At 28.1% G+C, this 576,716-nt stretch overlaps 33 protein-coding genes and 2 long non-coding RNA genes across 76 annotated transcripts; 19 read left to right on the top strand and 16 right to left on the bottom strand.

Moving 5' to 3' along the window:
• The first annotated feature begins 13,642 nt into the window (after positions 1-13,642).
• Positions 13,643-181,713, top strand: LOC132919084 (3-phosphoinositide-dependent protein kinase 1). 4 transcript variants are annotated; one of them, XM_060980609.1, is made up of 12 exons: positions 13,643-14,074; positions 43,138-43,222; positions 95,804-95,841; positions 146,549-146,648; positions 146,874-146,966; positions 176,370-176,624; positions 177,432-177,474; positions 178,274-178,420; positions 178,540-178,960; positions 179,093-179,612; positions 179,693-179,845; positions 179,973-181,713. In XM_060980609.1, the coding sequence occupies exons 6-12, from the start codon at positions 176,436-176,438 to the stop codon at positions 180,084-180,086; spliced, it is 1,587 nt and encodes a 528-aa protein (XP_060836592.1). In that variant the 5' UTR covers positions 13,643-14,074; positions 43,138-43,222; positions 95,804-95,841; positions 146,549-146,648; positions 146,874-146,966; positions 176,370-176,435; the 3' UTR covers positions 180,087-181,713. The 4 variants fall into 4 exon arrangements, with proteins under 4 accessions (XP_060836592.1, XP_060836515.1, XP_060836445.1 ...); XM_060980532.1 differs by lacking the exon at positions 146,874-146,966; XM_060980462.1 differs by lacking the exons at positions 13,643-14,074; positions 43,138-43,222; positions 95,804-95,841; positions 146,549-146,648; positions 146,874-146,966 and adding an exon at positions 168,183-168,789.
• On the bottom strand, positions 134,616-138,877 carry LOC132919312 (uncharacterized). Its single transcript, XR_009660620.1, has 3 exons — positions 138,672-138,877; positions 135,588-135,751; positions 134,616-135,304 (listed from the first exon to the last, which is right to left on the bottom strand). It is a non-coding gene; the product is annotated as an uncharacterized LOC132919312 (long non-coding RNA).
• Positions 181,714-182,055: 342 nt separating the features above from the next.
• LOC132925074 (uncharacterized) lies at positions 182,056-192,084 on the bottom strand. Its single transcript, XM_060989503.1, has 6 exons — positions 192,044-192,084; positions 190,330-190,858; positions 188,344-188,576; positions 186,147-186,820; positions 185,193-185,620; positions 182,056-182,277 (listed from the first exon to the last, which is right to left on the bottom strand). The coding sequence occupies exons 1-6, from the start codon at positions 192,082-192,084 to the stop codon at positions 182,056-182,058; spliced, it is 2,127 nt and encodes a 708-aa protein (XP_060845486.1).
• A 1,109-nt stretch (positions 192,085-193,193) lies between these two features.
• Positions 193,194-204,331, top strand: LOC132917439 (acetyl-coenzyme A transporter 1-like). 2 transcript variants are annotated; one of them, XM_060978181.1, is made up of 10 exons: positions 193,194-193,712; positions 197,312-197,551; positions 198,211-198,337; positions 200,332-200,491; positions 200,567-200,721; positions 201,119-201,309; positions 201,683-201,867; positions 202,078-202,195; positions 203,568-203,783; positions 203,940-204,331. In XM_060978181.1, exons 2-10 carry the CDS (start codon positions 197,354-197,356, stop codon positions 204,117-204,119), a joined length of 1,530 nt encoding a protein of 509 aa, XP_060834164.1. In that variant the 5' UTR covers positions 193,194-193,712; positions 197,312-197,353; the 3' UTR covers positions 204,120-204,331. The 2 variants fall into 2 exon arrangements, with proteins under 2 accessions (XP_060834164.1, XP_060834163.1); XM_060978180.1 differs by lacking the exon at positions 193,194-193,712 and having other exon boundaries at positions 197,233-197,551.
• Positions 204,332-204,471: 140 nt separating this feature from the next.
• LOC132917438 (acetyl-coenzyme A transporter 1-like) lies at positions 204,472-213,282 on the top strand. 3 transcript variants are annotated; one of them, XM_060978179.1, is made up of 11 exons: positions 204,472-204,751; positions 205,240-205,279; positions 205,360-205,576; positions 205,860-205,986; positions 206,716-206,875; positions 207,319-207,473; positions 208,560-208,744; positions 211,191-211,375; positions 212,032-212,158; positions 212,305-212,517; positions 212,628-213,282. In XM_060978179.1, the coding sequence occupies exons 3-11, from the start codon at positions 205,367-205,369 to the stop codon at positions 212,814-212,816; spliced, it is 1,551 nt and encodes a 516-aa protein (XP_060834162.1). In that variant the 5' UTR covers positions 204,472-204,751; positions 205,240-205,279; positions 205,360-205,366; the 3' UTR covers positions 212,817-213,282. The 3 variants fall into 3 exon arrangements, with proteins under 3 accessions (XP_060834162.1, XP_060834160.1, XP_060834161.1); XM_060978177.1 differs by having other exon boundaries at positions 204,472-205,279; XM_060978178.1 differs by lacking the exons at positions 204,472-204,751; positions 205,240-205,279 and having other exon boundaries at positions 205,289-205,576.
• Positions 213,283-221,906: 8,624 nt separating this feature from the next.
• On the top strand, positions 221,907-230,676 carry LOC132917585 (acetyl-coenzyme A transporter 1-like). Of its 4 annotated transcripts, none has more exons than XM_060978384.1 (10): positions 221,907-222,135; positions 223,451-223,700; positions 223,758-223,884; positions 224,075-224,234; positions 224,588-224,742; positions 227,101-227,291; positions 227,389-227,573; positions 228,736-228,862; positions 229,307-229,522; positions 229,722-230,676. In XM_060978384.1, exons 2-10 carry the CDS (start codon positions 223,494-223,496, stop codon positions 229,866-229,868), a joined length of 1,515 nt encoding a protein of 504 aa, XP_060834367.1. In that variant the 5' UTR covers positions 221,907-222,135; positions 223,451-223,493; the 3' UTR covers positions 229,869-230,676. The 4 variants fall into 4 exon arrangements, with proteins under 4 accessions (XP_060834367.1, XP_060834370.1, XP_060834369.1 ...); XM_060978387.1 differs by lacking the exon at positions 221,907-222,135 and adding an exon at positions 222,991-223,009; XM_060978386.1 differs by lacking the exon at positions 221,907-222,135 and adding an exon at positions 223,122-223,220.
• A 2,366-nt stretch (positions 230,677-233,042) lies between these two features.
• LOC132918001 (acetyl-coenzyme A transporter 1-like) lies at positions 233,043-242,847 on the top strand. 3 transcript variants are annotated; one of them, XM_060979042.1, is made up of 10 exons: positions 233,043-233,301; positions 237,511-237,851; positions 238,479-238,605; positions 238,776-238,935; positions 239,025-239,179; positions 239,267-239,454; positions 240,137-240,321; positions 241,726-241,855; positions 242,136-242,351; positions 242,444-242,847. In XM_060979042.1, the coding sequence occupies exons 2-10, from the start codon at positions 237,624-237,626 to the stop codon at positions 242,651-242,653; spliced, it is 1,599 nt and encodes a 532-aa protein (XP_060835025.1). In that variant the 5' UTR covers positions 233,043-233,301; positions 237,511-237,623; the 3' UTR covers positions 242,654-242,847. The 3 variants fall into 3 exon arrangements, with proteins under 3 accessions (XP_060835025.1, XP_060835023.1, XP_060835024.1); XM_060979040.1 differs by having other exon boundaries at positions 233,043-233,456; XM_060979041.1 differs by lacking the exon at positions 233,043-233,301 and adding an exon at positions 237,213-237,392.
• Positions 242,848-246,671: 3,824 nt separating this feature from the next.
• Positions 246,672-258,147, top strand: LOC132917843 (acetyl-coenzyme A transporter 1-like). 5 transcript variants are annotated; one of them, XM_060978789.1, is made up of 10 exons: positions 246,672-246,807; positions 251,525-251,795; positions 254,459-254,585; positions 254,831-254,990; positions 255,068-255,222; positions 255,923-256,113; positions 256,280-256,464; positions 256,886-257,012; positions 257,287-257,502; positions 257,631-258,147. In XM_060978789.1, exons 2-10 carry the CDS (start codon positions 251,589-251,591, stop codon positions 257,838-257,840), a joined length of 1,578 nt encoding a protein of 525 aa, XP_060834772.1. In that variant the 5' UTR covers positions 246,672-246,807; positions 251,525-251,588; the 3' UTR covers positions 257,841-258,147. The 5 variants fall into 5 exon arrangements, with proteins under 5 accessions (XP_060834772.1, XP_060834774.1, XP_060834775.1 ...); XM_060978791.1 differs by lacking the exon at positions 246,672-246,807 and adding an exon at positions 249,627-249,697; XM_060978792.1 differs by lacking the exon at positions 246,672-246,807 and adding an exon at positions 249,696-249,832.
• Positions 258,148-260,588: 2,441 nt separating this feature from the next.
• LOC132917079 (acetyl-coenzyme A transporter 1-like) lies at positions 260,589-267,983 on the top strand. Its single transcript, XM_060977623.1, has 11 exons — positions 260,589-260,925; positions 262,146-262,340; positions 262,646-262,971; positions 263,152-263,278; positions 264,123-264,282; positions 264,367-264,521; positions 264,817-265,007; positions 265,109-265,293; positions 265,548-265,674; positions 266,665-266,880; positions 267,354-267,983. Exons 3-11 carry the CDS (start codon positions 262,717-262,719, stop codon positions 267,516-267,518), a joined length of 1,581 nt encoding a protein of 526 aa, XP_060833606.1. The 5' UTR covers positions 260,589-260,925; positions 262,146-262,340; positions 262,646-262,716; the 3' UTR covers positions 267,519-267,983.
• A 722-nt stretch (positions 267,984-268,705) lies between these two features.
• LOC132917228 (acetyl-coenzyme A transporter 1-like) lies at positions 268,706-274,328 on the top strand. Its single transcript, XM_060977864.1, has 9 exons — positions 268,706-269,031; positions 269,758-269,884; positions 270,405-270,564; positions 270,653-270,807; positions 271,039-271,229; positions 271,427-271,614; positions 272,224-272,350; positions 272,597-272,812; positions 273,534-274,328. The coding sequence occupies exons 1-9, from the start codon at positions 268,822-268,824 to the stop codon at positions 273,786-273,788; spliced, it is 1,629 nt and encodes a 542-aa protein (XP_060833847.1). The 5' UTR covers positions 268,706-268,821; the 3' UTR covers positions 273,789-274,328.
• Positions 274,329-274,406: 78 nt separating this feature from the next.
• On the top strand, positions 274,407-283,686 carry LOC132917229 (acetyl-coenzyme A transporter 1-like). 4 transcript variants are annotated; one of them, XM_060977867.1, is made up of 14 exons: positions 274,407-274,921; positions 275,006-275,110; positions 275,257-275,420; positions 275,510-275,664; positions 277,159-277,344; positions 277,422-277,548; positions 277,719-277,881; positions 278,186-278,340; positions 278,873-279,063; positions 280,163-280,347; positions 282,445-282,571; positions 282,650-282,865; positions 283,005-283,211; positions 283,354-283,686. In XM_060977867.1, exons 5-14 carry the CDS (start codon positions 277,264-277,266, stop codon positions 283,366-283,368), a joined length of 1,467 nt encoding a protein of 488 aa, XP_060833850.1. In that variant the 5' UTR covers positions 274,407-274,921; positions 275,006-275,110; positions 275,257-275,420; positions 275,510-275,664; positions 277,159-277,263; the 3' UTR covers positions 283,369-283,686. The 4 variants fall into 4 exon arrangements, with proteins under 4 accessions (XP_060833850.1, XP_060833851.1, XP_060833848.1 ...); XM_060977868.1 differs by lacking the exons at positions 274,407-274,921; positions 275,006-275,110; positions 275,257-275,420; positions 275,510-275,664 and adding an exon at positions 276,598-276,853; XM_060977865.1 differs by lacking the exons at positions 274,407-274,921; positions 275,006-275,110; positions 275,257-275,420; positions 275,510-275,664 and having other exon boundaries at positions 276,897-277,344.
• A 340-nt stretch (positions 283,687-284,026) lies between these two features.
• Positions 284,027-288,545, top strand: LOC132918134 (acetyl-coenzyme A transporter 1-like). Its single transcript, XM_060979244.1, has 9 exons — positions 284,027-284,438; positions 284,522-284,648; positions 284,795-284,957; positions 285,047-285,201; positions 285,759-285,952; positions 286,442-286,626; positions 287,459-287,585; positions 287,671-287,886; positions 288,028-288,545. The coding sequence occupies exons 1-9, from the start codon at positions 284,235-284,237 to the stop codon at positions 288,244-288,246; spliced, it is 1,590 nt and encodes a 529-aa protein (XP_060835227.1). The 5' UTR covers positions 284,027-284,234; the 3' UTR covers positions 288,247-288,545.
• Positions 288,546-289,723: 1,178 nt separating this feature from the next.
• LOC132918238 (acetyl-coenzyme A transporter 1-like) lies at positions 289,724-298,422 on the top strand. 4 transcript variants are annotated; one of them, XM_060979367.1, is made up of 10 exons: positions 289,724-289,831; positions 290,783-290,993; positions 291,069-291,195; positions 291,447-291,606; positions 291,722-291,876; positions 293,295-293,485; positions 296,437-296,624; positions 297,079-297,205; positions 297,337-297,552; positions 297,683-298,422. In XM_060979367.1, exons 2-10 carry the CDS (start codon positions 290,790-290,792, stop codon positions 297,899-297,901), a joined length of 1,587 nt encoding a protein of 528 aa, XP_060835350.1. In that variant the 5' UTR covers positions 289,724-289,831; positions 290,783-290,789; the 3' UTR covers positions 297,902-298,422. The 4 variants fall into 4 exon arrangements, with proteins under 4 accessions (XP_060835350.1, XP_060835352.1, XP_060835353.1 ...); XM_060979369.1 differs by having other exon boundaries at positions 289,728-289,815; XM_060979370.1 differs by lacking the exon at positions 289,724-289,831 and adding an exon at positions 289,862-289,927.
• Positions 298,423-298,827: 405 nt separating this feature from the next.
• Positions 298,828-303,630, top strand: LOC132917837 (acetyl-coenzyme A transporter 1-like). Its single transcript, XM_060978778.1, is given in 10 exon segments — positions 298,828-299,131; positions 299,212-299,338; positions 299,455-299,614; positions 299,696-299,850; positions 300,255-300,445; positions 300,845-301,029; positions 301,428-301,554; positions 302,248-302,275; positions 302,278-302,462; positions 302,572-303,630. Coding segments are annotated over 10 exon segments (1,581 nt in total). The 5' UTR covers positions 298,828-298,924; the 3' UTR covers positions 302,788-303,630.
• Positions 303,631-305,310: 1,680 nt separating this feature from the next.
• On the top strand, positions 305,311-317,199 carry LOC132917132 (acetyl-coenzyme A transporter 1-like). 4 transcript variants are annotated; one of them, XM_060977716.1, is made up of 11 exons: positions 305,311-305,561; positions 309,349-309,621; positions 309,748-309,874; positions 310,167-310,326; positions 310,404-310,558; positions 311,930-312,120; positions 312,274-312,458; positions 313,444-313,570; positions 313,777-313,986; positions 316,497-316,685; positions 316,867-317,199. In XM_060977716.1, the coding sequence occupies exons 2-10, from the start codon at positions 309,415-309,417 to the stop codon at positions 316,683-316,685; spliced, it is 1,551 nt and encodes a 516-aa protein (XP_060833699.1). In that variant the 5' UTR covers positions 305,311-305,561; positions 309,349-309,414; the 3' UTR covers positions 316,867-317,199. The 4 variants fall into 4 exon arrangements, with proteins under 4 accessions (XP_060833699.1, XP_060833702.1, XP_060833700.1 ...); XM_060977719.1 differs by lacking the exon at positions 305,311-305,561 and adding an exon at positions 305,611-305,698; XM_060977717.1 differs by lacking the exon at positions 305,311-305,561 and adding an exon at positions 306,212-306,667.
• Positions 317,200-319,793: 2,594 nt separating this feature from the next.
• LOC132923723 (uncharacterized) lies at positions 319,794-325,817 on the top strand. Of its 2 annotated transcripts, XM_060987682.1 has the most exons (5): positions 319,794-319,953; positions 320,234-320,407; positions 320,853-321,016; positions 321,739-321,913; positions 325,693-325,817. In XM_060987682.1, exons 1-4 carry the CDS (start codon positions 319,924-319,926, stop codon positions 321,881-321,883), a joined length of 513 nt encoding a protein of 170 aa, XP_060843665.1. In that variant the 5' UTR covers positions 319,794-319,923; the 3' UTR covers positions 321,884-321,913; positions 325,693-325,817. The 2 variants fall into 2 exon arrangements, with proteins under 2 accessions (XP_060843665.1, XP_060843657.1); XM_060987674.1 differs by lacking the exon at positions 325,693-325,817 and having other exon boundaries at positions 321,739-322,632.
• On the bottom strand, positions 322,520-330,701 carry LOC132923716 (protein scarlet-like). The gene is made up of 14 exons (XM_060987661.1): positions 330,547-330,701; positions 330,085-330,277; positions 326,597-326,645; positions 326,478-326,527; positions 326,280-326,413; positions 325,819-326,210; positions 325,595-325,754; positions 325,484-325,521; positions 325,162-325,267; positions 323,656-323,880; positions 323,459-323,582; positions 323,070-323,175; positions 322,880-322,980; positions 322,520-322,799 (listed from the first exon to the last, which is right to left on the bottom strand). Exons 1-14 carry the CDS (start codon positions 330,565-330,567, stop codon positions 322,624-322,626), a joined length of 1,875 nt encoding a protein of 624 aa, XP_060843644.1. The 5' UTR covers positions 330,568-330,701; the 3' UTR covers positions 322,520-322,623.
• Positions 330,702-334,564: 3,863 nt separating this feature from the next.
• LOC132932254 (uncharacterized) lies at positions 334,565-335,412 on the bottom strand. Its single transcript, XR_009662837.1, has 3 exons — positions 335,136-335,412; positions 334,936-335,045; positions 334,565-334,745 (listed from the first exon to the last, which is right to left on the bottom strand). It is a non-coding gene; the product is annotated as an uncharacterized LOC132932254 (long non-coding RNA).
• A 2,766-nt stretch (positions 335,413-338,178) lies between these two features.
• Positions 338,179-349,497, bottom strand: LOC132925065 (uncharacterized). The gene is made up of 17 exons (XM_060989494.1): positions 349,414-349,497; positions 347,464-347,655; positions 347,098-347,368; positions 346,214-346,599; positions 345,891-346,056; positions 345,532-345,713; positions 345,180-345,448; positions 342,582-342,798; positions 341,357-341,569; positions 341,124-341,273; positions 340,654-340,810; positions 340,360-340,545; positions 340,094-340,287; positions 339,665-339,827; positions 339,030-339,211; positions 338,623-338,888; positions 338,179-338,554 (listed from the first exon to the last, which is right to left on the bottom strand). The coding sequence occupies exons 1-17, from the start codon at positions 349,444-349,446 to the stop codon at positions 338,359-338,361; spliced, it is 3,423 nt and encodes a 1,140-aa protein (XP_060845477.1). The 5' UTR covers positions 349,447-349,497; the 3' UTR covers positions 338,179-338,358.
• Positions 349,498-352,348: 2,851 nt separating this feature from the next.
• LOC132925058 (uncharacterized) lies at positions 352,349-369,125 on the bottom strand. The gene is made up of 16 exons (XM_060989485.1): positions 368,497-369,125; positions 368,233-368,418; positions 367,171-367,447; positions 366,441-366,823; positions 366,216-366,381; positions 365,242-365,429; positions 364,885-365,153; positions 363,928-364,140; positions 357,227-357,242; positions 356,863-357,051; positions 356,437-356,710; positions 355,937-356,319; positions 355,291-355,456; positions 353,826-354,013; positions 353,482-353,750; positions 352,349-352,638 (listed from the first exon to the last, which is right to left on the bottom strand). Exons 2-16 carry the CDS (start codon positions 368,410-368,412, stop codon positions 352,488-352,490), a joined length of 3,312 nt encoding a protein of 1,103 aa, XP_060845468.1. The 5' UTR covers positions 368,413-368,418; positions 368,497-369,125; the 3' UTR covers positions 352,349-352,487.
• Positions 369,126-370,520: 1,395 nt separating this feature from the next.
• Positions 370,521-375,070, top strand: LOC132931920 (15-hydroxyprostaglandin dehydrogenase [NAD(+)]-like). Its single transcript, XM_060998008.1, has 6 exons — positions 370,521-371,100; positions 373,601-373,730; positions 373,838-373,950; positions 374,162-374,329; positions 374,456-374,637; positions 374,730-375,070. The coding sequence occupies exons 1-6, from the start codon at positions 370,987-370,989 to the stop codon at positions 374,845-374,847; spliced, it is 825 nt and encodes a 274-aa protein (XP_060853991.1). The 5' UTR covers positions 370,521-370,986; the 3' UTR covers positions 374,848-375,070.
• A 1,999-nt stretch (positions 375,071-377,069) lies between these two features.
• Positions 377,070-386,277, bottom strand: LOC132931919 (juvenile hormone esterase-like). Of its 4 annotated transcripts, none has more exons than XM_060998005.1 (8): positions 386,120-386,277; positions 383,798-383,984; positions 383,433-383,727; positions 382,976-383,358; positions 381,816-381,981; positions 378,345-378,532; positions 377,997-378,265; positions 377,070-377,773 (listed from the first exon to the last, which is right to left on the bottom strand). In XM_060998005.1, exons 2-8 carry the CDS (start codon positions 383,975-383,977, stop codon positions 377,560-377,562), a joined length of 1,695 nt encoding a protein of 564 aa, XP_060853988.1. In that variant the 5' UTR covers positions 383,978-383,984; positions 386,120-386,277; the 3' UTR covers positions 377,070-377,559. The 4 variants fall into 4 exon arrangements, with proteins under 4 accessions (XP_060853988.1, XP_060853989.1, XP_060853990.1 ...); XM_060998006.1 differs by lacking the exon at positions 386,120-386,277 and adding an exon at positions 385,057-385,216; XM_060998007.1 differs by lacking the exon at positions 386,120-386,277 and adding an exon at positions 385,053-385,213.
• Positions 386,278-394,272: 7,995 nt separating this feature from the next.
• On the bottom strand, positions 394,273-400,909 carry LOC132917131 (Golgi integral membrane protein 4-like). 4 transcript variants are annotated; one of them, XM_060977713.1, is made up of 12 exons: positions 400,722-400,909; positions 400,449-400,636; positions 400,201-400,379; positions 398,405-398,530; positions 398,203-398,334; positions 398,039-398,116; positions 397,924-397,971; positions 397,734-397,835; positions 396,437-396,522; positions 396,280-396,371; positions 395,727-395,815; positions 394,273-395,371 (listed from the first exon to the last, which is right to left on the bottom strand). In XM_060977713.1, the coding sequence occupies exons 2-11, from the start codon at positions 400,615-400,617 to the stop codon at positions 395,751-395,753; spliced, it is 1,077 nt and encodes a 358-aa protein (XP_060833696.1). In that variant the 5' UTR covers positions 400,618-400,636; positions 400,722-400,909; the 3' UTR covers positions 394,273-395,371; positions 395,727-395,750. The 4 variants fall into 4 exon arrangements, with proteins under 4 accessions (XP_060833696.1, XP_060833698.1, XP_060833695.1 ...); XM_060977715.1 differs by having other exon boundaries at positions 396,292-396,371; XM_060977712.1 differs by having other exon boundaries at positions 394,273-395,815.
• An 8,210-nt stretch (positions 400,910-409,119) lies between these two features.
• On the top strand, positions 409,120-441,447 carry LOC132931865 (uncharacterized). Of its 6 annotated transcripts, none has more exons than XM_060997915.1 (16): positions 409,120-409,345; positions 430,607-430,696; positions 432,018-433,922; positions 434,016-434,203; positions 434,264-434,466; positions 434,526-434,641; positions 434,699-434,802; positions 434,974-434,991; positions 435,061-436,374; positions 436,436-436,648; positions 436,721-436,850; positions 437,415-437,538; positions 437,602-437,697; positions 437,759-438,073; positions 438,136-438,224; positions 440,370-441,447. In XM_060997915.1, exons 2-16 carry the CDS (start codon positions 430,645-430,647, stop codon positions 440,606-440,608), a joined length of 5,106 nt encoding a protein of 1,701 aa, XP_060853898.1. In that variant the 5' UTR covers positions 409,120-409,345; positions 430,607-430,644; the 3' UTR covers positions 440,609-441,447. The 6 variants fall into 6 exon arrangements, with proteins under 6 accessions (XP_060853898.1, XP_060853900.1, XP_060853903.1 ...); XM_060997917.1 differs by lacking the exon at positions 409,120-409,345 and adding an exon at positions 412,037-412,298; XM_060997918.1 differs by lacking the exon at positions 409,120-409,345 and adding an exon at positions 422,065-423,126 and having other exon boundaries at positions 434,977-434,991.
• LOC132931866 (sorting nexin-13) lies at positions 441,402-447,167 on the bottom strand. Its single transcript, XM_060997921.1, has 17 exons — positions 446,647-447,167; positions 446,484-446,592; positions 446,305-446,417; positions 445,935-446,233; positions 445,701-445,873; positions 445,515-445,628; positions 445,333-445,456; positions 445,096-445,254; positions 444,451-444,587; positions 444,262-444,387; positions 444,011-444,188; positions 443,859-443,954; positions 443,650-443,792; positions 443,214-443,591; positions 442,127-442,341; positions 441,946-442,058; positions 441,402-441,870 (listed from the first exon to the last, which is right to left on the bottom strand). The coding sequence occupies exons 1-17, from the start codon at positions 446,751-446,753 to the stop codon at positions 441,674-441,676; spliced, it is 2,781 nt and encodes a 926-aa protein (XP_060853904.1). The 5' UTR covers positions 446,754-447,167; the 3' UTR covers positions 441,402-441,673.
• A 360-nt stretch (positions 447,168-447,527) lies between these two features.
• Positions 447,528-452,415, top strand: LOC132932467 (endoplasmic reticulum junction formation protein lunapark). Of its 2 annotated transcripts, XM_060998851.1 has the most exons (11): positions 447,528-447,702; positions 448,143-448,247; positions 448,360-448,549; positions 449,026-449,067; positions 449,163-449,341; positions 449,398-449,596; positions 449,659-449,782; positions 449,851-450,012; positions 450,797-451,000; positions 451,069-451,152; positions 451,959-452,415. In XM_060998851.1, exons 3-11 carry the CDS (start codon positions 448,523-448,525, stop codon positions 452,003-452,005), a joined length of 1,068 nt encoding a protein of 355 aa, XP_060854834.1. In that variant the 5' UTR covers positions 447,528-447,702; positions 448,143-448,247; positions 448,360-448,522; the 3' UTR covers positions 452,006-452,415. The 2 variants fall into 2 exon arrangements, with proteins under 2 accessions (XP_060854834.1, XP_060854835.1); XM_060998852.1 differs by lacking the exon at positions 447,528-447,702 and having other exon boundaries at positions 448,124-448,247.
• A 1,221-nt stretch (positions 452,416-453,636) lies between these two features.
• Positions 453,637-460,572, bottom strand: LOC132932464 (tyrosine-protein phosphatase corkscrew-like). Of its 2 annotated transcripts, none has more exons than XM_060998846.1 (13): positions 460,033-460,568; positions 459,878-459,945; positions 459,682-459,804; positions 459,260-459,617; positions 458,547-458,723; positions 456,749-456,902; positions 456,605-456,684; positions 456,389-456,544; positions 456,155-456,322; positions 455,491-455,686; positions 455,244-455,395; positions 454,890-455,182; positions 453,637-454,193 (listed from the first exon to the last, which is right to left on the bottom strand). In XM_060998846.1, the coding sequence occupies exons 2-13, from the start codon at positions 459,886-459,888 to the stop codon at positions 454,073-454,075; spliced, it is 1,989 nt and encodes a 662-aa protein (XP_060854829.1). In that variant the 5' UTR covers positions 459,889-459,945; positions 460,033-460,568; the 3' UTR covers positions 453,637-454,072. The 2 variants fall into 2 exon arrangements, with proteins under 2 accessions (XP_060854829.1, XP_060854830.1); XM_060998847.1 differs by having other exon boundaries at positions 454,055-454,193; positions 454,886-455,182; positions 460,033-460,572.
• A 209-nt stretch (positions 460,573-460,781) lies between these two features.
• Positions 460,782-465,806, top strand: LOC132932465 (dnaJ homolog subfamily C member 11). 2 transcript variants are annotated; one of them, XM_060998848.1, is made up of 12 exons: positions 460,782-461,056; positions 461,134-461,263; positions 461,333-461,465; positions 461,537-461,647; positions 461,705-461,835; positions 461,927-462,023; positions 462,085-462,387; positions 462,458-462,574; positions 462,650-462,841; positions 462,907-463,162; positions 464,158-464,290; positions 465,640-465,806. In XM_060998848.1, the coding sequence occupies exons 1-12, from the start codon at positions 460,988-460,990 to the stop codon at positions 465,672-465,674; spliced, it is 1,707 nt and encodes a 568-aa protein (XP_060854831.1). In that variant the 5' UTR covers positions 460,782-460,987; the 3' UTR covers positions 465,675-465,806. The 2 variants fall into 2 exon arrangements, with proteins under 2 accessions (XP_060854831.1, XP_060854832.1); XM_060998849.1 differs by lacking the exon at positions 465,640-465,806 and adding an exon at positions 465,421-465,582.
• Positions 465,807-466,017: 211 nt separating this feature from the next.
• Positions 466,018-469,369, bottom strand: LOC132932468 (transmembrane protein 203-like). 3 transcript variants are annotated; one of them, XM_060998856.1, is made up of 3 exons: positions 469,035-469,369; positions 468,088-468,279; positions 467,405-467,977 (listed from the first exon to the last, which is right to left on the bottom strand). In XM_060998856.1, the coding sequence occupies exon 3, from the start codon at positions 467,888-467,890 to the stop codon at positions 467,465-467,467; it is 426 nt and encodes a 141-aa protein (XP_060854839.1). In that variant the 5' UTR covers positions 467,891-467,977; positions 468,088-468,279; positions 469,035-469,369; the 3' UTR covers positions 467,405-467,464. The 3 variants fall into 3 exon arrangements, with proteins under 3 accessions (XP_060854836.1, XP_060854839.1, XP_060854838.1); XM_060998855.1 differs by having other exon boundaries at positions 468,088-468,256; XM_060998853.1 differs by lacking the exons at positions 467,405-467,977; positions 468,088-468,279 and adding an exon at positions 466,018-467,238 and having other exon boundaries at positions 469,035-469,360.
• A 162-nt stretch (positions 469,370-469,531) lies between these two features.
• LOC132932469 (uncharacterized) lies at positions 469,532-470,602 on the top strand. Its single transcript, XM_060998857.1, has 3 exons — positions 469,532-469,832; positions 470,208-470,361; positions 470,433-470,602. The coding sequence occupies exons 1-3, from the start codon at positions 469,705-469,707 to the stop codon at positions 470,499-470,501; spliced, it is 351 nt and encodes a 116-aa protein (XP_060854840.1). The 5' UTR covers positions 469,532-469,704; the 3' UTR covers positions 470,502-470,602.
• Positions 470,603-471,832: 1,230 nt separating this feature from the next.
• Positions 471,833-480,250, bottom strand: LOC132932466 (aldehyde dehydrogenase 1A1-like). Its single transcript, XM_060998850.1, has 11 exons — positions 479,984-480,250; positions 479,112-479,216; positions 476,481-476,748; positions 475,470-475,660; positions 475,286-475,399; positions 475,116-475,218; positions 474,865-475,049; positions 473,530-473,694; positions 473,214-473,371; positions 472,090-472,164; positions 471,833-472,021 (listed from the first exon to the last, which is right to left on the bottom strand). The coding sequence occupies exons 1-11, from the start codon at positions 480,017-480,019 to the stop codon at positions 471,964-471,966; spliced, it is 1,458 nt and encodes a 485-aa protein (XP_060854833.1). The 5' UTR covers positions 480,020-480,250; the 3' UTR covers positions 471,833-471,963.
• A 6,547-nt stretch (positions 480,251-486,797) lies between these two features.
• On the bottom strand, positions 486,798-494,030 carry LOC132929075 (DNA-directed RNA polymerase I subunit RPA1). The gene is made up of 9 exons (XM_060994140.1): positions 493,209-494,030; positions 490,404-493,084; positions 490,099-490,218; positions 489,760-490,035; positions 489,349-489,697; positions 489,152-489,249; positions 487,593-487,835; positions 487,201-487,534; positions 486,798-487,126 (listed from the first exon to the last, which is right to left on the bottom strand). The coding sequence occupies exons 1-9, from the start codon at positions 493,800-493,802 to the stop codon at positions 486,860-486,862; spliced, it is 4,962 nt and encodes a 1,653-aa protein (XP_060850123.1). The 5' UTR covers positions 493,803-494,030; the 3' UTR covers positions 486,798-486,859.
• Positions 494,031-527,892: 33,862 nt separating this feature from the next.
• Positions 527,893-537,514, bottom strand: LOC132932042 (uncharacterized). Its single transcript, XM_060998229.1, has 4 exons — positions 537,313-537,514; positions 531,260-531,924; positions 529,401-530,327; positions 527,893-528,303 (listed from the first exon to the last, which is right to left on the bottom strand). The coding sequence occupies exons 2-4, from the start codon at positions 531,871-531,873 to the stop codon at positions 528,105-528,107; spliced, it is 1,740 nt and encodes a 579-aa protein (XP_060854212.1). The 5' UTR covers positions 531,874-531,924; positions 537,313-537,514; the 3' UTR covers positions 527,893-528,104.
• A 5,494-nt stretch (positions 537,515-543,008) lies between these two features.
• Positions 543,009-546,243, bottom strand: LOC132917415 (uncharacterized). Its single transcript, XM_060978146.1, has 3 exons — positions 545,736-546,243; positions 543,773-544,567; positions 543,009-543,604 (listed from the first exon to the last, which is right to left on the bottom strand). Exons 1-3 carry the CDS (start codon positions 546,173-546,175, stop codon positions 543,427-543,429), a joined length of 1,413 nt encoding a protein of 470 aa, XP_060834129.1. The 5' UTR covers positions 546,176-546,243; the 3' UTR covers positions 543,009-543,426.
• Positions 546,244-549,275: 3,032 nt separating this feature from the next.
• Positions 549,276-574,835, bottom strand: LOC132917697 (uncharacterized). The gene is made up of 5 exons (XM_060978561.1): positions 574,396-574,835; positions 567,488-567,792; positions 563,780-563,920; positions 558,490-558,988; positions 549,276-549,925 (listed from the first exon to the last, which is right to left on the bottom strand). The coding sequence occupies exons 2-5, from the start codon at positions 567,786-567,788 to the stop codon at positions 549,694-549,696; spliced, it is 1,173 nt and encodes a 390-aa protein (XP_060834544.1). The 5' UTR covers positions 567,789-567,792; positions 574,396-574,835; the 3' UTR covers positions 549,276-549,693.
• Between the last annotated feature and the right edge of the window lie 1,881 nt (positions 574,836-576,716).

The following is a 576,716-nucleotide window of genomic DNA, read 5'->3' as shown; positions in this document are numbered from 1 at the left end:
TAATCAACGGAGATGATTTGTCAGTCTAGGATAATTATTAGGATATATTTTATTATTACCTATATTTAAATTGTAATAATTTTATTATATCGTTATTTTACTCGATTTCGTAAAAATATAAATTTCATACGTTCATCAAATTGTTTCTATATTGACGCAGGAATTTTTTTTTTACAGTTACTTGAAGTAAGACTTATGGATTACCTTTTATTGGGTTTTTTATCCTTAGATATAAATCACAAAAATTTTATGAATTTTCAACTTCAAAATTCCTTGCAAATTTTCGCGATTTTGTAAATATTTAAACTCTAAATGCTTATAAACAAATATTGTGACTAACGATTTTTGATTTTTTTTTACTACGATAAGTATAACTTATAATAAATCTTTTATTAAATTTTAAAGATTTTTTTGGATAGGTAGCCAAATTTTTTCATAGTAATTTCAAAAAAAAAACTTAGAAAAATCGAAAATTTCAATTGTCTATAAATAGCTTTTTAAAAGTCAAAATAATTTGAAAATTTAATGGTAAATAGATAACGCTGATATCATCATTTGGTGAAAATTGCAAGTATTTACAATAATTCGTTTTTGAGTTACAGCAAAATAAAAAAATCGATTTTGTCGAAATCTGATTATGCGTAAAAATTCCCGTTTTTTCGTTACTTTTTAGTTTTTCCTAACGCATTTGAAAACTACTGGACATTTTTTCCTTTTCAAAGAGGGGCCGAAGTCAAAAATCAAAGCATTATTTATTTATTTCTACTCCAAAACGTGATGACAGATACAAAAATTAAAATTAAAACATACATCATTACAATCATTACATAAAATCAATACATTCCTCACTTCGTTCAGAAACTAAAATATTATATATTTAACAATATTAATTTAACGTTTTTAATTATTTTGTTATAAATAAAAAAAATTAATCACGGGGACATAAAACTTTTACGAGTAAGTGGTACCCAATTGCCTACCTTTTTAAAAATGACTAATATTATATAACGTAAAAAAATATTATTTACAATAAGAAAAATCTAGGGTTACGATTACGAAAAAAGAATGGTGGTCTGGCTGTATAACAGACAAACTTTATTAGATAAAACTCACGGTTGAATGTCCTTTTCAAATTATAATTGGTATAATTGGTTAGAATTCTACAATGATAATTAATTGGTTTTTCATCAACGTCGCAAACGGTTCGACGACATCCTGCGGTGTTGGTGATTACAATTGGTTGTATGGCACTGGTCGGACAACAGTGATCCTGGACTTGGACTTTGCCGTGACATTTCTTGCTGGTAATATTGATTATAATATTTGATTGGCAAATTAGCCAGGCAGCGCTGCGACAGTTACTAGACTTGGATGGTCAGAATTTCTATACTCTATTCCAAATAAGAACAGGCTTCGGCGACCAATTTGTGATTACATGGGCGTGGCTGTATAACACAGCAGGCATGCAAGTAGGTGGGAGATAGGTTAGGACAAACGGATGTTTTCTGAGCGCCGCCCGACGTAAACTGGTCGCAGCCGAAGTCTGTTCTTATTTGGAATAGAGTATACAGTGCGGCATTACTGGGTGGACGACGGTGTAGCATGCAAAGAAAATTACGACTTAGCCAATGAGACTGTACGCCGCAGTTTCCGCTGTGAAGGTTTGAGGTTTGAGTAGAGATTAGGCTCATTCTTGCTCTGGGCTGTAGATACTGACAGTTTATATGGTCTATAAACATACCGCAGGCGAAATTTGGACGTGAATGCCGTAGTTAGTTCAGCAATATGGAAATAACTAATAAGCTTGGTAAACTGAGATTTCCCTTTATGACTGTTACATCCCCTAGTTTTCGTCTGAGCGGGTAGAAAATATTAAAGAATAGACAAGTGTACGACTTGTAATAATTACAATTAGCTATATTGCTGCAGTTGATTCTCAATGTTTCCATACTGTTGTGACTGTTTTTGAATTCACCATCGTCGTTGTGCTGCTAGTTGATAGCACTACCAAATACCTATTATAAATAATAATGTAATAATTTTTTTTTATTATTTTATTCTATGGTAGCATTCAGTGCATATCGGCCGACATCAGCTGTGATAGAACTTGATAACTACAGTACTCTTTTTTTGTAAAATTGTGTAATGGCAAAATGCAAAAACCTTTTATTTTTATTTTTGTCTAACTCGGTGACTGAAACTCTCGGGATAACGCTTAATACTGAGATTGCGTTGCAATCATTTCGTATTTTCGCATAAACCACCATAAACCATGTATATTTGCACAAGGTTGGGCTTATAAACCACTTATTTTTTTTATTTTAAATAGTTATTTATTATTATTCATCAACCAGAAATTTGAGATTATTATTTTTGATATAATTATAAAAAGAAAAAAATGCAACCTTTCTCAACTTATTAAAAATAAATATTGAATTTAAAACGTCTAGTGGCGTCTACTCCAGAAAATAAGGTTATTATTTATTACTCGAGCGACAAAGATTTCACACTACTGTTTTGAGCACTTCTCGTACGATATACTAATGTGCTATATTACATACAGTATCTTGATTTTATTATGTATACTCTCTACTATACGTGATAATTTTTAATTGTTTTAATATTTATTATTTGAATACTTTAAATTGTTTTTAAAGAATGAAAGTCGCGATGTCGGGGCCTAACGAATGTGCGGTTGGTGACTCACTGACTCCGCCTACCACGAGGCAATGTTACACGAGATAGTGTTCAAAGAAAAACAGATGTTGACGGGATATTTAAAAACAAATATCTTTGTTAACCGTTTTATAGACTCTTTTTATCACAACCCTATCTGGCTATCTATATTCAATATAGATTATTCATTTCTATTCATTATCAATTATATTTTATTTTACTCATATACATTTGAAATGTGCGTGCTTTTGGTGTGTAAACGTTACCTAAAATATCAGGTTTCAATTATTAGTCGGCGGCGGTGGAAGGCGGAGTCACCAACCGCGCATTCATTAATTGGTCCCGCCTATAGTAGTTGAATTATTGTTAAAATCTGTTGAATCTGGTAAGTGATAGTGAGTAGGCAACTCATCTCAGGCAGATAACGCGATCTATTGCGTTGCAGCCGTGGTTAGTCACAGGGTCGCATGTTATTAATTCCAAGTTAAGAAAGGCCTACTGACGTTATTTCGTTCCAACTTCCAAATACTATATAATTTAAAAACTTTAATTTTTTTACACTATATATGTATACATTTATCGAATACGTTTAATCAATTAATTGTATGATTCAGTTAAGTATATAAATATATGTATATAATTTTTAATTCAATCAAATCGTGCCCAATACAGCGTCTGAAGTCACAAAGATCTACGAAATTCTTTTCAAAACAATTGTTAATTTACCATTCTTTGGTAAGTTGCCGGCCACTAGGATCTTTCCAACACACACGAATATTAACATATGTTTTTTTGAAGTTAGGTTAGATAAAAAGAATATCTTCTTCCTTTCCGAACTCCCGTTTTTATTGGAATAGTCTGAAAATATACAGAAAATATACATTATATTAAATAGATAACAGATTGTTAAGCGAATTCTTAAAAAACAATGCGTTATAGAAAGGAGCTCTGGAATACTCACATCAAGGTGGGATAGATTGACAATTCATTCTCCACTCACGCCCCACATTTAGTGGCCTATGGGAGTCTAGACTTTGGGAGTCAAATCAACTATGTATATAGACCATCTACGCTGATATAACGGAGACATCATACTCACTTTTGAGGAGTCGTATACTGTTTTAGCGACTGTTTTTTAAGACTGCCTAAACTCACTTCAACCACGGCCCAAATGGTCATACCCGACTTACACTATGGCCAATTTAAAATAAGGGATTTATTAATACTATAGAGAAGGACCACCAATCACTTCTGGAATAGAATTATGGAGTATCCTACAACTGCATCGGGTATAGTAATTGGACTAGTTCGGATAGTGCGTTATTAGTGGTAATGTACACTATCAAAACCATGGAAAGTATAGTAAAACGACTATAATTGCGAAATAAGTATTTAGCGATATGCATCGGTTGCAAAAGGTACGATAACATGTGTCATGTATAACATGCTCAATTAATATTTTATTAGTGACTATACACGCATACGCTGAATATGATGCATCAATGTAATGTATACATTACAGCATTTGAATTCAATGATAAATGATAAATGATACGAAAAACAATTTCAACAATTATAACAAAATAATAAAAATCGTTATTTGTAATTTAAATATTTAATTTTGTCTTGAATTTGAAATGTGACCATATATTTTCAACATTTTTTATTCTTCAAATGATCTAAAAAACTATATACGGATTGTATACAATGGATTACACTTAAAAGTTTTTTACCCACAAACTAAAATTTAATTGTAAATAAATTGAAAAAAAAAATTGAAATATCTATAAATATAGTACTAATAGAGCCGAAATATTTTTAAATTATATTATACATAGTAAATGTTTCAATACATAATTTATGAAAACATCAAGTCTCTACAGATTTATTTTTGCATTACAATGAAAAAATAACCATTACGATTTGTCCAAAACTATGGTTTTACGTAAAAAATCCCGTTTTTCGATTATTGTGTAAAGTATACAGGGAATTTTCAATTTTTACATCATTCCAAAAATACTATCTATACTCTGTTTAACGAGAGAACGCGTCACAGACCGACCAAAATCAGTTTTTCTGCGCATATCCCACTGATACTTAGCCATAAGCATGGTAACGAGGGGGGGTTGCGCAGAATCAACGCATTCTCTCACTGGACAGACTATATATAGATCCGATTTCTATCAGAAATCATCCTTAAGAGGATGTCAGCGCATTGTTTGTTTTCTCTCTCTAGCCCACGCGCAAAATAGACAAAACGCATTTACGCAGTCTGATGAGTAGAATTCGCTCAATTTTGGTTCTAGAGTAAATACACTTATCATAAAATTAAATTTTGATTATATTTGTGAGTAAAAGATGATGAGTATTTATAAAAAAATTTAAATTTTGAAAATGTAAAGTTTATTTAAAAATGTTGTAATTTACAGATATTTCTAAACGATATAATTAACGTTGTATTGGGAATAATGGAAAAAACTCATCGTCTTGTACTCAGAAATATCATCAAAATTTAATTTTATAATAGCTATATTTACTCTAGAACCAAAATTGAGCGAGTTCTACTCAGACTGCGTAAATGCGTTTTGTCTATATTGCGCGTGAGCTAGAGAGAGAAAACAAACAGTGTGTGACATCCTCTTAAAGTTGAAAATATATACTATTATTATATTATATATAAATCTATACATTCTTTTTTAATAATTTATATCATAAAATAAAACAATTTAACATATTATAGCCATATTACATAAGACATAACATAAAATTACCCACTGTTAAATAAATGTTTTAAAAGTAATTTTTAATAGTGATGTTAGTTATCCGTTATTTTTCATTATTCCAATTTCCAAGCCTTTATTTAACAATTTAATATAATAAAATAATACTTTGCGATCAAAAATATCACGTTAGGAAAATATTTACGAAAAACATTTAATCTTTAAGAACATATAACAAAACATAAGACATTTATAAAATGTGAGTTTATTTTTTTTAAATAAAAATATAATTTATATTTTCTTTATAATAGTCAATTAAATAAATAATTATCATTTAAATAGAAAAAAAACATAAAACGTACAAGTATATTATATACATTGTACCTATACAATCGTTTAATATTATCATACGCTAGATACGCACTTATACAACAATAAATGATTCGTTTATTATCATTAAATACAATATTGGTAATCTAGTCTATTCAGCATTTAAGTATAATACACAATTATAAAAAATTATAGCAAAAATAACTTTTACCAACTTTAAACTTTTTAGGTACACGCCTCTATCTATGTATAGGTACGTAACATTCTAAGTCCACGGATCACGACACGACGAATGTCATAATATTATTTAGTAATATATACTATTTCAGTCGACACAGAAATATTATTAGTCCCACCTCTGCATGGGTGGTGGGACATAATTAAAAAAGTAAATACAAATTATAATTTCTGCAAATATCTGCAAACACTTGTGCCGCATCAAAACTATTCAAAACATCGTACTATCTATGATATCTGTGATTCTTTGGTTTTTCTCTTAATATACTTTTATCAACTTACATTGATCTATTATTTCAACATAAGTGTGAAGGCAATAAATATAATATATAAACCAATAACGTCCACAACTCAATCAATGATTTAATATATTATAATATGTCAAAACAAAATTGTGTAGCTATCATGTACTATGAAATATGAATTATATGTTATATAAACCTACAGGTACCTAACAATGTGTATATTATAATCTACATTTTGGACACGCCGAGTAACTGTGCGTGTAAGATATTCTATTGCGTCGCAGTAGTGTTATTATTCTTCGATTAAATTAAGACGTAGTTCGAAAAAAATCGTAACTGGTATTGTTACTTTATAAAAATAGTAGGTAGATAGTAGATATTGGGCGAACGTTGATCTCTAACAACGGTTCTCGATTGATACAATATATTATATTATGTCAAGTTTCCAGGTCACAGTACCTACCAATATCTTAATATTATTGTATTTGCCAAGGCTAACCTATATAATAATAAACATTATGTATATACCTATTAACTATTGCTCATTATGAATGTCTTCGAGCTGTGTAAATTGATAAAATCAAGATCAAACTTTTGGCCCATGGATAAAATACCTCTTGTTTATAGTTTTCACACTATACCAATACATAATGAAACATTAATTTTTTTCACCATTCCAAATTCTTCATCTGATAGTTATTTCCTTCATAATTGATAATATAATAATAATAAAAAATAAAAATATCATCACACACACACACACACACACACACGTACAGCCTTCCCGTCTCCTATGCGTAGAAAAACCCATTGATTGATACATGACGCACACTAGTCAATGAACCCTCGAAAACTCATTGTTATCAAATGACGCGTTTATATACATACATTTATTATTATCGTCAGTACTTTAAATTATAGTATAATTATAATAATATTATATTATTATGAATGTCACAGACACTGATATTCGGATTAATGCGTTGTACGTCAATCGTAATAGATTTATAATTTAATTTTTTTTTCACTCTTGTTTTTAATTTCAATACATTAATATCAATCAAATACGATTCATAAAATAAGACACTTGGTAATAATGTACAATTTATATTGTTATTATTAACTCAGCGGAGTCGAATGGGTGTCAATGTCATGATGCGCATAATTATAATTGTTTTATTAGATACCTATGAAAAATTGTTATTATTCTATAAAACTAAAGGTTCCCTAAGCTTTGTAGATTAGAACTTAGAAGTGTTTTAAGAATGCGTAACAATTTTTTTGTCTAAACATTCTTATGTTTATATAGGTAAGCACAAATTACGTTCTATAGGATTAAGCAGAACTTGAAAACATATTATGTGAATAGATTGAAGCCACAGATCAATTTTTTTCTAAGATTTAACAGTTAAATTAATAAAAGCAATTTAATGCAATTAAAGGAGTATTCCTGTATCGATACTAACTATTATTTGGTCATATACCACCCTTATTTTACATTTTGAGAGAAATCATAATAATGTACTCGTATATGTAACAATAATGATGTCACTGCCTTTAAAAGCAATAAAAATGGCTTATTTTTCACTATTAAGGTTTATTCCTGGTACTAAATGACCTAGACCTAGACTTTGGCAGAGGGAAGGTAAAAAAAAAAACTAAGAAAAACGGTAATTTTTACAAAAATCTTATTTTTGACCAAACCTTGTTTTTTTTTTGTAACTTAAAAATTAATAGCTGTTAAGACTTAAAACATTCACTAAATACTCACATTAGTTTTTACTAGTATGTGAAATAATTTTCAAAATTTCAAAACATTTAGACCACAAAAAGTATATATTTGCGTATTTAAAATCTAATAAAAGTATAATTTGATCCACTTCTTAAATTGGTATTAACTTGAAAAATGAATAAATTCTAGACAGGATTTGTGACATATATACATAAAAACATTTAAAAAAAAAAAATTAAAATAGATGCCATTATTAACCCCCCTCTTAATCATCCCTAGCTATGCCAATGAATGAGACCGCATAGAGAAAGGATTCAGGAATTTTAAAAAATAACATAATATGAGAACAGATGATGACATTCCGACAGGTGGTTAATAGAATAGTGAAAGTGATGGTGTATGTATTTACTTATACAGATTGGTCTAAACTCATTACTTAGCACCAGTCATGAGTCAGATAATAAGTCTATAGATGTATTTTGTAACTTATATACTTATATAGTTATATTATAACTTTGTATGCACGATTTTAAGACGAATATATTATAATTCGATATATGCAGCCATTATAGATAATGGATATCAAATGAAATTTAAACTTATACCTGGGCGTATATTTTTTTTATATAGATGTATCATTTTAGAAAACGGTATCTATTACTATTCTCAAATAGAGTGCATCAATTAGATGTATTACTGCTGTACACTAAAGTTTCAAATAGATTCATAAATTTCATGCAATACATAGAACATAATATATATTGATAATAAAAATTTTGGATTTCAAAAATAAGTTAACCACCTGTTTTTTATGATGTGTATACTATATAAGCCGCATAAAAATACAATTGCATCACATTTACATAGGCAGTTAACACAGACAACGAATGATTCTACATCACTTGTCTAGGCTAAATAATAATATCTCTATGATCGATTGTTATACACATATATTTTTATTATAGCCAATAGGTACCTAACACATTATTCGTATATATTTTATTATGTATATTGTATAATACCTGTTCCGAGATTATCTACAGGATAAAAATGTCGACTAATTATATATTATAATTTATAATAATATGTATACTTTGAACGAATAGGGTTTTTGTCGTCTATTTAGATACTGCAGGCAGGTCTGCAGTGTTGTAATGTAACAGTCAGCGGTGGAGGCTTATCTCGATAAAGTCACTTAATATACACTTGCAAGTTTCAGTTATTCCCGAGGGTCGCTGCACAACAGTGATGAAATAATAATTATTAATAATATTAATATATAAATAATATTTTTAAAAAAACGTTCAAAAGTACATCATATAAATTGTGTATTAGTATGGTGTCTTGAAACTGGTTATTTTTTCAAACATAAACCTAAAACCTAATGGATGGTAATACTTAAACGTATATACATATATGTTATTTAATATTTATCTAAAACATCCGAAGCTGCGAGGCCATTAGTACCTACATAGATATAATATTTACGTAGATGTTTTTCGTATATTATTTACAATTAAGTTATATAGTTTTTGATTAAATTTACGTATATTATTATTTATTTTATACCTATTATGATAATTATTATAACGGTATATTTATTTATTATCATATATTGTGTATACTGTATACAAAACAGAACATGTGGAATCAATATTAGAACGCGTGAATGGTCTAGATAGTAATAATCATAATCAATTACTATATTGTATAATATTGTACACAATAGTAATACAATAAATTACAATATACATATAACTATGGTGGCACTGTGGCAATCCAATCTTGCACAGAAAATAGGTTTTCAATAAGAAATTGCAGCAGCTGTTCTGCAATGAAATTAAATTAGAGGGTTGTAGCGTTGCTATAGTGGCACTTGTATATTATTATGTACAATTTAGTTTATTAGATAATATATTTCAATTAGAAGTATTATTTTATAGGTTTATCTTTATTATAAGTATAACATTGATAACGATTGAATAAAAGCTATAATCGAAAACTAGTATTTAGGAGTGCCTATACTTTTCTATATTACCACAATATCATTTATGGTAATATTTATTGTAATTTATTATAGATTTATAAATATAAGTATAATATAAAATTATTATTTAACCTTTATTATGAATTATGATCAAAGCTTATTTACTATAACCAATAAAATTAATTTTACCACTTAAAGACAGCTTGTATATTAAACATTGAAGAATTGAATAGATTTATATTTAATTAGGTACTTTTATAACGCATATATACTTTCTATAAATGTTATTGATTGGTATTGTGGCTATTGCGCATTTAAATTTATCAAGTATAATATTTAATTTTAAAAAATGTGTTATTCCTATTTAATTATAATATACCACTCTGCAGGTATCATACATTTATACCACGTATAGGGTTTATTTTGATTGTAAAAAATTGACATTTAAAATACTTTTAAGGGAGAGCGGTTGACAATTCTTAATGCGTCTCTACCAAAAACTACAAAATATGTTATTATATATTTTTTTAATGTCGATGAAAGGTATTTAAAATTTTAAACCGATACTCATATAGCTGCTTCGTTGAGAGCCACAACTACAGCAAGCCATTTAAAAAAAAAAGACCGCCCAAATAACCATAATATTATTTTCCCATAAAGTATAACCGACAAGATGCATAATGACGGTACTTAGTACTACATGTACTAAGAGGCAACGTCTATCCACTTAGAATACAGACAAATTATTTTCTTTTTTTTCCGTCGTGTGATCTAAGTTAAAAAAAAATGTATATATTTATAAGTTATAACAGAGGCACGACAGTGTATATTGTCTCGAGGCAGGAGTTTTCCATTTAAAGTTTAAACCGTCTATACATCGTCTGACAAAACAACAGAAAAACTGTGCAGATGATCTTTTTGTAAAAATCATCTAAATTGTGCGATTAGAAATGAAATTATTAAATAAAACATGTAAACTATTGGATGGAATATGGAAAATTATATTGAAGTCTGGAATCCGGCGGCCGCTTCTCACGTTGTCGCGCGGACCGTCCCCCACTCAATTTCGTTCAAACGCAGCGCGAGAGGCTTTGGTGTAGGTATTGGGTGGGTATAAATGACAGCTGTTGAACTGCCGACTACCACGGTCGCGTTCCCGCGTATCATTTGTCGTTGCCGTGATACAACCCACGTGGCACTTGGTATTATCCAATTAGTTCAGATTTAGTTCAATTTTGCGCAATACGTCACTTACTCGTCCGTATTATCATATCATCGTTTAATTATTACTACTATACGCTACGCTACATCACATGCCTACTGAAGGATCTGACCGTCAAAATGTTCAATCATACCTTGTTGTTTACATCATGTATGTCGTTGCGTTTCTGTTCCTCAAATTTTGTATTTCTTCTGCTTGCAAGATCGTCTACTTGTCTTCGTGTGCGTGTAGTAGGTATACGTACAAAAAAAAAGAAAATTGATACTTCACGAATTTAATTGCAGTAGCTGTAACGTAATAGCAGAAAACCACTCTCAAGTATTAAATGTGTCCAATGCTAGTCAATATTTTAGTATTCAATTATAATAAATTATGGAATGATTTAGATGAAAAAATTCATAATCTGACACTAAAATCTGACAAACATCAACAAATTGATGGGACAACTTATAGTTTACGACTTTTATGTTCTGCTATTTACCATTATGGTCATTACACAAGCTTAGTACAAAAAAATCAAATCTATATGGTTTAAATATAATGTACCTTGTTACTCATATTGAAAGATAGCGTTAAAGTGGTAAAAAAAATTGTATTATAATATTTGAGACAAAATTAATAAAATAAAACATAAACACATAATAAAGAAAAAAAATGGTACATCACAACAAAAACACTTAGTACTATAAATATGTGTTACCATGTGATAAGTGCTAAGTAAATTAAATTAAAAAAACTATGTTGTGATGATGCGTTATTTCCGTCTTAATAAACGCATATGGCATACAACAAATTATGCGTTCTAAAGAATCCATAAACTTCTTTATGCTTAATATTATAATAATATAATGCATTTATCGATTATCAAATTTAAATGTAGGGATATTAGCTAATGAACCTCGTAGGTTTTTTTATTATGTATTATAATTTTAAAGCGAGTTAAGAACATTTTAAAATTAAAATATTTAAAAAAAACTTATGAGATTTACTAGATAATATTTTTACATTTAAATTTGATTATAAATGAATTCATTATAATATTAATCAATAAACATAACGGATTTTAATGGATTTTTCAACACGTACAATTTGCTATGTAATGCGTTTACAAGAAGGAAAAACAAATTTGATTCAATAATTTATTTACTTGGCAAAAATCAGTGGCGTAGTTAGGATTTTTTTTTTTGGGGAGGGGGGCTGATCGATTTTTGTAAAATACAATTTGAGATTTTTTTTAGCGATTTTCATATATAATTAAAAATTAAAATAATTTTTAATATTTTAGGGGAGGCTGCAGCCCCCTCAGTCCTCCCATTAGCAAAAATGTATTCTAGTAAGCATAAATGTCCATTCTAATATTTTAAATTTATAATGTAGTTAATACTAAATACTTTATATAATATATATAAATACCTAATACTTTTCAATTATTTTGTTAATCTTATTCGTCATATCTTGTATGTGTATAAAGTAAATAATTCTTCACAAAGTTAATAATTTGTTGAAATAAAATAAGTAAGTTATATTTCAATCTAATTTACCAAGTATATTTATTCATGATATCACATCTTTATAAGTGCTTAGATCTTATGTATATTTTTTTTGTATTTGATCGTTTTTACATGAAGTTCAACAAAGTAGCAATGGAAATCAGGAAATGTGATGTGTACTTTTTTTGGAGTTTTTCTACTTTACTATGATACATATACAACCGTACATAATATTTTAATAATTTATAAATAATCAAGGTAGGTGTAAACGTAGGTCGATGACAATTTTAAGCTAGGTACCGATAGAAGTGGCTATCACGTCGTAAACTTCCGTTGGTTACTCCACATCACTCAAATAAAAAATATTTGTAAACATCTAACGTTGCACCGCCGTTCTGCTGCCATTATAATATTCGTATATTATTCTGCATTGAGTCCGGTGCACGAACGTTCTCTGGTGGGCATGCACCGTCAAACACTCAAACAAATTCTTATTGCACTTGTTTTTCACTACCAAATAGCCAAGACGATAAATTAGGTCCGAATTTCCTTAAAAACTTTTCACGGTATCTTGTTATTATTAATCAATCTCTTATCGTGTGTGTATACTATTACCGTAATTGAATGAGGTATAGTTTCTAATCGGAATCAGGAAAATTGCGCACTTAATATTGATTTCGCCCAAAAACCTGTACATTTTCTGCGATTTTATGTGGTGTCATCCAGTGAAACACGGTGAGGTTTCTGGCGTCTGCAAAACCGCGAAATTCGCGAAATATTTCCGAATGAGTACATCGATTGAACGAAAATAATTGTTGTAGAAGTGTAAAGTAAGATTTTTGCCGTTTCTGGGACACGGCGCGATCTGCCGGTGCACGAAAAACGAGGTCCAGCCATATGTTCGTCTTGCGTAGCTGCGATATTGTGCACGTGAGTTTCGGGCTCGAGAACGATTTTTCGTTATCACGGATCGTCGTAACAGCAGTAGCTCATGTGCCCGTGTTAATCCATTCACCCATATGATTGATAACGTAATTCTCTCGCCGAAAGTCCTTCGCGTTCAGCTATACACGATTGCGTGCAAAACCGAACGATAATAATTGCGAACGGAACCACAACAGCAGAGCGGGGAAAAAAACCGGCATTTTCACTTTCCAATAATTTGTTTAGTATTTTGTTTCGATTTTTTACATTTTTCGTTTCGCAACGCCACGCACCGCGATCTCGGTGGCCGGACCGTTTCGCCGGCACGCTCGGACACTGGATTTCGGCCCGTAAATAGCCGGGTGACTACACGATGACCGGCGAACTACGCCGCTGCCGCCCGCACCGCCGCCCCCGTGTTCCACCTGCAGCATCTTCGGCTCGACGTCGCACTCCACCAATACCACACTGCTGACCCGATCCGCCGGGACCGTCGCCATCATTGAATCGTGTGAGTACAAAAAAAATTACAATAATAATGTGCAATCGACGAACGCATTATACTTCGCGTTTTATTGTATTGACAGGCATTATTATTGATGTTATCGGAGACGGTGTATTGTGTTCGTCTCGTCTCAGATCCGCCAAATAACCCCTCCCCTCGTTCACCTCCGTAAACACCCCCCCTCACACTGTTTGTATTCTTCTTCACCCTCTCCGCGACCTTGGCCCCGTTAACCGTACCCGGACGTGCCCGATAACGTGTCGAGCAATCGATGACGTCATGACTGCACGGTTTATTGCGCCATCTCGGCGCATTATTCGCAGACGTATACACCGACTGTACGTAGATAATAATAAGGTTGTCAGCTATTGTCGTCACCACTCATCAAAATTACGTAGGAATTTCGTTGCCGGCCCCGAAACGTACCGTTCGTCAGTTACGCTATTTAGTATGCATTGATTATTATTGTCGATAAGTCGTATACTCTCGAGCGGACAATCTGTAAGGTCAATGTGATAAACCGATTGTAACATATTATAGTACATGCCGGACATGGTAAATTATTGTAAAAACGGTCAATCCGTTTTACGATAAACACCAAACCACTTCATAGGGCGTAGGTGGCCAAATCCGAGTCGGACGTGTGGTGGTGGTCGTTGATTATGAAGAAAAAAATTATACCTAACTGCGGTATAAAGGGGTGATAGACGATAGGCGAGGTCAATATTCAACCATTATAAATTATCTACATCTTTCTCTTTCTTGATTACGTAAAATATTAATCATACAAGTGGTCTGTTTAAATGCTCGTATAACAAAAATCCAAACAGCGCTTATAATTTATGTATTTATTATACGCCCGCCCGACGCCCATAATGTGTATACGGCTGTGCGAAAAACAGCTGTCCCGATTAACGTAATTTCGCAGAGGCAAAAGTCCACTTTACAATACCGTTGTCCCACCGGCGGAAAGGTTTTACCGGACTACCCTTTTCTTTAACACTAGTTAAAGTGCTCGCATTAGTCGTCACCTCTGCCTCAGTATAGTCATACGACTATAAAATTTATTAAACAATCCGTCAGCGATGACATATTTGTTGAACATGGAACTGTGTGCAAAAACTTGCATACCTACATCAATTACATAGATTTCTGTTTCACACAAACATTATTTACATTTACGGAATTTCAAATCTTCTCACTCACCATCTTTCCCCTTGCACTAATCCCGCTCTGCTAATGAACCCTGAAATAACGTTGAAATAAGTACAGCATAATCTAAGGCAGAGGTATTTTGGAGGTGTTTTCGCTAATCGATTCTACGAATTAAGAAATAACCGAGAAATTAGCTTTCTTATATAGTATGTTAAATGTGTTCTTCATTAAGTAGGTCACTGTAATGGATGTATTAAATTTGAATTTTTGAATTGTAAGATAAATATTACCGTGAAATAACATCCCAATCCTAGGAAAGAAACCCTTTAAAAAATAATTATATACATATTTAGATTGTAATGGAAACGTAATATCTACTTAAAATTATTATATCTGATATTCGGTTAACTTTGAGAGTAATTGAAAATTTGTTATTTTAAGCTTTTTTTTTCAAAATGTTAGTTATTTTATGTAAATAATTATTTTTAAAAGAGTTGGAACATTTTTTTATAAAGTAGTTCATTTTTATAATTTATTCACTTTACAGTTCCTGATGCTAAATCAACGGTATTTAATTGTTGTAGTTAAAAACATGTATTATCATTCATTTTTGTAATCTCATTATATTTTACGAATATGGTACATTTCATATATAGGTAATTTACAACCATTGACTACGCTGATTTTTGGTTTAAAAATACGGTGTGTGGAACATGCTTGAATGAGTCTTTTGTTTGTCTATTTGCAATAATAATTTGTTTGTTAACCAAAAAAAAAAAAATTTAACAAAATTTCTAAAACAAAGTAATATGGAATGTTAATAATAATACTACGTAATTAACAAAAATATATTATACCTGTATAAATAAATCATACTGAGTTTTCTGAAACCAAGAATATATTTTTTAAATGTGTTAGGTTTTTAGTTATATTTTTACAATAATAAAAATTAAAGGAAAAATATTCACAATAATGTTATACATTATTATTTAATATGAACAACTAATATCAAAAATATTAGCGAAAATGGATATTAATAAATTATTAAACTTTTTTATTATCTGCTGACTACTGCTTAATATAATTAATAGTCACCAATCACCATTATTATCAGTTATTTCGATGTCCTATCCGAAATATTATTTATTAATGAGAATATGCCGATATCATTAAATCAAAACAAGGTCAGACTACAGACGATCAATGTAAGATCTTTATTTTCTGTTCGTTCAATTCTTATTAATAATACCTAATAATATTATGTTGAATATCATATCTTATCAATGTCTTATTATTTTATATTTATCACTTAACCAAAATATAATATAATGTTTAATGTATACGATTTGAAATTCTGGATAAGTATAATATGAGCATTGACCACTGACCCATATTCCTGACATTATGTCCCTAATTCCCCATGTTATTGACACATGTTAATAAGTTTCACTAAATATTAAATTCTAATGTATTAATTTATCTACATTAATCTTTCACTGGTACTTTATCCGAATAAATTAAAAAGGCTTTAAACATTTTATAGGTACACCGTTTTTAAAATTTCTACATTCTATATACAAATTATAATAATTTTTATTCGACCGTTCTTCTTTTAACCTGTTCCGTAGTCAATGACTATGCTAATTGATCATAATAATTAAATCATTTAATATTTTGCTTATTTTATTTTATAATTTTTTTTAACTTTAAGTTTTGTATTAATAATATATTTTTAAAGCGATACCTGATTATTTTAAAAGTAAACAAGTTATTTTACTTCATAGTTCAAAAAAACAATTAAATGTATTTTTAATTTTTGTCCTGGTTAAATTATAATTAAGCACATCGAACAAAGTGAATTTTTAATAATAATATATTCTTTAGTTAACAACATATTATGCTTATGCATATTGAATACCTATATATATTAATTAGGAATTCCCCAATAGTAAATGCAGTATGCTAATGTATTGTAGGTTTATATTGTATTGTATTGTATGCATTGTATGTATTTTTGAGCACAATAATATTGACGACTGTTAGAGTTTTGGCTTAACGCCATCACCAGGTGTTTAATTTTTTATGCAAACAACTTTTATACGTAATACTTGAAATTGCATTCACAGTCGGCGTGAACAATCTGTTCTTTTTCTATTCCATGTTTATAATTATTGATTATTGTGCAATGTGCAGGGTAGGTACACGATGTTGAATTGGCGTAAAAATCGAACATAAACATAAGATTTAGGATAAGCAATCAATGTTATAAAATTTTAATCATAATAGGTAGCTATAGAGTAATAAATGTTAGGTGTGAAGTAGCATGACGCAATATTTTTACTCGAAAGAATGTATTTAAGACATAATAATATTATACTTGTAACTGTCGTCTATCGGTCGTCGGAATTAGATTTTACTACTTTCGTATACTTTACCAGTTTATCATCTCTATACTATAATTATACCCAATTTAAGGGGTATTATGATGGTGAGGCTCAATGATTTTAGGAGCCCATATCTTTTTCAAAGTAAATAAAATTAATGCATTCATTCAAAAGCAATTTCAAAAAAATGGAATAAAAATTGTTTATATATTATGAAAATTGAAGATACAATTAATTCTTGATAAATTGATAGCAACTATAGTAGTGCAACTGTACAAAAAGCATAATTTTAAGTTTGTAAATTGTTAGTTTAAATTAATGAAATTTATATTACCTTTAAAATTGTATTATATTTTCGAAGTTTGACTATATGTTACTTTTCGCACAAATTTTCCTAAATTATGGTGGCATATTAATAATATATATATATATATACCTCTACGACAATTTTTATGTTAATTATATCCCTCAAATATACATCAAAGCCCTCGGCGAGATCAGCCTTCGAGTGTAATATATGCCATAACAGTAGAAATTTTATACACACAATTTGTATCTATTTATCTCTTTTGTCAAAGCAATTTAAAGTTCAAACATTCAGCTAGATCCGGTGCATCCGGTTGCGTGATCCTATTTACCTTATTTAGGATGCGTTTCAAAACTCGTCTCTAAATCGTAATGTACAATTATGTTATTGCGTTTGCGTATTGCAATATTATCGTGCATATATTATTACATTCGAATACCGTTATCATCTTAAAACATTCTAAGCCATAACTTTTTTTAGCACTCGGTATATTGTACAGATTTTGTAGTTGTTACTAGATTCCCTAGTAATAGTTATAAGTTTATATAAAGGGATATTTCATATAGGTATCGTCCTAGTTCATTAAAAAAAAATTGAAATATAAGAAGAATAAAAATATTTTTTTATAATGTTTAATATTTTCTATCTGTCTAAAAAATAAGTAAACTGAATAGACATAATAGGAAGTACTCTTCGATGAAATTAAAATGTAATTAATATTTTAGGATAAAATTACTAACCTTGTTTAATCATATAAAATAATATTTTTATATTACAATTGAAATTAATAAATATGGTACTAGGTACAAATTATTGTTGATCATATTACAAGTAACTTTTATAAATATTTTTATTTGAATATGTAATATGATACTTAATACTATACTACTTTTTGATTGAAATAATTGAACTATTTTATTAGGATTGCCTACCTAGTAATAGTATGATTTACTGTATATCTTATACTGAATTATTAGTCAATTAAATATAGCGTAGGTAATAAGTAATAACTAGAAATAATGAATACGTATAGTTATTTACATTTATAATTGTCAAAAATTATGGGTTAAAAAGTGTTGCTTAAACAATTAGATACGTTTTATTCATTATGCAATGCTTTAACAGTTATAAAATGTTCAGTGTAATACAACAAGGTGTTTTTTTTAATGCAACATTAATTTTATCGAAAAGTATTAATTTTTTTCGGAAATATCTTTTCTTACATAATTTTATGCTAAATTTACATAACATTTTTGGAAAAAAAAAATATTTTTTTTATCATTATATTGATTAAATTTTTTACTGCGTTTTAAATGACACTACACACCTTTAATTTAATTTAATATTACATAAAGTCCAATGCTTTTTTGACAATTTCAAGGTAAGAAGTGGGTACCGTAATTCTGTAACAGACTGTAAGTATATAAGGTGTTGAGTGATTAAAAAAGATAAAAATAATTGTATAGGAAAAACGATTCTAAGTAGAGACCTATACCACAAGTTCACTTAAATTTCATGATATGCTTCATGATATTTTTATTACAGTAATTAATTTTATTTTTAATATCACAGAAGGTCGATTTAAATTGTCCAAAAACATTATATTTATTATACTATTAGTATATGATTATTAAAATAATATATATTTATACCATATAATTATCAATATTTAATTGTTTATATTAACTTTTTAATTAATACCACCTTACCGTAAAATAGTGTATGAATAGGTTCATAGTATATTAGTATAAATAGATTTTATTTTAAAATTTATCTACATAATTTGAAAATACTATTGGGTGTAGTAAAATTAATAATATACATAAAAGTTTTAAGTTTTCACAAATAATACCTACTTTGAAATTATTATAATAAAATAAATAACATTGTTATTCATTGTTTAAATATCTAAAAGTATATAGTTTTGTCCGCATTTTAATTATTTATTACAAATGTATATAAATAGATCGAAAAGAGTCGAAATATTATGAAAATTGTATTATTTGTAAGAAATGATCATAAATTCTTATGGAAACGCTATTGTAAAAATTTCAAGTATTTATAAGATGTATTTTCAAGTGCACCAAAACACTAAATTTATTTTGTCGGATTAAAAACTGGTTTTGGCTAAAAATTTCCGTTTTTCCTTAATTTTTTTTTCATTTTTCTTGATTACTTTGAAAAAATTTTTAACTTTCTAAATTACAAACTAAATTTGAACCTCAAAGTTGAAGATCGAAAAATGTTATTGACTATACATATCGTGTACACATACATACACATAAAATAAACATCGTTATTGTAAGACCGATGCATTCTACTCAGAATATAAAATCAAATTTTGAACGAGTTTATAATTATAAGTACTTAAACATGTTATGCTGAGTGCGCGTGGTGTATCAAAATTTTGCGAGTTGCCTTTCTACTTCCCTTATCTGAACTTTAAATTAATGGTGATTAACCTGCGACTCATTTAATATTATGAATGGTACACTTGCGTCATTTAAATTTTTTTCAAATGTTATTATAATAAATCTCACCATTTATAATCACTTATAAATATTGCAATAATATTAAAATTAATCTTATTATTATGTATTGAATATTATTTAAATTTAAATTGAATGTAAGAAATAAGACTTCATTAGTAATCTAAATGTGTATACTAAGAAATATATATTTAGTATATATACAATATACATATTGCATAATTTTAAATTATGAAAAATTGTTATTTTTTATGGCACATAATTATTTATATAATATAAGATTCGGCACATGTTGCAACATAGAAAAAGAGAGGTTTGCCAGAATAGTATAAGTAAGGTACTGTGCAAAATGCCGAAATAATTGTAATTTGTATTTTGTATACTATTCCGTTTATCTAAACTTAAAATACTTATAAAGTTATAAGTTATTAACTTACTAATACTCATTTAAGTTAAGTAACTAATTAAATACTCATTTGAAATTTGATTTTTATATATTCGTATTTTTAAAAAAAATATTCCTCAGAATAAAAAATAAAAAATGTATGTATAAGAATTACTTTATACATATATTGCATAATATATAAGTGTTGTATATATAATATTAATATACACCAATTAAAACTGCGTTGGGCACACATTTATGTGTCACAAAAATTTTTATTTACACAATAATTTATAAAACGTTCTTTTGTACCAGTTTGATTTTAATTTTATATTTAATTTGTGATAATTGAAAACAAATAAATAGCGGTTGATCACACATTTTATAAAGTTTTAAAAATTATGAGTAACATTTAAATGTAATACAAGTATTAGTAATCTTATAATTTTTTAAAAAAATATTCGAAAATTAAGATTATATTTTTATTTTTAAAACGGCTGTATGTAAACTGCAACAAAATCACACCTTTTCTAAAAGTCAATATGTAAACCGCGACAAAACCGATAAGAAACATTATACAAACTGCGACAATTTAATTTATATATTTATAATAATTTAATTATATACATAATTTATATGTATAGATATTATTTACATACCGATACGATAACATATATTATAGGTATATATAAATGCATCATCATAATAAACCTATGTGATATTTTGTACATATATCATTTAATTAATATGCTATGTTGGAGACAAATTTGTAAGGAAAATCCAAATTTGTTTTTAAGCTCTAAATATGAGCTCCTTCAAAAGGACAAGATTATCACAAGTTAGGTTATAGTAAGTGCTGTGTCGTGTAATATTGTATTTAAAATGGAACTTACACAAATGTTTAGCCAAAATGGCAAACAATTATTGGTGCTAAACAATTTAAAATTTAAATTTAAATATAATTCCAAAATAAGCGGTTATTCGACATGAATTTACTCAAAGAAAACATGCAGAGTCAAAACAACGAAAATATTACTCTAAAAAAAAATCATTTTTGGTATTTCACCTATAGCTATACAAATACCATAACATACGAGTATATATTTAATTAAATGATTAATGTATATGCATAGGTGCAATCTTAGAGGGGCTTGGGTGTGCTTAGAACCCCCAATTTTAAAATTAGCACCAGGAAATTGTTTCATGTTAATTTAGATTTTAATTGTCACATAAGGTATCCATAACCTAAAAAAACATTATAAAAAAAGATAGAGGAGTTTCAGCACCCTCAGTATTGTGATTGAAATTGCGCCCCTAATTATACATATGTGTTATCGTATCGGTGATGTACATAGTATTTATATATATAATAAATTGTCGCAGTTTGTATAATGTTAATTTTTCTTTCGGACAAAAAATAAAATAAATCGTTTAATTATTATTATCAAATCGTTTACCGTTTACTATGAAACAATTATTTATATCATAAAATTTGGTAATGGTTCAGTATGATTTTCGGTTTTAATATATCTGATTCATTCATTCCTTTTAAACGTGGTCAATGTTTAAATAAATGATGAATGGATTTAATTTATTTAAATTAAATTTTTTAATCGTCTAATGATAAATTATAGTCTAAATGTCTATGTATATAATAATTATTTTCATTTATTATAATCATTGTATATCCAGATCTATGTATATATTGTTATTATAAGCTACAATTGTATATTTAATTTCCCACTTGAAGTTTGAACCACTTGTGACGTATTACTAATCAGTAATAAGTAATAATGTTCTTGTTTCCTTACCGGTTTTTTTACGTTTAAAAGTTTAATAAACGCCATTAACTCTGACGAATGAACGCCGTAAAACTGAAATTTCCATTAAAAGTGTAATAAAAGTAGTTCCAAGAATATGGCCCATAACAATCTATGTACTACAAATTTCTATTTAGGACAATGAAAAATATATTTGTTAATACTTTTAGTTTTGAAATATTTTCATTCCTATATAATACTATTTTTATGGCTGTTATGTAACACTATAACATCTGTTAAATTATACATTATAATTATTACATATTGTAAAACTTGCTGTAAAATAATTGCTAGTCATCTCCAATGTTTGTTTAAATCATTAGATTATACGAGATATACGAGTATAATTTATTAATGGATGTTTAATAAATAAATTACAGTAATTACAGTATTATTAATGTCTTGAATTTTTTCTAATAGACATGCATTTAAGTTGGTTTCTAAATTCAAATGTATGTAGTATAAATAATTATTTTCCTATAAAGTAAACAGTATAAGTACGTATAAATACATATTAATAACATTTTAGATATTTATTCTTATTATTTAAACAGATACAGATATAATTACCTATAAATTATAGTATAATTACCTACTTATAAGTCAAACGTTCATGTATATATAAAAAAAATAAATTAGATTGATTTCATAGATTCCAATTATTAACATCAATCTACTCTTTGGCCATTATATTCCTCCTTCCGGTGTATACCATTACTTCCCCTTCCCACGCAAAAACCGTCTGTCTAGTTTTCTAATCTGCGTGACATGCAACTTCCTGTGTGCGTATGTGTGTACGTTTGATGTCACACTCACAAGTCATTCATAAAAAAGGCAATAACACACACACCTAGATAATACAATTTATAGTTGAACTCAATGAATTAAAAATGAAAATAAAATGAATGGGCTCTAACCGTGCCCACTAGGTCATTCGAAAATGATTATATTATTATATTCATGACTGCATTTTTTTATTACCTATTCTTTTTTCTTTTTTTTATGCAATTTTAATTTTTTTTTAACAAGTATACAATGTGTATCTATTCAATATTTTTAGGAGTACCATATTTGCGTAACAATAATGATAATTATCACATGCTATTTTATAGATCTATTGATCGCTGCGCAATTTCCGTTTGCGGGGATCCGGAAGTGTGATACCCAAGTATGGTCAAGTTATTTAGACATCCGGTCAATAAAATAGAGGGGAGAAAGTTTCTCTGCAACTATTCCTATGAGAACAATATTCATCAAGATCAAATTTACAACTGAGAAACGATTAAAAAATATTTTTTTAAGTTTATGAAAATTTAATTAAGTATAAAGGTATATTAAATATTCTTATAGTTATGTATAACCTGGATCAAATTACGGTAAAATTTGTATATGTAAATTAAACATTTTTTTTTAGTAGTTTGAATATTTTTTAATTAATTAAAAAAATGTAATATAATTATATATTTAAATCGTAGTTAAAATTAAACTTATTATACTCTAGTTGTTGTTTTTACTTGAATGAATTCTACAAACTTCGACGATGCCAAGTTATTTAACTTTGTGTACTAAGGATAATAGATCCATAGTACTTAATTGGTTTGGAAAATATGGTGGTAATTTGAAAATTGAAGTAATTCATATTAATCTATCAATATTTATAATTAATAAAAATGATATAACTATAATAAATACCAAATCTGAGATAATATCTATTTTATAATTTTGCGAGTCCATTTTTAAAGAATTTTATTCATAATATAAACATTTTAATAGTTAGAACGGTACTCGTTAGAATGTTGCATGAGTTACATATAACATTTCAAAAATAATTATACACTAAATTATTTATATTAAAAAAATCAGGTCTCGTTTGAAAAATAAAAGTTTATATCAACACAAGACACTCTTTAAGGAATATACAAAATAATATAAGAATTAAAATATATGGTCTTTAAGTACTTGTATTTAAAAATTCCAAAAATCAGAATTTAAATAAATTCATTTTTAAATGAAAAAAAAACGGATGTGAATTGGTGAATCATTCTATATTTTGGTCATACTGGTCATAGCTAGGATAATACCAATCTTTCCTTTGACAATGTCTGTTATTATTCAAAAATTATTATTACATTTTACCGTATATCAGAATAAAATGGCAATAGTAAAATAATTACTAAATAGCAATATAAATGTCATTAAGAAAATATTGGAATATCCTTAGAAAATATATAGACTGACGCTCAGAACCGTTTTTTGTGTACTATGATTTAACGTTTAATTCAAAATTTACACTTCTATCGTATAGTATCCGAGATACACGCTCAACGTAATAAATAATAATATACCATACAGCAGAGAAAATTTCCCAGTTTTTTTTTCGTCCTTTGTATACGTGCACCTTGCACATATAATAAAAAATAATTTGATAGCAAAATATATTATTCTTACGTTTGTATATAATAGTAAAATGATCTACCGACGTCCGATGGACGTTTTTGGCCGAGTTACGTTTCCAGAGACGTCTATATACCTAATTGCAAAACAACAAACACCGTGTGCCGAACATAATATAATAAATAATATTATTATTATACTATATAATGCAATACAATCGGCGGCTGCAAAGTCTTCGGCCTGCGGCGACCGCCGACAACTGGTGATGAACAATAACAAGGGCGTTGCACTGCGCCTGCAGACAGAAGTGGTCAGGGTCGATTACACAGCGCTCGGCCAATATCCGGGAAGTGGGTTTTATGGCCCTATAAAAATCCTTAGGTTTCTAAACGATAATCTTCATGTTTTACGACTCTCCGCCGCCGAGTTCCAAGGGTTGATTTCCGAGTATTGGTCTTCGGCGGTCGTTATTTCGTCCGTAAACGTGTTATTATTTATATTGCGATTACGTTATGTGTCGTGTTAAGTATTAAAAAATATTGCACGTTTCAAGGCGGAGGCGATTGCGTCCGACTTTTATCGCATGTAAATATTATTATATATTTATATGTATATATTATCACACCATATGATACACTATATTATGTGGTCACTATGTACATCTATCGAAGAACCGTATCCGTATATATTGAATATATTATGATATGCTCCGGACGGCCAAACCGACTACGACGATGATCCCGTTGAACCCCGTGAAGTATATTATTAAATCATATTATTCTTGTAATAATGTGATATGCCCGCGTACTTATTTTTTATACGCAGACGAACGGAACGCGCAGTGGCGGACGGATAAGTGGATGCGAGAAGACCGGGTTTCTTCTTTCGTGACACGGTCGCGATGAGGCACGTCAAAACGGTAGAGACCTTATAAAGACTAAACGAATACATCGAAAAATAATAAATAATAATAAGGAGAGAGAAATTAATAATAATAAAAACAACAACAACAACAACGACCAACTCGTTTCCGGTTACAAAACGTCGACGGCGCGGCGGTCGCGGTGTTCATAACACGATTCCGGTGGAAGGGGTTGGGACCCGTTCGAGATTGTACGGAAACAAAAATGTTCCCGCGCACGCGCTTCGACCGGCAGATGGCGGTACGCGTAACGCTAAAACCGGAGCGCGCGCGCACCCTCGCCCCGAAAAAGACACGTGAAAAACGCGTGGGTTTTCGTGGGTCTCGTCGCTCGCGTCGTAACGATTTTGCAATAATTTCTGCGACGGACGTGCGTCGTCGTAGCGGTACGGCTGACGACAATAAAAAAATCATAATTAAAAAAAAAAATCATTTTCACAATAATAATAATTTATTAATACAAATCGAAACGACAGTCCCCCCCCCCCCCGGTGACCCTATCTTTTGTCGTGTGTTTTATAGCGTTGTCGTCGACGGCGATGTCGCTTCATTGATTGCGCGCCTGCCTGTGACCACCGCCGCCGCCGCCGCCTTTCCGTTTTCCGCGTACCACGCGAGAGAGACCGTTGCATGGCCGCCGAAGTCGTATAATAATAACAATAATAGTAACGTCGTCGTATCGTCGCGCGGGGGGGTAGGGTGGCGAGATGGCGGCGGTCTCTCTTCGAGTACAATGACCCCGGTGGCGGCGGCGGTGCGCGCGCAACCGTAGTATATACGCGCGCGTATACGCATTTCCCGCCACGGCGGCCGTTGCCCTCGCACGAGCACGAGGCTCCATTTAAAATACATATTACAATATAATTATTTTTATTTATATATATATATATGTGTGTGTGTGTGTAGAAGAAAAACAGTAACATTATGTATATATTTTTTTTATATTATTACGAACGGTGGCGGCGACGCGCGGCGGTCTGTACGACGGGTTCGAGACCGCAGACGGCGGGCATCAGGCAGACGGGACGCTTTTGCCGGAAACGCATTTTTTTTCACTTTTTCGTCGACCGATTAAAAAACGCTGTTTTGATAAATATAGATATACCGTCGCCGCTCTCTGTCTCTCCGAACCGCTACCAGAGCCGAGGGTCGCCAACGCGATGACAACGATAATACTATATATTATAATAGCCGACCGTGACGAGATATTATAATTTATAATGCGGTGGTGCAAATTACGTATCTTTATTTCGATTCAAATTACAAACTCCCGATGTATTTATCAGTTATCACCACCGACTATAAAATATGTTTCGACACTACAAATAATTATCGGATTTTTTAATGGGAAATAATCTCTCATTCAACATATCAAATCTCGATAGAAAGTCAATATAACATAGTATACCTATAGTTTGTACAATTATAACAGAAATTGTCATTTTTCTTCATTGCTTAAGAATTTTCAAAAAAATAAATACTATAAATTAATTGCATTATTCTAAAACACCCTTTTATTACAAATGCTTGGTTATTTTCATGTAAATATTGATCAACATTGTAAGAATGATTCTGTAAGTTATTATCTCATTGTAATTTAAAATTAAATCTCTTACCAGCTATCTATCTGTTGCCAATAACCGATTGCGACCGTAGACGCGTAACTGTCTTTCTAGTTTTTATTCGGTTTATTCCTTCACACGCCACCCTCTTCGTGAGTCCTGACGAAGTCATCTCTGCAACCTCTGATTTATCCTCTTTGATTAGCCCTTCAATTTTTCTAGAAACATCTGCCTGTCCAGCTGGTTTTCGTACTCCCATAGGTTATGAATTATAATATTTATAATACCTACATCACAATAAAATTAACATTCTACTTATAGATATATTTTATAGCTGTTTCCCTCCTATAATGTTTGTCACAATTTCCTTTATGTACTCAAAATTGACTTTTTTTTTTTATTGTTAAAATATAGTTATGTAATAAAAAAAAACGAGTATATTTATGTGTGGGCATTTCAATAGATAGATGTCTGGAATCTAGATGACGTGATCAAGGATCATTACTTAAATTTGTTGAAATTGGATATAAATACATTTTTAAATGTTTTGGATGTCATTATTGATATTGATATTTAATTATTACTTTTAGAAATTAAAAATTTGATTGATGAAGTATGTAGTTAAAATTTTAGAAGATAAATTAATATGCCGAATTCACGAAAAAGGACAAATGTTCTAAAATCGGCAAAAGGAGTGTGGTGATATGAATTTCTTTTAAATTTAATTAAAATAAATTATTAACATTATTCGACTCTTTTCATATTTTTTAACAATTGGAAATACGTCTAAACTAAAGACTAAATTGTACACAATTAACGTGATTGGAAATAGCTAATTACTGATCCTTTAAGACGCAGGAACATTTTATAATTATAACAGTATTAACGATAATATAAATTAATAATGTCATATAATGCTATTAGTTTGTAAAGGTTGAATAATTATAATATTTGTTTGACCTTTTTCAAACTTTGTGTCAACATTTTACGAAAATAAAAATCAAAATATTAAATATACATATTTAGTTTTAAATATTCTTGTAGTTTATTTATAGAAATCTTTGTATTCCTTATAATAACGCAATAAAAAATTCTACGTAATATTGTCCAACACTAGGAAAATCACAAATGTAATTATTTTCTAAAATAAACTTAATGTCGGTGTACGTTCCAGTTCCTAGAAAATGACGTCAATTGTAAATTGAATGCATTTTTATTAATTAAATTCATACGGAGTTTTATTGTTGACAGTCATGGTTCAATAATAGAAAGTTTAATTATGCTTTTAAAAAAAAATAACATAACAAATAAAATATTATAATAGGTGACTTATTTTCTTTGGTGTTACTCAGTAATATTAAAAGTGTGTTTATACTTGTATATATTTGAATATCCTTATTGCTGGCTGCTGCACTATATAATATTATATTTCGCTTCAAATTTTAATATATTTACACAAATTATACATATATTTTGATTTAATTATTATATTACTACATTGTCTACATTAGCATTATGTAACATATGCATTATGTACCAACATAAACGGTACCGTTTCCTTAAAATTAATTTTAAATAGAATGAAATCGACTATACTCGACAGTTTGGCGGATAACTGTATAGTAGGTAAATAAACTAATATATCACTACATGTACATTAGTACATATATGTATATTATACTAATATAGTATATAGCATTTGACATTGGTACATATGAGTATACTAACACATATTATGCCTACAAAAATAGTATTTATTTTTTAGTTCGTCGTCGTATCATATCTCTGCAGACGAAAACCTATAAAAATACTTGTAAAAAAAAACACCCGGCCTTCCTTAAGGCGCCCTTTGCCTTAGGTTTCAACTTCACGACGGTTTTCAAAAGGCGTTTTGCACGACCAGTACAATTGATAACTCGAAGGCGATCGAAATAGATGAATACGGATTCGGCTCACGGTTTTCGCCGCTATATTATTATACAACGCGACGAATGCGCAGCATACTATTTTTTGTTACTCTCGTATTTTTTTCCGTTGGAAGACGCGGCGGGACAATCGTACCGTCGTGATAACGCTTATCACGCGGCGGCGGAGGCGGCTGTCGGTTAGTTGGCTGCGCCACTTCTCCGTCCTTTTGCGGCGTGGTCGCGATCGTTGACCATACCTACAAGAACGGCCTTGAGGATGTCTATGGTCGTGCGATGGCACGTGACGCATCGCGCGTGCATACGTTTATTCAGTAGGACGTATATACGGCCGCGCGCACATAGCGAATACTGGGAAAACACCGCGCGTTGCATCGGGTTCGGCCTCGTGGTCGTGCCGCGCGCCCGAGTACGGCGGGGGGGGGATGACCTCTTCTCCCCGCGCCGCCGGCGCGCACACAAACCGCATATCTGCCCACTGTGGAATTTCTCGGGCATTATCATTACACGGGTATCATGTGCACCGACTGCGTGCAGCGCGACGAAGACTGTTACAGGTGCGCATCTATTGCGCGGCAGATTCCGGCGAAATGACCGGCGCACATGCCACCGTCGATGTCGATGAACCGGGCCGACGACCATAGTGGTAGCAGTAGAATATAATAATATAGTATAATATTATAAATATATATATAAATAAGTACGTACGACGACGACGTACCCACTATATAAGAACGCATAACAACAACAACAGCAGTAATAATAATAATAATAATAATATTATTATTATTATAATATTATAGTAAACACAGTGTGTTCGGTGCGTAGATGACGGCGCCGGTGGCGGGCACGGAGCGCGTACACAGAGCCGGAGATAACCGCGACCGTTGCCCCGGCACGTCGTGCATACCGGCCACCGGGTAACGGGTCGTTGTCATCGCGATTTGTTCACGTATTGTAATGTTGACGTTTTCACCGCGTGTTGACATCGCCCGACGGTGTCTCTGTTGTTGTTTTCGTTCGTCCGCCGTCTTCCGAAGTCGCGGCGCCGAAAGAGTTCAATGAATGGATCGAAAGCTAATCAACCGGGTGACCAACTGCCGCGATGTTTTGAAACGTTCCTCGACCATCATATGCGTGGGGGCCCCCGCGGTACTTGTTTAATATAGGTATAGGTACTACCTATACTTCCTACGCACGCGCGTCAATACATAATATTGTTATTGTACTATATGCAGCATACGTGCGTCAATAAAGTTGTGTGTTGTACATTCTTTTGTGCCGGTGTCAATGTATTTATAATTTATAAGTCATTGAATGTTGTGACGCAGGCTCGTCTAGAATATAATCTCCATGGCAAAAAAAAAAACAAGACCGTGACTATGACTTAGGAGTATAATAATTACAGTCTGAAGTGACTAGGTATGTCGAAATTGATAAAAACAAAAAGGACCGCAATACAAAGTGGTGGCGTATACCAGCTAGATCGAATCAAAATAGATCATTCTTAAAAAATGTATGATGTTTATTGCCTAGGAAGAGTGGTAAAAAGTTGGTGCTTTTATATGGAGGTGCCAACTTTAGGTCTATCAGACTTTCTATATAGTGATGTCGTTTTTCAATTTGTTTATTTAATTATAATGCCCCGGAACGTATAATATGTTGTTTTATATTTCTTGATATCTCGAGCTGATATATTTTGTCTGTTGCATTTTATATTGCGTCGTCCTACAAAACTAGGTGTGTAATTTATGTGTATGTTTAGCCGTTTAAGTATGTACAAACTTGCAATCTTATGTGTTTACTTAATTAGATATAATTTACTACGCATGCACCGTGTATATATTACTATATAATAATAATTATAGGTACTGCAGAGTTTTCACTACGCGTTTTCACCCTAATTTTTCCTTTTAAATTTAATTTATAAAATATATAACTTTTGAATGTGCATCATATTTTTAAATACATCAACTTTAATGTAATTTAAAGAGTTTCCTATGGCATACATACTTCCTTTTTCAAATAAGAATAACTCTATTTAAAATCTACTAAAATTGTAAGCCTAACCTAAAGAATGTGAGAGCCTAGTCAGCTTATGTAAAGAAAATAATCTTATAATCACAAATGTATTTTTTAAGTACTATTAAGGAAACGATTAAACATGGATTAGCCTAGGAAACACCACACGCTACCAACAACTAACAAGACTATAAACTAGTTTAATCCCGTGATAAAAATCAAGTGAAATACAGTCTAACTTTCCCAGAGTAGAGAAAGATAGTGACCACAAACTATAGTCATGATGAAATACTAAATCACACTCACTAAGTCTAAAAATCATTTTAAACACGGGATATAGAATCTCAACGAACTTAAAACTTCAGAAACAAGGATAAACTATGCGAGTAAATCAAATATAATAACAAAAGAAATGGACACAGTACGTAAGAAAATTTTAAAGAAAATATCAAAAAAAATATAGAAAAATCAATTGAATAATATAAAACTAACTACGACAAAGAAAACCATAGATAACCGATAGAATTATGTAGGTAGTTGATATATGTAATAAAAAAATCTCTTTAAAAAGAAAAAGATGGAAAAAAGAATACCAAAAAATTGAATAACATAAAAGTGTAGAGAAGCAAAAGAGAAATGGATGGATGGTGTATGCGAAGATATTCTGTATATTCTATCTATGTGTAATAAATTATACGCATATTACATCATTAAAGACTACAAGGAATCAGAAAACAAAAAGTCAGTGGTTCAAAAGAGAGAAAAATACATTTTGATGGGTAAAGAAAAAATTTAGAAAAAATATTTAAGGTTGAAATAACGAAGCAGTATAAAATTATATTAGAATAAAAGAGAAGAATAGTGTTGAAAAACATTAAATAGGACCCAGTATAATAAAAATAAGTCATCAAAGCAATTTATAACTTGTAATCAAATAGATAGTCAGGAACAGATGAAATATATTAGTCAAATTGTGAACATTCAAGGTTGAAGAAACTAGAAATGTTTTATTTAAAATGTTTGAAAAATCTTATCAAGAACGCATAGTACCATAAGCTTTACACAAAACATGGCTATATTTATTCCTAAAAAAGAAAATTCTATAAAATGTAACATTTATAGAACTATCGCTTTCTTACAAGCGCTACCTATGAATACTGTATAAAATAGAAAACATAAGAAAATAAAAATTAATTTGGGAGAAGATTAGTTTGGATTTAGGCAAGAAATGGAAACCATTGACATTCGTATGTTTTACGTAATATGGTTTCATGATGGTTGCACCTATATTACATCCTAAATTATAATAAAAAAAATAAGAAATGGTTACATACGAAAACAGAGTTTCTGGTAGTTTTATGTACACATTAATTGAGTCCCATCAAACATAAAAAACATCTTCGTTTCTATTTTGAGTTTTGACAAACTAAAAAAAATGCTACAGGTATGGTTAAAAAACAATTTTATGTTAATTTTGAAAATTTTATTAACATATATAATTGTATAATTCAGTTATTTATAATAATATTTAAATAAATTTAATATGATATATTGGTAAAAACTCGTGCGATAAATTTCATAATTTATAAGTATTTAAATCTTGTTATTTGTGTTGAATATATAGGTTCTCTAATTTCTTATTCTTTGGTTTTGATATTATTTTTATTATTAATTATTATGAGCACTTTTCATTTTTACATGTATAATCTTAATTTTTATCCAATAGAAGTGATATACAAATGATAAGAACGACATATTATATGTACCAACTACCTATATACGATTGATATTTATATTTTATTTTTCTCAAGTGCGGACTCAATTGGTATATTAATTTTATCCCATTCAATTATGGGACTCAATTAATAAGTATCGGATTTTCAAATGTAGCTAATAGGTACACGATTTGAAGTGCTAACTTTTTTCAGTTTTATGCAATCATAATTTATTGCAAAAACGTATATCAGCGATCATTTATGGTATAGGTTCTGGAAAGAAACTGTTGTCAGTAATTTGTTTATATTCTATTGATTTACTACATGGTTCGTCGTTGACGTATATAATTTATCATACTTTCATATTTTTGTGATTTATGTATGATTAGTGATTACATTTTTATCTATGAGTAAAATATCTATTAGTCCTTAAAGAAATCTTAAAAAAAATGTTCGTGAAAATTTTAAGTCTTGTTAAAAAATTTGATTCTATCAAATACTAGTTATTTTGTTGTAATTCTAAAAATATCATGCCAGGCATAATTATATTATATATATTTATTTATATCTATTTTGTCCATGAATTTGGTATAATTTTTATATGTTTTATTAATTTATTATATTACATTTATACAAACAAAAAGTAATACACGCTATTATAACAATTGTAATTTAAAATTATTAATTATAATCTGCTAGCTGTTACTTAGTAAATCTAGATTAAACCACTGTGGTGTTTGTTTTTGATTTTATAATTTATGCATTTATAGTAATGACATAACAAACACATTAAATTAGTTGAAAATAGCTGTACCCAAAATTGTTTAGTCACAATAATGCACTTTTTGAAGTAGTATATACTTATGGTACTCAAAAAAATGTTTAGTATTAAATGGATGGCTGATATTTATACAATATGGAAGTATGAACAATGAAGTATTTTTATTCAAATTCATAATACATACACGGTTGGTAAGCTCCACAGTCCACGAAGTATAATAGTTTGGGAAAAGCTTAAAATAACCAATGTTAGTTAATCATAACACTTGTTAAAATGTTAAATTTCTCTTAATAATAGGACAAAAATTGCCATACCATTGTTTTTTACTTTTATGCTTAACCAATTTTTTTTTATGAGAAATGTAGAAGGGTTTTTAAAACATGGCTGTGCACCACTGTTATGCCTAGAGATAATTTGAAACTTTTAAATATATAATATAATTAATATATGTATAATTATTAAGAACACACATTATTCTTCTTTATACTACTCGTATCTATACCTACTGTAATAGTCCTGTATACATTTGGTTTGTAATTGGTCACTGAACGTGTGTTTTTGGTTCGTTTGATATACTTTCTTACATTATTGATTCAATCGTTTGCACTACCTTTTGTTTTACGTACAATACCTAAATTGGCTGGCTACGCACAATAACAACTTGTAATAATTGGTTAATTGCTGCTGTATCATAGTTATCGTTACGCATTTAGTATTTTAGTGACTAAGATCATCTGATCATGTATTTAGAGGTATGTATGACGTGTTATATGTATATTTGTGTTATGTTGTTTAGTTATTTAAGTTCAAGTGATTCACCAACGACCAATAAAACGATATGAATCGGTTTTCGATAGCGGTCAACGCACCTTTTTCAGTCTATTGTTTCGTATTAAAAAAGTCCTTTGTCGGGTTTAGAATTCACTGCCGAAAACACAACATAATATATTGCTTATTGAAACTCATTGGCTATTATTGTCGCGAATGTCATTTTCTGCGAAATACTCGCGAGAGCAAGGTGCACCAAGGCCGTGTTCTATTCTTCCCACCCCATCATTTGTATTTGATCCGCCGCCACTGGCTTTGTTGAACTCATGTATTGAAATTGTTCAGATTTTAGTTTACACATTAAATGTATCCCAACCTTGTACGTTACCCATTGCTTTTTGCAGTAACAGAAAACGCGTAAGTCGTTCCTCACAACGCGTAATATAAATTATAATATACTTATACAACATCCATAAAAAACAAACGTTATAATCATTTTATTATTAAATTTAGTTATATATTTAACATTCAATTCCTATCATAACAATTTTAGACTACCTACTGTTAAATATTGTAGTGCGCAGCTATAATAGGTAATCATTATGGTTTAAGGGATGTCACTAATTGACTAATTTAAATAATTATTAAGGTGACAAGGTGTACATAGGTAGTGGCGCAACTGGGGGGGAGGTTAAGGGGTTGTAACCGAAATTCTCCAAGGCCTAGTATAATAACCTATATAGTTTTATATATATATATATTAATATATCATAATAATGTAACACCCCCCTCTACCAAAATTTTTTTCTAGTTGCACCACTGTACATAAGTATAACAATAATATAACTTACAACCGAAACGAGTTGCAATATAATAAAGTTACTATACTATTGATTCAGAAGATTATCTGGAGATTTTGTATAAAACCAAAAATGTAGTTTGATTTTAATAAGCATATTAATAGTATTTATTGGACATTTGCCATACAAACTAAAGAGAAATTTAGCGTTGGCACATTATTTATTTATTTTTTTTGTATGCGTACACTTGGTCAATTTTAAATTTCAATTGTCATGGGACTAGTTAATATATTATTTTCCAAATGCGTTTTACATGTTTGTGTCGCATAATTCGCGTATATTATGCTGATATTATATTATATTATGAAAGTACTTACATAAAGTTACAATATTTACATTGTATTTCATTTAACTCGTTATTCAATTGTAATACTATTTTCTACATTTATATGTATATCAGATTTGGTACAGTTGCATACAAATAACATAATTATTCCTCACAATATTGTTTAATTATGTTTATTAAAATGATTAATTTTTGTACTATTGCCATTGCAGTGTATGCCGTGTAGTCGTGTAGATATAAGTATATTATGCTTAACTACCTTATTATGAAATATACTACAAATGAAAACGCTCTTCACTTGTTACTAATGTAGAATATAGAATAAGAAAACCGCTATATGAAGCTGCCATTCATTTAAAAGTTTATTTGATAGATATGGGTTCATAGGAGGATTATGAAAATGAATAAGAATATAAATTATTAAGTAATATTGTCTATTGAGTATTTAGTATATTAAATATCAATGTTTTCGTTCAACACGAAATAATTTATAATAATATACAAATACAATCATTAGTATATAAGAACATGTTACTGCAGTAACAACTATAATAACAGACCAAAAATGTGTATATTAGTTACACAGTAGTCAGCCATTAGCCATTAGGTATTCAGGTCCGAGTGATGTCATTGTTATTTATGTAGATTTTGTTGTCTACTCATGTCCATGCACTATTTCTGTTGTTGAATAGTTTATAATTATATTTTTAGTTATCACTTTTACTATTTTTCGAGCACATTTATTTTTAATAAGTAAAGTACTACATTACTCATATTCATGATAGGCTTTGACATAATATAATTGTATTGGTTTTATGGTTTATAATTGTTTGTGACAGGTTTCAAATTTGATTAGAGTGTGGTATCCGAGTGACGGAGAAGGGGTGGGGTATTTGGTTGCCGGAGATCCTTGCCAATTAGTTAATTTTGTACTTCGGCGCCACTGGAGTGATTAAAATGTTGATAGAGGTTAAAACATTGTTTAATCAGTAAGCATAATTCCAGAGTGAACATTTTCAAGTTAACCAAAAAAATCACATTAGTACCGTATAAGATACGCTATTATTAATAATTTTTTAGTGAAGTTCGAGTCTGATCCAGTCTCAAGTATAGTGTTTAGTTTCCATATAATATTATTTTATGGTATAAGCCTAAGCCATAACCGTAAGGCATTTAAGCTGTTTACAGGTGAAAAAATTGTTCTACAAATCAACAAGTCATATATAGAAACATTACGGTAGTAGGTGCGAATTTTCAGAAAGAGCCATTTATATACAAGTAGTCTAATATTGATTGAAAATACTCGGTAATCGTTATTGCGTATTTATACACATAGGTATCAAGTATATTATTATACGAAAAATCATCACAGGGGTTTCCTTAATCAAATTTAATATTTACGACTTCACGAGACGCCAATAATCAATTACAGATTGTTAAATACCGTGACAGGCGACAGTCGAATTGTTGTCTAGAATATTTGGTTCATGTTCATCGATAGTTGGTAACTGGTATACAGCACTTATACTAGGTAATCTTCGTTATTGAGTTTTCGGAAATACGACTTCGGAAGACAACCAACTCGTGCATAAAATACAAATATACATACTCATACATTTTTAATTAAATAACTCCAATTCAATGGGTGAAATATACCGACGAATCGTTCCTCAACGAGTCTATGGAATTCATCTCAACAAATACTTATAATAACTTCAGATGACATAAATAAATTATGAAGTCTTGTAATGTAAATATTCATGCCAACGAATCGCGTAAATTTATCAAGGTGATATTAGACATAATTCTGTAGAAAACACGACTATATAGTATTTTGTAGAATCAACTGAATATATTCTACGAATTTTAGGTATACCTAAAACACAATGTGTATTTTATTATATTTTACCATTGTAATTACCAATTTACAGTTTGGATTTTTTAGATCATAAAGGCCATATTGCACTTTCTTTCCGCCATGACGACATTGGCTGTTTAGAATTTAATGGCAGCTATTTCTTTATTTGCGTTACCTATATAACATATACTACGCACAATATCCATCATGTGGCGTTTTAAACGGTATACGTGTTTACAAGAATAAGAGGAATTCGTGTCTTACCTTTTTTTGATTTGGCATTGTTTAATGATGTTTCGAAGAATAGGAGAAAATCGTTTATATATAAACATTTATTCGGTTTGGCAATATGGACGATTACGTTTAGCTAAAGCGTAAATAGTTGACCTTAGAATTTCTCTTAACGGTAGATAGAATTTATTGTATCATGAATTATGAGTAGAACAAGGCTGATGGTGTTCTGATTTTTTAGAATCATTCTAAAGAATTTATGTATATTTTTAAATTAAATTATAATAGATTTTAATAAAAGATTACTTGGAATATTTTTTTTATTTAGTTTTATCAAATAAATATTTATATGGGTTTAGAAAAATCAGTGTTTTGAAAATTGGCAATAAATCGCTCATATTTTTTTTTATTTTTTGCCAGTGTCGGTGTATCATTATAATATATTGATTGCGTCATTACGTGGTAAATTATGTAATTATTTTATTAATTATAGTGGAATAATTTACTTATAACGGAAGAACCGCGCGCGGGGCATGCCGGTATGTGTGTACAGTTACAGATGGTGATTGAAAATCAAAAAAGTAGGTGTTCGTGTGTGTGTATATAAATATATTATAAATTTATAAAATGATATATTAATAATACCGATCAATTATCATTAAATTGAATATAAAATTGTTTAATATTAATTGTCTTAAGATGTTTAAGAAATTGTATTTATAGTTAAGTGAAATAACACGACGGGATTTTAATTAAATATAGGTAGCACGTGCTCCTGAATTTTGACATTATTTATTTCTGCATTTTTGGTTATTTTTCAGAGCATTCATATCCCGGACCATTATTATCTATATTCTATAGTGTTGAGTACCTCCTATATTATAATATTATGTAAATCGATTAAATTTTCTATATACTGGGCATTTTTTTACCGCGCAATTCAGTGCGTATACCGCGCCAGATGGTATGCGATTTCCGCCTCGTAGGTAAGTCATCGTAATTCGTAGTATATACTATATACACACACATAACATAGCATAATATTGTTACAGTCTTATGGCAACGGTTAGGTACTATTATGCGCACCAGCCGCGTCTTGGCGGGAAAACGAACGACGCGTTGTAAACGAGAAACGTGTGTTGCGCGCGCGGGCGCCGCCGCGCTCATTTCTCTCCGCGGCGTGGCGAAGACGCTCGTCCCGCGAAACGGCGGCGGCGGTGGTGGTGATGTGGTGGCGATGGCCGTGATAGCAGTGTTACTATAACACCACATTCGTAAATAATAATAATAAGACGACCGTGCGTGTGTACGACAGAGAGAGAAAGAGAGAGAAAGAGAGAGAGAGACAGTGAGTGAGAGAGAACGAGTGCGATAGAGAGCGAGTGAAAGAGTGGAACGGCCGACATCTCACGTGCATTGTGCATACACCCACTACGCATATTATATTATATATATATATATATATATGTATCCAGTAGGTAGTATATACGGCGTAGTATTAATTGTAGTGGCGGTGGCGGGGAAAGGTGTACACATAATAATAATAATATTATAATATGTATAAATGATATTACGATAATGATAACGTGCGCGGCGGAGGAGACGAGAGAAAAATGTGCCGGCGATTCCCACGGCGGCGGCTCATTCACCTGCGCGCGCGTGTCGCGTAGTAGTTCTCCCGCGCACTATACCCAACCCGCGGGGAGGTTACCGCTTCTCGTCGTATTTGTATACCGCGTTCTCCGCACAGCGACCCGTCGACGGCGGCGGACGATGAAATGTGATGATATTACCACCGCGCGACACCGCAGTCGTCGTATTATTTCAAGAAAACCGGCTTGGCCCTGGAATTTTTGGTTTTTTTTTTTTTTGGCGGGCTCTCCGACGTGGCTCCTCAAAGCAGTGTGAACAAAAACCCGTACCGACTCTCTCTCTATATATATATATACCTGTATAATATTATTGTATACTATCGGGTGCGTTTGGTATATATATATATACTTCTCTCCTATATAATATACGTACACCATCCATCCCCACGCGAGCCGGTTCCACAACAACCATTCACTGTTTTTTTTTCACAAGGCGCCAGTTTTGTGTTTTCAACATTTCATTGTGTCGATTATTTTGTATTACTATTAAAACTATTTTATTTTTACGACGGGTGTAATATTATACGCACGCTGTTGTACGACGCCCGGCTTTTGATTTTATTATTATTTTTATTTTAGTCGTTTCCTGCACGATATTCACTATTATAATATTCAAACACGATAAATTAAGCTGAACTCCTGCCGCCACGAAACATTTCCCTATTCTTCTCTAGAATAATTAATTTATTCATATCCTGAATTTTTAAATTGTTAAATGCTTATAGGTTCATAAGGATTTACCCTGCAATCGAGTTAGGTTAGATATGTGAATATATAATATATATGTATAAAAGTCAATAGAGAAAATGAAAATCACGCCCAGATTACGTTTCAATATATTTACAAATAGCAGTATGGCGCATGCCTATAAATCAACAATTCGAGAATTGGTGGTTCGACAACCATATTCGCTTAGTTCTGAAAAACAAAAACATGTAAAGACTTGTGGATCTATATACCAAATAGATATAGTAGAACCTTACCTAACCTATCCGGGTTTTAGCTGCATCACGTCTCTCTATTAAAATTAGAAAATATATGTTATTATATTGCCTATTGAGTACTAAACCTACTAAAAAATAAAGTTTAAAGTTTTATCTTTGTTTAAAAGATAACGCCATACGCATAACGGCATGACGACAACCTCTAGGTGCCCGGTGGAATTTATTATTAGTTTATTATAAGTTTATAAATACAATTTTAAGTTCCTAACTCCTGAGTACGTCCTTATCAAGACGTCATTAGTTACAAATTTACAATAGCTTTTTGTTGTATCTTGAAAGTTATAACTTATTTTACTGAATTGTTATTCGTTGGTTATCATAGTCCATTGCACATTGAATTATTTATTAGTTTTTCTAAGAAAGTGGTTGTAAGATGTGTAACTATTTAACTCGTTAAATGATGCTAGTATAAACAATTAATATTTATGTATATGGCAACCTTAATTATTAATGAGTAATGACTAATGACAGTATTTTTACTCCTTACACAATGCTGAATTTATAAACACGAAGGTATTCGGTTATTCAACATTTCAACTACAAACACAAACAATAAAAATATGAAATACTTTCCTTATTGATAATAATTGTATCAAACGTAATTTTACAAAATAAATATTTATAGTATAAAGCTCTAAAAGTTATCTTTCAATAAAAAAATTATATAAAATATTTCCAACATTATTATTATTTTTATTTTATTAATTAAAATAACCCTTGGCAGTAAGACTATATTGGGCAGTATTTGAAAAAACTATTCAAAATATCTGCAAACTAACTGTATATACAATTATATGGAACATTTAAACTTTTTAAGATCCATAATTAAGTATAAACTTACCTCATTGTACTTAGTATAAACTTTTTAATTTTTTTCCTCAATACATCTCTGCGTAATGTTGTAATAACAGGTGGGAAATTTTGAATGTCGATAATTAATAAATATATGTATGTATATACAAATAAATTATAATAAACACAATGCATTTAAAATAAAACAATGCTATTAATCCCTTTGTGTTAATTGCGAAATAATATAACACTGCATTATTCAGATTTAACATGAATTATTTAGATTTTAGATGTATAGCATTACAACACATTATACCCTTTATGTTTTTCCAAGAACGAAACCGTCTTTAAATCTATTATTCTTGCATTCTATACTTAATTTAAATAAATCTAGATTTTATTTTAGTGTTTTACTTTTTAAATCGAGTCAAAATTATAATTAGATATAACTTCGTTTCCAACATTTATCTATAGTATTTCCTGAAAATTAAATTAAATTAACTATTATATAGAATTGAACTTGTAAAGAACTGATTTCAAGTTTTCAGTTTAAATAAAAACTTACAAAGACGTTTTTTTTGATTTTTAATTTATACTTCAATTCAAAACTATATTTTCATTATACCAGGTATAAACAAGATTGATTATCTAGTAAAATCTAATTCTCATTGGATATGTACCCGATACTTACTTAATTTGAAACTCTTTTATTACATTTTTATAATTTTGAAATTTTTAGTTTTGCTCATTCATGTACGGAATACAATACTACATGTCAAAGTTAGGTCTATTAATAAAAGTGAATGTGAACAATATATATATTATATTTTGTAATTTGTTTCATATATATTTTAATCATTTGTTTTTATTACATAGCTTACTTGGGTATTCGAGCAAAGGTTTCAGTTTCAAATAATTAGACCTTCAAATAATATAATTTTTATTAAGTATTTCAGATATCATTTCAATGTGCTAAAAGACCTCTAAAAGCACAAAATATGCCCTTGGAAAATGCAATGATGTTACACAACGGATGTAACTACTTCTGATGTGAATGATAAATATAACTTATATAATATTTAATACACATTAAATTATCATGACGGAGATGTTGAAATAATTAAACAAAATAATGTTCGTTTCTCGAATGTAACGAAATTTGCGAAACTAATTATTATATTATTTCTTTTAAATATTACGCTCACAGACAACAATCCCATAAAGTACCTAAATCACAACAAAATATGAATTTTAAAAGTAAAGAGATCAACCTCAGACAAATAAGTGTCAATAATTTGTATTTAACACAATAATATAAATGTATAGCCACTGATGAAAATATATCTGTATACAATTCATATAACACACCTACTAATCTCACTGCTTTTTGATAAATATATAGGTGATATACTTAAGAAAATACCAAACCTGCATGTGTGATCTCTGTCAAACATTTGTATATTGTATGAATATTATCTAATAAAGAACCTCATTTTAATTTTAAAATGCAGTTCATCCCTCGTTTTAAAATAAAAACATGGATGCAATTCTATGAGGTTTAACAGATAATATTCATAAGTTTAAGTTTGATAATAGGTCGATTTACTCTAATAGTAAAGTTAACAGAATTAAATGGTTGTGCTAAACGTACATTTACTAAGTTTATAAGATGGCGTTAATATATAATGTGATGTGCATCTATAACATTCTATTCATTTTAACCTAAAACTTTACAAATAATATTTTACTGTTTTCAGGTTAAATTCATTATAGATTGTTGACTCGGTGTAATCCTGTTTATAATACTTCTTCCAGGTGCAAAACAAGTCAGTGTAACATTTGGTAAGTCGGCGTATTGTAATGTGTATTTTTTTTTATTTATTAGCGTTTTACGAATGAAATCACAACTAACCCAAATATCAACACAGTATTATACTTACCATGGGTGCATGTCAATTTATCATAAATAATTTACTGCACGACAATCAGTCGCAATCATTTTACCGAACGAGCGGACGACAGTTTATCGTAAATACCAATATAATGCATTGAAAAATTATTGACCGTATAATAGTTATTCAATTCGTGAATTCGTCGTTAATCGCCGATCTTATTACATTTTTGCTGAGTTAGTCACTATCTTTCGTTATACGTATGCATTCATAACTTACCATAGTATATATTATATAAAACCCTATTTTTTAATGTGATGACATGATAAAGGTATTACACGGACATTATTGGCATTGCAAAGTAGTTTTAACATTTTGTAAGCTTAAGTTTTAAGCATTCAATATTGATTAATATATTATATACGTCTGTAGACTTAATTTTTTATTTAATAATCTACGCATAACTTATTATTTGTGTATGTTTTACTAATTATATATTTTAATAATATTAAAATCGATACTGTTTTACAAGTCGCGATTAACGTTGTTACGGTGTGTTTTTATTACGACGGACTATATGTCTTGCAATCAATTATCTGCGATAAATTGTCGTGCAGTAAATTATTTACGATGAAATGACGGGATACCCAGTATTCAGTACCATAGTGAGATAGTGAGATAGTATACACTACCGCCGTGTAAGTAGTAAACGGTAATACTATACGTATAGATAGTAAGGTAGCAGTGTCTATATTATTGGTAGCAGCTGAATTCGTAATAGGCAGTAATGTTGCCTACTGTTACCGTATATATAATAATATCATAGAAAAGTATTATAGTAGGTACAATAATTTAGTTAATAGTTGTTCAATAAAACATTGTATTATGTTCTACGCGAAGTTCACCGGACCGTGTTCGGCGGTAATGGGCGTCGTCACGTGGCCGCCTCCGCGCCGATAAGCCAAGCCGCGACGGTGTCTGGTGTTTCCGGTTCGACCCGCCGCCGTGCACTGCCAAACACGGCTTCGATACTCCGTACCAGTCTTTTTGGGTTACACATCGTAACAGCGTCGGTTGTGATATTAAACGGCACATGTTTTGTACGTGAATGATAACAGAATGAACAATCGTAACAGCAGGCCCTGTTTATCGTCTTTTGGGTGCGGAAAATTGATAAATCGCGCCTTGTATAGAATAACAGCGTAATCATAGGGTGTCATGTGTTACAAGTCATTATCGTGACGTTCTAAATTTACCAAACACGTTGTCACGTTTTTGAGCGCAAAGTCAATGGATATTTGTCTATAGCTCCGGAAGTCTGGACCCACCGCACACTAATCTGCAGAGTTGTAGCTCTTACTATAGTTATATTATGCTTATGATCGCTACAGTATTCCCGAATTGTAATAATACTGTATAGTGTTTTGAATTTTCTAATTTTTTTGATAACATTTTGAATCACTTGAACCACTATTAACACTCTTCTGCGGTCCATAATAATAAATTCCAATTGAATTATTGTAATATTATAACCAATCATATTATTTGATCTTTAAAAATATTATAATAATATGAATAATATAATGATTGTACCACCCCTAGGTTACATCGGGCACACAGTACACAGGTTACGCATTTGTAGAGATACTTAAAATAATAGAAAATATTTTGGTTATTTTGAACTATTTTTAGACATTGGAAATATTTAAATAATTTTTTTTTAGTTAAACAAAAGGTTTCATAATAGTACAGATAACCTGATCCTGATGTTTTTTGCATCGGCGTATATTATTATTATTTATAGTTTATAGCCAATAATATTTTAATACATGTAAATAATAAATATGATGCTATATATAAACTATCTTTAGAAACATATTCCGATTCTCTGGTTTCCTTTGATTTTTCATGTACAATTATTATTTATTTAACATTAAATTCAAATTTAGCACATTACTTTTCAGTTATGTTAGCCTTAATATTTACAATATACAGTAGAAGCCAGTTACTGGTTTTTTTTTTTGATTATTTTAGTAGGTACACCGTACATCATTAAGTTTAAATAAGTTTTCTTGATTCAATGTTATGAGGACGTTGAACATTTTAAAGTTGTAATATTTATATAGCTATAAACCTATAACTCGCATTAAAATTATAATATTAATAAAGGCATCATATGATATGTCCTCGATAATATTCTTACCTTTAAGTTTAATAATAGGTAAATTGACTCTTATTGAATATTAAAGCTAATAAAAATCACATAAAATGTGTTCTGCTGAATGTAAATTTGCTATGATATACATTGTACGTTAATAAGACAAAAACAACACATGCGAATATAACATCTTCTTACAGAAACTGTTTGATAGACATGAAATGAAAGAAATGCTTTAAAGTTTAAACATCTATTCTATTTTTCAACATTTAAAATTTGAATCACATATTTTTTTTTTAATTAAAAAAATATATGAAGTGATGATTTTAAAATTGCTCATAGAATTTTAATAGGAAGCGATTAACGGAAAAAACTTGCCAAAAGGTTCAGCATTGTGTATTAAATGTGCACATGACGATATTACATAATCTATGACCCGTGTTGATTTTTGGTGTTGAAATATACCAACTACACGACATTTTTCATAAGCTTAAAACCACGTGTTTTTTTTATTACGCTAACATTAAACTATAAAACAAAATATTTACCAAAAAAATAATCTTTGAAATGATTTAGATATATATAAGCAGGTATTATAATAAAAATTAAATAATTTCACTTATTTAAATGCAAGTATATAAATTTATAACTTTTAAATTATAATTAAACTTTCTAAAACATTTGTAAACAACTAATTGAATAATAAAAAAAAAATTATAATTAAATCATTTTTCAATAATAGGTATTTGGTACATGACATATAACATTCATAACAATATCAAATTGAATGAAATACATTATTATCAATCAAATGTTGCAAATTTAAAATACAAATATTTATTAGAAGTATGTACGTTTAAAATATAAATATTAAAAGAGTTTTGTTCCCCGTTTAGCTACAATTTCTTAAAAAACAACATATAAATCCTGGGCGTATTATATCCTCAATCCTCATATATATACATTAGCATGTTTGGCCCACATAATTTTTCAAACAGATATTATATCTTGTTTTGTTTTTACTGTAAAAACTATAATAATATTACTGTATTTGAATTGTTTTGAAGTTATTAGTCTAAATTAATTAATATAGTTTAAAATTATCAATGGTGTCTGGCGATAATACTACAACCATGGTCCATGATTACATGTGTATACACACCTCTTTAGTAACCAGTATGCTCTTCGATCACCCTTGAATACAATGCATGTCCTATCCATTCATATTATATAATCTATGGGCAATCTATACCATCTCATAAAGCCATATTATGAACAAATACTCAAGACCTAGTCAGAGTCTATAGTACGCTTATTATTTTGTCCCCGTTGTTGGATAATATATGGTCGGAATACCGGCTTTGGATTTTTCTTAAGTATAATAATTATAAATACGATAAAATATTATAATTTAATTTTTAAATCAAGTTATTTTATTGTACTTTTATAGCATTTTGTTGCTGTTGTTGTATTTCTTTTATAATCTTCCAATTAAAAACAATATTTTATATGTAAATATAACTAGTATTTACCGTTTGTTTTTTAAAATTATTGAAATTTGAAATTATAAAATTTCGATGACCTTTATATAACTTTATTTTGCTACTGTTTAATTCCACTAGAAAACCTATCTGACTGATTTTCCAGATTGTGCAGCAACTATATAAGTCCTTTAAAAATATTAATTGACCTGCTAAAAATATATTAGTGTGCCAATCTATATATACTATATAATATAATAATATGTACATCCATTTATTTTTCATATATTATATAAATCCATACATAAATATTATTTATAAAAATATTTTATATGCTGTCACTATAATTATACTATATATAGGTAGTATCATTAAAATTAATTATGTCTAGTTTTTTAGTTTTTAATCTGCGTTATAGTTGATACGGCTAATTAACTATGAAAACAATTTTAAGACGGGAAAATATTATTTGTTTTGATTTTAAAACGACAAGGTAAAATTTTAAAATTGGCTTAAAACTGTAATAATTCTGATATACGAGGTCTTCATAATTGTATCTTATGTTGACTAACAATATCCATGTGTGATACAACTATTAATATTAATTTTATTTTAAAAACCTAAGGAATTAGTACTTAATCAGTATTATAACATTGTCAACAATTATAATGATATTAGGTATGTTTAATGCTATAAGATGAGTTTAAACTTTAAATTATACCTATTTAATAAATTGCATTATAAATTTTCATGATCAGACGGCGCGTATAATAAAAAAAAAATTTCAACTGTATACTGTATTATCTTATACATATATTTATTATATTAGTAACAGATAAACTAAAAAAAAAAATAGAACGCGTTTTATCAAAAAACAAAATTGTCTTATATGAATTTATTTTTATAAATACTTTGAATTGTTCTTAATGCCGATAAATGCTAAAATAAAATTACAAAATATTATAGAACACTATTTTTAATGCAAAAATATACAATAAAAATTAATTTATCGATATTCTCAAAATACTTTTAATAGAAAACATCATCATAACAATTTGTATCCATTAATCATATTATAATCGTAAATTTGCATCAATTGTGCTACTCGTCGAATATGTTGTACTATTTTTTTTTCAGCACAGTGAAAGTATTAAGTTCATAAATTAAATTTGTTTTAATACTCTATTTTTACCCGTTTCCATCCAAAACATACCTTTTTTCACCAATACTTGTTTCCGCAAAAAGTGTACTTTTCCCTTTTTCACCGATACTTGTTTCCCTCAAAATCATTTCTTTACTACTAAAAGCATTAATATAGTAAAGAGTAAAGACTAAGTATATATAATATTGAAAAACAGTAGGTATATTATATTGTAAAAATAATTAAGCCATAATATTAACTTCCGACCGTTGGTCGAATAATTATCTATAATATATCTTCCATAATATAGAAAAAAAAATTTTAAAAGTAAATAAAAAAAATATATAGTTTTATAATTAGTTGATCTTATTTTTAACTATAGAATATTTGCATTTTTTTTTAAATAATTTTTAATAATATTTTTAAATATAAAATATATACAAATTACAATTATACAACGTCCATTTTTATTATTTATTTAAATAAATATTATATTGATAGGAACATTTCCAAAAAACTAATGACTTTGGTACCGGTACAGAGTTTATTATTTTTGCTATACATAAATATTATTTTATTAAAATGGATATAATATTATATACCTGTTTTTCAATATTTTATAGTATTTATAAAAAAACTTACTGTATTACAGCTTTTAATAGTATAGAAATTGTTTTTGTGGAAACGTGTTAAATATTTCATTTGATGTAAACAAGTATTGGTGAAAAGGGGAAAGGTACAATTTTGGTGGAAACGAGTATTGGTTGAAAAAAGAGTACACTTGGTGGAATCATGTTCACCCAATCCTATACATATATATCCTTCTTTGCTTGTTAGCAATTTGTACAAGTAATAACATTAACATACATGTTTCCTTCTCATAATATGTCTCTACTGTCCAAAATACCATATTGTTTATGTTGATAATATTATTTTTTATTATAAAATGGCTAACAAGTAGTAATATCTGATGAGTGATGTGTTTTATTAACTAATGAGAAGGGACTATTCGCATGTACTATAATATTAATATATAAATACTTTATATAATTTTAGAAGCCAAAACAATAGTTTTATACGATATCTAAATGAGTAGGTGGTGTGTGTATTTAACTACTATTTTCTACGAAAATCACTATTAATATTATAATATGTCGGTATACAATGAAGGATGATTGCCTTATTATTAATAATAATAATAATTAATAACTTTATGTAGTAGTTATGACTTGACACTCTCAGAGCAATCTTTGGACTATTCGAAGTAATAAATCACAAAAAAAAAAAGAAAATCACCTAAATAGTAATTGTTTCGATTATAAAGGGGTCATTAGTACACATATACATAATATTATAGTTTATCAACCAACGCATGTTATTGGTATACGTATGTTGCATGCCACACCGGAAGTGTTCTTGAAGACATATAGTTAATTACCTGGCTTATAAGCTTAAATACACTAATTAGCATAAATTAACAAGCGATCCTTTGTAATACCATTTATAGTTCGAAACCAAAAAATTCCATATGAAATTAAATCGTTTTCAGAGAGGTTTTGACATAGTATAACTGCGCAGTTTTTTTTCCTATCGTAGTATTTAAACTATAACTATATAATGCTATTATACAATTAAACATTGGTAATGGAAATAAATAATAATACTATACATTGTATTTAGTGTATAGACGTATAGACCTTTGAATTGAATGGGATGTGTGCCAAACAAAACAAAACCGAACAATATACAAGTACAATGCAGTCGTCAAAAGAAATTAGGACAGATTAGGTATAGGCTACATGTGTTGTGAATTTATCCAATTAATCTGATGGTATTAGCCTTAATGATTTTAGTTATTCATATTAATCTGTTTATAGGTATTATAGGTAGGGAATTATTTTTTTTGCCTTCCGAATAATTCTTTTTCGGAGCGGAAATGTACAATAAATACTTATACTTTATAAGGTCATACAAAATTCACCTATAGTTTTGTCAACACTTATATTCCATATTGTGTCTATTGTCATTTGTTATAATTTAAGGTTATTGTTTGATTTTAATTCATTTTTACTATTAAATATAGTACGTGTTGTTGGTAAAATGTATATAACATATTATCATATATCGTATTATATAATATATGATATATATTTCCATCCATTGTGTGAATCGAAAGTTCCATTACGAAAAAAAAACGTAAACAACACTCTGACCACTCTCACATTATTTATTTACTGCGCAAATTCATTTGGCGGCCTGTGCACAAAGACAATATTCACTTGGCATCGAGAGGGATATTAATCACGAGAAATAAAATTTATATAATATGTACAAAAAAAAGGACCTTCACGATTGCTATCAAATGTTTTTCTATCCTTCCGTAATCTGTATTCGCCCCGTAAAAGATGGACAGGTTCCAAATGCCGCCGTGACTGGGAGAGAAAAACTAGACGTCTATTATATACAAACGCCCTCATTCTTAGTGGTTTCTTATTGTTCTGTTTTCATTGAAACAAATTACTGTATTTGCATATTTATACAGATCGGAGCAAAATAATATCCCACGATAATATTAAATGTGTTGTTCATATGGATTTACCGTCGTACTATATTGTGGTGCGAATACTGTGATCGCATTACAAAATGAAACGTGTTTTAAACGAAATCCAAGAAGTTCCGAATTCACGTAAAATCGACATTAATTTTATTTAACAAGTATCTATATGGTCCACGAATTTATACGTTTATTAAAAATAATAGACCTGATAATTTTAGTTAATAATCTATTGCACATCATATAATATACAAATTGTATCTTATGTCGCTGAACGCTTGCACACGTGCTTTTTAATGATTATAAATTGAATTTATTGAATTTAAAAAAAAAAAAAAATATGTATATCTAGTTATTATTTATAGGTAATTTTTTTATAATATTTTTAAAGTTTAGGATTTTAATCACAGACGAGTATTACCAATATCAATATCAACTTAATTTGTTTAAATATAGTAACAACTATTGTTTTTTTAAATGTATTTTGGTATTGATTTTTATATTTTCTGACAATGTTATTAATTCACTACCTATACTTTATTAACTATTGAACCTTCTAAATAGCTTAATGAATTAAATAATAGTTTTGTAATTAAAATAATTGGACTAATTAATTTACTAGAGTTCAATTTCATTATTTGGGAAATATATTTATAGATATAACACACAGAATAATTGGCAAACATAGTTAATTATTTGTAATTTTAACTAACAATCACTATAAATAAGTACTTATTAGTCTTATTGTTAAATCATAACAAACGATTGATTATATTTTTTCTTTTTACTTAATATACCTTTAAATTTGAGTACTAAATTAGGCGACTAAGGTAATAATAGTATTCGATTACTAATTTAATAACATTGGCAATTCGTAATTACCACATTTTACATAAATTGATGGAAATCATTTCGGTAGATTGTTCAACTATTGAATCGAAATGCATTTTTTGATATTTTTAGGATATTTTTTAGAGTTTTATGGTCATAAATGCATTTTTATTTTTGGAAAGGGCATTTTTCGGTATTTTTAAGAGCATTTATATTCGAGCTCTAATATAATACCTAACAATATTGATCGTGGTGGCATTCAAAATTCGGGAAAAGAAGATACGGGAAGAAAAACCGTGAGAAAACGCGTGAACGACTCAGACGTTATTATTTCTGTTGGCTTCTAGTACCATATGAATGTATATGATAAAAAAACAAAATGAGCAGAAATTAAATTTTAAAAATATGAATGAACATTTATTTATTCATTAAATATTATTTAAACTCTATTATTTTATTTTTTTGGTGAAAAACTAATGAAAAGGTTAATGAATATTAAGTAAAATGAGACTTATTGAAAATCCCATTTTTAAACCGGTATTTCGTAATTACTATATGCTCGTAACTTAAATAACTGTCTCGTGTACCGTTGCTGTTGTAAAAGTAAGTACCTACATTTATTCCGGAAAGAAATATGTGTGTATTTCTCGCGTGTAAATAGCGAAACAATCCGGTTGCTGAATGGACATAACTACGACGTATTCTCTTCTAATAGGATTTCATTTTGATTTGTACGAATCAAACTCGATTAATCACGATGACAAACCGTCATTGATACTTAAGATACTATAAATAAATATTATTTTTGTTATTTTTAAATGTCTCAATTGATACGCGTGTAAATAACAACATTAAACTCGCCCATAAACACGAATAATTAATATTTAAAAATTGATTTAAAAAATTTAATAAACATTTTAATACTTGAACATTATATTATTATGTATATGCGTAAACTAAAATACTAAATAGGGCCTCATTGTTTATTCTCGTTTATTACAATAACTTAATCAAAACACACATTCTTAATTATTTACGTTAACGAAACGTAATAATATTGTAATGATGTATAATAAAATATATACTGCAGCAGACTGCAGTGCCCATCATGTACCCAATATATATCGTTTTGAATTTGTTGTCAGTCTCGCAAGTACCAAAATAATAATACGAAACTATAAGCCATAAGGGTTCGCCTTCGCCGTACTTGCGATTGAAAACTAGCGAGATAGAGATCTATATATTATTATATTTTCTTGAGACATTCTACTCCTCCTCTTGATTTTATGGCCGTGGTGCCGCTATTTTTTTTTTTTTTTCATGAAATAAAACACTATGTATTACCTATCGATGACGATCAGCGGCGACATTCCTAAGATTTAAATCACGTCCGTCTTGTTTTTTTTCGACAACCCGTTCGTTGCTAATGGCCGTTGATTCTTATTAGTTTAAAACCAATACGAGCGACGTATAAATTACACACACACACACGTACACATAATACGCGCGCTTATAATAATATATACGTATTATATATTATTGGTAATTAGTACATTTCGGTTTGCGGAGTAGTGGAAGGGTGGAAAGGTAACTGACGGGCTCCACTTAAAATTTAAAAAACCATATGTTGTAGCGTAGTGCAGAGTGCAAAATAAACCAATTGTGATCGAAATTCGCAAAATGTCTCTGTATACGATGTCGAGTCTTATTAGCGGTTAAGAGTTTCGTAACATTGCGAAAGATACTATAGTCGTCGGGATATTGCCCTCGTCCAGCACGTTTCTGTTTGCTTTGTATAATATAATACTTAAATTTTCTACAATATTTTAATCTAGCTATAAACAGTTCTCAGAATTATATCTATTGTTATTATTATTATTATTTAACTGAATTATAAAATAGTTACTTTTATATATGTCTACATTCCTGTTGTAGATTTTAACAAAAACCAACACAAATTGAAATTAAATAAATAATAATATATTATAATGTATTATAATACATTATAATGTAATGGGTATCTAATATAACATCATTACTATTAAACATTATAGGGCATTAATATAATTATAAGCAATATTTTATTATTTTTTTTTTAAATTGAAAAAAAAATTCAACGTGGTGGTTAGATAAAATAATTGTTTGGTAATAGAAGCCATTGTTTTTAAATATGTATTTTGTAACCACAACAAAGAATTATTATTATTATTTGTGGGTTTTGACTTTTGAACTTAGTAGTGGTTATACAAACCAAGTTTTCGACATTACGCAATATTGCGATTTTATGGCTTTATATAATATGTCAAAGACAATAATATTATTGTCGAATAACTAAATATTCTAAAAATGTCTTATAGTTTTTGTCTTCTTTGTAACTGTAAAATTGAACATTTTATTCCTAGTCTCCTACATTCTGTTTATGATTTTTGAATTTTTATTTGCAAGTATATAAACATTTTTATTTACAATTGTACAGATAAAAATATTGCCATATAATAGAACGTAATGTTCTATATATTAAGGCATGTGTATAATATAAATAATATATTTGACACAAGTTTAATTTGTCAGTATATGTTAATAATACAGTATAATAAGTGAATACTCGTATAATGATGATATTATTTTAGTAAATTAAATTTTAATTATTTACAATATGAACGTTTAAAACATTGCATAATAAATATAATACAGATTACTACTATTTTATTTTATTATATTAATTTGTTGTATATTATGTATACTTATTTAATTTTATATTTTGAAAAACACATTGCCTAACAAATAATTTTAGTGGCTTTTAAATAATTTGTACAACGTTAAGCTAGATCATGTACCTATATAATATACTCGTATAATGTACACCCGTAATTGTGTGTATAGTGTATATTAGTATTTAATATTTAAAATCAGAAAAATAATTATATATAATATATTTATGCATATTGACGCATTTGTTTATACAAAAGTAAATCTGTAGTTGGTTATCATTTTGATTAGCAATATTAGGTAAAAGTAAAATAATTTAATACAAATTATTATTTATTTAGATTATAGATACTGTTATATAAGTTGGAAAGTGAAGAAAAATATTGTATTTTAATGAAGTCCAAATTAGTTAATATCAGGACGCCAAAATATATATTTACCTATACCAATGACAATTATTGTCATATAGGTGAATTTAATAGGCAGGGGATCACCTTGTCATTGAGTGTGCAAATTTACATTAGCCTAACCTTGGTGTGTGTCAAAATTGTATATATAGAGGCAATGTCGTACCCAGGATTTGTTTTCAGGAGGGGGGGCTTAAACATTCATACTCAACTCTATAAAAAATAGGAAATCATTTAAAAATATATAAATACATATACTATTTTAAATAAAAGATTTCGGAGTGGGCTTAAGCCAAAAAGACCCCCACCCCTGGATACGGCACTGTGTAGAGGTATCTAATGTCATAGGTAAAATTTTGGACTTCGGCGCCACTGGTTAATATAAATATATAAGTAGCTATTATTTCAGGTATTACTTAGTAAAATTATTTATTATAAAAGTGTAACTATTATAACAGCGATCACAACAACCATCATAAATATCAGTGATCCTCTAGAAGTCTAGACCAATTTTTAGTAAAAAGGGTGTACCTATATTAATATCTATAGGTAGGTAACATATTATATATTATGCCCTCTTATTCCCGTTCTCTTTTTTTTTGAGAAGGGACTTATTATTTTAGTCATATTATTAATAAATTCATACAATCATCGTTTATTAATTTTTAGTTTAAGAATCTCAAGTAGGTTATTGAGCTGTTATCGTATCTCAAAAAGTAAAAAAACTACAACTATGTTATTCATTTTTCTTATGCAATATATTATTGTATCGTGTATAAGAAATAGGAAATAAGTACATAATTTATCGTATTGAAACAGTATTGTATATAGTTAGTTTTAATAAAATTAATATATATTTTCGTATACCTAACCTAATTGTTTCGTTTTATAATATGATTTATATTGGAAAAACAACATTAAAAAAAAAGTTAAAACATTTAAATTTACAATTAACTCGTATAAAACGCTAAAAGCTACTAAATAAATAAAATCATATTACACGTCACTATTTACTAGAAAATACAAATAATTAATGAAGTTTTTCATTATAGCTACTGTTTAATTTAAAGTGCACGATAAACGTTTATAATATCGTAATCTGTTATTTTATAGCATATAATTGTAATACCGGTAGTATAGCCAGTAGGAAATTTATAGAAAAACAAAGTTTCTCTGTAGGACGTATAACTATTGTCTAAAATATAATACGAGCGACTCGTAAATTTGTTTGAAATTAAATAATTTACATACAATATTACGATGTATGTTCACATAATTTTATAGCATATTACAACTGCGCATATATTTATTTTCAAACATCAAACGGTTGCGTAATACTCACGCGTAGTAATCGGTCTCGTATACAGTAAAACAGTATATATACATTTGCGTATAGGTATATAAGGTATAACATAAATAATTATGTAGGTACCTACTATAATATTATAGTGTATTAGTGTACAGTACTATTACTACTTATATAAACTGCAGGTACGCTCATATTATTATTGTTATGTTAGGAAACTTCGTTTTGTACAATGTTCGTTTTCCACGTGATGCATAAACAAACAGCGTATTTAGGTCACTGTTACCAAAAACCAGGTCACTACACCCCGTCCACTGCGTCGGCGGCGGCGACGACTACGCTACGGATGTGCGCGACCCCCGCGATGTCGCCCCCGCCAATGTATATATATATATATATATATATTTATATTATTTACGCTATATACGTCATTATTGTACTTGCACGCAGCGCGACCTCGTCGGTGGCGGGGACACTGTTTCCCCAAAAATCAATATCAATATAATAGCTGACGCACCGAATGATTATGATTATTATTATTATTTTTGATGTCGACGAGCCCCCATGCCCGCACATTTTCCAAAACGACCTAATTCCATATTGTGTTTCAAAAAAAAAAAAAAAATACCGCTGCCAATAAACACAATGCCTAATAAAATACATAATATAATAATATAATACCGTGTGTGTTTGTAGTGTGCATATTATTGTGTATGATACGGGCGGCGGGGTTTCCTGCGCATGTCGGTCGATTGCAAACTTGGCCCAGATATATGATAATAATAATAATAATAAGTGTATTATATAATATTTATTGGGCTTATGTTGACCAACAATAAATTCGACCGCGACCCGTTCAATATCGTTATTATAATATGTGATTATTATGTTACGAGTCCAGTAATAATATATTATTGTGTCTCTTAATAATAATTATTTGTTATGTTTTATAATGTTGTTGAATTGATTGGTCTATACCAGAACTGTGTGTTAGTCGTCAAAACATAGTTAAGTATTAAACTAACCTGACCGACAGTAGCATATTTGTAAATTTATAATGATTTGATAATTTTTCCCGATGTTGTTATTATAATATTCGTGTACATCTTTCATATAATCGTATATGCTCTTGTCGTATTAAATCGTTGTGTTATCACTAACACTACAATAAATAATGGTTCATAGTAATGACGTTAAGTCGCTGCATGTGTGTGGTCTCCGTCTTCAAAACGTACAACACAGCAAATTTACGTTCAATAGAATCGATTATGTGTATTTTAGGTTTAATATTAAGAGTGAATTCAGTGATGAATACGATCAAACTCAAAGGTAAGAATACTATCCGTTAACTCTCTTCGCTTTTTACGATATTTTAATTATTAAGCGAGTTATGAGTATGTATAAATACTAAAATATAAAAAGCTCATACAACTCGCTTATATAAATTAAAATATCGTAAAAAAATAACCTTAAGTTTGATAATAGGTCAATTCACTCTGATATGAAAGCTAACGACACAAAATCAGTTTTTCTGAAGGTAAATTCGCCTTATTGAATGTTTACAAGACGAAGACAACACACACGAGTGTAGCGTCCTTATAATGTAAGTAATACATAGTAACATAATAATAATCTGAGTATACACATCACGATTATCGTCCGATTCCTATTATATTTTACTTGAAATCTAACATAAAAAATTGTTTTTTTTTAATAATTGTAACTAGGATTATAGGAACATGAGTGGTAGGTTTTGGTATCAGAAATCTCAATATTCATAGTTATTCATATTTAATACTATATGCATGTTGTATATTACGCTCTATCGCTATTAACCATTAAATTCATCTATTCCTTTTTAAATTAGGTATGTACCTATTTAAGGTAGAAAAACTAATTTGTAAAACAATTAAAATTTAAAATTAACATAATAGTTATATTGGTCGTTGGTTGCATATATAATATGTTGTACTTGCATAGTTGCATATAATGCCAATGTATATTTTAAGAAAATTAAACTAGACAGTTAAGACATCCAGACCATTTAAAAAGTTTGTAAAATTGTTATAAATTATAATGTATATTATGACATAATTAATGAGCCATTTTCACTGCAGACGTATAAATTGTGTTTATTTTATTCTGTCGAGACCATAATGACGATTAGTATATCCACGACAAAAAATAAAAATGGTTGGACTTGTATACTACGCGTGCACTAAACCTATTCATTATTTTTGTTTATGACTCAAGACGAAGTATTTAAAAAAACTTGAAACTACTCCACAAAACTAAACACAAATGTATACTATAGCTCTTTTTAAATCCAAAAATTTAGTTTATTAGAAAATAAACTCTGTTAACAATGGTTTAAGAACTATATAAAAATTATGTATTATTATTCCACTATATTGTTCTACAATTGCTATTTATTATATGTTTAGAAAATTGTTGTGAAAATATTTTTAAGACTTCAATCGCTTTGCAGAAAATTTAAAATAATATGTCCTTGCTAATTAATAAATTATTTATTAAATATTAATTATTGATATAACTTTAAAACAAACAATTTTATGGGTGACAATATAACGGGTGACCCTTCCCTCTCCGGTTCCAATTATTCCAATAACATTCCTGCACACGTCACATTACTAATTTAGGTATAATATACTGTTATTATATTTATTGTACAGAATGTAAATCTTATATATATATTTATGTATTTAAATTAAAAAAAAATTAAAACAAACAATATTGTTATAGCCTAATGTAACTTATAAAGGTCATCCATTGTTTTTATGAATTACAAATATGGAAATACATAATAATAATATATTATAATATGTATATAGGTATATTTTTAATTTGAAAAAAGTTAAGTAGATTAATTTTAATAAAATGCCTATAGTCAGATATATACGAGATGATTTTTCGTTAATACCCTTTCGGTAATTAATATATTTTATATTGCATATTATAGCAATTTAGTATTAACTGAGTACCTAAAGGACATTATTCGAATAAAATTTATTTGAATGTATTATTTACAATTATACAAATAAAAATGTACCTATTCATATAATTTTTAGTTATTATAATAGTATTACATCAAACATATTATGCGTTTTTAGAAAAACAGTTGTAAAAGTGTATTTAGACAGTAAGTACACACATTTAAACAAGATACAAAAATGTCCCAACTTTGGTATTTGTAACATAATTAATGCTTTTACCAAAATTTATCAAAAAACTTTCCTTATGCTTTACTTATCTAATTTTTTATGTTTTTATAATAAACTTTTAAGACGCGAAAGATGTAAACAAACTGCTATTGTAAACCACTGAGTCAATACAACAATACTATATTGTGTGTCGAGTGTTGGTGGATCTTAGCTTTGGGATATTTAAGTAAAATAACAAACGAACATGTGGCGACCGTATAAGTGTTTACGGGTATTCACATGTCAGTTATAGTAGACAGTTAAGCTTTTGAAAACGATAGACGTTACTTATCGCGAAACAAATTATTTATTCGAATATAATAAAAACTATATCGAGGAGCACTTGTGTTGGTGACCAGTAGATTATGAACTCGGTGTAGCATAAAACGACTTATTTACCTACAACTGCACGTAGTTATTCTCAGAAATAGACAATAATTGGCGCACGTGATATTAATCATTCGACAAAAACACTTGAAGTTTATCGATTAGCTTAAAAGGACATCTCAAGCTGCATATGTGTCGTCTCTGTCTTATTATAGAACGTACGGCATGACAAATTTGTGTTCAGCGGGGTTCAGGCATAACCAATTTCGTGTCGTGCGATTTATATTAGTTTTTATCTTATTATGCCATATAATCAAACTAAAAGCTACGAACATTATTCGTGTTGAAAATGTGCGTTGATTATGTATCTACGATATTTTTATCATTAATCCAAGCGTCAGTTGCACAAGCCAGTTTAGGATTGCGCAAAAAAATATTACAATTTTAAAATGCACATAACTCAGTGCACTTACTCAAGTATTAAAATATTGTAAAACACCAATGTTCAAACACCAATATCGCGTCTTCCATGAACTATCTTCCAGGACCCCTCGCCCCCGGATGTCTCGATTTTTCCCTATACCACTTTTCAAACGATAGTCAGAATCAACATTTTTCAAAATATATTAGCATTAAGAAACTCAAATACTTTTACTATGTTTGTTTATTTAAATTTTCATGATATATCACACAAAATAAAAATCCAGAAGTGATCGCTACCACCCCCCTTTTCTAAAATACACTCCTGTCAAACAGAAATTGTTTTTCTTGCCTTAAGTCAATTTGCCATTTGAATCTAAAACTATAGTTAACAATACAAAATTTGTTTTGGTGAAGTCAAATTCGCCATATGTTGTATGTTTACAAGACGGAGACAACACATAAGCAGGTGTGACTACGTACTCTTAAACGAATATTCACATACATTTATTCGTCACAAATATTACGTGTGCTGTGTGAAATAACAAATCTGTTGTCAATTTTGGGAAACCGGTGTACCTATTGGAATAGGCCGAAGGGCGTTTCCGTCGCCTGTCAATCATGCATATATGTACGCATACATCCGAACGAGATTTCTAAAGAAATTTGTACAACCGATTTTAAACGGTTTTAAACATTTTACCAATGAATTATTAGGATGTTATTAAAAAATATGTAAAGTTTTTATCAAATTCAAATCTTGTTTTTTATTTTTATTTTTGTTAATGAGTTTTAAAATTTGTATTTAAAATATATGAATGTTCTTCAAAATAATTATACAACTTAGTTTAGGTATATCCAATATTGTTTATATTTTAATTTATTTAGAAATTAATTACGTGAAAACAAGCATTGCTTCGTTTTTTTGCGTAATTAAATGTTCTAAAATATAACTTAATTATATAATAATAAATGAGTAGGTAATTATTTTTTAGCAATTAAAAGTGATTTTATTTAATGCAACATATTTTTATTATACATATTATATATAAGTACTATACACCTTTTAATTATTTTTTTTCCCATGAGTGTTGCATTTATAATAGTGACGAGCAGTTAATTTAAAACTTATTTTACTTTTAATTACTAGACTGATTTTGACTAAAAGCTGTTAGACAAATGTATAATAATAGTAAGAAGAACCTGAAGAACTATAATTTTAATGAAGTACATAACCAAATCTCATAATAAATATTTATTATCAAATATAATATAAAAATCAAGCAAATAAAATTATTTCAATTCGATTATTTATTATTGTCTTATCCATGTCTAACATGGATTTAATGTCCTTAATTGTTTTGTTAAAATAATTATACTGTTAATCAGTACCGGAAACCTATTATAAATGGTATACTATCGAAATTCCAAACAAAAAATCTATTTAATAGTAGTATACTAGTATTGGGAATTTTAAATGTATGATAAAGATTAATGTGATTAGAATTGTTTAAATTAGAGGATATATTAGCAATTCCTCTTCAGAGACATTATATCGCTTATGCCTAGCAATTCATCAACAAGCTATAACGTTCAACAATATTTTTTTCTGCTTCATCGTAATAAGTATCATATATATTTATGGCATCCTCCAAAATATGATATTTTTATTTGTGCCAATAAATTGGGGTAAAATAGTTTTTGCCTTATTGTGGTGGGATATGAGTGTTGGGAATGTAATTTCATAAAGAAATTTGAAAATTTAAATTTATACAAATAATTCATGAAATGTAATAAAGGTATATTAAATTGAAAAATATTATCTCTGCTCCTCTATTATAGAAGTAACTAGTAAGGGAAAGACAGTTATATCTCACTTTCCTCTGGTAATCCACCAAAGGCTGTTTAAACGATTTTTATACAATCTCACGCTTTACGACTATAGTTAAACTTTGATACACGACAATATGTTTGTAGCCAGAAAAAAATGATTTGTGATATTTTATACGAATACTGATTGTTTTTTTTATGTGTTCGTATTTTACGAAATAGTTTTTTTTTTCAAAATATAGTTTTGAAAACTATTTCGACGGACGACGGGATATTAATGCGTCTCAACTCGGGAGAGACACAACCTCACATATTTAGAAAACTTACTTTAAAACAAATTCCCCCGCTAAATAAACATATAAAGTACAGTGTAAATAAATCCACGCATGTTCAATTAAAATTGATGTACTATTAGCGATTTGTAAATAGATTTTAAACGGAATTTCGTTTATTTTGTTGTCTTAAGAATGAATCATGAATGGTATTTAGCTTGTATTTGCATAAACATATATTATCATTTTTAACTTTTAAGATACATATTTATTTAATGTACAAACAATGCAAAAAAAAGGTGATTCAGTTGAATTAATTTTCTATCAAAAGGTCTTTTGATAAGGCGGTTCCCGGAATTTAATCGAATGCTAATAATAATAACAACTACATAATATTATTAATAGGTATATTATAATATTAACTGCTTAATAATATATACATATAGGTACTCGAGATATTGAATTAAATAAAAACATTTATCGGCCATAATAAAATTTATAATTGAAACTTTTATTTCTATATAGTAAATATGGCATAAAGTATATTATAATTTATAATATATACCTTTATGCATATATTAGTCTGTATAATATGCATTATACGTATATATAAGTAACGTGTTGGCTTATGACAGTATGTACATTATGCTGAATTTTTGTAGTTATTGAACGATGTAATACAAAACTGTCAATTAAACAAATTGACATACAAATACCGACAAAATATTGAGATCACTGGTATGTTTAACTTTGGATAAAAATAAAGAAACTCATACGTCATGATCTAATATCTATACACGATTATGAGCGTGTATTGAGGTGTCTATTAAAAATAATTAAAAATACTTCTATTAGTTAAAATTAAAAACAAAAAAATTCGAGTGTAAAATTTAAAGAAGAATGATTTCGAACGGTAATAATAAGGTGCCAATGTCCGTTTATCGACACTGTTATTATCTGTACCTACATATAGTTATATATTGTTGATAACGCGCACTCGGCACCCGTCGATAGTTTTGCTGTGCGAAACCGGGATTACCTGATTATTTGGATTTGGATCGACTCGAATTTTTATGATCATGTTTTCGTGACACCTCATAGTAAATCAATAAACTATTGTAGTTTGTCCGGGATACATCACGCCGCCGTGTCAGTCGACCGTGTGGATGTGATCGTAAATAGATTATAATATAATATTATAATAAATTATTACGCTCTTGTCTTCTGCCACTGGATGTATTTTTGACTTGGGTACCATCAGTTATCTCAACAACTTTTTATCGATTGCACCTTTCTGTCATCCGTATTCGTCGAATCCGTACCTGCTTATTCATGCTTTATGCATGTTTCTACTGGGTAATGCACGATAACGATAGTTCGATAATTATTAATTATATATAGGTAGGTATATTCTATATAGTACTTAATACTAATACAGACGTTTATTTTCAAATAATATCGTTGAGTAATGCTATTCGCGTAAAAAAAATTGTCGTCTGTTAACGCGTTTATTTTGAAAGCGAAAAACGTTCTTATCGTTAAATATATAAGCATAGTTTGTGATTTATGGAAAAAACATCATAACAGTTACCCATTGACAATCAGCACAGCGTAATACTATTTATTACAATAGTAATTTTCTATTCTAAATAATAAAATCTTATTAAGACGAATTGATATTGGTGGTAACATGATGACTTGTGTATTTTAAGTTTACAACGAATAAATGAGCATTGGTCTGTGATGTTAGTCTAATCTGGGAAATGCTTTTGTCCGTCGTCCGTGTGAACGATCAATGAATGGTTTATATTAATCGGTGCACTTCCGTACGCGTAGACACATGTTAATATAAAGGTCACCATTTTCAAGCTACTCAAAACGATATAAAATATGATATCGCATGACATAACTGTAACAGTGAAACCTGCTAGGATTAGGTCTTTGGTTGGATAGATTTTTATTTTGGAAAAAGATTGATTCATTAAGATGTTTATTGAGTTGAATCAATTTTTAATATACCACAAATTGTTTAAGTAATAATTTATAATAATACAATTTAACTATAAATATTTTCAGTCAATGATATTTTTGTTGAGAAATAAATATTAAAATTCATTCAAATTAAAACATAAATCAATCAAAATCCGTTTTCAAAATTAAAATCTGTCGAACTAAAGTTAACTATAGTTTTGTCATGCTATTATACGTTTAAAATTTTAAATATCACCTTTTTGGACTGCAGTTCACTTAATTATTATTTATTATTATGTGTGGATGATTATAAAAAGGAAATGTTATCATCAATTTCAAATTCCTTTTCCCACAATCTGCATGTGATATAATTACATTGTTGCATATTTGCACTATTTATTTTAGCGATTAGTAGGTACTAATTCCCTTGTTGTGGTATTAAACTATTTTAGTATTAATGTAATCAGTTGTCTTATTATTACTAATACATCGTACATAATATTATTTAATTGAGCAATAATTTCAAAATAAAGATTTCAAGTGTTTTTCTTGTGTTTAAAAAACTTGATGGTTTTAATAATAGATTTATTGTTTAGTTAGACAAATAAGTATATATATATATATTCAAGTCTGTATACATTGTTTCAATGTGATAAAATATTGTAAATAACAATTATATTACTTTTCAGTATAACTATACGATAATATGAGTATAAGCCAGAAAAACTATACAAATTATTCTAAAATAGGATTTGAAATATACATATTTTATCTGAAAATATTGACGTTCAAATAAAGTATAATATTGGTAATTTTATTTTGTAATTAAAAAAATATTGATCGTAGAAACTTTAGACTTCTGTATTACTTACATTGTAATGTTCTATGTATATACATTGACATTTTATAAATACTTAGATTTAAACTATTTATGTTTTAAGAAAATAGGCTCTTATTCATACCACCCTGTACGAGATTGATATGTATACTGAATTGTATACATAATATTTTGATAAAAAAAAAATCATTTGAACCCCCCGAATTAAGAAATTTCTGTTAATTATATAATATAAAAGAATAAACAATTTTTATAAATAGATGATAACCGTCGTCTTTGTGCAGAATAATTTATTTTTGTTTACCGTTGTAGTGGCATAACTAAGGGGTGATATGACAGATATGTGTGATATATCACCCCCCCAAACTGTTTTTTTACATACCGTGTAACGTGTTAACTGGTGAAAAAACCTAAACATATTACTGTAAAAATAAAAAAATAAATATAGCGTATTATAGTATATGAATTATTATAAATTATGAGGTATAAATGTTTGTGTTACTCCTATTATAACTTGTTACAATTATGAAATATCTATATCATCACCCATCACAAAAATAGTTCTAGTTACGCCACTGTACCGTTGAGATAAAATTGAACTTGTCCATTGCAGTAGTCGTGATACTAATTAACTGGTTATACAATCGAAACTTATGCAGATTCGTTCGTTGTGGCTATATATATAAACAGGAGTCAGGAGTTGTTCTAGGGGTATTGTAGAATTGAAATATTGTTAATAATTGAAATTATTATTAGATTCCAAACAGATGGCAAAGAATGTATTGATTTAAAATACAATTCCGTTTACACTTGTGACGGGATAAAGTGTGCATCAAAAGCTTTTGTATGTAATAAGTAACAAATATAGAGCTATAAGATTTTATATATTAAATTCAGTTGGTCATTTTCGAGGTATGTAATGCAAAATATTGCAAAAGCAGATTTTTGTATTTTTATTTTGCTGATAAATTCGGACGTTTAATTGTCACTAAAAAATTATACACATATAACATAAGTCGTAAACTTTGCTACGACGTTAAGTATATAAACCACAAAAATAGCATTGATATGTCGGCAAATCAAATTATGAAAAATAAACTTAATTAAAAACACGGAACATTTGTAATGTCATTCATGTTGGTGTGTTGTGTTTGATGTTCAGATAATATAAAATGTACCAAGTATAAAGTACTTATAATAGCATTTAAAGAAAAATACAATGAATACGGCCACTGATTGTTATTAAATAACTATCGTGATGTCTGAATGTCGTTTTAGTGTATACAAACGGATTATTTATGAGTCACTATATGATGTGATGGCATTCGTGAGTCACTCAGAGACATTTTGAATCGGCATATGGCCATAACGAGATAACAATAAAGTTTTGAGCTAAAAACTAACAATGATGATTTAAATCGTAGTCCTCGTGAAAACTACCAAGTACTGTAAAAGGTAACATTTTCATTGGGAGACGCTTGACCTCTCATAATAATATGGTGTACTCGTATATATATAGTCGATATATGTTTGTAATATAAGTAGATAAAATAATTAAATTCTCGATTTACGCGTATTTACCGTAAGTGAACTTATTTTGTTCATATATTAAACTATATATTATCGCATGTTGTAACTGCAGTATTATTTTTTTATTTATAAAAATAATAGGACTTTAGAGAAATAGAGTACCTAATACAATAATAGTTGTCTAAATGTAATAACATGTCGTAAAATTTTCCAATCGGTGGCTTATTTTTCAATAAAACAATAATAAATTTATCTAGAAATATACAAATAATAAATATTTTAGTTTGATTTCTCATATTTTATTAAAGTATAATGTGTAGATTTGAGTTCCGTTGTTTTTTACTAAATCGATCACGTAATTGCAATACTTTTCATTCTGTTTATTACTATATACACCGGCTATATGAGTATATGACACACATATTATTATATTATATATATCACATTGTGTCCTTGGAATTATTTACCAGTGTTATGGTGACTCGTGAGTCAGTATCCTTTTATGTATACAGGTAATAACTCTTAAGTTAGGTATAAGTATAGTACTATAGTTAACGAATATTTCTTCTAAAAGTGGTTGTTTTACCGTTGTGCAATTTAATACCTATCAACACAATTATGCAAGCAAGTGTTATGTATTAATGTTATACAATAATACAATTTAAAACGACTTTATTTTAATTTCATGATGTTCTTTACATTTAAAGAGTGCTATAAACTTATAAACAATATGTTAAGTTTTATCATTCATGTGATAACAAATTCGTTTACTTTTATAATTTTAGATTTAATAAGTGTTATGGTTTTTTAAAAAAGGTTTAAATTATAGGTAGACCAACATTCCTCGCTATAAAATAGTTAACGCATGTCTCAATATTATATAATAAATGCATTTAATTTTGTTGTTAGGGCTCTGTTATACTATTTAAAAGCAGTGCTTGACTTAAAAAATTAGTACTCTATAGCTACTTTAAAAAAAGTAGCATCTCTAGCATTTTAATATAACTCACATAACCACAGGGATTCACTCTAGGAAGAAAGGGTACGCTATTATAATCAAAAAAATAGTTGAGGTACGCAGTTTCCCATCGCCTGCCCCCCCCCCCAAGTCAAGCACTGTTTGAAAGTTTATTGACCAATTATTTTATTTTAAATCGTGTATTTGAAGTTTGTATTGATTTATAGTATTACAATTGTTTTGTTTTTTTTTTTGGATTCAAACTCGACACATAACTATAGATTATAGATTATGCATAAACCTATAAGTTTATACTATATTTATATACTTAACTTTAAATTTGTATTGGTTAGGTGATACTTATTATTTCAAAGTTCAGAGACAATTAATAGATGTTCTATAATTTCTAGCTACTTGATCGCGACAAAAAATTATAGAGTTATTAGTTATTATTTATTACTGTTTATATCTAAATTATTATGGCCTTACCTTTGAACTTTATGTAATAGTATTGAATTACTGACATTAGCCATTCATTTATTTTAAACGCAATTGGCTTTATTGATTGCGTCGTAATTTGGATAAAAAGGTCGTTTTAAAAACAACGCGTATGATGCCATAATTTAGTATCAGTACAATAATAATTCAGTAATGATCATAATACAACTTTTTTGTGTACAATATAATAATATTATGATCATGAAACAATAACAACATTACTCAGCGGGCATTTCTGATAAATACGTATTATTTGTGAAAAACGTAATGCTCTCCTGTTGTTTCTACAGGACATTAATTATCTAGAATGCGTATTAAAAGTATATTAATAATTTAAAAACGATGATCGTTAAATTCTGCCGATATATATCATTTTTTTAAATTGTCTGAGTATCGAACATGAAAATAAAACGATGAGTACGTGCACTTATACTTTATATAGTCATTACTCATTAATAATATTATTATAATACAGTGCTGTTCGATTGTTATCGATACTAATTCTACAATATAACTACCATACATTATTAGGTAGTGGTACGTTACAAAGTGGCGCGATTTCCGCAATCGCGCGAGAGCACCCGAATAGCTGACAGTGGCAGATCGGACGAGCCGGATACTGTAAGGGAAATCCTTTGCTGATAATATATTATTTATTTGTGTTCTAATTTTAAGCAACAATAATAACATTACTCGATTTGTTGTGTTCGATAATATATATTTGGACGTTGTTCAATATTCGCGTACTATTTCAGCGAATTCAAAAACCAAATGTGATTCGAGAGATCGGAACGACGCGCCTATTCGGTGGCGGGGGATGGTCGTAAGAGGCCTATCGCCCACATAATATATGTATATAATAAGTGTTATAATTATGCGTTTCCGAGGTAAATAATATACAGTCTGCCGACGACGGGTGTATTGACCTCGGGCGACGTCGGGCAGTGACTGCGGAAGTCGTCTCGTTTGCGGAAAAATACGTTGCCTATTCTTAACGCCCTGTGGATTTCCACTAATTTTCGCATAATATAATATAATATGGCAGGTACTCCGTAACAGCATGTGCACGAATCGCCGTGTTCAAGATACCCATCTAATATAGTCTAATAGCAATAATAATAACGCTATTTAAACACGTCGAAATACGTTAGTGTTATACTTATTGTATAGTGTAATAACACTGTAATAACTTTAACGCATTTATTTAGCACCCGAACTGACGTGCGCCGCCGACGTATCCGCCGCGGTCCGTCGGCGTCGTCCGCACAGGACATCGCAGGTTTGCCAACGCGACGGCGGTTTCGCCAAGGTCCGATCGCCGAATATAAATACGTCGACGACGATAATAACATAAAACACGCGCGTGTTGTGTTGTCGGTTAGGTGCTGCCAAACGGGCAGGTAGGTTAGGCTGTTGTGTAGTGGTCGGTGGTGAACGCGATTTTTCGACCCGTAGGGCGTCGGTCGTCGGTGGCGGTAAGCGACGGTGGCCGGGTGGTGCGTGGAATGGTGTTTTGGCGAACTCGGGTGGTCTGCGTGGAGTGCGTCTAGACAGACGGGACCGCCGCCGCCGAGAGTCTGGCGCACACCCCTCCCCGCACGTCGTTCGACGCAGGCTCAGCCGCAATGCCCCTCGCGCGCGCATCCCCTCCCACCGGGGGCGGCCGGTGCCTCCGTCGCCGCCGCCGCGTTCTCCGGTATCGACGAAATATTTCCGGTCGCACGGCGAGAGAGAAGAGCGTGCGTGTGCGTCGCGCCGGCCCGGCCCGCACACGCACACAGACACGCGGGTTCTCGCACGTTCGCCGTCCAGACAGACGGTCGGTCGGGTTTTGCAACCATATACACAAAATACGTGTGCGCGTGCGCGTGTACATACATAGCACATACACACACACATTCCGACGGAAAATAATAATAAAAAGGGACCGACTGTACGCCTATACATATAATACATATTATATATATATATATATATATGGTACATTATATTATATTATTATTATATATATAAATATATATAGCGTTCGTCTGCGGCACGCCTTTCGTCTACCCCCTTAACCGTCCGCCGCAGCCGCCCCGCAACGACATCAACCCCAAACCACCGCCACCCCTACCACCCGTCTGCGAATGTACACACTTCGCCCGTCTGCGTTTTTTTCGAAATCATTGTGTACGCCGTGGCGCATCGTCGTCTCGTGTATATATATATATATATATACCTATACAATATATATAATACGGTATTATATATTTTATTATTATATGTGCGTATATAACGTGTTATATATATGTGTGTGCGTCTGTCTGCGCGAGTGTTGTGTATCGATGCGACGCGTTTTCCGCAGACGGTTTTCTCTTCGGTGTGTGCGAGTAGGTCCGTCGTATTTTGCAGTGTGTGTGTGTGTGCGTGTGTACACGACCGCCACCGCCGCCGCGGGCACACACTATACGCAGTACTCGGAACCGTCGGAGAAAGGGTTATAAAAAATTATGTCGTCTGTGTGTGATATACGCATATGTCGACCGATTCCCCGTGCAAACACGGCTCCCGCGTTCCACCCCTCTCCGTCTCGCGACGACTTTATTATTTTATATATTAATGAATTTTTATGTTTAAATCGTGGTTTTTGAAATTTTCAAGTATATATCACGACTCGTGGGGAGGTGGCATACTACGTTTATGAATACTCGGACCATTCAAGGATGGATGGGGTATCGCTTCATCTGGCGGTACCAACGGTTACATTTTTTTTTATTGTAAATTGTTGGGCAGAAGACTTTTTTGAAAACTTAAAGTTGATGAATCTATAACGGGGATGAGCTATGATCATCTAAAAATCATAGTTATGTATCATACTAATTAATAGTAACTAAATTGAAATTGTATGGAATTACTACTATACGAGATGAAATTATTACATCATCTATATACCTATTTTATTAAATTAATAATAAAAAATACCTGTTACATATATTTTTTAATTTTTTAATTATATAAGAACCATTTCTAAAGATTAGTATTTTTTGCGTAAATTGTTTTGTTAAAAATTCTGAAACTAATCGATTGAATAATTATTTGATTGAGATGTATCAAAATTAAAAAAACAAACCATTTGACAATTTATATTAAAAATTCAGATTCTCATTTGAAGAAATGAAGCTTGATTAGTACACTCCTTAAATGCTATAAAAAATAACGTGAGCATGATTTGGTACGTATGCATATTATAATAATAATTATGTACCTATATTATGTACTTTCCATAATATTGTATTCTCATATAAGCAATAAGCACTACTTCTGCAGCAGATTAAATTATAATAGCTAGTTTATTTTTTCTAGCAATATTTTTCCGACTATACAGACATAACCTAACCTAGTCTATTATACGTCTCGCGTTTAGCATTATTTTAATCTGAATATATTGTAACATATCGTATCGTCATTCGTCGTCGGGCTTATAGGTTAGTTAATTTTATTAATTTTGCGAGAAACCTATATTTTCGAGAGAGAAGAATTATAACTCATAATTAAACAAATATGTTATTCATCTTTCAAAATTTCAAAATGTTAGTATTGACCTGTTCGTCTTGTAAAAACTGGAAAGTTACACATTATACATGTTAAGTTTTTAATTGTTTCATCAAGGATAAGGATAACAAATTGTATATCGTTATATGATCAGACAATCTGTATGTCCTGTTTATAACAGGTTAATCATATAATATATAATAATATACATCACACAAATAGGTACTCACAAAATATGAATATTGGTGGCTTTTGCAAGCATTATCGTTGACCTTGTACTCTCATTTTACGGTTGAATTAACTTTAATGGATTTAATAAAGATTCCTGTTTAAATATGTAAAGTTACATAGTTTTTAACCGTGCAAATTGTGTATATTTTATTTTAAGATTGGATAAATTAATTTTAACTACCTATAAATTCTATAACTCTCAAAACTAAGACATAGAGACATTTTATTAGTCACTTATTACAACTACTGCTTTAGTATAGTTGTAATTTACTATTAATATATGATATTATAATAATACTAAAAATTAAAATAGTATATACACAAGGTAGGTATATCGTATCTCGTATGTATATATTATAAAATTAAAAATTATAATCCTAAATTACATTATGATTATATATTTATTTAAATAGATACAGTATAATCATAACTCATATTATACTTAGAAGAAAATATGACATGCTTAAATGCTTTTTAAATATCAATATTTTTTATTTTATTGTTCATGATTCATAACTAACATAAGATACATCATGTAAACATAAATATACAATTATTTATATATTTTATTTATAATATTCTTACTATATTTCTTTTTAGTCTCCTAAAGGTCACAGAATGTTTGCGGTAGGTTATGAGTCATAGTTATATGACCTACCACAAACATATTACGTATACAATTGTAAATATATACCATACACCGTCACCATATACGCTTTGTTATAGCAATTATTCTGAAAGTAAATACATAAAAATATAATATGACAATATAATATTTTATTAGATCTATCGATATAGATATAAGTATTGATTCTAAATATTATAATACATTGATATAATATTCTAATAAATGTAAAATGATTGACAAACACATTATATTTGGAAATTTCAACGTAATGTATAATTTGAATCGTAAATAGTTAAGTTTAGCTAGCAATCGTTGGAAGTTTATTTATTGAATTAGATAATAATGCTAAATAATATGTTAAATATGGCAATAGTAAAGACGTGAAAAAAATGGTTTCAGAGTACTAAAAAAAAAAAATTACGTTAGTCATTTTTTGATCATATAGGTTAGGTACATAGAGCCAACGGCAACGCAACGCGCATTAATAATAATATACTTTTAGAGGCTATTTGAATCCATTTTTTTTAATTGGCCCAAAAATAAAATAAAATATAACCTCATTATTTTTTCATCGTTCAAATATTCTGCTTGACTTGTATAAAAGGCCATTTAGTATAGTTTATTGTTTAAATTCGTTGTTGAAGTATCTAAATGCAAATCGATTTACAAATATAAAACGGTAAAACATTATTATTTATTTTATATGTGACAAAAAATTACGGTTGGTATCACTAAAAAGTAATGATGTAGGTATAGGTACTTTCAATTAAATGTACATAATCATTTTATTTTCTGATTTAGTTCTTAAATATTATATAATTACTAAAATTACTTAATCATAGACTTACAGTTATACACAGGGAGTGAAAATTACAATTGTTTTATTAATTTCTCATTTTAGTACATATAGGTGCATATTAAAATACAATTATTAATAGAGTCCTGCAAATCAGAGTTAATCTTTTGTTTTAGTTTTAAAGAAAAATTATTAGGTTTAAGATAAAGCAACGCTAAAATAATTTATGTTACACAGTCTTATTAACCCTCATAAATATTAGTAATAATATTAACTTAAATATATTATTAATTATGCACGATTATGTTTTCAATTTTATAACGCAAATTTGTTACATAAAAATATTTATATTTTTAAGACGAATAAATATCAATTTCAAAACCTAATTTTTAAATATAAATTCAAAATCCTAACTATATAATATGTTGTCAGGAAAAAGTTACAATATATATTATATTATAAATAGTATGATAATATATTAAAGCTATATAGTTTCACATCATCGTATCATTCGTATCAATCTAAAAATGAATGCTTAAAAAAAGTTATTTGCTAACATATACATATAAGTAAATTAAGTATGACCGTGTTTCTGTATATTATGTTATATTATGTTTATACAATGGTTTTTTATAGGAATACATAAAAATGTATTTAATTATATCTCTTGTTATTTAAGAATAATATTATTTCAATGTTATCTTTTTTAAACAACATCTAAATAGTAAAGAATAAAGTCTTAAAAACCATAAGTCATAAGTGGTTTATTATTTTAAATATCACCCCGCACAAAACACATAAATAAAGCGGCTTTGTCTGACACGTTTTGGCTTTTGGGGAAGAAAAATGAACATTAATAAGTATTTTGAGTTCTCTATGAATTGTGGGTAAACTTGGTGGTTATAAGTCGTAACGTTTTTGTCATAAATAAAACGTTACAGATGTCAAGCGTAAATGGCAATTTATCATACTTCTGTGGATTTAGCGCAGTCATTATTGGACGAAGTGTAATGTAAAGGAAGATGAGCAGGAAATAGGTCTTGACTGACGGTTATTGAACTAGTTCTTATACTTATTAATAATACCATTCTTAAGCGACACTATGATTATATACACATAAAGACGTCAAGTATCCCTTCAGTGTTACATATATATATATACTATATAGTCAACCCACAGGTCATGAATATTGTAGAGTTATATTTTAACTGACAATCATTTTACGCAGTAATGATTAATTTATAAAAGATCACGTGATATTGCTGACATATGGGGTATTGTATATTATTTTTATTTATTCATTAAATTGAATATCGGGGTACATTAGATGTGTGCCACGTGCTAATACACATTATACATAAAGTATTACTAAGTAATACTTCTCATATATACGAAAACTAAATAATATGTACTTAACTATAATTAACTATAATTCGATACCAACATTTTTATATTTTGCATGTCTCATCATATACATTTTTTAAGATGCATAATATTGATTTTTTATGGTACTTTCTAACATAGCTTAGTCATGTTACCTATTGAAACTATGATAATTCTTATGTAAGAAGAACTGGGACAAAAATAATATATCTAAAAATTGTTATGATGACATTTCTTTGTATAAGTTTCTATAAATGTCGCGTGTATAACGTCATTTCTACTATAGCTTAATTATGCTTACAATATAATTTCTCTTTTGTTTATTAATACAATTCACTCCACATAATTTTAAACAGTTGATTATTTCGTAGCAAATAAACTATTTCTGAAATATTTATATCATAGTTTAGTGTTTGCGGTAGTTTTTTAAATTCCAAAGAGCTAAAAACAAATTTATCATTTGTGAACTATTTGCTCGATTTAAGTCGAAAATAAGCTAGTGTAAAAACGAGTTTTTGACATTATTTCAAAATTTACTAAGAATATGCCAAAATAGAAAGAAGTACATCAAAAATTAAATTTTACCTCGAAATATTTAGTTTTGAAACTACTTCATACACACGTAGACAACGAATGAGAAATAAGAAAGATGCATTGCATAAATAATAAGGATTTTTATGTAACTAAAAAAAAAATCTGTGTACATTATTCATTAAAGTTAGATTTAATTTATTTATATTTTATATAACAAAACATTTAATACGAATAAATAAAATATTTGAGTTAATACCATCGTGTCCTGTTAAAAAAAATTTGAATACTAACTTATAACAGTTTATAAATAGCACATTCATCCGAGTGTTTGTAAAATGAATGACACGCTGCGTTAAACATATTTACATAAAAGCAATAATATTTTACGTCCAGCAATCTATCTTCATAATTTATGCGCTTGCAAAGTTCACTTATTTCGTTTGTTACTTTGTTAGCGGTACGAAATATGTAATTCAACACCGAAACGTTGCGAGGTGAGAAATTATTATAATTCACCTCCAAGTGCAGTAGCACACAACAATACGACGTGTAAACACCATTGTCACCGTTACATCATAATATTGCATAATTATAACGATTTTATTGCCAGTGAAAATTGTTTTTAATTGATATTGGATATTTTATAAACACATACCACCGTCGCGTATATACATTATACTATTATAGTGTTTTGTTTATACGCCTATTATTATTATTATTATCATCATCGTCATTATTATCGCCCGTGCATAATATTCCATGTACATATATACACGCGAACAACGAACCGAACATACGATTCTTTTTTCTCATAGTTTTTATCGAAACGCGCCATTGTAATATTGTACCCATTACTGTCAAATTTTTGCCATATTTTATAATAACAACAACAACAACAACGACGACTATACTACACAAAGGCACGACGGCGATGAGTTAACTAAATATTATTACGGCTCGGTGTCCTTACATTATTCACGGTTGGCACACAAGTCGTCATTATCTATAATAATATTCATTCAACAATTCGCCGAAATTCGACAATTGTATTATATTTTGTGTACTGTGCGCCTGTGCGGGCGCGGCGTATTAACCAATGCGTAAAAAGACGACACGACATTGAAAGATCACGGACGTTGAATTATTTATTATATCGTCGTAATTTTTAACACTCGATCAAAAGACGTTCGACGATTACGGGAGGCGATCGAACCATTCCGAATGTTGTGCTTTTGAATTCGTATTTTTATCATACCGGTGCATTATAGCTCGTGTACATATTATAATGTTATTGGGTGAGGTATGGAGGCGTATTATAGTGGTCGGCTTAAAAACTCTCGAGAAAAAAAAAATCCCCGAAATAAAGTATTTTGGATAAAACAATACAAAATATTATTGTTACGTTGTTTAAAACGATTATAATATATAAGAGTACCTATAAGTAGAGTAAATTAAATTGATAATCTTTTAATTTAATAATTCTTTAATATTTGATTTTTAATTTTTTAATAGTTTACTGTCAAATACGTATATAACATTTAAACGCGATAATATGTATTCATTAAATCATAAGCATCTACTTCCTATTATATTCATTCGAAATTAAATATTAATAATGTAAACGTTTTAAAAATATTTGTTCAATATCGCTTGCGTGTGCAAAACACTCCATGGGGGTAATACTGCAGTATTCTGAGGATTTATTCCTGAGGTTCTTTTACTCGGGGATCTTTATTCAGCTATATTCATTAGGACATTGAGTAATTCCGGTCAACTAATAATAAATGTACGGATGAAAAAAAAAACACTACGTCGACGTACAGTTGCTGTGATTACCTTCAACCGCGGTCCGTATTTTATAAGGTTATAACTTATGTATACTTGTGTGGAGTAGTTCGAGTAAGTACATGTGTTTTGGTATTTTTTTTAAGGGGTGATTTAATGATCTGATAGTTGTATAAAAGTTTATAAGACAATTTATACAGCTAAAAATCAAAATGATATTACTTTACGGAAGTACTTCATACTACATGTACTTACATTGTGTATTGTAATTTTTTTTGTGTGCTATTGTTCTCTATTATCTCGTTGTACGAATACATCTACTTACATTCAGTTTGGCGTCTACAAATGTCTGTTATAACTTATAACATGTAACCAATAATATTGTATTATTAAATTATTGATTTCGACAAAGTACCTCCAGTCGGAGGTCTCTTCACTCTGTGTTTCCCGTGATTATATATCAATTATGCTTATTGTTCTATTATTGCAACAGATTGGTTAATAAAAAATTATGTGTTAAAAATAAAAATTATTGATTTGAATTTATCGTACGTTTTTGATTGTTTCTCACATAAACAATCTTCATTACAATGACGTACCTAATACATTGCAGTTTTGCAATTTTTCGGTGCAGATTCTATAGTATAAATGTTTTCGGGGAAACTCGGCGGGTTTTTTCACATACGGAAACGACACAATAGGTGCCTACCATTGTTTGATTTAATGACTTTTATACTATTTGCGCTCCTATCCCCTAGTGTTTGCAGTGCCATATAATATATAATGCGTTTAGATTTATATACACACAGACGATCAACCCAGTTTTTGCGCCGTCAAAATTAAAACAAATATATGCACTGCGATTACCGCCACGTCGCGGTCGTCGAATTACATGTATATATATAAATATTTATTTTTGTTTATCAAAAATTGGCATGTCACCATCGCTATCGTCGGATGGCGGTGGCGTGAAAAAACAACTGTGGGAAAATAAAACGTAATACATACGTTAATAATTTGTCTGTCATTATTATTGTTGTTGTTGTTGTTATGGTAAACGTTAGCAGAGGAGCGCGTGGGTCGCGTCAGTCGTGGTCGTTCGTTACACATATTCTTTTTGGAGAAAACATATAGTAAATGTAATTTTCTGATCGCACGTGCAGCTATTATTATTATTATTATTCCTGCAGACACAAAGTGCAAGTTGTGTTGTGTTGGAGTATGCAATTCGCTAAAATTTCATAAACACGCAATTTCTTACGACATTTCGTAATACATACCGCGATGAACCGTGTTGTGTAGGTACCTAATAGGTATTATTGCTTTGCGATATTTCTATTCCTTTGAGAGATTATTATGACATGACGATATTGTTTGTTATTAAAGTTTTACTTGTTGTTGTAAATATTGACGTTGTTATTACTGTTTTTATATTCGTATAAGGTAAACCAATGTCGATGATGATAAAAATCGCTTCGCCTTCACTCGTAAAAATAACATTTCAAAATAAACTCTCTCTCTCTCTCGTATGGTCATTTTGCTTTTAAAGCGATACCAAACATCACCGGGAGTACAGTGACGTACGCGTAATCACAACCTGTTTAAAAGTGTAAACACACAAAACTTGATATTCATTACTCTCGCTCTGTATATGCGTATTATCTAGGAACGTTTTATCGTTAACGAGATATGACTGATAAAATATGATTAATTGCAAATAGATTAGGATATTTTCAACTCGCTATCCAATGGTTCTACCAAGTTCTGGTTGCTGTGATCAATGAAAAGTTGTACTGATAAAAAAAATGTAAAGGGATTTGGTATTATTATACGTCATGATGATGTTCTTTTTCATATCAATTGAAAATTTGTTTTTATTTGTTTTCTTATGCATTATTGTATTTGTGTATATTATTATCAGAACACACATATCACACAGACACAGCAACTTACTCTAATTATCATTTATCGACTATCACCGCCATGCCATATCGTATTATTTTTTTACTCCATTTCGCTAAGTTCGCCTTTACGAGGATTTCCTTTTACACACGCGTATTTCTAACTGTCTACTGTTTTATGACTACACCGATTCTAGTATTTTCTCACATCGGATTTGTTAGTTTTTTAATTTGATTTAGTTAATTGAGTTTTGGGAGCTAATATACCACTCCGAATCGAAAAACGTATTTCTTCTTTCTCTTGTTTATAGCGAAATACAATTTCACTTAGTCGAGTTTCCGCTGTCGAGCATCATATTATCATCTTATCTTTCCGACTTTTTCGCTCAAATTAATTATTTGTCGTCAATAATCTAACAACGAATTCATTATAATATTACTATTATTTGTGTAAATAACTGTTGAAATTATTTAATACGTTAATTTGAAGATCATAAACGTGAAAATTTGAAAGTTCTCACTCTGAATAATTCGCAATAGTTTATAATTCATATAAATCTCAAAGTTAGAAATTTAAGATAATAATAACGTACGAGTTGTATTTTGCATTCGTTATCAGTTGGAAAACATTTTATAATAATTATTACACATAGACACATAAATTAATATTATAATTTATAGTAATTATTATTTAATTTGTCTGGAGCTCAAAGTTCTTATATTCAATTTGCTTAAGCCTAGTTATAAAGTGAGCATTATATAATTATTAATTACATTTACTAAGTATTTTTGACGTGCGTGTTTTTATATAAGTTTCATTTAAATGTTGTGCGTTTGTGATAATAATATAGTATTGCGTAAATAGTCGAAGAAACATTTTTTTTTTCATTCAACAACACAATAATAATAATACATACATATCATGCATAAAAGCATCGAAAAATAAAATATCTCACTTTTTCATTTCAAGCAAAAAAATCTTATATGCTCCTGTGCTCCATATTTGTGTTTTTAAAATGAAAGCACAAAAAATACGATTTCCCTCAAAATAATTTCTTGATTGTTTTATTTATCGTCCATTCGTTGTAATAATATCATCTAACATCATGATATAAATGTAAGCGATCGTCATATGATTACCGTGCATATACGTTTTAACCACAATAACTTTTAATTCGCGATCCAATTATAGAATATTATGTTTATTTAGTTTATTATGAATAATATGTCATTATCAAGATGTGCACCTTTAGTAAATTATTATAGTTTATAATAAAATATATGCTTCTCGTTAAATGTAATCTATGCAATACGGTTTAAGCAAAACAATATTTCTCATATATAATATTAAATTTTGTCCTTGGTTATTTGGACACCTTCTACACTTTACCCGACGTAAATGCGTTTTAAAGATGAATCATATTATTAAATTGTTGTTCATCGTGACGTAATATTAATCGATTATTTTATGCGATTAATAATATTATGCAAGTTCTCTAAAAAAAGTGTTCGATACTTCAAACACGCAGGGTTGATATATTTATATAGGTACATAGAAATCATAATAATACATACATACGAGTTAACCTTATATAATACACGTACTATACGTGAACTGATCATTTCTGTTTTAAATTTAATAATTGATATTCAATTTTAATTTAGTTGATTAAAACAATAAATCATTTTTAATATTCTGATTTTAAAAATAAATACATTTAATAGTTAAACATTCATTATTTTTCGTATTTTATAACTTATAATCCACTAAACTGCACACTATGACTACAATTTTATTCATTTATTTTATAGAGACAAATTATACATTTATATGACATAAATAATTAAATGTAATATATAAGTTCTATGCTTGGTAATACATATATCCTATATAATAATAATTAATTATTTTTTTTTTTTTGGTTTAATTACCATTAATAGGTATCTTGAAAAAAACCAGTTAATTTAATATCTATCACAAATCATAATTAAAAACAAAAATCTATGAAAATGCAAATAATTAGTTTAGATTAGATTCGTAGATAACCATTCTTTATATTATATTTTTATAATTTAAAATTAATGTAAAAAGTAAATGCCAATTAAAAGTAACTCTCTTTTTTTAACATTTATTTGAAAATATACAATCTGTAAAGGTATTTTACAATAAGTTTATAAGGTGGCATGATGTAAGTTATATTTATACATATGTTTATTTGTACACGAAAGATTTGGTTTAAAGAAACTACCCAACTGTAACACTTTTGACGTGAATGATATTATGTCTTAGACTTATTTAATTATTTATTTAAAGTTAAAACTAAATAAATTATATTTTAAAGTACTTCTAATAAATGTCGATACATATATTTTCTAAACTTTCCATGTTTGTATTTTGTTCATATAAATGAAAGATTAAAAACATTTGAACTATTTTTTCTAATTCCATATAGAACTTACATTTAATTATTATTATCATTATATATTTATGAAATTAATTATTGAGTAGCGTAATGGCAACAAGCTGTTCTAATTTTCTATTCGAGTACCTATACTCGACGATCTTGAAACGTTTTATATAAACTTAAATAAAATATATTATTAAATGTAATTATACTTGTATAATTAACAGTTTGTAAGTGCATAAGTACAGTTATCATGGACCACTGCTCACTAGTGTCTTTTTTAATGAACACTCAAGTTAGTCAGTTGTCTCTTAAAGTAATTTAAACAGTATATTTATTTAATGCAATAGTTTGAACTTTACAATTTTTCTCAAGATCTTGAATTTTTAAATTTTTCTTTATTTCAATAATGCGTGTAAAATACATCCTTAACAATCTATCAGGGACTTCAATGTTGAGCTATACGTTATAAGTTATAACTTATAATCGTCATACTCACTTACAACTCTTACAAGCAAACCTATAGAAAATAATATATGCAATGACAATTTTTGTCTTGCGTATACTATACAAGTTAACAAACATATAAAAAATATTTTTAAAATCACTTGTACTTATGTGTTATTTCGTTTTTAATTAACGAAACGGTGAAAATTGTATGTAATTAATATATTTATTCGGTCAATTTAAAATTAGGTTTTTGGCATTGTTATAGTTTTGTTCAATATTGTGTACCAAAAGTTGAATGTTGTTTGCCTTAACATAAAATATTGGCTTCATTTTAATTATGTTACTTTGTATTGTTATTATTTATTTATTTTTTTGAAAGATGTTTTTAATATATTATATTGTATAATACATGAAATAACATAATTACAACAGCTCATATAAACAATGTTTTAATCGATTTTTTCTATTTCATATCACATAAAAAGGCTAAATGTCATAATCTAAGAAAAATCTTTCGAATTAAAATGTTTGTTTTGAAATGTCGTTATGATTTTACACTGCAGTGTTCATACATTTAAAATTATAAAATATTTTTCTCCTTTTATTATTTCTTATTATTCCCACCGAGTTTTTTTCTGTAATATAGATTGCTGTATTTTATATATGTTAATATACCTATTAAAAAAAAATAATAATGAAATATGTTCGTCTGCAGTATTTATCGTATATATAGGTGTAATAGTAGTTCTATGAGGATTAGTATAAACTAAACGGGAAGTGTATATACATTTAGTAATTTGTATGTACCTATATTACCTACATACATAATATGAACAACTAACACGCTTCACCGCGTCCATGGCCAGTTCCTTTAATATACCGATCATCCTTAAACCCCAAACACAAAGATACAACGATTACTATCAACTACTATCAGTACTACCTATGATATTAAAATATTATATCAGTTGATTCAACTCGAAGTATTTCAAGTTGTTTTAAGTTTGACGATTGTTGTACATTTGATAATGAAAATGGTTAGAGGAGAAACTAATAAATAATTATATGTCTTGCAGTACACATCCATTACTGAGTAGTGAGTATTTTATCTTAATATTATCAGCACATTTTTTTGAGACTCGTCGCTCAAAATGTTTTAGTATATTGAAAATAAATTCGAAAGCATTATACAATAATATGTATAGCATTCCTACTTCTCTGTCCGAGAACTCGTGTACATTATATACATATAGGTTCAGAGAGCGGCCCGTAGATGACGCAAAAAAATTAGTTTTATGGATGTGTATTAGGGTATGTGCGTATTGGGGTAGGTATTCATGTATGATACATATAATATTAACTTTAAATTCATTTTCAAAAATGTGTGTACAGCTTATTCAATAGTATTATGCATTGCATCATTAACTATTTTATTAATCGTTACAAATGATGGTGCCCGGACATCCGGGATTTTTTCCAACGAACGAGTAAACATTATTATACAAAACAAAATCAATATAAATACGACTTTGAACCGTAGCTAATAACTAAATAATCACGATAACGGTGTCGACCTTTTCGTCGGACGTTATAAGACTATATATTATACAACATGTGGACGATTCTTATATACTGAAATCATATTATTCACTGTATATAAAAAGTGAAAACGAAAAACATAATAATATTACGCATAAATCGAACTATACTATTATAAATACAGTAGTCAAGCGAAAAAAATAATCAAACATATTATTATAATAATATATATCCATAATGTATTTTAATAATTAAAATGTTTTTAATTATTTTCTGTTATAATATATACTGATAAATATTATGGATGAAATATGACGAAAGACGTATATAAGATCATTTTATTGATATACATATAATGGTCATTGATTTGTAAAAATAATATAACATCTATAGTATTCGGGTATGATTAAGGTATATACCACCTATGTACGTACTGGGATATACTATATAGTATATATATATATATATATCACGGCCGTGCGCGGAATGACGTATATTATAAAAACTGTAACACCAATAAGCAATGTTGTTGTTGCGTGACACGTGCGGTGTTATTGATGAAATAACGTTTGAAAAAAAAAAAATTAAAAAAATTTTGTTTTTTTTCGTTTTCCGGCGTCATTTCAACTTGCGTCAAGCGTGTATAGGTACAGGAAAAAAAATTGTTTAAACACCATCACACACACGCGCGCGCGCCTCTCGGCTATATATATATAGGTACATAATATACGTTAACGTTTATATACATATACCTATGAGTAGGTATAAACCGTATATGTACCTATATACATATAGAGCGCATATATAGACACACACGGCAACTATTATATAGGTAGGTTATCTATCCATCTATCCATGTCCGTGGGCGTTTATATACCTATATGCGGTACGTAATACACCGCGGTGCTGCAGGTATACACGCATATGTGTGTCAGTTGTAAAGTGCAAACACAGAATGTTTGCGATTCCGACGCGTTGTTTTCCATAGATTCTAGGTCAAAAAATATCATTGCATTGCAGCTCGTTGTGTGTGTGTGTGTGTGTGTGTGTGTGTGTGTGTGTGTGTGTGTGTGTGTGTGTGTGTGTGTGTGTGTGTGTGCTGCTCGTGTGTGTACGTTTATAATGACAACAATACTGTACAATGTCGAGCGCGTATATATAATATTTTATGTGTAGCAGCGCGCTGAAATGCCACTTGCCTTCGCCGATCGCGCGCCGCCGGTGGTCAATAAATCCACGAGAGTGCGGCGCTTATTTTATTATATATATTTCATATATTATACGGGCGAAAAGGAGACGACGATCGGGTCGACGATTTATCTATTTGCGCGCGCTCTTTTTCCGTCCTCGTCGAGCGCATTGCGAAAAGTCGTAAAACCTGCCGGCCATGCTCTGCGACCCGTCCGAAACGATATGGTCTCTGCACCAGAAAAAAAATACCCCCCTCCCACCAACCCCGACTACCCGCGACGCTGCAACAGTCTTGTTGTAGAATCGGCAGCATATATTATTATTTATATTATTATAGTGTACCTTTAATACCTACCCTTCCCACGACCGTTGACTGATTTCGTATACTATAAATTCAAAGGTATAATAAGCTCGACGTTTCGGAAAACAGCTTTCGACGAGATATATAAAAATAAATCGGTCGTTTAAAAAAATAAACCAGTTAAAAAAAACTAATTTCCTTGAAAACGGCTTAGTGCACCGAAATGAACATCGTTTTTTGCTTTTCATTTATTTTTTATATAGTTGTTTATCTACAATCGAATGTACTTCATCACTACGCTTATATACACGTTTATACGTCAAACTTTATTTATTTTTAAACCAAAAGACATACTTTTATAAATACATATAAATGTATAAAAAAAAATACACCGATAATATAGGTAATAATAATAAAAATATGTATAGTATATATGTACGTTTTGTACGTGTTGTTGCGTGTAGGACGACGTCGATTCATAATCTACACATAAATATAATATATAATATATATATATACACAATATATTATCGTATAATAATTGTACGTATGCATACCATTTAATAGTTATTGAATATTCGTATCAGGTAAAGTTAATTTCAGATGAATGATTTTTCCACACACGTTGGTTCATTAGAGTCAAATTAATGACGGTTAAGATGGCATTGCCGTATTATTGTTTTGAAACTATTATAGCTGTTTTCGTTTTCGCTAAATGTTATTAATGAGCCAAATAACTTATCTTATATTATATTCAAGTGGTAAAATAAAGGTCAGTTTTTAAACACGTGACTCCAACAATCCCAAATCGGTATCGTTATGTTCATTGTTATCAGTGGCGTGACTTTCAAAACGATGTAGTTTCACGAATTACTATAAATTATAATACGTCTGTATAATTCATTGGTAGGTGCCAGTAGGCAGTAGCTACTGCTGTAGTATGTTTTGATTTAATAAAACATGGCTTATCAGACATATGGATACGTTGTAAGATAAACAATAATCAATAATAGATCTAAATTCGTCGATATTGCACACATCGTACTTAATTGATTACATGAGCCAGCATAAAGTTTTTAAATGAACAACCTAGTCATTTTTCACGTGATGTTCAATAATATAGCTATTACATATTGTTGTTTTTCTGAATAAAAACATTATATTTTCAAACAGTTCCAATAATAATTATTATTAAATGCAATTATTCTATAGCGACGTTCGGAGTTTTTGCAATGGCCTCTTCACGAACGGACATTCAATGAGTCGAATTCAACCAACATGATTTCGTACCAGTGTTTATTATTACAAATAAAGACACAACAAGGCAGAATTGAATATAATTATTATTCATTTATTGGAACTATAATACTTTTGTTATTTGAGAAAGTTGTTTATTACAAAGAAAAAAAAATAAGCATAAGTTGCTAAAGAATTGTCAATGTGAATAAAAAAGAATCAACTACTGATCGCGTTAAAATGTTATCAGAAAACTTAATTGATATTTAACACTAATACTTGATAGCGGTTGATAACAGTGACTAGTTAGCATTATACCTACTTTGAAAAAATATATCACTTTTATCAATAGAACGTACGTAAACCATTTATGAAAGTTTCAAGTTTATAATCAATTTATATTATATTATGTGACTTATTATTATACGTTAAAATTAAAAACAAAAAATCCCGACACATTTATTACACCCCTAGAAATTGATTTGTTTTTTTTTGAAGTTTTGGAGTGGATCCTGGCATCAGAAACTCTACAGAAATTGTTTTCAACTAGGAAATCGTTTTATATATTACGTAACTTGTTAGATGATAATAATTTGCATCCACAAAAAAAAAAAATACTAATAAATACAATTGTGGAACTTATTCACCGACATAATTGTGCCAGTACACGTGAAAAGTATAGAATGTGTATATAGGTATGTGTGAAGGTACCAGGCAACTGACATAATATACATGTATTTATATACACTCTTATACCACACATTATATTGGCTCATAAGTGCGGCGTCGGCGGTCGGCTTTATTTTCATTTTGAATGGACAGAAAAAACTCACGCGTCTGCCAGATTATATAGTAAACCGCGAGAGATGTATACATTATTATTATTATTATTATTCTGAAGATAGACGGACGGCGCGAGCAGACGAAACGGGAACGAGAGAAACGAATAAAAAGAATGGGATATGATATTTTGCGTTTTATTCTTGTTGTGTGTTGTCTGCAGTGTTTACTTTTAACTTTTACTGAGGGGACCGGTGGTGGCGAAGACGTCGCGGCAGTTGTTACACATAATATGTACGCGTATAGGTAGGCTGCTGCTGCAGTTACATAATATATATATATAACCTTTATATTCATCGGTCACGCGGCCAGGTGTTCGGCGCGCGAGAGATGATATTAATATTATATCGCCGCCCGCCGTAGGTATATATATATAGTCGGCTACGTAGCAGTAGTCGTAGATCTCATTCTTTTCGTCAGTATACAGCATAATGTATTATATACATAATCTACACGTACCTACGCAAGTCTCTCTCGACCGGCGCAGACGGACATCTGTCGTGTACCCGCTGCACGCGTGTGCACGTGTGTACAGACATTATATTATTTACCTGTTTTCCGAGTGAAAAGAACACGGAGAAGACGAAAACGAAAATAATGATAATAATAATAATAATAATAATAATAATAATACGGATGATAATAGAAACGTTGCACAATGAACAACGCGCACAATGCGCGAGGAAGAGACGTCGCGGGTACCAATATAATATTATGTGCATCACCCGGCCCGCCGATACGCGTTGGGCGCTCTGCAGCAAACGCGCGGGCCCGAACGAGACGATTAAAATATGGCTGCAGCGCGGGACAATCGTTTTAATGGAATCAAAAATGTGTACATACCTTAACGCGCCCGTCGCGAATCACTGCAAGACGCTGCGCCGCCTAATTCAATTTATCATAAATTCCATTTAATTTGTTATACCGTTCGCGAACCCTGCTGCAGCAGCGCGTTGCGTATCGGCATACACCTATACTTGCGGTATATCATCATATACCGTATATATGGTTCCCCGCGGTTGCGTCATTTAAAATCTTTTTCTTTTCTTTTTTTTTTTTGTAGTACATGTTAATATTTTTAAACGACCGACCAAACCCTGTCTGGAATTTGTCCGTTTTTTAGGTGCAACCAATTTAAAAAGTCGACCGAATCACAATAACAATATAGATTTATTATAAATACGCAAATGTGTACTCATACCTCGCCCGATTCAAATGTCATCACTGGGGCACTTCTCTTGCAGAAATCATGTACCTGTGAACTGCTGCCGATATCTGTAGGGCGGTGGCTGTGCAACCGTTCGTAAAACAATTTAATGTTATTGCACGCCTCCTCAAATGTGTCGCGAGTGGCGAGTTAGCATATATAACATAATATTTGGATAATATATATAATAATATATATCAATATAATATGTACACATATATAATATGACGACGGAAATTTCGCAAGACCTCAGTGCTGGCGCCAGGCGCCATCATCGCGCCGACGAAAATAAAACGTGACACGACGACGAAACGAAACAAAAGACTTATTCCCCCAAAACTTAAATTTTAATTTTTTTTTCGCACGACCGATGGTCTTGTGCGCAAATCCATTATGCTCGACTGTATTGTTTACGACGTAGATAATTCGCATTTTAATTGTCTTGGTGCTGCTTTGTATATATTCTGCAGCGTTTGAATTTGTGTTGGGGTTTGACGAGGAACGGAGCTCCACTACTATTTTTTTTTCATTTTTTTTTCAAAAATAACGGGGTACGTTTTTTACAAAATATTTTACATTTTGAAAAACTGCGTTGAATAAAATATTCGTTTATTTAATTTGATAAATCATACAAATTATTACTATTATGTAGATACTGGATAAGAGCTGTGAAGTACAATTCAAAAACTATGCAATTTAATAATACACCACAATACTTAATTGAATAAAATTATTTTTGAAGATTAAAAAGTGAATAAATTACTGTTGTTCGAAAAATTCTATTTTAATCGGTCATAACAGTACTGCAGTAACAGTATTTTTTTGTAAATATAATATATTTATTTGATGATTGACATTTGGTGTGTAGGGAGTCTAACTTAACCTTGACACCCACAAGTTATATTTTGACTTTAATCGTTTCAAGGAACTCTAATTGTTTCAAGTCTGAGAGCCCCACTTCTTTATTTTTCCAATTCGATCGCTGTTTGTATATTACATGTGCGCGGAGTTGTGCGTCAATCAAATCTACAAAAAAGAGCACGCTGCAGCCTATACATATATTACCGTTTCTCCGTTATGTATTTTAATATTATTAAAACACATCATGCACAAATCGGTAAAAAATGCGTCCTTCTTTATTTTTCTATAACCCGACGAGTAGGCGCCTACTCTCTCTCTCTCTCTCTATATATATATATATACACTTCGTATACGGATACGCGTCATGGTGCAAAACACGAGTTCGAAACGACACAATTATCTATTTTTAATTGCTAAATTTAGTGATGTGGTATATATTTATACACTAAAACGTAGTATAGATGACTACCTATATAAATTACAACCTTAACACACATTTAACTAGATGTGTTGTTACGCAAAACCATCAAATACGCATCGCATCATATACGTTACGAGTTATACGATTTGAAATACCTGTTATAGTACATATTATATTGTATCAAGTTATAATGATGCGATTAAAGTGACTGAAATTATCTGCTGCAGACACGAACGTTTCAATGAGTATACGGGCCCGAAAATTATCGCAAACATCTATACTGCGCAGTTCGGCCGACCGGCAATTCAGTTATCGAATAAACTGTAAAAACCTGAAGATGTATAGGTACGCGCATATATTATAGCTCAAGTGTGTGTTTACGAGACTGCATTTATGTCAAGCTGCAGCGTGACGAACGTAAATGATAATATGCATTATTGTGCAGTGTCGACCACTTATCTCGTATTTCATTATTTCAACGACTATATACTGCAGTATACACATATAATGTTAAACAAACTCTACAAGGGTAGTTGCGTGTCGCTGGTAATACTACCTAACCTCGTAAGATCCCTTGTCCGATCGCGCCCGTCTTGACGAAAATCATTGGTTGTCGTGTACTTGTTTGATATACAATAATATTATTATTAGTGAATCGCACAACGGTGCAATATGTTATACTCGTGAAGGTGAACCGTGTTAAAACGTCATCGCCTTCGTCTGCAGCGCATTTCTGGTGCAACGCGTTCGTATAATATATATATATGAAGTGAGCCCCTTCGTAACCTCATCCGTGTCCGCAAAGTATATGAGAAAACGCGTAATAGGAAATTATTAGACTTAAAAGTGTTACGTATACGACTGAAAGGAATTAAGACGACGGGATTTGTGAAAAAAAAAACATAACCAATATACAAATAATACTATATTTATCGCAGGATCGCGTTACGGCGTTGGCGCTGAGTGGCGTGTACCCAACCTATTTTTTTCCACAATATAAATAGCTATTATTTTTTTGACCCGTCTGCCGCGTATACGAAATCCGTACACAGCGACGACGCATCTCGTCACGTATTATCACGTGTGCGTACCGGAAGAAAAAAGTGGAAACTATCAGCGTATGCGTATAGGTACATATCGTAGGCAGTTTACGCGTGTGCGCACGCGCGCTCGATGCGTGTCAATCCATTAGCCGAAACAACGGCGGCCGAGGGTCCCAGGTGACGCGCGACTGCGCTAGGGATTCCTATTAATCTACCCCGAGACAAACGCGTCGAGCACGAACCTGTACACTGTAATACAACACATGTATACAGGTATATCGTGATGTATTATTATTACTATTATTATTACTACCATTACCGTATACGTATAGCAAAACACGTGTATTTCGTCGTATATATATATATATATATATTATGTTTAAAGTATAGCGGAACTATTAACGCCGCTCTGGTATATTGTTGTGTAGGACCTCCTCGAGGTCTACGCACCTGCCGTCGTCGATGCACCCGGCGATGACCCCGTCCGTAATGTGTGTGTGTGTGTGTGTGTGTGTGCGTGTGTGGGTTGTAGTTTGGTCTTGCTTTGGTTTTACTAGCGAGTTTGGGCACGCGTGCAAAGACGGGTTGTTAAACATATCTTATACAAAAAAAAAAAAAAAACTAGTTATAATATATAGGTATATATCCAAATGTGTGAGATGACAAAAATTGGGTTGAAGGGACTATTTCCCCAACAATGAGAGTACAGAAAAACATTTTTTTGAAGAAATGTGATTTGTAAAATGTATAGTACCCGTACGATTATGTACAACAATATATTACGCGTTCAGCAAATATCCCAAACCCTATAATTACGGCACTGCGCAAGTTACCTGACCATTTATCGCGGAGACGATGTTACTGGTATTTTCAATATCATATAATATTTATATCAATATCGCAATGTATTTTTTGTACTCAATATCAGTACAAATAATAATAACATAATAATCGTGAGTAAAAATTTCCCCCCAAAAAGAGCCCGAAGCCCCGAAATGTATTACCTACACAGAATTTTTTACGTGGAAGAGATTGAATAAATACTTTTAAGATGTTTAAAACATTATTAATATTTAATTATAAATACAATTTATGAGTAAATTGATATAATAGTAAAAGTTCGACAATTATTGAAAATTAAAAATCAAGCTAAATCTAATGTTTAAAATAAATATTGAATAAAATTAAATGTACTTTATATTTTATCATTTTCAAATATTACCAACAATATTTTAATTTGTATGATTCTGAAATAAAATTAGATTGAGTTTTATTATATGTTTAATAAACTGTATAATAACTTTAATTATTAGAAAACATTTTTAAAAGTTTTACAAAATACATTATACAAAAACTTTAAAAGATAAAATAATTACCTATTTTAATAATTACTCCATACGTTAAACAAAATCAAAATCAAAACTGATTAGTCTAATGAATGCATTTAATTGTTTCATCATATTGTGTGTGGGTTATTATGAGTTCAAAAATCAGGAATATTTATTGTGCCGCTTAGTGTTATGGTACAAAGTTCTGTGCAAGTTCGGTAGTATTTACTATTATTATATTGTTTTCTCCGACGTCATCTAATGGAATTTTTTATAATTCGTAGCTAACTCGTGGTCAATTATCTCCTATACCTAATATCATCAAAGGTATACGCCGTACGCGGCAATAACATTTGTAGTTCCTACATTATCGTAAAAATGTTAGAAAATTGTGCAATAGTTAATTTATTGCAGACTATTATTATTTATTTCATAATTTAATCATATCGTTTATCAAAACATTTTATTTCGATGGTACTTTTTTCTGGTTCATCCTCGGAGTATTTTTCCTGTATACTCTCGTCCATTAGAGATAATATGTACTTTTGTACATGTCTGTGTAATTAAAATCGTTATAGTTTTTTTCCTAATTTACTTCCGATGAGGGGGGAAGACTCGTGTAGTTTGGCTTGGATCGCGGTCGCAGCAGTCGATGCCCCACGATCGTATTTTTGGACTTCCGTCAAAATACAGGGGAAAAAAATCGAGGTCGACCCACTAAACGGAATCGTTTTATTAACTCGCCGTGTGGCATATATTATACTTGGTCATGCGTTGTATATATATATATGTATATGTTATATGAAATATGTTTGTATAACATTTATTGTTTGTTGTCGTTAACGTCCGTACGAAATTGGCGCGTGGCCGCTATTGCAGCTGCAGCAATAATGTATTGTCCGTTCGGTTTTAAATATTTCATATTAATAATGACGCCGCCGCCACCGCCGTCATAGTATTTCGACTTTGTTTGGCTTTAAACTTTCCAAAGGATTTTCGCCAATAAACGCCACTCCTAAAATCCAAATGGGGGTAGGTACGTTTAGCCGTTTAGGAATTATTCATGTAATGCTTATTAATGTATACGACGTCGTCGAGTGTTCTTCCGAGGCCCCGGTCGGTATTGGTGAATCGATTCCGCCGGCAATTAAATATTGATGATGTACGTGTTGAACGACGACGACTTTAATAATAATAACTATATATACTATTCGCAAACGACTATACGACGGCGACGGTATATTATAGATTGTACAGCTGATAATATTATAATATAAAGTGATATTAAATTAATTACTACGTTTTACTGCGGCGGTGGCCGTTAACACATTAATTATATTATACCATTTCTGTACGAGCTTATCATATATGCGTATGACACGTATATTATAATATATGTATAACACACGCGCACGTCATATTCCGAGCGAAATATGTTTTTTTTTCCAGTATACTCGTGCAGGTCTCTCGGGAAACAACTTATACAAAACAAATATACCTACATCTATACCGACGTCACAATATTATTAAATATTAATCATTATATTATTATATGTATTAAGTTTCGGAGTTTTTTTTGTATTTTCGTGTATTATCGTATTACGTGTTCAATAATAATAATATGATATATAAAACTTCCGTTCGTAATATTTACGGAGCTGATACGAGACGTGGACACCAATTTGTTGTTTTTTTTTTTTCAGTGAACTTTTGTGTATACTGCCGACATCGAACATGTGTCTGCTAATGCTAAATAATAATATAAAAACTGTTGCAGCGATAACGCGATAAACACGCTGCCGCATCTCTTTTCGGTTGTAAATTTTTTTTTTTTAAAAACTGCCATAAAATATTATATAACAACCAATATTATGTATTTATGTATGTTTAATGTTACGTATATATATATATATATATATATGCGGGTAAGACTTTATATCTGCCAAACGTTCGATTCAGCGTCTGTCCCAGATACACGTATTATATTATTATTATAGATGATATTTTTTTTGTTTTGTTTATTTATTGTGTTTAAAATGTTGAAACATAATATGACATATTAATATAAATTTGATAAATTGTTTACATTACATATACAAGATTATTCACTAAGCATGCTCATCCCCTTTTTCTTCTCGGATAATTTGGTTATTCGAAATCTGATATTTGGAATATTTAAATATATAATTAAAGATCACCATCTTTAAATTATTGAGATTTTTCGTGCTATTTAAGGAGTGTTATATAGAGATACAAACTTGTTTTACTATAAAAAAAATAAATGGCAATCTCCCCTCTCCCAATACCGTAAATTATTTAGTTTTTATAAAATGTCAACGTAACAAAATTAAATTTTGAACTCGTAATTTTTGAATTATATTACTTTGCGTACTAAACATAATGTGTCTATCATAATAGGTTTGAAAGAAATGGTGATTTGAAAATGTTAGTGATTAATATTAATCTACCAACATTAATTATTTATAAAAATGGTCCAATTATATAACAAATAACAATTATAATAAATACTAGATCCGATATTACTTTTATTTCATATTTTTATAAAACTATTATTTGGACTATATTATCCTTAATACAAACATTTTAATAATTATTAAAAAACTATTGAATTTCTGTAACATAAATACGTCAATTATTTTTTTTTTAATTATCTACCTATTTAATTATTTACAGTAAAAAAGGAAATTCTCAGTTTAAAAATAGAAGTTTGTGTCACCATCACAGAACAGCTTTAATTAGTATAAAAATCTCAATTTTAAAATATGGATTTTAAGTAGCTTTATTTAAAAATTACAAAAAAGCAGAATTCGAAATAAATAGCAAATACATGTTAAATGTTGCATTATTAAATTAAAAATGGAGGTGAACATGCTTAACGAATCACTCTGTATATTGTAACTATTTATTATATGTGATATGTTAGTAAAGAATAATGATTTTAGTGACTAGTGACAATAGATAACAAAGTTTATATATATATATATAAGTATAAAATAAAAATATATTAGGTTTTGCACGAGTAATTATTTGTAATCGCGGATGTTTAAGCGATTTTCCGATAGAAGTACATCTCGTGAACCACGGAGCTTCAAAACTTATTCATTCTCTCTTATCATATTCTCAGATTTGGATTTCTAAGAGGCTGATACTTTATATACTATATAGTATTATATTATTATATATTTACCGAGCTACTAGTTGATTATCATCCGGATAATCGAGGTGTGTATAGTACAGGAGTGAAGACTCGATTTTGAATGTCGATGAATATAGTTTACTAAGGGGTGGATATTATACTATAGGCGTATAGCATTGCACGGGTTTTTTTGTTGATACGATTTTCGTATTATATGTATCCGCATTCAATCGATAGCGGAAGAACGCTGTGTCCTATACTGCTGCATAATATTTTCGACGCGAATACTATTCGCTAAATGGTAATCACCAACGCGACTCAGTCTGACCGTGTTTAATAAAAACTGAAAATATATAGAAAAATTTTCCTTCTGGTTTTTATTTTTTTTTTTATTCTTTTTTTTCCTTACGTCCTTACGCGAAATCGCAGTGCGTCGCAATTTTGCGTCCTACATGAGATATAAATTATAAATACCTACTATTTCCCTCGACTGCACATAATAAAGTATATTGCGGCTAGATAACGACGACGACATATTATATTGTATGTGTGTGAGTGCGTCTCTCCCTTTTTCTCTCTCTCTCTCTCTCTCTCACTCCGTCGCTCTCTCGTTCTCTTTCTCTCGCTCTGTCTCGTCTCTCGCCAATATAGCTCCGTCCAGACAGCGTTGTCCATACTACAATATATTGTGCTCACTAGACTATTTTCACGAGATTGTACGTGTGCCGATCATTGTCAAACAACGCGTTGTCTAGAAAATTAATATAGATATGTATCATAATATCATTGTTCTTTGTATATGTATTTTAATCACACATGATCCGCGCGTCTTTCGTCTCCGACCCAGTCCCGGTCTGCATGTCGTTCTCCACGCATAGGTAACATGTTAGCGATATGATATGTTATATAAACTATAGTATAGTGCGAGAATAATAAATATTATTATATATTTGTAACAGCCGATTGTCGATTTTCTCTGATTGTGTTTTCGTACACGTGAACAATATATTATTAATATTGTCGTATCGGAGGAAATGCATATTATTACACTCTTACCCGTTAACCGCGTGTACTAATAGGATGTATACCTGTATAATATATAGGTACACGTCGATCGCAAGGTTGTAGAGAAAAGAAAACACGGCGTGTTGTTTGTCGATCATACTTTAGGTATTAGTAATTAATAAGTAATAACCGATATACATGAAATAATATTTTAATGACGTGACGTTTTACAAAATATGCCTAAATTATAATGAGAATTATTTCCCCGTCGATTTTCATCCATATGCTTCTTTATTGTTTCAGCTGGGAACCAAAACAGCACGACTGCGGCCACCTGAGAAGTGAGTACTTACAACAATTAATACTATAAGACATTTATTTTAAACGGCATGCTGCTTGACACTCGAACGTAACAATGTACATAATATTAAACCATACGATAGTTGTTTAAAGTGGCTATATGTATATAATATAATGTCGCGAACGGGCGGAAATCGTATTTTGTAAACATTGTGTTCACATGTATATAGTGACGTGAAAAACCATAACAAAAAGTAATGCAAAACAAATGCCACTTTGAATGCACACTGTTCGAAGAGACAATTCGAGTTAATCACATTTATGCATAAAAATGTGGTTTCGGTTTGTTTAAAACTATAAATTACATAATACATATATAATGCATTCGTGTATATAATATATGTACCTGTATTATTATCACGGGACACGATATTGTTATCCCTGAATTTGTAACAAAATTAGTTTTCTTTAAACGTTTTTAACAGTTTTCCACTGTACAAATTATTGTTGGCCGTTTGCATGTAGAACAGTAAAACGACTGTTTGGGTGGTCTTTAAAATAACGCTAAAAACTTCTCAGGCATATATGCGAGCAAAAACAAGACAGTCGCCTTTTTTAGCATGTTAACAAATATTTTTTTAATTACCTAGTATTTTTTATATATATATATATATAAAATATAATTAGAAAACGATTTTGAAACTTGAAAGCCTTAACGCCTCTGTTAAGTTCATATTAATTTTTAATTCGGTTTGCTCAAAATTAAAAATATTGAAATATTTATTACCGTACAGTTTATACTCGTGTAATATATGTATATAATACTATAGTTGTCAGTGAGCTTTTGTTTTCGATGATAAGCAGGATGAAATATACCCTGTAATTGTCTGTATGCGTATATATAAGTCGATTATCACAATATTACAAGTCTGTGATGCGTGTAATTCTATAAAGACGTCAAAGACGTCGTTATTATATTGCACACGATTCTAATAGATATGAGTTGATGAGTATGTATACAATGTACGATTGTTTGTATACGTGAAAAGTGTATTCCTGTAAAGGAAATACGATATCGTCTCGGTAGACGTGATATTTTGGCAATGTGTATTTTCTCGCTACAGCAGTGTATTTAATACATTATATTCATTATGTTTGTATAGAGGGCTATGCTGTTTCATAAGCGGTATACAGGTACTTACATTTACTTAGACTTACAGTGTGTATTATATATGAAGACAGAGAGAGAGAGGGCAAATATTTTAGGTAGTTTTTAATAGGGCTGACGAGAACAAGATAACATTGAGGAGGGACACGTGTTTGTTGGGCCAGTGGTTGATCGTATAAGGGGAAAATGATGAGGTGGGTTGAGGGGATTGATAACAAAAGACAAAACTTTTCCACCTAAGTCGCCCGTCGTCATATAAGAGCCCGTTCCGAGAAAACCGCGGACTTTTAATTCCTCTAGAAAAGCCCCGCGAACGCGATCGTCTCGCGCGTGTATATACATACAAACGCACCCTTAAGACAATATAGACCCGGGGCGGGGGTCTTACGGTTATTATTATTACTATTATGTATACCATCGCGGATAAACGAGCAAAACCCGAGTCTGTTTAAGCCATAGTAGTGAGCTCCTCGTCGTACCGTTCGTGGCCGTGGGTAGGTCGTGGAGAGATTTATATAGTTTTCTCCGATAAGTCTCCCGTGAGGGCTGATTTTCGTTATGCTATTTATTTATCGAGGTCAACTGCAATGGTTACAAGTTGTTTACTCGAGAGTCGAGATCCACATTTAATCGTGATTAAAGTTACATATTTACCGAACAGAGTATTTAACTTTCGTATACATGTCTGCCGTCTGGACGTTGGACATTCTGTTTAGGAAACAGTAAAACATAATTTATAATACACATTTATAAAAATTAAGAAATTGTATTACATAAATATTAAAATTAAAAATATTATTTTTTATAACCTATTCATATAACTAAACTAATTTCAGTAATTTGTTTAAAAAAAAAAATTATAATTTATAAAAATATATTTATGTAATAGTCACAAAATCATTACTTTTCTTAAGATATTCCATGTGAATATCAAAATGTTTAAAATTGTATGATACTACCTATTCTATTTATTTACATTAACTTATAAATAATAATTATAGCATATTCTAAAGTCCCCTTTAACAAACATTAATTATTGTTCGTCTAGACGTCTAGTCCCTATAGTGGAGTTTCTAAACACTTATATTCCAATAAAATGTAAGTTATAGAGTTCGTACGAGTGGTATAACTAATTTTCAGATCTTATAGTCGACTTTTTAATTTTGAGGGTGAAAACATCCGAGGTGATGATGCCAATATTCCATTTAGGTACGTGGCGTGAATGTGATGTGATTACTGATTGTCACGAAATCTTATTAGTGATGGAGGGGGGGGGACAACAATAAGGCAATAATACCTTTGTCGTACGAGGAAAATTAAAGAGACAAAAATTATGACAATTATATTATTATGTGCATATATAATATGTTATTATAGTTGCATTCAGTATATTATGTATATTATGTATATTATTGACGAGTAACGATGAATGCAACTGTGACACGCGCTGCACGATTAATTGTTCGCCGATAAGAATCCGCGAATGCTCGTTAATTATAATTTATAATATATTATACTATACTACAATAATTATAGTTTATTATTATCATCGCCTTAATTTCTCTTTCTTTAAATTTAGAAACAATGTTCAATAAAATATTATGTTATTACTTATTATTAGTTATTATGATGTGTATATAGGTATATAGGTATATATACATTATACACATAATATAAATATATAATGCCTATACACCGGGCTATACCTAGTACATATTGTATAATAATATGCTTTTGCACGATATTATATGCTCGTATACGATATAATATTATGACTCACTGCAGACGGCGTGGGACATAATATTTTACAATAATCATTTTATACTTTCTAGATTTAAAATTTTTTTTTTTTTTTTACTTGTTGCCGACTAATCGCAGTCTATCGAGACGTAGTGGGGTGAAAATTTTGTGTACTTTCACTTTTAGCACCGACAGACAACAATATTTACTGACCTCAAATTTTGCAATATAATAAATGTCGAAATGTGCACACATTTCTGCGCGTCTGTCTCATCGCGTCGGACGAATATATGCCCATTACCCATCAACAGAAATTACGTACATAGTTATATATACAACGTGCAATGTGCATGTATAGTATGTGTCGAGTAACCTGCAGTGATCGTAGATTAGAGATTCTCCGACAGGAAACATTGAGAATATTACGCGAAATTCGTGTCTCACCCGTCCCATATACGGAAAAATATAAGGAAAAAATTCAGTGTCACATCTGCGCGGGCATCTGCATTCACGTTATATATACGAAGTATTTAAACAAATTAATTTGATATTCGCACCGTTTATTTCACGATGCAAATACAATTCTAATGAATAATACCAGATGTTATTTTTATAGCCTAGGTAATTATATGTTATTTGACCTCTCGATAACTGCTGCTGGGGCAAAATAGTTGCAGCAAATTTATACGAAACAATTTAAATTTTTAAATTCAAGATCGATTATACAGACATATTTTATTATTTGTGTAATACGATATAAGGGAATATAATTTATACGTTTTTCTATAACGTTCCTACACAATTTGGAAAGTTCGGTTAACTACTTACGTGACTGTAAAATTACATATTATTAGTTAGCGTTTAAAAAATATGTGTGAAAATTAAAAATTAATTATTTTAATAGCCACACGTGTGCTTCGTTCTGGTTTGTTGAAAGGTTAATATTAATTTTGCGATAAATTCCTATTTTGGTATTTCTATTATCGATTTGAAGAAATTTATTATCGTCTTTTTGAATTGAATTTAAATCATTAGCTTTAAATAGAACATTTATTATTTAACTATCATGTAAAGGTATACACATTAAATGATTGAATATTAGTATTATTACCTTTGAACTATTGTATCAAAAATATTTTTCATTTTTTAGTTACAAAAATAGACTGTTTATTGATTGCATAATATTATATATTCAATGAATGACGAATTCGCATAATATTCTTTTGTATTAAAAAAAAAAGGTTTATTATTATAAATAAGAATATTATAAGTGTAGGCTTTACAATGTAGGGTGTAGCGTAAATGTCGTGGACACCCAACCAATTGTGTCGATTAAGCAATTTAATTTTTAATTCAAAGTTTTATGATAAAATTTATTGTGCAATTAAATGATTGAATATACTGTAAAATCTCTTTTTAACTTCTAATTAATAAATAATTTAAAAAATTAAAACCTTGAAATACATTATTTTTAATCAAAATAAATACATTCATTAATCTATATTCTAAATAATGATTTTGACAATCATATAATTCATAACTATATTTTATATTATATTTTATTCGGTGTAGGATGTTTAGTATCCATTGTTTTCAATTAGTTAAACTCGTCTTTTCCGAGTCAATTACTTCATTGATCGCCAATTTGAATGTATATTGGGATATATGAAGGAAGATATTTGGTTTAATTTTATAATAAATATTTCACACTCTTTCTATGAAGATGGGATGTTAAATTTTTTCTTTTAAATCTTTAGCTTCCCTCGATTGTTTATCCTGTAATATGCGTCTAAGTGGGCAATGTTTAATGTATATTGAATTTAAAGCCTATTGCTAATTTTAAAAAAAAATTCCATCAACAGCTTTCGAAAAATAAATACATTTAATTGCGGCATTAAGTGCATTTTAACCAGACACACCGACTTTAATAGTTAAACGGTGGTAGCCGATCAAGGTAAGTGAGTAGGTATACTAATGTGCTATAATTTATAAGTGATCCTATCGTAAAAAACATAGGGTGATAAACTGATAAGTGATATACGTATAAGATAAGATGGGTATAAACGTATAATTCCATAAACATTGTTAGTATACTGTAATATAATAATACGCTATTTATTTTTACTGAAAAATAATCATATCAAAATACAAGCAGTAAAAATATTATAATAACATGTTGTTGATTCAGACGTGCAGTTGTAAACAGTTGTGTGTGAATACGTATAAAAACCATGTATATTATATACCTATCTTTTATTGAAAATAATGACGGTTTGCGTCTTCAAATTGATGGGTTGGTAATAATTGCTACAATTCGCATTTATAATTATAGGGGCCCGTTTTATTATGTTATTTAGAAGACTATTGATTATTACGCAATAAACTAATAAATAAAATTGACGTTTCCGCGTTTTTAAAAATCTTCGCCTCGACAAACGCGCACACATGCAGCTTCGGATTTGCCTTTGCAAATGTAACATCGCAAACGACGTTAAACAGAAAACAATAAAAATAATTTTACTGCAGAGTTGCAGGCGCGTAAATATGCAGAAATATCCAAAAAGGCCATGACACGACGGTATAATATCACCGCACGTGTGGGACTTTGGTTTTTATTCTTAGCTAGAAACGCATCGTTCGGTGATGAGAGTAGCCAGCTATATACACAGCCGCCGCCGCCGTATTTCTCGGTTTATGATCACGTGATATATATATATATATATATATATATATATATACACTATATAGTATATACCGTACACAGGAATTCGCGGCAAAAAGTAACATAAAAAAAAACAAACTGCTCCACTAAGTAGGGGGCGTGTTTATGTTGTCCGGGTAATTCGATCGCAACTAGTCGTCGGCGGTGAAATTTTTTCCGCAACGGCAGTTGGCCGGACGTCCTCCGCCGCTGTTTTACCAATATCATATATATATACTATTATAACGTGACCACGCGGTATCGCGTTATTCAAACGAATGTAAGGGCACACGCGATGAAAAAAAGGAAACTTGCGCTCAAAAATGTCTGTGCAGTGACGTCTCGGTTTTCGAATATTATTATTAAAAACCATTTATAACTGAAATTACGCCTTCCGTCCCCCCCCCCCAAGCCGCCCGAAACTGGGGCTGAATACCACGCGGGGTTCTCCGATTCGCTGTACACGATGACCCCGCATATTATATATATATATTATACTGTCCTGCAAACGCGAAACGATACATATCGCGCATTGTCGTTTATATATTATTATATTCGCGCCGTTTCACTCGTCCGGCCATTATCGGTTTATCACCTCGCCGGGGTCACAATAGCATACGCGTATAAATATGTATATACCTATAATAATCGTCATACGACTTTTGCGAATCCGTCGGAACAGTATCCTGCGCAGCAGAGATTTGATTGGTCGGGCGTTCGGTTCGTCGGCCGAGATAATACGTAGGTATATATATTATTATGTAAAATTCGTCGTTATGTAGGTATACCATTAGGCAAATTTTAAGCAAATTTAATCGCCGACGGTTTTCGCGGCGTTAAGAACCGCGCGCTTTTAATCAGACCTAATAAATTCGCACGCATTACAATAATATACAAGCCGTGTATATTCCGATCGCTTAAACTATATATACTGTATATAATACATTATTCGGTCTGGCCGACGTTTTCCGACGTTTTTTCTCGGGCGCTTAATTCGTCAAAGCGGTCGTGTGATATTATTCATCTCCGTTCGGGCGCGATCAAATTCAAACCGACATTATAATACCCATTATACCCCTCTATATAGTTCCACACGGCCCGGGGCTATTACTCTGCTTATGCCGAGCGTGTATAACAATAATAATTTAACAATAATTTAATACGAACATTATACGGTTTTACGAGCGGTATTTCGCGCATATTTTACGCGAGTCCGATGCCGTTATTATGTATAATGTGTGTTTATGCCTTGATGATAACTCTACATTTAGGCACAACCCTGACGTTTTTGCGATCGTTAATCCAATTTGAATATCGTGTTTTTATGTTACGCGAAACGAAACAAATCAATACCACCGCCAATTATATACCTATATGGCTATAATATGTTAAGCAGATATGGGTATTATATAATATTGTAATATGTATGGCGATTTCTTTAATAACGATTAATGATTTTATAAAATATATTTAAATTCTAATTTTTGGAATTTTTAACTTTTAAGTATACTAAAAAACTATAAACATAATACAGTGGCATATAACTACAACTGGGGTAACGGAGCAATTGCCTCAGGGAGTATACAATGTTTTGTGGTTCACAGCACTGTTTTAGTAACAAAGTGTAAAATGTTTATTATTTTAGGGACAAAAAACAATGTTTTGCATCTAAGTGCTTTTATGCCGCTGCTAAAATATCGTATTCAACTACTTTTATAGATTTTTTTTTATCATCTAAGGATTATCATTTGTAGAAATACGCTTTTCATTTACAAATGTGAACCCCATTTTTATTGTAAATTGTTAATTAATTTATTATTTTTTAATGTTAAAATCCAAACGAGTATACAATTTCTATAATATTCAGCGTTATACACTAAGAACTACAGTCTCTCGTAATACATTTAAAGCAATATTCTGGGATCTATATTTAAAAATTATACACTAATAAATAATATTAATATTATAATTCGTATCAGCATTTTGTATTTGTAAACATTTTCTAAATATTACATTTTGTTTGTATTTTATTTAATCTTATTAAATTGTATTTTATGAATATTTTTTTAATTACCTAAGGATTATTATACTTTGAACATATAGTTATAAATAGATAACATTTTCAAAAAACCCATATGCTTAATAATTTATAAAAAAAACAAACGATTGATGGTTCTCATTTGAAAACAAAAGTTTTGAACATTGTGAAAATCCCAGTACCTATGATAATGTTATACATACAAGTAATCTAAAAATGTTCAAGAATTATAATTTGAATAATTGCATTATCAAAGAATATGAGAGGTGGGTGATTATTATGATGGCTGTTGAATCACCAATCACCCTGTATGTATAACATATATATTTTATAACATAATATACTAAATTAGCTATCGCTGTGTTCGGTCTACAGTTATTGCGTGCGGGTTCAGCTATACCGTGTAAGTAACGTACTAACGTCCGTTGCTGTAAATTCTTATACAATAATACTATATACTACTGCTTGTACTATAGGCACAATACTATGGTACATTGTTACGCGACATGGCGCCGTAGTATACACGTACGAACTCTGTGTAAGATAATAATGTATAATATGTTCTGATTCCGATTATTGATGATAAGTAAAACATGTAACTTTTATTTATTTATTTTTTAACTAATGCATAATATTATTAATATTGTAGTGGTTGTGTATTATATACGAGAACAACACCGTCGTACGCTAGTAATTGGCATAATATCATCGTCACAATATTATTATGCGATCAATATGGTTAATATGTGTACACTCAAAGCTCAATGTCAATACAAATTTCGATATTTAATATGTTGTTTTTGTCGTTTCAATAATTCAGCTCCGATAATGCATTATTATATCTACCTATCGAAATTATGAATACGAGTTTTGTAGTTTTAAAAATATTGTATTATGTTGAGTCATATTCAATATTTTATTTCTCGACTATTCCGAGTATAAAAGTTAACTGAGTAGTCTGTGCTTTCGCGGTAAGATGTGCGTAACGATGTTCATGACGTGTACCTTCAACAGCAGATATACTGCAGTATTACCTATGCCAAATGTTTCAATTCAAATTATTTACAGTACATTATTCAATGTTGATTGATCGAGTCTGATTTTAACGAATTGAAATTTCTATAAATATTGTTTTTGTTATATTAGTCGATGTTGATGAAAATCTCAAAGATATTTTGTACATTATATAATACGGTTTACGGTAAATTGATTTTAATTTTAAACGCATACCATGTATGTTTGGTTGACATTTTTCATTTTAATATAACACATCTGTAATATTAATTTTATTTTTTCATTTATAATCCAATTATCTAAAAAAAGTTTAATAATTTAACTTAAATTCAGACAAGGAAACAATTCCAAAATAAAGTACCTTCATTTGTTTAAAAAAAAAAAAAAAAAGTTATTGTATTTGGCACAAGGTTATTTTAAGCGTTATTTTGGCAACATGTTCTATAATTGGTATTTTTTAAATCTAAAAATATCAAAGTTTATCTTTGAACACAGGAAGGCTTCCAGTTTTTTTCCAAATTGTTATTGTAAATAATATTTTCAAATATTTGAACGTCGTAGTTATACACCATTGCAACAAGAATGTTAAAACTTTGCCCAATATACATATAACCATCGGATATAATTTGTGTAGAGGTAGGTACCACCGTTTTAATGGAAAAGTATAACTTATAATGCGATTATTTTAGCGGCTCAAATAACTTATTCTACATAAACGGCGGCGACGATGGGGTAATCCATTTGTTGAATTCCGAGAAACTACATTATTTTTTGTTTTTAACGAATGCTTTTAATGGGATTCCACTGTTCGAAATATATTTTGTAAACGAAATATGCGAACAAACATGGCTTAGCAATATGTTTTCGTGTTGTGATTTCAAAACACTGTATATAACTGCGACTTATATTATTGTGCATTGTTTTTCGCCGACCAACGCACCTTGCTATTTTCATGGCCCACTTTGAACTGTTTGGTTGTTTTCAACAACAATATAGTACGTATATCGTATATCGTGCGCACAAGACGCATCGTATAGGTAACACATCACAATTCATATAATATTCTGAGACGATCAGAGTCTGAGTGAAAACTCAACAAATCAAGTGTGCGTATATAGAAAATGCGTAACGGGTATAGCTTAAAGCAACGTGTTTTAGATAGCGTAAACGTATAATAAATCCGTTTAAGACTCCTAGAGACGAACCTTTTGCGGGGATGACGAAAAAACCGCGTCGACGAGTCGTCCACTCGAAATTCGTACATTCGATCACGCACCGGCGCACCGCTGAGTTGCGTTCCGAGACCGATTATGATGTACCTACCTATAATATAAATATGTGGTTTCGAAAACGAGACGTCTGCATTCTGAAAAAACGACCGGGTCGGGGATGGAGAACATCACAGTTATTATACCGTATCCACCCTATTACCCCGGATAACCCCGAGTAAACGGTATTGGCAAATGGCAGTGGAGGTGTGGTGAAGACGGCGGCTGCATCTTGTAAAACGGACAGACGGTTTCCGTGCGATCGGATTTGACGTGTTTTGCATCACGGTCGCGCGCGGGAGACGAGAATATAACATATTATTTATATATAATATATTATTATGTACGCGTGTTTATCCACGGGCCACCCTAGTAGCGCCAGACTTGCGTTTTAATGTTTACCGAAGGGTGGTGTAAATATTAATACGATTTTTGAGAAAATGTCTCACTGTATTATACGCGTAGAAAACCAAAATTGTCGATATTATCGTTTTCACGTGGTTTTCTTGAAGTAAACACAAATTAATGTTTTTAAACATCGTATAAAAACGTTGAGTACGTCGAACACGACAAATGAAACGGAAAAATACATTATTAACATTTGTTTTTCTTAGATCTTAGAAAATATCTACGATAACATCTGCTAATTTATGTAAATATTTTAAAATTCAAATATATTACTGATTTACTCGAATAGTATTACCTGTGTCTTAAAGTGCATAATTGTACAATAGTGGCAAGTGAGTTGAGACAACCCGTGTTGCACCAGTAATTCACACAAAAGGGTTGTAGCCTTGCAGGGTTGTTGTGTCGATAGTGACTGAATTTTTGGCGTGCTACACATACATCATATTATAATTATATAAATATATAATATAATATGTAATATATAGTGTATGTTTATTATTAGGTATATATTATATTTATATATCTAATAAACATATTTTATATAATAAGTATAGTGTAAATAAATATGTATATAAACATTATAAACGCAGTACACTTATGGTCTTTGTTCGATAATATTTTGTAATTGTTTTTTATATACGTGTGAATGTTTTTTACTATTGTTATTGTCTACTGTGCATCTGTCTCTGCACGCGTGAAAAAATTAAAAGCAATGTGTACTATATAATATAATGAGCATTTATTTTACAACATCAGTGGACGAAAAATAAAATCGTATACATTCACAACGGATAACAATAACACAAAACAATGACTGTATGTCTGTATATAGTTATGCCGCGGACGACGTCCAAAGTCTCAAAAATTATGCATATATTATTATCACACTGCGCTCACGTTATTATTTTTTATCATTGTTTTTATTGCGTGTGAATACTGTGAATTATGGACGTTGTGTACTTACCAGTCAAAAGTTGTATTGAGGGCTAACACGGTTCCGTCGCTAAAACGACTTTCTATACAATGTACATATTTTATAGAAATACTATTTGGAATTCGTATACGTATCCAACAGTCAACTGCGAACAACTAGACAATCACTAAAGCAGGTTTTTTTATCATTCTTTTAGAATAATTTACTACTACGTCGTTTCTGGGCTGATTACCGTGGGGATGTGTGGTGACGTTTTGGTCTCGAAGTTGGGGGGGGGGTGATTTTCGGTAAAAATTATGCCAATAAATAATATTACTGTAGTTATATACACAACAGTAAAATAAAAAGCAGTGAAAAATTGTATTTCAATTAATAATATTATTATTATATCAATCGTAATATTATGCAGAATTTCTGACTTCTATAACAGCTTTCCGTATTCCTGGAACGTTTTTCACTAGAGTTGCACATGATGTCGTGTACTTGTGTTTTCGCTCATATCATGATGTTATATGTGCGTTGAAGCACAATACAATACGTATTCATGTATACCATTTCTGTAGTACATATATAAATTAAGTGCTTGTATGCAAATACCTATATTATATAGTCGGTCCAATAAAAGTTCACGGTTACACACAATCCATTTGAATACGTTTCCCCCGAAATGACTTGGTTGCTATACAGGACTCCTGAAACTAATAACCATAATACAGTATATATATTATTATTAGCTACATACGTGTAACAGAATATTTGATTGGAAAACGCAAGTCCTTTTGATGTTTTGAAGCCTGTTAATTTACGTGTGCCCTTCGAAAGGGTTTCTCCGTCACATTTGATTGTTTTCACCCAGTCCTTTGAAATGAATATATTAAAATGCATACATGCAAATACATACTTATCTGCTGATTCTGTAGCTGTACCTTTATATATATATATATATATATATTTAAAAACCAAGTAAAACGTAGTTTTTCCGAGTAAAACTTTTTCCTTCAAATATTAAAAACGCCTCTCGATTTCCATCAAACTATAATATTTCAATTTCATTATTATATATATTATCTGCGCATGGAATAATACGGTGCACAACTGCACAATAATTGGGAGAGTGGTGTCCGCGGCAGTATATAATATAGCGCGCAGTTTTTATGGTTTTTACGTGACGCGTGTATATTGTGTAGTTATATTACTGTACATAATAAACATTTGAACTGCGGTAAATGCCTAATGTGATATGTATAATATATTGTATGCGGTAGAGCGTCGAACCAGCTCCGACTAAAAGTTTTAATAATATATTTCCATAAATATATTATTATGATAATAATGATAATTATTATTATTGGAGCGAAATCGTGTACCCGCGGCAAAAACAATACTGAATAATAGCAATGCATAATAATATACAACCGTTGAATGAAACGACTTATATACTGTTTAGTCTAAACGCTTGTGGCCTGTATGGCTGTATCCGAGTAATTTATAATAATATATTATGTACTGCAATAATGTACGCGCGTATAATACAATATCAATACTGTAGTTATGCTGTTTAATATCGTCCACAATGTCTATACGCATAGATGTTTTTAATAATTATTATCGTACAACGAGTTCGTGATTACGAACAACGGTATCGTTGTGTACAATATTATAATATTATAATTTATATTATTCTCGTGGATCGTATACCTAATCAATTTGTCCGGTACGCGTATATAGCGAACGATATATTAGTAAATTACCACTGTCGTTTTAATTGTTATACCTGTATAATATGATTGCAACAGCGTATTATTATATGTATTATATAGTATAATATACATTTATCATACAGCTACTTACTACGTGATACTACGGCGGTTGCACACGAATAGAGTCCAAAATAAAAAAAACAAATACCGATGTAAGTGGGTGTATGAATGCGACCCGGGATAGTATCTAAACGACTGGCACCACGAATGACGCCACTGTGCATTGCACTCTTACTAATTTTTTTTAACGGTATGTTTTACTCTGCAGTTCACCCTAATAGAAATTATTCCAGTTTATAGACATTTTACAAAACCATATAGATAATTTGACACATTAATTCTAATAATCTTCCTTCCCCCCCCCCCCAAAAAAAAAATAATAATCAGACATGTCGTTTTGACGTACCTACATTCCGAAACAAAATATGACCAAATATTAAAATAGACAATATAATAATATTATTGTTCAAAATATAGCCAGTGAAGATATTTTATTATGTTAAACATATATCAGTTAATAGTTATATCGTATTAAACAAAACGTTTTAACTAATTTAAAGTCAAAATAATATTAGGTATATCATTCGATTGAGTCGCTTACGCTCATATTATTACCTACGTCAGCTACAACGGTATTGGAATTGTTCGCACAGTCCGCGGTGTTTACTCATTCGCAAACGAATAACATACACGGCTAGGTTTCGCTTCATGTCCGCGACAGAAGCCGCCAATTATTAACGACAATATATACCTGGCACTGCAGTGGATTACAGATCGGAATCGTTATCTGGAACATTGCGCATGGTTTTCTTTCAAAATAATAATAATGTTATTTGTACTATTATTATTACGTTATGTACCTATGCGCGAGGAGAGACGAGCACGTGGCGCGGCGGCTGGTAGTGCACGCGAAGAAGTGGTGACAAAATCGAGGCAAATACGAATGAGAAACAGATGTTCTTTTTTTTCTTACGTTATATATGCCGTTCGAGAGGGCCGTACTTACCGCACTTACCGCCGCCGGTGATAGATAAGGTGACAATAGACGTTGAAGAGCGAGATCGCCTTCGGTACTATGTTATGCCGACACTCGTGAGACCGAACACGCGGCCAACTGCAGACGGGTAAAGATAAAATAAGGAACATATAACACGCGGAGGTCAATAAAAAATGATTGATTTATAATATGTACTAATAAACGTGTGTATGATAACGATATGCGTGTGTGTGAGCATAACACAGTAAATAAAAGTCACCGACTCGAACGGCAAAGAATATTTTGTACACCAAACACAAATTAAAGTTGGTCAAAAAGTATGGGATCCCACATAAGGTGATCATAAGATCTATAAGAAATGTTTAAATAAACGGCAAGATTTTTTTTATATGCATTCGAAGTTGAATTTTTGACGAAATTTTTAAACTATTTTTTAATAAACAATTACATATAAATAAATTTCTTTGTATCTCAATAGTTTATACTGGAACCAAAAAATCTAAACAATATACAAACACAATTATTTTTATAGATATTTTCAATCAAAATGTAGACAAAATTAAGTATAACAATGAATATAACGACATTATTATGCCATGAATCCATTCATTGTAAGATGGTTTTGAATTCAATTAGTTAATGATAATATAATGTATATATAAAATTATAATTATTATAATAATTAAATATTAATAATATGATAAATGTTTTCGGCAAAAATGTATAGGTAATAAACTCACTATTACTTACCATAAAACTAAAGCTTAAATAAATTACTTTATTCGAAATATCAAAACATATGACGATGAAATGTACTAATATTGATTATATAAACTATCAGACCATCCTTGCTTAAAACTTTGTATACATTTTTTGAGCCTTATTAAACATTTTCATAATTTTTACGAAATTTATCAACATTTGAACTTTAATAAATTGCTTATGTTGTTTCAATATTTGTAAAATTATGTTACAACTCTTGTTGTAAATTTTCAAGTTTTTCTACCTAACATAAATATGTTTATCAACACAAAAAATAAACGAAAATTTAAAATGCCTATAAATAGCTTAAAAATCGTTATTACTTATTACACGTCTCGCCGATAAAAATATGAGTGTCACCTAAACTAGAGTTTTCACGTCATATTTTATCCTTATCGTTATCATATTATTAAGATGATGAAGTTTTATGACGCTCGCGTGCACTTGTGCAAAAGCAACTTGCGTACATCGCAATCTCAACAGTTACCAAACGATGGGAATAATAATAATAACAATAATGTTGTGATCACACTTTCAGTGGAATATAACGCTAGGTAGTTTGATTATTGTTATGAATCGAGAAACGTTTACACGATTATTATATGAAACCGTATCTCAATAGATTGAGCCGATTGAGGGAGATACAAAAAATAATGACATGTTTTTTATCATATTTCAATGTGTACCTACAATAAAATTAACCAAACAGCGATTATTTAAAGTTAATATGTCAAATACATCAATAAATAAATAATATAAATGAAAAAAAAAACAGGGAAAATTATTACGCGTCTTTGGTGTATATTGGATTCCGAGTGTACTTCGACATTAAGTACCTAAACAGTACAGCTAGGACACTGTATAGTTGGGCAGTACCCTCGCGGCTTTTTAGTTACACACTTACACATACATTATGTACAACTCGTATAAGTATGCACTACCAACTTTTTAACCTCTACATCGGCTGCATCTAATTTGTAGTATATAATAAAGTCATTAAAAAATACAAAATATAGAAGTTTAATTTCATGTTTCTTCTTTGTAAGTAAACTTGGAATATATGGATAAATATGTTGCGATATAGGTAAATGTTTATTTTCAATTTTTATATCGTGTTTTTATTTAATTAACCGCAGCACATTAAAATAAAATAAAACAAATATTGCTACCTTTTTCATTACAATATGCATACTTATGTTTTATATAGTTATGTAAGTATTTACAGTGTATGGTAGATTGGTAGCTGATGCCTGATAGGTCACTTTGTCTGCAGAGTAAGAGAATAACGCCAGACATCTCATATTAAACGGGAAAATTCTATACTTTTAAAGTTTGTCTTGTTGTTTTGACAAATGTTTTAGGCACGCTTAATTGTCGTGTATTTCAAAAATATGTCTCTCCAGTCTCCAAAAATAATTGAATTCATAAAACTGAAAACACATTTAATAACTAATCTTTGTAACAGTAGGTATCATCAAAAGAAACGTCATTTAGTTATGACGTTATAGCACTTCAGCACTTCTAAGAAGATAGTGATTTCAGACTTAATTTATAAGCTCTTCATTTTAGTATACTAATGTATGTAGTAGGTACTAGTGGTACTATCAAAGATATTTTTGATATTTCTTAATTTATATTTCATTATTTCCTAATTAAATATTACCAAAGAAATTGTAATTTTTGTGATAATTTAAAAAAATGTATGTATTGTTTATGCCCATATGGTTGTTACATTATATTTCTGTACACTTTGTTTGTAATATTTATTTTGTATTGTTGTAATTTTTATTTAATCAATAAAATGAATATGTTAAATAATTATTATATTAAATGTTTTAGATTACAAATATTAAAGTATATAAATATGATATAACAATGTTCTACTTATATTTAATAATTTGATAAATATAATATGTATTTTAATAACTATTTATTAATTATCATAAAAAATAGCATATCTTCATAGATTTTGATTTATTTTTATAAACTTACCTGTATTTTCAGGTTTTTTTCCTAATTTGACAATAAAATGTTTACAACTTATTTTGATATAAATATTAAATTATTAAAATATAATATATTACTTTATTAGATACATAGATATTAGAATTGCAATTTGTTTCGAGAAAACAATATGTCTTTCTTCTAACAATACGTGTCTTGGTGGTTTTAAATAAAATTATCATATCTATAATTCTAATAAAGTAATAACATTAAGAACAACATAGCCACATCGTTAGGTTAGGTTAGATTATAATTTATTCAATTTTAACAACACAGCTGTGATATATTAATTACGTGGAATATGGATGGGTACCTAGTACCTACTTCCAATTGTTATGACGGAGACTATCGGTAAACAGAGTGACGACTGTAGACGTGAGCAAAGACAATTTGAAAGATTGGCCAAGAGCAACAATAATACTTAATATACGTGATTTTAGGGTCACACTTCAATGAATTCGAGTGGATATTAGCCAACCGTCGGAGAATGCGTTGCGTGCAACGGAAAGCTGATTCACGAGTATAAATAAACAAGAACAACAGAATATTTCAAAAATCTGCGTAATAACAATGATATTTTGTATGCACATTAACCTCCGATACGCATAACAATTATTAAACTCGCGGAAACGATTTAATCTGTTGTTGAAAACAATTATATCGGACGTTAGAATGAGTAATGACTTTTCTCCCACCGCGCTACGGTTCTCATAAAATAAAATATTTAAAAGGAAATAATGGGTTTTCTCGAACAGGTAATATCGGTCAAAGATTGGTGTCCGTAAAAGAGTTTGAAAATAATACGACACGCAAACATAACGCAACATCACAGCTATTAATATGTGTATACACAGTATACATTTCGGTTTGTTTGTCTCACATTTTTGAACTATTATCTCACTATCCATAATAATTGCGGCTATATTATGTGTGTGTGCGCGTGTAGCTGATATACGCGTTACGCGCGTCGCCAATAATTATAAATTCGATCACAATAATTGTTATTAAACCATCGATGATACCGTTTAAACCGGTGGTCTCGACAAAATTTTGTTCGGATTACGATAGCTGTAGCGAATCACGAGTGTGTGTGTGTGTGTGTGTGTGTACATTATTACGAATTATGTACTGTTCAAAAAACACGAAGTATGTGTCGCGACCGAAAAACGTTTCCCGGGCCGAGGGAAACCGCGGTTCAAAGGGTGATGGGTGTCGGTATACTCAGTCATATGGGTGGCGGCCGGCTCCGAGTGTTTACGTGCGTACATATATATATATACGGCGATGTATAGTCATATATAATATTATACACTTGGACGATTTATTATTATTATTATTATTATTATTTTTGGTTTACACGTGCGTCGGGTGGGCTCGATGAACCGCGGCGAACACACAAGGCAATAACTTACGTGCACCGCTCTACAAGTAAAAATAACAATAACGAAATAGAAAATAAATATATATTTTACAAGCGAACACGTCGTCGTCGTCGTCGTCGTCGTCGCGTCGTCGACGGCGGCGGCGGCCACTACTTCACCACTATACCACCTATACGCACACATACCGCACTTCGCGGCTCTCAAAAGAGAAGGATCGTATTTCGGTGCGTGCGGGCGCGGGCGAGCGGACGCGGCGACGGCGACGGTTTTCGTTCTCACGCCGCCCATTTAGAGCAGCAGCTCCTAAACCGGGAGACGAACCCTTTCCGGCATTTTGGTGCGCGCGTGCACTGCCTACCGTATAGTAATAATGATTAGTATAATATGTGTCGCGCGCAGCCCAGCCCATAACGCGCGCGACGTCGACGACCGACGACGATGATGATGCAGTCCAAAACGCGACTGCAACACGATATATCACTGCGCCGCCGATTTCCGTTGTACTGCAGGCAGACGACAGTCGGACGGCTGTTGTTTCGGCGAAGGTTTACCACACATCGGTAAAACGCGCGAAAAACGTTTGCATTTTGATGTCCCGCTGTGAAAATCACGTTATATGACACCTATACAATATAACATTATGTATATTGTATATTAAGCTCTGCGTTACAGACACGTTAACGGATTAACTGCTGACCTATAGAATAATATCAACGTATTCGTACACAATACACCAATACACTGCACCATATTGGATAAGATGGTGGCGAATTTACAACTTATTTTTTTTTCTTTTAGAGGGGGAGGGTTGAAAAGTGACCCTGTTACACTCGCACCTCCTCGCCGCAACGCTACAATCACCCAAAATGAGAGTAACGTATTATTTATATTATACATCATATACACTTTGAGAAGTTCTGCGGGGAATTCTCACACTCGTACATCCATTCAATGACGTATAAATTGAAATATTGCGTATTTTGTATTATTATAAAGTGATGTAGAAGGTTGAGCATAATATTATACACAGCGGCACCTAACCGTGAGCGATGCAGGTCAATACCAATAGGACTTCGTAAATAATATACTGTTTATTATGCATATATAAATAAATATGTATATGCAAAACAAGAACTCATATCAATTTAAATATTTATGTTATAATTAATCGCTTGATTAAATTTGACTATTAGGTAGGCTCCCTACTGATTGAACACAATCAGACTGTCACATCCACGCACTCGTCTCTCACCGTCAACCCGGTTTATACATATTTTTCGTATTAAACATGCTCTTGTAATACCTATATAGTTATACCTTAACTGTTATTATACTTATATTATACAAAGTAATTCACAGTGTATGTCAACTCTATTATTATAATAATAAATGCTTTATTAATGCATTTTTAAAATTCTGAATTTTATTTTTCAAAAATACTAAAAATCTTAATTTTAAGTACTTACACTTTTCTACCATTCAAGAAGTGTCGCGTGGCGATATACAAACTTTTTAATCAAAGAGACCCACACTATTTTTTTGAAAATTGCTTATCAGATAATTTTTATCTGTCTAAATTAGAACTCGGACGATTATAGTTTCTTAAATTGAATGTGCAATGAAAAATAGTCCTTATGGTTTCACATTAAGATACTTCTTAAATTGCATAATAAATTTAAGCATTTGAAAATTCGGTATTTAAGTATACTTACAAATTCCAAAAAAATAAAGTTTAAATATTAATAATTATTAAAGGATAAAAAGGGAGGAGTTACACGATTGGTAAATCACTCTAGCTGTAATGTATTACATAAGCCAGTACTCAGTAGTTCCGGCGAATAACACGCGTGACACAATAGAGGTCCATCACATGTTTACTGTTTTTCTTAGGAGGGACAACTGCGGACCGTCATAGGGCACAAAACTATTCTAAAACACACTTCCGTTTCCAGACAGATTAAATACGGTCAAGAGAAATGCCGCCTTTGTGTAGTCAGAACAAAAATTAAACATGCGTGATGACGCGCTGACCTTTTTCATTGGTGTCCATGTGAATAGTTTCCAGTCTTATGATACCCTATAAAACACCAGATATTATATTTTTTTCATGACAAAAATTGTACACGAATCGACCATAGTCACACGTGTATATTATGTTTAGATTTAAGGTTTCTATTTCTATTTTCATTTAATATAATAATAAGTTAAACCTAATTTTATTTTAAACTAAGTGTAGCGATGAATGTATAGTAGTAGTTATACGATCAATCTTCAACTTTTATGAAAGTTAATATTCTGATAGCAAATTAGATGCATAATATGTTACTTTCTTAAAGTGGTCAAAAATACAACATTCCAAGTACCGTTTTTAATGATTTTGAAAAACAATAAAAAATCAATAAATAATGGAAAACGGTAATATATTTTGTACATCAGTTTATGATAAAATCGATTTTATTTTTGTAGTAATTCATAAACAATAACAATTCTCGTGAAATTTTTAAAAATATATTGTTTCGTTTAGCTATTAATAGGCATTTGCAATTTTTTGTTATTTAAGTTGTTTTTAAATCATTTTAAAAACGAGCTGCAAATGAATATTTTATGAAAACATTTGAAGTTCAAACTTTGACGAAATTGTACATTTAAATGATTTATAATTATTTTTATAATTATTGTTTTGTGATTAACAAAAATATTTAGTACAGAATTTAAACTTTTTAACATTGTTTATAATATCTATTATCTAATAATATCTTGGCTAATATCTCATTTTTTTATTATATCACATGCCATAATTTTAAAAAATTTTAAATATTGATTTCAATAAAAAAATCAATAATTTAAGAACGGTGTATGTTGCTAAATTAATAATAAAATATATGTGATGTTCTTGAAAAAATCAAAAAGTAAGTTCAGCTTGCCATATTACTAGTAAAAATAAATTAATAATAAGCATAGTAAATAAATAATTTATATAAAATAATATAATAAGTAATTTAACCATCAGTGACTCACGTGGAAGTAAAATCGAAACCTAACAAAGTGAGTTTTTTGGTTTATCATCATAAAGTCAACTGGAATATCCAAGGATTTAAAAGATTTTTTTTATTTTATCAATACTCCGAACATGAAAAACCAGGTCAAAACCGTCTTATAGTTTTTTTTTCTGTTGACTTTAATAGTCTGTATTTAGTACAATTATTGCTTATTGGCTATTACACATTATATTGTTATACTTAAATTATGATTTATACCAACTTCCCCGAAATTAAAATCTTTAATATCCCAATTTAACGACAAAACCAGTAAATAATTCTTGTGGTTTATAAACATAATTTAGTTTAATTATTTCTACGTAACGTATGCCATTTAATGTTGTATGTTTATTGTTTATTGTATATATAGAGTTATGTATTCATTTTCAAATGGACCTCATCGTAATATTGAATATGAAAACATTTATATTGGCAAAGCGTATATGACACACAAATACCTATCATAAAAAATAATTAACTAAAACATGTTCAAACTACTTTTTAACCCGCAAAAATTATTATTTATATATATGATAAATAATATAATGTTATTCGGGACTATTATTATATTTTACAGGAAATTTATCCTTACTAAGAAGAAATAATAATACATAATTAAATTAATATTAATGAAGATATTACAAAATATAATATACATATTATAAAGGACATTTAATGTAAATTTCCTTAAAAAAAATGTACTACCGTATTACACTTGCATAAATTCCCCTTAAAACATAGATAAGTATTTCTTATGATAATTCCTCTGAAAAAAGGTACTAAAGATAATTTAAATTTATAATTATAGTTTAAAATTGTATTCATATTTTATATAATTTTATTTAATCATTAATAAATTATAATAATAATGTAATAGTTACATTAGTAATTAATAATACATTTAAAAAACGACAAAATCAATAATTATAATTTTAATCAAACTAACATGGAAATGAATATGAATTTTTCAAATATAAAATATTAATAAAGAAATATAAACATAAATATAAACAAAAATACAAATAATTTTTAGAAAATAAGTAGAGCTGCCTCCAAGTGATATCCTTCGACGAACATTAAATAGCCCTAAATTTTTGTATAAAATCTAAATATTATTATAATAATTAATAATTAATATGATATAGTGATGAAGGTGACTGGTGTGTGTCTTTAGTCTCTCGGAACGTAGGTAATACTCAGAAAACGAACGATGCGTTTTGCCGATGAATAAATAAAGACTCACAAATAATTAATGTTAGTATAGGTACACTATTCTAGCTCGTTTTCCCAGAATATCATCATTCATCACAATAAACTGCACCATTCACTATATATTATATTAAATTATGCATGTACTCGAGGACGAAAATGGTTTATAATAAATAAACATAATTCGCTGCATATTATTTCATTATTATTTCGTTCAATACTTCTGATACAGCGATACCTATTGGCTATATATTAAATAGCTACCTATATTTTATGGATTTTTTAAAATCACGTCGCATTATTGTTGATTTTAATAATATTCTATTAGTGGCGTTGACAAAGAATGGATAGTGCTATGGTTGGAGTGGTGGGACTGCATACCCCTCCCAGCAATTTCAACAAATTTAAAAATCCTTTCAATATCCGTGATCGTATTACGCAAGACATGACAAATCTAATAAAATTGTAAATTGTAATTCATATGAAGGTGAACTAGTTTAAAGTGTTAATTATCTACGCGTATCGTCATATACCAAACTTATGAGAGGATCTAGTTAAGCCTCCCCTATACTACGAACGATTGACCCCTCCAAAACAAAATCCTGCAGGCTATACGCTACTGTACGCAGTTATAAATGCTATAATATAAACACCCCGAAACGTCCAAACATAAAGTACAGTAATGCCAATTAAGGTCTACGCATTACGAGTTTATACTGTATATGCGCATATAGTCATGATATAATATTCATATTATTATTACTAAATATCGGATATTAATAAATTATTAGTTGTATCTATATTAATTATTAACACACACACACACACACACACACACACACACACACACACACACGCATCCATTGGTTTAGAACAATTATCAACACGATGATAAACATCGAAATCCTATTACTCATTATCATAAAGTTAGTTTGAATATTAGATATATTTATTAACGCTTCAACAAATTGTTGTGCGTTTAGCCCTCGACTATATATTATGTAAATTCTCTATCGTTAACTGTTAAGTGTAATTTATATTTATTACACACGTACACTTCATAATATTTCACGGTTTATTACACTTCATAAGTATTTACGGACACACAAAGTGTGTTAGCCGATACTGTAGAGGACAATGCATTTTTTGGCTGGTTAACTGGTTGGATAGAATCGCGGGTATTGTTTAACGAGCTATAAAAATGAATGAGAACATTTTCGAATTTCTACCCTTTTCCAATCGCCATATACCACTACAGTAACTAATAAGTAATAATTATACTCGTAATTATAGGCACCTACTGGTTTAAAATTCGATGTTTATAAAGACGTGTTGAAATTACCAGATAAACGTCCTGCTTGGGAATATGTTATTAGAAAATATATATTATACGGTAAATCAAAAAGGAAACTTATTCAACGATCATAACGACGAGAAGACTGTTAATAAATTTTGAAGAATCGTCTCGTTTAATATAATACACAATATATAGCTACAGAGAAGTGGCTGTATGCATTTTGATATTATACAAAAGTATAACGTGTGCACTGTACAACTGTCCTGTCATATACATGATATTATTATTATACTGCGCTGCGCGCGTGGCGTCGTGAAAACCGTAATTATGTACGTCGGCGGAGTGCGGAGAGGGTGGGTCCCAGGTCGACGCGATGCAATTATCAGAATATTATTATTGTACCGGTGTAAGCACGTGAACCAGTACCCGGAAAACCATCTGAAAACTGAATACGAATCGTTTGTGTGTACGGAGCGTGCGGTACGGAGAAAATTCGTCAAAAGCGGTAAACGTTTGGCGTGTTTATATTTAGTGTAGGTATATATACGCGTGAAGGAAAATACAACGAAAAGAATAACGAGGGTATAACTACGTTATGTAATAACACCGTATACGTTATATCAGTGGCGGCTTTGGGGGTATTTTTTTGGTGAGGCGACTTATGTATCACCCCCCCTCTTCATAATAAAAATTAAATTTCATAATAATGTAATTTAAAAATATAAAAATAATTATAACTATAATAATATACTTGTTTCGTATAGTAAATAATATAATAAAGTGAACATTTTAAAACTTGGTAGTCCTGAAAAGGACTTTTTTAAGTATACATTGTACCTACCTACTACCTAGTCTTGAAAAAGACTTTTTAAGTATACATTGTACCTACCTACTACCTAGTCTTGAAAAAGACTTTTTAAGTAAACCTAGTCTTGAAAAAGACTTTTTAAGTAAACCAAGTCTTAAAAAAGACTTTTTAAGTATGCAAAGTTCTGAAACTATGAATTAAATAAAACTATATCAAACTATTATGTTTTGTATGTTAAATTTATACTCCTATCTTTTTGATTAGCATATATGTTTATAATATTATCATAAAATGATTCTGTCTCTAATAATATAACAACTTCGTCTGTCACTGGATTCATATTCATAGTGTTAAATGTTAAATGAAAAGCACAAGTTGACAACACAAGTAAAATTTAAACGAACTTAAACAAAAAAGCACGACACGAGCGACGACTGCTGACGACACGATCGAGATATAAACTAATAAACTAATAATGAAATTGGTTTCATTAGGCGCTGTGACAATAATAACGGTTTATCGGTTTATGATTATGCAATAATATCTATATTATGTTATTGTTGAACGTGCCGCAGACATGATTGCGGGCTAACTATCTATTTTTAGTATCAGAGGCGATGAAAAAGTCGCCTCACTAAGATCATTGCGCATGCGCTATTCAGCTTATTTAACAGTCGCGCGCATTCGCGTACATTCGCATGTGTGTGTAATTAATGTACACAAGTTACAATTCTGAGGCGACGTTGAACGTCGCCTCTCTGACGTCATCGGAATATTTCCGCCGGCTGAAATATGAGCGTTGGCTTACGTAATTATTATTTCGTGCATTTCTTATCGGTTTATTGCTATTTTTTGGTAATAAACACGAAATAATATTATACTATAATAAAATAAATGATAATTCATATTATTAAAATTCGTAAAGAAGAATTTTTTTCAAATAAAATCATAAAAATGTTAAAAATTATTAGCGAAATGTTATTGTCAAGAAATATACTTTTAGCGTATAATTTGCTACAAAATTTTAGGTGAGGCGGCGCCTCACTTGCCTCACCCCCAAAGCCGCCACTGCGTTATATTTTATCGTCGAATATTCTCGTACGAAGAACTCTGCACGTGCGGTGACGCTGCACGGGGCTAACACAACACAAAGGAAGAAAATTGATATTAATTGGCTTTTATATAATAATAATATATTGTATTTTTTTTTCACGTTATATAACAAGCAGCGACGTCGAGTGTGTACAATAATAATATAATGCAGTAGTATAGTAGTAGACCTAGTTAGCACTGATGAGTAGTAGATACACTGCAGCAGTATAGTGGGACTAGTGACTAGTAGTCGGATGTCGTATAGGCATATAGCATCATACACGATATTATTATTATTATTATATACACAATATACCGGCCATAAAGATGCAATAGTAATAACGCTCATATTACTCGGTCCGGAAAACGATAATAATCATAGGAAACCCGAACCCGCGACCAGCCCGGCACCGACCGCGACGGCGTATCATATATAAATAAATATTATAATCATAACGTTATACCTGTATACGTGCGGAAAGCTTGATACTTGAGAATAGAAATGCGCGGATCGCGTCGGTCTAATGATCTATGCGCGTATATATACGGTGATGTGCGTATTACAAATCCAGAGTGCAATACGTAATAATTTCGAGTTGCTCGGGGATGGCGGGCATTACTGCAGATGAGCGAGTACTTCCTCGAAAAATGTGCGAATGCAAAATCGTGTATACGTTTTCACAAGTCACGTCCGTCAATTATAACTATCTGCTTGTGTAGGTATTCATATTTTTCCAACTATTCGTGATTTGTAACTGCGTATAAAATATACAGCATTAATTGTCCTACATTGTGTTTGCGCATCTACGCCAAGTGATAGGGAGGGGGTGGTGGTGGTGACGGACGGCCATACGTTCTGGAAACGACGGGATTTCAATAGATCACGAGAAAACCGCATTCATCCGCTCGGGATGGTATATTTTAATCCGCAACTCTATAATGCTAAGTATATACGAGTACAGAACGACATATTGTTTTATAGCAAAACTACAACACTACACGAGCAGTTGACACGGTTTCGCGATTAATCGAGAAAAGAATTTCTTCGAGACTTTGCAAAACTATGCCGTGCTTGGAAAATAATAAAATACTGCGCACACGATTGGGAACTCGCGGTCGCGGGACTAAAATATTATAATTCGCGCTGATATTCATAGACATTCTCCGCTACGGTGACGACAGTCGTCGATAAAAAAAACAACTCGTACGGCACCTCGAGAGAAAAATATGAAAATAAAAAAAAGTAATCGCTGGATAACGCGTATAGAAAACGGAATTTCACAACAGTCACGCGGACCTCAAAATCACGAAAACACTCTTATCTCTCGAATATTCATACGTCATGGCAATGTGCATAATATATAGTATATATAGGTATCCGATACCATGTACAATATTCAGGGCTTATTTTTTTTATTATTATTCGTATTGTACACATTTTAGTAAAGCACACAAATTCGTGAAGGGAGGGCTATTTTTTCTTTTTTATTTAAATAAAATTGATCATATATATAAGTTTTTTACACGGTTTGCTTCAATATTTAAATAATTTCAAAATATTTATATTATACATATTTTTAAAAAAGTTATCGAAATACCGTAGTCTTAAGCTATAACCATAAATCCATAACTGATAAGCTGAATATTGTCACAAATATCGAACACATCAAAACACATCATGCATAATTTATACATGTCACTATAGATAAAGAAAATAATAACAATAACAAACTATACAACTTCGTGTTATAGGTATATACATAACGAAATGTATATTGCACAAAGTGTTGCAAGTTACACACAAAAATAATATTTAATATAGCCATATAGGTAAGTAATATAGGTATAATAGCTAAAACGGAATTCTATCACTAACAATTTTTTCACAATTTCTAATTTAGACTGAAAATTTACAGCTTTTCAAACTTTCTCATAATACAGACTGTCAAGTGTTTCACAAAAATGTTCAAGTCAGACGTAAAGCTAACGTTGAAAAAATATTTACTATATATGATAGGTATAGACGGTACAGTAAGAGTAGTACAACGTGTAGCACTCGTATACTCTATTTTTTACGATATTACTCGTGTTCTATACTTATATATAATAATTACAGCAGTGCGAAGAATAGGTATATAGTCATTTTTACAGACGATGGGGTATTTTCACAACACCTGGTGACTGAGTAATATCAGCTCTTGAATGATTATCAATAATTTATTCGCACGGGGATGGTAATGCCGCCGGGGGCTACGGTACGCAGTAAAACGTCTTTTATTTATAGCAAGCACATTTATGCGGCCTAATAATATAATATTATATTGTATAACTGGTGCGAGTCATAAGTCTTCTTTACCGGCGTCGTATATTAGCATTGCGGTGGCGACGGTATGCATGTACTGGCACATTATTCCACATACACAGCATTACAGTCGTATTACAGTCAAGATATATGTGTATATTGCGCACGAGCTTTGGAATGGCCGACGGGGCAGGGCGGTTGGAAAGAGGTAAACCGCTTTTGATATTTTTGCGATTTAGTGGCGGCTGAGGATATCGTCCATAGGGGTGGGTATAGGTTTTCTGGATAAATTTTTTATTTCGTGCAATAAAACTTAAAATCGATTCCTGCGCCACCGGGCCTGCAGCGACATAACTGCAGCCGCTGCGGAGTATAATAATATAGTGTACCTACCTATATACGCATGTTTAGACGGCCACCGCCGCTGCCGCCGCCGTCTAACAATTCGCGCGACGCAGTATGTATATCTCATATAATCACTTTCTAACCATAAGTATACAATATAATATATTTACGACGTATATTATGCGTTTTCACCGAGCTCAAAATCTGGGTCATGTGCGACGACGAGGCATTTTCATTAACCATTGCCGTATATAGCTCATTAACGTCGTCGTCGTCGTCGTCGTCGTTGGCGGCGGCGTATTATTTTATTATATGCGCCGCGTAGTACACGTTTTCGCCCGCCGACGGCGGTTTTATTGTATTTGAGTGAACGCGTGTGTTATTATATATATTATTATACGAGTATATGACGTAAAAGGACGCAACGCAGGCGGTCCGGAAGAAGCGCATTAATATATAATGATATTAACAAACGCGTGCAGTATAAAAGAGTGTATATTATAATAAATGTATACTCCATCCACGCGAAATCTGTAAACGGAGTTTGAGGTTTTTCTTAAAACATTTCCAATCGCAGTATCGTACATGATGGTATTGCCTCGTTCTTTTACCATATATTTTCGATACTATATAGTTGTATTGTCGACGCGTTTAGGTATACCGAGACTCCAAAGTACCAGCGTCTCTGCACCAGTGGTGATCCTTTAAATTTAAAGTACCCATATTGTACATTTATACATATTATATATAATGTATATGTGCAGACGTACCTATATATAATATTATAGTATATATAGTATATGACATGTATATAATATTCGGTATATTGTGTACATAATAATATTATAACATTTACAGAATGATTCACCAAGAATGCTCACCTCCTTTTTTCTTCAATAATGCAGTTATTCAAAATATGATTTTTGGAATATTCTAAAGACAATATTTTCAAATACTTGAGACATTTTGTATAATTTAAAGAGTGTCTTGTAGAGAATGGAAAAACAAACTCGTTTTTCAAATGATAACTCTCTTGCCCATTCTACTTTAAATTATTTGGCGGAAATTTTGACATATCAGAATTAAAATTTGAGCGAGTAGTTTCAACTTTATATGTACTATATAAGGATTTAAGGTCCATAATATGGTAATGGGCTTATAGAAGATGCGGGGGCTATGATGATTTGAAATTTTAGTGATTAATATTAACTTACCAACATTAAAAATTCATAAAAGTTGTCCAAGCATAATAATTACTATATTATATTACATCTATTTTATACTTTATTTTTGTATAATTATTTTCAAGGACTATTATCTAAGGATAATAGTAAGGTATACACATTTCGATTACCGAGAAATGAAAAACAGAAGTTTTATTTTCACAGGACACTTCTTTAATAAACAAGTAGTACAAAGTCTGGAGAATTTTAAAATATGTTTTTTAAAGATATATTTAAATATTCCAAAAACAAGAATTTGATTAAATTCATTATTAAATGAAATTGTGGGGGTGAGTACACTTGACGAATCACACGGTTTATAATGATACTAAACATTGATGTTAAAGTAAATCTAAGGTTGACAAATAGCGAGTACGACGGTACGATTATAATACGTTCGTTTCACGTCGATTGATGTGTATACACGTTAAATAAATAATACATTCGAAACGGCGTATACATGTCCGTCAACGGATTAAGGTGTTGTATTGTTGTTGTTGTTGTTGTTGTTGTTGTCAATGTTTCACTGAAGCGTTTGTAGGATATGTGAGGTACCTATAATGCTGTACTGGTATACCGTGTATACTTTAATAATCCTCTATAATATGTACGGCGGCGGTGACGACTGAACCGTATACGAATAAGCGACGACGACGATTCGAAGAATGAGTTGTTTGGATTTGTGTGTGTGTTGTTCGGCAGCGTCCGACCAATCGATTCGAAACGGCGTGTGAAGATAATACTGTGATTTTTCGGTGAACGCTAATACATTTGTGTAGTTTTCAGTTTTGAATACAACATCCACTACGCGGTGTATATACCTGTACAGTATAATATTGGGTGTACATCATTGGTGCGATCCGTGGAAAATGCACACGGAATTCGGTATAGGAATTATAATTATTATAATATTTTTTTTGTATTGTGTTTTTGTTTCACGCGCGTCTTCACAATTTACGTATATGAATTTACCATTTCATACGCAGTTTAGTAATAACAATACATCATGTTATTACAATACGGTTATTCTTATTTATTAAAATATCAAATACGTGTAGAATAAGTCGTTTAGAAAGCATCAACGCAAACGCAGTGCCGGATACAGGGGATTATAGGGGTGGGTTTTTTGACAATGTCGACTCTTCCCAACTTCCCAAGACATCATCAATCCTACCAAAGTTTTCTTACATTATATCGTTCTCCTAAACGTTTTTATAATTATTCCATTGTGTAATGAGTAATTCAATAAATCTTCATATATATATATTAAGCAAGAATTGCTAATAGTACTATAAAATATTATGCTAATACTCTTGAAACCTTAAGACTATTATTATGGTGTCGGGATATTTAGAAAATGCAGAATTGCAGACTCAATAACATACGCGTCCGTAGTATTAAGTCTTAATTATAAATTTATACTGTCTGGAGTTCTAGACCAGAGAAAAATTGTAGTTCCAAATGCACAACTCTGATATACGAACAGATATATTTCTTTGACATTTGCGTAGTCGACGTCTAGTGTTTTCGTACGATATATCTATAAAGATAAAAGCAAACGCCATTTCGAAAACACCAAAAGAGTTGTATTTTATACGAACTTGGCCGTCAAAAGCAATAACAACACACATATCATATATATATATGTATACATAACGTGATTTAATTGAACAATACACGCATTTCAATGCGCACGTCAGACGTCGTAATAACAATATTAAATTTAATAAACCCGCGAGTCGTACACGCGTGTACTACGATGTAATACCTTCTCGACAGTGCTCGTACCTATATACTTCGCAACGCAAATATAAATAGTATAATGGCATATTGACGTACAGCACTATTTCTAAAAACCGTGCCGTCGTTAAGGACGAATATTGTATTATTTCTAAAGAATTTTACTTTCCCAAACAATTACGACGTTGTGCGCCGTACACGGTGGCGATGACGGCGTTCTACATACATATTATATATTATATTATACGTATTCATAATATTGTACGCACCTCTGTAATAATAAGTTTCGTTTTAAATTGTTGTCAAGGTAAGTATATAGGCGAATACCTATATACAAGCGTTATTATGATGTATTTCGTGCGGCGACGAAGTTGTCCACCTGAAAAACGTGCGTGTACAACTTCCACGATGCATTGTAATAATATCATTAATATTATTAAGTATATCAAAATTTATCGGCGGCGATGTTTTGCCGACGACACGCGGGTTGATCGGCGGGCGGTCGCTCAATAATATTATCTATCGAATGGTGTGTAACAACAATAATTATTAACTCCGCCAGATAAAACCGCGGTGTTGTACGCTGAAAACTGCACATGGATAATATGAAAACTGAACTGACGGTATATGATAATATAATATTAAATTGCACGCGTACAGTATACCTGTGTAAGTACGTATAGTCTTATTATTATATACAAACGCCGCACACACATATACGCTGACTCGCGAACGAGGCCAGCAAATCGGTGAATTTTTTCAAGACGGATCGAATTACCGAAATACGTGTATATATATATATGTGTGTTACTATTGTAATCGGAATAAGTGATGTAAGTAAATATAATATAATACATATAAGGTGGCGTCTAAGCGGTGTACCGTACCGTGTTCGTATATACCTGTATATTATGTATTATATTATTAATCCGCAAACGAGTTTAAAACGTTTCTCGCGATTTCATTTCCACGCGCGAATATACCTACCCATATTATTATTATTATTATTATTATATATCGTGTATATTATTATATTATATGGACGTAAGCAGTACGCGCACTGTACCTACCCGAGTACGTGTGCGACTTGCAAGGCGTACATAATATACCTAACTACGGCCAGTACGGCGTTATAGTATGTGTGTTGTATCGTTTATTTTATCTTCGTCCTTCCCCGCACGACGACTACCTATAAAATATTATGTATTATATACGACAACGACGCGGCGTCGGCGGGTGTACAGGCTATACGTGTTATACACGCGCGTGTGTTACGAAAAAGATAAATAAGTATGAAAATTTCCGTCATCGTCGTCTGCGCGCAACGCTGACAACCATCAATCAAAGTCGATAATAGCCTTTTCGACCCGAGAATATTAAGTAACGTGTATTATACACGGATTCACGTATTTTGCAGCGGTATATAGTAGGCGTAAGGCGCCTCCTATTGTGATGCGTATATTATACACACACATAATAATATAATAATATGATATGTGTTTTTTTATTTTCGTTGTACGCGTCAAAAACAGCCAGTACAGTACCCAAGTATATTGCGTGTGTGTGTGTATATAAACAGTAATAATATATATTATATTTGTATATTATATTATTATGCGTCCGTGTATATGATATTATTGCTGTATAATTTATAATAAATACACACTGTCGCGTCGCACACAATCGCGCCCGCGAGTAGATTTTAAGCGTGACGTCATTCGCGTCTTCGCCGAAGGATACACGTATGTTATTATTTTATAGGTATACACGAGATAATGTGTAATAAGTGTTGTAATTGTGCGTTTCATCGTAAACGTCATCATTCCGCGCATATCGATCATCGGAGTAGCACCTCGATACGTGCCTGTTTAACGAAATTTTTTAAACTCCGACATATAGTCTGACTGTCACTACTGTTGGAAGGTATATATGTACGTATATAGACAATACACGTTTATGTATATAATATATCACAGGCTCTAAGGTGTATGACCACCTAGCAGTGAATGTTGACTGTCTCTGCACACCGATAATCGTGGACACTTACCTACTAATCAAAATTGTTGTCAATTTTCACGAATACCTCACAATACCTACGGACATTTTATCGGCCGTGTTTGTTTACATGCACACCGCAATAGTTATTTAATGAATGTCGACACGCCAATGAAAACCATAAAATTAAATTTATTTCACTATAAATAATTAATTAGAGATACAAAAAGAAGCTGATAACAGAATAGTTATAAGTAAATAATAAATTGATAAATATTAATATAGTTTAATATAATAACAAATTTACTATATTGTAATTATGTATTATTTATTACAACACGGTAAACTATCGTGATATTTACTCTTGTAAATCCCCTCCCATCATTCTTACAATCACAATTTTTTTGTGTTAAATTATTTATATTTAATCTCATGTAATCAGTTCGGTGTTTATTTTTTGCTCTTTTACAGTTTTACAATTTTTACTTCACTTATCATAGATATATTTACTATATATTTTATCAATGCTTAAATGAAAACAATAATCTTCCAATTTTTTTAAATTAAAAGTGCACTAAACTTTTCATAAAAAATGTCTCACAATTTTCATTTTTAAATTTAAATTAGGTAAAATAAATTCAAAATTAAAATATTTTCGTTAAAAACACTGTTGTGTTAGGCTACTATACCTATAGTATACGCGTCAATAGTGACGAAGGTATATCCAGCTATCAAACGTTAAGAAATTGAATTGTCACCTCTATCAAGCTTACTATCTCGTGCGATAACAGCCAAACTTATGTATTGAACACTGATAAAAAGTTCCGAAATATTGTGATAGATGATAACGACAATAGTATAAAAATACCTTAACTAAACTTTACATTTCAGGTGATTGGGCTTTAATTAATGGACAACAATTTTGATTGGCAAATAAAAAATTAACTAGCCAAAGAATTATAATTTTCGCAATAAATGACAGCTTGCTAATTTTGATTGGTCAAAACCTGGTATTGAGTTATTTTAATCTTAGTCCTTAATCCTTATCATTAGTCCTTATATCTTATAGACGTAAAATCTTCTTTAACGCAACCCGATCCAATCCACTTAAATGTTGATAGTAAAAGCTCTTACTTTAGCCACTCAAACAACTTTTGATTCATATTTGACTATTAGAGGCAAAGTTCTTCTAGAAAAGTTTAAGATCTATAGGGTGAACTGACTTAAATAAAAATAATGACGAATTTAGCTATTTTTATGGAATTTTGGACGACCCTCATTTCTTCCTCATGAACGTTTTTTCGTAGAAATGGTTTACCGCTTACCTTAATGCAATTGTTTCCCCTGAAGGAGAAGATCTTTTAAACTAATTTGACTCAATTTATGTAAATGGAACATCCAAAACAGTAGAAGCTGGTACTAAAGTTTAAAAAAATAAGTCCGTTTTTTTCTCCGAATACGCGGAATGTTCATACAACAACGATTGATGGTGATCACTGAACAAATAATACATATAAACCATGGAATAATTGTATAATAGATTTAGTCATTTAGTTAGCCATGGTTATCCGACAATTTGGACACTTATCCAGAAAATTATATTGGAAGAAACAGCAGACAAAGCAAAATTATAACAGTCAACAACATTGGTGAACTAGTAAAAAAAAAAACAGAGTACCTACAACATAAACCAGACTGATTAGTGATTATACTTTATAACAAAGAAGACTAAATAATTCAATTGTAATAAAAGAAATTTTAGAAAAAATTGTTACATTAGAACAAGACCTAGATAAAAATTGTGATAATTGATTTTTTTTATATGACAAGTGACAACAGTAATTATTTTTACCAATTATTATTTTTTTTTTAAATAAATGATAACTGTACTTTTTATACCACAATTCAGTAATTATAATTAAACTTCTTCTATATAATATACTTTTATAAGACTTCGCTGTTCAAACTTAGGTTTAAATCCCAACGATGTGTTGTCACGTCACGCGTTATTTGTGTACTTATATAATAATTATAGTATATATATCTACCCATATTTTTTAAATGAACATTACAGACAGCTTTGAAAGATTATATCAATTATCTATAACAGATAAGATGCCTATAACGAGTAGATAAAGCCACATGGGTATTATATTATATTATGTTTATAGGTTATAAGTTTATAACTAAATTTGCTGTGTAGCGTTCACCGAAATTTGATCAACGCGGTACATGACACATTTCGAAATGATCGCGATCCGGTAAAAATGATCAATAAAATGTTGAAATATGCATATAAATATAATATAGGTAATACATCTATCATTGGATGCGCGATTATATAATATAATACTATTGTAAAGTTTTCAACCACGAGGAAAAAAACAGACTAGCACTTTTGTTAAAGGAGCACCATCTATACATAATTGAAAACACGTGACTATCCAGTCCCCGCGCGATGATGGTCGTAGATAATCGCGCTATTTTTCATTCGATTTTTTTTCACCTTGAATCGTATTAAAATATCGTGCATACACGATCACACAAGGCAACCGTCCGTAAACATAATTTTCATTTTTAATTCGGACAGTAATAACTTATATAACGGCTTCTCCATTAGTGTTTACAAGATAATTACACGCGCGCGTATAAGGATGCAAGCAGTAATATTTCGTATGCACTTGTTTTTCACACGCGTTCACAACTTGCATGTCATTGAAGGCAGACGTCTTCTGGTGCGTCTGTTTTTTCAAAACGTCATTACGCTGTTTACAATAATATTATACATTTATAAAAGTATATACGATGTACGCGCACGGTGGCAATTAAAGGGAAATACCGCGGTATATACAACATTGTAATGCAGTGACGAATGACGTGGTCCTTCGGTATATTTACGGTTAAGTGCAGTAATGTGTACCTATATATACCTACAGGATATGACCTACCTATAATCTACAATAATAACGTATATATAACGTAACAGAGTTAAGTATAATTAGTTCAAAGAAAAAACAAATAATAATATCGTGAAAACAAAAGAATTTGAAAAATGAAAAAAAAAAATGAAACTTTTACAGTTTTACCTATATAGAGCTACATAACTAGAAAAAAAACATACATATTATGTAAACTATAGAATGCAACGTGGAAGTGGACTATTGTTTGTGCCAGAATATTTACAGACTCACAGTTATGTACGTAAAACATTAACATTTCGAAACGAATATATAAACTATGACGACAATTCAAATAACGATCATACTGGCGTAACAGCCGTTAGCTGCAGGCAGCAGTGAAAACAATAAAATATATAGATTAGAAATTCTGTAAAAACAATAACAGTAATCGATGTTATAATTATCATCATGCGTGTTTTAGATTAAAAATGTAGGTAGGTACTCTGAAAAAAAGACTTGATGATTTTTCTACGGAAAGCCAATTTTTGAAAGCAAAATCAAATTTTATTGCCATATAATTATGACGAAGAGTATCAAATACAAAGATAAGTAGGAATAACCGAAATGCACTAACGTTGTACATAATGCATATACAGTATTATAACAGTGACAGGATGGAATTTTGAACTTCGAAATCAAATGCGTTTATTTCTTTCTCAACTGATTTAACCACAAATATCAAATACTAATTCCTATATAAATGTTGAATGAAGCTTTGGAACGGTCTTTGCAAAGTTAATCACTAATAACTTTTCAACCCTGACCGTTTTACCAAACTTTAAACTTGCCAAAATTATTTTATCAAAATTTATAAAATAGTGTTGTGCGTTCTTAAAACAATGCGTGCTTTCAACAGAATTTTATTTCGGAGGCTATTTGTTTTATAGCAATTTATTATTATCAAAATAACACAAGTTCTATCTCTGAAACCGGCCGCAGCAGCTGCAGTGGTATATATAATTATTATTACTGCACGTGCATTCGCTTTTCGTCGAAGTCACGCGTGGCATATCGAAAATTCGTACCGATTTGCGGAACAGAGCTCGTCGACAGAAATTAGAAATGAATTTAAAAATAAAAATAAATCTTTGACAGTTTCCGAGTATTCCGACTGCGGCGAAATACAGTTAGAACGTATTAATGGCGGGTGAAAGTCCCCCTCCCTCCCCCCACCACCCGTGACTTGCAGCCGAGAAGCACGCGGCGGCGTCCAAATCGCCAATAAAAACGATATATTATGTACAATATGTTATTATGATTATACGTGTTTTTCACATACCCATTATATTATATAGTACGGCATATATATTATAACTGCAGTCGGCGTACGGCGTGCACCGAAGTCGTTATTATCATCGCCACATCGTCCTGCAGACTCGGGACGTGTGCGTATATTTAGTACATGTATATAGGACCATAATATTATATAGACGTATATAAGATAATATACGCTATATGGTTTTTATGGAGCTCCGGAATTTTACAACATATTTGTTATAGGTACATACAAAGTGATTAATCATGCATGTTCACGATTCTCAATAAAAATTTTTTTTTTCTTTCATAAAGAATATATTGAAATACAGACTTTTAGAAATTTAAAGTATTTTTAAAAACCATTTTATACATTTTCAAATGCTTCCATTTCACGAAGTATTCTGCAACAATAAACATGTTTTCAAACGAAAACTTATTTACTGTACCTATAACTACTATTATTACCTACTGTAAACTGATCAATCCATTAGTAGAAAAAATCCCAGTATTTTAAAATATAGTTTTTAGGATTTAATTTTGTATTATATTTCTAAATCTAATAATTAGAATTTTAAATCATAATCAAAATCCTGTATTATACATTATTCTTTTTCCCTCACACGTTTTTATACGAATATTGCTATTAATATTTTTTAAATTTCACCTCACGTTGTAGTCCAATAGCGTAAAAATGAACTGAAGGGGAATTTAATGTTTCGCGTTGAATACAATATTATACGTCATAAATGATCACAGACTTATTTATTGTAGGTACAATTATTATAATCGGCCCGATTTTTATGATTATCATAAGACCCTGATTTAAATGTCCTAAAAAAGGTTGGTTCCCATTTTGCCATCGTTTCATTTTTTCACCGTTCCATTTCGCTGAATTTTTTTTTTAATTATAAAATTATATTATTTAATAATATAAAACAGTTATCAAACAAAAAAATTAAATAAAAAATGAATGATTAGATACCTGCATAATTGCCATAATTAGATACCTATTACAGAATCATAAATAAAAACAATTTAAAATAAAATTACAAGTCAATTATATTATATAGTATTACATTATAATGTATTATATACCAGATTAATTAAAATATGTGTGTACATACTGGGGCGTATTCAGGGCGGTTTTCTCGGATCATATGTCCGAGGTACGGCCCTAAGCCTAAAAATATATAAATATATAAAATTAATATTATTAGATATGAGAACAAAATAAAACATAAAATCAAACAATACGGTTACAATATTTGATGCCAAAACCATATAATTATTAGTTTTCATGTATAATTAGACAAATTTTTCATTTGAAAATCAGGTCTTACTATCAGAGGGCCCGGAAAAGCTAAAACGGCCATGTGTATATTTTTTATTTTTATTAACCATTAGTACAAAACTATTACGGCTCGACAATTATGTACATAAGCAAGATAAGACGATACAAATAATATACATGTACTAAATAATGTAGAATGCATTAGCATAGTAATATAGAGAGTATATAAAGTTATATAATATAAATTATATGGATAAGATAATGATAAATAAGAATATAAGTAATAAAATAGATAATAATAATTAATTAATGTATTATACGGAATGAAAAATAAAATGATGTATGAGTAAGACGTAACGCTGATGTGACTAAGGTAAATTAATTTTGTTTAGGACAGTGGAAAGAAGGGATATATAAGTAGATTAATGATTGCAGTGAAATTCAGAAAAAATGTTGATAACAACGTTTCGATTACGGAAATATTGTTACTTTTGTTTTCGGAACCAGATAAGGTATGAACGTAATATTTGGGCTTAGAGTCTGCAGGATTAGGGTTAGAATTTGTATTAGAAGGATATGAGGTTATAGGTTTTTGTGGTATGCGATGAATATTGGATTGATATTTGCGGAGAGTTTTAAATGACAGACATCCTTTGAAATTCGCCGTATGGTCGCCCCCACACAGGGCACATTTGGCTGGGCAGGAACTGTCTTTGCTGCACTCGAAGGTGAGGTGATCACCACCGCACTTAACGCAGCGCGGTCGATGACCTGTGTATATAATATATAATTAGTAGTGTTAAATAAGTTTTATCATTGTCGATATTGATTGCATTGTACCTCATATAAAATATTATAAATATATATATATATAATTATTATTATTAAGCAATATAGGTAAGTGGTAAAGACACCACAATATTATATTATATCTACGTTATACTTAAGTTGATAATTGGTAACTGAATAATAGTAGAAATAAAAATTTTTTTTGAAATAAACATGAAACGTTGAAATAAGATGACTGCAAAATGATGGAATTTGGCCGTTTTACCATAGTATAAATAAATTTGTCAGTCTAACTTGATCAATGAATTCATCCCAGATAACCACTTCACGTTAACTAAAAAGACACTGGTGACGAGATCTCTTGAATTCAAACTTGCATCGTCCATATTGTCCGAGAGTTTTCATACTGGTGTCTGGTGATGGGTCTAACTAAAAAAAAACCGGAGAAGCTTTCCATTACAAAATCGGCAAAAAAATATCTAAACTTAGCTTAAAATTACGCCTACCACAAGAAATATTTTGTAGAAGACCAACCAATTATACTAAACCATTATAATAAATGAGATATTTCTTTGTATGTTCAAATTTATTGTAATATTTATTCGTTTGTATATTATGAATTTATAACTTTGTTGCACGTACACCATTGTGTATGTTGAGACTGTTAACTAATTAAATTTAAAAAAAAAAACGGATAATTTTTTAACATAACATTTATTTTTAAAAACGAATGATAAGAAAGCGTGAACCGTAACCCGTAAGGATTTAACTTGGACAGGGAAGAGTCGTATGAACCTTGAATGACTTAAAAAAGTGGTTCAACGTACCTATTAATTTTTAATTACTTGATATTATTTAAAACATAAAGTTTTATTGATGAAGCACGTAGATTACGACTACACACGTGTCCCCCTGTCGCCACCACTATTGCCAAAGTGATTCATTAGGCGATTTCTTATACGTCACATAAAATTACTGTACGTACAACTCATTTCGTACGACTGGTCGGCTTGGACTGATAATTTTTTAACGAACGCTGCAGTTGCGAGCCGACGATTCCGCTACTACAGAGCAACAGGTGAGACGTGAGTATCACGTATATTTTGATTTTTATATCATATTATTAAATGTATTTGTGCGTGTGCATGCGTAGTAGGCCTGTCATTCCCTTTATAATACTGTTAGGTATTATATGGTGGGGCCTATGGCGCAGCAGATGGCTTTCGAAGAAAACTAGTTTATTATTTTAGTAGACATTTTGTTTATAAGCTAAATATGAAGTTGTGGTGAAAAAAACTCATTACAGTCGTGGCGGCGGCGTCATTGACCCCTTTGCGTTTTTAGAACCGTTTTTCTCGGTAAAACCGATTTGGAGCGAACGTCTGCCTTTCCCGCACGCGAAGTCGATGATGATGACTTTTATTGTCACTATATAGTATATATAATATAAATTTTTTTCGCGCTTATTTTACACGGCGGCAATGCGCGCGTCACGTGAAATGTATAAAAATAAAAGAAGAAAACCTCCGTCCGCCCGTTTCTATATTACAGTAGGCGGTGGGCGGCGTCGCGGCGGTACGTTTAAATTAATTTTCGCGGAAAAACACGACTGAACGATATGCGAAAACAACGACGGGACGACAAGACAGAAATTATTAACCGCAAAGCGTCTGTATATTATATTATCATTATTACTATTGCTATTATTATTATTATTATTGTCTAGTCTTCGAACACGCGTCGTCGTCGTCGTCGTCGAGATAAACACGTTAACGATGTAGTTTTTTACCGATATCGGTGCGCGCGCTGATAGTTACGATACATTTAATAAATAATATTATTATTATATATACGCGCGCGCGAGAATGTGATATCGTGTACAGCTGCTGCGCTACAGCACCAGTTTTAAATGGAAACTCGAAAAACGAATCACCTGCGCGTCGTATTATTAAAATACCGAGAAAACGTCATTATTCGACCGCCGCCGCCGCCGGGACGAAAACTCGAAAAACATATAATAACAATAACAATAACGCGTAATTGGAATGCGACGAGGTGAATAAATAAGTTGTGTGTGTGTGTATGTGTGTGTGTGTGTGTGTGTGTGTGTGTGTGTGTGTGTGTGTGTGTGTGTGTGTGTGCGCGCGTATTATGTTGAGAACGAACTGTAGTCCGAAAATAAAACGGTTTTTCGAAAAAATTGTTTTTCCTCGTCCAGACGATTTAATAATAATAAAAATATCATTGTCGTGACGTCACGATGACTAGCGGTTTTCATAGTTTTTTTTTTTTTTTTTTTTAATTATCCGTTCTTAGCGAGAGCTGCTGCTACACCGGCGGCGGCGGCGGCGCGGTAAACTCGCGGAAAATGTGCGTCGACGGGTTTTCGTGTTTCGTATTTATTATTGTCATTACCCCGCGCACGCGGATGATTAAACAAATAAAGACACAATATTATTTTATCGTGCCCATCGCACATCACACGCGGCGGCCGAACGCGTAACACCTCAACAGAATACGTTACGTATATATTGTATACGCGTGATATGCATTGCGACATGTTACATCGCATTTACGACACGTGCAAGCGGTCTATATAATAATAATATAATATTTGTGTGCGCGCGCTTTAATTTTTTTTTTTTATCGTACTTTTGCCCGTTTACGGCGTTTGCGCGTCGGCCGCGTACACACGGGCAGGTACAGCTAAAGTATAATATGCGTTTTATAGTTTATATCTACACGTATATATAGGGTACCTACACATGCAACCGACTGCCGCTTTTATGTCATATCGGAGAACGCATAAAAAGAAAATGAAAGAAAACGAAGAATTTTTACCGATCGTCGTGCAAGTCATCTACTCCGAAAATCGTATATTTAAAAAACCGTATTATTCGATCCCCTTCACACCCCGCGGCACGTTGACGCGTGCTGCGGAGTGAAACGTTTTGTAAAAATCGTAAATTTTGAACGAAAACGTTAAGGAAAGCAACCGTATAAGTGTATAACACTTTACAGACTAATATACAGAAATCGAAAAAAATTATACAAACGCACGTGCACTTTGATCGTCGATAAAGTCGTTCCTCTGTGTGCCGCGAATGACGGCGGCGTTCTCTGAAGTTTATATTATTATAATATGTGTTCGTTTATGAGAGCCCTGAGCGATTTTTTTTCGTTTTTAAGTCAGCAACAATTTTGCAACTTTAAACGCGCACTTCAATTATTGATTTATTTTGTTTTTTTATTTGTTTATGCAACTGCAAGTTTTTAACGAGCCACTTAAAACACGCATTCAATAATAAATGATCTAATAGTATTTATATTGGAAAATACGTATACTCACAGGGTAATTTATTAACTACGTACCAGCGATTATTTCTGAAGGTTACTAACATTTAATTTATTATCACTTATGAATCATGAGGTATTTTTTAAATTTTATATTTTTTGCACAATTGTAAAAAACTACTCAAAAACAGTATTATTTATATGCATAAACAAAACGCAAATTTCGGGTGATTTAATATTTACTTTAAAAAACTATACTGAACGATTGTGTATTGTGTATCGACAATTATAATTAAATATAAATAGTTGTTGAGAATGTTGAGATAATAATAAAATATGATAAAATGTTAGTAACGAATATACAAATATTATGATATAATATTTAGTACAATAATTATTAATTATGTAATGAAAGAGTAGTTAAAAGTTATATAACAGCAAATTATCACGATATTCAAATTTAAAAGAATTAATAATAATATGAATAAGTGGTGTTCATATATTATAATAGTGAAGCTCATAGATAGACTGTCATTATTTTATCAATTTTCTTTTTATGTACCTATATTAATGATGTTCAGATGTTGGTTAATTGAGAAATAAGTATACAGCTGCCATTTTGAAAAAAAAAATAAAATACTACTTCGTAGAGACGAGGCAACGTTTAAATATATCGAATAACGGCATGATTGCTATAAAAGCATAAACTGAAAAGTGAAAAGCTTTAATCTTAAGAGAGGACGTTACACTCGCATGTGTTATCTCCGTCTTACAAAATGTAAAACATATAGCAAAAACTGTTTTGCGCGGGAAAGAACCGAGAAGGCAACAGTTATAAGTTATAACTAAGAAACGGAATTTTAACCACATAAAAAAGAGAACTTGGGTTGTGAAATATCATTTTTATTTTTTCGATATTGGCACTATAAAAAAAGTTATTCATGTTCAAAAATTTTATATTTAGTATGTAAAACATATATGATTGTTAAACATATTTATAAACACCTTTGGGTCGTTTAAATAATAAAGCCCCACGGCATTAAAAAAAAAAATAGTTTAATGGATTTTGAAACAATAAAAACTTTTTTCGTATAAGTGATATCAAAAATAAAAAACGATATTTCACAGATAATATACTCCTTTTTATTATGTGGTGAAAATTTCATTTCTTAGTCATGAGATGACTGTAGCTTTCTCGGTTCCTTCCCGCGCGAAACAGATTTTGCTATGTTCTACATTTGTAAGATGGAAACAACACATGCGGATGTAGCGTCCTATGAGGATGTCGTGCCCGCATAGGCATTGTCTTCGTCATACTAACGTACACTGTTGTAAATTTGAGTTAAGTAGAATCTATTTTATGCTGTTTGCTTTAAAAGTAGAGTAAACTTACTTATTATTCAATTTCAAAACATTAAAATGTTCATAACTCATTTTGAAATTAAAATATCAATAAAAGACAACGTGATACCCTAGAACAGTGCTTATCAAACTGGGAGGTGTGGCTATAATATGACTGGTGATGCGTGAAATTTAATTTTAGTATAAAAATAAAATTAAGAAAAAATAATTAATGATTTTGATTTAGAGGGCCTTAATAGTTTTACATTAAATTTAGGGAGGCTCGTGACAAAAAAGTTTGAGAAATACTGCCCTAGATAATAATTAATAAGCTTACCTTTACGTTTGATAATAGGTCAATATTAAAGCTAACAACATAAAATGATTAAAATGGATTCCGCTGAACGCAAATTCGTAGTTATATTGTGGTACGTTATTAAGACGGAGACAACACGTCATGCGGGTACGACGCATTAAAAAGTTTAAAAAATTAACATTTGTATACCATGGAATATCAAACGTTTGAAACACGATGCAGTTCTGGATTTTTAGGAAAATAATATTAAAAACTCGACGAAATAAAACCGGTATACCTATTACACATTACACATTAACGCATAATACATTACATTACTTATTATGTACGTATACCTCCTAACTGTATCTCATTCGACAATTTTAAATGTCATCATTCATCCGCGTTCATCAACATTCCGAACGTTGTATCTTGTATAATATACATATTATAATAATCTATACTATAATAGTGTAATAGATAGGCATAGGCATATACCTCATCACCAGAAGTCGCCATGAATATTGTGCCCTTTTATTATATTAAGCAATTCTACGCTAAAGTGTGTGAGTTACGTCCATCGTAAAAACGGTATTTTCCATTCCTATGGACTTGGGTTTAATTAAAATATGGTTTTTCGCCGCGTTAAGCAGCATATAATTTAACTATCTAAGTAGATACTTTAATCAATTACGATATCATTATATCATGTATAATTATACCAACATTCGTTTTATAAAATATTTAGTGAGTCTTTGATTTTGTAATTATCGACATACATAATAGTATACTACGTAGTGAGTTAATAATGGGCATATTATATGTACATAGCTACAACTGTATTGTAGATAGTTAATCAGTTAATATTTTTAATCGCAAAGAAAAATGTTTAAAAGAAATATCAGAACACTAAAAATTGTTAAATTTGGTTTGATTGATTATAATGATGACTTCGATTCGATATTATGTTTGTTTGAGTTCAAAGGAAGCCCGCAATTTAAGATGTTACATATTATTATTATAATCAATCGATTGGTTTTAAATTTAATTTATAGCCTTTTAGTTTGGTTATAGTTTGTCGATATAATTGAAACGAAGGTGAAATAATTGTTGTAGTTTCATCTGTTTTAGTGGTCGAACAAACAGACCTATATCTAAATAATACAATTGTCAGTTTTATTTTAAGATTATCTACAATGAGAAACATCGTCGACCAGATAATTTATTGATTATCCGTTACCTCTCTTACCTAACCGGCTAACCACATAGTCGAATGATCGCCGTGTTATGTACAGGTCCGACTTGCACCGTATTTCACCTGCATTTACGTATAGTATTACTATTACAGTAAGTTGTAACAGATGAACTTCAAAATAATAATAAAACAACTGCTCGCGTCCGGAAAAATACGTTTGGTTACAGGGACGCCCGCAGAAATGTAACTCAGGGGGGGGCAAAAAAATTGCAAGTACCTAAATAGGTACTTGTGGGAAGATTTACTGCTTCATCTTTCATGTACTAATATTTTGTTATAGTATCAATATTACAGTATCATTAATAATTGTTTAAAAAGTTTAACTAATTTCAGTTTATATAAAATTACACTATTAGTTCTTATATTTATTAGAAAATATAAAATAAAGTTTAAACTAAAAACAAATTTTTGTGAATGAATTTACATATTACATCATATTTTATTATTTTATTCAAAAAGTAATGACAATCTCCTTTTGTTTGAAGGAAATAAATTAAATGAATCATCAATTTGTTGATTAAAAAATTGTATTTTGAATCAATTTTTTAATTGAATTAAAAATTAACGATAAATGTAGCTATAAAAATAATAATGTAATAATATCTGTCAAAAAGTTTCAATTTCCGTCGACGATCGTAATGTTTTTTTTTACAATTGAATACCTCCTTTATGACTTGTTAGATACAAGGATTGTCCAATAGTCGCTAAATACCTAAGACCAGCTTTAAGTAAAAAATTTCCATTTTTGTAACTAACACGAAAAATCTCAAGGGGGGCAATTGCCCCTACTGGCCCCCCCTTCCGGGCGTCCCTGTTTGGTTAACAAACAATATATACTATAATAGTTTAATGATAATACAAGTAGTATGTATGGTATTGTTGTAAACCAATACGAATGAACAACAACAACGACAGACGACTGTTTTGTTTTGTCAACCAACAAAACAAACACGTGATCTATTGACAAAATAACACAATATTAGTGGCCCGGGGAGACTTGTCTCTAGGATCGTTGCCATTTCCTGTTAGACCCGTACAAATAATAATCGTTTTCCTATATTATAAAAACGCTTTTAAAAATATGTGTTCGCGAAAACGTCATTATATTATCTCTGTAGTCGAATAATATTAAATAATAACACACGCACTAAGTCTATCATGAAACGCATACCTGACACCTACATCGATGGTTCGCTTGTGTGTAGAATGTAGATAATAATATCATATTATATTGTGTAGACCACAGTTGTGCAACACTCACTAACAAGATTCGTATCCTCGAAATTAAACATCTTAAAATCAAAAATATAGCCTTGTCGCCGTGCCGTTGAACCCAACACGGCAACACCTTTCCACCTGTTCACTTCCTTGTTTTGCTCAGTCCTCAATTCTATTCTATATTATGTATTATTATCGCCGTTGTTATTATATTTACCTGGTACAGATTTTAATATTATTATTAACAATACGCGTTATGTATAGCAGTGTAATATAATATATATTTACACATTATATCATATTAATTGTTAATTGTTATATATAAGCACAGCCGCAAACGACGCGAATACTATCAATGTATAACGTTCATCCAACCGTTCAGGCGCGATAACGTTATTATTTATTGATGTATATTATTATTTATTATTATAATTATTTAATTATTCATTGAAATTGAGAAACACCGCGATATAGCGTTGGTTACCAATGTTTATTGCGTTTGTGCGTTTTACTCCCGATAAATCAAATTCTTAAATAGTTTCTATAATAATATTGTGCCGACGCAGTTGTTGTAATAATAAATAACAATATTGTATTATTATAATCGTTAAACAATGTTGTGATATTTTACGCACTCGTGATATCACTCCATTTGTACAATAATATTAATATATTATATTGCATATTTTTATGTGCAAAGTGTTTTATTTGTATATAATATATATATTACATTTTATCCAGTGTTGTTCACACCATTAAGCGATATGAATCGATTTTGTATACTTTGCCCGTAATACAGTGTATTGCGTCTGTACAGGTACGGTACCGCTTAATTTGCGTTCAGGGGTACAGGTAATTAAAGTGTATTATTTAGCACTATTATTGCAAACAATTACTGTAGACAATAGATATTGTGTGTACGTATTTGGAAGGCAATTTTTGCGAACCTCGACATCCGCTGTTCCGGGCGCACCGTATGTATAAGTATGTCGTTATAATATCATAACGTTTCAATGTATTATTTAGCGGTGGTATAGGCGCTTAGTTTCGAACCGAATGTCGAAAAACACAAACAGTTCGTTTTTCTCCATTCACAGTAGTTACTCCCGATAATGAAACAAACACTGTGTATACTTGCAGTCTTTAATAAATCGTCGTAAAAAATATCACTTATCCCTTGCGGCGTATTAACAGTAATGTTATATTATTACTAAAAGTAATGCGCTTATCGAATGCTCTACTGATCTGAAATTCGAAAATTGTTTTTTATCATTTGACTTTTTTTTTTATTAACTATTTATTAGACAATATCAACAATGTGATACAATAAACAATTAATTGATTTATCTACTTTCTGAAAGCAAAGCTTGTGTATTTGTGTGTAGAAGGCAGAGAGTTATTACTTATTAGTTACACTATAGAAATTATTTTATCACTAATATAATCGTTATTTTATTCAACATTTAATTGTCACGCAGTAATGGTATATTCCCTGCAGTTTACTCCTATGATATATATTTTATTCCTACTATATTTTTGAGTGTTTGGCACCACTCGATAGATAATCGAAAATATTCTCGCTTGGTTTGCTATGAAAAACCACATCCACATGACCACATGTTTAGGTGAAACGAGTTTAGGTTTATTTATTTACTATAGCATTATTTCGATTTAGCAGTGGTCTGCTTTGAGACTTAAAAGTATGTATTAATTTTAATACACCGTCTTTAACAAAACGTTTATCTTTGTTGTTAATGTCTTAATACGCTTTAAATGTACTTATTGTGTATTGCCAAATTAAGTACCCTCCACTCACGCATCATTCCTATTTTGACTCCCTGTAAGAAAGTCATCAACGTTTTAATTAATATTTTAGAAACGCTCAAAATTAAAACAGTATAATAAGCTGCTTGTTTTTTAATTACCGTATATTTTTCAAGTTTTTCTTTGGTGATACCTAGGAAAATCGTCATTCATTATTTTAAACGGTTTAATAAAAGTGCTTGAAAATTTTGTGTTACCTATGTATTTCTCAAGGTATTTTTCTAATCTGTGTATGGGCTGTGTGCACTGTGTGCACTGTGTGCACTGTACATCTTAATCTAAAATATCTGTTACCAGAATTGTCTTACTGCCTCAGTGTAACATAAAAGCGAATAGGTTTTGTTTGTTTCGTAAATACCCATGTACTTGACGCTGCATCTTATTTATACGACGGATGTACTAAATACGTTACACGGTGTTAATAGTGCCTGTATTAAATTTCATATTATTGTGTCATGTTATTATTTATTGGTTTGTGTAATAATACGTACACGTAAATTACTAAAACAAACAAACATAATACGTTTCCCTGTAACGGCTATAACATACATTTGTCAAAAAAAAGTAAAAACCCGTATAGGAATGACCTCATCGGCTCTCCCGTTCTAGAATGACTTCATATTCCATGTATAGCTCTGCACAATCGTTGCCTGCCGGCCGGTCTTGTCCCACCGTGTTCATAATAAGTTCATACTATATAATATTATATGTTAATAGGTATTATTTATATTAGGTTAGGTTATTAGGATATTAGGTATTTTATAACACTATTTCTTTGTTATAGTTATAATAGTTATATTATTACAATATTGTGTTGTACAAGTGGGTCAGTTGATTCAGTTGTAGCGTGTTATCATCACTAAACCACAGTACGATTTCAAAAACAATAAATATTTGTATTATGTTTATGATGTAGGTACTTGAGCCAAAGTTGTTGGTCTTGTTGATAAAGATTATCGAGTTCCGAATCGTTACTTGGCGTTTACTGGCCTACTGCTATATTGAAACATCCTATATACTCATTGGTATATAAACCTATGGAATTATAAATTAATAACTATACTATAATATTATATAAAGTAATATCTGGTGTTAATTAAGGAGAGGTGAGGAACATAATTCCATAGAGGTGTAAAACAAGGGTAGCTGGTTCCTATAGTTGGGAGAAAACTAGAGCATGCAGGGTGAAGAATATTAATAGTTTTATTCATTCTTTTTTTTATTATACCTATGTAATAATAATATCTATTATTATATGCATTATTATTACACCTTCTCTAAATGATAAGTTACCTAACAATTAGTGCCAGTGATAACTTAGATAATTATATAATATTTAAAATGTAAAAGATAAATATTTGTGTGGCATACATTCAAATGAATACGCCTCCCCACTCAGATCTTCGTTCTGGATCCGTCCCTGGTTTCGCTACTTGATTGTGTTAAAAATCCGTAACCATACGTCTATAGACCATACCATAAAAGGTCACCTGAAACTAAGCCAAACTAACAGTAACAGTTTTTTATTTTTGGAGCCCTTAGATAGTAATTTATACACTGTCACTTGTTCTGTTAAGGAAACACAAGTGTACACAAACGCGTATAGTCACGTTACTAATATAGTCATGAACACACACACAATTACTATAAATATATATATGTATTATAGGTATAATTGTTTTTACACACAAACATGATAGAAAAACAACTATTATTGATAAATAGTTTTAATTTTATACTTATCTTGGGCATGAACATGCGATCATTGGTTTCTATATATATATATATATGTATATAATATATATGTATATGCGCATACCTAACCTACCCACTTCACATTGCTATAATTGCTCATTACACAAGTTCTGTAAAAATATATTATTACTCCTTCGTAAAGCGAACTATGATAATATTGTTGTACAATATACGATCATAATATATTAATATCTTATATTTAACATTTAAATATCATCATTTACCGGCTAACAACTATTTTCAGGAAACACTCAAACCACGGCGGCAAAACAAAAATATATAAGTGCCTATAAAATCCTCAATATTCACAAGCCACTTGGATCACGTATGTCAGATCGAATTGCGTAAGTAAATGTTTTATAACAAACAATATAATATAATACTTATACAGTATTATACATTTATACTATATTATATATTTATGTCGATAACCAAATGCGCCCAAGTTGGCGGAGAAACGTACTGTCGATGGTTGTCTTGGAAACTGTATTATACGTGCATTATTTATTCATAATTTTCGCTCCCAAAAAAAATATATATACATTTATTTCAATCATTTACATTTACAGTCAGTTGATCAAACGGGATAGTAGCAGGTGTGGTTCAAAACTGGCACCCGAGAGGATAGATTAACAGGCGACGAATATTTGCGTATAATACAGGTACACATTATAATATAGTAACAATTTTGGACTTAGGTTCTATTGTCCGCCTGGCATAACATGATATTAGTGTATTTATTTAGTAATTACTTGGCGTTATTTTAGTGGTCGAACACGGTTGTTCGTAGAGTGTAACAATTTAGCGGTCATCGACTAGCGCGCGTGTGCACACACGTATGCAATATGCATCATATAATCGTCCCCCTCCCTCCAACCATTATAAAATAAAAAAACGGAAATTTTTACGATGCACGTTTATTATTGCGTTTCCACGTGCAGCGCGTAAAATGTAGTCGTCTGCGCCTCTCTTTCTCTCTCTATACCCTATCTCTGCAGCGTCTCAATTGTTTCGCGCAAATTATACAGGTTTTGTGGTAGGCCCGCAATAAAAGACGACAATAATTTATAAGCAACAGTATACGCGCACGTATAATATCATTTTAACAACAATCTTCGTCTAAAATGTAATACCTACGCAATCAAGAATCGAAGTTACGATTTATCGTACACCTACCTCCCACACCACTCGGCCATCTGGAAAATACATATTTAGTGGCGTATTGAACTAGTTTTTGCAGACGAGAAGAAAACCGCATGTTTTGTCAATTAACCCACCTCAACATTTAAGTCTTAATCTAGAATACTTATTATATGTATTGATTAATATAACCTACAGAGATGGGAATTTAAAGTAAAATTCAAATTGTTCGATTGCTGCAATGGCGTTCATACAATATATCGAAAAAAATAGATATAACGCACTTTTCACAAATCTATTATTTTTTAGCGTATCAAACATTAATATATATTGTAGTAATAAGTGATAACGGCGACATCTTTATATCAAAAATCTTTGTGCAGAAGTCGTATTTCACTAGAAACTTTATACTTTTATAGTTTTATGCTGTGCGCTCAGCACTTTTTGGAGAGTACAAATCGAAAGCGTGTATGATTTTCGGACGATGGTAAATTTGCACTGCGAGAGACGAGTAACAGAGAAGATACCTCTCGTCGTGTGTGCCACGGAGATGCGATGACACGGCATACACGTGTGTCGTACCCACTATTATATTATGTACCTATATACATATCATGTTCCTGTACACATATACGTATGTGCGTGCACGATAATATAACCGACGCGACGAGGTCGCTCAGTCGCAGCAACGCGTCTTAGCGCATACTGCTGTTTTTTTTACGACCGCGTAAAAAATCACGCGTGCGCTTATATTCTACACGTATAATATGTACCAACTCTCGACTTTACCGCCCCTGAGAAAAAAAACAAACAGGTATTCCCACGGCCGCGCGTAGGTATATTATATAGTATATATAATATTATTATGTTTTGTACCTATTGCTCTCTGTTATGTACGCGGATAACTATCGTGTGTATTTATAATATTAAACACATAATATACCTATTATACACCAATAATATATATTATTATTATTATTATCATTTATTTACGAACAAATCGAATGACGCGTGGTACCGAACCGAAATCCAATCTCTCTCTCTCTCACGTGGTGTATGTGTTTTTATTATGATGTAGCTAATGCTGGTTGGTATATGAGTAGCGTGTTTACTCTTTCGCGAATAACAGGAAAACTCCGCAGCGTTTCGTATTAGTCGAGGTTATTGGGCTTCGTCGAATATTTTAATAATTTTCGTATTATATATATATACATAATATACGCGATACGCCGTGTACAAACAACAACAGTGCGTGGGGAATTCGAATTTGTCAAAATCGTAATATACATACCGAGTAATTTATTCAAATTTTTATATATATGTATGCGTGTGTGTGTGTGTGCGAGTGTTTGTTTATTCTCCTATTATGTGCGCATGCAGTGTATTATAAAACAAATATTTATATACTTACAATTCGTCGAAAACTCGGTCGACGCGTTTCTTGGGAGTAACCGACCGTACTTCTAAAAGTTAATACTCGATTCATAGAAATAACTGTTTTATGAATTTGCAATTGTGTTCCCGCCAAAAACATGGCGCGTTGAATTCTGGGAAAAAATCATCATCGAGAGAGAGAGAGAAAGAGACAGCAATAGGATCAACTGAGTAAAACTTTATTTTAAAAATAATAAAATATCGCCCGGATATTATATGCAAATATTTTTACAGGCATACCCGCTGTACCAGCACATTGTACACTTTAGTGAGAAAATATTTTTGATGGAAAATCTTAAACCTTTATACCAAAGCTCTGATTTTTTTTTAAACGGCGAAGCTATATGAAGCTATATGTCTATTCAGAGTATGCCGTCGTGCCAATAACCATTGTCATATCTTTTACTGACGCCCTTTCATTCAATCAGCACTCCATTTGTCGAGATATCATAATATAGTAGACTCCTGTGATCAAGTTTCCCAAGACATGTAAAAACATTGCCGATTTTTCTTCATCCGTGTACAAATAAATAAAAGATAATATTATGGCAATTCCGTTAACAAAATCAAATTTTTAAAATAGTTCCTCGAAAGATATTGTGTAGTTTCTGAAAACGTAGGTACTGGTTTTAGAACTCGAGTTCGACGGCCCTGCCGAAATATATGTACACCGAAATACTAATAATAATTTCGTCAGAGCTAAGGACAAGAATACACTGCGTGTTGTCGTGAATTTACAACGGTTCGACGGTGGTGAAAACATTTCACCGAAATGTCGAGCTGTTATATATCAACAATAAGTAATAACGCGTACTATGACCGAGTATCGTTTATAATAATAATATATTGTCGTCGTCTCTGCGATCGAAATCGAATGACTTCTCAGGAAATATCGTTTCCAGAAACGTCCGGTGTAATTCAATGTTTGGCTTCGACAGACGTCCCGCAACAATCGAAAACCCGCGATTACATAACGGCACAGCCTCCGCGATCGGCGATGATAATAATAGTAATAATAATAATGATGCAAATTTCGTCTGCAAAGTTTGTCGCGAATGATCAAAAAAAACAGTTGTCGTCCTGGTGGTGAACCGAATGTATAGTGATCCGGTTTACTGAGGGTTTTATGTTATATACATATATCATTACTATTTATACCTGTAGTCCGTATTTAGTGCGTAATGTTATGATAATTTACAACACGATAAATATATATATCATAAATTATTGTTATGCGGTGTGATATTATTACGGTGACGCGCGCCGCTCACTGTTACGCGAGACGCGCGGCGCCGACGACCGTTTCGTATAATAATAATAACAATTTGAAATTTTGAATGACTCTGTGCACGTGGTAATCATATATATATATATACACATACATTTATGGGGAAGGTAGGTATATATATATATATATACGCGGGCATACGCGCTGTACACACGCGACGACGAGTGTATAGTATTTAACCGCCACGCCGCCGCCGCCGCCGTATACACTATGTAATACTGTCCCAGACGGCGCCCCTTCCCCCCTCGGTGGCGGCACCACCGCCGTCACCTCCGCTCCCGTCGGCTGCTGCTGCTGCACGTGGCGTGCCGTACGACCGGGGGGAAAGGTTCAGTGAACTCTTGTCTGGCGGCGGCGTTCGTTCCGCTCGGTCGTCCCCTCGTGTCGTCGGGCGCTGCCGTCAGCCCGCCGCGCCGAGCCGCGTGTAACGTACGCACGTCGGCTGCGTGTTTGCCGCCAAAACGCGCCCGCGGTAAGGGTGAAAAGGGCGCGGTCGTACCCGGGTCAGTTTTGTATAATGCCGTCGCAGACACACCCCGGCGGCGGCGGCGGCGGCGGCTCGGTCGGTGAAAAATCAATACGCGCGGCAAAACCGTTCGTGCAATAATGTGTATATATCGTACGCATATCGTAGGCCTGCATGTCGCGGTGGTATACAATAATAATAATAATAATAATAACACACCTATATATACGGTCGGCCGCAAACCCGCGTGGTGAGGGGGATGTTGACGAGCCGGGCCGGCGGAGTAGCAGCGTCGCCGAGACGCGCGGTGTGTAACCGTGACCGAGGTATAGATAGTGCCGCGCCGTCTCACCGCTCGTGTATGTAGGTATATATTATTGTAATATTATATAGGTTTCCCGCTCGAGTTTTATTATTTCCCCTCGCACTGCGCGCGGGGCACCACGGTTCACCGGCGATGATTATCCGACGACGTAAATCCGTTTACTGGCAACAACAATAATAATAATAAACAAAAATACCATCGTCTGTCTATATATATATATGTATATGCACACGGCGAGACGACTATAATAGTACTATGCCTCAGAATTTATATTATTTTACTCCTCGTAATGATATCGTGTGATACGTGTTGACTTTTTTAACGAGTTTTTTTTCACCCGATCGAAGGAATTTCGACGATATGTTAGTTTTTAAACCTATTAATACTACATAGGTGCGTAGTATCATTATTTGCTCTCCCGATATTGTTTTTGTGTTAAATAATATTACGACGCGTATAACGGTATTTTTTTGTGTACCCCGACAAGCGCGACGAGTAACGCGCGCATGTATAAGACGTAATGTTTGTAGGTATTTTTATTAAATACTGTACACTGTTTAATTTCATATAGGCAGAACTTAATAGTCGTGTGCGGCGCATATTATAATAATAAAATATAGTATTATATTAAAATCATCATCGCCGTATACGCACCTATTTTGCCACCGCCGTCCATGGGTTTAAAATTATGCCATTATCGGCTTCGGAGAATCCAATTATCCGTCAATTTAATATTTTAATGTATGCGATTAAAATTGTTTTTACTAGTAAACAACCTTGCACCGCGCACTGTGCGTAAATTGTTTCGACGGCCCCCGTAATGGGAAACACGGAATTGGTTACCGGGTTAATATTAAGCGTACCTATGAATACGAACTGGTTACCGTTAAAAGTTATTTATCAGTTATCATCGTAAAACTAAAGGTGTGATTCAAAGGTACCCGATGACCGTGCAGATTTTTCGCTGAAAATATGGGCACAATTTTCATCTATTTCAGAACAAACTGCAATTATTATTATTATTTGTGTTTCAATTTGCGAATCTCGTTTGAACTGAAAACCTAATTCAAAATTGTATTCTGCCAATTACATATTTTTTTAAACGTTTCTATGCGTACATTTATATCTAAAACAAATGAAAAAAAGGTGGGCAAGTACCATTCTGTTGTACAGTCGGTGTCGAGTGGTTCATTGTAATATATGTGTTAAATTTGAATTCAATTGACTATTATACATCATTGTATAACACGAAAAACGATTTTGAGCAGACAGTCAGTCTACACCACTTAAGTATATTTTATGATATTTTTATTAATACTGCTATTAAGGTAATTTATTTTACTATTATTATTAATACAACAGGTTGATTTAATTTTTAGCGAAAACATTGCATTTATTATATTATTATTAATATTTGAGTCAGTACGACAAATACTACCTTATCTTAAAACAGTATGAATAGGTATAAAACAATAAATTGGTAAATCTTAAAAATTAATATACAGATTTTGAAAATGTCATTGTGTACAGTAAAGTTTATAATATAGAGTCTTAAACTCTCAAGTCTCTACGCATAATGTTTTAAATTAAAAGAAAATAATTAACATATTTATTTATCATTAAAACATATAATTTGAAATTTTCAAATCACTATAAAAAATAATAGTGATTAGGTATATATTTCTTATTTTATTGGTTTCAGTATTACATACGAAGAAAACCTTCGCTGTTCTGCAGTTATCAAGCCTTGGCTATAAAAAATTATGAACATTTTTAACAACAAAGTAATTTGTAAATTTTTATGATTTTGTCGAATTTTGTTAAATTATGAGCTATATTATAAATGCTGGTAAAAAAAATTATGCTTAATATACATCTTTAATATTTGGTTATTAGTGTATGAACGACTTATGAGGAATCTTATATTAAATTTCTAAAGTTTTTGACCAAAGGAAAACATTTTTAATGACATTAAAAAAAATAAAACTTTATAAATAGTTCAGAGTATTAAAAATTATACCATATAGTATATTTTATAAATTTCAAGTTTCTATGATTATTATTTTTTTAATTATAACAAAATATAGAAATCATTTTTGTCAAAAAAGTTTTTCATAAAAATTAACTTTTTTGTTTTTATTATGTATACTAGTATACTACAATTAGTAAAAAAATTTAAATTAGCTTTAATTTATTTTCAATTATTTAAGATTATTATTATATACCTATTTTATTAATATTATTTATTAATAACTAATAACTATAATAATATTTAGTATTGATAAATATTTAAATAGATTACTGTTTTAAGTTGTGATGAATTAAAAATAAGCCCGTACGTTGCTTATTGATAAAACTTCACCTTATAATAATATATTAACTGAGCTGGTATAGTTAGCTATTTTAATGAATAATAATTAAAGGGATTCTGAATGTCGACTTTCTTTATCCTATATCTTATTATAGATTAAAGCATATAATTATTACGATTGATTGGGATCGTGAGTACAGATTTATAAACGAAGGGTATAATGATTGGTGATGCACCTGAGTCTGCATGTCTCAATTGACTTGTCGTTGATGAGGATTTTACCTTTGTAATTTGTGTAAATATATATTAATATAATTTCTTACCTTGTTGATGTTTTTGAACAATTGTAGAATTTGTGAAGAGAATATTAATAATGTTAATTTTCTTGAAATAATTGAAAATATAATCTTAAGTTTTGAATAGAAAACTCTTTAATAATTCACAACAAGATATTGTAAGATTTGAAATAGAACAGAGTTAATTTAATAAGCGGTTATTTATGAGTGTGGTGAATTGAGACGGTGCGTATGAAAATGGCTAAAGTAAGCAGACTGGCTTGAATATTAAAAAGGGGGCTCTACTTATAGTATTGATCTTTGATACCTTGTTGTTCCAAATTAAATTGTTGTTGTTTATTTTGTATAAATACATCAAAATATGTTTTTGTAATATAATGGCATTTTTACATGTATATATATGTATAGTTATTATTTATTAATGGTTTTGTACATTTTGAATAATATCAGGGTACATGGGTTCAGATATTTGTTAAGTGGTTTTTTAGTAATAACATATTTAATAGTATTATGATGATATCAAAACATGAAGCTGTGTGGCGCAATGATGTAGATATCATTACAAAGTAATAACGACTCGGTTAATCTAATACCTATGGCTATTGGCATATTCTAAACACTTCTCAAGTCTGTGTAGAATGGAAAGGAAATTGTGATCTGTTGATTGTTGAGTATACAATCATTTTTCAATCACAGCTGAAAATGTTAAAACTTTATTTGTAATTTTTGTTATTATATTGAAAGTTCATCGGAACCTATTCGTATATGTTACATGTAAATTATCCAGGAGCAAATTCATATTTTAATAATTCAATATACCTATATATACTACCCGGGAATGTACTTTTAGTGTGTCATGAATTTACATAATATATGCAACGTATCGAGTGCGTAAGTGACTTCTGCTGAATTCCGGTCTGGGTCTTGACACCCCCCCCCCCTTCCCGCACATAATCTGAATTTATTATTGTTCGCATGTCCGGTCATCGGCCCATATGTTCCTTATAATAATATAGTATTGTATATATTGTTATATTATTGCTGTATATATTATCTTCCGTTCATAATATATTATATTATATAGTCTGACTGGTCGTTAGAACCACGCGTTACTGCGCATTCAGTATCCTATACCACCACACGTCCCGGGAATGTATTTGTTTGAAATGATTTTGCATAACGTTGTAAAAAGTTAATTTTTCGACAAATGATTATAGTTGAGTTGAGTTACTTAATTTTGTAGTTAGATAGGTACCTACAATAATGTATATATTATATTGGCGAGGGATAGGTGATGTAAATAGCCTTTGAGATAAACAATAATGATGAAAATCGTTGTCGTATTGTCTAGGAACATTTGAACGGGTTAGTGGGTAGAAGGGGAGGAGAAATTGTTATTTTATCGTACTTCGTCGGCAATACAGGGTCCCGTAGTTTCGTTATTCACGTCGCGGACGATCAGATCGCGCGTATTCGCACACGGCGAGCGAACTCTATAAATCTTAAAATAACAACATAAATCATTGTGGTGCGTGACGTACCATATATACGCAACCTTGATTCGCCTGAAATGTATTTTTAAATACTATTTACGATCGAAATTCCAGCTGAGTGCGACTTTGACACGTATATGTGATGCACATCACCATTATTATTATCCTGACAGATAAAAAAAAAAACAACAACAAAATATTATAATATTCTCTCGCGCATGAAACCACGGTCTCAAGAGATGAAGTTGGGACACTAGCTTTTAAATGCGTTTGCACTGAGACGCCTTTCACCATAGTGATTTTATCTTTTGTATTCAAAAACTCGAAAAGAGTCAACGTTTTAGACTAACGTAATTAATTTAAAGAATTTTTTTATTAGATTCAAAAGTTTTTACATTGGAAATATATTTTCACGATTTAAATGTTTTCTGCGAGCGACGGCCATTACGAAATTATGTAAATTAACGGAAACTGTATGATTCACAACACACAACAATCTTAATAGTTTGACTATTAAAGCATGACTAAAATTGTAAAATGCTTGAGTGATCGAATCACACGATAGGTATAGCAAGATATGTTCCGAAGTGACTCGACTCGACCTTATCTCCTATAAAACTGCACATAAAACAAAATCATAATAACATAATACAAATATGTTCTTATACAAGGTGTGGTGTTTTCCGTGTCATCCCGTAAACAATATAAGGATTTATGCATTATGCGGGCTATTGGGGGAAACTTTCACTAATGCCCGCCCTGTATATATAGTCGCTGCATGTTGACCAAGGACGCCGCCGATGTATTACCATTACATTTTATAGTTATGTTTGCGAGCGGTGCTGTGCAGTGTATACATTACGCTTTTAACGAGAAAAACGTTAAAAGTTTTCACGGTTGTGAATTTTTTTCGCTTTTTAGTAATCGGTTTCCAAGAAACGTTAGCTTTTTTTTTATTTTTTGTCAGATTACGTCAGTGCACGCCAAAATAGTGTTTCGGAATATCCGTCGTCAAAGTAGTAGTGGTATACCGAGAATCATAAACCATATTTTTGTCTTCTGAATAATACACTGTTTCGTGTTTACAGTGGATAATAAAAATACTTTTACCCGAAAAAACATCATAATATTTACTACAATTTTAGACTTTTCCGTATTCCGAATGACTCACGCTCTGCTCATACGATCGCACACTAACGAGAACCAGTGTATATTATTCGATACTAATTAAATTTTGTAGTTATATAATATGGACTAATAATACGAATGTTGGAGTTCAAGCATTTTACTATATTATTTCGTGTTTAATGTATGACGAGTTTTAAGCTAAAGCTTGATTATAATAGATACATATATGCTGTAACGTATTGGTATTATATTAATTGAAATATTATAATATATACATAAATTATAAATATATGATACAATATTCTTAAAAATAGAGACTGACACATCGTCTCTGCTTAGAATCGTTTTTCGTATGCATTGATTCATAATCGAATTCAAATGTATATCCAATACAGTAACCTACTCAATAATAAGAGGTGCCACTCGAAATGTAGGTACTATACAGCAGAGCGACTTCTTAGATTTTTATTTTTATTTTTAGTATGATATTATCGTATGATAAAAATATAGTATTGCGTAATATAATAAAATATACCACAACCGTGTCTATTTGTTCGAATAATGCATCCTCTAAATGCATCATAAATTCATAACAATATAATTATATATATTTTTATTCAATTTATTTAAAATGTGTCAAAATATCTTATGCTCTTACACGTTTTACAAATTTACAAATTATAAATATATAATAATATACATGAACAGTTTTTATATTGAATTTTCGATTATAAGATTTTATTCATGATTTTTGCTGTCGTCTGATAATAGTAAGTTTTGTGGAGGTCGTGGTTTTAATCGCCGTTATGTTATTTTGTAAAACTGTGCGCTTTCAGATTTCGAAGTTGGTGTGAATATTTTGGAATTAGGTTTTTATCCAGACTTGAAGGAAAGGTATTATCGTTATTGATTTTCTTGGTCCTCGTGAATCATGGGGCTTTAAGACATATACTCAAAAACTTATTTTAGAGGATTTGGATATTATTTATTTTTGTAGAAGAGGCAAATACGTCCATACTAAGCAAGTATATGTGTATAATGGATAGATAATTAATTATATAGTAGAATTTATAATGTTATTTAGAGCGTAGATTTTTAAACATGTAGTTTACACGGGCATAGAGGATAATCATTTATCTATATCCTGCACAACTTTTTTGTTTAAATGAAGTGTTTTTCGCCTAAGAAAATATTACTGAGTCTTCGTTTTTGTTCCATTCTATAATTTGGTTGTCTATGAGGATGAACTGAGAATGATCTTTTCATCGTTTTAAGATAAAGATTTTTGTAGCACTTTTGTTGGATTCTAGTTTCTTTTCCTTAAATATAGTTTGGATTAATTTTCCTAGGTAATTACGGTATAAATTGTGCCTAATGTTGCTAAGCTCTCATTTAATTATTCAGTATTCTTATGAGTTGGTTAAGTCTTCTTTTCAAGGCTTGATTTCTGGTGTTCCTTCAGATTATTCTCACTGTTTTTTATTTGTTTATAATAATCAAGAATTAAGTGTGATTTGCGTTCTTTATTAAAATATTCGCGTGTAGCGTTTGATTTTGATAATTACCTAGACGTATAGCTCAATATGTTAGTGTGTAGTTATTAACGTATGGATAACGGACTTATTATTACATTACATTATCATACATTTTTAAAATTGAATTTTCTCAAAACTATGTTTTTTTAAGTTGTGGTGGTCTTGTATCGAGAGTGCATTATCACCCGTAAGCGCGAGTTTGGTTCGCAATACGGTATTTATGTTGGTGATCTTTATACCTCATTATATAGGTATAGTGACGTAATATACATTTACCGAATTGTGATGGCACAGCGTAATTGCTGCGATACTAACTGCTATCAAGAGCTATTAAAACGTATCTAGGAAATAATACGTGACTTCTACCATGTCCAAGCACAAACTGAACAATATTTATTTATAAAGTTCCACAACTACTGTAAATGCAGGCGATGCAACGGTGGCTATTGCCCATTGTCTAGGTGTAGGTTAGGTACTTCGATGCAAGTACTGTTTGATAGTATATACAATGTATTAGTTTGGTTCACTCATTATGCGGCCGTTACGAAATCTCAGTAATGTAGTTCATACGGGGTTCTTATAAAAACTAAAAATTTCAAAAGAGGGATATGTATCGATATCAGCATGTCACTGTGAGTGGCTGTTTTATACATAAAAATTCTATTCGGCATATACCTAATTTTTTTTCTGTTTATACAATCTATACTAAATTAGATATTATTAGTGTAAGTGGTATTTACAATATAACATTAAAAATTACTTGTTTTGAAAAAGCCATTGATGGCAATTATAGAATTTTATGATGAATAGGTTCAGATTAATGTGAGGATTTTTGGGCGGAGATTTAAATATTTATAATAACGGCTAAAAGGTTTATAGCTGTTTCATTACTCAATTCAAAATGATATCAATACTGGGCGGCGACGATCAAATGACGTCAATCGTTTCGGTCAAAGTTTAGTTCCGAAGCCACGCCCCTGCGCTAAACCAGATAGATATCGCACATCTCATTTTGAACAGAGTATGTAATTGTTTTATTTATAGGTCACTAAGTCAGTGTGTGATGTTTGATTTGTGATATAAAATGGTACATTTATTTAGTTAGTCAAGAAGGTTTTGTTTTATTGAGTTATTTGAATTTTTATGCGCAGAAGTTATTTTTGAGTGATATAGCAAGTTTTATTTTCATTAATTATTACTTTTCATTTTTGGTACTACGATTCTCTACTCGTAGATGATGGAAATGTGATTGGAGTTTATCAGAAGCTGCGAATTTCCATGAACGCGCAAAGAGTTAAGTTTTGTTTACGCCGTTTACGGTATTATATTCAGCAACTGCTGCAGTTGTGTGTGACTTCCACCTGACACCTCTAACTGCGGTACTCTAGCGTTTATTAAATAGACATTGTTGACATGCTTGTGCGATAACGGAGGAAAATAGTTATTCAGTAATGTAAGATTGGATGAATAGTTAATAATATGAAGGTGGTAAGATGCGAAATTAAACTTATTCTATATAACACTTCTATTCCTGGTAAAGACTTATGCAGGCGATTTGATGTTACTTTTTAGTTCTTATGTACAATGACTCGTTTTATATATGTTACTTGGATATTCAGAGTAAATTTAACTTAATAACAAATCCGAGACCTGTATTTGATAACTACCTAGTATGTTTTTCGATCTTATTTGAATACAATTTATGATGAATGTCCTATAGATAATATTATTCATGATGTATAAATATTATCGATGACATGCCTAGTGCCATCTCCAACAGTTCTTTGGTACACTCGTGATTCAGATATCAGCATTTCTAGACGTTGCACGTCATCACACATATTCATTTTGATTTTTGAAGAGTGAAAAACAAATGTGAAATTTATTTAAAAAGTCATGAGAAGAATGTTCTTTGACAATAAATACCTTTATTAAAGATGATAGATAATGACCGAATGTGTATTTAACTACTCAGAAGAGTTCCACAATGTTATAATAATTTTAGATATAATAGTAAGAATAAGAGAAAGGAGAATAACTTCACCATTCATACATCAGTATTCAGTCGGAATTAAGAAACACGAGGGAGCCAGAACTTAATAACAAAATTATAAATAGCCAGTAAAAGTGGAGAAAAAGATTAATAAACAAACCTTTGGGTTGAAAAAAACAAAATAAGTATGCATAACATCTAATGGAAATAACATTTTAATCGACATTTTTAGGAGGCTTATTTTGAATAAGGAGGCTAATAAGTCACACCCTATATACTTTTTCCTATCGGGAAAGGACTTCCAATCTTTTTTAAATGTGTTGCAGCACTGTACATATTATATATATATATTAAATATTACATATGAATAATAATAAATAATAATATGACTGCAAATATGCAGACGATAAAATTGTTTCGTGTGAAATTCAAATTAGCTTCTATCCCCTCGGTAAGAGGTGGTAGTAGTAGTGTTGTAATGTAAAACTGTCGTTAAAAATGAATTAATTTACCAAAAATGTTTATAACGGAGAAACTCCCGAGTGCGTCATGTCGATGCCCCAATTAGTAATTCTTAGGAATCGCCGCCAAATTCCATCGACTTAACCTCAGAGTCTTAACAATGTTTTAACTCGTAATATTTATGTTTTTCCAGAGTTGCTTTCGCGGTCACGTATAGTTACAACAACGACCATTTCGATTTAATATGTTCTGTAATCTCTACGTTTATTATATTTTAAAATACCGTATAATTGGCGTAGTATTAAAATATTATTGATAACTGAAAATTACTTGCGACCTTTTACGAGTTGCGGGGTAAGTGGGTGATAATGACGTGTACGGATGGACTGATGGTCGCTGAAAACATAAAACAATACACAAACAACAAATGTCTGGTCATTATTTTCGTTTTGATTCGACGTAATATTATTATAAATTATAACTATTCGCGTGCGGCCGATTGATTTCGGTATCGTGTCAAAATTATCTTAAACAATAAATTGGGTAATATAATGTAATGTAATAATAATATAATACATTTATCAACCAAAGGTGTACTACAGTCATTACACATTATACAATACAATAAATTTTATTATTCATTATTATTACTCTGGTAGTCGGGTGTTGTTTCGTTTCCTCGTTTGTATAATACGTATGCTATTAATATAATGTCGTCATTCTGAGTTTAATATTATAATATCCTATATACGCGTTATATAGGTATATAATAGGTACTTTAATGGTGCTTACAAGTTACATATATATATATACATATTATATAATATGTGTAATATTTAAATATTATATTGTGCGCGGCGCGTCGTTAAAAAAAATGTTCCAGACGTTCGGGTCGCACAGAATTAATATAAATTACTATACGCACGTCGTACGCGTACCTAAATACTTGTACGAAAATTACTCCAATTTGCCCTCCCCTCTTCGTCAGTCCCTCCCACCCCGCGACCGCCCACAAGACGTCTAGAGCGAGTTAGCAAGCGGGCGGGCGGGGCCCACACAATATAATTGGTGGCGTATATGCCGTATATAAATGTTTTATATGGCGTATTGTGCGATGATAATTTTTTTTTTTATCGTCGCGGTCGGTTCATTGAGTAATCGTGAAGTATATCAATGACGAGTATATTTTTTAAGTGTGCCACGGCGTGTTTTCCTCGTGTTTAGCATTCCAGTAGTCCTGGTCGTCGAGCCTCGCGCGTGTGTGTATGTACGTTATATTATATGAATTCTATAAATTTTATTATACATTGTAGTTAGTGGTGAGTGCTGCGAGAAATGAGTTTTATCGATAAAACGGAATTGTTGAAGTACATAATATTATAGTACAACATATTATAATATACGCATAAACGTACATTGTATACATTGTATTATTATTGTTATTATAATATTATGATAAATTGATAATAGACTTTAGTCAATAAACACTTTAAACAGATATCAACAAACTTAATTTACGACTGAATGTAACGATGATATTCATACGTCAAATACGATGTCACGTGACCCTAAGTTAGTTTAAAAGACTTTACACCAATACAAAAATAATAATATTGGAAAACATGTTGATTTATTTTCCAAAACCTAAAAATTAAAAAATTAATAAATAAATAATCATACGGCTATTATTGCATGTTAGCGATGATAAAACGTGAAACATATTTTTAATATTATATTGGCATTGTATAAGAACTGCTGTGAGATTCATGACAAAAACGTATAGGTACTAATATTGTTAATTAAAACTTTGGTATTGGTAATTGTCCTAATTATTACAACTAAAATAATAGTAATCAAAGTATACGTAGTGTATGAGACTATACTAATATTAATAATATATACGCGATGTCCCTATATATATGGTCTATAAAAAAAATATCTGGTCGAAATTTCGGCAGGAAATTATATCTGTTCTTTTATAAATACATTATATGTACATAATTTACTATTAGTATATCCTTTTAAGCTATATTTATTTTATTGATAAAATATGTATCTATTGACTTCAATAATAATTCGTATAGTTTTTGTCAGGTATAATAATTTGTAATAGTAAATTAAAAAAAGCCTTAAAACATTTTGTATTAAAATTATCGCAGTCCATTTTTTTTGTTTTCTGTTAAGGGTTAACTCTAAGGACACCTACTACTTACTGCACATCAGACAATCCTATAGTATAATATGTAGTACATATATTATTATAAAATGTTCAAATGTATTGAAAGTGCGCCTATACATATTTTCTTTATAGGCTTTCTCCCAATCGTTACTGAAGAGTGACGAACTCGTTCTAATCGTAATATTACAAATGGTATGTGTACACTAGGAACTTTGGTCTATGTTAAAACGACAGGGTATACCGGCGCGAGAAATGCGTATATAAAAACTTTTGAGTTTCGACCGTTCGCAATTGTCGCCAAACAAGTGTTTGGGGTCGTTGACACTACTGCTACTGTATGACATTCTTAAAGCGACTGGTTAAAAAAAAATACAAAACCTAAACTGCAGGTCGGTAGTCTTTTTATTTTGTCTACTCTAGAAATAGAACGATTTTCGACCATATGCGTCGCAATGTTGTATAATATTATTATACGGCTTTTCGTTTTCCGCCCGCCACCGCACATTGCACCATTACGACGACGCTATTGTTGTTCAGCTTTTAGAAAGTCATCGACCGTCGTGTACGCTTTTATTAATTGATAATGTATATTTGTATTATACGAATATACGATATATCATATATGCGTACATAAATATTTCGTTTCCTCTACAGGAGATAAAGTAATATTATTATTGAATTTCGTTATTATACTTATAAATTATAATTTATAATATTGTGTTATAGCTGCTTCAAATCCGCAGAACGTATTTTTGAAAAAAAACTGTATCAAACTTACCAAAAAATGCATTGTGTATTTTAAATTAAGAGGACGCTACTTTGTCCATAAATTGTTTATAAAAATTATTTTATGCGGGAAAGAAAACTACTGGAACTATTTTGTTAATTTTCACTATAAAAAGAACTGAACATGTACTGTGCAATGTCGTTTTTATTTTTTCGATATCACTAATATAAAAAACTGCTCTTATTGTTTTAAAATATGTTGTTTTTATGCTTTTCAAACTTAAGTATGAATAACTTTTATTATATTTTTCTTATTGGAAATATACAATATACAAACGACGTTACACAGTACAGCATCTTCTTATTATAATGGAAATTTGGTTTTTAACTATTATTGTACTCTTCTTAGTTATTTCCTGCGCGAAACCATTTTAATTGTACATAATTAGACTGTAACAGTTATCTGTGTTTGTCGAATGTCCCAATGTTCTTTTGCGCAGCTATTTCGTAAATTTGGTTTAGGAAAATTCAGTGGCGGCGTATAATAATATAATATTTTACGTCATGACCCATATGGACATATATATCTGCACCCCGAAAGTCAGGTTTTTCAATTAGATTTGTTCACACGATAACACAATCAATTATTGTATGACTGTATATTATAGCGGTATAGTATTAGTTATTTCATTATTTTTTTTCAAATCTACTTTATTAATATTATTACATAGATCCTCAAAAGGTACAATGCAAATTATATTCGTATTTTTCTTTATTGATGAAATGTTTTATCATTTATTATTATTATTATTTATTATTATCAATCTAATAATAATTAAATGTTATAACTTATAACTCATAACAATATATATAAAATATAAAAATGATGCAAATGGTTTGATAAAGCTTGAAGAATAACTATTTTTTTTTTTTTTGTAAATTTTTAAAAACGCGTTCATTTTTACTGCCAAAATATGCAATAGGTACAACTAACTGCACGAACATAGTTTCGTCGATGAATTTACAATATAAATGCATAGATAATCTCTATATTATAGTGTTCGAACGAGTATAATTAACGCATACTACTAAATAAGCGATTGACGATGTGATTTTTGTTGGTCAAGTTAGTGAAATAACAACTAATAAAACGCCTGCCCGTTTATCGAAAATCGTTTCTGTATAATATTTTAGACGAAAGTAATATTGTGTGAAATTATTTATCAAGTAGGTATAGGTTATTATAAACAGCTGTTTAAATAAGCGGCATGGACGTGTTCACGTGCGGTAAGAACTATTCGTAAAGTAAAACGATATAATATCATTAGATATTAATATATTAACATGGCTTTTGTAGTTTTGTATGAATGCGTAAATATTTATCATCGACTCGTGCCAATGAACTCATAAAATAGTATGTATATATAATATATGTACCTATGTCGACTCCGATTGTTTCAAATGTTAGTGCATCGGTGTATGGGTGAAAGAAAAAATAATTTTTCCATACTCTGGTTTTAGGTTTGGTCAGCGTGGTATTTATAGCGGTTGTGTGTCTTTGCAAATTATTTACGGTTTAAATCGATTTTCGTACGTATTGTAAAACTGCAACCGGTCGACTGTGGTTGCTGTGATTGCTTGGTGGACTCGGGAAAAACTAAAAACAAGATAAATTATGATTATAATTACACATTGTCGTGGTGTGTGCAATGTATAATATAATATTAATTATTATAGATTATATTATTATATTATGTACATATTGCGACGACAACAATAACTCGGTGCCCCCGGTCTAGGAAATCCTCCACGTGACCAGCTTAGATGGTACGAGAAATTACCGCCGCCGAGTCGACGACCATTTATCATTAGATCCGCGTGAACAGGGTGCGCGCCCTCTTTTTTCTCTCTTTCCCTCAGCGGCCCCCGACGTATATAATATTATATATACACGTACAGAACACGTTATATATTATATTCGTGTGTAGAGAGACGCTATATTATAACCCCTCCGAGCGAGAGTGCAACGACCCTTGGAAGGTTCCGCCACCCCTCTCCGACTATATATACATGCGACGCGTACCGTATTACAAATCCGTCGGGCCGCCGCCGGGTGTGCCCTTTCGGGACGACGACGACGACGACGACTACGTCGAGAATGCTGCGCGCGCGTTTTCATTCACTCGCCACCGTCGCACATTCTTGTCCGTTCGCGCCGCTGTTTGCACAGAGAAACAAGACGACGAGAGAGAGATACAGTTATAACGAGGAGAAAGAGGGAAGGAAATAGACATATAGATAGATAGAGAGAGAGCGAGCGAGAGAGAGTGTGGCGGTATTATTCGCATTCCTCGGTGTTATAAGAGCGGAAATTCTTCATAGAAAGTCGGACACCGCCGCCGCCGTACGCGAAACAATGGACGAGAGTCTGCGGTCGCGACGTTTTTACATCACGAATGTGTGCGAGGCGGACCGTCTGGGCCGGTGTGCCGTGCGTGCAGACTGCAGACATTCAGCGTATATACAATACACACACACACATACACCCCGCGACAGTGGCATGGTCGTAATAATACCTATATAATGCGTTTTTTGTTTTAAGTCATATATATATATATATATATGTTCAATAATAATAATAATATATGGTACGTCGTGTACGCGCGTTATGTGATGTGTACAGGCGCCGCCGCCGCCGAGGTCAACAGCCTATAGCTCTGTGAGTCACACCACCGCGTCGCACAAGCACGCCGCCTCGTTTCCAGTGACTCACACACGTGGTGGTGCGGGGCTTTGGTACTGGAAAACCGCCCCGGATGGCAAAATTTTTCAAAACCAAATCGTCCGGTACTGTCGCCGCCGTGACTACTCGTTAATACGCGTCGCACCGTATTTTTTACATCATAATAATAATGTGATAATATGAGGCGGAGGGCTGCAGAACGATAATAAATACGATTTACGATTTCGGCGGTACGCTCTACATTTCGGGCGAATATTAATTAAAACGATGATTGGACGGCTTCGGCAGTCCGGCGGCTTTCGTTCTCGGCGGTCTGGTGAACACGGTCGAGGGTTAGAACGCCCGCCAATTATTGCTGCGTTTACGTGTTACAGCATAGGTATATTATATCGTATTGTTATTGTATCTGTATTATACGGCATCCGCGTGTTTTGTTTGAAATTAACTGTTTGACGAGGAAACCTTAGGAGATCGCCGCGCCGCTGTTATACACGATTGGCGTGTGATATTGTCGTGTACACACCCCATGCGGCGGCGGTCGACCGTTCGGTTTTAGAAACCATGTGTATGCCACGACATCATATTATTCTCGTCGAGACTTGTATTTCGCGGAAAATCCCACCGGGCGGTGGCTGCAAAATCACCAAAACGTTTGTGTCAAAAATCAACAAGTCACGGAGGTGGTGGTGGTGGTGGTGACGATGGTTGGTGGTGGTAGTGGCGGCGGCGACCAACGACCTTCGGCAGCGCGTGTGTCCGTGAATCATATTGTTACAACTCTCCGGACGAATATAATAACAAAAATACTTCACTATACATAGTGTTCAAAAACTCGCCCGGGTACACACAATTATTATTGGTAACAGTGGCCAATGTGTTTATGTTTACAACGAATCTCGTTTTGCAAACGGACACTACGCACCGGCAATATTACAGTACAAACTACAAACTATGTATTATATAATTTAATAACAGTATCCTCCCAACAGTCCAAACGGTTCACACCGCCTACAATGATTTTGATTTCTAAATTTATGGCGGTTCGCGGAAACACGTGTTTGATAATAATTCATTACCTACCTATTACCTAATTGTTTATAGTCGTACACTGCATATATTATCGTAATAAAACAATAATAATAGTTGTACAAGTAAATATTATAATATATATATATATAAGTGATTGGTATGTAGTTTATTGTATTATATTATTTCCACGTTTCAGTGTTCTCTTTGAAAAAAAACCTTTTTGTTTGACGTTTGTATTCTTCGACCACTAGTACTTTCACAATATTGTAATATTTTACGACCTTCTTGAAGGTATAGTTCAATGTAGTCACTAACGTCCGTTCATTTCAAATACCATTCATTTATTTAATATTTAAAGAATCGGGTTTGTAATCGTGTTATCTGTAATGTTATAACCTATTGGTAGGTATTATAATTGATAGTACGTACACTTACTATAGGCACATCTAAAATTCCTAATTATTATTGTCTGTTGATAAGTAAACGTAATCAATGCTATAACTAATAGTTAAAATGTTTCTCATATTATTATTTTTGTATCACGATACGGGCATCACGTTTCCGTTTTCCGGCATTATGATAGTCGATAATTGTTTAGAACGATGTCCGGTGGTGAGTTTTGGATAATGTGTAATAACTAATAAGGCAGAATGTATAGGTAAATCAAACGTGTGCTGAAAATGAAGAACTACGTCTGACATTCATAAATTTCACTCGGCACTCTATAGTAGAGGTGCGGAAAAAGCGGCGCACGCACGGAGTTGTCTTATAAATTATACTATGCGCGATTCTCGCAGAATTTTTCATTCACAAATCGTGTCGGTGTATCCCACCCTTGAATAAGAAAAATAATTTCATTCGCGCGATTACGCGTTGTATTATAATCCCGACTCCCGAGCGAGCTAGTGTGCTCCGGGAACGGTGGCGATTTCCGTTCGTTTCCGTTTACCGGTAAGCGAGACGGACTACGCAGGAATAAAAAAAGAAGAATTATGCGAAACCAAGAAATACGGAGAAGTGAAAAATTGTAAAAAACGAAAAGAAACAAAACAACAATTAATAGAAACCGTACGGATAGAACGGAATGCGCGTCGTACAAAAGAGAATAACCGTTTTGGCGGGTACTTTGAACGGAGGATCCACACTGTCGGCGGCGGTGGCAAACGCGCCCCGCGCGTCGGCGCGTGTGTACACACATATAACGCGGCCAGGTCCGTACGCGCCGCCGCGGCGGTGGGGGACTTTTGCCCCTCCCCCACCGCCTCCCCACCATAAATAGCCTTCGACTACACCGCCGTCGAGAGTGCGTTGAGCTCGATCGGAGGCGACCACCGGCAGACGGCAGTCTACTCAGTCAGTATTCGAATACCACCGTTCGCGATCGTTCGAATTTAGTGAAGTTTCCTATCTAGACAAATTTATTATTTTATCAATCTTCGAACTATAATAATATTATTATTATTATAAATTCCAATTCGCACGTACAAGTTGCGAACATCATACCCGTGTGTATACCGATCGGATTTTTATTTTGTGATTTTCAACACACACCCTCAGTTTTTTTTTATTGTTATTTAAATTCGTGTATTATACACAGATAGCAAAAAGGGTAAAAAAAAAAAAATACCACCTACACTACACCGTATCAAAATCAACTCATCACTCGTGAGAATCACGTCGTCACGCCATGGTGAGACGCCGTCGCCGTTGAGTCCGTTTCGCCGCTTTTCGCCCGCGCCGTTTACCGCGTAATGGATACCAAGACGTCCACCTATCATCTAACCCATCACCACCATCATCTACACCAGCAGACGAAAAAACAGACTTCAGCCGCAGCAGTCATCGTCCGGTCTCGTCCAGTGCAGTTCGCACAAACATTGGCCAGGGTGTTCCGTATCGGCCGCAAAGAGAAGATATCTAAAAAAGCCGCCAACAAGGTATGTGGGCAAGATGACAGATAATAATTAAACATTTTCCCACCCAAATTAGTTTTTCGCCACTCTCGGGGGTGCGCACGTGTGTCCACTTATAGCGTGGTTGAAATTTTTCACGCCCCGCACGAGTCCATATTTTTTCCTCCCTGTTTTACCGCCCTCTGAAATCCGATGGCCAGAACGCGCGGCACCCTTGACGACAGCCCGCGAAGGCGCTTGCGCTTGCGCCCGCGCTTTCGCCTACACACCGTCGTCGTCCGTAACCCTTCGCGCTTATCGTTACGTCACACCGTGGCGTGTGACGTATGTAAACATTACCGGATGCTGTCTAGCCGGGGTCGGTTCACCCCCAGGATCGCTGGAATGTGCCCGGGTCGTCCAGGTATCGATTATTTATTTATCTTTTCCGTATTATTTTCTGTCTTAATCGCAACTCTTAGAGGAAAAAAAAATGCAATAAACCTTTGACGATTCGTTCGTTCCGGAGGGATGTGGTTTGACCTACTGGCCCTTTTACGAGTTCCCCGCGTTCGTGCGTTTTCCGTCCCGTCCGTCGTGCGGGCGGGTGGTTTATCGATTATGAAAAATTCGCGTCTGTGTCGTTCACGCTCATACTTCTATGCCTCGTGTGACTGGATGCCGAAAATCCATGCTCCGACAAGGACCCGTAACCGTGTACGCGTCTCGTGCAACAACGTGCGAGGAATGCGCGTTGTGTAATATTCTAATAATAATAATAATAAATAACGATCGGCGCGCGTGCATGCGTGTGTACCGCCACCGCTAACACCGTGGACAATGACCCACATACCGAAGGAACGAGAAACGCGACCGCCGCTATTTTTTTTTTCACTTTGCCGACAACACAATATTTATGTACCTCACAATCACGTCCGGCTGTGGGGGTTTTCCTTCGCCCCCCCAGATCACTACTACTATCGTTACGTTACTATTGTGTACTGTCGAAGGGTGTCTGTGCTTTTTTTCCCTCAAATTGTATTTTCCTCACAATGTCGTGAATATTTTGATCATTCACTGAGATCGCGAATAATAGGTAATAATAACAATAATAATAATAATAATACCATTATCATTACGAAATAACGGTGGAGCCGTCTGGCGGCCCGTCGTGCCTCCTCCGGCGGAACGATTTCGCGGTAAAAATGGGTCGTGTTGTGTCTACGACCGAGAGAGATATTATTAGATATTATTATTTTGTACAACAGACGGAGAGAGGTTTTGCGTTTCACGTTGCGAATCATCGCCATACGACACTGCGTCTCCGTGGAGGGGATGAACGTCTGGCGTAGGGGGAGGGGGAAATCGTCTGGTTCATCGTCGGGAGGATGAGCGGGGGGGCATCGACAATGAGTGTCCGACGCGCGCGGGGATCTCCGTTTGCACCGAGCAATTTATTATTGTTGTTGTTGTTGTTATTATCATCATCATCATCATCATCATGGTCGTCGTCGTCGTATACGACAGCAGCCGCAGACGGCTTAGCCAGGTGCAGGCGGCGGGCCCGGTGCGCGTATGTCGTGCCGCCCTGTCTCGATCGCTAAGCAGTAGTAAGCGGCGGCGGCGGACGACGACAACAATAGGGGCCGAATTCGTTTTTCTTCCCGGCCGCGTCCGCTGATCCCTTAGCCAGGTGCGAGCGAGACAGCGGCGGTGGCTGTGACGGTGATGACTACTCAGACTACGCGCCGTACACCTGCTTTCACCGGGCGGCGGTGTATTGCACGCTTTCACTGCCGCGTTTTCGCCTGCAGAAGAAGTAACACGACCGACGGCGGCGCGTTTATACACGTAATTTGCGCATTTGCGAACGATATTAATATTACATTGTTGTTATTACGTGGCCGTCCGCCGCTGCCGATAAAAACAACAACGAGCTATTTTCGGTGGGAAAAACCGGTGTTCAATGAGTCGGACTCACAAACGTGCGCGTGCACGCACGGCCGATGGCGGCCGTAGTTGTGTATTATACGTATTACCGCGTAAATATATATTATTATTATTATTATTACCGAAGAAAGAGAGGGAAAAAAACGCGGGCTGCGCCGTGTGTGTGTGTGTGTGTGTGTGTACTACTATACTATATTGAGTACAACTACTACTACTACTACTACTACCACTACTATACACAAGGAACCCGCGCGCGCGCGTCCGTGAAGATGGCATTGAACTTGTCGTCGACCCCGGTGGCCCTCCTCCTCAACGCCGCTCCGCCGCCCTAACAGGGCCGTTGACACCGCCGCCGCCGCCGCCATATGTCCTTGCGTGCGGCGGCGGAATCGTCGTCGTTGCAGGGTGAACAGCCGCCACCGACGCTCGCCCCGGCGAGGGGGAACAAACGACGAGCCCGGTAGGTGCTCCGCCGGTGTCCTTGACGCGTTGCGTACACGCGTTATATAAATACAAGGATCCGGTGTTATTGTACGAAACGAGTTGCGCGAGAAAACGGATTTGCGAAAAAAAATATCGTAGTAACCCCTACCTAATTGTTATTGTCGTTGGAACACGCGTGTACGACGTGATTCGGGGGGGGGGGGGGACGTTTTAGGAGTGAAATGTGTGTGAGCGAAAACTTTTATTTGTTTCGAATCGCCAATGGCTACATGATTGGTACGGACGTGTCTCGAAAGTCGGCCTCGTCGACTTGTAAACAAACCGTAAACAACGGAACAACAACAACGTCGACGACGACGACACGGACACACCGCTCTGCTGTCGACGAGACTGCCTTGGGCGTTGGCAAGGTCGCCACCACCACAACCACTGCCACCACCATCGTCATCAGTGCTCTGCTGCGGCCGTCGTTCTTTGCACATCCGGAGGACAATATTATTATTTATAATATTCAGTCTAAGAGAGCATTTTCTGAGGTCGTCGTTGTTGTTTCTTTTAGTTTCCTGTCTACTGTTTTAATCATATTATACACTCTATTGAGCGTCGCATAATTTTCTCCGCGGTTTTTCCACCGATAGTTTCTGTTTTATCGTCACCGTCGTGTTTTTTTTAATTTGTTTGTTATTCCGCGTGCCCGGTCCGTGTACACCCCCGCTATCTCGTGTGGCGTCGGTACTTTAAAGCGCGTCCGGTTCGAGACGATATTTGTTACGTCACACGCCGCCGACGGATCCCCGCGAGAGATAACGCGCCACAAATTGTTGAATGACGCAATTCGGATGCACACACACCACCACTGTGTACACTCTACAACAACGTGTGCGTGCGTGTGGTTTCCGATCGCGTCAATGTTTTGAATGAAATGCGCCGCCGCCCGCGATAACAAACAATACTCACACATACATAATCGAAACTCGGGCGTCTGGCGCACACGCACACACACACACTTGGCGCTTTCGGTGCCGCCGAATTATAACGATTATTATTATTGTTTTTTTTTTTTTTTAGTATTATTTTATCTCTAGCTGCATACCAGTGTCACACAAACGACGTATAGTCTATTTTTTTACTCCGTTTTTTAATTAATATTTACGAGGCGGACGTTTTTATACAACAACACACCGCCTCTGTGTATCTGTGTAGATAATACACAACTGAAGTGTATCGTGTGTGCGCCATTTTTATAAATTTGTTTTCGATCGGGACGCCTAGTAGCGCGACACACGCCGATGGATGGACGATACGATAACATTGTAATAACAAACGAAATAAAGGATTTATTCTTTGAATTGGATAAATATATAATGCGTGTAACGTCGTTCATGCCTTTCCTTGAAGTCGAAACCTTTAAAAACGAGATTTTTCAAAGAATAAGGTCATATTGGTTTTTTTACTCTTTAATATCGATTCTATCACCTCTTCCCACCCCCGCTACCTGCAAACACACACCTACACAAAACCCACCCGTCGTGTTGTAGTCGAGTTTGTGAACGACCGAAATTCCGCATTTTTAAAAACCTTTGTATATACATAAATACATAATGTATTAAACCTGGATATACACAGAATTCGTCGAGCCCCGTAGCACACTATTCCATATCCAGCTATACCTGTGGTACCCACCACAGACCGTCCGAAAGTCTTATCGATTTATGCAATGTCCGTGTACACTGTAATATTATAACGAATAACATTGCCCAAAATCCACTGCTTGTCCGTTGTCGTCATCGTGTACAACAACAATAACAACAACAACGATATTATGTGGGTGAAGGTTGTGCGCCGCCCCCACCGCTGTTGAAACTGTTTGTACGCAAAATAATATCATACCATTATTGTATGATGGTAATATTATGCGCGCCGATTACACAGTGAAGCTTGTAGTATAAATAGGTAATGTGCGATTATATTTTTCTCCTATCCGAAACAGGAGAAACAAGCCTAATGTCACGTCGTCGAGTGCGGGCGGTAACGCAATCGTAATTAACTGCAAAAAAAAAACCAACATAATAGCCAAGTCGAGTTTTACTGCAAAATTTCACAAACTATATAATATATAGAATATTACTTTGTATATCTATACACGATTGTCGAGTACGAATGATATAGGAAGTATCAACGGTAGTATAATATAGCAGCGTTTTTGTTTGTGCGATCGGTTGTTTACGTCGAGCCGCCGCCGGATTTCGAATGCTATGAAAATATAGGTCAACCGTTGCATTAATATACATACATAAAACGACCTATATATACTATTGGACGGGCGTCGGAGAGTGACGAAAACTGTTTTAAAAAAAAAGTTTTACGATGAAACAGCTACAGTGTGTTGTGGTGTGTGTATTTAGTGTTATGTACTGTGTACAGGTGTAGCGAAATTTAATATTATTTTTATTATCATAACGACCGGCACGTGGAGGAAGGCAACGGCGTTCCCTTCTGCTCTCTCACTTCTCCTCTGCCGGCAATCACTATGAGCTCATATTATGCACAGGCGGCAGTGGCTGTAAAAAAACAGCCTTTTGGCGGCCTGCCACCAAAACGCGTAACATATAATAATCGTCAAAAACAACACACACACACAAGCACGCACATACCGAGACGGCTGGACGGCTAAAAAATATCGTTTTCCCTTCTCCATCGACGACCTACGTTCGTAAAAAACGTGTAGAGGCAAAAACAAATTTGACTGTGTATAATTTAATATAATTTATACTCTATATACATTATACACTTTTGATTATGCGATCGCGTAGTTCCGGATACCCCTAACACTCTGGTGGGTGTGTAGTGGAGGGGGTCTAGCCGAGGTCGCCGTCTTTGCGAACGCAGCTTCCCCGGGGTGTTTGGATGGAGGGGAGAGAGATTGTTGGGTGTCCGCCGAAACACGAGGCGATTGGCAATATTGTGTGATGTACCGTAGAGTCCTCCGAGCCGAGTAGTCGTGCGGATATAACGGGTTTTCCGTGTTTGTGCGCTTAAAAATAAAATCGTGTTGCCTGCGCGCGTGTGGCCCGCCAAACGAATTCCGATCGAACGGCCATATAATATAATATATTATATAATAGGTATATGTACACCGACGAAGCGGATGTTGTACTCCGGTGGGGCCGTGTGATTATTTTCTTCGACGAATTTTTTCCATCGGTTTCCTCGTCTTCCCGTCCGATACGCGGAAATGAATCCGAACCGCGGTGTACGCGATCATTATATATAACGTCCGTTTACGTCATAATCTACGACAACGGGCGGGCGGACGAGTGGCAGAGGGATATAGGGTTGTTTTATTTACTCCCGCGTCGGCGGCGCGTACACGCCGAATCCCACGCAATTACGTCACGGGCGCGCGCCTGTGTTTGTGGTGTAGTGTAACGCACCAACGAAAACGCCCGCGACACACTGACATCGTTGTCGTCGTCCTGCAACAGAGCGCCGAGCACCAGTAATAGTTGATATCGCGCGCGCCGTTGTGCAATAATATTGTCGCCGCCTCTTCAAAAACCTCTTCACTTCCGTACGTAATGCATCATAACAATACTATACTACCTACCTACCTACTATCTAAATAATAATAAATTAATATCGTCAGTATTTTTTTTCATTCTAAAATTACTTATAATTTTTTTTTTATTATTATTATTATTATTCACAGACCGTTAGAGATCTCTGGCTCTCTCCCTCGTCCATCCCTCCCCGCGTATTCTTATATATCGTCCGTCGACATTTCGTCCGTGCAGAGCATGCATTCCGCACAGGACATCGCCCTGCGGGTGCGTGCCTGCAAATCGTGCGTACGTAAACCCATATACCTATATATAATATATTTCTCGATACACCTATATACATGTGTGTATACATAGTCGTCGCCGCCGCCGTATGGAAAAGTATGTGATGTGATCGCGGGTGGCCGTCGCCAACAGCAGCAGTAGCGGCAGCGCCTCGCGGCGTACATAACATTTTTATCGTTCCGAAATAGAGAATCGCGCGCGGGTCCGGCGCGGCGTGTCTGGGCGGCCGGGCCGAGCCGAGCGTGTTTGGCACAGCACACCGTCTGGCCCGGGTCACAGGGTCGCCGTCTGATAGCCGTCCAAAAGATGCGGCTCTAGCGCCCTCCGTCGCGCTAAAAAAAATCGTCTCGTCGTCCTCTCGTCCCCCCCGACTTGACTCCGTTGTCAAACGATAATATTATATTAATGCGTGTATATATAGATCGCGCCGATCGTCCGGTCAGCGTTGACATTTAGTTTTGACCCTCCTCCCAAAAAAAAAAAAATAAAAATAAGAAAAAATAGCTATGGTATATGCGAAACGAAACACAATATTTGAAAGCTTTTCACATTATGTGTTGCGTGATGTGTAAAAACCCGTGTGTACCTACTTTCCATATTATTATAATATTCTCCTCGCCCAACGCCATCCGGAAACGACTCGCATATTATTATTATTATTATTGTTATGAACCATTATAATATATACATAACTTTGCCGCCATGTGCTATGGTCGCAACCTTGCAAACTATGCGCCGAAGCCGCCGAGTGCATTTCGATCGTCGCGTATTCTGTTACGCAAACGCCTCGTTAAAATGTGCACGATTTCCAAACAAAGGGCGCGTGTCGGGTGCCGAGCGTGTATGCTGCATAGCGCCTCATTGATGTCGATGATACTGTTGCTGTAGCCGAGTCTTTTTATTAAATTATTATTATTATTATTATTATTATTATTATTATTATCGTATTCTGGTTTCTATATTATTAAATACTAACACGTTTAGGTAATAAAAATTTGCAAAGACAACGACAGTACGATTTTTTTTCGCGAATTTTACAGTTATGTCTCTTTTTATTTCTTTTTTTACATTACGTTTAGTATTTCGGTCGTCGTCGTCGCCGCCGCCGCCATCGGGCGGAAAGAGATGCTCTCTGACGTTGGGCGACGTGCCAAATGACGTCAGAGGCCTCCGCAACTATCACTGCCGCCACCGGTGTAATGTTTTTTTTAAGTTTAATTTGTGTGTATGTCGGGTGGAGACCACGGCGGCGGGTGTTAGATTTTCTCGACGAACAGGCCGTTCTTTCCACGTGCACATCGCAACTCACGATTTTTTTTTGATTTTTATTATTTCAGTTTTGTATATACATATAATAGTATTATATCGTCTTCTTTTTCTTCACAGATAGCAGCAGCTAAATCGTCCTCCACCGCCGCGTTTCACCACCAACCGCAGCAACAAATCGTCGTCATGCCGCCACCTCCGACCATGCAGACGTCCACGCCACCGACACCGTCAACTCAGACCACACAGACGTCCCAGGTGGTGCAAGTCAACGGTGGTGGTCAGTCTATGACCGCCAACATGATGCCAGTGACAAAACGCAATCCAAAAGATTACATTTTTGGAAAGGTCATCGGCGAGGGCAGTTATTCAACTGTAAGTATTAAAATAATAACCACTGTCCGCTACAATATAATATATTAATTAATAAAAGATTAATGATGATATCACGATCCGCGACCACTATATCATTAGATCCACTGTGCATTGCCTCCATAAAATTACTGACCTGTCTGATATCGAAAATCACCAACATAATATTGCAAACTAATATATACATTTGCCAACAGCGCACCACCTTGACGATCACAAGTTTTTCGTGTAGGTAATTTGTTTATTATTATACGCTCTCCACAAACAACACCTACGAATGCAAAATTCCTTATCGTCATACCGACCTCCGCTAACATAATTACTCGAACGATCTATTTTTATGCTGTTTTTTTTACATCGTCGTCGACCTTTCTGCCGGTTCGCCAAACCCATTATCATCGACACGCGCCATTCATTTCGCACAGTGGTGTGTGTGTGTGTGTGTGCGTGTGTGTGGACCTTACGTGGCCGCATATGCGTTATTCTATCGGGTAAAAAAAACCATTTCTCGCGTCCGAAAACATTGTCGTTGTCGCCATGTTACCAACCCGTATGTCCTCAAAAAGACCTTTGACTCTGGTATCGTAATAGTGTATTACCTACCTATTGGTTAGGTATATACATTGTAACACGCTCGGCGTAAACTCATTGACCTTGGCTACGACTGTTTTTAGACCGGTTCAGTGACCGACGTGTTATCATCATCATCACACACACAACACTATAAATACAGCAGTACAATAATATTGTTTATTATCATAATATCGTTCTTAACGCTTACGTTAAATGCCATTGTTTTTATCTTTCCAGGTGTATTTGGCCAAAGACATACATACAAATCGCGAACATGCAAGTGAGTGTCAATTTGATATGTTTAATAACACATAAACAATGCACAAATATATTATAAGATTTGATGTACTATTATTGTCTATATTACCATCACCTCTATGGTTATAACTATAGTTAGATTCAATAAATGTGTCATTTGGGAAATTATAGATACTTATTAACTACGTGATAGTGTGATACTGATACGTGTCTTAGGAGTACAAATAATGGTGGGGCGATGGAGTGGCACACATTAGATTTGCCAACGTGCGCGCGTTCATTTTTACTGCATTTTATCGGAATAAATTTCACGACCTCAAAATTCCGTTATTGTCATATGAGCATAATTTTTTTATAGTCCAATATACTATTATATACTATACTCAGTACTTGACAAGGATGCTTCTTCCACGTGTCAACCTTCTACGATGTCGGCGTACTGTGTTCGTTTTCGGGCACGTGTATTATTACCCTTGAACAACGGACGTTAACGATGAAACGCACGCATATTAGTCGGCTATTAATATTTATACGACTTCTTCGCTTAATTAGTATTGGTGTTAATTTCGGTCGATATTGCTATCGTTCTCTTCTGTTTACAACGTCGTCGTTGTACTCAAATGTACCTAACTGACGAGTGTTAATACTTCGTTGCAGAGGGAGGGAAAACCCCCTGAAAATTATGTAAATCTGTTGTAATTAGGTATCGTATCCCCCATCCCCATACTCATTATAATGACCCTCTCTACTATCCGAGTGTACTTTGATAATATAATACGGATGAGCATTTTATTGACAATAAATTATGTTTTGATTTACAGTTAAAGTATGCGAAAAACAACAAATCATCAGAGAAAAGAAACGCGAACAAGTACGTCGCGAAAAAGATGCCCTTAATATTCTCAGCAATTCCGGATCCAGTCTTTTCGTCAAGCTGTACTGCACGTTCCAAGACGCCGAACGACTCTGTATCCTTTTCAAACTTAAAATGAATATTAATTTGAACACAAATTCTATGTATTAGGCTACATATCTTGTATATCTGATTGCTTATTTTTGTGGTTTTTTCCTTAACGTTCACTTATAGACTTTGTTATGTCATACGCAAAGAACGGTGACTTACTACCGTACATAAACAAAGTGGGCTCGTTCGACGCGGCTTGCACGCGATTCTACTCGGGCGAAATCCTTCGCGCTCTGGAGCACTTGCATGATCTGAACATTATGCATAGAGACCTGAAGCCGGAAAACATATTGCTTGACCACAATATGCACATCAAGGTGGCCGATTTCGGGTGTTCAAAGATACTCGAACAGCCCGATGCTGTGGACAAATCTATTTTGAATGAAAGCAACCCCCGGCAGCGGAGTAATAGTTTCGTCGGAACTGCCCAATACGTCAGTCCCGAACTATTGACCGAGAAAACGATTTCTCCCAGTTCTGATCTTTGGGCTCTCGGTTGCATTATCTACCAAATGATTGCCGGCTTACCTCCTTTTAGATCTAGGTATGTACCTATATTATAAAATATTTGATACGCCTCACTGTTTTTGGTGCACATTACATGTTTTGTTATATCATAAAAAATTAATTTATAATAGTAAAACAATTATTTATAAATTGAATTACTCTTGTGTAGGAGTGAATACATGTTGTTTAAGAAAATTCTGAACCTCGACTATGTGTATCCGGATGGATTCAACGCAGATGCCAAAGATCTGGTGCAGAAACTGCTAGTGCTCGATCCAAACGAACGATTGGGTACTAAGGATGAACAACGGTATACTACCATCCGCTCACATCCGTTCTACAAAGGCTTGGATTTTGACACTTTACACATAACAACTCCACCACCTATATACCCTTACTTACCTGGCAATAGCGAAGGCCAAGAACTTCGTAGCCAATATCGAGTTCCTGATCATTTGGAACCGGGCCTGGACGACAAACAACTAACCAGGTTACTGGGTTTGGATGGCCAAAGTAGTTCCACGACCACCCCAGCACCTGCACCTAGACCGCGCAAACGGTCCGGCATTCTTCATATGAATGATGAAGAAAAGCAACACCAACTACACCAGCAAAAGTGTAACAGTAAATGGCATAGTCTGGTTGAGGGAAATCTGATCGTTAAACAAGGACTGGTCGACAAGCGAAAAGTGAGTTCTTTTGTTCAATATGTTATACTGAGGGCATTCTATCTTTTTTATGGTATTAATTTGCATCCTTTATTTTTCAGGGTCTTTTTGCTAGAAGACGTATGTTGATGTTAACGATGGGTCCACACTTGTATTATGCTGATCCAGTAACTATGACTTTAAAAGGAGAAATACCTTGGAGTCCACAATTACGCGTGGAACCTAAAAACTTCAGGATATTTTTTGTTCACACGGTAACTACAATTTTTATCTTAAAATATTATAATTATATTTTTATGTAGTAGCTTATAAAAATTAACCAACTTAGTTGTTTCAACTGTGTTGACATTTTGTTTTGATTATTTAAATTTTCTTTTACAGCCCAACAGAACTTACTACCTAGAGGACCCTGAAGGTTTTGCTTTGGAATGGTGTAAAGCAATTGAAGAAATGAGAGTTAACACATACGGTGTATCTCCTACGACGTGCGCTTAACAAAACTGTTATTGATATGACTGTCTTTTAGTATAATTTTGACATACACTATAATTCTTTAAATTAAAAAAAAAAAATGTTTTTTGATTACAATAATTATTTAATTTTTAGTTTATAATAATATATTGCAGTATTTTGTTTTAATGAAAATGATCTGCAAACATATCTGTGATATTAAATTTTAATTTTAAATAAATTGTAACTTAGCGTGAAACAATGAAATTTTATGTATAGTAATTATAATGATTAAGATTAAGTAATTTATTAATTAATTATATTACATAAAAACGGCTGGTAACACTGCCCCTTGCCCTTGGAACAGGCTGTGCTTGATCGATAAATATCTTTATAGTAATAATTTATTTAAAACATATTTTTCTTTCTCAAAATCGATTGGTTGTGCTTTTTTAATTTATTCATTTGTTTATTTCAATTTTCAGTGGTTCTGTTATTATTAAAGGTTTCTTTTTTATATACATTTTATTAACTAATTTTAAACAATGATTTTAAGTTCTATATAACTTAGTTAAATTATTCTCATCTAGTGCATTTTCAATCAAGTTACATGAATAATTCTGCGCCATTTGAATTACTATTTTTGAGAAAGAAAAAGTACTAAAATTTTATAATTTATTTTATTATTTTGTATTTATTTATTCTAGCCTTATGTTGTATAATTAACCCATATTCTCGTCCTCTATGGTATAATGTTTGTAGAAACTTATCTTGTTATATTTTTTGTGAACACTCACTATTCTAAACACCTTTTATTTGCATGCATGCAGTATTTACTGTGATATATTTATTGTACGTATTCAAATTGAAAAGTAATAATGATACTTGAAATTAGATAAAGATAATTTTAGTTAATTTTTAAAATAATTGATTTAAACTAATCAAATTAGTTCCTAAAATAAATTGTTGATTAAAATACATTTACATAGAGCCAAAATATCGTTCTTTTTATTAAATAGCATATTATTATTATATACAGCAGGACACTTATCTAATGTTAAATTAATGTATCAACCAAAATGTCCAATGAACCCTTAATAAATAGTAAAATTGTGTATGATAATTATAAGTTCTTTAATATATTTTTTTTTCTGTAAATTAAATCATAGTTATATATGTATTATGTTGTATACAACACTATAAATTGTTTTATGTAAAGTGTGTGTGTGTTTGTGTGCATAAGTGTGCGTGTATATATGTATAACTATGCGTTTAAAGACGATTAAAAAAAAAAAAATTAAAAAATGAATAACAAGTTACATTAGTAAAACCGGTGTGTTCATTATGCAATAACCTATTATACCGATACTTGATATACTACCGATACGTTCTAATATTGTAATTAGTTTTTTTTTTTTTTATTGTAGCTAATATTGAAATTTGATTTTGTCTTATTTCTACATGCTGTGTAAAATGGTGTTGTTCTTTAGTCTGTAAGGCCCTGAAGAAGCGTATTCGTCTTGCGCCTTGGCGAAATGTTGTTTGAAGTTACCCATCTTTTGAATGAATTAAGTTTAAATTAATAACGTAATTAGTTTAATATTGTATAAGGTAATATAATTGACTAGGAAAAATGAATAAATAAATTATATGAAATTTGAAAATATTAAAAGTCGTATGTTTTTGCTTTCCTACTCTTCTAGTCTTCTCCCTGCGATCCTCCCGTTATTAGTGTATCTAACCAGAAGAATCGAACCAACAGTCGATACCAACAGTAAACACGTTTCCTTGCGTGTTAGGACCGTCATACCGGAAAAACGAGTAATTTATTGCCCAACTCTCGGAGGGAGACAGCTGTTATTATCGAACTCGCCGAGGAAATTGTACTAACGGGATCGCGCCATACGTCTCTCTGGCTCGTCCCGATCCTTTCAACATGTTATTTCTACACACTCGCCTTGCGAAAACAACAGTTTTTATTACATAATATGATATCAGTTGTTGTCCGTGTATATCACGTCGGAGTCGAACATATACAATTTTTTTCCGTCGCTGTCGACATCGCGGCAGCCAATCGTTCGGCGTATTTTTCCAGTATCGCTGCCAACACGGTTTTCACGCCGTACGCACCCGCGTCAGCCCCATAACTTGTGGTCCGTTCGCTACTGCGACTCACGTGCTTGGTTAGCTTGCATCCCTTGTCCGCTTCTGTAACCGCTCTGTTCAGTAGGTTAATCTGTGTGTTTTGTAAAGACATTCTATTTGTTAATCGTAGCGATACCGGTTAAGAGTTAATGGTTGGGAGGGGGGGGGGTAGGTAACATTATTTCTATCTGATGGTTAAAAATGTCCGACTTGAAACATTATAACGATTGCGGTCGGTGGATATGAAAACTATAAATTGATTTAATAGTGAAAACAAATATGATTTGTCATCCGAAAAAAAAACTAATCTATGAAATTGATCATAGCCAAACATCAAAAATGCGATCGTTGTTCATGATAATTTTGTTTAGCTTCGTTTTACACGACTTTAAAATATATGTGTTGCGTATATATTATGCGTTTATATCGTTATATCGACCCGTATTACAGGTATTGTCAAATTCAATGATGCTATATTTTTTACATCATTCTTTATCATTTAATAACCCGACACTGCCGGTATCAAACTTAGGAATCCGACGTTTTGTCAATATCATGTTACGCGTCCATTGTATTATTCCGACGTTTTCAAAAAAACCGTTTGTGGAAAAATCATCAAATTCCCCCCCCCACCGCCACTACGATTCCCACCTACACTGCCGATCCGCGGGGTAGACCCAATCCGACGCCACGATAACGCCCGCACTGCCGCATAACTGCAGACGCCATCGAACGTGTCATTGCGGGCGCGCGACTCGGGTCTGTTTGGCGAGGCACACGTTTGGCGATATGCAGACGGAATTTTCCCGACGCCACCAACGCGATAATACAATAAATAACAGTAAAAATAATAGCGCCGTTCGCACGCATATCGTGTAGTGTATTACACTGTATACAGTATAATATAATGTGGACAGCTGTATTATATGATATAAAATATTGTCTATTATGTCGCGTTGTTGGTTTTCGTTCCGTCAATATTACTATGATATTGTTGTCAATTTAATGGCGTCAATAACTTTTATTAAACATTTATTTAACAGCTTGCGCTTCACTCGGTTAGTCAGTTCAACCCCCACCTTTTAAAATGCATGTACATTTCGTTTAATAATTAAATATATAAAACGATTATGAAAATTGACTAATGAATTATTTAAATCTTATTTATATGATATAAAGGCAATATTTACGTCACGAAAGAACCAAATGCGAATTTCAAAAATTGATTCCTGTTGTGCACGCCTATCACCAGTATCACCAATTGGTATAGTTCATACTGATTATTATAATAATATTAATAATAATGAAAAGAAAAGAAATCTAAATATTTCATGATTTTTTACCTTTCATTGTAGTTTATGCTTAATACCTATGTATAGGTATCATATCATTACGAAATAAACAAAGTTATATTATATTATCTCTGCAGTTGTCTGTAATATATACTTGCATGATTTTTATTTGAGTTTTTATACATTTTAATTGATAATAAGTAATAACCCTTATCTCGATTTTCATTCCCAGACATATGAAAAAACTGTTATATTAAACAAAACAAAAATATAATGAAATAACAGGATGGGTAAACTGTGAAGTCAGGATATTTTAAGGTGAGTCGTGGCCCATCCAAACTCAGCTGCCACTGCCGGTGGCCAGACGTCCTGTGTCCCTTATGTCGACACTTGTTTTTGGTATATTATATTATGGTTAGGTATTAGCCATTATTAGGTTAGGTAAACTTAATTTTAATTTTTAACATACGTATGAAGATATAATTTCTTTAGTATAATTATTGTGTATATTACATTCATTACTTTTAAGTCATCATATATATTTTATATTGTTTTATTAATTTTTATTTGGCTATATTCTATCAAATATTATTGCAAATTATTTTATTTTTATTATTTTTTCACAGTTGTATATACTATGTGATAACTGAATTTTATTTTTGAATACAATTAATAATGTATTTAAGAAAATGTGTAAGAAAATTCTTTAGTTGTTTATTTAGGAAAGGTAAGTTTTGACTAAAAAGGATGATGTCTATGTAAATGGCCAAATTAAAAAAAAAATTTAGAAAGATCTAGATTTCTGTGAAAATCCGTTCTTGTCCAAAATCAAACGGTTAATAATCTACATAATTATGTTAGATGGTGTTTTCTATAATACCATTTGTAGATAATATGTATGACGTCGGAGATATTTTTTACTATTAATTTTTGTTTCAAGCGGCACGATAACTATGTATCGCGTAACAACGTCTCTAATCTCAGTAATATTATAGTGAATTGAAAATGATGTATACGAATACTAACATTTTTTAACTAGTATTGAAACGCTACACTGTAGTGTAGTACATATTTTTTAGTATTAATTACCTACATAAATATGTTAAAAAAGTGAAAACTAGAATTTAAATAAAAATATGTTTTTAGTTATATTGCAGTAGATACTTATCGCATCGTTTGCTCGAACTGTATGATTATTAAAAATAACATACTTAACGTGAATTACCAAAAAATATCACAAATTGTGCATATGATTATATTATTACGGAAAATATTTTTATTTATATTTTCTAATAAATCGTCGATTTGAATTCACATCAGCCCCCGCTTCCAATTGTCGAGAAATATTTTAAGTTTTACACGCACTATTTTCTCATCGCCGTCTGTAGGGCGTCGCTACAAAAACCAGATCCTTCTACACGTCGTATTGCATACTTCGGACTCCTTAAAACGGCCAATGACGGATTGTAGTTTGTATGTACTATCATATTTTTATTGAAAATATTATGCAGTGAGTTTAAGAAATGTCGACAATTTGTTTGGCAGAGAATGCAAAGGTATTTTGTAAATTTTAAAAAGCATATTTAAAGGTTTTTTGATGAATTCATAATATATCATTGTTTTTTAATGTATTCAAGTCCGGACTTGAATTATCAGTTATTATTACTATTAATATTATCCCATATATCCGATGCTTCTACTCAAAAGCGCTTACCGGGTTTTTGGACTTGCGCAGGACGTCCTCCATACCTTGGACGGCCGGAACGAGTGCGTCCAATATGGTGCGGTCGCCGGGTTTACGCATGCCGTACGCCTCGACGGCCGTTATACCGTGGCGTAGGCCGTCTACCCACATAGCCGGTCCTAGGGATGAGCGACAGGAGTGTTTGGAAAATGATAGCGAGAATGAGCGGAACAAGACGGACAACAGCGTGCCCAAAGTTCCGGCCATGTGGGTCTCGAGCAACCGGCCGATTGAGCGCAGTGTGCTTGCAGGGCTGGCCGCATCCACCTTGCCCGCCTTCACGGCCGCCCTAATTGCTTCCGCACCACGTCGCCAGTTGCTACCGCAGTCGCCGTCGTCTGTCTCATCCATTGCGTTCATCTGGCTCTCCGTCTCGACGATCCGATTGCACACGTGAACTATACACAGCACAATAATAATATTCATCAGACGTCAAAAATAGGATTCGATCATAACCTATATATATATAAGAAAGGGCAATGAGGGTGAAAAATAAATAGTATTTTATTACAAGGGACAGTTAAATTTTAATGTTTTACGAACTGGAAGTTAATTTTTTCAAACTTTTAAATATTTAATTGAAATAGTTTACGTTTTATTTTTTATTAAAATTTAGTTTTTTTAGCTTTAAATCGAATAAATATTCAAGAATTATTAAACATTCTACCTATTGAAAATATCAAATAAATAATAATTTTAAATAGTATCAAGGCTAACATTTTTATATTAAACTCCAACATTTCGTTCGAACTATTCGAGATGTTCAAATTCAAATTCATACATACTTTTGCCGAATTTTGAACAGTTGGAATTAAGAAGTTATCATAAACTTAAGAAAGTTTGAGAGCTCGTTTAGAGTTTGGTGATCTATGCCTGATTTTTATAACGTTGCAGTAGTATAATATATAATAAAATATCGTATACTTAAAAGTTCTGTTACAAACGGCACTTGGTCTTCGGGCACGATCGGGCTTGGCGGAAAATCGTTGTCATCATCGTCGTCTTCGTCTTGGTCGTATTTGTCACCACCACGGTCCTTTCCACCCGTTCCACCCGTCAGGAGGTCACAGGGGCAGTTATGGTGGCGTCGAACATACTCGGGCGGGGGATGATGGGCCAGGTCAAGACGTCCGTCCAGGCCGGCGAACGTCCAACCGGAAGCGGACACTGGGAAGTCCAGACAAGCTATCAGTGAGCAGCAAAGGCCACCGTACACACGACCGTCTGCGGTGGCCGAGCCTCGGGCCGCGGCACCAACGTCCATTATGGTCACGGAGAACCCGTAGTCTGTGTCGCCGGATGACGGCAACATCCGGCCAGTGTACCACCGGTGCACCGCGCGGGCGCCAGTGGCCACGCCGAGTCGACCTGTTAACTCGGTCACGATGGCCATAAACCGCGCGTCCGACATGCCACCCATGTTGTTGACCATGGCCACGATGTCAGCGTCTCGCCAACGTCGAATGATGTGCTGGTCGTCGTTGGTAAGTAGGTTCAGCGCGACAGACACCATCTCCGTGACATGTGTCGTCCGCACGGTCCGAATCTCATTCCTGCCATTCGCGTCCGTGCCCAGCAATAACATGTTTTCTTCACTCCTACACAAACGTCAGTCTTCATAATTACCGACTTATACTTGTTTGTTTGGTGTATGTAAGTGGTTAATATATACATGAAACGAAAGCGCGCTTGTAACTTATTATTACGTTTATTCACATGTCTACGTTTTTGCGTTTTTTTTTCACATTTGCAGGGAGTGATTGGATTATTTATTTTTCAGATATAATTGATATAAAAAATAAAGTATATTTACAATTTTAACTTTACGTAGTTGCGTAGATAAATTATTTTAGATAATAATTATAATTTATTTATAAACAGCGAAAAGCCGACAACGATATACTGTGGTATATGTACAATTTTTTTACTATACTCTTGTACACAAAAAAAAATAAGCGGCTTAATATAATTTATTATATTTTACTGAAAGTTAGTTATACGAACGAAAAAATAAAAATTATTGAATAACCAGAAGATAGTACTAACAAAATGATTAATAACCTAAATATAATTATAATATAATGAACTACCTATATATATTAATTAATTGAAATTGTAACTATTATGGTAGTAACTACAATTATGTATAATTGTCTTTAAGAAAATATGCCATTAATTAACATTATAGATAAAGCTATTATTGTATTAAAGCAGTAATAGTGTTAATGTTTCTACTACCTAATATTTAAGACTTAAATTATTAATATAGTGTAACTAAACAAATTTTATATATTGAACGATAGGTATAAATTTTATTTCTGCATACAAGAAAGTCAAATGCCAATTATTATTAACGTAACGTAGTGTTATACGGTTCCATACTAATTTTAGTGTTTAATATATTATGTTCAGCAGATTTGTAGTGTACGCTAAGTTAGCGAAAATACGTAATATATATAAATGGATTAATAATAGCTAGCGCATGGAAGACGTGTTTAATTATAAGACATTAGGTAAATCGATCATCATCATCAGTAAATATTTTATGCGTTGTCGGTCTTTTCGTGTAAATACAGACGATTGGAATGGCACTGTTCTCGAGAAATGGTGTGTTATGGTTAAAAAAATTCAAATTTGTATTTCATCTCGAGACTGGTGACGATTTATTGTAAGAAGTTCAATATAGGCAGTTAAGCAAGTGTCCAAGTGCGCATACTCGAAGGACGAGCCGGCGTGCGTGCGTGGAATAAATACACGAATTGTGCATAGTGTGCTGTCCTATAATATGCAAATGTATTACCGTGATATGTGGATAGTGCTTAAATCGACACGCCTATTATAGACACGTGAAAAGAACAATCCATGCAGATTATAAATGCACTACTTATATAATATGCATTTGGCAGTATAATTGAGACAACAGGCATGTGTAAAGCCGGGTTCACATTACATCGCGTGTCGTGTCATGTTCCATATATTTAATACATGGGTATATAACAAAATGTCGGTAACACCATATTATAAGCATTCCACTCTACACGATACGGTGTTGTAAGAACTCAGATTTATGATCCGTGGTTATGGTATAGTCGTATGCATATATATATATATATATACGTACTCGCTGCTGGCATCTTCGCGGTACGTCCGCTTTCTTAAACCAATCACTGCGTTTACTGTGGCCATGCGGTCCATAGACAGGCGCTGACACACGGCAAAAATCTTGGTCAGGCCATGGCCACCGGCTGCCAAGGCTCCTGCGATTTTGCATATCAACACTATGCCCGCAGCACCACGTCGCCGGCCACCAGCAGTTGACTGACTTCGGATAACATCATCGCCGATTGCCAATAGCTTATTAATTTGAAAAGAAGTATTTATATTTTATTCCATTTCTCAACTAATATTGTTCGTGATTCGCATTAAAGTGTTCAATGTAAAGTTACGAGTATATATAGGTAATATTATGTTAGGTGACGACAAACGTAAAATAGATAATCAGAAATATCGATGTGTTATTAAATATCTTCGTTAGTATGTTTCGTATGTTTGGAATTTAAATGCATTTCTTACAGTGCATACACAATACACAATATATATAACAAAGATGGATGTGGTAGCGTGAGGTTATTTAAAAAAAAAATGGTTGTGTAAATATATATGTCTGATAAAAATATTTTTAGTTTTATATATTATGAAAAATTAAAGTGATTGAGGGAAAGCTGTGCACCAATAACCTCTTATGTACGTATAAATATGTAAATATAATATTTTTTTAGAGTGTAGGTATAAAGCAATGCAAGTTCGGATTAAATACTGGGGGTGTCGCCGTTTTCAGTCAAAAATGAACTTTTCGTTTTCCGCCAAATTAAAAAAAAGTCGTTCTCAATTGATGAAATGTTATACATTTTTGGCTCCATTTTTATATACATAGATTATTGTATATTGTAAAAATCCATATACAGTGGTCGCTGCTTATTGTAATCATGGTTAATGTTATCAATCGTTTATTGTTATCTATAAAACTATAAGTACGGTCCGGGGATGTATACTTATATGTGTAAATTATGTCGATTATTATAATCAATAATGTTATCAGTTTGAGGTCATAAAATCAACATTATGTACGAGAAATTGTTTTAAACGTGGAGGTTTTGCAGAAAGTATCGAGTAGGAGAAAGAAGAAGAATATGAAGAAATAGACTTAGATTTTAAAGATTGGTTGAAAATTTATGAAAATATACCTATTACATCAAATTTTACCGAAGAAGATATTTTACACGCTTTATTACAAACATATAAACTCGAAGAAATTGAGCATTAGCCACAAATTGATACCTACTGAAAAATCTCCAAGTTCTTTTGAAATGAGAGAGGCCCTACGAGTATTACGAAGAGGAATGCAACATCACTCGTCAAATTTTGAATTAAATTATAAATATGAACATTTTATCAATGATATTTTAACGATACGAAAAAAAAAATGGTCATAAATAAAAAAATATTATTCAAATTAGTAGTAGCTAATATAATATGTACATATAAATTTAATTTAATTTTTTTAATTTTAAATTTTGTATATCTACCCAAATACTTTAAAATTTAAATAGTAATAAATTATAATTATTTATAAATAATAATATTTGTTAATAACCATATGTGTTTTAATTAATTTGATACAACATTACATGATTTTTTTTTTATTTTATTTAAAGTATGTTTTATTTTTTTCAACTTTCGTTTAGTGTTATCAATATCGGATTATATTATCAATTATGACCCTTACCAAAGTGATTACATTAAGCGGCGACCACTGTAATATGTATAAGAACGAAAATAATATTGGTAATTTAAACTAAAAATAATTATTATTAACAGACCGAAATGAATACAATTAAATAATAAGAATTGTTTAAAGTACCTAATTATATTTAGATAAGCGTTTAAAAAAATGTCTACAATTATGACAACATCGTAAAAATCGTTAATGATTTTTGTACTAATAATGCTATTTGATATATAATATATAATTATAATTTGGGACAGGATGGCGGTCATGTGCCCCCATGAGTCCGGGCTGGGTCGTCATAACTTATATAATGTTTACTTTGACGATGATCCCCTGAGTGCGGGCCTTTTGGGCTGCGATGCCATAGTTGAGGATGGCCGCCGTTTCGCTGGCCACTAGTACCAGTACTCCACAGCGGTCGTCCAACTCCCGGATGGCCGTCAGTACTTGTGCGGCGGTAGGATGTCTACCGTGGTCCGGGCCGGCAACGGCCGCGTCCAACATGCCAGCGCCTACGTAACGGGCGAATGTGGGATAATGGCCACCGCGGTGACCTGCCATCACCTTAACGCGGCCGCTTTCTGATGGGGCGGACTGATGTCCACGCCAGTAAACAGTGTGGCCGTCCAACAGGACCAGCTGGCGTCCGTGACCGTCTGTCCGGACCAATCCTTCGAGACAAGCCGTAGTGGTTGTAAAACTACGGTCGCGGCTTTCGACCGGGTCCTGATCCATGAACCCGTAGTGTTCGGTCGAGACATGATATTCAGAACCTGCAGGATTTTTGATTAAACTGTGTTCTTCAGTTGTAGAATCACTGTTTAACGTAGACGAGTCTTCGGCGGCCCTTGTGTTCCATCGAATTATTAAATACGTGAGACGTATTAAATTATATTATAATTTATAACATAATATTATAAAACAGATTCTAAATTTTAGCTCGTGACACTTCTTCTTCCTCCCTCCTACCTATCCAAAATAGCGTTATCATCTGTATATCTGATGAAATGCAAATAAAGTCCATTACTGAGAGACGACAATTGTAAAAAAAGTGTTTATATTGTTTTAATGAAATTTGTATGCATTTATTAATTCATATTATCCTGTCTTTATTTTAATATAAGTGTAGGATTCTTTTCGAGTATCTACTGAAAAAAAAAAAATCAAAACTAATCTGTTGCTTTTATATTTATATTTACACCTAAGAAAAAATGTAACAGTATATATTAAGCTGTTGGTACGATTGTTACACTTTTGTATTTATAATTACAATGATTGGAAAGCTAATTTTCGTTAATATACGTTATGTTTATCACTAGAAAATAGTCATTTTTTCGTATGCTGAATCATCAATTTGTTCTATAAAATTCAGATTAACAAGATAAGGTATTAGATAAGATATTATTAACCAGTGATTTGAGTGATTTCATAAGCCGTTTGGATTTTACATTTTAGTTCGTAAATAATTTACGATTTGTATTTTTTTTTTTATGGTGTACATTGTACATATTTATATAATAGGTAATATTATAGAAACCTGTTAGAAGTTTGTGCATTTGTAAACATAACTTTTACTTATTTGTACCTACTTATCTTATTTTTTGAACATGAATGAGATAAGAACTTTTCATTAGATTTAGACGAAGAGTTTAAATAATTTTAGTTTTTAATAGAATATTTAATAATTTTAATGTAAAAAAATTTATCATTTGTTATTTATAGTGATATTTTTATGTATAAACAGTAAAATCAATCCATTTATGTATACTCGAAGAATGATAAAATGTAATAATACAGAAAGAAAATCCTAAATTGCATCCTAATATGTTTATATTTTAAAAAATCCTATCTACTACTCACTACACATAAAATACATCGTCTTATATATCATATTAATAAAACAATTATTTTTGGAATATGGTATCATGTGTTTATGATTTAATTTTGATAACAATGTTTAAATTGTAGTTCATGTGTATCCTTTGGATACAAATTATGAAAATTAAAATGTTTGTTATTATTTTTAACATACTTTATAATATGTTTTTCTTCGTTTTCCGCGGTGGGTTGCATTTTGGAAGTAAAGTCTTGTAGATTGATATAGAAGGATTTGTAATATACCTATTATTCTATAACGTAGGTAAGTACATATATTTATACGAAGTTGTGATCGATAAAAATTAGATTAATTACGAAGAGATGTAAAAAAATAAATGAAGAATAACCATAGAAACATAAATCGAGTAGGTACCCATGTAGCAACATGGTATCCTATCGCCTATAGGCAGTGTTAAATTCTTAACACTTAATAAGTGGTGGTGACGTACTTTATTTTTCAGAAAAAATACATGACATTTTGGACTCGAGCGAAAAATGGTAACCCATTTTGGTAACCCTCGTATGCAGAAAAAAAGTTTTGAGAGGTGTTTTTGAAGATCAGTTATTGAAAAGTAGAATTTTAATAAATATACAACATTTTTTTATGAAAATAGGTATATTTACAATAATTTTTTTAATAACAAAATATACATTAAAATTGAATATGTAAATAACTATACAAAAACCCAAATATTTCAGGTTTCAACATACAAATCACCCCCGTGTGTACGTGCATGGAAATTAATTATAAAGAATAGATGCTGAAAAATATAAGACTAAAAAAGAACTGTGTAATAAATAATGTTCTCTGCAACGAATAATTAAAGCAGAATAGTTTTGTTAATGGTTGTATTTATTTTGTTTTTATATTATAAAATATACCTATAATATAGCCTGTTCATATAGAAGGTAGGTATCTATATGCATACTCTAATAATATGGAGATGGAGAATAATGGTTCAATTAAATATTTTATTCTTACTATTCATTTACATTAAATATACGTATGCATTTTGATAAAATATAATATTCAATTAATATGATGCGCTAATATAGTAATGTATGTGTAATTAATTTTGTCTTAATAATGAATTTGATTATTACAAATAAGTTGTTCAAACTGCCGCCTTCTGTCAGCAATCGGGACTTCCCAAATTGATCCGTGCGATAAGCTGATCTAGAACTTTCGCCCCCCCCCCTTTCCTCAGGCAGAAGCACACGAAAGCTTGACCTTTGTCTTGTCCGGTCAATCAGTCAGTTTGCGTGCTCCGAATCGTCGTCGATGTCGATCGCAACGGCTTGAGCGTGAGCATCCATTTTTGAAGACCACGTTACGTCCTCTGCTGTGTGTCGTGTCCTGAGTGCACCGTCTTTTTATTCGTATCGGTTGGAATATTGCCGTCGGGTATTGTGTCCGAGTTGTAGACGTCGATTACGCCGGTTCATTGACCTTTTTTTTTTGGTCGTCGCATCTAGTGCGCCGGTAGTAGCCGTTGAATATCACGTGTGCGAGTGGTCCTGCTCACCGGACACGCAAATATTATATACATACTATTTAAATTCGAGTCGGTCGTTGGAGTTGACCATACGATAAATAGTTCCGGTATACATTTTACGTGCCAGCGCAACGCATTGATTGCAAATTATAATATTATTATAATATTCATCATCGTCGCTGCTGTGGTATCATTATTTTTGATTACCGACGCCGCCGTCGTCGTATTATCATATTCGCAATCTTAATTGTGATCAGCTGTCGCGTCGTCGTGCAATCACCACACCGCCGTTCTTATCAACTTCGGGATCGCCGTTGCCGCCGATTGGTATCGTCATCAATTTATATCAATATTTACTATTTTATTTCGCGTTAGCATATTATTGTTTAACTACCCTTGTATTTATTGTTGCCCTGAAAAATAATTATATTATAGTATTGTATGTGCTGATCTGCCAGGGAGACGTCCTTGGTAGTCACAATTATTTTATAGTCGCCTAATTTATTACATAATTATTATATATTATATATTTTTACCATATTTGAACTACTATTCAATTTATTAACCACTGTCCACTGATATTCATAACTGCGAGCAAGAGCTCGATAGCATACACAAGTATTTTAAAAATAAAATTATCTATAAAAATTAAAAAAGTTTTATCATCAATTCGGAAAAAGTTGTCGGTAAAAAATACATAAAATTCGTATAAATATTTTGTTAGATTAATTAATTGTTTAAATTAAACTATGTAAATACCTTCTTTTTTTTTTATTCACAATCTGTATACAACAAAAATAAAATAAGTGATACTTATTACAATAAATTTACACGGTGTTTGACGGCTTGAATGAAGGTCCGTCCTGTGACGCTACTTCAGTTGTAAATACGTATAGCAATTAATTTGTATGCATACGTTTACAAATATATTAAAAAACCCATAATGTAATTATATTATATTGGCTATATTATCTTTATTAAGATTCGAAAAAATGACAAATCCAATTTTTTTGTATATAAAGTGTTGACTGTATCTCATAATTGTCAGGTCACTATATGTGTTAAAAAATTTGAATTCAATTATAAATCATTGAATACGAAAAACTATTCCTAGTCTATATTTAATTTCTAAGGATATTTTGTCGTTTATTTATATTGTAAGTATTTTTTTTCTCAATTAGAGAAATACAGTATAGGTTGAACTAATGTTTGGTAAAAAAAAATCGCATACATCATATGACAATATTATTATAGTATTAAAATATTAAAAACTGGTATTTCTGAACTTTGTTAAATATTTTTATTCTCAATGGCATGTTAATGTAAATAAGTCTTGTGGTCGTTGTTTGATAGCGCAGCACGGTGAAACATTTTTTCTGGTTGTTAATATCCATAGAATATTAGAAACAAATTAACATAAAACAATAAATTATAAAAACCAGAAAGAGTAGGTATATAAATGCCACGACGCCGACAGAAATCAGTGCTAACATTCTAGCAATCACTTTACTTGACTCGGCGCGAACGGTGGATTATACTATTATTACTATTATTAATTTAAAATCAATGGCATACTTTAAATGACATTTAGTATGATACTTAGTTTGTTTTATAGCCTTATAGGTAACACGATGACAATTTAGACCTTTCTCTGTGAGTATTTCTGACCATGTAAATATTATGTTTGTTTTTGGTTTAAATTTATTTGATATTTCAGAATCTGTATGTAATAACAATTTTTAACCTCAAAGGGGTTGGAAAAACGTTTCTACAGCGCCGTAATGGTGAAAAAAATTGAATAAGTCCTGTATGAGCGTTAAATAAATTCAAACAAAATATTTACATGATGGGAAATCTAAAATTCCAAGGGGGGAGGGGGTAAATCAGTGAACGTATATGTCTTATTTCTAAATTACCAATGTATGTGTTTTGCCTAACTTTTACACTAAATTCTATCAAGCTATTATAATTTTTTTGCATTTTTTGTCGTTTATTACTTTTTAAGCCATTTTTTGACATTTTTAGGGTATTTTCCCATATTTTGAGGTATTTTTACTGATTTCACATTAGTTCATTTCTTATTGTTTTTTGTCTATTGCCATTATGCCGATAACTTACTTAAAACTTTTAAATTATCACGGACTAAGATTAGTAACTATCCGATTTTATCTCACCGATTACAGTCGTCGTTGTCGTGTAGTAGTGAATATTATTGTACCTACATTTTATTATTTTTTTCGTAATATTTTCGATATGCCGAAAATTAAAACGTCGGTTAATGCTCGTCTGTGTTTGCTATATTTGTAATTTTTTTTATTTAATATTTAAGGACATTTTTTGTCATTTTTATGTCATATTTGCATTTATTTTTTAGGTAATTTTTTTAATGTTTTTAAGGTCATCAACTTCTGAGCCCTACATTTACATTATATTTTAGTGATAATTTTACCTTCAATAGAAATTGTTTTAATTTTACTGTAATTAAACACAAACGATTCAACAAAAAAAAAAAAAAAAATGGTATTTGTAAAATGTCATAAATCATAAATATATAATATGGCCTGTTACTAAAATTTGGAACGATTGTTACAAAAATAAACTAGAGTTATGCATACCCTCGTTATTCTACTATTATCAATGACTACTGTATATTTAGTTTCTGTTTGAGTACCTCTGTAACAATGTATACAATGTTAATTATTATTGTGACTTAATCAGTGATGACTGATGATTGATGAGACACAGCGTACATTTGAACGCTGTACTGACTACTGCTTATTTTATATAGCATAACAACTTTTAAAAAAATATTTAAAATCCAGTTATGATAAAAAAAGTTTATTATAGAAGTCATTCGTGTTAGAATTAAAGAGAATACTGATTATAATTCGAGTTTTTATTGCCAACGTTTTGCCTCTTAAAAATTACCGTTATATAGTAGGCATTATTTATTAGTAAAAATCGCAGACTATCGGCTATGAACAGTTTCTTTATTAAAGTATCGTTTTTCATATAAATAATGATAAAATATTTTATAAATTAAAGGGAAAAAATGATTTTCTCTTTAGTATTAATAATTGTAAATAGAAGAAAAAAAATATTACGATTTTTAATGTATAGTTGAACCTACTTGCTACATATTATACCTTAAATATTATTAAAAACAATTTATAACTTAAATTAATAAGATTATTGTTGGAATTGATTTGTTGTTATTAACTGGTCCTGGTTAATGTGGGTAGATAAAGTATAATAATATAAACATTGATTTAAATGACAGATTAATTTGTTATTTTCTCATCATTATATTATGGTAGTATTTAACGTAATGAACTAATGAAATATTGTATATACATCAGATATATGATAATATATCCTTGGATAATGTCTTATAACGGAGTGTTGAATGATTTAAAGTTTTTAGCGTTTTTTTTTATTATTAATGAACCCTGAATATAGACTGTAAAGTGCAGGAATAAGACACTATTAGTGACGTAAGTCATTGTTATCAAATATCGGTAACATGTCAACAACAAAAAAAAAAAAAAAATTAGAAATTATAATTAAATATAGTATGTTTATATTAATTTAGATTATTTAGGCTGTTTTATTCAACTTCCAATCAAATACCAAGGACTGATAATTGTATTAAATGTAGCAATAATTGATTCTGTTATTAAAATGGGTATAATTAGCAAACACGTAGTTTAAAATTAATTATTACTAAACAAATCAATTTCAAAAAATCGTTTCGTATTATATAGATTATTATACATATATTTATATATTGTAGGTCAGAAAACCATGATAAGATTAATTTTTTGACACCAGGAGCATGCGTTGGTGTATTTAGTATTTAATCAAAGCGTATATACTGTATATTAAAACGTTAGTAATATCGAATAAAGTTACCATATTTTCTATAGTGACATCAATCTATTTTACAACGAAACATCGGACTAAATATTATGACGAAACATACAAAAAATGAAGAAAAATCAGAAAATCCTAAGGACTCTGCTTTGGATGAACCAAATCTGAAGGGAGATTGGTTAAACTTCTACTTTTTGATATTACTTTATACTTTTCAAGGAACAACTTCAGGTTTGTCCTACGCTTTTCCCATAATTCTTCAAAATACGAAATTTGTAACATATAATGATCAAGTAAGTACAAATATAAATTTATACGTTTATCAATTTTTTTTAGTTACCTAGTGTATGTTATGTTTATAATTGACAGATTTAAAAAATAACTAAATTATCATTATAGATATCTCTAAACATTGTTCATCGTGTGAAAAAAATAAAATGGTTCTTATGTTAGTACAAAAAAGTTTTATAATATTATTAGTTAGGAGTTCACAGATAACTATCCTAATGGAATTTATGCATTTCGTCTAAATTTTTAACATATAATATAAAACATTTTTAATCAAAAAACATCTAGCAATTCGTTTTTATAATAAACATAAAATATTAAAATTAAATGTTGAGTTATATTTTATAATAACTAATGTTAGTATAAAATTCAAATATATAATCTATTAAATTTATAATGTTCTAAATACTATTAAATACTTCATAAATATTTGTTTGATTAAAACCATGAATTATTATTAACTAAAATGCAATTATGACGATTATAATATAGTTGAAATGATTTCCATTGTCTTTTAGAAATCATGTTCTAATAAGTACATATAAATATCTTATGATATTAATATAGAATGACATCATTCACATTAAATTACTATTAGCTAGTAAGATTTTGATCATTTTTTTAGGATAGATAATTAACAAATATTTATTAATTTATGTTCTAGGCTTTATTAAGTTTTGTACTATGGCCATTTAGCTTTAAACTCTTATGGGCACCAGTGGTAGACGCATTACATTTACAGTGGATAGGAAGAAGGAAATCATGGTATATTCCTATACAATTATTAATCGGTATGTGATTCATATGTTTCAAATTTTTTTAAATTGTTTTAAATGCGATTAGTTTTATTTTAAAATCGAAATAAACGTCTAAATAAAAAAGAATATTTTATCTTAAGTTCCACTATTCAAATTAATGATATAATATAGGAACGCATGTTTCTCATTTTTTTTAAATTATAAATTATCATAATAATTATTAATATATTTTAAATATTAATAAATAATATAATAATAAAAAAAAAAAAAAGAAGTAATCTTAAATAACACATTAGACGACGTCGTATCCACATGTGTTGTTTCTATCGAAAACACATGTGATTGTGATTGTGATGTTACACACTTACACATGTAACATTTCAAATCTATATACTGGATTCTTATGCTAGTTTATTTATTGTTAATACATAGAGCAAATTTATTTATAATAATTTGTAAAGAAAAATAAATTCTATGTTTGGACGAAGATTTTATTTCATACTTATTGTATTAGTTGTATTATATAGAATGAGTTTATATAATTTGAATATTATTTAGTTTGCTACTCTGCTAGTGATCCTGGTAATATTTCTATGGTTAAGTGAACTCATTAACTTAGACTACTTTCATAATCTGTAATCAAAATAGTTTCAATTATTAAATTAAAAACACAAGTTAAATGTGTAATCGTAAAAGTCAATTGGCGTGAAAGTGCTAAGGACTTGACGATTATGATTCATCTGAAAGTGCTATACTACGGATTACCACGTGGCATGGAGTTCCAGTTCTTCTCTTTTTAGACCAGAAGTCTTAATATTTGGCTAATGTATTTGTAGTTGTTTTTCGTATGTGAATATTGTTTTTTTTTTATTTGCAAATAGATAATCTAAACATGTGGAGAGCGCATTACTTGGTACAATTTAATGTGTCACATCGTAATTAAAAAAACAGTTATAATATTTTTATGATGAACAATTTCGTTAAAATACAAAATATTATTCATCATAATCGTAATTTGAATATAATGTATACAATTTTGGGGTGATTACGTACTAGAGTTTATTTTGAATGTGAAATAAACATATTTATAATAAGCTCTTAGATTCCGAAAGTCCGTTACAATAAAAAGAAAAACCCTCTCAATCACAGTTTAAAGACGCGAACGTAGAGAGGATTTTGGGTAATTGAACCCCCTGCGAAATATCAGGAACAATAAATAAATTACCTGACCAAAAAATAAATAGTATAATATTTATGTACATTTTTTCAAAACTTCCCCCCCCACGGAAATTTTTTCCTACATTCGCGCCTGACAGTTTATATTATTATTTAAAAATTCAATAAGACAATTTGCTTTCATATTAACTACAAATGATTTATAGTAAGAAATGTATATAAAGAGAGATAATACATACGGATGCGGTGAGTATACGTCTTCCTAAATCAACGATTTGAATGTTGCAGTACGAACATTTCGTCTCTCAAATGTGAGCTTTAGTCTTATAATTGTTTTTTTTTAATAATTAGTGTGGATTTGTGACTATTTTACAATTTTGTGTGGTACTAGGTTAAACACAAATTCAAAAAAACATTGTGGGTACGCATATTTTCAGCACCCCCTAACACCGCAAAACCATATTTTCCTGATTGTTTTTTTTAAAATACTAATGTACACTTTTATCCGAGTTCGATTATTTTTCTATACTATAAAACTATTCGTTCTACCTTCAATAATTATGAGCAAAGGAGAACGACATATTTATTGATCAAATATTTTCTCATTTAACGATTTTTTCTTAAAATTTTTGGTTAAAAGACACACAAATTTGAACAAATTATTTTCAAAAGAATTTCAAAGTTTTTCTTTGTGTTGGACGGACGTAGCGAAATGAACATTAATGCAATCAGTAGCAGTCAATCGAAATAATATTACGTGTATACTGTATAGTAATACTTTACGTACTAGTGTACTACATACAAATACTATTATTAATTATTATAATAAAATATTTTATAAATTTGAATAGGGGCACTGTTTCTTTTTTTTGCCGATAACATCGATGACTGGTTACCCGAGTCAGGTAAACCAAACCTCAATATGATCGTATGCGTACTGTTTCTCATTAATTTTTTAGCTGCGACTCAGGATATAGTAGTCGATAGTTGGGCATTGAGTTTGTTGAAGAAGTAAGTAATGAATTTAAAATTATAATATTACATAAATAGAAAATACTAATAACAATGGCTTTAAATTTCTTACAGAAATAATGTGAGTTATTCATCCACGTGCAATAGCACGGGTAACGCATTCGGTTTGTATATTGGCTCCGTTTGTCCAGTTCTCCTTTCATCTGAGTACTTCTGCAACAAATACTTAAGATTCACCCCAGACGAAGGAGGAATATTAAGCATCAAAAGTGGGTAAAAAATATTTTTTGTATACTGTTAGTTAAAGGAGACGCATTTTAAGCGCAGTCATAGATAAGGCCGATAAGGGTACTGACGAGTCTCCTCTTGCGTTACCCCGCTTTAATCTCTACTGTCTATTATAATATATCTAGTAAGTAATAGGATGAAAAAAATAATGTTGGTATAAGGAGCATAATACTACTTATATGGAAACGGGACTATATTTGTGAATTTTCAAAAGAGTAGTACATATATATATATATATATAAAAAAAAAATTACCAAGAAAATGGTTTTATTTAATTTGTTGTTCATTGAAATCATTTATTCATAAAATTTAAACACTAAGCTGAGTTAGTTCTAAACTAAATTATCTTTTTAATTAAATTAAATTTTTGTTTTGCAGGTTTTCTATTATTTTGGGGCATAGTGTTTTTGATTGTCACTGTTTTAATTATATTTAAAAAAGAAAGAAACAGCGAATTAGAAGAAGACGATCAAATTAAGATCGATATTATTCAGAGTTATAAACTGTTGTGGGATATTTTCAAAATCAAACACATGAAATTATTGTTAATGGCTATCTTGACTTCTATGGTAAATATGTTTATAAAATTGTTTAGTGGAAAACTAGATCACATGATGCTTGCAAACCCAATATCACAATTAAAATATTACACATATTATTATTATAATCGTTTGTCAATTTTTATTAATTTTATTAAAATTAATTTATTAATATAGATATTTAATATTGTTTTTAAGTGTATAACATGAAAAACAACAGAAGAATAAAAAAATAAATGGATGCAATAATTTTAATTCGATTATAATAACGTGATAATAATATAATAATAATAATAATAATAATAATAATAATAATAATAATAATGTATTTTATAATTAATATTCTTTCTAATCATTTAGACCACCTTATAATATCGTATCATTTTTCTATAAAATGTTTTAGATTGGATTGTGTACATCAGAATCCGTCACAAATTTGAAACTTATTGATGCTGGTGTATCCAAAGATGACATTATGATAATAACTACAGCTATGTTTATTCTGAAAGTGTGTCTACCGATTTTTGTAACCAAATACACTACGGGCCCGAAACCGATAAGTTTGTATTTAAAACTGATGCCAGCCAGGTATAGAAAACGCACGTGTTTACATTAAAAAAAACTAATGATATATGTTTGGTCCGTTATTATTAAATAACTTAGTATTTTTATTATCGTTAAATTAAATTGTGTATCCTCATATTTTTAAGTCATCTATACATTACTGGAAAGTAATCTACTAATCTATAAAACGATTAAAATGTATAAGATTTTCTTGAAAAATTAACGATGTTTCAGATTGATTTGGAGTATTTTTTTTGCTTTGTTGATTTATTACACTCCAAGTATAATTCAAAGTAATGAAGTGCCAATGTATTATTATTTAATTATGGGACTTGTATTCGCAGTAAACAGGGTACGTCTACAATTTTAATTTAAACTGATAAATCTTGGATTTTGAAATCATTTATCTTCTTAAACCAAAGATAAGAATTTATACAGTACCTACGACTTATATTTAAAATTTATCAAGAATTGATATATTTTTAAGAAAATAACTTTTTTGGATGTCTCGTAAAAAATTCAATAAGCATTGTATGGGCGTCAAGCAATTTAAATTATGGTTGTATGGACATTAAGACCTCGTGTGCAATGTGCTCCACTTTAATGTCGAACGGCATCTATTCACAGAAGCACCGTATGTAATATATATTACGTCGTGTTGTTTGATAGCTTAAATATCTATCTATACACCAGAAAGCTTATGCACCTATACTGTGCACTCTTGATTTAATTATGCCCAATAACTTTTATATATTAACTAACTTTGTAATTGTCGTCTGGCGTTAATTGATTGAATAAAATAGAATAATAGGAAAAATTAAACTACGTTATTTTATTTGTAGTTCGATCAGTTGACCTGATTATAAATATAGCTGTAAAACTACTTATATTATTATTATTTTTAATTTAATTTATATTTTATACATTTAAGTCAGACATTAATATGTATAATTATTATACAAAAATTAGGATAATAAAAAAACATAATTTATATTATAATTGTATAAATTGCAGACAAGCTGGTTGTATGTATCTAATTAAAACCAATAATTCCGCGGCATACAAAAGATTTATTGATAAAAAAAATAAACGACAAAAATGCAATACAAATATAATATATTTTGACACCAACAGTCAAATATTAAAATACCATAAAGTACAAAAACAACTATGCAATAACGATGAAAATTTGTATACTTAATATAATATATTTTAATTGATATAATATTAGTAATATCATCAGTAGGAGAAGTTGCTTCCTTCTAGATTTATAACTAAACTCAATTCTAATATCCTTTAGCTTATTATAAAAAGATTGAATAAATTATTTTACTAAAAAAAATTATATAATATTATCGTTGTGGTCGCGTGTGCCGTTGAAGTCTATTATGAATTCTCGTTTCTAACTCAAATATCCAAATAGGTACTTAGGAAAAATTCCAATAAGTATATTGTATTTTAATGTGTAGGTATATATAAAATTAAAACTTATCAAATTCTAGTCAGGCATTCAAATTGTTCCTTCATTACCTAAATTTAATGAGTTTTTATTTAATTAATTCAAATAATTTAATATACAACAGTTCTAATAATTATTAATTAATATCTATATTAATATTTATAGGGAATTTAAAATGTAGATAAAAAATCTCTTATTAACATTTATCTATTATATAAATGTTATGTAATACATTATAGAGTCATTAAATTTTATTTTATTTCAGATATTGGCTCAAATTATGGTAACCTGTATGGTAGCTTTTTTCTCACGTATTAGTGATATTCGGTTCGGAGGCATGTACATGACATTGTTAAACACTGTTCGCAGCATAGGGTGGGTAATACCAAATACATCGTTTCTCAAGATGGTCGACACGTTGACGCTTAGTTCGTGTTCGAATGATGTCACAAATAGTTGTTCTACGCCAGATTTAGAAAATGTAAGTGTAGGTTAAGTTAAGTTAAATACCTATTGAACGTATTATTAATTTACTCAAGACTGTAATTTAATTTAAATCTTTAATAAGTTGTAAAATTGTGTTTACAAATATTGCACATAATTGATTACAGCAAACTATTGTTTTTAATTTCTTTAGATATGCAGAATAAACGATGGGAATTGTGACACAATTGTAGATGGCTATTATGTTGAAGTAGTAATTTGTCTGGTTATTGGATTTGTTTGGTATGCCGTTTACAAAAGGCATCTTAAATTTTTTGAATCAAAGGATCGTTCTCATTGGTTATTAGATTTGAATAGACCAGGGAATGTTTAAGTTTCTTTCGCTTCATATATCTAACGAATATCTCTATACACGTACAATATTATATCATATATAAAGGATAATTTATGTTTAAAACCCAACACTAATTTAATGTTGTATGTATAGTTACTTAAAGTAATACTTTTGTAAACGCTAATTTTGTTATATAAATTATTTGAAATTGAAATATTTTAATGCAAATACATGTTTGTTTTAAATATTGATTTGTTAGCATTAGTAAATTGTGCCACTATCACAAAAGGTGAGTGCGAAGTAATATCACGTGTTTAATACGAAGGCCAAAACTGATAACCTGATTATTTGTAATTTTGCTACCTAAATATACGAGTATAGGTAAAATTCATCAGTTCTATTTGTTAGTGTAGTTTTTCACAAACAATATCAAAAGTTAGTAAGGTTTATAAAAATTTTATTCGATAAATGTTTATATATATTGTTCTTAAAACTTAGCTTGTCTGTGATTAAGTAGCGATATATTTAATAATGGTTGAAGTCAAAACTTTTGCATACTAAATAGAACATACATTTATTTTTTTGTGCAGATATTTCTTTGTAATGACACTGTCTACTGGAAGTTATTTTGTAACAATTACAAAGAAAAATAATAATTATTTTCTTTAATGGTAAATGAACAACTGAATTTGTGATATTATGGTAATTTAGTAGAATCATTTTGCAAGGATATTACACCTACAAAAGAAAAAAATAGAAAAAATGCTAATTTTTTTTAGATTTTAAGTACGATATATACAATGTGCCACAAGCAAATATTATATTGTACATAAGAAGTGAAAATGATTTTAGAATGGTGTTTTAAGATGATTTTTATGATGTATAGTAGTGTTTTGAATATAATTTAACTTTATTATGACTCCCAATTTCATAATACATGTCATGCACTTATACACAAATATAAGATACTTATTTAGATATTAAATAATTATTCTTCGTTATTCATGAAATTACCTAAAAGAACTTCATTAATGCAAATTTTAATATTTTTGATTTCAACTGATTATCCACCTATAAAATTAATAGATCAAAATATAATCAATACGAATGTAATTTACAAAATATTTTGAGATTATTGAGATTATAATCTGTATTGCAGTAAAGGTCAGGAAACAACGATAAGACAAAATCAACATCAAGTATGTTCACATTTATTCTTTTAGTGAAACGACTGAACTGCGATAGACAATAGGTAACAAAGTTTTCAAATTTATTGTAGACTAAACATGTCAAAAACAACAAAAAATGGAATTGAAATAGAAGAATCTGCAGATGCACCAAATGACTCAACTTGGCAAAAACCAAATCCGAAAGGAGATTGGTGTAATATTTTTTTATTAACATTACTTTATATCATACAAGGAGTACCTTTTGGTTTATCATTGGCCTTACCAATAATTATTCAGAGTAAATATTCAGTAACTTATAACGATCAAGTAAGTTTAAACGTATGTTCATTATTTTAATTTTATAAATATTGTGTTAAGTATATTTTGGTTTTTAATAACAATTATAAAATCTTAAATTCAAATATTAAATTATAAATGATGACTTAATATTAATGTATCGCGTGTAATTAAAATGAGGTACAATCGATATTACGTAATTATGTATTTATTAATATAATAATCCAACATCGATAATATTAATAAGAAGAGAAAATATAATATTCAATACACGATTTAGAAATATTGTCAAATTATTATTGATATGTTAAAGGGTTCATTTAGTTTTGTTCTATGGCCGTATACTATAAAAATATTATGGGCACCAATTGTTGACTCATTCTACATACCGTGGATAGGTCAACGAAAATCTTGGTTTATACCTGTTCAATACTTAATAGGTTTGTTTAATTTGGCAACATTTTTAGCACCTTAGTTAAACTTATTGAATATTTTAGATCAATATCAATAGTTTAATAAAATAATGTTATTGGCATTTTAAATTAAATTTAAATTGTACAAATCAGTTTAATAAAATATTATTATTGCATCAATTATACTAATTATTGTTATTATTTTTAATCTGATTTTATTGATCAAAAATATTAAATAAGTTAGTTAGTACCTACCTGTAAACTCTCCTGATGGTAAACTTTTCCAAGTCTACTTCAATATTACTTGAAAAATATAATATGATTTATCTTAACTTTCCTGAGTCTGTATTTTGTAATACTTATTTCGTTTGTATATTATATACAAATAATTGTAATGATACAATACTAATATAAAACTACGATTTAAAAAAATTAAGTACCTATATATAAATTATAGTAAATAATAAAAATCAATTTTTTAGCTATGAGCCTATGGGTTATAATCGGTTATAATTATATTTGAGGTAGGTACTAATTAAATTAAAAAAAACATCAGTTAATTTGAAAATGGATTTTAATTTAATTTTTATAATAATATGGGCATAAAAACTTGGGAGAGTTTACATATTTCTTTCGGGTAAACATAATATTGACCCGAGAATTTACTAGATTTAAAAATCGGAAGAGTTTACCATCGTTCATATTTTTTATTAATTTTTATAATGGTAATTAATAATAATGACAAATATGGAACAGGTGCGTTATTACTATATTTTGCTAATAATATGGATGAATGGATACCTGAATCAGGAAAACCGAACCTTACGATGATTGTATGCTTGTTTTTGGTCATCAACTTTTTGAATACTACTCAAGATATAGTCGTTGACAGCTGGGCATTGACTATGTTGAAAAAGTGAGTGAGATAATAATTATTGATCTTTTTTATAAAATACGATTGTCAATATCCAATATCTATAATAATAAAGAACATATATATATAATAATAATACCAATAAACAATAAATATAACTTTATTATTATTGTTTATGATTAAGTGTTCTTCTCTGTTAGTGTCTTTCTGCGGGTTTGGCATAATATTACTTTTATTGGTATTCAGTATAATACAATTAAATAGATAACTATTGCAGATAATAACACCATATGGTATATACATGACACACCAATCAGTCGACTCGAGGAGTTCAACTAAAATAAAACAAATTGTACACATAGATTATAATATATTATATATGTATATAAATAATTGTATTTAAATATAATATTTAAACCTACGGTACACTAAAAAAAATAGTTATATAAAACAAATTATTGTAAGATTAATTTTTTATTTTACAGAAATAATACCAGTTATGCCGGGTCTTGCAATTATGCAGGTATCAATGCGGGGATTTTCATTGGATCCGTTTTCCCAATTCTTCTTTCATCCGAGAAATTCTGTAATAGATATTTACGATTCACGCCCGATTCAGGAGGAATATTCAGTATCAGAGGTATATGTTATAAATTGTTTAAATCGTATTTTAGAACTTCGATGACAGATGCGTATAAAGGACGGGAGAACGGGACCTGTTGTGTAGAGAGTCTGTATTGTATTGATATTGGTTTTTTTTTATGTAATTATAAGATGGTGAATGTCGTTAATGATATTTGATAAGTATGATTTTCAATACAACCCTTAGAAAAATAATTGTTTATGTCAATAATACAAGGTCCAACACACTAAAGCATCCCCTGACTTTAAAATATCGGCTCTATGTATTATTTTGACAAATGTCTAGAAATATTTTGTGTTTACGATATAAGTTTTTTATTTCCAACCAAGGACTTTAGAATTGTGTTTTATAGATTCTAATTAGTGTGTGCCATTACACCAGAGAATTATTGTTTCTGCTTTATAAAATAGATTTATATAATTTGAATTTTAGACATAATATAAGATTTACATTAATTGACCCAAGTCGATACTAAAATCAACTAAACTTTAATTATTGTATTGTAACTAAAGCAAAATATGGATAGCACTAGGTATGTTTTAAACCAAAATTTTAAGTGAATGATAAGTAGTCTAAATGTCTAATGGCTATGATATTATATTAATGGCATTCGCGTAGCAGATGATTAAGCACTTTTTTTTAACAGTTTTTTTTTTGGTGAATAGTCGAGGTTAAAATGTCTATTAAACACGTGGTTGTGTTTAAGTCATTTTATACATAAACGTTTAAACATTTTAATCAAAGTTTCAAAAAAAAAACAACATAAAATTGTATTGTAATTTTTTCTACTAAGTATACATAGTGTGTATTGATCATGGTATATACAACCAATATATGGGTACTTAAATAATTCATAAGCAATATTTTTAATTTTATTAATTCTTTTGGTTAGAATTTAAGTTGCATATATTTTTAAGATACTGCGTAATATACTTTATAATGTATTTATATATTACACTTGAAACAAAGTATTGAAACAAATTAAATATAAATTTAATTATAATTAATACAATTATAAATTAATTTCGTAAAATTAAGAACATTTTATGGCGAGTATTCATTGTTTTATCTTTGATTTTACAGATACTATTTTTTTTTGGAGCATCATAATCTTTTCAATTACAACTTTAGTTGTCATCTTTAAAAAGGAAAAGAATATTAATTTAGAAGGCGTAAAGATCACTATTTTTCAAAATTATAAATTAGTATGGAAAATAATTAAGCGTCCTGGCATGGTCATATTTTTAATAGCTGTTCTAACATCGTCGGTAATTACTTATTAAATATAAGTTTAGTTAAACATTGAAATTTTTTAATTTTATTATTCATTTAATGAAATTTTAAAATATCTGTAGTATGTAAGACGTAAGTATGTTAAATTATCCGGATTTTATTTTAGATTTTAAGCGGAACGATGAATCATAAATGTATTAATTTTACAATTAATTTATGTGTAAGTTTTTGTGACTATAAACGCGACAGGTAGTTGCAAATATGCTTTGATTTTCAATTTTGAGAGTAAAGAAGTGCGCATCTAAGCAAGTGGGTACCTCTCTGTTATTTTAGGTGCCAAGTCGATTACTGTAGTTATGGGTGTAGTAAATCTGAATTCAATATTATATATCATTGTATGCGAAAAAAGATTTTGAGCGGAGACGGCTTATCAGACGAGCGTCATTAAGTATATTTTATGATATAGCTATTAAAGTCATTTGTTTTAATTTTAGTGTTATGGTAGGTTGCTATAATTTTTTTTTAAATAATTGCGTTTTTATATTTTTTAGATTTTTTAATTCCAGTATAAAATATTTATTTTTAAAATATTATATTGCATTTATAAACATTAGATATAGAAATAATCTATAAATAAAAATTATATATTAAACGTTATCAGTGTATTTGGAAAAATCAAATCAACCTATTGTAATACTAATAGTAAAATAAATTACTTTCATAGTAATGTTAAAAAACATATTACTTATCATTTATGAAGTTTACTTAACGATATAGGCTGACAGACAGTCTTCGGTCAAGATTGTTTTTCGCATAAAATAATAATTTATCATTAATTTAAATTTAACACATATATTACAGTGACCCACTAGACATCTATTGTTGTGCATCAAAGCAGTCCTACTTGCCTACATTTTAACTTTATGTTATCTAATATGATTAAATAAATATACATTAATAAATATATTAATAATATTAATAATAAAAATAGGTATTTTCCATCTTTGTTTTAAATTACATTTTTCCGTAAATTTTGTATTTTTAACATGTTTTTTATTCCTGTTACAAACTTACAAAATTATCTTGTAAAAAAGTACAGTTAATTATCAAATTATTATAGTTATTATTAACAGTGACTATATGCAATGCATTTATACTGTCCAATATTTTAAACGAATCTAAAATATACTTCTATAATGAAACTTCTCAATTATTTTTGACGTAAAATATAGCCAATAAATTATAAATCTTTTTCCAAATATTGACAATAATGTTGTATAGTATATGTATAGTATTCGAATAATTAAAACAAGATCTCAAAGTCGTTTATTATGTGAGAAATTTTTATTTAAATATTTAGATTTTCGTTTATTCTTTCAATTGCAGTCATATAAATATTCTAATGATACATTAACAATTAACACAAAAGATAAAAATTAAGGAACTTGTCCTGCTGTATCGTCGGTTCAATTCGTCATTGTATTGGATGTAATATATTTGAATTTAATGATAAATTATTGTTTAAGAAAATAATTATGAACAGATACTGAGCAGAGTGTATTTATTATCTCTATTTTTGAAGATATTTTATGACATATTTATTTTTCTATTAATAATATGGTTGGTTGAGCTAATGTATTGTAAAAATATCGCATACGGCATTATATTTTTATAATATTTTATCATATCAAATTAATGTTATTAATCTTAAATCAATATAAACTTACCATATAATGGTGTAATTTTAGCTATAGTATATAAAATAAAGTGAATATTTTCAAAGTATCATTGTTCATAGAAAATTGTTATAATATATTTTATACATTATTTATCATTTTTTTTTTAATAATTATAAATTATAAGTAATATTAGACAGTGGAACAACCACGAAATATTCGTAAAATATTGAAACCACAAGTTACAATGTACTTATGCATTAAGTCATCGTAGGTATATTAAAAATATTTCTTTTCAAAGATAAAATCAATTAATAATGAATTTAAAACAGAAATTAGTGTCATACAAAAAAACACATATTTTGTGTAAAAAAAATAACTTAGGTATTGTTTATATAGACTTATACTTGGTTTTCTTTTTAAAGTTTTTTGCTATTTATCAATTATTTGCAATACCTGGATAAATATGGATGTCTTAGTACATATGTTGAAAATTTCTATAACCATTTAATCTTTCTTGACCCGTATAATATATTATAAAGGTACGTTTTAAGTCAACGTAATAAATATTAAGATCTTTCTTTTAAAAAATTATTTTTACATCGTGACTAAGAAAAATCTAAAACCTTGTGCTATTATAACTAACACAAACTTATTTATTCAAGAAGTGTCGGTTTAATGTTCGCTATATATCAAATATGTTAATAATGAATATTATTTAATCTTAGATTTATTAATATATTATATAATATAATAAAATTAATTCTATAATACAATAATAGTCTTTCTGTTATTCGAATTATAGTTTGGGTACGCTACAATGGATACGATATCGTACTTGAAATTAGTTGATGGTGGTGTTTCAAAAGACAGCATTATGGTAATTAATACTGTCATGCTTGTCTTAAAAACAATTCTACCTATTCCAGCATCAAAGTATGTTGTGGGCCCAAAGCCACTCAGCTTGATATTGAAATTTACGCTAATAAGGTACGAAAAAAAATTATTTGTTTAATACATATATTATATATATTTATTTGAATTTTCTATACAAATATTAACACATTATTATACGTTAAAAATAATTTTTATGAAATAATTGTTTTTTTTTGTTTTGTTTAAGAGAAATTAAATAAATAAATCTATATTAACAAATGACAATGTGTGTGTGTGTGTGTGTGTATGTGTGCGTGTGAACTATGAACGATCCATGGTTAAGTTTATCCTACTCGTGATTCTGAAATCTTGTACTCAAAGATGGTGCATATCGAATCCAATTTTTTAAATTTTGAATTTTGAGAAGGACCCATTAGGTGGCTCAAAAAAAACTTATATTTATATGTTTGTAGAGGATTACCATTGACTATAGAAACTAAAATAGTTATTAATTCTTATTATGTTTGGATATAATTTTAGACCTATATTTTATATTTGATTAAAATAGTTCAATTAACTGTGTTAAAAATGTGTGCAGTTTACATTAAACAGAGTTTAAGTTGTGGCAAATCTACGGGTATATAATTGTACATGGGCAAAACCATGCTGGATCAGCTATATCAATAGCAACAGCTATGTCAATAAAAATATAAACTATGAAGTCAAACTTATTTTGATTTTAATTTAAGAAAACGATTTTTGTGTTTTAGATTACTCTGGAATATACCATATGCTCTTCTGATTTATTATACGCCCTTTTTAATTACAAATAATGGGGTTGTGAATGTACCTGTATATTATTATTTTATATCGGGTTTTATAATTGGAATTAATGATGTAAGTCTTCAATTAGTTTTAGGTTACATTTATATTCATAAATACCTATAAAAATAGTTTCTAATAATGAAATGTATATAAAAATCAAATTGAATAATTTTGATAATTATTCTATAAAATATAAGCACTGATTTTTTAAATTTCAGCTGTTAAACGGGATCATGATAATGTTGTATAATTCCTTCTTCATTAAGATCACTGATTCTCGATTTGCAGGCACTTACTTAACATTATCTAATGCTATTCGAACCTTAGCATGGATAACACCATCTACTGTTATTCTAAAAATGTTTGATATTTTAACATTCAAGAAGTGTTCAAACGATGGCCATGATTGTTCTACGACAGATTTTCAAAATGTAATACTTTCTGTATTAATTTAATTTGTATTTGTTTACCATCGTATTATTAATTTATTTGTTTAACTATTGTACAATATTTATGAAATATTTATTATGATTTTTTTTAGATTTGTAATACAAAACAGAGTCATAATTGTGTGACTATTGTGGACGGTTACTATATTGAAGTAGCTATTTGTATAGTTATTGGATTCGTTTGGTATAGCATCTGTAAACGCATTTACAAAAATGTAGAATTAAAAAATCCTTCTCATTGGATTGTTGATATGAATAAACCTATTTCAGTAAATATTTAAATTTCACCGTCATGTATCATTTAAATAATAATAGTATACTTATTAGTTATTTATACTAATAGATAATATTCTAAAATGCTATTAATTATTAAATTGTTATTTTGTATTTTATTATTTACTTTTATTATGTATTGTACATTTTGAATAAATTACTTTGTCCCTTTTTGTTTTTATTTTAAAATTATATAATTTTAACTTAACAAATAATATTGACAATAAATAATGTATTTTTCTGGTATTTTTCTGGTACTTTTGGTACCTAATACCTATTACGATACCTGGCAGTTGTATAGCAATTAAATATAACTTGAAGGTAAAGATATATGATGAATGTATAGGTTTTTTAAATTAAGGATGTTTTTTAACAACACGTCAAAATCCCTGACAAATTATCATAAAATCAAAATATTTCATAAAAAATATGTACCATCACGTAAATATGAATTTAAAATTAACCTTATTTATTGTAAAAGTTGTGGTTAGAAGTATAATATTTATTATGTATCTTAAATGATTATATATTATTAGTTATTTTGATAATGGTAACGTGTGTTATTTTATTATATTATAATTGATAAACATTTTTTTTTTAATTTTAAATTTGAAGTGCTGGAATTTCCCCAAAATCAAATAGGCAATAAAATTACTTATAGGTAATAATACTAAGAATATTTTTGTTCACTGTAATAAACGGAAAGAGTAAAAAAAAATTGGACATGGCACAGGGTATTAAAATAAAGATTATTTAACAAGATGTTTCAGAACCACTGACTATCGTCAGGGATGTTGATAAATAATTATTAATCACCAAGGTATGTAATTTTATGTGTATACATAATTGTATTAAATTCCAATTTCTTAATACTGACTATAAATAAATATATTTTATCCCGAATAAAATATAACGTATTCATAAATATTTTACCAATAATTACATATTTTATAAAATATTTCGAATTTTATACTTTATTTTCATCTATTAAAAGGCATATTAATAATAATAGTTTTCTGTGGTAAAATAAATAACGTACTAACGTTATAATAAATAAGATAAGATTGGTAAGATTTATGTATCGGCATAAGCGTTTTTCAGTTTACTATTATTGTTTTCGTAGACAATAACTGTTTAGTAAAAGATTAGATCATGTCGATCATGAACGACATGAACAACAAATACAGTCAATGTTTAACAAAAGAAGATAATAGAAATAATATTAAAAGCTAATGATTCAGCAGACAACAAGAAATATCATTATTACTTATTAGTGAGGAGTTTCCTTAACCATCTATGCCAATTGTGGCCAGGTTACCTTCAAATGCTGCGCTTAGTCGGATAATAATTCAGCGTTTATGAAAAATTAAAATAATGTATCTTCGCCTAATCCTGCTATGACTGATGATTCCTTTATAATGCCTAATGACTACACAATAACCTTTTCACAATTACTTTTTTTTGCTGTATAATAAGACAAATAATGGATACTGGGACATAAATAAATTTTTTTTGATATTTACAATAAATTAAATTTTAAATAATATACTGATGGACTGACATAATATGAGTTGCAGATGGAATAACATTTAAATATATTGTTTCCATTAGCTAATATATTAATCAACTGTATAATATTCATCACCATTGCATTGACGGAGTACTGTACCGTCTGTACCTGTATATTAATTTAGATATTACATAATTTAATGTTTAATAAACATAAATATAGACTTATGATACTAGGACTATAATATTTATAAGTAAAATAGGTAGTGATGGATCTCGAATAGGCATTTATAAAATAATATAAAGGATTGTATATTTATATTAAAATGCATGAATGTTTTATTCATATTATCCAGTTTAAGGTGAAAAAATACAACCGTGTGGATTAAAAATATAGGTATTTCACAGACGTAATATTTTACAACGAAATAAAATAATTATCAGCTCTTGCTTTTGTACCTGTTATTGTTGTTATAACTACTACCTACATAGAAAATGAACTCTTTTTAAAAAAAAATATTGAATACTTTTAGGACACATGGATAGGGTAACTAATATCCAGATGAGACAAAAAGTGCTTATTTTTCCAATTACATTATTAAATACGTTTGATGCTGTGATGCAAGGCTTTTTCAGAACAAAAATAATATAATAATTTAATATAAATATTATAGGTACTATATTATTATAATATGTTTAACTAATAATAAAACTATGCCATTTTTTGTAAAAATTAATCAGTGTTTGATTTGGAAAAAAACTAGAAGGGGGACTCAGTGGATGTGTGCGTTCCACACAAAATTCAATATCACATTACTGTGCGGAGCAAAGCCTCCTACATCACCTTCAGCCACCCATAATCTCCAAAAATCATTAAATTTATTATATAAAAATTAATTAAAATAAAGAAACACTTATTTATTTATTACACATCATCCAATGACATTATAATTTAAATTACGATTTATAAAGATATATAACATGCTATTATAATAACTCATCAATACACCTACAAAAAACTTATCATGTATATATATACACCAATTACACCCATGTACATGAATACAGTATTGTGCGACACAAACGTCGTCAAGAAACGCTTTTATGGTATACAGCACAACCCGTGGTTGAACATATAAGTATGACGTAAAAGTTTAGCTACCGAGAACAACAAAAATAATATAAATATATAATGCAATTTATTGGATAAAAAAAAACAGTATTGTACATCGACAAATGGGCTTCGAATCAAACGCATATATTGTATACGTGTACATTTAAGCAATAACAATAGAATGAATATCACGTACATCGATCGGCGTTCGCGATCATATGTGCGAAAATAAAAAGAACGAAGAAAAACGTCCGGAGGACTGTCGTCGGCGGTCGTAGGTACTCGTTACCGCGATCGCAACCGCTACGAACGCAAACTGCGAAAAAATCGTATATAGTATATACGCACGGCTTTCAAAAGACGCAAACTACGCGAATACGAAAAGAACGGGTTGGAAAAAACTCTGGAAAAGTCTTAAAATCCCGTGAAAAGTTTGTACATAATAAATAATTGTTTAATATTTTAACTTTTAATTTTTTGTCCGAGAGGGGGGATTTTTCGGTTCGGTGTGTGTGTGTGTGTGTGGGGGGGGGGGGGTGCACGGATAAGGTTCTAGATTCTTCTTTTCCTTTTTATTATTATTATTTTTATTATTCTTATTCCTAATCTTATTATTATTATAATTATTTTATTCTTATAATAACTTTTATTTAAATTGCGTGTTTATCGGCGATTGCACTATTGGGGTTTCTACGGTTTCTTGTTATCTGTCACAGAACACTATATATGTCCGATGTAATCGCTAATGAACCGGGTATAAAAGGCCTGGTGAAACGACCAGCATTGACCATTCGCTGTCTGTCCACCGTCGTAGCAAGACCCACCCCGGGCAGACTTGCGCGATGAGGGAAGGCATCTGGTATCTATATTTTTTGATCTTTAACATATTATGTTGCCTACACATTACATTGCTTGTACTCGTATTATTAAATAGTGTTTTATTCATACCTTTTCGCAGCTATAACATTTCCTTAGCTCAAGCTCTGGTATGCACAAACAAAATTCGACCTTGGCCTTGTTCCGTGGCTTATAATATAAGTCTGACGCCGTTCGGGCAATGCGTCAGTGGTTGGTTTGTTGCGTTTGGGCGAACGCTGATCGTCACATCTGTATTAAATATTTGCGTTAATGCATATTTTATTTTTTCTGTTTCCGTGTTATGCGGTAAACAGTCATTCGTAGGAATACGTTATTCGTAAATGTTCAACCATGTTTCCCAAACAGAACTTATATTCGTAAAGCCCCGTTTCCCTGTGCTTTATCGTCATTGTCGACATATGCGCAGAGCTACGGCGGGTTACGTTCCGCAGAAATGACAAGTCGCGCGTACGTCGGATCTTGCGAGCACATGGCACAGTTCTAGTGACTCGTCAGAGTTCCGCGTTACGGGTGTATCGCTCTCGTTTGAGCTACCCGTCTCGTGCGCCGCTGTAATGATCTGACAACGCATGCGATTCGATTCTGATCCGATTATTCGGTGGCTGTGACGTCGTTGAATGACATACGAATCTGTTCGAAACATTGTACACATTACGAAAACGTTAATTTTTTTTTTTTTTTTGGTAATGTTTGTAAAATTGTAACGTATAATAATTGTCTATTATACAAGATATTTTTTTAGTAATACATATATCCACGTTCATTTAGTTAAGTTTATTATTTAGAAACACGTAGTTATGCATTTATTTTTTATAGATTTCCTATAAAAAATGAGCAATTAACTCTACTGTTGCCAATCGATGTTAAAAGCGAATTACTGTAAAATTTGTTGAAAAAACACTCATAGATTTATATTACAATAAAAAAGAAAAATAGTCACGTTCACAATAATATCTAGGATCGCAGAGGTCACATAGAAAAAAGGTCTGGGTGTGGTAGCCGCAGACTAACGATTGATTATATTAATTACCTGTTATTATTAATCAATTTTTTTTTTCATAGTCGATACAAATATACAAATATTATGGCTATAGGTTATAGGTATATTTCGCATCAGAAAAAACTGATGATTTACTACATAAAATGTTGCGTTTCCAGCGTTCCGTTTCAAATAAATAGAAGGGGTATGCTAAAATAAAAATAAAAAAGAAGACGGACTCCGTCCCCCCACGTCTACCCCCAATTCAAGCACAGAAATTAATTTAATCTACCGTATAACTGATAGTAAAATAAATTACTATAATAGTAATATAAAATATTCTTATAGTAATATAAGCTAACAGACTGTCTTCACTCAGAATCGTTTTTCGTATGTAATGATTTATCATTGAATTCCACATTTTAATTTAACAGTATAATATTATAGTGATTTACTCAGAATGGTCAAAACCAAAAAGTTAATAAATAATAACTAGGGCTAGGGATTTATAGGAGTTTGCATGTTTTTTAATGTTCATTAAAAACATAACTTAATGATATAGAAATTTGTTTACCAAGAATCTACAGAAAATATTTTTTTTGCATATTTTACTCATTTTTACGTTTAAGTGCATATTTTGCTTATAATTTTAAATTGTTTTTTTAATTTAAAAAGATTTAATGTAGGTAGGTTGGTTGTAGGTACCCAAAAAAGAATATTCAATGTATAATTATTGCAAGTCGTTGTTATCCTTGTCCGTGAAAACATTTATAGTTTAAATTATTAACCACCGATGTATTTTTATCTATAGTCTATTACAGATTGCATACGGCATACCTGTATTGTATGATTCTTATATAGTTACACACTTATATAAGAGTCACTCCGTCACGGGATATCAATCATTGTTGTTACTCGTTTGACTATTTTATATCTTTTATTGTCTAATATAGTTATTGCTTCGATATTATTTTCCCCGTTTGTACCAGCATTTATATTTGAGATGAGTAGTCAATGTTTTGTATTTGCATTTATTTATATTTTACAAAATAAATTAATAATATTACCTACAAAAAAAATATATATATCTGATATAGTTTAGTCAAAATGTTTTAGTTTTTAAGGGATGATATTTTAAAAGCATATTATTTAAGCGATTTTGCATATTTATTATTTAGTGATTTTTTTAGAGTATAAATAAATGCATATTTTAAGGTTTTTAAGGGCACAAAGTCCTTGTTATTATAATAATCGTTTTCAAGGATGGAGAAAAAGGCATAATCAAGAACTGACGGAGCTTTTCAATAGACCAAATATTAAAATATTTGAAACAGACATCACCTAGTATATAAAATATGTAAAATTTCTTATTATGTTTTTTTAAGCCATATTTGGCTATACCTATACTGTTAGAATTGGGTTATTATCGATTGATGGTATATCACATGAAATAAGTTATTTAACAAAAGAAAAAGACTTAGAAGAATCGTTTAATAAAATGAAAGAAACTGGATTATATGATCCAAAATAAAATATTAAAAAAGTTATTCCATCAATTGCAGAACAACAAGAAAATATAATAGATACAGGTAAATTAGTATTATATTTTAAATGTTATAAAAATAACATATTATTTATATGTAGGTATTAGGGGCGCATGTAAACTCTGCCACAAGTACCTTTTTTTACTGTAAATTCTGCCAGAAAAAAAAACGGGTAAAATTGGGTTCATGTAAACTCCGCCAGTGAAGAAAATCAAGTAGTAGTATAAAATTAATATGATATATTATTAAAAAAAAATATTAAAAATATAATATCATATCGTTCACATTAAATATTTAAAACATAGTAAATAAATTATAATAAATAATCGTTATAGGTACCTAATAATCCAACAATATATAGTTATGTCATGTATGTAAAATAAAATTATGTGATACAAATTGTAAATATTCTAAGTTTTGTATTACTCTATTAGTGTACCTATTTTTACCATTCTGTAACACTGTCATTTTATTTTTGATTTCGAATTATTTTGATTTGGCGGAGTTTACATATACCCAATTTACATAAACTGGCATAGTTTAAATTAGACCTTTTATTAAAATGGAAAAAGCCAAAAAAAAATGATAACAATTTCAAATAAGAAATGTAGTTCATCTGAATTTGGTACCACAATTTAGGTATCAATACCTAATGTATATGTGGATCACTTCGTAACCTATTCGCAGTATTTATTATAGATATCGAAAAAGATTTTTATAAATTAGGTACTTATAATTATATTTTTAAAATATATTTATTTGAATTTATAAATTATTAATTTTAATTAGGTACAGAGAACGACATTTATAAACATAATATGTATACTTGATCGCAGATTGATCCCAACAAACAATTTTTCATTGACTTGAAATCTGTAATTAACGAAAAGGAAATTACACCGAGAGAAGCTGCAGGTTTGATTTATTAGATGTGAATTTTCAACTATTTTATGTAACTATAATACTATATATACACATAACCAGTTTATAACATAACATGGCTAACATTTTTCTTGAATATTGATGAGCACGAAATTATTGTTTTATGTGTACATTTTTATTATATTATATTTTATAACTATTTATAAATATTTGAAATTTAATATTGAGTGGAACGATAACCTCCTGTTGTCAGTGTGAGCAGAAGTAATGTATTATGCGGAGTGCAGGTTTTTACGGTAGCAAATCATGTTGCACCGGTTGCCAAGCCCGTGTAATACAGGGGAAGCTTAGGAGTTTAACCCTATGGCCTTTGGGGCCCCAGAAATTTGTAAAGTAGAATTAAATAATGTGTTTTTAATTCTTGTATTATAAATATTTTACCCCTTCCTCCCCGAAAATTGATCCTGAATATGTGCACATTCTGTGAACCCGATAAATGATTAACTGCATCAGTTTTCAACTTTGAGAGGGTTTTCTGGTAGAAAATTCAAAATTCGATATTATTTGTACTTTAAGGGTTTAAAAGTAAAAAAGTTCCACAGCTAAAAAAATCGAGAACCGTGTAAAAAAATACGAATATATTTTGTTAAACTTGTTATATTATTATTAAATAATTGTTGACGCGTATTTAATAATTATTGATATCTTTATTATTATTGTTGCTGCTCATTATCTAGAAATATTGTTATATTGTCTTTTCTTTGTTATATTTACCAGATCGATGTTCAATTAGAAGTACTGTTTAGAATATTTCACTATTTTATGTTATGTTTTATTATCAAAATTGCGCATTAATTTCGTCATATGTATAGTTTATAAACATTGTCTTGTTTCTAATAAAATTAAAAATGTTCAATTTCATTAAAACTAAAATTTAAACGTTTAAAAAATGGTTATAAAAATTTGTATTATCTGCATAAATTATTTAGGAACCTATTATATTACCTTTTCTATATTTTCTACTGTGACATAAAAATACTATCATACATAAACTAGAAAAAGAATTAATTTGAAAAATTCTAGTGATAAAAATAATTTTAAAAGATTTAAATATTTTTACGAGGTAAAATATCCATAAGGGTAAACGGACAGTTTGTACTATCTATTGTTTGAGTTTCATATCGTGGACACTTTTTACGGTGATATATAATAAATTGGTAAAATTCGATGACGGACGTTTTGTATGGTATAAATAAAACGGAAATATATTAAAACTTTAGATTTCGAATCATGATCGCGATTAGTATGAGACATGTGTTTGGTGTCACCAGATAACCTATGCACTTTAAATTCTAAAATAATATAAAATGAACAAAAACCAAACAACTAAATTAAATCTAACATTTTTTAAAAATGGGTATGAATGTATATTCATTTTAAGAAAAAACAAATCTAATATTCGTTGGAAGTGTTCAAAAGTGACTTGTACGTGGAAAGTTACTACAAACCTTTATGAACCGGTGAGTTATAAGTTATAAATCATATTATTTTCATAATACCTAAATCATAATATTATCATATTTTTGTAAGTTTCGGTCATAGTATGAATTTATTTACAAAATGGACTGATAATAAGTAAAATACTAAACGTATGTTAATATGTTTAAAATCAGTGTGCATGCAATAATTATATTATTATTATCATATTTTTAATATTTATCATTATAATATCCGCTTATCGGACTACATCTTTTTTTAAATATAATATATATGTCGTAGTGTGGGTGTACATGACTTAAATTACTTTAAATTCACGAACCCTACATAATACGAATTTTTACCACAATAATAATAATTATTATTATTTATAATGTCCATAAGCCTTTCGTTTCCATCGTCTAGGTAAAATATTGCTTAGTATTGAGTTATGGAAAATGTTTTACATTTATAATATAATATTATATTCTGATTAATGTGTTTTTGTAATAATCCTATATTAAATATTATCTAATTTTAATTTGTCTCATCTTCATTGAATATTGACTTAGAGCGTATGAAACTATAAAACCTCTCAGTATAAAAATATGAAGGTCAACACACTGTATCCACTCTCCACTTATAAGTTATAAGTTATAACCGGAATTTTTATTTGAATATTGGTCACTACAAATCTTGATGTAAAGAAAAATTTAATTTCAACCATTCGTTGTATACTCTTTAAACGTTAACTACGTAAAGTATTTTTAATTTTATATCGCGTGTTGAGTAGGACTTCGTCGAAGCATTTAAATCATAAACTTGCATTGTTCATGGATAAAATGAGATAAAATAAACGAAAACTGGGATTACTGTGAAAATACATTCTAATTTCGATTATTACGTGTTGGGAATTAATTTTTTTACACGAACATTTTACAAAAGTAAGTGATCGAAAAACATTTAAGTGTTTATAATATTATTTAAACATTACTTCACAATGATTCTATGTTAAACATTTTTATTTTCAAATACTTTTTTTTTTTTTTATTTTTTTTTTTACAAGAAATATACAATCTGTACCTTTGGGCACAATAAGAATATGTGATATAATACATTTTGTACATGAAAACGTGAGGGAAGAAGCCATCCAGTGAAAGCACTACCTAATTTTTTTAAATATATGTATACTTTTTCTTTTGTATTATTTTAATTATTCATTTAGTAAATCTCAAATTTTCAAATACTAATCGTTTAAACGATAAAAATATTGTTTATAAACAAATTACATTTTCGATTAGATTTTTGGATATGTTTAATGGGTTTTTATAGACTCGTAATCATAAATTTGTTTGTTTAATTATTAATTATGCATTAAATAATAATGATCAAAAATAAATAAAAATATGAAATTATAAATATAGTTACATAATTAAATTTAACAGTTGATATAAAATGGATAATAATAATTTAAATGCATTAATTGAGTAGAAAACACATTAAATTAAAATAGATAACAAGAGTTATGTATAAAAAAATTTCCTTACGGTTTTGAATTATTATAGGTGAATAATGCTGATTAATTTTAAAATATAAAGGTACACTAATATAGCATATTATACAGAATATTATTAAGTTTTCATTGGAAAATAAGTAAAATAGATACATAACTTAATGTTTGGTAAATTTATGTGAAACTTAATAAATATTTTTTATTATTCAAATGATATTGTAATATTAAAGATCATAAGTGTTTATGGAATAAATACTGCATGTATTAAAAATTGATTTATACCTGCTAGTTGTATGGCATTAATGGTATTAGTATATACATTTTATTATTATTTATTACTTAATTAATTGAATTATTTTTAGATTAAATGATGTTTGGGATAAATATTGTATGCATGTTTTTAAAAGTATATTTTTTTAGTGTTGATTTTGTTATTTCTGTAATAGTCTTGTATTGTGTCTGAGCGTGTTCGTATACTTTCAAATTATGAAATATTTCCAAAAATCAATTTTAAAAGTATGTCAAGTATATGAATCCGTAGTTTTATATTCATAAATCTCCTAATGAAATTCGTAATATTTTTAATAACTTGATTGGTAGGTGGATAATATAATATAGTTATTGTAAATCTGTTAATTATTTAAAATACGATAAAATTAGAAAAATATAATTTAATATTTTTGAATATATCATTATTATTTTCTGTATTTTCTGTTTGTTGTTGATATTTGTATTCTTTACCAAAGGTGTCGTGTTATTTTGAGTGATCAATTTTCAAGTCGATTGATCATGAATAAACTATACAAATATGAAAACGGTCACGAGGAAGCTGCGGATAGCAAATCTACCACGACAAACGTACCCAATTTGAAGGGAGATTGGTTAAATTTCTACTTGTTGTTATTGCTTTACATCCTCCAAGGATTTCCAATAGGCTTATCGGGCACTCTTCCAATTATTTTACAGAGTAGAAAAATGGTGACTTATGAAGAGCAGGTAACCTTTTTTTTTGTTATAATATATAAAGTAGCATAATTTTATGGTTTAATTTAGGCTTTATTTAGTATTGTGCTTTGGCCTTATACAGTGAAAGTTTTATTTGCTCCATTTGTGGATTCATTATACATTAAACGAATTGGTAGAAGAAAGTCATGGTTGTTGCCTATTCAATTTTTAATAGGTGAGTATGTATATTTTACCTATATCGTAGTATTTTATATTTTACTACAGTGTAATAGAAACCAACAAATGTTTTTCAGATTAAGTTTAATATGATTTTAGTGTATATTTTATTGATGTAATGTATTTTATTTTTAATTTATTTTATTATCATCTTTTGTTAAAACATAATTTTATTATTATTATAATAGGAACGATTATGATGTATACAGCAAAGAATATCGATGATTGGTTACCCAAATCAGGCAAAGCCAACCTTATGATGATCGTATGTGTGGTATTCGCCATCAATGTCTTGTCTGCAATTCAAGATGTTATTGTTGACGCATGGTCGTTAACTATGTTGAAAAAGTTAGTGGTTTAATTATTTTAAATACAAAACATCAAGTCCGTAACTGGGAGGAAGGTCCAAGAGTCCGAACCTCCCGAAATTTTTAAAAGTAGAAATATTTTAGTGGTGAATATACATTTTCAGCATTTATATTTAAAAAAAATGTTGGACCCCTCCCCGAAATTTGTTTTCAGTTACGGCATTGCAAAGCATACAAGGAAAACACTGTTATTGGATAATAATAAGTTGTATTTAAGGCTTATGTTAGTTTCGATGTATTTAAAATACTTTAAGAATTGTATAGAGTTGGATATCATTTTTTCATGGTTTATCATGATTTTCCACTGTAATTTGAAATTTTATTTTTGTGTAGAAATAATTTGGGTTATGCTTCTACATGCAATTCTACTGGATTACCAATTGGAATGTTTATCGGTTCAGTTGGCCCAATTTTACTGGTATCCGAGGACTTCAACAATAAATATTTTCGAGCTACGCCTACTACGGGTGGTTTAATGACACTTCAAAGTACGTATAAATCTATATAGTATAGAATATAGATATTAAAATATAGGAATGTATTTAATTTGTACTAATTTATCTATTTAATGAAAAAATATTTCTTTTGTTTATTCAAATTAGTTCTCACGTAGTAATTCAAGTCAATAAAAATTAAGTTGATGAGATTCAATCACATATCTAACACTATCATCACTAATAATTCATAAAGTCATAAGTCAAAAAGCCATTGTAAATCAATATATGTAGCAGCGATTGTCAATATTTAAATAATTACTCTTAATTAAAATAAAACTTAAGTAAAAACGGGGAAAGTACTATAAGTAATAACCGCTCTGTTGTGTAGATTAGGAGTCGAGTGTATCTCGTATGTTTATCATTAAGTTATTATTATTAAAAATTCTCGGAATTTTCAATCTTGACCTATCAAAAGTACCATCTAAATCAAAATTGTTATCGGAATTTAACCTTAAAGTTGATGATCATAGTATTTGTTCAATTACGAGTATACCATCACATATAAATTGTCAAAAAAAAAAAAACAAATCAATTATTGCTAACTTGAAATTTGTATGATTTATCAATTTATAAATTGGAGCATAAATAAAAATATCAGTTAATGATTATCATACAAAGAGTATTAGAAAAAAATTATCTTATTAAACCATTTTACGTTTAAAATATCATAAATTATTTTTTAATTAAACGAAATTAATATTCAACACTTTTATAAAATTATACTTTTTATGGAAAAAATAATCTATAATTTATTCTGTATAATATTTATAGCTTCACAGTATTGAAGTATTTTTCACTTATTTCTCGTTTCTTAACAATTTGGGTTTTTCTTTTCATTGAAGTAATACGCTTTTTTATTATTTATTTTATGCTTAAACCAATTTTTTTCAAGTCGTTTTAGGACTATTAATTACTAGGCTATTCATTACGGAGTTGGTCATATTCCCCTCGTATTACACATTTTAAAGACCCATGAAATCCATTTATGCAAAGCTATGAATGTATTAATTTATCAATTATGTGTTTCTCCCCTTTTTACTGTCTTAACAATACTTTTTACGGTTTAAAAAAACTTTCAATTTTAAATTTCAATATATTTTCTGTCAGGAATGATAATTCAATTGCTACTTTAAAAATTAAGTATTAATGCTCAGTACTTTTATTATTAATAAAGTAAAAACGGGAATTTTTACTCAAAATCAGTAGTTATTTGACAAAATTGGTTTTTGTTATTTTGTTGTAATTTAAAGACAATTAAACGTAGATATACTTGAATTTTTCACCAATTTTTTAGATTAGGTACCTTTTTGTGCTTTTTATAGAAGTCTGACATCTTTGATTGTTTTAGTATTTTCCTTGGTATCCATAAAAGTTGTTAGCTTGGTAAACAAATTTGAATATTTAATATACAGTTACTCATAAGAATTTTATGATAACATTTAATAAATCCAAATGTAATATGTAAACACAGTTTTTTCCATAGACACTTTAATACAATATTTGGACTAAATTAGATTTTTTTACACAGAATAACGATTTTAGTATTTTGTTGTATCTAATTAAAATTATTTTTTGTGTGATTTGAAAATTTTATTACGTATTTTATTATAGTATAATAAATAATTGACACTTAAAAAAAAAAAATTAAAAATATTATATGAATATTTAAAATCTATAATCTAATTTTGTACAATAAGCAAATACGATAATTAACCTGAATGAACAATAAAGGAAATGAGACGAGGACAGAGGCCCTCTCAAAAAACGATTCAGAGCATAGAAGGTCCAAACCTAAAAGTGACTAGACATTCGGCATCACCGTCGGATATCAACAGAATAACCGTTAAATTATAAATAAATATATAGGTAAATCGTTGTAATATATTTTAAAATTTCTATAGGTACATTTAGAAAAGTATAAAGAGTATTTTGTATAAGATATCCGATTAATATTGTTATTGCCATTTGATGTTTTGATTCATAAAATTTGGTTTATCGAGTCGTGAAAAACATTTATCATGCTCGTAGAAATTGGTTTTCTTTATGTCACTCGTGACATAATAAGATTTATTTATATTTATTGAGATTTAAAATGATGTATTATTTTAATGATGATATTTATTATAAAAGGTGTTTATACAACGGAATCAAAATGTCGATATTTTGACAAAGGGCCCAAAATTGTATTTAAACGAGAAATGTTTGCGAATCTGTGACTAATTAAAATTTAAGTATAAAATGTCTTATAATTATTTGTTTCTTTAAATATAATGTCTATATCATACTGCTATACTGAAATATAGTTAACTACAGTACAATTTATAAATTGTTGTTTCGTATTTTTTCTAGGTTTTATGTTTTTTTGGAGCATTATATTTTTATTGATCACAACATTGATTGGTATATTTAAAAGAGAGAAAGACCATAGTTTTGAATTGGACCACAAAAAGATCAGCGTAGTCCAAAATTATAAACTATTATGGAACATTTTAAAGAAGCCTGAAATAAAATTATTAGGAATTGCTTTGCTGACAGCGAGGGTAAACACTATTCAGTTGCATGAAAATATTATGTTATGATGTTTTTTTATACGTATCAATAATACATTATAAACATATTATGTATTATGTAATATAGTTTGGATTTTCTGCAATGGACAGTGCATCGAGTTTGAAATTAGTCGACGCCGGCATATCTAATGATGACATTATGATAACAGTGACCGGCATGTATGCTATAAAATTTATCATGCCAATTTTTGTATCCAAATACATCACCGGTCCTAAAGCCATGGATCACTATCTTACAATGACACCAATGAGGTATAGATAAAATATAACCTTATTAATTGTACCTATACCAAATGATTTACGTTATTAATCGATAAAATGGCTATGCTATTAGATTTATTTATTTCCTAATCATTATATAGGTACTATTATTAATTGATTTCAATTAGTGCGAGTAAGCGGATTATATATAAAGAGTGATACACTGAGTGCGCTCGTATTAATTATTTATTTTAATAATGAATTTATTATTATTACCCCGATTTTTGAAATATTTACGTATACTTAAGGAGTATATTTTAAAATACTTTGATTTTTTACATCGCGTTAGGAAGCGTTCTGCGGAAATATATTATTATACCAATTGAAAATTTTACAAAAAAAAAAAAACGGGTGAATCTAACTTGAAATAGATACATTGATACTGTCGTCTGCCACAGGGTACTGCTTAAAATATAATATACACAATTTATGTATTTGAAAATAAGATCATTAAATATGATTAAAAATCACTAATCCACCAAACAAAAATAAAATAATTTTGAATACATTTATTATTAAATGAAAAACTGAAGTGAGTATGCTTGGTGAATCTCTGTTTATAATATACATCATCATTTATTTTTTATTTTTCATGTTATTTTATACGCATTTATTTTTTTCACTAATATTAATAATATTATTTTATGTTTCATGTACCTATTCATTTTTCGAATAGAATACAATAAAGTATCTTTAAAAAAAAAATTATCTCACAGTTGTGGGTGATATATTGCTGTGGGGGAGATCTTCCTTAATGTCTGCATTTTTTTTCAGTGTTAAAAGTTTTAGTTTACTTCCTTTAAAAATGTGTGTATAATTATTTCATTAATTATCGTTGATTAAGCAACTCCGGTAGAAGTCATCGTCACATAGGCTATTATTTTATAGGATATTAAACGTATACGCATAAGAAAATAAATCAATGTATACTGTATGTATTACACTATTATTGTAGAATTTGTATACATCAATAAATTATGGCAGCAGAGGAGTAGTATTGTTCACGCAGAACCTCCTTTGCTGTCGGTTAAACATGAAAAAAGCCAGTAAATCATTTTTCTTTTTTATTATTATTTATATTATATGAAAGTTATACCAACTTAAATGTATGTAGTAAAAAAGAAAAAAAATGTTTGAATTAATTACGTTTCAGATTGATTTGGAATATTGCGTACATGGTATTGATTTATTACACGCCGAGCTTAATAAATAATAATGGAGATACAAAAGTTCCTGTTTACTATTACTGCTTATTAGTATTTATTTTTGCAGTGAATGAGGCAAGTACCCACTTATATAAATAGACATATGATTCATAATAATTATGCTCATATACTTAAGTAAATTCAATAATCCTTTAGGCTGTAGTATAAAGCCAAGGTGAGATGTTGCGCTGACAAAAGAGTGACAATATTATGCTGTTTATATTGCAATCATTTGATAATCAGCTTTTATATTTAGATACATTAAAGTTTTTCTTATTGAATAAACCTTGACATAGATTATAATAAAAGTTGAACTGTGCTTGTCTATATATTGTTATATGTACCTATAACTATATAAGAGGAAAATGCAATATCAATAATATAATTATATAATAATTTTTTTGAAAATAACAAATAAAAAAAAAAATATTTGGAAAATTATTATTTATGTTAATTGAAAAATAATAATAGAATAATAATAATATAAGACGTATATTCAGTTATTGTTTTTGTTTTCAGATGCTGAGTTTTTTCATGTTATTAGCATTATACGCTTTCTTTTGTCGACTAAGCGATCCATGTTTTGGTGGCACGTACATGGCATTATTTAATACATTTTACTTTCTGGGATGGTTAATACCAAATACTTTGGTTCTAAAAATGATTGATTTTCTAACTTTTAGTACATGTTCAACCGACACCCAAAATAGCTGTCTTACTCCACATTTAAAAAACGTAAGACTAACTTTTATTTTATAGTTATATGATAAATGTTTCATTTATAGTTGATATAAGTCATTTCGTATACGTTATAAACCTATATTTTTTATAATTAACCACCAAAGAACACTTAAATTAATATTTTTGTGTTTCAAAATTCTTATATGATTATAATATTATAATATGGTGTGTACATTCATTTTAATTTATACAGGTATGTGCTGCAAATGGAGGAAGTTGTGGAGTGTACGTGGATGGTTACTATATAACAGTTACCATATGTATAGTCATCGGATCAATATGGTACTTTGCATTTAGAAATAAGCTTAACAATTATCAACCTATAAGATTGGTCGGTTAATGTGTTAATAAGCCATTTGACGGAAACAGTGAATAAAAAAAGAAACCAATTGAAAAAACTTAACAACTATAAGTATCAAGTTTGATATTGAAATTGTTTTGTTAAAAATGTATAACAAAAATTAAGTTTGGAGCATACGAAAAAAGCAATACATTTTGAAAGTTATATGATATAATCATATTATATATTGTTAGTTATAGATATTATTTACATTGTTTTATAATATTTTATTTATACAGTTATAAATTTATAATGATATAATATATATTTTGATTATTATGTAATCTATAAATGTTATCGAATATATGTATTTTATATTTGATATTATAAGTTAATATATAATAAAGCTGTTTCATTACATATTATTATTACACATTTTAAGTTAAAAAAAAAGTCTAAAAACAGTATGATATAGTTACTATAAAACTTAAAAAAAAATGTCTATACGTTTAATGGATTCTTATATATTCGACAAGTGTTTGTTATATTTTTATTTAATTTTAAAATTAATCTTAAATTATTTACAAAATAAACTTAATTAGATAAGAAATTATACTTCGATTATGCATATAAATGTTCGTTGGTGTTTGTAAATTGGTATCTGTCATTCGCGTCGGGAGGCGTATTAGGAATATTATATATGCATTGTGCATGTGTGCTATAGGTGGTGTATAATTTATCGCTAATTTTATTAGAGTATAATATTATGTAAGTTAGTAATTAGAATAAAAGTGTTAATACATACCCACATTAATATTACATATTAGTATATTAATAAAGTAGTGCATATATTATTTTTTAAAGTTAAGTAAGTGTAACTAATAAATTGTATGTTGTAGAATACCTAAAATAAAAAATATAAATTGTAACCCATACAGCCCTGGAAAAGATCTATCAATAACCCTCCAAAAGCATAATATTGGTAATGCATTTTTAGAAACACAAATGCATTTTTATAATTATCACATGGTTGGCTCTCATGCATAAGTATAAATTGTACTGCTTTATCATTTGATCCATTAAAAAATATCTACTATTGTATGAGAGTAGTTTCCATAGTATCACAGCTAAATGTGCTATCTATTACTAAAATATAATCCTTTGGAGATTGAGTTATGATTTTGTACTGATCTTATATGAATTTATACTTATGATCTATACGACTATACTTGCTCTGTCTATTTGTTTAAATAAAATATAATGAAATTAAATATTGTAATAAAAATATTTAAATTAATAATAAATAATTCAATAATTAAATTATTCATAAGTCTTAACTTGAACTGCGTATTCATTGATAAATGATATAAAAAAAGCGCGAAATTTGAAATGGGCTAATTAGAGAGTGGCATACATAAGTCGCCTTGTGGCGTCCCGGGTTTCCTATTACACTTATACGCCGGTGGTATAGACTTTAAAATATATAAATTTATATTATCTTATACATTTATACTATAGTAACATAGCTACAATAAAAAGTGAATATTAAATATATTTTATAAATAAAATTTGATTATATAGTATAAAGTATAAGAAGTATACTTATTAGTAGGTACTAATAATTATATTATTTTAAATAAATGATTAATTTTTAATTAAGTACAGAGAAGTACATTCCTAAACACAGGTATACTTGATCGTAGATTGATCCCTTTAAAACAATTTTTCATTGATTTGAAATCTGTAAATAATGAAAAGGAAATTACACCGAGAGAAGCTGCAGGTTGGAGGAAATTCATTGGATCACAACAGGGGTGGCTCCAGAGACTTGGGCAGGGAGAGGGGCTTAGTTTTAATTTTACTTATTATTTTTGGTATTTCCGTAATCTATACAGAAATGTGTGCTAGTGCTACGCCATTAATCTTTTAGACGTAATAAAATTATATCATACGATAGTATATTTTATATTAATATTATAGATTATTTATGGGTTCTTTTTAATATACATAATTTAGATAGCAGCTAACGTGTACATACCGTTATACTCTATCTACATACTTGTACGTGTCTATAATACTCGATACTATAATATGTTTTTTGTTTGTAACTTGTTGCTTAACAATATATAATTTTTTAGAAATACGGGCTTGGGGTGATGGTCCTATACCCCCCCCCGGAGCTGACCATGAGTCATAAGATATAAAAAGTTGCAATTGCAATCTAAAGTGTTGAATAAACTAATGCATTTGTCGAATGTTGTGATGTCCTTGCGGAAATAAATGATAACTTAAAAATATAATATAAAATTAATATAATTCAATAATAAAATATATCAGTTTCTATTTCATACAAAATGTAATAAATTTAATTAATATGTATTTTCAGTCACTTAAGTAATTAACAACAGTCAATGGTTAATAACGTTAATATTCGGTCGTTAAGTTAAAATTGTTTTATAAATTACTACAAATAACGATTATCTTTGAAACTAATGTTATTGTCCGGTAGATAAAGAAAATAGCTGTATTTAAAGGGCGACAAAATTAAACCTTTTCTAAAAACCTGACCATTTTCCCGCGGTTTACCATCTCTTATGAAAATTACCCAGCAAATTTGGATAATTTATGGTTTAACAATGTCAATTAATACAATAAAAAATACATTAAAACAATATTAATGCCTTAACCATTAAGGTATTATACCTCGTTGAAATTTCAACTATTGCAGTATGTAACTATATAATATAATACCATAGACACATACGTAGTCAGTTTGTAACATAACATAGTAAACATTTTTCTTGAATATTGGAGAGCACGGAATTATTGTTTTGCGTATAAATTGTAATTATATTATATTTATAACTATTTATAAGTATTTGATATTTTAGATTGAGTGGAACAATAACCTACCACTGTCTGTATGGGCAGAAATAATTTATTATGCGGAGTGCGGGGTTTGACCGGTTACAACGTGGTACATATATGAAAAATACATATACTAAATAAATTTATTCTTGGCGACCATACGCACATTCTGTGATAACGATAAATGATTATTATATTGAAATGCCGGTTATGCACGTAACAATGAAAACTTTCAGCTTTTATGATAAGATAAATCGATATATTGTTATATTGGTTCATTGATACAAACTAGTTGGTTATATAAGTAACAATCAATGAGGAATAACCAGTAGAATTAAAAGTGATAAACCACGAGGCACAACAAACGTTAAGCGCGTCGACGATCGAGGGCATGTGCCATACTGCCATCGTTCAACGTCGGAATTTTTAAAACAAGAATTGCCGACCACAACAACTATCACCGGGGCGCCGGCGTCTTCATGTGAAGTTGAATTTTTTCGCACACTGCTGGGCACTGCCATTTTACTGACGTAATATACGAGATCCTGTCTATAAATACGAATACGGAGCGCAAAACTAGCCAGTACACACGCGGTCTTATAAGGAACAACATATACTACCAAAGGTAAATTAACGAACTCAACCGAACAAATTACAGTCCTCTGAGTACTCAGAAGGTCGCTGGAATACATAGTGGAATAGTTCGTTAACATGTTCGCTCGGAACCGTTTTTTGTATACAACGATGTATCATTCACTCGACACCTACTATACGGAAAAGGTATCACTTGTCCACTATTTAAAAAAAACAAAAATTTGTATCTAAAGACACTTATAGCAGAAAAAATGTTTCAGTTTCAACTTTGAGAGTTTTCTGGTAGAGAATTCAAAATTCGATTTAATTTTTACGTTGGGGGTTTAAAAGTAAAAAAGTTCCACTAGTAAAATAATCAAGAATTATAAATAAAAAAATACGATTATATTTTGTTATACTTGTTATATTATTATTAAACGATTGTTGACGCGTATATAATAATTTATTGATATCTTTATTATTATTATTGTTGCTCATTATCTAGAAATATTGTTATATAGTTTTTCTCCGTTATATCTACCGGATCGATGTTCAATTAGATTTCAGTACGTGTCTAACGGTGTAATTGTACGTGTTACTGTGTCAAATTATTGAATATTATACAAAATAGTTAAATCTTAATATATAAGAAACACAACCTATACAGTCTAATAAAGTTTAGTCCTCAGCATCAAGTCAATCATAAACACGCTTGTCATTTAGTTTGTATTATTTACAATGATATATTATCGTGGAATTAAAATTTAACAAATTCATTTTGATCAAAATTCGTCGTAACTATAGTTTTCATAATATGTGTTTAATTATAATATTTGTATTACTAAAAAAATTATATACAACATTGTGTTTACTATTATAATAATACAAATGATAATAATAGTAATATAATCTATAACCAACGGCAATCATTAAATATACTGTATGATGAATATTCAATTTTTGTCAGCCAAAACTAAATTGATTTATGTGAGTAACTCTATAGCAGAGGTTGAGATAATAAATTAAAAATACCCTTAAAGTCTTAAGCAATCGGTTTTACCTTGCGCAAATTTTGTGAATTTGTTCTAAAATGAGGGGAATAAGTGTACAATGTAAGCTGTTTATTGTTCAACTCGGTTGGATAAAAATGTGTAACTTTATTTATGTTATAGCAGGTATCTATAAAAATATTCTTATTTTATGACTAGTGCGTCAAACGAAAACGATGTGATTTCAAGTTCTCGTATTCATGGATTGCGTGTCCGGAAAAAAATATGCACCCGAGTAGTATAAGTGTCCGTGGCAATAAATATTTTTTTAATTCTAGAATTTTTTACTTCTCAAAAGTAAATGTAAGTCCCAAAACAATTGGAAAACAAACTTTTGTAAACATTGGTTATCGACTCTATTGGTGAAACATGCTTGTACCATATTTTGGAATCTAAATGAGCAATACATCAGCAGTAGATCACTGCTGAAGACAGCTTTATTCATCATGTTTTGAACTGGAAGTGTTGAGATATTTTATGAAAATAGATTAAACAGAACAAAATATGCTACTAAATATATATTATATACTATTTATACTAAAGTACGGTTTAACGACTTGTATGTCTTTTTTTTGTTTCTTAAAATTATTAGGATTGTTAATGGTCAGACTGACCCCCGACGAATCGTGAAGATTGAACCTTTGCAATAGATGATTTATATTATATTAATATATTATGACAAAATCTTAAAATCTTATTAATTATAGATGGTATAAACAATAACCAATAACTATTTTTTTCAAAAAATAAATTTTCTGTAATATATATAACTTAATTCATATACTTGGTACATTGTACCTATTAAGTGTAAATTTAATATGAAAATAAAATGGGAAACTATACAGTACTAGAAACAGAAATAATTCAATTTTAAAATTATTAACTAAATAAATTCAAGTAGATAAAAAATTATACTTCGATTGTGTAGATAAAATATGTCCGTCGGATTTTGTAAATCGGTATTCGTTATTCACGCCGAAATACTTTAAAACTTATACATTTGTAATACATTATTACGTTTATACTATAGTAACTTATCTACAATATTTTGAATTTTGTAATTTTATCAAAAGTGTATTGATTATAAGGACTAGTACTTTTTGTTAATTCAGCGCTGGTTCCAATTGCAGTACTAAATTATTTGATTAGTAAGTTTCTGGTTCTTGTTCAAATTTTTGAAAAATATAAATTAAGGTCTTAGGTTAAGGCTTTGGTAAAAACCGGTATTTAAAGGTTTAGAATATATTTTTATATTTTTAAATTAATTATTTAGGATCTGTGTAATAGTTAATGCATACACAAGTAAAAGCAAAATTATGAACGGTGGTTGTCATAAACGCACAAAAAACCGTCGTTCAGTACCATTATGTACTATACGTTTATTTACGATTTTTACAACTTTATAATAGGTAGATTTATATTTTAAACTAGTTTAACGGCCTTGTAAGGTTATCGAATCATTAATTAATTCATTACATTATTCGTGGCGCCGTTGTTAGTTTCCGGATTCGTGATCACCTGAGAATATTAGCAACACACACATCATGTCTTACTTAACCAGGATCCTCGAGATAAAAATTATATCTGTATTTCTCTTAACATAAAAAAAATGCATTATACTATTTGTAAACAAAACAATGGTTATAACTTAATATAATATTGTTCCAGTCGTTCTAGAATATTTTCAAGTAGTAATTTTTTTTCTATAAATTTATGTAGACGTATTTTTTAATGTAGCAATTTTTATTACATTTTATAAGTATTGCATATACTCGTATGTGGACATTAGTTAAAATGTAAATGATAAATTATGCATTTATATTTTTTTTATTAAATCACGCTTTTTCATGCATAATTTAATTAAGCGTAATGTTTTATAGAATATATATATATATAATGAATATGAATATGTATTCTAAAATATTCAAAAATTGGCGAACACGGTATTTTATATTATTATCCTGGTATATAATTTAAAGCTATAAATAAAATTTGTAGGTATAACTAGTGTAACAATATCAAATTAAATATTTCTAACAAATGTTTGAAAAATGATGTTATTATAAAAAAACAGTAACAATAAGTCCAGTTTTGGTTTTTTACGATAAAAATGAACAGTATTCTTAAGAAATCATAAATGAGGGATTGTTCTTTTCTCAGTCGATTAACAGTCAACGTAATCATTAACCTCCAGTGTTGAAACAAAATTATATTATAACAGTAGATCTTATTAAATAATTCTCACGTAGAGCTAAAAAATAAAGTATTGAAATAAATACAAGTTTAGATAAAATGCAAAATGACGTTATTTTCTACAAAAATAAACTATAAATTCAACTGGTGTTAATGTGTTAAAACATCAGAGTAGGTACATCTGAAAATAGTGTTCACTCGGTCTCTAAGACTCCGTTTTATATATTATATAATGCCTATTCCAGAGAGGATAGGCCTTCAACATGACATCTATAATACACGTCGTAGCAAGCTATAATGTCAGTGTCCATAATTGTACTAATTTTTATTGGAATATGTTTTCATAACCAATATTAATTAATAAAATATGTCCAATATACAAAAAAAATAGATATCTCAATAATTCTCCCAAAAGATTCTCGTATATTATGTAAATATTATTTTATTTTTTATTATAAATATTCATGTTGTTCACATAAGTACGCGGTTGCCAATAATAGTTATAGTCTTGTTAATTGATACAAGTTAATTTATTGAGATCTTAAATACCTTATATATTGTTTTCAACCAATAGATGTCCCCAATGCATTTATTTATTCACAATTCTAACTGGTCATATAATAGTGATATTTACCAGTATAGGCGATGCAATAACCAGTAAAATAAGAAAACAACTGGTTTTTCAAAATTTGAATAATTTTAGCTGTTCGTTGAATCTGTAGTTCATTCCTGTAACATAGTTCATCGTTACAAGTTCGACTATATTTGACTAATCTATTGGTAATGAGAATAAATTTTACTCTAAAAAAAATTACAATTTACTACAAAAATCCTAAGCAAGGTGATACAATTTAATGTGGTGGTGTCAAAATATTTGACGATGTTAATGTGTTATTTTAAAGTAAGATATTTAAGATATTGAAAAATTTTTTTTTTTAAAGGTTAATTTCTAATAAAGATTGTTTTCACGAGGATTATATAACTCATACTTATTGTAAATATTATATTTTGTGTTTCAGATGAAATTTGGTTGTTGTGTTTAAAGTTTTATCAAAGCTTAGGAAAAGTTTTGGTTAAATTTATTAGTGAAATCGAATGTTAATGGACATATTATATTAAAATAACAGTAATAATGGAAAAATCAACCATAAGCAAATACGATCAAAAGAGATCGACCAAGATTCATGGCATTAATGCAACACCATATGATTCTGCACCGGTAAAACCGAATTTGGATGGAGATCGGTTAAATTTTTACTTGTTGATACTACTGTATATTATTCAAGGATTCCCTTTAGGATTGTCTTCCTCATTCCCGATAATTTTACAGAGTAAAAAAATGGTCACTTATGAAGACCAAGTAAGCTTTTATAATTTGTAATATACCATATAAGGCTAAAGTATTTAGAATTTAATAGAATGTAAATGTTTAAGTTAATATATGTAAATGTGTTAAATTACATAACCATATGATAACCATAATTATACATTATTAAATACTCGTAATAGTTGATGTGTCTAATAGTGAAAAAAGTGTTTTAGTTTATAATATATCTTATTTTATGAAGAAATACATACAAGCTTCTATTATTCAAGTTGTCCTCGTATTTCCAAGAGTTGAGATTAATATACATAATTAATAACAATTAAATAAAGTTTAATCGGATGATTTTAAACAAATAAAAAAGTTTATATTTTATTATATCTAAATAAATGAAATTGTTTAGTATATTACAAAATTAAGTGTTTATTATATTAATTGTCCACCATGGTTGATTTCTTTTATCATGACATTGAGTCGTTATAAGTAGAAGGTACTCAATTATTTATGTACATATTTATATCTTTCTACTTTTTTCCCAAAACAACGTAAAATCATTAAACACGAAGAATTAATAGCCTAATTAAAATATGAATAGTTCTTTAGATTATTTTAAGTCCAATACATTTTTATAATTTAATTTATTGAATATAACGTTATTTTTAGGCTACATTCAGTATTGCATTATGGCCATATATTATGAACATCTTATGGGCGCCAATAGTTGACGCATTATATATTCAATGTGTAGGAAGACGAAAATGTTGGCTAATTCCTTTACAACTATTAATGGGTATGTTATATGTATTGAATATGCGTAAAAAATGTATTTATTACACTTTGAGATCATAGTTTTTTTTTAAATTATATTCAAGAAATGTTTAACAATTATAAAATTTAAATTTGCATAAGCAATTATTTTTTTATGAATATAGATTTATATATATTTTACATTTTGAATAGGGTTATTTATGTTTTACATGGCCTGTAACATCGCCGATTGGTTGCCCGAATCAGGAAAACCAAATTTAAAAATGTTATCAATCATGGTTTTTGTCCTTAATGTCTTAAGTTCAACTCAAGATATAGTTGTCGATGGTTGGGCTTTAACTATGCTGAAAAAGTGAATATTAAATATATTTTATAGATAAAATTTGATTATATAATATGAAGTAATAGAAGTATACCTAATTTTATGGTTTTTTTTTACAGAAATAACGTGAGTTATACAGCAACGTGCAATTCTATAGGAATACTGTTCGGAATATTTCTCGGTGAAGTCTGTTTCACTCTTCTTGTATCAGAGGAATTTAACATTAAATATTTTCAAGCTATGCCAGGCGCAGGAGGACTAGTGTCTATGAAAAGTAAATATTGTGGACATTTAAATTAACTTTATTTAGTTTAATGAAATACATAAATTATCATTTACATAATTTAAAAACATTTTTCAGGTTGTTTATTATGTTGGGTTACTTTAGTTGTGTCAGTGACGTTGTTAATTGGAATATTTAAAAAGGAAAAGAAAAATCTAGAAGACGATTTCGAAAAGATTAGCGTTTTTCAGAATTATAAACTGTTATGGGAAATTATAAAGTTACCTAATATAAAAGGATTGGCAATAGCTTTGTTGACAACAAGGGTAAGCAAACATTTTAAACGATAATGTTGAGTGTTAAGACTTTTAGTATACATAAGTAAATTGTTTGTACTATTTATTATAATTTGTTATTATTTTATTAAGGCCCGGATGACCTAAAAATCTTTAAAAAATGTCAAAATGACTTTATAATGACTTGAATTTTTAAAAATTTACGTTTTACAAAATTTATCTTCAATACAATTAATTTATCATTAATCGTACTTATTATCAATTAAATTTTAACACACGTGTGTACCGCGCCTAAAATAGTATTTCCCTACAGACTACAGTTTATTAAATAATTGTATATCACGACCATAAACAATAAAGATAATTAACGTCGATAATCAAAAAGCTAATGGAAAACTAAATGTGTTACAATAAAATGTAATTTCCAAAAAAAAAAAATACAAATATATGTAAAAAAAAAAAGTAAAAAAATGCATAAAATACGCCAAAGATACTAAAAAATTACCGTAAAGCATAAAATTCCTTAAAAATCAAAAAAATGCAAAATAAAATTTGTACCTTTAAATTCTATACTTCACAAATCAGATTTTATAAAGATGAGCTTCAAATATAAGCATTAGAAAAAAAATGCAAATGCATCAAGTTTCGAGCCCTACCTAATTATTATTAATTAAAATTATAATTGTTTCGCATATTTTTTTTTATATTATAGATTGGATTCATTGTAACAGAGTCAGTATCGCAATTAAAGTTAATTGACGCTGGTTTATCTAAAGACGACATTATGATTTTAACAACAATGATGTATGTTGTAAAATTTACTATTCCGATATTTATATCCAAGTATATTACGAGTATCAAACCGATGAGTTATTATTTAAAAATGACACCCATTAGGTAAGTTAATTAATTTGGTAAATTAAATTAAATCTGCGAAACCTCTGGGTTATCGGTATTCGGTGTTACCACGACATCTGCATTTAATTTTAATGTTATCTTAACATTTTCGCGTTACATAATGTTATATCCGAATTATTGAGTCTACCATGATATCGAAATAATTTATTTGCACAGTTATATGATGATTATGGATTATTATTTTATGTTCTAAGTTTTTTTAATACTACCAAACACCTAAATAATTTAGGGAAGGTAGATTCATTTTAGTTATAAATTAAAAATAATATACTCTCATTTTTTAAGCTATTGATTTATAAAAGTGTCGAAAACAAAGGAAGAAACTTTTTAGTTAATTCAAAACAACAGAATATTTTAGTTGTAAAAATTTGTCGAAATCACAAAGTCACTTAATTTTTTTTAAACAAAATTTTCGGAAATACAATGTAACAAATTGACAAAAAAAAAATTCAATATACATAATGGTAACTGGCTTAAAAAGTATCTTATTTTCTTTAAAATTAAATTACGAAAAAAATAGTTTTTAACCGGAATAATTATTTAAGAGAAATATGTTTAATTGTTATCAAAAAATGTGAAAAAAGGAAAGATCAAAAAATATGTACTAGGAAAAATGTTCAAAATTAATAATAGTTTTATGTCCAAAAAATAAAAAATCACGTGGAAAGGATAGTAAGTTACGGATCAATATGAGTATTTAGAAAATTGGTCGTAAGACAAAATAGGCCATGTCTAAGGAAGATAAAGATAGAAAACCAGAAATTCTTTTTGCCGCAATAGAAAATACTATAATCTTTGATTCAATTATTTATTCAAATTGTTGGTGTTAATGTAGATACTGCACTGAAAAATTATTTCCAGTCGTTTATCAACATAAATGCAATTCAACATTTTGTGCATCTGACCATGGAAGCAAAATACAATTGAACTATTGAGCGCAATTGGAATAAATAATTACGAAATACAAAATACAAAACAAAGGTGATCGCCATGGCAACACTTGAATCTCACTTGGTCAAATTAATTTGACGTCTAAATTCTAAAATAATTTTTTAATGATCCTTATGAAACAACAGACAAATTATTATTATTATTTTTTTTTATTTTGATTCTGTCTTAAAATATTTTATGCGTCTAAAGTTACTATATGGTTTATACTAATAAGTGATAAAAATTAAAATGTTTTGGAACCTTATTTCTGATATTATGGTAGTTATAGTTGTGATAATTCAGATGATTATTAAATAGAAATTAAAATAGTTAAGATAACCGGAAGTTTCGTTAAAAATATGTTTAATTTAAAGCTTTGAGATTTTCCAAGATAGTTAAACGATTATGCTTAAAATGTGTATAAAATATCAATTAATGACGTGTATGTTTCAGATTAGTCTGGGGTATTGTTTATGTGACGTTGATATATTTTACACCTAGTTTAATACACTTAGACAATGCTGAAGTTAGCGTGCCAGTGTATTACTATTTAACATTGGGATTTGTATATTTCATAAATGATGTAAGTTAATCAATTCACGTTAGTTACGTATTAAATGTAAGCGGAAAAAATGATGCTTAACCAATTAAGTTTCAATGGGTTTTCGTTTTATAAATATAAAATATTTTTAAATATTGCTTATTTGTGATTAACTTATATTGCATTAACCTCGCGACTGCCGAGTTTATTAGTAACTAGAAACTGTATTTTTTCGTGTATATAAAAAGTTCTTTTAATGTGGAACAAAAAATGTCTTGTAACACATTACACGATTATTATCATAAATTATTTTTCATTATAGATGCTGAGTTTCCTTATGTTGTTAGCATTGTTTTCGTTCTTCTATCAAATTAGTGACTCGCGTTTTGGCGGAACGTACATGACACTATTTAATACCTTATACTTTTTGGGATGGTTTTTACCAAATACTCTTGTGCTGAAACTGATTGACATTACTACTTTTAGTAAATGTTCGAATGATGCACAGAACCTATGCTCTACTCCAAATTTGACAAGTGTAAGAAGACGATATTTCTGATGTTTAACACAGTAGATTTTTGTTCCGTTTTACTAAAATAATATTTATTTTTAATTTAACTCTTTTTGCAGATGTGCAATAAGAATGGAGGAAGTTGTAGCGTATACGTGGACGGTTACTATATTACAACAGCTGTTTGTGCTGTCATCGGATTGGTTTGGTACTGTATTTTCAAAAACACGTTGAAACGTTATCAGACATTGAGCCGTACTTGTTGGATGGTGTATGCTAAACCATCAGACATCGATGAAGTTCATGAACCGTGTATTACATCTTCGTGATAGGTATAATTAATGTATTAATCGTATTATAATGAAAGTGTAAAATTGTAAATAAATGAATACCCGAGTACCTACATACGATAGAAATAATGTAATAGAATAACAATCCTTTGAATTTACTATAAATATATTGAATAAGAAATGACCTATAATTAATTGTACATATTTAAAAAATATTAATGGTATCCGTGTGACATGTGTTCTTAATAATAATTTGATATCCTTTTTGAAATTTCCATATTGTCAATAGGTACTCATTTGCTTATTTTAACAAATGGCATGTTGTATGATCAACCTAGTGATGCGGTAAGTATTTAAAAAATACTTTGTTTATGAAACTAACTCGACATTGGTGTTAAAATTTTTAAATACAACGAGGTCAATCGGATTTCAGATTTAAGATACTATAATTTGGTAAGTACTATATAGGCGAATATTTAAAATACATAGAAGATATAGTAAATCCAAAATTACGCGAACCTTTTTTCGAATAACCATTTTATTAAAATATAATTCACGTTAAAGTTAAGATATCTAAATATTTATTTAAAATTCAATTTATATTTTATGTATATTTTTATTTTTTTAACATGTCATATACATTTTTACGTTGCGTTGATTTTAAACTGAGACATTTCTAATAAAATTATAGCTTACGGTTTTATAACAAATCTTCTCAATAACTTAATTTAAACTTATGAATTTTAATATTTATAACATTTAAATTTACCAAAAGCGCTTTTGTAAGAATATCTTACATTTAAAAAACTTTCATTAAACACTATAATTATCTGAGTTACTTTGAGAATCGTTTAAAAGCCATTATTTATAAATTAACTTTATTATAGTTATTATAAATATGTTATGATAATAATATATTTCAATTGACATGCTTTAAACACTAGTTGTTTGCATGTATAATGACCGGTTTTTTTTTTATTTTTATTATTATTTATTATGGTAGGGATACTGAGATATTTTTATCGAGTGAAACGAAAAAACTGTGTGGTCGACTAGTCAGTGCCTATGACTTAAACGTTATTAACATACATTCCTTAGTATTAATACAAATTTATATATTACTATATAGTAGAGAATATCTTTCAAATTGTCAGGTTTTCGTTTGGCGGATTATTTTAACATATTTTTACTGTAATATGATTGGCCAATATTTCCCTTTAAATCGTTTTTTAACTTTGGAAGTGTTTCGCTAGAATAATTTAAAATAAATTGTTTTTTTTTTAAATAAAAATCACGAATTGAACTTGTATTATTTATAACTATAAATTCGTCATTTTTTCTTAAATTTAAAAAATAGTATTTTGTTTTTTAATTATTTTTTGTTCTGATGTATCATTGTATAATTGACTTATATATGTATGATACAGTAAAACGAAAATGACCAAACATATATGTATAGTTATTATATATTACCTATCTAATTATCGTTATAAACCAGATAATATTCACAGGCGCTACGTACTATTTAAATATTTGAAATTTATGTTATTATGTTGAAGTGAAGACCAAAACAAAATTCTACTGACTAAAATTAATAAAAAAAAAAATGGTAAATGCTCCAATAATGCAGTAATTTTAAATAAATTTAAAACAAAATGTGTACTCTTGAAAAAATATATACTAAATAAGTTTTGATATTGAAATATTGCTGTCAAAGTTAATAGTTTATAGCCCAAAAATATTATCCAAGAAAATTGTGGAGTGCAAAAAGTATGTCATACAAATCATGTTCGACATTTTATACCGAATATAAAATTTACTGACAAAGAGTTTTTTACTATTAGTGTAGATTTAAAAACACATAACTTAAAAAAGCTTTAACGATAGAAATAAAGTCTAACAAAATTGTAACTATGCTGAAATGTGTAAATCCAACAATGTTTAATACATGAGACATTACCCAATTTTTATTAAATGCATTGTCAACTTTAATCCAACATCACAGCTTTTTTGTTGTTTATTTTTAATCTATTTTAATTAGTGGGTTTACCTGAACCTACCTTGTTTAGTAATAGTCAAATAGTTTAATCATAGTTCATAAATATACCGTACCTGATTATTATCAATATTTCACATTACATATAAAGTTTTTATAATGTGTTTCAATACAAATCACGATATTATTCTCATGTTTGTAAGGAAATAACATTAATAATTATGAATAACGTTATACTCCGGTGTAACGTCATAATATTACTGCAATATATACATTAAATTCCAAAAAAATTAATTAACTTGATATTATGTAGGTACGATATACTTTTCTCAAATTTTTAAATATTCTTGCTTCTTTATAACACTTTTTAACAAATACTTATTGTGAGTGTTTGTATTCATAATATTGTATTTTGAGTTATTTTTTATTTGAATTTGTTGTAATAGTTACACAAATTGATAAATATTTGATTGTTATTAATTCAAGTTTGGAACACTTCGGGTAATAGTACCAACAATATAGGTACCAGCGTAAGTAATAATAACACTAATATAATGACTTTTTGTTTTTAAATAGTCGAGTACAACCTATTTTATCTTTTATTTGAAATTTTATTAGATACATGATATATAATTTCATTTTTTTTACTTCTGAGCAATATGTTACACTTTTTAGGTTTGGTTCAAATTTTTCGAAAAGTATTTAATTTAATGATAGACGATAGGACATAGGTTTCTATTTTAAAATTGTTTGTTTTTCTATTTTGAATAAAGATTAAGCTATTATTTATAGGCAAGAAAAATTGAGTTTTAAGAAACTTCTATTGAATAAACTGAGCTCATGCTGTGATTTTTCATCCTATTTGTTATCATCTGTTATATTCTAATGTAAATAGTACTCAATCACGTGTATTTATTATAATATATTCATATGGACCGGTTCAGATTGAATTCGTTCGTTAGGCTCTAATATCATATAACCATGAACAGTATAATATTTGTATAAAAAAAAATAAAATAAAAAATAATAGTGACAACAATATTATAAATGAGTTTAAATACTTATATTTATTTATTACAAGACAAACTTTTATGACATTTTAAATCGCACATTAATTAACATCGGTATAGTTACACATTTTTTACGATGGACTTGGTTTTTAAATTGCGTTGTTTACTTATTTTGGAATCTGAGCAGAGCGATAAATTTATTGATTTTTGCAATGATGTGTGTGGGTTTTTTTTTTTTTTTGTTTCAATTTGTACTGTAATATTTTTCTTAATAATTAAGACGAATAAAAAGAAAGTAAGAAAAAATTGAGTTTCTTCTTTTCTTGTAATTCAAACACGAATTATAATAGTACAAACTCGATTTTTTTTAAAATTTGTTTGATTAATATTGATACATTGTTTGCTTTATTAAAAAGCTTGAAAATATAATATAAGGTTCTTCATAAGTGTTTTTACTGGTATATAAAAATAAGTTGAGTGAAATTTTAAACAGTATGTCAAGATATGCTTTTGGTGTATGTCGAGAATCACCAGCGAAGAACATCAACACTCGACATCAATTCCTGACGGGAATATTGATATTGTCAGGCAATGAAAACAAATCAAATGATCAAAATGATGGCCGGTGGGAGTTTGCGGTGTTTATGGTAATCGCGGGACTGGAGCTTATATAAAAATTATATAAAAACCACTTGTTTCGTCTATAAATCTTATTATTTTTAAGTGATCTTATTTTTCAAGTCCGATACTTTTATTATCTATTGTTATATTATGTATTGAGTTTAAATGTTTGGAAAATATACTTCAGCATTTTTTTTAACGATGTTGTTGCGCTTGTTTCATTATATGACCTTTTATATTTAATTGAATAATCATGCACACCGTATGACTCAAATTAATTATTCACAAATAGATATTGAAATAGTTAAAATTAAAACATTATGTCGTGACCTGATAATTTACCACACTATTACCACCATATTATCATTGACATGATGTCTTTCCATAGAGGTCTAGACAGACGCTGATGTGTTGAGCTAAAATCCGAGCATTTGCATGCATAATACTTTTATCGGTCTTAGAGCATAGTGAATAGAAATAAAAATTACATTTTATCAAAGTGTTAAATAAATAACATTGAAGAAATTGTCTATATTCATATCAAAATTTCAAATTGTCTTGAAAAGGTAATTTTTAGATATTTTATGATACAATCTGTATTTTCGGGTTTTAAAACTGGACATTTTAATAAATGTTTAATATTACCAATTGTGTAAATATGTATTTATTTTTATCCCTTTATTGTTCTTGACATATTTCATAAGTCTTTGCCATCGTTTTCATCACGCCATAATGGTCACTGTAAAATTAAAAAAATACATTTATAATACTTTTATTTTATATTATTAATATTTTAAAATATAAATTAATTTATTTTAACTTATTAAAACAAATATAAAAGCCTTCAAAAATTATACCTGAAGAAACAAATCGTCTATAGGCCTGAAATATTTCAATAAAATATTTAAATTATCAATATTATGAAAAACAACTATTAATAATCATTAAATAAAAACAGGAAATGTTTATTAAGTGTTGGGTTTACCTCGTCATAGAGTATATCACTATAATGGATATTATGTTAAATTTGAATTCAATGACAAAACATTTCATGGGAAAAGCGATTCTGGGTAGCGACGTCAGTCTATATTTCTAAGGTTATTTTATTGTAAATTATATTGTTATTTATTATATTATTATTTATTTATTTTCCTATTTATAATAAATAGTAGGTTGAATTATTTTTTTCCAAAAACAAACAACACATGTTTTATACTGATTATCATAATATTATTTCAAGTAATATAAATAGATGTTATTTACTTAAAAGCCACTATATCATCATTCATCGGTTCATGGAATAATTAGCTTAAAATTAATTTAAATATTTTATATATTTTATTGTGTATAGTAAATAATAATATAATACGTAATGAAGTTTCAAGTTTCTACGATTAATATTATTTAAAAATCACTAAGCTTACAAGCAAGTATTTAATATTTTCTTCGCTGTCCGGAAAAACATTGAATAATTTAAGTACTATATAATATTTTAGGTGGTTGCTTTTATAATGCAACACATAATTTTAATATCGTCAAAAATTATTTAAAGATAAATCGTTAATATACGACCCAATATACAATGTCGTCGAAATTTGAAGTTTTCGCACTAATTAATACGTGTTTATTTTATTAATTCGTAAACTTTTTTTTTTAAATTACAATACAAAAAAAAAAGCATTTAAAGAATCTTTACATTATACTTTTAAATTTTTTTTAAAACAAATAAAAATGTAATCATGCAAAAATTGAAAAAATAAGATTGACGATTATAAAATGTTAAAAATAAAAGAAAAAGAGCTAAAATATTTTTAAAGTTATAATATCATGTTTAGAAAATGTTTGTACGAATATTTTCTGAAAAATAAGTCTCAGTAATATATTCATTTTTAGATTTAAAAATAATACAATATTGAGTTTATTAAAAATTGGTCTTATATAAAACTTCGATTTTTGTCTCCAAATTAATAATATTTTGAAACCCATTTCATTTATAAATTGTTGAAACAAGATGCTAAAACGACGGATATTTTTAATTCAAAGTATCAACTAGATAGGTACAACTGCAGATTACACAAGTTTAATTTTATTAGTGTAAAGCGCATTCATTCAGACATTTTAAATTTTAATATAACCACCAAATTCAGTAGATTTTAAGTTAAAATATTTTAAACATTAAGGATTTAGAATATTGCGCTTTTACTTGTCATACATTTAATCATATTTAAAAAATAATAATTAATTAGAAGGAGAGAACTATTTTAAGATCAATATTTTTCCAAATTAAAACAAAAAAAATAATAATAAACATGCTCACATTACAAAGCTAATACATTTATAGCTCCTCTTGGAATCTTTTATTATAATAAATTTTAAAAATGTTTATATTCTGAGCGGAGCAACGAATTTATTGATTTTATAATGATGTGTATTTTTACGTGTATGGCTACACAGTTAGTTGTATAACGTTTCGATTTTGAACTCTGAGGGTTGCTTTGAATAGAAAATTGGAACTAGTTAAGAGTGTACTTTAAAGTGGTCAAAATGAAAAATTCTCAATAATTTATTTTATAAACAAACCAAAAGTTAAGGAATAAATTTATTTATTTCTTTATTTTATTATTATTCAAAGACGAATAACCACAGAAACTTAAAATTTTCACCAAGTATTTATCATTTTATAGATACAGGGTGATTCTTTTATCAAAAAAAAAATCATTATTTCAAAATCTATTAACGTTTTTGAAAATATTACATAATTTTCAGTCGAAATAAAACAACATTTTTTAAAATATTTTTCGTCGTTATATATTTTTTTAAGTTTTTTCTTTTTGAAAAATTACAACATACATTTATAAAATTCCATACTGTGAAGTAAAAATATTTTTTAGAAAATGTAGATACATAAAAAATTGAAATTCGGACGAGTAGTTTATGAGTTATAGTATTTTAAGTTAAAGTTGGCCGAGTCATTTTGTACGTGGGATACGCTGCAAAATTGTACTACTACGCTCACCTAACTTTAAATATTTATAACTCATAAAAATAATTGTTATAGGTATTCTGTGTAATTTAAATGAACCTTATAGTATTTCTGGACGTCCGTGATTTAAAATTATTTTGAAAGAATTTTGGATAAGATGTTCACAAAATAAACTTTTTGTGACAAGTGTAAAATGAATCGTTATCATTGTGTTGAAATGTTTTAAGTACCAAATATTCGTCTTTGAACCGGCCACTCATGTAAATTAGTTCAGATTGTAGTAGACTGTAATGGAGCTATACCGATATTTTTCCAGTTTTATTTGCATAAAACACTTTATTTATTTGGCAAGATACCCACTGAATAGTTAATTCGATATTTTTAATAGCTGTGTAAGGAATTCATGTATTGTTTTAAGTATAAATTTAACGATTTCTTCTTAGTCGGATTCTAGTTATTCTCCCAACGTGAAGGTAATATGTTAAATCTATTTACTGTAACTGGTTTAGAATTTACGGTTGAATAAAATATTTCTGATATATAGAAATGTTTTATTCCATTTCGTAACTATTAAACGTTTGTTATACTCCGACGCAGTTGTATGATATGTAAGAATAAAACATACATAAACTAAATTTTTAAATGTGTATAAAATATAGCCTATATTACGATTGGAAGAACTCAATATATTTTATTGTTAAGGTATCATTTAATATTATAACACGGGATAGTACTATTAATTAATTGTTTTGTGAATACTTTAAACTTTGAATTTTCATATTTATTTTTACTTTGAATTGAATTTTTACCGATATTTTGCATTAAAATAACAAAATGTAAGTGATCGATTTTAATTATTTACTTATTTAAGAAGACTCCGTACATTTGTATGCGCTATTTCTGTCTTATATATTATCATATAACATTTTCATTCAACCATTCAAATTTTGTGTACCTACTTACAAATTTATACAAGAATGGATTCATCTATAATCAATTTTATAGGTATGAAAAAAATATTTTATACTTTAAATTAGGTATGTTATCTGTACTGACCGATATTAAATAACTTGTTTACAAATTAAAACATTGTAAAAAAACAAACGAGAAACACAGGCTATGTTCTTATCTTTAAGTTCAGTTATATGTAGGTAAATGTAATCTAATATTAAAGTTAACAACAGAACAATGCAAATGTGAACGAAAATTGCTTGTGTTCATTTTTGTAAGATTGAGACAAAATATCCGGGTGTTACATCCTCTTATTGATAATTTGTATTATAACACAAATGTATTTAATAATACAAATCTATTTTAATCTATGCATTTATTTATATTCTATTTTTTGATTCATAATCGCAATAATTGCATTTTTTTCGTACGTGAACCACGCTAAACTTATTTTTTGTGTGCTTTAGAATAAATATATAAATAAATAAATATTTATTGACTCATTATTAAATTAATGATGTTTTACTAATAAGGAGTTTTTTTCCAAATTGTGCATAAATGTTTATGATAAATATATAGGTATCTTACATTGAAATAACTGTTATATATTATGTATAATGAAAATTTATGTTATGTGACACAATTCTTACTTATTTTAATTTATAATAGATCAATTTAACACTAAAAAGTAAAAGGTATTTTATGTATTGATCCATAGCCTGTGCTCTCGGATTTTACAAAAAAGTCAATAAAGTTAATAAAACAGCGTCCTGTCATTTAAGCTTTAACACAAATTACAATTAATATACAATAGGATCTCGATAATCACAGGCTAATCCGAAAGACGCGGTCATCCGAACGGCTTCGAGTGTACATCGCCACCGTTCCATTATTGTAGACCAATAAAATAATATTCATAATGATTATTACGACTGCATATCACACATGTGCATCGTCGGATTTTATTCGTTGATAACGATTATTAGCTGCTTGTAATACTATGTAGTGATTTTATTTTTGACAAAAAAAATTCACGAAAATAGTGTCATGTAAACATATTCATAGGTAATCCGAACAAATTCGGTAATCCGGACGACCCAATCTCGTTCGGATTATCGCGATTCTACTGTAGCAATAAAACTAAACCCTTTAGAAAAAAATACAAATAACATTAAATATTCTTGTTCATCTATAATAAAAATGATCAGTGATATTATAACGAATTCTAACTATACTCGTTAATAAAAATCATAGAATCATAGTTTTTTTTTATTTTATAGATAATAATATTATATAAAATAGATAAATTCAAAAAAAAATGTAATTCAAATGTTATTTTGTTTTTTTAGATTCTTGAAGCTTATTTGTCAGTTGACACCATTTGAAAATAATCAAGTTGCATAATATGAAATTATGACAGAATCAAATAGAAATCGAGTTGATCGGGATGGATGCGAAGGAACATGCAAATCCACATTCAAAAAACCAAATCTAAATGGAGATCGATTAAATTTTTACCTGTTAATAATACTGTACATAATACAGGGAATTCCTGTAGGCTTGTCTGGAGCTCTTCCAATAATTTTACAGAGCAAAAAAATGATGACCTATGAAGATCAAGTAAGTTTTAATAATACTTAAATTTTAATATATTACTTTAGAGCACAACAACTTAGAAATAAGTAAAACGTGTACAATGATAATTTTGATGATAGTGAAGCCGCAATTATTGATTTTATTAGGTATATATATATAGGTATCTAACTTAGTTTACTATACATAACACAAAAACCTAATAAACAAGTTAAATATGACATTTTGTAGGATATAAAAAATGTAGGTGCCAATTGCACACATTTACCAATGTATCTATTTCCCTTACCGTGTAAAATATAAAAATACAAATATTCATACTTAAATTATTTTAGCATTATTTAATTTTACTAATTAAAACGAAAAATTATTTTTATTTAATTGTTAATAAATTATAATATATATTGTTTATTATTATCAATTGAAATATTTCTTTAATTATTTGTAATTTTTTTAATATTATTATTAAATAGTTTGACCAATATAACTTAGTTAAAAATGTATTAAGCACAAGACAGAATAAAAATAAATGTATTATACATATTACATAATAAAACTAGTTATACTTAAACAATATCATAGTTTTAATAATATATTCAGAATTTGTATTAAGAATGATGGAGAGGAGGTTGAAAGGAATTAATTAAGATTAATCGTTTAGCCTAAAAAACAGGAAAACCCAGTCATATTATTAACTTTTATATTATATGATTAATGATAAAAAAATTCCTTATTGTGTAATAAAAATAAGTAAAATACATTTTTCTTTTTGCAATTTATAAATAAAATAATTTAAATGATTAGAGCTAAAAATTACCACTTAGGTGGATCGACTTTTTTTAATATAAATTTAAAAAAAAATTGTCCAAGAGTATATTTAATAGTATGTATTACTTATTTGTAATACATTGATTTATATCCATATAAAATATCTCAAGTATTATAATATAATAATACAATTCGTATCATTTGCATAAATTGTAACTGTAATTTTCTTATATTAGTATAAATTAACGAATAACAAATTTCGTTAACATGTCCATCTTTAAGAATGTTTATTATACCTATACAATGTAAAGAAAGCAGTATTTAGATAAGTGTCTTTTAGTATTTTATTTGTCAATATAATATTATACTTTAAAAAAAAAAATCACTGTAACTAGACAGTTTTAAGCTGCTTAAAAACTTTGAATTTATCGTTCAATCAGTTTCACATCATAAGATTTTTGCTCTGAAATCACTTGTCATTGTCATCTATGTAAACTTGTTTTTGTTATTAGATACATGTGAAAGGCAAAGGATTAAACTTAGGTGTGGCTTACTCTTAAGTTCTTAAACCAACGGCAATTGTCAGTGGTCATATATCGGTCATTAAAAAAAAAAAAAAAAAATTGATAGATTGGAAAATTAAAATTTGATTATAAAACCGATATTTTAATTTTTTTGTACCTAGTGCGAAAACATGTTTTAACAATTTTTTTTTAAACGGCTAGCGCAGTGTTTGTTAATGATATTTTTTTTATAAAATAAAGAAGTTTGAAAAATGTTTGATACTTTTATAATTGATATTATTAAAGTTATAAATTATTATAATATTACCTAGAAATATTTACCTATAAGACTACAAAGTGGTCCGGCAGTAACTTTTATAATTCATAAAATTAATTAAAATAAACAATGTTTTAATTATTATTTTAGAAGTAGATATAATTGTTTTGAAAATAATACACCAAGTCTGGTTTAAATTTACATTTAACACTCTTGAAAAATAATATTCATTGAAATGTATCCTTATAGTTGCTAATTTTACTGTGTCATTAAAAAATCACAATAGCTTATTATTTGTATTTGATAAATAGATTATTTTAATACAAAAAAACTCATAACTTTAGATTTTGAGAAGAATGATGTATGCATTAGTTTTATAATGATTTTGCATTTTTCCCGTTTGTATTTGAAGAATCATTTAAAATAAAAATTAATCGATCAATTTTAAATATTTAAAAACGATAAAAAAGTTATGGTAAAATGTTCGATCTAGATTTAAATAAAAATTTAAAAAAAAACAAGTTATTTAAAAAAAAGAAACGCTATCTTCAAAATCACAAAAATATAATTATTGTTTCTTGGTTAATAAATGTTTTTAATTTTTATACCTAAGGCCTGAAAATTAAATTCAAGGTGTTTCAAGTTGTTTTTACAAACATTTTAAAAGAATATGAAAATAAATTCATATTTTTTTTTATATGCATTTGAAGTACATATTTTAATAAAATTTGATATTTAAAACTTAATTAAAAATAACAATTATAGTTATTTTGATATTATTTCAAAAGTATTATCTTAGAGATTTGGAACTTTTCGTCAATCACAATGATATAATATTATTATATAAATATATAATATACATGAAATGTTTTTGGAAAAAAACGAATTAAGCTTATTAATAATACACTGACAATTATAATTTTAAATTTAAATTTTAAAATATCCTCAAAAATATAGACGGACAGGTGGTCTTTTCTCATAATCATTTTCCATAATAAACTGACCTATTCAATAACAAGATACACTCAAAATCCACTATACGGCAGAGTGACTTTTTCGGTTTTTTCACTATTCATTTATTTAAAGTTCTAATAATATTTATACCAATGTATTATAATTGAGTATTGTTTTTCATATTTTAGGCTGCGTTTAGTATTTCATTGTGGCCTTACAGCATGAAACTTATATGGGCTCCAATAGTAGATGCACTTTATGTTAAACGCATAGGCAGGCGTAAAAGTTGGCTAATACCCCTCCAATTTTTAATGGGTACGTACAATACATTATTTGTTCATTATATTATATTTTTTTTAAATGTAAGTACTGTTAATTGAATATTTAATTATTTTATACATTTTCCATGCATTTCACGCAGCAAACTGCAATTATTGTAAATTGTAATAAATAATTATATATATATATATGTGTGTGTGTGTGTGTGTGTGTGTATTTTTTTGTTTTATTAAACTCTGGGTTTTATTATATTATTTTTATTTTTTTTCAACATTTTACAGGGGTACTGGTACTTTACATGGCCAGTAACATTGATGATTGGTTACCTGAGTTAGGAAAACCAAACTTAAAAATGTTAATAATCGTGGTTTTTGTCGTTAATGTTTTATCAGCTACTCAAGATATCGTCGTCGACGGTTGGGCATTGACTATGTTGAAGAAGTAAGCACCAAACATGATATGATTGATTTTATTTTATTTTTCACAGGGATATTGTTTAATTTTGATTTTGTGAACAGGAATAATGTGGGTTATGCATCGACGTGCAATTCAGTTGGAGTACCGTTTGGAATGTTCTTAGGATCAGTTTGTTTCACCCTGCTTGTATCAGAGCAATTCAATGTTACTTATTTTCGAGCGGTGTCTGGCGCAGGAGGACTACTTACTATGAAAAGTACGAAAATAAAAGAAACTTCCCTAATTTCTCGAAACGTACACTTGAGTACTTGACTAACCATTAATTGAATTTGTTAATGGGCTGTATATATACGTATGATGACATTTACTATGCTCAGATGTATTGATTAAGATTTATTTTATAACAATTGTGTTTGGAATCAATAAAATGTAAACGTATATTTTAATTGGCCCGTCACATCATTATTTATCTTAAATACTTTGTTTCGCATGATGATAGATAGAAAAATCAAATAATACAGATAATTGATTAAAAATTGAAAATTTTTAATTTAAAGAGGACACATTTTCAATTCAAGTTACAATGAAAATGTGAAAAATTAAATTAACGCCAGAAAAAATACATTTCGAAATTCTAATATTGTGATGATAATGCTCTCTAGAATATTTGTACTTTTCACTATATACTAATTCCAAAGTATATGAAATCGCCTGTTTTCTTATGTAATTTTGATAAATTTGATTCATCGTGTCCAAAATATAGTTTAGTTTATGTCACACTCCTAAAAAGCTATAGTATTTCCTAAATCCTAATCATATATTTTAACCAATAATGTCTTACTAAAATAAAATGTCTTTTTTATCGACAGTATTGAGCGATTTGATTAAAATATGTTTGTGTTTAAATTACAATAAAATTACAATCGCACTGTATTTTATACTTTTTATTTTTATAGGTTATTTGTATGGTTATGGCACCATGATTTTGGTGATAACATCTATAGTGGGCATATTTAAAAAAGAAAAGGATAGCAGATTAGAGGAAGGACATGTGAATATCAACGTATTTCAGAATTATAAATTATTATGGGATATTTTGAAGCTACCTCGAATTAGAATATTGGCTGTAGCTTTAATGACAACTAGGGTAAGTATTAACTTAGTGTGATAATATTGATTAGTTAATTAATATAAATTAGTTATTATTACATCAAGATATTTAATTTAATTAAACAAATTAATTTCAGTAATGATATTGTGATTACAGGTAATTTTTTTATTACTCATGATATTATATTTTATTCATCTTTTAGATTGGGTTCACTGCAACAGATAATGTCTCAAATTTAAAGCTTATTGATGCCGGTGTATCTAAAGAAAACATCATGATTATTACCTCGGCTCTGTATATTATAAAACTGATTATGCCTATATTTGTATCCAAATTTGTTACGGGCCCGAAACCGATGAGTTATTTCCTCAAAATAACACCTTTCAGGTAAATAAAACATATAAATTATATTGTTTACTTAGATAAATTTAAGTTTTATATTATAATTGTTTTTAATCTAAAAAGCAACAATAAATCTTAGTTTAGATGAGCGGAGTAATGGATCGACATTTTACTAGATATCCTTATGTGTCAATCCAACCCGCTCAACTAAATTTAAAATAATTAAAACTAATTAACTAATCGCTCAAAATATGAAATTATAAATATTTACTATCATTAGAAAAAACAGTAAATAATACATTTTTTTCAAAAATGTTTTGTAACGACTTAATATTATATAACAAAAATATTTCATGAAACTTCAATCCTTTTCGAGAAATTAAATTTTCATTTTTTCTTTAAAAGAACCACTTTTCATACTATATAAAATATACATTATATCCATAACAATATAATTTTATTTCAGATTACTCTGGTGTATTTCTTATGTTGTATTGGTTTATTATACACCGAGTTTGATACGAAAAGATGGCCTTGTTGCTGTGCCAACATATTATAATTTTATAATGGGATTAGTATTAATATCGAACGAGGTAGGTTAATCTACATCACTCTGTCGTACACATATCCAATGAACTAATTAATTCATTAGTTTATTCATTTTATTATATGTATTATACAAAGTAGTTTAGGTGATGTTTTGTAATATCAGATTTAAAGTATAACTATTTAATTTACTAAATAGGATAAATTTGAACAAACCACTATGCAAATAAATGTCGAATACTCTGTCACGTTTATCATGTGTAATTCTTAATTTTAAATATGCTTAATAAATAATATTAAGTATTAAATAATTGTTTTCAGATGCTGAGTTTCTTCATGTTATTAACATTATTTGCTTTCTTTTGCCGATTGAGTGACCCTCGTTTCGGAGGCACATACATGACGTTATTCAATACATTTTTCTATTTGGGATTCTTGCTATCCAATACTTTTGTTTTGAAACTGGTGGATTTTTTCACTTATAGAAAGTGTTCGAATGATGATCTGAACAGTTGTTCGGCTCTAGATTTAAAAAATGTAAGACTCTTGTAATTTTTATGTGTATAATAGCTATACTACGAGATAATTTAAAATACAAAAATACACATTGTATATTATTTTAATAATAAGTATGCCTACGAATTAATTTTTAATTTTTATTGCAGTTATGCAAAGAAAATGGAGGAAGTTGTGTTATATCTGTGGATGGATATTATATAGTGGTTTTCATGAGTTTGATCGTTGGATTTGTTTGGTATGGTGTTTTTAGAAATATAATCAAGAAATATCAATCACTGAGCATTTCTCATTGGATGATAAATATCAAACGACCTGTAGCCCAAACAGCAATCGAATCATGCCTTATACCCTCGTGATCAAAGATAATTTAAATATTAAATGTGTCATTGTGTAAATTTTTACTTTGTAAAAAGTATAATAAAATGTTTTTAATAATCATAGTTTACAGTGTAAACTTGACACAGTTTTTGAAACATTATTTATTCCGTTTTTTTAAAAAAATCAACAACAAAAATTGATTGTGTGTTCATAATAATTTAAGTTACTACCTAATTATCTCACTATCCTAAAATTATGTAATATGTTTCATTTTATTGTTTATAGTTTTCATAGTTGTTAATGTTGTCATATTTTTTAATAAAATGTAAAAAATACTATTGATTATTTATTTGATTACTCCGATTAGAATCTAAATTGAGTAATATATTATTATTCTACGACTTGTTTTAGCAGAGAATTGCAACCAGTTTATATATCTTCAATCTTGTCATACGTTTTTCGATTTTGTCGAGTGTCAATTATTATTATTAATTGTTTTTGTTTGTATATAATATCTTTCATCGTACATCTAATATATAGCCTCAATGTCCCGTACAACATAAATGATGTATTATGATACCGACGTAAATATCTCATGTAAACCGTTTCAAACAACCGAAGAGTATAGTGTATTGATGTGACGTAACGTATGTAATATAATTGACATTTTAAAGTTGGTCTCGTACGGAGCGATTTAATAACGCGTGATTGAGGGTTTTATCTACTATGGATGACCATCCACGATGAACATTGACTAATAAAAAAGAATTGCAGTGCAGCAGTAAAGGGTCGACCTTCTCGAATTGCGAGTTGTTTAATTTCCATAGTTTATTTTTCGTGTTTTCTTTGATGGCTTGAGTCTTAAGTTTTAACAATTTTTTAAGTCGTATAATTCTGATATACTTTCTTTAATATTTGTCGTCATTAGCAGAGTAAGTGATTACTGTAATTTAAAAGTGTAATTTCATTGTGAAAAGAATATCTGTAATAATTAGTGAAACGATTAGTGTTTTTGAGCTACTGATGCGTACTTATATATAATTAATTTATCGTCACATGTAAATGTGTTTCATAATATTATGCAAAGTGAATTATAGACAGTCCTATTTAATATGTAGTCTACCGACATTTTTCTGAACTAAGCTATATATTCTTATTATAATTAAACCATTGCAATAGAATTGACAAAAAAAAAAAAAAAATAAAAAGTGGGCAAGTGAGTAATTCTGCTATGCAATACGTTAGGTATCAAGTGGGTAACTGCAAGGGATGTTTAAATTTGAATTAAATGGTATATTATTGTTATGAAAAACGATTATGAGCGGATACGGTCTGTCAGCCCGTATCACTAAATATATTTTATGATATGCTTTTTTATAAAACTTTTAACACTAAGTATCACTTAATATTACGGTAGATTGATATAATTTTTACCAAAAACATTAAATGTATTGTAATAATACTATACATATTAATTATACCATATTATATTATTGTTATTAACTTTTATGTTTGAGGGTTTCCACATTTTTATGCCTCCGTCCTCACGTTATTTCATGTTATTATTATTTAGTTAAGCTATCAAATTTATTTGTTGTATATAATAGGTAATTTTAAATATTATAAATATACTTTGTTTAAAACAAAACATTTGAGATAACATTATATTCATTGTTATTATACGCAATTTCGCACAAATCTGAGCTACAAATTTCTATAAAAAAAACAATTGTAATTATACATTTTTCAGATTTATTTGTTTAAGTTTGAAATACTTATCAGGAATATTGTACTACATTTTAAAACTTATATACATTTATATACATTTTTAAGATTTCTATACATTTTTTACTACAAAATACTTTTAGTATTGGTAATTTTTATGATTTTGACGAATTTAGTAAAAATATGAACTTCAAATGCATTTAAACTAAAATTGAGTATATGCGTATTTTTAATAATTTTATACTAATATAATAACATGTTATATGGGAATTTTCATTAAATTTTTTAGGAGCCTTGTCTCAATGAATAACTTTTAATTGATATCTATAGAAAAAAATCCAAAATTTCTCATGCCTATCTATAGCTCAAAAAGAATAAAAATTAATCCATACATAGAAAATGACAATATAAACATTTGATGAAAATGTCTAGATCTATGATTATTCGTTTTTGAGATACAACAAAAAACAAAAATAGTTTGAAGAGAATAGTTATGCGGGTGAATATCCTAAAATGCTAACTTCACTAACGGCAGACGAAAATGGATATAGGGAGCAAATGAAAACAAAAGTTTGTGAAAACAATAAAGTGATGTACCATATTATACTTAATTATTATTTGTAATTTTTTTATAATTTGAGACGTTTTAGGATAACAGTGTAGTAGTATACTGTACCTAGGCTGCATTGTTTGAATTTATTTTAATCACACACCAAAGCGATTGGTGTATTTTTACAAAATAACATTTTTTTTACTATTGACGATGAAATATAATATTTGCATTGCTCGTTAGTCGTTAAAGCCTATTGGTATTTATAATATATTGCGAGTGCATAAAAACAACTAAACTTTTACGTATACTAAAAATGTATTTTTGGTAAACCGCATATTACTTATACTGTATGATATTATGCACACACACACACACACACACACACACACACACACACACACACACACACACACACACACACACACACATACACACACGCACACACTGTAGAATGTAATTTTACGAAAGTGTATATAGTCTCCTGCTACAACTTTTAGACGTTATACGACCGTGGGCACCGGATATTGGAGATACTATGTACACGGTATAGTCGTTTCAGAGTCTTAGTCTACTCCGGTCGCACGACGTGCTGAGTTGTGAAATAGCGATTCTCACAATCGGTCGGGGCGTCATCGCAAGCAACAGCAACAGCAGTGTTTTAGACCGCGCGCGTGTCTTGGCGCTTCGTTCAGATATTTATATGCGTTTAAGCCAGCGGAGGCCACCGGAAAATTGCAAATTCGTCCTCGACAGTAAACATGACCGCCGTTTTATAATGATACATTAATATCACGTAACATCAAACATGTAGCCCACGGCATCGTCCGATAACGTAATCCACAACGGTCTGTACCTAATAAACGTATTAATAGTTTCTACTTGTAATGTATATTTATAATAACAACTTATTAATATATGCAGTTTGTCCGGCACCATTTATCACATCATCGCCATTTGTGGATGTAAATTGTTGTTCTGATTTTTTACTTTGGGCCCTTTCACTTTGATAGAAAACCAAACGAATCTATTTAGACAAAATAATAAATATCCTATGCGTGGTTGATAATATTATAAGCAAGGCTAGTGTAATGTGTATGAGTTACTAAATATTATATAATATAATATCATAACTCTTAATATCAGTATTAACCATTACACGTCATTATATAATAATAATAACAGATAACTGTTATTTTTAATTTTTTTTAAATCGGGATGGAAACCGAATCTATTGTAAACAACAGTATTTTACTATTGGCATTTTTAAATATACATTTACTAAAAACATTTTGTCACTTAAACATCAAGGTAATATTCCAAATGTGGTTACTGATAAGTTTAATTTTTCATGAGAAAATATAGTTTTGCAAATCTATAAGATTTTTTGGGGAAGCAACTGGCCTCTATCCGCGTTCACCCAAGTCCTAAAAAAATATAGTTTATAGTAACAATATATACATTTATTATGATTCAAATCTTCGTAAAAATTATAAAATTGCAATAATATTAATTTTACATAAATGTGTATTTGCCATTGTTTATTGACATATATTTAATTACTCTAACTATTGGTATTTGATGTATTATTTTACTGAAATAGGATTCCCTTTCGAACATCATTTTATATAATCATACGTATTATATTGTGCGAACAATATTTGTGTATTTCGTATACATTAAACTAATTGCAAAGTTTAACGCAATATTGACCTGCGTTATCAAACACCGGAATTGTATAATATATTTTATTCCCTATTGATATTGATTCAGTACGTGTTAGTTGTTTTTATTTATTTACTTCTCGGCGAAAATGATAGTTTATATCATCAAGTCTATATACATATTAATTTTTATTTATAATCGTTTGTCTCTTGGTACATTAATTTTAATAACCTGTTAAATTATAGTCACTTACAAGAACCATAATAGACTACTAGAGTATAATAATTATTATAATATGCGTAATATTTGTATATTATATTATATGTGTATATTTTAAAGTATGTTTAATAATACACATTTATTTTATAATAATCACTATCTATTGATACTGTAATTATTGCAGAAATTTATTGTAAAAACACCAATCGATTGGCGTGATTGATATCTATCCCTATTCCATATAATATCACTACAACTGCCACCACCACAACATAACAACACCGATAAAAGATTTTCTGCGTGTAGCAACATTAACTATTCATAATATCATAAGTGACGGACTAGTTACATCATATAATTTGTATGCAGTATTCCTTATGTGAGTATTAATAATTTCAACAATAATATTTTGCAGCAATCGATAAAAATATAAAATTACTATAGGATCCATTGCTATAATTTATTTCCCAGGAGTCAGGAGTATACAACTTTGTAATATCAGTTTTTATACGTTACATTCAAACTAAACTATAATATTTTAACCATATAGCTAATCGTATATTCGTATATTATATTTAATTACAATATTAATACTATTGTATGATCGTACCATTATTAATTAATTTTTAAGTTAATAAAAATAATAAAAAAATTATGTTTTCGTTAATTTTTTTCTATCGTTAGTGCAATACAAAGTTTCAAAACTTTCAATACATATATAATTTATAATCAAACGGAGGGTTTGTAGTGTGGACATGGAAAAATCACTAAATAAAGAAGAAGAACAAGGAGGAGAAGAAGAAGAAGAAGAAGAAGAAGAAGAAAAAAAAGAATTAGGAACATTTGAAGTTTCATCTCGGTCTTTGCCAGCCAAACCAAACTTGAAGGGTGATTGGCTGAACTTTTTTTTATTGATATTATTGTACACAATACAAGGATTACCTTTGGGCTTAGTCATCGCTTTTCCGATAATTTTTCAAAGTAAAAAAATAGTGACCTATAAAGAACAGGTAAATTTTAGTTTAAGAATATTATACTTAATGTAACTAATTAAAATTCGGTAATAGATGTGCATATAACGATTTGTGTATTTCATAATACTACGAACATCATTATAATATGTATTTATAAATAACTAAATAGTTATTTACTTACTTATAAATGTAGTATTAAATATGTACTTTTTTCAGGCTTTTTTCAGTTTAGTTGCGTGGCCATACAGTGTAAAAATTTTATGGGCCCCAATAGTAGATTCACTGTATGTACAATGGATAGGCAGACGAAAATCTTGGCTCATATCCATTCAATACTTAATGGGTATACAAATATATTATTTTCTTCTAAACACTTGAGATATTTAACACATACAAATGTGATGATTAAACAAATCTAAATACGCAGCTGTCATAACATTTATTATTCTATTTTTATGAATGCGTTTTATTGGAAACTTTCTTTAATAAATTTAGTTAGAAATTCATATATTTTATATAATAATACGAATTAACTTAAGAACATATTTCGTTGATATTATGTAATATTTTTAGCTTCAACTATATATTTCGTTAATCAGTTTTAACTTTTTGTCATAGTACATACGTGTCCACTTAATGTAGTAACAATACCATACTTTCTAATAAAATATGCGTGGGACTCTCAATCATAAAATTATAGGGCAATACACTCTATGTATTAAAGATAAAACTATGGAATTGTTCAATTGTTTCTAAAGATAGTCGATAGGTATAACTATTTAATATTCTTCCGTTCTAAAATTATGAATATGCATTAAAAATGTGTACAATATGTTTGATAAAATATAACTAAGACGTAGAACATGTTTGATATGCAATTATTTAAATTGTACAGTTATCAAATATTTAAGTTTTTGACAAATTTTCAGATACAAATACAATAATCCGAACTCTAAAATTGTTTAGAATTATTTAACTTATTTATAACTGTAACTCTCTAAAAAACCATACGCTTATAAAATAAATAATAAAGATTCCAAATTGGAATTTTAAACGATTCCAATAATAATAATAATAATAATAATATTACCCATTTTTTTAATTTATTTTTAATGTTTTATTCATGAGTTCATGACTATACTTTTACTGGAATCATTTTCACTTAACATTATCGATGTGATGATTAGGGGCATTTTTGTACTATACGGCCACTAACATCGACGAGTGGTTGCCCGAGTCTGAAGTACCTAATTTCAAAGCGCTGGTGTTTACGTTTGGTGTCATTAGCTTCTTGGCCGCAACGCAAGATATAGTTGTCGATGGTTGGGCACTGACAATGCTTAAAAAGTTAGTTGCGCGAACTGACATTTAAAATTATGATCGGATACTGACAATATAAACAGCTTAATGATTTTAAAATTATTTTCTTAGGAACAACGTGGGTCATGCGTCCACGTGTAATGGAACGGGTGTAGCGTTGGGTGTGCTTATTGGTACTATTTGTCCCGTTTTACTTACGTCGGTAGACTTCTGTAATAAATTCTTACGGACGACACAAAGCACAGAAGGAATAATCACTATAAAAGGTACGCAACTAAGCAGTGCAAAATGCACGTACAGCATTATTAAGAATAAGACTACTGGTATTTAGATTATTTTGGTAATACCATTTAAATATAATAATTATTTATATTTTTAATAATTTTATACTTAATTATTGAATATCTTTTTATTTTTATAATGTGTCAATTAATCAATAACTGTGATTAAAATTGATATTGTTAAGTACATAAATTAAGTATTAATAATGTAAACGTTAATTATTAGAAATTTTTTTAAATATTTTAAATTATAAGACTTTTATATTATAATTTGCACTAGGTTTTTTGTATTTTTGGAGTATTACAATTATATTGATAACAACATTAGTTGGTATATTCAAAAGAGAAAAGGATAACAGACTAGAAGAGGGGCACGTTAAAATTAATGTTCTTCAAAGTTATCAACTCCTGTGGAAAATTTTAAAGTTGCCTAATATTCGTGTATTGGCAATAGCATTGTTAACAATGAAGGTGAATATTGTATATAGTATTATAATTAATCATTTTAAACTTTAATTATCACTATTGTAGTATGCAGTATTAATCGATGAAGTATTATTATTTTTATTTAGATTGGATTTTCGGCAACTGATTCTGTGTCAAACCTTAAACTAATTGATGCCGGTATAACTAAAGATGACATAATGATAATAACTATATCGATGTATATAGTTAAAATGATTATACCTCTCATTGTATCAAAATACACTTCAGGTGCAAAACCGATGAGTGCATACATGAAATTAATGCCAATCAGGTATGAATAAAAAAATATTGATACAAAATATATATGTATAATATCTATACATATTTATAAACTTGATTTGTCTTCTTAAATTAGTTAAAAAAAAAATAGTTTTGATTACTATAAGACAATAATATTAACTATTTAAAGCTACAAAAATCAATAAAACGCCATAAAAGTTGTAAAACATTATTGACCAGCAATTTAAATATTGTATCTGAAATGTAAACTAATAAATTATGATATTTTTATTAATTATGTTTCAGGTTACTTTGGAGCATTCCTTATGTCGCATTAATTTACTACACGCCAAATTTGATTAAAAGCAATGGTGTTGTAAATATTCCAACATATTATTATTTTATTTTAGTATTTATATGTATAATACATGAGGTTAGTTGATAAATATTTAAGTTAATATATATATAATATCTTTTTACATCATTACCATTTGTGAACACGAAAAAGTGTTCAACACTAAAAACTTAAATTAATCAAATTACACTAAAATATATTAAGTAGGTAATAACATTTAAATTTAAAAATCAAGGGATTAGCCGCAAACACTAAAATACATACATTATTTATTATATGCAATTAAATAATGTCTATTAATCTCAATTCACACAAATGATGTACATTTTAAATTTTGAGCAGATCGATGTATAAATTTTACTACGAGTTAACAGAGTCTACAACGATCAGTATTTATTTTTTTTATGAATACATATTTTAGTTTGTTTTTGAACATTTATGTTTTAGAAAAGAAAATTTGATTACATTTTCAACACGATAAAAGGGTACCTAGATATTGGTAGTAAATCGGATCTAAATTTTACTGGATCCTAAAAGTAAAAAATTCTTCGTACTTTTAAAATAGCGATTAAACTTAAAAAAAAATATAATGAAAAAAGTAAGATTTTTATTTCAGTTTTTCATAAAATAGTTTTTGATTTTTTTTTTTAATCCAAAAAATATTAATCGTTTAAAATCTAAAAATTGTTGCCATCGCGTAAATTAATATTTTCTACCTACAATGATACTTTCAAAATATTTAGACTAATTTTGAAATATTTATACATCACATACAAATTCACACCGTTTTACAGTTGGTATGTTAGAAATTGACATATAATTTAATAACAATAATAATATAATGTGATATAATATTATAATATATACCTGAATAATTTATGTAATTTTTTTGAAAATAATAAACTCAACCCTTACTATTACTAAAAGAAAAATAATACAATATTCCAAAATACCCTAGACACACCTTGCTATTTAGAAACATTTTCTAATAATTTAATATTATGTATATTTATTATATTTAAAACGTGAACTAATAAGTAAACGATGATTAAATTGTTTTGATTTTAGATTTTGGCATTCACTATGTACATTTTTACACTGGGATTTTTCTCTCGGATATGCGACTCACGTTTTGGCGGTACATACATGACGATGTTGTCAACAATTGCCAGTTTTGGATGGGTTTTATCAAACACTTTGGCACTGCGAATGGTTGACGTGCTAACGTTTAGTAAATGTTCAAACAACGATTCTAATAATTGTTCTACGATACAATTAAAAAACGTAAGCAATATAATAAGCATTAATAGATTGTCCAAGAAATTGATTATCAAAATGTTTTTTGTTTCTTTTTTAATTCACCTTACACAAATAACTCGTGTCTCGGACCTTTAATGTGTTTCTAAAATGTTCATATGGAACACTAATTCGAGAAATTATTTGATTTTATCAAGCTGAATTTTTTTTGTCTCAATAATAAATTAATAACGTAATGCCATCATTATTTGTCTACGAATGATGGGGGGACATGTTTTAATATTTACAAAATGTACCTAAATATATTATTATGTTTCATCCCTGATTTTAAAAACCACTAACCCAAAAAATACACAAAAATACTCATATTTCCTTACATCAGGATACCTACTTATGCGCCATATATTACTTTTTTATCGTTCCGTTGGATTTTACAACATTAATTTAATATTATATACCTATTGAACAATTGTCTTATTCAAAATTTGTTTTATTGATAGATGTGCAAAACAAATAATGGCGATTGCATCAGTATTGTAAATGGTTACTATATAGAAGTTGCAGTGTGCATGATGATTGGAATCGTTTGGTATTTTTTGTACAAAAAAACCATAAAAAACCTTCAAACAAAGAGTCCTTCTAATTGGCAAGTGGACTTACATTGATCAAATCGAGAAAACAAATGAGAGTTAACAACTTAAACAACTTAGGGGTTCGATAACAAATATTATTCGTAGAATATTCTAAAAAATGTTCATATTTGTACGTTTATTTATATTGTGTCTGATAGTTATACTGTTGAATTGTATTTTATTGTTTTTTTAAATTATTATTTGATTAAAACTAATTTAAAGCTTAGAAATAAGAATTGTTAAATATTGTCCTACGCCCAAATATGTATGTGTATTAATATATTACCGAAAAAAGTTACTACTACGAAATTTTGTTGCTGTCTAGTGTCTATACTATCTACATGTTGCGCATGACTAATAAACAACTTACCTTCCTATCATGACCACCTTAACGTATTGTTATCTATCTATTAAAATGTACTATATGATATTTACTATAAATTTCGGCTTTGCCCGTAATGTTTTAAATAAATAAATTACTGTTTATTAAACACATTATTATTTGTTGTAATAGATATTATATTTACTGTTTATTTACTATTATGTAGAATAATTTAATCATATCTAAGATGATGTGAATGTTTGTATACAAATTGATGTTAATTGATAAAAAAAAAAAAATGAAAGGACCAAAATGTGGTTTGTGAAAAACGATTTCACATTTATATTAATTTAATCTATGAATTTTATTGATCCATGAGTTTTTATTTTGTAAACAATACTGTATTCAATATATACAATAAATATTAAATACATATAATACTACTATAGGTAACTTGAATGTAAAACAACGTTTTTTTAAAAAGTTAATTTCTGTTAATAATAACATGTAGGCTGAGTTAAAATATATGGTTTTTATATACATAATATAAAAATTTACCTGACGTTAATTAAACTAATGATAAAAATATATTTGATATCCAACCACGAGCGGATGCAGTACGATATGCAGTCGTATTTTTAATTTTAAAGTATAAAGACTAAGTATTCAAACAAAAACCATAAAGCAATAATATTTCGTTCCAATAATTTAAAAAAAAAAACTTAAATTTTAAATATTTCTAACGATTACGTGTTTATATTAACCTTAATTAGCATAACATGAAATAAAAATGCTATGTTATCAAAACAATTTAATTTGTTGTAAGATTCATTACATACAATAGGTCACGAAATTATGATAAAATAATATTCTGATAAACTTATTCATAAATTATTTAGTATTTTTCAAATCCAGATTATACTGTTCACAGTTAAAATACATTTTATAAGTATTAGGTTTACTAATATTATGTTCACAGAGCAATTGTTCCATTTATACTAACGGTGAACAAACATGACAAACCCACAGAAAATTAACAATGCATCTGAAGAACTTGATGTGACACTTCACTCGATGTCGACTAAACCAAATTTAAAGGGAGACCGGCCGAACTTATTTTTATTAATATTATTGTACATAATGCAAGGAATTCCTTTTGGATTTTCAATTTCAGCTCTACCAATAATTCTGCAAAGCAAAAAAGTAGTAACTTATGGAGAACAGGTAATTTATAATGTTTTAACTAATTAATAACATAATAAATTGATAAATACGTTATTTAATCGTTTTGTTTATTAATACGCTCCAAAGGTCGTAACATTCAGAGCAATGAAATTTTTCCTTGAAGAATATTTTATATCTAATAAGTAATAATATATATATAATTAAGTATAAGTACACATAAAGACTGCGAATTTTGTATTTGCTTTTCGTATGATGAGAAAATCAATAACCATAAATTATGATAAGTTAAAAATTAAAATATATTTTTCGTTTTTTAAGCCCAATAAAATTATGCTCAACTTTTCAATTTGAGATCAATAATAATATATCAATTTATACTGAAACGTGTTTATAGTAAATCATTAAAAAAGTAATAAAATCATTCAAAAATAAATTGCATTTTTAAAAACACAGAAATCGACTGGAATAATTTTTAAATAGTTTCATATATAAATAATAATTATAATAACACATACCTACCTGTGATCTGTCCTTTGAACCGTAGGTGAATTATTCAAAACAATCGTCTATTTTTATTAATAGTTTTTTAAGTGTATATTTTTTTTCCAAATCCAATTGTATTTATAATATATGCAATAAGAAAATATCATGTGGTAGTTGTATATAGATCATATTATACGGTTCACAGTCGTAGACAGTTACTGCAACAGTTTTATTATACGATGCACCTACATTAAGTACATATTTATGTATTATGTTGTTTAGGCGTTATTGAGTTACGCCCTATGGCCCTATAGTCTAAAACTACTTTGGGCTCCGTTAGTAGACGTCCATTATGTACAATGGATAGGAAAACGAAAATCATGGCTCCTGCCGGTTCAATACTTAATGGGTAATTATTGTTCTTTTCGATTACTTATTGTACGTTGACTCCAAAAAACCGCACACTTTTGATAAAATACAGGACAAAACAGCATACTTTTGGTAGGTTAAAACCGCACAATTTTAAAAATTGTCGTATCCAAGGTTGATTGGCTGAAATCGACTGCCGACGTTATTTAAAAACTTTATATGATCTCAGTCACGTAAAAATTCTTCTCAAAATTGAAACAAACGCTCCTAAAAATAAATAGACATCTTTAGTGGCAACTAAAGACTTGATTATTGTATAGTATTTATCTTATAATCTTATCTTTTCAATATTTTCACTAAAAATAGTGTGCGATAATTTGTTACAAAATGACCGATAACTGTGCGGTTTTTGTGTATCAACCTTTTTAGGGTCAAAATCAAAATTGTGCGGTTTTTGGATGCAACTTTATTGCGTAATCGTATACGTATAACTTAATAACATTATTATTATTGTTGTTCACAATTTTTTTTTATTTTTTTTTCGCATCATAAATGAAAAGGGGTGTTTTTGATTTATACGGCGAATAACATCAATGACTGGATACCCGAAACAGGAAAACCTAACATATTAATATTAACGTGCGTGTTCTTCGTGCTCAATCTGCTGGCTTCGACGCAGAACATAGTAGTCGACAGTTGGGCACTGACAATGCTGAAAAAGTGAATAAAATAATTATTTCTTTTGACATTTTGAATGAAACCCCGATAATAATACATTATTATTTAAAGTGGAAATTGTTTTTAATAGAGCCAATGTTGGTTATTCGTCTGTATGCAGTTCTTCGGGGTTTGCAATTGGCATCATGATAGGTTCCGTGATTCCCGTTCTGCTAACATCCGAAGACTTCTGTAACAAACATTTACGACTCACACCCGGCATGGGAGGTATTATGACTCTCGAAAGTAAGTAAGTACCTAATGTGTAAGAATGTCGTTTTTATTTTGTGATACAAATTAACTAAAAATATTACATATATGTTTAATACTATAAGCCTATTTAACCAAGTTTTATTTTTAGATACAAATTCAATTTTTTGGTTCTATATCGAAAAAAATAATTATTAAAAAAAAAAAAAAGATATACAATTATACTATAGGGACTGAATATGATATGATATGTTTTTTTTTACATAGGATTATTTTTCATTTGCGGCATTTTATTCATATTAGTAGCAACTTTAATCGGTATATTTAAAAAAGAAAAGGATATTAAATTGGAAGATAATTATGCACAGCCTTGCGTTACTAATAGTTATAAATTACTTTGGGATATTATAAAACTACCTAATCTTCGTGTATTATTGATAGCATTACTAACAATGAAGGTAATTATACAAAAAAAGAAAATAGGAATATACGCATGTAATACGAGATATACTCGTATTTAAATTTGAAAAACTCTCAGTTATTAGCAATCAATTTTTATTGTTCTTAATAATGCAAAAATCAAGTTATTAGAAAAATGTTAATACTGTACATAAGTTTAATAATAAAATTGTTTTGTTTATTTTGTTAACAACAGGTTGGATTTTCTGCGATGAGAAATTCTTTAGTTTATTTGAAACTTGTCGAAGTCGGCATACCCAAAGATGATATAATGGTACTCACTACAGCGATGTTTGCAGTAAAGATTTTAACACCATTCGCTGTATCCAAGTATACATCGGGTCCAAAACCGATGAGTGTGTGTTTAAAGTCGATGCCCATCAAGTAGACAGTTATAATATAATTTAATATATAATAATTAATTTTTATTAATTTTACGCATCGGGTGTATAGTTTTTTTTCTTTAGAGTTTGGTGTAATATGACATGATAGAACTAATAATACATACTCAGTAATAAGTATATACTTGCATATACCATTAGGTATACAATATCCAACGAATTCAACACATATGAATTTAAATTTGATTGGCAGGTAGATAGAAATAATGTAAACATTTTTTCATCATTTGATAATATGATATTATTATATACTATAATGATTGAAATTTGAATTTTCAATAACGTAAAAAAAAAACTTAAAATTGACTGTAAGATGTTTTTACAGAATATTAATAAGCCACATCACGATGCCCCATAAGAATTTACAAATTGTATGTGTCTAGTACTACTTACTGTCCGCGCCACTTTTACTTTTGTAATATTTTATTTAACCTTGAATACCTAGTATATTATAATATGTACAATATACATATTATTGCAATTTTAATTACGCCCTTAGGATTTTAACAATTAACAACACGAATGCATGACATTAATATACCGAATAAATTATGATTTCTATATTTTCATGTTTAATAATTGTTTGTTTCAGATTAATCTGGAGTTTTACATATATTGCTTTTATTTATTTTACACCAATGATTATATATCGCAATGGGGTATTAAACGTACCAGTATATTACTATTTAGTCTTAGGATTTTTAAACGCAGTAAGTGAGGTAAGTTGATAAACTGTGTTTAATATTTATGAAACTATTATATCATACTATAAACAGTGTAATATACATACCTTTAAAATATATAATCTACATTGAAAACTACATTTGGTAAAAGTTGTAATGATATGTACCTATATAATATAAGAATTTAGGTCGATAAAACTATACATTTATGAACCTATAATATTAGATTCACATTAAATTGTAATTTAACAGTTTTTTCTTTAAACATGTTTACGTATATAGGCACTCTCCTACATAATGCTTGTAGCCATAACAGCATTTTTCTCTCGAATAAGTGACTATCGGTTTGGTGGAATATATATGACATTGTTGAACACAGTTTCAAATTTTGGAATGACCTATTCGTCATCTATAGGACTAAAATTTATCGACTTTTTAACGTTTAAAAAGTGTTCAAACGATTCTGACAATAATTGTTCTACAGCGGATTTAAAAAACGTAAGACATTGATCATTTAATTAAGCTTAAGTTATTATTTTTAATACTTTAAATATACTATTGTTTACCTTATTTATATATAGAAAATGTATAATTATGGTTAAAAAGAAAAAAAAATAATCCTCGTAAGTAGTATATTCATCAAAAGCCGTTTATAATATCTTAATGTTATTGCGGAAACATAAAAAAGTGGTAATTGAATCAATATTATGTTGTGTATAGCCCAAAAGTGTGCTAACAAGGCAACGTAGGAGTTTAATATGTTTTCTGTGTTTTTTAAATTTTGTGTATAAGACAAATTGATTGATAATGATAAAATGTATAGTAAGCAATGAAGCCATACTTATCGCTATCACGAGATAATTTACATCATGATTATACTATTAAGTCATAATATACAAAATAAATAAATTCTCCTCACACATGATTAATGATAAATTAATTATTATAACTACCTACTAGAATTGGCTAAATGTGAGAACTATTTTGAAAATACTAAGTACGCCACTACAATAGTACCTAGGTAAACTATTTTGTAAGCACGACGACGATGCATAGGTCGTATAGTTGATGAATTTCTGTTTATACTAAACAAAAAGTCTGTTTATATGGATTTGTTTAAATCATCTTATATGAAAATTATAATAAGTTGTTTTTATAATGAATAATAATCGTTTTATTTAATATTATATTAACTTGAATATGGTTTTAATTTGTATAGACGTGTAACACAAATGGTGGTAATTGCCTTATAACTGTGGACGGTTACTATGTAGAAATCATCATATGTGTGGTCATCGGCTTCATTTGGTATGGAATGTTTAAAAATATGTTCAAAAATTTTCAAACAAAAAGTTCTTCTTACTGGATGGTGTATGTTGATCGAAGAAGTGAAGAAAGTGTCAAAATTGATGTTGAACCTTGTTCTAAAAACGTGATCCAAAGCGATCATTCTGTGACGTTAACTAACAAATAATTTAAGGAAAATAATTTTAATTATATTACCCAAAATATTTAGACAAATATCCGGACAAATACATTAAACGGTTTAACTAATACTTATTAATTATAATTGTTATTATATTAATTTTATCAAATCATCAATATTCATTAAACCAACCAAAAAGGTCGGTAATTTAATTTGACGATTATTCTTGAATAAATATAAATGTTGACTTGAATATTTTAAAAAGTAGTTAAATTATTCACTCTATCTTCTATTACATGTGATGTTTTATTCGTAATAAAGTTTTAAAAATTAAAATTACAGTTTTTATGCACTAAAATTATATTGAAATTTATATAAATTACTCAATGTGAACTTTGTTCTAGATCAAGTACTATAATATAGATAGTAAGAAAAAATATAATAAATTCCAAATCCCAGTCTCGTAAATCGAGAAGTTTTTGTGTCGATCGTTAGTGATAGCTATTATTACTAATTTATTATATATATTAGCTATATATTATTACCATTATTATGTACAAATAACATATTTTATTTACTATTCTCTTATATATTCTTCATTTTTTATTCTATTTTGTATTTATTAATTACCTGCGATAAATCATCGGTGAGTTAATCTACGTTGTAAACGTCCGACTATTTAAAATATTCGATATTGATGTCAAAAAATTATCAAAGAATATTATGCTTATACATAAGTTTTATTGGCAGCAACTTGTTTATTTTCAACATTTTTTATTTTTACCTGAAAAATCGGAACTAGTTTGGATCTATGGTAATATTAAATGTATAACTGGTTTGCGCACACGACAATAATTGTATTTTTTTGTCTATACCGATCTGGGCACTAATAAATAGTAATAATCATCGATAAAGAGTACGGAAATAATATTAAATTTCCAACAAACAGTACATTTCGAGAACTTACAATGTGTGTAAGTACATTTTATGACTCTGACTCTAACCTATATTTACTGAACATGGATTTAGAAATAAGTAAAGTTTTCGAATTGCGACGTGGAAATGTTTCTATTAGTATAAATAATATTATTTATATGATGCAATGTACGCCCGCGGGTTTAGTACTTTACGCTATTCCATTATTTTTGCAAAGCAAACACAATGTAACTTAAAAGGAACAGGTAAATGCACCTATTTGGGATTTTTAATCTAGAATATTATACTTGAATTACCTACTTTACAATAAATATGTTATATTTTTTTAGACTAAAACTGTTTAAAACTGTTATGGGCACCTTTAATAGATTCACTCTATATACAAAAAATTGGGAGGCGTAAGTCATGTCTCATTCCAATTCAGCTATTAATAGGTATGCACATTTAATGTATACACAGATTATTTTAAACTAAAAATAAAAGTCTTAAATTGTACGGAACGATAATACCTATAAACAAACAATTAAAAAATTGAAATGCTTGAATATTTATAGTTTTAATAATGATTTATGTTGAATAGGAATATGTTTTTTTTTATATGGCTCTCAGTATCGACGACTTATTCCTAAAAACGAATAAAAACCCAAATATACTTAAACTAGTATTTGTGGTGTTTCTATGTAATTTCTTGGTCACCACACAAGATATTGCAGTTGGTGGTTGGACATTGACTTTGCTACAAAAGTTTGTATTGTTATTTTCGTTAACGTTTACTATAAAATATAATAATTGTTAACATATATATGTATGTAAATTATTATGGTTCTATGTAGAAACAATGTAGGCTATTCATCTACATGTGCTTCAATTGGTCAAGTAATTGGTATAATGTGGGGCTCCGTAGCCTTCATTCTATTGACGTCGGAAAACTTCAGCAATAAATATTTAAGGATAACGCCTAATGCTGGAAGAATAGTTACCATGAAAAGTAAGTCAACAGAAACAAAATTAATATCCATTAAATATAATTATAATAACGTAGTATTAAAAAAAATATATTTAATTAAATTCAAGATTTAAGTTCAAGAACATCGATACGTTTGGAATTAACTTAAACCATCACACATAGAACACTGTTGTAGATTCATCACCAATTTGAACGATTTCAACTAAGATTGGTTTGATGTTGAAACAACAACAATAGTTAGTTAAGCGTGGCTCTCAAATTATCCATCTATTTTGGTCTTGTTGATTTCCAAATTAGATTAAAATAACAACAATTATTGGTTATATTAAATAATATATGACGTTGAATTTACTATCATGTGATTATGCGAAATCTACATCAATACATTTTTATCAACTACAAGCTAACCATATTAATAAGTTGAAATAATAATAATAATATTGTTATTTTAATATTAATTATGGTCAAACAATGTGGTTTGAATATACCTATTTTTTGTGTTAAATCAAATACAAAATATGTTGTTTAATGCTGTATAACAACTACGCTGTCGACAAGATTCTTGAGAGTTAAATCAACATTAATATTTCTATGCAGGAAAAATTTCCATTAATTAATACCAAATAATATGCATAATTTTAACGCATCATTATCAGTTTCGTCGCTAATGTTTAGTAACACATCATTTATTAGGCTTTTATGTTAACAAATCGTAATAAGTGATATACACTATAGTCTGTCCAGCGAGAGAATGCGCCGATTCTGCGCAACCTCCTGCGTCACCATGCTATCAAAACTGGCTCGGTTATGGCTGGGTATCATTGGGAAATGCGCAGAAAAACTGATTTTGGTCGGTCTGCCAATGAAATCTCTGATACTTAATCAATTTATATAGTTATTTATCTTACATTTTTAATCTCTGATAGTAAATCATAATATTAACTTTTCTAAATCAAATTTGCATTTTTCATTCATTATTTCTTTGATTTTGAATTAACATAGCTCATTATCATATTTTATACTAAAATATTGATATTATGATTTCAAGACACATAATTACATAAAATTAGCCACTATATTGATGTCGATTGTACATACAAGATGGCATTATTATTTATTACTATTATCTATCATTCATGCATATGACTATTGATAACTAAATTAACTAACCCGTGTAAAAACAAAACATACAATATACATACACAGCCAAGTGCTTTATCAAATAATAAAATCTATAATTCGCTATCTTTTAAGTTCTGAATACAAATATGGCTATTTGTACAAATACATTTTACACTGTTTATTGATAAACATTTATACAGTTATTCGATTATGTTTATTTCGATATTAAGTGCTTATGCTTTAGGTTTATTTAATGGTAATAACAATCTAAATACGAATAAAATATTGTAAATATCTCCATAATACTGAATATTTGTGTTTACGAACAAATACGTAGTTATTTTATCATAATTTTTATTGATCGTATAATCAAGCATGATATTGCCAATTCAGGAAGACGAACCAACAAAATCGGTAGTAGAAAACGAATTGATTTTGGCCAAAACAAATTTGAAAGGAGATTGGCCGAATATTTTTCTATTATTGTTGCTTTACATAATGCAAGGTGTTCCATTAGGCTTAGTCGCCGGTATTCCAATACTTTTGCAAAGCAAACAAAATGTAACTTACAATGAACAGGTAAAAATATGTTTGACATTTTAGTTTCCAATATACCTAAATTATTTTACTGCAAAAGTATTGTTATGGTTTTTTAGGCTTTAATTGGTCTAGCTGTATGGCCGTTTAGCTTAAAACTATTGTGGGCTCCTCTGGTGGATTCACTCTACATACAAAACATTGGGAGGCGTAAGTCTTGGCTCATTCCAATTCAGTTTTTAATAGGTATTATACACATTTACTTTATATATGTACTAGTTATTTTCGACTAAAAATATAGAGATATCAGCGTATAATAAGTCTTAAATTATACGGAACCCTAATGGCTAAACTAATAATTAAAAAATTGAAATGCTTGCATTTTTCTAGCTTTAACAATGATTTGTGTTGAATAGGGATATGTTTTTTTTATATGGCTCTCAGTGTCGACGAATTATTCCCAGAAACAGATGAAAAACCGAACATAATTAAACTAGCATTTGTGGTGTTTATATGCACTTTATTGGCCGCCACACAAGATATAGCAGTTGATGGTTGGGCATTGACTTTGCTGCAAAAGTTTGTATTGTTATTTTCGTTCACGTTTACTATAAATCAGCGGTTTCCAAACTGCAGTGCATCGCGGTGCACCATAGAGGCACCGTCGTCTACGGCCCATATTTAATAATTTATCGTTGTCAATTAGTATTATTTTGTTCTATCTTACATGGGATGCACGGCAGGGCACCGTTGCTGAATTTGGTCTAAAAAACACACCGCAGAAAATAGTTCGGAAATCGCTGCTATAAAGCAGAATAAATGTTTATATATATGTGTGTGTATTGTGTGTATAACTTTTTTGTTTCGTTATGGTTCTATATAGAAATAATGTAGGCTATGCATCAACATGTGCTGCAGTTGGATCAGTAATAGGTACAATGCTGAGTGCTGCATCCTTTATTCTATTGACGTCAGAAGACTTTAGCAATAAATATTTTAGGATAACGCCTTATGCTGGAGGAATAGTTACCATGAAAAGTAAGTGGACAGAAAAAAAAATATTAACATCCATTAAATACAACTATCATTACCTAGTGTCGAACAAAAAATATTTAATAAAATTAAAATTTTCAAGCTCATTGATACGTAATCTGATTTGAATGAACTCTATTACCAGCAATAAGTTCCATTCTTAATACTATATTAATATAATAAATATGCAAAATATTAACGCGTCATTATCAATTTTTTCGCAAATTATTTTTAGTAACACATAATTTATCGGGCTTTTAGCAAACCTTTGTGTAATGTTCATAAATCGTGATAAGTGATGTAGACTATGTATAATTATAAAATACTTTTAAAAATATTTATAATATAATTACTAATTAGTATAGTGGGTAAGATTAAAATATTATTATAAAATAATGTTTACGCTATATAATTGTAACTATATTTATTGAATATTTAAAACATTTATAATAAAATTTATATTAAAATGTATAATATTTATACTTAAATATATAATTAAATTTATTATAATATGTATATCTTATGTGCTGTATTACAGGTTTATTTTTGGTCTGGGCCATTTCGTTTGTGGCAATTACAATTTTCATCGCAATTTTCAAAAATGAAAAAGATGCTAGGTTAGAAGATGATCACATTAAGCTTAATACATTTCAAAACTATAGGCTTTTATGGGACATTTTAAAATTACCCAATTTTAAAATATTATCAATAGCATTGTTGACTTCGGTGGTAAGTATGAGTGCAATCGAATTAACTTTTAAGTTTTCCTAATACGTATAATATTTGATTGAATAATTGGCATACTTACCTTTTTTTTACCAGAAATAATTTATCCGTGGCCCGTTTTCGCCCAAAACGAATAAATTTCAATTACCCTTTACACCCGAAATGTATTTTTGTAGATCTTTCTTTAAAGAGTGCGGTGGCTATACCATAATGTGTTCTTGGATGTGGAAATAACTGTTTAGTTTTCGGCTGTTGATACGCATTTTCCTGAACACTGATTATGAATAAATTAAACTTATAAACAATAGTTAGATTACCCTGTCCAGTGTCCACTATCCAAGTCTCTACTATGCTCATTGATTATTTTATTATAATTATTATTTAAAAAATTCTTCGTCGCATAAAAGACAATTCTTCGACGTATAAAAGACATATTTTATCATCATGGTATCAAAAATTATCAAGGTAAAATATGATTAATGTACATTTATGATATTTGACAATCATAATGCTTCCTATAATTTTTTTAATTTATACCAAAACTCAAAATAATTACTTCCCTATATTAGGTGAAAATGTCTCGTACTATAGCATCACGTAAAATATCAAATTTTCTCTAATCAAGGCCAATTATAATGCATTCATTTGAATTTTAGTATAGTATTATTAGATATTGTTACAATATTTTTTCCTTAAAGTTATTTATAAATTTATTTTTACTTAACCTTGGAGTTCAAAATCATATTTTTATGGAAATGGGAATTGGATATTTTAATTTTTTTGTAAAATCAAGGTTTAAACGAAATGAACATTATTATTTTGGCAAAAGTACACATTACCCATAAAATATTCATGTTTTTATATCAATTTGTAGATTTCAATTAAAAGCATAGATACAAATAATTTAAACATTATAATACAATATAATATAATAGTAACCTAACACAGTATTATTTACTATTTTAATTAAAATTATGAGTCTTTAATTTATCTTCAGTCTATTGTAATAATTATTTACATTATAAGTAATTTTCTTTGAAAAATCAGTATATTTTTAATTATATCAATTACAATTGTAAGTATTATGTATTGATTTTTAAAGATTGGATTTGCACCAAGTGAGAAAGTGGTGAACTTGAAACTTATAGAGATTGGTGTACCAAAAGACAACATTATGATTATACTAACAGGAATGTATTTTGTAAGCATTATTATACCAGTGATTGCAGCAAAATATACCGCAGGTCCTAAACCGATGAGCATATTCCTTAATTGTACACCTATCAAGTATTTAAATTTAATTATATTAAATATATAATGTTAACCATGTTGAAATTTTGTCTTAAAATGTAAACTCTAAAACACGCCGAATTAATAAAAATAAAAAATAATGATATAACAATAAGATTCATTATTCTGGAATGAATATGCATTTTTATATTTTTCAATAAACTATTATGATGATCCATAAAAATCAACTGCCAATGATTTTAAATGTTAATTTTTATGAAATTCTTTCAATTTATATATAAGTAATGTATAATATGTTTATTTCTTTTTATAATCACTACTTAATCTATATTACCTAGAGTAATTAAATCATTGAAGAGTATAATTTTTAATAAAAATTTAACACGATTATAACACAGGGGGATACAAAATTTATATAATAACCATTTTATCATATGAATATAAAATATTATAATAGCTAGAGAAACAATTTTAATTTAAAACTATTTTTTTTTAGAATTATTAATGATTAATATGTTTACAATATTTTGGAGGTTAATTTTATAAATTGTAATTGGCTCTTACATTGTTATCGGAATATTTGTATACATAAAAATCAAAATTCGGAAGAATAGTTTAATTTTTTTTTTTTGAGTGGAATAATAGACCAAAATTTTATATGGTATCTCCGTACCATTCCACTCCGCTCATTTAAACTTTAAATACTTATAACTCATAAATTACTCATCCAAATTTTGATTTTTATACAAAAATCCAACAACTAATTTTATCATATAAGAATTTAAAAAAAATATATAGATCCCTATAACAAATCAAGTAACTTTGATCCTCAAAGTTCCGCCAAAATATTGTAAAAAATATATAAAATATTAATTATTTTAAATATTTCTAAATAAAAACACTTTGTATTAATTTTTTTCTCAATTGTTAACATGTATTTATTTGATAAATAAATTGGCCTATAGAATAAATGTTGACTGACCATCTATCAATTAAACCATTAATAGATTTTATTTTTGAAAATAAATTATTTTATTTCTCTAATTCTTTTATTTAATAATTATATTTTATATTTTAGATTCTGATTGAATTGATGAATTTATTGATTTTACAATGTTTTTTTTTTTTTTTACAAATGAGTTGTTGATAAAATGCTTAGATTTTAACAAAAACGGTTATTTCGATATAAAATTGGATCTAATTTGTACTTAATTGAGATTAAAATATTTAATATAAAAAATTCCCAGTACTTATTTTTATAATAAATTGTGAACAACAAACAACAAATTAAAGGAAAACATGAATTTTTACACAAATTCAATTTTTAACAAAATCTGATCAAAATTTGATTTTTTTGGCGTAACTTAAAAACAAATAACTGTGAGTGTATATAAGCAGTAATAAGTGATATTTTCACCAAATGTTTATATTATCGTATATTAATGACAACACTTTCAATAAACTTTAAAAAGATATTTACAATTTGTCATTGTTTTTTTTTTAAATGTCGATTAAAAAGTATTTATTAGGTAAAAATGCTTGAAAATTTAATACATACATTTAATACGTTGTTTATTTTTCAATTAAAAAATTTTAAAAATCTATATCATAATATTTTTTTATAAATGTCTAAACTTAGAAATAAAAAAAAAATTCATAAAAATAATAAAATATTTAGTAAATTATTTTGTAGTTAAAAACTCATAAACGCTTTCGTTTTAATTCCTAAGATTTAAAAATTGAAATCAAGGTTTTTATTAAGATTTTTAACCGAAATATAACAAAAAAAAAATTCTACTGGGATGCCTCATTAATTTTTTATGGGCATTTTAAATTCAAATAATCACAACATTCCATATTCAACCGTAAAATAATTATTGATATTTTATTGTTAAGAAAAAAAAATAGATACTAGAAATTGTCATCATATATATTGTATATTATCATTTTTATTACACAATGGCATTTTCAAAATCTTTTAACTCGTTCAGAGTTATTTACAGAATACAGGCACAGGAAATTTTTAAATTTTTTTTTTCTTTTTATCACCATTCAAGTGTAAAATGTAAAAATACTTTTTAAACTAAGATACATGTTTAAAATTATTATGTATGTTATATTTATTTATTCCAGATTACTTTTGAACTTTATGTTTCTTATACTTATTTATTATGGATCAAAGCTAATAAAAAATAATGGAGTCGTACATATTCCAATGTACTATTACACGATGTTAGTGATTATAAGATCAATAAATAATGTGAGTAACTTAAATTTTATATAGAAGTATATCTCGATGATAAACAAATTAAACGAAGTAAAAATAATTTTTTTATAGATTCAATATAATATTATGTTAACGGCTTTAGTAGCTTTTTATTGTCGGATAAGTGATGCTCGTTTTGGTGGTACTTACATGACATTATTAAACAGTCTTTCAAACATAGGAAATCTATTGGCAACATCGGTTTCATTTGCCATGGTTGATTTATTAACAGTCATGGAATGTTCATTTGACTCAAAGAATAATTGTTCTAATTCACATCTTCAAAATGTAAGCAGCAGAAAAAGCTATTCATAATACATTTTGTAATCTATATATTTATACGTAGTTATTAAAACAGCAAACGATATTGGTAAATAGTTAAAACAAATTTTAATTTTATGTTTCATTATTTTATTGTTTTATGGAGGAGTGTAAATCGAATGGAGGAGATTGTATCACAACAGTGAATGGTTATTACGTAGAATCAGTTATCTGTACCATCATTGGAATCGTGTGGTATATTATTTTTAAGAATAAACTCGAAGAATTGCAAAGTAAGAGTCCATCTCACTGGGTTGTTAAGATGAACATTCAAGAATCAGAAAATCACGTTGATTCTTCCACATTAGCGGATGTAAAAACATAATCATTAAAAATATATATATAACTTATATAGCAAATATAAATGTATGAAAAATAAATTTACATTGATTCAATGTTTAAATTATAATAGTTATGCTACTTTTTTTTTTATCATAATTTCCATTTGATTTTAGACGGTTACTATGTAGAAAACATAATGTCTAAAGCAACCGTCATCATTTAGAACGGGATGTTTAAAATTATATTCAAGGATTTAAGAATCTAAAATCATTATTATTGAATGGTGGATGATGACCTAATGAGTCAAGAAAAAGTTAAAGCAAAAAATAATTTTGTCGTTATGTCAGCATTAAAAATATTCGAAATCGATATCAAAAATTATCAAATAATATTATCCTTAAGTGTAGGTTTTTTTTTATATACAATTTTAAAAAATCAATAAATATAGTTATATATTTTAAATTTTAAATAACTGATAATAAATTATGATGTACAATTTTACAATATTGAATTAGCATTTTTATTCTGTTCCTTAATATCATTATTTCTTAGGTTTTGAATATAAATAATGTTTAAACATATATATATATATTTATATTTATTGAATACAGTTAACTATATGGCTCACTTTCATAGTTTATATTAAAATAATGATAATATGATCACTTGTGCATATTATTATTTATAACTTAATTATCTATCTTATGTTAATACATACAATTCTTACACGTAGCCTCGTGGATTATCAAATGATAAAATCTGACCAATTAATTCGCTATCTCTTGAGTTCTATAAATATGGTTATTTGTATATATTTTACACTGTTCACTGATAACCATTTATACAATTATTATTCAATGGTTTTTATTTCGATGGTATGTACTATAGTTCAGATTTATTTAAAAGTAAATAATCTAAATACGAATTAAACATTATAAATTAATCAAAATATTAAGTTTTTCCATAATATATAAATATTTGTTGTGTGTAAAAATACGTAGTTATATTATCATAATTTCTATTATTCGTATATTCAAACTTCTGAATAAGCATCATGACATTATCAACTCAACAAGACGAACCAACAAAATCGGTAGTAGAAAACGATTTGATTATAGCCAAAACAAATTTGAAAGGAGATTGGTCGAATATTTTTCTATTATTATTTCTTTATATGATGCAAGGCATACCATTAGGTTTAGTCCACGCTATTCCATTATTTTTGCAAAGCAAACAAAATGTAACTTACAAGGACCAGGTAAATGCACCTAATAGAATTTTTAATCTAGAATATTATACTCGAATTACCTACTTTACAATAAATATGTTATATTTTTTTAGACTCTATTTGGCCTAGTTACATGGCCGTTTGGCTTAAAACTGTTGTGGGCACCTTTAATAGATTCACTCTATATACAAAAAATTGGGAGGCGTAAGTCATGGCTCATTCCAATTCAGCTATTAATGGGTATGCACATTTAATTTATACACAAATTATTTTCGACTAAACATAAAAGTCTCAAATTGTACGGAACGTAAATACCTATAAACAAACAATTAAAAAATTGAAATGCTTGAATATTTATAGTTTTAATAATGATTTGTGTTGAATAGGAATATGTTTTTTTTATATGGCTCTCAGTATCGACGACTTATTCCCAGAAACGAATAAAAAACCAAATATACTTAAACTAGTATTGTTGATGTTTCTATGTAATTTCTTGGCCGCCACACAAGATATAGCAGTTGACGGTTGGGCATTGACTTTGCTACAAAAGTTTGTATTGTTATTTTCGTTAACGTTTACTATAAAGTATAATAAATGTTAACATATATATGTATGTAAATTATTATGGTTCTATGTAGAAACAATGTAGGCTATGCATCTACATGTGCTTCAATTGGTCAAGTAATTGGTATAATGTGGGGCTCCGTATCCTTCATTCTATTGACGTCGGAAGACTTCAGCAATAAATATTTAAGGATAACGCCTAATGCTGGAGGAATAGTTACCATGAAAAGTAAGTCAACAGAAAAAAATTAACATCATTTTTAATATCATTATCATTATCTGATATAAACAAAATTGTTTAATAAACATTTTTATTTCTAATATCACCGATACGTATACGTAATTTGATTTCAATGAATTATTAACAAAAATAATTTCCATTTTTTAATACTTATATATTTAATGGAAAAATGTAATTTGAAACTTAAGGATAAGAACTATAATACATATCTATAGGATACGTCAGCCATCACTATACTATTATATTATATAAGCAAAATTTTAACGCATCAATTTCAGTTTAACTGCTAATATATACATTTAGTAACATTAGCAAACGCTTATGTAATTTTCATAAATCGTAATAAGTGATATACACTATTTATAATTATAAAAATATTTTTAAAGATATTTTGAATATTAGCATAGAGTGTGAGGTTTGTGTATATGAAAAAGATCTTTACGAACCTAATATAATTAGAACTTAATTTATTCGATACTTAAAATATTAATAATTAAAAAATAATGAAATTATAAAATGTATATCTTATGTACTATATATTACAGCTGTATTTCTGGTCTGGGCCATTTCATACATGGCAATTACAACTTTAATTGCATTTTTCAAACATGAAGAAAAAACGAGGTTAGATGAGGATAATCACATTAGGATTAATACATTTCAAAGCTATAAACTTTTATGGGAAATTTTAAAATTACCCAGTTTTAAAATATTAGCAATAGCATTGTTGACATCAATGGTAAGTATGAGTGTAATTAATTAAAATACAATTTTAATTTGCCTTTAATAAAATTTGATTAAATAATGGGCATACCATTTTTCTATTTTTCCACCAGAAATTATTACTTGATTTATCTGTGGACTGTTTTCACCTAAAACAAATAAAATTCAATTACTATTTTCACCAAAAATTTATTTGTGTAGAGAGGTGGCTATAAGTTATAAAGTATTTTTGTGATAATTACCGTTTGGTTCTTCGCTGATATATTAATTTATATTCTTAACTTAAAAGTATATCAAATAAGGATCAATATTATTAAAAAAATCGTAATAATATTTAATTTAATACAAGTACTAACTTAACACATTATTAATTAATTTTTTAATTAAAATCATGATTCTTTAACTTTATAAATCTATTGTAATAATCATTACATTAAAAACCATTTTTAGAGTTTTAATTTTATCAATCACAATAATAAGGAATATGTTATATGGATTATTTAAGATTGGGTTTGCACCAAGTGAGAAAGTGCTGAACTTGAAACTTATTGATGTCGGTGTGCCAAAAGAAAACATTATGATTATGCAAACAGGATTGTATGTTATAAAAATGATTATACCAGTGATTGCTGCAAAATACACTGCAGGTCCAAAGCCGATGAGCATATACCTAAACATTATGCCTATCAAGTATAAACATTTAAATATTAATTATATATTAACCACATTCAAATTAAATGTTATCTCAAACTGTAAATTCTAAACACACAGAATTTTAGAAAAATAAAAAATAATAATTAGACGAAATTTATAGTTCTGAAATTATTATGAAAAATTCATAGTAATTATTACTATATTTTTTTACAAATATATCAATTCCATGAAAATCAATGGTCATTAATTGCAATGTTTATTTTTAGTAAAATACTATCAAGAATATACGTGAAGTTGATGTATATTTGGGAACTCTTCTTGAGTAGTAGCTAAAAAATTACGTATGTGATGTGTAAATTCCTACACGAATACAAATACATTTAAGTACACATACTATATGTATCTTGTGTATGAACTTAAATTCTCCAGTTTAATTTTGTTGTAACCTTTTATAACCGCTATTTAATATATATTATATAGAGTTACACTCATTTTAGATATTCCTAAATAAAAACAATTTTATTTATAAAATGTTTTCTCAATGAAGAATACATATTTATTTGATACGTTGGCTATATCAAAAACTTCAACTCACCCTCTGTAAAATATCAAACCATCAATAGGATTTCTTTATAAAAATAAAACAATTTAGTTTCATTCAATACCTATTTTAATTTAATATAATTTTTATGAAATAAATATTATATAACTAAATTATTTTAAACATTTTTGTAAATTTACCTATTTATTTGTTTAGAATTTTTTATTACATCTGAAACTTATTACTTATTAGTTATCAATTTATCACCATAAATGTATTCATATTATTATGTATATACTGTTATATTTATTTTATAATTTATTTCAGATTATTTTGGAACTTTATGTTTCTTATAATTATTTATTATGGATCAAAGTTAATAAAAAATAACGGTATCGTAGATATTCCAATGCACTACTATGCGATATTAGTGTTAATAAGCTCAATAAACGTTGTGAGTAACTAAAATTTTATTTATAAGTAAATTTCGATTGATAAATTGGTAAGTATGAACGAAGTAAAAATAATTTTTGTTATAGATCCAACATAACATTATGATGACAGCTTTAGTAGCTTTTTATTGTCGGATAAGTGATGCTCGTTTTGGCGGTACTTACATGACATTATTAAACAGTCTTTCAAACATAGCAGGTATATCGTCAAAACTGCTTTCATTTGCCTTGATTGATTTATTAACATTCAAAGAATGTTCATTTGACTCAAATAATAATTGTTCAACTTCACATCTTCAAAATGTAAGCAGCTGTTAACAGCTATCCGTAATACATTTTGTAATTTATATATTTATACGTAGTTATTTGAACAAAAAACAATATTGGTGAAATAGTTAAAACAAATTTTAATTTTATGTTTCATTAATTTATTATTTTATGAAGGTATGTAAATCAAATGGAGGAGATTGTATCACAACAGTGAATGGTTATTACGTAGAATCAGTTATATGTACCATCATTGGAATCACCTGGTATATTATTTTTAAGAATAAACTCAAACAATTGCAGAGTAAGAGTCCATCTCACTGGGTTGTTAAGAAGAACATTCAAGAATCAGGAAATCACAATAATTCTTACACTTTAGAGGATGTAAAAACCTAATCATTTTTTAAACATATTAACGTATATAGCTAATATAAGTATATGAAAAATAAATTTACATTGATGCCATATTTAAATTTGTAAGTAAGAGTTTAAAATGCTTTTTCATCGTTATGTAAATATTATTTTAAATTTAAAAATATTTTTAGCAAATATTTATTGACTTATAGTATCATTTTTATATTATTGATTTATATATTTCATTTATAATTGATAATAAAATATGGAAATGTATGTTATTGTTGTAATAAGCTGTTTTTATAATGGAATAATAATCATTTTATTTAATATTTTATTCATTTGAAAATGGTTTTTTATTTGTATAGACGTATAACACATTAACACGAGTGGTGATAATTTCCTTTACATAAAGTTTTAACTGTGGACGGTTACTATTTGGTAACCATCATATTATGAGTAGTCACCGTCTTCATTTGCCGCCAGGATTTTTAAAAATATGTTCAAGAATGTATTAGAACCTAAAATCATTCTTACTAGATAGTGGATATTGATCGAAGAAGTGAAGAAAATATCAAAACTTTTGTCGATCTTTGTTTTAACATTTTAAGCAAATGCCAAACAAATCATTCTGTGCGAGATTAAATAATAAATTGTGTAAAAAACTTTGTTAAGTTTCCACAAATATTGAGAAAAACCCATTAAACAGTTAAACTGTTAAACCGTTGCTTATTATTTATTATTGCTATTATTAATTTTCACGAATCAATAAACCAATAAAAAAGGACAGTATTTTAATTTGACGATGATTTTTAAATAAATATAAATATTTTTGTGAATACTTTCAAAAAGTTGTTAAGTTATTCACTTCATATCTTCTATTGTTTGTGATTTAATATTCGTAATCAAGTTTTAAAAATTAAAATTTCAAACTTTTTTAAGCTGTATTGAAAATTTAACAATAAACTCTGTATTGTATTAAACAATAAAATACCATAAAAAAAATTATAAAAATTAATTATTATTTATAAAAATTCCAAATTCCAGTTTCGTAAATCGTGACGTTTTTGTGTTAATCGTTAGTGATAGTCATTAATAATAGTATCATTATTGTGTACAAATAACACATTTTAATATTATTATTATTATTTATTCTGTTTGGTATTTTTTAATTACCTACAAGGAATCATCGATAAGTTGATTTACGTTGTAAACGTATGACTATTTAAAATATTCGATATTGATGTCAAAATACTAATTTTTAGAATATTTTGCTGATATATAGGTTTTATTGGCTGCAACTTGTTTACACATATTTTTTATTTTTTTTTTACCCGAAAACTCGGAACTCGTCTGGACATATGGTGATACTAAATGTATAACTGGTTTTCGCACACGACAACAATTGTATTTTATCTGTCTATTATACAGATCTGGGGACTAATTAATAGTAAAATCATCGATAAAGAATACGGAAATATTATTAAATTCCGTACCAACAGTACATCTAGAAAACTTACAGTGTGCGTACATATATTTTGTGACTCTAACCTATATTTACTGAACATGGATTTAGAAATTAGTGAAGTTTTCGAATCGTGATGTGGAAATGTTTGTATTAGTATAGGTACACTAAGTATACCAGTATTTACTAAGTATCGTGTTTTAAAAAGTGGTGATTTTTATTTTCGTTTACCTTAGTCTATTAAGGGGGAAAGAAAATGTATGTAAATGTACTTTTAAACTAATGTTAACTATTAACAATTATTAATAAACAAGTATTAACATGCAAGGTACCTAACTAAAAGGTAACATGTGTATGGTTAAGGCTCAACTGTTCCCAAATGAGTAGTTTTTTGCGCAAACAAATTGTCTTTTTGGTATTAATTGTGTACAAACAGGTAGCTAACGTATTTATGTTTTATTATTACGAATTAATATAAAAATTAAAAAAATCAATAAATATAATTATTTTTCTTACATTTTAAATCACTAATAATGAGTTGTAATATTTAATTTTACAAAATAGCATTGTATAGCCGAATTCTGTTTCTTAACTTCATAAATTCTCAAGTTTTGAATTTTAATATAACTCACTATCATAGTATATATATATATATATATCATAGTTTATATTGAAAAGTTGATAATATGATTTCAAGATAAATAACTACACTAAATTGCAACTATATTAATTTCAATATTGTACATTCAATTAAGCTTTATTGCTAGTATCTATCACTCATGCATCTTAGTTTTGATAAATAAATTAATTAACCCAGATTTGTACACACAGTCACACAGGTTATCAAATAATACAATCTGACTCAATAAATCGCAATCTCTTAAATTCTACAAATATGGTTATTTATGAACATGTATACGATTATTCAATGATTTTTATTTCGATGACAGGTAGGTGTTTTTTATTTAAAAGTTAAATTATCTTATAACAAATAAAAAAATATTAAAAATTTTTTCAAATATTAAGTTTTTGCCTTAACATAACAAGATTTGCGGTGTGTGCAAATATGTAATTATTTTATCATAATTTCTATTGATCGTTTAAAAAACACAGAGTAAACATGCCATCGGAAATTCAGGAAGATGAACCAACAAAATCAGTAGTGAAAAACGAATCGACTTTTGCCAAATCAAATTTGAAAGGAGATTGGCTGAATATTTTTATTTTATTTTTGCTTTACATAATGCAAGGCTTGCCTTTAGGCATAGTTAATGTTATACCAATACTTTTACAAAGCAAACGAAATGTAACTTACAATGAACAAGTAAATATATTTGACATTTAACTTTGAACATACGAAAGTTACTTAACCATAAAAAATGTTCCATGTTCATTTTAGACTTTGTTTAGTTTATCTGGATGGCCGTTTAGCTTGAAATTATTATGGGCACCTTTGGTAGATGCACTCTACATACATAAAATTGGAAGGCGTAAGTCTTGGCTTATTCCAGTTCAGTTTTTAATAGGTGTGTACATTTAACTTTTTTTACTACATAATAACAACTAAAAAATATAATACCCGGTCCTGTATTGTTTATTCACTAACTTTTCGTCTCATAAATCACTCTATAAGGATGTACTGAGTATACTTAATTGACTTAAGTTTATAAGCATCCCAATAATCGGTTGATTCCTACATGGCTAAAATAGTAAAATAAAAACAATAACTTTAATACGTATACAATTTTTAATTTAAATAGTGATTTGTGTTAAACAGGAATATGCTTTTTTTATTTGGCTGACAATATCAATGACTTGTTGCTAGAAGCGGAAAAACCAAATGTACTTAAATTAACGTCCGTGTTTCTCATATCTACTTTCTTGGTCGCAACACAAGATATAGTAGTTGATGGCTGGGCATTGACTTTGCTACAAAAGTTTGTATTATTGTTTTCGTTCATATATACTACAATACGAAATATCATGTACAAAAATGTTTGTATACATATATATATTTATGAATGTATGTGTTTTTATCGTGGTTCTATATAGAAACAATGTAGGTTATGCATCTACATGCGCTTTTGTGGGTCAATTCACCGGTATAATAATAAGTTCCGTGTCTTTGATTTTGTTAACCTCAGAAGATTTTAGCAATAAATATTTAAAGATATCACTTGATGTTGAAGGAATAGTGACCGTGAAAAGTAAGTCAGTAAAAAAACGAATTAACCCTCAATTAATTTAGTATTAAGATATAAATATTTCTGAGAAAACAATATGTTTATAAAATTAAAAAGATAAGATCACTTTTTAGTTTTTAGTAATCTAATTAGAATTAGTATTAATGGTATATTTAATAGTAACCAGAAATAATTGTTGATCCTTAAATCGTATGGAAAAATAGAATTAGAAAAATTTGAGGTCGAGAACAAATTTCATCAAATTTTCCAAAATTAGTACATTATTTTGTAGTTGAAAATTCTAAAACATTTTAGTATTTATACCAAGATTTGAATACTTAATGTAATGTTTCTTATAAGTTCTTCAACCTATAAAAATGTCTAACGGAAACCCAAATTCATTTTTATGAGTTTTTGAAGTACACATTTTTATGACTAATTACACTTTATTCGGTAAAATAACTATTTCTCTTCAAATGATAAGTTATTTTTCTGTAATTCATAAACAAATCCATAGAAACTTGACGTTTTCATGAAATTTATTTTATCATTTCCCGTACTTAGTATTATTTTAAAATATTTTGACGCTTTTTAAAAATTTTAAGGAATTTAAATATTTAAAAATGAATAATTATGTTAATTACCTATTATGTTATAATTTAAAAACATTATTCAAAGGAACTTTAAACGTTTAAATGAATTTTATTATTATGAATTTTACTATACACAGTGACATTGTTAATTTCTTTTAAGATATTATTATCTATTTATACTATTAATCCATTCACTCTGTTTTACGATATTTATAGAACGATGTAAACTAATTTAAAAGTTAATTACAATAATATAGTATGGTACAAATATATATTATTATAATAATTAAATACTAATAATAAAATAGGATAAATTTAATGTTTTTGGAAAAAATTATATCAACGTACTTTTATACTAAAATTAAAATAAACAAATTTTAACAGGTATAACCAACAGCATATAATACAACACTCTAAATGATATAGGCTAACAAACCGTTTACACTCAGAATCATTTTTCGTGTACACATATATAATGATATATCATTGAATTAAAAATGTAACACATTAATTTCAGTTACCCAGACGATACAAAATGTACAGCAGAGCGGTAACTTTTTGTATTTGTATATTAGTTTTTTTTTTTTAAATATTTAGTGTTTATTTATGTTAACATATTTTATCAGGAATTCAGAAGAAAAACTTATGATATGTTTATAAATTGTGATAAATTACATAAACTATGTACAGTCTTTTAAATATTTTAAATAATATATAAAAGCCAAAGGGTATATGACTATTTTATTCAAAACTGGTTTTTTACATATTATCATAATTCAACTTAAACAATATTTCAAATCTTACAAATATTATTTAATTATAAAATGTATATCATACACTTTGTTACAGATTTATTTCTTATATGTGGCGTTTTGTTTATGGTAATTACAACTTCAATTGCAATTTTCAAAAATGAAAAGGATACTAGATTAGAGGATGATCATATTAAGTTAAATACATTTCAAAACTATAAACTCTTGTGGGACATTTCAAACTTGCCCTGTATTAAAATATTGGCAATAGCAATGTTGACATCGTTTGTAAGTATGAATACAACCAAAGTAAAATTTAAATTTTCGCTATTTAATATTCGATTAAATAATTGGCATACGTTTTTTCTGCCAGAAATCAGTTCCCCGATTTATCCACGGCCCGTTTTCACCTAATACGAATAAAGTTCTATTCCCATTTTTACCCGAAATGTATTTTTGTTAATCGTCCTTATATAATGACGTCGTTTTGAGAGAGCGCTGCTAAATAAAATGTGTTCTTGTGTTAATTTATTACCCTATCCTCTGCTGTTAAAACTCGTTTTTCTATTCAGTATGTGTAACATATTATATGTATTACTAATATATTAAACTAATATACTCGTTCGCAGTAGTGGTATAACAACCACAACAACCAAGACTCGAAGGGGGGCCTATAATATGCTTTAATGTGATGGTTTTTTTACGCGAAAGAATCAAATCAATACTACGATCGCTTAAAATATTGAACACGGTAAATACCATTATAAAGTAAACAGGTATGACAGTAACAGACAAATATATGTTAATTTGTAAAAACATGACGTCCAGCATACCAGTTTCTCATCAGCTGAAATATAACTATAAACATTTTGAATTTCCCGCTTAAATTACTTAATAAATATTCTACCACAATAAACTATATTTTATCATGCATAATGCATATTATTATTTTAATATTGTACTTAAGCCTGTGTTGCGGCGTCAATAAATATGTAAACCTTAATAATTTTTTACCTCATTAGTTTCTACATTCCATTATTATAAAATGTTATAATATTGTTCCAAAATGCCAATTTGTGTTTATAAGAGATGTAAAAAATCATAATGTGTTCATCGCCGTAAGTTTTCGAAGAACTCAGAGCTTCGGGGAATTTAGCTTCAGCAAATCAAAAGAATATCTGATATCAAAAATATTAAAAATATATCGTACAAATTAAAGTATCACAGTGATGAATTACGATTAAACTTATTCACGTAATTATTTACAGACGTTATGTTCTCTTCATTTTGCTTTGCAATGCTTGGTTTGAAATGTCGTACGCACAAAAAGTGGGAGTCTCCGAGTCTAATCACCAATTTGTCTTAAAAAGTTAAAATCAAATGTAATGCCGGATTAATGTAGGCAATCTCGTTGATTCGATATTCATGGTTTTTGAATTAATATAAATTATAAACTTGGATTTGAGTATGTTGACATTCCATACATAAAAAGATAATAATTATAATTTAATATACCATAAAACAATGTTATGTACTAACTACTTATGTTGATTATGTAAAAATGTAGAAATGATAGTACAGGCGCAAACCGATTGCCATTTTATGCTTATCACAGAGTTGCTGACATACCTGTTTACTTTTCTATGGTAAATACTTTTTAAATTATTAAAAATAATAACGTGAGTTTGAAAATTTGAAAAGGTTAATGATTACATTATTTATATAGTTGTTCAACTAACCTCGTAGTTTTGAAGATTTCAATAACTTCGTCAAGGTAGTTTCTGTCTTATGATCACAGTCAAAAGGTTATATAAACGTTTTTGGAACAGGATATTTCAGATTTCTGAGTTTAACTTTTACTATACCTAATTTTTAAAATGATCTTTCACATGAAAATATCATCACAAGAATGTCCGTCAATGAATTTAAGCTTTAAAATTTAAATACATTACAAAATATAACTTCCCTGCTGATTCCGTCCACTTTTCACAATTTGCTTTATTAGTTCCTGATAAGTTGGTTGATTGTTTAAGTTGACAAATTCAATTTCCAAATTAGCAATATTTAAATCAAATACCGATAAAAGAAGAAAAATATCATCATTATTGGTTTCTAGTTTCAATAAATGACTCATACTTTCTATCGTCTTTTGTGTTTCTTAATTAAATCTTAAATTTAATCTAGATATCAATTGATCTTTTTTTACTAAATATAAAATATTGATTGGTCATATCTATTTCAGACAATAATTTTCTTTTTTTTTTTCATACAGATGTTTGGTGTTCTTGTAAATATTTTTAAAATCATTTCCGTCATTTGTCATAGATTCTAATGATTTTTTTAATGACCGAATAAGGTCAATCTCTGTTAATAAACTAATGTTTGATAGTTGTAAATCTATACTTATTCTATACTACGTGTAATATTAAATTCCAAATTGGATCTAGCATTTTCAAAATACCGTATGATAATATTATTATAATTACTAATTTAAAAATACATGGTCTGTAACATTCGCCACAGACATATTTTATCGTATAGACAGCAAAAATAACTACGATATAATATGATCTATGTGCAGTGTACAATGTGTACCTACATGAATAATATTTAACGATTATAAAGCTCCTTATAAGTTTGATAATTGATCATTTTAAATTAATTTCAAATATAAAAATAAATATGAGATTTTAATAAATCAAGACGCCTCATTCCCAAGTAGTTACAAGTACAACAAAACATACTATTTTCATTAATTTAATATAACTCATACTTATAAATTTCACTATAACTATTGGACATTAATACAATATTTATTGCTCATAGTTATTTATTAATATAATTTTACCAAACCTCCAAATTTAAAATCAATTTTTTTACGAAAATGGGAATTGAATCTATTTAATTTTTAATAAAATTTAAATTTAGCGGAAATTATTAATGTTATTTTGGTGGAAACAGGTATCGCCCAATTAAATATTCATGTTATTATATTAATTTACATAGGCACTTAATGTTAATGTTTAGATATAAATTATTATAACATTTTAATCAAATTTAATATAATACTAACAACCCATTATTATTTACGATTTTAATTATTAAAATCATGTTTTTTTAATCAAATTAATCTATTGTAATAATTATTGCGTTATAATTTTTTTTTTTTTTAAATCATCAAATCAGTATAATTTTAATTATATTAATTATATTAATTAAAATTGTATTGATTATTGAAGATTGGATTTGCACCAAATGATAGCGTGGTGCCTTTGAAACTCATAGATGCTGGTGTACCAAAAGACAATATTATGGTTATACAAACAGGAATAAACGTTTTAAAAATAATAATTATGCCAGTGATTGCAGTAAAATACACCGCGGGTCCAAAACCAATGAGCTTATACCTAAATGTGATACCCACAAGGTATCTATATAAATTTAAATATTAAATATATGTTAACCACATTCAAATATTATCTCAAAATGTAAACTCTAAACACGACGAATTTTAGAAAAATAAAAAATAATAATACAAAAACACAAAATTCCTAATTCTGAAATGTTTATTAACTTCTATATTTTTCTATAAACAAACATGATATTATGTCCCATAAAAACCAATAGGCAATATTTTGTTGAAATCTATAAACATAGGTAATATATTGTGTGTTTGTAATCTCAATCTCTATAAATAATAACACACTACATACGTCACACATAGAATTGTAACACAAAAATTACTATAAATTATATTATGCACAATATTTTAATTAATTCAGAGTTATTTATCCATATCATTAAAGTAAAAGAATACAAAAATACCTTCTTAACTAAGTACCGGCTTATTAAAATTATTATATATGTTTTATTTATTTTAGATTACTTTGGAACTTCACATTTGCTATACTAATTTATTATACGCCAGAACTAATAAAAAATAATGGTGTCGTAGATATTCCTATGTACTATTACGTGATATTTGTGTTTATACAATCAATAAATGATGTGAGTAACTTAGATTTAATTTATCATTAAAAATCTACATTAAATCTTCAGTAAATCTTCATTGATAAATTGGTATGGTAAAAAACTTTTTACAAAAAAGATAAAACGAAGTAAAAATTATTTTTTTATAGATCCTTCATAACATGATGACAACTGCTTTAGTAGCTTTTTATTGTCGGATAAGCGATCCTCGTTTTGGCGGTACTTACATAACATTATTGCATGGTTTTTCAAATATAGGAGGTGCATTCGCAAAATTTATTGCATATGGCTTGATTGATTTATTAACATTCAAGGAATGCTCATTTGACTCAACGAATAATTGTTCTACTTCAGATCTTCAAAATGTAAGCAACTATCCATAATCGATTTTGTAATTTACATTATTTATACGTAATTATTTGAACAAAAAACAATAGTGGTAAATAGTTAAAAAAATTTTGATTTTGTGCTTCATTATTTTATTGTTTAATGAAGGTATGTAAATCGAACGGAGGAGATTGTATCACAATAGTGAATGGCTATTACGTAGAATCAATTGTCTTTACCGTCTTTGAAATCATCTGGTATATAATTTTTAAGAATAAACTCAAACAATTACAAAATAAGAGTCCATCTCATTGGCTTGTTAAGATGAACACTCTAGAATCAAAAAACCACGAAAATTCTTACACATTGGAGGATGTAAAAACATAATCATTTAAAAAAAAAAATTACTTATATAGCAATTATAAGTATACGAAAAATAAATTTACATTGATGCAATATTTAAATGTTTTATGTATAAGAGTTTAAAATGATTTTTCTTCGCTATGCGTATATTATGTGAAACTTAAAAACATTTATCGACTTATTGTATTATATTTTACATTTGAATTATAATTAATGATAAAATATGAATATGTATATTGTATACCTAACAAATATTCCTCGATGAAGTACGCTTTGAATACTAAATGTACATATTTCACTATACCGTAAACCAAATAATACTATAATGGAATTCCATTTACTTAATCTCTGTGTATTGAATTTTTTTTCCTGGTTCAAAAAAAATGTAATATTTAAAATATATTGTTAAGAAAATTATACAATTTCGTGCGTATGGTCATATCTTTAATGTACTCCACATTAAAAATACGTAATTGCGTAATACCTACATTTCTATATAATAATCATGTGTATTTATTCTAAATAAAATATAAATGCTTGGTTTTATCTTGTTTATATCCTTTATTTATAATAAATAATAATGTTTATTTATAATTTATATTTATTTATCAATATTTTAAGTATTATAGTATAAGCTTTTGAATATTATTTTTCATTAAAATCACTGTTTTAATCTTAAAATGTAAAATAATTATGCTTGTATTTAAATATCTTATTTATAAATTTTAACACACGCCTTATATTAATATAAAAATAGATATAGACCTAGATTATATATTTCCCAATAAACTGAATTTTTAATTTAATACCCAATTACGTTATAGTAATATATCATAATCGAATAATAAAGTTATTTATATAAAAACTGTTTTACCGTCATTGAAAATATTTCTAAAATACAATTCTGATTATATGGGTCAGCAAATAGTGATTAGATTATAGCCAAATACTTTATTCATTTTTCATTAGTATGTCAACTGCACCGACCGATACAAATACGTTACCTGTTAGCCGTTTTTAAATAAATATGAATGACGACTATTAAACATGACTACATCAACAAAATATGGAAATAAAAACCACAAATATGCTGTGACAGACGTTTCGATTTCGGACAAACCAGATTTAAATGGAGATTGGTTGAACATTTTCATATTGTTATTGCTGTATACAATACAGGGGTTGCAATTGGGCCTAACTAGTGCTATACCGATAATTTTGCAAAGTAATAAAAATGTTTCTTACCAAGATCAGGTAAATCGAGTATATTGAATTTTTAATATTATTTTGCGATACTTAATACATTAATACTAACAAGTTGTGCTTTTTCGTAGGCTGTATTTAGTTTAGTGATGTGGCCATACTCTTTGAAACTTTTGTGGGCTCCTTTAGTGGACGCAGTCTACATAAAAAAGATAGGAAGGCGAAAGTCTTGGCTCGTACCAGTGCAATTTATTATGGGTATGTAAATTCGATTTTTTTAATAACGGAATACATTCCAACCAATATAGGTATTTTCTTATAGCTTTTTTCTCCTCGCATCTTTAACTAAACTATATCGATTTTATTTCGAACAGGATCGTTCTTCTTCTACATAGCCAATGACATCAATAACTTGTTGCCCGAAACCGGAAAACCGAACATAGGGAAACTAGTGTGCGTGTTTTTTATCGCTACCTTCTTGGTGGCCACGCAGGATATAGTTGTTGACGGTTGGGCACTCACGATGCTAAAAAAGTAGGTGTCGTTGTTTCCCAATTACGTCTGTATAAAACCCCTTCGCGTTTTAATCTGACCACCCAATGTACGTGTATACAGGAATAACGTGGGATACGCGTCCATGTGCAATACAACGGGTTTGGCAATCGGTTCGATGATAGGTTCTGTGTGGTTCACTCTGTTGACGTCTAAAGACTTTTGCAACAAATACGTGCGGACAACGCCTGATGCGGGAGGAATAGTTACCATGGAACGTGAGTCGTTAAAAGATCTAATAATCGATCGCTGAAACTTTTGATAATAAGTATTATGTAATCAAACATTATTTAGAAAACAACATGAATACTTGAAATAAAGAAATAGTTGAAAAATAATGAAATAGCCCTCACACTACACTCAGAATTTAAATGTTAATATTAAAGAAGATATTCCTATACATGATATACCATACATTTATGTTTGTTTTCGTGTCCTCGATGAACATGCAAAATGATTTTACTAATTTATATTTTTAATTACAAACACACTATGCTTACGATTATAATTGTATTTTTGGCATAAAATTCATATTATGGTAGCATTACACATTACATTCGCTATATTATGTACTTTAATAAATTGCACGCAAATATATTGTACTATTAATTAATTTATATAGAATTATTATACATTTGGGGCATTATATTTATGTCTATCACGACATTGATTGCTATATTCAAAAGAGAAAAGGATTGTTCATTAGAAGATGACCATTTAAAGCTCAACACTCTTCAAAACTATCGTCTACTGTGGGACATCTGCAAACTACCTAGTATACAAATATTTGCCATGGCGTTGTTGACGGTGAAGGTAAATTTTATAAATCAAATCATAGTTGAAATAAATATGTAGATAAATACTGTTTAAATAATGTAGATACAATCGTACAAATATTAATAATTTCTTACATTTAGATAGTCTAACTGTGTATACTTAATAGGCTTACATTTCTTCAAAAATAGCATAGTTAATTAACTATATAATATTTTCGAGCTCATATAAGTAGTTGTATGCTTCAATTGTTGATATACTCGTAATAACAATAGTATTCTTCAACACTATACCGAATATATTATATTATTTATGTATTTTATTTGTACATTTATAACGAAGTTATGAATATTACTTTGTCATTAGCAGAATGATGAAGTACATTGATTATGGACTTTTTATTAATTTAATTCCGTACATTTTTTTGTTCGTAAAAAGATTGGATTTGCTGCAACCGATAGTGTGTCGCCTTTAAAACTGATTGACGCAGGTGTATCAAAGGACGACATGATGATAATAAATACATCTATGTTCGTAGCGAAAATTATATTACCTCTCACTATTGCAAAACATACTTCTGGTCCAAAACCGATGAGTCTATACTTAAAAGCTACTTTGGTCAAGTAAATACATTTAATTATAATGTAATATATTAGTGCCATAATAACTTGCACATGAAATATTAACTGTTTCTGCATACTTACGTTTTCATTATTTTTTATTCTTAATACAATTATATTATTGTAGAATAGACAGACATAGTATTATAATACATAATTTGAATTATTATATTACTTTATTTGGACATTTTTTATAAATAAATCGACGTTATGTCAGCCTAATTCATTATAATATTAAGATTTAATTTAGTAGATTACTTTCAATAGCAGTCTTCAATTTTTAATATATGTTTTTATTTATAAAAAAAATACATCATATTAAAAATTATTTTTTCAATCAACCTTAAATATGTATAGTATACTTGTATGTACTTATATTTTTAATTGTATGTTTTTTTCAGATTACTTTGGAACATTGTATTTATTATGCTAATTTACTATACACCAAAATTGATAAAAGTGAATGGTATAATAAAAATTCCAACTTATTACTACGTGATATTAGTAATTATATTAACAATACAAGAAGTAAGTTAATTCTTACGTTTATCTTAAAAAGCAATAAAATTTGATTAAAAATATATTGTGGTGGACATTGAGCATTGTCCATTATTGTAAAAGTTAAAAATATTAATTATTTTTTTTTAATTAATATAAATTGGGTACTGTAATAAGCAGTGAGTTTAATGATTTATCTTTCCATAGTTCCATTTCATTATTTTTATGGAGTATTTTACATTTTATTTGATAAGAATGTCGAAAGTGGATCATTTTAGGGTTAAATATAGGTAATATTCTATATTCACATTTCATATGAAAGTACTATATAAATGTGTGTGTAGAAACTAATTTAATAGTGCGCGTGAAGTCTAATACCATATGATTAAAACTTCATAATCCAGTGTAACAATTTAAGTACCAAAAACTGGAAAATAATTTACCCAGTGCCGAAAGCCGAATTTTGAAAACATTTATGTATTTCTGGTTTGTTTTTCTAGGTTTTGTAATAAATTAATTTTCGATTTATTATAGGTACTTCTCATTTAGGGTTAATACCAAATTTTTATTATTTTTAAATAAGCTTACTGCAGTAGTGTTACTGAAAAAAAAAATTAATATTTTAAAAATATTTTCAAAAATTATAATTGAACCTAAAAGTATATACGAATAAATGAACAGCATTTAACTATTTCAATTCACAAAAAAATTTTTTTTTTTTAGATGCTAAATTGTACTATGTTTGTGGCTTTATAGCTTTTTACTCTCGAATAAGTGACCCTCGTTTTGGTGGTACTTACATGACATTATTGAATACTCTCTCAAACTTGGGAAATGCGTGGTCGACTTTCGCGGTACTTAGAGTGGTCGATTTGCTTACGTTCAGAGAATGTTCGTTTGATTCTAAGAATGATTGTTCTACACTTGATCTCCAAAACGTAAGTTATTCTCAATTTTTTCATGAATTAATAATTGCAATATTATTCTTCGGATTTACAGTATCAGAATATAATAAATAATATTTGTGCTCATTTAATAATTATTTAGACGTGTATGACAGAAGGAGGTGACTGTGTTGTGACAGTGAATGGATATTACATTGAAATGGTACTGTGTACTATACTCGGAATCTTGTGGTATGCTATTTTCAAAAATATTCTCAAAAATCTTCAAACAAAATGCCCATCTAAGTGGTTGGTGAACTATGTGAAACAACCAATTACAAAAAATAGCAAAAATGTATTTACCATTACTGTAACATAAAACATTTATATTGTCTATTGTATAAAAAAATAGTTATCTATTGTGAGTTTCTATTAGACAATCGTTCTATGTGTTCATTTAATATCTACTCAGTATACTATACCGTATTGCCGTCACTAGGTACTTATAATATTTCAATAGAGTTCTGAGCTTTTTTGAAAGAGTGAATATACATTTTTGATTTTCCACAAATCCCGTTATAACAAAAAAAATATGTTAATTCTTGCATTTACTTGCCGGTACTATTTAACTATAATAATATTTTTTAAATACTAAAATATTTTAATATTACTTTTTTTTACATATTATATTATTAAATTTAAATAAAATTAAAATTAAAAACCATCTCCCTTCCTTCTAATATATATTTTTAGTATTATTATTTAATTAATTTTATTATTATTTTTATTCATTAGACGATCTTTTAAGAGAATGTAATTATATAATTATTATTAAGTACTAATATAAATCTTAAAAACTTTTAATATCCAATATTTCGTGATAAATCTGATATTCAATTATTAGTCATATTGAGTTGTCAAATTATCGATAAACAGTATAGATCGTCTTTTATTGTTATTTTATTATATAAGATAATTTATTATTACAATATTTGTCATTCACACTGAATCCGCTGTATTATAATATAAGTAATAACTATATTATAATAATATCATTATTGTATAATGCTGTTGCGTAATGATAATTTATTTTTAAATAATGACTGTACATCTTTTTATTGTTATTCTTTTATTTTCTTACACATGACTTAAATGTAATCGGTTATTTAATTCCAAATCGGTATTTCGATTTTTCTTTTTAAAATAGAGACATTATAATTTATGTTTGTAAGATATTTGAATGACGTCAACGGAAAAAAATGAATAGTACCTAATATTGACAGTTTTAACATTACAATATTATTATCGGATTATTCATAATTCATATCACGTCGTTAATTTGTGATACATATTGTATATGATATATTATATAGGTGCTGTATAGTGTATACGTTTGTATGTACACAATGTGACATTTGGTTTTACAATGGAAATGGAGATGGAAACAAATTGTACAATCACTACTGTGTTAAAAAAAAATGTATTTAGTTTCGAGAAGAAAAACAAGATTTGTTAATACTTAAAAGTAATAGGCGTTCGAGAAGGTGGTCTTGTAAGCTGGGGAAATTACTGTTCTTTTCGTATTTTTCGGACCAGTATCTTTCGCAATTTTGAGGGTAGCTTTTGGTATGCTGCGGTCAACGCGGGGGTAGTTATAAGAGTAGCTAGTATAAGCAAAATATGCGTAATGCGTACGAGTATGTGGCCGAGGCCGTGCAGAGTAAGTCAAAATCAGTGTAGAAAAAATAAATCAACCATCGACGTATTACGTTTAAGGTATTTTTTTTAGCGATTCGGTTCAAATTTACAGATGAAACTTTTGTACAAGATTAGAATCAAAATCTATATATAGATTATATATAACCTAACGTAATATACTTCCTAGTTGGGGCAGAAGCAATGAAATTTTTCGGCGCAACGGCGTCACAACCACGGCAATAAATATCTATCGAGGTCATAAAGTGTTAATGACCGATTTTTATAATGATTATATAATTATGTATTATAATATAGCTTTATATTTTTATACCACGAGTGATTTCGTTAAATTTCTATAACGCGACGTGACATTTCCGTTGTCTGTGATAATTAATTTGACGTAATAGTAAAGTTATAAAATAACTGTAGTCTATTATCACTTTAAACCGCATATAAATCGATATAATGAAATGGACTGTAACGTTTATTACATCTTATAGGTATATACATATTATACATTAATACGCACTATAAAATTGACTACCATATAAAAATAGACACTCGAAACTTTTAAATTTCGTCCAAATTATTATTTATTATTAAAATGGCACTACGCGATACTGCGATAGTAAGTTCGACAGCCGCCATCAACACGTGCGAATTAAAATATTTAAAATTATTTATAACCATATTCAGATAAACTTGCAATAAAGCACCTACTGGTCCTACTGTTTAAAATATCATTTAAATAATTATTCTAGTAGATTTATAAACCAAATGTGTCTTTTTATTAGTATAAAATACCTCTTACAAAAACGATTAAGACCTCAGCTACAGAAAATGTATTCATTATATCCGGATAGCTAATAATATCTTGGTCATTTTACATTTAACTATGCGTTTCAAGATTATATCAATGACTATTGAATTATTTTTTTTCCATCTTTATTACCTTGCACAATTTAAACTATACATAAAAATATACTTAATATATACGATACAACTGATACAAGTAGGCCGTACCAATAATGTTTACTCTCAGTCCTGGCATTTATTCAATTACAGTTTGGTGTTATTTGACTAACCACTTAATTAAATAATAATACAACAGGAAATTTAATCCAATTACAAACAACTTAATAGTATTATATATCGTGGTCCTACACCGACGCATCTTGCAGAACAACGCAGATCGTTGTCGTAGCTCGTAACACAAATATTATTGCCTTTAGGTCGGCTACAACCGACGTTGTAGGGGACAACGACAGGCGAGCAGACTAGAAGTGTTTACAGTAATTTATTAAATATGTTTAATCAGGATTTTCTTTTTTTCTTTTATTACCAAACGTTCATTTTATTGAATAATTTCTAAATATTTTTAATTTTCTTACAATATAATTTACATAGAATAACGATGGTCAAACGATAATCGACATAGATAAATTTTGAAAAATTGTAAGTTTATTTGAGCATGACAGTATTTATTGTGTCAAGTATAGATATTATTAATTTATAATAAGTTAATAAACGGATGAAAAAATTGCATATTCACAAGAATTGGTAGGTTCAATGAATATTTGCGATTTTTCGAGGTAAGTCTACTCATAAAACGATAGGATTAATAGGTATCATAGATAATATACCTATCTAATACATTATTTACATGTGGTTAGAACTATTATCACTTGCCAAATACTCGGCAGAAGACATTTTGCGTTTTGTGATTGTGATTGTTTCTTCTCACGCTGTTTAAAACGGATTTACAACTTGTGTTTGATGTGTATATTATTCGAGGTATTGTGGTTCTCATGTTATACGATATATATGACAAATCGATAATCTGCAAATATCTGGCTGCAACTTGTTTGCGCACATTTTTTATATTTTTCCTGAAAAATCGGAACTCGTTTAGACACATGGTGATATAAAATGTATAACTGGTTTTTGCACACGACAACAATTGTACTTTACCTGTCTATTATATAGATCTGGGGACTAATAAATAGTAAAATCATCGATAAAGAATAAGGAAATATTATTAAATTCTCTACAAACAGTACATCTCGAGAACTTACAGTGTGCGTACATATATTTTGTGATTCTAAACTATATTTACTGAACATTGATTTAGAAATTGGTGAAGTTTTCTAATCGCGATGTGGAAATGTTTGTATTCGTATAAATAATTTTAAATTAACTACGTATCGTTTTTTAAGAAGTGTTCATTTTTATTTTCGTTGTGCTTAGTCTATTTAGGAGGTAGGAAAATGTATGTAAATACTTTTAAACAAGTATTAACATGCACGGTACCTAACTAAATGGTAACTGTACGCAAACAAGTTGTCTTTTTGGTATATTTGTGTGCGAACCAGTACCGCCCAATATCTTACGAGTTTAATCACTAACCGTCAAGTGCGCTGTCCGTTTAAAAAGCCAGAATCTGGATTACAAAGATATAGTACAACCATATAAACATAATATATCGTCGACGACGATCGAGGGTGGCAAATATTGACCTTTTACCCGGATATACACCACATAAACAATGGCACAACTAGCGGGTAAGTTGTGAAAATAAAGATGGAAACTTTCGGGCCCCTGATTTATCGGGGGCCCCCTAATAATGCAAGTGGCTGCTCAGTGGCCAAAGAATAAAAATTGTTGTTTTTCCTATATTTTAATATAAACATACTTATAGCTTTAATGATATTATAAAATTATTATCATGGCTAAATAATAAATGGAGGCCAAAAAGTGTTTTAAATATCCAATTTTCTTCCTATTTATAGAAATTCATTATCACAACTCGACAAGCCATAGCCGATGAAAGGTGGAGTGGTATCGTAAGGGCGGTTACTATTTAAGTTTTTTATTTTAAAGCCTTTTTCAATCAAGATTTATTAATCTATAAAGACAAAATTACATTTATTAATTAAATTAATATGTATCTCTATTATGTATATTTTGTTTTGTATACGTTTTCAGAAAGATGGTATTATTTTGATGCGCTAAATGTTTAAATTTTTAAGGGTTAAAAAACAGTTAGATTGCATATATTATATTAAAATAATTAATAATTAAATTGTGTGCCTAACTAACTAATTGTTTTTTATTTGATAAAACTAGAAAATGTGTTTATTAATTTTTTATTGGATATTGCTTATTTTCTAAAAATAAAGAAGAATTAAACATTAGTCAAGGTGACAATCAGTAGAAAGTATCTAAGTAATTTTATAAAGAACAACACTTGTATTTTTTACTAAATAATATAATTTAACTATAAATAAAGATGATAAGTATATAAAAAAATATACTTTACTTAAATATTTAAATAAATATGTATATTTTATATTTACACATCTGGATTACATTATATTATATGTATACTATAATATATTAACTACCAATAGTTAATTTTCTCTACTATTGTTTTTTCCTCATTATTATGTAAAGCATTTTGTAGATAATTTTTTGCGAAGAGTTCTAAAAATATTAATACTGAATTTAACTTATATAAATTTATAATATTTAAAAAATGTTAGCTTTTAAAATTATTTTTAATTTTATGAAATTATTATCGATGCAATGGTTTTGATTACCTTATGGGAATTGGGAGGAGAGGAAGCCGTGTGCCTTGGATTGTTTAAGGCTATTTACGTTTTTTGGGTAGGGGGCCCCACTTTAGATTTGAATTTAGAGCTTCCAAGTGTCTAGTTGCGCCACTGGCTACAAGTAAATAATAATTATCAATAATTACTTACTATAAATATAAAAACATACATTATCTTAGGCGTTACTGGACGTGCCTCAGGCGTTATCCATATCAACAACTTACAAAACTGATTACATTTTGTTGTTCGCGAAAAATGTTACTATTTTCATTACTCTTTTTAGCATACAAAATTATTGCAAAAACCATTTTTAACGTCGTATAGTCGTATAGTCGTATAGACTTGAACGCAGTCATTACCTCCAAAAATACATGTTCGGTATGTATTCTATAATTTAATATAGTATAAAATATTGAAATAAGTATAAATTACACTGTATTTTTTATAAAACACAACCACTTAAACATGCATAGGTACATCTTTGCACCTATACGCTAGTAAAATAAATATAATATGTCAATAATTCAGATGGTTTCCCTAACAGTATCAAATACTAATTCAAATATCGTCTATGAGCTGACTTTAAATGCGGTATAAAATTTATGTTTGGTGGGCGTAGAGACATAGCTGAAAATAATAATTAATTTAAGTTGTACAATACAGTTACATATAAAATGGAGATTAAAATTTGTTTCATCATTTAATGTGTTTAAAGTCTCTGTGTTTCTTATATAGTAATTTTGATTAATTTTCATATTATTCTAATAAACACGAAAAATGTAATATTTTAATCTTAATGATAACTGATAAGAAATAATTTTATCAGCGATTATTATACCGCATGCTAATTTAATCAGCGTAATTATGTTAGAATTATTATACAATAATAAGTATTACATCCGGTGGATCTTACTAATTGAAACTGCACGAACTATTGATACATCTTATTGTATTCGCAAATACATTTTGTAAACATTAGTTAATTTTTTTGTATGTAAATAAATAGCTTTTATAGTTTATTTAATTTAATATTTTGTACTTACAAATTGTATACTTAATATGATTGATTAAATTAAATTTGTGTTACTTCTCATATTGTTATTTGATAGAAATTAATACAAATGTTTGTTATTTAATATATTAATATTATTATACTGGTCACGTATTCAAATTTTTTCACACATTTCAAAAAACCTATACTTATATTTTATAATAATTACAAATTTTAAAAGTGACTATGACATTATTTTAATTTCAATTTCACTTATGTTGGTTTTATTTTAATTCTTTAAAATATAATTTACATTAAATTGATATTAATTAATCTCAAATGTTTTTAAAATGTGTACATTTCACCTATATTTCAGATTTTTATTTTTCATTTATCTTCCGGTAAAATATAATTTGGAAAATAAAGCTATTAAATATTACACAATATTATTTATATATTAACTACAAGTTAACATATAACTGTAATTTGTTTGTAATGTGTGTTACTACTGTCCACTAATTTGCAACATTTATAGTTGATTAAAGCGAAGAATATTATACCATAGGTCAAACATATTACGATAAGAATATAATGAATACATTTATGAATGTTAAAAATATAGTATAACAATTGTTTTTAGTTCAATAATACATTTCTCGTGGAACGGTTATTTTTCGATCACGCACATATCGTGCGAGCACTGAATATGAAGAAATCGTCAGGACTCAGAGTTGAACTTGAAATACCTGAAAATGTGAACGATGTAGCATTAACCAAAACAAATTTAAAAGGAGATTGGATAAACTTTTTTTTGTTATTACTACTTTACACAATGCAAGGCTTGCCATTAGGCATATCCGGGGCTATGACGATACTATTACAAAGCAAGAAAAATGTGACATACAAAGATCAGGTAAACTACAGTAATAATACAATTATTATATGATTATAATAAATATTAAAATTATTATTTTTGTCAATTATAGTATACCTACCTAAAAAAATTCTCATTTTAACAAATAATATTGTTTAATTTCAGGCAGTATATAGTATAACAAAATGGCCATTTAGCTTGAAACTCTTATGGGCGCCATTAGTAGACGCACTCTATGTACAAAAATTTGGAAGGCGAAAGTCTTGGTTAATGCCTGTTCAATATTTAATCGGTATATAAATCATGTTAAATTAATATTATGTTTATAATAAAAAAAAAAAAATGACATAACAATAATATTTAAATGTGTTGAAACCTGCTTTTAAACATGTTTACTTAAATATACGAGTTAATAGACATTTTAAAATATTATTAACTGAAAAAGTATAATTTTTTCATTAAAACAATAAGGTGACTATTTACTAATTGATAATTATTAAAAGCTCTCATAAACCACAATGGTTAGTATTATTTTAAATCACTAATTATTTCCATTCACCTATATTATAGTATATTGTTAACAGGAATACTTTTTATGTATGCGGCCAGTGACATTGATAATTTGTTACCTGAAACTGGAAAACCAAACATCAAGATTCTGACTTACATTTTCTTCATGATGAACTTCTTAGCCGCCACCCAGGACATTGTAGTGGACGGTTGGGCACTGACGATTTTGAAAAGGTAAGAGTTAATATACATCATTAATCATTATTGTGAGTGTATAAATGACAATAGTTTACTACAATTTTTTTTTATAGGAATAACGTAGGCTATGCGTCTACTTGCAATGCATCGGGACAAACAATAGGTTCTATGATAGGTTCCATGGTACTTATTTTATTTACATCTGAAGAGTTTTGTAATAAATACTTACGAAATACACCTGCTGTGGGTGGCATAGTTTCTGTGAAAAGTAAGTAAGCGATTAATATAATTGATATATAATTGATTGATATAATTCTAATATTTAGTAGTTCCGTTTAAAGAAATTTTTATTAACTACTAATACCACCACACGCGTGGAATGCATGCCTAGTTTAGTTAAAATATAGTAAAACAAATAAGAAAATTAAAAATATGTACACAAAAAAAAATTTAACAGCTTAAACAAGAGTAACATAATTTTTAATTTTTTTTTTTTAATATTGTTTGACTAATTTAAAAGACAAAATGACTTAATTTTTAAATAAACAAACAAACCAAAAAATATCCTAGATCAATAGAAAAACATTTGCTTTGTAGATACATTATACGAACGATAATTTTCAGATATATACGACATACAAATTAAATTTTAGATTCTTGGAATCGAGGAATGTATTAGTTTTACAATGATATACTGATATGTTTTTTATATACACGTGTACCTGCATATTATGTTTTCACTCTGTCATGACATTTTGTAGCAGATATTTAATTCAATTTTTAACACTTAAAAAGTTTTCTGTAAGAAAATTTGATCTAATTGATACGTGATGGGTGATGACTGATGAGTTAAAAGTAAGGAAATACACAAAATGCGTTCAACGTTATGTAAAATCTAAAATCGTGAAAATCAGTTTATGTCAATAATAAAAAAAAACCTGATGAAAATCGATCAGCTTTAGCTTCAGTAGTTGTTTCAACTATTCCTTGTATTGTTATATTCTATGCTTGTATTCTCGCCAAATGTCTAAATATCTCAAAAAAAGCCAAATTATTATGACTTTCCTCCGCTGAGAATTCAAAATACTTATGCAGAGTCTGGTGTCAGTGATGTCACTGTGTCACACTTTCAAGACGTTTTTCAGTGGAATTTCCACATCATCGAAACATATATGCTGCGGAATTGTTTTGTCCGCGCCGAATTTCGGTTCTAGTGCACACTGTATATGTGTTTAAAACACACAATGTTTGGATATCTGCATTCTGCGGAATCCGTAGGTAGATTTTCCGTATGTACCACAAATGTGTCACCATATCACAATACGGAATACGAGACCTGAGTAAACAAGTTATCATACAACATAATAATTTAATAACCTCTCCGACTATCCGTTAAAAATCTTAAGAGCTTTAATTATCACATTAAATATTTTGATGACACTTTAATAGTTTATTGCTACTATATAAATATAGTTTGAAGTTTGTTTATATCAAATTACTTTATACAATAATTATCATTGTAAATCGTAATATGCGATCACCATTACAAGAATTTATGCCTTCTAAATTTCATTATCAAATTTCAAGTATAAATTATTTACTAAATTTATATAACTTACCTATCATTTGATTTTTATAGGCTTATTCTACTGTTGGGGCATAATTTTCATATTAGTAACAACTTTAGTTTGCATACTCAAAAAAGAAAAAGATATTGTATTTGAGGATGATCATGAAAAAATTAATGTGGTTCATAACTATTTATTATTATGGGACATATTAAAGTTACCTAGTATTCAAATATTGTTGATAATAATGATAACTTCGAAGGTAAATATAATCATAATATAATTAAATACATAATACAATAAATAATTTGAATAAAAGCCCATAACTTAACCATAATATAAAAATATCTTAAATTAAACTTGCCATTCGCCAATTTCACACTTACAATTATTGTCATTTTTGTTTTTATCAAAGATTGGATATGCTGTAACTGACAATGTGTCTACCTTAAAACTCGTTGACGCAGGTGTATCAAAAGAAGACCTATCAATGATAGAAACAGTGATGTCTGTAATAAACATTATTATATCATTCGTTATAGGGAAATACACTTCAGGTCCAAAACCGATGAGTTTATACTTGAAAATTGTACCCAGCAGGTAAATATTACAAAGTAAAATTTTAAGATCTAGCAACAATATACGTATTTACTTTATGTGTTATAACACAAAAGAATATCCGTAAAATTAGCAATAATAATATAATAATATTACCGTTTTTGTGAATTGTTGTTTGGTAATCATCAATGACAATATTACAATAATATAATCATTGCAAATTCCGTATACTTGGTACGACCCCCAGATGTTTTTATCAATCATCTACCGCCGACCGATAATAACTATATATTCTATTCAATCTATATTCAATACAATCCGCAGCAGCCGATACCGACTTAAGTGGCCGACATAGTACCTATAACGTGCAAATATTTCGGAGGAATCATGGCAAAACCGCCGCGGACGAATCTTAAGACGGTTATTTTTCGCATTATTCAATTCACTTAATGATAATATTCACGTGAGAATTATTAGTCTGAATATGACACGTGTCATGTGCCCTGTACGTATAAATATAATTTATTTTTCTATCACATAAATATTAATGAACACCCGTGTTTAATCCACATTACAACATAATATTGTGCCTAACCATTAAACAGATAGACAGACAGACAGTATTTCTTTAACCGTCAATATTATTGTAATGCCTCCGTTCACCTACTTCCGAGACCGCGCCGTTTCAAGGCGGACCGCATCATGCATATACAAGTTATCATAGTTGTAATTTGCATCGTACAATATCACTTCACAGTTATTATTGTATACTTAATAATATGATGACTTTCACGACTGGATTGACAAAATTATTTTAATACATTTCCGGCAATATGAGCACAGACTTATGGGCAAATACGCAGAAATCTAACTTAAAAGTTAAAACCCACGTAAAATCTATTAAATAACACTCGATATTAATTTTAGTATCTATTATAATATATATACTATAAAATACATCTATGTATATTTCATATAGAGATTTAATTTATGATTACAATGTACTTTTGAAATATATATTTTTTAGATTGCTTTTGAACATTGCATTTGCTCTGTTTATTTATTATACGCCCAAATTGTTATCACTTAATGGATATGGATATACTTCAATATATTACTATCCACTTCTCATATTTCTATCATCAATACAACAAGTGAGTTAATTTACTTTTAATGTTACATTGTTACTTAACTTGTTAATCGAGTATAATATATAAAGCGTTTTACTCGTGACATCGAAATATTTAATCACCAATTAAAATAAAGATAACTTTTAATTAATTTTTATTAATAATTGATATTTATTAAAATCAGTAAACATGATATAATTAATAATCTTTATTATGTATATATTTTATAGATTCTAATGCACACTATGTTTATATCTACATTAGCTTTTTTTTCTCGAATAAGTGATTATCGTATTGGTTCTACTTACATGACGTTATTGAATACTTTTGCAAATTTAGCATATATATGGACGTCAACTGCTTCATTGGGACTGATTGATGTGTTGTCGTTCAAAGAATGTTCGCCAAATAAATGTACTACACTAAAAAATTCTGAATATGTAAGATATTATACAACTTTAATAATATTATAATTATTCTATAAGATGAACATTGAGTAGGTACAATAGGTTCATACTAGATTATTTTTTGATACCAATTAATAGTAATTAGAACAAATATCTGACAGAATATTATTTCATTGGGTGTTATTTTATTAAATGATGTTAATTTAAGCTAAACTTAAGTATTATTCCTAATTCTTTAATCAGTATCTTGTATTTAAATCTGTCAAATGATAATGATTTTAAATTTTAAAAGAAGAGAATATGGTAGATAATCGGTTTGCTGAATAATAGGTGTTAAATGTAGACGCATCGTTATATATAATAAGGTCCCTAAAACTAATGTCTAATGGACAAGCATAGTAATACATTTTTTTTAAAATTTTTATGAATTATGTCTTTTGTTTATCTGCAGTGATCATCTAATAAACTGTATAGCCAATAGCCCAGCAGATAATACAAAATATCGATAACATAAAATTAAATAGACAAGAGCACTAGGTCATCATCTATGATAACAATTATTATTTGTATTATAACTGCCATTGTGCGTGTATAGTACCAATAATCAAAGCTGGGCATTAATGAGTTAAAAGTTAAAATTAAGTTAAAACGTTAAGTTAATTAACTCATTACATTTTTTTCAGATTAACTTTTAACTTAATAAGTTCCTTTTTTTTTATTAACGTGTTAACTTCAAGTTAATTTTATTCAAAAGTATCTAAATTAAGTTAATTTTTGTCTAAAGAATAATGCAAGAATAATTAAAAAATTTAAGTTTTATTTTAGAAAAACAGGGGTTTTGATAGCTAATTAGTACTGAGATATATCATTTTAAATTTTCCTGGTAATTTTCTTGAGCGTAAAGAAAAACTATCTAATAAACAAAATTATGTGTCCGGAATTTTTTATTTTTGCAAATTAGAAAATTTTAACTTTAAACTAAGTTAAGTTACTTTTAACTTGACGAGTTAACAAAAAAAATATGAGTAACTTTTGACTTAATTTAACTTAATTCTTTTTATAGTAACTTAACTTAACGAGTTAAAAAAAATCGTTAACTTGCCCAGCCTTGCCAATAATATTATGACATGTTTAAAAATCTCCAAATCAATTCAATATTTATAATAGTTGTGAACTGAGGTATCGGTCCAATATCAGGGTTTCTCTCATCATTAAGTAAGTCACAGTAATATAATGTGTTAAATTTTAATAAACTAATCAATCAATGAAAATGAAAAACAATTTTGAGCGAAGATATTCTGTCAGCCTATAATATAGGTAAACTAAGTAATATTAACAATACGGAAGGTTGAATTAATTTTTCCAAAAAACATTATATTCCTTATATTATTAATTATTTTATTATTTTTGATATTAACTTCTGAGTCAATACTGATTTATATCGTAGAACCGTGTGAATAAATTTTCAGTGTAAATAGGCAATATACCTAACACAGTTGACTAGTTGAGTGTTTTAAAAAGTTATTGTGTATTTGTGTATATAAAATATAATAATATACATAAAAGCTTCAAATCACCACAAAAAATATTTTTGAATTACAATAAAATAACAAAAATTGTTATTTTTCGTTTAAATATCTAATTTCGTCCAAATTTGTAAGAATCTGTACTTAATTTTTAAGTTTAAATAATGACAATTGAATATTTATAGTTACAGAATATATTAAAAATATAAATAATTTTGTCAAAATCTAAACTTCAAATACCTATAAAAATTGTGTTTTTGTAATATTAATATTTTTAAATAGCTAAAGTAAAACTTTAAGGAAATTTGTATTAAATTTTCAAATTTTTGACAAAGCAAAAAATGTTTTATTGACATTAATAGAAAAAAATCTAAATAAAAATATAAAATTTCTATAAATTTCTTAAAAAGAATTTAAATTTTTTAAAAATTAAATTATATATATTATAAATTATATATAAATTCATATACTCGAATCTACGATTAATCTTTTATGAATTACAACAAAATAAGAAAATCGATTTTGGCAAAAAATGATTTTGCGTAAAAATTTCAATTTTCTTTATTTTTTCCCCCAATTATTAAGAAAAGTACTCGAAATTGTTTCCTTTGATCTATCAGTTCTCTAGTATCAACTAAATTCATTTATTTAGCAGAAAATATACAGATATCAGATATTGAAAATTTAAGCATTTTTTTCTACTATAAAAAATGTATTCATCAGACACAAAAAATTCATATCATTACAAAATCTATACAATTTTTGCTCCACTCATTCAGAATTTAATTGATATAGAACAAAGATATTTGACTATTTTGATTAAAACGTTAATTAAACAGACTGTAGTGTTAACAAAACTGTGAATAATATTCCAAAAATAAATAATGTTGATAAAACAATTTTCATTTTAACTGTTACCTATTTAATATTAATAACGATTCATTAGGTACTCAATTTTTAATTTATGAATATTTTAATTATAACTAACTATATGTATTATGTTATCTATTTATTTAGCCGTGTTTAATAAGTGAAGACGAGTGTATTGTAACAGTGAATGGTTATTATGTAGAAATGCTTATATGCACTATTATTGGAATAATTTGGTATTTTGCTGCTAAAAATACACTAAAAAAATTTCAAACTATGGATTCTTCTCATTGGCTGGTTAATTTGAACAAAAAAGTATCAGCCAACAGGGAATAAGTAAGATAAAAATAAATGTGATATTAATATAATTTTAATAGTTATTATGATAATTGGAAAAAACGTGAATATTATAATTGTGTTCAAATATGATAATATTTTTTGTTTTAATCTTTTTACGATATATCTATATCGGTACTCGGTAGTAATAACTACTAATAATTTAATATACATTTTGCAGAGAAATGGGATATGTTGCAATAACTGTTATGGGTATGACCATTTGGACGTAACTACTTCGACGCAAGAATTTGAAGACATCTGTTTAGGCATATTTATTTTGAGACATAAAATTAATTTAATAACTCAAAAATTATAAATATTCAAACATATGTTGAGCTTTACTATTTTTAAATATTAACTATGTACGAGTACAATTATTGATATTATTTTTATTTTATCTTAATTGTTTTGTTATACTCTATAGTCTATACGAAAACATATGTTACATAAGTAATGCTAATAAAAATAAAAAATCATACCTGAGACTTGAGAGTGGGACAAGGCTATCTAATTATTGTCTAATATATTAATAAATTACTAGCCCATCAAACCTCTATAACGTGCTATAGAAAAATAAAATCAACTATACCAATTAGCTTGTATTTGTAAGTAAAAAGATAAAGAATTCATAGAAAATAATATATATTATAATATATGTTTATAATATAAAAAAACAAAAGGTTTGATAACATCCATACGTAAATGCACTCAGCCACCACAGTAAGAATATTAAATAAAAATGTAAAATAAATAATGAATTGAGATAGAATATTGATATATATTAATGCATTCGTTTCATTATTAATGGAAATTGATACGTTAAAAAAAATACGAACAGGGCAAAAATAGGACAGGGTCGTACGCAGGTAAATACATTTTAAGAATCAAAACAAATTAAATTATTTTGTAGTGAGATTCGAAAACTGCAGTCTATTTGCATTTATAATCAAAAAAAAAGAAACAACAACTATTATATTAGTTAGTTAATGATTAATCAGAATTGGGTTAACTGATGTTTGCATTTTTATCTTTTGTCAATCTTTTGGTGAGATATGACTCCTTTTGTCTATAACTCGATCCGGAGTTATTAGTAATAGCTCTTCTAATGAATATAGACATATAAATAATTAGTAAGTTCGATAACGATTGACCAAAGAGTAGAGAGTATATTGATTCCGTTGAAATGACCTTCTTACCTGGAAAAAACTTACGGTCATTGACACAGTCAAACTTTTTTGTATGTTGATTTCACCTGCTCACTTATCATATATACTTTATTTAAAATAACTGCAATCTTATATATAAAATTCTCGTGTCACAATTTAGTTATCATACTCTAGAAATAATTTATATGGCAAAACAACGTATCGGGGGTCAGCTAGTATAAACTATAATATAGATATAGGTAACTGAAATGTGTAATTAATTCATAAAAAAATAACATTGTTAAACACTTGAATTAAAATTTGTAGTATACAAATTAATACAGATAAATATTAAACAAGTTCGGTTCGATAAATAATTTCAAAAATGTAATATATCAACAAGTAATTACATTATGTTTTTATAATGTTTATAAGTATATATACATTTATAGGCATATTTTTTCACATTCGCAATTTCGTCATTTGTTATGTTATATGACTTTTATTGCAATACAATAAGTCAATAAATGAAGTGCTCGGCCGAACAACGGGACAAGCGCCAGTCTCGGCATTATTGCGTTTATCGGTGGAATAACGGGGCACGGGTATAATTTATTGTATATGTTCACTATCGCATTGAAATTACAAAAAAATAGATTAAAAGGCAATATTAAGTTAAGTTTTAAGTCGTGGAACAACGTGACACGTATCAAATTGTATCATCTATATTTAATATTATAAATTATAATATGTAACTTAGAAGATACAAAAAACTAATTAATTTAATTCCAATAAATAATATTCCAATTTTATTTTATATAATGGATTTATTAAACAAAATAAATACTAATTAAGTTTGAAATAGGTCTCCTAAAAAATTGTAAATAAATATAAAATTTACAAATTATTTTAGACGCGTCTAAATAAATAAAACTTTCGTACTATACATTTATTTTTATTTTGAATATTTTATGATAAAACGACTGTATACCTGTATTATAAAAATTTTAAATCACCCTGTATAGTTTAAGTATTATTTTTAATTTAAAAAAAAATGTATATTTTATACAACATTAGTTTGTAGCGATTGTTGAAATAAACATCCTTTAGTTTAGGATTTAATTATAGTTAACTGATTATAAATTACAATTAAGTTATTAGTTATTTTAGGGTGGTGATTTTCTTTTTAATGTCTATATAGTATTATTGTAGCATAAACTTTAACATATAATATAGTTTTTTCCTACATTATTATTTATATCAATAATAATAATAGACATATTTAAATGATTTATATTTAAACAAATAACACGTACTTACCTATTAAGTTGTATAATACCTAATACATTGTATCTTTATTATTTTCTTGCCGTACACGCATACCTTGTCAGTACTATAAATAAAGTTATGTAAAAAATGTAAATTTCATAATTAACAAACTACATTAAATTTATTTTATTAATCCGAAAAAAAGAAAATGTTAACATTTTATTCAAATGGGTTATTTTTTCTCTCCTGAACAATCTGTAACTTTATAGTTACTTGAAATTGCAGCAACCATAACTGTTTAAACTCAATCAAAATTATGTATCTTCATAGTGTAGATTTTGAAAAAGTTATAGTAATCTATTAATATTAATATAATTTTTGGCATTATAATTAATTGCAGTTATTAAATATTTATATGATGGTTTAAAATATTGAAATATTATACGTGTTAAAAATTTTAAAAATCTATTATATTGTACCTACGTTAATCTGGACAGTGATTGCTTCCATAATATTTATATTTTAAATGTATTAAAAACCAAATGATTAAAAATATTTTATCATTCCTGAGGGAGGTCGTTTTGATGTTTTTGCTAACAATACCACAAGGAGGTCCCTTGAGTTGAAGTTATTTTTAAACCAATTGATTGGCATTACTCCAAGCCAACGAATGTGGATCACAGGCTGTTCTAAAACATATAACATGTTTTGATTTTTCGGCTTTCGTTTAACACGCATACTTTATTCATCATCGAGTTGACTGCATCAGTATTACTATTTTAATATTTTCGTGTGTGCTGTTGTATACATCAAATAATATCATGGACACCCCTAACCACGGATCCGTTAAGGTATGATTATGTGATACATTTTTAAATTATATACTACAACTCAACAAAAGCATAATAATTAGTAACCAATATACAAAATTGTTAAAGAATTTCATATTTTAAAAATCTTAACAATTTCCAATCGTCTAACATTTCATCGGTTTTATAATAACTCGAATTTGTGTTTCTTTTGTAGGTTTCTGTTAAACTAATCCCTACATTTAAATAAGCGTGTACAATAAATTTGTTAATTTAAGAATTGTTTTTATTTACTGTTGTAAAAATGGCAAATGTTTTATAGGATATGGGAGATATTGGAGAAGTTTTACGTGACGTGACTGATTTATCACCTGAAGATTTGAAAAAACAGAATAGAAACCTACAGAAATTTTTAGTTAAAGTGATTGATATGTTAAAAGAAAAGGCCGATCGATGTGTCACACAGGAAAAACATATTGAAGCGCTCACGTTACAAGTTTGTGTGATATTAATCGAATATTATAAAACAATTATACATGAAAAGTATTAAAAATAACACATATTCATAATAATAATATAATATTTGCAGTTATATATGTCTATCCACCAACAAATTACAATGTCTACACCATAAATTTTAGCCACATCCTTCTGAAGCTATAAGATTTATACGTAACTTACTATTATTACACCTAATAGAAATTTACTAATTTTTCTACTATTAAAAAATACATATAAATTATTATTAGGTAGCTCAATGAAATGGTTATTTCAATTTTTTTTGAAATACCAAACACGATAATAGTTTTTTTTTTAAATATTAAAATAAATAATTAAAAAATACTATGAATTTTAAAAAAATTCACTGACAACGCGTTGAGATATTTGGTATATTGTTACATAATAATAAACCACGTAATTAAGTCTATTTTTTTCTGCAGACGACTTCATTGAAAGAAGTTGTGGACATCACAAAACACATGTTGGCTATTCGTAACACAGAAGTGAATCGTATGACAGAAGATTTGGAAAGTCTTCAAGGCAAAATCAACGAAGAGAGAACTCGTCACAGTGCAATAATTGAAAAAATGAATTTAGCCGCTAAGTAAGTTTATAATTAAAATAATTACAGACGAATCCATTAGAGTATTACACGATGCATCACGAGTAAATTGCATTATAATTCAACTTTGTTGTTTCGTTTGCTTTTGAAAATGAAGCTTATAATCATATTAATATATTATCAAATTAATCAACGACCTTTTTTTTTAATGTGTTCATAAATGACCACATTAGACAATTTATGCATAGTATATGAGTACATAATTAATAGTAGGTAAGATTTAAACAGTCAAATATATTAATAATAATATAATTTTATAAAGCCAATATTTTCGATGAACATTTTTATCTTTATCAACCTATTCAACCTATATAATATACTTAAAACCTTCAATTTTTATTACATATTAATAAGTAATAAAATGTATTATAAATACTATTACTAATTGTATATTTTATAACCAGTGGCAATAGATAATATATAATATATTGTATAAGTGTTTACAGTAGGTATATAACATAAATAAAAAAAATTATCACAGCATACAATTTTAAAAGCTATGCTTGTGCAGCATTTATTTACTTGTATTAAAAATGTACTTTAGTTTTAACACACATCGATAACAAAACAACAGTTATCTTGTTTAGAAAATCCTATGCACATCAATACTATCAGATTTCTTGAAAACATATATCTCAATAACAAATACGATATACCTATTTATAATTTGTGTATTCTTATGAAAAAATGTTATGATTTTTCAGGTTAAATGATGAACTCAGATCTGAATATAAACAACAATCTGAACGTTTTGAAAATATGCGCGTTAAGTACGACGAAAAGTTTTCAATACTTTCGGAAGAAAATAAAAGATTACAAGATGCACAACCCACCGAAACGACTGATTGAAAAGCTTTTTCTAACTATCTATTTTTAAATGTACGTAAGCAATAACTATTATTTAACATTTAACTAATATATAATTATTTATTGTTCTACAAAAAAAAAAACTGTTGTATAACAATTATTACAAGAGAATAATTTCCAAAACAATAAAAAAAAAAAATACAAAATTATAAAATCTATAATAAAATAAATTCACTTGACGATCTTGAGCACGATATCAAATAACCAGATGACCGTGATCTTGATCCATTAAACACAATTTATAAGATTATCAATTTGGATATCTATATGTTATTTATTTAATGTTTTGAATGTATAATGTATGTATATAATGTAATATGTATGGAATCAATATAATTATATCGGTATAGGATAGATAATATAGACGAATAGATGGCGAATCACTTACCTTTATTATATTAATATCTAGCTTAAAATAATGAACTATTTCAGTTCAATTTTAGAATCATAAAACCAATAGAAAAATATAATATTGTTTCCACAATTCCACACTATAAATAACTATTCAACATGAACATGTTTTTAAAAAATTATCATGATTCTATTTATCAACTACATATTTTAAACAATATCGAATATATACAATTACGAAATATCTAGTTATTGAAAGCATGATAATTCTTATAAATGTTAAATTATTGTATATTTAATTTTCCATTGCATAGTATGTATAATTAATTACATTTATATATATTTGTTATATTTATGAAAATATATACATTTTAATAGGCTGGTTGTTTTTTCATCTTTTTTAGAACACGGAAGTAACCAAATATATTTGCTAATATACAAACCAAAGCTAATATCACCATGTCTGAATATAATTCACTACTTATATAACCATACTTTCTTAATACTGCTTTTCCGCTGTTCAAACAATTAGTAACATCAACACACGCTACAAATATACAAAACATATCGTTATTGAAAAGAAATTTCCTGAAACTGGATCATAAATTATCAATTAAATATACTCACGTAAAAATTTAATTCGGTCCCAAAATAAAACTGATGCTGTTTCACAACCAAGGAAGAACAGCGAAAAGTATCTTAGAGAATATATCACTTTTGGTAAAGACCTAATTTTTAAATATTAAATTATAAATATATACTAGCTAGCTTATACTAATAACTTTAAGGAATTATTATAAACTGAAAATAAACTTACATAAATGATAAATAAGCACCACTGAGAGGTAATGACAAAAAGTCGTACAGTGTTGCAAATATCATAGTGTTTTCTAGATAAGTAAAATATGCTGACAACAAACTTCCTGTAATGACAATAATATAAATATAATAATTATTGATAGGTATAATAATAAGTAATAAAATATAAAATACATTTATTTATTACTATTATTATAATTAGGTATTAATTTATACTTCACTTTATTTTGTACAATTTTCAAAATATTTTTATTTTTAATTAATACGTTTGGGTATAAATATATGAAAATGTCTTAGTATTGTACTATTGGTCTATACAGTTTGTATCAAAACTTTCGTTTTTAAATTGCAATCGGTATTATATATTATTAAGTCAAGTATAATTACCATATGAATAGGCTGCAAACGCTAATAAATAAAACGACAATAGTTGCAAGCTACTCTGATCAGCACCAACAATCCAAAACGCAGAAACACAGTAAAATAACATTTTTATCATTATCCAAAAAACCTATAAGATAAATATTTTTATACTATAGTTATTATGTATAAATGCAAATTTATCACGTTATCGCGTTGCATACCACTATCACCAATTCGGACAAAAAATATGCACTCAATGGGTATACTTTATTGTGAATTTCTCGGTGGACAATTGCAAATTTAACTTGATATAATGGGATAGCAGAATAACTGAAGTGGAACACATAGTTAATGACAAATATCAACCAAAATCCTTCCCAATTTTGTACTGCTTTTGTATCAAACTGCAGGTTTGCAAATGGAGCAGAAATAATGATACCTAAAAACTATAAACATAATAAATACTATAAAAAAAAAACCATTTATAACATTTGTATTTCTAAATAAAATTTTAACAAAAAAAAAATATGTACAAATACTTAAATACCTAAACTAAACTAATTTGTTACGAACGTTCTCATAGCCATTGATGGGGACTTTAGTTAATGCACAGTATAAAATTTAAAATTTTTAATAAATAACTATGCGTTTTGTGTTTTCACTTTTATGTTGTGAGTAAATTTTGAACAAGTTATATATTTTTGTTTAAATTAATGCACTCAAAAATTAATAATAAATATTTTCACGACCTATTTATTGGTGGTAAGTAAGAACTTTGTCCAAATAAAATGTATCGAATTAAAACCAGTTTTTTACCTGTTTTAATATAATAGTTCAATGATATTATTTATTGGTAATATTATACATCTATATAATATGGTTCACCAAACATGCTCGTTTTACTTTATTTAAATAACTAAAACCGTTAAACGAAAAATCCTTATTTTTCTTATAAATTTCCAATTAAATAAAAATTTGATTTCCTAATATAAATATAATGTGGCTTTACGCAAAACTTTTTTAAATTCTTCTAATGATAACTTATGAGAAATCTATTATAATAGATGTTTAAACCTTATGACTTACGTATTAAAACTAGCACAAAAAACTCAAAATATTTATAAATTATAAAATATCTAAAAAATATTACTTTAAATAATTAGTTTGTAGAGATGGTTATTAATTTTTTATTAACAACAAAAATGGCATTTTATTAAAAACTAATGTTGTATCAATATCCCATTATCCGGTTATTTTTCTTCCCTAATTATTTTGAAAACTACTTTGAATTTATTACTTTTGATCTCGTTAAGTTCAAACAATATCCAATTTGTTAACAGACACCATCCTCAGCATTGTAGATTAAAGAATTTATCTATTATAAAAACTTTTCTCTGACAATAAAACAAATACATATTGTAAAATCAATAAATTCATACTTCACATCGCTACGCCCAGAATCTAAAATATAAATATATTTTCCTAACAATCACATTTGAATACTGTTTATGTAAATTATTATTATTATTTTTTTTTTTTAATTATACATTTAAAAAAATTATATTTTTATGAAAACCTGTGTTCAGCACATTTTAATAAAATTAAGCTATTTTTACACTATACATTATATAAATTGTGTTGATTGTGCTTAAAAATGTTTTTTTAAAAACTTAATAAATTGAACATAATATTAATGAAAAAAACTATTAGGTTTTAAGTAATATTACCCAAATAGTTCCCAGTTCCAGTAGATGATTTTTGTAATTTCTTGCAAAACATTTGATAGATCTATTAAAAACCAAATTAAACTGTGTTGGCCATGTTGGTTTTTGCCTAAATAAAAAAAATAATAAGATCATGATAACTTTCTTTTTTAATATTTTTATTTAATTATTTATTATAGGTTTATATTTTAATTTTTCAGTATATTTAATCTTCAATATAAAATACTTATTTATTACTATTATTTACAACACTTGACCCAACTCATTATAATTATAAAATAATTATGATAAATGTTAAAGCACATAATAACATACGTTTACTTACGTTTCTAAGTTTACTATTTGTTGAGGATCAAATTTAGTCTGAAATATTGTAAATAAATACATAATTCATAAAATATTATGCACACTTATTTCTTAAACTAATTATGTTTACTTGATTGTTAAATAAATCATAATTTAAATCCATTTGTTGATCTGATGATGTTAACTTGCACATTTCTTTTACGTTTTCTTTCACTTTTTCATTTTCAGAATTAAGAATAGAAATCACAAAGTCAGCTTCATTGAACATATCCGGGCATTCATAATTGAACCTAAATCATATTAAACACATTTAGTTTTAATGAATTATCGTTACTTTTAAAAGTTGAAGCATACTTTTGGAATAACTGATGGACCATTGTGACAGGTCCTTGATATGCTAATAATCCATTTGATAACAATAATACATCATCGAATTTTCCAAATACACCAGACGCTGGTTGATGAATGGTACATATCACAATTTTACCCATTCGTGCGACACTTTTTAAAGTGTTTACAATGTGTGCGGCAGAGTAACTGTCTAGACCTGTTGTTATTTCGTCACAAAACAATATAGGTGGATTATTTAATAATTGAACTGCGAGAGCGATTTTTTTCCGTTCTCCTCCGGATAAAAACGATATTCTCGTGTTCAAGAACTTAGTCATGCCCAACGTGGAAACTATTTCATCGATGTGTTCTTTTAATTCTATTTTAGTTGTTTTTCGTGATACTTTCAAATTGGCCTTGAAACAGCAAGATAAACATAAAGTAAAAAATTATTTTTATAAAATTTAACAATGCTATTTTAATACCATCAGAGACAAGTGTTCCAATGCTGTCAACTGATCAAAACTGATATCTTGTTGAGGAACAAAACCAGATATCTTAATCATGACTTCTTCAGATATTGGTTGTCCGTTGAGTAATAATTCTCCTTCAAAATTTCCTAAAAATAGATCAATAATAAACATCTAAAGATAAAACCACTTGAACAGAAACTCCTTGCTTACCTTTAGTTCGGTGACTTATGGTTGCCATCAATGTAGTTTTTCCTGAACCACTAAATGAAAAAATTATATAATAATAAAAAAATAATATTTACGTATATTACAATGAATGAATGATATACCTTGGACCCATTATTCCAAGAAGGTTTCCACATTGTACGTTCCCACTAACTGAAAATATTTAAAACATTAATTAGTAAATACGTGATATTTACAAAATATTATATTGTTTTGAAAAGTAATAATAACAAATTAAATACCTATGTGTTTCAATTCACAGAAATTAATTAATCAAAAATTTAAGTAAGTTTTAAATATTAGATAACTAAAATAAATTAAAATTAAATTATATAGTTTAATTTAATGAATATTTTCTAATCAAAATAATAACATTATTTTTATCAATGTTCCTTTTGAATGCCGCTATTTAACGTTATCTATCTTCATAAATCAATATATTACTTATATAAAAAATAATGCAATTATAATAATTAAGACTGCAATCATATTATTTTATCGTTAGACAATATATTAAGTGATTTCATATCAATCTAACAGATTTGACGGAATCCCCGAGTCTATGAAATATGAGTCTAGTAGAGTATTATATTACGAACTAAGGTTAAACGTTTTTATTATTAACAGGTATTGAAATGTTGATGATTAATAAAATTTGGTTAGATATTGCTATATAGTAGAAAATTAAATGTTAAAAAGACATACCAAAAGTTAAAAATATTTCGAAGTACATTGCAAAGCCCCAGTTATTGAGAATAAGGGAAGATAGATTATACAAAAATAAAATAATCTTTAATTTATTTAATATTTGAAACGTTTAATGGCATATTTATATATGATACAATTGCTAAGGAAAGCACGTCGACCAATTATATCTCTGGTTTTCTAACGTAATATACAGTTCAATAGTTTATAATTCTAAATTAAATATAAATAACCATTACTTATTAGTCATATTATGTTTTCCAATTAAATTAAATACAGATTATATTCCATTACTAAAAAGTCTTAAAAAATTAACTCATATATTATTAAAAATTAAGATAAATCCTGGCTACTTTTTAAAAAATATTAGATAAACGAAAAAGTAAAAAATATGATCTATTTAACGTCGGTAAAAAAAACATCACATATTATGTACCTATCTATATTATTATTTATTACGTTATTTATGGTTACCATTTTATTTTTCAATCAGTGACGTCATTTCAGATTTTACCAGACTAGGCAAAAATGTTGATCGGCTCTTTATAAATAATATATTTTGATTCCTCCCAGTGTGGTTATTGCTTTTTACAATGTAGGTAATTCCCCTAACCTATTGAAGTGTTGACATGTTAAGGTCCAATTACAAAAACAAATATATATATCATGTATTTTGATAACATTATTTGTTGGGGGAAGGAGAGCACAGTCAGAATACCAAATCATAAAAATCTTTAATATATTAAATCACCTCTTTTATTCTACAACAATGCATTTATTCAAATTATTCTGATTTTTGGAATTTATTAGTTCCTATATAGTTAAAAACCAAATTTAAATAATTTAATTTAGTATAACAATAATATTCATTAGGGCCATAGTGTATACTTAAATGTTAATTTTTATTTCAAATCATTATTATAGATGCCTTATTTTACTGTAAATTATTAATCAGATAATTTTTTTTAAATTATTTAATTTTAATTAAACAATTCGTTCGAGTTTCACAGTTATTAAACCTTGTATACTATAAAAATTAAAGCACTAAATGATGGTATTCATATTATACGAAGATTTTTATACATTATAAGATGGATTAATTAAATAATATTAGTTAATGCAACTTTTGTTAACATATCCATGTGATACCCTATTATACTTAAAACATTAAATTAAAAAGTCACAAACAAATCGTTCGATTTAAATGTATTAATATAAAAAAAAAATTATTTACTTAACAATTTACAATATAAAAAAGTTAGTTCCCATTTAAAAAAAACTTTAATCGACATAAAACCCTCATAAAATCCCATGAAAAGTCTAAGTATTTAAAAATATTGTTTTTATATGTACTCTTATAACTTAAAAAATCAGAAATTGAACAAATGCTTAGCAAATCAAAGTAAAAGATGTAGCTGAGAATTTTTGATGATCACCCTTTACAAATTACTTAATATACAATACAGAAGTCTAATCATATAATTTAAATACACAGTTAAATTAAAAAAATTATTGATATTATATGTAAATAAAATCCTGTAACCTTCAAATTTAAAATTTAAATTGATCCTTGTAAGTTGTAATAGACCAGTGTTATACTCTATTTTAGTTATTATTGAATAAACTATATAGTTAATGTGTTATATTAATATAACTATCCAAATTGTTATTGTTTTTACTTGTATTTCATTATAATTTAAAAATCAACATCTGTACTTTTGCTCCCATTGGTAATTATGTAAACAAATTAATTAAACACAATCCCCGGCTTAATATAATTAAATATAAATTAGGAAAACAAATATTTTTTAAACATTGTATCTTTATTTGTAATATTACTAATAATAGGTAAATGTTATTATTTGTTGTTACAAAATCTCAATAATTTAAATAACTTATATACCTACAACAAAATATAATTATTATTATTTATTGTCGTGTATTATTAAATTTTCAATATACAGTGAAACCTCCCTTAACGGACTCCTCTAAATAGCAGACATTTTTTGGAAAACGGGGACATTTTCACTACTTTTCTATAGGAATACCTCTACATACCGGACACTTTAATAGCATTTTAACTTTTGATTTTAATCATTTCTATCGTAATTTTGTTGAATTGGAAAATGTATTAACATTCGAAATTACTTCGAGTCAAAATACGAATCAATCAAAAGTAACTAATTTTTTTAATATATGTTAGTTTTAATTTTTATATTATCAATTATTTTATCTTTTTACCTTTGCATTTTTAAAAATACATAAAAATGATTAAAATAAAAATAAATTAAATTTATTATGTATACTTATGGATATGTGTAAATAACTTTAATTAGATAAATCAATATTTAAATTATAATTACATTTTTTTATTTCTCTAATATTATATTTCTCCCTCTAAATACCGGACACCTCCAAATAGCGGATAACATTTCAGCAACCGAGATGAGTGTCCGGTATTTAGAGGTTACATTGTATTTGCATAAGTATTAACAAAATGTCTTTATCAGATTTATAAATAGGTATTACACATAAAATATTATTTATTGATGAAAATTTATGTGCAAATATGGCATGTTGGATATGGCACTGTGGGTGGATAACGCTGATATAAATATTGAACATACTATAGGTACCTACCTACTTTTGAGCCTACTTATTATTATATTATTTCCTTGTTTGAAGTATACCTTTATATTTAATATATAAACTTGACTGCTACATGTCTAATGCAGTAATGCCTATACAATATATTTATATAACGACTCCATATCATCCCATTCCCATACCGTTACAAATATTTTTAAATATATATTTTTTTTAATTTAAAGACGGCGTAAGTATGCAATATTCTGATACCAGCCAAGAGCTAATATTTCATATTCACCGTTGTGTAGTATTTGCTTGTATGAGGTTTTCGTTCCCCGGAAAAAAGTTTTGGTAGTTTGTTTCACATGTACATTAATTTTTTTCCAAGACAACACCAAATGTCCGTGTACATACTTCTTCGGCATTTGATGTTCAGCCGTGCTGTCCCAATCGTTCCACATCTCATTGTATCGCAAATCCAGCGTTCGGCTCTAAAAAATAAATATTAATGATTGTCAAGCCTATATGGACATTGGCTTATGATTGATAATGACGTAGTCGCAAGTATTCAATAGTTCATAAAAAAAAAAAAACAATTAAGTGCAAATGTATTGTTTTTAAAACTTAAATAGTTTTTTTTTTTATTATACTAGGATGCTGACAACAATTATTTTTAAGTATAAAAACAGAGATAATTTAATTCATTGTTTAATAGGATAAACCATAGATTATTGTACAATATAACGTAATAAACACTCACTTGCAACTTCGTGCCAAACATGTTTAACAGCCTATGGTGCAATAAAAAATATTATATATCGAATAGTAATCGGTGAGATGAACTCACTGCCGGAGCTCCAGCTCAACTGGCGTCTATGAGCATCTCTCTATAGAACGATTAACCGCAGTATACCTATAATATTTTATCCGCTCGGCCGGTCTTACCACCACTATACATATTTCTAATATTAACGTAGAGCTATACGAATGTCGCATAGCCGCTTGTACGGTAAATAATATAGACATGGTTAACACTAACTATATATGTGTAGTGAATGCGTAGGGAAACCGGTTTGTAGAGGTCAATCCGGGAGATAAACTCACTCCAAATCACATTTTTGAATAATTATTTTTAATTTACTATTCATAGATATTTGTATTTACAGTTTAAACGTGGTGGTTATGAGTTTAATTGTGCTGCTATCGTTACGTAAGTTTTACGCGATTAATTTCAGTATCTATCATGACGTATTTTTATGTTGACATCGTGCCCACCGTGTTGTTACTCGTGGTTTTGGACAACATCGAACCTTCCAGGATTTTTAAAAAAAAAACGAATTATTTGCACAAGCACGTTTTGTGTCAATAGCTTAGTTTAATTGTGTAAAATATTCGAACATTGTAAATATTTATTGCGTTTCGTTATTGTATCTTTATCACAGGACAACTAATGAGTTTAACTACATTTTATAAAATATTTATAAATTAAATTAAACCATCTTTTTTTCTCTTGCAAATTATCAACCATTTTGACAAAATTCATAAAAATCGTGAAAATTAGCAAATTATTTTATAATTAGAAATTCATAAAAACGTTGTTTTTATATCTAAGATTTAAAAATGTATAATAGGTTTTTATGTGGTTTTTTAACCTATATATTCTATTCACTTGTAAAATAATTATTTAGCCTCAAAGCAATAACTTGAAATTTTCATCAAATATTTATAGTGTTATTTTTATTACACCATAAAATCATTAAATTTGAGTTATTCACGGACATGAAAAATTTTCAATTTTTTAGTTTTTGCTTCTATAAATGACGATAAAAATTTATTCGTTGTGTTAAAATTGTTAAAAATTTAATACAAGATACCACTTAAGTTGTATACAAATATTAAAAATATATAGGTGCAATTTTTTTTAATATTTTTGAAGATAGAATTTTAACAAAATTCGTCGAAATCACAAAAAATTGCAAGTTATTTTGTTGTTAAAAATCCATAAAATTTTTCTTTTTATATCTTTATTTTGGAAATTTAATACATGTCTTTATAAGAAGAAAATAAGTAAAAAATGTATAAAGAAAAATATTTATTATAGACATTTTAAATTCTTATATTGCATAAAAAATAGGGTTGATTTTTTACATACATTTGAAGTTAAAATTTTAACGAAATTACTTATTAAAAGATGAATTAATGTTAATTATTTTGTTATAATTAAAAAAATTATCCGTGTAATAACATATGTATCAACGAACTGTAATACTAAAATTTATATAAATTACTTGATAAGCTATATCATGAAATATACTTAGTGATATAGGCTGACGAACCTTATTCTCTGCTCAGAATCGTTTTTCGTATATAATGATTTATTAATGAATTAAAATTTAACACATTACACATACATAATAGTACCTAATCTACTCAACACCGTATATGTACAGCAAAGCGGTAAACACTTGTATACATTTTTATAGTTGAGGCTTAAAAATTTAATATTTAGGTCCTTATAAGTAATCCATATACTGAAACCAAAAAATCTAAAAAATCTAAATATATTTGATAAACATTTTAAGTTCAAATTTGGACAAAATTAAATAATTAAACTATGGATAACGATATTCATTATTTTGTTACAATTCAAAAACATTTTCAAATTCGATATTTTCGGAAAAAATGTATTTAACTGTACTGAATAATGAAAATTTAATTTATACATTTTGATAAACAATAAAAATGTATTATTTATTAAAATCGAAATTACTCTTTTCAATTAATTTTGAGCTTAGAAGCATAGTTAATGTATATTTTGTATGAAATATTAGTTTGAACAATTTAATAAATAGTTTGAATGATAAACACATTGGATATTAAACGTTTATCGATATTTATCCTCAAATAAATAATAATATGACGAACCTATTCACAATAATCTACGTTATACCGATATTTACTAATTTGATAATAATAGTTAGCAATATTATGTAAAATATTATCTATATTATATTTATATACATGAATCTTTTTTTTTTGTCATATCAATCTCACTCCGTCTATATACATATTATAATTATATTATGGTTAAAATGTATAATATATTATCGGAAAGGTAAAGTACAATATTACAATACATTTTTTCATTTTCACAAAAAAATTACATATTATACACATAATATGACGTTAAGGCAGGTAAAATACGAAAATAAGAATACATCAATACATTGCACCGTTTGTCCAATAAAATAATATTTAAAAGAATTTAAAAAAATAAAAATGTTCCTGTTGCAATTAAGTAAGAAGAAATATGAAAATATTATTAACCTTACCAATTACTTTAACAAAGTGAAATAATTATAAAACACTTACTATACAGAACACAGCATAACAGTTACCTTCTTTCCCTCCTTTTTATACATTTTTTATGGTTTATAATATAATATATCATAATATCATATACTAAATACAGTGTATCTATAGTTCAACAGGGTGTAAAAATGAAACTTTTAAATAAATTGTTATATAAATTCACCAATAACTAATATATTTATACTATAAAGTATAAAATATAAATATTATAGTATTAACTATACTATGTATATATAGTAGCTAGTATATTATAAATTATAATATTAATCAAAGAATTTAAACAATAAATAATAACTAATTTTTGCCAAAAACAAATTGCATATATTATATAGCAACTTTATTATGATATATGTAGGCTAACTAGTTGTCAAAAACTTATAAGTCAATGCCGTAGATTGATGTGAAATGTGAATAGGTTTTTGTTATAAATTGATTAAAATTAATCTACACACTTTGAAAAAATCACTACAATAACACTATTATAATAAATAATAATACACAAAATGGTGTCTTTAAATAATATTTTTGAATAATCTACGACATAATAGATATCTATGATCATTATTTTCTGTAAAATATCCAATTTTATCAAAATTTAAATTTATTATATATAGGTATAAAAATTGTACTTCTATGTTTACCCACACATTAAATTGTTAAAGGTTTTTTTTTCAGAAATAGACATGTAAAATAATTATAAAAAAACCAGAAAGCAACTGAATAACTATATACGATGTACTATATATACGTACAATGTATATTAGTGGTTAAAAGCTATTTAAATATTCATTATTTAAATTAATTTTTTAATGAGGATTAAAATTTAAAACTTGAAAAATAGTAATAATTGTGTTTCTCTTGGTAGTAATTTACTTATTATACACTTTACCGGGGTAAATTTATTTTTATAGTCTTAATAACTGTTTTCTAGACATAGTATGAATAAAATATAATATGCATAATATGTATTAATGATGAATTGTATGTTCAATACGACAATACACTTAATAGTGATTCATTGCTGAATAGATTGCATATTTTTTCCCAAAAATGTAAAGAATACACACAGTTAGTTTTTATTATAATATATTCACACTAATTTCAGTACCAATTTCTCGTTATGTGCCAGGTTAGTCAAACATTGTTTGCTTTTAAAAACATCCGGAAAAGAGTACTTTTAAAAAAAAACAGAGTTTGTATTTGTATCAATATTGTATTAAAAACATCAATTAATATTATTATTCCAATGAATCTAACAGTGGGCTTTGATAGCAACTTTTTTATGTATTGAAGCTTATTGTAATATTATAATCTAAAATATATAAATGTAAAATATCTATGTACGAATTTCCGTATAATAATATATTATGAATTACGCTAAATATAAATGTAAATGGCAATAAAAATTAGGTTTATATAAAATACAAAATATGAATAATAATATTATATTGTTTTACATACTAACTTCGTGGCTCATACTATCATTAACTGTTTCCTGGCGCATAGTATAGGCAAACTAAATGCATAACTACGGTATCTCGCTCTCGTACGTACAGAAAGTCCATATTTAACGTCGAGATTAGATTTCTGTAAAATACAACGTTAATCAAAAAAAACGTTAAGTGAAACACTTTTTTCATACACTTTATATAATAATGTGCTCCTGCCAATAAATAACAATGTATTATTTAAAATTGAATGATACAAATTGCGCGATTTAATTATTTGATTTATACATTATTAATTGTTTATATTAAATTATTTGCAAAGTACTTACAATTTATTTCTTAAAAAATGAGTCTAGTGTTGACTGTTTTTCTACATTTTTCTTATCGTGATACAATTCTCGGTAACACAAGTTAAACTATTTAAAACATTTCAATCAACCTGCGAAAATGTTTCATGGTTTAAATCTTCATCATTTATAATTTTAAAAACTTCTTCAATCAATTGGTAAACTTGAGACAACCCTTTTACCTTAAGTACTCTTTCATTTGGTTGTTTACTTTCTTCTTCTTGAACTTTGTCGTAATGTCGATTTTTATTTAATTATAGTATATCTTCATTACTTAGCTTTTTTCATAAGAATAAATCACTTCATCGATATCTTTTTCTTCTAGCTCGGGAATTTATTACACGCATCTCTTGATTTATGGTGGAAACAGGTTTGGTTTCTGATCGATTATACATGCCTTTCAAATAGTTCACCATATTGAATTCATACACTTTTGAGTTACTTCTACCACGATTTTCCGATGTTCTATATGGCATGAAAAATATTATAATTTCGCTAAAAATCAACAATACTTTATTTGTCTCTACTGTATGTTGCATTAATTAATCGCCAAAATTAAAAACGATTACAAAGAACATATTATTACCTCAATTAAATAAAAATAGTACCTACGTATGATCAATCAAATCGATAACAATATTATATGAAAAAGTTCGACAAAATTAAATTACTAGCACACAAACATACAAATACGAGTATAACAACAATTTGGGGAACATCACGTACATCACAAGCGACATTATATTTAAACTGTTACAGTGTTAAACGAAACACTAATACTTAAACTTAAACTTCTACGGCGTATAATAACGAAACAACGTTAAATGAAGACTTTCTGTATATACATTTTAGCTCATTGCAATGTATATTTTATACACATTTAATAATGCAAATAATTGTGGACAAATGTGTTATTATACCACTGCTTTAATAATTAATAATATTTAATTAATAACTCTCATTATTATGTAGTGTTATTTTATATAAGCCTACTCGTTGTGTAGAGTCAACTTTCGTCATTTATTTTTTTATCGATAATATATATTATATCGTTTGATGATGGTCTTAGTTAATATTGTGTCATATACAATTTCGACGATGAAATAATTAGCTGATATAACTATAATTTTACCTGTTTTCATTATACTTTATGAATATATTAAATTAAATACCATTAATATTATATTGTATGTGATTATATGAATGTGACGAGATCGTAAAATAATATTATGCACACCCAGTCGCAAAGTACTTCGTAAGCGTAATACCACCGCACTGAACGAATATAAATGTGTGTATGTGTGCTGTGTATAATTCGATCAGCACTGATCGAGATCGTCGAGCAAATACTGATGAACTACGTGTATATTGTAAATGTTTATTTATTTATAATTATGGTCATAAAGATAGGTAACTAAGATTAAATATGATAATTCTCTTTGGAAATTAATGCACTGTAGTATAACAATATAACCGTTCTGACTCAATAAGAAGTAATAAGATTATATGCCTACTACCCATTATTCTGAACCGACAGATAGAAATACTGATCTATTACTATTAGTATATAAATAAGTTTTTCAAATATTTGGTCTCATTAATAACTTGTTATTGTAACATTACCTAGGGTGAAATAAAATATTTTATTTTATTATTAACTTTGCAGTCAACATAACATGTACCTAATGTTATGAAAGTATAATAGGTTTATCGTATAAATAGATAATAGTTTATAGTCATCTAAATGTTTTAATAATATTATTGTGTTTATAAATTGTAATAATATAATTAAATGTGTCTCCACAAATAATGTTTTTTTATCTATAGAAAAAAAAAGAACATTATTGTTCATACCCAATTTAAATATGGAATTTCATCAAAATTTTAACTTAAAATTATTATAAAAAAATCTGTGCTTATACGATTTTTAGATATAAAATTGTTTATCGATATTTATAGAAAAAAACTTAAATTATCAAATGTTTACAAATAGCCAAATATTTTCAAAATCACAAACTAGATCCAATTTTCTATCAAAAGCCACAATAAAAGTTGAAGATTTTGTTAACTACTTATCGAGTACTGACACAAAAAAATACACATAGTAAAATGTATGTATATTAACTCTGCTCAAATCTAAAAATATTAGATGATTAGATTTAAATATTCAATAAACCTAATAAATAACTTAAAATTCACATATTCTATATACTTTTTTTTGTATACTTTTAAATTATGCAATTATATCACTCAAATTATACTACCTTATTTGTACGAGTATATAAGAATAAATAAATTTTATTTTTACAAAAACAATAAAATTTAATAAAAAATATCAATGTCCTTTTTATAAAATCCTATGTTTTATACTTCTTTTAGGATGTGTTAAGAGCAATGTTTTTAAGTTGTATGCCCTAAAATACTAATTATTAATTACATGACAGTAAAATTTAAAAATATTTAAATATGAATATATATTGAGAGTAATAATCCGATTAATAATAATAATAATTAGTATTTTAAAACTAATTAGGTAGAAAATATATATTTTTTTTTTATAAATATATTAAAATTAGAATTACCTGCTTTGTGAATAAAATAATTGCTTTAGTTTGACTGTGAGTAAAACGATAGGTAAGTATAAAAGTCTCGCTAAATTATATAAGAGTATAAGACACAGTCGTACGATACTTCACTAATACACTAAGAAGTCTAAGATAAGATTAATTATTCTAATTACTAAAAATCAAATGTAAAGATTAGTACCTGTGCGAGTTGTGCCTATAAGGGCGGATAAAAAAGATACGTAAAATATTGTGTTTTCATCAATTAATTATAAATTATAATATACTATAGTATAATATAATACAGTGTTCTATTTAATGAACGGATAAATAGATACATTAATTAATAAATCTTTCAAATATTTTTTTTTATCGTTAGCATGCATTAAATAAAAATAGAATGTCCATCATCTATCCTTATAATGAACAATATTATATAGATATCAGATATATAATTAAGATTATCAAAGTGTTTCCCAACATTAATATTGCCGCCCCTTTAAAATATTTTGATATTTTGATTATATTTTATTGCAATGAAATGTAGAATTGCACACAATAAAAAATAATTTCATATACCAAATGTAATATACATAATTTTGTAGGTATCGAAATTATATTTATTTAATTTATATTTTTAGTAAATATTTTCATTCTAAAATAAAAATTGTTTATAGTGTTTAATTCAATTAAAAAATAATAATTATAGTAACATTTAGGTGTTTTTACATTTTTACCTCATAGTTTACAGTTTATATCAATAGTTTAAAACGAGTTATCACATTAGAAAAATATATAATATATTATATATGTATAAACTTGCATTTAATTGTTTTTTAAATCAAAGTTCAGTTTTTAAAACCTCTTCAGTCTTCTTAAATTGTGATGATAATGGTAAGCTTTTCCAAAATGTGTACTCTTCTATGAATGGCTTCGTGGATATGATAGGTTTACTTGAACTAATCAACAGATATTGCATACTTTCGGAATCCAGCAGCGGCCATTTTTTTCCATTGTCAGTACCATCAATCGTGGGTCTGTTTATATCATTATAAAACGTTTATTTTTTTACTGATGTTAAATATTTACAACAATTATTACGTACTTATCAGTGATAGCGAAACTAGTCCATATATCGATCATAAGTTTAGATACATTGAGATCCTCCCCTTTTAATTCAGCCTGGTCCTTTGTAAAGAATAGGCTTATCATTTCATCACCGTGCGTTACACCTAATTTTTTAGGACATGGTCCAAAAAATGAATTAAATGACATCTCATTTGTATGATTATAAACATAATAATGAACCGGTGATGATAGTTTGATTGCCATATCAAATATTCCATCTAGAAAAATTCCACCGCTAATCATCTGCAAAAAAAAACACAAAATGGAGTATATATTAGGTAATACATTTTTCTAAAACATCTTATTGTATTTACTAAATTTAAATTTAATACATTTTGGTATTTTAAATATAATATATTGTTACATAAGTCAGTCTCTACTAACTTTAACAGAATTTAAAGGATCATCCATATTGCCTTTAACAAAGTAACGTTTGTATATTTTTTTACTAATTATGGGAAGATCAGACACCTTTGCCGTATATTTATAAATAAGCAACGATGAAATATAGTGATTAAAATTATTCTTTAATTCGAGGTCGACTTCACATTTTTCATTATAGATTCCTATTAAAAAAATAAAAATGTATAACATAAAATACACATATATTTTCATTATTTTTTCACCAATTTCCAAAATAATATTATTTATTTATAATTTTAAAAATAAAAACAGAGCATAAAATTGAACCATACCATATATGTACATGAACTAATTTTATTTTATTAAGCAATAAATATTTAAAGTTAACAAATCTTTGGATTTTATTTTATGGTCTAAAGTTTGAAGGTTATGCGAAAAATAAATTGTATTTTATTGATTGTGTTAAGTTCAACTTCTAAAATATTAATTACTAATTAATATTTACAATTACTAATAAATAACTAATAAACTACAAAAAAAAAACATCATGCTAAAAAATTATTTTATTTTCATTTACAAATTGTTTAAATGGAGCGTGAATAATAATTAAAAAATATTATTGTTATTTTAAACAATAAAAAAAGAAAATAACTCACGAGCAGCAAAAAGACCACCTTCTCCGGAGTTCATACCCATTAAAATTGGAACATTAGTTTCTTGTTTAAAGTCAACCAAAGGATATTTACATAAAAACCCTGTTTTATTTTCACAGTTTTCAACAACAGGCATGAAAGTGATTGCCGGGAACACTTTCCATTCCTATAAGAAAAATATTTTAGATACATATTGATATATGCATATATTATACATTTTTAAAAAAAATATGTATATAATATGTATTAGTAACTAAAGAGTAAATAATAACTAAAATAATCGATTATATTAGACATGTTTTAGTATTACTTTTAACATAATCTTTGTGTGGAGTTTAAATATTAAATTCTGTAACGTTTCTATTATGTAGACGTAGAATTAAAACAATGAACAGAAATATATATTTTTACGTAAAAAAAAAATTTATTTACAAATAAGTTGTAGAGAAGATCTACTAATAATTCTGCAGGCATATCCCTCAGACATTCAGCCAACTGTTTTGAGTCTTCAGGACATCCAGAAATAGTAGATAGAGCTGAGGCTCTACGTTTAGCCCATCCAGGAGGAGATACACCCCATCGACATAGGGGAGTCCCACTTTCAAGTATTGCTTTATGAAATAATCCTATAGAAATACATTTTAAGCGATATAGTATATAAAATTGCAAGTAGGTATATAACAAAAAAATCCGTATACCTTTGCTCAGTGGAGATAATAAATGTAATCCAACACTGACTGATCCAGCACTTTCACCAAATATTGTTACTTTATTCGGATCTCCGCCAAACTTTTCAATATTATTTTTGACCCACTTCAATGCTAAAACTTGGTCTTTCATACCATAATTTCCCGGTAAAATGTCATCTTCGGTACTTAAAAAACCTAAAAAAAAAAAGTTAATAGTTTTATTGTTATTTTTTATTGAACGAATATCATAAATTAAAGTAAAAATTGTAAAACATCTAACTTATAAGTATTCTAATAATTTACCTAGAGGTCCAACTCTATAGTTGAAAGAAGCAACAACGACATCCTTGTCTAGCAAATATTGAGGACCGTATAAACTCATACCTCCATGTCCTGAGCTGAAACCTCCACCTGGGATCCAAACCATTACCGGAAGCAAGTCATTTTTTTTTTTATGGACCTATAAATAATAAAATATATATATATATATATATATAATAGATAAACAAATAAAGTATAATAATTTAATAAATGTACCGTTTAGCTAAAGGTATTTTTAAGTAATATTCTCTATAATTTTATTATTTCTTTTATAATTTGGTCTATTTTTAATAAACTATGACGAAATCATATTTTAGGCTTATACTTATTTGTTAAATAAATAAATAAAAAGTAATCAATTTTTTATAATTTTTCAGGAAAGTATCATTACAATTTTATATTACACAAGACAATATTATCAGAATGATTTTTTTTTTAATTAATCCAATTACCTTAGGAGTGTATACATTAATATATAAACAATCCTCAGCACCCAAAAGTGTATTATATGATTGATACATGAACAAATTTTTTTGAATGCACATTGGTTTTTCTTTGGTTGCGTCTAAAATACCCTTCCATGAATTTGCTTCTACAGGATCCTAAAAAATAATCACATTTTTTAATAATGCCAATTAAAATCAATACAAATTTGAAATTTCATAACATCAAGGTATGCAAATACCTGTAATCTAAGGTCTCCAATCGGTGGTTTGGCATAAGGTATTCCCTGGAATGCTTGAAAATCTCGTCCATTTCTTGACTTAAAAACACTACCTTTTATCTTTCCTTGACTTAACTTCAAAGTATTATCCGTGCCGAATACGAGTCCGACTAGTAGCATAAGAATACCACATGTTTTCATTGTAATTATTAATTGATAATAAAAATGACAAAATCAAAAATAGCTGTAAAAAAAATTAATTGTTAGGTACTTCTATACTGAGTTTCTGATAAAAAAAAAATATACTCAAAAAATTAGTATACAAAAACCATTTTAATATTTGTCATTATTATAATTATATTACACAATAAATAATATTTTTGTTTAATATTCGGCTTTGTTCCGAAAAGTGTAAACAAAATAGAGGTATATATATATAAAATTCAATATTTTTTATTTAGAAAGAAAGACTGGTTAATATAATAAAATCATTTTTATTATTCAAGCAAATAATTTTGACTTATGCTAAAATGTGAACAAAAAAATTACCTCGTAGAAAAACTATTTAGATAGGTCCAGATATTAAGTAAAAAATGAATACTTAAGTCGTTGAGAAGTTTAATGACATAATTTGTGTCTATTATTGTCTACTGCAAAGTGTTTACAATCATATGCAATTTATACATAGTACAAAATATACATTTTAAGATGACAATGTCAAACATATTTGCCCTGCAAAACAGTTAATTAAAATAGAATCTTAATTATTATTCATGATTTGCAGTTTGACCTGCATGTCTTATATTTTTTCCCTCTGTATTTTGGCTATAATATTAATGTTGAATGGTTATCCTGTAATTTATTATGAATAATAAAATATTAATAGTGCAAATTATAAACCAAAGAGGAAGTTCAAGAATAATTGAATAGATAATCTTAAGGTATTTTCAATACAAATCTTTATATTTATTATTTTATAATCATTGTTGACTTCTCGACTTCCAACTATTTGATCAAAATGGTAATTGGTTTAACCATTGTCTTTATTAGAATAATAATAAAGATTTAAAATAAAATGGAAATTAATTATTTTAATATTTTAATAGTTTGTTTAACTGTAAAACATATAAAATATTACCAAGATAATTAATTGTGTATTTAAAAAAATATCAAATACATATTAATTAATATTTATTAATTATAAATAATTTTTATAAAAATGTACTAAATTCAGTACCTATAATTACAACTCATTTTTCATATGATATGAAGAAAATTTATTTTTAGAAATAACTTTCTTGAAATTAGAAAGAAGAGGCAATTTATTCCAAAATATATATTTTTCTTCAAACGGATTTTGTATAATATCTGGATGATCTGAATGTATGTGAAGTATTGATTGTCTCTGTGAATGGAATGTAGGCCAAGCTGGGCCATTTATTGTACCATCAATAGTAGGTAATCTATAAATATTGTTCAACATTAAGTAATATTATTATATTATTAAGTAATAGACAATTTTATATTTATACAATTATACTGTTTATTTAAATTTAAATTTTTTATAATAAATAACATTAGAACATAATATTTTCTGCTTAAAAACACTTACCACGATTTTTATCAGCAAATGTATTGTCAATAAATAAGATGGGATAAAATTAAAATACACACATTCAGTTTTTTATATATTATTACGAATTTGTAAAATTTAGATATGTCATATGAATAAACCTATCTATATATATATTGATATAATATATATTATATACACATAAGTATGCTATGCAACTTAATAGTTAACTAAATCCAAAAATATTAAATTTTTATATTTTACTAAATAGTTCTGATATAATATGATAGAAGGTTTGAAATAAAATTGTAGCTAATAAAATAAATAAAACATATAAAAACAATTTAATTATGTTAAGTTAAATAGATATTTATTCTAATAAGTAGATATACCGTGTGTGTTAAGCAACACTAAATAGTTTTTGACTGGATTGCATTAGAATAAATTTAAATGTTTTTTTACAAGCTAGTAGATATATAAGTACATTGTTATATGAACGTTTAAATTTTTCATCTATTCAATACGCTCATGCAAAGATCGTAGACTTAAGCTAATTTAAGTATTATAACTTGAAATTCTACATCGTCTTTAATATCATTAATATTAATTATGCTAGATTACAGGTTACAGACTACTTTTACAGAAAACTCTCAGAAGTTAATCAATAATTTTTCAATTTTAATAAAAAGTATATGTGGTGAATGATATTGACCTGGACTGTTCTTCTGCCGCATATATTTTTCTGCCTAACGAGAATTTTTATTCCATTTGCCATAAATTAAAAGCATTTGCACTTTTTCTGATTGTTAATTTTGACTTAACTATTATGTAAAGAAGATTGATACAATTAATCTAAATGAATAAATTCAACAATTAAAATAGTATATCTTTAAGTATGACGGAATATAGTGCACAATAATGTCCACAATCACGACGAGAGACACGGTCTCATCTTTAGCAGTCTTTTTTTCGCCAGTTATCGCATAGAAGTTATATGGTATTTTATAATTTAATTAAAAGTTATTTAAATATGCCGTTATTAACCAGCGGCAACTGCCACCTTCACGGGTAAAAATCTGGGACCAATAAATGTAAATCCACGATTGCTTCATCTCATCATACGGATCCCTTTTTCAAGTTGTTACACACAGGAAAACCCGTTAATTTTCAACTTCAAATTCATCCAACAATCCTATCTCACTAAATAGTAAATCTACAACATATATATAGATAACATATATTATCTATTATATATTAGATAATCATCCTACGATAAATAACGTTGATCAACGCCTCAAACACTTTGATTCCAAATTCGATATACCAGAAAATTAAAAATACGAAAATATTTTAAATTTTATAATAAAAAATAAATTGGAAATTGAAATTGAAATTTAACAACCAATATTGCAATATTTTGATTATTAGGTTATAACATAGAATGACGTATCTCCAATGATACTGGATGAAATTTTTTTTTCATTAAACTTATCAGCAATTATACCAAAAAGTATTAATATGTATTAAAAAAGCGTATTGTATTTTAGGTCGTTATTTAGTAATCGGTTATCACAACTCAATTAAACCAATTATGATGTACCTATAATGTAAAAATATATATTTTTTTTTTTGGGTATACATATAGGTATGTAGATGATTCCGCAGAAGACAACGGATAGTCCACTCGCGGATAATCAAGAGTACACTGTATTTTTAATAATACTGATAATAATATTAATAATTTTATTCTAGTGAGGTTATTGATATAGTGATATGTGGGTTTGTATATATTCAACAATATGACAATATATACTAATTTTAAATAAAATCAAAAAATATTTTTAACCTACTTATGTACTGAACTGCAGACAGTCTTAAGTCTGTACAAACATGGGAGGAAAATTAAGTTCAGAATATATAAATATATAATTTTATATTTCAAAAATTTTTAATTAATAAAATTTGGAACACAAATCGTAATAAAACGTAAAACGTAATAAACTATTCAAAATCTATCACCATACTGGTTCTATTCAGGACTTTTATAGATACAATAGCGAATGTTCTTCCACAATTCGACTTCATAAAACCAAGAAATTAATTGCGTCAAAATAATTGTGCAACAACCTCAACCCTTCTCCATCTATAACTTCTGTGTAAAAAAACTTATTATTATTACTATTTTTTCTTATCTTTAACACTTAATGCTTATTATTATTATTAATACTGATAACTATCTACTATTATAATCATCTGAATAATAATACTAACTTTGCTGTAGCAAATTTTGTCCAAACATCAACCATCAGCTTTGAAACCGCCGTGTCTCTTAAATTTAATTTTCTAGGATTTATGGTATCTGATTTGAATAAACTGGTCAACTCGTCGCCGTGTGTGATTCCTAATTTTTTATTACATTTACCATATAAAGTATTAAATGAAAATTCATTTTGATAATCATATAAATAAAAATACACTGGAGACACCAGTTTGAAAGCCATGTCTAATATACCGTGAAGATAACGACCGTCGGTAATCATCTAAAACATCAATACATTTTAGTGTCGAAATGTATTTAATACCTACATAATTTAAGAGACTTATATAATATATTTAATATTACTTCTATAGTTTTAAAATGTGAATGATCTCCAATTTTTCCAGATGGAAAATATTTCTTAAATACATTTTCACCAATTTCATCCAAATCCAATGTAAAATGCTGATGTGATAGTATGATCGATAACAAGCGATTAAAACCTGTATACAATTCTGGATATTGAATAGACGTGTCATTGTACAAAGCTAAAATAAAAATATATTTTTAGATCAAATTATAGATCAAATAATACTGCATATATATTTCTCGATAGTTTTTTTTTTTTACAAAGAATCCTATCAAAAATTACAAAATTACCATCGATGGTGTGAAAATTGCTCAGACATAAGAAGACAATATTAATTTTCTTAGCACCAACTTACAAGAAACTATCATTCCACCTTCAGCTGAGTTTAATCCGATAATGGCTGGCACGAATGATTCTTGTTTGAACTCGTTCAACTGATGACGACAAAGAAATGCTTCTCGACCAGAGTTGCATTGCTCCACTACTGGCGAAAATAATACAGTTGGATACGATCGCCATTCCTATATCATAGTACATTTATTGGAAGGAAAAAATACCCGACTAAGATTCGAGTAATATTTATGAAAAAAAAATAGGATAATATAATGGTTTTAATGAAATAATTAATGTTCAAATAGGTTTTTTATGTCTGTGGAAAATCAAATATAATTTTCTTACCCAAAGTTTTTCATACACATCACTGAAAAATCTTTCGGGTAACGCCTTGAGACATTTCAACATATTTGTAGAAGATGAGTTTCCATCGCATCCAGCTAAACGTGAAATTATTTTACTTCGATCGCGAGCTACACCCGGCAGATACGTACTCCAACGACATAATGGAGTACCACTTTGGAGTATAGCTTTATGGAATAGGCCTTTACTCATCGGCGATAACATATGATAACCAGTACTGGCTCCACCAGAGCTTCCGCCAAAAATAGTAACTTTTCCAGGATCACCACCAAATTTATCAATGTTTTCTTGAACCCACTGTAATGCCAGAACTTGATCTTTCATTCCATAGTTTCCAGGTATAACATCGTCTTCGGTACTCAAAAAACCTAGCAAAGAAATGTATCGTGCATTCGTACTATCATATAATAATAATAATAATATTAAAATAAATTCTAACACTGTAATGATTGTCAAGTAAAAATAACTGACAAAGGAAGGTAATTAACTAGCTGTGTAAATGAATTTTAAAAAATTGATTAAAACAAAAATTATTACCAATTAGAATTTTGTAGTCCTATATAACTAAAAAAAACGTTAATTCAATAATACATTGCGTATGAATAATAACTTATATTAGTTACAGTTAGCGTATACCTACGTAATATATAAAAAGTTCCAGTTATAAAATAAATGTAAAAATAAATTTATACAGGTAACTCTTTAAAATCAAAAAAATACAGATTACTATAAAATGTGAACTCTATAGTTATGTTATTATATAGTTAATTTGTTGTATATATGTTCTACGAGTTCTTACAGAATATATACAATTAATTTAATGATATTTATGTTATAATATTATTTATCATAAATATATAACTCACCTAATATGCCTAGTCTAAAATTAATCGAGACCAAAACTACGTTTGTATCCATAAAATAATCCGGACCAAACATATTCGGACTACTATGTCCTAAATAAAACGCCCCTCCGTGAATCCAAAACATCACGGGAAAATCAGCATCTATACTTGGCGTGTATACATTTAAATATAGACAATCTTCACTGCTATTAGTTTCATGTTTTTGGACACATGCGTTTGAATGCTTAGTGGCATCTAATGTACCATCCCATGGATCAATTGGTTCCGGAGCCTATGATATAATACGAGGTATAGGTAATTGCCGTGGTATTGTAACGGACTGACAATCCTTTTTTGAAAAACAGTGAAGATTGAGTAGATATCTACCTCAAATCGAAGTTTTCCAACAGGTGGTTTTGCATACGGTATACCAGTAAACGAGTAATAAGGTCGTTCATTTCTAGATTTCAAAATTTGACCTTTTAAAATTCCTTTGGTAATTTTTACTTCCACTTCGCAAAACACCGAACTAACTATTAAAAACAATATGATCACGGCGTATACCAACTTTCCTTGCTCCTATATTAATAATAATAATTTTACAATAACCTCATTGAATATTCAAATATATAAATAATATGTTTATTGTTTATATTGTTTTTTGTAAATAATTATACGTGATTTATAATATTTAATTATTTTGTAATCGTAAGAACGGATATACCTAAAAAATTAGACATTAATCAGTTTTAATCATGGACCAAGATTAATCTTAGTTCATGGTTTCAATAAATGCTTTGTTGATAACATAGAACTATTATATAAAAAATGGACTGATAACAGAGAGATAAGTTAGTTTGTAATTTGTAAATAGATAAACTATGTAATATTATTTTGTATAATAATTGTTTAACGTTTAAGTATTAAAATTGTGTTATTTATTTATTTTGTTTTTGTTTCATTAGAATAAACGCCCAAAAGAGCTCAAACAAAGCAGAGTAATTCAATGTTATCTTTAATTAAAATAATACGATAGATATTATTATGCCTAAAAAAAAATAAAACATATAACGGTTAAATAAAAATAATAGTAATTCAGTTTAGTAAATTAATTAATGTAATAAAATGACGTGGTTTTTAACAGTGGCGTTTATATGGAAATTAATTTCGGCGGGGGGGGGTGTAAAAAATGTCCATCCTTAAATTCCAATTAATTATACAATCAAAATCAATTCCCGTACTCTATTTGATTTCTATTTGATAGTCTATGATCTCAAGGCTCATATTATGTAATAATATATAATATAATATATATTTAAAAGTTTAATCTCAATGAAATAAACTCAATGTTTTACATAATTATTTGTTTCACTGAAAATACTCGTAGTTATATTGTAAATAGGAAGCATTGGTCGCCTCAATATTTATCGATACGGCTACTTACAACTCTATACTACTCTATGGGGCCAGCATTGTTAGAAAAAGATAGCATACAACGTAAGACAATAAAGAAAATAATATTTTTATAAAATGAGGATATAATCATATACACAGACATCGCTATCTCTTTCTAACAATAATTGCACTTTGTAATTAACTAATAACTATTATAGTCTATAGAATATGGGGGACATGCAGTTCAAATATTAATGTCTATTATGATTGATAAATATGTATTATATCTGTTGTATAAAATCCTTGTCGATTTTTTATAAGAAGAATAAGTTAAAAAAATATATTTTCTAGATCGAATATTTGTATACACATTCACAGAGCCGTGCCGTTAAGATTTGGCGCCCAGGGCAAAATTAAAAATATTCGCCCCCTATTTTATTTATCATTATGCATTTCAATTTTTTTGGCGCCCCCTTTAAGCTATGCGCCCGGGGCGCATGCCCTCCCCCCCACGGCACGATTCTGCACATTCAATATGACTAATTTAAATAGTATCTCATTTTACATGTTTCAATTGCAATACCTATAACTATTATAACCATAAAGTCATTGAAAAAAAATGTATTTTTAATGCAAATTTGTATATTGTATGATTGTTTTAATAAAAAAATTGATAAGGTATTAAGGTAGTACTTTTAATATATGAATTATAATTTCAAGTAGGTATAAAGTATTCTAAATTATTTATTAAATAAACACCTACAAATTGCAATAAACATTATATATTTAAAAAAAAAAATCGATCTTGATGATAATAAAAGGTTGAACCTTTAAAAATATACTATTTCGTTAACTTTCTTAGTATACTATGAATTATGATATTATTATGAACTTGGTGTAGAGTACTTATAATTAGTTTTAAAATAAAAAATATTTTCTTACCTGATTGATTATCCACGTCCTTGAGAAATACATTATAGTATATTACGTATAAATAATTTATTGTGTCATCTAATTTATAAAAATGTATACAAATTATATATTATTTTATTAGGTATTTAATTGTATATCTAATCAGTAATCAGTGTTGATTTATTAAATGTGATGATATGCCTATAATATCTGTCCATACAATTACGAGTAATCATTATAATGGTTTACAGATCCCACTCAAAAAAGTGCTATTGAATACGGTATACATAGATATATTAATTGATTAATTACACATTAAAATGTTAGTCGATGTTTCTTAATTCGGAATACATATCGTATTCTTGAGCTATAAATTATTACAGTTTAAAATTATTACCGTAGAAGTTTTTAATATGTAATAAGTAATAATTATTTAAAGATATCAATATATCATATTTATTGTTTTGTAATATTATTAAATAATATTAGGATTATTTATCCATTATTGTCACAAAACATTTTTTATTTTTTACGACTTTTACTATCTATTATTATTTATTATAAATAGATAATATTACCTATAATATTGGTATAATAACCGTATATTAAATATTCATTAACTAGACAAATAATATTAGATATATAAGATATATTTCGAATAAACTATAATACAGTTTTTAATTTAAATCCATGATTAGGTATTAAATATATAGCTAGAAGTAGGTACTTACATATTTATGATAAAATAAATAGTAGTAAAATAATAATTTAATTATGAATATTATTCAAAAACTTATAATTATAACTATTATAAATTATGAGTGTTATGACTTACTACTTCGCGTACGTTTTTAAGAATAACCTGACGTAGGTACCTATCTACGTTTTAGTATTAGGTAATATTACACAATTATGTTAATGTTATCGAGTAGTATACTGTACGTGACATTACGTCATATAAATATATAATTTCTATACACCTACTTAGGACTTATTAAAAATAAATTGATTTAAATTTAATCTATCTTTATACATTATTTTTTAATAAAATCACTTAAATTTAAAAGAAAAAATATTTTTGATTTCTATACTATTATTAGGGAAATGTCAAAATGTTATCCGAATAGGTACAATAATCATGATAAAATATAATATTTAGTATAGGTATAATAGTATAATACCTAATACCTATCCTAAATATTTTTCCAATTTTTTTTTTTTATCTAAAGACAATACGCCTTGACGCTTCAACCAATCTTCCCTATTCTCCGCTAGTCTCTTCATTTCTACATAACTCCCTAGAGATAATAATTTCTTCATATTTCCCAGATTTGTTTCTCTAGGCCGTCCTCTTCCTCTTTTCCCATTTATCTTCCCTTCCATAATATTTGTAATTAATATGTTATGTCTCATAATGTGTCCGAAGAACTTGGTTTTTCTTATTTCCATCATTTTGATAATTTGTTTTGGTTCTTCTATCATATTTAACACTTCTATGTTCGATTTCCTTTCTCTTCAGCTGATTTCATCATTTTCTTCCATGTCCATATCTCTAATGCTTCCATTCTTCTTTTATCTAGAGTGCTCAAGGTATTTTTCCAATACATCATAATATATTATATCATACTTATTGTTAATATATAAGCAGTAAGTATAATGTACAATGTACTTATACCTTATAAGTTATAACTACTTATCTATTAATACAATAATACAAAATAATAATAATAATAATAGTCTAATAATTTTATCTTAATTCTTATAAACATACTTTAAAGAAAGTCAACAACTTTTTATTGATAGAAAATATTAAATAAGTAACATATAATATTGTGTTGTTATTATTTTCTAATTATTTCAAGATTTAAGTAATAACAAAACTACGAACACGAAGCATTTTTAAATACTAGAATACTATCAACACATTAGACGTAAATATTATCTCTGAATAACCCATAGATAAAAGATTAAACCCAGTGGCGTAGCCAGGGGGAGGGCTGAAGGGACAGCAGCCCCCCTGAAATATCCAGAAAATTTAAAAATTATTTTAATTTTTAACGGTTTATGAAAATCGCTAAAAAATTTTCAAAAAAATAAAATGATAAATATTAGAAAAAAATGTTGGGTAAGATGTAGGTATGATAAAAAAAAAAAAAAATTAATAACTTAAATACCTACATAATTACTTCAGCATTTTCCCGTAAATATTTAATACAAATCTTTCAGAAAGTACTAACCTGCAATAGGTCATTTTTTTTAAATATGTACTGAATGCAGAATACTTGCAGGTGTATCAAATATAAAAATAATAAAAAAGAAAACAAAGAAATATATAAACAAAAAATTATCCTGAAAAAATTATGTATTTTATTTTTTATTTAAGTCATAAGATACTATAAAAATAAATCAGAATTTGGTAATGAATATTGATTTAAAGTGTTCATTAAAAAAAAAATATTAATAATTATTAATTATTATGAAAGAGTAGCTCTACGTTAAAATGCAAATCCTTTTTACCTTAAGTCTTAATTTGTACTTTAAACTGTTTTTTTTAATTAGAATTTTTAATAATTTTTATTGGCAGTAAAATACCAGCAATCAAAATTATTTATCATATTTTCAAAACAAATTAACTTTTCCAAAATCTTATTTTCAAAGTTTCTACAGTTAGTGCATTCTTTATTCTGTGAAACATTTTTTATTCTGCCACAGGTATCACACTCACTTTATTTATTAAATTAGGTAAGTATAATATATATTGTTAAATGGAAATTTAAGCTTAAAAATATATTCATGTATAACATATATTTTATCTAATTAGAGTAATTAGATAGTAATTGTAAAAAATACATTTGATTAACTTCTAATGGCTATATATTAATACTTTAGTTAATAACTACAAATTTATGTTTCATTGATTTACAAAACATTTTTAACAAAAATATAAGTATAGATTCACAGTAGATATTATAAATTAAAAACCCAATTTAATGATTTGCTATATAAACAAACAATAGTAAAAAAATATATAATCAGTTAATTTTTAAAATGTTCATTTGTTTTATTCTTTTGATTATTATTGGAACTAAGTATTGTTTATTGAATTACATGAGTTTTTTCCAAAATGCATATGCATCCATACACGGATTTTGAATAATATTAGGATAACTTGAATTCAATAGAATCATCGATTGGTTTGATTGAGTAAATTTAGGCCAAGATAATCCATTTTCTAATCCATCAATAGTAGGATTACTGCAAATTATAAAATATAGTAATAAGTAGTAAGTTCACTAAACCTATGCACAACATAAATCTTAGGTTAAACTAATTTATTTATTTTACTCGTTAGAAATTGAAAATACTATAAATAAGTACCAACAGTACTAACAAATAACAATTTAATAGTTGAATACAATAGTAACTCATAGATATGTTGTATATAATACAGTAAAAAACTTCCATTTAACAACATTTTCTGCTTAACAAATTATTTTTGAGAACCATGACCTTCACTGTTAATTATGTGTAAATTTATCTCTATATAAAGAATCTGATGTTTCTATATAATCTATATAATGAATAACAAACATTTGTTAATGTTAACAAAAAATGGTATATGTTAACAAACCCGTTTTTATAAATGAAATCAAAACATTTTACAAAAAAAGTACAATTTATAATAAAATTAATAAACTAACAAAACTATCTAATTATTTCTCAATAATAAATTAAATAGATAAATATTATAAATATTAAAATATGTAATAAGATAATACAATTTTTAATATGATATATATTTGATGTTTATTTTTTAATTAATTTTTAATTTTAATTTTTTAATAGAATATTATATAGAATATGAAATACCTAGGTAATTTTATTTAACGAATTCTTCTACATAATAATTTTTTTTTTGTTCCCCATGCAACTTCGTTATATGGAAGTTTCACTATATTAATATTTAATAATGATTCATTTTAGATTTAAAATAGCAATTTTTTATATGTTTAATCTATATTTAACTTTCGACATAAGCATACAAAAATAGCAAGTAAAAATAATAAAATAATTCAAAATTCAAATAAATATACTTACTCAGATGTAACAAATTTATAAAAAATATCAATAATTAATTTTGAAACTTTAAAATCTTTTTCGTTTAAATCATTTGGATTCAAGCTATTCATTTTGAAAATACTATTTAGTTCATCGCCATGAGTGACTCCTAAAGGTTTCTCACATGAGCCAAATAATGTATTAAAAGAAAATTCATTTTGATAGTTATAAAAATAACTATACACAGGAGATGACAATTTATATGCCATATCAATAATGCATTCTGCAAAAACTGAATCGGTAAACATCTGAAAGAGATTGATTTAGAATGATAATATAGTAATTTAAAATTATGAATATTATTGATTTAATTAAGTACCTACATTAACAGCACTAATATGCGTATGATCATCTATACCTCCTGATGGGAAGTACTTTTTAAACACTTTTTCTCCAATTTCATCAATATACTCAGGTTTTGTGTAATAATTATAATTTGCCATGATGGCCACCAAGCGATTAAAATCCATTTGAAATTCTGGATGTATTAATGATGTATTATTGTACAAAGCTGCAGAAACAAAATTATAATTAAATAGGTATTATCATTAGTTTTTACAAAAATTCATACTATAACATAAATTGATTCAATATTAATTTTAGTGTACCAATTTATTAAAAAAAATGTTTCTATAGATCAATACTCAATACAATACTGCACGGTGCATAGTCATGCACAAATAAATACACAAATGGATATTATTGGTAATAACTAGGGTTAGTATTTGAAGGCTATATTATCAATAAAAAAAGCATTTAAAATGTAAAAAAAGGCATTTAATTTATATAAAAAGGCAATTCATAAATATACTATAAAATAAAATAGTGAACATTTTTTAAACACTTTTAAATGCACACATTTTGAGAAAAATACAAATTACAAACAATTTTAAATATTAACTTACTTGAGTTATACCAGTTAATTTAATGCAAAATAAACTAGTTGTTATTAAAAAAAAATTGACTACCATGTATTTTGATAAGCTGTCTTCAGAAAAACGGTTAGGTTAGGGCTCAAAATATTTTTGTACATCGAAAAGGATCTTTCTACGTCCACCAAAATTATCGGGGCATATTTCATACTTAAATAATTATCTAAATTAAGATTGCTACTAAAATAGTCATTTACAAGTAAAAAGGCAAAAAAAGGCAAAAAAAAAAAGATTCATCGTCTAAGAAATTAAATGAAACACATTTTATATTAGTAATAATAAATACTAATTAAAATAATTATACATTTTTTGTATTTATTATATATTATATCATCTATAAATAAAACACAAAAAAAATGAAATATAAAATGCGAAAAAAAATGTAAAATATTAAACTCATAACTCATTAATATTTGTTTAATTCATTTAGCATAAAACAATTCTGTATATTATAAATACCTATAAAAGCTAGAAAGAATAAGACATTGATGATAATTTCATAATAATTATGTTTCTTAAATACCTTATATAACAATATTAAATGAGTAGTTAATAACAAAATTTACCTTTTTTTACTTTAGGTGCCTAAATCCAGGCTTAAGAATAAAGAAGCAATATGGATCAGCAAATATAAAAAAATATATTTAAATATTTTAAATACTTTTTAAATATTTTTGATGTTTTTATTTTTATTTAAATAATAAATTGGGAAAATATTCAAGTAATTAATTGAATAATTTGTCATTCAAGTGCCTATTTAATAAGTATGATACTTATTTATTGTTTAATTTGCCAGCAACATAGATACATTGTTTTAATATTTAATTAATACTTCAAATATTATAAAGTAACCTACATGCTACAAAAAGACCACCTTCTTCTGAGTTCAATCCAACAATAGCAGGCACGAATGATTCTTGATGAAAGTCAAATATCGGATGATGACACAGAAATGCTTCTTGGCCAGAATTACAGTTTTCAACTACAGGGCTGAATAAAACTGAAGGATGAGTAATCCAAGTCTAAATAGAATTTTTTTTATTAGATAAAACATTAAAAATATTTGAAACTTAGATTAATCTATAATAAGCATAAATATGTCTTCAATTATGTTTTAAGATTTGTATAAATATTAGGTACATCAGGGGCGTATTTATGGGGGACTTCAGCCGCCCCCACCCTCCCCTAAAATCCAGGAAATATTTATTAAGCCTGCTTATTATATCCTATCATGTGTAAATTGTAGAAATTTAATATATGTAATTAAAAATACCTCAGCCACTCCCAAAAAAAATTTCAAAATACACCCCTGAGATACATCAATTTTAGGAAGATTATCAACTGGTAGTATTTCTATTGTCTACCACTCTCAAATTGTTAAAGTGTATTGAGTAAATTTATACTCAAAATATTTAACCACATTTGACTTTTTTTCTATTATGTAAGATACATCATTAATCAGACACTTTGTTTAAAACTAATTATTGAAATAAATAACATACAAATAATTTGGTATGAAGATCTATCAAATATTGAGCTGGAACTTTTCTTAAACATTGCAGTATATCTTTAGAAGTATCAAATATACATCCTGAAATAGTTGCCACTGCATGGGCACGTTTACGGGGAATTCCAGGAGGTAAAATGGCCCACTTACAAACTGGTGCACCACTTTGAAGTATAACTTTATGAAAAAGACCTTTACTCATTGGCGATAACATATGAAACCCTGTGCTGGCGCCTCCAGCACTTCCACCAAAGATTGTCACTCGATTAGGATCACCGTTAAAATGTACTATGTTCTGTTGTACCCAACGTAATGCAGCAACTTGATCTTTTATTCCATAGTTGCCAGGTATCACATCATCTTCGGTGCTAAGAAATCCTATAAATTATAACGAGAATTTTAATTTATATTATTTTTATAATATAATAAAAGTCATGAGAAAACTATAGATTTTATAATAATTATTCGATATTGCATATGGCATAGAATACTAACCTAATATACCAAGTCTATAATGTATTGTTACCAATATCACGTCTTTGTCCATAAGATAATCTGGCCCGAACATACTAGACCTACTGTTGCCCCAAGTAAATCCTCCTCCGTGAATCCAAAACATGATTGGTAAAGATTTTTTATTAGTTTTTGGAGAATAAACATTTAAATATAAACAGTCTTCCTGACCGTCTGTGCTTCCCGATTGAATACATATATTTGATTCTTTTGTAGTATCCAATATACCGTCCCATGATTCAACTGGTACTGGTGCCTAAATTATAAAGTACATTATATTTTATAAATAATAATTAATAATAGTATTATGAAAAATGTTTATTTTAGTCAATTGATGACCGATGATCATAATTATATTATATTATAATAAATATTGTCTATATATACATAAATTAATTATATTGATACCTTAAACCTGAGTTCTCCAATTGGTGGTTTTGCATAAGGTATGCCCGTATAAGAATAATAAGATTGCCCATTTCGAGATTTCAAAATTTGTCCTTTTATTACACCTTTATTTATTTCCAACTTCTCTGATATACAGTACACTAAATCTAAAAACACCATGACAGCAATAAAAGTCCATTTTATAATCATCTAAAATAATATTAAATTATTAGGTGTATTCATATAACAACTAAAAAATATAATTTTAATGAAAAGACATGTAATTCTAAATATTCTATAATCTTAGAGTAGGTATAGATTGCATAAATGGTAACATTTATAAAGTAACACATTTCAATCTAAATTCCAAAAAGTTCAACAATACCATTTTATCTGTCCAACTATAAATTTAATTTTGTAACCATAATTGATTAAAAGTAAATATATAAATAATAAACTTAACCTGCCTCAGTTTATAAAACATTAATTAAGTACTTTTACATAAAATATAAATGTTGTATTACCTTAAATGAATATTTTATTTTCTATTTTGCTATTTTGCTGGATCAATATTATTGTATTTCTTTATTAATTATTCCCTAAAATTTAAAAATAATAAATATTCGATTAATTAATTAATTGAAAATTACTATAATTAATTATTATTATATCTATTAGGTATACATTTATAAATAATTGCTAAATAACTATTGTTTATTATTATAAGTATTATTTACAACTTCATAAACATATTTATTTCTCCCAAAACTTTTTTTTTTTTTTTAATTTTAAGTTATTAATTTGTATTCGACATTTGTAGGCATTGAGTCCATTTGTAGTCTATTTTGCTTCATAATTATTGTAAAAATAAAAAAAAACATAACATTATAATTTTTAGGGCTAAAAAATACAGTAGTAAAACTCTGAATTATAAGACATGTATCTTGTGATCTAATGCTATTAATTTAGTTTGTTATTAGTAAATACTTAAATCAAATAAAACGGAAACTGTTACCATAGTCAAAAAAGCATCAATAAATTTAAACATTCCAAGGTCACTATAATCAATTATCTACTAATATGTATACAGTATACACAGTTGACAGATCAATCAGTTCATATAAGTACTATAAATTAAGATATCTTATTAAATCATTACCTACTCAATAAGTTGGCACATATATCATACAAATAAAATTTCAAAATTATTAATACAAAATATTGTATAATAGTCATAATTCATGATGCATTTAATTAACACTAGCTCAACAGTATAGACACAATATTAAACAGTTAAATCAAAATATAATAAATACATGATGAATCAGTTAAACATAGTATTACATGTTACAATAGACAATTAATATATATTTATATACATCAGAATTAATCAAATTACCTACTCAATTTATTATTAATCATCAACAACCAACATCTTATATTAATACAAATTACAAGTTAGTTACAAGTTTAATTAATAATCCTAAAAATTAAAAATCTGTTTTTTAAACCATTATTTTATTATTTAATGTACAAAGTAATTAAAAATATAAATCATAGAAAATGTTAATAAAAACATATTTAAAAAAAATAAAGAAGTACCTATTAATATTATTTTATAAAAATTGTTCAGTAATTTTACAAAAATTGTCAAAATTAATCATTTAAACTATAAAACCATTATAGGTATTTAAAATGATTTATATTTATATATTAAAGTGTTCTTAATTCGTTTGTAGTTATGTTAGGGGTACCTAATAAAATAATAAAAGTTAATCTTATAATATTAAAAATATAAATTTGAAATTTGCATAGTATTATAGTAATATTTACTAAATTATTTAAATTAATAAAATATTACGTATAAACATTGGCTATAGAATAGACTATTCTATAACTATTAACTAATGCTATCTACCTATAAGTCTTACCTTTATTGAGTTTATCACAGGATACATTTATTCTGTGCCTTTATGTGTGTTCTAAAATTAGATGGAGATTTCAATGAACCAGATACCATTGATTTATTTCCTTTGCATATCTAATTAAAATAATATTGCTTACCTATATATTAATAATAATATTTTTTTTTTACTTAAAAATAAATTGGTATAAATTATAAAAATGTATAACTAATAGTGATTAAATATATAATAATACGACTATACTCACCGTGAAATAAGTGCGTGCCCGGGCGGCGGACCGCAATCCGGTTTCTGACGCGCCAGTTGGATTTGATTGGCTTACAATTCCTACTTTTGATAAGATTGTGATGGGAAATCAGTCAGCCCGCAGCCGTCTACGCGATGAGTGCACGAGGTATGTACTACGCACTCATTCGGCGGCGTGTACCTATAATAGTTTTACAAGTTTTTGCAAAAATGATAAACTATATACAGTGGCACAGTGCCGTATTACTAAAGACTGAAATAATGCCTCAAAAACCTAAAAATTATCATATAATGATGAATCTTGGACACCAGCGATATTTGAAGTATAGTCAGAATGCTAAATGAAGTATAAAAAAACTACCTACATATTGATATTTCAATCTTATTTTAATAGTGTAACTGTTCACCAGCCAAAGCCTATCTTCACTCTTCAATGTATTTTTTTAAGACAATGTCAACGCATTATTGTTTTTCACTCTTTAACATACGCGCTACCTATCAAATCGTGTTGTTACTTGTTAGCTTGCTCATAAGTCATAACCATAAGAGTGAATTAACTTTAAAACGTTAAACCTATTTAAAACTTTAAGTTAAGAATATTATCTATAGGTAGTCTATACAATTAACAATATTTAAGACATTCCAATTCTAAAGCAACTAGCAAGATATTGCCATTTTTAAATTGTAATATTTCACATAGGTACAAGTACGGAAGCGTTGAAGGGCCAATCTTATGTTTTTTTTTTTATCTCATTATTATAGATTATCACAACTCATTATTATCAATTATAACTCGTAATTATCACATAACGCAACTCTAAATTACACGTTGATACAAGTCGTTATTATGGATTTTCACAACTCATTATTATGAATTAGAAATTAGAATTCGTAAAATAGAAAAATTTTGGAAATGGGGTTTGTGGCCGGGTGCTTTTAAATTTTTGATTTTTTGTAATGGGACACATCTACTACCTGCTCTGATATTCTATAATAAAATATAAATACATGTAGGTACGATGTAAGCTTTACTGTTCAAATACTTAATTACAAGAGGATAGTAAATAAACCTGAGTCGAAAACCAGCTAGACCTAAAAATATAGTATAGAATAAATAATAATAATGAAGGAATTACACATCGTAAATTGGGGAATGACCCAGAACTGAGAACTATGAACTGAGTATTTAACACCCCCAGCTTATTTTGAATTAAAAATATTTTTTAAAGTGTAATTTCGCGTTTATAAGAACGAGTTTAATAAGTTTGTATTGGTAATGCACAAACGCCATAGACGTACATACTTACATGCTATTTCTTTATATATATTAGATATTTGGGTTTGTGATGTTAGTAAATATGTATATAATATATGTGTTATCTATAATCTATTTATAAAATTATAACGCATTTGGATTTTGTAAACGGGACCTAAACATCATAAGCTATAAGGCTTGTCAATATTTAATTTATAATTTTTTTTTACAATTTGGTTTTTACTAATTAAATGTTTAGTAAATTTATCCATGGGCATGCGCACGGGGTGAGCCGGTTGAGCTAGGGCTCGACGGCTCGACCGGAACTTTTTCAGCGGGCATAATACATTTTCAAATTTATGTAGGTATATATTTAATAATTAATTATAACAATATGTTCGAGATCATGAAAATATTATTTGTTGTAAATTGTAATAATGAAATAAGATTAAAAATATTTGTGTACCACTATAATAATTTTATTAATTTATTCATATAACATACATCATATAATCATATATCATTCTATTTTTTTTATACATAATTGTATTTATATCATTTTATGTTAAACTTCAAAAATATATGTCTAGAAATTAGCACATTAATATTGTGTGCGCACTCAACTTGATTCTATTTACACGGTTTGTAATTTACAATTAGAATGTGTCCTAATGTGTTTAAAAAAAAATTAGGGGCACTGTCCAAGTATTAGCTAGGGAATTAATTGTTCCAGGCTCGACCGGAAATTGAAGTCTGCGCACGCCTATGGATATATCCCACAACACAATTTGATCAACAAAAAAGCTCTTTTAGTAGTGATGTTTTACAATGTTTTAGAAACTTCATATAAAAGTTTAAAAACATAGATTATGATATTAAAATTTAAAAATATGACTGGGCCTTTACAAATTAATTCAAGATGCAATAACCATACCAACTTCATCAGCAACACGTGAAAGATCATTTTTGACAATGCGCCGCATTTGATTTGATTACGCACCATGTATGATGTATATGGTCACGATTTAAGATACTTATCTAAAATAACTATCTTAAATCGTGAGTATGATGCAGAGTAGATTTACTAATCTTTCGTTTTTATACATAGGAAGAACTAACAAATGGGTGAAAAAATGAATATGTAATTGATAAGTTTAAAAAAAAAATCAAGAAAATTAGATTTAAAATAATTTATTTTTTATTTGTAATCCTTTTTAGTTTTTCTATATCGGCTATACCTATAATAATATTAAACCATATTATTTTATACAGATTACCTATATACATATTTATAATTATATTTTATGTTTATAAATATAGGTACAATAGACCTATTATTAATAATTAAAATCGTTGTTCGTTGATTTCATATTTTAAAGGAAAGTATATCGGTTATATTGAACAAAAAAAGATTGTTCATTGAAAATTAGATTCACTGCAGGGTAATTTGATTTTTTTTTTAATGTAGTAATTTATTACTAGGTACATTACACTTTACACTTTATAACATTTTAGCACATTTTTGGCGAGCAAGAGATAAACTTTTTAATTTTCTCTTAATTGAGTCCCATATTAAAATAGTTTTGTTTAAATCCATGGTAAAGTAGTAAGTAAGTAATATGATTGGTGAAAATTTGAATCGATTATAAAAATTTAAAAGCACCCACAAACCCCATATCCAAAATTTTTCTATTTTACGAATTCTAATTTATAATAATGAGTTGCGATAATCCATAATAATGACTTGTGTCAAAGAGTAATTTTGAGTTGCGTTATGTGATAATTACGAGTTTTAATTGATAATAATGAGTTGTGATAATCTATAATAATGAGATAAAAAAAAAACATAAGGTTGGCCCTTCAACGCTTCCGTATACAAGTAACTTCCATAAAAATTTAAATATTGAAAAAAAAATACAAAAATACATAGAAAATATATATATAAGTATCTTATTGAACCAATAGTTAAAAGTAACAGCTTACACTACCCTTATAAGTTTCCGTCAGAATATTTTTTATGGGTTAAAGATCTCGAACTACCTATAAATTAAAAAAGTATATAATAAATGCAATGTTTTCGGAAAAAAATGTAGCATGCTACTATTGATATTTTTATTCTGCAATGAAAATTGAGGAATTATCGATTCGTTTTTTATGTTTATAGACTAGTTAAATAAAAGTTCTAATGCTAAACTATCAGGATAATATTAGAAACAATGTCCAATGATTACTATAACTTATAAGTAGAGTTAGGATGTTGATGAGTGATGACCTAAAAAACACACAAAAATGACCTAAAAAAAATGCAAAATGCCTTAAAAAAGTGCAAAAATGCCCTAAAAGCTTCAAAAAATTACCTTGAAAATGGTCTAAAAAACTAATTAAGTAAGTAAAAAATATGTATTTATAAATAATAATTTTTATTAGAGTTATGGGTATGATAATGGGTGTAATAGTAATTTAAAATATGAATTATAGATAATAATATTAATAAAATAATAAACAATAGTACACATTTACATTTTAAGCATTATATAAAATTATTAAAAATAAAATAAAAAGTAAAATATAAATAAAATTAGATTTTAAATAAATTAAATTTGTTTCCAAACTTGAGTTTAACACTTGCTCTAAAATCTAAAACTGTCCCACATTGTACAAAAACTACAAAAAATGACCTAAGAGATGAAAAAATGTTAAAAAACAAAAAAATGCATTTATAGATAAATTACCGAAAAATTCAAAAAAATTCAAAATAAAATTAGAATATTCTGCATCAAGTGAGCATGAATCAAATTTTTAGCTAGAATAGCATTGTATACAATTAAAGGAAAAAAACTGCAAAAGTCATCAACATACTAACTCTAGTACTCTGCTTATTATAAGCAATGAAAATAAATGAGCAAAATTGGTAAAAAAAAAAAGGTTAATTAATTTAAAAAACATATCTGTATGTTAAAAAGTGCCTACCTTAAATATATATTTTACACAACTAGGTTGTTGTTTATATAACACGTAATGTATCAAATATATTATTTAAAATTGTATTTACCTATTACAATAACACTTAAATTAATTACCTACATATCCAATAGGTCGTATGACTTAGACACTATACAATTAAGACATACTATATTAGTAAGACCATATTATTACTTAATCGGCATTTATTAATTAAAAAAAAAAAATGTTTTTACTATGAAGGGATTAAAATATGATTATAACATAAAAAAGATTTACGAACATTAAATATATAAATTTTACGTTCAATCTATGAAATGTAGAGTCGACAAGCGTTAACTCAGATCACGTCATTACATTAGGTACTTCAAAGTTCTAGCTTTCTTATACGTAGATGTAGACCGTAGATGTAGAAAAAAATATGAGGAAGCCTACTATAAATATGTACCAAAACTTAAAATAAATATAAACACTTATGTGTTACCTATAAAATATAATAACAATAAAATATGATTAAATTATTATTTATTATAATTGAAATGTCTAATACTTATTGAATTTTTTAATATAATAATTTATACCTCATATTTATTGTCCTGGTTATATATAGATTATGAATGTTTTGAATGTTCTATATTTTAAATTTAATAGATACGTAATCAATTTTTTGTCAATTTCCAATATTTAACATGGTAAAACTATAGTTCAGTTTTTATGTTTGATAATTCTTGTGTTATAGTTTGATTTAAATTGAAACTGTAAGGTAATTGGTTCCAAAATTTATATTTCTCGTAGAATGGATTTTGTATGATTTTTGGTTGCGCTGAATCAATATGTAAAATTTTAAATTGTTCACTGAAAGTAAATTTTGGCCAAGCAGGCCCAGTATCTGTTCCATCAATGGTAGAAGTCCTGAAAAAAATTGTATTCTACTTATAGTAAGAGTTAACTTATATCTTTAAAAAATATAAAAGAGCTGGTTGCACAAAACTATATTGGTTCAATAAATAGGTATTTGTCCAATAAATTGAGTTATTGAATCGGTAAAAAATTAAAATACGTTGCACAAAGCCATAATACCTTATTGAATCAATAATAGTAATCGACCGTTAGTCACTATTGACTTATTATCAACATAATAATGATATATTTGTTTTTTTATTATTTTTGAATAAAATGTAAATTTGCATATAATTTTATATTCACAAATATAATAAATATAATTTAATATGATAATATAATAATGATTTATGCAACGATTTTTAATATTTATCCATTGATAAAATATGTTATCAAACTGATAAAACTTATGGAGCCAATAAATTATCGGATCAATAAAATAAATATTGGATTTTTTTTTTTTGTGCAACCGGCCAAAAGTATGTTATTTATTTTTACAGTGATTAATCTAGTAAAATACTATAAAAAATATAAAATAAAATAAAATATAAAAATAAAATATATCGAAAGGAGGAAACATTATTATTCAATCAACATTTTTTTGAACATACTCTAATAATGTGATGTAACCCAAAAAACTATATATCTATATTGATAATTCAAACATTTTTGTTCAATATTTAAAATTAATTCCATATCTACGTATCTAATAATAATAATAATAATATAGAATTCAACGAGTACACATTTACTTACTCAAAAGTTGCAAATCTATACCAAATATTAACTAATAATCTAGAAACGTTAAGATCGTCTTCATTTAAATCATTTGAATTTAAACTACTTTTTTTAAACAGACTATTTAGTTCATCGCCGTGAGTGACTCCTAAATTTTTTTGCCATGAGTCAAATAGTTTGTTTTTTGAAAACTCATTTTGATAATCGTAATAATAAATGTAGACTGGTGATGACAATTTTTTTGCCATATCTATTACGCAATGAGTAAAACATCCATCACTTATCATCTGAAATCATAAATTATATAATATTATAAATAAGAATGAAAGTAATTATACAAGCATTATAATATAGCAATATTATTGAGTCTATTACTTTAACCGCATTCAAATGGGTATTGTCATCCAATCTTCCGGATGGAAAATACTCTTTTAACACTATATCTCCAATTTCATCTAAATCTTCATGTCTTGTATACTGGTTATAAAAAAGCATAATAGATAGTAAACGATTAAAATACGTCTGGAACTCGGTGTTTATCATAGAAGTGCTGTTGTACAAAGCTACGTCAATAGAAAATAAAACCACGTCATTGAGGTATGCGTCTACCAAAAGTGTATTTCAATATTACCTATCAATAACTAGGGTGCAAATTTGCGTGCCCTAAAAATAATTGTTAAAAACCTATAACTTTAAATATAGGATGAGTCTATTTAAAATGGATGATTTCAAGTAATAATTAAAAATATAAAAATGTTTTAAAAATATATAATAAATGAATAAATTGCAAGAATAAACTCAATAACAGCTAGGTACATAATAAAATAGAAATAAAATGGAAAATGACTAATACTAATGTTTAACAAACAGAATCATTTTGCAACTTATATAGTAATTTACAATAAATCTGCAATAATACGAATATTACTACTTATGTTGTAATGATTTTTTAGTTTTAATAGTATATTTTTTTTCACAGAAGCATTTATTTTTAGACATTTAGTATACAAGTTATTTTATTTCTACGATAATACGATTGTTTTAATTTGGGTACAAAAGCAAATTCATAATATTATCTCATACACTAATAATAGTTTATCACCTTAAATTTATTACAAAATGTCAAAATAATATGTATTGTAAAAAAAATTACCAAGAATGAATCAAATACTGAAATACGGATTAAAATGTTACACTTTCCTGGAATAAATTTTTGGTAAACAAAACAATACACAAGCATAGAAGGGAAAAATAATTTTCCATTCAAATTCGCACCCTAATAATAACGCTGGACCGTCTGGACCGTTTTCATAAATATGTGAAGTTTTAAATAATATAATGTAACTTACATGCTAAAAACATACGACCTTCACCTGAATTCAGACCAATAATAGCAGGTACAAATGACTCTTGTTTAAAATTGTATATAGGATGATGACAAAGAAATGCTTCTTGACCAGAATTACAATTTTCGACAACAGGATTAAAGTGTATACACGGATGTGAAAGCCATACCTATATATCATATTATGTGAAAAATAATAATTTATCGTGTAATTTAATTTTAAACTTACATATAATCTGTTTTGAAGATCAATAATATTGTCGGATGAAAGTTTTCTAAAACATTTCAATATGTCTTCGGAAGTATCGAAATTACATCCGGCAATAGTAGCTACCGCGTGGGCGCGTTTACGAGGTAGTCCAACAGGTGAAATAGCCCATTTACAAACTGGAGTTCCACTTTGAAGTATAACTTTATGAAAAAGACCTTTACTCATTGGTGATAACATATGAAATCCTGTACTAGCGCCTCCTGAACTTTCGCCAAATATTGTCACCTGATTAGGATCGCCGTTGAAATGAACGATGTTTTTTTGTACCCAACGTAAAGCCATTACTTGGTCTTTCATTCCATAGTTGCCAGGTATCACATCATCCTCAGTACTAAGAAAGCCTTTAAAAGCTCACAATTAATTTAATAATAAATAAAATACATATATAATTGATATAAATTATTTTTTATTTTTTATTTTTTATTATTCAAATAAAATGTGTGATTAAAATATTTTAATAAACATATACGTTTTATGTACATAAAAATAAAGCCAGTTATGAGAATTTTAATGTAAATTTCTATAATTTCTAAAATAATATTATTTAATAATATATACGTTATACGTAATATAATATGATTTCTTTTATAATATAAAAACAAGAAAACAATTTTTTTTGTGTTAAAAATCTCTTAAGATAGACGTTCAAAAACAAATAAATATCTCGTTGGATATTAACTTAACTTACCTAAAATACCGAGCCTATAATTTATAGAAACTAATAAAACGTCTTTGTCCATAAAATATTCAGGCCCATGTTTACCGGGTCCACCATGACCATGAGAAAACATACCACCGTGAATCCAAAACATTACTGGTAAAAACTTTTTATCAACTTTTGGAGTGAAGACATTTAAGTACAAACAATCTTCGTGACAATCCGTGACATTTTTTTGTATGCATATTTTGTTCGATTCAGATGATGCATCTAATATTCCGTTCCAAGGTTCGACTGGTTCTGGTGCCTTTAATACATTTAAAATATAATGCAAGAAAATACATGCAATAATTTCTTCGGAGTAATATGATCACTAATCAGACATCACCATTTTGGAGAGAGGTTTTTGATTTTCCAACAATACTTTATAGCCGAAGCTAATATATGTAATATAGGTATATAATAAACAAAATTAGAAAATTTTATAAATGCGTTTTTATTGAAACAAATTCTGACAATAATTGTTTTTATTTTCCATTACAAATAATTTAAAATATATTTAGAAAAAAATTATTTAAAATGTATTGAAATACCTATATTATTTTGTATTAAATTTAAAAAATACTTGATCTTAAAAAGTCGAACAAGTGGGTAGCGCTCTGCTTTGCTTTATAAATTTATAATAGGTATCAAATGGGACACTGATGAATGACTTATGTTAAATTTCAAATTTCAATTCATATTATTGTACACAAAAACGATTCTAAGCGACGACGTTATACATCACCAAGTATCTTTCATGTAATGTTTTTTTTAATATTGCTATTATAATAGTGGTTATTCTATTCCAAAACGTGATGACAGACACAAAAAAAAAAATTAAAAAACACATATCATTGTAAAATCAATATACATTCATCACTCCATTCAGAATCTAAAATATTTATGAAATATTTACAACAACAAAAAATTATGTATTTTAGATTTTAATTTACCGTTTCATGTGAGCAATTAAAAATTTAAAATAGTAATTTTACGTTTTGGGCTTATATACTTATAATGAATATTAAATATTATATTCGATGTTAATACCTTAAACCTTAATTCTGCAATTGGTGGTTTTGCATATGGTATACCGGTAAAAGAGTAATAAGTCCGTCCATCCCTTGACTGTAAAACTTGCCCTCTAAGTATTCCATCCGCAATTCTGACCTCTAACTCACAGCACACCAATTTTAAAAAAATTATCCATGAAATATAAATATATCTCATGTTGATCTAAAAAAATTACAGTGGTTTATATTGTATAACCGCAAATGTATTAAATTTATAAAGAAAACATATATTTATAAATACTTTATATAGCTCATATTAATTATAATAGCTTGGACTAAGATTTGAATTTCCTGAAAAATCTCAAAAATTCCCCTTAAAAAATGAATTTACATTTATTTGTAATAGGTATAGCTTAAAAAAATAAAAATAATATTAAAATTACACAAAAACACAATGTAGAATGATACGAATGACGATGAACGTCAATCGTTATCAATCATCCGTTTATTGAGTAGAAAAACAAATATATATTTACAAGCTCGTAGGTATATTTTAACAACGGCGATAAGTAGGCCATTGCAATTGGTGCTCGTCGTCCAAACTACTAGGTACGCGTTGTGTGGTTTTTCATGGTGTCGACACGTGACCATGCTGCCCAAACACGTGGTCACAACATTGTTCTTCGGCGTCGACCGGCAGAATCGTTTGCCGAGTTCTAACCCCCCTCGGCCCCCTCGGCAAATGCCATCAATCGGTAATTTCGCTGATATAGTGTGCGCGGATTGCGGTCAACGTGTTTGATTTGTGCCATTCGACCATCGATTATTTTTGTGTTGTGTCCAATAAATCAATATTGTCGATTGGGTCAATTAATGGCGGACCATTACTCCAATAGCAATTAGCAGTTTGTAATACAGTTGGGCAACACCGGTGATACAAACTACAGGTTATCAGTTTTTTTTTTTTTTTATTATCATTTGTATTTTGTTATCATAATACATATATATGTATTATTATTATTATACTTGTATACATATTTGTATACAACGCGCGCTAACGCGACGTTTACCTATACATTGCAATGGTCATTTTTTTTTTTATTTGTTTATATTTTAAGCTTGTTTTTTAATATCATATTGGTGAAATTGAATCATTTGTATTATTATTGTTATAAATGTTATTGTAATAGAGAAAAAATGTAACCTGTAAAGCAACGTAAAACCTCGTGCGTAAGATCTTCGATCAAATGCACACTGGCTGCTAGTAATATTATATTATTGAACATATTATTATTTATTATCAATCAAAAATCGGAATATCCTGGGCTGCAGTATACGTACATTCCAAATATATGTACCCGGAAGCCAATTTACGTATGTTTTAAAAGTACATGGGCCGCAATTTACATTGTATGTGAATATGAACTTTTTAGGGAGACGCAATTTAACGACTCCGATAGAAGATGATGAGTCATCAGTCATCACTGCAGCACGTATTTGAGGGGAGGGGGCGTTTACCCCAATTGCCCCCCCCCCCAAAGTCCGTATTTTAGTCTATCTTAGTATGTATCTTATAACTTATAAGTAGGGATGAGAAGTTATAGGAGGAAAAATTGTCAAAATATGCATGAAAAAAAAACGAAAATATGCATAACGTTTTTGATTATAAGTAAAAATGAAAAAAAAAATTACGACTTCTTGTTATAACGTCTGTATATCTAAAAAAAATTATAAATTTTTGTAAATATTGTGACACTCATATTTAATTTTTAATTATTTTTTATACCTGTAAATTTGTTGCATTGGACAACTAGAGCTTTTAAGATTGTCAACGTGTAATCGACGACGAGTGTCCGAGAGGATATTGGTATATTTTTATTTTAGTATAATACCTATTTGATTAAAATATTTAATTTAAGTATAATCTTCAATAATATTAACTAAATATACATTTACATTTAGGTAATTAAAATTAAAATGAGCAGCTTTTGAGTTATTAAGGTATTTTAAAGATTATTAGATATTATGATGTGTAATGTGTTGTAAAATTGCAAATATATCATTTCTTTTCTATTTTGTAATTCAATTATAATCGTTTAAATATTTAAATTAGTTTATTATTTAACTTAATTATTATTTGTGTATAATAATGTAACTTTTTTAATTAAAATTTTTATATGAAACTATCCAAATAAATGTTAAAATGTTATCTCATCAGATTATATTTATAATAATGATTCAAACATTCTCTTAACAAAAATTATTCCTAGTACCTACATTTAGAGATTAGAATAAAAAATTTAATGAATAGCACACTTTTAAATCATAGGTCAATACTATGATAAAAATTTAAATTTTTGTTAAGAATAAATTGGGATTTGTACACCTAATCTTTGATAAAAATGTGATAATAATGATGTAGTCCAAAGACCGCAGTCAGACTGAAGGGAAGAAACGCACATTATAAACATTTGGAATTATAATAAAAGCATTAAAGCCATAAAATATTTATTTAAACATTAAACATTAAACATTAAACCACTCGGATCTTTAAAAAAACTACGTTGAAAAAATATTAAATAAATAAAAAATTGATACCTAATAGTATTTAAATTATAAATTATTTAAAATAAGTTTTTTTTTAAATGTTAGGTATACTTGATTAATATTTTTTTTTACTTTTAATAACTAAAGTTATTCTCTTGATTTTCGAGTTTATGAGATCAAAGTTTGTGTAGTATTTTTGCATCAATTCTGTGTTAATTGGCATTTCAACACTAATTGTATTGCGATGAACATGGAAAGCCCAAACGGAGAATTTGACGGATCTGTAGCACTGGTAACAGGAGGTGGACAAGGACTTGGTTTCGCGATTGTCGACGAGCTACTAAAAAACGGTGCATATGTAAGTAACAGACTATAATAAGAAATAACAATAAAAAACATAAAAAAAACCTATTCTTTTTATTGTGTGAAATGTAGTGCTTTAAAAAAGAATAATTTTGGTGGCACAAAAATTATTGTCGGACAATTGCTGTCATGTTTAAATATAAGTTGCGTTTTCGCGTGACGTCATAGAATCACACTGTCCGATATACAGCATGTATTTAAAATACACTGTGATATTTATTTATCGTGATTAAAATAACTATAGAGAAAAATTGATTTAAAGAATAAGTTACTAAAGTACATTTATAAAAAGGTTATAAATTTCTTTAGATAATCATATTATATTGCTTTTATAGTATTAAAATTTGTTTCAGGGTAGTTTATAGGAAACACAAAAGATAAAAATATATAAAATTAACTTATTAAATAATATTATATACTGTACACTGTTATTTAAATTTTAAATTAATATGTTATTATAATTTATAATATAAGAACTAAAATAAATATGTAAAAAAAACCTCACAATAAAATGTATTAATTCAAACAAAAATACATATTATATTATGCGTAAATGCGTAATTGAATTATTATAATTATTGCTAGTTATATTATATTTTTAGATAAATCTTGAATATCTTTTTAGTACATTTTATTGTAAGGTTTTTTTTTTGACGACGCGCGTAAAACGCGGTTTATATTTTAATATGGAAGCAATTGTCCAACAATAATTTTTATGTCACCACAATTATTCTTTTTTGAAGCTCTATATTTTCACACAATAAAAAAAATTAGTATATTTTTTAGTTGTATAGTCCTTAAATATAAAGTATAAGGTTCCTTATAAGTTACGCATAATAAAATTTAAAAATTGAAAATTATAAATAGAAATACATAAACTTGTTTTTTCTTTTTTATAGACATTTGAAGCTTAAATTTGAACAAAATTCGATTTTAAGCAAACAATAATACATTTTTTTATTTTGTAATTCAAAAATATTTTTCTTATTGTAATATATTTATAATAAGATTGACATAAATTCATCATGTATCCATTAACTGAAATCAAAATGTAACATTTTTTTATAATAATTCTAATTATCCGATAATAAAAAATATTTATAGGTAGTTAAAATATGAAAAAAATTAAGATCTTAGATTTGTTAGATTTGAATTTATTTTTTAATTGAAAATTTTATTAATATCGAACGTAGGTACTCATAGTTGAAACATATGTGGTATGTGATAAGAGAATAGTGTTTTAATACATTATATTTTTAGTAGGTATTTGATGCTAATGTGAAATATATTGGTTGCAAATATAATTCTTTCGCTAATAAGTGGCGTCAACTTTTTGACTTTGAATTCATAGAACAATAAAGATAACTTATCGAGCGATAAGACCAAATTCTTATAGTTCTAATATTCAAATGAAAGTTGTGTTTATTCTGTTTGGTTTAGTTTAAAGTTAAAGTTATAACAATACACAATTTCAAAACACTTAACACTCGAAAACTTAATAGAAAATCAGGTAAGTTATCCTAAAAACAACTAATAAATTGAAAAAATTCTAATTTAAATAAAAAAAATGTAGACAAGTGGATATTGCTCTGCAGTAGGTACATAAAGCGTTAAGTGAATCACTGTAATGGGTGTGTTAAATTTGAATTCAATGATTCGAAGACTGTCTGTCGGAGACCGAAGTGTCAGCCTATAGTATAATAAATATACTTCATGTTATGTTTTTATATAACTATATTTAAGTCATTTCTTTTACTTTTAGTATTACGGTAGATTGGTGTTATTGTGTATAACAAAACTGATTATAATGAAATATACGTAAAAGTTTAAAGTCCCCACGAATTGTCTTTAAATCATAACAAAATAATTGCCATCGTTATTTATCTTTAAATAAGTAATTTCGTCCAAAATTAAACTACAAATGTCTATAAAAAATAATTTCCTTTATATATTTATTAGATTTTATGGTTTCAGTATAAACTACTAATGAGCCAATGAGATATCTTATATTACAATTTCAAAACGTAAATATAAAAAGAAAAGTTTTTATGAATTTCTAACTACAAAATATAGTTGACGAATTTCGTGATTTTGAAAAATGATGTAAACATTTGAACTTCAAATGGATATATAATTGTAATTATGTATTTTTTAATTTTTATACTGATACGAAAAAAAATATGTGGGATCTTACATTAAATTTCCAAAAATTTTAACCTAGTGAATAATTTTTATCTGCATTTATATAATTTATAAAAAAAATACTTAATTACAAGTTCAATTTGAAATACATACAATTTTTTTACGTTTATAATGTAGATTGTCTAAATAGTTTATAATGCAATATTTTATATATCTATTTAAACGTGTTGCTTATATATAAACTATAAAATAACTTTCCATCATTTATGTTAAATCGTCTTAAATATATTATTTATTATAATTTAAAAATAACTTTTTACACATTAATTTTCTTGCTATTTATTTTTTTCAAGGTGTCACTATTAGATATTAACGAAGCAATAGGAAACAAAGCGATCAGTGAATTAGAAATCAAATACAAATTGTCTTCAAGTAGATTATTATTCATAAAGTGTGATGTTACCAATAAAATCGAATTCGAAGGTAAATATTCTTCTCAATGATTTTTGTCATGTAAACATTTAACATAATAAATTACAATTTATGTAAAACCCAGAACATTGATTAATTTTTTACATGTATATTTTTAGACTCTTTTAAGAAAACTATTGAAAATTTTGGAAAAATAAATATTGTTGTTAATAATGCTGGTATCATGAGCAAGTATATTACTTCGTGGGAGCTAGCCATCGATTTAAATTACGTAAGTAGGCAAACACATATACCTACCTAGGTAGGTACCTAAATCGTGTATCAGTAATATCTTTGTATTTCCATAAGATTTTTCATTTTAGTTCAATTAACAATTATACTTATAATAAGGATGATCGAAAAACATAATAGATTAGTTCTAATTGTTTTATTACTTTTAGTAGTATCAGATGAATATTTTTTATACCACTATTATATTATAGAAAGCAGTAGTCCATGGTACCATACTAGGTCTCAAATACATTGAAAACAAGGTGGATAGAAACTCAGCAGTAATTAATGTAGCATCAATAGTTGGACTATCCAACACTGTCTTGCCCATGTACCAATCGACCAAAAGAGCCGTTATTGAATTCACAAAATGTATTGGAGTGAGTCTTGAGTATATCTTGAATATTTTGATTACTGGCAATTGCAATGAATATTTATTATGACTAATACACGTAGGAACTTTTAAATTTATTTTTAATATGAACACATTTTGTATGCGTTTCAAGTGTTCGTTCAATACAAATGCAAACGGAAATAACATTAGAGTTATGGCCATTTGTCCCGGCCCTACGTTTGACGGATTTGATAACAACATTGATGAGAAAAACTCTCTAGAGCACGAAATTAAGGAATTAATAACCAGTGGTGAAAAAACTCCAAATCCGAATAGAGTAATAATAATACAGAGGTAATGCATTCCATACAATTATACGTTAGTGTATTATACGAATAAGTAGATACTATAAAAAAATCTTAAATAATTAAAAATTTATATTACAGTACTGACTACTTTAAAACTGCATTTATTCACGTTATGAAAAACGGCCAAAGTGGAGATATTTGGATAGCTGAAAATAAAGAGCCTGCGAGACTTACACATTTCTACACTCAATATTAAATATCGACTTCTAGTTGAATTTAACTTTGTAACTTCTATAAATTATGATAAAATATTTATTAAATTAGATAGGTATAGTAAAAATTAATTATATAGAACAATCTAATTAAGTTTAATCACAACTATGTGCAACTTTGTTACTTATACGTTACAAATGTTAATATTACAGACTACAGTTATAACTTTTAACTTATAAGTAATAATATACATAGGTATTTTACAAGTTTTATTTTTTTAATTTAAATACCTAGCTTCCTACATTATTAAAATTGTATACATTAAATAATAATATTTTTTCTATTAATGTTTATATCTAAGTATTATTATACATATTAGGCTGCAACTTGTTTGCGCACATTTTTTATTTTTTACCTGAAAATCAGAACTTGTTTGGGCACACGGTAATATTAAATGTATAATTGGTTTGCGCACATCGCAATTGTTATAATTCTAAAAATACAATCGAAAACAGGATTAAAAATGACATCAAACAATCAAAATATAAATAATTATCGTCAAAATAAAACAATAGAATCAGTTGAACATCGTATAAACTTATAAACAAAATATAAATCTAGTGTGAAATAGATGAAATTAAATATTTGCAAATAATGGAAAACTGTTATTACGGAAAATAATAGATACGTAGGTAATTCGTATGGCCAAATTAAATATAACATATTCCATCTATTAAAATTAACAATTATTAATAAGCAAGTATTAAAATGCAATTTTAACTTAAACAGGTATTAAATATTAACAATTATTATTTAGTGATAAGCAAGTAAGTAACTGGATACATCCATAGATAATCCTAAACCTAAGACTGTAAGGGTGAAAGAAAATGTGACATTTTCGTGTGTAAATACTTTTAAAGAAGTATTAACTATAAACAATTATTAATTAACGAATATTAACATGCGAGGCACATAAAAGGTTACTGAGCAAACCATATTGTGTATGGTTTAAGGCTCAACTGTTCCCAAACGAGTGGTAATTTTGCATGCAAACAAGTTGTGTTTTTGGTATTTGTGCGCAAACCAGTGCCGCCCCATATTAAAATGACAACCTATAATTTATGTGTTGGTTGAATTTATTTTTACCGACATTTTAAAAAGTCATTGTATATATAAATAAAATATAATTTTATACGTTAAAAGATCCAAATTGACCAAATTACTCAAGAATAATATTTTTAAATTACAGCAAAATAACTAAAACATTTGAACTAAAAAATTGTCGGTGATTTTAACGAATATTGTCAAAATTTGAACCTCAAACAATTACAAAAAAAATCATGACCGTGTATTTCAAATATTTTTATATTCCTAATAAGAATTACATATACTAAAAAATATATTAAAAATGATAAATACCTAAAAATAGTCAAAATTGAGTGTAGAAAATGATAATTTAGTAACAGTGAAATACTTTGCTGCTACAATTAATTATTATTAAATTTTGATTACAAAAAAGAAAAACTAAAATCGTCAGATAAGAGCCGTTATGATTATTATGCGTAAATATTGTATTTCGCAAACTTTAAATTCAAAATAAATATTTGTGGATTCACTGTTCGATTAATATTTTTTTTTCTATTTTTTAATAGTATTGGGGGTTTTTAATATTAACCCTCCAAAAGTACAAACTAAATCTAATTTATTAACAGAAATCACCCTCAAAGTTTAAGATCAAAGCATTTTTTCTACGATTCAACGTACCTATACCTACACATACAATAAAAAATAACTCACACATCATTATAAAATCAGCACATTTGTCGCTCTGCCTCAAGGACATGGAAGAAAAAAGATTAAAAAATAGTATAATAATCATAAATATTTGATATATTTGAACTGTAACTTCCTCTGAAGTTTTTTCCTTTAAAACGAAAACAAAAGCAAATAAATCTTTTTGACATCTGTCACCAATACATATTCAAATCATTAATATAATTGGATTTGAAATTCTAACGCACTATTTATACTATAAAGTCGTCCAACTTATAAAGAACTTAAAGAAAACCAAAAATTCAAAATCCTAATAATTTTGTATTATTCAAAAATGACTAATGAGACTTCAATAAGCATACTTTTTAAGTCCATTATCTGTATTGTCACCAAACATTACTAAAATCAGTTTACACAATACATATTAATTCATACAAGCATACCCAATGAAAATAATGTCGATTATGACTATACAAAAAATGTAAATAGCAATTATCAATTATGTATACAATATATTTTAAGACTAAACGATTGGTACCTAAATTATTTAATTTAAACAAGGTAATATTAGTTACACTAATCGTATAACATGACGTCGACTTTCTCTGTCTCTCCTCACGTAGTCACGAATTTATAAGTAGTTCACATTTAAGTCTTTGAAATTACATATTACGATTTTATTATAATTGTACACAAGTTTATTATTTTTAAAACAAAAGATACCTTATTAAAAAAAGACTAAAAATAAACAGTTATAAAATTTAATACATTCCAAAATTATTAATAAAATGAACCATTCCTATAAAATAATAGAAAATAATTGTTACAACATACAGTATTGTTGTAACAAGTATTAATGGTAATTTAAAGTGCACTTTAAAAATTGAATCACATGATATAATTTTAAATGTTAAAATATATCACCTGGTATTTGGTTAATCTAAAATTTAAAAAATGAGTATAGTTAAAAATTATAATAATATTAAAATTCGTCTTTTATATTTGAATTTATTGGTGATATAAATTTATTTAAACGTGATAATAAAGGCAGTTCACTCCAAAATTTATACTCCTTCTCTAATGGATTTTTTATAACTTTTGGTTGGACTGAATCTATGTGAAGTAAAACTGATTCTCCAATAGAAGTAAATACTGGCCAAGCTTTTCCATTGTCCGTTCCATCAATAGTAAGTATTCTAGAACAAATAATAATTTTGTCAGTGTGTATTTTTTTTAATTTTAATAGGTATACCTACAAAAGTATACAACTATAAATAATGAATGCAGTTTATTTTATCTTATTCAAAAATTGAATTATTTGATGACTATTAAGTAACTTATACAATAAAGTTATAAAATATATTTTTAATTTTATTCTGACTTTTAAATATAACTTAAATAAATAAATATTATACTCACTTAGATGATGCAAACTTGACCCAAATATTAACCATAAGCTTTGACATTTCTATATCTTTGTCACCTAATCCTTTGGGATTCAATTCCTTCAATGAAAACAAACTAATCAATTCATCAGCATGACTTACTCCAAGAGACTTTTTACAATCGCCATAATATTGGTTGAATGAAAACTCATTTTGATAATCGAATAAATAAAAATAGACTGGTGAAGTTAATTTAATGCTCATGTCCATGGTACACGTAATAAAAGTGCCGTCTCCGATCATCTATAATTAATTATTTAAAAAATGTATTTCAATGTTTAAAAAAATTGCTTTATTTATAAAATTATATATAATATAATACTTTAACTGCATCCAAATGCGAATCGCTCTCTATTTTTCCCGATGGAAAATACTTTTCAATGATCCGATTATTAATTTCGTCCATATGTTTAGGCAATGACATATGTTTGTACATTAATAAAATAGGCAACAGGCGATTACTATCAGTAGACAGTTCCGGGTATTGAAGTGAAGTTTCGTTGAATAGAGCTGAAAATATGAATTAAAAATTTAGGGATAGATTGACAAACCTGGAAATCAGGAATTTTCCCAATCGACTTATCTATATTTTAATTAATAATTTTGTTTTGTAAAGTCACATTTTATAGATACAACCAAAATATTTATTATTTACTTTAAAATTGAACAAATTAACCGAAGAAGATATGATTATACAATTTATCTATTTAAAAAGTATAGTATGAAATTCAAAGTGATGCATATCAACAATAAGCATTTGCATACAAGTAATCTTATGAATCCTTAAACTCAGGTGAATAATGTTTTAAAGTTTAATTAAAATTGACCACGTGTTTGACATGCTTTAAATTGTTTTTAAAATTACTTAAATATTTAATTTAAAACGATGTAATTTGCGAACACTGATTTTTAATTTTTAAAGTTGTTTTAATATTAACAATTTACAATATGGAGAGTTTTGACTTACAGTCGAAATTTTCTAGTTAAAGATATATTAGAAAATGATGGGCAAAATGAATTAAAACAAACAATGAAGTTATCGAACAATTGAAAAGTAAGAGTAATTGTGTCAATATTGATTGAAATTGCTTCGCTATTAAGTGTCAAGTGTTTTAAAATCTTTGAAAGAATTATAATAATTTATTAGGTAATTGTTAGATATTATGTATAGCATTGAAGTATTCAATTAAGAAATTAAAAGTTTCAAATTAATTTATAACTTGTAAGTTATAAATGTTTACTGTGTTTGTATATTTTATTATTTAATACCAAACGTATAATATAGTTATATTGTAAGTGCATTAGTACTGATGAAGAACATTTTGTTTACTAAACAATAAAATAAAAAAGGCTATTGTTGGCAGCTTAAATTTGTATTCCATAAGCCGAAAAATTTTACCAATCTAGTCCTTTAATACTTCATATTATTTTCTAACATTATTTGAATTTTAATATGCTTATAGCCAGAGACTAAAATGTGTATACAATACAAAATTAAAAAGTGTGTAGAAGTAATAATAATCAAATCATAAACTTTTGAATATTTAAATTTTATTACTACTATTGATTATAACGTAACGTTAACCTATTGTACTTAATTATTATTAACGTTATGATTTTATTTTAAATTGGGTACGTGATATGTCTAGATGTCTAGTGATAAAGACTTTACCAGACAATGTCTGGTTAAGTTAAACTTTACCGTAAAGTAGAATTTAAATGCTAATCAATCTTGAATCTCAAAACTTGGAACATTGGAACCAACATCACTTAATTTTACACGAAATAAATAATTAATACATATAATTATCATAGAATTTTAATGTTAAATTAATGATTTATTTTAATTTCCAGTAGTAATCTATCTTGTATTAAATGTTCAAAAATGTTTACCAAATGATTTTTTTAACAGCAATCATAGAAAAAAATTTGAAGATTTTTCATACCAAAAATATCTCAAAAAGAGTTAAAATACATTTCATCGTACTATTTGTACTTATTACCTATGCTTTTTTTTTAAGTACAATGTCTTTAAAATCTACATAAAATATAAAATATCTATACTTTGTTTATGAATTCATACTTTATGACCTAAAATAATAAACCTAAATGTAATTAATACATTGTAGCTAAAATACAAATCTAAATTATGGCACATGATTTTTTTGCCCAAAATAACAAATATGAAGAGTAAAAATATTTCATACGTGACAAATTAATACAAATTTTAAACAATTAAAAATAAATTATAATTTATAGAACTCTAACAACTAGTTAAAAAGTAATTTTAAAAGTAACTATAAGGTAAATAAGAATTATTTATAAATTAATCTACATATTTTGATAAAATTCATAATAAACGTAAAAGTTTTAAGTCTCCGCCAATGTTTTTAAATCATTATAAAATAAATGTATAATTATTCATCGAATAAATATGTAATTTCGTCCAAATTTGAAATACAATAAATATCTATATTTTTAGATTTTTAGTTTCAGTATGCATTTACCATATTGTACTACATTTTTTTCCTTTTACTAAAAAATTTAACATTTTACAATTTTTCATTATTTATAACTAATTTAGATATAAACATTTTTTTCAAGAATATTGTTATTTTAATAATTTAAAATTATTTAAATACCATATTATCAAAAAATCTAATAGTTAAAGAAGTTGATGGCTAATGAATGGGGAATAGTAAGTTCCTACACGAGAGTAGCAGGTAAACGGTAAACAATTACATACGTTAGTTCCTATACGGTAAAAACCAGGTACACGGCGGAAAAAATTAAACATGTGTATACGAATTTTTAAAAATAAACAAATTATGATTAAAAAATATAATAAAAATCACATAGCGCATTGTCACAAATAAATATAATATAATAATAAGTAAAAACCGTAGTTCGAACTTATTGAGACATTCTGGTACTAAAATACATTTTAGTGCCACAGCACCAACAGGCCAATAATAATAATAAAATAATATAATAATTTCAATTTTTTATTGAAACTTTATACGCTGGTAGGTATAGCTAACTAATATACATTCAAATATACTCCATTTAAAGCAAAACCTATACGAAATTACGGGAAAATACGACAGGTTACAAGCTGATAATAATATCCCGACTCGACGTAGGGCGAAAGATAAAATATTTTATTATCTGTATTTTTTGACATACAAAATATTTATTTTAATAATAATAATATTAATTAAAAATAATTAATATTCATACTCGTATTATTATATTATATTTATTTGTGACAACACCCTATGCGATTTTTATTATATTTTTTAATTGTCATATATTTATTTTTGAAAATTCGTATATACATAGTATGCACATTTTTCGGCCGTATAGGTTCTAACGTATGTATTTTTTGTACCTGCTACTCTCGTGTAAGAACTTACATTCGCCCCAATGAATATCTTGTATTAAAAAAACTTGTTTTAACTAAATAGTCAAGGCCTCTTCGATCTTCTTTTATCCATCAACCAAAAACCGGTTTCTGTACTCAAACTTGCTAACTGCAGTTATAGTACGCAATAACTTAGTCTATGAAATATTTATAATAAAATATATTCTAGTTTTATAATATTATACTTTAATATTTATGGGATCACAGTAAAATTTAAATCACTATATAAGCTAATAAATTATGTGGTGTTCTTCTTTATTTTTTGGATTATTGTTTATTTTGAAATACATATTCATTAATTAAAATAGTACTACAGTATAGTTAACGCATTGATATAAAATAAGCCAAAAATATAGTAATTTTACTTACATGCAGCAAATATACCACCTTCGTTCGAATTCAAACCAATAATAGTCGGTACAAAAGATTCTTGTTTAAAGTCAGTAAATGGATGGTTACATAGGAACGATTCTTGATTTAAATCGCACGATTCAACCACAGGTGGAAATATTATACATGGATGATTAATCCACTCCTGAAACATAAAATATTTTAATTTTACTTTAAGTATAATTATTAATTAACATAGTTAGGTATCTAACCTAACCTTATCCATAATATACATAGAAAACGGGCATGGACCAATTGCGCCTAAAACAAAATTTTCGTTTAGGGTTAGGATACCAATTGCTCTTGTATAATATTGTATACTAAAATGCTTGTAAATTAAAACTTATTTATTGATCGATTGATTACTGATTTAAGTGACTGGGTGTTTTATAACAATATCGGGAATTTTATGAAACGAATTATAATGTAATATAACTGGTATTTAATTTTGAATAATTAATGATCTAAAAATAACTTGTACGATGCAAAAAAAAAATTTTTTATTTATTTATTTTACTTATTATTATATAAATGACACAAATTCAATTATATATTAATATACACATAAAAAATCGGTTAATGTTTTCATTTATTATATAATAATTATAAGTTATAATTTATAATTATAACTAACTAATATATTTTCCTTAGGTATTGTAAAATGTTTTGAGCGCAATTGGTAAACTGCCTAGAAAACGTACTATAATATGTCTATATACACTGTCATGTTTTATTCACGTAAACGCAAAAGTATTTATTTCATTTTTAATTATAAATCAAATACCTACCAATAAAATAAACTTAATAAACTGTTTCCAAATTGTATATAGTTCGATATTATTATTGTATTATTAATAACATTTAAAACATAAAATACCGTGTTGAGACTGGGGGCCCCATAATTTGGTACGGACAGGGGCCCACCGGGAAAATCCCGATTTCCCAATAGGCCTATCCGCCCCTTTAAGGATATGAGCATTTTTTAATGTTTTACATTGAAATATTTTTTATTGTAATCGGTATTCCGCTTGATAGTAAAACAACAATACGTCAATACAATACAATAATGCGTGCAAAGTAAAGATTGCACAGACAGGAAAGATAAAGGCGTCCTCGGGTCACAGAGATACAATACTCACGATAAATTTATTATGAAGTTCGACAATATAATTAGCTGGGAGTTGTTTTAAACAGCTTAATATTTCTTCGGAAGTATTGAAATGACATCCAGCGATAGTAGCAACTGCCTCCGTACGCTTACGAATTAACCCAGGTGGAGAAACAGCCCAACGACACATTGGTGTACCACTCTGGAGTATGGCTTTATGGAACAGGCCTTTACTCATCGGCGATAACATGTGATAACCAGTACTGGCACCGCCCGCGCTTTCGCCGAATATTGTTACCTGGCTAGGATCACCGCCAAAATTAGCAATATTTTCTTGAACCCAACGTAATGCCATGACTTGATCTTTTAATCCATAGTTACCTGGTATCACGTCGTCTTCGGTGCTTATAAATCCTAAGTAATAACAAATTATTTTTATTAAATATTAATTTCAAAACAGTTTATAGTTAAGCGTAAACAAATCTAACCAAATAATCCAAGTCTATAGTTTATAGATACAAAAACAACATCTTTATCCATAAAATATTCAGGTCCATATATGTTTGATCCACTATGACCAGCAAGAAATCCTCCACCGTGTATCCAAAACATTACCGGAAGTTTTCCATTAACATTTGGTGTGTAAACATTTAAATATAAACAGTCTTCCTCGCCAAATGTTAAGTGTTTAATTGACGAAAAGAAATGGTTATTTTGCGTACACATATTTGATTCTTTTGTGGCATCTAAAATACCCTCCCACGAATCTACTTTTTCTGGAGGCTACAATAAATTATAAGATATTATTATCAACATTTTATTGTATCTCATCCAAAATTTCAATAAAATTTACCTTAAATCTAAGTTCATCTATTGGCGGTTTTGCATATGGTATAGCGGTAAAAGAATAAAAATCTCGGCCATCTCTCGATTTTAAATTTTGTCCTCTTATTGCACCATTTGTAATCCTTACTACTGGATTACAAGTTACAGCACTCAAAAATAGAATGCAAGTAATAGAAACTGCCCACATTTTCAAACTAAACATTAATGAATTCTCTAATTAATTGATATTTATATATAATATTTATTTATATACATCCATATTTTCAAAAAAATAATTTTCTTCACAATTTACAAAATAAAGTAAATTAGTATCACCATAAGTCATAAGATATTCCTTAAATAGAATACAAAATATAAATATTGAAAACATGGCCGTTAAGTATACTTAAAAATTTCAAAAATTAGAATTTGAATAAATTTCTTTGAGTGAAAAAATGGAATTGAATATGCTTGACACTACGTATGTAAAAATACATTTTAATTCCGTAATAAATACAATATTAGGGGAAGAGAGATTGGGATAATTTAAGATTAATCTAACCTAACACAACATTGATGATGAATTATTATATTAATAGAGGTATAAAATTATTTAATCAACTGCCTTCGGGTATTAAACTAATTGACAACAATAATAAATTTAAGTTACTTATTAAAAATATAATCAAACGATTATTCTCATTATTATTAATTTGTTTAAATATGGTATTATTACCATTATTTATTATTATTATTATTTTTACTATTATTATTATTAAGTCTTGTGAAATTTGCAATTTAAACATATAAAATAAATTGTGATGGTCTCCCTACTTACCACAAGCTTTACTTACAGGGAATATGTATCAACATACATATTAAAAATACAATTTATCTACCTATATTATGTATATAAAGGTAAATAAAGATTATAATAATATATAATTATAATATATTATTATTATATTATTTATATATAATTACCTATGTTATAAAGTTAAAAATAAATAAAAAAAATAAAATAAAATAAAGTCTGAAGTATAATTATAAGCACTATTAAAATTAAAATATAAATTATTGCAACTAAAAATGAACTATTAACATATAATAAATTAATTCACACTGATAATTATTATTAAATAATAATTATAATTAAAAAGTATTAAAAATACATTTTTTTTATATTTTAATTACCCGATTCAAAATTTAATAGGAATCAGTGTTCAAAGAATGATATGAAAATACATAAATAATATATTTTATTCATACATAGTTATACATACTCACGTAGTCACATGTAAACATTCACACTGAATAATGAAATATAAAGACGAAGGATAAAACGACTCCGTTGCTGTCACGACCCCAACTAACTACATTCTGATGGCATTCTTATTTAAACGTAAAATAACAAAAACTGGGGAGTTTAGAGCAGGTGCCAAAAAATCATTGAGCCTTAGGCACTTCAGGTGTGCTAACAAAATTAAAGAAAATCCTATTTAATCCTAATAAACAACTAAAATAAATATAAGCTAAAATATTATTATATTTTATTTTATCTTCCAATTTTTACTAAAAAAAAAAATAAGTGCCAACTACTTGAATTAATTTTGATTTCATTACATGTTCCTATATTTTATGTAGGAATACAAAATAATAAATATAAATAATATAATATTTCTTTTGGTAAGTATTTCACCATAGATACACATATTTTGATAAGAGAATTAAAATAACTTACTAAAGTTAAAATTTTTCTTTCTTTTGAATGAATTATAAACCTTACTAATGTAGCTACTAGATAAGTATTAATAACAACTAATATTGTTTGTGTTGTGTTATCTAGTTAAACAAATTAAAAGATAAAAGATAAATGTCACTATTATGCAGCTCTAACATTATTAATAGGGGAAAAAATTGAACAATAATAATAAACTCACAGACACACTTTTACAAAAATAAACTTACAATTTAATCAATTAAACATTTATTTCATCAAACATAACAATATAATGCAAACGTAATAGATACAGGATATGTTTAAAACTTTAATTATTACAACTTTACAAGCCTTTTAAATTAACAAAAATAGTTTAATTTAGGAATTGTTAAAAAAAAATATTATTATTATTATTTAGGTAGTTAACTGTTAATGGCTTATTTTAATTTGTATATATTTCCAAGGTTTTTAAAAGCAATCTATGACAAAAAAAAATGTAACATTATATAATAATAATAAAATACCTACATGTACAAATATAATTGCTCATAAACAATAATCTCAAAAGTAAATATAAATTTAAATATAGTTAGTACCTAAATGGGTAAATCATTATAGTATTCTACTTACTATTATCGAGTTGTAAACCGTGTAGTTGCCGCTTTCGTACTGAACTACTGAAGCCCTTGAGTAGTAGCGTTGGCACTATGATGTACTTAGAACAGTTTGTAGATACCTGCATCATTGTCGACGACGGCCAACGATTGTCTGATTGAGAAAGAAACTTGGTCTTACCCGTCCCATATCTCGATTAAAATTAGTTGATAAAACTAAAGACATTAGCCGCATTATACCTTCATTTTTCAATCCGTTAGATCATTCATTATTTTTTTTACATTCGAAGCAGAGCGATGAATATATATATTTTTTTTAATTTCTGTATAATCACTTTCAACAATTATTTAAACTAAAATACACATCCGAGGAACTATACAATATATTAATGTAATAAATTATATTGTTAGATTAGTGGTTTCCAAACTGTTAATCACGGTATCCTATGGAGCACCACACCAAGCCCATACAAAAATAAAAATATAAATACAATCAAATGTAATAATTTTTTATTAATCTCGATTTGAATTTTTTAAATGTAATTTGATTATATTCGTAGTCATCGAACACTACTCACCGCATAAATTCAATTAACATTACACGCATGACTTCCTGGGATCGGCTTTGTTCAGTTTTGTCAACTTTTGTACTTTTACACCGTTGATATTTTTCTAAGTTGAACGACCTTTAAATTGATTATTAATAAAAACTAGTATTTAAATGGACAAAAATATTATTACTTCTATAATACTGCAATGAATTAAAAAATAATAAATATGTAAGCTGGGAAATATAATTCTATATAATAGTTACTTAATACAGCACAATTAAATTTTGGTAGGAAGAGCCCTTTTAATTCTCATAAATACAATAAGTTAATAACTGTACAGATTGCATTCCTATTATAATGGATTATAATTTATAACCTAGGGAGAAGTGTCATAACATCAACATATTGTTATGTACCCTGTATTTTTAAAGCCATGTTGACAATATATTTTAATTGGCATGAGTTTCAGGTGAACTATTAAAAATAGAATTTAGTTCTAATGCAGTGTTTCCCAATATTTTTGGCACTGGGAGCACGGGCTACTTGAAAAACTTTCGATAGGTCACTAACCATCTCGATTTAAGGGGAACCATTTTAATTTGCATTATATTTTATAAACTTATTTTAACTGTTTCTTTATAACTATTTTATTATAATTAATGCATTTTTGAACTTGGCATTTATTTATATGTTTTAGAATTCTCGTATAGATATTATATACAGGAAGGTAAGCAATAGCAATATACTGTGGTTCAATACTATAAAACGTATTTCATCATTTAAATAACTATTGTTTGGCCACATATAATTTTTTATACTTTTTTTATGTGCCTAAATAAAAAAATATAAAAATACAAATATTATTATTCAATGAAAATGTCGTCTCTAAAGTGCTTCATTTTTTAATTACATCAAAAAAGCTAATCAGTTTTGTCAAGAACCTTTTTTTTTACTTTGAACTTTTATAAATAAGTAATTATATACTTAAAACTTAATACCGAACTAACTATAGAATTGAATAAACAGTTTGTGGATTCGTAGTACAAATAGCTTAAAATTAATTTAAATAATTTAAAAAATTTATTAGCCGTAATTATTTTATTTAGTTTTTCCCGATAATTTTTAAAAGTACTAGGAATTTTTTCTTTTGATCAAAATTCAAAGAAAAATCCAATTTGCTACCAAAATATTGAAACTAAAAGTTTTTTCGGACAACAAAATAGAAAAATTATATATAATTGTAAATCCAATAGATTTATCGCTACGCTTAAAATCTAAAATGTTAATAAAAAACTTGCATATTTTATCCGAACATGCATATTGCATATATAATAATAATTGTTATAATTTATTTTTTAATACACAAATACTTATAGTGTATATACTTTTTACTATACTTATAATATTAATATTATCATCAATAAATGTAACCACGTAATATATGAATCTGCAACACTTTTTTCTTCCTTTTTTTTACTAGGATAAGCCTCACTATCTATTGACCGACAATCTTTTACTTATATGATATACATAATATTTGTTGTTATCACATTAAACGTATATATTGATGTAATTTTCAATTTAATAGCTATTTGTAAATATTTTTCTTACTTGAATCAAATTTAAAAAAAAATGTTTCATGATATTTATATACATAAAGTTTATATAACATTAAATATAAATTATGATAGGTTAGAAAGCAAATATGTTTGAAATATTATTGAATTATTTCTACCTACAGATTTAATAAGCATACAATTAATAAGAAATTATTTATTTTTTATTAATATAATCTTATTATACCTATAATAGAAAAATGTGTGCTGTTTTAACAACAATATCAATTAAATTTTGAAAAAATCAACATATTATTAAGCTACTTAGTGTAATAAGTATTTAGTAATAACTTTCTGTTGTAAAATAATAAATTAATAATAATAAGTAATAATATTTTATTTCATACTTGAATTATGTATTTATTGCTTATTATACAATTAAAGAATTTAAGTGATACATAATTATTATTTTTATTACTATTATCTAATATTTATTTAAACAAGCTGCCTATAAAAGTAGGTATAACCCGTTCATCTAGATACTTGGCAATGGTTTAAAAAAAAACTGGTCCAAAAAGTATACCTATATTATATTTAAAAATAGCATAATCCTATTTTCTATCTTAATCTGAAGGTATTTTTTCAATATAACATAGTTAATAGACCACTGTTATATACTCGATGGATTATAACCATAATTATTTATCAGTATAATTATATAATTATTGTGTATTTCAATATTACATTAGTTATTATTTTTTATTTTTCTTGTTACTGTACAATAATTAACCTTCAATATCATTCAAAACACACAGTATACCTAATTCGAAGCATAAATATTCGTGTAATTATCCCTTGAGAATCAAGCTGTAAAATACATTTATAGAAGCTCTCAGTTCGAAATAAAATTAAGGCCAACCATTAACCAATCCACCAACACTCAACAATTTTCTCTACTAAATTCTCACATTTTTATAATTTACCAAACAACTCTATTACACCCAATGTTTCATTTTATTTAAATATTAGCAACAAAATATTTAACGAAATTAAATATTTATTATATATTTACAAATAATTTGAAATATAATACATTTTTTATAAAACTAAAATTTAAATTTGTTGGTCAAAAAAAATATACCTATATATACAGTATAACATATATTTATATTTATTATAAGCCATATGCAATTTTTTAAATTTATTTATAACTTAAAAACAGGTTATTTACAAAAATAAATATATACATAATTAAAATTTCAAAATATTTATAGATCATAAAAATAATAAAAATTATTAATATTCAATATACAAAGTAAAACTTGAAATCATGAAATAAAATAGTCTTTAGTTTAATTTCAGATGCTGAGTACAAATAAACATGTACTATGAAAATGTAAGTAAGTATAATATGTATTTGTAAAATCTATGATTTTCGACTATTATATTATGTAACACCAATATTGTGCATACGTAGATATATTAATTAGTTGATATGCTTATAAGTTATAGGTACAACAAATAAATAGATAGGCACACAGTAAGTCAATAAGTGATAAAACATAATATTTTAACACCAAAAATCAACAACTCGTCTTGGCAAAAAAAACACTATTATTATGAGCAACTGGTTTGTAAATAAAATCAATGTAGTCTTACCACCTACGAAGTATGTCGTATATACCTATGTTACGAGGTCAAAAATAAGCCAACCATATTATAAAAGACTATTGTAGCTAAGTATAGGTACCAACTAACTTACTACATTATGTCATTATTAACATGTGTATCGTGTATGTTGTCATATCGTATGGTTATAAGTAGGGTTAGGATGTTCATGACCTTATAAACAATATAAACACTAAAAAATGCATGCAAATATGTGCAATAAATATCAAAATATGCCCTAAAAAAAAAAAATTAAATATGTATTTTTAAAATTAATTTATTACTAATCCAAAATGTATTCTAAATTAATTTACAACTTTTTTAATAATTTCAAACTTAAATACAAATATACAAAAATATACGATTTTTTTAAATTAAAAATATAGGTACTGCTTAAACATAATATTTTAATATAATATTATAATTATAAATTATAATAATACACAAAACTAAAGATTTTATAATGTAAATCATTATGTCCTATCGGCATCACCACACTATCGCAATCCTCGTTTGTAAACATGATTATATTGGTAGAAATTTAGAGTTAAAGTAAAGTAAGTATGTAAATGTAATAATTTTATAAACTACACGTTTCTTCATTTTCTTTAGTTGTGAAACCAACAATGTCTACCTATGGGTTTATATTGATGTTTATATAAATTATATTTAAGGTTTTTTTTTGGCAAAATATGCAAAATTAAAGTGAATGTATCTGATTCAATGTTATACAAAACGAATTTATTATTGGGTTTGCAATGTGTACGATTAAAAGAAAAAATATGCAAGTCATAAACATCCTAACCCTAGTTATAAGTTATAATATTCAAAAATACCAAAAATAAGTTATTACTTTTTGAATATTTTTACGTACTTTTTTTATACGTGTTATAAACAAGATTAACATAAAATGGGTATATAATTTTTTTTTATTAAAAAAATACGTAAAGATATTCAAAAAGTAACCAATAATAAATAATTAGAAAATGGTTTTATGCATTTTAATGAATCGTAAAAATGTATTATTAATTAAAATTTAAATGGCTCTTATTCAGTCAATTTTGGTTGTAGAGCCATGGTTAATAGGTCAAAATGACTTAAAAAATTCAGTCTATCCGAATAATTTAGTATCGAAAACACCGGTTGCCATTTAAAAGAATGTGAGTTATATTGTGCATGGGCGTACCAAGGTTAAAACTTAAAAATTTGTAAATTTATCTGACCACTATAGCTGGTAAAAAAAAAACTCGATTTATTCCAACATAATCTGGTCAATAAATTCAGTGTTCTTTACATTAGTGAACACACTACGGTGTATATATTATTATTATTAAATCTTACCTATTCGGAAGACATTAATAGGTGAAAATTAATGGTTTTAAATACTAAATATAACGTCTCACATAACCCATCAGGGATTTCGCTAAGATGGCCATCTTACACCTCTACTTTTTGCTTTATTTATTAATGCCTAATGCCTAATGATATTAAAAAAATAGTCCCAAGTTGCCATATTCTCGAATTTACGGATGACTTAAAAATCTACCGTTAAATAAGCAACAACTCTGATAATTTTATACTCCAAGGTGAGCTTAATGCTCTTGTCAAATGGTTTGAATCTATTGGTTTGTATTTGAGACAAAATTCCAGTTCGTGTTCTTCACACGACATCGTTCCCTAATTAGCCGCTCTTACTCGATAAACATAATAAGGTTCCTTCAAAATCTTATTGATGATTCTGCTGTTACCCCATCGTTCCTATCCCTCATACACTTTCGTGTACCTCCACGTCCAACTCGCTCTATTGCTCCATTTTCTATTACCAAACGCTCTATTAATTATAGTCAGAATAATTAATTAAGTTGACCGATTAATGCGTCTAGCCAACAACAACCCTTCATTACTGTTATAATCTAGTTAATTAGTTCCGTCTCACTTCTAATGAACCTATACTATTTGTAAATACCTACTATTGTACTTTAGGCTGAGCCCGTATTTAATTAAATTAAAATAAAATAAAATAAATATAACTAATAACAGTAGTGATTTATGAAAAAATTAAATTAGATCGTAATACTAATAATAAAATAAATTACTTTAATAGCAATAATAAAAAACGTATCATGAAATGTACTTAATGAAATAAGCTGACAGATAGTCTCCGCTTAGAATCATTTTTCATTTACAATGATATCTATATCATTGAATTCAAATTTAACACATCCATTACAAAGACTCACTCACCCACTCGGCCACTCGACACTTACTGTACAGTATAAAGCGGTAAGTACCTATTTGTCTGCATTGTTTTGATTAAAACACATTTCCAATTAGGTACATTGAAAACAAATATATTGAAATCAATTTTCAGTGTTCTGCATATTTTAATAATGTTTCATAATAAAAAAAAGTATGATCAAGATGGATTGATATCTATCCACCTTGAGTATATGATATATGTACCTAACACTTAGATCACATACTTGTATATGACCTAACACCTAACATTATCTTTATCACTTTAATACCATGAAATTTTATTTAACAAATCAAAATACATAGATATGAAGAATAATATGACCTCAAAATTCCTAATGGAATGGAATAATGGATTCCCTCATGATTTTTTTACTAATTTACATCCCAAAGAAATATATTATGTTCATAAATGATATAATATGTAGTATAAATAGTATAATACATAAAAAAACATGTTGTATAATAGGTAGGTACCTGGTACCCTAAATACTTGACGAACAAATGTTTTAAATAACGATTATGCCTAATATACTAGTTTGAAAAAATAAACACGGAATTTTTACAACTTATGTAGGTACCTATAATCTATTTATTAGATCTCTGTACAATCATAGGTACTTCGAAAGCTTGTTGAGTTTATTTACCTGCAATTTACTAATATTCTAGCACTACTAGTTTAAGGTGTGGAAACCTAAGTTTATAGTATTATTATACCCTTAAATCGAGATTAAGTGCATTTGATTTTATTAAAGTATTCATAGACTTCTAAAAATATTTTGTGTACTGCCATGTGCTATAATCAACTACTGCACCTAAAATATATATGTATTTTAAATTTAAATAGAACTATGTGTCTATGTTCTATCTTCTATCTAACTATATCTAAGAAACAGTATGACAGAAGTAAATAAATATTAAATACTTTATAATTGTTCCTATATCCTTTTTATTAATGAGGTATATTTATAAATAAGTAGATACCGACACGAGGTAACTGGTAAGTTATCGATCTTAGTCATAATCGCAGTAATCGCACCCATTTTTTCTTCAATTTACCAGTTGGTATTTAAAATCTTAGTTTTGGAATTTTTAAATAAACTATTAAAGACTACATATATATTTTCAAATTCTTGGAATTTTTGTATTACTTAAAGAATTCCCGATTGTCCTATAGAGATACAATCTACTGTTTTTCAAATGCTATCCCCCCTTTTTTTCTACTGTAAGTTATTTAGCGAGTACTTTTCTAGAAATTTGAGTTGTCCTACTACTGTTAAAGTAAATTACGTTTCCGTAGAATGTAGATCATTATTACTTATTAGTTGGTACTTTGATAGGTAGGTAGGTAGGTAAGTAGGTATCTAATTCATTGCGTATTGATTTTCATATCAAATATATTTATCTAGTATATTTCGTCATTACATTATCGACGTATTGTCATTTGTCAATACTACAGAACTGGGACTGACAGACTAACGAGTGTAGTTTGAAGTGTATACTGTATAGGTATACTGGTACCTATACTATTTTATTAATTTCTTATTTCTATAATGTAGGTATACTTACTTACATTCGGCAATAGTCAATGTATTATAAAAACATTAAAAACGTGTTCATTTTCTATAAAATTTATAGAAATCACTTTTGAACTTATCTAAAAATATAATGTTTTAAAACAGTTTTGGTTTTTTTCAAAAATGTTGTTAGATTTTGAAATAATAAGTGTTGTTTGAAGTTTGATAAATTAATCATTCAGTATTTAATTATGTACCTAGAATGCTCATTGCTCAGTGTTCACACCCTTTAACTTTTTACAGTTAAATTATTCAAATTCTTAGATTTTTTTTATACCATTTAATGGATGTTTAGTTACAATATTAACTCTTTGTTTATACGTTATAACTACACTATTATAAAAGTTGTCAAGCTGATAATTTTTATAAACATTTTAGATGATTTAAATTTAAATTTTACCAAATATAATAACATTAATAACTATAATTTATGTACATTGTATGTTCTACTAGACATATTATCATACCATTTTAAAGGAATAATTAATTAATACAAATTTATTAATTAGCAGACAGCTAAACTTGTTAAATCATACTATAACATATAAAAACACAACAAACTATTCTTAAATATTTAATTTATTTAATGTTTTTGGTGCTAGAACAGCTAGCATATTATTTTTCTTATCACAGAATAGGTACAATAGATAAATTAATATAAGATGCATAAATTCTATGCTCCATGTTCGTTAGTATTATTAAGACGTGGATGTCAGATTGTCAGCACACTGTTTGTTTTCTCTCTCAGGTCCATATACAATATAGGCAAAATGCATTCACGCAAAATAATATTTTTTTTTTGGCTTTTAATAATCTCTAAATAAAATCTAAAATTTAAAACAGTATGACATTGATTTATTTGAATATTTTCTCAAATAAATCTATTATCCCTAACATTTTTGTAGTAGGTAATTTTACTTAGATAACAAAAAAAAAAAAAATGATTATGTGTGAAATGGGTTTTTCTATTTTTCATATGGGCCAGAAAAAAAACAAACAGTGCAACAAACAAATCATATTCTTATATAAATATTATGCCACTATCAAAAAAATATAATATTATGTTAAATCAATAATTAATAATAATATATTATAAAATATTATACATACTTAAGTGTTAATTTATAAATTGTATAAGAGCATTGTACTCCTATAAAATATTTATATTAATTTATGAAACATTTTTAATACTCCAAAAAGTAAATCAAAGAAATATAAATTAAAAATAATACTATTGTAAAACTAATTGTTTTCTTTATAATTATTAATTGCTTGGAATCTGAATATTTGAAAACTACTGCAAAAATTTTGTAATATTCAGATTAACATTAAATATAATACATCGATACAACTCTATTTACTATATATTATAATAGACATTTTATAATGTTATATTTATTTACATTAAAATGATAAAAAATATATGAAAGTATAAAACTATTTAAAAGGATCTTAGAACAAACCACTTCAATAAATAAATACTAATATTTTAGGAGTTCCAACCATAATTTAATTTAATAATTTGAGCTGGTTGAATAATCTTAAGTATGACACAATGGTATATTCTTTTCTTTTTTTATAATAATAAAAAAATGTATAAACAATTACTTATAAACTACATAATAATATAGCTTTTATAGAAATAAGATCATTGATTATCCTGTTAAATAAAAAAAATAATACAATTAATACTTAATAAGTATTTTAATTTAAATATCTAAGTTTTTATTATTAAAAAGGGATAGGCAACTGGTGGCCAGCGATACGTTTTTAATCTGGCCATGGTACATTTTCAGCATTTACTTGTATTTTATTTTATTACATTAACATTACAACACATTGTAAATATAAATAAATAAAAATAAAAAATAAATGTTGATAGTAAATTTTAAATTGAGAATTTTTTTACTTTCTATACTCTATTAGAAATGATAGATTTGCCTGCTAGATTTTAAAGTTTTAAAAATTAGCCCTCTAGTAACTGAGTTGCCTATCCCTATTATAAAGGTACATACTTTAAATTATAAATATAAATTAAATTATTTATTTGCATGTTGATGACCATCTTCTCTAGTATCAAAATCGTTCATATCTTCATCGTCTTCTACAAAAAAAAATATTTTTATACTAACATTTTACATAAATGTGATAATTTTAATACTTAAAAGGTAGGTGTATTAATTATTCCAACTAACTAAATTTTGTGCATATAATTTATGAAACATTTTGATAAAGCCTGTTATTATATTAATTTTGAAATTCATTAAACCTACATTTATTGAAAAAATATGTTATTTTTAAAATGAGAACAATATGTGATCAACTAATATAATTATGTGACTTTCTTCTATTTGACACAAATTAACAAGTATTATATGTTTCATAGTCATTCAAAATTAGAAACATAAAATCACATAAAAAAAATAAAAACACTCTACAAGCAGACTAAAATGTGCACATGTTCACATTAAACAGAATAATAAAAATCAAGTTAAGTATCTTCTAATTAAGTAAATCACATATTGTTCCTAATATTATTTCTGTTTAAATAAACAAAAGATAGCATACTGTCAATCTCACCATCTTCTTTGAAATGTTCTTGTTCATATTCGTATTTATAAGAATTATTTTTTTGTTTTGATAATTTTTCTTCTTCATTACTAAAATATAATTTTTTAAATAAAATTAATAAAATAAAAATTGTGTTGTTTGAAATAACTTATACTTATTTAATGTATCTTTCCTAACAGTCTCTTCTTGAGGTGGAGCAGGCATAGCTTTCATGGATTCATTTCCACCAACTTGAGATTCCTAATACAAACAAAATAGTAAATACACTCCAATATTAAGTAATTATAATCAAATATTTATTAAAAATTTTAAAGATATGTTGACAGCTCCTTATTAAGGGGAAAAAAATAATGCAATTGAGGGGGCAAATTTCCTTACCTTAAATTAGGAGTTTTCCTGTTAACCTGGGAGAATAGTAATTTAACAGTTTTAAAATGTTATTAATTTTATATAATTATTGTTAAATTTATTGAGCAAATAACAACTAAGATTTTAAAAAATAAATTAAAAAATTATATTACTATCTCAAAACCTAAACCATCGGACGCAAACTGTATTTCGTAGTACTGGATGATTCTTTTATCAAACAACTCTTTATTTCGAAATGTAGCTACATTTAAAAAGAAAAATGTACATCTATTTATATAAATTAAATAAATTAATGTCTAGTCAAAATAAACAACATTTTTTAAATATTTTTTATCGTAAGGTATATATTTTTTTTAATTTCTTACTTTTTTGAATAACAACATACATTTTTCATTTCATAATCTGAAGCAGTATATCTTAAAAGTATTTGAATACATAAAAATCAAAATTCGGACTAGTGGTTTATGAGTTACCTATAACTTATAAGTATTTAAAATTTAGGTAAACGGAATAATAAACTAACATTTGTGAGTATCTCCATTTCACTTCGCTCTGCTCATCTAAACTTCAAATACTTGTAACTTAAATATTCAGAATTTAAAATTAAAAATATACTTTGTCATTAAAGAAAGTAAAATCTTAAATTTATAATGATAAAAATATTAAAATATTTAACTTTAAAAAAAATAATATATTTTCAAATGTAAATAAATTTTGAAATAATGAGTGTTGTTTGATAAAAGAATAATCCAGTATAATTCGAGTTATAAAATTGACAAATTATTAAACATTTGTAAGTAATATGAAAGAATATTTTTTTTATCTTTTTATAAATATAAATATTATATATATATATTAATTAACATTTTCATAAAGATCAAAATTTTAAAAAGTTAATAATAATTTACGTCCATTGTACGTGGAATAACATATTGTAAATTGTAAATTCTGTTAAATTGATTCTCTTATTTAAAACAAAAAATTAAGATGGATTTATAAGCAGAATAATGGTTCTTATAATATATATTTTGGACCTTAACATTAACACTGAGTATCTAAAATTAATTACACTAGTAACCTACTTGAGTTGAACTAGTTTCATTTTGTGAGACCAAAACATTATTGGGTACTTTATCAGAACTGATGTCCATAATAATAGGTTGATTAATTGGATTGGCTTCATCCTATCAAAAATTTAAACAATATTTAATACAATTAAAACAATCAAATTTAAAATAAAAAAAAATGTTTAGATTGTTTTAAATGTATTACGTTTTCAGTAGGTAATGATTTGTTTGTAAAAATCACTTTTGAACTTATCTAAAACAAATAATAATGAGTAGTTAAATTAATGGTATCAATCACTTAAAATTGGATAGTGCTATACCATTGGCGTTGAACTCTTAGCAGTAGCTCCATCGATTGCTTGTGGATTAATGGCTGGAGTTACAGAACCACTTTTCAACTAGAAAAAATTTAAGTAGAGTAATAGTTTAAATGTTTAATTATGAATTATGATATATAATGATAATTTATTTTAAAATAACATACTTTTGTAACATTCATAATATCATTTGTTTTCTGAATAAATTTTATGTTTGAAAATTCACTCGATTTTTGTAAGTTATTATTTTGGTTATTTTCTAAGTTTTCTTTTTCACTTTCAGATTTCATTTTTTCATTCTTAAATAAAAATAAAAATGAATAAATTATATTTTATTATATTTTTGAAGTTAATAATATATTTACTAACCTTGAAATTTTGTATTCTGTTTTGTGCATCATTTAATTCTTGAGTAAGTTGTTTATTTTTCTTTTCTTCTTTCAAGTATTTTAATTTCAATTTTTCCAATTCTTCTCTTAAATTTTTTTCCTCTTCCTTTAAATTTTATCAAATTAATATCATACAAATTGGATAAAGTGCCAATACATAAATTTTAAGCAATATGCACATCTTTAAAAAATAGAATATCAAAAATAATAGATAACATAATATCATTCATTTTATTAAGATTTTATATAAAGTTAGGGAAATGGTTTGCAGTTGTGAAGTATCATGTTTTTTTATTGTATGGAGACACTTTTTGAAGCAAGAGAATGTCTCAATCTTCAACTTTGAAGATTAAATATGTTTGCCAGTACTTTTTAAAATAATAGAAAAACTATAAAAAACAAGAATTTTACACTATACTAGTTTACGACAAATCAATTTTGTTTGAATTGTTGTAAATCAAGTTGTAAATCAAGAATTTAAAATAAATACATATCTATAGGCTTTAAATTTCCACCAAATAGATATATTTAAATTATCATTTTCTAAGCACAATATAATGTTAAAAAATATTGACACTTTTAGGGCTATCTATTCTTTATAGAATTTTCATTTTTTTTTTCTTTTAGCTCATTCCACTAAAATGTATATCATTAAATGGTACTTTCCTGTTACACGAGACGATCTTGTTTTTTGACAACATCCAAATTTTGTTATCCAAGACTACCAAAATGGTACTTTCCTATTATACTAAGGCTATTTTCGCAACAATCACTCAATGCTACCTTTATTATCGCGACTATCACAATTAGTTGAATGATATCCATGTGCTGCGTTTTAGCGTCGCAATTCACAATTGTTATATCTATTATATTATTATATATATCTATCATTACCTACATTATTAGTTTTTGTAATCTGATGTTTCTCAGGTGATAAATAGTAGACTATTTTGCAGTAGACTAATCTAATAAAAGTTGTGGTGTTTGCCGTTTAATTAATGTTGTTATGGGCGTATGGTCTCTACCTAACCGTACTATAAGTATGGCTATAGCACCTGTGGCGTGTACCGGGTAAAATATATTATAAATGATTATTTCTTTGTTTTATATACCTATATAATTCAGATGTGTCCATCTCCATAATTAAAAAGAATATCTAAGAATTAAATATGATTAAATTCTTAAGAGGACATTGTACATATGAGTGCGACATCCTCTTAGTATAAATAAAAATAAGGTTGTTTATGATAATAGGAAAGTGTGCACATTTTGGTAGTCTTAGATAACAGAGGTATAACAGGAAAGTTAACTACTATTCACAATATAATTTTGAAAATATTTAAACTTATTTTAAGCTTTTTAAAGCATTCTACCAAACATAAGTATTGATTTTTCTATCATATAATGATGATTCACATAATTTAAGTACCTCATCAATAATCTATGATTAGTTATTAAAAAAAAAAAATTGATATTGATTAACAATAAAATACTTGTGCATAAAAATACAATTTAAATATGAATATGCTAAATAATTTATGTTGTAAGTTGTAGTAAACTTGTTATAATAATACAACTAACTTGATATTTTATAACTAATAGTATTGTTTTTTTTTCACCACATATAGTATACCGAATACATATTTTTTTCTAATTATGTGAACATTGAAGTGTAACACAATTAATTAATACTATGAGTTATTAATCGAAAGTAAATTGTTTTCTACTGACAATATTGCTGATAATTTTTACACATGTTACAAAAATATATTATACCTGTAATACTTCATGATTTCGTTCTATCTCATTATATCGATTCATAGAGTCAACATTTTGTTTATCACGCAGCTGTTTCTCATCTTGAATTGCTGCATTAAGGTCCTCCTTGGTTTTTAAATGTTCATGTTTTTCTTCTGCTAATGACCTCTCTAATTTTAGTTTATGTTCAACGATAACTGTGAAATTACAATATACATAACTGATTAACAAATTGGTTTGTTTAACATCCTGACCACTGATGATACCTTGTAATTGAGATGATATTGACTCTAGCTGATGCGTGCACGAGGAAGCTGAATGACGGACACCATCTAATTCCACTTGCGTTTCATGAAACACGTATAATACAGCCGAAAAAACCAAAACCATGCAAATGAATCCAATTAATCTCGTTTTGCCTCCTCTAGCCACCATATTGGAAAAAACTATGTCGCTGGAAAACGGAAATTACAGTTTATATTAAAAGAATAAAACAACACCAAAAGCATTATATTGATCATTCTAGTTTCTCTATCTACCTTCAAAGTGTCGATACAGAAAGTATCTATAATTCAAATCGTCAATAAATGTTTTGTATATTATATATTATTATCTGTAATCCATATTCAAGGCAGTAGGTATTACTCACAAATAAAAAAAATATTTAAATGAATAAAATAAATATTTGTTTTTCGAGATGAACGAATAATTAATTATAGTTGTTTTTTTTTTATCAGTACGTTGCCAAACGGTGGAACACCACAAATGTGATTATCCTGACGCAAAACCCAAAAAGTTATTACGAGATAGCGCCCCTTGTAACGATATCTCTACAATCACGAATTAAGTTATAGGTATATCTTAATTCGTGTCTACAACCTTACCCACGATCACGAATCGACCGTATATTATGGACATCGTCTATTTACCTGTACCAAAATATCGTACATCTTTTACGCATCAATATTCTAAACATTAGAAGGGTATAAAAATAATTTTTGGTTGAAAATTCAATGATTGTCATAAATCACATGTAATAAACTAATAAATAATAAATATTTACAAACAATTAAAAATAAATTGGATTAATTCAAATGAATTGTAGTCATAATTGTATAAATGCATATATATATAGGTATACACAAGTGTTCATTTCATTATGACGCATTACTGTTATAATTACAAATTTACAATCGTACAGGATACGTTTTACTATTCTGTATTCAATAATCTACTATCCAGATACATGCGATAAAAATCGATTGGTCACCCGTACACTTTAGTTGTAAATCTCGTCGTGTAATTACTAAGTTATTAACTATAGGTACACAAAACACAATTTTACTGCGGTACGTCGGTACATGTATATTTTAAAACAGAAACACCTAGATACGGCTATACAATATTTTAAAATTAAATATTACGAGAGTAAATGTGGAGATGTGCGAATTTCAATATCAAAGTTTGAAAACAACTAGCACTTTTAGGTATACACTTTTTTTTAGTTCTATTTTTAAATAATATTGATATTGATATTTGATATGTATAAGGTATAACCCATTAATTGTAACCCAAAAATTGAACGATGCACGCAACTGTCTTACAAAAAAAGGTCAAAATTAACAATAGTGCGATGCGCACGAATCACGATTAAAGATATCTTAAATCGTGGCCTTAGCAGTTACCACTGAATAGATGTATAAATTAATTATTTTTATTATTTATTATAGACATAACTTATTTTGAAGCTTTAAAATAAAATAAAAAATAAATATATTTGTCCAGTGCCGCAATTAAAATTCTTGAAGTCCCGGATACAATAAATGTATGGTTCCCTGAGCAGCTAAACTCTACGACTTATATGTATACGTTATATTTTTCATCGTTCTTTTAATGCCGATAAAAATTCATGCCATGCTTTCTAACGAGTTGGACAAACTATTTTTTAACACTTTTGAACGAAATTGGTTTTCATAATACTATCCATAAAACATGTTCTTTAAAAGCTAAAGTGGCTCATCTAAGGCATCTAGGTGGTAGATGCACTATAGAAGTAAAACATTATAGACATTCGGCCAATTGTTAGAGAAAAACTTGATCATTTCTATAATTTTGAGACATAATATTACGTATTGTGTAGCCGTGTAGGTAAAAGAAACTATTGTCACAATAATAATTAATATTTATAGTTTTTTTATAATTGGACTAAAATACATGTATACCTACGAGGCTATAAGCGAGTAAATAAAGTCGCATTCTCACGATTGATGATATAGGTACTTGGTCAATATTTGGTATTGACGGTAATGTTGTACTGATTAGGTTAATCGTTAATACTTACCAAGTCGTCGAAACGGTTTACTTGTACAATATCATTGGTCACTATATTGTGACACTAAAGTGTGCGCATCCCTATCTATGATTATTGATAAATGTGACACAAGCCAAAAATAATATAGGTACCACCAATACCAGTCATCGAAAGACTTTATTACTCAACTTATAAATTATTTGTTTAATTATTAATTAATAATGTATGTAGTACTATGTACTCAAATTACTTGTCTATTTGATATTTTGATCATTGGTGTACTTGGCAGTACACTAGTCGTGGATAAAATTATGTGTGTGAAGGAATAATTTTATTTCACATATTTTATGTATTTTTAATTACGAGCTATTATTGTTTATTCTTATTCTTCTAACTTTTTACGAACGAAAATACATGGATATTATAATGATAATATTATTATTATAAGTAGTAAGTACACTGGTACAGTACACATTTACAACGATTTGTAATAGTATTATTTATTTTCTAAAATTACTTTTGTTAAAACCTAACTCCCACTAAACAATGAAATGACACCATTAATTGTCCATGAAAAACTATTTTGAATAAAATTAGTAAATATTAAAACTGAAAAAATACTCGTTGCCCATGAACTGTATTTAAACATATCTATTAATAGGATGCGGTAAGCAGCACTATTTGTTTTAGCTATCCGACTCATACGCAACATGACAAATTTGCGTTCAGCAGATACAATTTTGTGTTTAACTATATTATGTAAAATATTACAATTTAAAATGCTCATAGCTCACTTTGAAATTAAAATATCAATATCAATAAAAACCAATGAGGTGCCCAGTTAAATTTTTTATATTAAATTTGAGAATAGGTGAATTCATTATAATATTGTAAAACCAGTAAATTTGTTAGCTTACTGGGATGTCGATGAATTGAGATTCGGCGATACAGGTATAAACCGTTCACTGCTCGCAAGCCCCGTTTAAAACGAGATTGTGCCTTTGTTACGACAAACTCCAAACAAGACGCTGTTTATTTTATTGAAATCCTGTTCTCTTAGTATAACAATATATCCGTAAAATGAAACAAATATAAAACAATATTACCAAAGGCCAAAGTAATAACGGCAGTTTTTATGGGACAACAAACAATATTATCAGTGACAAATGTCAAATCATTAGAATACAACTATCAAGTCATAATCGCACAGCGTAATAATATTATTATAAACCCACACGACCGTCATCCTTTTTATCAAAACACCTAATCTATCAGACATACGGACTGTTACAGTGGCGTTTGTATAAATTAATTTCAGAGGGAGGTTAAATACTACCACCATAGCAACTGTGGTAAAGGGTTCACTACAAAAAAGTCCTATGTAAAAAACTCCGGTACATCGTACATATAATTAGATAAAATAAAAATACGTTGTGATATACAGTTAAACTTCCAATTAGTATTAATATAAATTGTAACTAAATGATTTACCTGATGGATGATGAAATTAATAAATAATATTGTAAGTAGATACCAATATCGGAAATATTAAAAGACAACGAAAAAAGCACCAAAATAGTTGTGGGTGGTTATTCATTACCCTTCAACATACGTTAGTAAAAAAAAAACGGTGAAAATGCAGTAAGAAAACAAAGTATAATTTCCCGGGAATACTATTTAACTTGTCACAAACCGAGTCAGATATTTGCGGAAGTTGTAAGTCAAATACCAGCCAAAGAATTTTTTTTTAAATATATATATTATTTTTTTGACGATAGTTAAATAAGCTGATTATTCATAAACTTATATTATTAGAAGTATTATTATTTATTAGTAATATAATTATTATTGTTATTAACATTATAATTATTGTAATTTTTATATTTTAAATATTGTTATACATACATATCATATAATATACACTGGAATTTTTTTTTAATATATTATTGTTATATATTATAATACCGGATGTTTTAGGCTTAGGACTTTTTTTACCACGATTCATGTTAAAGTATATTATTTTAATAATGGTTAATAATTACTAATTAGTATACGTAACAATTGTAACATGACATTATGAATATGATATGGTATAATGATAAGATACGATTAATAAATATTGTAGTCAAGGTGGATATATATCCACCATGATATCCACCTTGATTTTAGTATCATCATCATGGTACATAATCGTTTTTTAACATAGGGCATAAAGCCATGTTTTATAGGCATGCGCACAGATGGCGCTGCTATTATTATCCGACCAGTTAATACAAAGGCTCATAGAAAATAGAAAACATGTTATTGCCGAAAGTAATCTATTCTGTGGTACTGAGCAAGCAGTCCCGGCAGTATCGTCGATACTATATACAAAAAAGACATTATGTTATATATTTATATCCCACCCCATCTTTTTGATCAATTTAATAAAGAATTTGACAGATTGACACTTGACAGAGTTGCTCATATTGCTCATAATGATATATACAAGTTAAATTAATAAAATTATGGCATCCGTGGTAAGTTTCTTCGTTGGTTAACCTCTTATCTAACGGATAGAATTCAGTCTGTTTAATTATCATATTCCCTACCAACATTTATTCTTGTAAGTTCTAGACTTCTAGTATACCTCAGAACTCGCATTTAGATCTTTTATTGTTTAATTTGTACATAAATGATTTATCATCTGTTTTCAAATCTTCTGTTAATGTGTTAATGTTTGTCAATGATTATTCAATTGTATTAAATTATAAAAAAATCAAGATGACGCACTTAATCTTCATATAATTCTAGATATATTTAGCTTGTGATATATCACCAAAACTTATTGCTAATAATTAATAATAAATGGAATACTATTTCTTTCGATAAAAAGAAATTCTATAATTTTTTATTTTAAAACTAATAACATCATTAGTAATAAGTATAACTAATCGAGTTGAATCATTTAGAGATTAGAGTATGCTCTTTATCAGTAATTTCATTATTGATACTAATATGTTAATAATTAAAGCATTTAAAAGGCTTGATTTCATATTAAGAACTACTAGGAAATTTAAAAACGTCAATACATTAATAATGCTACATTTTTCCCTGTTAAGGCCTAATACAGAGTTTAGATTATTGGTCTGGGATCAATATTCAACTGGTAAACTGGTTGACAATGTTCAGTATAAATTCCTAAAGTCTGTTGATTTTCATTTTAATTCACCTATTTTCAGAGACATGTTTTTATTAGTTCCAAACACTATAGTACTATACATTTATATTCTTCCATCTGTGGTTAGATATAAGTTATTTTTATTTATAATCTTCTGAATAATAATATTGAATTTTCTGATTTCTTAAGTACCTAATATTGGTATTTTTTTTATAATTATTCGATTATAGGAATTCTAATTTATTTTATGTACTGTTTTATAAAAAAAATATATATATTGATTCATTTTTGCCGAGAGCACTTTTATTTTTGCAATTCAATTTGTATTAATTCTATATCTTTTTTGTGTTCCACAATTTTTTTAGGATGATAACTTTACCTTTATATTTTTTAAACTGAATTTAATTATTTATAAATGTTCACTTTATTATGTTTTAGGCGTTTTAGCAGTTTAGCACCTACTTAATATGCATCACTAAATAATATATATATTTATATTTTGGTTGTTCTATATTGATTTTTATAGTAAGTAAAGGGTTTATCCCGTAAAAATAAATATAAAATAAAAATGTTAAATTTAATTATATATTTATATTCCAACCATTTTTCGCGATCAATTTTACAGAATAATGCAATAATTATGATAATTTTTAACTTGTATAAGCATTAATCATGTTATATTAGTTCCACGATTGTAAATAACTTTTTTTTACTCGTGATCTGAATCTGAACTGTTAGATCATCATAAGTAGAAATTAATTGATTTTACCAACTTTTGTAATTGTAAAAAAATTAAGTATTTAAAAAGTCTAAAATGATTTTAGTGATTGTTATGTTGTATGTATATAGTCAGAGCGACGTAAATGGCAAATAGAGATACATATTCTATGAATCAGATTAAGTTTCATGCAAAAATCACTTATTACTTATTATTTATAACAATATAAGTATATAACATTATAAATGCATTTCGGCTATTTAAAAAAATATACTGCTATTGTTTATTTACGCATTATTTACATAGTTCAAAAGTATAACAATAATCGTTGACATAAACGTATTCGTAAACTGTGTCCAAATTGGTTTTTTTTAAACATACTCCTATAATATTATAATAGTATATTAATATTAACTTCTAAAATACTTTTATTTTTCTTGATTTTATTAATTGGTAGATACTCGTACTAAGTACTATGTCGGGAAAAAACTATGATTAGCCAATGTAAAAGGTTTATCAGGATTGTATAATATCTATAATTTAAAATATATAAATTTTAATAAATCTACATTCATTAAAATTACCAAAAGTTATATGAACCCATAATCCATTTGATTAATTTGATATATTAAAATAACCGATAAGTTAATTATGTAATAAACATAATAATTTAAAGTAAATAAATATATAAATTGTTTAATTTATATTTTTCTAATTTTAAAAGTTTTCCTGCCTCTTTTGATTTTGAATACGAACCATGATAAGACATATTTATTATTTTTCATCAACGATTTTCACATATAAGTTCTAAATAAGGTGATGTTTACTATGCGTAATTACTATAATTATATTGGAAAAAATATTATAATTCACGGATGACATTTTAATTACATATATTGCAACATGTATCTCAAACCGAATTTACAACAATATGGTAATCTTAGAACGATAAAATTTTATCTTGCAGACTGGTAGACTAAAATATTAAAAAATGTATAGTATAACTTGGGATTGTTATAATTTGTACGATTTAAAAAATTAAATTGTTGAAATTATATAGTTTGTAAATTAATTTACAATATAAGCATTATAAAATTACAACCAATAATCAAAAAATATACAATTTCATTAAATTCCGACTAATCCAATTTATACTTATTATTGACATTATCAGTATTTTTAATTTTTATATAATAATTATATTTCCTTATAATTAACATAGTGGCTTTAAATTTTTCGTAAATACATTTTTAATAATAATATAATCCTTTATACACCTAGTCTAAGATAGCAAGCATTTAGATTGACTCTTTCCGAAAAAGTACAAACGCCAATACTAAAGAAAATGCATTAAGAAAATACACAGATGACTCTACTATAAATGTATTTGGCATATAATCACTGGCATTATGCCTGAAATATCATTAAAAAGAACATAAATTCAGCATTTACCGCTAATATTTGAACTTTTACGATATAACATATAAATAATATAAATTTAAAGACGGCGCTTTAGATAGGCAATTTAGGGTCATTATTTTAATTATAAAAAATGTACTAAATTAATTAATTTAATTTAATTTTTATTAAATTGAAAATGTACAATACTTATCTGTTATCTATACAGTATAATATTTTATTACTTACTATTAGTAAGTAATAATATTCCAGTCATTTGTAAAACAGTATTATATTACATAGGTACTTATATTTTATGATTTGTCATTAATTGTCTATCAACACTTTTTTCAACATGCATTTCTGATTTTCAAATTAGTGCTTTGATTCTTTTAATCGTTTGACTTGTTTTAGTCCTGCTGCATCTGAGAGTTCGTTACTAATTTCTAATGAAACGAGTCTTGTACGTATGTTGTTAAAATGTATCACCAGTTTCCGGTCCGCAACGAGTTCTGGGATTTATAGTAAAATGCAAACATATGTATGATGTCTATGTTTAACTATATAAATGCGATTTTCATCGTAGCTTAATACTGTTTGTAATTTGTATTATAAATAATATTTCACATTCAGAGACTAAATGTTATCTTTTAACCAGTGTTTTCCAAAGGGTGTGTCATGATAATGTTAAACTTGTTTCGTAAAAATGTAATCGTTTACTTTATTTTACAAAGTAAAATTATTAAGATAAACGTGAAAAATAGAAAAGGAATGTAAATTTGTACTACAATATTTTAGTAGTTATTTTTATAAAAATAAAGGTTATACGAATAAATATTTATTCATTGCGTCCTTTATGTCAAAATCGTAAAAATATAATATTATTATTCATAATAAAATAAAACCGTCGACAAACGACCCGCCGTACAGTTATTGGTGTAGGCGATGTAGCCCAGGGGTGCCCAACCCGTAGTTCGCAACTCGACTTGTATAATCTTACAACTCACGAGATTTAATCCACACTTTTACTAATTAAGTTAATTTTTATTTTTTCGTATTGGCCCCAAGTCAAGGATAAGGATATACGCATGTATAATTTTACATGCGAACCGCGGGATAATGCATTTCCAATGTGGCCCGCAAGATCGTTTGGGTTGGCCACCCCTGGTGTAACCGGACGACGGATAGAGGATGACTTTGACGCTATCTACCGTCCAGGCTGATCTCCGGGGTCCGTCCGACAGATGTCTCTGCAGTGTTATCGAGGGCGACCGCACGGATGATACACGCGCGCGCCCTCCTCCGCTGCCGCGCAACACCACCTCAGCCGCCGTCGCCGCCGCCCAGTCATCACCGACACCGCCACCGACCCGAGCGCGCGAGGGAAGCCATTGCTGTTCAACCAGCTCTCACGTTTTTCTGTGTGCGTCGCGGCAACGAGTTCGGCGTTATTGTCGACCGACAGCCGTGGTGAGTACGCTGCTCACTATTCGCTAGGGGGGTCGTCACCGTCGTCGCGCAGTTTTTTTTTACTCTCCCCCCCGTCGCACACGTCGTCATCGTCGTCGCGCTTGTCGTAAGTATAACACAAATAAATAATATACTACATAATATTATATTATATTATAAATTCACACATTACGCGTTACCGTGTCCCGGTAATGATATTATTACCAATATAAATAATAATATTGTAACTTGCACACGATGTGCCTATATTGCGTGATGTCAGTTTTTAAACGGATATCGTACGATATAAGGCAACGCACTATATACTACTATGGTATATATATATATGATGTAATATACCTATAACAACGGCGTACCCGATACACACACTATACACAGTCCAAGTGCGGTTCGCGCCGCGTGAGGCACCGCATAAAATCGAAGGGTAGATCGCCGCAGAGGTGGAGTTAAACGAGGTGGTTGCTAAACACGGGTCAGGGGGCGAGGGAAACTTTGGACAGGAAGGTTAAACCGTTAAACTTAAACGAATCCGTCGCGGACGCCGCGATATTTCGGGGCTCGTTTAGTTTCGTCTCTTCGCACAATCGTCTATTGTCTACGCTATCGCATATTATATCAACGTTGTCGATATTTTAATATATTACGAACAGTTATCGTTTGTTGTGCATACATTATTGGTTACCGTCGGCGACGTCCTGTCTTACGACGTCGACGAAGCGGTGGGTATGGGTAATGGGTTACGAGTTCAACGACGGGGTCGATACCTATACATGTGTATAGAGGCACCTACACGCGCGCTCGTTCGCACCCGTCATACTCGTGTAAGTCGCCTAAATAATGCCCCTAAACGTATTTAATATATTATGTATCGTTTGCGTGTGTGTGTGTGTGTGTGTGTGTGTGTGTGTGTATATGTCAATGTTTGGTTTTCACAATGCATATCTGCACACAGTGGTGGTTTTTTTGGATTTTAGAAAGACTACGCGTGTAATATATGTACAGCATGCGCATATCCCTCTTTGGTAATCGTATCGAAACTTTTCACGGTGTCATTGACACCAAGTTTTTGGTCGTACATAATACGTGTGACGACCTTGAATGGATTTCATGTAATAACGATGTCAACGTTCGTCCGAATCCTTCTGTAGCATAACCTAATTGTATTTACTGCAGAGTTTTCGCGTCCTCCCCGACATGTTATGTACTTAGTCACTATACGCGGTAAGCGTAAACTTTTTCAAAATTTGTTTCTCACTCTCTATATCTCTCTCTCTCTCTCTCTCTCTTTCGTCCCTATACGCGCCCTTCTTCGACTTCGATACGCGGCACCCCTAGCCGCTGACCGTTCGATTTGTCCGGCCACGAATACTAATTATTTCATTTCACCGCGCGTATGCACGAATACATTTTATTATTTGTAATAAATGTGACGAAAGTGTGCGTGCGTGCATGCGCGTGCTCCGAGATTACTTCGGGGCGTCGCGGATGAAGCTTACGTCACCACCGCCGCCGCCGCCGCTCACGATACACATTATAATATGCACCCACACCCGCGGAGTAACGCACCCACCGCCGCGGCCAAGTCGTCGGCTGCGTCGCGTTACTCGACACAATATTCGGCACATATCGCACGCACTGACCGACGGCGAACGAATATAATAATATTAACGTGAACGTACAACAAACGTCGGTGGTATACATCACCGTCGTCCGTCACTTTATCGACTTCACCTGGTCGACACGGGAGTATCTGATTCCACGCGTATTATATTATTATATATATACAATATAAATATAAAAATAAACAGTAATCGTTGTGCTCGCCGCGCGGATCGCGATCGTGATGACGACGGTTTTTTCGGCGCAGTCTACTTTTGGATTTCACCGTCGCCACAGAGAAATCCATCCAGCGGATCCTTTTAAAAAACGATCGCGCGCACCTGGGAAAACTAACGTGTGACAACAACGTCGAATAACACAGTACGCCAACGTTTTCCGCTCTATCCCACCCCCCTCCCCACTCGGTCGTTTATCGGTACGCCGAGAATATTTCACACGTTCGGACGGCGGTGTCGTATCGGATAACCCACTTCGCACGTCGTCGTCTACCTGTCTGTAATAATATAATGTACATATCTTGTACTGTAATCATTGTGCAGTGTACGTTTTCCGCGTTTCGCTCGGAGTCGTCGTGCGCGTTATGCACTCGATCGGACTATCGGATTAACAATATATTGCTAGCGGGGTGGCATCGACGGTAGCGTCTCGCAACTCGTTCTACACTTGCGCCCGCGGTAACCTCAACGGCCACGCGCGCCGACGGACCAGTCTAAACCACGCAAACAAGTCTCGCGCTTTTACTCGCGATTAAAAACCAATTAGACGCAATATTTTTAGCCGACCGTGGTGACGGCGGCGGCGACGACGTGTACGCAAAGTGGACGATGCATTTGTAGATGGCCAGCGCTCTCTATCGTTTCGTTGTCGCAACGTCGTCATGCCAAATAGTCTTTGTTAAAATACTTTAATGTGTGTGTGTGTGTGTGTGTGCGGTAAAATGTACAAATGACGTATCGACGCACACTATTGCTATATAGTATATTTTACTACTGCAACAACTACCGTGTGCGGTGGCTTATCATTGCGCCGCCGATAATGGTATTCTGATTTGTGAAATATATAATAATATATATGCACATATGCACATATTATTATTAGTATTTACATATTTATATAACAATTATCGTCCGCAGCACACAATAATTATTTACTGCCACGCAGGATCGATGATCGTGAAATGTACCGCGAATGACACTGTGCACTGCGAACCGTTGTGCGCCGCCTACATTTCGCGCTGCCCATGTCACAAATGAAATTAAACCCGCCGTTCGAAGACTTGGCGTGTGTGTGTGTGTGAGTGAGTGTGCACCGCGATCGAAAAGTGTATTCGTTTTAACCGAGTGTTATTTTCAAGGTTATACGTAAAGTTTTGATCTTGCTATTGCTCTTGGTCGTCGTCGCCGTCGCCTGTCACCGCCGCCTCTATGCTTTAACTAAACGTACGGTTTGTAACAATTAAAAAAAAAATACAAATTAACGTTTTCCACTGTTAATATTTTAATCATATGTAACATTTTCCCGCGAGCAACAACGATTAGGTATACTGTGAACGCCGTTGTCACTCGCTTTCGGGTCCGCCCGACGAGCAGAGCATATCATGTCCGCCACCATAGCTTAGGTACCTACTATATGTCAAGGAGAAAGACTACACATACGACGACAAGGTCGCGGTCGTCTATCGCGCGAATTATGTTACACCATTAATATTATTATTATTATCATCATCGTCATCGTTGTAGTCGCAATTTACTCGTATATGGGGTAACGCTTACGTATTATGCATCGCGCGTTAGGATTTAAGTGGATCGGCTGCGAGTTCGGCCGTGTCCGTGGGCCTATCGACATAACATTTTGTTTTCCCACCCGACAACGGCGGCGCTCGCGAGCGATGACCGTTGCGCGACTGCGATGGACGTTTGTCGCGCGCGACCGTCGCGATTTTCCGCTATTGTTCAGTTGTACTCTTCGATGTCGTGACCATTCAAACATTTATACCTAGGTAATCATTGGTAACACTTGACAGGACGTCATCCCAACGTAATTATGCGATCGGCCTGGCTACCGTAACCACCATAAACCATAGGTTTCGTACTTCCGCCGACGCTTTACTCTTAAATTGCTCGCCCGGGAGTTCGCTTTGCGCGGCGGCAGTCGATCGACCGATACGCGTTATTATTGTCGGCTACGACTTTGTGTTGAACAAACGATTTAGGTCATTAATACTGCATTACTGCGTCGGGGGGTACACCGCGCCTACTTCCTCGCATGTTTCTGTAGATAAAATAAGTATAAGAGCGCAAGACCAACGCGTTATTCTAATTTGTTTGTCCCGTTTATTAAATTTATAAAATAATGCAATAATATTATTATTTTTGATGTTCCTCACTGTTTATATGTATGTATATGTGTATATTTTTAAAACAAGTTTCCCTAACCAGTCCGATGAGAAAATGTCCGCGCTTGTCGATGGCACTAGATTTTAAAACCGAGCTCGATCATTATCTATTTCGATGTTCTTTACCAACGTATTTTTAGTAACTAATTGTATGTGCATTTAATTTGGTTTTTTTTTTTATTCAAAATAACCTAACTTTGCTGTGCTTATTTAGTTTTGTGTACAGTAACCCAATAACTTTAAAACTTTCTTATTTTAAAGTTATACCTCCCCAAACACTATAATATTTGTGGCCATCAATTTTTGTAAAATGGTCACTTCTATTCAGGTTTGATCACTACTACAAGCTTTAATCAAACAGACTTTACTTTATATTAAATGTAACCATGATTATATAAAATTTAATATTATGGCAAATAATAGTGAATTGGTGTCAGTTTTTGAAATGTGTGTACTCAGAATGTGAATATTAATTTGTTTTATACTGAATAATATTGGGTTGTAAAGAAGTAAAGATGTAATTTGATTCTTATAAAACTTCTACCATTCTTGTAACATTCGATTTTTATTAGAGATCGAATACAATAAATGGAATATGGAAAATATTTCAAAACGGCCAACTGTGTATTATATAATATTTCGTATTTTTTCCATGACTTGTTTATACATATTTTTTTATCATTCTTCAACAGTGTGAGTAAACCACACCTACAGTGTATAATACAATAATACAATAAATTCAATAAATATGAAAATGTACAGGAAAATTCCATGAACTCACGTTATTAGATATCGATTACTTACATTTATTCAAATGTCTACCTATATATACCTATACAATTAGTATACACACATATATATATATATATATATATATATATATATATATATATATATGTATGTATATACTTATTTCAAAATGCTTATGAATTTATTTATATTAGATTTAGAATCAACAATTAATTATTTGTAATTTACCTAACCTATTTCAAATTTAAATTAGTGGAGTGAAGTAGTTGTAGACAAGGGTATATTTCTGCGAGGGGAGGCGGACAATGAGGTAATTGCAGCTTTTGCGTATATATTTAATGAGTTTTCGCGTAATTTTAGTTTTTTGTAAGCTTTATATTTTAAAATTCACCTTTGCTAAAAATGAGACTAGGGACGTCATTGGTTGTATAGATTATACCATGCACTACTACTGCGTTCATATCATGATTAGCATCCTCTGAATTCGACTTTATGATAATATGATAGTTTCACTAATGTATAAAATGTTTTCCTATATCTACCATTAAATCATACGACAAGAAATTAAACATTTGTGTAGAGATCAACCTTTGAGTTATATTCAATATAGTCAAACTATATCAATTTCATTATTTTAGTTACTATTATTGCAAATTGAATAGAAATATATACAATATAGAGTATACACTTTACTAAATAAATATATATTTTCTTTGTTATATTTTAGTATATTTGTATTTGTTTTAAGAATAAGGAATCTTAATCTTAAACATAAGAATTTTAATAATTTAGAATATATATTAATATTGTTTATCATACAATATTATATCATATTTGTATACTATATATTAATATTTGTTTAGGACTGACACCACTGACCATTGGATACTTGTTATCATTTATATTTTTTACCTGGTATTCATACTTTAATAGTATTATTGAGTAGTATTAAGTTGTATATTTATGTATTATATATGTTCGTCTCTTTCAACGGGTATAAAAGCAAATATTAAGTATACATATACTATAACATCGACATTAGTATCTATATAATATAATATTATTGGATAATTTTAAGAAATACGTCATACGAAAATATACAGTGTTCTAAAAAGAACGTTTTGTTTTTAAATTGGTTGCCATTTTTTTGTTTTATGTTCACAACATTATTATCATAATTTTATTAATCTACTATCACTCCGGATTGTTGTTGTGTAATCAATTTTTGTTAAGTGTCACCATGGGCCGAATGTCAATTGAAACATGTATGTTGGTTGTTAAGACCTTTTACCAATCTAACGAAATGGGTACGAGACTGTGCGACGACTTCGTATCTTACTCGGTTACTCGGACGAGACGTTACTTACAATGTGTCATCGATTTGTAGGCTAATAAAAAATTCGAAAAAACTGGTTTTACTATTGATCTCAAAAGCCTCGGTTAAGTTAAGGCGTCCTCGTGAAACTCAGCAGAAAAAACTAAGAGGTAGTTATTGTTAATTTTCTCGACCGCATTTCAGCCTGTCAACAAGCTATAGTGTAGTACAATCGAATAATAATATTTTTCATAATACATAAGCTGTATATTATACTGATACTCTACATATCCTTTTTTTATGTAATTTTTTAGAAAATAAAATGTTTTTCTAGCTAATTTAAAAAAAGTGTTCTTTTTGGGACACCCTAATATTTCAGAAATTACTCAATGTAATTAATTATAAAAAATAATATTAACCTGAGTTAAGTATAGTGCGTAATATAATATATAGCAGATAGCCAGAAGATTCTGATGACAGATATTTCTGCCACCTTTCCCGAAATGCCAAGTAAATTTAAAATGCTTTCAGTGTTCTGTGAACTTATTTTAATCATGTATTAAAATTGTAATTTGTATAAAGATTGCTACTAAGGTCTAACATTTTATATACCTACGGCATCATCTTACCAAACTTATAAAAAATCCTGATTAAATTTTCCCTCTATATAAGTTTATCTCTTCCCTCAAAAAAAAAGTCAATACATCCACTACTTATATTAGAATGTATATGATGTATAGCTCGTATAGGTACATACATTATAACCTATAACCATTCATTACCATATCAATAAAAAAAACTCAACTACTTTAACTTTAAAAATGATAAATATCGCAAATTTGTTTAAAATTTAACTTATTTAACCCTTGTTAAATTATTCAAAATATTTGTAATCAATAATTTTAGTATACATCTTTAAACTGTTTTCTGAAATTAGTATTTGTTTAATAAATATAGGTACCTATTTCATCATAGAGTAGGTAGGGTGTCATTGTACATTTTAACGGATGTGTTGAATTAAATTTCAATAATAAACCATTGCATACGAAGTATACAGTATACGTGATTTTAAATAAAGACGGCGTGTAAGCTTCTGCTTCTAGAAATATTTTATAATTTATTTATATTAATCTTAGTAATACGATAGATACACTAGCAGATTGAACTAAATTTTTCAAAAGCATCGCATATACCTATTATTTAATACTTCTAGTTATATAACCTAACATCACCGGGGAAAATATGAACAAATAAAAAATACGGTACTATATAAATGTATCTTGGATTTAATGTACTTCAGTTTACGAGAATATCTGAGTGTTAACTGGACTAATTTAATAAAAATACGATAAAGCACTTGGTAAATTGTCGAACGTGGTTAAGGCTACTTTCTACATTTTTCTAATATTTATAGAAAGAATCTGAAATTTTCGTCAAAATCGGACGAGTATTTTATGAGTAAATAAGCTATATACATTCATTTATATATATATTATATAAAAGTCACTTTAATTTCTGTAAACGATGGAATCTCTACATATAAACAAAAAAACGCAGTTATAAAAATTCTTTGATTCTTAAGAAATATATACATAACATTTAGTGCAAATTGATTTACTATAGTTAACGAGATTACCAGATAGGTATACTAATAAACGCACAATAATTGTCATGTACCGCGACCGCCTATATATCATACATTAGTACATTACCTATTGTTCTTTACATTACCGACTTACTGCAGTAGTTCGGTGTGAATATATACAAAATATGTAAGGTATAAATTTTAACTTATAATAAGTACAAATTTATTGAAAATTTAATTATTCTGTTTCTTTTTTTTTATTATCGTTTTCTTGATTTTTTCGAAAACTATACGGGTTTTTTTTATTTTTAATTTTTTGTCTCCAATTATATTATTTAATGATTGTTAAACTTATCAAAATCGAATAATTATAATTTTTTAAATATTATATTATCACCATAATATTATAAATATGCTCGTATTATATAAGTTCCACTGCTCCAGTAAAATTATAAACTTAGTTTGCTCATTTCTAGAAAAAAAATTTTTTTTAGAATAATTCTAAAATTTCATAGATGTATAAATAAATAGAAATTCAAAAAATTCACAATCGAACGATAAACGAAGTACATATCACCGTAGCATAATTAAAAAATTATATTCACAGATTGTTTTGAAATATTATATTAAAAAATTATATATCTAATATATATTTATATAGGTATGTAGGTCTGTTTAATCTTTTGGACATAGCTTGGTATCTATATTATATTTATTATTTATTTACTGTAAACTTCTATTGTATAATTAACATTTATAATTTTTAATGCAATTAGGTACTTGTATTTTATTGTTATGAATAATTGTACACCAATCCAATTTATTATCGCGTTAGTTGTCAATTATATAAAAATGTAATAGACATTATTTTTTTTACAATTAAAGATTTTTGACTTGTTGTCTAAATGTATCTTAATTGATGACGTTTATTACATACAAGAGCTTTCTGAATGAATAGTATTGTAATATATAGTAATTTTTCTAATAACTAAGTATTTAAATTTTATTTCTCGTTAATAGGCTTTAAGACGTTTTAAAAACACTTAAAATTATTAAACAATTAAACAGTTAAATTCAAGTATTATTGTATTAAGAACTCGGATCAGTTAGATCAAAATTATTTTTAAATTAATAAACGGGTTTTTATGCGTAAGTACTCATTTTATCACAATCGTTGAATTCTATACATATTGTGATGACAAGATCTCAATGAATCACACGCGGTTTCCTTGATTAATAAAAATGTAATCTACTTAACAACCATTTATTTTGTATTTAAGCAGATTCCAATTATAAAATGTATACCTCAAACTGTGAAAAGAGGACAATATCACAATATTTTAATTGAGTAGTTTAATAATTAATAAACAGATATGGAATGAGCAAAGTTGTATTTACTATGTACGCATAAAAATTATTTTCTTATATAAACAATTATTGTGCCAGACCTTTGGCAATTATATAAATATATAATTGATGTTCATACCTATAATGTGTCAGGTGCCTATGTGTGTATAATACATATATGTCCGGTTATAGGTGACACGTTGTATATTATGTTTATATGTATAATTGTGTAAAGATTAAGTAATTAAGACATTAAACTAATGATATTTTAAATTCAAATTATTAATTACAATATAACAATACGTTTATTGTAAAACTGTAATTTTGGCAATACTTTACAATCTAGTACATGTAAATAATTATCTTTGAAATTCGAAGTCTTTTCGTAAAGTATAAACAAACAAGTTGAAAATCATTCATCGTTCATCATTCATTGTCATAATACTATACACATTATGTATCAACATTTTAGTCATATTATTTTGTGACCTAATGGCTAACAATCTTCATGATGGCTCGTGTGGTATATACATTTCAATTGAATAATAAACCTTAATCATTTATTTTTTTTGTGTCAGTTATTCATGAATGTTTAAAATTCGTTAAACGAAGATAATATTTTTTAAAGACTTTAATATTTGTACCGTACACCGCTATAGACTCTTTTTCTTTATATATATATCTAAGTAAGTTATAGTACCATAGTTTTCTTTGTATCTTCTTTTTATGTTGATATTATTTGATCATTATTTATATATAACAGTATAGTTCTTATTAAATTTAATGGATTTGTATATTTAAAGATAAAATGCTGATAAATTGCTTACACATGACCTTTTATTTACCTTATTAAGCATATTCGTGTTTAGGAGAGTAGTACGAGTATAATATACTGCATGTTTTTGGTAAAATGTCCGTATAATATCATTAGTCTTTAAATATTTATAAAAGGTATATTGAGAAATAAATCAAATTATACTGTAAATAAAAAAAAAAATCAAATCATAAATATATGTAAAGACTAAAGAGTATAACTAAAAATTGTTCTAATTAAAAATAAAATTAATATATTACATTAAAAAATGTTTGAGTAGTTAAAAGTTATGTATTTATTTGTATCAGTAATAATTGACAAATTTTTTTTTGTGTTTTTCTTGGTAAACAAATTTGTCAGGATACCATTATTTAATAAAAAAAAACAACAGTAAATTATTTAAAGGCAGTCGAGTTCATATAGTTGTTATACCTAAAGCTTTAATTTACATTTCTATCATATTAACTCTCGTCATTGTTTAGTGATTTATGAAAATGCATTTTTTATTTTCGTTAGTTATTTTAACTATAGGTACCTTTGACTATTAAATACCGATTAGTACAGTTTTGGGTATCTGGTATGTTGAATACGTTATAATGTGTACAGGGTCTAAGAAAATTAAATTCCAGTTTAAAGATTGAACATTTTTGAAATGTATGTACTTATAATATAATCTATATTAGTAAATACTGAATAATATATAATATTAAAATGGCAATTAAAAGAAATATCAGGTGAAATGTTACATTTAACTAGAAAATATAAGTATTTATATTTATATACAGGTACAATTGATTTGAGATTTTACGTTAATAAAATGAATAATGATGACGCATAAACATACGCGTCTACGCAAGATAGATTTATAAATTGTGGACCGTAAAAGTATATAATATCTAAAAACCTAATGTTGACCCAACTTCTTGGGAACTGATAAATTATCATAATATTAGAATTTAATATCGTTTATACGTAACTCATATAAATACTATGACGTTTTTTAGTTCACAATGACGTATTCTCAGTCATGTATATGGGTTTGTCATATTTTCTAACTATCGTCATTACAAATACAATGTACTTACATGTAATAAAAATATTTTCATTTGCTTTCATTATTTATTGGTATTTTGTAAGAATTTTTAATAATTATTTAGATTTATAGTTAGGCTAATTTCAATAATATTTTATTTATTTTATCTATATGTCTTATAACCATGTGTTGTTACAGGTTATACGAACAAGAGAATATTTAAATATTACCAATATTTTATTGAAAGTACATTATTCAATAACAATATACACTTAATCGCAATAACAATTAACAAATTATTAAATAAGTTAGTGACTAGTACTGTTTCTGGGATAAATACAATCGGTATTATTACGAGCCTTAATTTTGTTACCCTGTACACAAAACTGTTTGCTTATCTAATCTTCAGTTCCGAGGCCATCGTAAAAATAATGTCTTACTGCTTGTACAATTAAAATTATTGTTGGTCCTCTGTACAGAAATCACACGCTGTGTGCAGTAAATACGTTCGCATACATTTTCTTTTATATTCCAGGTCGGTTCGTGATTCGTGTTGCGTTTGGAAACACGTTTCCCTTAAGAATAAAGGGTAGGTTGTCTTGTTGCTGTAGCGGGAAGGGGGACCAATGTAGGACGCCGCTTTCCAATGTGCACCAGTGTGCCCGCTGCTCGAATGTATAAGTAGATATAGTTGCAGTTATCTGCCGACACGCGCCTTACTATAAAACTGCAGAAGTTTCCTTTCGCCTACCAATCTGTAATTTTACTTTACGATTTTTAAACTCCTCCGTGTATACATGAAAAATCGTAAAGCGTCATGACACTCGTAGTCCCAAAAAACTGTGCGACACGATTTTGCACAGAAACTATCCACATCATAACCATTCACACCCAAAACAATAACGGTCCGAAACAAATTGAAGTTATATAGAATTATTATCTATCCTTCCCCCCCTACCCGTTTAACAGATGGTTCAAAACTACTATCGTGCACACTGTGCGCGATGAAATTAAAGAAGATCATGATGGTCAATACATTATCGGGCCGGGGTAAATGAATGTTTATAGACACGCACACATTTTTTTCAACCAGATTTTTTGTTTCGTACGCGTTAAAATGTGTGCGATTGGGATGTTATCATCGTTTTTCTCAACCTCTTCCTACTTCTCCTCCGCGGCCCCACCGCGAGTTCGGCAGCTGGCAACGTTGCCAAACCGTGCGCGTGGCGTTACCCGAGTGCGTGAGTGATACGGTTGGCCGGAAAACGTATCCGCCGTGTCGTGCATCATGCATATAGTCGCCACAGCGAGATCGGAAGAAGGAAATCGGAATTATCGAAATAAGGTTAACCAGACCGTGGGGCGTACCGCGTACGCGGACCACGTTTAGTTTAATATAAAACATCTACGATATACGGCGGACACCGACGACGACAACACCGACTATTGTACCGACCAACCTACTCTACCACCCCCCAGATACCATCACCACCGTCGCACGACTTATACTTTGACACGCGTTGTGCAATCCGAAGCCCACACGACGTATCGTTTTTGCGAGCGCCCGCCGGCCGGACGGGCGGGATCCGCGTACCGCCGCCCGACGGGTTCGAAACGCTACGAATTTGTTGCATAGCCAGTGCGCCCGAACAATCGTGAAAAATTTTAAAAATATATTCGCGAGATACGCGCGCGCGTAACAGTTTTACCACACGAAACGCAGCGAGGGGGTGTCCACCACGGAGAGAGAAACAACAGGAACGTTTTATATAAAATCTATTATTGTATAGTATAACAATATAATTTATACCATTATTATAAAGTGTAATAATAATAATAATAATAATAATATTATATTATTATTCTACGGCGTACTCCGCGGCAGTCGGTTTGTCGGTGTTCCAACGCGTCAAGGCGGGTCCTTTCCCCTACCTCGGGCCGCGCGCGCACACACACACACACACACAAGCACACAAGCACACGTACACCGCGCCCGCACCCCCTTTGCGCTGCGCACTCGCACGCACGTACACACGCACGCACCGTCACCGCCGTCGCCGTCGACGTCGTCGTCGTCGTCGCCGCCGCCGCCGCCGCACTTCACCACGTATCGCGGCCCCGGCTCCTCCGCCCGTGCTCGTACACACGACATCGTATCATTATATATATTATTTCGTATATACGCGTTTCCCGTTCGCGCGGCCGTTCCGCACCGCACATAATATACTGCACATCGTACTCTCCCCCTGCGCGCGCGCGGCGCCCGTTCGTGTATCGCGTGTGTGTGTGTGTGTGTGTGTGTGTGTGTGTGTGTTCGCGTGTGCGTTTTTGTGCGTGTGCGCGAAGTTTAATTTTATTTTTTAATTTTTTTTTTTTTTTTTTAAACAATTTTTTTCGTCGTACTCTCCCGACGTGGTGGTTTTGTTACGACGGACGGCCGAGGAGAGTCCAAACGACGCCGTGTATCGTGTACGTGTGTGCGTGAGTGAGTGAGCGTGTGTGTTATGTCCACGTACGCCGACGTCCACGGCGGCCGTCCGCGAGGCGTTTTGTCGTCCGCCACCGCCGCCGCCTCTGTCGTCCGCACTGCATAAAACCGTCCCTCGCCGCCGTAGTGCCTACCCCGCTACCGTCCGCGCAGCGCCAGACTCCGCGTATGATTTCAACGCCCCGACCGCGTCGTCCTATATCGGCGAAGGGAACCGTGTGCCGTCATCCCCCCAACCCCCTGGGACACTCGACCACCTTGGGACGTAGTTTTTCCGGCGCCTCTCCCGTCAACCGTAATCAGTAACCTCCTCGTGCCGAAAGTCGAACTTTGACCTCGACAATCGTGCAAGTCGTATCGTCGTTTGCTGTGCGACTTAGCAATGGTTTTGGACCGACGGCGATGATAACGGTGCGCGAAAAATGGTGATAACGTCGTCGTCGCTGTTGTTTCATTGCTGCTGTTGGTGCGGCGGTCGCGCGGTCCAAAGCTGACACACGACACTCCGCGCCCTGCGAACAGCCCGCCGAGGGTTTCCAGGTAAAACTCACAACTCTTTTAAGTGACTTAATTATTTTTCACTCGGTCGCTGACGGCTGCGCATTTTGTTCGCCGCGTCCAACGAAACGGTAGTAGAATTTTATTTTTCTCCATTCGCGTTAACGTCGTCGCTACTTGATTCGTGCGCATTCGCGTGTCGGTCCCTCGTGTGCATTCCCGTGGTAGTCTTTTCGAGGATCTCTGACTTGCGCACTCGTGTGATACGAACTCCCTATTCCTTATTTACCCTTGTATTACCATGGTGGTGTATGACTGCAGATAGTGCAAATTATGTTTTGGTAGATAATTTTAACAAGAAATCTTGTGTTGCCCCAAGTAGTTGGCGTGATTATTATAGTTATCCATATCTACCCATATTTGTTTGGGGGGTATGGGAGGGGGATACGACTCTAACGAGGGATGCTGTCCAAGCTTTTGTGAGAGGCAGTCTCCTGATGTCAATTTTTCTATTGCTGTTTTTGTGTACACATAACCAACTTAAATGAGGTTTTGGCTTGTATTTAGATAAATAGGCACAACCTCAACATTAATATCAATTGCTATTTGCTATTATAGTTATATTAGTAACTTTCTGTGGTATCACCATTATATAATAGATATAGTATTAAGTATATCTTTAGACGTTCTCCGAATCTTGAGTTACAGTAATTAGTTTTATAATTCCTTCTTATTATTCTAATTATGACTTAACCAATATAAATCAAATCTAAAAAACTGTAAATTGTGTTATGGATGGATGTCACTATTTTTTATAGCCTATGTATGCGTTTGTTTTAAAGTTCAAAGTAGGTACCAATTATGCTCTTTTGCTTGTTAAAAATAGCGGTTAAATTATTGCACAAAGAAAAGTTAGCTGTATAATTATACGCTTTCAATTTAAAAGGTATATAATGCAATTAATAATGTTTATAGTTTCTTCATGTATTCAATTCAAATTGTATTAAGTTATTGAAGTTAATAAAGTTATGATTTATAGGTATGACTTCATCTACATTAACATTTTTTAATTATATTAGAACATATTCTACTTAACTAATTAGTGAATTTCTATTTTATTATTCCTAATTAATTTAAAATTTTATTTTTATTTGATATATATTGATACTATATCCAACATTGAATTATATTCTCTTAAAAATGTGTTGTTTCATGAAAAATTGCCAATTAAAGTGGTAAGGTAATACACTATAATAATAAATATAAATAAAAACTTTTTTTTTAATGTTTTTAAACTTACAAAAATTAAAATGGTGAATAATTTTATTGTTGTATTTGAGGAATATAAACTGATATGTTCTATTTTTCATTAAATATCTGTAATCCCCAATTCTAAATCCTAAAGTGTGATTTGTCTACACTCTACATGATTTTGTGTCATGTGATTAAACAATATTTAAAGTTTCGGATGTATGGGTGAATCATTTTTTAGAGAAACCTATAATTTTAACATAATAAATTATTAAGTTCTCCGTGTAACTATAATTTTGTCTCTTTTTATCTGGCTTTTTACTCTTATTTGAATTTCATACTATGTATATTTATATTTATTGAAATATTATATGATAATTTGATACACTAATTAAATTTTTATTTTAGTTAATTTCAATTTCAAATTCTTAAAACATTTCAATGAATATTGAATACAATCAGTATATATTGAACTTATCAATACTAAATATCTTATTGTTATATTTACTATGTATTACTATTCTATTATACTGTAATATTCAATTTTAAACAGTAGGTAAATAGAAAATGTTTTCATTGCGTAAGAAGTAGGTATTTGTTAAGTATCTTTATTGACTGACTTATTATTTAAGTATGACAACAATAATTATTAATTTGAATTTTACAAAAATAAAAATAATTAATTTAAGCTCTTTGTGGTTTTAAGAATTTGCAACACTTACATCTGTAATCCACAATACTATTAGTTTTTATACTTGTACATGAGAAACTGTTGTTAATACTTAAAACTATCCCGTATTTTTTAGCCTGAAATTACAGAACTTGTTACAGAAATGCAATTTTATTCTTATCATTAATTTCAAATTGTATTAACCATTTTTATTGCTCACTTATTTTTACATAAAGGAATGTGCAAATATTAATGAAATATTAGTTAATTGAGTCATCTATTAAAATAAATAAATACATGTGTAGTTATTAAGTAATTATATTTATAATTTTATATTTTGCTCATAAGCTCCGAGGGTATTTGACTTTAAAAAGTATTTTTACATGTATGTACATAGTAAAAAAGATTAGGAACTGCGGTCTTACACCAAATTAAAAATTATATCCTATAATGGTTTAGAAAACACAATAGAATAATTTACAATTTTAATATTTTCCTAATATTTAATAACTACATAAGCACTATACGTGATATGCCTAAATACTAAAAAAGAATTAATATCAAAAAAATATTTATATATATATATTTAATGTTTACAAGTAAACAACTTGAAGATTCATTCAATACCAGTTTTGATATAACTTCAAGAGGGGAGGGTGTAAATTTAGTATTTAAGAACATAAAAATGTATAAACAAAATTGTTTTCATTATCTTGCAAGAGACTTTGCTTGTTACCTACTTACATGTTATAATTCAAAAACTTTATAATATTTACTATTAAAAATTATTAGCCCAAGTCCCAGGGGCGATCGCTTCTAACAATCCTCATAACCACCACTAGATTTATTTAATGGTTCTTAATTATATTAATGTGGGTATAATAAAATTAAAATTTAAGAAAATATTGTTTTGATATTGGTAAAATAAATACTTGTCTAATACCTATAATAGCAATAATTGTTAGGTACCTATTATAAGTAATAATATCAAATACAGGAAATAATATAATATAATAATATTATTTAAAATACATTTTTCAATTAATTTAGATTAGTTTTATTAGTATTACCATAAATATTTAATATTAATTATATTATATTTATCTATGGTAGGTATTTATTAGGTATAGAGATAGAAATAATAATTATCATGATTGACTCAAATATTATTTTTATTTTTTCATAAGGAGTTTTATATAATATAATAGACACAAATTATACTGTTTATTTTTATTACATATTAGATTAATTTTTAGAGCATAGAAATTAACTTAGTTGATATGTTAGTATAGGTAGAGGTATCTGCTGGCTAATACACAACTTATTGAAAATAAATTAATTTAATTCTTAATATAATTTATTAATACATACAATACTTTACTTTACTTTACTTTTTTTTTTAATGTATGATACCTATTTATTATTTAAATTTTTAAATGTGGTAAATGTATATAGTAATAGTTTATTTTGATTTTTCCAATTATAACTTTAATCCTCGATTTGGACTTCCCTACCCTTCCTCAACATCTTGGTTCGTTTAAAATATAATTAGTAATTTATTTAACCTAAAATATGATAAATTATCAATTTAGACGATTTTGTGTAAACACTTGTATACCAAAAATTATAACTCGATTATGGCTAACGTTACGTAACATTCAGAACGTCAAAAAGACCCTCCCGCTTCTTGCACTCTTGAAAAATACTAGTTGCGCTTCTGCGTATAGCTATGTTAATAGGCTAGAATTATTTTTCATTGTTATGGAAACCGTATTTTGTATTTATTATATTGGTTGTTACTTATTCTGATTATTATCGAAAATAATATTATTGTTTTTTTTTTTTTATTTAATACGATATCCTATTAGTCTATAATATTCATAATTAAAGGCGTATACCGATCAAATATCCAGTGTGAGAGAAGGGTATAATCTAATTATATTTTTATTGTGACGTATTAATTGATATTATTGATCTTAAAAGTTTTTATAATTTATATAAATTAAAATTTTTCTCGAGCCCCCCCCCCTTAATACGCACATTATTATTGTTTTACACAAAAAAAGTATTCATTATAAAATATTATTAAATGTTGGAACGTTAAGATTTTATTTTTATATACCTAAAATATCATAGTGTGTACTGTAATAATATCTTTTAGAAGTTTTCTTGAACGATTTTCTTCAATATTAAAAGGTAAGAAATTTTCTATAGATATTTTCTTTTATGCCTACTTAAATGGATACGTAAATAACCCGTCGGCCAGACCTAAATAAGTATAGTTTTCCAAAATTGTTTTCAAATATTTTTTTGTTTCAAACAAATTATGGAGATAATCTTTTGGAAATTCCTGATGTGGATGTAACTCCTACCACCATCTTAAATAAAAACATTTTTTTTTCAAAAACATTTCACATTTTAATCATAATCACTTCAAATGATTTAATAATTAAAAAACTTTCTTAATGAAACCAAGCTATTTTTGTAAATTTTCAATCATATGTACCTATATTTGTTTTTTATTATTCGCGTATTTATAATGTTAAAAAATAAAGTAATATGATACACCTAGTTAGAGAACAATCAATTATATTTATTATTTTAGTATCTACTTACCTTAAGCATAATAAAAATTGTTTAAGGTTTTATACTTTATGTTATGTCTTGTAAATGTATATTAATATTTGTTTAGCTTATTAAAATAGATGCGTATACGTAAACAATTTTTGTTTTTGTACCTATTTAGATATATTATATTTGTTAGGCATTTTAAAATATGATTGCATGTTTACATGATTTATATATATATATATAGATATATGAATGATTTAATAAACGTTAAGCTAATTGGTCATAACTTTGATACCTAATGGTCGTGTAGTAATTATTATCATTTTTTATTTTATTAGCTCCTAAATATAAGAAATAAAAGGTCAAATTTAGAAGAAAAAAAATAGAAGCTATATAGGATTGTATATTTTATTTTTTAAATCTACACATGCCCATCCCGTTGTTTGATTTTTTTTCAGAGGATCTATTTTGTCCCCAAAATAAGTTATTAAAATATTAAAATGCCAAAGGTTTTAGATAAATAGGGTTCATCAATAATAAATATAATTATTGTTTATAGACATTTATTTATATTTCGTAGAAAATGACCATGAAATAAATACATGTATTTTATTAAACTTGTATAGTTCAGAAAAATATCCTTAATTAATAAAGAAGTATCTATATTATTATTTTCGATATGACTCGATATACCTATTTTATAAAATAAAATGTACCTATTAATATAGGATATACAGAAAACTAGTATGATTACGTAACAATGACCTTCATGATCGTATACAGCCGGACATGTACACTATTTGTATTATAACTGCTAGGAAAAAGGTCTCTTATGTTTAGAACAAAATATCGAATCATTTATTATATTATATTATTATGTTTTATTATAAAAAATTATAAAACCCTTAATCCTTGCTATTTTAATATGATAAATAAATCTATTATCAATTTATTTATATTATCTTAAATAGTTAATAATTCACATAAGTTTTTTCATATTTCGTAAATATAATATAATTATATTAAAAAAAAATAATTTAAGTAATTTTTGTTTTATTTTCTTACAAGTAAGGAAGTAGTATGTTCTTATAAAGCAGATATACCTCACTTTTATAAAAAACCAATTATTTTATATTTCAAAATAAAAATAAAATATTTATTTTTATATGAAAACAGCTGCATAATTATTATTTATTTATGATTTTGTATTGGTTTGTTTTATTGTCACATTTATTTTTTTATTACATTTAGCAAGTAAACTGTAGAGATAGTTTTTTTTTGCTTTTGTTGATTTATATCTAACTCGAAAGCTGATTGTTTTGAAACTCATTAATAAACATAATAATTGGCCGACAGGAAATTGTGATTTAAAAACAACTTACAACTTGTAAAAAGAATTCTTCTATATAGAAAAAAAATATTTTTATAATATGCCTTCATTCGTTTATCATAAAGCCAGATTTAATATAATTTTATTTATTAATTATGTAAGCTACTTAACTTTACACAAATAACATTTTTTTCTTGCAAATAATCATTCAGTTACCTATCATCATTATTTATAAAATGACAAATTAATTATTTAATTTCAAAAATAATGTTATCAGTAGCAAATTCAAGTGTTACGCACGTGCCCATGTTAATACTTGTTATCTTGCTTTAAAAGTTTAAACTGACATAACAAAATTCCCTCAAAAATTCCAAACTTAATAAACATCTCAATGTCTTTTTATTATTAGGTCTATTATGAATATTTATAAAAGAAAACTTTTTTCAACTTTTTTTAATGAATTATTAATTATCTATATTATTTATCTTCTTTTTTGCACATAAACCTATTATTTTAAAGCGTTTTACAATATTTAATTTTAATTCGATAAAAACCAATCCATGTAAGTAGCAAAATATTAAAAAGTTTCTTTAAATTTTACTTAATTGAATGCGTTTTACAAAAATAGTTTAATAATTTATAATTGCAACTATTTAATTTTATGACAAGGTAAATATTGTATGATAATATTAATTTTTCATTATTTACGTTTTGACGTAATCGTACAATATCTGGAAATTTTAATGTACGTTTTTATACTTCGGATATGTAAGGGTTGAGTAATATTATACGTCATGGGATGAACAGTTCCAATTCCCAAGAACCAATACAATAATACTGTGTTTCTAACTTGTAAAAATCTAGGTCACGCGTAGAAACACGTGATTCATGATCATGACTGCATACCTATATACTATATACGCCTGTCGATGCACCAGACAATGTAGTCGATATTAAAATAAATATTATAAGATTGGATTATATTTTTGGTATAATTTATATTATCATTATATTTTGATTCGGAGTCAGTGAAAAAAATCGAATGGGGGAAGTTAATTTTTTAAACGCATAACGTATTAATATCTCGGTTCATCGGTTGGCCCTTATAAAAAAATATCCATTTATGTTTATGAACCTTCTGTCCGAGATTCTAGTTTTGTGTAAATTTGACATTTTGAACTCAGTGAATCTCATCTTATAACGAGTAAGAACAAAAACTCAAAATACCTATGACCTCGTTGCATCGCGTTGACATTCTCTGACTTATTCTCTTCTCGAAACACTCAAACAGATTTCTGTTAGTGGTATGTATGAAACGTATATTTAGTGAACTTCCAATGTAAAAATATTTTCAAAACGTAATCATTGTTTTCCGTACTCGTACGATATATTTTATAATACCTAATGGCTAATAATCAATAAGTTTTATAACTTACACCATACAAAGGCATTAGGAATTTTGTAACAATTAATCGATTTGTTTTTAATATTTAACAAGTTTTTATTTTATTTTTTAAATTATAACTATGCGGGAACTTTGCGTGTTTGTGATGATCTATCTTATTTATTACCTATTATTAAAATATTTATTTTATTTATTATTTATATAGTTTTTAATATTTTTGTTTTCATCTTATCTGTATATTGTATGTATAATCATTAACTATTTACTTACGTATAATGTATATTTTATGTTCTAGGTTTACGTAGATTTTGAACGACTCAATAAGGATATAATATGTTGGGAAGCAGTTTGCACCATCATCGGAACATGTCATTCCCTCACGGTGGTTAGTACACATATCTGAATTAAATTTGTTACTTATTATAATGTTAACAATCTTTCGATGATATAAATTTGTCTAAGTGACAATTATAATAATAAGTAATAAATAATAATACGCTCTTAAAATTGTTTATTATTTTATTTTGGTAATTATTAAAAATTATTTTAAATTTTATTACTTAATATTTTTTTTAATAATAATAAAAAAAATTATAAGTTTATAAGTTTTTATTTGGTATTTACTGGGGTTGTGTAAAAGTTGCTGTTTAACTGTCCAAGGCCGATCAACGATTAGTTACTAGTGGGTGAATACAACCCGCGTGATATTATCCACAGCAGCATGTGGTCAGTGGTCACATAATAAAATCAAATAAAACACAAATTTCTTGTTAAATAAAATATGGACAAAATTATTGTGTATATAGATTGAATACTACTATTTTTTTTAAATTTAAACATTTTGATGAACAATTAGTGAAAAATGATTTTAAATAGTGATTACAGTGTTAAACTTTATTTTCCAATAAAATTAGCAAATTATGATAAAAGTTAATATAATAAATTAATAGCCAACGTGTTTCTTTGTGTCTTCACAGAATTTTTGTTTTTTATATAATTACTCAAAAAACGCAATTATAAGTCTGTGGAACTTTAGATTTTTATAAAAAAAATCTTCTTTATTCCAGTATTATTAACATCTTATAATTTGAATCATAAAAATATTAATCTTAACATTTATTTTAACTAGATTTTAATTTGAGTCTAATCTTTTTCACAGTATTGAATATTGATTAGGTATTAATTAGTTTTTAACTCATGTATATTATAATTTACAAAATGTTGTTTAGTCTATAAATAATTTATATAATTCAATAAAAATATTAAAATTGTATTGTTTATTGAAAGATAAATTGTTTAAATTATTAACAATTATATGAATATAATAAAAAAAAATTGTTAATCTTGTTCATAACATTATCATGTTTAAGGGATTTTATTATAAGTAGGCAGAGTAAAAATAAAATAATATAAAGTGGAATTTTGAATTTAATGATAAATATTAATACAATATTATATTTATTAATTTGGTGCTTCTGTTTAAATATTTTAAATTAATACTCAATTTTTATTTTGCACAACAAATATTAATTTCTTATTTAATATTCATTAAATTTTTGAAGTACCATTATATATTTATATAAATTATAATTATTGAGCTATTTAATTTTTATATCTTCAATTAATAATATAATAATATGTTTAGAAAAAAGAAATTTCTTATCATAAACCAAAATATTTTATTATATAATTTGTTAATGTTTCAGGTTCTGTAATACATAATAATATGCCTCCTGCCGTTAGTAAAAAAATGGGTGGTGGCCGACTGAATGCCGTAGTGAACAAACTCCATTTAGCAAAACAATGTTCAACTGATAATACTTTTCCAGACATGGCTTCTGAAGAAAGCCGTTTATCTATATTACAAAATTTATTGAATCCAGCGCCATCGTCAAATTCAGAAAAGAAAAACTTACGCGCGCCTCCAGCGTTGTTTCCGCTCACTTCTGAAGTGACAATCCAACGTTACCCTGTTGTTCATCCAATACACGATAGACCCTTGGATGTTTTCCAAAGACTTAAACGTCTTGGAACAGACATTGAAATGGAAGAAATCGGAAATGAAACAACACTGAGTCTTATACCAGTTTCATCATCTCAAAGTGCTTCTGTTTCATGCATTCCAACAAATAATTTTAAAACTAACTCCCCTGCTACCAGTCTAATAGTTCTGCCAAAAACCAATGTGTTCAATAATAGGAAAATACCAGAACCTTCTGTTGTTCTCGAAATGAAATTAACTTCTAAACCAAAAGCTCAAAATACATGTTTTAATGGGAAAACAGAACTAAAAAGTTATGTTTTTTCAATTGATCAATCACAAATAAGTATAACAAATAATGGACAAAAACTATACTCATGTAATGTATGTTCAGGTATATATCAACGAAGAGGTGCTCTAAAGAAACACTATTTAAAGGCACATATTAACTATCATTTTTTGACATCTCGTGACTTGCAAATAGCTGGTTTTAAAGGTGAAAGACTTGAAAAAATGATAGAAAAGTGGAAGAATACAAAAGGTCATGTAGGTTACTATCATTGTCATAAATGTTATATATCATTTAGTACAGCCATTGATTTACGGCATCATGTGATGAATCATCCTCCGGCTTTACAATCTAATGCTTTGAAAAAACTACCTGATATTGTTACCAAAGTTTGTGAACTATGTTTATATTGTGATAAAAAAATTGAAAATGAAGAAGATCGAAAAAGCCATTTGTCCAAGATGCACCCACCTAAAAGAAGATGTCATATATGTACATACTGTCAACTCAACTTTTTTGATTTGTACACATTACATAAACATATGTGTACCACTCATGAAGATGTGTATTATGGCTGTGCAGAATGTAAAGAACGATTTATTTCTAGAGAGTTAGCTAAAAACCATAAAACCATTTGTTTGAATAACTTATGTATAAAATTAGAATCTGATAATATGAAAAAAGAGCATTTGAAAGAAGAACCTACAAAAAACGAAATACTAGAAATGAAAATAGATGAACCTATAAATGTTAATATTAAAAGTGAATTATCAGACAAAGAACCAAAAAAAGAAGAATTAAAAAAAAATGAAGAACCAAAAAAAGAGGAACTCAAGAAAAACGAAGAACCGAAAAAAGAGGAATCAACAAAAAATGAAGAACCAATTAGAGAAGAGGTAAAAAAGAAAGAAGAATCCACCAAAAATTATCCATTTTACTGCCCAGACTGTAAAAAAGGATTTACTCAACAACCAAACTTAGCACGACACATGAGTTTAGGTCATGGTAAAAAGTTAGAGTATAAAAAATCTAAAAAGTTATTACAGCCTTCTAATAAAATAATTTTGTCCAAAAAACTTGTGAAAACTCAAGAAAAAGAATTAAAAGATGAGATTCAAGATTTATCAGCTAAAGGAACTCAATATGTTTTTTTGAATAATAAAAATGAGCTAGTCACAAAACAAGGAGTACCGTTTGATGTTTCTTATATGAATCTTGAGATTCAAAGCAGAATCAGACGTATGGTGCCTTCTTTGTATCCTAGTTCATCACCAATAGAGGATGATATGAGTTCATTAGAGGTCGATGCAGCTTCTTCGTATGGTTTTCCAAGTTCCCATGGTAATTAAAAATGTTTTTGTAAATGTTAAATCATTTTAAATAATAATAATAAACAATATTAACAATAATAAATCATTTTTTTTTTTTATGTAGATGATGAAAGGAAAAAACTTGAAGGATTCAGTGGGGAATGGTTATATCCACGTAGTTATATTTGTTCAGCATGTCCAGCTACATGTTCCAATATATGGGATATTTTTTACCATAAATGGAATGTACATCCTAATGTACTTTGTCATCATTATGACATACCATTAGATCAACTTCCATCTCAGAAATGGGTAATTTTATTACTTTACTTTATAAAACATAGTCATTAACAATAATTGTTAAATTTGAAGCGGCCAGAAAGAAATTTGAGCAGAATAGGGTTGTTATCTGAATGTGAAGAACAAGAAACTAGTTTACCACAGTGTACAAAGTGTGGAAAAATGGAAAACGATATTGCTCAGCTTCATAGGCATTTGTTAGATTGTGGTGGCGATACTGAATGGCTCAAGACAATGATTCATACAACAAAGTCACCTAATAGCAAAAAGTCTAGGTAAGGTTTTTTTTTTACTTTACATATTTAAAAACAATTAATTTTATTTTATGTACTAGAAAAAATTGGCGGCCTTTTAATTTCCGAAGACGTAAGAATGGTAGGGCTAGACATGGTCTTAAACGAACTCCACCTACTCCACCTTTACCAGTTGTAAAAACTAAACCTGGTGATGGTAAGTACTCAATATTCTTTTATTGTTTAATTATTTAATCTAATTTTTATTTTACAGCTGAAAGTGTTAGTCGTATGATCGCAGATTTACCTCCTAAAAGAGTTACAAGACGTTTAGTATTCGAGGCACCTAATGGGAATAACCAAGCAACAATAAATAGCGTAAGTAAAATATTATTAATAAAAAAAAAATTGTAGACCATGCTATCATTACGATACAGAGATTTTCGTCTGTTTTTCTTTATCCATTTATTATTAAATTTTTGGTAATGGTTAGTAACAATGATTTATAATATATACTTAAAAATTTACACGCTGCTCTGAAACACAAAGAAGTCTGTATGCTCAAAGGTATATTTAGACACAAATATTTTGATAGTTAAAAATTGATTCATTATTTTGAGTTTTTACATTTTTTAGGTTCCTATTGATATAAGCAGCCGTAATCCAACTGTTTCAAGTTCAACTACATTATTTAGTAAGAAAGTTAAAAAGCCTTTGCCAGTTATAACTGAAACTGCTATGCTTATTTCCGAAGCACCAGATTTCTTACGTAGTCTTAACATTATGCGTGCTCCACTGAAATCAGCTGAACATAGTCTTCCTGGCAATAAGACCGAAACTGAAGAAATAATTGCTGCCATGAAAGAAACTTTAATGGCTTCTCCAGCACCCATCCCTGTTATTTTACCAAAGAAACGCAAAAGACCTATTTATGACTTTAAACAATTAGCTGAAAAAATTGCCAAGCATGACCATAATGAAATTCTTGATTCAAAAGTTAATGATGATAATGACAATACAGAAGAATCTATTCCTATTCCTGTGGCAGTAAAAAATAAAGGCAAAAAATTGATGAATGAAATAGAGGTTGGATTGATAAAGCAAAATAGGTTACGTAGGAAGAGAGAAATTCCATCTGTACCCGAAAAGGTAATCCCAGTTCCATCAAAAAAATTAAAAATTGAAAATATAGAAAATAACACAAAGAATATAGTGGAATCCACTCCAGTCATTAAACCCAAAAAACAGGTTATAACAAAGAAAACACCTAAAGTACTCAAAAAAAAGACGATTGATGAAAATTTTGTTTCTAAAATACAAACCCGTAATAGGAAGAAAAATTTTATTGAGGAATCTATGTCTAATAAAATATTACTTTCAAATAAAGATGATTCTTTAGCAAATAATAATGAATCGTCTAATAGTTTTGTTGACTTAGAGTCTAGTCAAGAAGTCTCTTCATCTGAGGTTCCTCCAAAACAAAAAACAGTTAAAGTTAATCCTTTTAAACCAAAAGCTAGGAACAGAAGAAAACCAGGAGTTTTTTTTGGGTCAAGAAAACGAAAGCGTAATTTAAAGACTGATAATAAAAAACAACAGCCTACTTCAACTAAAGTTGATGATACACCTTCATCATTACCAAAGTTAGAGTATTCTGATTCAAATCTATTAGTTTCGGATGTAATTGATAAAGTTGTACAACCAGAAACCATAAAAACTGATAATTCTGTACAAAATGCATCTCAGGAATTGAAAAAATCTGTTGAAAATGAGTCCAAAATAGTGGCTGTTAAAGAAGAAAATAAAGCCACAGCTCCAATTAGTGCTGATACATCTGAGTTAAAAGAACCAGAAGAAGTAGCAGAACCACGTTGGCATTCACAGTCTGATGCTTTTTTTGACTTACCTTCCGCTATTAGTTTGGGATCAATATTGAGCTCAGTTAATCAGGCTAGTTAATTTTGTTTAAAATATTAATATTATATATATACTAATTTTATCATTTATATAGATATTGGAAGGTCCTGACTGTAATGTTGCAAATACAGAAGTAAATGATTATTCGTGGACAGAATTACAACGTGCAATGGGAGCCACTGATGAAGAAATGGCTATATTACAAAATTTTGGTTCAAACTCATCTGAAGAAGGCCAAAATGTAACTAGTGAAAACTGCTTGGATCTATTAGACATGGACTGTGGAGAGGACCCCAATAGCAACCAAGTAAATAAATTGTTTTCATAAATTGTATATAAGTTCAATAAAATAACTAAAACAAATATTTATTATTTTTAGGAACAAACTGATACTCAAATTAATAGTGAACTAAATTTCAAATGCAAAGTTTGTGATCAATGTTATAAAGGTGTTGCAGCATTTCGTATTCATTCACTAGATGTTCATAGTATTGAAGATCCAGAATTGGGTAAGTGATAGATATTTTAAAATAAATAGTGGTTGATCAATGTAAAATGCAATTATCTTGAACCCAACATAATATTGAACTTATTTAGAATCTACTAGAACAAATAAAAATTAAAATGTTAAATATATATTTTCATATAAAATAAAAATAAAATTTATTTTATAATTGGTCAATATAATAAAGTGATTAATTTTTATGCAAGAAAGAAATTCTATGCTATATTATCTATTGTAAACGACTGATATTAATTTCAACTATTATAATTATTAGTTATAATATATACTTAAAAACATTTTAGTACATTTTTATATGCTTGTTTTTACAAAATATTAAATTGTTTTTAATCATGTCTTGATTTGGATGAGAAAAAAATTGTAAGTTAATATAAAAAATTTATTCTTAGTGTTTCCAATTATTATTAGTCATTTTTTATTTAATAATACATTTTTATGTATATATTAAATTATTATAATTATTGGAAAAATTAAGAATTTAGTATTTTAAAAATTAATAACATAATATAAGCCCTGAAAAATATTTTTTACATATATTTTTATTTTTTAGTAAATGTTATAAAATCTGATTACCTACTCGTTTGTTGGGTTTGCAAGCTCATAATAGAAGGAGGAGCAGAAGAACTCGACGAGCACATGGCAAAAGACCATGAATTTGATGATGCTCCAAATAGGTATGTATATTTGTTACAAGCTTATGAAAAAAAACTTTTAATAATAAAAATTGTTTAAATTAGTGAAAATGGAAAGGAGTTGAAAAATAAAATGGTTAACAAGTTGGGTGAAATATTGGACCAGGCCTTGAAAAATCTCATTTCTTCTACACAAAAACCGTAATTATAAACATTTTTGAAATTATATGCTAAACATTTAATTTTAAATAATTAATTTTAGTTGTGCTGGGAAAACCTGGAGTGGTGGTGCAATAACTTTGTTGGGAAAACTGTGTGCTCTACGCAACAATGAAAAGGGCACAACTGTATCAAGTAGTGTTGCCAATTCTGCTCTTGCTAAAGACCTACGCAAAGTAATTGGACGTAACAACAATGGATCTAGTGCCAGAGCTCAATCTAAAAGATCAAATACAGCTCATGCTCTTCAACTGAATGCACGTTTGGCTGCATTGTCAGTAGCTGCCAAACGACTAACACCCTTGGTTCGTGCCGATTGTTCGTCCAACATTTATAAATGTCCAATTTGTGACATTGGGTAAGCACTAGAAAAGTTTAAAACATTTATTGCAGTCTTATTTAATTTGACTATAATCTTAGGTTTGAAACTACAAGTACTAGAAATAAGCACATTAGTCGAGCACACAATAGCCCACAGAAATCAAACCATGTGGAGACTGCTGTTCAACGTAAGTTATAATCTGAAAATTCTTAACATTTTATTAGCAGGCGCGTTGTATAGGCAATTTCACTACATATACGCACATTGTTTTTGATCATTTTTATTTGCATGAAGTATGACATATATTATACAAGCTATCCCCGTGCACTTCGTTGCCCGATCAAAATGCATCCGTGATGTTAAATTTGGTTGTTCAAATGCTCAATTCTAATATTTAGCATAACGCGTTTCGATAAATAATATTTTTGGTGTATAGATGATATTTCCGACACATCAACTTGAAATAGCCGTCCTGCCCTACGTTGCTTTTTTTTGAAATAATTTTTTTTGTTTTTATTGATGATGTTGAATGACCCAAATTCAGGACCATAAACCAACAACTCATAAATTTTCAATAGTGTGAATCCTAAACAACGAAAAAGTTTAAAAAGTTTTGTACTGTCTAAACTACATCAAAAACTCACTAAAATACTTATTTATAATAACTAATAATTGGTAACACACTATAACACGATAAAAAAAAATCTTATTTGCCAATTATTTAAAAATTAATAACTCAATTTTTATTAAATTATAGAATTACAAATAGGCTTAAAACCTGCTCCACAATGTACTTTCATTAAAAAAAAATCAAGATAACCGTTGAGTAGTTTCAAAAAACATACGCGACAGATTTCCATTTTCACATTTATATAATACTAGTTGAATAACCCGGCTTCCCTCGTCTGTTAAATAATCGATGTTTTTTTTTTTTATTATTATAATTCAACTTTTTAAAGCCTAGTCATGTAATAATATATAATATTTTTCATAATTTAATTTGTTTATAGTATTTATAACTGAAATGACAAATAAAATGAATTAAAAATAATAAGAGTGATTTACTCGTAGGCTCATTTGGTACACCCTTGTGAAAAAAAAATCGTTTAATTATTTAAATAACACGCTAAAAAATCGTAACCTTTAAATACAAACCCTGTTCTCCCTACTATCAGACAAAAAATAATGAAAAATCGGGTGACGTAGTGACAGTCGTGATTATTTAGAACAACTCTGTAGAAAAAAAAGGTGGAAAAAAGTTATATGGTATCGTCACAAAATTTAAATATAAGAATAAAATCCCTCCTCTCCTTCCCCTCTGACGAAAAAAACGAAAATTTAGGCTACATGGTGACACTCAGGAGGGTATTTGAAACAACTCTGTGAAAAAAAAGTTAAATAGTGTCGTCACAAAATTGGAACATAAAAAACGACTGTTCTTTTATATATATATATATATTATATATTATATATACAGTAGACGCCGCTTATTAGGAACACGGATAATTGATACAATCGTGTTATTGAAACAAAATATTCCGGGACAGGCTTGCCGTATATTAGAATATTGAAAATAATTAGAATTATTGAAACATCACATCGGTTATTTGAAACAATTAGACGTTAGTCAGTTGACATATACACCAGTTATCCGGCGATAACCAATGAACTTTAATCTTATATTTGCTGTCGTTACGTTTATTTTTACTGTACTTTATCGTAAGTACAGAACCTATACATATAAGAATGCCCTTTTTATACGTATCGTTTGTAGTTCAGCTTTGGTGTACATACGTAAAGGTGATTAGTGTTTCGTTTAATACTGATGATGAAGAAGAAAACAGCGAAGCACCTCAGTCACCCTTATCAAACAAGGAAATTGTAGAAGTTCTAAGTGTCCTCAGGATAGCTGCCCAGCACCGTGCCGATAAAATAGGTTTTGAGCAACATTACTCATATGAAAATATAGTCATGGAGTTAGACGACGCAATAAAACAAACTTCGATAGATACATATTTTAAATAATATAGTAAAATATTTACATTTGTACATTTTTTTTAAATTATGCAATATACATACATAGTTAAATATACATATTCATACATAGATACATGCATACATATATTTTTCACTTATTAGAAACAATCGATTAATTGACATATTTCACTTTAGTCCCAAAGTGTTTCTAATAAGCGGCTTCTACTGTATATGGACATTTTGATTCACGATAGACAATATTATTCTGTATTAGTGTTTCATAATTTTATTATTTTGATACTATTGCCTTTATAGGATTATTTTAACCAAAACATAAAATATTTTATTCTTGCAGTCGATTCAACTCTACAGCCACTGCAGACAACTGTTCTGGAAGAAACGCCTGAACCTTCTGATAATGTGCAGCCCATGTTTGCACTGGGTACAATGAACCGTAGAGGACTAAAAAAGTTTAATAGCACTTGCAGTGAAGAAGTGCGGGCGCGTGCAAAACAAGCGTTGCGTGACTTAGAAATTAAGTCCAGATTGAAACATTACACATTTTCTGGTGACCATCAACCCTCACCCAATTAATTTGACTGTTTGTCACTGCCCTTCTGGTCACCTTGTATAGTAATGATTCCATGTTAAAGGATTGCCAAACTGTGTTCAATTCACCCATAACTCGTTTATTTCATTTCTTATTAAATATAACTATGATATATATATATATATAGGTATTATGTTTTAATTTTTTTCTGTAAATAATTGATATAACAGGTAAATTACTACTTGTAAATTATGTTCATTAAAATATTCCCTATAAAGACATTTTTTTTGTTTTGTTGTTTTTATTCTAAGGTTTTTTTTTTATTTTTACCTAAATGCTTATCATTTTTTAGGCAATTTTAGACTGAATAGCATTGTTCTTTTTTATCATGATTTTAACAAAACAAGAAATTATTATATCTAATGAGCTTAAAAAATCTATTTTAACTCCATGAATAAATTTTTTTCTTTATTTAACTTCTAATTAATTTATTATTTCTTTAGTGATAATTAATTATGTATTATACTTAATCTATAACTACAAATTGTGTAACTGATGTGCCTTTGTATTATATTATTAATATTTTTATTTACACATTTTGTTGTAACATATCATTTTACAAAGTCACTTAAACTTGTCAAGGATAGAACAAGATTTTTATCTGTCAACCTTCCACTTACGGCTTTTGTATTTTAGCATAATAATTATGATGTATAATTGGGTAACTATGTTATGTGTAATTATTATTTTATTAATAATGATTAGTTAATACTAAAAATAAAAAAATTGTTATTGTCTAGACAAATATCATTATTCATTAATAATAAATAAAACATATTTGTACTAGATTTGAAATATATTATGTAAAAACTGTTCAACAATATATTTTTTTTTTCATCACAAAGTTGTTACAACTGAAGTTTACTAAAAATTTAAAATAATAAATAGATCACAGCCATCCTGTGTGTATTCATACATTTTATCCCATGTAAATGTGTTGTTGTGAATGAGCTGATTTTCATCTATTTGATAATCATTTACATAATTACATGAAAAAAGTATAAACACATAATTTATTTAAGTATACACAAATATAATACTAATTGTAACTAATTTCGGCTCAGTATAGGAGGATTTTTGTGTAGTTTATCAATGAGGCCACTGAAATTGGGGAAAATTAATAAGAAACACGAACTAATCAAAACATATGCCAAACGTTTGTTTAAGGTTTTGTGCTGGAGCATTACGACGGCTAAATAAATACCACGTCTTGTGACATCGCTGCCCATTAAATGCTTCAACTCATCTAAATATAATAATATATATATAAATATAATAGTAAAATACATTTGATCAATATTTTTTGGTGCTGATGATTTACCGGAAACAGATGACATAAGTGCACATTTAGCTGCCACAAGTGTTCTAAGCTGTACTTCTGCATCTCTAAATTGTACTTCTGTAGCACGTACACCATCTGGCCACAATGAATTTCTACATAGGATATTTTAGTCATTTAAAAAATTATTATTCAGATATATTAATAATTGTTAAAATAATACTTGATTGCAGCGATTAACAATGACACCCTATATGGATCAGTGACAGTTGCCACATACTCTTTGAATCTCCTGTTAACTACATGACCAAATGAAGCCCTAATAATATGTTGTAGCAACATGACAAATCGTTTTCGAAGCCATTGTTGTTGTTCATTTACTTCAAACACTTCTGTTAATAAGAGTAACACTGCACGCATTGGCATATTGTCATCATCCTAAAGACAAATTTAAAGTAAACAAATTGAAACATAAAATATGTTTTAAGATTCTGAGCAGAGCAATAAGTGTTATTCATTTCCAATGGTTTTATTTTTACACAAATTAAATTAATCTAACATAACTTATAGTAAAATAGTTTACTTAAATAACAATATCAAAAAAGGGTAGAAAAGTAGGTAAAGTGTATCTATTCTTCTCATTTAATAAGGCACTGAGATGTATGTGTTAAATTTGAATGAAATTATAAAACATTGCACAACTTAAAATACTCAAAAAATAGTATTGTGATATGTTTTATATTTTTTAATTGGTATACAACTCATGCAAAACCTTCTATAACATTTTCTAGCTTTTTGGTTTAGTGAAACATTTATAGGAAACAAAAAAATCTTAAATATCTTAATAGCTCAAAAAAGTTAAAATATTTTGGAAATATACCATGAATGGATAAAAGTAATAAAAATATTTCGTATAAATTAGTATACTAAATTATTAATTATGATTATTTAATTTAGTGTAACACCCTTCTTCCACCCCTAAAGTACCTACTAAATCCAATTTGTAACCATAAACCACTATTGACAATAGAGAATTTTATTAATGTTCTAAAAGACGATTTCCACACACAAGAAAAAACCACATTTATACTTAATAATATATATTCTTGCTCTACTCAGAATCTAAAACACAAAATGAAAATAATATAATATAATGTACTTAGAAATAAAGGAAGACAGACTGACATTGTTCACAATTATTTTTCATGCATAATAATATATCATTAATTTAAATTTACAGTGAAATACTTGACACTACAACTGTACAGCACTAAGGTACCCACTTGCTTAAATTTTTTTTTTTTACTTACTTCCTCGACCAACATTCTATTAATAGGTTTGGATGGACCAAGTACTTTGCTTATATTGTCCATTACACCATCAACAGTATTAAATATATTATCAGGTACAGTTTTCACAACGTTTCCAACAACCTTCAACGGGTTAAACAAGAGATTATCAACAGTTTTTACAAGATGACCAGATAATAGTGCTTTTTTGTCTTCAGGTCTTTGTTCGAGGAATTGTTCTACCATCGTTTGTATCCCAGGATAATTAGCTACAGTTGACGATTTCAATAGATTATGTATAAACTGATTTAGCATCATCATACGTTTTTCTAAAACTCTTCTATCAGCATTATGAAATGTTTTTTTGGCTGGAAATGATAGTTTTCCAAGTTCTGAATACTGTAAAAATAAATAAAATTATTATGAATTTCTAATAGTAATTTATTTATAACTTAACCTTGTCTTTTACTCTTTGATAGAGGTCATAAAAATCAGAATATCTTTTATAAACATGCCAGTTCTCTTCTTTCCCAGACATATAAATTCTAGTAATGGAAACCGCATAAACACCATATGTTTTGCCACCCTCATGCACAAGTCCTAAAAGTAAATGTGGTGGTTATTATAATTTTAAATATATGCTTTAATTATTATTTTAATAATAACCAGTTTCAATTATGTCTGCTGACAATATTGACTTATCATCTTCTAATTGACCAGGACTTATGGGTTTATTACCCGAGAGAAAATCGCTTACTTTATCTGAAAAAATATAATTAATAATGTTATAGAATAAAACAAAACATAAATCAACTTGCCACCAGTTCCTTTAAAAAGTTGTTGTACAGCATCCATTGGTATTAAAAAATCAGTAGCAGGCATAGCTAATTCTGGTTCGAAAATATCTTCTGAACCTAATGATTTCATTTCCAAATCAGTTATCAATCTTGAACAACATTCATGCTTACCAAAACCAGATATAATTCCTTTTTCAGGCTAATTAGACATATTTTAATTAGTTTTATTTGGATTATTTTATAATCAGTAATTTAAAAAAATAATTACCAACCTTTAATAGTGTCTTGTACAATGTATTTTGGACTTCATCAAACCATGTTTCATCTACTGGATCAACTTGAATTTTTTTAGCTAATGATTTTACAAGATCATCTCCGAGTTCGTTTTGAATATCAGGCTAATTAATAAATTTATTTTACTATTGATAAAATTATTAGATTACAATTCATCTGAATTTTACTTTTTGACCAATATATAAGGAATACAATTTTTTTGCTTCGTCTCTGATATGATCCACTGTTGCTAAATCAGATGATGAATACTGACTAGGATCTCCACTAACATTTTGCATTTGTTCATGTACAAATTGTTTCCAACCTAATATAATTAAACATTTTACTTCAATTCAATAACATAACACAATATACATAGGCGCTATTATGGGTGACTGGGTGGGGGCTTACTACCAGTGCCACCTGTCATCTGAAGTACCTAAGGCAAATTTATATATTATAGAATACCTACATACAACCCAATTCACTAAAGATTCATTAACTCCCTTTTAAAAACTAATTATAAGCACATTTTTAAATCTCTCTTGATATGTGGTAGTTCAAAGCTTGGTTTTCAAATTTAAGATGTCAAAACCCACCCACCTATTTAAATCACCTATGACATTTATCACAGTTGAACCATAAGATCAGCACCCATGCTTAGCACACCTAGTTTTATCCATTTACCCGTCAGTATTTTAAACGTGTTTCAGCATATTAAAATTAATTTTGAGGACCGTTTACTTGTCTCTGTCTTATTTATAAAATTAGTCTCCCAGAACTAGAGCTTTAGCTATGCCTATAGGTTATGACAATATATACTAAAAACTCACCATCAATATTAATATAGAATGATATAAAACTATCACAATTTATTGTAGTCAAATAATCAATGAAGTATGGCAAAGCAGTTTTACTTTCTAGAATCCACTTTAAAGATAATGAATCATTCTTCGGAGAGGACATGGAATGTTCAAATGATAATAAAAAGTCTAAAAAAAATAATTTATGGTTTTATTCTAGATGTATATTAATAAAGTTTTATTAACTACTATAATTATATATTTTACCTAAAGATCTGTCTGATTGTTGAGGAATAGAATTAACAATTGACTTAATTAAATTAGATAAAAATAAAAGACTGCTCAATTGTTGTTTTGCTCTACTATCTGATTCACCAGAATCTCTTGAACGCTAAAGCATTTATAATATTTAATAATGAGGTAATTATAACACAATTATCATAGCATACCAGATTCATAATTTCTTTTTTGACTAAACTGTGCACAGCATTTAATTGTTGATTTGATTTAGTTGACCTTAATACTGTAAGAAATGTCTCATTAGTTACTGGATAGTCGCTGCACTAATAGTATAACAAAAATATGCAAAATTAAATTATAATAATAATAAATTAAAGTTACTTATCAGTCATTACCAGCCATATAATTAATTGATTAACATAATCAGGATTACTAAGCATGTTTATAGTTGTTAAAAATAGTTTATTTGATATTATTTCACGTATCAAAATGCGTATAGTACGACAATTAAAATCATTTTCAGGAATAATATGGTATATCAATGCTTCTGATATATCCCTAAGCCATTCTGTAATAATGATATGATAAATTTAGTAACATTAAATATGACATTTATACAATTGTATTACTTCTTTCATAATTTTCGTCCAAGCACACATTTGCATGTGATGTACCTAATCGGTCAACATCTTGTTCGTGTTGGAAAAATAAAGTTTCAAAATCAACTTCTTCAGAATTTTTTGTGGATGTAGCTTTTAACGATTTTCTATAAATACGAATATGTTTGGCCACTTCTTCTGACAAGTTTGTACATACAAACTGTAGAAAATCTATCTGTTGTAATTGTTTGGCCATGCAACTAATCAAATAACTAGTTGATTTATGTATTTGAATAGGAAAATCTTCATCGTCGCTTAATTTGTCATACCTTGGTCAATAATAATGTTAAGACTTGAGTAAGTATATAAAATAATAATTAAATAGAAAATTGGTTTTTACCATGGATATACATAGTCTCTTAGAATATAGTCCATAATATCAGACAGTTGGTGATCAATATATTCAGAACCACTCAAATTCACATCGTCTTCATTTATTTCTTTTGCAGAAATCTTAAATACAAAATAAAATTTATATTAAAAAAATGAAAATGAGCAATTTACTATGTATTAATTTACAGATTTTGGGTCAAAAAGACTGTAGACTGTGTATTCTGGGTCTCTTTTCAATGACTCCACGTACAGAGCAGCTTCTTTTTCGACAGTATTGTAAGCAAACCATATAACACTAAACAGAAAATCAATTAAAATAGTGTATGCTGACAAATGTGCCTTCAGTTACCTCAAGAAAAACGCCAAGAGTACTGAAACGACAATAGTGGTCAACCACAAACCGAAAGTCGTCACGCATAGCGTAGTCAATATCAAAGCCCAATAATAATGAATCATGGTCGACAACCTTTTCTCGTCTATACGAGGTATCAGCGATTTGCGGAGATCATTCCATGTGTATAGGATGATGAACAAAACTAGTACAACGACGGAATATCAAATTTAAAGTAGGTTAAGTAGGTGATCAACAACAGACGGTATTTGTAAAAGCCGATATCCACCATCGCGTACACTACTTTTAAAATAATATATTATTCGTTTTTGGGAGGGATGTGAATTGTCAGACAAAATTTCACGAACTTAATAAAATTAAGAACTTTAATCAGAATCCGACATTCCGGCTGTCCGGCAGCCGCAGACCGAGAATATAGCGAATCATTTTATTATTAATTTTTATTACTTATTATTATCACATAATAATCATAATAATATTTTTCTATGTCAACAAGTAACTACCGTTTATCAAAGTTACCAATGATGAATGGTAAATGCCGAATGGTGATACATGAAACATCAGCTGTCTTAGATCATACACTATATCTAAGATCAGCTGTAGTTTGGACTTTTTTTCAATTATGTCTATAGTATCTTCGAAATTAACAGTTGGTAGTATTTTGTCCATGTCGGATGATTATCATTATTTTGGTTTGGACATTTGCTTATCGGTTATCATTATTCTCACATTTCACTATTCTCAATTTGATCAGTTCTCAATGTTCTCATTGTTCTCAATACTAGTACAGACTACAGAATATAACAAACTACTAGCTGATGCCTGGTGGCAACTTTACTGTCTTCATGATATAATAAATTATATCATGACTGTCTTTACTGACAAGTGCATAAAAGTGGCCGTGCATTATGTATGTCTGTATAGAAATTAGAAATGATTGATTCACATTAAAAAATATCACTTAACGGCTACCCATTTTTTGCATATTCCATATGGAACCTACAAATGTATTCAGTACGATAAAAAACGCTTATATAAATGCACAGATATAGAGTAATTATTATTTTTTTTGTTCATCTACATTTGTGGTATAAAATAAATGCATGAGCATTAGAATTTAGAATACCTAATTTATGTTTATGCACGATGATATGATGTACATATGTTCATTCTCATTTATATTTCAATGATAATAATACCCAATGGCTAATACCCATTTCTATTTTCTATTATGCAAGAAATATTATGTATAGAAATCTGTGAATAATAATGTGTCAACACAAAATAGAATATATTATAATTTATAATGAACATTGAACAGACAACAGATTTCATAGTCGTAAAAATATATTTAATATATTTATGTAAATTTCAGACAAGTAGACCACAATCAAATTATAGATAACCTCCGGCGTCCGGCCAATTATCTCCAATATCTTTGATTTATATACATGGCGTATCGTTATCTCATTGTTGCCCTTATCATTTTACAGTTTCATGATTGTGCTTTTGGTTCCAAATCAACTATAAACCATAAACGTCATTACTCTTTATTACTCAGTACTCAACACAACTCACTACTCAGTACTCACTAGTCAGTAAGTTAGCCAGTACTTATTTAGTTTTTTTATTGCTCACTTGTTTGTTACTCTTTTGGACTTTGTGTTCTGTTGGTCGTCCGATTTATCATCAATTGTTAAAACATTATAGTTGGCGGTTGCGAATTGCGATAGCGATATGAATATATTTATAGCTACAAATTGATGACAGTTGTAGTGCCTGGACGTTTTCAGCTCTCACAGCTTAACTTACGCTTAGTTTAAGCTCGACTGGCGTTCAATGTCAACAACGTGTAATATTTAGAACGCCAACGATGGGCAGCATACTCGCGAGATTTAAAGTGAGTCTTAAAAGTATTTAACTAGTATAATATTATACAACACATTAATTCATTATTCTTTCTGAATCAAATTAATAGTAATATATGTGTGTGTGTGTGTGTGAGCAACATAGTTTAATCTGATAAATCGATTGATCTAATAAACTGATTGATTTATTGTAATGATTTGTTACCATTTAAATGATGATTAGTGGTTATGGAAATCAAAAATATTATATATTACCATTGATTTGCTATTCATTATTTTTAACAATTATTACACTTAAAAAAAAAAACCTAAATGATAAAATATGAATTATTGGGAACATAAACTGCAGGACTGATCTATGTTTTATTGTATTTTTTTTATAAATATAAATTTAAAATTTTTGGATTTTATATAAAATAACAAATAAATTCATTGATTCCAAATATTAATATTTGTATTTAAGATTTATGGCAATATTTTAATGTTTTACGAATATATTGTTTTATAGAAAAAAAAAGATACGAAAGCAGTTTTGGAATCCTTAGAAGATGTAAGTTAAATATTACTAAAATTTGTGCATATTAATACTTTAAATAATCATCTATCTGTTTGTTTGATATTTATACTGTTAAAATATTATTTTAGGAAATTATGTATATTGAAAATATGACTTCAAATACTTCACCAATAAATTATTATAAAATAGTTTTCCATTCAGCTATCATGTATGGATTTATTTATATACTTTATTATTTTGGTATAATTCCTTATGAACTATTTAAAAATAACTATATCATGGCTGTTTTTGCAGCATATCCAATCATGTAAGATTTAAATAATTTAAATATTTGGTAGTTTATAATATCAGTTATTGTTTCAGAGCTCTTTATTATTATAAATTTGATGTTTGGTATTATAATCGAAAAATAGTAACATATAAAAAAAAATTAATAGAATTAAAATCTGTAAAGAAAAAAATACTTGATGAGGTAATGGAAAAAGAAACATTTAAAGTTGCAAAAGAAATTTTAGAAAAATATGCTCCTCATCAACTTCAATCCATGACTTCTCAAAACTTTGTAAGTAAATCTAAATTTAATTTTATTCATATTCATTATGTTAGATAGTGTTTTGGATTTAGATTAACCAAAGAGCACTTCCGTCTACAAACAATAGGCCACCCTATGCTTCTTCTGGTAGACCAATGACTAGGACATCGAATATGGGTCATCCACCAGCAATAATGTCATCAACAGTTAAGCCAAGTTAGCATTTTTTTTATTATACTGTAATATACATATTTTTTTAAATTTAAAATTAAAATTTCATTCAGGGTTAGCTCTTCCAAGACCAGTTCTTTCAAGGGACCGTACAATATTCGACCGTTTAGCTGATAAAGTTCTAGGTGATGGCCCTCAAAATCGATATGCTTTAATTTGTAGAACATGTGGTTCTCATAATGGAATGGCTCGTAAAGAAGAATTTGATTTTTTAGGTATGAATATTACACTTCATAAAATGTATTTATCATTACTTATAGGTGTTGTCTTAAATGTTTGAACAAAATAATATATATTTATTCTATTACAAACATTTTATTGTTCCTTAATATCAAATTATATAATAACTACAGTAACACTTCGCTTAGAGACATCTCTATCAATGGACAAAATGATAATATCTTTGAAATTTCTATCTGTCCATAACATACTTGTTTTGCTATTTATTCAAACAGTAATATTTGTTTTCAATACCTTGATTATGGACAAAAATCTTAATTCAAAATGAAATATAATTATATACTTATGTGCATACTATTTAATAGTGTTGTGACAATGCAGTTCAAGATTATATGTTAAAGCACAGATTACAATCTATTGCATACTTTTATTCTTTTATAACTGATAAAAAATATTAATTACATATATTTGTAATTATGTATGTGTGTACCTTTATGTTATATTAATATTTAAATTGGGAATTTTTTTAACAATACAATATTTTCAATAATTAGATATGTACGTGAGTTTGATTAAAAACAAATACTAAAACCTAGACATTTTTAATAGTCTTATAACAGTATAAATATATACTACAGGTTTCACTATTCTATCACAGTCCGTACTAATTGTGTTTAATTGTTTGATTGTTTCTAATTTTACTTTATATAATATAAATTTCAATGTATTTTTGTCTACTTATTAGTTAGTAGTTGAAGTCAAATTGTTTTAAGAAAATAATATATCATTAATTTTATATTGAATGATGTTTAATTGTAGCATATAGATGTGCATATTGTTCTCAGTGGAATCCATCTCTTAAACCTAGACCTCAGTTAGCAATTAGTTATAACAACAATGCATTAACTCAAAATGGGTATGTTGCATCTACTGAAACTATTGAAGAAATAACTGATGAAATGTCAAAAACTGATTCAGACACAAATGATAGTGAACATTCTGAACATAAAGATTTAATAATTAGTAAGACTAACAATGATATTATGTTCTGTTATGTTTTTTATGACATGAAATATATTTTACTGTTATAGACGATTCAGGTCCCATAATTGAAGAGGTGGTGGATCCATCACATGATTTAAAATCTAAAACTGAAGATAAAGAAGAATCAAAAGGTAAACTAATATTTCAATTTGGTAAAACATAGTAAATTTAAGACAGTAGCGCAATCTGGATTTTTTCAAGGGGAGTGCGCCAATACAGCGTATACAGTAGTTCCCCAATAAATTTCCAAATATGGACAAAAGTTATGGTTCAAGGATTGTTGAGACACCCAAAACACCCCCCTCGGTTGCGCCACTGATTTAAGAGGATATTATACCTACATTTACAACACGGTAGTTTGATAATCAGTCAATACATGCTTATTTTTTAGTATATATTAAAAAGATGAAACAGTGGTAGTGTGAAGTTAATTTTTTGAGGCACGAGACTCAAAACTCGGTATTATGGTTTAGGTAGATGCATAGGTGTCTAGAAATGTGAAAGTTAGCAGTAAAATGTTCATTATTAACAATTTATCTTCATCTTATTACTATGCCTATGCTCTATTTAGTTTAATAGTTAACCGGTTTGTGCATATGCTACTGATTGCTGTATGTTACCGGACCCCCTCGATTGATAGTTGGTTGACAATCGTTATTAACCATTAACCTAATTGCGTGGTGGGATGATCGATAGCAGACACCAGCACCGATAACCGGTAGTGAGCAGGCAATGTGCCGACATGACAAGTTTTTTTTCTTTGCCCAGTGTGCTTTTAAAAAGAATAGCATATAAGTATTTATATCTGAAAAACTACTATTTCTTAAAAGTTTTAATTGTTTTTGCTGCATGTAGGTGCAATGTCCTTTTAAGTCTGAATTTCTTATGAAATAATTTCTTTTTAAACAAATTGTTTATATTTATATCATAATTTTAGATAATTCTGCATCAGTAGCTGAAGAATCATTGCAACTTCAAACATAATAAAATAAAACCAACCATTGTGGGGAAGGAGCAATGAAATGGTGTTTCTAATTAATTTAATATTTGTTGATGTTTTAAATTTAATGTTAAACAGAGGTAGCAATTAACTCCATAATAATGGTAATATTTATTAAAAACTTTTTTAACTAAGTGTCTAATATAACATTTGTTCACAATTTAATAATGTATACAGGGTATTTAAATATTATATTTTTTAATTTTTATGATATAATCAATCATAACTTTGAATATTTGTTAAAAAAATAATGTATTCTAAGTATTTATTAATACTTTACTATTAAGGAGAATTGTATGTATTCTATGATAGAATTTCTATCTCTTGGTTGATGTAATACATATATATATTTTTTTATTACTGACTGATAAATATAAATACATACATTGGTTAATTCTATAGATTGTTTTTGTAAATATTAGACTGTTTGTAAGAATCAAAATAGTTTCAGCTATAAAAGAGTTTTAAAAACTAGCTATTGTGGTATAAAAATACTAGTCAACCCACCGCTATTGTACACTATGTTTGAACAAACAAATTATACTGATAATTCCAATAAACAAATATAATTTTCCTTGAATATTAACGATTTATAAAAATAACCATTATTCTTGTACACTTATCTTTTTATTGAAAGTTGTATTGGTTATACTCATAACTATAAATTATAAAAAAATGGGTATTCATAAAAAAATATTAATTTAAGAGGATAGTATACCCGAGCATGTTTTCTCCGTCTAATGATCATATATCATAACAAATTTACTTTTAATAGAACTAATTGTGTATTATTAACATTAATAATTCAATTGAGCGAACTATTAACCTATTATCAAAATTAAAATATCAAAAAACAACAAGGAACAACAAATATTTTTATTATTATTAAGTTTATCGGTTACCTTGTATACTTGTAAAACAGAAACCACACATATGTGTAAATGATTGATCCTATTAAGTATATAATAAATAGTGGATAATGGTAAATTATTTTATTTTATTTTATATTACTTTTATTCTTTTTAAATTCTATGGTTCCTCATAAAATGTCACAACTCAAAAATCATGTAATGTATTCATAAATATAGCTTAAGTGTAAATGGATTGCTGGTTGAAAATTATTATATACAATATATATTAAACTTTTTTTAAATTTTGTGTTGATTGAGAACTGAGAAATAAACAACAGTTATATGTTTATCCAGTAATTTTCTATACTAAAAATATTTTTGGATATCATTGCATTTTATACTCAAAACAATATTTACAAATACATCTCTGGATTAGTGGTAACTAACAAGTATTAAGTGTACTACGAATCATGACATTGTATTCATTTTAAGTGGAACAATAATTTCTATTCAATTTGAAACTTCTCCCATCAACTGGAAGTACCTTGAATCAAAATAATTCAACACTACAACAAGCCAAATCTTGACATGAATAATAAGAGGTGAGTAGCTGATACCTGATTATTTTTTAAATATCAAACAAAAATAAGTTTTATTAGTGATTGTTTGAACATGTATGCATACAATCCTCACAAATTTTATTTTTATTTTTTTAATATCTAAAATAAATAGATTCTTATACATAAAAAATAAACAATATAAAATTAATAAAAATTTAAATTATATTTATTTATTATTTAAAACTTAATAATGATATAAGTAATAACATTTTACAATAATGTTTCTATATTTATTAACAATAAAAATAAATAATACAAGAATATGAGTAACAATAGTTATTTAATTTAACAAACTGAATTGGCATAGAACTGGTAGCCAAACCTTAATTATATCAAATTTAACAGTCATATTTAGCGGTTATTTATCTATATTGGCCCAAAACCAGGAATGTTTAGTACACTACATTTTTGTTAATTAAGATATCAATATTCAAAATTAAATTAACATTTAAAAATAATGTGTTATTTAAAAAACAAATGTATTATTAAATAAAAAAAAATATGAGATACAATGGTTGATGAAAATGTAATGAAATTAAAAAAATTGTCTTAACATAATTAGACTCGTGCATAGTTAAAATTATAATATTATAATAGGTGACTGTGGGGGTGGTGGAGGAGCTTCTATTGGTGGAGGCCCAATGTCACATTCACTAGATGGTAATGGTGATGTAATGTTTTCATAGGAATGTAATTCAAATCTGTAACAGAAGCATACAACTTAAAATTAAAATTTATAAGAATAAATAAATACTTGTATGTAAAGTTCAAGTTATTACATTAGTATTGAAAAATAATCATACTTATAACAATACTAGAAAAATAGCTTGTAAGTTACAAATGTTTACAAATTGAAATAAATATTATGTGGTGTAGTGTTCAATCATTTTATGTATAACTATAAATAAATCCAGATTTTTTTAATAAGATTAATAATTTGTTTTAATTTCTAACAATATTAAATATTAATGGTTGAAAGTTAATACAGAAAAAAAATTAATCAACTAAATTCTAGAAATATATAATATACTTATAAAATTGAATAAAAATTAGTAGAAAAACAATTAAATTAAATTAAATATTGTTAAATATATTTTTATTTTTTTTTTTATTTAGTTTTAAATTAACTGTTTTATGTATACAAAAATTTACTTAACATCTTCATAAATTTACTGGTGTTTAAAATAAAGCTAAACTCATACTTGATTTAAGCAAAATTTTTAATTTTGTTTATCTAAATACTCATAGGTATCCTCAAATAAACAATACATTTTCTTATATAGTTAGTACTTAAATGGTAGAAAATTGTATATTATTTTTATGTTTTTAAATTTTAGAGCCAAACTGGAAGTACCACGTTTCAACTACTGATATAAAATTAATGTAGACATACTAACACGTTAGAAGTTGGTGAATTAGGACATGAATCTGCAGTTGTTGGTATAGCTGGTGTTAGTGTAATTGGTTTTCCAGGGTCATAACCAAGTAATTCAACAACATTTGATTTGTCTAGAGTTGGAGACACTAAAGGTGAATCTGTTGTAGGATATGTGTTGCATGTAATAGCATTTTTTAAGACCCTCTGAGCTGTACAAGGGTTTAAAGTTGGCACATTTTCTTCACCTACAATTGTTGCTAGTTCATCTGTATACTTTATGTTCAAGTATTCACGGCCAAACATCTCAATTTTCTAAATATAATTGAAAAAAATTTTATTTAATAGAAAAAAAAATATTTATTTGATTACTAACCTTTTCAGCAGATATTCTTGAACATATTGATTGTACATAATGATTAATAGCTGTATAAATAAACTGATATTGTGCTTCAGATTGTACTAGTCCAGGACGAAACGATCTTACCAAATGTGTGGTGCGCTGAATATCCAGCTCACAATCAAGACCTTATATAAATAAATAAATAATTATAAATCATAATATACTTTAGTACTTCATCATTATTTATAAGTTTTAAATAATATAACAGTGTAAATAATACCTTTTCGGTTTATTAAACCAATGAGAAGGTCAAGAACAACAAATGTACCAGTTCTTCCAATTCCAGCACTACAGTGTACAGTTAGAGGGTGTGAAACATCTGAGCGAGCTTCTATATTGAACTGACGAGCATTAACTACAAACTGAAGATCAAGAAGTGATCCTGCATCAGATGGAACTCCATGATCTGGCCATCCCTAATAAAAATTGTAGTTATGTAAAAAAAAATATTATTTAAGTAATCATGTTATATTCAAAAGGCAAGTATGACAGAGAATGAAATAACATTCATAGCAATGATTCTCATTCTTTAAGTGATAACCCCCAATTAGATATTAAATTGTAAAGCTCTTAGTATAAAAATACTTATAAAAGCCTCTACCCCACATAAATCAAAGAGTATATTAGTAGTAGATAATTAGCATCTGTTTTGAGTATAATCTGCTCAACGAGAGACTGCAACTTCCCGGGACATCAACTATGCTGAGTTGCTGTCTCTCATGGCATAGAGCAGGGGTCTTCAATCTTTTTGGACTCGTGACCCAATTTTTAGGCCTACATTTTTGGCTTTGTAAAAAAACTAAAATTGCTAAAAAGAAGACTTAACGCGACCCACCGGTTGAAGATCACTGGCATAGAGTATAATAACATGTAATATTAGTTACCATATAATGATACTGAAATATTCTTCTATGTCTGTAATTTGGAAGAGATATATCAAACATTCTCACAACCATATCTTGTTGATGAGCATACTCTCCGAGATTTACAACAGTGATTTTGCTGTACTCATTTGTCTGACCTAACTCTGGCCAATACTTTATACATTTCTCCTAAAAATTTAGAATTATTTTTTTTAGTTAGTTTAAAAATATTTAAAATATTTAATAGAAATATACTTTAGATTTTTCAAATAGTTTTGTAATCATAACAATTATACGAGAATCTTCTTGCCATATCATTCTCCAAAAGTCATCAACTGTATTATGTAGACAACCTTGAGTGACAATGTAATTGCGTGTTTCATAGTTTTCAGCCAAAGCAAATGGCTCAAGCTTGAAAATTATAAATGTATTGTTATTTTTAACCTAATTGAAGAAAAGTAAAATAATTACTTTGATCATATTTGCATTGATATAGTCTGCACCTGGTATACTCTTATCACAACATTTTAATACAATTCTAGAATGGTCATCTAAAATAAATACAAATAATAGTAATAAAATCTTTGTAATTACTTATTGATAACACAAACATACATGGTAAAATGTTACGATATCGATTCTTGGATTTATTTTCATCTAAAAAACCAATATCTTTTGTTGAATCTCGTTTTGTTTCCCATTGTTGTAACACGTCAAATTCTTCCCAAAATCCACCAGTCCCAAAAGAATAATGTTGATATTTTTGATGCTATAATATAAAATAAACAAATATTTAATATATCATTATAAAAAAAGTTATTAAGTAAGTAACCATTTTTCAGTACATTAGGTACATTACATTGGTAGTACTTTGTCATTAAATTAAGATAACAATATATTATTTCACTTGAATTAGGACAAACTTAATTTTTTATAAATGACAAGGGAAAAATCTTATCACTCCTCCATGGTTAATCAACAGTTTTAACTTAACATTTTAACATCATATTTTTATGGTAAAAACTAACACAAAGTTACAAACTGAAATGAGTAATAGACAAAATTATTAGTTAGTCATAGTGATAGGAAAAAAAATAAATGTATTCATCAATATTAGTCATCATTAAGGTTTGAATGTTATAGCTCAATAAAACATTAAAAAAAGGATTTAAAATAAAGCAAAAAAGCAGTAAAATCTTAAACAAAGAATTAATAATTATTAAAAAAAAAACAAATATGTTTTATTCATTTAATTTAATAGAAAATTTAGCAATATAATAGATGACAGTGATCTATTACATATTAATCATATTATAGTTATTAAATAATATTTATGAAATTATAATACCAATGTATTACCTATATGATATATCCAAACGCAAACTGGTTAGGGCACAGGATGTTACAGTGATCTATACTATTTTTATATTTTAGTTTAATACCTAAATACTTGACCTATGTTCTTATCATATTATATAGTATATACAACAAATTTAAAGCTGATATAGCTTTACATTGGACCACCAATAGAAATAAACAGTAAATACCTCTATAAAAGCCAAACTTTAGTCATCTCACCAAGCCCAAAAAATATTATTATACTTAATATACATAATTTTAGTATACACTTTGCAAGTAAGTCAAGTTAATTAATTTGATTATTTTATTATTAATAAAAACAATATTGTTATTTTATTAGAAATGTTTAACAAAAAACAAAATTTTAATAAATATAAATTGAAGTTTAGTTCCAGGATATATTATTGGTTGTCCTAAACACTTTATATACTGAAACAGCATACCTATTTGGTACTGTCCAAGCCAAATGGAGAGCTATGGCAATTCTGCATTGAATAAGTCATTATTACGGATGAGATAAATTTAAATTGAATGATAGATTATTGTATACAATAAAAACGATTCTGACCTAATATGGTATAATGTTTTGGTAACCAAGATTACCAAAAACAATTATTTTATTAATAATATTAAAATGTTACCTAATGTTTATATTTTTTTCCTATTATTTTAAAAAGCTCCTAATTTTTTTTATTTTTAAGCCACTAAAGTAAATCCAATTTGCTAGAAGAAATCTTTCTAAACTGATAATTGGAGCATTTTTATATAACTAGAAAAAGTGTCTTCAAGGAGATAAAAAAAACATACATTATTGTAAAATCAAAAAAAAAATATTATTTCGCTTAAAATCTAAAAGTAGGATGTTAAGTACTAACCATTATTAATATTTTATTTAAAAATGAAATAAAAATACTAAATTATAATTATTAATTTTATATAACTTTATTCAAACAAAATAATATTTAAAGAAGCAAAGAAAAATTAAGAGATTGCTTCTTAATTATAATGAGTACAATACTCAAGAAATGAAAATAAAAATCATTAAATAACTCACCTTAAGTTTAAATACACGATCAACAATTCCAGCAATACTTATTCTGGTTACATTTACTGGATTCATTAAATGCATTACAGATCCATTATGATCAACCATCGGATTAAAACTGTAGTATTTCATTAAATCATTAAGCGACAAAAATTCTTCTCCACCACCAATATCATATTTTTCTCCCTAATCATAAAAATACAGTTATACAATTAAATTAAAGTACAGAATTAATTTTTTTATTAAAGACTAAAATAATAATTTATAGATTAAATTGCTTTAGTTAATATTTATAAATAATATCAGCTCAATTTTTTTTTATAAATACAGTTAAAGTTGTTTAAATTTGTAATTAAAAAATTATTATTTTTCAGTTAAAATCTGCGCTAAACTTAACAATTATTCTTTAATTTGTAAATATTTATCATATATTATAAGTTAATTGGCTTTGTAATTCTTATATACTTATAGTTTAATTGTATTTTAACTAATCTTATTATTAAATGTAATGCTGTTATAGTATATCTGTTACATGATATTGTATTTTGTTGTTATTATTTGATATATTTATATAATTCTGTACTTGAACTTGAGCCAACTTTAGCCTTTATCTCAATAAATAAATAAATACAACTAATTTAACTTGTGTTCTCCTTTACATTATTAGTGATATTTATAGTTAAAGTATTTTTAAATTAAAATTATTATATTGTAATACTTACATTAAATCTAATTTTAATTTCAGCTACTTTATCATCAACATTTACAGTCAATACATAATTTCCAGGATCAGATTGCGATTCTCGTACTAAATAGCTACCAGGACGTCCCTTTTCTAAGATTAAATACTCTGCTTCTTTTCTTGACATTTGACCATGGAACCATCTTTCATTGGTTGGCTCAGGTGAACCAATAGGTATTAATAAAGGCAGTGGTATACCACCTTGCTCTTTAAGTACTCGTGGATGTGTCATATAATGTTCAACGAGATTTGTTAGTGTAGTAAATTTTTCACCACCATTGAGATCAAAAAGCTCACCATCATTATGAATTTTTATATGATTAACCTTATTACCATGCCTATGACATATTATAAAATATTACATGATTGCACATATATAACAAAAATAAAGTTTTTTTATACCTAACAGATAAGACAAATTGTCCTTTTCTGCTGTATGATTTCCGAACCAAGAATGACCCTTCAACACCTTCATCTAAAAGTATGCGTTGAGTATCCATGCCATTTAAATGAGAGTGGAACCATCTGATTCAAATTAACATCAAAAGTAATAATAGAACAAAAATATAAATTAATAGAGTAAAATAGTATGACTAACCTTCTGGACATTATGAAGAATTACAACAGATGCACAATGTGCAAAAATTCTGCTTTTTACTTTACGTACTGTAAAAAAAAAATTTAAAAAAAAAAAATTAAATTGCACATAATAGGTTTGTTTTTTTAAAAAAAAAAAATGTTTATTATACTCACATAATCTCATAGCCTACAGAAGGCGCTTTGGTGGTTTTGTCAAATTGATCGGAATAATGCGTGAACCAGAAACGATTTCCTACACATTCAGAATATTAATGCGTCGTGTGTCCTTCATTGGAGATGACCATCGCAACAACGGCGAAACAATCGTCTCGCATAATACGCATAATTAACTAGGAAACGATTGCAAGACGCGAAAAACAAAGTATCTATAAGTATTCTGCCGGATTGTGTGTTTAGTGTCAATTGTCTGAACGGTACGAAAAATATTGTTATAATAAATAGCACTAACGTTATTCAAATGTGTGCGAAAAGAAAAAAACTGTTACGAGTTTACGACAAAAAAGTGTAAGACATTAAAAACACAATAATAATAATAATAATACGTATATTATTATTATTATGGTACTGTAAGTCGCAGTGGTAGTGGTATTGACAATTGACTATCGACTCGCAAAATAACTTAGCAAAGTTTCGTAACGAGATAACATTGATAACAACCCGCTGCGGAACTGCAGCAAACTGAAGGTCTCCGCCGCAACACCTACCAAGCGATTGCGCCCACAGAGATTATACCACAGAATAGATTATACCTCAATATTATTTCTGTGATTGCACCATCGAATAGGTATGCAATGTGCATGCCGTCGTCGTCGCCTAAAAATGTGTGATTTTATTTTTCCATGATAACCTTAAATACGACAAGACGGAAAGAAACGATTGGAAAACTGTTATCATTTTAAAAAAAAGTTATTCAATATAATTAATAATACGATTTTTAAGTTTGTTTTTATTAATATTATTTATTAATATTTTTCATGATTGTTTTTGTTTCTAAAGTAAACTATTGCGCATGTAGAATACGTTGTTACATAGTTTTAAAAATATGAACTACAATAACATTGGTCAACGTTAGTATTGTTTGTAATTCCAGTCTTCAATCGTACCGATCATGGATTCCAATTCGGAAAACGATTTTCTAGAAGAAGACTATTACTCAGTATTGAACCTGCCTAAGTCTGTTAGTCAATAAATACCGATATATTCTGCTGCTTATTACTAAAGTTTCCTCAGTAACTGTAATATTAAATATTCTAGGCGACACCAGAAGAGATTACGTTTGCTTATCGACGATTAAGTAAGATCTATCATCCTGATAAACATGTGGATGAAAACAAGAAAAAAGAGGCTGAAATATTATTCAACAAAACTCAAAAGGCTTATGAAGGTATAGCACCATGCCATCATTGTGTTAGTTTTTAGTTTTATTTTATTTTTAAATGTGCATTTTTTCTAGTTTTGAAAGACCCACATCAAAGGGCAATCTATGACTGTGTCGGGGTAAAAGGCTTAAAAACTGAAGGATGGGAAATTGTTCATCGAACAAAAACCCCTCAAGAAATTCGAGAAGAATATGAAGCGTTAGCAAGGTAGAAATCATAAAGATAAATATAACAATGAATATAACATTATTCTTATTATCTTATTAATTCATTCCCAGGGATCGAGAAGAAAGAATGTTACGGCTTCGAACAAATGCTAGAGGTGTATTTACTGCTAAAATTGATGCTACTGATATTTTTGAACCCAACCAATACTTAGATTTTGATGAGTAATATCTTGCCTCCACTCCGAATAAACGTATTGACTAACTAATTTATTGATTTAGAGACGATGGTTATATTTATATACCTACCATTGAAGTATCGTCAATGTCTATGTCAATGTCTACTGAAGCACCAATTACTTTACGTGACACAATTGTGCTTAGTGGAAATTTATCATCGCGTTCAGGTTCAGGTATACAATCAAATATATATTATATTTATAATATAATCTATATAATATATAAAAACTAGCCAAGAAAATTATTTATTTTTACTAATTTTAGTATCTAGTAGTTATAAAAGACTTTTGAGTACTAATGGATGGGTTAAATATGATGTTACTGCTGGAAATGGCCTACATGTGGGTGCTAAAATATTCAAGTAACTATATTTTATTAATAATTATTTTAATACTGCTTTTTATACATAATATTTACTTTAGAATGATAACAAAAACAATATTTGGTACGGTTGAAGGAAGTTTAAATGATTTATCTAGTGGCACATTAAAACCTATTGGCCGAGTATTGTTAGGTACAAGTTTAGGTGCCCGAACCACTGGTTATATATCGCTTGGTGGCCGTTTAACATCAATTAAACATACTAGTTTGTCTACTGAAGTAGAGCATAATACTGAAAGAAGTTACTGTATGTGTAAACTAGAAATTGGACTTGCTCCGGCTATAAGTGTTTTATATACTTGGAAATTTATCGAACAAGATATGTTATTAAGAATTTATGCAAGGTATAAAAATGAGTAAGTTATGTATATTGTACAACCAAAATTTAATTTTGTTTTTTTCTTATATTTTTAGAGCTGGTGTTTTGAATTCAAAACTTGAGTATGGAGTTGAAAAAAAAGTATCTAAACTAAATACATTCGCAGCTACTGTTCAAATTGATGTAATAAATGGAGTTACACTTAAAATAAAGTACACTACTAGTTTATTAATCTATAAGAGATTTTTATTATACTAAGTAAATTTTACAACTTTATTTGATTTTAGGTTTGTAAGAGCTAGTCAAACATATATTTTTCCAATTCTTCTTAGTCATGATATAATCACACCTCCGATATTTTATGCAACCTTTGTACCTTTAGTTTCTTGGTTTGTAGCAAAAAATGTAATTTTGGATCCAATAATGAAGGATTATAAAAATAGAGAAATTAACAAACAGCGTGAAATTAATAAAAAAAGGTGAAATATAAATCATTATAATTATTTTTTTTTATTATTCATATTTATTATATTTTTGTTTTTAGAATGGCAGAACTGCGTCAAGAAGCACTGTCAGCCATCAATTTAATGATGGCTACAATGGAAAGAATAGTGAGGGAAGAGACTGAAAAACGTGGTTTAATTATTATATTTGCAAAGTATGGTAATGCTGAACTAATAAATCAATCTGAGCAGTCATTTGATAATAGTGATACATTGCAACCAAACATTATTGATGTAACAGTCCCATTACAGTGCTTAGTTAAGGATTCACAATTAATACTCCACTCCACTACGAAAGTAATTATTGGAATATTTATTAAAAAATAATATCGGTTAATTATTTTATTTTTTATATATTAGCTTATGAACTTGATAAACTGTTGATAACATTTTTCTCGTAAAGAATATTAACTTATTCACTGTTTTTACTTTTCTTAGATATACATTTTTCAATTGTTAATGAATTTTGTAACTCAATTAAATATGACGATTTTAAGAATCATAATACTAAAACAAATATTATATTATGTAAAATGACAGTTTCTTTTTTAACATTTAAATAAATTTTTCTTTTTAGTAATAGGTTTTAAACATAAATCCTATCCTAGCATCTAAATTCTACAAATTATTCCATAATAAACCACATAATCATTGAAATACTCTCATGTAAACCTTCTTTAGACATACCCGATAAAAAGAAAATGGTCCAAAAATCTTTTAACTTAATTATTATTCCTACTCAAGTTTATAAAAATACATACATTTTCAAACACAAATTTTCAATAATTTATTAATGTTATTATTTATGTATAAATATATTTATAGAATGATGTCAATAGATATTTTATCTACTCATCTCTTCAGCATGTCATTTTTTTCCCTTTTGATCAAATTTACTTATTGCATATTTAATATAGATTGTAAATAAAAAAAAAGTTGAAGTAATAGGTTATATTATGTTGATAATTCAAACCATAAAGCACAAATACTATAATAAACTGATTTAGATATAGTTCATGTGGCATATAGAAAATATAATATATATTGAAATTCTTTTCTATCTTAATGATTGACTTATTATGATATTTACAGATGAATATATCATATTATGTCATTGGCTTCTAACAAATTTTGTATTGCCAAATATAATAACATTGTCAATAAATATATATGTATATATATTATATTATAATTCTATAAATTAAAATTAAAATCAAACTCTGAAAAGATATTTAATTATTATTGATGTTAACTTATGTTATATACAATTCTGTAAATAAAATATGTTTTAGTGCCAGTTGCCTGGATTTTATGATCCATGTATTGGAGAAGACAAAGTATTAATTGTTGAATACACTCACAGAGATCAAAACTACGAAGTAAAAATTAATGATAATGAAGCTTTGCGAATACCAAGACCACATTGTAAGTAAAAATTGGTCTTTAATTAATTTGAAATATGTTTTTATACATCTTATTTATAACATAACTTATGATATAATTATATTCCAAATCTATATTGCTTATCAATAAGTCAAGATGACAACACAACCAGTAAAACTTTATATTAATAAAAATAAAAAAAATGAACATAGAGATTACATAAATAGCTCTAAATTTATTTAGAATTGGTTAAAATTATTTAAAATATCTAAACTATAGCCCAATAGAAATGTCCAATTATCCATATCAGACAAATTTTACTGTGTAATCAAATCAGATAATTTATTAAAATAAGGCAATTTCTATTAAATAAATATAATTTTAGTCAAAAGTGATATTTTTGTAGTGAGATTTGTTGATGGCAACATGTGGTGCTATTCTGATTTAGTGGGTATTTATTTTCCATTTACATACAAATTCTCGTATGTTATTGCATGTATAATATTGTTTTTAATTTTATGCTGGTATAATTTCAATTATTTTTGTTTCTTTAGAACTGCTTAACACTAAACAAACAATATTTAGTTCATATAAATATTTTATTTTCCAAAAACAAAATATATGTAGAACATTTACATTTTATTTGCAACAAGTGCCAAGAACCTATGTTTGATATATTTTCATGTAATATAACAAATAGAATACAATTATAGTTGTAAATAAACTGTTTCTTTTTAGCAATAATAAATTAATTTAAAAATATTTAACTTATATATTGTTTATATATGTGTATATTATTTTTAAGCTGTTTTCAAAATATTATGCATATTTTTTTTATTAGTTAGATTTTACATCAAGATATTTTTATCATTAAATATGAGATATTGTAATATGCTAGAATATTTTTTTCAAATATCTATATAAATTTTGTTTGGATATTTTCCTAATTGTATGCACAAAATCATAAATGAAAGTGTAATAAAATAAAAATAATAGTTTTTTTTTAATCTTCATCTTCATATTATTTAATTATTGCTATAGTAACCTATTTATAAAATTCTATCAGGTTTTTCAATTAATCAATTTATAAAATATTAAAAATTATAAGTATATGTTATAAAATAGAGAAGATACCAAATAATAAATATTTTAATGTCCTATACTTTGTTCAGAATGAGATCATACCTCGGCGGCGGTCAGACAACACCTGTTTGTCAACCCCACCAAGTCAACTATCTGTAAGTCTGCTATGCACACAAGTTGGCCGCCGAGATACAATCTCATTTTAAACAGAGTGTAAATAATACATCTTGTTTAAATAACTGTACTCTATATTATACTTAACTCAAAATAATTTGAATAGTAACAAATTATTTTTATTTTATTTTTAGCTCAACTGATTAGAACTTCTACACCGCCATCTTGATCGAAGAATCAAATAATATATTTTAAAAATAGTTTGATAAACCATTATTATTCACTTTTTGTGTTGAATTTATTGTTAAAATTTGATACATTAATAGGTAGATAATAATAAATAAAATTGTTCAATTTACAATTTGTTTTTTTATTTGATAAATATATATATATATATACACACACACAAAGTCTATTTTAAAACTAACAAATATAATTACTTGTACAGAGTCAGTTTTTGAGAGGAAAAGGTTAAAATATTTTTTATACAAAAACTGTAGTTGTATTATACATAAAGTTTTTGTTTTTACTTTAAAAATTTTGAAGAGGTGAACCCCTAAAAGCCCCCTGTATACATGCTTACACAAATGTATTCATATAGTATAAAACATTGATTACAATTTAAGCATATATTGTTATAGAAGAGATCTATCAAGTTGTTAAGTTCATTCAACTTATGCTCAAGAATAGTAAAGATAATTTTAATAAAACAATTTATTAACATGATGTCAAAATAAATTTCTCTATTAATATTATGATAGTCTGGTAAATTAAAATCTCCTCTGAATCTTTAATGTGATCAACCAATACCTTTATTTACACAATAGAAAAGTTCTATCTCCATTAATTTATCAAATTTTAATAAAATTAGTTAAATCTTTGAATATTAAAATTTTAAATACATAATGAAATTATTTATCAAGTTATTTGTATATACACAATACACCAGAAAAAATCAGTCACTTTATATTATTACTTGAAATACATTATAAAAAAGTATAAATACAACAAATATAATTTATACATCATAATAAGTACTTGTAAAAGTTAACTAAATTAGTAATTATTGGAAAACAATATTATTTATTGTTCTAAGCTGAAATTAACTTGGAAGACTTTAAGAATTCATAAATATTTTCACCTGTACACCATGGCATTACTTCTGCTGGTGTTGAGTGAGACTTCAGCAAATTTTCCAAAATGTAACCCAATCTCGGAAATGCAATATCATTTTTAGTTAATTTCAAAATTGGACACAAGTCATTGTGACCATCACCAAAATATAATATTTTATCATATTTTTGATTCTTATTTAATATATGTTCTTCCACAATTGCTCCTTTACACATATTTGTAGTACACCAGTCACATTTGGTTTGAACAGAGTAAGGTTCAATTTTAATGGCGTTATCTACAACTGTTGCTGGATTTGTATAAATACATGAAACTACATCTAACAACTCATTGTATTTTAACCAGTTGTAGATAAATAATGAATTTGAATCGGATGCCACTATGATATCAAAATTATTTTCATGAAGTGCTCTCATTAACTTTGGCATACCATCATTGGGTCTCATCAAGGATACAACATCAATTATTTGTTCAGCTGGAATTTTAATAGTTTTTATTATATCAAATACTCGTTGCATATATTGAGTCCAATTTTTTGGAAAATCTTTTCTGTCTGGAATAAGATTTGTAGGATTTATTAAATCAATAGCAACTACATCAGAATTTCCATCAACTATTGTTTGATCAAAGTCAAAAACTGCCAACATTTTTTCAAGTTCCTAAAATAATATTGTGAATGTTATTTAGAATTATTTGACATAAAATATGGTTTTTAAGAATAAATTATTAGAGATATTGTTCCTAGAAAATTCTATTGCATAATAACTAATAATAAAAACACAGTATTGAAATATAATACTGAAATTTATCAAAAAACAACAAAAGTAATGTATAAAAAGTGGTTTATTTATATTTTCAATTTACAAGAGTATATATTTTATGTTATCAATGTAGTTGACACGCACGAATGGCAATGAGTTGTAACACAAGAAATATGGGAGACATAATTTCTGAATAATCCAGATTTGAAAGCCCTCCTAGTCTTCTACAAAGTAATACTTTAAATAAAGCCCATACAAACAATAAGGCTGATGACCATATAGTTCTTGCAATAGCTTCTTTGATATGACCTTCAATGTAGAGACGTATTAAAACAATAATATTAAAATATGTACATAGTGCATCTGCTACAAATAAAGGCGAAAACACTATCCATATATCGTAAGAACCAGGTAAAGTCGATGTAAAAGCAACATCGTCCAAACGCAGTGCTAAAAAAACAGTAAAAATCAACAGGGCAATAAGATGCACCAGCATTTCGAAGACTGTCAGCCCCAGCCATCTCACCAACTCTTGCAATGCGAATAACATTTTACTTGGTTATTTTTATATGTATGGAAGATAATGAACGTGTTCTCGCTTCATAATCATCATCTTCATTTAGTGGCTCCAAAATATCTAAAATATATATATATATATTTATAACAAATATAGAATAAGTAATTGTGTATGTGATAACCATACAAAATATAACTTTAACTTTTCTACACAACATTTATCAACTATACCTTTTATATCTGCTGTAGATGTTTGTATATCCAATTTGATTGTATTGTGAAATTTTTCGCGAAGCTTCAATGCTACATCAATTGTTGTATTGATGGCTTTTCCAAGACCATTTAATATTAAAACTGAATCATCTAATTCTAGATGTTTGGCAGCTCGTGTTAAATGACACTAAAAAATTTTAAATTTAATAACTAAAACCAAAAAAAGTAAAAATTTATAATTTTGAAATTAATAAAAAAAATGTAATTTAAAGATAATGATAAAAATGATTTCTTTTTATTCTGGTTTGTTATTTTAAATTTACACTAATTACATTAACATTTATTAGGTTCACAGAATTTAAAAAAGTAAATAATAACTTTACTATAACAATTACTGTACTATAAATATTAAGATATCAGTTATACAAATATTATCTAATATCTATAGCTATGGGTGGCACAAAATTAAATAGCATTGGTAATATTGTAACTAAAGGAGATTAAAACTTATGCATACACAATAATTATTTCATTAAGAGAAAAATGTTTTTGTTTGATTATAAGTTTGTAAGTGCTTAATACATTAAACTTAATATTTAGCAACTTTAACAATAAGTATTATTTTAATATGTTAGATGCTCTTTATTATCAAGTATAGAAATAATTGATAAATATTTAACTTTTTTTTAAACATTTTGATAATTTTCGAATTAACTTTTCGACTAATGAGTAAACATACTATGTACGATCTAGTCAATTAATTATTAAAGTATCAAATAAAAAAATAACACCAAAAAGTTGCATTACTTAATTTAGATTTCAAAACAATCCAGTGGTCATTAAAAAAAAAATATTCTTCTATCTAATGGCTATTTGATAGTTTTCTAGCATTGGTGTATTTGTAATTCTCTTTACATAACTACATTATTACTTAGTACATACTATAAACTATAACATATAATTACCTGTACTGGTGTTTTTGATGAAACAAATAGTTCTTTCACCAAAACCGAGTCAGATGCCGATAAGGAGGACATGGAAAATTATTTATTGAGTTTTTAGTTTTAGAATTTACTATTTACTATTCAGTCATTAGTACCAATCTGGTGATAGCTATAAGCCGGGTTTGTACTGTAGCACGAATAAAAAAAACTCTTAATTTCTTAGTAGTTTACAGCGAACGAGAATCAAGATAGCAACTGACACAGAAATAGATATTAGATAATCAACTTTATTATCTATAATATCTGAGGCTAGACAGTCGAGATCAGTGATCACCGGGTACATCAGAGTCCTTGTCTGGATTACAACTATTACAAGTCACAAGTTAACGTTTTTATATTTTACACATACTTTTACATTTACAGCTGTTTAAAATATATTTCATCGAATGATTGTTGATATTGATAAAATGATAACATTTTCTGACCACAGATTACAGAATAGATAAGTATAGTAATATAATATTTATTATTTAAGTATAGTGTAAGTAATAATTATACTATTTATGTGATACTATTCAAGTAAAGACCATAAAATAGAGATTAAAACATTTAAAACGGGCACGGTTGTGAATTCATTTCTCATCTGAAATTTGTATATTTGTCGGATCACTAATATTCATCACTCGAAAAAATGAACGGTTTAAGTTTGTTCAAAAAAACTGTTCCCAGGAATGTGAACTTATTAAAACAGATTCGACCTCTACATGTATCATCTGCACAAGCCAAGGCTGTAGCTCCACGAGAATCGCTAAACTCTGAGTATGTACAATTTTAATTATACTATAATCACTGTAACACATACAATTCGTAATAACGATCCATCTGTTAAGTTTTGAGACATACTAGTTAGTCTTGAAGCAAATTTTTTTCTAAAACTATGTTACTTTATTTTGATAAAATATAGAAATTAAAAAATATATTGTATATTCAATATCGTTGAGACAAGTTAAATAATAACTAATCAAAAACATCAAAAGTATAGTTATGACATAATGTAATATATTTTTATTTTTAAAATTTTGTAAGTAATTTCATAATAAAACGTTAAATATATTATAAATTTAAATATTTCATTATTACTCCTAAATCCTATAAGTAATGTTAAGTATATATTTGTTGATTTTTTTGTTTTAGCTATGTAGTAGATTTACATTATGATTTCCATTATCGTGATCAAATACCATTTACAGCTAAGGATAAGAGGAATAATACTATTGCAGACGTTTCTATGGGAATAGTTTTGGCATTTGTTTTGTATAAATGTTACTCTGAACCTGAACATTTGCTTGTATGTATTTCTAACATCACATGATTTTATTTTGTAATACATTTATTTTTACATGATTTATATCTTTATAGGGAGAATTTCCATACCCTGATTCTTCGGAGTGGACTGATGAAGAATTAGGAGTACCACCAATTGAATAATTATATATCATTATTTAAATAATTAAATGTAGTATAATACATATAATCCAGAAAAAATTGTATTGTGAATTATCCAAAAATAAATATTACATTGCTTGTTATTGCTGTATGTTTTTACATTGTAACTATGTTATATAATTATATCTAATAAACTATTAATAGAGTACTTAAAATTAAAAAATACTGTACCATAGTGCAGTAATATATCCAAAAACTAATACAAATTTAATAGGACTAATATCCTTTAATATATTTAATACCTGAAGAATTGTTAAAATGATATATAATACACGTCAATAATATAAATATTATATATAGAATGTTCATATTTAACTTAAATTTTCCATACGCCTTCTTAAGATAAAATTATGTTAAGATTTATTAAATAATTAATGGTCAACTAACCCAGTGGTTGACAACCAGTAGCTCACACACCACATCCAGCCCACTTAAAATTCTAACACAACAACATTTTTTTTTATACATTTTATTATTTTAAAGTTTTAGATAGTATTTTGTTTGTAGTAAATAATTTAAAAGTATAAAATTTTTATTTTTGTCTAGCCCGCGAACTCTTTTTAGTTTGTAAATGTGATCCAAGAGTCTAAAAAGGTTATCAATAACAACAGTTCTCATGTGGCTTCCCTTATAAATCCAATATAAATTATTATATTCATGCTCATTTATTATAAAATTTAATTTAATTAAAATACCAATAAAAACAGTAACAATAATGTAAAAATATGTTGTTGCATAATATAAATTATCCATTGGCTATTATAATGATTTAGTCACAACTCACAATCAACTTTATGACAACCCATAGTTGAACTAAATAAATTTTGATTTTGACTCACAAAAATATTTTTTTAATGCACAATATACAAATTTACGCATTATACATTAAGGTTATTTCATCAAAAATGTAAATTTATAAGTCCTGACTTTAGACTTTAGTTACCATTCCTCAACACTAACCATACTTCATATTAAACTTTTAAAGTAACAGACCACAGTTGATGCTACCTAGTACTTACTGATTAAATTGACATGCTGATTTTTATGACTATGAAACCCTTACATCAAACATTAATTACATACTTACATATATTTATGATAAAATAAGTACTAGAAATCAGATCATTATTAATTTAAGTTACAGAATCAAATCAACTGCTCCCTAGATATTCCTGAATAGAAATATCTCAATATCTGCTAAATTTCAATAATAAATACCATTAATAGATTTATATTTCAGTATTTCATAATATAGCCAAATAGGTAATATAAATATCAGTGCCTACAGTTAAATTTATAAACAATAAATAAAATTTAATAAAATGCAATGCTATTGTTAGCTTTATTTAATAGAAATATTTCTTTTCAATAATTAAAATAAAGGAATATTTAATTAACATATTGATATATATATACATTTTTTGTTTATTTTATTGCATGAATCTTATTGTTTGATTGAGACAGATTTAATTTCCAAGTACTCATTTAAACCATCTTCTCCTCTGTGAACAAAAATTATTTAATATTAATATTTTTTTTTTTTTTTTAAAGTCAAACTAAAAATTCTTACAATTCTCTGCCAATTCCAGATTGATTAAATCCACCAAATGGGATTTGTGGTGCGAAGACAAGGTAACTGTTAATCCTGTAATTAATTATGATTACTAAATATTATATTTTAGATTAAGAGTAGTGATAAATTTATTAATTTTACGTTATGTATTATCACCTTACGGCTTACACTATAAGGCTTATAGTAAAAATGCTTCAACTTTCAACATTAGGGGTTAACAAACTTCCAACAAGTTTGAGATAACCAGGAAAAACAAAAATCAATGGAATTTTTATACAAAAACAAAACCCGTATACTCGACAAAATCAAAATATATTAATTTTGTTATTTTTGTATGACTCAAAAATGAATAATTGTAGAAACTTGAAATTTTCACCAAATGTTTATCAAAATATTTTAATTCTTCTTAAGCTATTTATAGACATTGGAAATTAACAAAATTTAAAGTTTTTTCTATAAATATTGATAAAAAATTGTTCTTGGTGTAAAGGTTTAAAATTAAATACAAGGTTCCTTCCTAAGTTTTTCATTTACCAATTAATTAATATCAAAAAAATATGATCACAATAACTTTTATAAACATTTTATGTTAGAATTTTGACAACATTTTATAAATAGAAATGCACAAAAAATTTTATTTTTATATCTAAGATTTTAAAATTAAATACAAGATTCTACATAAGTTTTTCTATCTATAATAAAAAAAATTGTAAAAAAAATTACTGGTAAATCACATTAATTTTTTAGGAATGCTTGAACTATAAATTTTTACATTATAGATATTCACCCATAAAATAATTTAATAAGTATTTTTTTCTCATTATAGATTAATATTCTTGTAATTCAAAAACCACCACAGCTATCTATTTAAAATGTTCACCAAATATTAATATTATAATTTTATACTAATAATATAATTTTCTAAATATTTTGATTAGTCCTACAATTCAATTTGTATATAAAATTAATAGTTGTCTATATATTTTAATAGTTATTTTTAAAACATTTTTTACTTATAATTGAGTTTATAATAAGATGGTGATAGATTAGTTTATTATTCACTTTAGGTTGCGAGACATCACTTTCTTTATAAATGGTAGGTAGTTATAAATTATAATTACCAAACTGAACCAGCATTAATATTGTCCATATACTTCATTGCATTATCCATATTTTTAGTTAGTATTCCAGCAGCTAATCCATATTTAGTATTATTTGCCCGGGTTATAACTTCATCCAAAGTTTTGAATTTAATGATTTGCTGAACTGGTCCAAATATCTGAAAAATTATTAGGTATGTTACTAATATAACATGTTTTCTATAAGATATACTTAGTAAATAGTGGTATAAAATATAATTTAAGTACAAAGTACATTAATGAATATTATTCATTCTAAAGAAATAATTAAAATCAGTATATAAATTTGTATATTTACTTCTTCTTTAGCTATTTTCATATTGTCAGTCACGTTTGAAAATACAGTAGGGTACACATAATAACCTGTGTCACCAACTTTAGACCCACCAGCTTCCAATTTGGCACCTTCCTTTTTACCAGATTCGATCATATTTAAGACTTTGTTGTATTGTTCTTCGCTTACCTAATAATATGACGTGATTAAGTAAAACAATATTAGGTATAACCAGAGCCGTGTGCCGTTAAGATTCGTCGCCCAAGGTAAAATAAAAATATTCGCCCCCTATTTTATTTATCATTATGCATGTCATTTCAATTTAATTGAATTATTTTTTTTTTTTTTACAACGTATTTTGAACATTAATTTGACAATAAACTAAAGCTGATGCCTGATTGCAATAGTCATTATCAAACAAAATAGTTAGGTATACAATAATTAAAAATTAATACATATCACAAATTATATTATATTATACAAGTTTTAATAGTTATATTTACAAACGTATTATAAGAGTGTATCACTGGCATAACCAGGATTTTTTTTCAGGAGGGTTGATCAATTTTTGTAAAATACAATAATCTAAGATTTTTGTTGCGATTTGTTGATTGGGGTGTTCAACTGGCGGCTCGCGAACCTATTTTATCTGGCCAGCGTTACACTTTCAAATTACATCATACAATTTCAAAGTCATTCGTCTATACTCTATGCTACGTCTATGCTAAATTAAAATGCATATTTTGAATGATTTTGTTTTGCTCTATACTCTGGCCCGCTAAATTTTAATTTTCTAAAAATTGGCCCTCTAATAATTTTCAGTTGCCCATCCCTGGTATAGACTATTAAAATTAAAAAAAAAAATTTACTGTTCTTAATATTTTAGCCCCCTCAGCCTCCCCCCTGGCTACCCCACTGGAATGTTTCATATAGGTACTTAGTTTAAAGCTTAATTTTCCTGGACTTTTTTGAAGCAAAATCTTCAATGACGTCTTCAAAATCGATGTTAATACGATCATTTATTATAAAGCCAAATAATACAAGAATAAAACGTCGTGGTTGCTTAATTGTTATTACTCGAGTACTCGACCATAGTCGGAAATTTGTTCAGAAAAAAATTGTAATGGTTCAATATAATTGTAAAACAATAATCTTTCTCATATATTTTATTTATGTATAGTTTAAAATATTATAAAAAAATTGTTGGCGCCCCTAGGCGCCCCCCCCCTTACGTCACGGTTTTGAGTATAATAATATTGTACATGATTTATTAAGGTAATAAGGTATAGCCGGTATAGGTAGGTAATTAAAGTTAAAAAAAAAGTATGCGCATTAAATTTTGTTAATTTAAAATCTTACTAAAGGCCATATTTGTGCATTGTCATCAAACTGGTCTCCAACTTTCTTATTAGATGCCAATTGTGCAGCTTTTTTTACAAATGTATCATAAATATTTTCTTGAACAAATGTTCTAGAAGCAGCACAACAATTTTGACCCATGTTAACAAATACCATATCGTGAGCAATCTTAGCAGCCTCGTCAACTGTGTATAATAATAATAAATAGAATAATATTACGTAATTCACCAAATAATTTTTCAAACGTTTACCATCAAAATCATCGCATATTACTAAAGGACTTTTACCACCTAATTCTAATGACACACGTTTTAAATTAGACTTGGCAGCTTCTTCCATGATTAATTTTCCAACCTTATTTTAAACAAAAATTTATTGAATTCAGACAATGAAAACAGTAATTTAATTGATTGGTATTTACTTCTGTCGATCCAGTAAAGGTCACTTTATTTATGTCTGGATGGCTGGCTATAGCTTTACCTGCAGTTGGACCATACCCGAGTATAACATTAATAACTCCATCGGGAAATCCAGCCTAAGAGGTTTAAATAGTTTATGTTACCCATATGGAATATAGTAATTAAATATTTATGTATATATTTTACCTCTTTTGATAGTGCAGCTAAATACAGAGCAGTGAGAGGAGTTTGTTCAGCTGGTTTTAATACAACAGTACATCCAGTAGCAAGTGCTGGTGCCAATTTTCCTACAGCTATAACAGTTGGATAGTTCCATGGTATAATTGATCCGACTACTCCAACAGGTTGACGTTTGGTGAATGTAAAATATGGTCCATCTATATATAAAGATAATATCATTGTTTATATTTGTGTAATCAATGGTAATATAATATATTAATATGTATTTAAATATTTTAACAAATAATAACTAATATAAGCACGATTACAAGTTAATTAAAGCCGCAATTTATTCACAAATGATTGAATATTAAAGTAATACCTACAAAATTTCAATCTTTAAGTATTACTGTGATACATACAACATTAGGTATTTAGACTGTAAGTTTTGAACCCTATCCATACGTACCTATATAGTGTTTGACAACTTTTTATAAAATCCTCTAAGAACAAAAAAATATTCCTGTACAAAATCATTTTCATATTTTCTTGAGCAGTCTTAAAATAAAATCATTTATTTATAGTAATATTTTTGAGTTTATTGGCATATAAATGTTATTTATTATTTAACTTTATATACGACTTTGAAAAAAAAAATTACATTGAAATGGATGTTGTTTGAGACATTAAAAAAAAAAATTATTTGCCAAACCTTCAAAAATATTATTTTCGATGATTTATATAACGAATGAATTTCTTCTATGATTACTCAAAACCCATAAGAAAAATACTGAGTAGGTAAATGTTTTGTCTATTTTAAGCATGAGTTAGGGAGAGAGAAAAATAGTGCACCGATTTGCATAGGAATATTTTGTCTTTTAGAACGCATAAACTATGTAACTATGTAAGTATAATAAAGTATCCTTAAAACTAGAATAATTTATGGTTAAATTTAAGCATAAAAAAATTAATTTATATTAACAATAATTTGGACCAACGATATAAAAGTAACTAGGTAGGTATATCGTAAATGCCTACCTGATGGTATAGTTTTTCCGTGAATTTTATCAGCAAATCCAGCATAATATTGAAGAACTGAAACAGCAAGCTGTACATCTAATACAGAGTTACTATATGCTTTACCATTATCTAAAGATTCTAAATTTGCTAAATCAATTTGGTTTTTTTCTAACAATTCTGCTAATTTATAGATCAATCGCCCTCGAGCAGATGCGTCCATTGTACGCCACTCAGAATTTGGTTGAAATGCAGCCCTTGCTGCCTTAACTGCCAAATCTACATCCTCCTACAAAAAAAAATAAGTAACTTCATAATTTGTATTTTTTTTAATGTATTCATAAACGATATACCTAACTAGTATGTTCTAAATGCAAACACACTTAGACTTCAAATTAATTCAAACAAAAATAAATAAAATATTTTTGTGTGTGTTATCTATTTTGAAATAGATAGGTCATTTCATTTCTGGTTAAGACTTAACAGTTATTATACAATAATTTTTTAGTACCTGCTACCTATATGGCTATATATATAAATGAGTAACATATATGAATTTTTTATAAAACACAAGTATAATTGAATTATATTATAATTTAACTCGTAAGCAGTTACATTAAGGTTATTAGAACTTAATTTAGTTTAGTATTGTGGGGAGTATATAGTTGTGTAATTGTGTTGTATACTATTTTAATTAGGCACACAAAAAATTTAACTGTAGTGTAATATCCTATTTTATTATGGTAAACATTATAATGGTAAATATTATATGATATACATTATATCATTGTTTGTTATAGAAATAACTTGACACGAACCCGCGACCGTTGCCCGATGCGATTGCAGGAATTATTATTTTATATTATTTATAGGTATTATTCATGTCGATTATTTTAATTATATTATAATATTCAGTTTTTACCGCACCCGTCGTGTGTTACGATTGACACAATTACACGTACCATTACATTACACGACCAAATAACGTATTATTTATTATACCTACATCATTTTTTATATGTAATATTTTTATTTTCTTTATTAAATATTACAATTATATTTATTATTATGTGGCAGTGTGGCACCCAATGTAAATCAAATTATATTAATTAATTATTATTTAGTGTGATTGAAATACGTAGATGAAACCACAGTATAAATAGTTATACATTAATTAAGTTCCATTCATTAATGTCCATTATTTTAAAAATTTATATCTCTTTTTAGTAGGGATATTAGAAGAAATTGCATATTTTGTCCATGTTTTCTATCTATAACTAGGTGTTTAGGTGAACTAAAAATTTGTTCTATAACCTATAATGAGTTCATATTTGAATGTAGTTTTTTTTTGCATATTTTTGTATTTTTTTCAAGAATATCATATTAATGCTTTTTCAAGCACCCATATAAAATATAAATGTATTTTTATTAAATTTGTACTTATTTTTAATAGCTTTTAAAATAATGCAAATATGATCATAGCAATAAATAAATTATAGAGTTTCATAGGTCTATTCCCCAAAAGTATAAACGTCTAACTATTATTATTTATTACTGTCTCTTATTTGAAAATATTGAAAGTTTTCAGTATTTTTTTTTATGTCAAAAAATAGAAACATATTTTAGATTCTGAGCGGCATACATTCATTGCATGACATTACAATGACTTGTTTATTTTTTTGTGCCTGTGTACTGTACACCATAAGTAGACGATACAATGGTTCAATTTTTAACTTTTAAGTGTAGCAAATTGGATCTAGTATTTTAAAGAGATAAAAATTAAAAATGTCCAGTAGTTTTTTTATAATTGGAAGAAATAAACAAAACATTAAGGAAAGACAGGAATATTTATGAAAATCCAATGTCTAACAAAATTGTCGTAGGCCACAGTGTCTACAGTGCCTAATGGTTAATACAGGTCTGCGAGGTTTATCAAATATCAATTTACCAAATTTTAGGATTTCTATAACGTTTGATCACAGCTACAGTTACTGTATGTACGGTTTAATAATTCGATTCAATTATATTTTCTACTATTTTTTGTATGAATTTATCATTATTATATAAAAAAAATAATATTACGACCAAACACTCGAGATTTTCTCCGTAGCTTGTCGGCCAAATCCTGGCCTGGACCTACCTACACCTAATGTACAGCTGACCGATTCTTACTCACTTACCTTTTTTTATTAAATAAAAGTATAAAGACGTTTTTATTGAAAAGGATATAATTTCATGATTATTAAATAATGAAACCGTAAATATCGATCGTACTTACACATTGTTGTTTTTTTAAAAAGTTTTATTTTGAACTTAGGTTATATGCCATATGCTCATATAAAAAGTTTCTGTTCCTATTCACGCAAGTGTATACCCTGTGGCGCACGCTTTATAAGTACGAAAATAAGGCATAACACATAAGTAATAGGTATTAGGTACTAATGTAACAGTTTCATTTATCTTCAAAACTTCACATGATCGGTCAATAATTTAGACATAATTTAACTATTAACATTAATATTAAATTGTATTTACATAAAATTATAACATTTTTTATGACAAATATTGATTACCCCAATTCAGTATAATAATATATCCTATTTTTTATTATTATTGATTTTAATGAATAATATTAATGTCCAATGATCTTACTTTATCTCCTTCAGCTACATTGATAATTATCTTTTTATTAGCCGGATTGATGGTAGGAAACGTTTTTCCACTTACTGAGTTTACGAAACTGTTGTTGATGAATAACTAAAAAAAAATAACAACAGAGAAATAATAAAGTTGGTCACTATCTGTGAAAATATCGACAGGTCACATGTAAAATTATTATGTTATATTTTTTAGTTAGTTAAGCTACTAAACTTTAGTAGAATATTAAAAAGAATTTTTTAGATTCTGAGCTAATTGATGACTGATGATTGATGAATGTATTGATTCTTTACAATGTATGTTTCTTATTTATTTGTATGTCTGTCATTGTCTTTTAGAGCAGTAAAAATTAAATTCTTCAATTACTTGGGGGTTAAAAAAATTGAGTAGGTACTTTTCAAAGACTTTGAATCAAAGTATCCAATTTAAAAATTTAAAACAATTTTATGAATAATTATAATATAATTATGAATTTACAGTCCTCAATACTTGAGATAAAATTAATAATATTTCTTCAAATTTAAATAAAATTTATTTTTATATTATGTGCAATATAAAATATATAAATAATAATAATGATGTTTACTAGGTAATATTATATTACTTATAACTAATTAGTAGTTATAACTATAGAGACTAGCTATAATTACCTAATAATATAGTATCTATATGTACTGTATAAGTATAATTACTAACATTAATAATACCACCATAACTAATAACATCAAGACATCTAAAATATTATTAAAAACCATCTAAAACTTCAAATTCAAAATTATCTACTGTCTACAGCTACTTAATAGGTACTTGTACCAGAACAATTTGAATAAAACGATGGATTATAAAAATATGTACCTAGTACCTACCTGAGTGTATTGAATTTTAACTTGTGGATTTGCCATGTTTATTAATTTAATTAAATAAAGCAAAGTTATATAGGTGTCTCAACTGTTGGTTTATTTATGAGTTATTGGTTTACAAATTACGGTAGAACTACAGAACGGCACAATATTATGCGAGGAAGCAAACGATAAACGAATTCAGTGGATATTGGATAGTAAACACTACACTGAACAACCTGGCAGCTGCAGCCTGCAGTAGACACTTTACACCTATTGTTGGTATATATACTATATAGTCTATATATAAGTGATAGATTATATCGATTATGATTTATGAAGGTTGTTTCAATTCTGAATTTTGAAAAACGGCAGTGGGAGAACTGGTAAAATTACGGAATGACGTCACTGTTGGAATACCGTCGACTGTCGTGATATCGTACAGAGTACACTTGTATTATATAGTGATGCTTGATGGATTACATTTCAAATTTCAACGATGCCGATGTTTTTGTCAAAAATTAATTCATTCTACTGTATTATATAGTGTATTAAATATTATGAATAGTAATTAAAAGTACTTTAATTATACCAGCAATATCAAAAAGTTAAACATAATTGTCACAATTTATCAGATATTTCTTCGAAAATCATAACTTATTTATAAAAATAAATAAATATTTATTTGTAATATAAAGCAGATGGTTAATCATCTAATCAAGTGAATAAATTATTTTTAATAAAATTATAAAACCCCAAAATGTAAACGAATACGTACTACGAAAGTATAAAATATTATTGTAATACTGTTATTATTGTTATTAGTTTATTATTCTATTAGTATGTTATTAAGCAATAAACATTATAATATGACTGTCGATTGTCCCGGAATTGATGTCAGACGTCAGTAAACAAGGAATGGTCGAATGGAAAATTGTTTTTTTTGTTTATATTGTTTATAAGCTGCGATGCAACCTGTAAAGCCTAGGTGGAAGCTTGTTTGCGATGTATTTCTAAAATTTACGATAACTTGTTTGCCGATAAAATTATGAATAATAAAAACCTGCAGTGTTGCTTTAATAGCTACAATATTGGGTGTACTCGAGTGTCTCGAATGTACTACTATGATTGGCGATGGCATATATAGGTAGTTTTTATTATCTTAAGCCGATACCTACCACACGAGAATCTTGTGGTATAAATTCGTGTAATCTCGTATACTATAGTACTTTTAGATCGACTATCGCGAATTATATCGCCTATCGGTAACATTAGCACCTACATAGGTATAAATTATAATCGTGATAACTCCATGCACCTATAAGATTCGTGTGGGGCTTTAATCTTTACTGCTATTTTCTTAGTTTTCGCTGATACCTAATTAGTAATTGATATAAATTATATAACAATATTGATTCAGATTTTATGTACGTTTTAGTTTAGCTTTCGATTGCAATATAAAATTAGTGGTTGCTAATATATTTAACGTGTAAAAAAAACGAGTAAAATATTGAATAATTTCAAACCTTGCAATTATAGCCTATAGGCAATTCAAAAAATGGAAATTTAAATTTTTGTTAAAATAGCTTAGTAATAAATTGTTTAATGGTAGTGTTATTGTGTTATGGTATGATAGTATGATGCATGAAGTGTAATTATAATTAAATTCTTAACCAATTTAATAGCTTAAAGTAGCTACATAGGCGTAACTTGGCGGGGGCGAATGAGGGCAACTACCCACACGACTAAAAATTAGGGGGGCATTGGCCCATCATTCGATGCACAATCAACAATTCGAGGAAAACGATTGCAACTAAAATAATTTTGGCTTCAGATTTATGTTTATTGATACAATTATTATTATTAATTATTATTTTGTCAATATACAATATTCTTATGTTTAAAAAAAGTTATTTTCATATAATTATAAATATTAATTATGGTTTAAAAAAAGTAGTAATTTTATTATTGTTTGGTATAAAATTTATAAGTAGTACCTATATTACCTATACAAAAAAATTTTTTTATTTAAAATGAAAAATGGTTGTAAAAATTATAAAACAGTTTTATTATAAAAATTAAATTTAAATAAGATTATGAAAATGTGTAGATTCGCAAAAATTATTTTTGCCCCCACGTGAAAAGAGTTCAAGTTACATCTAATGTATAGCTATGACATGATCCTACATATATTCGCAGATCATGTTATCTCAATATAAATTAGTAATGTTATGAGTAAAGCGCGGATTTGTATGCATTTGCATATTTATTCTGGTTGATCGTATGTCGTATGATATACTTAGTGAGCATAAAATTTATTTCATGACATAACGATTTAAAAAATGAAACTTTTTTAGTACATATTCATATTTTTTTGAATAGATATTTCGACACTTTTTTATTTTAAAGGCTTATTTCACAATTTTAATTGCATATTTTATCTTTTAGTGCAGCGATTCTCTTTTTATTTTACGTACCACTTAGGTGTATTATGAATCAGTCACGTACCACTAATTACTAAAAATAGAACAATCTAAAATTTAAATCGTACAGTTAAAGTAGTTAAATACATTTTTTAAATAATAAGACAGTAAAATACTACAACTATACTATAATTATATTTTTAAAATAAGATGAATTAAATAATTGAATGGATTTATTATCCAAAAACGACTTAAAATACAATTATATTTCTATAACCAATGATAATACATATTACATATTAATATATTATATTAGGCTTAATACCGGATAATCCATTTAACGCAAAACACTCATTAGTTTAAATACTATTAGCGTTTTAAAATATATATTTTATTATTATCGATATTTTTTTTTTCAATAAATAACAGGTATTTTTAATTCCTTATATATATATATTATATGTTATTTATATATTTTGAAATACATCAATTTATAAAAATATTTTAGATTATAAAAACGTTAATAATAATCTGTAGTAATATCTACTTACCCACTATTGTAATAATAGCTCGTTATTCACGGTTATTTATGTATTTTAATCTTGTTCTATGTTTATAAAACCATGATATTTGAAATTCAGTGTTAAAAAAACAAATTTTAATTTATAATTATGTAGGTATATTAATTAGGGTAAATAAGAAATAACTATACTACCTACCTAAACCTAACCACTATCTGAGTACAAAGTATTATTTTTCTTAGTATTTACTAAATTAAGTACCTAACCTAAATTTATCTAACTTAATTATTATAATTTATGATTTTATTTATTAGTCAACAAAATATTTATAACGAGCATACAATATATTATATATTTGTAACTAAAGAGTAAAGAATATAATATAAGTATAGGTAGTTAGGTATTTATTAAGTTTTTAAGCATTCTAATCTAAAAAATATTTTTTTTATATTCCATACTTTTATATTGGAGTTGACTTTAGAGCTGTCAAATACCATTTGATATAAGTTTATACTGTATATATTGTATGTCTGCTGTCTGCATAATTTTAGCTACATATCTTAAATGATTATCAACTGTCGTCCGTCACCGTAATTGGCGTAACTGCCTAATTTGTTATAACATTAATAACTGCATATAAAAATACTACCTATATAGGTATATTTAAGAAATAAACACAATGCTGAGCATAAAATTTAAACTGAAACTTATAGTATAACGGGTATAATTATATTTATTGTAATTATTGTATTAACTATTAAGTAATAAATTTATTTTTGCGCTTTTATCCTACTACTAAGGTAAAAAAGAGCAAAATGAATTAGTGCTTTTGGTTTATTGAGAAAAATAGACGATTTACGTTTTTAGATTTTACCGAATATGTACCTATAATTTATATTAATACGAAAATCATAATATTATTATACATATAACATACGTGGGCGTAGCTAGAATTAAAATCAGGGGGGGCAGTGGCATAGTCAATTTTAAATCATTAAAATTCAATTTATAAGGTTTAAGAAATATAATTTAGTTTAAAATGCAAGGGGAGGGCACTTGCCCCCTCTGCCCCACCCTCGCTACGCCAATGATAACATATTATACTGCCTCAATTCTGTACCTAACAAAAATGTATCGTATTTATAATAATTGTACCTATACTGGTTACTATATTGTTTCGATTTTATCCACACTCAAAACTATTATAATAAGTGATTTTATGTTTATCTATACGAATTCTAGACATACCTACTGCTTAGGCGAATTCTTCGGTTTAATTTTTTCATTTATCCATCACTTCAATTTTATGTAAAACTTTACGCTCATTCTTGGCAAACATGTGGGATAATATATATTATAATATGGCATATATACCTACCTACTCCTTCATAATTAGTTATTACTAATTATAGTAATTATCCAACTATCAAGAATCAAGATACAATAATAAACTATAAACCTAATGGGACAAAAGTTCGTTCTCATTACGTATACCTGGCCAATCGACTTGATATATAATACTATGAATTTCTGCAATCTAAAGTACCTAGTTAATATTTATTAGTTATCATAATGATAAAATCGGTCTTTTTGTTCAATTATCGATAACATATGTAAATAAAAACTTTATAACTATTAAACTTTGTCCGTTAAGTATTGAGTATGGTCGTATATACAGGGTGTCCGTGAGTATTTACCCATAATAATGGAAATATTATAATTCTGGGTTTTTAATAAAGAGCTACGAATAGTTCATGTTTTAATTTATTTTAATTTTTGATAAAAAAAGTTAAAAATATATTTTTTTCAAAAAAATTGAAGATAGCCATTTTGTAGATTTCATATTTCTAAAAATATAAATGTTTCAACATTTTAATTTCATTAATCTTCTGATTTTTAATATTTTTTCTAGTTTCGAGAAAAACAGTGAAAGCGTTCGCTGGCTGTACGAGCATGCGGGCCACATGTTTAATACAATGATACCCACTACTGTAATTAATAATTCGCAGTTTTTTTCAAAACTAGAAAAAATATTAAAAATCAGGAGATTAATGAAATTAAAATGTTGAAATTTCAATATTTTCAGAAAAATGAACTCTACAAAATGGCTATCCTCAATTTTTTTGAAAATTATTAAGTAAAAAAAAATATTTTTTTAACTTTTTCACCAAAACATTAAAATAAATTAAAACATGAAATATTTGTAGTTCTTGTCCCTGTGAATCTAATTAAAAACCAGAATTATGATATCTCAGAATTATGTTATTTCAAATAACAGTTACTTAATTAAAATTGGTTTTAATTGTTATTAGGTAAAAATTAATAATTTCATGATAAAAAAAATAATAAAAATACTATAAAAAAGTTTTTATAGTTAAAGTTATATAAGTTTATATTTAACTATAAAAAATAAAATTGCTTTCTTTTGCTCTTAAACGAAATTTGGCCTTAAAATGTTTTTCTTCAATTTGAACTGGAGGGCTGTGATTATGATTACAATTTACAAAACTTATTGAAATGTACATTATTATTGTGTATTAATATACATTTGAAATTATTATACGAGCTCCACAGTTTTCAAAGCACTTCCAATATTAATTATAATATAATTATTGGGGATTTATCAATCAATAACTTCAGAATTCAGAAGGTATAGTACTAAGATCGTTTCAAATGATAAATAATTTACTAGGTATCTATTTGCCACTTTTTCAATCACAAATTCATTAACATGTTTTAAAACAAAAATAATTTAAGAATTATGTGGTGAAATGAAATGGTGGCGAAACAGGATACGACCAATACATAAATATTAGGTATCTTATATAAAAATTATACATAAAACTATTATGCTATTCTTTAATCGGCTTTTTATGATTTATTTATTAATTTATTAATCTGCTATCCGGATGATGTTAAATTAATCTGGTTGGGTTCAAAAGTAAAAAGTTCCAAGTACTTATCAAAATAATATTCACAATATACGGTAACGGATTTTCACACATATAATAATTATTTCTTCCTAAACAATTTTTGTTGTGATTCAAAATGATTAACTGTAAATACTTGACATTTTCACCAAATTAAAAATTATATTATCATTTTTTATTAATGATAGATTTTCAAAATTTGACTATTATTAAGCTATTTTTTAAGCATGAGAATTTTTTTTTTCTATAAATGTTAAAAAAATATATTTAATGGGTCGAAATTCTAGAAAATTTAGTTTTAATAGGGATTCAATTTGTCAATATCACAAAAATTATAAACCAAGAATATTTTACACTACAAAATGTTTAAAATCTATAATTTGTATAGGCCAATAAAGTAAATAATGTGCTACTAACAGCAACCAGAAATATCTAATAGTTTAGACTATATATTTTGTACACTAAAGTATTTTTTATATCTCTACTTCACATATTACATATTGATCTAAATTTACTACTCAAATACCTGACTATTTAATCACTTTTCAGAGGCAGGTATTAAATTGCAATACATTTTTATATAAGTATTGTTTTCTTTTTACACTTCATTAAAAATTGTATTGTAATTTAGTTTTTTATTAAAAAAACAATATAAGTAAAATAAAATGAAATGTACATCTTTGGTTAGAATTAAATTATTCCTTGGCTTAAGTGCTATAGTGTCTTTAAAATCTCTACTTGAAAATAAATATATATTTTATTCATGAATATAATCATAGCCTAAGACAATAGACCTCAATGTAATTTGTACTTATGTAAAGCTAAAATGAAGGCACACAATTTTTTGCTCAAAATAAAACAAGATCACAAATACGAAGAGTAAAAAAATTCCATACAAATAATATTTTTTAACTCCACAGTCCACGTTTCTTACCTTTGTATAATTAGGGAGAAATAAAAACAAGAATTAAAAATACATACTTTATTTAAAATAACAAAATGAAGTTAAGTTATTAAAATTTGGTGAAATTATTGCCATAACAATTTAACAAGTCCACTTCCAATTTGGGCTTGTTGACCAATAATAAGGGTACTCGAAGGTGAAACCAGATTATCTTTTAATCCTCGTATTGTAGATTTTTTCAAATAATTAAGAGTAGATTCAAATGACATTTGTTGCAATGGCGATGGACAACCGTTCATTCCAACTCTATTTAATGCCTTATACTTACCATCATAAGTCATATAATCAGCTATTAATGATAAATGTCGGGTATCTACATTAATACCATAAACCTAAATCAAAAATATTATACAATGAGTAAAAACATAATATAATTAAATTAAATATTGATAAACACAACACAAACCTTAAATACATTTTTCACTTCCTTAATAATAACCCTGTTGGCTGCTTCTATACCATATGTGTTTAACATCATTTGTATATCATTACAGTATAATGAATTTAAGTTTAAAATATTATTAAACCTAAAAAGCTCTGCTACACCACGTGAACCCTCAGTTTTCAATATTATTTTATCATCTTCTTCAGTTAAAATAGCTCTATTAATACCCGGTATTTCATGAATAATTACTCGACCCATCAAATCTTTAATTAAAGCTGTTAAGTCCATTCTTTTAAATTCCAAAGGAATAGATACTTCAATACAAACAGATTTATATGGTTTCTTCTTATCATATCTATAAAAGATTAAAAATGATTAGTTTTTTTTTTTTTTTATCAAAGTAAAAGTCTTACTTAACATCGATTACAATTTGAGAATAATCTTTATTATTAATAAAATCTTTGTTATCTTCATCTTCCATATTAATTTCACTATCATTTTCATCTTCAAATTCACTATTATTTTTATCTTTAATAGGTTTATTTTCAATATTAATTGAGTTATCACATTCACTTTGTTTTTCATTTATTTCAGCTTCTTCATCACTCATTGGATCATCTTCATCTTTTTCATAATCATACTCTTCTGTTTGAGCTCTAAAATCATTTAAAAGTTAAAAATTGTTTTGATAATCCAAAGCAGAAGTTTTTTTGAAGAATTCGATAAATAAATACAAAATTTGAAGAGTAGTTTATCAATATTCAAAGTTTAGGTAGGTGGAGTAGTATGAGGATATCCTAAAAAATGATGGTAAACTATTTCGTTTACCTAAACTTTAAATATTTATAACTCTTAAATTTCAATATTTATAAATGGAAATATTCTAATATTCTGATTCAGAATATGAAATTGAAAAAGTATGTTGCTATTTAAAAGTTAAAAAACTTATAACTATAAAAAAATTAATTAATAGATTTTTAAATAATTTGTGTTATTTGATAAAAGAATCACTTGGTATATAATATCTCATAAGTGGAGCTCAGATGTTATCATACATTGATTAAAATATGAATTTTAAAATGTCAAAATATGCAATTATTACATACATATCTTTAAATTAGTATAAACTTTGACTAAAACAAGTTATTGAGATCGAAACTATTATCTAAAAAGTCAAAGATTACTTTATATAGAAGTTATCTAAGACCGATAGTAACCTATGTGTGCAAAACTTGGTCCATGACAAAAGAAGACAATAGAAAACTTGCTATATGGGGAAGGAAAATTTTAAGAAGCATAAATGAACCAGTATAAAATAACGAACTAGGAACATATGAAAAATTACATAATTAAGAGCTATATTATGGCCGATATGGAAAATCCAACATACTCACATAATTCATGCATAAGATGTAAGCGTCTAGAGCACGATTAAAGTTATATCTTTAATCGTGGTCTAGAATGGATGGGACATGTATTGAGAACAGATGGGGATGTACTAAAGAATGTTTTGATAAGAAAAATAAATAAAGAATGTCTACTAACAATTATAAATATCTGAACAAGTTTGAAAGACATCATAGAAAAGGATATGAGATTGGTAGATGAGAGTGCAATGTTAGACTGGACTTTGGACAGAGAAAAATGGAAAGGCTTATAAACATTGTTCCGAAGAGAATATACCAGGTGGCCATCTTAATGATCAATAATCATATGAGATGCTGTCATAAACATCCAAATTTTACTTATAAGTTATAACTCAATGGCCAAGAAACCAAAATTTCCAAAACTATGAAAAAAGCAACGGTTTGATTTAATTATTTTAATTTATAATATGTATAATTATAACTAAACAATTTTACGATAAAATATATTTGATAGCTAATTAAAGTTATTCATTTTTTTTATGACTTTAATCTTCTCTAATCTTTATAATTAATTTTTTATAAGATCAAAAATATTAAATAATTACTTTCTTTTCAAGGCCGCTGAATCAAATTCACCAGTTTCAGATTCACTATCAGAATCAACTTGATTTTTAGTTTTAGTTTCTTGGGGTTCACTTTGATCCTAAATTATTATTATTTGATTATTTGTTTGTTATAAATAATAACAATAATTATCTTTCAATTATGTTTAGAGACAGTAAAAATTAATAATTATACTTACTAATATTGCATTTTCATCATCCTCATTATTCATTTCTCTATTTATTTTAATAGCTTTTTTAGTTTGTTCAGAAATTAATTCTCCACTAAAATTTTTTGACAAATTTTTAATGAACATTCTTTTTAGGTTTTCTGAGAACGTTTTTCTAATGAATCTCATGACAGTTTTTGGTGTTACATGAGTTAAAGATTCGTAGCAACGATGTGGTAATAAATGCAATGTTAAATCATAGCGCATATGTCTAGTTGGATTTAACATTACTTTTTCTCGTACTTGTACTTTTGATAAAACGTCTTTCAATGTTATTTTAGTCATTAGTTTCCTTAAAAATTCTGCTTCATTTTGAACACTATACACAAATATTTCAAAAACTTTTAGTAATAAAATAGGACAATATTAATTTAAATTTACTTTTCAGACTGGAAGAATGGTATTTCCATTGAAGGAGTTTTAATTGTTTTTGTAGCCATCATTAATATCTCACGTAGTCTAGGAATACCTAAGGTGACATTCATTTCACCACGACCAGCAAAGTGAAAAGTATTCAATGTCATCTGTGTTGATGGTTCACCCACAGATTGGGCAGCAATACAACCAACTGGTTCTCCAGCTGCAGCTGTGGCTGCCATAGCTTTGAGACGAATAGATTCTTTAGCAATTAGTTTTTCATCGTCATTCAACTCATTACTTAAAAATAAAATATTAAAATTTAAGTAATATATTATTAAATAAATATTTAAATTTTTTTACTTAGTATCAAAATATTTATTAATTGATGAATCCATTTTTTCTGATAATAAGCCATAGTGTCCTCCAGGATGAAAAGTTGCTCCTACAGGGTCAGGTATTCTTCGTATGTTTTCTGTATAACTATAAATGCATAAATAATTTAGTTGTAATTAAATTTTATAAAATAGAAAACTTAAAAATTATGCATTTTGATATATTTTATATCATTTTATTTTGATCACAACTGTAAACCTTAATTCCTAATATAGGTAGACCTGCTAATTTGAATATATATATATTTTTTTAAAACACATTTTAGTACTTACGACTTTTTAACATCTTCATCTATTTCATACCATTTTTTGCACATTTTTGTGTCTTGTGTACAACGGCCATTTTTAATTTTTGAATGATTTTTATTTTTAACCTTAGAAGTTTGTTGTTTACACCAACTCAAAAATTCACTATCTCTTTTAATAGTTTTATTTATTTTCACAGCGGACTTGATTTCTTCTAGCTTTTCATCAAGTTCTTTGTAACATTCATCATTTCTGATTTTTTTAAGAGCTTTGAAAGAATTTACGTTGCCAGCTAGGAAACCAAATTGCTTTTCATTGAAAAAACTGCTTTTGGTAACTTCCAAACCATCCTCACCATATAAATACTGCACAATACTACCATTGCTGTCTCTAACAGACATATCATAATTGACTATGAGGCTTTCAAGATGTTTTACCAAGCAACGTTGTAAATAACCACTTCTACTTGTTTTAACAGCAGTATCAATAAGACCTTCACGACCAGCCATACAATGGAAGAAAAATTCTTGGGGTTGAATGCCAGTCATAAATCTACTACCTATAAATCCTCCAGCTTTAGGTAGTGTATCAAATGGTGGAAAACTTGGTAAAGTTCGACCAGATATCATCATAGGTGGTCTTTTACCTTCCAACTCAATTTGCCCTAAACAACAAGATATTTGTATAGTGTTTACAGTAGATCCTTTTGCTCCTGATTGTACCATAAGCTGTAAGTTATTATTAGGAAATGGTTGAAGTAATCCTTTGGGGATACAAGCTCTAGTTATTTTATTAGTAAACGGCTGTAGATGTTTTTTATAATTTCTATCAGCTAGTACAGCAAAGTGGCTACTTTTGCTATATGACTCAGCTAATTTAATATTCATTGCTTCTTCGTCTATATATTCAATACCAAGAGATTCTTGAGCAGCTAATATTCCAGCAGTTTTAGATTCATCGATAGCAGTTTGACGTAGATGATCAGCTTTTTCTGTCACTAATATGTCTTCTACACCTAAAGTAAAAGCATCACATTGCAAATAAACAGTAAATAATTTACTAAATGCGCTTAGTAATTTTGCTGAATATTTTCCACCATATAGTTCAAAAAAACAATGCACCAAACTGTAAGTAGAAGCTCCAATATGATTTTTGTCTAGAATTCCTGATAATAAATTACCATTCCGTACAATAAAATTGAATTCTGATAATAAATCTGGGTATTCATAATGATTTGGATTTCTCCAACATTTTTGTTCAAGTTTAGATTTAGACATTAAGTTTATGAATGTTTTTTGATTAAGAGGAGTCAAGTTAATAATTAATGTTGAAATAATTTGTTTGCCAGACCAAAGCATTACGGGTTTGATGATAGCTGGAGGAACAGTCTTAATTTCACGATCAATCGAACTTAATGCTTGATAAACGAAATGCATATATTCTCTTCGAGTAAAAAACCGTCCTCTGATAGTCATTCTTACACTTGATATTATATGATCTTGTATAAGTCCACTTAATGGAGTACCATCACGAGGTACTAAATATTGGTAAACAGCACTTGCTAATTCTTTAGCTTCACACTTTGCTAATTCACTTTGAGGTAAATGAGCATTCATTTCATCACCGTCAAAATCAGCATTATATGCTTTACAATTAGCATAATGTAATCTTAATGTTTTTTCTCCTTTTAAAACCTTAACCCTATGTGCCATAATACTAGGTTTATGTAAAGATGGCTGTCGATTAACAAGCATCATATCCCCATCAATAACATGTCTATGAACAATTTGTGGACCTCTAGAATTTGGACCTTTGTAAAATAGGGTTTTTGATAAAGCTTCTCTGCGTGATTTGTTTGTAGCAGATAACCATTTTACAATTCCTGCATCTGTTTCAATCATATTTGCACCTGGATAATGATTTGGGCCATTCAATACAACTCCATGTAATCCTTTATTGTTCCAGTCAGTAACAGCTACAGGATAAGTTAATTTTTTAGCAAATTCAACTGGTATACCAATTTCATCAGTATCCAAATAAGGATCGGGTGTAATAACAGAACGTGCAAAATAATCAACACGTTTACCCATCATATTTTGACGAATAATACCAGATTTTTTTTCTAATAACTGTTTTAACCCAATTCTAGTCGCTTGATCTTTACTATTATAAGTTTTGAACAAATTTCCATCCAGAAGAGCATCAACACACATTTGTAAATTATGCATACTAATTTGGACTTTTTCTATGCTGTCTCTTCCTTGACTAGCATTGATAAGCTCAGTAATTTCTGATGAAATTTCTTGACCTTCTTTTTGATCTCGTAATAACCATATATATTGTATTACCTTGGCTTCTCGTAAAATAGACTTGTAAGTTGAATTTCTAGGACTCTCGACTAGTTTTCCTTTAACCATCAAGTTAGGACGAATATTAGAAGGGGTAACAAGTACTTCTGACATAAAACAAGTATCTGTAGGATATTCAACTTTCAAACCAGCCAAGACTGGTAATAAAGCACTTATAAAATGTTTTTCATTGATCCACAATTGTCTCATATGTTCTCTTATATCTGTTGGGAACAAATATGCTTTAGTTTTTTTATCTTTTTTTGATTGAACTGCATGTGAAATAGTAATTGTTGAAAATGATTTAGAAATAGTTGAAAGTGGTTGTTTACAATGCATACATCCGGTTCGTCGAGCAACCTATACAAGAAATACAATATAATGAGAAATAGATTAATCGGTAGTGCAGTATTTTTATGATACAATACATTTAAACAATTTATAATATTATAATATATATATTATATATTAATAATTTACTCACTTGATTTATGGTTTCAGCAATGAAAGTCTGACGTATTTCATCAGCACTTTTCACATAAGACCCATCATTTTCTTGTAGCCGTTCTTTTAAATATAAACTGATAAATGTTTCTAGTTCTTCAACAGACAAATTTCTATCATCATCTTCACTCAAACCATTTATTTCAGTAGCCAAGTCGTGGGCATCCGTCAGTTGACCATTATCAAGGAGTTTTAATTGTGCTGCCAACAAAATAGTAGTTTCTCGTGGTAACAACACTCTGTAGCATGATAAACAGCTTATCTTGAGTATGTGAATGACTGCTGCGGTAAATATTGGATTGATGACTGGACACGGCAGCTCAATGTGACCAAAATGGCCTGAACACAAAACGGCATTTTGGTTACAAGTCGAGCACTTACCACTATTCATGTGAATCGACCCGAGACGCGCATCATATAATCCTCCGGGCACGGGTTCGCCCAAAGGAGTAAATGATATGAGGGAATCTATACGCGCCACTGACAATTTTTTAACTTCTTCCGATGAAAACATATTAAATTCCATACTAATGGGCTTAAACGGATCCACATTGTAAAAATCATGGTAAAACATTTCGAACAATTATAGGATCATTAAGTAAGAATCAACTGTGGAATAAATAACTATAGAGGTACGACGAAAATCTTTACTCTAAAGTGTTACTACTTGTGTTCTAGAACTGTGATTCTGCACGCCGTGATGAATCCGGTACATCAATGTTTCGGTGTCCCAACTGTCCGATTAACAGTAGTTGTACATTATTTACCATATTATTTTATCAGTCACTATACAATTTGAAAATCACGTGCGCGAGCCGCGAATTGTAGATAAGAGATAATGTTCGGTAAAGTTCATATTTTTTATTCCATGAAATATAAATCTAAATAATTAAAAACGTAAATTATGAATTATAATTATAATTATAACCACAATTGTCAATTAAATCAAATCTAAGAAAACCAAAATATTTTTTATGTGAAACACAAAAAGTAGTTACTGTGATATTCGCTCACACGTAATAAATCATAATAAAAATAAGACGACGTGCCAATCATGATTTTAGATTTGGTCTGTGCTATAATCACGATTCCAAATTTTCCGAAATAATCAGCTGTTCCAACTAATCACTAGTGCTACCAGCAGAATTATTTCGTATTATAATAATATAATTATTGATATTACCGCGCTTTTTAAGATGATTATTATTTATTATTATTAAGGCTAAATATATATTATTATATCATCATCATCATCAAAAAAAACTAATGTCCTATACATGAATATTCTCGATTTGATGGAAAGAGCGTGTTTATGATACAATCATCCATATACGTGATGAGTGATGGGTGATGATAATTCAAGATAGTAGCTATAGTAGCTATTTTAAGATAATATTAAATCAGGCGATGGTAAACTCTACCGGGTCTTTAGACTTCCAGTACTACTTATTTAATTTAATAAAAATCTAATATCAATTTAAATTTAATTTAAAAATAGTCAATCATACAATAATAATAATAATATAAATTAATGCCTTTAGCTGCTATGAGCTATTATAGTCAAAATACAATAAAAAATAAAAATTCATAAAATAAATCTAAAATACAAAATAAATACAAAATAAAAATGTTTAAATTAAATTTTTTTTTGATAATAGAAACAGATTTTAAAAAACTTTTGGTATCTATTTCTTTGTCTTTATAATCAAATATTTGTTAAGACAATATAGTTTTTTCATTATTTTTTGTATTATTGTTTTTACTTGTTTTGTTTAGTTTCAGTGGCGGATCCAGGGGGGGGGTTGATCGGGGCATTCGCCCCACTGTTTTTCTGAAAAAAAATAGTTTGAAGTCCCTGATTTTGATTTTATGACGTAGTTAGGTATACTTCAAGGGTAACAAAATTATAGTGATATATTATTTTATTACTATTACTATAATTTGCGGTGATTAGTTCTTTTTTTGTTCACGTCGTCGACGACAATAACGATTAGTGATTATTATATTTATTTTTAGTCTAATTTCTATATTTCATTAGCCTGTAGAATAAACATTTTATCTGTAATTATAATAATAATTATTATATCCACCGTCATCAAACATCGTCGCATGACTTTTATTGCAAAAAAAAACATAGATATGGAACGACCCGTAGACGGTCCACGGGTGACTATGGTCTATGGTGTGGGCGTCAGTGTGTCTATGGAGAGTGCTGAGCAGTGACGCAGTATGCTAATTTTGAGTTTTGACTGCATTTAATACTGAGACATAATTTACGAATGAAATTGTCGTTCAAAGTTCCGTGCAGCATGAAATTATAGAAGACAAAGGAGATAGTTTGCAAAATAGAGAAAAAGATCAAAATCTGACGAACCAAGTACAAAACATTAGTTTAGTTGTTAACATATTGTAGATAAACTCATGATTCATATAATTATAATAATAATATGAGCATAATTGAATATTTACAATTTGAACAATTTTAGACAACTATTATATAAAATGATGTAACACCAATTCTTTTCTTATAAACAGAAGAGATATAATAGCCAGAACACCAATCGGTTCAGGGAAAACTGTAAGTACCTACAATATAAAATGAACGGATTTTAAATAGCCCATTAAATCTATTTTTGTTATACTGGATGACAGGCATGTAAATAGGTGCTTATTTTTTACGAGGGGGGGGGGTTGATTAACCTTTAGCATAATAGTTGAGGCTTAAAAAATGTACAAAAACTGTTTTCATCGAAGTTACGGAATCGGTTATTTACGTTCGGCGACCATCATAATTAAATTTCTTATTTTTTTTATTAACTATTGATTATTACAATACGATTTGGGGGGGGGGTCGATCGCTCTTAACGCCCCCCTAAATTACGCACCTTCCGGGTGATTAACCAAGCATGTCCTACCCATTTTTTCAATTAATAATGAATTTATTCAAATTTTGATTTTTGGATGGAATTTTTAAATAAACTTACAAACCATGTTTTAAATTTTTTTTGTATTATTAAAGAAGTATCCTTTGATGGCTATTTGTAATTTTTTTTTTTATTTAAGTCTTCAGAGCCTTCCTTAGTTCACGATTTTCAATGTCCTTCAATATGCATACATTTTTATTGAAGCATAAAAATAATTCAATATAAATACGTAATAATAATAAAAATAAAAATTCGTTTAAGACGTTAGCAGTAGCGTAAACGAAAAAACTGGAAAATCGTAAGTTAAAGAAGTTGAAATTTGATAAAAACCTTGAAACTTAAAAATTAATGATTTCCACGGTCTTTTGAAGCGTGGCAAACTGGCAACTAAATTGAATTTGTTCCTGAATCATCAACTGGTTATACATTTTAGTAAAAATATAAATGTATTTTTAGCACAAAAGAACAATAGCTTTGTTTTCGACCACCGTAGACAAGGATGTTCAACAACTAGCAATAACTTATTTGAAATCAATAGATGTTGAAGAGATGATAGAATTCAAAGAAGCATATACCACGCAAGAGATTTTTTTTATTGGAAAAAAGATATACCTACGTCCTACATTGTTGTATTTGTTCAATTAACTTCTTGAGTTTAATATATTGTTATAACTATGTTATGTACTTGTATTTTTTATTATTTTAGATATTATTAAGGACTAAGTTTTATTTGTCTAAATTTATTATGAATAAATAAATTATTGTAATATTATACGTCTATACATTTTACCTAGATGAGTTTTAATACGTATAAATTGTATAAAATATTCTTGAATTAAAAAATTATTTGTAGTTTGATTTTAGGCCAATGGTGTGGATATAAAAAGTGTCATAGATATAGTTAAAATTAATAAATATATTATTATTATTTTTATTTTATTAAATATCAACTATTAGAACATTTTATTATTTACCATATCTTCTGAAGACAAATAATAATCGATTAGATATTTGGTGTTTAATATTTAAAGTTAAAATAATGTCGAATTTTTATTTATAGATATTTTAACTTCATTTATTATTAAAATCAGGTAAATATTACTCACACTTGTATAGTAATTTTGATCTTTTACAAGTTTATTTAACTAATTTAAAGTTATATTAGTGTTGTAAGTCATATTATGTATTCATTTTATTTACGAAAATAATAAATAATATTTTGTAGAGCAGAATTTTTTAAAATATTTCTGATCGCCGTGAAACCAAATAGTATACATTTTTGAAATACTTTGGAGCCTTTATGATAGTATATTATTTTAAAAATATAAATTTCTTTTATATTTTTATGTTATAGCTCAAAATAATGAAGTACCTAATATGTATTTCACAATTTACAGTTAAACCCTAAATAACGGCAATATTGCAATAATAATATTTAAAGAATTAAAATAGAGTTACAAAAATAACAGTATACCTATTACCTAATATATTACAATGAAAATAATTTATAAATATGAATATAGAAAATGAATTCAATAGATTATTCATAACATTTCTTAACATACTATAATTCTAATTATCAAAGGCAAAACACATACAATATTCTTGTGTTTAACTTTGAATAAAGATTTCTTTTAACATATAGGTAGACCAAATTGAAGTATCAACTAAAATGATTGTGGTACGAATAGAACAACATACTATTTTTAAAATATTAAATATGTAAATCATATTGAGTTATAATTAATACAAATAAATTTAATATAAGAACGAAGGAATAAGGTGATTGGATAAATGTGATATTATTATATCATGATTGTTGTAGACGTTGTAGTAATTGTTTACAAATGATAGTCACATAAAGAATTACGTCAAATTTTGAATATTTGTATTATATATTATATTTATATAAATGATCAAAATTATAGAGCACACAACACAATCAAATAGTGTATGCATGAGCAATTGTTTTAATATTTTACTTAAAACTTAAATTATAAAATATATGTTATTATTAAAAATGAATTATCCACTATATCATTATGACTATATATTATACTAATATAGCATGGATAAAATAAATGATTTTTTCATTAACAGAATAAAATAGTTTATAATATTATACATCTAAAATCTATGACTATAAATATTAAATTATTATATAAATAAAAATTTAAAATAAAATATACTATTGTTTTGTATTTGACTCATTTGTTCTATTATCATTACTATTACATTCGTAACGTTCCAAGCACCATGTGGCCCAATTATCCGGAATTAATGACTTGGAATGAAGTTCGTCATTCACATCTTTATATGCTTTTAGATATGATTCAAGTTTATCATTGGGAATCAACTTATGTACGCGATGTAACACCCTAAAATAAAATAATGTGTATAAAATTATAATCTGTTATGATGCACAATAAGATTAGTAGATATTCACCAATTAATCCAAACGGGTACGTTTCCCGCCTTCTCAGCCACAGAAATTCGACAAGCTAATCTTTCTACACATTTTTCTGATTCCAGTAGCTTTTGAAAATTTTCCAATGCAGAATCTGATAACGGTATTGATTCGTTGTTTTGTACGTTTTGTACGTCAGTCAAATGTGTGTCTTCGAGTTTAAACAGCGGATCGTTTGCTTTACCGACGACAAGGTGATTGGCCAATGTAGATTCACTTATTGGAATGTCTTTACTCATGCCACCTCGCTGTGTACTACCTGGTATTGCGGCTGCTGGCCGATTCGGAAGTATAGCCCCCGGTCGACCAGGAAGTAATGCCCCTGGTTGACTTGGAAGTAACCCACCAGGTTGATTACTCGGTAATCCAGCCGGTTGACTTGCTGGCATATTATTATTATTATTAGTTGAATTCGTTCGCCTAAACAAATCTAATATTTGCCCTGGCATCAAAAGTAATTGTATTAACGATGGAATTAGCTTTATTAAAAACAGCGGAAGTAACAATATTTTTAAGAACTTCATGAGTTTCATTATTAACATGAATTTAAAAATTACTGCTATCATGTACATTTTGAATGAAAATCCGAGAAGAAATAATGTTTTTAGGAAACCGATTGCCTGGAGTTTGGCAAGGCCAAGTTTGAAAAGCGCCAACATGCCGATTAATTTCCAATTAAAGTTATTCAGTTTTGGTTGCAATGCGTTTTGATCATGGTTAGTTAGGCTACTCAATGGTCGATCTGATGGCCTGCGACTAGGAACTTGTTCAGCTATATATCCTTCTCCTATCCCATATGGTGGTGGTTCCCAACTACCACTCGATCCCGACCATAATGATCCTTGATGTGTCTGTTGAGGTCGACCAGCACTGGTCCATCCAGTTTCATAAGTTGGATTATCATATTCTTTGTATCCGTAGTCATCCACATTATATGTTAAGTCATTTGCATTTTGATAGCCATTAGAATTGTCTTCTTCTGCCACCGTGGTGTATTTTGCTGTATTTGTATTTAATTGATGATTATGATTTATTTTTCTTTGGCTAATTTGCCTGTCAAAAAGCAAATGATTGTTTATCAAATATATATAAGTTATTGTAATAAAATATTATATGCCTATATGCAAATAAATGTACTTAGTATTATAATAATGTGATATTAAGACTACGTAATGCTCTATTATTGTACACAGTAATAAAATCTAAATAAATCAACATATAAAAACAATAAACATTAAACACACACATATATATTCGAAATAATTTTAAATCAAATATATTTATCACTATAAACCTACCAAAGTGCTTTTATTATAAATAATATTTTAACAGTGGTATGATTCATTAGGCAGGATTTTGTGTATTATCAACTATAATATTAAATATTACATTATATTTTTTAAATTAAATAAATGTACTCGTTAAATATTCGTTAATAAATAGAACTTATTTAAATAATATTCTATTATATAAATATTCTAAATATATAATGACGTACTTAGTCGCACTAATTATAAGAAAAAATTAATTTAATTTTGAATAGAAGATTTATTTTGCTAACTTTATTGTGTAAAAAAAAATCTCATTTCATTATGTACACTCGTATTTTTTAGTATTAATTATGTGACATTTAATATTACTTTTTAATTTAATTGTATCAAGTAGTAAAGTATATAAATTATCTACTAATATTTTATATTAACATTTTTACTTGTATAATATTAATATTGTTGCAATGAACACATAATTTTCGAAAAAATATAATAAGTATACTTACTTCAAAACAGATCGTGACTAGAAATTTGTTACTGTATGTCTTATACGCTTTTATATGTATATTATATATATAATAATAATAATAATAATATGTAGTTGTAATTATATTATATTACTCTAAAGTCTAAAGTATACTTGAAAATAGTATTTCTCTAAATTTCAAATCTAATCATGAGACATAGTTTTTGTAGATTTTTTACCTGCCGTTTAACTGATACATGTTGGTATTGCCAGCTACATCATCATTGTTTTCATTGTTGTTGTCCATGGCCGCGATGATATCGTTTCTGTTGTGTGGATTTGTATTGATTGACACGTCTCGAAAATCGATTGGTTGTATTACGTTCCTAGATTTCGATGTTCCGGCTAAGAAACTGTCAGCTTGAACTAACCCTATATCCGACTGAAATCTACTATTTTCCTGTTGTAAGTGTTTGAAGGTTGAATCGTTTTTCGGTGCTTTATTTTCTGACACTGTTGATGAGGCAGATCCTGGGAGGCTAATCCACATTCTTTTTTGATTTAGAGAAATAGAGTTGTCTGTCGTGTTTAGTTCTACGGCGGTGTCAGGTGATATGGTCACTACTAAAAGCTTACCACGGTTGTGGGTGGTCGATTTGTCATCAGTCGCGTGATTAACTTTATCTGCATGTATCGGAGTTTTGGTTATTGCTATGCCAAAGCGCATACACAGTAACGTTACAGCCGATGTCGTAACGACCATTCCCAGTATCGTTAATATTTTCATGATCAATTTGGATCTTCAGAGATTGTATGGCCTGCAAAAAATTCATAATTGGATGAGAAAATTACTTTGTGTTTAATACTGCAGTAATCTATTCACGCCGTGACATAATGTCTACGTATTATATCTATTAAACTCTTTAATTATTCAAAACTACCAAATAGAATATAAATTTAAAATTTTATGATATTATATTGAAATAGTTCAATAAATAAATTATTCTTAAATAATATTAATTCAATTAAAAATTATAAAAAGTTAAAAAAAAATCAATATTTTGCGTAGGTTTATATTTATAAATAAAAACCTCTAGTTAAGTTTGAAAACAAATCACATTTTGTAAATTATTAATTCTAATAATGATTCACATTTTTAAATGTTTATTAATATTTATTTACTAAATTATTAGTATTAAAATGACTAAAAAAAAAAAATACAAAATATTTATAAACAAAAAATCTAATTATTTTTTTGAATTAAAATTTAAAGTTAAACATAATATTATATTCTGCAAAACTTTTCTATATAATAATAAAAATGTTCTTACATAAATGGTAATTTAGTTTATATTATCTTACATCCAAGATTTAGGACATGTTTCGTAAGCAAGTTACAATCATAGTTTTACTTTAAATATAATACAAAATATTTGAAAAAAACCTTTCAGCAAAGTATTGAAATGATCGATATTCAATACATTGTATGACTGATTCATTAACAAATAAATTCTGAAAAACTCTATGACTATATCCCACCCAAATAACATGTTATTATTTCATCCATACTTAATGACAAATAATAATGTTTCACTGTTATAATTTATAGATAGACAATTATTATAAACGGTCAGATACATACGATTCGCAATAGGTAATATTCAATTTCCGTTTATACAGTTGTTATAATATTATTACTAAACGCTTCTTTATGTGTAATTACAAAATAACTGTATCATAGGTCAAGCATTTTAAAGTATATGCACTATATTTCCAATCAGTGCCGCAACAAGGAATTTGTCGGTAGGTTTAAGCAAATTTTATCTGGCCCAGTCAAAACATAATTTTTGAATAATCAGTTTCGTAGATATCAAAAACATAGTTGGCTTTAGTATATATATATATATGTTATTAGATTGAATCATGATGATATAATTGATTTAAAACTAAACCATTGGCTTAGTACAAAAAATTATGGCTGTAATTAGGGATACTTGATACTCTTAGCCACACTGGTAGTTGTGGCACCTGTTTTTTATAATATTATATTCTAAATAAAATATAAATAATATATATTATATGGTATAAATAATTAAAAAATTGAGTCCTGGAAAAAATGTTAGTAGGTACGTATAAACTATAAATATAATTTTCTAGTTAAAAACTTAAATCATTAATTTGTCATGGGGAGGGTCCCATGGTAGAAAATTTTCATAATACTGATCCACATCCCCCAATTACTCTTAATTAAATTAATTTATCATATTTTTGTATTTTTATATAGACATTTAATTTATTACAATAAATTAACATAAATCTATATAATTTTATACTAGTGACTAGTGATGACTAATTGGTCGAACTATTCGAATCTCGAACCGAACCGAACCGCATACATTTGTTGTTCGATTTAGTTTGAAATTCGAACTCGGCATGAAAAAAATTCGAACCGAACAAGCATATATCAAGCATCTTTTACTGTTCGAAAATCGAAATTAAAAATATTTGTCGAACCAGACTTACTGGCCACCGTAGTTCAAATACCAAATATTTGTACAATTCTTCGAAAGTTATTTAAAAAAAATAAAAATCGATAATGATTATTTAGAAATACCAATTTGTAGGTAGGTACAATGTATTAATGTACATAATAAAAAGTATTGATTTCGAGTTCGAATGCGACTTAAAAGATTCTAGGTTTAGTTCGGTTCTGTTCGGTAGCAAATATGAAGGTTCGAGACGTTCGAGTTCGAAAAAATAATTTCAAGTTCGGTTCGATTTAAAAAATCAGGGTTTGACCCATCACTATTTTATACTTAAATTATGTTAATCTTGTGTATAACATGTATACAAAAAAATACGTAAAAAAATATTAAAAAAGTAACAAATAATAAATAATTATAAATAATTTTATATGCATTTTAGTGAATTGTAAATACCTATGTATTATTTATTAAAATGTAAATGGCCTTATTCAGACAATTTTGGTTTTAGAGCCATGGTTAATAGATCAAAATGACTTAAATCAGTCTATCCGAATTTGGTATCAAAAACACCGGTTGCCATTAAAAAAAATGCAATTTATATTGTGCATGTGCGTACCGAGAGGGTTCAAAATTTGAAATTTATCAGAAAATGTGTATTTATGTACTACTAGTTTGTAAAAAAAAATTCGATCTATTCCAATATAATCCGGCCAAGAAATTCAATGTTCCCTAAATTAGTGAATACACTGTATTTATTAGACGTTTAGATACGTATTTATGGAGCCAAGGGGGGGGGTCCAGACCCAATGATCCCCCGTAAATACGCTACTGTTAACATTTAACAAATTTTAATTGAGTTATTATATAATTAGTATATTTTGTCATTTGTTCCCTTTAGTGTTTTTCTTTGCCGAGCGTAATTTTCTTTTTTATATTGTACTTCGTAATTTATAATATGTGTTTCAGACTGTACTCGTAATATTTCGTCCACAAAACAGAATTATTCAAAAGTAAATTGTATAAATACAAAATATTAAAGTTTTAATTTTTTAATTTTTTAGACTTATATAGTTGCACCAATTTTTTATAGCTGGGACTCAACTTACCTACTACTTTTTTGTAGCCGGGACCCAGCTTACTTATTACCCTTTTGTACCCGGAATTCATCTTACCGCTTTCAAAATGAACACAAATTATCGTGGAGTTCGAGATGGTCGAGATAGCGAATAGTGTATTATTTTAGATATTTTACATAATCCAATTCATAGCATATACAATACAAACTATAAACCATTCATAATGATACCCTATATTTGTGGTGTTATACCCGGTTTAATGACTTGCAATTAAAAGTCTAGGCGAAACTCATATTAAGTTTTTCATACTAATATAATATCGGTTGTTATTATGTTTTTATGAATTATAATTATAATTCAGATATATTCAATGGATATAATATAATGATGTTTATTTTTGGTGAATTTAAATAAATAAGCTATTATTTATAATTATGTACTTTGCATATTAAATTGAATAATTATGTATATTATTAAAAACTAGAGTGTATTTTAAAATTAAAAAAAAATCTGTTATTTTTGTTAGTAACTAGTTTTTTTTTCACGAGAATTGTGTTTTTTTTTTAAGTTTGTAATACGTAGCCACGCAGGACATATTTATAAAATCTCATTTACTAGTGTACTAAGTGTCTAAGATTATCATTCGAAATCAATCTCTAAAGTGTGGATTATACATTCATTTTGTCACTAAAATATTTACATTTAATTTTAAATAAACTTATGAATTTGACAAGATTTAGGAAGTCGTAGATATAGTGGTATTTTAGAATTAAAAAAATTATTGATACTATTCTGTTATTGTGAATATCTACTAGCATATTATACTTATTATCATGACTAACTGATTATTATACTGTAAAATATAGAATACTCATAATTTTATTAATTACTGAAGTATAACTTTTTACAAATACTACAGGTTTAATAAATAATTTTGTTTATTAGTATGAATACAAATAACTTTTAAATTATAATTATATAATATTCTAAATTATAATAATATAATTTATTAATACGTGTAGCAAACTACTGCGATGAAATACATACAAATATACAATATGGTATAGGTACAATAGGTATTAAGTACATACATTTAAAAGTCAACCATAAATAATTATTAATATTATTATGTTATTATGTGCATCAAAATAACTATACATAAACAAAATATATAAATTAATGAATATATGTAAATAAATATGTTATAATATAATATTTTTTATAAATATAGGTTTCTGCGGCTGAACCATTATCTAACGGTATTTATTTACAGTTAAATATTAACAATTATTAAAAAAAAAAAATAATAATAAAAAAAGATAATATGTATTACCGCCATTCAATTTCCGAATTTTGAACTTCACTAATTTATATAAAACAAATTCTAGAATAATATATAGTTAAAATAGAATATGATTAGTGATTACAATAAAAACTTTATTAAGTATTATTTTTATTTCAGGCGATATACTACTGATATATTTGTAATTATATCATTCACTATACACTATAAGTAAGTACGTTATTATAATATTTATTTAATTTTCCAAGGATAATATATTATAATAATTTTTCACCGTAACATATACATTTTAAACTCAATAAATTGTATTAAATGGTTCGTATATAATATGCATACAATAATTATTTTATGAACAGTTATAGGTATATTCTAATATAAGTTTTAATATAAGTACCTAATATAATGTTTTTTTAAAGTAGTTAAAATCTAGCAACATGATTAACAGTAAAATTATTATTATTTATATTTTATGTTTAAATTATGCTCTATGTCTATGTTGTTCAGTAATATATTGTAGATTTTGAGAAAACGATAAATTAATTGATTTTAAAATGATGTATATTTTTTTGACTTTTTGCAACTGTATAAATATAATAAATAGTAGAAAAATGCTTTGATTTTAACTTTGAGGGTTGTTTCTGAATGAAAATTTGATCTAGTTGAAGTAGAATCTGAATCGTTTGTTAGTAGTATTTTAAACAGAAATTATTTTTTTTGTTGCACTGTGTTGTGTTAGTGGATTTAATATAGGACTTGTGTATTTAATTGTTTCACTTCCATTAATAGACACCGGAGTAATGTTGCCAAGATAATCAGGACCCAGGACCATATTTATTATATTTCCTGGGATTGAAAGTAATCCGACCATGAATGTTGGAGAAATCAATGATAATATTATTGGAAATAATGGTAGAAAAAGTAGTGGTAACACAAACAGTTTATGAAATAACAAAATATTAAAAATTGATGTAAATTTCAAAAAAACAAGTATCAGGAAAAGTTTAAGTTTAAATAGAAAAAATAATAGTATTTTTATGAAACCTATTGCTTTTAGTTTGACTAGTCCCAGTTGAATCAACGTCAATAATATACCGACTTTTTGCCAGTTTATGTTGTTTGTTCCCATCATTTGTTGTAGTGAGTTTGGTGTGGGAACACTGGGAACTTGTTCATTTGGGATATTTGGTGATTCTGGGATTATTATTGGTGCTTGAGGATTCGTATTTGGTATTTGAGGGTTTGTAATTGGTATTTGAGGGTTTGTACTTGGTACTTGAGGCTGCACATTTGAATCTGAAATTAATGTTGACATTTCGCCATTTGGTAGTAAAAGCGGACCGGTCGCATAATAATCACCAATAGATGGTGCTCTATAATGATTTAATCCAGGGAACATTTGTCTACTTGAAGGGTTATTCCTATTGTTAGGGAATTCGCTAGGTGGATTTAGTACTCCTATTCTAAAACCAGGTCTACTTAAACCATCAATACTTTCTGATATTTCTGACGAGGTTAGTTTTGAAATAAATGCCTGTTCTGGCTTAAACACTGTAGTCCATCCATTTGGTTTAGTTTGATTTTCAATTTCTTCTAAGTTGTTATGAATTTGATCGTGTGTTGAAAATTTTACATCAGTTGAAATGTTTTGTTTTGATTTCAACGATTCTGTATGTACAAAAGAATCATCATACTTATATATTTCATTATGATCTGAGCTGCAAATCAAATAATATTATTTTAAATGCATATTGAAGTATATATAACTGTATAAGTTTAAAAATAAAAATAAAAATGTTCTAGTGGAACACTCAACAATTCAAATCATTTAAATTTCTTGAATAGTAATTTATATATTTATTTATTTACAAGTATAGCTCACTTGGTGATATGTCAGAATCCTACAAAATATAGGAAATAAAAAAGAAGTAAATTCCCAGTTAAAAAAATAACCGTGCTCATTAACAATATCACAGTAAAAAAATAAATACTAAGTGTTATTATATAAAAGGATTGTTGAACTAAAAAAAAACAATTTAAGTGTAATTTATAAATACTTAAATCTTGTTTCATAAATAAATAATAATAACTTGTATAATATGCTAATAATGTAAATATCTAGAGAATGAATTAAGTATATGAAAATATAATCTACACATAAATACTCAGTTCATGTGATATTTTCAATTTTGAGCAGAGTGACAAATGTATTGATTTTACAAAAATTTGTGTTTTTATGATAAGTATACACGAAAACTAGTAGAAAAATTCTAGATTTTCATCTATGAATGTGTTTTTGATAGAAAATTGAATCGTATTGGTACTTTTAAGACTTAAGTACTTATAAATACTTTGGTCACAATTGAACATTCTCAATGATATTAAAAATAATTGAAAAGAGCAGATATTTTTTAGTAAAACAAGTTTTTGATGAAATGGATTTTGGGTTTTTTGTTTAACTTAAAAACGAATAATCGTAAATTATTGAAATGTTCACCGATATATAAGTTTATTGTTCAATCATAAAGTCTAAAATTGATTACAAGGCTCCTTCTAAAGTCTATTATACCTAAGAATTAAGCACACAATTACTATTATACTTGCATTTAAACATTTTATCAAAGGTAATAGTAAAAAATGTTATGAAAAAAAAAATAAATAGAGTGGGTATATAATATATTTATTCAAACCTGTGAAGTATATATTTAAATCTCATGGCCAATCTTTTGTTAGTTATTTAGAACATAAAGAAAGAACATAATTACTTAGTATTTCAAATTTTGCCATTTCCCTTAAAAAAATGTACCTACTGTAATAAAAGTAATTTTAAGAATATTGTTTACAATTGTTTATTTTTAGAATCAGAATAATTTGAATGTTTCTGTTTTTGAATTTTTTTATTATTTTATGTTAAAATAATTGTTTTGTTAATTTTGTTTCTTCTTCTTAATTATTTATTTGTAAATTTAGTCAATATCTATTTAAGTCTAGCAATTTGTACCTATATCTGTTATTAGTCGGGTGTGTGGTTCGAATATCGACTTCTTGACTGCGGCTGTCGAGTCGGTCTGTCGGATGTGGGATTTTCATCGCCAATTCAGTAAAGGTGTACATCGGTGAAGTTTTCACGCCAGAAGTTACTGAAAGTCTCTTGTGGTCGTTTACATACACTGGTGATTCGCCCAACATAACCCACGGTAATGTTAACATGACGGATACCGTGACCAAGGGTGACATAATGATGTTTATATCAATTAGAACATTGGTGGATGGACACAGTAATTGTTCCCAGAACCTGTTGACAAAAAAATCAGGTCATAATACAACAGTAGTGATATGTGCGATTTACTTAAAATGTGATTAATAAAATATACTATCGTGATTACTTATTAGACATTCAGAGAGAACGTATTTAATACGAAATTGCAGTATTTATTTAATACTTTATGCATGTAATATATTCATATTACTTATTTAAAATTTACATACATGTTAATTCATTAAGTTAGGTACTATCATGGGTGGATAGCCCTACCGGGAAACCGGGCATTTCCCGGTGTGCCCCCCCTCGTATTTCGGTAATGCGGCCCTTTTTAAACTTTAAAAATAAAAAATATTTAATACCACTTTCAACGTGATAACTTATTTATAAGTATATTATATGAATTATACTATAAAAATGTTTTACGAGTATAAGAAATGAATAATAATTGTTCAGTCAAATGTTAAAAATTGTGTTCAATAAAACAATGATATAAGGTACGTAAAATTTATAAGTAAATATTTGAAATAGTGTCTAATCAATTATGGTCTAAAGCCTTAATGTTCATCACTTTTTTTTATACAATGATAAAAATGAAAAACAATTATATAGCTTTGTATAAATGTAGTAAAAATCGCCTGTATAACAAATAATTAATATATACACTTACTCATTGAATTATTTACTAATGATCTAGTCCATATTTTAACATACATATACGCAGATTTCCAAGAAAATGATGTATACTAACGGAAATAGTACTATAAAAATGTGTATTAATGATTTCCTGGATCTTCGTAATATTATGATTCGTTATAAAATAGCATATAATAACGCGAGTTCACATACAATGATATCATTACAGTACATTCAATCATCCCCACCACAGTAGTGGTAACTATTTTCATAATATAGTTTTAATAATTTCATGGTGTTACAAAATATAGTGCTAAAAATATATTTGTTAAATTATTAGACACGGTTTAAACTTATTATATTTATCATCCACGAAAATAAATAGAGTCCGTTTTATCTACTGTTATAATTTGTAAATATATGATGATATTCTCAATCATAATAGTTAAGTTTTAATTTTAATATAATGTAATAAACTAAAAAAATATACGCATAGAATATACCTATGTTATATTTTAAGTTTTTGCTTTCTACATTGTTGAATTCTACGATATTATTAAGGACCATAAACATTTTATAAAATATTCACAAAAGCAATAATATATGCACCATGATATCTCATTAGGGACTTAGATCAATGGTCCTTAACCTTTTTTAAACTTAGCACACTTTGATCTTTGCATAATTTTCGCGGCATATGAGACATTTTTTTTTTTCAACGAAGAACCTTTTTCAAGTCATTATAATGTATTGTTTATTGATAACAAACAAAAATAGTGTATTTAAACCTACCTTAACGGAATCTCTCAATAGCAGGATACCTTCCAAAAACGGAAGTTTTTTGGGGGAACATTTTCATTACTTTTCAATAGAAGAATTTACGAATAGTGAATACGTATTTTAGGTATCTTTATTTAAAAATAATGAAAAAACGACGTCAGAAAGAAACGCGCTTACATTAGTATAAAAACAACAATAAACACGTTCAAAAACCGTTCTTTGAACTTTTTTCACACTAAATAGAATTGTATCTATATACAGAGTGTATTAAAAGTCTTCATCCGATTACAAATGTATATAGCTTGGCAAACGTTAGCCACTAGTAAACGACCCATATACTAATGAAAAGTTAAATAACCAAGTTTATTTTAAGTTATCTTTCGATTAGTATATAGGTAATTTACCTGCGGCTAACGATTGCCGAACTATATAAATTTGTAATTGGATGAAGACTTTTGAAACACCCTGTATATCCATTATTTTTTTTTATATTAATTGTTAAAATATTAAAATTATTATATCATTAAAACAACATTAAATAATAACATTATATAGTTCAATTTAATCTAATACATATTTTTCCTTTTACTTGCATATTTACCCTTTATGATTTTCAGAAATTTATCCATTTTGAACAGCGATCGCCTCCAAATATAGCATATGAAATTGGGTGACCGAGACTGTCCGCTATTCAGAAGTATAATTGTACTTGGAAACATCGGCTGAGAACAAATGACTTAGATATTAGTTATTAAACTATATTTTTGATGGTTATTTAAACTAAGGTTTTTATATGAATATGGTACTTTTTATAAGCTTCTTTATCGATTTTCTATATTATTTTATCAACAGTGATAAACTTATAGAGCCGTTTTAATGAATTTTACACCCGGGGGAAGATTTTATTAAACCACCCTAGACATATTATGTACTAGAATTTTATCTATCACTAAAGTATTAAATATTTATAATAAACTACATTATTTTTTATTAATCTTATTTATTCTAGGAATTCAGTTTTAGTCAGATTTATTAAGTAATAGGTAAATTATTATAAAATGTACTTATTATTAAAAAAAGTTCTACTTTAAAAATGCTTTTGTTTAAAAAAAAATATTGCCTTTACACGTTGAATTTACGTACCTAAATTTCCGGAAACGCTACTTATATATAAGATTATTGGGCATGGAAATATGGAATGAAATTATTGTTAGGTTATTTTATGTGTGATATTAAAACAGTAAACATGTGTATCCATTTTGGCCAACAGCCAACAGAAGCATTTGCTAAATCGATAGCATAGTTACTTCTATGCATTATTGGCGACATCCCGTTGAGTTTTGGACCAATTTTATAAAACCACAACCTGTATTTGTACTAAATATTGTGACCTATTTGGATCAATTTATAAAAAAATTTAATTTTAATTATAAATAGTATTTTGCAAATATAATAATACTATTAGATACATGAGCATTTCATTACATTTCACGAACATTTAAAATATGTAAAAACAATAATTTTTGCTGTGACATTCTGATAGAAAGAATTGTAGATAATTGATATTTTCACCAAATAATATAAAATTAACATTTTAGTGTTTAGTCCTTAGATATGAAATAACTTTAAATAATATTTTATTTTTTTGAGTTATTTATATATATATATATTAAATTAAGAACCTGTTTTAGTTTAATCAGTTTTATACTTCAGTATACTCAGAAATAGCCTAAAATAATTTTACATATATAAAAATACATGCACAAATTTATAAAAATGTAATACACATTTTTTTTGCAAATTAAGTTAAAATTATGACAAAATTGAATATTTAATTAAAAACTAAGGCTTTTTATCGATTAACTTAAATTATTTTGCCTTAATGTGTTTATCCAAAAATAATAAATCATATGAATCTGAAACTTTTGACCAACTTTCTATACACATATTTTTTTTAAGTTCTTAAACTAATTAGTAATTTTAAGATTAGTTTATGGTTAGTAAACTTCACTGTTAGGGTCAGTATTTATATTGGTATTAACCTAGTTGATAACTTGTGGCTCTATATCAGTCTTCTTCGCTTTGAATCGATTTTTCATTTACAACAATATATCACATCGAATTCTAATTTGACAAATTATGCAGTAACTCAATTACCAAGTATACTCAAAATCAATTATAAACTAGATACAATTTCATGTTTTTTTTTTTAAAATTATTGTTTTAGGAGTTTGAATATGGAACATTTAAAATCTAAGTGATGTACAATGTACATTGTACACAACTTATATGTATTAGAATAATAATTTATTAAACATTTTAAAACTGTATAAATTGTATAAGACACACATTTTTTATAAAGTCTTGTTTTTTGCTCATTTTGCTATTTTGTAGTATAGATATTACATATAATTATAATATATAATATACATATAATATTTATAATCATTATACACTCGTAAAATATAATGCAATACTTATGCTTCGTTACTCTCTTTTTAAAAATACAGATTTCACAGCTTGCATTGAAATATTATTTTAAAACATTTCATTTAAGTATGATTTTTATCTTTTCAAAATAATTTTTTATTCATTTAAACCAAATATATTATTCTATATAAAATAATTGAACATAGAAACCTGATGATGATATCTGGAAAGTTTGGTATTGACTTTTTATTAACCATTTCATTTTATTTTTATTTTACAATCGGAATACGAGACAAACCTATTACATAACATATTATAGTACAGTAGTAGTAGTAGTTAAAGGTTAATGAAAACTATAGACTTATTTATTAAAGAGAGAAAGAAGAGTTTTTATAGAAATTGCGTTTGAGATTTGATAATTGGTGAGTTAAGAAAGTAATTTTAAATCTAATTTTAATTATAAAATTATTTAGTTTTTTAACTATTAATTAATATATTCTACGAATCTAAGTGACTGACTTTCTGTTTTGTTTAATGTCAGATTTTTTAATATATATATTATCGTAAAATATAAATCTAAAAAGTACCTAATTTGTGTCATCAAATTTTATTGGTATCATAATGAAAGTTACATATTTTTAACATACATTTAATTATAATCGTTATATTATATTTTGGGGTACTTTAAATAAAATTAAAAATTATTAATACAAACAATATTGTATAAAAGATTATTTTTAGTTCTTTAAAATTAAAATTGCACATTATTTAAATACAATTCGAATAATAACAAAAATAATTGGAATTTAAAAATAGTAAACATGTTTAAAAAATGACGTAATATCTAATAATTTAATTCAGTAATATTTTTCTTCTATATTTATATAAATATTATCACAAAATAAAATTATTTATTAAACAAATGAAAAAAATAATAATGATATAAAAATATATTTTATAAATTTATATTTATTATTAAAATAATATAAAACAATAATTATTTTAGTAGTTTATCAGTAATGTTCTAAGCACCACTCTGCCAAATTATCCGGAGTCAATGACTTGGTAGTATGATTTTCATTCTTTACAAAATTATACGTTTTGAAATATAACTTATATTTTTCTTCAGGAATAAACTTTGATACAATATTTAATATCCTAAAAATAATAAAAAAAAATAAATAAAATGAATAAATATAAAAGAATAATAATCGCATTATAATATATTATAATTTATATTTGTGTTTGAAAATGTTGGGAATTAACATATAAATATTATAAAACTATAAAAAACTACACGTTCAACTTAAATATGAATACCTAGTAAATCCAAAAAATGAATTTTTTCAAAATTTTCAAAATAATTAATCGTGTATTACGTTAATGCAGCGGTTCTTAACTTTTTTTGAATGACGGAATATTTAACATTCTATAAGGTTTTCGCGGAACACATAGCTACATTAGTAATTATATATATTTTTTAATTTTTTAATATTTTTCTTACCGATTTTAAAATTTTGGCGGAACACTTATTACCAAGTACACGGAACACCGGTTAAGAACCACTGCGTTAACGTCATAAAAAATAAGTCACTCTTTTTACCATAGTTGAGTCCACAGTGGAATAATACCAGCCTTTTCAGCAATAGCCATTCGACAAGCTATTCTTTCCACAAATTTTTCTGAATTCAATATGTTTTGGAAAATTGCCAAGGCAGGATCAAATGACTTAGTTGACTTATAATGCTGTTCATTGAATATATTTGAGTCTTGGATTTTGGAAGTAAAATAAGGAGTTATCATTTTATCATGAATAGTACTACCTGGTGACAAATCAGGGAGTAAGATATCATTTGAGTTAGGTTGTATATTCGGAAATATACGATCACTAGATTCCCGCGATATACTAGGAAATAAAAGATCTAAGATATTTGGAGGTATGTCACCTAATACAGTAAACGTAGAACCAGAAGAACTACTACCTCCCGAAGACGAGGAACTACTACTACCTGACGAACCACTACCACTCATGGAACCACTACTTCCTGATAAACTTAAATCTTCCATATTGTTAAATAAACTAGGTAGTAAAATACTTAGTAGACTTGGTTGTGTAAAAGATTCAGCAGACGCTTGCATGCTGTTTGAGCGATTAAGCATTGGTGCAAACACTGATAATGTCGATAGAATTATTAAAGGTAACATGACTATTTTGAAAAATTTCATAAGTTTCATTAATAATAAGAATTTAATGAATATTGCTATAATTAATAATTTTAGCTTGAAACCTAAAACGGATATTATTTGTAAAAAACCGATCACTTTTAGTTTGATAAGCCCTAGTTTAATAAGCGACAATACCCAATCATAGTTATAATTGATTTTACTATGACTAGGCTGTTGAAGTATTAACTTATAATACTCTTCATCAGGTGCATATTTTGATGGTTGGCGATTTTTTATTGGTATTGAGGCTGATGATCTGTAATTAAGAGCTAAGGTAGAGGGATATCGTACTTTAAAATCATGATGTGAGTGTGGTCTATGAGTATTACTATCAATTCCTGACGGCGATAGATCTTTTATAATATTTATCTGTTCTGACTGCCCACTTGTGACCGATTTGATTTCATCTACAGGAATTTTAGTTTTTTTATATTTATAACTCTCGGAGTCATAAGATGAATTGTTCGCATTGTAATGAATGTTCGAATCGTTTTTTTCAGACATCGGTATATTTACATTGATTGTAGAATATTCATTATTTATGGAGTTAGACCTATAAATAAATATACAAAAATTATTTGTTTTTTTTTCTTAATGAATTTACTACTATTTTATAAATAGTATTTAAGTAGTAATTAAGTAACAAAAAAAAAAAAAATACATTTTATAATATTGCTTAATTTTTAGATTGTATTGTCAAATTATAATCACATAAATTTAACATATTTGTATTTTTCTCAATAATACTGATTATTATATGATTTATACCTACTTTATTAACCAGGCAATATAATAATCTACAATAAACCCGTAAAAATCTCATAAAAAATAGGTTATTATAGCACATAAAAAATATTTGAAGAATCACTATTCCAAATTTCAAATTTATACATTTTGTCATTATTGAGAAATAGCGGTGATTTAGTGATAATTTGCTTTTATGGATAATATATAAATTAATGCATTTTTATTAAATTATTCTATATTTTTGGTTTAAAAAATTTATATTTTTATAATAGCTAAAACTATTATAATTAGTTAATTTATAATATTTAAGTTTTAATGTCATACATGTTTATGTAAATCAATGTTATAATTTATTATACGTATTTATGTATCTATTATAAAAAATGTTATTTTTATTTTTCAAAAAGAATATTAATTGTTTATCTCAATAGTCTGCTGAGTGCATTGTTTAAAATTAAAATAAGTCAAAGTACAAACTGACAAATTTAGTTTTAACAAAAATCATACCTAGAGTCCATCTGATACATTCCGTTCTTATTATTTACAGTAACGTCGGTTTTGTTGTCTTCCGTTGTATAGGCTTGTATACTTTTATCAATTTTATTGTTTGTCATGTAACGATTTAATTTACTCCAATATAAAGTTGGTTTAATTTTGAGGTTGCCATTTTGTATTAATCCCGTTTTCCCAGGCAGAAACTCTTTCACGGCCTGGAAATTTATATTTAGTGTTTGTTCTTTGGCCCCTGATAGAGTCATTTCCTGGTCGTTTATCTGCATGTCATCCAATACTAAACGATTTTCACTGTTGTTTGTTACCCATCCTGTACCAATCATGTTATAAACCGTTCTTTTCAACACTGACTTATTATTAATCATCGTTTGACTGGATCGAATAAACAAGATAGTTACAACCACAGTCACTATTACGATTAACAAAATTTTTAAGTTAAACGTGGTAACGGTGGGTCGTATTTCTTCATTGTTTCTAGACCTGTAAAAATCTAACGTTTTTCAATCATACGTTTAATAAACAAATAAATTACTATATTACACTAATTACTCGTATTTATTTTGAACAAAATTTAAAATACTGAATACTGAAGTACGTCATATTGAATGAGTAATAATTTTAAAATAATTTTCATAATATAAACCTAAAGTTCGTTATCATTATTAAATTATAGAAAACTTATAAAATATATACGCTCTAGCTTATAGCTTATGTTGTTTAGGTTTTTGTTCAATATCATAAATTACAATTAGTGTTCATTAAATTAAAATTTAAACTCAAATAAGACTGTTAGAACTTACTTCTTATTATTATAAAAATATACTGTCAGTGTTCGAAATTATTGAACTAACAACTCATATTAATATATATTTTTATTTTTTGCAAAGCATATGTGTCAGAAAAAAAGCCGATTGATAAAAATACTGTTTTATACTTTTATATGTGTAAAAATAAAACAAACTCAATATTTAATTAATTTATTACTATCTCAATTTTATTCATTTTGTACATAAATTTTACTATTTAATTGTTTTTAAATTATTTAAAGTATATTACATATTGCAATTTATGACTCAACTTTAAGCTTGATTGACTAAAAAATAAGGCCACGAAGCTCTGGTTGCAGATCACTGCTTTACCATCAAATTTATCCATTCTTTACAAAAATGTGTAATAGTCAATAGTTTTAATATTTTTAATTTGTAATAATCAAAGTTAAAAATGATAAAAGTTGAAATTTTATTTTGGTCATATTTTTGAAGTTGAATCATAACAGTTTCCCATAATTGGTTAATCTATTTATATTTTATTGTATAACAAATAAGTCGAGCAGATTGTAAACGAATTATATTTGTAAGCCTATATTGTTTGTTTTTACATCTTGGTTTCATAAAAATTATAAGCGGTTGTGGTAATAACGGTCAAGAATCAACGTTCAAACTATAGGTATCAGTAATATTTATTTGAAATCTGAAATAAATTTATTTTAAAATGAAATTAATAGGTATTTTTTAATATGTTTTCATTGAATTCAGTTCTTATAACATTATTGAAACCAGTATTTGTATATATTTTTAAATTTTGTTTTTAATTTAAAATACCTATTATCGGATTATCCTATTAATAATAATAGAAACAATTGTTGAAAATATTGCAATATACTCCACGTTGACGTAAATAATTTGATTTTTCGTTATGATCATGTTATTTCAAAATTATTTAGTATTTGCAAGATTTTTTTATTTTTTTATTCGATAAAAAATAATAATAATAACTTAATTAATTGCCTACTTTTTCTTTAACATACAGAGTTTTTCAATTTTCGACTATTTATAATTCAAATGATCACTTATACTATTTAAATTTTATTTGAAATGCATACTCACATCATTGAAAAATAAAATTAGTACCCGGTCAAAGTATTATCATACGTATCATCGTATCACATTCAAAAAGTCATCTAAGTTAATATGTGTAATGTTAACATTTTAGAACTACTATTTGGATATTTATTTACTCACTGCAAGTGTACCTTATTTATTGTGTTTTCGATTCGTTATACTGTATGGATATTTGCTTGTATCTCATTATCCCCACTAGAACCTAACAAATGTATATTGTTAGTATATTTATAATTCCATATCTAATAAAATACCTGGAAAACAACAACTGACTGGTTTTTAACACAAATTTTTGTTTTTTAAATAACGGTGATAAATTTGTCTCAATTCCAAAGTAGTAGTCATATCATTATGGATAGGTACACACATATTTTAAGTAAGCTTGAAGTTTATAAAAACAGAGATTTATAAATTTTCAATAATATATTATATCGTTTAGAAGTTCATTTATATCTATTATTATTTATATCTGTATTAAAAATTATTATTATTGAAAATGCACTTAATAAAAAATTTGAAGTTGTAAGTTATACTGATTTTTAAGTGATAAATAAATTAATATTAAACAATATTATTTTCATTATTTTTTTTGCTTTAAATGTTAATACCAATGTTATTTTATAATTATTATTCACTGATATAACAATACAATATTACTTAGACGAAACATACAAACTTTAACATAAAAGTAGCTTTACACTGGGCATATTATGTATTATTATTTGTAACGAATTGTATGTCATAGGAGAATAAATTTAAGTTTGTTAAATATCAAACTTAATTGCTAAACTAAAAATCCAATTTTGTTTTTAGAAAACTATATTTGAAATTCAAACAATGCAACGATATTAATTTATAAATTATCAGATAAAATAAGAAGTAATTCCAAATTTTTCTAGTTCATGAATTTCAGATTCATATAATAACTGAATTTTATACTATTAGTTTTTCTTTATTTCAGTAATATCCATGGCAATAATTACTTTGCATTAAATTGGATTTTTCTCAGGAATTAAATGCCTGATAGGATTTTAATATTATATAATAAATATTTATGTATATTGTTTATGATTTCTGACGAATAACACACAATAATAATATTGTTTCCTATATGCCTATTTAAATAATATAATAGATGAAGTCTATACACCTACCAAAATAGTGTAATTATAGTTTCTGTTCACTTTATATGCGTTACATTGTACTTACTCATGATAATAATAAATATATAATATTATACTTATTAAACGTTTATAATATAATAAGTCGCAATTCGTTAAAATAATAAAGCTATTTGATTGCAGAAGAACTTAGTTTTTAAGTTTAAAATAAAAACCGAATATTGTAATATCATGTGATTATAAGATGTTAGATGCTTAATTTTATTGGTTAAAAATTTAAAATATAAAAGATAAATAAGATCTTTATTATTTAGATAATATGATAATTTATTTATATCAGGATATAGAAGATAGTGATACATATTAAATAAACAAATAATTTTATTCATTTTATTAGAATATATAAAAATAATGTTTTAAATAATAATTGTTTATTGTTTTGTACCTATCACATTCATTCCATTAGTATCACCGCACAGCGTATTTACAATGTCCTAAGCACTATATTTTCAGTCGACTAGTAAATTTAACCAATTTTAGTAGGATATATATATATATATATATATGAAGGCTTAACACTTAGAAAGCAGTCAATTTTAATTAATGATGTCCAAATGGCACCCCACTAAGTAACTACTGACATATATTATATTAATTAATGATGAAAAACTTCTGGATATAAGTATTTATTATTAATTTTAATTTAACTTCATTATATTATGCTACGCCTAATGCTCGTATACTATAAACTCCTCTATACCGTCAAGTCTAATGATTTGTTCAAAATCGTACGGTAATTCAATATAGGTATTCATAATGTTTATGTATGTACATTTTTATTTTGATACAAAAATTTTTGTTTTAAAATATTGTCACACTTGCAATTTAAAATAGTTGTATTAACTTGTATTTATTGTTCTATTTACTGATTTGATGATTTTTATTATATCTTATGCAATACAATAAATAATAAAACAAAAAAAAAACATAATATATAATTTTAAATTCTCACTGAAGTGAAAAATTATTCTTCTTGTTTTAACATTATAAAATATTTCATAAAATACCTAAATTATAAAATTGTAATTTTATAATTCAACTAATATTTTGTTGAACTTTTCAAATTTATGAATAAAAAAAAATAAATACATACGTAATATTTAATTATATTATAATATTTTCATTCACATATTCTAAAGACAAATATCTTACATTCATTTTTTTTAAATCAGTATTTAATTACATCACAAAAATGTTATAATAATATAACTCTATCGTATTTGATATTGTTGTTCTATTACAGTCACATCGTTCCATACACCATGTGGTCCAACTATCAGTTGTTGAAAAATTTATAAGAACGTCATTATTGATATAATTGTATGTCTTAAGAGTGTTTTTTCTTTTTTTGATAATAAAAAACATTGATAATGCATATTATTATACTATTCAATTTTCTAAAAAAAAATCATAAATATTTATATATATTTTTATATTCTTAGCTGATCATTAATGTAGTAAATTAAGTACATATATTGTATTATTTTGAAATGTTTTGTTTAATAATATTTAATAATATATTAGGCTAAATATAGTGTATTCGGTTGCAAAGGATTAATCAGCCACCGTGAATCTAAACAAAACCCGATTGAAATTGTATTTTTCTACTGAAGTATTTAATTAGATAATTGTATATTATTTTATACTAATATTTTTTTATGTAGCTTATGTATTGATTACATATTGAAATAAGTAATAACTTTTTATCTGATTGATATTTACTAATCTGTATTAGGTCTACCTATTATTAATAGGCATAATAACTACACTTTCAACTGCAGCTATTTAACAAACTATTCTTTCCATATACTATTTAAACTCTAAACATTTTTGAAAAATATTCAAGGTAAGATTAATTGTGGCTATACTGTATTACGCTTGTTACAAAAAACTTTTATTATTGAATCTAAAAATACCAGATCGATTAGGTAGTATGTTTTTTGAAAGATTATCTACTTATTACTTGTAACACTCTTTGTCAAAGCTGGTTGAGCTGGCACACTTGGCTGATTTGATAATAAACTACTCAGTAGATTTGATATCGAGGATGACGATGCAGGACTTGGAGGCATCATAATGAGTGCTTGTCCCGGAAGCAAATACATTGCAGCACTCAAAATTATTGCCAAAATAAGGATCATAAGTATTGGCAATAAAGGTAAAATGAACAGTGTCTTAAAGAACTTCGAAAATTTTAAAAGTAAATGAAATTTGATGAATTTTGCTACCAGAAACAATTTTAATTTGAATAGAAGTAAGAATAAAATTTTTAAAATTCCAAATAATTTCAGTTTGATCAATCCAACTTTAACGAGTGTCAATAATCCGATAGTATGCCAATCCAACTTTTCATTTTTTGATATTGATAGTTTTGTTTGAGGACTCGGGACTGGATAAATTGGAAGCGGTCTTAGAGGTGGTTGATAATGCGCAGTCCACGGGCTCTTTAGGATTGGTCCGTAGTAAGCCCCATTATTAAATGAATTATGTGGTCTAAATCCTATTTCGCCGATTTTATTAGCACCAGAATGTTTCAGTGCATCGTTGTGGTCTAAACCATAAGTCAAGTCATATGAGGTGTGATGGCCAGCCCATTCATCAGACTTCGTGTTCCAGTGGTTGTGGCGACTTGATCGACTGTCAACGAATTCAACGAGAAATTTAAGCAATAGTTTGGAACGTACAATATAAGTCATTTAATAACAATAAACAACCATATGCTGTACTTGCAATATATAAATAATAATATTAACCTGTTTATATCCCATAGTTTTACTGTGCGGTCGGTTACGTCTTCTCGATCACGAACCGCGGAGTACGGATCTGTTTTATGGGCAGCCAATTTACTCCACATCACCGATGACCAAACACGACTCTGGGATTCCGATGCACCAATCCAGGAGTGTTTGGCTAAGCGAAATATCGATGATTGTTGGTCACCGATTGAGTTCGACACGGCCTCGGTCGGTATAATTCGCTGTTGACGAAGACTCACAGACGTTTCCGACTTGTCCAGATCGATGACGGTTGCAGTCGATTTTTTATAAAGAACGTTCCTGTCATTGCCGAAGTGATTCGTGCGATGTCGACCGAACGTATAATATGTGCACAGAAACATCATGGCCATGATAACAATGATAATGATTGTCGGACTAACGGTGTCTGTGTCTTTGACACCTATAGATTGTGGTTTTCGATCGTTTTTGGTCCTGCGAAAAGAAATACAATATATATTATGATTTTTGAAATAACGCAGTAATCATCTTGTCAGTATGTATCAGTACTCCGTCATTGTCATTTATCATTTCCATTCTATAAATCAAAAGATCGTTGCCTCATTGGTTTAATATAATTTAATTATTGTAATTTTAACTGTTGTTGTTTATGCCTCTTTTAACAATACCAAAATGTGGCCAACGAGAACTGTTTTATATGAAAAAGATTTTAATTCAACGTCCGATTAGTTTTTTTTCCAGAGTGGATACATAAGGGATTTAACATTTTATTTCTGGAAGGATGATAGGGGATAATTTATTGTTCATGCGTAGTGTAAAGTAGGTAACAATTAATAATTATTTTATTTTTTTTTTACTACTGGCTATAATTAAAATGGAATAGTACTTACCGTATTAAACAGCAATTTTGTTTAAATGATTAAATCACATTAAATTATAATTGCTTATTTACGCTTTGATAATAAGCTAAGTACATAAGATTTTAAATCATTGTGTTATTTTAAGATAAGTGATTTGTATGTTAAATTTTAAATTATATACCTACCTAGTTAATAAAAAAAATCTGATCGTCGTTTTGTATAACGTCCGAATTATTAAAATGTTATTAAACTGTTCTGGTTTATTGGTACAAATAATCATAAATTAATTAATAACTAAAAATGCTTACTCACATAATTTATTATTGATATTTCATTCTGGTCCTTCTACCATTGTGTTTCTTAATACCAAACGTGTGGATACAAACATTAAAACTAGATAAGTACATATCCTATTTCACTAGCCGGAATAAAATAGTAAAATTATTATTTATTGTACAACTATTACTATTTCATTTATTGATATATATATATATATATGTGTGTACCTTAAATAATATCCCACTCAAGTATTATATAAAATTATTATTTTTACCATAGCTAACGAGCAATCATTTTGCAATATAATAAAATATTTTTTGATATATTATAATTTGTATTATTAATATTCGATAAATTATTTGGAACGGTTTATTTACATATAGTTTATAACAGCTATAGATACTGTTATAATATTGTTATATTCAAATAAAAACAAATTTACAATAGTGAAATACCAGTGTTTATGATTTATTAGTTGTTAGTTGTTATTCATCAATGATGTCTGGTGATTTTCACATAAATGATTAATATTATTGTAAATAAACATTTCCATATTATGAAAGAGGGATTTTTGTTTCATCATTTAGAAAAATTTAAATATTAATATATTTTAATGTATTCACTTAAATATATACATTATATTTTAAAAAGATTCACTCATTTTATTTTATGCAGCTGTATATCATAGAATGAATAGGGTAATTGAAGGGTCCGGTGCAAGAACCGGCTATCTCCACTTTTTGAAATTGTTCAGTAGAAATAAATAACGAAATAAATATATTTCTAATTGAGGTATAAATATTATATAAACATAATTATTGATCAAACATGCTCAATCTTTTTTTATCTATTACTATTTTACAGATTAAATTTATTATTTTTCGAATTTTCAAATAATTTAAGGTTCATAATATATTACATTTAATTAAATTTTTATATAATTTAAAGATGAATTCCAGCGATGATTCAAATTTTTTTTTTCATAAGAGATTTACTTTTCTCCGTTGATAAGTTATTATTGAATATTGATTAGTGAAATTTGGAATATTTTAATGTGTCTAAATCTAAACGATTATTTTTCACATAATTACATCTGTTTAACATTTTCCTATTATTTACCAAGTTTTAAGGATAACGTATAGATTATAGTCATTAATCATAGTTTTTAATATAACAATATAGAGAATAAAATAAATAGGTATAATATGAAATTTAGTAACTACTCATGAATTATGATTATACACAGAAATTTAAAAAAATTATTAATTATTAATTTATAATGGTTCTGAAATCATCATTAATAGGATGCCAAACCTGCACGTGTTGTTTCCATCTTATATGCATACAATATAGCAAATTTGCGTTCAGTAGAACACATGATATGTTGTTACTTGTTAGCTTTAATATTAGAGATAATTTACCTATTATCACCATGACGAATTATCACAGGTTATTAGGTACGCTTAGTACAAAACGTTGGTAATTGAAAAACTATTAGCTTGAATTTTGATTTGGATACATCAAAGGTTTAAAAAAATATATCTGCCTAACAACCCATAGTAAATATAGTCATTCTCATTAAAAAAAATCTTTATATCGCCACAGACTATGACAATATGGTTCTTATACATACTTATTAGTTATTACGAATTAAAATAAATTTCTTATTAAAAGGTAAAAATCAAATGAACATGCTTAGTAAATATAGTTTTTATTTTGTGAATTAATTCATAAAATATGTTCTTTCTTGTTATAAATTATTTTACACAATTTATTTGGTAGATGTCGCTATAATATACAGCAGTAAATTAAAATAAATTGTGTGTAATAATATTATAATACATGTATAGCACATATATATACGTTATATTATAGCACATTCTCATTAATAAAACATGGTATTTAATACGTTTGAGCTGTAAGATTTTAAGTATACTATTGTAAATAATCAATATTTTTTATATCGATCAATATTCAATATCTTATAGGTACAATGTCTTTTTTTCTTTTTTTAATATTTACTATTTTTTTTTGTTTATGTATACATTAAATTAATTCTAGAATACAATAAAATAATATAATATAGGTATTAAAGTATTCAATATTTTGTATCCGATATCGTTAGCACAGATGACTGTTTCTATCATCATTATTTTTTACAATATTTTCTTTTGTAACTAACTAATATTAGTAGGTAGTCATTGGTCGATAACGGTAAAATTAATTATTTAATGTATCATTGTCCACTATGTTTTGCAATAACCACCCATCGGAAACGTATAGATATTTGATTACTGTATTTCTATTACAGTATTCGTGTTTTTATTGTACTTCGTGAATTTTAAAATTGATGTAATAAGTATTGTTGTTGATTTCAAATTGTAAGTTCGTTACTTTGATATACTATAATAGTGTACGCATACTATATATACCTATTATATTTTGTAAATTTGACTCGAGCAGTTATGTATTGTTATTATATATTATTATGTTTTATCTATATACACAATGTAATGTATATGTATATAAATATATTAAATATCCATGTATAATTAATATTTACGATTTAATTGAACCATTGTTTATTACTAATGTAATAATGTTTTTCTAGGTTTTGTTTTAGATAAAAAACGCGAATGGTTCAAAATGTAGCTAATTTATAATGCGATAATATTATACTTTATACTTAACTTCAAAATTCTATAATTATCTTAAAAATAATTCCCTTGCCAAAGAACTTTTATTTGTTGCGTAATCACGACATTTTTACACCAAATCCTCTTAGCGTGCGAGAAAGAAGAAATAACCCAAGGGCTACAGTCACGTTGTGTAAATGAAACCAAAATTTTTAATGGAGATAGATGATATAGCATTTGTGAAATAACAGCTTTACTTTTTGCCAAAATCTTAAGGGATTTTCCTCAAACAACAGTTGTATAGCAAAAGTAATGAAACAAAATATTTATTGGGTTTATTTTTTATTATTATTGTGTAGAATCTTAATATATCAAAACACAACAAGGATAATTGAGGAATCATATTTAAATTTTTGGCTATAAACCATAAACCGTATGAATTCTTGGTTATGATTAGATTTTACACCAGTGGTTTTCGACCTTTTAACACCGGGCACACCATATAATTCATATAATATAATATGAATCATATTTTTTTATAATTTATAGATTATATACATATGTACATTGTATACAGTTTTCTTTGTAGGAGAATTAATCATTGTGAAATAAATTAATACAACGATTAAAAGATATGTAAGCAGAAATATTTATTGTGTATATAGTATTGTTGTACAATTAAATAAAAATACATTGATTAATTTGTGCTTGACGTGTTGTCCATAAGCGTTTAATGTTTGTTATTCGTAAGTTTTTATCGACTGTTGATAATAATACTGATAAATTCATACTTATAAAACTATTAATAGATTTATCGCGAAACACTTCAACGTATCTCGCAGCACACCGGCACACTAGTTGAAAACCACTGTTTTAAACCATTGTTTAGATCGCCGTCAAGAGTTATGGGTCTTCACTCTTCAGTCGCTATAGTAACAGATTTCAATTAATAGTGTTACGCGATTCGGTTACGGTCAAAAAAAAAAAGAGAGAAGTTGTATCCATCCCAAAAGCATATCATCTATATTAAAATCAATACATTTACCACTTCACTCAGAATTGAAAAGGTTTACTAGTAAATTAATAACATTATAAAATACATAAAATAATATTAGTTTAATGACGGCTGGACAAGTTCAACCTATCTGTGACTCATGCAACACACCAGAATACCGGATATAGTTGAATATATTTTCACCGAATGTCTGAAATACAAAGGAATCTGATGTGAGCTCAATATCCTGCAAAACCTCTGTAAACTATTCTTGCACTAAGTCCAGAATCTATAATTTCTGCTCACAATATTTTTGCATTCATCGGAACTATATTATTTAATCTAAAGTATCATTGTTTTACTATGCCGGTTCCATTTATTTTATGTAGCTACTACATCTATATATAACTACAAACGTACATTGTAATATTTTAGACTTATAAAACACTTATAATGTTCCTGTTGATGCGTATTTATATAAATTTTTTCTTAAAAATGAACAAATAATATTATATATATTATATACGTTGAATCCACTTAATGAAATAGTGTATTTCAAAAAAAGTTATCCGGTTCATGGAATAGAATCCACTTTTTTTCCACTTAGTGAAATATGTAAAATTGTAGACTATCTTTTCATGAAATTGAATGGCTATTAAAATTTTATGTCGTGTAATATTTTAATATTTTTCATCAAATTACCTTCTAGTTTCTACTTGGCGAAACAAAATATTTAGTCTTTATTATTGATATTATTTTAAAAATTAGGAATATGTTATCATTTAAATAATTTATTAATTCAAATATTTATCTGAATTGTGGCATCAATTATTAAATTAAATTTTGTATTCCGCGTGTTTATACGTTATTATACTTAATTTATTTGATTACATTACATGCATTGTAATTATTGAATATAACAATGTGCTGAAGTCGTGTATAATAGAATAGCCATAGGCAATTAAGCAATTTTTATCAAAGATACAGGTAAAGAAATAAAAAATCTAAAATTATCTATTAAATATCAATTATTTACTATTTTTATTGAATAAATAAATAATAACTAAGTGATTAAAATAATATCATAACTAAGTAATTAAAATAATATCATATTCAATGTTTTTCAAAATAATATCAATAATAAAGACTAATTATTTTGTTTTACCAAGTGATTAGTAGATGGTTATTTGATGAAAAAAATTACATGACATCACATTTTAGTATCCATTTCACAAAAATTAAAGACATCCAATTAATGCAATTTTTTAAATATACCACTAAATGGAAAAAATGGTTTATATATCATAAGCTAGATAACTTCTCATGAATTGCACAATATCATTAAGTGGATGTATATATATATATATATAATATACCTAAATAGACTTTTTTTATAACTAAAAAATCATATGGTTTGAATTTTTGTTAATCAAGATAACAAAACTTCCAATGTACATTTAAGCATTTATTGAGTAGTTACATAGTAATGCCAATATTATTTAAATACATAATTCTACAACATAATTACAAATTAAAACTAATAGGAATAAATATGTTTCGCAGGAAAATATTTTGTCTAAAATAAAAATATGTACAAAGCATCAATATTTAAAATAAACTCTTAGACTATAGTATTATAAACAAACTATTAAATAAAACAAACGAAAAGAGTACACCGAATACTAATAGTAATTATAATAGTATTATCATTGTACTGCGTCTATCACATTTGTTGCCGTATTAGTAGTGTTAGTAATATTGCAGTCGAAACGTTCTGAGCACCATGTTGTCCAATTTGCCGGGTTATCCGACTTGTTATAAATCACATTATTCACCTCGGAATACGCTCTGAGATAAGATTCTAGTTTTTCATTTGGAATCATCTTTGATACTCGATAAAGCATCCTAAAATAAAAACGTATATGTTTATTTCATCATAAAAAAATAAAATAAAAATAAAACAAAAATAATTTATAATAAACATTTGGGTTATTATCATGTTTTTTATTTACAAATTTTCAATTCATTGTAACTCGAGCAAAATAGATTTAATGTCAACGATGTATCTAAATTGTACGTAGGTTATCAGCAAAATTTGATTCGTTACTAGAAACACGAGTATAATAAGATGAACAAAAAAACAACAACAAAGTTTTTCAATATTTTATTATTGTTAATACTCGTACAATAACTAAAGCGATATAAATAAATATCGTGATAAATCTACATCGTGTATATGGGTATAATAAAATTAATAAAGTTATTTAACATACAGTTGACAGACCTGATCATTTGACTAGGAATAGTAGGTGTAGTATGTCATAACTGTAGTGGTATAGCTAGAAGTAATTTGTTTGAGTGTGGTGGGGGGGTAGGGGAAGCAAGATATAATAAATATTTTTTAACTATTGTATATAAAATGATATAGGCAGAAAAAGTAACACTCTTCTACTCCTCAAATAATTTGCCAATAATACTTGTACATGAATATATATTATTTTTTTGGTAGTCTTTAACGTTTTGTAGAATTATAAAATTATTGAAAATATATAAAGTTTCTACTATCTACATTATAATGAACAAGACTAAGTGAACTTATATTTATATTACAATATAGTAAATATTTTTTATGAAAATTAGTAATTAGATATATTAAACGCATACAAAATATGGTACTCAAAATCACTTGCTTCCTTCATCTTTCAACCAAGACCTCAACTCTATCTCTGCCTCGATTAAATTCATCATCGTCAACAATCTATGCAACAATATGTCAACGTATAACCCTCCCCGACATAATATCATCAAGTATTTATAGGTAATTGTATATTATTATAATTAATTGTGAATCGTTATACTTCGACGTCATCTATAAGTCTGTAATTTAATATTGTCATCGTAATGCAACGAATACTATTTCCGCCGGGTTATAATAATAAAGAAAAAATATGTATATATAATTAAAAAATATAATATGTTGTAAAAATTGATTGATTTATTACCAATTAATCCAAACCGGAAGTATACCGGCTTTTTCCACGACAGCCATGCGACACGCAATCCTTTCCACGCACTTTTCCGAGTCCAACACCTTCCGGAATACCGTCAAGGCCGGGTCGAACATTTCCAACCGACGGTTATTGCTTATTGTTACATCGTCGGGTTTATTGTAAGACGGCGTCGAGCCACCGATCTTTCCGATCGCCAACCCCGGAAGCGAAGTGGGCTCCGTCAACACTTTGGTGGCCGCTGTGGCCGCCGCCGGTGCGAAAATCGGTCCTGTTAGGAAATCGAGTATGCGCGCCGGGATGGTCAACAGCCCGCCGACGAGCATCGGGGCCGAGAACAGCGACAGGATTAGCGGCAGCACCGTCATCAGGATGAGCGGTATCATGATTAACTTGAACAGCTTCATCAGCTTGGCGATCAACAGGAACTTGAAGAACATGGCGATCAGAAACATTTTGAGCTTGAACACGAGCAGGAACAGGATCTTGAGGAACCCGAACGCCTTGAGCTTGGCCAGCCCGATCTTGACCAGCGCCATTATGCCGACCTTGTGCCAGTCGATTTTGTCGTAGATCATCTGCACCTGTTGATGGAAGTTGTTGTTCATGTTGTACTGTCCGGCGGGACGGTGGCCGTACGGGTACGCCGGTGGCACGTTGTTCGTGTACGACACGTGATGTTTGTAGCCCGGCGACACCGGCTGGCCGCCCGGATACGGGTACGGCGACGGCATGCCGTACGGCGGCCGGCCAATTGTCGGCACGACCCCGCCGTAACTTCCGGGGTTCCATCCGGTCCCGTCGTTGAGGTTGACCTTGTTGTAGCCCGCATCGTACGAGTCGTGATAGCCGGCCGAGCCGTCTTCTTCGGCCACCGATATGTCCGTGTCGATGGCCGAGTAATCGGTGTTGCCCAATTGCCTGTAATGATAAAGCGTGTTTAGGCGCGCGATAACGAGGTGCGGTCGACCGTAATACACGCGCGATAAGGGTGTCGTATCCCGCCTGCAACCTTAACACTAGACAGCACAGGATAACATTTCCGCGGAAAACGATATAATGGACTAGCACCTCCCTTTATTAGCTTATGTCTCAAACCGGACAACGGCTGGTAATCCACGACCTGCAGCCTGAACCGCGGTTTAACCATCTGCACAGGAGTAGCGGGCCGTGTAGTTGTGTACTTTATATTATGTGAATATAGCAGGGATACTTTAATTCAGTATATTATTTAGTATTTACCTATACCAGAGGTTACCAACAGTCAAAAAGACTCACGGCACCCTTAGCAATTGCCTATAGACAAAAAATATATTTCAAATAATTTCACGGCACCTTAATCGTGAATCTCTGGCCTATACAACAGGTGTTGCGTTTAATTTATTATCGACGGTTCACGGAGTATATTACTATATTTTATGATTTAAATTTAAGGCCAGAGTGAAATTTTTTTTTTTTTCTAGAATTTAAGTTCACATTCTCCGTTCTAATATAAATGAATACCTAATTTATAGTAATATAATATTTATTTTAAAATCATAAAATGTAATTTACTTAATTGATTTAACGTAGTTAAATGTTCGATAATATCTACAGCTATTTATTATGATAAGTAAATATTCGTGTTCAATGAATTATTAAAAAATAAAATTGTACGCTCAGTAATTTTTACTCGGGACTGTCAATTGGAGTTTTTCTATACTGTTAACAAAAACATAATTTCATATATAATATAATACGAAAAATAATTTTAAATTGGGCGTTGAAGCGTTCTAATATTTTGTAACCGTAATGTCTGTACAGGAATACCGAACTTTATAAATTATAAGTAACACTCGGAGTAAATTTCGTACCTATTGTTCAGGTGATACACATCGGCGTCGACAATAATTTTGGCCTCGTTATCGCCATCGTCGTCTTTGTCGTCCACGATGGTCACGCCGTTGCTGGCTTGGTGGTTGGACGAGTGCGCTATTTGCCTTATCAATTTTCCTCGGACTACAATCGGCGACGTTTTCCTACCGGACACCAAAGGTCCGAGTACGGTGATGCGATTTTCCCCGTTTAACCCGCTGTTCAAAGACCTACTAGTGGCTAACTGCAACGGTTCAGCAGTAATAGTAGCAGTAGTAGTAGTGGTTGTCGTCGTTTGGTTTTCGTTCTCCAATATTTCTTCTCGGTTGGGCTCCGGAGTTACGACCGTGATGGTCGTCTGCACTTCTTTCCGTTTTTCTTCTACCGGGTAGACACCAATAGACACCGGGTTGTCAGTCGCTTTCGGTGCGACGGTTTTGGAAATCACGCTCACCGACGGAAGTCTGCCTTGGTCTCGGGATCCCGGTTTCTCACTGGTATTGTTGTAAACAGTTCCAGCAGGGGTCTTGGTCATCGCTTGACCCGAACGGATACACAGGAGCGTGACGACGGACGTCACCACGACGATTGCCAATATTTTCACGACGTTCATGGTGAACAGCCAGCACGGGTTGGTCCTCGTGTCCGCTGGTCGTTTTCAAGCCTGCGGAACAACAACACACACTCTTTGGGATGAGAACCGACTATTAAAAATAATACATTATTATGTTTCTGATAGACTGTTATTCAACGCCGTCGACCTGCGAACACAAACGTTGCACAGTGTACAGGAGTATAATAATTATAAGTAAATACGATGTATGGCTCGGAAACGTCGCGCAGAAAGTGAAAACTGTTGCACTTTTCAACAGTTATTATTTGCAACGTAAATTATAACGCTATAGTACATCCAGATCATTATTAATAGCAATGGTAATAATAACAATAATATTATTATTATTATTTATTGCAGCCGAACGCCGTCTTATGAGATATACCTATATAATAATATAATAATACTGCAACGGTGGTTTTTCATGCGATTTCATGAACGCTGCTGACACAGTCTGCAAGGTTCGAAATTCGTCTGACTATTGTTATCGTGCGTACAACAATATAACCGTTTAATTAATCACCGAACGATATTAACGAATTTTTAACATGTTCCGCCGTATGATTACGGCGTCGACACACGGTCCACGGAACGTTTGTTTTCTAATAACCATGCTGCCGAAAGAATAATAGCTACCTAACACATTTCCAAAAATGGATTACCGGTTACCGAAATTCTGTGGTTTATCGAGACCAAAATTTGCGTTTTATCACTATATATACATTAATTATTATAATAGTAATACATAATAATATATTAATTGCTATTTGTATTAATAAATTGATTACGTCTTTATTTATAAACTTTACGAATAGTATTAAAATATGTATTTTTTTTTACTTCTATACAACTGTAGCTGACTGTTAAGTTGTTAAACTAATAATATAATATAAGGTGTTTTTATTAATTATTAATCAACGATATCGATTTATCGAACTTTTAATATAGTACAAAATAATACTATAGATTTATATTATTTTATATATTATCATTTATCACTTACTATCTGTTTCTAATCCTTTGGTAAATGAAGTTTTCATACAAATTATAATATTTTTAAATAATAATAATTATTTTTTGTTAATCTTCAATGATCGAAAAAATATACTACAACTTGACACTCAATACCATTAATCAGTGAACATGTTTAACTTTATCATTAGCTAGTGGCTATATTACATTGGCCCATTTATAAAACCAAAAATATATTTTTAATAAAAATATATAAATCAATGTGCTGTATATTTTTTTGTCTGTATATTTGTGAGTGTATAGGAAATAAATAATATTGGTTAACGTAGAGCGTATTATACAAGCCACACGATTGAGGGACAAAAAAAATATTAAATTTTCACGAACATGACCGTCCGACAACAATAGGCACTTTCACATTATATAAGGCAAATAAAAATAACAATCTTTCAATATAATATATAAATTTTTTTTTAATGGTGCTTCTCCGTTTTTATGAAACTCGGTCATACATGAGGGTCGGAATCATTTGTAACTACGTATTGACTATAACGATTTTTTTCCTTTTTTAGATTTTTTTGTATCTAAAGAAACAATAAAAATATTTATTTTTTCCGATAAGTATACATAGTATACTTTTTATTGTTGTCAACTCTGTAAAATATTGTTCAAGAAAAAAAATTACATTAAAAATAATTACAGTTGGTTGTTACTTGACCGTCTTAAAATAACTGAATAAGTGAAAAATTAAATACAGTCGAGTCGCGATAACTCGAAGTTGGAGAGAGATAAAAATTCGATTCGAAATATCTAACTAATTTATATTAATTTATAGGTAATTTATATTTGTAGGGGGATAAAATAAAATTCGAGTTGTCAAGTTTTTCAAGTTATCGCGACTCGACCGTGTTAAATAAATCCTTATGTTTTTTGTTCGTGTAATAACTAATAATGTTGAAATATTTTTAACTTTAATGATTAGTATTCAATTTTCATCAAAGTTTTAAGCCTTTGCATCCTATTTTAAATCATTTAAGCTTAATTAAAAATATTAAATACCTCATGGCTCATGTTGATAATATTACGTTATTATAAAAAATAAAAGTATTATTTTTCAACACAGTTTACTATTAGAGACATACGTTATTTGAATTAAATATAACTTATTACTTATTAGTTATTACAATTTATAATTTGATGGTAATTATATTATAATTATAAATCAATATTAACAATTAAATATTTATTGAGAATAATTTTTAAACAAAATACAATATAATATAATTAGTATTATTTTTAATTAAACATATTTTTTATAGATTTTTTATAGATTTGTTTATATTTTAATATTTGGAACCATAATAATAGTTATAATAATAATGATTTTTTTTATACAAACTATGTATTTTAATTTTTATACTGATGGATTTACATCAGCCTAATAGTATTTTTTAATCTATTGCTTTAGATTCTGAGTGGAGCGACGAATATATATATATATATATATATACATATATTATGTTTAAAATAATTTGTTTTTTTTTTGTGTTTCCCGTGATTTGGAGTAGTTAATTATTATTTATATATTTATTTAAAATGCAATAATTAAATAATACGAATTTATTATAAATGCGTATAAATAGCTAGGTTACGAAACTAATAATGAATATTTTCTATGATGTGACTTAATTAATTTAACCGTCAACCGTCAGGTTAATACTATATATATGTACATCGATAAAATGTAGTTTTAACAATGAGCTTAGATTTTACAAATATTCAAAAGTTTTAAAACTTTTGTAATATTCTGATAAAATGTATTAATTCATTTATAGACTAAAATTCCTACCAATGTTTTATTTTAGCGTTATTGTACATGATATTATAGCAATAATACTAACATACGTATATATTTTGATTTGTTTAAAATAATTCTCACGTGTTCTACAAAAATAAAACCACTTTTATGCATTATAACCCGTTGTATTTAGATAGGCTTACTACAAATTGTAAATTTATAGTATAGTATAGTTATAAACATGGATATAGAAACATTAAGAGAGTAGGGTTCAATTTAAAAATAAGAATATTTAAATTTCCATAGCCGATTAAACATTTTGAAAAAAAAATAAAGTTATATTTTTTTTGTACATTAATATTGCAATGTAATATATATATAATAATATAATTTAATATATTATTATGACTAATCCGATACGAGTGTTATTTTTTTTTATTTTGTGTGTATAGTAAAATAAAACCATTTTAAAAATACACAATGACTTGTTAACAGACAACAGTTATAAATCTTAAATTAATTAACAAATTTATATAGATCAGTCGTCATTCTTATTAAATTACAGGAATAACACTTAACAATCAATTTATTTGTCGAGTGGTAATTATCTAAAGTAAATCTGTCTAAATTATTTGAAAATTCGATAAAATCTATTGATATTTTATTCATACCCTTAGTCCCCACTGGGAACTTATACATTTCAATCAGATGTAAATAATTATTAATATTTAATTAATTATATAGACAAATGGTAAAAAAAGCTAATTTTTCTTTAAAATTGATAAGTAAATAGAAACCATCCTTTATTTCTAATTTAAATGTTGTCTGTGTATTTTACTGCGTTGACTATGGATCAGCTTAGTGGACTTGAACATTCAAATTTTGAAATCAGTGTCATATCATTTAACACTTTAATTTATTATTTATTTCTATAAAATATCGATGATAAATGTTAAGCTGATTTTTTTGTTAGTAAATAATTATATTTTTATATAATACTTGGTATTGGTATCTTGGCACTATTAGACATTTTATTGTAAAACTTGGTTTTATGATGATCGTTTCATTACTGTTATAGTAAATAACGTGAGCATTTCATATGCTCAGAACAAAAAATAAAAAATTATACTCAGAACTAAAGAACTATCTCTAAATTGGTAAGTAGTACATTAGTCCTTAATATATTATATTGGCAAATCCGAACTTTTAACTTAATACTTACATTTCTTTAACTCTCACAATCAAATAAAATGTCGGTAGAGTAACGCATCATTACACTTGTAGGGTTTATTTTTCAGGTTTTTTTTTTATACTTTTATTTTTAAAGTACTTTTCTTGGTTTATCAGTTCTTGTGAGTTTTATAATTTGTTATCCCTTATTTAGTGTAAAATAGATAGTACTCGTTGGTATTACAAATAACAACAATATAAATTCAACTAAACGTTCTTATTTTATCTCGTTTTATTTTTGTAATAACATATATTTCATACTGGATAAAACGTACGGTAAAAGCGTTAAGCGTAGGAAATTACAATTTAAATAATAATATTCTATACCTAAACTATTTTATTTCCTGATTGTATTTATTTTTTCAAAGTGCGCACAGTTTATAAACATATTATTAATGTAATAAACCATGGTTTTTAAACTACAGTTTAACGAATGATTTTAGATAACATCGTACATATTGGATTGATAGATAGTATTATGAACACAATAATATACAAAATTATAAAATACATTGACAACATTTATTAGCATTCAATGCTATACTTAATGTAAGTTATTTCGAATCACGTTTGAACTATAGTGCCAGAGTTAAGTATGATTTTCAAGAATGAATTTAAATTAGCGAATCAATTATATTTTATTGATTTAAATTTAAAATATATTTATTACATAATGTATTAGTTGTATTTAAAGTTTATACTAATTTATATCAGTGACTCAAGTGCTACTTTTATTGTAAACAACACTTTAAAAAAACAACACGAGACCCTGGTAATAAAGGGGACTTATAAAAATTGTAAATGTCTATAATTTGCTTATAAAAATAACTTTGAAACCCATCGCATTGAATTCAAAATTGTTTAAGTTTTATTCATATGATTCAACATCAATTAAAAAATATTCAAGATATAAAATAATAGGTATATTATAAATATTTTTATTTCATCTTAAAAAATGTCATTACATTTGTTTTAAAATATCACTTCATTCTTTAATTAACCGTTATTGTTTTAATGGTAACTAATGTTATAATTTATTGCAATATTAAATTAATCCAATGAGTTTGATATAATAATACTTCATAATATACATAAATACATCGAAACATGTATGTTATCTTATTTTATGCTTAAATTCATAATGGATTATTCAATTGTTGTTAGTTTTAAGGGTTTTTAATTATAAATAAATAATTCAATAAAAAAACATATCCTTTTAAATTTGAATTTTTCAACATGATGGACAATTTTAATTTCTTGCAGATCATCGTTCCTCAAAACACTATTAAATGATTAAGTTATACCTTTATTTGCACGTTTTATAACGTTTTTAACACTGATAAATAATTAAAAAAATGTTAATGTTTAACCTTATAAAAAATATTGAAAACTATTTAGCTTATATTTCTTAAATGTATTTTAAACGCAAGTGTACTCACCATTATAGTTTGATTATGAATATTTTAGAATTAATTCAATAAATTCTTGAATGCCATTAAATACACTTAATATTATAACTACAAAACCAAATTAAATAAAAAAAAATTATTATTTTCAAGAAATGGGTGTCTAAATAAAATGTTTATATTAATACTAATTATTTAAATTATTTAATTATTTATGATTGTGTTTCACGGAGCGGACGTGGTGGTCGTGTGTGTAATACAAATCAACTACTGCGGTTGAAATAGTCGTTGGTGTCAATTCAAAAAATAATCTACACTACTATTTCTGCCACCGTAATACAATAACCTCCCAACTGGAGGAAGAGATGGAAGGTCTTCAGAGGTTAATAAATTGATGGTAAGGAAGAAGTAATATTATATATATATATATAGTTTACGCCTGTAACCTTATTATCAAACACTGATGAGAAAACGAAAGATGATTTCCAAATAATATTTCTGTTGGTCCACGATTATAATATGTTTTTGTAAACATGTCGAATGAATTTGGAAGAATCATAAAGTAACATATTATTTTGATAATAATAATTCATGACGATATTCCTATAAATAACAAATCTCTGTTTATTCTGTTGTACATTTGTGTACGAATTGTGTTCGTATATTTGATTGATTTAAAATTAAAGGAAAAACGTAAACATATATATATATATATATAAAAATACCAAATCAATCTCGAGACAGCACAAGGTCAATAATATGATATTTTTATAAATAATAAATTACCCTTGAGTTATGTATTATCGATAAAAATAAACAAACATTTCGTTTACTAGTATAAGTAGTTTTAAAGTACAACTAGCTATTTATTAATATATCGATCATTTTTAAATAATATATTTTACAACAGTAACACAAAATATTTATCCTGTTTAGATACTTACATACGTACTATATACATACAATTTTCTTTTTCTGTTTACCTTGAAACGAATACAAATTCATATTTTAATTTTCCTCTTTTTTATTGAATTGTAATATATTATATAAAATATAATAACTGTGCTACTACGATACTAACTTATTACTTGGTTTGCGTATATAATTGTATGATGACATAATATAATAATATAATAATTTATTAGTCTTACTTAAAACTATGCTATCTATTAATAATTATTGACTTAAATTTATACTTATTTTCGTTGACATGTGTCAAAAATATACAATGAATTGAGAAACTGTGAGATATACAATATAACTTAAGATAATTATCAAAATCAAAAATAATTAATTTGTTTTATGAAGTTTGAATTTTGTTTAAAATAAGTAATTGTTGAAAAAAGTTAAAAAGTAGGTACTAAAAAAAAAAAAAAAATAATAAAATATTCGTATTTAATTTTGAATAGATTATTTCTAATCCATACTGAAAATATTTTACAATTATTAGACAACTAATAATAAAATATAATTATTAATTATATTATAAATAGTAAATATTTAATTACATGCCTATTTCTTAGAGATAAATAAAGAATATTTTAATAAATGTCAACTGGATTATACTATAAACTGATTTTCTTAAGATAAAGATAAAACTTTTATGTAAAATAAACATTATATTGTATGGCCCAAAATATTACTAAAAATGTTAGCATAATAGTTTTATAATATACTTTTTAACTTTTTTATTTTTAAACACATTGTCTTGAATGCGACTAAAAATAATTTTTACATTTTCAAAGTTTAATAATTTCAAGAAAAAATATGTTGAGAATCGATTAAACTAAAATAAATTTACTAATCTAGACTTGGAGAGAATAATTGCATGTTAAAAAAAAAAAAAACATATTTTCATAAAACTAGTAGTCACATTTTTATATCCAATAACCATAAACATTAAACGCCAACTCTTAAAGTTAAAAAAATATAATATTCATGTACAATACATATAATATTATAGAGTGACTTTTGTAGGTAAAATACTTATAGCAATATATTGTTACCGATCTTAGTTAACCGCAACCACGGTGTTATGGGTCCGGAAACTGGAGCCTACGTACACAAAGTAGATCAGCATCACAGGAGTAGGAAGTAACGTCACAAATTTCGTTCAAGACCACACTAATTAATGGAAACGATGCAACCCCGAATATATCACTGTTAAAGGTTATTTTTTGACGGACATGATGTCATAACAACTACACGGAATAGTAGATTAATGTACCAAAGGACCTAGTTACAGACCAAAACAACCGGAAACCCAAATATCATTTAGGAGGCGTATCGTTAAACGTACCGGACAACATAGACATTCGAGGTTTTGGAAAATGTCAATCTAATGAAGAACAATTTTGAACAGTTATCACGACATTTCTACGGGTGTACCTTACATTGGGTTATCAATATGTCATTGGCCATAATCGATCGTTTGTAAAATAATTATGAACTAAATTATTAAGAGTGGACATATTATAATATTGTAAACTACCTGAGCGTAATATCGATTAATCTTAAAGTAGGTGTACATTGTATTTATTTATTTAGAGTCAAATTATAATTAACCGTCACCAACGAATTGTATTATATTTTAATAGTTATAATAAATAACCATAATATTACTTTTAGTTGGAACAACTCCAACTATGTAGTAGGAATAAAAGTTACGGAATTCAAAATAAAATATTGTTAGGGGATAATATTTATAATATTATGTGACCTAAAGACAAAACTTAATTTATGCAAACGTGAATTGTATTATCATGTTAAATACATTATTAGATTGATACTCTGAAATCGTGTCATTATCCTTAAAAGCTTTGAAAGTTATCAACACAGTATAATATCATAAATACCTACCTATATTTATTACAGTTGAACTTAAAAGATATCGTGTTTCCCTTAATTTTAATACGGTACACAATTTGTGCATATTTATTATGTACACAGTGATTCGTAAAGTATGCTTAACTTCATATTTCTTTTATAATTTCGAAATCTGATATGTGGAATTATTTAATATACTTAAAGACTATATTTCCGAATACCTACCTGGGATTCAAAAAGTAATCTCTAATGATACTAATTTCTGTTTTTTTTTCAAATGAGTTTCAGCCTTAGTAATAAACTGTAAATTATTCAGAAAATTATTTTATTTTTAAATATTGACGTATTTAAATCAAAGTTCAAATTAGAAATTTCCGATTTATTAAAAATTATAATAGATACATTTAACATAGCTGATATATATTATGCTGTGTAATGTGTATCTTGAAATATACTATTATAATATAATGACGTATCAAATTATCAACAACTAGGAGTCTCTGCTCAGTGGTTATTTTACTCACCGACCCACCTCCAACTATGTTTTTATTAGCTAATATTATTTTTTTTAGAGTTAATATTTCTAATAACAAAACCTAAGTGCAATATAATACGATTAATAATTTAAATTATTAACAGTTATTTTTTTTTTTTTTTTGTAACGTTTGTGAGCTATTCATTTAAAGACTCTTCTTATCAATCTTAAAATTCTTAAAAGAATTATATTTTTGGTTACAATATTAACTATTTGACCAAAATATTAAAACATACAATAATGATATCTTCCGGTTTTTTCATATTTATTTCATTATGTATTGATGGTCTCAAAATTATCAATTAAATTAAATTTTCATAAAATTTAAATAACTATAATAATGATGAATATCAATCAACAACAATGACATATTAATATTGTTATATTATATATAGTTTTTGATAATGATTCAAGAAAATCAATATTACTATTTTATTTACATATTATGAATTAAAATAAAATTCACAATTACAAACTGTCATATTACAGTAAATCGTAAATCATTCCTCAAAAGAATATATTGATGACATTTGAAAAAAGCAACTAAGCATTAATTACTAAGAGATCCTTAAATATTAAAGCTTGTGGACTATAAGTTATATTTCTATTATATTTTAGAAACTCAGAAAAGTGATTAATGTATTGGTTATAAAATGTCATATTTTTTTCAGGTCTCTGTTGTCGTCATTTCGAGCAGTCAAAATACTCCAATTTTTAACTTTAAAAGTAATTGTTTTAAAGAATAGGGGAAAAATATATGAATTATGTATATATATACATAAATCTTGTTTTTGATAAACTAAATTTTTGTTTTTTTTTTTGTTGTAATTCAAAAATAGATATACGTAGATACTTTTATTTTAATCAATTTATTTTTGTTAACTTTTTCAAATAACTTTAGAACACTTTGACTCTTTTTGAGTAGCTTGTTTAAAACTTTTAAAAATATTGAATTTGTTTTTGAAACTGTTTTTGTTTTAGTATTGATAGAAAAAAAAATAGGAATAAATGAAAACGCTTTTAAATTGAATAATTGAATAGGTACATGAAGTAAGATTCATTAGTTTCTTACAGCATAAAATATCAAAAATACATAGTCTCATTTTTTTTCTTAGTTATAAATGTTGGTACACAATAATGGTTTATCTTGATACGATTAATTTTATTGTTATTTAAAAAATAATTATATTTTTAACTGTGGAAAATAGAAACATTAATACACTAAGTACTTAAATCATAATTTTCTTAAAATTTATTTACGACAAGCAAATAAGGTAATAAAAATTCTATGACAAAATAGTTTATAAAAACCAAATTTTTATTTTGAGTTAACAATATAAAATTATTGTTCCGTATCTAAATCTTAAATAATGTTGAGTCTAGAATATAGATCATTTAAGTAATTCAAATTAGGTTAAAATGATTAATCAGTATATGAAAAAATTTCATTAGTTCATCGAAAGTCATATGTTTTATGTGTATTTAATTATATAAGTGATAAAGTGAATAAGGTTTAAATTAAAAAAAAAAAAAATATTTAAAAAATTGATTGATTCAATTTGTCTATTCAATTCATGATATACTTAGGTGAGCATTTTTCTACCGATTACATTTAGGAAAACTAATGTTGTTGGATATGTAGGAAATTAAAAAAAAAAAAATAGTAAGGTAGTAAAAATATAATCAACTTAACTCCAGTAACTGTTTTTAATATACTACAACAATGAAGAACTAAAATTGTATATATATATAATATTTTATCTAGAATAAATAATGTTTATTTGAAAAAATATAATGATTTTCATCAAATACAAAAAATAAAAGTAACAAACATACCTATGTTGTTTCAATAAATTAAATTATGTATAACAAATATTTTTATGTATTTATAATGTAAATAATAATATTACAAAATATGTTGTGTCTCTTAAATAAATTGTATCAGTAATCCTTACTTAATATCTGCTAAATCGAGGGTAATCATATGATACCTGAGTACTTAAACTTCTTAATATAACCGATACGTATGTGTTGGTACGAGTTAAATACCATTAGATAGAAAACTCCGTAGATACAGTTAAAACATATAATATTTTGGATTAATAATTTAATTTAATTTGTTTTTTTTTTTTAGTTATTTTAAAAGGACGTCATAATCACATAGTTAAACTATGATAGTTTGTTTCCGTTTTACTACTAACACATGACATACAACATTTTATTTTCCGAATAATCTGTATAACTTTGTTATAATACAATAATATTACGATTTATGATGAATTGTCATATTATCGAGTTTAAAAGTAAGAATATTGTCAAAACGGCGACACAGGTTTTATATTTTGATTTTAAAGCAAGTTGTATTTATTTAAAAATTTATAAAACTTTTTACTTTTTTTAAATGCTTTAAAATTAAAATATCAAAAACACCTAGATAAGAAAATAATATTCTTAACTTTAAATTTTTTAGTAGATTAATTCGCTTTAACATTAAAATTAACTAAATTATTCTGAACGTACAATTTATTATGTTTATGGGTTCTTGCAAACAGAGACATGACACAAGTGTATGAGTATGACGCCTTCTAAAATACAATTAACAAATGATTGAATTAAATTTATTAGCTTACCTTCGGTAATATAAACGTTTTGAATAAAATAAGCTCGTAAGTCAAGATGTAAAATGTCTTAAACGTATTTTAACATTGTCACTTACACATATGGATATAAAATAAATATTAAATAATAAATAATAAAAAAAATATTTTTACTTTAGTAACTAGATCTTATCCTATTTTTTTATTTTCACCGCATGCATAATGTTCATTACACCATTCGGTCCAGTTACTAGGCAATAATCTTGTGTATAAATTATCTAAACGAAAATTGGTCACTTCAGTAAATGTTGAAACAAAAGATCTTATTTTCTTGCTCGGTATATAGTTCGATATAGGTGATGCCGCCCTGCAAAACACAAATAACACAACAATATAATATAAAACATTTGATTTTTGATTTTAAATTCCAAATTGTTTATTGGGTTTTATTTGGTATAGGTACTCTGAGATCATTAATAATAATATACTTGAATTAGGATTATCAATGATAATATTAGAATAATTAATAGCTTACCAATTCAACCAAATGAGTATCCAACTCGGTCGTTCTGCACCAGCCATACGGCAAGACACTCTCTCTACGCATTTTTCCGTCCGCATGATTTGTCTAAAGCTGGTCATTCCAGTTCCCATTATTTCCAACTGGTCTAGACGACTCCTTCTTTTTCCGTCATCATCCCCCCCATCGTCACTCCCGCCCCCGTTTCCCGGTGCATTTCCACCCGGGGTACCCCCCTGGTTCATGCCAAAGTTATTCGGTACTAAAACCGGCTGGCTTAGTAACGAGTGCATGTTCGTTAGCCGCGATAAGATCATCGGGAACGTAAAGATTGATAAGAGAGCTGGAAGAAATAGGGTCATTTTCACTATTTTCATCAGCATCAGAGCCTTGATGGCCAGTACGAGTATGAGGAGTTTGAGTTTGAACAACATGAGCAACATAGCCTTAATGAAACCCAGTGCTTTCAACTTGGCCAACGCGATCTTGACCAACGCTAATAGACCTATTTTGGTCACATCGATGGACATTTTGTGTTTGCTAGGATGCCGAATTTCGGCAATTATTGGAACGGGGCGCGATGACTGTGGTACAGGATCGCTGTACCACTCCATCATGTCTCCACCTGACCATCCGTTGTTTGGGTTTCGGTAACTACCAGAATCGTAACTAGAAGCCCCCACGTTACCGCCTCCACCGCCAAAGTCGAACGTGCTTCCATAACCGGTTGATCCGTCTTCGTCGACAGTAATGTCTGTTTCGATTGGCGTTGGCCCATACTTATTTAACTGTCTATGATTGGTATTATACCTATTGACAAGCCATATTAGTTATTATTATTAATCTTTATATTGAATTTTGAATTTTTAAATATTTGATCTATTTATCATACAATATGCATATTAGTATATTACACATGTGTATGTATGCTAACTGTATTATTTTGCTATTCGCGTGTTCAATACAATTTTTAAATGTAAACCAGATATTCTTATAATTATTAATCTTTTTTTTTCTAAAGTATTTTGGTATGCGTAAATATGAAATGGTACAAAAATAGTTTTAGCTTGTAGATTTTTTTCTATAGGGTCTTATATTACAATGAAACATTTTACTTTTTAAGTTTTGAGTGATTGATACAAACGTTCAAACGATTCTAACATTTTAAATATAGATAGAAATATTACTATCATTGTGTTCAATTGTTAACTGTAATATATATTTTTATACTTATTTGTATTTTAATTAAAATTAATGTTGACACTTTTATAGAAATCCCTAAGCAATTGTCATGATTATCGATTAATTTTATTGTTGAATACTCATTATTTCAAAATTTCTTAACGTTTATTAAATTTTTTTTATATATAATTTTTAGTCGAAATAATACAATTTTTTTGAATAATATTTTTTTTTAACAACATTGTTTAAGTTTTTATTTTTTTGAATGACAGCATATATTTAATTTAATATCCTGAAACAAAATATTTTAGAGAGTATTTCGACACGTAAAAATTAAAATTTGAACGAATTATTGTTGAGTATTTAAAATATTTTAATTAGGTATAAATTAGCGAATTATAGCAGTACACGGATACCCTGTAAAGTTTTAGTCTACTACTCCGTTAAACTATAAATACTTATAAGTAATTTTACATTCTGAAATACTCCAAAAAATATTTTGTCATTCAAAAATGTAAAAAAAAATTGAAAAACTATATAGATAAATATAATAAAAATAATATTATTATTTTTATAAATGTTATTTTGACTATAAATCATCTAAGAAAAATATTTTTAAAAACGTTGATAGATTTTGGAGTTATGTTCAATTAAAGAACCATCTTGTATACATCCATTGTATTAATAATGTTAAGTACTTAAGTTCCTCAATAAATTATACTCAACAATTAGTTAAATTAAAATATTTGTATTGAAAGCTGGCGTAATTAATTTAGTATTTATATATTTTTCATACCTATTCCATTTCGGAAATCCACTATTTAACAGAACATCGGCATGTTGATCTTCTTCGAATTCAACTTCTTGATCATCCTTGCTGAAGAAGAACGGATTTCTGATATACCTGCCACGAGTTACAAATGCCGGCATACTGGTTGTTAGCGAAGGGTACAATTTAGGATTGGAAATTGATGACGGAGTCTCAACAAAAACATCGGACGTCAAAGACGAAAATGTATTGTAATCTTCAGGAGTCGACTTCCGACCAGACGTTTTAAGTTCTACACTTATATCCTGAACCAATTTAGATGTATCTTGTAGTTCTTTTGAAGTCCGATTTACTTGTGATAGAAGAGGTGCATCAGTCGATACATTGAGCTGAGCAGTTTTGATAAATAAAGAGTCGTTGAATAGCATTAATGCTACAGCCATAACTGTTAGTATCTTAACACTCATTTTTCAAATGTTTCCAATGAATAATACCTTCGAAATTTAATGAGTGGAGTGTTGATATTATCAAAGTTAAACGCCTGTAAATGTTTGGAAAATTGTATTACTACTATTATTAATATTCCTTAACTATAGTCTAATTTATGTTGTTTTGTTTTTATATTTTATTATTATGTAGAATGTATTCATAGTTATATGAACATGAAATCATGTTTGTAATACCAAATACTGCAGTATAATTTCAAATATAATAATATAATAATATAATAGTATATATCATATACTGCTCTACGGGCGTTTAAATAAAGTAAATGAAAAATTATTTTATTTTTATTTATAACGTGTACAACAAATAATTCAGGTAATACAAGTGTTAAAATACATTTGGTGCTAAAAGAAATATTGACGACACGATAAAAAAAATATTGTTTAAATAGGAATTAAAAGTCTTACGTATATTATATGTTCACAATTTTACATCTACCCATTGGTTTTTAAATAATTGTTGATATCTAAAAATATAAATCGCAATAAATATTTATAAACAATAACAACTGAGTCCTTTGAAATTTTAACGAGCAATAAAAGCGAAACACTAAACACATTTAGTAAAAAGCTTCTTAGCTATGCACTTCACTCGTTGACAACGAACTGCGACTGATATCAAGTTCAGTGGCATTCCTATAATGTCGATTTTCTTCAATGACGAAAATCAAAGACAATAGTGTCCATGGGGGAGGAGCGACTACTTAATTGGCTAGAATCTAGAACAATGCGACATATTTATAACGATTTTTCTTTCATTATAATTGAATTACATTGGTTAACCATATGTAAAAGGAAGACTTTTTTACCGACAGTGCTATGTCTTAAACGAGAGTGAAGACGAAATAATTGAACCGCACCACTGCTCGTTAACATCATATATATCGAAAAGAAATTAAATTGAATGCAATATAATTATGACACATGGACGTGTTTAAAACCGTTAGAAAAATCAAAACAAAATTATGGAATAACAATGATAATAAATGTCGAGTGCAAACACTTATAATATAATGATGGTAACTGTTGAATGATATTAAATTATTTTATAAATTGAATATGACTAAGTTTTTTGCTTGAATTAAAAAAAAATAAAATATGTAAATATTTTGTGTTTATAAATATTCGATATTGTATTAGATTCTACGAGGAACTATTATAATATGTATGGGACTAATGTATTTGGCTGGTTGTACATGTTTTAGAATGAAATTGAAAGAATATAATATTTAGAGTTTTGGGGCGTAATGCGGCGTGTTAGTAAAATATGGTGAAAAATAAAGACTTTACCCACAAGGGCTTTTTAAACATTTTAAGTTATTCATTAAAAAAAAAAAAAATTTATGTTTTGAAAATATAGTATGTTTAAACAATAAGATGACCTTTTCTTTTTGTATTTACAACCAACACAATATTATTATATTTATAAATATAAAATAAACACACATTAATTTTACTGTAATAGATTTTTTTTTTTTTAGATTATTCATGGTAAAAATAAATATTTATTTTAAATAAAAAAATGCCATACATTATTATTATAATATAATGTAAATGACATACACATTAATCTTAATTAATCTAGGTATGCGATGTTTTTATTTTACAAATAACTTCCCAAACTGAAAATTAATCTTAAAATAAAATAATGTCATACCTACTTAATAACTTCAATTATTTTATAAGGTTTATAATTAGCATTTTAGGCTTTCAATTCAATAACATCAATACAATTGTATTAAATTAATTAATAAAGGTCGAGAATAACGTAGGGGATGGCGTCATCAAAGATATAGTACACAAAAACCAAAAATTGAACCTAACCACATTTAAAAATAAAATTTGAAATATTTATTTGAGTAAAAAAATGTTCATAATAAATACTTATTATATTATCAGATCATTATTGTTATAGTTTATTCACTTGATTTAATTAATTTTGATCACATAGTATTAATTTTATTATTTCTATATCATGTTTTAATTGTATTGTATATGTTTTAGTTATTTTACATTTAAAACTTACTTAATAATTCAAAATTAAACAATTTAAACTATGAGTTGAAAATTGAAAATGTATAATATCATAAATTAGAAAATTTATATTCAAAATTCCTTTTTTCTTATACGTTTTTGAGAAATACCGTGAATAAAATATGAAAGCGAGCCTTAATTATTGTTTCTCATAAACTCCTATTGCAATGAATTAACATTTAATATTAAACTTACCAAGCTTACATACATAATCAATTATAAAAAGTATTATTAAGGCGTTAAATTTGTAGAATATTATAATTACTTTTCCTATAGCCATTCACATTATTTTATTAAATACCGAGAATTGTAATAGATGAAATTTTATTTTCAATGATTAATATTGTATACATATTAAGGTACAAACAAAAGCGCTTTTATAAGTGAAAGTGTATTTCGATTTATTTAATTATATACAAATAGAAAATATTACATACCAAGTAATATAGCAATTATAACACATTATTATGATACACATTAAGACCTTGTTTACGCTTTTTAATGTGAATAATATTCATATTTTAGCCAAAAATTCAATAAACGATTGATAGTGCAACAAAATATTTTATAGAACACATGGTAAAAAATTGCCATCTTGGATTCTATATTGGAACATAGAAGGGAGACATAATAGCCCAACATGAACCCGTCGAGCAGAAAAACCACTACAATTCATTCAAGTAATTATTGGTGTGAGAGTAATGGTACATTGGGCTCATTACGCTAGATTATCGTCGAAATGTAGAAAAATTCGTTTTAAGAGATAAATTCACTTCGGAAACTGCGGGTGAAGAATCGTCGTTTTGGGGTTTTCTCTCCATTTGTCACCTCAACCTAATCAGTCGTACGCCACTTTTCTGTGGCCGGGAAGTCTCTTTCGGCCGTCGAGTTTTTTTTGCATCGTGAGAAAAAAAATGATTATCATAAATCCTTTGGCATGATTTGCCCTTATTGTGCAAAATATGTACCTAATACGCGAGTAGGGACAACATGGATTCAAAATAAATTGTGTCATAATTTACAACAATTAATATTTATGTAATTTATTCATTTATTTTATAGTAATAAATAATAATAATAAAAATATGTGGATATACATTGTAATATTTAACATAATATCAGGTTGTAACACAATTTCACCAACGTTATGATTAAAGAAGGCATTATAAGAACAATATAATATATCTTATTGTAATACCTAAACGATAACGCGCTAATTAGTTTTAACAATAATGGATATAAAATAAATTAAATTAATAATAAAAATAGAAATAATAAATAATATTGTTTTTATTGTACAAATAAAACGATTTGAGAGTAAACTCGCGAGGTCACAATACGTTTTGTGACTTTTTTTTTTTAGATCTATCACACGACTGTATTGATAAAAATAAATATAATATTGTTATGTACAATAAATTAAATTTTGATTAAATTAGTCGTTATCAAAACCCAGCAAAGTCCACTAGAGCTCTCGTGCTTCTCTGTAGTGATTTTTGAGTACTTCGACAGGGATATCGCACTTCGGAACAGACGGAATTCACGAGATTTTCATCTTCGACTGAACCTAGTCCCGTCTCAGTACCGTAATTGTAAGCCTCGCGGTATTGCTTTAGTTTGTCTCTGATCGGTTCGTTGTTTTGAACAACACGGAGCGTCTGCAAGAACTTCAACACCCTGTGAAAAATAAGACAAAGATATGTATTATAATCTATAGAAAATTCTCACATACAATACATCATATTCAATAATAATAATTAAATTAAGATTGAGTTATTTTCAAAATTAAACTTCGCCAAGAGATATAAAAAAAAAAAAATACCAAATTAACTTGTTGAATTTTCACCATATCAACTTAATAGAGTTTAAAATTTAGTTCCCATAAAATAATTATAATGATATTATTAACATCGCCTGCAAATATTATTAAAACGTTTTGTTTTATAACTTTTGATTTATTTACATAATATTATGTTAATTGAAAATTACAAATTAATTTAATAACCATAAAATACAATTTATTTAAAAATAACACTATTTAAAGAGAGATGGAAGGATTATAAACTTGCATTGTTGGAACTTTCGACCAGAGATGTTAATCAATGGTTATTTGAATAATAATATTGTTGAAATTATTTATAAATCATAAGTGTGAGACAGCATAACTTTGTTAAACTTAGTGTTTACAACAAACCACAAATGCAGACGGTACAGATAACACATACGGTATATAGTTATAAAGGTGCTTTTCACTATTGTTCCTCAATTGTATCTTTAAATTAATTTCTTCGGTGCTTTGTTTCAAAAATCATCGTCTTTTATTGTGCAAATTTCAGCTGGTTGAGTTGTGTTTAACATTTATTCTATAATATCTTGTTATTTAGTTTCATATTTCACTCTCTATTATATTTTTACTGTGTTATATTATTTCTCATTGTGTCGTATTGAAATCGTTATCAAGTTGGAATTAAATTATTCTCGAGAAAAATACAAAATGATTCGTTTATACACACGAATATTATTCGATAGAGGTTTTAAAAATATTAAATTAAGTAAAGTCTATAAAAATTATTTGAACTTTTCAGGCAAATATTTCGAACTTACTGTTTTTTTTTCTTATGGTGACGTTCAAACAAAAAACTTTATTTGATGAATTTAAAAAGTAACAGCTGTATGAATACAAAGAAAAACTATTTTTTCAAAAATCCATAATATATAATATATATACAGTTTTTCTTCATAAAACTTACTAAAATTGTTATTATTTGAATTATTTTAAACTTTTGAGTGATTACTATATAATACAATTTATTATCTATAAAGAATATTAATTTTAATTTTATTCTCAACCTTTAATATTTTTCCATGATTTGGTTGCATCATCAGTCAAGTTAAACATATTTGAATCGGTATTCTGAATTCTTAATAGGTATGTTATAGGTTTTTGATTTCGATGTTTTCTACAGTTATATAATACTTAGACATTTTAGATTTTTTCATATCACATTTTCTAATAATATTTTAGTATAGTTAAGTAAAAATATCAATCTTTTCGTAATCTTTTACGTCAGGTAATATTTCATGACCTATATATTATTTGTCTGTCAACATCAATAAATTTGTCTTTCACTCATTGTTAGCCGCTTGCACCTCTTTTAAACCGATTTTATTCATCATTGAAATGTATTTATATGTCTAAAAGCGCTAAGTATCCCTCAGGACATAAATCATTATTTCATAAATTTGTTTTTATGTAAAATAATTGTATCGATTAATTTTAGTTACGATAGAATTTAATAATTATTGTAACGACGATATTCAAAAGTATATAATATTATATATAAGTATATGCATAAGTTGTGTAAAATGGTTTATACTTATTTTTATGCAAATAAATCTTTTAGAGTAGGTAATCATATAAAAACACCAAATATACGTCTTAATGTCGTTAATCAATTTAAACCGTCTATGGTTACATTGGTTTAATAAAACTATGAAAAATGTTTAGTAAATGTCGAATATTGAAATTCATAGGTAAACATAAATACACAGTTCAAAAAAAGAAATAATTGTCTAAACTTGTATGCTGTAAGTTGTAATTAAATATATTACTTTATTAACAACCTCAACGTTATTTTTTCTCACTATTTTGATTATTATGTTTTATAATCGATCAGCCTATCAATATGTACCTACCTATTTATCATATTTATACTTATATTTTTTTCTCGTTTTAATCCAATATGAAATAATCATATTTAGCTCGTTACTCAACTATGTTAATTATATATTAAATTATTTTTATTACAGTCCAAAACCATTCAATACTATAGTATTATAAATGTATAACAATATTATACTATATTTAATGAAATAATGTTATATATTATAAATTTATAAATATAAATATATAAGCAAATTATATGAACTGTGCCAGTCGATAGTATTGATAAAATCAAATTACGATTGTTTTTATTAGCTATAATTCAACTTGTTTGTATTTTTTTTCTGTTAGGTAATAGTATGTTATAGGTAAATTTTTTCTCTAAATTATTCAATTTTAGTCAATTGACCCAATAGTATTGATTTAAAATAATGTATAAAAAATAATTTCGATAATAGTATTACGTTTTAATATAGTATTTTTATGTATGTTAAATAACTTATTATTGCACGTGTATTTTACATTTATACACTTCATAGAAAAAAATTGAAGGTCAAAAATTGAGTCACCCAAATATTTATATCAAAATATTAAAGATTCGTCAACATCGAGACCGTGAAGTCAGACCAGACAACCTCATTGTGTCTTAACTATTTAAAAGGTTCTGCTCGATTGCGTTTCCCTTTTAAAGGTTTTCGGATAACTAGTAAATCCAATTAGCTGGAACTATTGTAGTAGCTGAATGGTGCAAGTATTCATCTTGTTACATACATTTCGCGATGAAATAAATACATTCACATTATAGGTTTGTCGGTTAAATAATGTATTGCTTCAAACCATAATATTAAATTACATTAATTTATAATATATTATAATGTGAGGTGATCAAGAAATCTATAGTATGTATGACTCTTGGATAAATTTAAATCTTACTAGTCAAAGCCTAAGGTGATAATACAAATTAAATTATCGAACAATTTCAGTTATTGAAAACATTATAATATTGTAGTGTAAAAAATATTTAAATTCCATATATTGAAATATATTGATGTATAATTTACAAGTTTTCTTATTTTTGTTTATGTTATTAAAACCTTATTTTTGGTTTTTATTTTTAAATATAAAAAAAACAAAATAAAATATACGAGTATTATAAATAATTTTCATTCGAAGTATATTAAACAAATCGAAACGTCTTAAGATTTAAAATGTAAAAACTTAGACAATTTTTGTCAATTAACATTCAACTAACATTTAATACTATGAGGCAAATTTAATTTATGTTTCCGATATGGTTTTACTGTTTTAGGAAATATTTAGTTTAAAAATAAAATATATTGTAGTAACCGTTAATACATTTGAACGTTTATTTTTAGGTACTTTTTAAGTTGTAAAAAGAAAATCATAACTCTTTTGTAGACTTTCACCAATGTTCTTGATCATAGAAATATATAAGAATAACTCGTCACTTGTCATGCAGATTTACTAGATTAGCCATTATTCACTATGTTGGATCCTTTGTTTGAATCATTTTGTATATATCTACGCTTAAATGTATCTACTATTCATCTGAATATTGTCAACACAGCATGCGTAAAAATAATTAAATAATAACTTTTCTCTTTCAATCAAGTATACAATATATTATAATATTATGTCTTTAAAATTCACTTTTAAAATTATGAAAATGTTGCGTCTTTCTCTTTTACAACTCTACGATGATTAAATTATCTTCACCCTAAGGCTCATTAAATCTTTCCAGTGTAAGTATATATATATAAATATCATAAAATATGTAAAGTGACTATATCATCGTATTTAATCTTTATTTATGATTCAATTAATAACTGTGTTATAAAATATTAATATAGTGATTAGTGACTATATAAAATTGTGCTAGTCAAGTAAAACTTGTTGTTATAAGTTGCCATTATTTTATATGACTATACGCGTACAAAATCACAAGTACATATTAATATTAAATTAATATTAGATTGTTTAGTAAAACCAAGAACTATGAATTATTTTTAAAACGTTCGAGTGATAATCATTTATATTGTTCAATAATAATCAATTGTATATTTTGTTATACATACTCATTTGTATGTAATTAAAACAATATCTACATATTCTATTCATGAGAATGAGAGTATAGATAATGAATGCATGTCCAGGTTTTGTCAGTGTAAAATACTTTACGACTACGAGTATAACACTACAATAGTTAAACAAATAATTATACATGAAATGTATATTACAGATTATAAGTAATGTCAATATAACTTTATTAGCGAATAAAATACTAAAAAATAACTGTTAGAGAATAATAAGAAAAATCCATTAAACCACTAGTAAATCTATAAAATAATTCACCTATAGGATACAATTTATTCTGCGGTTTTAGTTGTCTTGTATTTAATTTTTTCTTATCAAGTTATTTTTACGTAACTCCGTGTATAATTTTATAAAATTCTTAGAATCAAAAACTTATAACGGATAAGCACAATACACTTTAAATTCTCATCTTGATACGTTGTCTTATTATTCTAAGCCGCTAAGGTACTGGGGTATCTAATTTTATTCATTGGTTATTTATTTAAGCTAGAGATTTAAGTTTGAATAACTTTGACATTTTCTATTGGACTTTTTTCAATAACTAGTAGCTTGTTTAAAATATGAAATTAATTATAAACATTGTTACATAAATAATTCATGTTATTATTTTTAAACATAAATAATCTGTATTCAACTTTAATATAATTTCATAATAATCAATTTTTATGATATTTAAGATATATCATACTTGTATAATCTGTGGATACTACTAGATAGTCACTTATAAGTTATAATATTTTGTAACGAATAAATTGGTTTTTTAAGTATTACAAGATGAGAAAATGAATGTTATTAAATTATTGTAAATATATACGATGATTATTGATTTTAATGTTTATTATTATAATTTATAATTATTGTAAACTTTTAAAATGCATTGAATTATAAATTTTAAACACGATTTAAGCGCATTAAAACAATTGTATATATCTGAAAAAATGCCTGTTTGGTATGATTAAACTTTTTAAGCGTTTAGAATTCTTGATCACTTGCACTTTACTTAATATCGTCGTTCAAAATCGAAATAATAATTATGCGTCTCATAGTTTTAAAAATGAACAATAAATCATTAAATCCTTTATATAAAAAAAAAACATAATGCAAAAATGTCACCCAACAATCGAGTCTGAACCGTCCACGTTTTACGATAACGATACAAGTGAAAACTTATTCAACAACCAAACGTGCTGTGTGGCACTCATCGGGTGGTTCTTCCTCCGATTATAAAAGTCGATTTGTTATCAACGGTCGAAATTAATTATCAGAATGATATTTCCTGTAAATTCGACGTCGTCACTATAATTTAGAATTAGAAATGGTTTGGTAGTTACAGGTGAGTATAGGAATAAATAGATGTCTATATAATGTGTTAATAGTGAATGATATTGTTTAAAAAAGAAAAAAAAGAAGTAAATTAAAACATACGCCTCGACGTAATAATATAATGTAACTATATAATATATCGTAATTCTTAATATATAGTAAAATAAAGAAAAGTAAAACGTCATTAATTATACACGGCTATAAATCACGAAAATCAAACGAAAAGTAGTTCATAATACCTAATTTGATGATTAAATTTAACGGTTTTAGTTAGTCTCGGGAGAGAGTTTCATTAAAACTGTCTAGTATTATTTTTGTACATACTTTTTGAAAAAGTTTTGTACATGACATATATTTAAAAATTAATAATTATAACGAAATTAGTCTGGAATAATGTATATATCATATTATTATGAATACCTACATTTTCTTAAAAATTCAAATTAAAAATTGTTTCCTATTCAAATTTTAAATCATCACTGTACATTTATCAAAATGCATTCAAAATTTTTTTTTCGTTTACAAATCATTTCCACAACGTCATAAATTTATTATACCTACACGTCATATTATGTTGAACATAAAACGAAATTAAATCAACTATTGTATGATGTATATTACACATTTTTAAATTATTTTTCCCATTTAAAATTCTACATAAAAATGAAAATATAGTGTATTTAAAATGTGTAGGTATGTATGTTTATTGTTTATATGTTAAATATTCAGAGTATTGAATATTCATATATTTTCATTTCATTCAACTCGGCCTCCCTAGCGACGATATACGTCCGAAACGAAGTTTATCCAAACCGATTTATATGTGTTGGGTTTAAGTCTAAAATATTGACCACTTGATAAGCCCTTCGCCAGATTGCTATTGACCCTATCGTAGATACGAAATATGGTACTTTGTTTGCACGTCAAATATTGTTTTTTCACACAAAACAGATAAATACTATTTTTGAGTTCTCAACGTCATATATTATTGGTTACTTCAGATGTTCCTATAGTTTAGTTACAGCGAGTTACCATGTGAATTTGTTTTTATATTATTATTAAAATACTTTAAAAAATAAGCTGTTATAGAGGCTAAATTATTTTTTCACGCGGTACCGTAAAATGGAGACATAGCAGTGGTGTAGCTAAATTGCATATCTAAATCGCCGTGTGCTTATATTTTATTGTGTATTAATAAAATAAAAATATTTTTACTATTCCAAGTCATTTGCTTCAATCGTGGGTACTAACACGGTAAAAAATAATGAGTCTATTATTACAAACATAATTTTTGATTAACGACACATATCCTTCGTTATTACGTCACAGGTATTTTAAGTATAGCTACAGCGATGTTGATTACGAAGAAAATAAATTGGTGTACAATCTTATAACAGATTGATTATTTATACAAATTATTTTGTTATTTTTAAAATAATTATGTTGTCTGTAAGTTCAAAAAGTTTATAAAAATAGATAGTAGTCGATGTATTAAATTAATTTATTAAACTATTATACGTAATCGGCAATCGCTATAACTATTCTCAACGATTACTAATCGAATTTATATCTAATACCGTACAACTCAATACTATTATTATTAAATATAATATCATATACTAATGATAAATTATAATAATATATGTTTGATACATATACGTTTATACTACACAGCTCAGTGACTTAAAAGCCTTTGTCAACTTTAATACATTTTAAACATCAAGGGAATGCTGCAGGTGCGACAATGACATATTTATACATTTGATGAGTTGTATGAACATTCTAGTTTGTTTTTTTATTATTAAAATAATATATCATTTATCATAGTAATTAATTTAGTATTAATATTAAGTTTATATTCAAATCGCTTTTTTGTTATTATAATTTAAAATAATGTTTGAAACATCAGAAAGAAAATGAAATAAATATTTAAACACTGGTTTATACATTTTCAATTTATACAAGTAATACTATGGTTTTATTCGAATAAAAATAAATCGTCGTTTCTAATATTAGTTTATAGTAGTATTTGCATTAAATATAATCAAAAACCGTGCTGCTATTGAGTATTATTTTTAATTCAAAAAATGTAATTACAAATAGAATATTTTAGAAAGTATAAAAGAAAAATATTATAATATTATAACACTAGAGAAGTGAGTAATTTGTGTTGCATGTTTCGTATTCAAACGGAGTACGTTTTACAATTTAACAATTAAATATTATATTTTACCATGTACCGTGTACACAAAAAAACAACTAAACAACGTGTAATTAAGGTCAAAACATATTATACCTACACAATCTACTTCTATAGCCTATAGTATGAAGCATAATATAATTAAGGTCTTAAAACATAAACCGCAGACCACAGTCCATTGGTTTTAATGTTGTCGTGGGCAATTTAAAATAATTACGAACCCTGATAAGATTTTGGCAATAGTAAATACATATTTTAATCTTACCGTATTATACGCATTAAACTATACATGGCTTTAGTTAAAATGTTAATAAAAAATGTATATAAATGGATTTTTGGGTTTTAACGAATTATGGTCTTCCGGGATGGTTTTTAGTTTTAGAAAAAAGAAATATTTTATACTTCATTCATTTTTGTTATAAAATAATTAATCTTAGTTAACAAATTTTACAGTTCATTTGAAACAACTGTTAATAATATATATATATATATATATTATACGTCATTATATCTGTAAAATCATTATAAATTTATTTGTATAATATTTTGTCAAATTACGTGTACAATACCTACTAAATATTCTACTAAAGAAGCTTTGATTTTTGAAAATATCGTATTTCTCTATTAATTTATAGTAATATTAATATTTTTTTTATGTTTGTATAATTTATGGCAGAACTTACTAATGCTAATCGAAATCGTATCCAAGACCACAAGTTTGTAATTAAAAAAAACAACGAAATCTATAAATATATCAAGAATCTAAACTTAGATAATGCGCCTATATGGTATTATGGTGTGTCACGATAGCGAGCGAATTGGCTAGTCACTGAGCATTTGGATTTTTAGATAATAACTTTAAAAATATATGGGTATATTATAATAAAATATGTGTGTATAGACAAACACTCAAACGTCTTCAAGAATTGCCAAACTTACCAGGACACTTGTTGTTTGTACTCGGATTTCGCGTCCCTGACGCCCAACTGACAAGCCAGCCGTTCCATGCATCTCTCCGACTCGAGTAGGTTGCTGAGTACGCTCTCCAGGTTGTTTTCCAGCGCCCTAGTGGCGGCAGGCGTCGCTGATGTATCGTTGGCGGGCTTTGTGGAATCCGCGGCCGGCATCATCATCACCATCTGTGGCTGTTTAGACGAATCAATGCCCACAAACTCCTTCCACCTCTTCCACAGTGGCTGCAACAGGAGGGCGGCGGGAACGAGTACCGGAAGCGAGAGGACGACCACGGCCAGCGGCACTACGAACAGCTTGAGCATGAGCGCCTTAACTGCCAACAGTATGGGTATCTTGGCCAGAAATAGCGTGGCTATGGCTGCCACCACGGACTTGACCAAACCGAACTTGGCCGTGCTGCCAGTCTTCAGCAGGTCGGTCAGTATGTTGTTGGTGAACGGCGACGGACAGGACACCGACGTGGCTGTAACAATTATGACGGAAACGATCGTTGTTGTTATCATTTCCACTTATGTATAAATATATATTTTTAGATATTTTATCGAGATACGTTATGTATTGAAATATATTGCAGCTCCACGATTGATTATTGATGTATAAATAATAAAACTAACACTAACAAAAACAAATTGGATCGAGTTATTTTATTCATAAATACTGATAATATTGTTATGATTTAAAATTGTATATAATTAATAAGGAAATGAAAGGTAGAAAATGATTCCGACACCATTTTTTTTATAAGTTTATATACATTTCATTTATTAAATAATAACACAACAAAATTAAGTGGAATTTAATACATTAAGTGTCGAATTTCGCAGTTTTATTATTGTTATTATCATTAAAAAGCTCTGATCATAATACTGAAATAGGATAGTTTAACCAGTATCGCAGGCTTTTATAACTAATAGTATGTCTACAAAGCTAAGACCATCAACGATTTAATAAGTTAAAATTAAGTGGACTTTAACTTTTAGGCTTGATAAGTAACTCAATTTAAGAAATACAAATTAATTTTTAATTTAAGATAATAATGAGACTTTTAATAATTTATTTTCAAACACTTTTGTATTCCATTAATAATAAGTTAATTTTTTTATAGTTGTTATTACACTGAGTAATTTGTTTAAGAAAAAAATAATTATCCATTGACTTAATATTTTTTGAAATAAATTATTTATAAACTTTTTTTTTAATTAAGAATTTAAGACTGAATAAATTGGTATATGCATACCATTATATTGTTATTATATACGTAAAAAAATTGTTTTGAAGAGTGGATTTAATTATAATTTAAAGAATAGACAGTGTTGATAAAGATGTTTTTTGTATGTATGTTAGTTTTTGTCAGTGGCGTATTTATAGAGTGAGGGGTGCTCGGGATTTCCACCCCTCCAAGGGTTGATGATTTAGCAAATAAAAACAGAAAGTTTGATTTCATTTTATAATTTGACTATATTTATATATATAATATATAAATAAATAATGTAATATATTTTTCAATCCTCCCCCCCCCAAAAAATATAATAAGTTGTAAATACGCCATTGGTTTTTGTTATGTGTACCTATAACAACTTATTCTTCGATAAGATCACAATTATAATTTAAAATAAACATTTAGCATTGATTTATTATAATGTTTCGATTTTCAGACATATTAAGGCATTTTTTATAGGTTGTACATTTCAATGTAATTCAAACAATGCTTTTATAGTAAGAGTTAAGTGGAATTTTCAACGTATAATTTATAATAATTATTGGCCAAGTAAATCTATAATAATATGTAGGCAGTAGTTATACCTGTGTTAAAACGATCATACAATTTTGCGATAAATATGTAAATTATATTGTAATTATTTTAATTTATGACGCGCCAGCTTTGAGTTTCTATGGAATGCGTAGGACGTTGAAACCAAGTGTTACTTAATTCAATTAAAAGTAATATACAAAGTCGGGATAGTTTCTGTGAAATTTTGAGACACAGGCAAAGCAAATGGATAAAAATCTTGAATAATTGAATCGGTGAAATACGTTAAATGGGATCCTAATAAAACTCGCTTATACGTAATATTGTGTACTTTAATTATAGCGTAGACGATGAATTTAAATAAGTTCGAAACTTCCAAAGTCCGGGGCCGGATATATATATATTATTATATTCTAGTGTGGTCTATATACGTGTTGTAGGATAATATAGGACAATAGGTATACCGAGGTGGTGTGACGTTAATACCTGCAACGTACCCAACACTTCAATAGTGAAATGTCTGTGAAAGAACCAGAACTTTCCTGAAGAAATTAAACGCCAGCCGCGATTACGCCCCCTTGATCGGGGCAGTGACTTTACAAAACTATTATTGCAGTCCCGGCGCATAGTTGTGTACAATGTTATCATATTATAATTTAAAATCGTTCACTGTCATTGTCTCTGGTTCGGAAAAGAAATATTTAAAATAAAATAAAAAAAAACCATTTAGTCAATGCTCACCTATGCCTATCATTTTAAGAAACTAATAACGTGCGCGTACCTTCACCAGCCTAAGGGCATATTATTATTATTATCATTATCATATGACGTGTTGACGTCAAATATTATATGAACACGCGATAAATGCGTACAATAAAATATCATATATATTATTATTATAATGGATTATTATTGTCTTAAACGATGCGATATATATCAATAGCGTCGACTGCCGCGGTGCGTCTGTGTCGGCGGCGTTCCGGTTTTCCGTCAGACAATGTTTAATCAATTTCATTATTGTCAGCGTCTGAATAAAATTTCTCCCGCCTGTCCGTCTAACGTCGTCGTGTTAAGATAATTTAAATTATAACTGGCGCGCGCGTGCATTATACTAATATTAATATATAATATATTAGTGTTATCATCATCACAAATTATAGACGGCCTTACGAGACGAACGAACTTATACCGAAGTATGGACCGAGTGCGACGTGCCGAGCTTATCCGCGCCACCGACGGTTAATCGAATTGTGATTATAATAATATTATACTATTGCTTTTGTTTTTCGTTTTCGTTTTTATCGCAAACGGATACTATACGTACGTGTAATAATAATATTGTGTACATTGTTGTTTCAATCCCGCGCGGGTACGTTATAATTGGACCGGCCAAACCGTACGCCGTTACAGACACGCACAATGGCAGTTAATTAAATTGGTGCTGCGGTCGCGGTGCGCGGGGACCTATGATTTCTCTTTCCCGCGATGACGGCAATGTACGCATAATAATAATAATATATAATATTATAATATACTACCCTCCGATCCCGACCGTCGGCACTTGCCCCGCGATCGACACACACGCGTAAATCATCGTGACTGTCTGAATCGATCAGCCGACCGTAAACTCACAAAACGTATATAAATAAAATATAATGCTATGTATATCGTTTGTGTGCGTCTGCTCTCATCCAGCCGTACGAAAATATTATTTTTCACGCACCTTTAGCCCGGAAATTCGTAACAAATTGAAGGTAACTACCTATATCGGCTGTGTCGGTATATTCACCCGCACACCCGGTTATTCAATAATAACCGTTTAACGCGTGCAATATTGTATTTGTCATCCACACACCAACGCCAAACGAAAAGTCATATTTTTTCTCTCACGGTTTTATATTTTATTTTTTAGTTTCCTCATGTACATGACAAAGGCGTAGTAGTAATGCGATAAACGGCGCTCCACTTAATGAATACAATGGCAACGTGTCAAAGAAGTATAACTGTTTAGACTAGGTATATAGTGAATTGGTCGGTGATAAATTATGTAAAAAATAAACTTTATAAATATGGTAAATCGATTTTTAAACTTATATTATATTTACCTACCTGTATTATAATACACTTAAATAAAATGAGTATGGTGTATAATATTATGTGTTTAAGTCAGTCTACTAAATGTTCAGTCATACTATAAATTGAGAAAATTGTATATAGAAATCGGAGAATCAAAAGACAAGACAAAAATACACGCTTTTAGTAGTTGATTTCAAAGAGAGTTGAAAATTATAATATCGTGTTTCATATTTGGCTTGAATATTATTTTATAGCTCAGCAAACACTAAACATAGGTATCTCATATTTAAATATTATCATGAATACATTTTATATAAACCATACTGTTATTAAAGTGCTTAAAAACGGGCACGTTTTAAAACTTTCGAAAGTTACATGTTTAAGTCGTTTAACTAAAGCTATGATACTCTTATAATAATATTATCTGTACCGACTGTACTAATATGTTATATATCTTGTATAAGCATAATTTCAATAATTTGATAACATTCATTTATGTAAAAATAACAATAATGTATAATTATATTTTTAGATATTTATTATTTAAATAAATTATTTATTTTTAATTCAGATTTATTTTAAGAATAAAACATAACGTATCGTATTAGTTAAAATATATAGCCAAAAGTTACATTTATTTGCATTAATCATGAAATTTATATTATGAAGTATTATTTTTAAGAATAATAATCCAACATTATTTTATTATATTCGATAGAGTTTTAATATATTATTCTACTAGTTTAAAATACATTCAAGAATTTATGTAGGTTTTATTTTTATACAATTTTTTTTATTATATAGCAAAAAAGGAAGTTATTTTCAGAGCCATTTAGTGCCATTATCATTATTTGTTAGTAACACCATTTTTAACAAAAGGAAAATGTGTCAAATACTCAAATGCTTTTGTTAAAAAAAAAAAAGTAACAATAACGTTCTATATGTATATGTATAGATCGTACAGTATGTACTCACACATAATTTTTTTGACGTCCCAAAGGACAATGATTTATGATCCTAACGGGTAATCCATTAAAGGCTTTAACATTGTCATTTTATAAATATCCTTTAATTTGTGAGTATAATACTATGAGTAAATGATAGATTCAAAATACTAGCCATAAAAATTAATAATATTTATATTTTCAAATAATGCAAATAGTAATTATATTAAAATTATAAATTAATATGAATTAATTTTATTTAAATGATTATACGCCTCACTTTAGATTGATACTTAAATCAATTATAAAAATAAAGACTATGATTCATAAAGAATGGGTGTTACTTATTAGTTATTACGATGATATTTTTTATCGTGTATATTGAACATTCACAGGAAGTTCCTCAGTTTTCAGATTATGTATATATTTCTGTAAGTATCAACGGACAACTTAAATTTGATTTAAATTAAATTAATTTACATACGTGGATAGTAGGGTGTTGCGTAACTTGGTTTTCTTTTTTTCGTATCTTCTCCATATCCAGAATAGTAAGATGAACTGTAACCGGGACTGGAATAAGCACTGGACGGGTTGTCAGCTGGTGCAGATGGTTCAAAAGTTATATCTGAAATTATTATTATATTTATTAATTTATTATTTTTACACAAATAGTCTCACACTTAAAGTATATTTTTTAAATACATAAAAAATTAAAATGTAAAAATGATTATGGCATATTGCAATTAGAAATATTATCAATGTATGAATACTATTTTGTTTGTAATTTCCTAAATTAGGTTATATAGCCTATAGGTAATATTAATTATGTAAAACACCTTGTATACTTTATTGCACATTTTCATTTTTTTTTTTTTTTTTATTAAGTTAAACAAATTATTTCTAAATCTATATTATAATTTCATAATTATAATTTATTATCTAATTGGAATAAGTACGTTTTTGAAAAAAACAAATTTGCAAGGCAAGTAGGTAATCACTTTGCTGTACAGAGTACAGTATTGTATGAGTAGAGCGTACTTCATCATTGGATATATCAAAATATAATGGATGTGTTAAATTTGAATTCAATGATAAATAGTTGTACACAAAATAACGATTCTGAGTGGAGACGGTGTGTCAGCCTAAATTATTAAGTATATTTTATCATATCATTATATTGCTATCATAGTGATTTATAGGCAATAGCTCAAAATTAATTTAAATATTTTGAAATTCCATTGCGTATATTCCGTTCAATAAAATATACATAAAAATACTTCAAGTCACTACGAATATTTTTGAATTATAAAATTCTACATTTTAAATTCGATACATTCATCGCTTCGCTCAGAATCTAAAACGAGGGGAAACCGTGCCAAGTTGGCTGTTATGATAAGTTGACACGCATCAAATTAAAGTTATTAAATATATGTTGGACACGCCGCAATAGCACCTATGAATCAATCATAATATGATCATCCGTTATCACGCGTGAAACCAAAATTGTATGATTTAAATCCCTCCAAGTAGTATCTATAAAATAAATCTAAAATTTGTATGTTCAAACTAATTTTATTCAGGTAATTAAAAAAAATCTACTTTCTTGTACAATTTTACTTCTATAACAATTAACGAGTTACAAAAAAAAACAAATAAAAATTTAGCTAAATAATATTAAAGTAATAATTGTAAAAATTGAAACCGGGTTTTTTTAAAATTTAATACCTATTATTAATAAAATAATTATTTTTTAAATTAATTGATATGGATAATATTTTGCCGAAATAACACGAGTATTTATCATAATTGTGACTGATTATGAAGTAGATATCATTGTTTATATTTTGATCTATCATTTGTGTTTACCGTTTATCATAGTTTACCGAAGCAGGTTATTTCTAAGAGCTATCATTAAAAAGGGTTCCGTTATATTTTTCTATTTGTTTTTAAAAATAATTATTATAATCGTTGTTTTTAATGTTACAAAATAAACATTTTTAATGATAATATTTTATATTAACCCATGTTTCTATTGAATATGTTATGAATATTAAGAAAAAGGTATTCTTAGTGATTGTGTCAACATGCTCCAAAGCACGCGTCATCAAATCCCGTAATTGACACACGTTTTTTTTTTAAATTTTTGCCTTAAAGTCGGTTTATCATTAAGACGATTATCGAGTATTATTAAGTCTCTTACATATTTACGAAACGATATAAGTGCACTTAACAATATTTTCAAAACAGAATAATTATGAGCGTGAAAAAAATATATGAAAAGTGTTTTTATTAGCTCCGTTCTCCTCTATTGATATTATTGACATACTTACTATTTTTTTTTTTTTGAAACGTATCATAATTCTTAATAAAATTGATTTAATAATAATATCAGCTGAAATTAACTAATTCTCCAATTTTTAAATTTAATAACTTTTTATAAGCTGTAATATTTAAAATATTTAATACGTTATATATAGCACGCTGTTCCTCTAGGTCACACGATTCAGTCATTGGTTACACGTATAAACAGTCGGATTGTATAGTATAGATTGTTTGGATTTTAAACAGTTATTGTTTATTTGAACTAAGAAATAAAATAAAAAATGTTAAGCAGTATGAAAACAAATAATTATAACTTTCCCTCCGATGAATTGCTGTAGACCACAATAATATATACTAATTAATTTGTATTTTTTTGTTATCGATCACAGTGAAAGTTTTTGAATTACGGCTAAAAATATGTATTTACTTAAATGTAGACAATACACACAAAATCATTTGTATTTATCTAGTTTGTTTTAGGTCGGTTTTGTTATTTTTTTCTATGACGCATCCTATTTTGTTTTACAATACCACTCTAATTACTCCTCTGCAGCATTTTTGTGTACTTAGTCTGTCCCAGAAATACAACATTCTTTAAGAAGAAACAAAATACCCATAACAATAATAACAATATAATATTTTCTTTTATGGTGACTGTCAACCGTCATTAAGGGAGAATTTATACTCCTAGAACGTTCACAATTGTGTTAAAATATTCATATATCGGTGTATTATATATTTATATTCTGCTTTCATTCCACACATATATATTTTCCTCTTAATTTGTGTTTACAGTTATGATTTTTACTTCATATCGATGAATATAATATACTGTATTACCAAAAACTATGGAAAGTTATCGTAAATGTAATTAGTACATTTACATTATATTGTTTTAATTTATTCACACAATAACGTATTATATTTTTACGGAATTATTAATGTTTATTTTCTATGTGTTTTGTATGTTATTGTTACCCGATGAACCCAATTTGTATTCGTCGATAAATCACCAAAATTTATGAATATTTTATCGTAGATAGTTATTTTATATTCTTATTTTATATTTAACATATTAATAAATGATTATATTTCTTTTTTTATTAATATACACTCTTAAAAACAATTAACTACAAATATAAAACCTATTTTAGCAGCTAAAATGATGTATTACGACTCGCAGACACTAAATATATAAAGATTATATTTCATACATTTGAAAATCTCTTAGCAAAGATTTATTGGACTTTCAAACGAGAAAATTATATAACAGGTTAATATACGTGACTTTGTATGTTTGATAATTATTGTTTCAGTGGAATATTACACAATAGAAAAGTATTCATCTCTCGAGTGGTGTTATATTTTCTATTACTATTAGCTACCTATTATATTATGAGCACGAGAGTAACAGTATAGTCTCCGTAGTTACTATTATTATACTTTATCATCATAAGAAAATCCCTTGTACTGACAACTGACACATACTTGCGTGTTCACTGCAGTGGACAGGTTGCTAACGAAATGTATAACTATATTTTATTCTCGTTTCACTGCACTAAGACATTGCATCGTATTCTATGATATTATTTAAGCCTGAAATTTATGATTTAAATATTTAACATTACAATTTTTCTTTTAGAGTTTTGAAAAGAATTCCTATGTATAATTTTAAATTAGTGTGTCAATAATTATTAATTTATCCTAACTTTAATATTTATGAATTATTATTTTAAGAAAATCTAAAAAATATCGATTATTTTTATTTTTATTGTTATTAATTGATTTTTAATCCAGATTTGGTAGGTTTTTGCTTTGTTATCATATGTGTACATTTATGATTGGTCTAAGGTTCAATATTTGTATGTACCTGATCCGTAACTGGAGCTCGGTGGCCCGTAACTGGCCGGATAGTTATTGTAACCGTAAAACTCGGGACCACCCGAATAATCTCTGCTCTGCACGGATGACGATTCAGGAGTTGCTTCTGATGTCCGACGTTCGGTCATCATCTCAGACGTGTGACGGTCGTCTTTCATCGGCATAAAACCCGCAGGTCCAGTTTGACCGGAATTTGGATCGACCACGCTGAACTGCTGCAACAGTTGCTGGCAACTGGCGGCCGCCAATAACGCCGCGAACACTGTCGTCGCTTGGTTCATCATCGGCATACTCCTGTAAATTTAGACTTTAAGTCAATAATGTTACACTATTATTATTAAATATACTATAATTTAAATTTGCCAATATAATAGGACTTTAGGAGTTAGATGTTATATTATAGTAAGAATATACGATATAGTACCTATATAGGTACAAACCTTAGTAACATGAACTTCAAAACATTGAGTATAATTCTAAATAATTATTTCTAACAGGTTGGATTTATTTTGATTAATCAAAAGTAATATACAATTTATGAATTGTAGTTTTTATATTATTTTAATAATCACGTTGTCCCAAAAATAAAACGATCTTGAATTTTTGTTATTTTCAAATCCGCATTTCTGCGTCAAGGAGTACAAATAATACGATATATTACTTAGGATATTACGTACTACATGAAACGGTGTAATCAAATTGCATAGTGCAATATATTTAAATTATTAAATGAAATTCATATAATTATATCATTATTATTGTATATGACTTGAAAAATGAACTTCTGACTTAATCGTGTTCATTTATTTATACCATCGAAAATGATAAATGTATCAAATAAATAACTCGATAGTCATAATATATATAACACAATTATTGTTCTCCAAAAAACTGATACATTCAGCTGGTAAATAAAGTGAGTTTTCTTTTTGTTTTGTATTCTACAACAACGAATTTCTGTATAATATTAATATTATTATTATTATTACTGAAAAACATTTATGAATATCTATTTTAATTGTCTCGAGTTACCACGTGAGCGATTTAACAAAATTATACGCAAAACTGTAATTATCGCCTACGGTTTGTTGAGTTCTTTGTTATAAGTTTACAACGGTTGTTTTGGCAAACGTACGTGTTCCGGAAGACGTGGGTTTGATACGTACTATAATGTGGTGTTATATATTAAAAGCCTATTCGCTAACGAGCTTGCGCTATAGAGCATCCCGACGCAAGTGTGAACTTTTTAAATCGATTTACATAGTGTATCGATCCAGTAAACGCGTTTTACCTATCGTCTACTACAACATAAAGGTAAAGCATATTATTAAGCATATTGAACATTTCACGGGTGTATCACCGAGGGAAATAAGCACCGTACGTAATAAATTGTCCGCATTTTCGCAAAGGAACTTTATGTGGTACTTACGAAATAAAATACAAATATAAAAAAACTACCTACTTAAAATGTTGGTTTTGGTTTTTAAGCGAAAATCTCTACACGAAAAAAAGTGTATAGGTTTTAATATTTTATACCTAATATACAATCACGTGGGTGAACTAATATAAACACATCGGTATTTAATTTCTATAAAAGTACAAAGTACAATAATAGGATTATATAGCTAGGTAAGTGACTAAACGTTTTAAATCACATATATTAAATCCTTCATAGTACCTGTTTGCAGTTAAACATTTTTTCAAACATTATGATCCTCCGATACGTAATTGTGCTTAAATTCGAATATTGTCGTGATATAGCAAATTTGTAACTGATTTTCGTGTATAAACTATACGAGTAACAAGTAACTCTTGTACATGTATACTTAGATTTTAAATTTCTCAAAAAAAATTGTTTTTATTTATATTCTCAAATTCAGAAATACATTATATTAAGCAAATATAATATTATATTATTATATCGTCTTCGAGACTATAAATATAAATAAAATATTTTAAAGTGTTACCTATTGAAGATTTTTACAAAATAATGCTTTTATTAATTCATCTACCAGACACTGGAACAAGGTGGGACAATGTATTTTAATGTCTTAATTGTGTATTGGTATTTAACACCACTATTATAAGACAAAAAAAAAAAATACTAATACAATTACACTTTAAATTATTATCAGTTTGTGAATTAGACACCTACGAGCTTATATTAAATAATAATGATAAACAAAATGCTTTGTCAGATGGTTGTTAGTTTAGTATCATATTTTACATTACTAAATTTGAGTAAGATATTTTATAAAATACAAAAAAATTATTAACGCATAATTTTCATTACGTAGGATTATTTTAAAATAAATCAAAATTCCAATAACTTTGGATAGTCTAAAATATAGTATAATATCGATGCGGATTCATCCAAAATGACCTAATGGATTTTATCTGAGAACCTGTGGATTTTTAAACATACATAGACCTATTTTTCTCATATGACCGTCAACAATCATCATATTATTAATATATCATTATTTATGATACGCGTTTATTTGTGGTGTCGCAATGATGTCCTCTGCTCCCACCACAATTTAAGCGCACGCCGTGTCTTTAGAATGCAATTTAAGATTATACGTATAAACAAATCGAAACGACGGGACGCACAGAGAACACACGCGCGCACGTTCCGATCTCATCGTCTAGCAAATTTTCTGTTGTTTTCACTAAACGGATAGTTCACAATGAATGGATAAAAAAAAAAAAAACTTTGAAATCCGTCGAGCATCGTCGAAGCCCGCGCTTGTCTCCATTGAAAGACGCGATGAATAAAAGCTGATTTGTCATTGTTTTTATTGATATTTCATACGACGAGCGTTCGGCCGGCGAAAATCTCTCCGCGGTAGTGCGGTGCATATAATATAATATTAAAATATTAGGACGCTCGAGCGGATAGAACAATAACGCCACCAGTGAAGAAGTTGTCGGCATTGTTTCGGGTTCGCCACCGCAGTGTTCGGTGCTCGACAGTAGACGTCCACACTTTTAGAATATATTATTATTATTATTATTATTATTATCATTGGTGTTAGATGAGTTGTTGTAGTAGGGTAGTAGATAGGTAGCACTAAACCGCAAGTAGACGGCAATGTAATGCAGTGCACCAGCGTAAACACATACCTACTGATATTACGCGCGTAATAGTTATTATACTTGCTGAAAAATAGCGAATAGCGATCGGCGATTATAAAGTTTGAAATATTATCCAAACGACCGCTCGAACATAGGTAGAATATTTTTGACGATATGCGGCTGGTTAAATCTCGTTTACTAGAACGTTGGCTAAAGTCCGTAGGTAACCACTCGAAATTAATTTAATAATATTATCAATTTTTCGTTGAAAATTATACACATTTTGCTTGCGACTATCTCTCTCTTAAAGTATGTTATTATATACAATATTATGATGAATAATATTATTATGCTTCGCCGAAAACAGGCAAAATATAGTATGACAAAATAAAATTGAACGTAGTAATAAATTAATACTGGCACGCGTATCGTTATGTTAAAATTGTTTATTGCATCAATTTTTATCACAAAATATATAAAATATTATTACAGATAATTCGAATATTTCCATGAGAATTATAAGTAGTTGGAAAAATGCATATTGTGGCAGTATTATCATAGACGCAATTAGATAATTTTTTTTTTTTTTTTTGGAGCACTAAAATTATGAAAAGCCTACAGACACGTATGGGATTTTCCAGCCCCGTTCCTTTCATATTCCTTATAATAACATAATTTTTTTCAAATGTAAGTTATACTATTTTGTATGTTTTTTTTGTAATATCTTTCTGTTTATTTAATATCGATTAATTGGTAAATCACTGATTCGTTTGTAATCACTAATATAATAACTACAAAATATAATATAACACGAGCATTTTGCTCTAAATACTATAATATATAAACTATTGGTAATATTTACCTCAAAATGGTTAAAGTACAAAATTATAAGAGGCTTTGATTTTTTTGGGGTGCACAATATCTCACGACGTCTATTGTTTGCGCCAATAAGTATTATTATTGCATATTTAGTATTGCATCTTGAAATATTTGGAAAATCAAAAACTAATAGTAACGATTATAAAAAAAACTTAGAAAATTTTTTTATGAGAAAAAAAGCACAGCTTTACATAATACTAATATAAAATATATACATGTCTTAAACGCTATCAACTATATACGGAAATAAGTCATAATCAGTTATAATATTTAAATATTATATTGCGTTTTACAACAATGGTTGATTGTTAAAAACTCTATACTTGAACTTGTATTAAAGAAATTAAAAAATATATTTAATGATTTTGAATTAATAAATACAGTTAAATCTGTATTTTGTTTTGTTTCGTTTTATTAATATTATTATTTTTAACATATATATTATTCGGACTTGACCAATTTTTTGAAATCGAAAGAGTAGTTGTTTATTCAAAGTATTTCATCATTTGTAGACGTATTTATGCGACAGAACCGTGTTTAAATGGAAAATAAAGTAAACGGAATAAATTTATAAATGTCAAGATGAATAAAACGTTCTCTACGGGGCTTAACTTATAAACTACGAATGGAGGGATAGATTATTGATCGTTATTTTACTTGAACAAATAATATTATAATTTATAACCACCCTTCAGATAATAACTGATTATTTTAATTATAAGTTTATTTTTATTTTTAATTAATTCTATTCGCTATTATATTGACCATTTAGGAAAAAAATAAATCGTTTAAACAAATTTTATAATATATCAGTATATTTTGTTTTCAGATTTACGTGTATTATTAATTATTATTATATAGATTTTTTTTCAGATTTGTATGTAGAATCAGATTCTACTTACACTTATTGTGTTCAATTCGATTCTGCAGATAAATAATAATTAATATTTTAAAATATCGCATATATCAATATTAAATAAATCATTTAATTTTCAATTTTATAATTTTATAATTTATTAACAACTTAAAAATTTTCACAGTTATATCAGAAATAAAAATGTTAATAAGATTTATGTTTTTAGTTCCGTGTGAACTATTTATAAAATAATCATTTGTTTAATTATTAATTATTGAAAATAATTTGTTATTCAGCAAAGCAAAGTATAATGAGATTTTTTTGACGTATTTTAAATTTTCTTATTTTTATAAAATAAGAAAATGTTATGCCATTCAAAGCATGTTTTTCTTTTTGTATAATATAGAAAGAAAACTCAACGACAAACTAAACTATCTTAACTATTACAATATAACTGTAAATTTAGACAATGGTCATCTAAATTAATTTTTCTCATTTTTCATTACATAATATAATATGTTCATATTTATATTAAAAGATAATAATACATGTGTTTCCTTTCAAATAAAAATAAAAAAAATATATTTTCTACAAAACTTTGCATTATGATTGAATATTATAACTTTGAAATCATTTCCTTACAAATCATTCGTTATATTCACTTTCTTATATTTCGACGTTTTTGTTATAAATCATAGTAAAAAAGAATAAAAGTTGATATAGAAACCATTCATAAATGAAAATGTTATTAATTAACCGGTTTAAAATCTTAATGTTAAAACTATATTATATAATTATACTTTTAAGATTAAAATTTTCATTTTATTTTTTGAATGTTTTATTATTTAGTTTTTTTTAAGATATAGTTAATGAATATTTTATATAAACACCTACCAAGCAATAAAAACTTAACATTTTGAGGATTATAATAGTATATTACTGACATACTGAAAAATAAATACGTATACTGAGTGAATCACCAAGCACGAACATCCCAATTTTTTTTTTTATATAAGAAATTTACTCTAAAACATGTATAAAAACAAATAGGTATTTTGTGATAATTTCATTTTCAGATATTAATATTGTATACTATACAATATTACAATGTATATAAATAAAAATTCTAACAAATAGAGTAAGCTTTATGTAGTATGATCTATAAATAATAGTCCATGATAATAATAATATGTTCAAAGGTTATAATAATTTGAAAATTACTAAAACTAATATACCATTTTAAATAATCATTTATTAAATATTATATATTTATATACGAGTATACTTTATATATTTTATACAGGACCATTTTTAAGGATTATTATTCATATAATATTATTAAGATTAATAAACAAGAAATTTGCGTCTGAATTATAACTGAGATGAACTTGTATTAAAAAAAAATTATCAATTTAAAAATGTATATGGAGATATTTTAAATGAGTATTAATTTGACTAAATTTTCTAAAAAATTCATAAAATCACGATTCGAATAAACTAATTGTTAAAGGACAAAAGGATAAATAGGACACATGGTGAATCGCTCTGTATATTATTTTGGTCTTTAGTTTTCTATAAAAACAAACGAGTATAATATTAGTAAATATATGAAATTAAATTGTTATCTTAGCTAAAACGATAAAACCGTAACGGGGAATATGGGCATGATATTACAAACCACAAAACCATTAGTTCAGTAAACGAATAAAGTTATTCCAGTAAACATAAACAATGAACCTTTATATTATATACTATACACATAATATATAATAGGACCAAATGTGGAAAACGCAAACATTAATGTTTAATGAGACTTTTATTTACGTTAAACAGAATTTACCACGTAAAACCAATTGATTTTTACTAGGTAGGTAAGTACCTATTGTGGTTGTTGTACGATAAAGTCGTATTATTACAAAACGAGATTTTTTTATTATTATTTTTTTTCAACAAATTTAAATGAAAAATATATGAAAAATACTTGTTGTGGGACTATAAGTAATTAATTATAAGATATAGTAATTTAACCGATTGCGCTTTAATCAAAAAGATAAAACCGCGCGTTATGTGATGTTCATAATTACCTGACTGCGATGTGATGGAAAGTCGTCACCTCTAAAAGGATATATAGTTCGGCGCTCGATCGGAGTGAACCGGTCACGGCTGTTGCACTCGGCTGTAAAGTTTTATTGAAATGTACGGAAGCAAAAATAAAATTAATAAAATAAAACCGGTAAAATCGTATACGGTCGCAATACGAAACCGCGACGGGGATGTGTCGGTGGAGCGTTTATGATATCTAACAGGGTTGGCGAACTACGACCGCGGTAGTGGTTCGAATTGATGCGGATGCTCTAGCTGTACGACTCGGACGCCAACGACGCGAGCCATTTACTGATACGACCTGACTCCGATGATGGATATGTGTGCGTTTTAATAATATGTGGTGTCCGGACGGTAAAGCTCGCGGTAACACACTAACGGCTAAGAGTGCAGTCCATCGGTGTTTTTATCGGCCGCCTCGCCCCGCGGTTTTCGGAAACAAAACAAAACGAAATAATCAAGCAGCCGTCCTCCTTGTTAAAATTCCACACGCCTTTTCCCCCGCGCTGTCGCCTCACACCCGACGACGATAACGCGCGCGCGTATGCGTTATAGTGTAAGTAGCGGCGACAACATAATAAAACACATCGCACTTTCTACCACGGGGGGAGAGCGGCTGTGTATATACCTATCGTCGTGTATAATATAATATAATACAATATCGCATGTACCTGCATGTAAGCCGCGTCCCGGCAATCAATGGACACACACACACACACTCGCACGTCAGTGATTTTTGCCTACAGTTAATTTGTACGCATTATATTATTAGGTTCTCGGCCCGTAATTTTTCTTTTTTCTCTCGTTTCATTTGTGTGCGTTTCGAACCGTTCGTCTCGTTGACGGAGGAGGTACGCGTTTCTAACCCGCCACCGCCTCCACCGCCGACACTTATTCAGATTCGGACCTAGATTCTGCGTACGTTTTCAACCCCGCCTTAATTTTTTACTCTCATCTCACGGGACGTAGCATTACATCCATCTCCGGTTCTGATATTATATACGCATAGCTGCGCGTAGTATGTTGTCTGGGCTCGTATATATATAAGTGTATTATACGCATCGTATACCTGTTGCCGTAGAGCTTATGACGCATGTTAACAACAGTCGGTTCTATCACCGATCGGACGGAATATGCATAATATACATATTATATAGTGGAAAGTGTTTTTGTTATTATTCACTTGTATCGAGTACGAAAACTACGCTGATCCGGATGTCAATGCGGCGCGGCCCGGACATTGAATCGAAAATAATTAGCATCTATTAGGTACAGAAGAATTGTGTCCGGATTAAAAAATATTGCTGAATATGCTCCAACGACGAATCGTACAATAAAGTGCAGTTGTGCAAAGTCAATATGTTATTCTAAATTAAATTATTTGTTTCACCCCACGTCACCTAACTATATTTACAATTATGCTAATCATAAAATATATTCAACCGAAGTAACGGGCAGAAAACCACAGCAAATATATCACGAATAAAACAGCGTTCGAGAAAAAGTCAATGGTGCGAAATGCGAATGATAATATTATGACAAATACGTATCCTTTTAATTTTTACGAGTTTGATAAACAATCTGTTTTTCGTATGTACGATTTGTCAAGACATAATAGACTCAAGAAGTACACAAGAATAGTGTAATTATATAATATTAAATGCGTTCATAATATCAAAATAACAATAGAAAAAATAATGTACGACATATGAGTAACCTTATTCTTGTGTTTTCCAAATGCTTTGTACTTTTGGGTAAGGGTAACTCTAATAAGGCCATAAATACGAATAAACAAGATAACTAACGCAGAAACAGAATTCACAAAACACGTATTTACCGTATGCACACTGGTTTATCTGGTGCACGGCACGTCCGACGAAAGCGTAAGAGGGTGGCACAGGTTAAAATAGGCTAAATCAGATTACTCGGCGAACATAAAAACTTTAACGGCAAGTCGATCGTCACGTGCTGCACATAATACAGCACTATAACAAATCCATACAATCGTGTAAATATAATAGATATATATATTTAAACGTGGGTATTATGCAAAGGGTTGAAATGCAATATTTGTATGAATTCAAAAAATAAACATTGGTGATGGGACCGAATTTTTAGATACCTGTAGCTATGTTATACGTGGATGCGCGATAACAAAATAACGTGCAATATGCCAATATGCATATATTATATTATACAACTGCAGCTAGCATATATATATAATACTGCTGTCGATACAACTCTATATAGGAACGAATATCATGTTTGATGGATGGAAATCGTTTTTGTTACTTCCTTTGAA

This window comes from Rhopalosiphum padi, chromosome 1, assembly GCF_020882245.1.
Source record: "Rhopalosiphum padi isolate XX-2018 chromosome 1, ASM2088224v1, whole genome shotgun sequence".
NCBI lineage: Eukaryota > Metazoa > Arthropoda > Insecta > Hemiptera > Aphididae > Rhopalosiphum > Rhopalosiphum padi.
Note: the sequence above shows the minus strand (reverse complement) of the source record. Positions and strands in the feature narration are given on the sequence as shown.

Bases quoted from the DNA above. Each gene is read 5' to 3' on its own strand.
- LOC132917229 (XM_060977865.1), top strand. From the start codon at position 277,141: ATGATATTGCCAATTCAGGAAGACGAACCAACAAAATCGGTAGTAGAA. The intron at 277,882-278,185 runs GTTTGTATTGTT...GGTTCTATATAG, and splicing joins GCATTGACTTTGCTGCAAAA to AAATAATGTAGGCTATGCAT. The intron at 282,572-282,649 runs GTGAGTAACTTA...ATTTTTTTATAG, and splicing joins TTATAAGATCAATAAATAAT to ATTCAATATAATATTATGTT.
- LOC132917415 (XM_060978146.1), bottom strand. From the start codon at position 546,175: ATGAGTGTTAAGATACTAACAGTTATGGCTGTAGCATTAATGCTATTC. The intron at 544,568-545,735 runs GTATGAAAAATA...GCTTGTCAATAG, and splicing joins GGATTTCCGAAATGGAATAG to GTATAATACCAATCATAGAC. The intron at 543,605-543,772 runs GTAAGCTATTAA...TGTGTTTTGCAG, and splicing joins ATACTCATTTGGTTGAATTG to GGCGGCATCACCTATATCGA.
- LOC132917079 (XM_060977623.1), top strand. From the start codon at position 262,717: ATGGAAAAATCACTAAATAAAGAAGAAGAACAAGGAGGAGAAGAAGAA. The intron at 262,972-263,151 runs GTAAATTTTAGT...TACTTTTTTCAG, and splicing joins TAGTGACCTATAAAGAACAG to GCTTTTTTCAGTTTAGTTGC. The intron at 264,522-264,816 runs GTACGCAACTAA...AATTTGCACTAG, and splicing joins AGGAATAATCACTATAAAAG to GTTTTTTGTATTTTTGGAGT.
- LOC132925058 (XM_060989485.1), bottom strand. From the start codon at position 368,412: ATGAGATATATTTATATTTCATGGATAATTTTTTTAAAATTGGTGTGC. The intron at 367,448-368,232 runs GTATTAACATCG...AATGTATTAAAG, and splicing joins TTGCAGAATTAAGGTTTAAG to GCACCAGAACCAGTCGAACC. The intron at 356,711-356,862 runs GTATCAATATAA...TTTATAATTTAG, and splicing joins TTGGAGAACTCAGGTTTAAG to GCACCAGTACCAGTTGAATC.
- LOC132917439 (XM_060978181.1), top strand. From the start codon at position 197,354: ATGACGAAACATACAAAAAATGAAGAAAAATCAGAAAATCCTAAGGAC. The intron at 201,868-202,077 runs GTATAGAAAACG...ACGATGTTTCAG, and splicing joins TTAAAACTGATGCCAGCCAG to ATTGATTTGGAGTATTTTTT. The intron at 203,784-203,939 runs GTAAGTGTAGGT...TAATTTCTTTAG, and splicing joins CTACGCCAGATTTAGAAAAT to ATATGCAGAATAAACGATGG.
- LOC132923723 (XM_060987682.1), top strand. From the start codon at position 319,924: ATGGACACCCCTAACCACGGATCCGTTAAG. The intron at 319,954-320,233 runs GTATGATTATGT...AATGTTTTATAG, and splicing joins CTAACCACGGATCCGTTAAG to GATATGGGAGATATTGGAGA. The intron at 321,017-321,738 runs GTAAGTTTATAA...ATGATTTTTCAG, and splicing joins AAAATGAATTTAGCCGCTAA to GTTAAATGATGAACTCAGAT.
- LOC132932464 (XM_060998846.1), bottom strand. The intron at 456,903-458,546 runs GTGAGTTATTTA...TTTATATTATAG, and splicing joins ATCGTGTATTTAAACTTAAG to CATCAAAAATATCAACATTA. The intron at 456,545-456,604 runs GTAATTATTTTA...ATAATTTTCAAG, and splicing joins TCAATGCAAATATGATCAAA to CTTGAGCCATTTGCTTTGGC.
- LOC132918238 (XM_060979367.1), top strand. From the start codon at position 290,790: ATGCCATCGGAAATTCAGGAAGATGAACCAACAAAATCAGTAGTGAAA. The intron at 291,607-291,721 runs GTTTGTATTATT...GGTTCTATATAG, and splicing joins GCATTGACTTTGCTACAAAA to AAACAATGTAGGTTATGCAT. The intron at 293,486-296,436 runs GTAAGTATGAAT...TGATTATTGAAG, and splicing joins TAGCAATGTTGACATCGTTT to ATTGGATTTGCACCAAATGA.
- LOC132917132 (XM_060977716.1), top strand. From the start codon at position 309,415: ATGAAGAAATCGTCAGGACTCAGAGTTGAACTTGAAATACCTGAAAAT. The intron at 309,622-309,747 runs GTAAACTACAGT...GTTTAATTTCAG, and splicing joins ATGTGACATACAAAGATCAG to GCAGTATATAGTATAACAAA. The intron at 312,459-313,443 runs GTAAATATTACA...TATATTTTTTAG, and splicing joins TTGAAAATTGTACCCAGCAG to ATTGCTTTTGAACATTGCAT.
- LOC132925074 (XM_060989503.1), bottom strand. From the start codon at position 192,084: ATGCAACCCACCGCGGAAAACGAAGAAAAACATATTATAAA. The intron at 188,577-190,329 runs GTAAACATTATA...CAAATTAATAAG, and splicing joins CTCAGGGGATCATCGTCAAA to CTATTGGCAATCGGCGATGA. The intron at 186,821-188,343 runs GTACGTATATAT...ACGTTTGTGTAG, and splicing joins CGCGAAGATGCCAGCAGCGA to GAGTGAAGAAAACATGTTAT.
- LOC132925065 (XM_060989494.1), bottom strand. From the start codon at position 349,446: ATGTATTTCTCAAGGACGTGGATAATCAATCAG. The intron at 340,811-341,123 runs GTAATTGGATTA...TATTATTTATAG, and splicing joins TTAATGTATACACTCCTAAG to GTCCATAAAAAAAAAAATGA. The intron at 338,555-338,622 runs GTACGTAATAAT...TGATATAAACAG, and splicing joins AGTTTCGCTATCACTGATAA to ACCCACGATTGATGGTACTG.
- LOC132918001 (XM_060979042.1), top strand. From the start codon at position 237,624: ATGGAAAAATCAACCATAAGCAAATACGATCAAAAGAGATCGACCAAG. The intron at 238,936-239,024 runs GTGAATATTAAA...TTTTTTTTACAG, and splicing joins GCTTTAACTATGCTGAAAAA to AAATAACGTGAGTTATACAG. The intron at 242,352-242,443 runs GTAAGAAGACGA...CTCTTTTTGCAG, and splicing joins CTACTCCAAATTTGACAAGT to ATGTGCAATAAGAATGGAGG.
- LOC132929075 (XM_060994140.1), bottom strand. From the start codon at position 493,802: ATGTTTTACCATGATTTTTACAATGTGGATCCGTTTAAGCCCATTAGT. The intron at 493,085-493,208 runs GTGAGTAAATTA...TTTCTTGTATAG, and splicing joins TTGCTGAAACCATAAATCAA to GTTGCTCGACGAACCGGATG. The intron at 487,535-487,592 runs GTAAGACTTTTA...AATCTTTTATAG, and splicing joins CAAATTGTAATCGATGTTAA to ATATGATAAGAAGAAACCAT.
- LOC132931919 (XM_060998004.1), bottom strand. From the start codon at position 383,992: ATGTTTAGTTTGAAAATGTGGGCAGTTTCTATTACTTGCATTCTATTT. The intron at 381,982-382,975 runs GTGAGTATTGTA...TTTATGTTTCAG, and splicing joins AACTTCATAATAAATTTATC to GAGTGGATTAATCATCCATG. The intron at 378,533-381,815 runs GTAAGTAAAATT...TCATATTTTCAG, and splicing joins AGGTGGTATATTTGCTGCAT to CTCTATTCAACGAAACTTCA.
- LOC132917697 (XM_060978561.1), bottom strand. From the start codon at position 567,788: ATGCCGATGATGAACCAAGCGACGACAGTGTTCGCGGCGTTATTGGCG. The intron at 558,989-563,779 runs GTATGTAAATTA...TAATTGTTACAG, and splicing joins CGCAACACCCTACTATCCAC to CCACGTCGGTGTCCTGTCCG. The intron at 549,926-558,489 runs GTAAGTTTGGCA...TATTTTTCACAG, and splicing joins TACAAACAACAAGTGTCCTG to GGTGTTGAAGTTCTTGCAGA.
- LOC132932468 (XM_060998853.1), bottom strand. From the start codon at position 469,106: ATGTCCTCCTTATCGGCATCTGACTCGGTTTTGGTGAAAGAACTATTT. The intron at 467,239-469,034 runs GTAATTATATGT...ATATTATTTTAG, and splicing joins CATCAAAAACACCAGTACAG to GAACTTGAAAAAATGTTGGC.
- LOC132932465 (XM_060998848.1), top strand. From the start codon at position 460,988: ATGGATTCCAATTCGGAAAACGATTTTCTAGAAGAAGACTATTACTCA. The intron at 461,264-461,332 runs GTATAGCACCAT...CATTTTTTCTAG, and splicing joins AACTCAAAAGGCTTATGAAG to TTTTGAAAGACCCACATCAA. The intron at 461,836-461,926 runs GTATACAATCAA...TACTAATTTTAG, and splicing joins ATCATCGCGTTCAGGTTCAG to TATCTAGTAGTTATAAAAGA.
- LOC132917228 (XM_060977864.1), top strand. From the start codon at position 268,822: ATGACAAACCCACAGAAAATTAACAATGCATCTGAAGAACTTGATGTG. The intron at 270,565-270,652 runs GTGAATAAAATA...TGTTTTTAATAG, and splicing joins GCACTGACAATGCTGAAAAA to AGCCAATGTTGGTTATTCGT. The intron at 270,808-271,038 runs GTAAGTAAGTAC...TTTTTTACATAG, and splicing joins AGGTATTATGACTCTCGAAA to GATTATTTTTCATTTGCGGC.
- LOC132932467 (XM_060998851.1), top strand. From the start codon at position 448,523: ATGGGCAGCATACTCGCGAGATTTAAA. The intron at 449,597-449,658 runs GTAAGTAAATCT...TTTTGGATTTAG, and splicing joins CCATGACTTCTCAAAACTTT to ATTAACCAAAGAGCACTTCC. The intron at 449,783-449,850 runs GTTAGCATTTTT...AATTTCATTCAG, and splicing joins GTCATCAACAGTTAAGCCAA to GGTTAGCTCTTCCAAGACCA.
- LOC132932466 (XM_060998850.1), bottom strand. From the start codon at position 480,019: ATGGCAAATCCACAAGTTAAAATTCAATACACTCAG. The intron at 475,661-476,480 runs GTAGGCATTTAC...CTTTATATATAG, and splicing joins CGGAAAAACTATACCATCAG to ATGGACCATATTTTACATTC. The intron at 472,022-472,089 runs GTAAGAATTTTT...TTTTGTTCACAG, and splicing joins TCTGGAATTGGCAGAGAATT to AGGAGAAGATGGTTTAAATG.
- LOC132931920 (XM_060998008.1), top strand. From the start codon at position 370,987: ATGAACATGGAAAGCCCAAACGGAGAATTTGACGGATCTGTAGCACTG. The intron at 373,731-373,837 runs GTAAATATTCTT...GTATATTTTTAG, and splicing joins CAATAAAATCGAATTCGAAG to ACTCTTTTAAGAAAACTATT. The intron at 374,330-374,455 runs GTGAGTCTTGAG...ATGCGTTTCAAG, and splicing joins AATTCACAAAATGTATTGGA to TGTTCGTTCAATACAAATGC.
- LOC132917843 (XM_060978789.1), top strand. From the start codon at position 251,589: ATGACAGAATCAAATAGAAATCGAGTTGATCGGGATGGATGCGAAGGA. The intron at 257,013-257,286 runs GTAGGTTAATCT...AATTGTTTTCAG, and splicing joins TAGTATTAATATCGAACGAG to ATGCTGAGTTTCTTCATGTT. The intron at 257,503-257,630 runs GTAAGACTCTTG...TTTTTATTGCAG, and splicing joins CGGCTCTAGATTTAAAAAAT to TTATGCAAAGAAAATGGAGG.
- LOC132932469 (XM_060998857.1), top strand. From the start codon at position 469,705: ATGAACGGTTTAAGTTTGTTCAAAAAAACTGTTCCCAGGAATGTGAAC. The intron at 469,833-470,207 runs GTATGTACAATT...TTTTTGTTTTAG, and splicing joins CGAGAATCGCTAAACTCTGA to CTATGTAGTAGATTTACATT. The intron at 470,362-470,432 runs GTATGTATTTCT...ATATCTTTATAG, and splicing joins CTGAACCTGAACATTTGCTT to GGAGAATTTCCATACCCTGA.
- LOC132919084 (XM_060980462.1), top strand. From the start codon at position 168,604: ATGGATACCAAGACGTCCACCTATCATCTAACCCATCACCACCATCAT. The intron at 178,961-179,092 runs GTATGTACCTAT...ACTCTTGTGTAG, and splicing joins TTACCTCCTTTTAGATCTAG to GAGTGAATACATGTTGTTTA. The intron at 179,846-179,972 runs GTAACTACAATT...TTTCTTTTACAG, and splicing joins GGATATTTTTTGTTCACACG to CCCAACAGAACTTACTACCT.
- LOC132917131 (XM_060977712.1), bottom strand. From the start codon at position 400,617: ATGGTGGCTAGAGGAGGCAAAACGAGATTAATTGGATTCATTTGCATG. The intron at 397,972-398,038 runs GTATAGCACTAT...TATTTGTTTTAG, and splicing joins CTAAGAGTTCAACGCCAATG to ATAAGTTCAAAAGTGATTTT. The intron at 395,816-396,279 runs GTATGCTATCTT...TTTTTTTTGTAG, and splicing joins AGAAGATGGTGAGATTGACA to AAGACGATGAAGATATGAAC.
- LOC132917585 (XM_060978384.1), top strand. From the start codon at position 223,494: ATGAATAAACTATACAAATATGAAAACGGTCACGAGGAAGCTGCGGAT. The intron at 224,235-224,587 runs GTTAGTGGTTTA...ATTTTTGTGTAG, and splicing joins TCGTTAACTATGTTGAAAAA to AAATAATTTGGGTTATGCTT. The intron at 228,863-229,306 runs GCAAGTACCCAC...TTTTGTTTTCAG, and splicing joins TTATTTTTGCAGTGAATGAG to ATGCTGAGTTTTTTCATGTT.
- LOC132931866 (XM_060997921.1), bottom strand. From the start codon at position 446,753: ATGATTCATTATTATTGGGCTTTGATATTGACTACGCTATGCGTGACG. The intron at 443,793-443,858 runs GTTATTATTAAA...ATTTACTTTTAG, and splicing joins AGCAGACATAATTGAAACTG to GACTTGTGCATGAGGGTGGC. The intron at 443,592-443,649 runs GTTAAGTTATAA...TTATTTTTACAG, and splicing joins ATCAAAGAGTAAAAGACAAG to TATTCAGAACTTGGAAAACT.
- LOC132918134 (XM_060979244.1), top strand. From the start codon at position 284,235: ATGACATTATCAACTCAACAAGACGAACCAACAAAATCGGTAGTAGAA. The intron at 285,953-286,441 runs GTAAGTATGAGT...GGATTATTTAAG, and splicing joins TAGCATTGTTGACATCAATG to ATTGGGTTTGCACCAAGTGA. The intron at 287,887-288,027 runs GTAAGCAGCTGT...TATTTTATGAAG, and splicing joins CAACTTCACATCTTCAAAAT to GTATGTAAATCAAATGGAGG.
- LOC132923716 (XM_060987661.1), bottom strand. From the start codon at position 330,567: ATGTTTGGCACGAAGTTGCAA. The intron at 330,278-330,546 runs GTGAGTGTTTAT...TTTATTTTTTAG, and splicing joins TGTTTGGCACGAAGTTGCAA to AGCCGAACGCTGGATTTGCG. The intron at 326,414-326,477 runs GTAAGCAAGGAG...ATCTATTTTTAG, and splicing joins CATAAGTCACCGAACTAAAG to GAAATTTTGAAGGAGAATTA.
- LOC132932042 (XM_060998229.1), bottom strand. From the start codon at position 531,873: ATGAACGTCGTGAAAATATTGGCAATCGTCGTGGTGACGTCCGTCGTC. The intron at 530,328-531,259 runs GTACGAAATTTA...TTATCATTACAG, and splicing joins GTGTATCACCTGAACAATAG to GCAATTGGGCAACACCGATT. The intron at 528,304-529,400 runs GTAATAAATCAA...TTTTTATTTTAG, and splicing joins CTTCCGGTTTGGATTAATTG to GATGCTTTATCGAGTATCAA.
- LOC132931865 (XM_060997915.1), top strand. From the start codon at position 430,645: ATGTTGGGAAGCAGTTTGCACCATCATCGGAACATGTCATTCCCTCAC. The intron at 434,204-434,263 runs GTAATTTTATTA...TTAAATTTGAAG, and splicing joins AACTTCCATCTCAGAAATGG to CGGCCAGAAAGAAATTTGAG. The intron at 438,074-438,135 runs GTAAGCACTAGA...CTATAATCTTAG, and splicing joins TGTCCAATTTGTGACATTGG to GTTTGAAACTACAAGTACTA.
- LOC132917438 (XM_060978179.1), top strand. From the start codon at position 205,367: ATGTCAAAAACAACAAAAAATGGAATTGAAATAGAAGAATCTGCAGAT. The intron at 205,577-205,859 runs GTAAGTTTAAAC...GATATGTTAAAG, and splicing joins CAGTAACTTATAACGATCAA to GGTTCATTTAGTTTTGTTCT. The intron at 212,159-212,304 runs GTAAGTCTTCAA...TTTAAATTTCAG, and splicing joins TTATAATTGGAATTAATGAT to CTGTTAAACGGGATCATGAT.